Source organism: Peromyscus leucopus, chromosome 8b (genome assembly GCF_004664715.2).
Source record: "Peromyscus leucopus breed LL Stock chromosome 8b, UCI_PerLeu_2.1, whole genome shotgun sequence".
Lineage (NCBI taxonomy): Eukaryota > Metazoa > Chordata > Mammalia > Rodentia > Cricetidae > Peromyscus > Peromyscus leucopus.
In genome coordinates, this window is record NC_051086.1 from 86385638 (window position 1) to 86962353 (window position 576716).

The window sequence follows — 576716 nt, forward strand, 5'->3', positions numbered from 1 at the left end:
GGTGGGCAGCTTTGTGACCTGAGATGGTACTGGGTTTTCAGCTTCTCTTAGTGAGCAGATGGCTATTACTGGACTACTCGGCCCTAGTGTATGAGCAAGTCTAATCAATCTCTTTTTATCATATTCATTCTATCAGTTCTTCTTCTCTAGAGAACCCAATTATCTGTCCCTGGGTTTGATCTCCAGCATTACATAAACTAGATGTGGTGGTGCACATCTGTTATCCCAGCACCTTAGAGGCAAGAGGATACAAAATTCTAAGTTATCCTTGGCCACAAGGTGATCTGTGTAACAAGGCTTGCCCTAGTTACACAGATCCTGTCTCAAAAAAGTAAATTAAAAAAAGCAAGTCAGATCCTGATTAACCTCCGTTTTCCAAATTCTCACACGAGTTAAGATCCAAAAGTTTTGCAAAGGACATGACTCGCCCTGATCTGGTTGCTGCCTTCCTCTCTAGTCATGCCGCCCACCCTTCTTCCCACACATCCATTAACTGGTAATGCTCTGAATCTGACACTTTCTTATTCATATAAATTTGCATATGACTATTCTCTGCCTTAAGTGGCATTCCCTATTCCCAGACAACTCCTACTTAAGTCTTCAAAACTCAAATCAGACATCCTTCATCTTGTGACGTTTTCCTGAGGCACTCTGGCTCTCACCCTGACAGGAGTGGCCTCAGGGTTCCTAAACACAGCCCCATTACTGCAGAACACTACAAATGAGTGGACAGCCCTCTGACAAAATAGAAGCAATCTGAGGGTCTCGGCCCTCGGCCTGGAGTAGGTGTCCATGTTTTCTTAGTTGCCTAGGAAGTGGGTGAACAAAGAGGAGACACAGTTAACGAGCTGGGCCATCAGAATACTGGGTCGAATGAGGTGGAGTCCAATGCCCTTCCAGTACCTCTGAAACATGACCACAGGAACAAACCGGGAAGAACTGAATTCACCACAAGAAGAAATTCAATCTATACATGTTCAAGTTTTATTACAAAGTATGATGGGCAGAAAATATGTTACTTCTTATACAGGAGGCTGAAACAGAACAAACAGACTTAATGTATGTAGGATGAAGAAAAGTCACAGAAAGAACACTCCACTCACGGCTGCTTTTCAAGTCACCTCCGGTGGAGAATCCTAAGCTCATTCACAGCACAGTGTTAATATTTTATTACAAGCCCTGTATACAATCAGCCCTGTGAAAGTAATATTTATAAAGGAGACATGGTTACAGTACAGTTCTGCAAAGGGGCAGCTTCCTCTCCACCTGAACAAGTGATGCCACAAAAGCTTTAGAAGGGAAGTTTAAATATCTAAGAAAGTAAGTTCACACACAGAGACTAAAGGGCACAGAAACGGACCAGTTAGAGCTTAACATTGTGTAGAACAGGAAATCTCCATTTTCTACATAGAGGTTTATACAATCATGCTGTAAGTCACACACAGGGTAGGGCAAGGGAAATCCACTGACGGAGGGGTCACAAACACATGGGACCAAAGCAAGTGAGTCATTTGACTAAAGCGATTCAAAGCTTCAGGTCAACAGTTTCCCTAACACGTGGACATTCCACTCAGGCCAAGTGAGAACACTTCTTTCAAATAGTATACAGCACAGTTCGGCTTCACTGAGTTGTCCCAAAGGTGGCTGCTCGTACATTTTCCAGCTGTCACACAGACTGTCAACATCCTTCTTCTGGAGTTCAAACTTCCCTTAGCTTATTGTTTCTGGCTGACACATTAGTTCAAGCCTCTTGGGAGAAGGCACCTGCATGTTTCCATATTTAAAAAGTGCCATCTAGTTAGCAGCCCAAGAAGCTTGTTCATTCCATAATGTCACATGCTTGACTCTGACCATTAGCAGCAATGGCAGTATGGGAGGAAGAGAGAATGTAGCGGGGCGAGGTGAACAAGCTCTGAGACATGAGATACTCAGCTGCAGCCTCCCCAGAGCAGAGAGGACAATTCTGGAAAAGCCCGTTAGGGTTCATGATGACACTGCTCAGGTCAGCTCTTCTCTCAGAAAACCAACCTAAATGCTAAGCACTCTCCGCCTTCCTCATCGCCGCTCTAAGGAAACATCACTTTGAGGCCTCTACTGCGGTGGTACTCTCCATCTTAAGCCAGGCGATCAAAGGAACTGCCCTATTTTCAAAATAAGGAAAGTGCGGGGCAGTTTGGTAAACTCCAGAGTCCTCCATGTCCTTACAGTCTAGGAACCTAGGGCCTAGGCTACATCGGGGAGAACATTCTACAGTGGAAAGGAATAGGAGAAAAGAAAAACAAAAGAGAAGAGGCTAGAGTGCAGTTCAGTAGAACCCTTGCCTAGCACGTGTGAGGGCCGCGCGCGCGCATGCACACACACACACACACACACACACTGAAAAATGAAAGGGCAAAGGGAAGATAAAGAAAGAGGGGGATCTACAAGAAGAACCATGGGTGCTGGGGACAGGGGCCTGTGATTCCAGCACTCAAGGAGACTGAAATAAGAGGATCCTAAATTCAAAGACAGACGGCAACAGTATCATCATGTACTGTCACGGGACCCTCCTACTTAGAATTTAACCCCCAGACGTCACCTATAGCAGCCCTGCTGTAGGAAGGGCTCTCGGCCCCTAGCTGTCACCCTCTTCCTAGTTACCCAGTGCCACATTAACAGCACTGGAAGGCCAGCCTCGGCTGAGGTCCAGGCTCACATCACAGCTATGAGAGAGACTCTCAATGCTACTCCCCTCAGCCCCTCTGTGTTCTCTAATATTTCCCCCTTTGATCCCAAGAACTCATTTTCTCCTACACCCTAAAATACCAATTTCAACTGTAACAATCATCAAAATACTGTAGGATTCTGATTTTTTTCCTGTTCTTCCTGAATTATAGCCAGTTCTCAGAGATCCGATTCTGATTTCGATAGAAAATTATCATCCAGAGAGATACAATCTCCTGTGGGGAAAAGCCTCAGACCCACTCAGCAGTTCAGCTCTCTGCTAATCTGACTGAGCACGCAACCTCCCACCCAGCACACACAGAAAGCACAGGCCAGAGCCAAGTCCAAACAGCACTGCAGCCATGCCGGAGCCTGGAGCTACAGCCCCTGGAGGAAAACACATCTGGAGGTCCTGACCCACCTCCCTGTTAGTCTAAGAACTGCAAATTTAAACAGACTGGCTTTTGACACTTTAATACATCTGTGCTTCCGGAAGGATGGCACACTAAGCGACTTTCTGTATCTCAAGGCTACAGAAATCTCTTCCTCAGCCACAGGGCCACCTACCCATGCTCTAAAAGGAGGGTGAGGGAGCTGGCGCTTCAAAATGCCAGCACTCCTGTAACGGTGGGTGCATGCATACTTGAAGATGGAGACAGAGAGAGTTTTACCTGGACCAGATGGAGGGCAGAGAAGGCAGGCTAAAGAAAGATGACAAGTCCACAGAGCAGGGGAAAAATCATCATGTGGTTGTTTCCAAAGCACAGAGCTACCTCAATCAAATCTATTCTAATAACTACTACTAACTTAAAAACTTTGTTTTCAAATTCCAGTTGACAAACCCCATCATCCAGCCCAAGTTAAAGCCCACTCAGAACACAGAGGCCCTTCCCAGCAGGTCCTACTATCGCTCCTGACTTCCACTGTAGACTCAGCACAGGAGAAACTGGGGGCTCCTACAGGAGCAACCTGAATTAGCAAGGCTGCCACCCTCCAGGACTCTGTCCTAGCCAGCAAACACCACTCAAAGCAGAGGTAATCACAATTTGTGCTCTCTGTCTGTAAATGATGCAGGGTAAAGCACATGCTAGTGCAGGGACATTAATCTCAAGCAGACAGACAGCCAGAGACCAGAAATCAGAATGACAAATCAGGAAGGCCCAGGGGAAACACCCTGACTGAAAATGCCTTTCCTGTGGGACGAGCCCCTATGTAGTAAAGCGATCTCAGACTTTGGGCATACAGCTGCAGCAGCTGTAGGAAGCGAGCAAAGACTCAGAGAGTCCATGTGCACAGAACAATGAGTCAATGTTTACTTCTCCAGCAAAGTGGCCAAATCATTACAATTCAGGCCTGCTACTCTCCTCATGTCAGAGAATCTAAGAAACCTTCAGGCAGCTCAGCAGAAAATTACCCTAAAGCATGTCCCAAACTCTGCCAGGGACTCATCTAAAGTCAGAACCATCCAAGTCCCCTCCATGGAACCCATTCATGTAACGGAAACAAACACCTGAGGCCTGGAGGTCAGCACAGCCAACTGCAGCCTACGAAGTCCAATATTGCTCGGAACCTAAACTCAGGGGTGGGCAAGTGTCCCAGATGGAGAGACTCTTGATGACTGGCCTTGGGGCCTAGTATTCCTTTGGAGCCATTTACTTGGTGGCCTGGAATCACCACAGCTGATTAGCCCAGCCTTTAGGAGAACTGCCTGTCTAGCTCAATCTAAAGGTCTTGTTCAGGGTCAGGACAGACGGCACCTCTCAGGAGTCTCTCATTCACAGCACTCAATCCAGAGATGGACCAGAATCCCACCAGGCAGAGGGAACTCAGCAAACAAATACCGAAGCTTAGCTTAGAGATCTTTCCTGCCTATCATTCAAGTTCTAAAAGGGAGAAATAGATTCTGAAAGCAAGTATTGGAAACACAACATAAGATCAGCTTTCCTGGACTGGTTCTCCCTCAGCCTGGTCCCTAGTCAGCTGCTCACTTAGCTCCACCGGGTACTCATTAGTGAAGCAGAGAGGGGAACTGGAGGGTGGAACAGAGGCTTCCTATGTCTGTCCTGGGCCTGTCAAGTCTTCAGGACCCAGACTGAGAAAGGTGTGAGTCAGAAACCTTGAGAGCACCAATCAGTTCTGAATCCCAGTCAGGGTGTGCCGCACAGGCAGTGACACAGGGAAGCAAACTGCTCTTGGGGTCTGGGGACCAGGAGCCACTGCAGGCACTGAGGGAGGAGAGGAAGGTACAAAGAGGGAGGACTGTAAAACCAGGAAACCAGGAAGATGAAATTCCTTTCATAAAAAAATTAGCCGGATAGATAAATATACAAAGTTGAGGTTTGTTAAAAGACACTGATGCCAGGAGGAAAGACAATGTGAAGTTGGCATTTGATCCCACTTAAGTGCTAGCATGGACATGGATGGGACAAGACATGGACTGCTGCCTCGGGCAGTACACACAGACAGACACGGGGCACACGGACAGACAGAGCCAGTGCTTGTACTGTTCATGAACACAACAGCTGACAAACAGATATACAGAAATGTTTAATTGAAGAAGCAAAGAAGAGGAAAGCAGAGAAATCGTAAACCCAGCCCTGGGCTACGATGCACCACACAGCACAGTCCTGCACAGACAGCGAGGGGCAACTGGCCTGGACTCCTACAGCAGCTTCTGGACACAGTGGGTGTAAAGCAACAAGAGACATACTGGCCACTGGAAACATGTTCTTCTTACGTGGGGAGGGAGGGGGCAGAGGCTGAAACACACAAGCCCCGGCCCGGTAGGTGAGTCGCCAGAGACTACACACGGAGTATCTCCAGGCAGTTGTTGTAGCAGATGGCGATCCAGTCAGGCTGAGTGGAGGCCCACTGCACATTGTTGATCTCTCCCTCAGCTGTGTAGGCCAGGATTGGGTCCTCGATGGCCCGAGGCATCTGCTGGATGTCCCAGATGAGAGCCTGGTGGTCATCCGCTAGAGAAAAAGCAAGCAAGAATGTCTCAGCTCAGAATGAGGTAACAATCTTGCATTTGGAGAGTCAGTCACAATTTGCAAAACATTTGCTCATCAAAACTTTGTGAGGGAGGTTTTATTTTAGAGATGAGGAAACCAAGATTTAGCAATATTACGATTTGCCCCATCATGCCATGTAGCCAGTGAGTGGCAAGGTCAGGACTCAAATCTAGGTCCTGACTCCACATTCTCGGTCCTTAAGCTCCATCCACTGCACTTGGGTTGGAGAATTAGATCAGGACACTAGATTCAGGAATCAGGAGAGGACACGGGATGCAATGGTCCCAAAACATGATGTCACTTTCAGCCACTAAAAATACTTATGTGAATGAAGATGCTTCTCTGATGACTGCTTCCCATTTTTTGTATATTTACACTTCAATGAGTTGTACAGATGATTGACATAAAGTGCTAAATAGACATGCACCATTAAAAGAAATTCCATCTGTACTTGTGATCCCAACAATAAGGGACTGGAGACATAGCTCAGTGGTAAAGTATCTGCCTATTATGGTCAATATCCTTGGTCCAATTCCAGCACCATCAGCAAACAAACAAATAAACAAACAAACAAACAAAAACCCCTCAACCATTGCCAACTAATGTGTTTTGCTAGGTATAGTGGCACATGACTATAGTCCTAGCACTTGGGAGGCAGAGACAAGTGGACCGCTCAGCCTGATCAATACAGCAAGTTACAGCCAGACAGTACTCCACAGTGCGATCCTGTCTCAACAAAATAAGTAAATAAAAATAAAACAAATAAGGAAAAAAATAGTACTCTGGAAGCAGAAACAGGATTGCCCTGAGTGTGAAGTCAGTCTGGGGTCTACATAGTAAGTTACAGGGCAGCCAGCACTAGAGAATGAGATGCTGACTCCAAGCAGTGTTCTCTCTTGAGATAATGACCAGACGCTACAGTCTCTTAGAGCTATGCTCACTGTCTTCTAAAGGTCACAATTAAATCTTTTTTAAAACTTATCCTCAAGCTGGGTGGTGATGGCACACGCCTTTAATCTCAGCACTCGGGAGGTAGAGGCAGGCAGATTTCTGTGAATTCAACGCCAGCCTGGGCTACAGAGTGAGTTCTAGGACAGCCAGGGCTGAGAAATCCTGTCTTGGGGGGATGGGGGGGAAGCAAATTGAAAAGATAATTTCTAACCTTTGACTTATTACAGCTCTGTATTTAATAACAGACTTGCATTAAGCAGCATATTTTTGAGAAGTACCCTCTTTGAGAAAAATAGTAAAATGAGAACTGTAAGTCAAACTACTGACTAGGTAAGGCTTTGTGAAGGTGAAAGACCCAAGGCCCAAGGGAGGTAATTCCTGGTAGTACCAAAGACCCTGTCACAGTCAAGAGGGTGCTTCTTCTTCTAAGAACCCAGACTCCCAGGGGACTGTACCTACCCCTACAGGAATACACACCCAGGTCTGTATCTGATACACACCGTCATTAGTCAACGAAAGATGTTCTGAGACCAACTGAATACAAAAGAGCATCTGGAGTGTGGACTGCTTCAATCTCACAAAACTGCCTGGAAATCTCACAAAACTGCCCTGGAAACAGCAAGAATCACACTCCTAGGGAGCCAGGGTCCTCACTCTCTGACACTTGCTGCTGTCATGGTTACCTGCGGTGCAAATGTGGCAGGATGAATGTGGGGCCCAAGCAATGCCATTGACACATGCTCGGTGGTTGTTCAGCCTGGCGACAGGTGTGCAGGGAACTCGAACATCCAGAATTACCACCTGCAGAAACAGAAAAGGACCAGCAATTGCAGAGTGTGGCAGGAAAAACAAACAAAATACACTATCACACACACAAATATTAAGCATAATCTTTTCATTTGTGGAATTGAAGAATATTAAAGACAGGATTTCCTAAAGATGGAGAAAGAAAGAAACAAAGAAACAAACACATCTGTGCTGAGAGACACTGGGCTTTAGACTAATGAAGAAGGGGAACAGGAACAGGCAATGTGAGTTTGGATGGTCCATAAACACCTTTGGTAAGTGCCTATAGGAAAATATGATGGTGGCGGTGCACGCCTTTAATCCCAGCACTCAGGAGGCAGAGGCAGGCGGATCTCTGTGAGTTCGAGGCCAGCCTGGGCTACAGAGTGAGTTCCAGGACAGGCACCAAAACTACACAGAGAACCCTGTCTCGAAAAACCAATCAATCCTCAACCAATTAATCAACAAAATGAAATGAAAATCCGTGTATCTTAGCTAGGGAGAATGAGCACCTAACCAAAGCAGAATCTGGAATGTAAGAAGTCTGAGGCACAAGCTTCACCCAAACTAAGGTTACCCACTGTATCCTCTCAACCAACAATCCACCCCTCATAAAACCTAGCAGACCACAGAGCTTTTGTTTGTATGTCTGCAACAGCTGGAGAGCCTGCCTAGAACACCAAAGGGGTGGTCTACTTTCTTACTCAGTCCCAGTAACTGTGACTTGGTTTAAATTTTAGTCATTTATATATTACTTGTCTTCCCTTTTTTTCCCCCCAGAGCTGAGGACAGAACCCAGGGCCTTGCGCTTGCTAGGCAAGCGTTCTGCCACTGAGCTAAATCCCCAACCTACCTTTTTTTTTATTATGAAATTAATGTTTATTTGAATTTTTTGAATTAGCTGTATAATTCATGATAAATTACCAGATGGATTTTTGTATTATTTCTTTAGGACTAGAGTTTTTCAATGACTTCATATTCGGACTCTTCAACTTTGAAGTTAGGAGACATTATTTGTACATTTTAGCTTAGAAGCCTCTTGCTGACACACTGTGGCAGTAACAGCAAGTCCTCCCAATGCCTGTCACTTTGATCTGGACTTGATCTTATCTCACCCATGAAGTTTCAGTATAGGATTAGCCTCCTTATTAACCACCACTGTTCCTCCACAAAGAAATTCCTGACCAGGGGCCAAAAGGCAACCTAAGGACTCATGGTGATTAGTGTTCCTGCACTGAGTCCTGTGCTGAGTCACGGGGGTTCTGTGTACCTGCACTCAGTCCCCTGCAGTCATGGGGGTTCTGTGTTCCTGCACTCAGTCCCCTGCAGAGTCACGGGGGTCTGTGTACCTGCACTCAGTCCCCTCAGGGGTTCTGTGTCCTGCACTCAGTCCCCTGCAGAGTCACGGGGTTCTGTGTACCTGCACTGCAGTGCCCTGCAGAGTCACGGGGGTTCTGTGTACCTGCACTCAGTCCCCTGCAGAGTCACGGGGGTTCTGTGTACCTGCACTCAGTCCCCTGCAGTCACGGGGGTTCTGTGTCCTGCACTCCCCTGCAGTCACGGGCAGAGTCACGGGGGTTCTGTGTACCTGCACTCAGTCCCCTGCAGAGTCACGGGGGTTCTGTGTACCTGCACTCAGTCCCTGCAGATCACGGGGGTTCTGTGTACCTGCACTCAGTCCCCTGCAGAGTCACGGGGGTTCTGTGTACCTGCACTCAGTCCCCTGCAGAGTCACGGGGTTCTGTGTACCTGCACTCAGTCCCCTGCAGTCACGGGGGTTCTGTGTACCTGCACTCAGTCCCCTGCAGAGTCACGGGGGTTCTGTGTACCTGCACTCAGTCCCCTGCAGAGTCACGGGGGTTCTGTGTACCTGCACTCAGTCCCCTGCAGTCACGGGGGTTCTGTGTACCTGCACTCAGTCCCCTGCAGAGTCACGGGGTTCTGTGTACCTGCACTCAGTCCCCTGCAGAGTCACGGGGGTTCTGTGTACCTGCACTCAGTCCCCTGCAGAGTCACGGGGGTTCTGTGTACCTGCACTCAGTCCCCTGCAGTCACGGGGGTTCTGTGTACCTGCACTCAGTCCCCTGCAGTCACGGGGGTTCTGTGTACCTGCACTCAGTCCCTGCAGAGTCACGGGGGTTCTGTGTACCTGCACTCAGTCCCCTGCAGAGTCACGGGGGTTCTGTGTACCTGCACTCAGTCCCCTGCAGTCACGGGGGTTCTGTGTTCCTGCACTCAGTCCCCTGCAGGCACCATCACTGTTCTATTTTCTTAGCTTTACTCTATCCGAATTTGTTTGTTTGTTTGTTTATTTTTTTTAAAAAAAGAAAAGGTTTTTCTATGTGGCCCTTGTTGTCCTGGAACTCTATGTAGACCAGGCTGGCCTTGAACTCATGGAGATCCATCTGTATCTGCCTCCTAAATGCTGGGATTAAGGCATGCCACCACCATACCCAGTGAAAGTTTATTGGTTGTTTTTGTGTGTGTGAGTGTGTGTGTGTGTGTTGTTTTGTTTGTTTTTTGTTTTTAGTATTGGGGATTGAACTCAGGGCCTTGAGCATGCTAGACAAGCACTCTGTCACTAAGCTACATCACCACTGTATCAGAAATCCATAACACAAAGGCAGTGCAATTGCAGCGAGTTTGTGGCTAGCCTAGGATACACAGTAAGTTCTAAGCTAGCCTGAGCTACAGAAACTCTGTTTCACCAAAGAAGCAGGGAGAAGCCAAACACAGTCCTTTTTGTTGATCGGGTTCCTCAGTCTAGGTCCTTTTGTCGTTCTGAGTAGACTGATACTCTTGGGGATTATTTGTGCATTGCAGGATGATTAGCAGCCTCCCTGATCGCTACCTACTTGATGCCAGGAACACTCTATGCTTCCTCTTTAACTCTTGACAACCAAAAACGTTTCCAGGTATTTCCAAAGATCTACTGGGCACAAAACTGCCACCATCTGAGAGCTACTCTTGTAAATACACTAGGCAGGCTGGAGTCAAGGGACAAGGCCAATGGGGCTTACCTCCATTCCATCCATGGCCATGGTGGCAAGGTAGTTAGGGTCCTGCTTGTTCCAGCAGAGGCGAAGCAGTGGGTGATGCTGTGGGTCTTCGTAAATGATGGTGCTGTGTTCCAGATGGCGGAGGTCAAACATCCTCACGGAGCCATCCGCACCCACAGAGGCAAACATGTCCCTGCCCCCTCCGGCTCGGCTGAACGCAATATCATAGACCTGTTGGTAAGAAGCTTCAGGTCTACATCAGTCGTCTCCTTTTCCCACAGGATGGAAACTTGTCACTTCCCAGTTCCTATGAACCCCAACTTACGACACAAAAGCAGGTAAGTTAGTGGCTTCTCAGAGAATAAAGATCATGCTACCACAGGTCCTGGCTGACTTCTTCCCATGCCTGGCTTCCACTCTTCCCCTTAAAACCCTGTGATAAAACAAAACCTACAAACCCGAAGTCTGAAGGCAGCTATTTTCTGGGCTTTGGTGGGTGTGAACCTATGATTCTATGCAATCAGATGCAGGTTCCTGACAAACTACATCATGGTTCTGCCAAGCTGGTTCTGCTATAAAACCTAGACCTGGGACCCATTTGTAAGAAAAAGGTAATTATGATTTCTGTTTTTGTGTTTTTTAAAAGGGCACTGGGGAGCTGGAGAGATGGTTTGGTGGTTAAAAGTACTTGTTGCTCTTGCAGAAGACCCAGATTCAGCTAAAAGTGGTCTGTAACTACAGTTCTGGAGGATCTGACACTCCCTCTGGCCTCCTCGTACTGTGCACACATGTGGTGCAAGGACATACATGTAGGCAAAACACCCATACACATAAAAATAAGAAGAAATAAATCTTGAAAAATAAAATAAGAAGTCGAGCATGTCAGAAACTACAGTGTGATGGAGGAACAGAAGGCAATCAAGGACAAGTATCCTCCGGTCAATCCAAAGTATGACTATCTGGATCCCACGGCTGATGTCCAGTTACACTCATGGGATATGCTCTGGAGGAAGCATTTGAACAGTGTGCCATGGCCATGGTTACATGACAGACACAGGGACTGTGGAACCCTCCAAACAGTAGAAGTAGAAACCCAAAGAGATGACTTGCAGACTCTGTTCTTTCACTTTTTGGATGAGTGGCTTTACAAGTTCAGTGCTGATGTATACTTCATACCCGGGAAATGAAAGTACTTAATATTGTTCAAAAAATTTCAAGTTATGGTCAATTGTGTGAGAATTTTCACTGTCCAAGCGTCCTCAGGGAACAGAAGTCAAAGCAATACTAGGCAATGCAAGTCTATAATGAAGAGAAACCAGAAGTTTTTGTGATCATCGACATTTAAAATACCTAAATAAACAAACAAATACATAAGAAAGGAAAGAAAGAAAGAGAAAAACTCTTGAAGAATTGAATTTTTTTTTTCATTTTGAGAAGATGCAATGATTTATTTTCTATAGTGTCTCTGCTAAATGAAAATACAGAACTGGGAATTTAAAGTGTGACTTTCAGAAGTGGAAAACCAGTGTGAAGCCTTATCTATGATTCCTAAATAATGAATTCTGCTTTTTCTGAGGAACAGTCTTGTACCTGGCTATTTGCAGCAGTAGCAGCAGGTACCTTACACCTTCCAGTGGATTGCAAGCACTCCAGCATAGTCTCAGAAGGGAATACCCAGTGATGTAAGCACCACTGGGACCGAATCCAATTTCAAACAAAATAATTTGAGCTTGATGATAGATAGTATATGCCTGTGATCCCAATACTCAGGCTCCTGAGTTTGAGGCCAGCTTTGGCTATAAAATGAGTTTGGAGCTAGCCTGGGCAACTTAACATGGACTTGTCTGAAAAAAGGGAAGTGTAGGGCAGGGAAAACATGCACACAGAGGTCATGATTTTAGGTTGCTAAGGGACAGAGCTATCCTATGTTCTAGTCAAATCTCAGTAGAACCCTTGAGAAGCTTGATTAGAAGAGCTCTGATTTTGTCTTTCCTTTTTAAGCAGCAACAGTACCTCATATTTTCTTAAAAGAAATATCTGACACTGTACCTTACATATATACCCCCTGGACATATTTGATCTTATTTATTTCTTATTTATTTTCAGTGTTTGGGATTAAGCTCCATTATGTAGCCAATTGCTCTACTACTGAGTTTATAGTCCCAGCCCTATAAGGGAAATTTATTTATTTATTTATTTATTTAATTCTTTTTTTAAGACAAGGTTTCACTGTATAGGCTAGGCTAGCCTTGAACTTATAGTGTCTGCCTTCTGAGTACTGGGATTGAAAGTGTGTTGCTGTGGGAGGACCCTTCTGTAGGCTGTGAATGTATGCTGTTCCTATTGGTTGATAATAAAAGCTGATTTGTCCTATAGCCAGGAAAATAAGGCTGAGCAGGAAAACCAAATGGAGATACAGAGAGGAGGTGAAGTAGGAAGAGATGCAAGGCAGCTGCCCAAGAAGCAAGATGCCAAAGGCTCTACGGGCCATGTGGCAATGTAGAGATTAATAGAAATGAGTTAATTTAAATGTAAGAGCTAGTTAGTAATAAGCCTGGGCCATCAGTCAAGCATTTATAATTAATATAAGCCTCTGTGTGATAATTTGGGAAGCAGCTGTGGGACAGGGCAGGACAGAAAAAAGCCTACCTTTACATATGGCGACCAACATGGGACATAGATCCACATAAAACCTGAGAAACCTTAAAAAAGGTTCTAAACGCACAGAAATGGAGTCACACTGGGCTTCCTAGTCTCTCATGCTGGCCTCAGTGCCTGTGAAATGGAGCTGGCCACCAACCACCATAAGCTAAGCGGCATGGCAGGTTTCCACAACCTCTCAAAAGGGCCTCAGTACAGAGAGGTGGTTCTAAGCTGCTGCATTTAGACTTGAGCTTCGAGTGCTGCATGACAGATTTGTGGTTTTGATCATGCAGACGGAAAAGATTACAGATACACAGTAAAAACAGATTCAGACAAAAAGGCCTCTAAACAGGTCACAGTATGTTTAAAAAAAAAAGTATGTAGCTTGGGAGAGAGAAGAGAAAGAGTATATATAGTCTTAGATTTAAAATAATAAAGTCTTTAAAAGGGAGAGGAAGTAATATGAAGAAAATGGGACATGTAAGAATGGAAAATGCACAAAAAGTCTGTATTATGTATATTATTGTATTATCTTTAAAAGTTTTGACTGTTTAGCCAGGTGGCGGTGGCACACGCCTTTAATCCCAGCTCTCAGGAGGCAGAGCCAGGCAGATCACTATGAGTTTGAGGCCAGCCTGGTCTACAGAGCGAGATTCAGGACAGGCACCAAAATGACACAGAGAAACCCGGTCTCGAAAAACAAAAATTTTGACTGTTCTGAGACATTTAATTATAAAAGCTGCTGGATTAAGCCAACCTATATATTTTAAAAATTCTTGATTCTAAAATCCAAGTCAAAAGTTATGCCACTTTGGGGGAGAGGATATGTTTTTATTTCACAGGAAATGAGAGCCTATGGATTCATTCTGAGTTAAGGAAAATTAGGTTTGATCGAGGAAGACCCCCTGAAATCATAATTACAGACATGAAAAAATAAATCTAAAGTAACTACAAGATCTGTAACACATATTTTACCTGCTCAGACATAAAACAAAAAATTATCTTTGACTGCCTTATGTAAAATACAGTTTATATTTGTATTAATACAGATATGTATGTTACCCTTAAAAGTTTATGTATTTTCAGAACAAGAGGACCAGACAACAGTAAAAATGATGGTAAAAATGATGGCCCAGATGATACAGCATCCAAAACAACTTCAAGACTGTTGACTAAGATGATCAAACCTCTGATTGCAGTCCTCAGGGGAGGACTTGTCCTGGAGGAGGTGGGAACGGAGGGTAGGCTGGGGGTAAGGGGAGGGAGTGGGAGGGGGGAGAATAGGGGAACCCATGGCTGATATGTAGAACTGAATGGTATTGTAAAATTATATATATATATATATATATATATATATATATAATATATATATATATATATATAATTCTCTTCAAAAAAAAAAAAAAGATGATCAAACCTCACAGAATACTACAGCTGTGACTTAAGAATTATTCTAAATTTTCTCAGGATTCCAAAAAAATTACCAGCGCCCCCAATCAGCAGGAAGTAGTCTAGAGAACTATGTCCACATTTCCAAAAAAACAGATTATGGATGTTTATCTTTGTTTAAAGGGTTGATTATAAATTGTTATTGGTCAGTCACTCTCTTTCCAAAGAAGAGAGGGGAATATGATATAGAAATGAAGGGGAAAAGGGTAGGTTATTGAATCTACTTTAATCCAAAAAACAACTGTTAATCTCAAAATATTTTACACTGTTATGGATTTTAGTTTATTGACACAAATTTAAAGTCAATTTTGTTATACTGCATATATATTTCTATTCTTGTTTAAGGTATTGTGTTTATGCAGATCATTTAAAAGTATAATATATAATTAAAAATAGATTAATATTTAGTCATCTATAATAGTTAAACTTATAGTCATGTTAGTTAGGTTTTCTAGGTATACAAAGATACATTTTTATTAGGTAGATAATCTTCAAACACTTCAAAGACCTACAGAATATGGCATTTTAAATGTTTTAATAACCTAAGGCTTTTCTTGACTGTGAGACATATCTGCTCCTGGCAGCACTGATCTACTCCCAAGAGGATAATGGGCACCCAAGACACTACATATGAAGTTTGTTTTCTTTTTGGTAAAGCTGACCTTTTGGACAAGAGACCACCCTTGCCTCGACCGCTTACAGTAAGTACGCCATGCAGTCTGGACAAGTAGGACACAAAGAAAAGCAACTGCTGAACTTTGCAGAGACAGGGTAAAACAATCCTTCAAATTTTCCTGTTTCTAAAAAAGGTCTGTCAGATATTCTAGACCTATAAGCCAAAGTTGGATGCCCCAACATTGCAGAGAAACTTTGAGTGACTGTCCAGGCAGCCAGCTGTTTCTGTTATTTCTTGCATTTTTTGCAAGTCACTTGCTTGCACTTCTTGTTTACTTAGGTAATATTATTTCCTTCTCAGGTCTTTGATGGAGTTAAAGACTAGATAGTTATAATTATAGTTTCCCTTAATTATAATAAAGGGCAAATTAGATATGAAACTTTAGATTCACCAAGATAAGATGGATAATTAAATGTTTTCTGACTTTGTCAAATACAAATAGACTAGATATCATAACTATAATTCTTACTTGATAACTGTTTTGTTGTATGTAATTTTACTATGTTAAAGTTAAAACCTTCTGTTTCAGTTAGACAGAAAGGGGGAGATACTGTGGGTTGATCTTCTGCACACTGTGAAGATTTGTTACTCTGATTGTTTTAATAAACAAGCTGTTAGTTTAGCCAGACAGGATAAGGTTGTATCAACTTGTTATAATTTTATTAAAGCCAGTCTATTCATCCAGTTAGAGAAAACAAGAAAAAAAAAAAAAAGGAAGAAAAAAAAATCTCATGTGGCCTAGGTTGGCCTTGAACTTGCTATGAGGTAGGGGCTGTGGTATAGAGGTCTTTATGTAGCTGAACAGCACTAGACAAAACCTCTGTCTATCCAGTGTGCCATACCTAAGAAGATAGGGTCTTGCTATGTAGCCCAGGATGGTATCAAACTTTAGACTGTTCCATCTTTACCTCCCAAGTACTAGAATTATAGACACCCAGGATCCCCTTTTAATCACTCTTTTCCTATTGTTTTAAAACAGAGTCTCATGGAGCCCAAGTTAGCATGAAAGTTTCTATGTAGCAGATGACCCAGAACTCTTGATCCTACATCTACCACTCAATGATAGGAGTGCAGGCATGTGTCAGTACATCTGGCCCTTGTGATCTACTCTTAATCTTTACCATAGAGAAGTATTTCTTCATGGTTAGAGAAAAGGGGCTTAGCATGTTGAACAGAAATAGATGGGCATCTATTAGCAGTGTTTGTCCCTTAGTATCCAGAGCGTCCAGAGAACTACATTTTTTAAAAAAGATTTTTATTGTATCTGTATGAGTGTTTTGGCTGCTCGTATGTATGTACATTACATGAGTGGCTAGTGCCTACAGAGGCCAGAAGAGGGCATAGGATCCCCTGGAACTATAGTTACAGATGGTTGTGAGCTGCCATGTGCGTGCTGGAATTAAATCTGGGTTCTCTAGAAGAGCAATCAATGTTCTTAACCGCTGAGCCTTCTCTCCAGTCCCAGACCTGATATTTTTAGTGAGAAATTCTACTTATTCCTCCATCTCAATGTCAGCTGTCATTACTATCCAAGATCCTAAAGTGTGTTTTGTGTTTGGCATCTGTTTTCCTGTTGGTTCTGGAGTATGGCTCAAAGCACAAAGCTCTATCAGCTTAAGTAACTGCTCCTTCATCAGTGCCCCACCTATACAGTTCGTCAGGGAAGAGGGAAGGTGGTAACTCCCAATGTATTAAACTCGTCTCTGCTACATCCACCAGACAGTCATTACACCCCACCCCACCCCACCCGGCCTAGGATCTTCCTCAGGCAGAGCTGCCATCACAGGCTCTTTCTAGTTTATCGTTTGCTCTGATCCATCCCAGGCTCTCCTGCTCTTCTTTCCTATTGGCCAAGTTTGGCTGGGTCACAGGTTTGCTGGCTGCTTCTGGGTGGTTCAGCCAAAGAAATCCAAGGTGGGAAACTGGATGATGGGATACAAGCAGCAGCTGAGTATTTATCCTTCCTCTCTCTGTTCAGAAGCATCTCTGCCAGGTAAAGCCAGACTCTAGGAGCCACAACCTTCAGCCTATAGTTGGTGGTAGCCCCCTGCTCCTAACCTCTCAGTTCCTTCACTGCATAAGCATTCTCTTGGTTTAAATCACTTAGGTTTATTCTTGCAAGATCCTCTTCCCCCATAATGGGGGCTGAACCAAGGGCCTCATGGATGCTAGGCAAGCATTCCATCACCGAGCTCTATTCCTAGACACTTTGAGTAGTTCCCTCCTTTGGGTTGGCTCCAGCAGAGAACAGAGGCCTGTCTACTTGACATTTCCACAAGTTCCTTTAGTGGTCATCTCTGCAGAGCACACTCTTAGCTTAGAGGAGTCAAGTCCCAGCGCCTTCTACTGATCTTATCTCAGGAGTGCAACACGAAAGATCAACCCCTCAGAATGGCAACCTGGCACATGGTTGATGACCTGAAGGCATCTTTTTTCTTATACAAATACCGATACCATTCGCTGTGCAGGTAAAGGGGTAGAAAAGGAAAAAAGAACACAGGCATATCTTTAGGAGCAGTTATGCCTACTTCCCCCCAAAATCACCAGGATACCCCCTCAGCTTCCAATAAACACAGAAGAAACAATATCAATGAGACATATTTGCCTCCAAACAGGACTGAAAATAAAAAGATTAAGTAAACATACCAGAGTTTTCACAGAATGGTGTTAGAGAAAAACAGCTAATTAGGATCATCTGTCATGAGATTCCCCTCTTCCTGTTTCCCCCTATCTCCAAGAAGCCATCCTGTTCAGAGAGAAGGGTTACTCTAAAATTATTAACCATATTAGTTCTAGGATGTCTGTAAGAGACTTCATTAAAAAAGCAACTTCCGGCCCCACCCCTCATGGGAGCGCTGGCCTCGTCCCCAGCAGCCCACAGCACTGCTGAGGCACGGGTGGTGGTGTGGATGTGGAGGAGCTAACCCTGCCCACTCCAGACACCGTAAGACTCTCTCAGCTGATGGCTTTTGGTGGTGGATGCGGGCAGAGAAAGACTCATCCGAACCATGCTCCAAGGAATGCATAGATAACACAAAATTGACTTTTTTGTGTTTTGTTTCTTATGGGGCAGGGAGGGGGTGTCGTGATAGAAGGAGGTGGACATGGGAAGACTAGGAGGTGAGTGTGATTGAGGCACATGTTAGATTCCCAAATAATTAATTAAAAAAAAAAATACCCCCATCAACCTCTAGTCTGAAAGGAAAATGAGAGACTATAGATGAAGTTGTTAGTGTCATTCATGCCTTTGGGCTGGTGAGGGAGCTCAGTCACAGGGTAGAAGGCCTTGCTCTGCAAGCCGGACAACCTGAGCTCAATCCTTGGAACCCAGAGCAGAAGGAGACAAATGACCCCCAGAAGTTGTTCTCTGGCCTCCACACATCACTGTGGTACACATGTGCCTGCACATGCGCACACACTTACTTTCTCTCTCATAATAATAACAGTAATAAATAAAACATTTTTAAAAGGTGCGTTCAGTTTTAAGTGTTGTTTTCTGTTTGAACACATTAAATTTTAACTTAGACAAGACACATGCCGACATTATGATCTACATAACCTTCAAAACAGTGAGAGAACAGGAGGACCTCTCACCCGCAGGTACAGGAAGCGCCTGCAGAGGAGCAGAGGAAACCATCATTACCTCTTTGTCATGGGCGATCAGCTGGGTCTTCACGTGGCCGGACACGAGGTTCACTCGCCCCAGCACCTGCCCGGTCTCCAGGCCCCAGATGGTGCAGGTTGTGTCAATGCTCGAGGTACCTGCAGACACCAGAGCAAGATGAGGGAGGGGAGGTTCCACGAGACTCCCCACTCTCTCTGCTTGGCCCAGGGGACAAGAGGCCACAGCATGTCCTCAGCACTGACTTGTTTCTTGTGGAGTGGGGAGAATTTCTTTAAACAGAATACCCTGATAGAGTTAAAGCTGACCTTGAACTCAAGGTCATCCAGCCTGCCCCTCCCAAGTGTTGATATTAGAGGTGTGTACCATCACAACTGCAAGACTTTAGATTTTAGCTGGAGAGATGTGACAGACACAGAGGAAGCTGCATTCCCTATAAGAAATGAATGACTACTTTCCATAGTTAGCCCATTTCACCCTTGGCTGTTTTAGGACAAGATATGTGCCTCAAAGTCCCCTGACCCCCATAAAAACAGACCCAGCCCAAATCTGAGGAAATGTATCTTCATTTTCTTCAAATTGGAAATCAAAGCCCTCACCTAAAAGATAAGGATCCACCTCGTTCCAGTCAAAGGAGGTCAGGGGGGCACAGAAGTCTGAGTTCTTGTTATTGTTTAGCAAGCACTCCAGCCTCGTCTCTGTCTCACCAACCTGAAGGGACAATAATGAGACATGAGCCTGTCTACACACACACACACACACACACACACACACACACACAAAAACACACACAGTCCTGCTTAGTAAATCGAAGACAAGGGGAGAAAATAATTTTATAATAAGGGGGACTAAAACCCAAAGGAACTCCTGAATTGGGACCTCTTTCAGAACTTGCCCTTCTCCTAGTTTTGCTCTCTAGGTTTTCACCCACGCCTCTTCCTGGTGCTCTACACAGCCTGTCTGCTGGACCCTAGACTCCCAAGCACAGTGGATGCCCCTGTGCTGAGCTCAGCTGTAAAGGGAAGATTCACACACGTAACACATTAGAATCAAAAGCCCGGAATGTATTTACTCAAAAATATCTGGACTGTTATTGGAGCAGGAGGTCCCAAGTGTTCTCTGCCTCACAGAAAGAAGTCTGTCCCCATCACACCAGGTTAAATGAGTCTCAAGTTTCAAGGTTCACTGAGGCCAGCAGCAAGACTCTGCAGAAGGCATCTGGACTAGATTTCCTAAAAAACCTTCAGAGCTAAAACAAGATCAGTTCAGACGCATTTTCTTTGTTTCCTCCATGCTGCAACGGTACTACCTGTCCGTTCTTTGGGACCTCACACTGCTGTCTGCTGATAAAGCACCTGCTTACCCTCCACACGCGGAGATAGTCACCACTCGTCGCCAGAAGGTCTGGATAGACGCCTTTTGTGTCAGGAATCCACATGAGCTTTGTGGTGGGGTACGGGTGGTCAAAGGTGTTTCGGCAAATAAACTCTGAACTCTCTTCATCTAAACCAACAAGCTGAACCTGCAGCACACCAAAATTGGACCACATGAGCACTTGTTTATCTTCAGCAGCATCAAATACATCATACACATCAGATTCCTGGTCAGTGGCGAGGTCTTAACACTGTACTACACTCAAGTGTACAGTCAAGTTATTAGAGTGACAGGACCCTAGACTGACCCTACACCACAGCCAACACTACAAGGGTAGAAAAAGACAGAGAGAGATCTGAATACAGGTTTTCTGCCTCTAAATCCTGAACTAACCTCACTCCCAATCTGATCTTCCCGTCTCCTCCCAAGCGCTGGGATTACAGGAATATACAATCATAGCCTATCTAATCAAGTGCTGAGGACTGAACCAGGGCTTCATGGATGCTAGACTAGTACTCCATCAACTGAGCTATATTCCCAGCCTCCCTTTTGCCTTCTTGAGTCAAGGTCTTCCTACATAGACCAGGCTGGCCTCAAACTCACAGAAATTCCACCTCTACCTCCCAAGTCCCTAGATGAAAGGCGTGTGCCACCATGCCCAGCTCCATTCTATGGGTTTTAACAAATTAACTACACATATTTGGCATAAAAGCATAGTAAAAAGTATTTTCACGTTACTTAAAAGGGGTATTTGAGCCGGATGGTGATGCACGCCTTTAATCTCAGCACTTGGGAGGCAGAGGCAGGCAGATCTCTGTGTTCTGAGGCCAGCTTGGTCTACAGAGCAAGTTCCAGGACAGGCTCCAAAGCTACACAGAGAAACGCTGTCTTGAAAAAACAAACAAAGGATTTGGAGACAGAGTTTCATGTCATCTTCACCTTCCGAGGGTTTGCTCTTTTTCTCGGGTTGAGTTGTTTTCTCAGAGTTTTAGTTCTCGGTATACTTTTGATACCATTTCTGTTCTTCTATGCTATTGCCTTTGTGTATGAATTTTTAAGAGCAGCTCTTTAAAATGTACAAAAAGCCTTGAAACTATGGGTCAGTTTGGGAAGAACTGCCAACTTGAGTTGATTTATTTAGGCCACCTTTAGCTTGTTCAGCAATGCTTTCAAGTTTTGCATGTGCAGATCTCCAACTCTTTTATTAACTTTATTTCTATGTAATTGCATGCTATTGCATATATATCTTTTAGGGCTTTAATTGTATTTTCCCCCTAAACCACCTAGCATGGTTTTAAAATTCCATTTTCAACTGTTTCTTGCTACTATATAAAAATAGTTTATTTTGCATATTAATCTTAGATCTCTAACTTTGGTAATTAGTTACCAGTGGCTTTTGTACATTTGTAAGGATTTTCCTATGTGTATCTATACACTTAGTCATCAACAGATTTTTTTTTTAGAAGTTAGGCATAGACGTGCAAGGTCTATATATGTGTAGGGGAGATAAGGAGTATGGATGCAAAAGAAGACAGAAGGCTGTGTTCTGTCACTCCAGAGCAATAAAAGTGAAGCCAAAGGCAATACACTGCCAATCACTGTTAACAGGCAATTCTCCAATCCCGGAATTCGGTCTGGATGGGGGAGGGAGTGCATCTAAGCAGTCTTCCTCCCAGGTGTAAGTGAAAAACCATAGGTAGGCAGATAACACCTTAAAGAGAAACTGGAAAAAGGGGGGTCTACAATCACTTCCAAAAGTTGCCTTTCAAATCATGAGACATTTCCCCAAACCTCAAATATCAGATTCTGTGAACATTTCCCACTTTAAGGTCCTCTAGACCCACCATTCAAGGCCCTCTGCAACTCAATGCTAACCTACCTTATCTTCCACATTCCTCATCTAATAATCGTTTTCCACCTTCTCCCTTTCCATCAACCCCAATCCTGCCTAATATAAACACATCAGGAGTATCAGGCTGCCAGGACTCTCCTTATCATTCACTAGCTGCAGGCCCTTACTATTGTTAATCCTGTGTCCCAAACTGTAGAGTTGAGATGTTCATGAGATCTACCTGAATAATTGTGTGTAACTGCCTTTCCCAATGTATGAGCTTCAACATTTGATCTTACTTCCTCTACGAAGCACTGACAGTGTTCCTTGTCCTTTATCTTTCAGTATTTACCAACACCACACATTTGACAGCTAATCCCATAGTGCCTCAGGAGACACTGGCATTACTGTTTTATGTAGTTTCACTTAGATCTCCTTAATCTTACGCGTATGGCTTTTTGTTGGTATGTATGTCTGTGCACCATTTACAAGCATGGTGCACAAGGAGGCCAGAAGAGGCTATCAGATTCCCTGGCACTAAAGTTACAGATGGTTGTGAACTGCCATGTGGGTGTTGGGAATTAAACCTGGGTCCTCTACAATAGCAGCCAGTGCCTTTAAGCACTAAGCCATCTCTCCAGTTCCCACCCCTAAAAACTATCCTGTTTCTTGAGATTCAAGAACCTTAAATCATGCTAATAAAAAAATGAAAGTAGTGTCAGTCTCTGTGAGGACAGAATTGAACCAAACTAGCCTCATATGTTTTAGGGTAAAAAAAATCTGTGGGTAGGAGATATGGCTCAGTCAGTAACTTGCTTGTCTCACCAGCATGAGAAACTGAGTATAATTCCCAGGGACCCACATTAAAAGTCTGGTGTGGGCACACCTGTAATCTCAGCTCTGGAGAGGTGGAGGCAGGAAGATCTTTAGGGCTTGTTGGTCAGCCATTCTAGCTGAATCCAAGCTCCAGGCTCAAGATCCTGTCCCAAAAAATAAGATGAAGGGCAACTGGGAAAGACACTTGTCAATAACCTTTGGCATCCAATGCATGGACACACACAGTTTCTAAAAAAATTTAAAAAAAAAATATTTAAGCACCTTGGAGTTTAAGAGAGCTGACAGCCAGACCACTGCAAGAACTTTCCAGTGCTGAACTTCTTGTGCTGACTAATGTGGGCAAACTCTTACTACATTCTACAATGACTAGTTGATGCGTATCTTTCCAATTATTTTCCATGTATTTGCATGCATTGGGGGTGTGTGTGGTAGGTTCTTTATAACAAAAACAAACAAACAACAAATCCAAAACATAGACTTGTTCCATATAATTTATTCCACAACTTGAATATCTTCTCAAGTCAATACAAATAGTTCCATCTCTTCTTCTACAGCAGACTGTGGTAAACACACCACAATTTATTCAACTGTTCATTTACTTCAGTTACAGTCCATTGTTTTACTACCATAAACAATGAATACCCTTATTTAATTGTGTGTGTGTGTGTGTGTGCTCTTATTGAATAGATTCCTAGAAGTGTAATTGTTCTACCTGCTAACTACACAGCTGATAGGGCTATAAAGAATACTGAGAAACCCAAACCCCTAAGTCATATCAACAAATGGGAAAACCAATTCAAGTGGCAGTTCTCAAAGTAAAAATGACAAAAGACCTACAAATACTTGAATATACAAATGAAAACTGCTTACAGACTCCATCTCACCCCATCAGAAAGGCTGTCAGAAAGGAAGTGCCAACAACTACTGGCCAGGGTGGGGAGAAAGCGGAACTGTTACACACCGCTGCTGGGAATGTAAACTGATGCAGCCACTGGGAAAAGCAATATGGAGGTTCTCCAAAAAGCTAAAAATTAAACTGGACATGGTGGCTCATATCCATAATTCTAGCACTTGGGAAACTGAGGCAGGAGAGTCACTCCTAGTTCAAGGCCTGGACTACACAGTGAGAACAAGGGGGAAGAATAAACCCCTAAAAATAGAATTACCATATGACCAACTCCTGGGTATGTACCAGAAGGATTCTCCACCAGCACATACAGAGATACTTGCACATTCATAACTACTGCCATACTGTTTTCAACAGCAGATACAGAATCAACCTAGAGATCCATCAGCGGGTGACTGGATAAAGAAAATGTAATGCAAACACAATGGAATTTTATTCAGCTGTAAGAAAAAATGAAATTTGCAGGAAAATCGGTGGAATCCAGTATCATCATCATGTTAGGAGAAACACATCAGACTCAGAAGGACAATTAATGTTTTCTCCCATATGTGATACCTACATTTAAATTTATATAGATATAGATATACATACACACACACACACCCCTGTATATATGATACAAAAGTAGAAAAGGGATTATGAGACAAGATGTCTAAAGGGAGGAAGGTGAGAGAGAGAGGGAAAAGGAAAGTATGTGATATGAAAGCAGAAGTGGGGTTACTTGGGGAAAAGAGGAGACCAGTAAGAAAGGGGAGACAGGGAAGGGAAGTAGGAGGAACAAATAACAACAAAATATAGTGATATATGTATGCAAATGTCACAACAAAACCTTTATAATGATAATGAAAAAATTAATTAAAAAAGAGAATTTAAAAGTTGCTTCCATTTATACTTTTATTAACAGTAAATGAGTGCCTATCTCCACACTTCTGTAAACATTAAAAATAAAAATAACTTTCTTGCTAATCTGACAGGAAAAATGGTGCTTTATTTTTACAGCATTGTTTTACTGAGGTTGAACATCTGAACTTACCATGCCAACTCTTTCCCTCAATTCTTTAACTACAGCTCTGAGGCTTTTTCGTCTCTTTGATGGGAGCTCTTCTCCGATGATGCCTATACATAGGCCTCCTTTCCCCCCATCTATTCTATTCTTTTTCAATGTAATTTTTCTTTTTTTCTGCACAGGAGGTTGAATTCAGGTCATCACCATACATACTAGTCAAGAGCTCTACCCACTCAGCTACATCCTCAGGTCTCTTTTTACCTTTTAGGACAGGGTCTCACTAAGTTGACCAGGCTAGCCTTAAATTCGCTCTGTAGCCCAGGCTAGCCTTGACCTCATGCTTCCCTTGCTTCAAGCTCCCAAGTACTTGCCAACCTGTGCTTCCTCTTCTTGTCCCAAAAGACTGATTTCCTTTTTCTTTGCCCAACAAAGTCCTATTTCGGGAACCACAGCTCTTCTGAGTTCGGCATCTACAGCCATAGACACCCTTCCTATCCCCTCCCTAGATCCTGCATCCTAACGCTCTTCCTTACATACTTCGGGAAGGCTGGGAAAACTGAATTCTGACAACTGTCATCTGTTGACAGTGTTGTTCTCCAGTCCCGTCCTGTCACGCTTGTTCCATCTCCTACCTTCAGGGCCTTCTGCAGTCCTTCACACTTCACAACACTTTCTCCAGCATGGGAAACAAAGCCCTGGAGAGGAAAGCTACGAAGCAGGGTCATTTTTACTCACGGAAAAGAAAAGGTTGGCACTTTAAAATACAAACAAACAAACAGAAAAATTGCCATGTATTCCAGGCTGGCCTTGAAGTTGGGAATCTACTGGGAACACAGGCATGTGTCACCACTCCTGGTTTATTTTTTTTCTCATTTTTCTTTATATATATATATATATATATATATATATTTTAGACAAGGTTTCTCTGTGTAGCCCTGGCTGTTTTGGAACTCACTCTGTAGACCAGGCTGGCCTCAAACTCAGAGATCCACCTGCTTCTGCCTCCCAAGTGCTGAGATTAAATGCATGCACCATCAACTGCCCGGCTTTTTAAAGATTGGTTTTTAAAATTTTGTTTATGTGTAAGTATGTGTTTGCCATGTAGTATTCTTTTAAACAAAAATTTTTATTAGATTTACTTATGTGTATGTTTTACCTGCATGTATGCATATATACCTCATGCATGCCTGTTGGTTCCCCTGGAACTGGTTACGAGCCACCATGCGGGTGCTGGGAATTACCCCAGGTTCTCTGCAAGAGCAACAAGAGCTCTAAATCACTGAGCCATCTCCTCAGCCCCCCATGTGATAATCTTAATCCTTTCATTTCCCAGTTTGTGTGGCTTTGGGTAAGTTGTCCTCTGTGCCTCAGTTTCTTTCTGTGTAAAATGAGGTAATGAGTCAGCTGATTTAGTTAGGAAACTTTTGTTCTTGTGCTGGGGATTGAACCCAGGGCCTCGTGCACAGCTAATTTTGGTTATATCAGCAGTTGTGGGAAAGTGATTGTGGTAGCTTGACTGTAATTGGCCCCCATAAACTCTGATGGAGTGGCCCTATTAGGAGGTGTGGCTTTGGAGTAGGTGTGGCCTTGTTGGAGGCAGTGTGTCACTATGGAGCAGAGCTTTGAGGGCTCATATATGTTCAAGCCATGCTCAGTGTCTCAGTTCACTTCCTGTTGCCAGCATATCAAAATGTAAAACTCTCAGCTCCTTCTCCCAGCACCACATCTGCCTGCAAGGTGCCATGTCCCACCATGATGATAATGGACTGAACCTCTGAACTGTAAGCCACCCTGTTAAATGTTTTCCTTTATAAGAGTTGCTAGGCAGTGGTGGCGCACGTCTTTAATCCCAGCACTTGGGAGGCAGAGGCAGGTGGATCTCTGTGAGTTCAAGGCCAGCCTGATCTACAGAGTGAGATTCAGGAAAGGCGCAAAGCTAACAGAGACACCCTGTCTCGGTGTGTGTGTGTGTCATGGTGTCTCTTCACAGCAATAGAAACCCTAACTAACAGTGATTTAATGACTCCAAGTGTTGGCTGATTTGAATAACATGGACGTTTATTCCACACTTACAGATGTCCACTGTTGTGTTCCACCTGAGCACTGTGTATCCTGGGATGGATAGGTTTTCTTTCTTCAAGGAGCTTGTGGTAACAAACAAAAAAGGAGATACAGCACTTTTCTTTTAAAAAGCAAAACTTACAAGGTAGCTGGACGTGGTGGTATATACAGGTAATTTCTGCACTTGGGAGGTAGAGAGGCAGGTGGATAAGGAGTTCAAAACCTACCTGGGCTACATGAGGCTGTGTCTCAAAAATAATAACCTCATAAGATATGAATAATATATAATGTGCATTATTCAAGGAAATAATGAAAGTAAAGATGCATGCTTCTGAGGAGTACTTTATTTTTTGTTTGAGACAAAACTTTGTAACTCAAATGGTTGGGAGCTCACTATGTAGCCCAGGCTAGCCTCAAACTTATAAAAATCCTCCTGCCTCAACCTTTCAAGTGCTGGAATTACAGGTGAGAGCCACCAGGCCCAGCTTGAGGGTTACTTTCTATTACATATTTGCTCCTTAGGAGGCACTGGCCATGTCCACAGTTTTAAAATGAGGTGCTGGAGATAACAGCACTCACGGCTTGTGCAGAAGACCTGAGTTCAGTTCCCAGCACTCACATGGGGTGGCTTACAACAGCCTGTAACTCCAGCTCCGGGGGACTGTGACACCCTCTTCTGGCCTCTGCAGGTACTCAATGTCTCCTCTCTTAGATAAAAGACTCTGGAAGAACTTAAAGGGAAAAAATTTAATTTGTGTGGGAGGAAAAAAAAAAAAAAACTACGGTCATTTGATGGACATATTTTACATTTATTTCTTATACAAATTCTTAAATAATAGGTGTAGTGGTCTTAACCTTACTAACACTACCCAGACCTGGACCCTGAAACCCGGCCCCAGGTTTTCTGCCACTGTGGGAGAAAGAGTCACCAGAGAAAAGAAATACGGTTCTTATTTAGGAAAAGGAAGATCAGGGCACATTTCCTGGGATTGTAAACTGGTGGTGTATGTGTGATGTCCAGGCAATGGACATCAATCCCTTTCATCCATTTCTCAAAGAGGACCCCAAAGAAACGGGATCCTTACCCAGAGAAACACATGTGCTCCTGAAATACTATAAACAAACTTAAAAGGTTCAAATGTTTTTATCTGAACCCCTTTCCTCTATCACTGTGGGTTGGAAATAGTAAAATCTGGTCTGTGCAATGCAAATTTGGTCTAGGCAAAGGGTCTAGCTAAATCCTAAGCCACCCACTTCTTCCACTCCTGCCACCACCCTGTAACTTGTCTGTCTTCATTCTGATGCTCATAGGAGTAAGCCAGAGTACTGGCTTTAAAGACCACGGACCAAGGCTTTCAGGAGCTCTGATCTCTGTCATTCTGTTTCTTTTCTTTCCTCTTCTTTTAACTCAAATTAAAAGAAAAGAATGAAGTGAAGAGATTGGGGAAAGAAAATCCTTCTCAACACTTTCAAAATTATATCCCTAAGTACCACTTAGGTTAAGAAGAAGGTACAGTTTGGAAAGGACCCACGAAAAGAACAGGTCAAATGTCATCTTCCTCTATTCAGAAATAATGGCGGGATAATGCCACAGACCGAGGTTTCCAAGGAAAGACTGGGGGGAGGGTGAACATCGGGAAGCAAAACCAATGACCAATGACAACCTCGCATTAGGGCTCTGTATCCAAGAGAAACACCTGAGATGGGGAAGATCTTGCAATAAATAGCCCTAACAGAAATCTCGCGTGGCCAGGAATGCACGACCACCAATCCAAGCGCCCGCATCTTCCTCCACTGCCTCTCTCCCGCCCCCCGCCTAGCAACAGAGGCACTGCGGCAGAAGTGGGGGAAACGGGAGGGACAGAGGACGCGCGGCTTAGGGGGATTTAAACTCCGGTTTGAAACCTGCTACTACCACCCAAAATATTATGTGCCTCAGGCATGTCACAACACTATGCCTCCGTTTCCCCGGCTGTCAGAACTAAACAAGGCAGCGAGTGTGACACCCTCAACAACGGGGCCACAGAGGGACCACCCCCTTGCAATAAAAGCAAGTTCGCCAGAGAGTTGTGGGATCTGGGGCTACCGCCCACCTCGAACATTCCCTGCCAGCTGGAAGCGGAGCCCCGGCACGACCCACCTTGTTGTTGTACTCCTCCACGAAGCTGCCCAGCGCCAGGCGAAAGCGCTTGTCGGGCCGCACGCTCCAGTTCATGGCGTAGACAGTCCAGGGCGCTTCATATTTGTAGATCTCCTTCCGTTTGCCGTGCAGGGACATGGTGGCGGCTGGGCCGCAAAGCCGGCAGGAGAGGCGGCGGGCTGGGGCACGAGACGGGCGGGGAGCCCGGCTTGGGTCAGCGAGTCCGAGAGGAGGCGGGGCCGGGGCGCGCCGGAACGGCCTAGCCCTCCAGCGACTCCTCTGCTACACACACACTCCGCCGAGCCCGACCACCAGTTTCAAACAAGCTCCGGCAGCGACTACCACCTTCCGTTTGGGATGCCGGCCCGCCCTCTCGGAACGGAAGCCACGCGATCCCGTAGCGACGACGAGCGTTGGCTGCCGGATACGTCCTTTCCAAACTGTTCCTTCTTCTTATTGGTCAACAGAGCCTTAGCACCCGCGCCCTCCTCACTATTGGCGGAAATGTTTGTCATTCTGCTTGTTCGCCCCGCCCAACTCCCGGAGGCGGGCTCTTTTGAAGTCCCAAAGATCATTGGCTAGCCAAGATGTCAGTCAGACGGATAACGGCGCAGTGCGGGTGAATGGGGGCGTGGGTGGCCTGGGGGCAAGTGTACGCCTCGGCTCGCCCCCAAGTTCTAGGCCAAGGGTCTTGAGCGTGAAGCCTGATACTTTTTCGCTGCTGCTGCTGCTGTTGTGAATGCCTCTCTCCGCCGCGAGTAACGTGCCAGATCTACCTTAATGGAGTACCTACTCCGTTTATTTATTTCATCGCCCTGATCTCGGCAAACCGCAGCCTGTGCCAAACGGGAACCCTCTCCAGCCCTACAGACACTCTCAAACTGTTCAGGGCCAGGCCAGCTTGATTCAGGCTTCCCTGCGTTATCCTATAGACACTAGAAAGACTCCCGAATTCTAGGATTGATTTTCAATGGACCTGGCTATTAGTTACTTACCTTCCTCGCTCTGCCAAACCCAACCTTAAATGTCTATGTGCCATGAGTTTGAAATGCAGAAAAGCCTGGATCTAGATACATCGTTATAAATTTAAATGCTTTCAACGATATTGAAAGGGGTTGTATTGAATTGTTAGGCGGTATAATAAAACACAACTTAAAAATATATTTTTATGTGTATTTGTGTGTGCCTGAGTATATGTAAGTGTACCACATGTGTACAGGTACCCACAGTGATTCCATATATATGGAGGTTTTTTTCTAGATTTTTTTCAGGGGTGGTATATAAACTTTCAGAGTATTCCCTAATGCTCCTCTGGATTTCTTTGCAATCTGTTGTAATGTCCTGTGATGGTTAATATTCCTGACTTAGAGACTCTAGAATGGACTAGGAGACAAGTTTCAGTGCTTGGGAGGGACTATCTAGATTAGGTTCATTGAGGTGGGGAGACTCACCTTAACTGTGGGTGATTCCCTCCCATGAGTTAGACTTCCAGACTTAAGAAGGAGCCAGCTCCAAGTGTGGGCTTCTGACTAGATGCAATGTGACCATTTGCTTGACAGACTGACTTCCAGCCTTCAACTACTAGTCTGTAGGTGTCTCTGCCAGTGAAGTGCGTCCTTTGGAGACAACAGATAGTGGGGACTTGGTTTTTAAATCTTTGTTGGTGAGTTCAGGCTATTTGTATTTAAGATTATTATTGAGAGATACTTGCCAGCGCCTGCAATTGCGTTGGTTGTTTTTCTGCATGGTTGGATTATCTTGTTTGGTTGTTCTGGCTCAACTTCCCAAGTGCTGGGTTTACAGGCACGAACTACTTTGCTTTGCTTTGTGTGCAGGTGTGTGAGGAGGTAAGTAACGAGTGCATCTGTACACATGTGTATGCCAGAGGACGACCTCAGGGGCTGTTCCTCAGGAACACCACCCACCTCCTTTGAGACGATCTCTCATTGTCCTGGACTTCACCAATTAGGCTGGATTGGCTGGCCAGATCCCTCTTCCTGTCTCAGTGCCAGGATTACAAGTGAATACAATTACTGCAGGGATTTTTGTTGTTGTTGGGTTTTTTGTTTGTTTTTGTTTTTCGACACAAGGTTTCTCTGTAGCTTTGGAGCCTGTCCTGGAATTCCCTCTGTAGACCAGGCTGGCCTTGAACTCCAGAGATCCGCCTGCTTCTGCCTCCGAGTGCTGGGATTAAAGGCGTGTGTGTGCCGCCGCCGCCACCACCACCACCACCACCACCACCACCACCACCACCACCACCGCCCAGCACTGCGGGGATTTTTATGAGGATTTGGGGAGTTCAGGTCCTCGTGCATTTTACCCACTAGGCCACCTCCCAAGCCCCATATGTTGTTCTGAACTAGTGTCGAGGTCTTACTAAGGGTACAAAAAGTTAACTTTAAGGTTCCAGTTTGTGTAACACTTGTGAGTATGTGCTGATCGAATCACTAACAGACTCTGAGGCATCAGATAGATATTGCAAAAGGAGGGGGAAATGGAGGTAAGCGTTAGATTAGAATTATATGCAGAGGAAAAAAAGGAATGCTGTTTTAAAAGGTTTCTCAAGTACAATAGTCTGGGTTGGAATTATGTTCTCCTTTTTCTAGTATATTAAGTTTTATTTAAATATAATTTACATATGGGAGTGCACATGTTTTTCTAACCTGAACAGATCCATGTGCTCATCACCAGATCAGAAAGCAGAACAATACTGGCATGCCCAGAGGGCCACCCATGCTCTGGTAAGTCTCTCTGCTACCGAGCCAAGATCTCTCATGTGAGGACAGTAATGCCCACTCCCTGAGGTTGTCTTGAGAGCTAAATGACTATTGTCATGATTCTCCATGGACACTTAGGCCATATCTCTGTTTCCTTCATCTGGAGATAGCCTCGGGCTATGGAGCTCCTGGACTCAGTTCCACCTTCAGGTCTCCAACAGGCTGCACGTGAGAAGGACTTACACCTGCATGGTCATGATGATGCTCAGACAAGTTACACATCTAGCCCAACATGAAATGTTCAAGACTTTATTAGCTGTGTGACACTGCATGCCTCCAAGGGACCCAGATGTTGTCATGGAACTCTGAACGGTAGAGGAGCTGGGGACTAGAGCTCCATCTTTCAGGTTCACCACAGAGGATACCTCTAACTCCAGCCATGTTAGAGGCTTTTGGTGAAAGGGCTGGTCAACCCTGGCCTTGGTTCTGGGCTTTTGAGGCAAAGGATGATTCTGAGCTGGGAGGTGATCACATGCAGCCCTAAGCAAGACTCCATGTTAGAAGCTTCTCCTTTCTTCACTGGCCCTGTGAAGTAACCCTCTGCCTGGCTTGCTGGTTACATGGAACCCCCAGGGGTTAGGCCAAGTCCTAAGCCTCTTTGCTCAGGCCAACCTCACCTGGCTCAGCAGTCTGCAGTTTCTCTGCGAAAATGGTTTTCAGAGTTCCATCAGAGGGCTGTCTAGCTCCCCCAAGAGGCTTAACTCTCACCTCACTGTATATCAATTCCCTCATGGTGGCTTTTATCTTGGGGTCCGATGGCCCTAACTCCTTGTGCAGCCAGGATCTGAACCATGTCTCTGGAACTCCAGCTGCTTGGGAACAGAGCTGAGGTGTTCAGGAAGGGAGGGAAAGTGGGGACCACTGATGAGTCCCTGGACTTCCAGGGGACACAGAGATGAGGCCAGAGGTGACAGGTGCCCCTCAGGCTGTTCCTGTTCTGAAGATGGTACCAGAGTTTTGTCCATTGCCACAGCCAAGTGACGCATCCTGGGGGAGAAACTCCTGGGCTTCTGAATATGTTTGTCCAAGTCACCATAGCTTAGAGTCTGGGAGAGAGGCGAAAGAGAAGGAGGTATACTGTGTATGGAGCCCTACCCCACCTCCAGGTCAGGCTAGATATTTCCTCATTTTGTGCATGAATCTGTGTGTATGGGGTGTGTGTGTGTGTGTGTGTGTGTGTGTGTGTGTGTGTGTGTGTGTATTGTGTATATATGAGTGAGTATGAGTGTTTTTGTTGTTTTGTTTGCTTGTTTATTTGTTTGTTTGGTTGGTTTTTCAAGACAGGGTTTCTCTGTGCAGCTTTGTGCCTGTCCTGGATCTCTCTCTAGACCAGGCTGGCCTCAAACTCACAGAGATCTGTCTAGCTCTGCCTCCAGAGTGCTGGGATTGAAGGCGTGCGCCCCCCCCCCCCCCGAGTGTGTGAATATTTTTGTGTGTGCAGTGCATAAGTACATAAGTACACAGAGGTCAATCTCAGGTGCTGTTTCTCGTGAGATATCTGCCTTGTTTTTTTGTGACAGGGTTTCTTACAGGACCTGGGGTTTGTCAACTATGCTTGACTGACTGGCCACTGAACCCTAGGGATCTACTTGTCTATCTCCCCAGCCTTGGAATTACATGTATATACTGCCATGCCCATCTTTTTACATGGGTGGTGGGGTTCGAACCCAGGTCCTCATATTCGCATGGCAAGCAGTTTCCCAACTGAGCTATCTCCCCAGTCCTCAGTGGATACCGATCCACTTTGACCTCTGGGATGGAACTAGCAAGAGCTCTACCTGTCCTCCTCAGGGAGATGGGGGAACCTCAGGTTCTTGTCCCTGTCTGAGCTGTGGGGTCTGTGATCACAGTCAGAACTCTGCCAGCAGCCTGTCCAGGCTGCCCCATCAGGTGATGTAAATCATAAACAGGGCATCAGGAGATACAGCTTCTAATCCTGCCACAGACGCACTGAGGTGGAGGGTGGGAGAAACTTGAAGCTGCTTTCAGGGAAACCCTGTGGATCCCCTCATCTCTCACCTGTGCAGAGGGCGTATGCCCCACCAGAAGCCTGGGCTCTGGACTCCGAGTCGCTGAAGCTTCGGGAAACAAGGCCAGGTCACTGGAGGCAGGGGCACCCAGGATGTAGCTGCTGTGGCCCTGTGCCTGCTGAAGTAGCTGTAGGATGCGGCTGAGGTCTGAGGACATGCGGGACTCCAGTCTGCCAGACAGAGCAGACATGTCAAAGTCAGGGCTCTGAGAGCAGCTCAAATCCCAAAGAAACCTCTCAATTTTGTGACCTGACCTCTTCCCACTGAGTGAAGTGGCAGCCTGGGCCCCACCTGAAGTGATTTCCCCACTAGGGTCCACAGCCTTTGCCCAGATTCCCCTTAGCACATCCTTGTCTTTCAGGACATCAGGGACTAGGCATGGTTCATACCACATTCAGTCCTAATGATCCTTTGATGTAGGTATTTTAATTGTAGCCATTTTACAATATGGCAAACTGAGGCACCAAGCTGTTAAGCTCAGAGCTTGCTCACCCTCTAGCTTGTGGGTTACATAATTTGAATCCAGGACGGCCTTGCCTTTAAGCCTTTACTACACTATCCACAAGAAACACCCCCTTCCCCAGGACCTCTGGAATTTGTTCTTGTACATGAATGTGTTGCTACCCCTAAGATGCTTCCTTGGCATGTAGTAGGGTTTGCTGGAGGAAGCCATCCGAGGAATTATGCTTAGTGACATAGAATTAGAAACTTAGGCTATATGTGTCTGCCATTCTAAAACCCAACCAGGCACCCAGCGATGCCCCAAGGCTGCCAGTAGGCGGCACCTACACCCAGCCGGATCCTTTGCAGCCGCCCCACCCTAGCCAGGGAGGTTCTCACCTGTTCATCTGGGCCTGGAGCCGCTCTAACTTACAGCCTAGTTCCCGAGGCCAGCAATCCAGGTCCTGATGTGGGTTTGGAGGACTTGGGGGCATTTGCTGTAGCAATTCAGGCCAAAGCCCGGATGCGTCTGAGATGCTTAGGGAAGGGGCTGCACCTTCAGGAGGGAAGGGGGCAACCTTTGCTCCATCTGATTCCACAGGCCTGTTCCTTCTCATCAGAGCCCAAGTGCTCCCCCTACTTGTCATGGGAATACAGTATGAGGAGTGGCTCTCCTTACCTGGGTGCCCTGAGCACAAGGTCCTGTTCTTATGGAAGTCTGGCTTCCAGGACCCAACTGGGTGTATCCCTGGGAGGGGTTGGGGGCGTGGCTCAGGTTGAATGACTGGTCAGGGTGGGGATCTCCAGCCCTGTCTCATTGCTCCTAGAGCTGCAGGCTGGGGAAGGGTGGGGATCTCCCGACCCCTTGATATAGAACCTCAGGCACGGGCTAGTCCCCAGCTCTGAAAGCATCACCCAGCAACCAGCGAGCTCTCTCCATCTCTGACTCAGAGGACACGGGCCAGCAGGGCTGGGAAGAGGGATAATGGCTTCTATCCCTTTGCCCAAGGAAGGAAGACTCTTTCCCCACCACTGAGTGGCTGAGAAACCACGGAGAGGCAGACTAGAGGGGATACTAGGAGGGGATGGAGGCTGGGCAAGGCCCTGGGCAGGGCCTGTCTGGACTCACCTGACTGACGGTCATTGATGCCATTGAGGAAGAAGCCTTGGGAATCTTGGTTGCCTGGGGCCTGTTGGGGTGATGACTGGAGACCCCCATCTGCCTTGTAGGGAACAAGAACAACAAGTAACTGGGACGAGAGCTGGGCCAGGGTCTCGTTCTTTGTTCCTCTCTGTCCTTAGTTCTGGCCCTTGTTAGAGCTAGATGAAAAAGTAGAGACGGGTGTCTGTGCTCACCACGGGAGCTCTAGGTAGCTTCCCGCAGGCTCTCTCCTAAGAGGGCCGCTGGTGAGGAAACAGGTTTGGAGATGATGACCTCATACCAGGTGACCAAGTAGAGTCCCCTGGAAAAGTCTTTGGAGAAGGTTCTACGAATGGCAAGACCTGAGGGTAGACAGCAGAAGGGCTCCTCCCCCACTGTCTCCTCTCCAGGGTCCCAGCACCTCACACCTCAGCATGGGCCAGTGAGCACTGTCTTTTGGTGAAGCCTGGGTCTGGAACCCCCAGTCTAGTGGTATCTATGGTAGCATTTCTGACTTGCCCCTTTCAGGCACCATGAGACTTGAGGGCATCTGGAGGTTACAGTTGACTCAGGGCAGCTAAGACCATGGAGACCACATCCCTTCTGCCCTAGGGTTCAGCCACTGGACACAGAGGCCACCAGATGGCTCCCAATAGCCAGGCCAACCAAGCAGGGTACTTATTGGATGCCTCCTGTGCAGTTCAAGAGAGAACAGAGTCACAGAGGAACCCGCCGGGCAGGGGCAGCCACATAAGAAAATCCACCTTAGCACCACACTCTGGAGCAGCGCTTCTCAACCTTCCTAACTCTGTGACCCTTTAATTCAGTCACTTATGTTGGGGTAACCCCAACCATAAAATTCTTTTCGCTACTACTTCATAACTGTAATTTTGCTAGTGATAAGAATTGTAATGTAAATATCTGTGTTTTCTGATGGTCTTAGGTGACCCCTGTGAAAGGGTCATTTGGTCCCCAAAGGGGTCACAACCCACAAGTTGAGGCCTGCTGCTCTAGAAGCTGTATAGCAGGCCTAGGTCATGAGAGCCCTTCTCCTGAGGCTGGGGGATGGTGGTCAAGAAATAATGGAGGTGCCGGGCGGTGGTGGCGCACGCCTTTAATCCCAGCACTCGGGAGGCAGAGCCAAGCGGATCTCTGTGAGTTCGAGGCCAGCCTGGGCTACCAAGTGAGTTCCAGGAACGGTGCAAAGCTACACAAAGAAACCCTGTCTCAAAAAACCAAAAAAAAAAAAAAAAAAAAAAAGAAAGAAAGAAAGAAAGAAAAGAAAAGAAATAATGGAGTTGCCAAGGCTCAGTGTAACCCTGACAGGCAGTCCTCCCCTCTTTCTTCTAGTTGATTTCAGACTCTTCCTGCAGGAAGGCCCCTCTGAGTTTCCATTGAGTCTGTAGGGCTCACCCTCCTTGGCAAACTGGAGGTGCTGGCTAGTTTTACATCACCTGGACACAAACTGGAGTCATTTGGGAAAAGGGAACCCCAAATGAGGAAATGACCCCCACCAAAGTGGTCCATGGGCAAGCCAACGGTGTGTTATCCTGGTTGATGTGTGAGAGCCCAGCATTCTGTGGGCGGTGCCACCCCTGGGCTGGTGGTCCTGGGTGCTACATGAAAGCAGACTGAGAAAGTCATGGGAGAAAGCCAGTAAGCAGCGTTCCCCCAGTGCCCCTGCGTCAGCTCCTGATTCTAGGTTCCTGCCCCGACTCTCTTGGCTGATGGACTACAAAATGTAAGATGAAATGAACCCTTTCCTCCCCAACTGGATTGTGGTCACAGCATTTTATCACAGCAATACTAACCCTAAGGTACCCTAGAAAGTGGATTTCTCTTGTATACCCATGTGGCTTCTTTGGTTCTTTAAATGAATGTCACTTTATTTCTCTTGGATTGCTGAATGATAAGCTTAAAAGACAGCTGTATCACCATGAACCCTCTGGATGTCAGGTCCCATCTTTTTTTTTTTTTTTTTTTTTTTTTTTAGGTTAGTGCTGTATGATGGGAAAGCCTGGGTTTCAAAGCCAGACAACTTGAATTCATATTTTTGACTCTTCCATTTTTTAGCCACACAGCTCTGGCCAATTAACTTACCCTCTCTGATCCTCAGTTTATTCACTTAGATAACGGAGATTAGAACATCCACATGCAAGAACAAGACTAAATAAAACAACGTAAAAGAAGCCCAGTATGTAGCTCACAATAGCTGCTCATTAAATTGAAGCTATCACCATAGTTAGTGCTATGTTGGCCATAGTAGGTACAGAAGCATCCTAGCAAAGGATGCAGGAGGAGCTGAAGGAAAGGGGAGGGGTCACAGGAGTCCCTTAGGCCAGCAGGTCAACTCCTTAGCAGGCTGACTGGGTGCTATCCGCAATCAGTTCCCTGTGAACCTCCACCACCCTGGCCCATAGGCCCAGACTCACGTCCCGCAGGTTGAAGGTGACCTCCAGCTTATTCCAGAAGGTGTCTGCAAAGGCAGGGTACATGTCCAGCACCTCCAGCAGGTCTGCTCGATGGATCTTGTGCAGGTCACAGTAGGTCAGGGCACGCACATCCGCACTAGATTTGCCTGGCCTGGCATGGAGACTAACAGGCTCCCCAAAGATGTCATTCTTCCCTGCCAGCCAGAAGGATGGTGGTCCCTCCAGGGTCTAGCTCCCTTATGAAGACCTTCTCTCAGGGCCCCTTGACTGTGATCTTCATACCTCCCACCTTGGAGATCCCACAGAGCTGGGGCCTGGTGCTGAGGGGGTCTGAGTACAGGGCTGCACGGGCTGGCTTTGATGGAGAGGAAGATGAGGAGGGCCTTCACCAGTCCTCAGTTGCCTCAGATCCCCTCGGAGTGCTCCTGCCCTGAGAATATGGGTTCTCTTTTTGTTTCTTACCCTCAGAACCACCTTCCACCAAAATGTCCTTTATTTTGTTTATACTCTTTAGCACAGTTCCCATTCTGGCCCAGGGTACAGGAGGCAGTCAGGACACTAGAAGTTCCTTGCTCAGGTCCCTTTTGTTCCCTTGAGCCACTGACGCTAGGGAGCAGACAACCAGGGACCCGAGGATGGAAGCTTCCAGCTCCCTGGGCAGGACCTGGAGCTTCTGTTCTTGTCTTCCTACTCTGCATTGCATAAGCAGGACGCACCAGCATGGCCCCGGCAGGGCAACCCTGGCAGGGCATCTCCCGTCCGCACTAGAGTGTCTCCTACCTTCAAGTGGGCATAACGATGTCACCTACTCCCCTGCTCTGTTTGCAGGGGCAGAGGTGGCCGTGTTTGAGAAAGTATCCCTCAATGCAAGAGGCCCTAGGCTAGGTCAATGCAAGGCACAAGGAGAGATGGAGGTCACAGGGTGGATGTAGGGTACATAGTCAAGGTATGTGACGCAAGCGTTAGGTCCTTTCAGAGCCAAGGAGCTATGCTGGCAATGGGTTATACACATGAGTAAGAGACTCTCCTATTAGGAACCCTTCAAGTCCCTAAAGGGCGGGCACTTAAGTTGCCAAGGTTACAGAATCATCTATCTTAGAATTGGATGCCACCAAGAGCTCTGGACCATGAAAGAGGGAGGGGCTCATACTGCCTACCGTTGTTAGGACGAGGGGGCAGGGGCTTTCAGAAGGGGTACAGTTCCAAGAGAATCGGGGGCTAGGCCCCCAGAAGGAAGGGAATTTGGGCATAAGAAACAGAATGTGGTCATCCCCGAATAGTCATGGCTGAGGGAAGAGAGGCCAGAGTCACAAGTGCCATGGACCATAATTTCTTTGACTCCTCTGCCCCCAGGAAAGCTCAGCCTCCTCAGCCTTGTGGCACTGTACAAGGGACACTAACAGTTTAGCACAGACAGAGGGATAGACGGAGGCTAGGCATGTACCACCAAGAGAACAGGATGGAAGAGAGGGGACTGGGGCTGAGAGAAAGAAGGGACTTGCCAGGGTCACATATGGAACCCTGAACCTTGATATCTGGGCAGTGTAATACCAACCCTCATTTTTTAACACATGAAAAATTGTGATCTAATGTCTATTTCTACTCGGGACAAGCTGAGAGGATTTCTTGTCTCTCACTGAAACTCAAATTGGACCAGCTTCTTAATTATTAATATTCATCATCCCTCCCATGCAGGTGGCATTCGTAACTGGCTTGGATGAAAGGTAAAGACTCAGGGGAGTCCATGTCCATGCTGTAGGCCAGCCTGGAGAATGCCTGGGTCTGCCTGACAGGCACAGGGTGGGTTCTCAAGTCAAAATGGCAGCGTGAACAGAGGCACTGGAGCCACAGGGTGATGAGGCTAGTTGTCTAGCTGCAGCATGGAGTCCCAGTAGGGAGCCTGGACTCACAGAGTGATTTGACTGGGTGGAACCGGGTTTACATTTGTCCACAGGCCATAGGGACTTATCAAAGGGTTCTGAGTGGGAGAGGAATCCGTGCAGATGTGTGTCGGTTGACTTTCAGAAGGCAGAAGAACCCGGATGTACCTCATGCAAGGCCTCAGGACGGAGCTCCTCACACCTGCCCAGGAGGACCAGACCCAGTGGAGGCTGGTGTAGAAAGCAGATCTATCAGCAAGGAAACTGGATGGGGGTAGAGGACCAGAAACTGTCAGGATATTCCTGCAGTTCTTAACTTTAGCCCAGCCAATGGAAGGGCAGGGGACACTGAAGAGGCTGCCTTTGAGAGACAATAATGGTGTCAAGTTGGGATCTATTGCATGTAGTCTGGCTTTTTTTAATTTAATTTTATTTTATTATTTTGGACAGGGTCTCTTAGAGCCTAGGCTAGCTTTGAGCATGTATCACCATGCCTGATTAATATAGTGCTGGAGATCAAACCCGGGCCTTCATGCATGCTGGGCAGGCTCTCAACTAACTGAGCCACATCCCTAGCCCTCCACCTGTTTTGCGCTAAGGAGACATTGGGGCTGCGGCACAGCTCTGAGGAGTCTTGTGGCTCAGGCTGTGAGAGCAAGGGCTGGGGGGGGGGGGGCTGGCAGGGGGCTGTGAGCAAGGGGGGGGGGGGGGGGGGGGGGGAGGCTGTGAGCAAGGGCTGGCACAGGTGAGGCTGTGAGAGCAAGGGGCTGGCCAAGGTGAGGCTGTGACAGCAAGGGCTGGCCCAGGTGAGGCTGTGAGAGCAAGGGCTGGAGGGAGGCTGGCCGGCCCAGGTGAGGCTGTGGACAAGGGGCTGGCCCAGGTGAGGCTGTGGACAAGGGGCTGGCCCAGGTGAGGCTGTGCAGTGAGGTGAGAGCTGAGTGCTAGCCCTGGGTGACCAGCCACTGAGGGCAGGGTGATGGACAAGGGTGGCCAGAGGGGGCTGGAAGAGAACCAGGTCATGGAGACCAAGCTGAAGTCAGAGACTGGAGCCAAGGACAAGGACGATGCAAATAGAGGACCCTGAGGTACGTAAAGTCAACAGACTTGCCCAAGGTCACATGGCAGGCAAAGGGCTGTGTTAAGGATTCTTTAAGCTAGGTATAAAACTCTCTGGGGCCAGCAAGATGGCTCAGTAAATGAAGGGCTTGTGGCCACGCCTGACAACCTAAGTTTGAGTGCCAGAACCCACATGGTAGAAGAAGCAGAAAGGGCCAACTTGTTCTGTGACCTCCACCTGCTGCTGTGTTTCTGCCCGCTGGACAAAAAAAACAAAACAAAACCTTTAAGGGCTGGAGAGATGGCTCAGCCAATGGCTGCTTCAATTCCCAGCACCAGCAAGGCAGCTCACAACTGTCTGTAACTCCAGTTCCAGGGGATTTGATACCTTCACACAAACATATAAGCAGCAAAAACTCCAATGTACATAAAATACAAAAATAAATCTTTAAAAAAACAAAACAATAACAACACCAACAAGAAAAAAAAAAAAAAAACCTTTAAAAACCTCTCTGCTACTCATGTTGTTGTCCTGGCCCATGATTGGTCAGTAAAAGGTACCACGATACTCGTTAGGAAAGAGGCAGTCTGGGTTGGGCCTCTCCAGCCTCAATGCCCAGGTCAACCCCCACGACCCACCTAGAATGGCCACGACCACGTCGTCGCGCAGGATCTCGATGGAGCCTCGAGAGATGAAGTAGAGCGTGGAGAGCACGTCGCCCAGGTGCACCAGTGTGTCCCCAGGCGGCGCGTGCGTGGTCTTGAACTTGACCGCGAGAGCGCGCAGGCACCCTTTGCTGGCGCCGTGGAAGGCCGGGCAGTGCTGCAGCAGCGCCCGGTGCAGGTGCAGGCAGATGTCGGCCTGCAGGCACTCAGGGAAGCCTTTCAGCACCTGTGGGTGGGGGGCGTGGCGAGTCCCTCGGAGCGCAGCTGGGGCTGTGGGTGTGGGGTGCTGTGGGGGTGTGGTGTGGGGAGTGGGGGTGGGGAGCAGGCTGCACCAGGCTCACAGCCGGTGGCCCACCCACTCCCCATCAGGGCCGCAGGGCTCACCGCATTCATGTCGATGCCGTTTGTGTAGGACCAGGCGTGCTGGAAATACTCTTCCAGGCGCTGCCGCAGCGGGTTGGGGATCTGGTGGAAGCGAATGAACTCCTTGACACGCAGCATCTGCGTGTGGTAGCGCGCAGTGCCCGAGTACAGGCGCTGGATGATGGCCGACACGTTGCCGAAGATGCTGGCGTACATAAGGGCTGGGGGCGGGGCGAGATGTGAGTGAGGGGCCCTGGAGCGGCTCCTGCCTTCCCAGTCCTTGCAGGACCCCGGGAAAGGCCCCCTTTGTCCGAGGTGACGGCAGAAGCGCCACCACGGACAGCACTAATGCACGCAAGGGACAAAGATCCCGGGGCTACCTGCCTTCTCACCCTACTTTGTGCCGTCTGGCCTCTTCTGGGCTCAGAGGTCAGACTTCTTCAAAGAAGGAACTAGGGGAAATTATTTTTTCCCCAACCTCAGATTTGTTTTCTCCTTCGAGTTGCAAAAACATAATACCTGGAAAACTCTTGGCCTCCCATTTTCACACATCCCCCCCCCCACCCCCCCCGCCCCCCCCCCCCGTTTCCATTTCCTTGTTTTGTTTTTCTAAATACTTAGAACAAGGCAACCTAAGTGTGAATTTCCACACCACCTCTAGAGTTCTTAAATCAGGCGTTTTGGGAGGCAGGGAGCTCTGTGCCAAGACTGTGAGCACCCAGCTTCCCAGCTGACCCCTGGGCAGACTCCGGCTAGAGACTTCCTAGCTATGGGTCTCCCACAGAGTCAAGACCTTTGGCTTCTCCTCTGGAAACTGAGTGCTTGGGAGGACCAGCTTCATGGCACACAGCCTGTGCTAAGAGGCCAGGTTAGTTCCCAACTGTCACCACCCAAATTTTTAAAAATAATTTTTAACCAAGGGCTCCATGCTTTATTTTACAGTGTGCCCTGCCAATGACTTGGCCTAGAGCAGTGTCTAAACAGCTGTTAAAATCCCTATATGAGTGGTACACACGTACACACAGATCTACATGCTGCACCCAAGGGGTAGTAAGTACCCTGCACAGGACCAGGTCACACTCACAGCCAATGAGCATGACGCAGATAGAGAAGACCTTCTCAGAGTTGGTGTTGGGCGACACATTGCCGAAGCCCACACTGGTGAGGCTGCTGAAGGTGAAGTAGAGGGCCGTGACGTACTTGTCCTGCACAGAGGGTCCCGAGGCTGGGTCACTGCCGTTATAGCGCTTGCCGAGCTGTGCTCCCAAGCTATCCAGCCAGCCAATCTTGGGCTCCAAGTAGGGTCGCTCCACGTTGCCGATGGCGTACCAAATGCAGGCTAGCCAGTGCGCAATGAGCGCAAAGGTGCACATGAGCAAGAACAGGACAGCAGCCCCATACTCTGAGTATCGGTCCAGCTTCCGAGCCACACGCACCAGGCGCAGAAGGCGCGCGGTCTTCAGTAACCCGATCAAGGTAGTGGTCTGAGGGCAGAGGAAGGTGGAGAAAGTCAGGGAGAGGCGTATTCAAGGCTTACATCTGTTCTTTTGCCTCTGTGATCACATCCTCAGGCTACAAATACTCAGGAAAGTACCAGGCACTGGGCAGTAGAATGTAAGCTAAGAACCTTAAGGCATTCTCAGCCAAAGTATAGAACAACATTCAGGCTGCTAGGAGAGAAATTCAATGGGAGCAAGGAGGAGAGGTCAAGTCTGCAGGAGCAGGTCAAGGGAGACGCATAGAGATGATGCAGGAGTGCATCATGGGTATGAAGCTGGTTCTCCAGGTAGACGGGAGGAGGGAGAAGGGAGGAGGGAGGGCAACACTCCATACAGGGCCACAGAAGCATGGAGGTATGAAGTGGTGTGGCCCATATGGGAAACAAAGTGTAACCCTGCACCTGAAACTGACAGGATGTGAAAAAGGAGTCTGGGAAGGTGTGAGTAGCCACTTCATTGGGTCTGAGGATCCAGAAAGATCTTGGTTTTACCTCCAAAAGTACTGGGAGCCATAGAAGGTTCTGAGGGAGGTGTGGCAGGGTTGGCTAAGAGATCTGAGACTTGCCCTGGCTGCTGTGTAGAAGGGACAAAGCCTGGGGAAAAGGTAGGGATGAAGACTACTCAGTGTAGGCAGGGGCAGTGGGGTGGGGAAGGAAGGGGAGGACTTAGGGATGGTTCAATGGGTGTGGGGGGTTTGGGAGGTAGGATATACTTGATATCCCCTGTTGGATAGGCAGGGGTGATTGGAGAATGATTGGAACTCAGAAGGCAGAATGGCATGAAAATGTTCTCCATGCTACCCGCAAGAAGCAGAGTGGTCATAGAGATGGGCTGAGGCAAGAGGGGCTGAAGGGATGCACAGGGATGCAGCCTGTGTACCCCTTCCTAACTCTATGGCAAGAGTGGCTCCCAAGGTAGCATAAGGAGTAGGACTGTAGTGTGTCCATCCCACGGGGAGCAGAATTCTAGACCAACTGGCAGCCTAATCCTCTAATTGGGCTTTGCTAAGAGAGAGGGGCAGAGGGATGGTCCCTAGGGCTGGAGGCATAGTCTTTCTCTGGGGCTGCGAGATGGCGGATGTCTGAACCCCCTCTGTTTCCATCTGCTGCCTGCCTCAGCGATGTGCCCCACAGCTGTGAAGCGGGGGAGGGGGTCAGCATGGCTGCTGGCATGGATCCGGTGTGCTCACCTCATCGGAGCCAGTGCGGAAGATAAGCAGGTCGAAAGGGATGGCAGCCACCATGTCAATGAGGAACCAGCCCTTGAAGTAGTGCACAGCGATCCGTCGGGGGTGGCTGACCACCTCATCATTGCTGTTGACGTACGTGGTCCGGAAGTTGATGACAATGTCCACCACGAACATGATGTCCACGATGAGGTCTACCACGGTGAGTGGGCTGCAGGTGTAGCCGCAGGTACCGCGCTGCGGTTCGTCCTGGTTGCTGAGCAGAAAGGCGGCTGAGTAAGGCGTGAAGACTGCTGTGTAGATGACCAGAAGCAAGATGAGCCAGTCCCACACGGCCTTGAAGGGGCTGTAGTGTAGGATGGTGCCCCGGTGAATGCGCGGGGCCTGCAGCTTGTACTCCGGCAGCACATCTGCGCCCAGGGACAGGACCTGGGATGGAAGCCGCGGGTGGTCAGTGGGGACAGCCAGCACTAATAAGTCAGGTCTGTGGGGAAGGTCTGGGTGGGGGGAGAAAGCTGTGGGTAAAGTCACAAAGGTCGTGAAAGCCAGGGTGACAAAGGATGGGCACACGAAGGAGCAGGTTCCTAAAGGGACAGGTGTGTCAGGAGGAAGCTGGATAGAGGAGGAGAACACAGTTCTGCCACATGGTTGACCCCAGAAAGCTCACAAACTTTCTCAGAAATAGCCCCTCTTGGGGTGAGCAGGGTCAGATCTAGTGCCATCTTGGTTATGTTCCAAGGAAGAGCCTAGATTGAGACAGTTTGGTAGACTGTTTGCCTTCAACAGGCTTTGGAGGCCTTCTGGTTCTGTTTGTTTGTTTGTTTGTTTGTTTGTTTTAGTGCTAAAGATTAAACTCAGGACCTTATTACACGTGGAAGACACGTGTTCTACCACTGAGCTAACTTCCCCACCCAAGTTTGGGGTTCTTGATGGGAACAAGTCACTTCCAGATGAGTCTTCACTCCTGAGGGCCAATGAGGGTCCTCCCTGGGCCAGCTCTCAGAGCATCCCATGGAAAGAGCCGAATTTGGGTTGGAGTTCGGCCAGTCTGGACACGCATCAGGCCCTGGGCTCCACGGAGCTCCGTCTAGATCACTCAGGAGTCATGACAATCTGTACGGCGCTTCCTTTCACCCCTGTCCCCTGGCCTCCGAGACCGTAGCAACGGACAGTTGCCAAGACAGAAGCAAACACTCCCCAGGCTCCTCCCAGCGGCCTAGCGTGAAGCAAGGCATCTGGGGTATTAGGAAGGGCATATGTTTTGAAGCCAGACACCCCATGCTAAATTCCAGGGTTGCTATTTGTTTCATCTGCGCCTTAGGGCAAGCCTTGTAACCTGTGACACCCCTGTCCCCTCCGTGTGTAAGACAGGACAGCCAACTGCATAGGGTTGTGATTAAACAAGATGTACCTGCTTGCTTCTAGGTCATCCCTACTCTGTCATCCTACTCTGACACTGTTCCAAAGGGCTGGGATTGATGAGGGATTGACCATCTTCGGTTAGTTCTGCTCTAAGGAAATCAGCTATGCAAGACTTTGATCTTGCAGACAAGATCATTATTAGTAGATGGGATCACAGGGAGAAAGAAATCGATCTAAGGACTGGTTTCTACTCAAGTGGTCCTGATTTGGCGTCCAGACACCTCAGTGGAAGCCACAGTGTTCGGCTGTGTCCAGCTTTCAGCCTTTGCCCATCATTTTCTTTCCCAGGAACCCACTTGGCATCCCACATGGGCTTGGACCTTCTCTTTTCATTTTTTTTCTCTACCCCCTTATGCAGCCCTGGCCCCATGGTTACTCAGCTCAGTAGCCTGTGTCTTTTCACCTAGCCACCTCTGGGTCACGTGAACTTTCAACCAAGACCCACCAAAGCCTCCCTGGCAGCTGGAACTCTGATGCAAGGTGACAGGTCATGTTGCCACACCCTGGGATGTCAGAACTCTCCTCTCTGCCAGGCCTTTTCTTAGTCCTGTCTGTGAGGCTAAATGGTCTCCTCCATACCTGGGTTCTGGCAGTGGCTGAGCTTCAGATGAGAAGGGGCAGGAAACGGATTGTCCCTTCTTCAGTCCCTTGCTCATCTGTGCCTAGCTCTTCTCTATGGCTTGACAAAGCTCATTCTGTCTCCTGAGTTGGCACTACTTAATGTCACTGGGTCCTCAGAGACCATTTGGCCTAACTCTTTCCTGCATATGATAGCTCTGGGGCCCAAAGGTAGGGGTGTCCTTTGTCCAAGGTCACATAGTGAGTCAGTGCCAGGATCCTGGTTACTTGAGTCTCCAGCAGGGCTCTATTCATTCCCTCTGGAAGGGACTATGGGGTCAGCTGAAGCAGAGGATCCAGGAAGGGACATTTGCCTTGGGTTGACCAAATAGAAGCTGCTCAGGAGAGGGGCATTTAGGAATGGATCCCCAGGATGTTGTTCAAAGTTAGCTAGAGGTAGCAGCACAGTCCCACCTCTGCCCGGCATTCTGTACACACACTGAGGGTGGAAATGGCCATCATCCCACAGGCAAAGGGGCAAAGTGGGGGCTCATACCAGCCATCCTTCCTTACTTTTTTTTTTTTTTTTGGTTTTTTGAGACAGGGTTTCTCTGTGTAGTTTTGGTGCCTGTCCTAGAACTCACAGAGATCCTCCTGGCTCTGCCTCCCGAGCGCTGCGATTGAAAGTGCGTGCCACCACAGCCCGGTTCTTTCTTTCTTTTTCTTTGTATGGTCTTGACCTTGTACCACTCCTTTCTTGTGAAGGCAGAGCCTTAGGCATGTCCTATGGTGGCCTGTGTGCTCTCTCCTCCAACATTCCTGGCATCTCTAGGCCTAGAAGGTCCTCACAGGCCTTGCTAACCTCAGCCTCTGCCAGTTTCAGGAGCTGGGATTCAGGACTGTGGTCTCAGGGCAGGCCTTCATGTCTGAAGAATCAGACTCAAACTGTACAGGAGGAGGCTGAGACCTCACACCAAGATGTGAGGGGGGTTGACAAGTCACATCTCTCTCTCTGCTTAGTCATGGCCTCAGAAGAACTGAGGTCCAAGGCCTTGGAAGGGAGGGACCCTGGAGGTCTGACACAGCCCACCACCCCTGCCCTGTAGACCCATACCTGGGTGACCTTTTCAGTGACATTCTGTGTCCGCTCCACCACCTTGTGGGGAGCGATGATCTCAATCTCTGTGGTGGAGCCCGAGCGGTGCTTCTCCAGGTTGAACTCCACGAAGTTGAGTGTAAATTGTGGGATCTGGCTGACGGTTCTGTACTTGCCCCTGCCTGGGCCAGGCCCCTGTCCACTCGGCCTGCTGTGAGAGCCCTCTGAAATCAGGGTCAGGGTCAGAGCAGCTGGGGCTGGGGGGGTGGCCTTGACTCTCTCTCACCACGGTTGTCCCCTGATAATACTCACCAGAGCCCAGGAAGCTATGTGTCAGCAGGCGCTGGGTCAGGCTTCGGCTGCTGCTCTTGGCCAGGAGCTGGGCCAGGTCCTCAAAATTGAGGATAAACATGATAACGGCCCCGTCCTCGTTCTTCACGGGTACCACATCCACCAGGCAGCGGAAACTGGAGGCTGCGAACCCCATTATCGGGGATAGGGTTGGTCACTGAGGAGGCCCTTCCTGCAGTGGCCTGCCTAAGGAAGGGCCTGAGTGAAGGTCACGTGAAGGATATCCACTAGAAAGAAGAGGCCTGGACAGTGACCAGAGCTATTTGGAAGAGGATGGGTGAAGCTGTCCAGCAGGTGCCCCCCCCTCCTTTCCCAGGGCAGAGCTGCTCATTAGGAGATAATATGGCATCAGGTCCAGTTCATGCTCAGCCCTCAGCTCAGGGCTTAGCCCTGAGGTTTGCTTCTGTGGTAATTAAAATCGAGCAGATGGGGGTGGATTAAGGGGGGGGGGAGTGAGGGAGGGCATGTCATCCTCCTCCTGTAGCTCTGGATGGCCCTGGGCTCAGCTCCCATATAGCCATCCCACAAAGATGCCTGCTTCCCTGATGCTGGAAGGACTTGCTAAGAACACATCAAGTGCTGGGCATGGAGCCAGCTGGCACATTAGGCCGCAGGAGGTCCTGGTAGAGGCAAACGGGAGCTCTGGGAAACCGATTTGTCGGAGCTGGCAGGAGACTCGGGGTGAGGACCCCTAGTCTCTTAGCAGATAAGGGGTTGGGAAAAAAGGAAACGGTCTCATCTTTGAGGATAGAGCTAGAATGACACCCCCAGGCAGAGGCTGGGACCAGGGAGTAGACAGGGCAGTGACCTCAGGGGGGCTAAAGAGGGAGGGAGAAGGCATTGTGGAAACAGAACATCGTAGAGTCCCAGATCCAGCTGTTGGCATCATATGCCTCTGGCCACACTATCCTCTCCTTGCTCTAGAGTCTCACCATGGACTTATTGGCAGGTGGATCAATGCGAGTTAAAACGCTGCCTGTCTCAGAGTCCAGCCTGGGACTGGACACCCCTTACGTGTACTGTATATATTAGGTGTCAGTTCCAAAAGGCAGGCTTCCCGGGGACAGCAGGCTCAGGTGACCATGCAAATCAGAAAGCCAAGCTGCTTTTGCAGAGGGCAGGTTTGGGTCTGTGTCACCTGGGCCAGGGGTGGTTGATTAACTGGAGAAAGCAAGCCTGAGTGAATGTGAGGGGGCAATGGGTGCAAGCTGTCTAACAGGAAGGCTGCTACTGTGGGGACCACTGGAACCACTCTTCACCAGACTCCTTACTGAGCGCCCACATTTGAACCTGGGGTGCAGCTGTGCCTCCCCATTCCTCCCTCCCACCTTTCCCCCAGGGAGCAAGGAATCTCCCGGATCAGATTCCTGGACTCCTAGGCACCAGGCAGCCATCTGCCAGCTGCTGCCTGGGCCCAGGGGAGACATCCACACCAGAGACACTGCCTGTCTGTTGAGCCACACTCCTGGGCTCATAGTGCTACAGTGACTCTGGTCAGCGTGGGGCATGGTGATGTTCCTGTCCCTAAGGCCACACTAGACCCCCTGTCTCTCTGGCACTGGGGAAGTCAGCCTTGTAACCAAGTGGGGAAGGGGCAGCGCTGGGCGGAAGTGCGGGTGCACAAGACTTTCTGTAAAGCCTCTGGGCGTTCCCAGGGCTATCTTCACCTGGTTGTACCCCACTGATGCAGAGTCTTTGAATGGACTCTTGTACCAGCAAGAGCTGGGAAGTGGGTAGGGTCCTTGTGTGGCTTTCTATGTTCCGCCCAGCATGCCGGCTCCTTTGGTAGTAGAGGGGAGGCTAGGAAGACTGGGAAAAAGTCAGGGCACTTTCTCTACCTACAACCTGATCTGGCTATCCTTGTATCCTTGTGGGTTCAGAGCCCACGAGTAACTGGGTGAGTGGGAGAGGGAGTGAATTGTCCTTGTTTGTGCTCAGGAATGGCAGTGTTCCAGCATCCTTGCTCTGTCCCCGGAGGAAAAGCCAGTCTCTGCCTGTTTCTTCCTTCCAGGACTTCTGTCAGCACATACTTCTCTGACCAAGATCAGTGAGTCTGTCTGGCTCCTAGGACACCCCACTTCCGCTCTGGCTTCACCCCCTGGCTATGTTTATCTTGTTTCTCATAACTCATACCCCTCCCCCTCCCCATCCTGACCCTCACCCCCTCTTCAACATAGCCTCCTAGTTGTCCTTTACATTTTGGGGTTCTGAGTTTGAAACCCAGAAAGAACCTCATGCATGCAAGACCAGGTCTTTCCCACCAAGCCACACCCCTTGCCCTGCCCTAATCTCTTTATGTGCACCTGCCTAGGACTGGGCTGAGAGCCCTTTGGGGCTGATGCTGTGAGCTGATGCTACCAGGAGGGTGGCTGCATCATCCTGGCTTTCCCATGCTGGCATTTGTGGGTGAGCACGCGGAAGACACAGGGGGAGGGGGAGGACATCCCCTGACCTCACCCTTGCCCTATCCTCCTTATTAGGAGCTACAGACTAGAAAAAATTCCAGGTCTCCTCTAGTCTAGCTTGGGGACTAGGGACTCTAGTTTGGGCCCATGAGAGTATAGATAGGCCTTGGTGAAGGTACACAAGCTAGGCCCTCTGACAGATGTCCATTAGGGCAGATGCAGGGGTTAGGGACCTGAATACGGCCTGTGCCTCCCGCTGGACAATTATTGGTTATGGCTATGCCATAGCCTTCCTTCCTTAGCTGTTAGGATTTCTCTTTCCTGACAGGGAAATGGAGGAAAGGCTCTGATTTCTAGGGTTCTCTGACAGGGTCATTTTTATCAAGTACCCTGGCCCTTGAGCTGGCTATGTAGACACACAACTGTAGCTCGGTGGATACAGACTGTGACTTGAGTTTTCAGTAGATTACCCTTCTAAAGGGAAAGAGGAAGCTGGGCATGGTGGTGCATGCCTTTGATACCAGTACTTGGGAGGCAGAGGCAGGTGGATCTCTCAGTGTGAGGTCAGTTTGGGCTACAGAGTGAGTTCAAGGACAGCCAGGGTTACACAGAGAAACCTTGTCTCAAAAAAAGTGTGGGGGAATCATAAATAAACCAGCTAGAGATGTGTCCAGGACCCCTTCCTACCTTCCTGCTGTCAGGGGTTGGGGCTGGGAGAAAGAGAAGAAGTCACCATTAGGATGCCTTTCAGCAGGATTGTGTAATGCATATGAATACGACTTTTTAAAAAAGAGCCACATGGTCAGAGTGGACTGTTAATGTGAACAAACATAAATTATCTGGGCACCACAAGGCAACGCAGGCTCTTTTTGGTTTCAAGCCAATTAAGGATGGTCCAGGTGGTCAAAGGCTTAGATAACAAGGCAAGGAAGGCCTGAGGGAAAATGGGGAAGGCTGGAACTACGGAGCATCAGATATGTGGGTAATTTTTCTCTTTTTTACCCAGGGCCAATCTCCAAGACTAAAGTACCTTGACAGACATCTGAAGACCTGAATCTTGATCTCAGGGGCCAAGTCTTGGCTTTTAAATCCGATCTTTTTCTAGATACCTACAGGGTCTGAAAGCCCTGACCTCCCTTCCCCAGGAGTCTATGATTGTCCCTCACTCTCTGGGGTACAGGTAGAGCGTTGGGGTCAAGGAAAGAAACAGAATGGACCTCTCTCTTGCCACCTCTGCTTCCTGAAGTCCCATCTTGTTCCTCTGGGACCCTTCTCACTCCTCCGACTGTCACCTCTTCCTTGCAATGATGTGAAGAGGTGAAGTCACAGCTTTTTAAAAATATTCTGACTTTGTTAACCCTGTGAGTACAGCCCACTTAAGCCAGATTCTTCACAGTCTCCTGCTGTTCTCTGCCTCTGTGGAAGCACTTCCTACCTGCTACTCACTTGGCTAGCAGCAAAAAGGGACAGCCAGGGGGTGGCCAGGATCTGAGAAGCCCATAAACACGCACACGCACACGCACACGCACACGCGCACACACACACACACACACACACACACACACACGTTCCATGCATGCACCAAGCCTCTGGAACTTGGGCTCTTAGCACTGCTTGGTCCCAGTCTAGAGGTGCCTGCCCTGTTTGTGCACTCTGATGGTCCTCATGCTCTCTCCCAAGGGGCACCTTCTCTCTTCTGGGTGTTTCTTTCCCCCACATTCCTGCCTTCAAGCATGGAGAGAGTTGAGGTCTTTTCTTTCTTGGGATTACTCAGAATAAACATCTCCAAGGGAAGGATCCTGACAATGGGATCTTGAGAAAGGACCTTCCACACCCATGAAATGAAGGGAGTTATCTAAACCAGTGGTTCTCAAAATTGGCAGCAAATCAGGACCACTGGGGGATTTTTTTCCCCATATACACCTGCCTGGCTTCACCTTGCACCCTCTGAGTCAGCCTCTCTCCAGGGAAGGTATGTTTTGCAAAACATGCCCCTGGTAGTTCCAGTGCAGAACCAGAGTGGGGTGGGGGGGTGGGGGGCGGGGAGACTGGTGATTTCTGAGAAACTTTCAGTTTCCGATTATAGTTCCACTACCCTCATCCACTCAGGACCCCGTCTCCAGAAGGGAGCCTCAAAGGCTGCTGATCTCTTGGTCCTCAGCTCCTGGCTTGTGTTTATGTCATACTTTCTGAGCAGTAACAACACTAAGTCCATCTGGGTGAATCACCTGGTTAAGGCAAACCCAAGACTCTCTTCCCAAAGAGCTGGACTTCAGTGAACCAGGTAGCAGCACCCATGCGTTGACTAGCCATAGAGGCCTTGGGGGGCCTTAATCCCCAGAGCAGACAGAGACGAGGGAAGGTTAATTTCCGTCACAGCTGCTTGGCAGCTGGGGCTGACAGTGACAGAGTGGAGAGCCAGGAAATGGGGGAGGTAAAGCAGAGCAAGAACCTCTGTTCTAGACCAGTACCAAGAGCTGGCTCAGCTCAGTCTCAGGTCCCTTAGAAGATAAGGCATCCAGTGCTCATAACCTTCCTCTACTAACAAAACCCAGGTCCAGAGTGGGGATCGGGTTTGTCCTGGGCTCTCAGCTCAGACCCTTCCCCCAGGCCACTCTGTGACGGATGGGAAAGATGGCCTGCAGAACCCTTGGTCCCACTGCGGCTCACCATCCTTGCGGTAGTAGAGGATGTCCACCTTGCACTCTTCAGCACCAAGCAGGGCCTGTGCCAGGCGAGACACAGCACTGCTTGGAGTGTTAGGGCCGGTGAGGAAGTCACAGGTACAGGGTCGCTGCATCACCTCCACACGGGAGTAGCCGAAGAGTTCACAGAAGCCGTCATTGCAGTAAATGATGGCACAGTTCTCCATCTGCGCATTGGCGATCAGGAACTTACGACCTGGAGTGGGAGGCAGAAGGCAGGAAGACCCTGGCGGCCAGAACTGGGTAGCTGGGAGAGAGAGACTATAGGGACCGATGGCAGCTGAGAAGAGGAGTTATGTGCAGGAGCAAACAGGGGCCAGAATGGGGAATCTGGGGGTCAGAGGGGGGAGAGTGGGGGGACCAAAAGTTCTGGGGGAAGGTTATTCCTTCTGGGAGGAAAGAGGAAAGTAGGGTGCCGGAGTCAGGCCTGGGGGCTGTGGAAAGACCAGGACTGCTAGGGTCAGCAGGGTGGGAGGAAGGCCCCAGGACTCCTGGAACAGTGGAGGGAGGCTGGACCAGGAAGCAGGACTGTAACACGGGGAGTCAGACCTGCTCACTGAGTAAAAAGCAGGAAGCCAAGCGAACCTCTAGGGGATAGTCTGGAGGGGTAAGTAGGGGAGGCCAGGGTTCGGGACACCAAGGAAACTGCTGTGGGAGGTGTAAGAGCTGCATTGTGCCCCGGACAGAGAACGTATGGAGGAGGTGTTGGGGACATCAAAACGAAACATTTTGTATTCAGAATCTAACTCTTCACATCCTCTCCTTTTCCTTTTACCCCATCAGAAGTTAGTACGGAGTCTGGCCCCTCCTGCCATCCAACTAGCACGCAGATAGTCCCCCACACCCCAAAACCTCACACTTACTCTGGCCCTCGAACTTGCGGATGATGGTGTCCAGGTAAGTGTTTTGGGGAGCGACGTGGCCCCTGCGGACTGGCATCTTTCCGTAGCAGCACTTGCTGGGAGTCACCCGCGACCTGGCTCCTGGTGTTCCCGTCAGTCCTGGGGCTCAGCGGCACCGGGCTGGGGTGGGCGCCGCCCCCAGGGAGGGCTGTCGGGCCCCGCCCGCCCTCCAGCGTCTGCCCTCCCCGCCCTCCCGGGTCCTCCCCCGCCCTGGGCTCAGCGCGCCTCCCCCTCGCAAGGCTCGCGCCCGCCCGGGAGCTGTCCGCGTCGTGGTACTGAAATAAGGCAAGAGACAGCAGCAAGGCGGGGTCCGGGACCTGGACGGCTTCGCTGATCCAGAAGGGGCTCTGAATCGTCCTAGGGAGAGGGGCAGGGATCCTGAACCTGGGATGTTCTGAAGAACTTCTGCTCATGTCCAAAGGGCCAGTGGCCTCAGCATCTCCTTGAACCCCTTCTGGTACTGAAGGGTAGTTTCCCAGGCAGGGAAGGGCAGAAGTTGTTAGGTCATCTCCAGGGTTTGAATGCTGCACCTGACTGTGGCAACAGGACACTTAGGCTTCTTGTTCACAAATGCCTTCCAGTAGGTTACCAGTGTCCACGCACATCTAGTGGGAAATCCAGCCGGAGCCTGTTCTAGGAAGTTCTACGAAGATGAGGTAGGATACACATGAAGGTGTACAAAAAATGTTATCTTCGGCATTTTCTTCACAGGCCTCGGGCTCTTTGCTCACAGGCAGATCTTCAAGAAGGAACAGATCTAGAATTGCCTATTAGCAAGTGACCACTGATAAAAGTGTCTGAGTACTGATGAAAAATGAGCTCACTAGAAGACGCAAATTGGAATGAGACAAAGTTTATTGAAAAAGGTTTTTTGGAGAGGAGGCAAGAAGGACCACCACTCACTAAGCACCTGGATGGACTTGGAACTTTACAGAAGGTCCCAAGACCAATTTTGAGCCATGTCTTAGTAGCAAGCATTCAAAGTGGAGCTGGCACCCCTTAGGCAAAGGCCCAAGGATGGTGTCACTGCAAAGGGGCTGAGCTGGGTGACGGGAACGGTGAAAATGCAGAAAAAACAACAAAACAATAACTGATAAACAGCCTCCCGTGCTAATTTGAACATCCAGATTTAATTGACGGACAGCTGAGTTCTTGAGCAGTTTGATGTTCGGAAGGAAATTCGAAGAGGCATTTGAAGCAAATATTCTGGCGGAAATAAATTTTACATAGTGGATGGGGGAGGGTAGATGGCCAAGGAGGCTCAGTGAGGCTTCTGCTGTCGTCCAGGTGGGAGGCATGGAGTCCTGGGCTGGATGTGCCTGTGCCACACAGAGTCACAATACCTGGTGGGGGACCTCAGCCACAGTGGCTGAGAGATGAGAGGGTTGCCAGGCGTGGCCTCCTGTGGGGCAGAGGTGTCTTGGCTGTCCCTGAATGTGGGGAGCAGGCTGGCTGTGGAAGAGAGGAGGGGGGACAGTGTCTCTCATAGAGTCAGGGTTTGGGTTGCTGAGCTCAGAGGCTGGAGCTGGGCAATGAGCTAGTCATTCATTTGCTTATTCATTCAAACCTTTCCCAGCCCCCATTGTGAATCCGGGCCCGTGCCGATCAGACATTACACAGAGTACTCCTGATGCATGTTAATCCTTGTGGACCTAACAGCTAAGAGTGGGGACCAATAAAGGCATTATAGTAATAAATAAATAACAGAATGTGTGATAGAGACATCAAGCAGGGAGCTGTAGAGTCTGGTGCTGGAGTAGGAAGTGTTTTAGATCAGGAAGAACAAGGGGAGGAGGTCTAGAGTTCTGGGCAGCGATTGAAATCAGGGAGCCCAGTCTTTACTGAGTCTCCTCAACCTGTGACATTTGAGTTTAGATATATACTATAAGGAAAGCTGGGGCTGGAGAGATGCTGGTCTTATGCTTGGGCCAGCAGGTGCCTCTTCTCTGTGGCTTCTGGTTATAACCATTTCCCCTCAAATCTCCCCTTTTCTCTGTCAGATATTGACTCTCAGGCTTCCCAGGGGTCCCTGGAGCTTCAGCCCTAACTTACCTGCAAATATTGAGTGAGGTATCACTGTGATCAGGAGGCAGGGGAGAATGAGTTAGAAAGGGCAGGGGCAAGGGCCCCTCCCCCCCTTTCCCAAGATTATCCTTAGAACATCAAATCCCAAATACCCTCCTCATGGCTGTCTTCTTCCTGTGCTCCCTTCCCCCACTGGGCCTGGAAAGGTGTTGTTTGCCCTGTTCTTTCTCTCCAGGGCAACAGGCCAGGCAGCAGGTGTGTGTGTGTGTTGAACAAGGCTATCTCTGGAGCAGAGTGACTGGAGATGAGCTTTGTTTAAATATTAAAGAAGTCAATCATTAATCATGCCTGGCTCAGTGCCTAGCTACCCACTGTCTCCATTCGTGAGGGCTGGGCTGGGCTGGGGAGAGCAAGGGGGCAGTTTGTGAGGTTACTTGCATTTCAGGTGGTCAAACAAAGAGCCTTTTTGGGGCCTGGATTATGCAGACCAAAAGGGCACAATAAAGGATCATTAGAGTGCTGTAGGCTATATACAGAACACAGGACTCAGGAACTGGGCATCAGCAATTCGTAAAGGAATGCCTAGTTCTGCTGAAGGACAGTTTATAAGCAGACTGCAGCAGATCTTTCTTTAGAGATTCCTTGAATCCTGCAGTCCTAGCCAAGCCACATAGCTAAGCTCCTGAAAACACACACACACACACCACACACACACACACACACACACACACACACACACACACCAGGATGTGTGGAAAATCAGTGCTCGGTATGACTTGGTGTAGAGGCTGGCTTCCAAGGGACACAGCCACTGACTTCCTAAAACATTGTTTTCCAGCCACCGTGGGTGGGCAAGTCTGGTCGGCCTGGAACCCGGGACACACATGGATCACACAAGGTCAGTCACCTGTGCCTGCCTCATAGCTTTGCAAACACAGTCACACATGGTCACAGATCTGCACAGCTGCACCCGATTCCAAGCTGGGCGCTGTGCCTGCAGACCAGAGCCTCCCTGGCTTTCATCCTGTCTCAGCCGCCCAGCTGCCCTGTGCCCCAATCTCACCAGTCTCTATGATGGGTACTCCCAACTCTGTGACTCAGTTGTCATCCAGGGAGGCTTTCTCTGGTGTTGTGTGAGAATCCAAATGAGCAGGCCGATGGAGCACAGTATTAGGCTGAAGCAGAGACTCAGCAGGATCCACTGCTTTTGGGCTGCCTGATGGGGTTTCATGGCTATGCCCAGGAAGTAGGTGTAAGGCAGGGTGGTGAGGATCAGAGTGTCCTTGTCCAGTGACTGTTTTTCCAAGTAGTGCAGCCTACAGCCCAGCCCCAGGATGAAGAGGAGCATGACCAAACAAATACTTAGCAGCACCCACTGGCCGAGCTGTGCCCGGTCAGGCACCAGCTGCATACCCAGGAATGACGCTTTTCTGCTTGTGGTTTTTTCTGTGGGGGGAAAAAAAAGTCTTACAGAGCAAGAAAGCCTGAGGAAGGGGCCCTAGGGTCTCCTGTGGTTGCCAGAAAGGACCTGATGAACACTGTCTTCTCTCTCAGCCTCAGGCCACAGGTAAGGGAATTGCCTTGCAGTGAGGGAGCATAAAAAAAAAAAAAAAAAAAAAGAAGGAAGAGCAGATGTAGGTGGGTGGGGTGACATAACCACAGACCCCAGTTTGGGGGCTCCTGCCCACTGACCAGAGGCCAGCTTGGCAGTCTTGCTGGATGATGTACAAGGAAAGCCACTTTGTATGGATGTGGAACTGGCTGAGGTTGTTCCAGACCTGGTACATAGGGGAGTCATCAAACTCTATTTCTGTGCTGGCTCATGCCAGGCCATAAACTGACTAGAGTTTAGGATTGACCCAGAACATGATAGGGCAGGGCCTCAAGCTGCCTCAGAACTAGGGCCAAAGTTAGTTTTGTCCAACCTTCAAAAGAACAGCTGAAGTCTGGCCAGCCGAGGATGTCCCCCTGCTGCACGTTCTCATTCACCAGCCAGGTCAGCAGTGGCTTGAAGTAAGACAACATGGCCTCGGTGGATATACTGGGCTCTCCAGTCATCTCCATTAGGACCTCCTGCCAAGGCCGGCTGGAGCCCAGCTTCAGGACATCCCTGCAGGAGTGGAGTTAGCTGTGAGGCCATGAGGGAATATCAGCAGGTGCTGCTGGGACCCCTCAGTATCCACAACTCTAATTCCTGAACTTTGCCAGCCAGGACCCCCGAGCTCAGCATAGTAGATGCGATCACTCTTTCGGAAGCAAGATTCACCTGGGTGTGTCTCTCAGTTCTGTTTCTGAAAGACCTTGAACAAATAACTCATCTGAGGCTCAATTCTCATCTCCATAAGTGGAGGTAACAGGACAGGGTTGCTAGCATTCTGGGAAGCCAAAAACACCAACTGTTGCTGCTGATTGGGGCATTAGTGTCACTGTGGGCATTGTTATTCTCAACTCAAACAGGCAGCCAGCCTGAGCCTCTGTTTACCCTGATGTATTTGAGGTAGCAACAGTCCTTCGGTCCTTCTTGGCCGCACAGGGAAGGATTGAGAGAATTCAAGTGGTGGGAGCGTGGGAGGATCTCTGTGTAACGCCTGCAGGGCCGCACAAATATCAGCTATCTTGAGGCACACCCAGGGTTCGGTGGCAGATGGCAGGCTCACTGCATTCACCATGGGAGGTTGCAGAGGGTGCCAACGCCAGAGCTCCAGGCTCTTTACCCTGGCCTTGCCAAGCAACAGTACTGGGCAGATGTTATTTCTCAACCTGTTGTTCCAGGGTCTGATCAGGAAAGAGGTGCAACATGGGAGGTTAGAGGTCACTGTATGGGGCACCCAGGTTCAAAGCCCAGCAATGCTACTTATAGACCATTATAACCCTAGGTATTTAAGAGGCTAAATGAGAGAGACTCAGCCTTCATTTCCTCATCAGTAACATGACCTCCCATGATGCCCTTCACTGTAGTTAGTATCACGTCACATACTGATGGAGGAATTTGTAACTTGCCGGATTTGTACATATTATTCATAAACAGCTGGAGCTGGACATAGGAACTGAAGGCCAGCAGAGACTTGGCAGAAACTATGGAGCACATTTGCCTAGCGTGTGTGATTTCCCCAGCATTTCAAGAAAAGAAACAAAGGAAGAAAGGAAAAAGAAAGGAGATCACCGAGGGAAAATCTGTTAAGATTTAATACTAGAGAACAAAGGCACAGAGCTGTTAAGAGTAGAATAGGAGGAAAAAAAAACCATGACTCCCAACTGATTCAAGTTTTTCAGATCCTGGGTAAAGGAAAAAGCTGGTGTGGGCTAGGGTCTCACTATGTAGGCCAGGGTGGCTTTGCACTCAGAATCCTCCAGCCACACACAGCCTCTTGGACGCTGGGAGTACAAACTTGTACCACCACATACAATTGAGAGAATGGCGTTGACTCCTGAGAATCTGCCTCTGTGGAAACCGCTCTGCAGGCTGTGGGATGTGTGACCAGGGTCCAGCTCCAAGCTGTCAATAAAAGGCTGTAGCACTGGTTCTGGGACTGCCTCAGTCTCCAAAATGGTAAGTCCACAGATGATACCAGGCCCACCAAAGCTGGGGGACTTTGAGAAACTATCCGAGGTCCACTTTCACTCTCTATTCCCACCAGAACTCACCCAGTACTTGCATGGAGGATGGGTTCAGATAGCAGAAGCACATGGAAGCTACTAGGCAGAAGACTGGGAAAGAATCTCCCTCTTTTCTGTCCCACCCCATCCTCATGAACCTGGGGAAACCTGAGTAAACCTTCCAAACTTCAGCTGTTTCATGTTTTCTTAACCTCCAATCACCTTTCCTCTCACCAGAACCCATAAATATCTCCGTGCTCTCTCCTCAGTGTGCTGGGACTTGGTCTCCGACTCCTCGCACTTGGCCGTTTTGTGAATAAACTTTTTCTCTTACAAAATGAGTCCTTTCTCCCATGAGGATATTATGTGGCTGTCAAGGCAGGCCTGGGAACTCCAGCTTCCTGCCCCCTTCACTCCCAAAGCCCCTCCCCACCCCTCCCCTCCTTCTCCTGCATTCCCCTCTGTTGCGAGTTAATCATCCCCCAAAGCTTGTGACACCCCTTCTTAGAAGGCTCTCATCTGTCCACTGCCCAGAGAATGGTGTACAAGTTGTTCAGCCTAGAATTCAGGGTCTTCTCAGACCAGGGGTGTAGACAGCGAAGCAGGGGACTGATGAACAGTGTCACGTGCTTTGGGCTTAAGTCAAACACGGAGTCCTGTTTACACTGAGTGGGGTGGAGGAGAGAAGTGGGGGATGACTGAGGTCAAATGCCTCACTAAGCAAGCGGGATGAAGGCGAGTTAGAAGTGAGCTGATGTGAAGAAAACACATCTTTTTCTTCCATGTCTGCATCTGGGGACAGGCATCTCTCTGGTTTCCGGCTGAACTTCCTAACCCTAAAGTCTTCCTAACCCTAAAGTCTTCCTAACCCTAAAGTCACTAAAGTCTTGTCTTCTCTTCAGCCTCCTCGTTAATGCTAGAGGATTCATTTATTTCATGGTCTATTGCCCCCTGCTGGACACAGGGTGGCTAATCATCCCTGTTGTAAGTAAATACTGAATGAACAAGACAAGCAGCTAGAGCCCAGAGAGAAATCAGAGATGGAGTGATAGCCAGTCAGGCTCTCACTTGTGTATGTACACATATGTACCTCTCCCTATGTATAAAGGAGGGGAGGATTGACAGAGAAGGTGGCTGTCACGCCACCGGCTTTCTCTAGACACAAAGCCCAGAGGACCCGTCCTTCTACTCCACGTGGCCCGGTGATTGCTAAAGTGGATGGAGAAGCCATAGACAAACTCATTGTGAATATAAAGGAAGCCAGACATAGTGGTACATACCCATAATCCCAGCACTCCAGGGAGGCAGGTGTAGGAGGATCTCAAGTTTGAGGCTAGTCTGGTCTATACTACAAGACCATGTCTCAAAAAGCCAGCATAACTAAAAATCTAAAACCCAAGCTGGGGATATTAGGTCATGCATCGCTAATCCTCTGGAAGGCAGAAACAAAGCTCAAAGTGACCTTAAACGGTTAAAGAAACAGACCAAATTCAGCAGCAGTCAAGAGGGCAATGACCTGGCCAGTGGGTGGACCCTCCAACTCAGTGAATGAACTGGAAGACCTGATGTGATGTCACCAGGGCCTGTATCTCTAGACTGATGGAGGTGACACCTCCTTTCTTGGAAGCCTCTCCTCTGCCACTGCCCAGAGAATGGTGTCCAAGCCTGGAATTCAGGCCCTTATCAGACCAGGAGTGTCCATGGTGAAGCAGGGGGCAGACGAACCATCCATTGATTGCAACGTTTTGCAAGCAGTTCTGGACTCAAAGCATGAACTTCCTTCTTGCTAAACGAATGAACACACCATGAAGTCACTTCTCTGTAAACGGTCAATGACAATTTTCTGCCTTCCAAAGTCAAGAGCGGCCAGTGTGAAACATGGAGAGAGAACCCAGAGTCCATGTCCACCTGTCACAGAGAACACTTTGCGTGTTCAGTTTAGGTCCTCTACCTACCCTTCAAGTAGGCATCAAGGCCAAAAACCAGGGCCACAACAGCGGATCTGGGAAGGAATGGGCTAGACACCAAATGCAGGAGAAAAGAGTGGAGTGGAGGATTAGAGTGGACCACAGGCTGGCCAGAGGTGTGTCACGAGGCTGAAGTAAAAATAACTTCGGTTGGCCTGGGAGTCAAGCTGAGCATCTCGGGGAAGAGTCAGGAAAGGCAAACGACCAAAGGAGAGGACAGCCAGATGTTCACAAGGGTAGAGGAAGGGGATTCTGGTGGCTTAAAGGCTGAGGCAGGACACTGGCCCTAGCTTTCCATGGGAGACAAGTTGATTGACTGCACGTGTGAATGTGTGTGCATGCTCAACATGTCTCTGATCGCAGCAGGGTACAAAGACCAGGCTTGTATCTGCCCCCATCAGTCACTAGATGAAGGCTCTCCCATGACTACCGGAGCCACCAATCCGACCACAGGGGACGGCCAGTTCAGGTTATACATCCACTGCTGCCAGGAGTCTTAGCTGGGGCCATCTTTGTAGACTCATGAAAGTTTCCCTTGCATCAGGCTTTAACCCTACTCCGTAAAGGCCCCCTTTCCAGTCATCTTTCTCAGCACTCTCCCCCTCTGTCCACGTGCCCCCCATCCCTCCAGTTCCCATGCCCACCCACTCCCAGTCTGAATACAGGGGGAGGTGCTTGGTCTTATGGCAGCTCCATATGCCAGGCTTTGCTAATGCCCTTGGGAGGCCTGCCCCTTTCTGAGGTAATACGGAGGAGGGTGGACTGGGGTGGTGGTGGAGAGAAAGTAGGGGAGGGGAGGCTGCAGTCGGGATATAAAATAAATAAATTTAAAAAAAAAAACGAGCTTGTGTCAATAATGTAGGAAACTGCAGTCGGGCGTGGGAAAGCACTTCCACCAGAATGTCAGCTCAGTGCAGTTGCTCAGGGGGCCCAGGGGGCACCATGGGGAGGGAGAGTCTGCAGCCAGGCTTGCTTGGAGGGAGACAGTGGGAACCGAGGGAAGATGGGGGGTATACACTCACCCCAGCATTTTCCCGGCCACCTTGGAGTTAAAAATGTCACAGCGGTGCAGAGGGCCCACGTGGCCTGCGGCCCTGCACAGTGCTTCATGAAGTTGAAACTGGAGTACTAGGCTAAGGAAGTACCTGGGTGGAGGAAGGAGAAGTCAGATTGCGGAGGGGAGGCCGGGTGTGGGAAGTCTAGACCTGCTGGGGCATGGAGTGGTCACAGGAGCCCATCTTTGCACTTTCTGGAACTTCTCCACCCAGGCCCCGTGTCTCCCAGATCCCAGCCAGCTCTGCCAACAGGGCCCAGACCTTTACCGGACATAGGGCACGCTGGCAGGAATGTGGAACTTGGCCCCTGGGTCAAAATCATCTTCTGACCGAGGAATAGGTGGGCACAGGCCCTGGTACTTCAACCTGGTGGGAGAGAGACAGGGGCGTGGCCGTGGATCCTGGAAGGTTCTCAGGGCCTTTTCTTGTTTGAAACACGTGTGTGTTCAGCCAATCTGGGCCTGGCTTGCAGAGGCCATTCAGTGCATTTTCCTTAACTAGACAAGTGTGAACACATGGAATCAAGACTCGGAAATTGCAGTAACAGTGGTCAACAGTGATTGAGCATGTCCACTGCTCTTCATATGGACTCCTGTCACTCAACACTGGCCTGGCTCTGGAGATACCATCAAGGGATTGAGTGAGGTCAGGTTCTTGCTTGCATCTATCCTAATGATGGAGAGTCAGACTATAGACCAGTAACAGGTCATTTAATCTAAACAGTGCTAAGAAGAAAATAGAAAGCCGGGTGTGGTGGCACATGCCTTTAATTCCAGGACTCTGTGAGTTCGAGGGCAGCCTGGTCTACAGAGCGAGTTCCAGGACAGCCAGGGCTATACAAAGAAACTCTGTCCCCAGAAGTGTCCCTGTGCTGTTGTAGTATTAGTACTGTTCCCATTTTACAGATCAGTCAAAGTTTTAAGGCCAGGGAACTGGTCGCAGGACACAGGACGTAAGTCACTGGCAGACTCCAGTCACCTGGAGCTCTGATGCAGGGCCTCTGAGCTGTGTGACTGTGGGAGACCACACAGCTGAGGGGATCTGAGTTTTGTTGTGAAACAGATGAAATGCCAAGCTCTGGGAGGAAATACCTATGAGAAGGTTCGTTGCTGTATTGTTGGCTCACTGGTACCTCTGATCAGTCCCTGGAGTCAAGAGAGTACTGGGGGGCATCTTTCCTGAAGGTTCTTTTTATATCCCAAGGAATGGCAGCCCTCACTCTGCCCCTGGGTTTCATTGGCTGGTTGATGGTGGGCATGCATGATAGAGGAGGAAAAGGGCCCCCTGTTGGGTGCCCTGATGGCTGGCGTGGCCACACTTGGAGGGCACGGGCAGTCAGCTCTGTCACATGCTAGAATACGGTGTGACCCTGGGCTTGTTATATGACCCTGAATGTTGGCTGCTGAAAGCACATTGAGCCAGGGCACCCATCGGACAGTTGCAAAGATCCAAATGGGCACAAAGGCCTGGTGCAGAGCTGTACATAGGCCACATGTGTGTCCAGAAGTCTTGGACTTGGTAATCTGATGCCTGATAGACATGGAGAAGCCTTGGTTATGGGCATTTTCTTTTTTTCTTTTTTCTTTTCTTTTTTTTTTTTTGTTTTTTCGAGACAGGGTTTCTCTATGTAGCTTTGCGCCTTTCCTGGAACTCACTTGGTAGCCCAGGCTGGCCTTGAACTCACAGAGATCCGCCTGCCTCTGCCTCCCAAGTGCTGGGTGTGCCACCACTGCCCGGCTCGGTTATGGGCATTTTCTGTCCAATCAACTGACCTGCTTGGTAGCTGCTGAGCTTTTCTGTAGTCTGAGGATGCTCAGGCTTCATCGTGCATGTGTGTTGGGGTGATGGACCTGCCTTTCTCCCGTGGGAATTCTTTCCAACAAGCAAAGTGCTCAGGCCTCTACCATCCCTTCTCCTGGCCTTCTGTGGAGGGAGCAGGCAGCATAGGCCTGCTTGTTGGCCATTGTTATATTCTGAGCCTTTTGGGTTTTTTTTTTGCATTTGTCTTTTGAAGACAGAATCTCATGTGGTCCAGGCTGACCTCCAGCCGGCTATGCAGCCAACGAGCTGCTGGCCATGCCTGCAAGACCCTGTCTTCTCCTCCTGTCTCCTGACCCTCCTGCCTCCACCTCCCAGGTGCTAGGATTACAGGTATGTGCCACCACAACAGTTACTGCTCTGTTCTCGAAGAGGCCTAGATGATTTCATGGTGTGAGACTCCTGGTCACGCACAGAGCAGATAGAGCCACTGCCAGGGTCCCCGTTTCACAGATGAGACAAAGGCCTAGGAACGTTAAAAGACCTGCTCACTGTTGGCACCAGATTCAGAACAAGGCCTCATGGGCACGGTGCTGGCTCTATGCATTTCAGTCTGTATGCTTTTGCCTGGTGACAGCAAACAGCACACATGGCATGGCTTCTCCAGCTTCCTAGGACATCAACACCCGCACTCTCGCCAGGCACCTGCCTTCCCCACCTGAGGTTCCACCACTCCTGGTTGTAGACGGTCTTGGTAATCGTGCCATCAAAGACCTTCCAACGAAACGCATCTACCATGTAGCTGAACGGGATGAAGGCAATCTTCTCCAAGGCCATGCTCAACAGGTAGTTGACCTCCTCCTCTGGGGATGGGGTTGGGGCAATCAGGAGACAGCTTCTTGGTCCTCCCTTTCTTCAGCCTTGCCCTGAGGGCTTTAGTCCCCCTCTCCCTAGCTGAAGCCCCAGGCTCAGGCTGCCCTTCTGTTATCCCTTTGATCCCCATCACCTGCATCCAGGTACTGTTGTCCGAGCAGACCTCTGGTGATCAGGTGCTTATGGGAAGAGGCCGAGAGGGTGATCACTGACCCCACAGCCTCTTCAAAGGCTGGGCTGGCCCCTTCTTGGTAGATTATAGAGAGGTTCTGGAACTGCAAGTAGTACTGGATATGGCCCATCTGGTGGAAGATGGAGAGCAGGTCTTCTATGGTCACCTCGGTGCACTTCTTTACCCTAGGGTTAAAGGGGAGGGGTCAAGGAGCATGGGGATGCCCTGGGGACACTCAAAGCTTCTTCATTCAAACTTCATGAGGGCATTGAGGCCATCAAGCTGGAGGCCAGAGAGCCTTGGCTGCCATATTTTCCCACTCTAGACCCTATATCCACCCAGTGACCACGTCTGCGCCTTCCTGCATCCACTTTTCTTCACCCTGCTTCTGAATCTCCTTCCCCTCTCCCCTGCCCTGCTCTCCCCTGCCCTGCTCTCCCCTGCCCTGCTCTCCCCTGCCCTGCTCTCCCCTGCCTGCTCCTTGCTACATGGCCAGTGGAGAAACAGAAGGCGGGTGGGAGCAGGGTGCTGGCTGCAGACTATGCTGGCTGTAGACACCTGACGTCGTCAGGTCTGTAGAATTTCCAGGATGAGGCATGGCATTCCACATCCCGCCCGTCAACTGGCCTCTCCAGCATCGATTTTATCCAGAAGTCCGGTGGGACAGGCAGCAGGCCCATAGAGGTAAAGAAGATGTCAGCCTCATGAAACATTTTTTCAGGCTTCCAGTGCTGTGGGGAAAAGGGGTCCCATGGTTCTGTCAGCCTGTTTGCCCAAGGGGATTGTGGGATGGGGACATCCAAAGGCTCAGCACTGACCTGGCTCTTCATGATCTTTGTGATATCCTCCGGTGGCTTTTTTGGGTAGGGCAGGACCAGGTCTAGGATGTTTTCCCACGACTGAGCCCACATGTTCCCTGGAAAGGGGGTGAAGGGTTAAGGAGAGGCAAGAGTGACCTTCCTGCCTGTCTCCCTTGGCCACCGGTCTGGCCCTTACCCAGGAGGTGGGCAGGGATGGGCCCCCGCAGGTTGATGAGCTCAGGCCCATAGTATTGGTACAGTGAGCGGCGCACATAGGCATGCAGGTTCAGGTAGAGCGGTTGCAGCTCCTCATAGAGCTGCTCCAGGTCCTGCTCAAAGGTCTCAGACTCGTACTTGGACCTCCACAAAGCCCCCATGTTTTCGTACCCTAAGATAGGAGAAGAAACTCAGCAGTGCCCACCAGACTCATCAGTGCTCACCGTACCATCATGCATCCAATGAAGTGGCAAGGAGGAGACCCAGACACGGTCCAAGGAATCATTTCTACCTTCCTGCTCCTCGGGGTTGGGGGTGGGGTCTTAGGTGCGAACACAACCTCCCAAGGCATTGCCCACTCTAGACTCATTCAGAGGTAGAAAGCATTGAGTGACTCCCACAGTGGGAGCTCCTGGTCATGCCTTGTAACGTCTTATCCTTTCCTACGGCCATGTCCCAAACCCCAAGTCACCCGAAGCCCTGTGGTCATGTGGGTTTCTTTCTGATCTCCTAAAACCCTAGTTTCCTCCCACTGTGGTGCAGGGTCTCTGTGAGGATACTTTCTTTCTTCCTACCGGCCCGCTATTCATCTTTCCAGCATGAGTAAATGTCAGAGTGACCTGACCATATATCTGAAGTTCTCCTCTTCCCCCTCTAACCTCAGCAGCCCCTTCCTCCACCGCATCATATGAAGCGGCATTAGAGATGCGTGTGTACTGGATGAGGCTCACCTCCCAGTCAGACTGCCAGGAGGAAGTCCATAAGGCAGACATCTGTCTTTTCACTTACAAAGTCTCAGGGTCTCCCCAGCACCCAGCCCACAGTGTAGACTCTATCTTATTATCAGGACCCAGTGACAAGGCTCATGTTCCCCCCACACTATTCACACCCATTCTGCTGTTGCCTGTACCCTCTGATGATTTGGCTTCTTTCTTTTCCTGGGCATTGACCTAAGACATCATGCCCAGCCTGCTTACCATTATATTGTGCAGCCTCGTTGCTGAGCTGTACATAGTACTCAAAGATAGGACGAATCTGACGACCCACGGCATCCCGCCAGCCCTGCCAGGCCCATAGGAGCTCCTTCTGGTCCCTGGAGGTAGCCATGATTTCTTCGAGGTCTGTGCCCAGAATAGGAGCCACACATAGGACACCATGCCCACCTATCTTTACTCTCACCCACCCTAGGTGCTTCTTCAGCAAAAGAACACCTTTGAGGTCAGGGGCAGGGCTTGGTTGCTCACCAGGCTCCAGAGACAAGCAGGGACCCTCATTCAGGCACACTTCAGCTGTACTATATGTTGTCTCCATGTAGGTCAGAAGTCTGTTGTACTGGGGGGGGCAGGTGTCACCCAGGGCAGGCCCATGCCTGTGGGCCCACTCCCAACACTAGTCCCACCAAGTCAAGAGAGGTAACCTGGTTAAAGTACCCCCCTCCTCCTCTAGAAGAAGCGCTAGTTCCACCCACCAACACCCCCTCCTGCCCCAGATACTCTTGGTTCCCAGGCAGACCTGACCCACCCTCCCCTGGGGTGCAGAAAGCGTGTGCTTGGAGGCTGGGGCTCTGTCTATCACCTCCCGAAGCTCCTCCGTGGGCAAGGCCGACTTGTCTACGTTCTGCAGCTTACTCAGCATGCGCTTCACTTCCGGGTCCTGGAATTGGTCTGTCTTAAACAAGCGGGCTCGGGTACTAAAGTACAACATGAACTGAGACCTCTCCACCTCCTTCTGCAGCTGGAAAGAAGGTCATCATATTGATTGTGCAGGTTGGGGGATGCAGTACGGGTCCCACACTGAATTCTGAGGCCACAGCCTCAAAACCTGCTTTAAGGGTCCAGAATTATTGAAGATTTGCTAAAAGGGAGAGGATGCTCAAAGTCCTTAAAAGCAAGGAGGTAAAACTTGCAAGGGCAAAGAATCCAGAAATTCTTACGTAAAGAAAATTCAAGGCCACTGAGATGTAGTAGCCCACTTTGATGTATGATTTGGAGTGTCCCTCTTTCCACATACGATGGACACAGGGCAGGAACTATGATCCCCAACCTCCAGAATCCCTAAGAAGATCAAGGGGAGGGAGGATCTAGGGGGAAATGGTACCACACCATGTTCTCTCGATTTTGCCTGGTGATGTTGGTGACATAGTTCCAAGTGGCCTCCATGAACTCGCTCAACACAACTTGGGCTGTTTGCTCATAAAACTGCAGGAACATCTTCGCTTGAGTTTCATTGTAGAACTCATCTGCAGGGAAGGGGGTCATGTGGGCCTGGGGAAGAGACTGCCCCTTCCCAGTCCTCTTATTGGGTCCTATGCTCCTTCAGGTCCCAGCCATACCTAAGTTTGGCTCTCCCACAGTCCTGAGCCATGACAAGAGCTGTCCATAATAGAGGAGCACAAGTAGGGAAGGTCCAGGGCAAGTCCATCTTGTTCCCATGACCAAGAGAACAGCAGAGCCGGGAGAGGCAATGGCCAATCACAAGTCAGCTCCATATTTGTGACATCAGGGGCCAAAGGGTCTACCATAGAATGTTAGAATAGAAAGACTGCCCACCCAGCTTCTTGTGCAACTGCCCCCATTATGCAGATGAGGACCATTTGAGGCCCAGAAGAGTCAAGTCATGTGACTTGGTGTACGTGGCTCACTAGCGGCAGATCTCAGAGGAGAATTTGACTTTTAAGCCAGAACTTATTCTATTTGGTCACTTTTCCCTGGGTTGGAGGAGCCCTGGGCTTTGGCTAGGGACTGATGAGACATCCCTCTTCACAGGCTGGGGTCACTTGTGTAAGTGGGATGTTGGATGGGGAGAGTTGTTGGATGGATAGATGGATACATGGTGGATGGGTGGATGTTACATTTTTGGGTCTTTAGACTGAAAACCTAGTTGTCTTCCCAGGTTCTTCTAATTTGGCCTCTTAGACCTATATTTTTGGCCTTTTTTCTCTCAGGAGACAAGTGATCAACCCCAGGGCTCCTTTCTCTTCCCCTGATATCTGCTTTAGTAGAAGCCATCAGGACTCTGTGGGGTGTGGAGAAGTGTGGCTGGTCCCCTCCATTCAGGGTCCATGTCCATGAATACCTGAGATTGGTTTCCAAACCAACCATGAGACCCTGTTCCCTGCGAGCTCTTGGTGACTCCCAAGTACACTGATGCATAGACTTGGGGAGAGCAGCCCAATCCATTGCACTCTAGGGTTCTTTCTTGGACTCACATCCCTGTTCCTGCAGACTCCTTACACCATGTGTCTCCTTTACCCTCAGTCCAGGACCCCCACCCCTTTTACATGTGCTGACACCGTGATCACTGATGCTGACCACATAACTCCACCCCCAAAGATTAGTCATTGTTGTCAAAACACTTTAAAGTCTAAGGAAAGAGGGTTGGGCTGGTTAAGCCTTCTTGCTTCAGGCATAGAGACATTAAGACAGGATTTGGGGCACCAGGCATGATGGTGAATGGCAACACCCCTGTCTAAAAGAAGCATACATTTTTGCACTGTTGAGATGGGTCTTGCTCTGTAGCCTAAGGCTGGTCTTGAACTAAAAATGTTTCTGCCTTAACTGAGGGAATTCAGGAAGCCAAAGCATGTATCACCATGCCCAGCAAATGCAAAATGCAGAGCTGAGCTAGAAAAGGAGAAAAGGGACTCCAGACAGTAGTCAGAGGATACAATGGAGAAGTGAGTAGCTGCTGGAGTTCCTGGCAATGTTGGGGAGGTCACAGTGCCTCTGCCACAAAGCTGCAACACTGGCACCTGGGTCCAGCAGCCAGTCACCACCTACAGTATAGATGTGATATCTTTCATAAAGTCAGAAGCCAGAAGGCTTGATTTCTTTTTCCTTCCTTCTTTCCTCCCAGCCACGACCCCTTTATAGGAAGGGTCTCTTGGAGCCCAGTCTGGCCTTGGACTTCCCTAGCTGAGGATGGCCTTGACCTCTTGAACCCCCTCCTCTCCCCTGTGCTGCCAATCCTGGTTTATGTGGTGCTGGGGGTTACATCCAGAGCTTTGTGAATGCTAGGCAGGCACTCTATGGACTGAGCAACTTCTACAGCTCGCATAGATGACTCAGAAGTGAATCTTCTCAGAAGAGAAAATCTAAGGTCAATTGTGGCTACAATAGCCAGCTCCACAGAGAACTTTGCAGGTACTGGACACCATGAGGGGACTTTCACCGTCACAGTCCTTGTAACAAACCCCATTTTCAGATGGAGACAAGTAGAGGGCCTATGGACCTTGCTCACAGACACACAGCAGCAAATAATGGAAGTTGGACTCCAATCCAAATGCTCTGGTTCCAGACAATGACAGAGACAGTGAAGTGGAGCAGATCCCATCAAGGAAAGACCTTGAAGTTGTCCTCAGATCTCCCCAGGTGTGCTGTGGTAAGCAACCCCAATAAATAAATGCAATTTAAAATAAACTCATGGATGAGTCATGAAAAATATGTGCTGGCCAGGTGGCCTGGTATGGTAGTTCATACCTGTAATTTGGTGCTTGGGATGCTGAGGCAGGAGGATCACTACCTCCTCTTTCTCTGCCAACTTTCAGGTGGACTCCACCGCTCCTCACTCACCCAAGTAAACATAAATAGGAGTCTGAACATGTGTAATGTTTGAGAATGTTGGCAGATGCATATCACCCCAGTACTCAGGAGGCTGAGGTAGGAAAACTGAGCATCTGAGGTCAGTCTGGATTACATAGCAAGACTCCTGTCTCAAGACACAAAAAGTCCAAAACAACTATAATGTTTCAAAAAGTGTGAGGGAGGGACTATGATGACGACTCAGTTGGGAAAGCGCTTGCTGTGTGAGCCTAAGGACCTGAGTTCAAATCCCCAGATTCCCTATAAAGGCTGGGCACGGCATTGCATGTCCAGTCTGGCAGGAGCAGCGACAGCAGGCACTCTCGGGCTTCCTGGCCAGTAGGTTAGTGGAATTGGCAAGCTCCTGGTTCAGTGAGAAACTTTGTCTCAAAAACTAAAGTGGAGGGCTGATGAACGGACTCAGTAGAGGTGCCAGCCTGACAAGCTGGTCTCCAGGTCCCACACAGTAGAAGGAAAGAACCAGCTTCTGCCAGGTGTTCTCTGACCTCCACGCATGCTCCGTGCTATCTGCATGTGCACATGCCCTGCCCTCCATGCAACAAAAACAAGATAAGATGGGCTCAGGCAAGAGGGCATGGTGGGTAAAGCTGGCAAGAGGGCATGGTGGGTAAAGCTCTTGTTGCACCAGCCTGACAACCGGGAGTTCCGCCCACAGATTCCTTCTGAAGGAGAGAACAGACTCCTGTAAGTTGTCTTCTGAGCCCTACACTGGGTGCTTGAGCGTGTGAGTGCGCACACTTGCGTGCACACATGTGTCCAGGAGATTAGACTTTGCCAGGGTAACCACATGGTGAAATTCTTTGCCCTCAGTCTGGTGACCTCACGTTGCCCACAGCCCCGAAAGGCAGCACAAACCTCTGTAGTTTATAAAAATAGGAAAGGAGGTTACGTGACAGTGGCCTTCTTCTGGCAAACAAATGACAAAACACAGGTCGGGAAGAGGGCGGGGAGGGGAATTAAAGTCTGTGGTGTATGGACCGGAACAATCTAGAGGCTGTGTTTATGAGTTCATTGTCTTGCTGAATTGTAAACGTCCACCCTCCTTGCAAATCCAAAATTCCTCAACTTCATATCCTGCACAGAAGAGGCCTACACACACACACACACACACACACACACACACAACACACACACACACACACACACACACACACACACACACACACACAGACAACAGACACACACACACAGACACACACACACACAGACACACACACACACACACACACACACACACACACACACACACGCTAGAGACTGAGCAGTAAAAACCAGGCTAAGGATATTGGGGGCCGGAAATTGGGGCTGTGAACCCTGTGGGGGTGAAAATACCAGCAAAGCCTAGAGACAGTTTGGGCTGAGGCTCCTAACAAAGGTGGGACCAGGCTGGAAGGCAAGATTCTGTCCCAGAAATCTGACCAATTTCCATTTGGTCAAGAGCTAGGCTTGGTAATTAAAAACTTGAAAAGTAGATGCATTTTATGTTAAAGGAGGGGATATACAAGAACACACTGGTATCCTATTTACGTTGTGTATTGAGCAGGGAAAAGGCTGGGACCATGCACACCAAAGTGTCAACAGTGTTTAAATTTCTTGATGTTGCTATCATGGGCTTTTATTCAGAGTTTTCCAAATTTCCTACATATACATGTAGAGAAAAACTATTTTTAAAAAGTTCCTCAAAACGACACCCCTCAAAATCTAAGTAGGCCTTCCAAAAGATGGCTTAGGGTGAGGGCATGCATTCTGGGACGAGCAGGTGGCCTACAGCAGTGAACACACCTGTGTGGTCACTGGTTATTGCTCCTTCTCCTGGGCAGTGCCTGTGTGGTGTGGCTCCACCAGGCTGGCCACTCACAAAGTGGACGGCAGAGCTGGTGTGGCGGGAATCTTAGTGACGGTGAGGTTTCTGCATGTTCCAGGGCCTTCATCCTGTAGCAGAGGGGCATCCAGGACCTTCCTCCTGAGACACCCACACAGGGGTCCCCGTGGAACAGGATGCGTGGGAACAGGGTAGTCCCTCCATACACATCCACATGCAAAGCAGGAGGCAGCCCAGGGCATCTGCGTCTTTTCTGCTTCTTCTTGGGATGCCCCACCCCGATGCTAACTGCTTGCTGTGGCAGGACCTAGCTAGGCCACCTCACCTAGGCTGTTAGGAAGGGGCTGGTGGGAAAGGTCGTAGGGGATGGGGGCCACAGCACTTAGGGTTATTTGGGTTCCTGCTTTGAGAGAGACTGAGAAGAGGCGATTGGTAAAGGGGCCTGCTGGACTGTCAGGAGAAGGCAAGCGGCCCGTCTTGCCCCTGACTTTCCCCACAAGGGACACAGACTCGGGTGTTGGGGAAGACCTTTAATTGTATTCACAGAGACTGGATGGGGAATTCCATGTTAGAAGCTGGGGATCTGGAGAACGGGGGGGGGGGGGGGGACTGGGGGGCAGAGAGTGGGTGGGGACAGGGCAGGAGGAGGAAGGCCCAGCGACAGTGTGTTCCACCCACACACCATGTCCCCCATCCAGTTTCTCGTGGGACACTCCGCTGCCGGCTTTGCCAGCAGGGTCACCTCAGGAGTGTCTGAGCTCCACCTCGGACCCAAACTGGGGCCCGCGGTGGGGTCGGCGGAGGCTGTGGTGTTGGCGGATGCTGAAGAGCCGATGGGTGAGACCCAAGGTGGCCACAAGCAGGGTGGCGCCCAGGAAGAGCAGCACCCACTGGCCCACACGGGCCTGCTGTGGCTCCAGGTACATGCCCAGGAAGTTGACGCGGCCAGACTCTGGAAAGGGGCCTTCTGAACGAGCTGAGCGAGGAAGCAAGGAGACAGGGCGGTGGGCAGGACGACGGGAAGGCCGGGACCTTGTGTTCTGGTGTCCCTGTCCTTGCTCTGAGGTCAGACTGGAGGCTGTCTGAACTAGGAATGGGGTTCAGCCCTGTGTGATCTCTGGGAGCTGTGCTTGGGGCTGGAGGTGGGGTGGGTGGTAGTACCCGTTTCTGGTGTCCAGTTGTACTGTGGCCAGCCCAGGGTCTCTCCGTGTCTCCTGTTCTCAGTGATGAGCCATTCTGTCAGTGGCTTGAAGTAGTTCATCATGGCGGAGGCTGACATGTTAGGCTGGCCCGTGATCAGCTTCATGGCTTCTGGCCATGGCTTACTGTGGCCCAGCTTCATGGTATCCCTTGGGGAAGAAGCAGAGAAAGGAAACCTGAGTAGAAACCATATGGATCCTCTTGCCCAGTCTGGCATTCTTTCCCCATAACCCCTTTCCCAGCATAAAGGGTCCTCTAGGATTGGGGGAGCCTGAGTAGGGCTGAGGCTGGGGTGGAGAGGGGAGGCCTCAGGGCCCAGGGACTCCAGTTTCCTCCTGAAGGTGACAATGTCAAGGGCAGAACAGGTTCTTCTTGGCTGTTCTCTGCCCAAGAAACCAAACAGAAAATGCTCCCAAAATAGATCAGTGGTTTCTCAGGGCCAGAGCCGAAGGAGGGTTCAAGGACACTCACGCCAGGAGCTTTCCTGCTTCTTTGGATTGGTAGATGTCACACTTGTGCAGGGGACCTGTGTGCCCAGCGGCACGGCACAGCGCCTCGTGGAACTGGAACTGGATGATGAAGCTGATGAAGTACCTGGAGTGGAGAGAGGAAACGGCTCACGGTGTGGGTGAAGTGCCCAGAGCGGAGGAGAGGCACAGCGGGGTGTGGGTGCCCGGGAGACCCGGCCTTCTGACAGTCACAGGGGACCGAGCAGGGCGGGATGCAGTCAGGATGTCATTCCAGCCTTTGGGGTCATCGGAGCTCTTTCCAGATGTGCCTGTGTGGACGCTTCCCACCCTCCGGCTGCCTACATTCCTGCTCCAAGGGGATCCAAAGGACAGGCACAGGCAGAGGTTAATGAGAGAGCCTATGAAGCTGTTGCAGGCTGTGGAGTTTCCATGCCTGGAGCAGAGGCCAGGGGTTGCTGGGCGGAACCTGTGGGTCTGGCAGGGCGTTCTGGGTAGGAAAGGCATTGGGCACCGTCTTATCTGAAGCCGCAGGGATTTCCTGGTAGGAATATCCCAGTTAAGGTCCGGGCAACCACACCAATTCTAGTTTTTAAACACTGTGAGTAGTGGTTCAGGCTCTGCCTTTGGGTCCTGGGCATAAGCCATATGCCACTTGTTCCCCTGGCACTTCCTCAGAGTGCCCAGGCTCAGGCTGCTGGCCAGAATGTGAGATGGGTTTTTCTAGAGAGCCAAGTCCCCCTTGTTCAGTTATCCCTGCCTGGATAACTGTGCTAAGCGGGGACCCTGTCACAGGGTCCATCTCAAGGCAAGAGTGAGTGCTGGGACCTCAGAAGGAGATCCAGCAGGTGGTGGTGGCCCCATTGGGAGCCTCCCCCAAAGGTTCTTGCTAGGGCACTCTCTAGGTCAAGCCTGACGGGACCTAGCAACAACTCTTCTTGCTTCTTGGCCCTCTGCAGTCTCAGAGTGTGTCTGAGTAGAGTGACTGTGTCTTTTGTCCCACATTCTATCCATCCTACCATGTGCTGACTTTAGTCCTGGTGTCAGGGCCTGCCTCCCCCTGGCTTCCAGAGATTCCTAGAGGCAAGAACTATCAGAAGCTTAGCCTTCCTGAGAGGCCTTCTTTGTCCTCTGTGCCTTGGCTCCCGGGTAGCCTGAGCACCAGGAACTCTGTCCTGAGGTCTACCCATCACAACTTCTTAGGAGCTCTGTGGACCCCACACCCTGAGTAAGCTCCCCATAAGAACATAAGGAAGAAAAGGAGCTGCCTTGTCTACCTTCTGCTATGGCCACACGACGCACAGGCCAGTGCTGATGCAGTCCCCTTAAGAGAGTAATTCACAATGGAGGACCACAGCTACCAGGTCCCCAGCATGCTCTCTGTAGACAAGTGCCTAAGCTGTTAGCCCTTGTGACCATCCGTGTTGAGATCAAGGTGAGAAAACGGATACCCATAGAGACAGAGGCTGTTGTTCAAGGACATAAGCTCTGACCCCAAACCTGGCAACTAACTTGTCTCCAACCACCTCCTCCATAAGCTGGCCTCCTGCCCTGGGCTTCAGACTTATTTCAGGTACAACTCAGCAGATGTTCCAGGCAGTTTGTTCAGCTGCAGCAAAGGGGCCCACAAAGGGATCACGTTTCAAAACTAATCAATCCACAGAACCCAAGTCGGTATACAGCCACACGTGACACTGTTGATGTCAGTGGTAGGTGTGGCGGCAAGACAGGAGGATGGCTGTGAGTTTAAGGCCAGCCTGAACTACACAGTTGGCTCCAGGCCATCTTGGGCTACAGGGTAAAACCTGTTTTCAAACAAGAATCCTACCCAGACTAGGCCTTGTAACCATTAGCCAATCTTCTGGTGAAGCTTCTGGTTTTTAACGGTTTGGTTGGTATAAGCTCTCATGCTGTCCAAGGAATATTTAAAGAAAGGGCTTTGCTAGTGGGTGAGTGGACTCAGGCACCGTGTGTCCTGAGCCAGCCCCTGCTGCTCTGATGGGGAGCTCGAGCATAGAATGGACAGTGCCCCCTTCACGGTGCACCCTGCTCCGTTGGCTCTTACCTGATGTACGGCACATTTGCAGGAACGTGGAACTTGGACCCTGGGTCAAAGTCACCTTGAGATCTGGGCACTGGAGGGCAGAGACCCTGATACTTCAGTCTGTCAAACGGGAAGATATGTTAGAGGGTGAGTTTGGGGAGAACCACGTTGGGAGAGGGTTGGCATTTTTTTAAGTGAACAATCGTCCCTGCACCAGAATGCCCTCTCTATGGGCAATTGGGGGGGGCAATATGGCTTGCGCGCGTGCGCACACACATACACTTCACTGGCTCATCTGCAGACACACCAGCACGTGCAGACACTCTCCGAAAGCCACTCCCATCCACACCCCCACCGGAGTGTTCTAGAACCTGAGGCTCCACCACTCTTGGTTGTAGTTCTCCTTGGTGATGCTTCCATCAAAGACCCTCCAGCGCCACTGGTCGATGAGGTAGCTGAAGGGGATAAAGGCGATCTTGTCGAGGGCCATCTTCATTAGGAAGTTGATGTCATGCTCTGCCAAGAAGAGCGTGCAGTCTCAGGGCCATGCTGGCCTCTTGTCGGGGGGCCTAGCAGCTCAGGCCCGGGGAGGGGAGGGGGGCAAGGTGTTCAATTTCTCCATCCCTAAAACGTGCCTCTTGGGATGACCTGTGTGTTACCTTGTCAGGTCCATCCCGCTGGGGCCTCGTGCCTTTCTAACGGTCTATCTCAGATCTTTGCCCGGGGGCACCTCTCCCCCCACCTCCCAAGTATGTTACCCCTTCTGGGTCCCCAGCCCACCCACCAGCACCTCTACCCTCTCACCGTAGCCGCTGCCCTCACTACTGAGCAGGTTGAGGCTGTAGAGATGTTTCGGGGTAGACACTGACAGAGCCAGCACATCTCCAATAGCCTCATGAAAGCCAGGGTTGGCACCCTCCCGAAAGGCCACGGGCAAGTCTTTGTACTGCATGAAATACTGGATGTGGCCCATTTCATGGTGGGCAATCACCAGCTCCTCCATGTTCACAGAGGTACACTGCTTGATCCTAGGAACAGGAGGTGGGGAGAACTCATGTCGGAATGACCAAAGCAAAGACCAATGCATCAATGAAGCAGACTTCTCAGGGAGCAAGGAACATGCGATGGGAGGAGTCAAGGGTGCCTGGTCACAAGTCGTAAGTCATTGCACCATTCTCCCCTAACCCTGAGTAATCCAAGGAACACTGACTATCCTGACTTGGTCAAAGGAGAAAGTCAACTGACTTTGTAGCATGGTGTCCATGCTTACTATGTCTCCAATCTCAGGATGGGCTTCCTGGGGAACACATGGGCTGGGCTACGCTGCATCTCATTTAATCCAAAACCAGTAAATAGATTCGCTTGAAGAATGGCCTGGACTGAATGGCAGCTACAGAGACGTCTAAGCCAGAAGGTTCTGCCTCTTTGTGTGGCCTTTACCCTTTTCTACAAGCCAGTTCCAATGACAGGAACTTTCTCCCGGGATCTAAACAGTCTTTATTGCAGGTTTACCTCCTGTTTCTTTCTCAGGCATGGGGGGAGGGGGAGCAGCTAGCTGCCTAACATCCTTGACCCACTGAGGATGGGCTCTGCCTACCTTCTCTGACTCATCATAAAAAAGGATTCCCACAGGAATTCTCTCATCTATGATCCCTGAGCCACTTGTCAATCTACCTGGAACTTACAGCTCCAAGCTCTCATACCTTTGAAGGGCCAAGGCCAGGCAGTGTTCCCCCAAAGCCCCACCACGAACCCCAACTCGTGTTTCCTGGGTTTGTGTCTATGTCTCTTGTACGGGTGCTTCATCAGCTGAGGACAGCATCTCCACCCCTTCCCAGACACAGTCATTTCTCTCTTCCTTTGAATCTCGGTTGTCCTTGGGATTTTTCAATAGAATATGGCAGATAGGTAGGGTTGAAGATGCCTGTGACCCTTACACTTGGTAGCCCGAGGCAGGAGGATCACAAGTTCAAGGTCAGCCTAAGTTGTATAGTGAGACCCTGTCTAAAAGAGGATGGCTGAGGTAGAAGGAATCCACAGTAGACAGGACTCAGTGCCAGTTTTCAATTCAGCCGTTGAGAAACCTGGCTTAATAGATCTGCCAGCCAGGGACTGTCGCAATAGGAAGGAACACAAGCCAGCTTGTAACAAAAAAGATGCCTGACCAACCGCAAGCTGCTCTAATCATCCTAACCAGCTACTCAGTGTGAAAGGCCACCTTGAACATCCCACCCTTGACACTACACGTGGGAAAAAACTGAGGAACTCCAGCCAACAGCCAAAATGAGGTTCTGGATAAATGGCTCCAGATGAGCCGTTGAAATTACCCCAGCTGTGCCTAGGTGGGTAACTCAGTGACATAGTGCATTCCTAGAAAGTACAAAGCCCTGAGAGTCACTCTCCTATGCCAATTAATTAATTAAAATTTTAAGAGTTTATATATTCATGTGGTGTGCACCTGCCATGGTGTGCCTGTGGTCATTGGAGGACAATGTTTTTTGAAAGTCCATTCTCTCTCTCTACTATGTGGATTTGGAGGCCCAGACTCATGTCATCAGACTTGGTGGCAAGTACCTTTACTTGCTGAGACATCTTGCTGGACCAATGAAATACTCTGACTGAGATGTCTGTCACTATGGTGTAAGGACACTTTCACCATGCACTGTCTGAACTGCTGCTCACGGAACCTTGAGGATCAACTGGTCATTTTGTGTCACTAGATTTTGGGAGCAGTCTGCTAGACAGCTGTAGGTAAGTAGCCCCAACTTGATAAAGACAGTGCCTTGTCTGTTAGCAGTGAGAGTGGGGTCTTCCTACGTCACAGTGGTGCACCCCTGGGAAGGGCCAGCAACGTGCAAAAGAGGCTGTGCGTTGGACATAGCTTATGTCAGGCCTGCAACCTTCAGCATCCCACTGACCACTGACAGCTGGCCAGCACTTCTGGCTTTCATTTCTCAGGTGGAATTTCCCCACCTGGTTCTCATGACTAGGACCAAACCCACCTCTGGACTCTCAGTCCTCCACTTCATCCCAAACGGTCCCCATCTGTCTTGCTCACTCCAGTTGAGGGGACACCCACAGAGCCTTGACTTGGCTCATACCCTTGTCCCTGTAGCTCAGGATATGGATCCCAGTTCTAACCAGACACACCTGAAGTCTTTGCCATTGTAGAAGTCCCAGGCTGAGGCATGGCACACCACCTCCCGCCCGTCAGTTGGCTTCTCCAACATTGACTTGTTCCAGAACTCGGCGGACACAGGCTAGCAGCCCCAGAGAGGTAAAAAAATCATCAGCTTCCTTAAATATCCTTCTGGGCGTCCATCCCTGGAAGCAGAGAGAGTTCTTTGCAAACTGAGGTCTCTGATTGACAGACACAATCATGGCAGGAGAGAGGCTGTGAGAGAGCCACACTGGAGGGAGAGGGTTTCTGCCCTCCCCTCTGGGGCCTACCCTTCCTTGGCTTCACTGACCTGCTTTATCATGGCCTCCGTGGCATCCAGGTTGGGGGCTGAAGGGAAAGGTGCCACCAAGTCATAGATGTTGGACCAGGTCTGCGCCCACATGTTCCCTGGAGGCAAGTGGGGGGGGGATGGCAGAGAGGAAACACTTAACTTTTTAGGCTCAGAGAAATCCTATAGGGAGAGGTGGGCCAATCCCAGTCCTGTCAATCAAGGTGGCATCTCTGGAGCATCAACTGTTTGCAAACTGCGCTGGGCATTTGATGTGCGTTGCCTCCTACCTACATACCCAGCCCACAAGGTCATTTCCAATATGGGTTACAGGTACAAACCTTGCTGGTCATTAGGAATCAACAGAGTCATCACTGCCCATGAGCAGTGATGGAATCCACAGGAGACCCACAGTCCCTGGAGCATCGACACCCACATGACCACCACTTCCTAAGTGCCACCCCAAGCACACGGAGCAACTTGTAATCCTGCCTGCTCCCTGGCACTGCATAGCAGAGGAACTTGAGTCTGGAAAGAGTTAAGTAATCCAAACAGGGCTCAAACTCCTAAGAGACTAGGCTGGATTTAAATGCCATCAGGTCACACCTTTACAGTGTCTCTTCTGTGTTCTCTGCAGTTGACATTATGCAAGTCACTAGTTACTCTGACAGGAACCAACCACCTCCTTTGGGAGAGGCTTATGTCCCAGAGATTGAGGGTCATTTAAGAGCCCAGTTCTCCAGGACTGGAGAGAGGAGGGGCATTCAGAATGACTAGAAGGTTTAAAACTCCATGTAGCGTCAGGAGTCTTTGGTAGCTGAGGCCGAAAGCTCCAGAAGGAGTCAGAGCGGCAGAAGGATGAGAAAGGGACAGGAGTGTTGGGGGACAGGTGGATACCTAAAGAATTCCCTCTTCTTTGATCACTGGAGATGAAATGCTAAGCCCCAGTCTGGATCCCTGGCCATCTGGAGCACGCTGCTTCCCTCCTGGACTCCCTGTTCTTGGTCACTGAGCTCATGTCTACTTAGTGAGTCTTTGGACTGTCCCAATGAGGAATGGAGGAGGACGAGTAGATCTTGGACTGCATCGATGCTCCAGCTGCATGAGGATCAGGCCCATAGCAGGACCACCTTCTGGGGGGCGTCTCCCAAATGACCTCTAAATGTGTTCTGTCTGGCTTCGTTGATCACAACACCACCAGGAAAGTGATGGCCCAGTGGGGACGGGAAACTGTGGCCTCTGCTTTCCCCGAGTCCTTCCCACCTCTTCTGTCTTCCTCCCCCTCCTTCATGCACGGAAGACTATTTGAATATTTAAAGCCTTGGAAGAATAAGGGCCCCAAAGTTGAAGTGGATCTGAGCTCTCAGGGCTCCTCTTTGCTGTCACACCTTGACCTAGACCCTGTGTCCTCTCTCCCTGCAACCCCATCCCTGACTTGGCATCTGTCAAAATCTCACATGTTTCAAGGCTCATAGGGAATTTCCTCAGACCCCACATCCAGACTCCCGGATCTGGCTGTCTCAAGGCATGATGGGTAATGTGGTCTAACCCTTAAAAGAAGGTGAAATGATGGCCGGGCGGTGGTGGCGCACGCCTTTAATCCCAGCACTCGGGAGGCAGAGGCAGGTGGATCTCTGTGAGTTCGAGGCCAGCCTGGGCTACCAAGTGAGTTCCAGGAAAGGCGCAAAGCTACACAAGAGAAACCCTGTCTCGAAGAAAAAAAAAAAAAAAAGAAGAAGAAGGTGAAATGCTTGTATAACATGACTCTGTGGCAAACATGGCACCAGAAGAGCTGAGGAGTGTGGCTCAGGGGTAGAGCACTTGCCTGACACATACAAGACCCTGAGTTCAATCCTTAGTACCACAGAAGAAAAGCATAAAAACATGTAGTAACTAAGCATGAGCAGGAAGTTCCTCCAGCCCCATTCCACTCCAGCCTTGGCCATGCTCCCTCGAGGCTTCAAGTCCCGTCACCCTTCTGGCCTGCTCTCTGCCCTGTGGCCAGCACTATCCTGTCCCTTACTATTGTCCTTGAAGTTGGAGCAGCGTCCTTACCCAGCAGGTGGGCGGGAATGGGGCCGTCCAGGTTGATGTGCTGGGACCCATAGTGGCGGTGCAGGGCACGGCGCACGTAGGCATGCAGGTTCAGGTAGAGTGGCTGCAGCTCCTGGTAGAGTTGTTCCAGGTCTTGCTCCAAGTTTTTAGACTCATATAATGATCTCCAGGAGTCCCCTCCATCAGCGTAGCCTGCACAGGAGACACAGCCAAGCTTTTCCCAACAGCAGTCATTCACTCAATACACCCGGCACCTCTAGCGCCCTTCCTGCCCCTTCCTGTCGGGGGACCTCTTTGAGAAGCTTGAGGGAACTGGGGAACAGCCAGCCAGTGGTGCCGGCCCTGGGAACTCACCATTGAGGTGGGCAATCTTGTTGGAGAGCTCGACATACTTTGGGAAAAGGGGGAGGATGGCTCTCCCCACTTTGTCCCGCCAGCCCTTCCACACCCACAGCAGCTCTTCGTATTTCCGGGACGTGGCCATCACATTTGTCAGATCTGGAAGGGAGGGGTCGGATGGCTTGAGTCTCGGTCTGTGGCTCACCTCTCATCTGTCGATACGTGGAACTTGCTCATGGAATTTCAGAGTTGGAGTAAAGCTGGTAAGATCACGTGGAAGTGACAGTGTAGGCAGTAAGTCCAGTGAGAGGGGAGAGAGCTAGGGAGCCAGGGACCACCAGGAGCTCATAAGGTGCTGCACACACACACACACACACACACACACACACACCACACACACACACACACACACACACACACACCACACACACACACACACACACACACACACACACACACCACACACACACACACACACACACACCACACACACACACACACCACACCACACCACACACACACACACACACACACACCACACACACACACACACACACACACACCACGACCTCAAGACACTTGCAGGGGGTTGATAACTCTGAAAGGGATTTACTTGTTCCTTTCTTATAAGCAGCTTAATGACATGCTTGTGTACCCACGCAGGAGGTGGCCAGGCTGGAGCAAAAACAAAATGCTCTCCCATGAATTCCCCTTCCCTGGGAGAAAGGGTTTGGGAAGTTTCACAGGCCCGAATTCAAGTTCTATCCCTCTCATGGGATACCTTGAGAGTTACCTTGGGCAGGTCTCTTTTCATATCTATAAACAAGGGAGTAACCCTGGCCTTCCCAGGGACTTGGACATGTCTGTCCCCAAGCAGGGGCTATGCCTTCTCATTGCTGTGGCCCTGGGAACCCACAACATCCTTTGCAAATCGTCACTGGGCTCAAAGGAATAAAACAATAGCTGTAAGGATTGTGTGAGTACAAGAACTATGTGAGCTGCCCCTAGCAAGGTGGACCCTGGCTTTAGGTCTTGTGAAGCTACTCTGTGTGAGACACCCCAGTAAGAATACAAAGCTGACATCCACCTCTCAGGCCAGGGCGAGGGTCACACAAGACTGCAGGCATCAGTCTTGGAACAGAGGCTTCTCCTCCTGCTCTGCCCTTGGCCTAGATAAAGGAGTCTTGGAGCATCTTAAATTCTTACTGTTGAACTTGGGCTCTATTCTGGAACATTCTGTGTCATATACACTTGTCACAGAAAAGGTAAATTTAATTAGTTTTCTTTGAAAAAATTTGTTTTGAAAATTCTGTGTCTGTTTTCTGATGATGAAAGTCATTGGTCTTCATGTTTTTTTTTAATTTTAATTACCATGTCTATGACCAGATGGCCTAGTCCTGGATCAAAGGCCTGGATGGTAGGGATGCCAAATGCTACACTTTTTTTTTTTTTTTTTTTGATATCCATATTTAGAAATATACACCCAGACATGCACACGTATCCCAATTGTGCTTGCACGCACACACACATGCACAGAAGCACGCACATGTTCCCTCTTTGTGTGCGTGCGTGCCCACACCCACTACCTATGGGCCGGACCCTGCCCTGGAACTGTTTCTTGCTCCTGTTTATTTTCCATTTCCCCTTGTATTTGTCATTGTTCTGACATGGGAGCTAGGCTGGAGGCAGGAAGAAACAACTTCTGGTAACGATTCTTCACAGAGAATGCTTATGACTCTAGCTCACCAACCCTGGAAAGAGATCTGTGTGTGGGTCCTGGGGGAGGGGTCAGAGTGAGCCTTTCCTAAGGAGACAGCCTGAAGAGGAACAAGCAGTGAGAGGTGGTTATGAGCCGGCCATGGCTGTCTGGAGGAAAGGTGCCGTGGAGGAAGGGATGGCGTGGGGATGTTATCAGCAGGGGTCTGTAGCTCTCCTTGTTGGGGCCCCAGCCTTTGAAACACATGTTTGAGATTCTCCTGTTCTGAGGGGCACGCAGAAAGGAAGGAGAGTTGGGGAGTTATGGGCAGGGGGGATGCCCCAGAGGGGCAGAGAATTAGGGAAATGTTGATGAGGTGCAGGCTCCCACGGGAGGAAGCGAGTTAGGGAAGCCCATCTCCTCCTCCCTTGACAGCATCCTCCTCCCTCCCAGCAGCCCCCCACCTCTCTCTCTCTCAGGAGGACTCTCACCAGGCTCCAACGGCAGACAAGTTCCATTCGAGTAGCAAACTTCCGCTAAGCTGTAGGTCGTCTCCATGTCCAGCAGGATCTGGTTGTACTGCAAGGGGGAGAAAGAGTAGTGAAATAACCCCCCCCCCATTTTGCTCTGGCCTCAGGCGCCATGGATGGGACTCAAGGGAGCATGTGCCCCAAAATGCTGCAGTCGTGGGAATTCTGGAGACGTGTGGACACGGCCCACGTCAAGAAAGTAGCAATGGGGGCAGACCCATGATCTGGTTCACTTCCCAGCAGTCTCCACTCCCTGCTCCCCATGGCCACACACCTCTTCCAGCTCCTTGGAAGGCAACACTGCCCGGTCCATGTTCTGAACCTTCCTTATGATTCGCTTGGTGGTAGAGTTCCGGAAGTTGTTCACATCAAACCTCTTGGCCAAGGTGCCATATTTCAGGGTGTAGTTGGCCACCTTCTTATTTTTCAGAAGCTGAGGGGCACAAGGGGGGTGGTGTCACAGGCTCAGGAGATTTGGCATGGCCTCTGTGTAGGAGGTTCCATAAAGGTAGTGTTGAGGAGTGTGGTTTGATTAGGCCGATCCCTTTGCCCATACGAATGCCCTCCTCTTCCGCCTGGGTCACCTGCTAATGTCCTGGGTAAAGTATATGTTCCTCAACAGATAGCTGCAGGCTAGCAATATATATCCTGATAGAGCAGGGAAAGGGAGACCAGCCATCCCATAAATGTCATTAGGATGAAGGCAGGGTGCTATTAGATAGGAGACACCCCCCCACCCCCCCCCAAGCATTCAGGGGTTGCATCTTTGAAACAGGAAGAATATCACTTTGTATAACTGCCAAAGGATGTACACAGGAAGAGAAGTTGAGGTGTTAAGGATCCGTGGGCAGCACCCAGTGGGTCTTCAAGTAACATTAGCACCCTATGAGCTAGGGTTAGAGCACATGGCCAGAACTGGCTTCCTGTGCTGTAATGTACACTCAATCACAGAGGAAGGAACAGGGTGCAGGGGAATGATCCCTCACAGTGCTGACAAACGGGCTGTCAATCTTTTAAAGAGGGATGCTGCTGCCATCGCTTATTTATGTACAACGGATTTCAGGCTCTGGGAATGGTGACTGAGAATGGTATCAGACTAGAGAAATTTGCTCAGGTGGGGACCCAAAGCCACTAAATCCGAAATAGAGTGTTTTAAACATTCTGTTCAGACTTTTCACCAATTTTGGCAGCTTGGTGCTCTCTCTCTCTCTCTCTCTCTCTCTCTCTCTCTCTCTCTCTCTCTCTCTCTCTCTGTGTGTGTGTGTGTGTGTTCTGGGAGTGTGGCTGTGTCTGCGCACATGCTACATGCTGGAGTTGGTGGAAGTGGTTCCTACCAGGATCTTGCTGGCCTCTAGGGTAATGTTGGTGTTATAGTGCCAGTTGGCCTCCGCATACTCGTTCCACAACACCTGGGCTGTCCGGTCATACTCCTCCACGAACCTGTTAGCCTCCTCTTCATCAGTCACTAGGTCTGTAGGAGGTGAGGAGGAAAACAGACAGGCCTTGCCTTCCTTGCCACAAAGTGTGGTTTCACTGGAGTCCCCTCTTGTTGTCCCCGGGCTGCTTGACCCCTCGTGGCCCTGCCCTTTTCCAAGAGTCCCGCTTGGGTTCTGGGTTGTCTGGATGGCTGTCTGGAGAGTTGCTGTCTGGCTTCGGGTTGTCGGCTGGTTTGTTACCCCCTGGCTGGTTGTCACGTGGTCAGTGGCCACCTGACTGAGGACCAGCAGGGGGTTCCCGTAGCAGAGCAGCAGAAAGAGGAAGCTGGGCAGTCCTGGAGCAGCCCAACCTTGGCCCATGGCCGCGGGAGAGCAGAGCCCTGCAGTGCCCCCCACTGGCCAATAAGGGCTGAGTCTGCAGTGTGACCTCATAGAGCAATGTGCCAGCAAGACGGACCCCAGGGGCCTCGGGCTTGGGCACAGCATCTCTAGGACGCTGGGAGAAAGACATGCCCATCTTTGCTGGAGGGCCCTGATGATGAGCCCAGGGGTGGGATACCAGGGCTCAGCTGGAAGGAGCTGACCAGGAACCTGAGGTTTGGGCCCAGAGGCCAGGACTCCTCTTGGTCCCCGCCCACCCTCACTTAGGGCTTTACCAATGTTCTCTGGATAGTGGTCAGGTAACGGTGGGCGCCACTGATACTCTGGCCAGCCTAGGACTTCGCCATTCCGCTGATTCTGCTCCTGCAGCCACCGAAAGACTGGTTGGAAGTACTCCAGCAGTGCCTGGGCATCCAGGGCATCTGAACCCACCATATCCTTCAGCACCTCCTGCCAGGGCCTGGAGCCGCCAGCCTGCAGCACCTGCCTGCCAAGGAGAGGGTGCACTATAGGTGTGGGGAACACAGGCTGGGGTCCGCAACAGTGCTGCTGACCATCTGTCCTCCAGCAGTAAAAGAACTCTAGGGCCAGGGTCTCTGTGAGAGTGGTAGGGGACATTCGCCTGGCCCCATGGCAGTTGAAGGCCAGCTCAATAAATATTTGATATAAAGAAGAGAAAGGGGGAAGAGGGAGGGAGAGAGCTGGGGGAGGGGAGGACAGAGTTACTCCAGAGCAGTATAGCTTTGTGCTGTTCCAACCAGAACAGTCAGCTACCTGCAGAAATACTGTTCGCCAGCCTCCCCTCAGCCTCAGGCTTTTTTCCCCTTTCTGTCACATACCGGAGCTTGGCCCCAGCCTGGGTAGACCGGTAGATGTCACACTGGTGTAGTGGGCCCTGGTGGCCTGCCTCCTTGCACAGGGCTTGATGGAACTGGAACTGTAGAATGAAGCTCACAAAATACCTGTAGGGACAGAGCAGGTGCTAGGAGGACTGTGGAGAGCGAGACAGAAGCCCCTGTTCAGGCTCTACCCTGTGTTCGGCAGGGCGACAGCCGGACTAAGGGCTAGCAGTAGGAAGAAGGGGAAAAAAAATTGAGTGTAGCCCAGGAGAAAGGGTCATTCTAATTCTCAGCCCTTGGGCCTGAGGGATGATGGAGCGGCGAGGAACACACAGCTCTGGTACCTGATATACGGTGCCACATTTGGGATATGAAACTTGGCTCCGGCATCAAAATGGGTTTCGTTCCGGACAACTGGAGGGCAGATCCCCTGATACTTGGTTCTAGAAGGGGATGTGTAAAATCTTAAGGCTCTAGGGACGCACAGGCTGCTTGAGATTTGCGGAAGAGGTACTGGTTCTACCCGTAGCCCACCCCTTCACCCCCACCCCATCCCCACCCCACCCCTTCTACATCCTGGAAGATGGGGAAACTTCCTGGAGGTAAGGTCTCAGCAGGAAGGGAGGAGGCAGTGGGTAGGGGGGGCAGACATTGTTAAGAAGGAGGGGACAAGACCGGTGGAGGCTGGGGGGTCCCCTGGGTTAGGCTTTTCCTATCTCTCTTCTCACCTAAGATACCACCAGTCGAAATTGTAGCGGGAGGGTGAGATATGTCCACTGAAGACCCCCCAGCGCCACTGGTCCACCAAGTAGCCGAAGGGCAAGAAAGCAATTTTCTCTAGGGCCATCTTGAGCAAGTGATTGATGTCACTTTCTGTCCAGAAACAAGAAGACAGAGAAGGAAGGGGAAGGAAAGAGACCGGCTAGGGTAGAGTGGACCTGGGGGAGGGGAGGGCCACCCAGCAAGGAGGGGAGGCTGGACAGACAGAGGTGAGCCCCCAGTCCTTAGCTCTACGTGGACACCGACTCTGGGTGAGTGCTAAGCTCAGGGTGTATCTGGGGCCTCAAGTTAAAAATGACAAGGTGGCGTGGGGGGACAGTAGAGATCTGCTATGGTAGAAAATTTGAATGGCTCGGGCTGGATCCTCTCCTGTCCCCAGCCCATACCCATGTCATTGGCATCATGGTCCAGCAGGCCGATTTTGTGCAGGTGTGTAGGAGTGGAGACAGACAGTGCCAGCACGTCCCCGATGGCCTCATGGAAGCCGGGGTTGGCACCTCTGCGCAAGGGGAGAGTCAGGTCCTTGTACTGTAGGTAGTACTGCACGTGGCCCATCTCGTGGTGCACCGTGGACAGCTGCTCCATCGTGACCCGTGTGCACTGCTTGATCCTGGAGCATGGGCAGGATGAGGACGAAGGTGAAGGAGAGGGCCGGGGCCAGAGCACTGGGGAGGCCGGGACTGGAGGAACACAGGGTTTAGGAGGACTCTGTCCTGGGGTGAGGAGTACTTAACACTAGCAACCCTTTGGCCCTAGCCTGGCCTACCACCACTCAGGCCCTCCTCCATGCCAGGGTACCCAGCTGATTGCTTCTCAAAGCTTCAGGGATGGTGAGCTAATGGGATGACGACGTGCCCTACAGCCCTGGAGCAGAACAGTCCTCCAGTACAGAGGCAGGTCTGAGTCACAGCGGCCTCCTCCTTGGAGCCCCCCACCACACACACACACACACACACACACACACACACACACACACACACACACTCCTCTTCCCAGGTCTAGACCTGAAGTCCTTTCTGTTGTAGAAGTCCCAGGCTGAGGCATGGCACATCACCTCCCGCCCATCACTTGGCTTCTCCAGCATCGACTCTGCCCAGAACTCAGGAGGCATTGGTGAGAGCCCCAGCGAGGTGAAGAATTCCTCTGCTACCCGGAACATGTGTGTAACATTCCAGCCCTGGGCAGGAGGTAGGGAAACAGGTCAGGGGGCCAGCCACGTGGGAGCCCCTGGGACCTGCCTTGAGGGCAGGGCTTAGTGATCTCCACCCAGGATAGCTTCTGGCCCAGGAAAGATACCCGAGGCTCAGTGGCCTCACTTCCCAGAGGTAGGGCACTACTGACCACGACAGATCACTCTGCCACAGGCTGAGACCCAAGGTCGCTGTTGACTGTTGTAGAAAAGGGGAGGGGTCACACCTATCACGTGACCCTTCCTACCCTTCTCCCCTTCTCGTTGCCTGTCTCCAGAGCTTACCTTCTCCACCATTGTACTGGTGACATCGAGGTTGGGTTTGTCGGGGAAAGGCACCACCATGTCATACATGTTGTCCCAGCTCTGGGCCCACATGTCTCCTAAATGGAAGAAGCGAATGGGACAACCTGGGCTCCTGCCCAGCCATGCCAGTTCCCCATATATGTTACCCTGGGTGGGTGCCAGCACCTGTCCCATGGGACCATAGGACAGCTCTCCTGACTTTCTCTAGGCTCCACAGGACTGGTTACTGGTTAGTGGTGTCTTATCTGAATATGCCAGGATCCTTTGCCAAGGGGCCACAAGCTTCCAGGCTTCCAGGATTGTGCCCTCCCTCGGATGTGATCTACAAGTAGGCTGCCTCTTCCCTGAACCCGCAGCCAACACCATTGGCTTGACCCCCTAGCTCCGCCCCATTCTAGTTCTCTGTCGGCTCTAAGTTCCTGACCTCCCCTAAGCCTTGGTGTCCCCACAAAGGCTGCTAGGGACATTGAGCCACAGGGGCTTCTGCATAAGGAAACAAAGGTCATGACATTCCACACATTGGAGGCTTCATGAGGACGAACCATCTTCCCTCTGCTGGGCATCCTCCTGCACCCCAAGTCCCCCTAGGCAGCGAGGTCCAGGTCCTTACCCAGCAGATGAGCAGGAATAGGCCCCCTGAGGTTGACATATCTGTCCCCATAGCGTCGATGCAGTGCTCGGCGGACGTAGGCATGGAGGTTCAAGTAGAGGGGCTCTAGTTGATGGTAGATGTGCTCCAGAGTCTCCACAAAGGAGGGGGAGTCATACAAGGAGCGCCAGTAAGCTCCCGTGTCCGAGAAGCCTAACAGAGTGGGAGAGAGCAGGTCAGGCCCAAGGCTCTGGTCCTCCACATCCTAGTTTTAACTCTGCTATCGTCCTGACTCCAAGCATTGGCTTAAGATCGATGCTCAAATTGGCCTTGACTGAACTCAAGATCCTCCTGCCCCAGTCTCTTGAGTTCTGAGATTACAGTTGTGTGTGACACCCTCCCATCTTTTAGGCATCTATAGCCCAGGCTGGCTTCAAACTCCTCACCCTCCTACTTCAGCCTTTCAAGTACTGGGATTACAGGCCTGGGTCACCATATCAAGGTCTATAATTTCTAAGTAGATGCTACTCTAGCCTCTAGCATCTAGGTCCCTGAGCACAAAGCTGAAGAGTCTTAGAGCTGGGAGCAGTGCCACAAATGGCACCAGGGACAGCAGTAAGAAGGACAGGACAGCAAGGTACTTTGGCTATAGATTTCATGCCATTCCCACTAGCTCTGAGACCCCTTGGGTCAGCCTGGCTGCTTTGTCTAGCTCAGGGACTTGAGGCTCTGGGGACAGCAGACAAGAGCGTCTTATAAGCTAGGAAAGAAAGGCTTGCTGTCCACGGAGTGGAAGAAGATCCAAGCTCACCGTCTTCTTTGTAGGCTTCATTGCTGAGGATGGTGAAGTCTTCATAGAGGGGTTTCAGTGGGATGCCCACAACATCATGCCAGCTCTCCCAGGCGAACAGCAGCTTGGCATAACTTCGTGAGGAAGCCATAATGGTGGTGAGCTCTGAGACAGGTGAGCAGGGTGAGTGAGGAAACGTCTGTGAGCCAGTCCTAACAGCCTGCATCAGAGGTGCACACTGGTCTTGACCATTCCCACCAGCTTCTTCTATACCACACTATCCCCAGACCAAGGACAGCCTTTGGGCTTGCTGGGGTGGGGCTATACAAAGAAAGCACCCGGCAGGACCCTGCACCCAGGGAAATGTCTAAGGTAGTGGACACAGAAAGGACATTTAGAAGTTGGAACAGGTGGACCCTCCATGGCTCGTTGCATAGAATGGCTGACCTTGTGGTGAAACCCCCAGGGACCCAACGCTTTGTGAGAGGCTTTTGGAGAAAGTGAGGGGACCCATTAAAAGGAGAGGTAGCTTAGTGGTGGAGGGGTGGAGCTAGAAGGTTCGTGAAGTAAGTCTGGCAGGAGTATGGGTGCACCTGCACATTCCATCCCCAATGGGGAACCAGCACCTTTGATTTACTGACAAACAGCATCCTGTAGATGACCCAGAAGGACTAGGAAACCCCAGCAGAGATGGGATGGGCCCGTACCTGGGTCCAGGGACCAGCAGGTGGCAGTCTTGTTGGGGAAGCAGACCTTGCTGGTGGAGTAGATTCTGCTCATGTTGTTTAGCAGGGAGTTGTACTGCCAATTTGGAGTTGAGGAACTATTAGTAAGCAAACTTTGGCCCCTGGAGTTAATCTGCCCACCCATCTCCCTTGGCTGGGAGGAAAAAGTGGCCTGGAGAGGGGATGTGACTCAGACAAGGTCACTCAGCAACCCTCGGCTCTTTCAATTGCCACTGCAATTGTGGAGGCAGTCTTTGCAAGTGGAACTGACCAGAGACCCAGGGATCTGAGACAAACACCAGCTTGGTACCAGCCACAGTGAGGGTGAATCCCTGCTATTCCCCGGCCTTGGGGTGATCTGTCTTCCCAACCTTTCTAATGAAGCCCATATACCAAGTCTGTCTAGCAAGAAATTTACTGGTGACTTTGTGTGTATGTGTGTGTGTGTGTGTGTGTGTGTGTGTGTGTGTGTGTGAGAGAGAGAGAGAGAGAGAGAGAGAGAGAGAGAGAGAGAGACAGAAAGACAGAGAGACAGACAGAGAGAGACAGAGAGAGAAACATTTCTCTTTGCATGTGTAATGTAATTTTGGGTATAAAGTCTCACACATGCTAGACTAGCAGTCTGGTAATTCAACTACATTCTAGCTCGTGAATTTGACTTTCTACTTCATAAAATAAAGTAACTGTCACATCACACATCTAGAGGGAAAACCTGTGTTCCTAGCAGCTGTCTGTTTCCCTCCAGATTCCTTACAGCCCTTCCTGTCTGCCAGGCTGCTTTCCCAACCACCACAATAGGGCACTTGGGGCACTCAAGTTTCCACCCTCAGGCCTACCTGTTGCCGCCCGGCCAAGGGCAGGTTGGCAGGTCCTAAGATGCGTATAGTTTCAATGGCCCTTCGCAGCTTTGAGTCAGTGAAGTTCTGCCAGATGGGGTCATACAGCTCCTTGGCCTTCTTGCCCCAGACCTCTGTAAACTCCTGCCTGATGAGTTCTGCTTCCTCCTGTGGTCACCAGGAGGGTGGGTGGAAAGAGTGGTCCAGCTCAGGCAGAGGTCATGTAGGAGAGGCTACAAGTACTGAGAGCTAGGAAAGTGAAGGGCTTCCAGACCCCTTGGTCCTGCAGAGATTCTGTCCTGGAGATGTGCTTGCAGAGGCACATCCCTCCTCCTGGCCCTCTGGTTGGGAACTCTGGGAATCTGACTCACGGGAACAGTGAAGGAGAAAATTGGGGCCAGAATAAGGGGACAGTGAGTGGAAGGCCAGGAAAGGAATCTCAACAGGAGGCTGGGCAGCGGCCAGAGGGCAAGGAGCCAAGCAGGGCACCCTATATGCCGACCACTGCTGCCCCGACCACGGCTGCCCCAGCCCTGGACGCCTGCGCGCTGAGAGGATTTGGCCTTGGAGGAGCCAGCTTCATTCCATTCCATTCCTGTGTTAGCATGGATCACGTGCCCAACCCGTACAGGAGCATCACCGCCTGTCTGATGCGCAGGGAAGGTGGGAGTGTCTGGCTGGTGGCAGGGGACCCACTACTAGGGTCCTCACTGCTCAGGGCTGAGGCTGGGGGCCCCCTGGTGCCTGCTGCCCGCCCCGGGCGGCTGACCGCAGGCCTGTGATTGGCCGCCGCGCCCTGCTGTGCCCCGCCCCCGCCCGGGCCCCGGGCGCCCACCTGGAGCCACTCATTCTCCTCGGTGATGTTGGTGTAGTATGCCCAGCTGGCTGCCATGTTCTGGAACATCACCTGCTCGGCACTCGAATTGTAGCTCTCCACGAAGAGCTGCGCCCCTGCCTCATTCGCGGGAAAGTTGCCCGGCTGCAATTCAGGGTCGAGCGCCGCGGTGGGTGACAGCAGCAGCAGCTGCAGCAGCAGCAGCAGCCGCCGCCACAGCCACCACCGCAGCAAGAGAGGCGACGGCGGCCCCTGTCCCCGCTGGCCGGACGCGGCCCCCATAGCGCGGTGCGCGCGGTGCGGCGCTGCCCCTTCTCCCGCGCCGCGACCGCCCTGCGGATTATAAAACCCAGCCACCGCCGCCTCCCGACACACCCCCACCTCCCCGCCCCTCCGCGCTTCCTCCTCGGCTCCAAAGTCCCCGGCGACGCGGGCCCAGGGGGCCCGGGAGAGTCCCCAGCCGGCCCCGGGCAGGGGCGCCCAGACCCGGAGGGGTCCAGGAGCAGCCTGGGTGGAGAGATGGGGCTAGGTCGGGCTCTTGCAGAGGAAGCTAGAAAGAGGTCCCTGGCCCCCGCAAACACACTGCCGACGCCCGGCCGTGCCCTCTGGCTGCCACCACGTATTCTCAGGCTATAGGGCCCAGCCGTCTCTGACTTCTCAAGGCTTCCCGGCTTAACCCTCCAAGCCTTTCCGGGCTCTTGAGTGACAAAGGGGCAGGAGGCAGGGCTGGCTGGCTGGCTGGTGCCATGGGGATGATGGACTTGAGGCTGCCAGGTCCTGGAAGAAAGGGGTTGCTCGCCTGGGTGCCAGACAGGCGCCTTGGGTCGGTGCTGCAGATGTCAGCAGCCAGTTCACCTTGGGCTTGGGGTGAGGGACGTCTCGAAATAGCAGAAGAACTGAGGGTCTGTTCTGTTCTACGAGGGGGAGCCATGGAGTGGGCCACAAGCGCTGGCAGTCCTGCCCCCTACCCTTTGGCTACACAGCCGACAGTCGGTGGCGTTTCAGCTCACAAGAACCATCATGCATTGTCCCAACGGAGCCCTAAACTTCACAGCTGCACGATGTGAGAGCTACAAAGTGCCTTAGAGATTAGATCAACCCCCTGCTTTTTAAAAACGGAGAAATTACCAGAGACGGATTGGCTTCAAGTCACCTCAGGTCTCCACACTCCCAGTCATTTCTCTGTCTCCTCCACCTGTCCCTCAAAGTGACACGCATGGAGGAAGGAGGATCACAGCCTCTCGAGGCACTAGGAGGCTGTGAAGGCCAACCCCTCAGCACCAGGGCTGTGCCCCCAAAGAGGTGGGAAGACCTTTGTCCCTGGTAGATGGGGTGATGGCGCTCATACAGGAGACGGTGTGACCTGGAGACTCGGTGAGATTGTGCCAGCCTGCAGGTGACGTGCTAGAGGAGAGGCCCCAGAGGACTGATAGAGACGGAGAGAGAAGGTGGCGGGCAAGGGGCCACCTGGTGAGAACTGGGTGCGTATTTCCCACCGGCGAGCTGCTGTCTTCTCGGGGAAGCAGCCTGAACTGATGGAGGCCTGGGAGGGGGATTCTGAGGGTGGTACCTATGGGAGTCAGAAGGGGAGGCGGGGTAGACACAGGTAAGAGTCTGGGGCTGAGCCTGTGCTCAGAAGCTCTTCTGTCTTTTCTGTGGGAAACGGAACTGAAAGCAAGAAGGAGAGAGGAAGACAGGGTGGGGCTGGAGGCCCAGCTTGTCTCCGAAGAGTTCCTGAGTCCCCGGGCCAGGAGAGTGGACGAACAGGCAGTTGGCTCTGCTGGCTCATTCTCAGGCCCAGCTGTGCGGCAACGTGACATCGTCACATCGTCACATCGTCTATAGTCGTAGGTTAGGGGCTGAGGAGTGAGGAGCTGTGCCTTACAGAAAAACGACAAAATCAAACGTTAATTACTGTTATCAGGGACAGGTTGGAGTCATCAGCCTCCCTCTCCCCCTGGGTGACATTTTATTAAGAGCTGGTTGAAACACAGCTTCCCCTATACACCATACTTTCCAGGAGGGTAGAGAGAGGTCAGCCTGCCTTCTTCTCTGTGGCTTTCCCAGAACTTAGCACGTACCTGTTACACAGAGGGAAGCATGGAGATGTGAGGAAGGAATGGCCAGCGTCCGTGTTCACACCTCCGGATGGAAGCTCCAGCACCCACAAGAGCAATCTATGAAGAGCCAAACCCCACCAGTTTGGAACTTACGGTAATACAGACATTGCAACCTTGATATCCTGAAAAGTAAAAGTTAAAAATAGCTTTCTCTATTTTTAGGGTCTTACTCATGAGGGAGAGGAGAAATAAAAATATACCTTACATTTGTCTGGCATGTTGGATGTTTCTATACCCTTAATGTGTGAATGGTATAATTTGACATTTATGATGACCTTGAGGTAGGGTAATTTACCATTTATGATAACCTTGAGAGCTAGGGAAGAGGGGAGGGTTCTCTACTGCCAGCTCCCTCCCCAGCTGCCACTGAAACTGTGGAGGAGGCTCCCAATCCTGCAGGAAGATTGAGTCAGGGTGGGGCCAGTGAGGAGCCCTGAAGATCCGCCTGTGGAAGTACAGCCTGCTGGTTCAGGCAAGCTCTCATCTTTTAGATTCTTCCCAGTTACTAGTAACCACAGATAGAGGAAAATTAGCCCCTAAAGATGTCGTCAACAAACCTAAGCATTGGTGGCACACTCCTGTAATCCCTGCACTTGGGAAACGGAGGCAGGAGAACCAAAACTTGGAAGTCAGCCTGGACTACATGAGTTCCAGGTTCATCTTGAACTATATAGGGAGACCCTTCTTCAAAAAAATAATAATAATGTGACGAAATCAATAGTAGAGGGGCTAGAGAGATGGCTCAGTGGTTGAGAGCACTTGCTGCCCATGCAGAGGACCTAAGTTCCCAGCACACACATTGGGTGGCTCCCAATGCCTGTAACTCCAGCTTCTGGAGGGGATCTAATGCCCTCTTCAGGCCTCTGTAGGTACTGCATGCATGTGGTGCACACACATACACTCCTATACATTAAAAAAGAAGAATAGAATTGGGAACTCAAAAAGAAAACCTTACATTTATTTCTATTGCTTTTGTTGTCACTGTTTTGCAACATAACCCAATAAGCCATTTTAATGTCACTTGAGGGAGATGCAGGGTGATTTTGCCAACCAACCCTGGTTATCAGTTTGCTTCTTATAAAAAAGATTATATTATTTTACAATAGGGGTTAGCCTTTGATTTTTCAGTAAGGTACAGCTTCAAACTAAGAGCAATTCTGCTTTACTAATGCTAGGAGAATAGGTGTGTACAAACTACTATTTAGCTGTTCAACTGATTGTTTTTGTTTTTGAGCACTGAGAAGGTGGAGGCAGTATCCCTGTGAGTTTGAGACTAGCCTGATTGTCATAGAGAGATGAGAAATCCAGGAAAACCAGGACTAAATAGACCCTGTTTCAAAACAAAGCTCTGTGTGTGTGTGTGTGTGTGTGTGTGTGTGTGTGTGTGTGTGTGTGTGCATAAATACCGGATCTCAGGAGCTGAGAAGGAAAGCCTGTGTTCGGCATACATCATACTGTTTATATAAACAGCAACAAGCCCTGTTCAACTGATTTGCGTGTGTGGTGTACGTAGCTGTAGCTGTAGTGTGTGTGCCATGCACATAGAGGCCTATGGTCAGTGTCCGCTGTTTCTCAATTGATCTCTACCTTATCTTTTGAGACAGGGTCTCTCACTGAACCTACTGCTCGATTTGGCTAGACGGGCTGGCCAGCAAGCCCAGGAATCTTCCTGTCTCTGCCTTCCCAGCTCTGGGCTCCTGCCGCTATGCCTGGCTTTCCACACAGGTGCTAGGGTCCAAACTCAGCTCCTCTTACCTACATAGCAAGCACTTTTCTGACTGAGCCGTCTCCCAGGCCCCTCCATTGAGTTTTTGAGGAGGATGCCAGGATAACTAAATGCAAAGGTGGGGGAATTATTTTTTTCTAAGACAGATGGATTGAGATCTTGAGGCCAGCCTCAAGCTAGACTACACAGAGAACAGTAAAAGTAGACATAAAAATGTTAGCAAGAATATAGAGAAATTAGAAAATTATAATCCTTATATATTGTTGGAAAGATAGTAAAATGGGGTGGAGAAACACATACAACACACACACACACACACACACACACACACACACAGAGAGAGAGAGAGAGAGAGAGAGAGAGAGAGAGCAGGAAGGATTGGAAACTGCCCATACGAAAGTTGTGCTGAAATGTTAACAACAGTATATTTTATTCATAACTCCAAAACATTGGAAACAATCCCAATGTCAGCCAATTAATGAAAGGATAATCAAAATGTATTCACACGATGCAGTATTCATTCCTCCAAGAAAGGAATGAAGTGCTGATACATGCTACAACATGAACGAACCCTGAAACACTATGCTAAGTGAAAACAAAAAACAAAACAAAACAAAAAAACAGTCACAAGACTGTACGGGAATCTGTGTATGTGAGCCGTCCAGAATAAGCAATCACTGAGCAGAAAGCCGGTTAGTGGTTTTCATGCCTGGGACAGGACGGCAGAGAGGCTGCCAAAGGGTATAGATTTTCTTTAAAGATGATGAAAGCGTGCTGAAATTGGTAATAATGGTCGCACAACTCTGTAAATGGAAAGGCCACTCTATATACTTTAAGAGGGGAAATCTTATGATATGTGAATTCTATCTTGGTAAACTGTTAATTAAAGAAAAATGCCCAGAGTGGGGATATTGAAGAACACTTACCTACCATGTGCAAGGCCCTGGGTTCCATCTCCAGGATTATCATCCTACACCAAAGTCCAAAGGTTTAATTATAGCATCATGTGCTCATCAAGAAATCTGACCAGTGATTGGTTTTGACTTGCAGAGTACATGCATACTCCCCCTTTCTTAGTCCAAACCTGCCACCCCTCAAGACCCAGCTCAGGTACTGCCTCTACCAGGGAGTAGCCCTTGATCCCCTGTCCCATATGGACCCCTCCTTCTAATGTATTCCATATCAGCTGTTGTCTATAGCACTGGGATTGAACAAAGGGCCCTGTGTTCTACCACTGGACTATACTCCTATCCCGCTTTATGGTTTGTTTTGTTTTGTTTTGTTTTGTTTTGTTTTTTTGAGAGAGAGAGAGAGAGAGAGAGAGAGAGAGAGAGAGAGAGAGAGAGAGAACCTGGCAGGCAGGCAGGCAGACTGATGGACTAACTTGCCACATTGTCCATGCTGGCCTCCAAATCGCAATTCTGCCTTAACCTCTGTAGCAGTTGGTACTATAGGCTGTAGCACCATACCCTGCCAGTGGCTGCACCCTTACACGGGCACTATTGTGTGACTGTTTGGGGAGTTTATTTCTCCTCACATCAGATAGAAAGGACAAAGACAGATCAAAGAAACAGTTCTACCTGAGTCCAGTTTCAGGAGCCAATGGATGTTTTGGGAGCACTTACAGCCTGGAGAACTTGTGGGTAGCTACAGCACCAGTCTCCTGTCAACAGTTATTAACTACTTCTATCCCTGGGAGGGGAGGGGCCTCCCGAGCCTTCTTAGTGTTCTAACCCCTTCCATGAGGCTAACCCCTAATGGGCACAATTGTGTGAACATCTGATGAGGCTGATCACAGCCTCTGTGACTCAAGATAGCAATGACTATCTCCAATCTTGAGGAAACAGCCTAACAACACTCCCCTCAAAGAAGGGCAAGGCAGCAGCCTAGACAGAGTAGGAAAAGCCAGGACCACGTGCGCGCGCGCGCTCACACACACCTTAGGACCTTAGCCCAGCAACCAGTTTGAGCCTCTGCTTCCCATGTGTGCAGTAATGGTGATAGTGCTTACCCATCCTCTCTTTCAGGCTTGTGGGAAGATGGATGCAGGTCCTTCATCAGTTGTACAGCACCTCACAGAACCATCATGTTTGAAAGGGTGGTCTGGCATGTGCCAGCAATCCCAGCACTCAGGAGGCAGACACAGGATTGAAAAACAAAACACCAAAATATTATTAATATTGTCAAAAGCGTCCATGGATGGCCCTCCCCTGCATGATGGTGAGCTGGGAGAAGACTGGTGTCTTTAACATGAAAACTCGGGTGAAGAAGAAACTGGTCCTCCAGGGCACTGGGTTGAAGGTTGGTTTCTGTAGTAGGTGGTAGGGAGGAAGGTGGCTATTGCCAGCTAGAAGGGACAGGCAAAGTGGCTTAATCCCAAGGAAAGCGGGGTTTAGCCTCAGTGGATCAGAGGTTAGGGTCCCCAGATTAGAAAATTGGAGCCAATTGGGTATGGTAGAACAAGCCTTTAATCCCAGCACTCCAGGAGTCTTACTTTAGGCCTCATCTAGCCCAAGTGCCTCCCCTGGGATCAGATTTCTGGGATCTCTGAAGGTCACAAAACTCACTATTTTGGGTTTTGTTGTTGTTTAGGTGAAAGCAGTGTTGGGGAGCGACCCTAGGACCTCGTGCCCAGTAGGCAAGCATTCTAGCGTTGAGCCCTACTCCCTATTCTCACTACCTCAAAACCATCTACAGTTACTGGGGTCACAAGCGTCCGATTGTGCTCTTCTAGCCTAAAGACAGAGCAGCTTGTCCTGACAGCGCCAGTGGGCCATCGGATCCCGCGTCCGGATGCCCGGAGGATTCCTCCCGCATTTCTGAACATGGTCTGGCAGTGCCGAGCCGGCAGCCCCGTGGGGATGAGGATGCTGCGCCAAAAGTAGCCGAGGCAGATACTGACGGGTGGTCACGCGCCTGTGCCCGCCTGGAGTAGGGGGTGGGGCAAGTGCGGCTGCGCAGAAGAGCCTCCTTTTGGGACGTCAGGTTGAAACCTCTATAGCGTGTGTCAGGAATGGGAGACAGGCTTTCACTCTTCAGATGCCTAATTAATGGGGTGTGTGTACATGACATGTAATGCATGTGAAAGCTAAGAACGTGATAGAAATGTAACACACACCACACTACCATACATCCGTCCATCTTTCCCATCCTTCATTTCGAGCGCCCCCCCACTACCGTGCCATGTGTGCGCACATGCGTGCGCGCGCATGCGTGTGCGCATGTGTGTGTAGTGGAGTCGGTTCTTTCCTGCCGTCTTTATGTGGGGTCCCGGGATGAAACTCCGGTCCTTGCGTTTGTATGGGAAGCTTTTTTTCCAAGCCGAACTATTTCACCTGCCGCTGAAAGCTTCTCTTCCCGGTGCCAGAGTAGCGCTGAGTGGAAACAGCCCAAAGGTCCAACAGCCCAAAGAACACAATGTGCTGTATCCGCACATGAGATATTATCTGATAATAATAATAAAAAAAGAAACTGATACATATCAGGGCTCAGAAAACAAAAGACCGCTGGACATGTGACTCATGTCTGTAATCCCAACACTTGGGGAGGCAAAGCCAGAATTGCCACAGTTTGAGGTCTCCCTGGCCTCAAGAATGAGACACTATCTCCAAACAAAACACAAGCTGGGCGTGGTGGCGCACATCTTTAGTCCCAGCATTCTGGAGGCAGAGCCAGGCGGATCTCTGTGAGTTCAAAGCCAGCCTGGTCTACAGAGTGAGTTCCAGGACAGCCAGGGCTATGTAGTGAGACCCTGTCTAATAACACTCTGGCATACTGATGCTGGGGATGAAGCCCTTGCCTAGCAGGAGGGGAAGGTGGGGGGCAGCAGGGAGGGATCGCTAAATTTTATGTATTTATAGCCCTGCATGGTGTGAGCTCAGGGACAGCCAGGACTACACAGAGAAACCCTGTCTCAAAAAAACAAAACAAGAAATAAACAACAACAACAACAACAACAACAACAACAAAGAGTTCAAGGTTGTCTTTGTCTATATAATCTGTTGGAAGCCAGTCTAGGATCCTGGGATGTGTGAAACCCTGTCTAAAAGAAAAGTACAAAAGGACATCTAAATTCTCACTATTTATCAAGTAGACAAGGGTATAACTGTGTGGGAAGCTCAAATTGACCGTGAACTTGTGATCTTCCTTCCTCGACCTCTCCAGAGCTGGGATTACAGGCATGTGTACCCAACCTACCTAAGTCTTTCTTTAGATTCCCACAGTTCAGAGCATCTCATGACCTGTCACTTTTGTAATACCCTCCCAAGTTTTGGTTCTATAATAAGTAGCATGTCATGTGTCATTAACTAACGTAGGTCTCATGATGGGCAGTAAAGTGATCTGAAACTCGGGAGCCACTGCTGGCTCTCGAGAGCTAGGAGACACAGGACGCAGGCGACCAGGACCCAGCTCCATGCACAGCCCTCCAGGAGCCTCCTTCTCTCCTCACCAAAGCCCTTTGCGCCCGCCCCTGGGCTGCTTTTCCTCTCATTGCTCAGGCCCTTGAAAAAACCCTTTGTTTTCACTGCTTCACATCCTGTCTCTCAAACTGACTGGCCTGCGTCAGGCCCTTCATTCCAGGGATTCCCGATCCAGCAGGCGGAGGGAGGGTGGGGGTCCCACACCACTCTCCGATGCCATTGTCCGGCTTTCCTTGTCGTTTAGGGGATATTTATTCTCTTGTTGCTACTGAGGCTAAACATCCTGTCAAGTTTATGAAGCACAAACTTAGTGTTTCTTATTCTTACATATTCTTGCTTGTTTCTTTTGCCTGTTTAACTAGATTAAATTAATTGCATGTAGCCCCAGTTGGCCTGGAGCTCGATAAGTAGACGAGGCTGGTCTTGAACTCACAGAGATCTGCCTACCTCTGTGTTCCAAGTGCTGGGGTTAGAGGTGTGCACCACCATGCCCAGACAGTCTATTGATTTTTAAAGAGACCGTTCAACATAATGGATTTTCCTAGAACACTAGCCTAACACTTCCCCTTCCATTGCCCTTTCCGGCTGGTCCACCTTCCATGGTGCCTTCCACTCTCATAAGTACCCAGGACCCTCACGGCCGCCGCTGCCTGCTGCCGCCACCACCACCATCTCACCATCATTACCACTGCCACCGCCACCACCACCACCGCTGCCTTAAGATCATTTTTTTCCACTCTCATGCTTCCCTTCTAGTTTCATCACACTCCACCCCTACCCCCAGCCCCAGCCCCACCCCTACCTACACCCACCCTACCCCTACCTACACCCACCCTACCCCTACCCATACACCACCCCAACCCTACCCACACCCCCACCCCTACCCCACACACACCCCACCCCTACCCATACACCACCCCACCCCACCCTACCCACACCCCACCCTACCCACACCCCACCCCTACCCACACCACCCACCCCACCCCTACCCACACCCCACCCCTACCCACACCCCTACCCACACACACTCCACCCCTACCCACACCTCACCCCTACCCACACATACCTCACCTCTACCTCCACACACTATGTGAATTCTTTCTCTTTCATTTGTTTTTGTTTTCCTGGGGGTCAAACACCCCAGGGCCTCCTGCCCACTGGGCAAATGCTCTATCTACCACACCCCAGGGCAGGCACCATGCCTGGGAGTGGTTGGTCAACACAAAGGGAACTCAGAGGTGTCTTTGTGGACTTTGTGTTTCCATTTTGCGTCGTGTTGCATTTTCTTGTCTTAGTAGTCTTTTCTTTGTTTTGATTTTCATTTTTGTGTTTCTCTTTCTTTTTGTATGTGTATGTGCATTTCTTGTTTTTTTTTTTTTTTTAAACGAGAGAGGAAGATCATAAAGTTGGGTGTGTGGGGAGGATCTGGGAGGAATTAGGGGAGGAAAAACACAGCCAAAATGTATTGTATGAAAAAGGTTCTTTAATAAAAATCCACAGGGGGGTGGTAATTACATTTCTTACTGTTGGGATGCTTGGAGAAGAAAAACCTTAGCAAGCATCTCCTGCTCTTTCCCAGCGATATCTCAGGACCCAACTGCCCTGTCCCTACCTGAACATGGCCAGGGACCGGAGCTGGCCGGCAGCCAGGCTCAGCAGTCTGGAGTCTCACCCTCCATGTGCTGTGTACTTTATCTGCATACAGCTGTTCTACATTCTTCCTCAAGAGAAACTCCGGCTGGGTCTTTTGTCTCTGTGATTCCCACCCTGCCACAGGCTGCTCCCTCTTACACCGTTGCTGGCTAGCGAGCGCGGCGAGAGCCCCTTAGGGATGATGTTGGTGCTGTCCGAAGTCAGCCCTGTCTGGGCAGCCTGGTCTCACTGTGACAACCTGCAGTTGGTGAAAAGCTTCAAGTCTTTTTCACGTGAAGAATCACTAGTTTGGTCTGCCGCTATCACTCTGTGGTAGAGCTCTTGCCCAGATTTAATTCTCAACACCACAAATAAATAAACATTTCTAGTTCCCTCACCACACAAAGACTGCCAGGTTCAGTCTTATTGCTTCACTCATAATTATTATTATTATTATCATTATTATTATTATTATTGATAGATTGATTTTTTTTTCAGTGCTGGGGATGGAGCCCAGGGCCTTGTATATGCTAAGCAGGTAGGTACTCTACCACCAAGTTACATTCCAAAGCAGTTCTTTTCTTTCTTTTTCTTTCGTTATGATGTTTTCTGGGAGGTTGCATTAGAGGCCCACGCTGGCCTACAGCTCGAGATTCTCCTGCCTCAGCCTCCAGAGTGCTGGGATTACAGTACTGAATGCAGTATACCACCATGCCTGGCTCTAATTCTGTCTCTTGTTTTGAGATGGAGACTCAGGTAGCCCAGGCTAGCCTGGGCATGTGTGTGGAACTCAGAATGTTCCTGCTTCCTCCTCCCAGTCCTAGTACCGTGGTGGGTGTGTGTGTATCTGCCCTGTTTTCTGAGACATTCCTTTCCTCTCTTACTTGAGTATTCCCTCCAGTTTTAGGTCAGACATGAACTTAATGAGTAAGACATTGCTTTTAAAAATGGTTGAGTTAGTGTTTAATAGGTAGAGTTTTAGTCTTGGAGAAGAATCCTGTGATCGGATGGTGGTGATGGTTGTACTACATTAAGAATGTGTTTCTTCTTTCTCTCTGGCAATGTAGAACTCACTACATAGACCAGGCTGGCCTTGAATTTACAGAGATCCCCCTACCTCCCAAATGCTGGGATTAAAGGGGTACACCACCACACCAGGCAAGAATGTATTTCTCAAACTGAACAGTGGTGGTACACACCTTCAATCCCAGCACTCAGGAGGCAGAGGCAGGCGGATCTCTGCACGTTTAAGGCCAGCCTGGGCTACAGATCGAGTTCCAAGACAGCCAGGGCTACACAGGGAAACTCTGTCTTGAGAAACCAAAACAAGAAAAAAGAATGTATTTCTTACGGCGCCCTGCACATTTAAATGCTACAGAGGGTGGCGCAGTGGTTAACAGCAGCACTTGCTGCCCAGCCTGACCGCCTGGCAGCTCTTTGGGCACCACGTGGTGGAAGGGAGAGAACCAATTCCCACAGATGTCCTCTGACCTGTGTATACACACGAGAGTAATAATAATGTTTTAAAAGAAATTAAAAACAGTAAAGAGGTTGAGTGCAGGCCCACATCTACAATACCAGCGTTCAGGAGGCTGAGGCGAGACTGCCATAGGTTCAAGGCTGTCCTGGATCACATAGACAGCTCCTTAAAATAAAAACAAACCAGAAGCCTCAGGAAAATAAACAATTCGAAAGTTGACATGCTGCCGAACAGCCCTGGAGCGTTCAGTGTGTCCAGCCCTGTCTCTAGACTTCCAGGCAGCAGAAGGGAGCTGGGCATCTTCCTGCCAGCCCGGGAGGCAGCCTGGCTCTGCCGCAGCTTCGAACAGTGCCGGTGTATCTTGGCCTCCCAGGCCAGGAACATATGAGTAATCTGTGACTCACATCTGTCCTTCCTCTCTTGCCTAATCTGGCCTGGTCTTCTTCGGAACCACCTCCCACTTTCCTTCACTCCTTCCTTGGCACGTTTCCAGCGGGATCCAGGAAACACAGGCCCTGTGCTTGTGATCGGCGACACAGTGGGGACAGCCCTGAGCAAGGGCAGCCTGGCCTCACCTGCATGGACCCACCGGGGTTGACCCGAGGTGGTTCCTGAAGAGCTTGAAATCCGTCAGTGTTGTGACCTAGGGGAGACTCACATTTCAGCAGAGTGTTGTGGCCAGGGCGTTGTGGTGGGGGTGGGGGTGGGAGCAGGGGTGGGGTGGGGGGTACAGGGGAGGAGGATGTCTGAAGAGTCACCCAGTGCTCTGCATGAAGGGACCAGGGAGTGATAGATAGAATAGCTGGGAAGAAAGGCAGGCTGAGCTTCCCGGCTCAGGAGGGTGGGTTGTCCTCCCTCCGGACACATCATTTTCCCACCTTATCTCCAGAGCAGGGAACCAGCAAGAGCAGAGGTCCTGAGATCAGAGGCTGTGGCTCAGTAGAACTGTGCACTTGAGGCTGGTCCGCGGGTGGTTGCCTAAACGGTCCAGGTTAAAGGGAGGAAGGGGAAGAGAGGAAGTGCCCCTCACAGAGGGAACATGCTCAGACCAGCTTAGGTGAGGGCTTGGAAACAGGCAGAGGGAGGTCTGGTTTGGGAGGCGGGTCTGCTGGGCCTTTGCTGGGAAGAGAAATGACCGCACTAAGGTATCTCACCCTGCAGCTGCCACGGACTCCAGTGGTCTGGTCTCCTTCCCACAACCACAAGGGCCTTTGACATTTGACCTTTTCCTGTTCTCTGCATGCTGATGGTCAGACATCCATTCCAGAGAACTTGCTAGGAGGCATTCAGCCTCTCCAAGAGCCCGGGAAGCGGCTACCAGGGCCTTCTATAAAGCTAGACCTGTGCTGGCCTAGCCTCCTTCCTCTGTTTACCAATATCGACGCCCTCCACCCAGGGCGCTGCAGGGATGTGGAGAGCAACCTGACCAGCCTGTCTCCCTTGGTGTTTGAGCCCTTCACCTGTTTCCACTAAGGCACTGGGCTGTTAGCTGAATGAGCCGTACAGGGGTGGAGCCCAGCATGGTGGGACAGGGGCGCCAAGAGAACAGCGGCACGGCCTGATCTTTCTCCTCCCCACAAACTTTGAGGACGTCCCGTCTAGGCGTAGATGGTGCCGAGGATCACACTCTGCCTTGTTGAGTTTGGTATGCAGCATAGGCCGGCCTCAAGCTGGCAGTCTTCCTGCCTGGGGTCGCACGGGTGTGCCCATGCCCAGCCGAGTTTCCTACTCTTTCTGTTACTGTTTCTTCGCAAACTGCATTGGGTATTGTTACTGTTTAATCGTAAATCTTAAACCTATTTCTTCCCGCTTTGCTGCTAGCAAGTCAAAGTTCCTTCTGCTGCTGTCCTTAGGTGAACAGGGACAAGATGACAGCTCCCTATTGGTCCTGTGGGGCCCTCCCCCTGCCCACCCTCACCCCAGCACCCGGCATAACAAACTGGCAGGAATGAAGGTTTCCTAAGAAGACACCCCTGTGCCCTTCCCTTGGTGGCCAGATACTGAACAGTGGATCCCGGGGAACTGGAGTCCTCCTGGGAGCCCCATATCAGCTGAAGCCTGGTGCCAGCCGGAGGGCAGAGCTCACCTCTTCACAAGATTCCACACGGCACGGTTCTGTCCGATGACCTTGCAGGAGAGACTGGAGGGGCCACACTGAATAAATCTTTTTTCTGTTCTTCATCGTTCACCACCCTCCTGCTGTGTGTTGTGTGGGGGTGGTGGTGGTGGTGGTGTGGCGTGGCGTGGTGTGGTATGGTGTGTGCATGTGGAAGCCAGAGGTCAACACCAGGTGTCTTTTCTCAATGGTGTTTAACTGGAAGCTGAGCCTCCTGTTTTTGCCTCTGGTGATGGAATTCCAAGTGAGCCACAGCTGTGCCTGGCTGGCTGGCTTTCGTTTGCCTGCCTGGTTCCCTCCTTCCCTTCCCTTCCCTTCCCTTCCCTTCCCTTCCCTTCCCTTCCCTTCCCTTCCCTTCCCTTCCCTTCCCTTCCCTTCCCTTCCCTTCCCTTCCCTTCCCTTCCCTTCCCTTCCCTTCCCTTCCTTCCCTCCCTCCCTTCCTTCCCTTCCCTTCCCTTCCTCCCTTCCCTTCCCTTCCTCCTTCCTTCCTTCCTTCCTACCCTTCCTCCCTTCCTTCTTTCCTTCGTTTTTTATCCTTTTCTTTTTGTTTTGTTTTTTGAAACAGGGTCTCTCTATGTAGTCCTGGAGCTTGATATACAGACAAGGCTGGCCTTGAACTCACAGAGATTGGTTTGCCTCCTGAGTGCTGGGATTAAAGGTGTGCACCACCACACTGGGCTTGTCTTTCTTTCTTTTTTTAATGTAGGCCTGGGGCTCACTCAGGTGTCCACGCTGGAGTGGTATGCGCTCTGCTGACTGAGCTAGCTCCCAGGCCTGGTACTTGGCTCTTTAATTGGCCTGCTGATGAGCATGCTGAGCCTTGCTCAATAGGGCGTCAGTGCACAAGCTTTTGCTCTAATGACTCTGGGAATATCAGCCCTTTGCAAGTCTTCCTCTGCACACTTCTTGAATGTGTCCTGTGTCCTCTGTCCTCTGTCCATGAGCACTGCCTGCCTCACACAGACCCTCGCTGCCTCGCCAACCCACTTCTACACTGCTGTGAAAGTGTCCGTTAAAGTCCACTCTGCAGAATCTTCAGCAAAACCTTCCTCATGGCGGTCACCTCAGGGATAGAAGCCACACTAGCCACTACAAAGTCCTCCCTGCTGTGGCCCTGCCTCCTCCATGTCACCAGGTTTGGTTCAATTGCGTATGGACCTCAGGCCAGCTGACTCTGATAATGTGTTCCTGAGTCAGCAATAGAGGAAATGGAATGCCGAAGCATAACCCTCCACTCTTTTGAGGTAGGGTTGCAGGAAGTGGTCTGAAATCACCCCCTGCTGTAGTGGGTAGCTGTTCCAGCTTTGACCTCGAAGCACTGCCCCTAGTGTGGCAACAAGTAACTGCCACCCCCGCCTATGACCTGCCCCTGGGCGTGGACGAGAAGAGACCCCTTAAGACCCCAGATGCGTACACACTTGCTCTCTTGGCTCCTCGTGGTCCTGGAGGCTGGATTGCAGATCAAGTCAGAGTTCTCCAGAGAACTACGCTGGACTGCACCTCATCTCTCCTGGATCCTATAATCGACCCCTTATTGGTTGTAAGTTACCCCTGAAATAAACCTCTTTTAATTACCAGATAAACCACGTGGAATTGCCTCATTAACTGCTGCTCTACCCTGCTTCTCCTTCCCAGTGCTGGAATGACAAGTGAGCCATTGTGCACGGCTTAGGACACCTTTCTCAGCACAATAGCTTTATTCTAACTAGCTAGTCTATGGTTTTGTAATTAAAATATATTTCTTTCATAAAATGGTGATGAGAATAAATGAGGTTGTTTGTTTGTTTTGTTTTTTGAGACAGGGTTTCCCTGTGTAGCTTTGCGCCTTTCCTGGACTAGCTCTGTAGACCAGGCTGGCCTCAAACTCACAGAGATCCGCCTGCCTCTGCCTCCCGAGTCCTGGGATTAAAGGCATGCCCACCACTGCTCGGCAAACGAGGTATTTTTTTTTTAAAAAAAAAAACGCCCTTGGGGCTGGGAGATGGCTTGGTGGCACCTGTGCAGCAAGCCTGAGGCCCTGAGTTCAGATCCCCAGAACTTATGTAAAAGTTGAATGCACAGCATGAGCATCTGCAGTCCCTGGGCTCCTATAGGAGATTAGAGGTAGGGATGGGAGAATTCCCCCTGGGGCCGGCTAGCCGAGCATCCACAGGAGCAGAACCACAGAGTCAGACTAGGTGGGAGGCAGGGACACAGGAGCTGTTTGTCTTGTGACCTCCACATAGTTGCGGCGGCACACATCTGCATCCACACACATAAATGTACATGCACATTCACACGTACAAACATGTCATTCACACACCAAAAACACATTTAAATATTTAGAAGATGTTTGAAGAGAATGATGGTAGATACCAACCAAACCACAAGTCTGTGCTTGGCAAACTATATAATAGGCCTGCAGCTCTAGCCTTCCTTTGGGGGCTTGTGCATTGCAGTTCCCAGGCTGTGACCTTTCCTTTAAGTTCTGCCTGGGATACTCCTCACTTATTACCTGCTCACCATCCCTCCTCACTCAAGGTCTGTGTGTGGAGGTTGACAGCCCAGCCTGGTTGGAGCCAAGACTTCTAGCCAGAACTCTGCTTGCGCCATGATGGGCAGAAGAGGCTCTTCTGGGTGGGAAGATGGTTGTTCTCAGTTCACTTGGAGTCATTTGCATTGTTCTAAGTGGCACCTCTAGAGGACTTTTGTTCAGGTGCCAGACAAGTTCCAAAGCAAGGAGACGGTGGCCACAGCTACCGCAGCGAGGCAGAGGCCAGGGCACGCCATTCTCCTCGGGAGGCGTGTGGTGGGTGTGTAAAGAGGGGAGAGTTGTGAGGAGTCAAGAACTCTTCAGGGCTGGCAGGCTGGCTCACTGCTCGGTTGCCAGGCTGACGACCTGGGGCCTGCATGGTGAAGCAAAGGACCAGCTTCTATAGGTTGTCTTCTGACCTCTGCGTGTGCATTGTGCAATGTGCACCCCCCCCACACCATACAAAAATAAGGAAAGGTAATAATTTTTTAATCCTCCAAGAAGCCAGGCATACACACATCTGCAGTCCCAGGACTTCAGAGAACGAGACAGGAGGCTCACAGCAGGGTTAGGCTGGCCTGGTCTACATAGGGAGACCTAATATCAAAACACAACAGACTCGCGATGTCTGTCTGTCTGTCTGTCAGTGTATTTGCTGAGATGACAGGCAGAGACCCTACAGCCAGTCTATAGCTTGTTGAGTATTGAACCCAGGGCTCCATGCACGGTAGGTGAGCACATTACCAACTGAGTGACATCCCCAGACCAGTTAAGATTTTAAAACAGTGTCTAAGTAGTAACCTTGTCTCCTCGGTAGCCTTAGGATCTACACCTGAGCCCCTGTCCTGGGGAGACATTTTTGGTGTCCCAGTGCTTGGGGGCTAGGCCTTGAATCACATGCGCCCAGGGTCTCTGAGCTGTAGGAGTAGACGGGTCCAGTGGGTTCCAGTGCCGGCCCCTTGGGAAGAGCAGGAAAGACTGAGGGTCCCACAGGGACCATGGGGACAAGCTGAAGGTGATTCCCTGAGCTTCAGCCATTGCCTGTGGCTTCCTGGGTAAGGGAGATTGGGGGTGAGGTCAAGGAAGCCTTCAAATCAAAGGTTTTCTCCTAATATCAGCACTCAAGGCAGAAGGCAACGGCCAAGACCAGCGTGAAGAGAAGTAGGAAACATGGTGGCAGGAGAGTCCAGAGCACGGAGAGGCGAAACTCTGGACTCAGAACAAAGGCTGTTGCCTGGCTGTGACCTTGGAAAGTCAGCTGGTCTAGCCAACTCATGGCTACCTCATCTTGTAGATTGTGGTGGTTTAAAAGAAAATAGCCCTGAAAGGGAGTGGCACTATTAGGAGGTGTGGTCTTGTTGGAGGAAGTGTGTCACTGTGGGGCAGGCTGTGAGGTCTCTTTTGCTCAAGCTTCCCTCAGTGTGACTGTCAAGATGTAGACTCTCAGCTCCAGCACCATGTCTGCCTGCACACCGCCCTGCTCACCATCATGATGATAATGGACTGAACCTCTGAAACTATAATCGAGCCACTCCAATAAATAAATGTTTTCTTTATAAGAATTGCCGTGGTCATGGTGTCTCTTCACAGCAATAAAAGCCCTAACTAAGACAGAAGTTGGTACCAGAGACTGCGGTACTGCTGTGCTAGGCCTGACCATGATTTTGTTTGGAATAATGTGGACTTTAGGACTGTGGATTAGAAAAGCAGTTGAATGTTTTAAGTGCTACTTAATGGGCCATACTAATGGGAGCATGGGAGACAGTGGTGTTGCGTGAGATTTGATGAAGTGTGGGGGGCTCACTCAAGAGGTTTCAGAGGAGAAGAATTATAATATGTTGCCTAGAGATCATTCTTGTGATATTTTGGAGAAGAAAATGGCCACATTTGCCCTTGTCTGTAGAGTCTGCCTGAGGTTAAAGTGAAGAGTTTTGTATTAATTCCAAAATTTTGAGGAGAAAAAGAGCACCAGGAAGTGGAATGGAGCTAAATTCTATGTTCAAGGAGATAAGCAGATTAAGAACTGGAACAGAGGGAGTAGTTACCTCAGGGCAAGATCCCACCCAGCTAAATTTCCAACGTGTGAAAAGGAACTAAAGAAAAACTTAGAGCCAGATATGGTGGGGCACACCTTTAATCCCAGCACTGGGAAGGCAGAGGCTGACAGATCTCTGAATTCGAGGCCAGCCTTGTCTACAGAACAAGTTTCAGGACAGCCAAGCTTAGGCAGTGAAGGACAGAAAGCTGGTGAAGATGTAATTGAACAAGGGGGCATGTTCCAGCCCCAGCAAGCAGCAGAACTTGGCAGCTTCAGGCACACGGTTTTGGCTTTAGAGTTAAGGAGAGAAGAAACAGGTTATGAAATTTGCCTCCATGCCTAAAGAAAGTCACTGAGGCCAGGTGTGGTGATATTTTATTTGTGCTCTAACAAATAAAGCTTGTCTAGAGATGTCAGGCAATCCTAGCATTCAGGAGGCAGAGATTCATCCAGATCTCTGTGAGTTCAAGGCCACAATGGGAAGAGAGTCAGGGGTGGTGGCACATGCCTTTAATCCCAGCACTAGTTAACCATAAAGGTCTGGAGGTCTGTACAGACAGACAGGAAGTAAGATGGCAGGGCACAGAAAGGTATATAGGCGTGAGTATATAGGAAGTAGCTCTCTCTTGGGCTGAGGATTTCCTATCGGTAAGAACTTGTGGCTGGCTTGTTCTATTCCTCTGATCTCTCAACTTTCACTCCAATATCTGGCTCTGTTTTTTTTTTTTTTTTTTTTTAATAAGACTGTTTAGCAATTCATGTTATCGCCAGGCATGTATCAGGGGTGTTCCTGATAGGGAGGCCATTGCGCGAAGCTGTGAAGTTGAAGCCTGGATTGCTTTGGAGAACCCAAGATGTTAGAGATTCCAGAGTCATGGGATATCTGCCGAGAAGAGCTGCCAACAGGGAGTGGAACCAGCCCAAGAGAAGTGTGCTGCAGTCAACAAAGCTGAAAGGAGTTGGAGATCTGAAGAGCGTTTTGACATCAGACATAAAGATGTAGAGCTCAGAGTTTGCCCAGCTGGTTTTTGGTCTTGCTTTTGTCCAGTATTTCCTCCCTTCCCTGCATTTTGGAATGGTAATGTATATTCTGTGCTATTATATGTTGGAATATATTATATTATCTGTTTTTTTATTTTTATTTTTACAGAGGATTGCAGTTAAGAGATTGCCATGTATCTCAGAAGAGACTTTGGACTTTGAAACAAGTTTAAGACTGTTACAGACTACAGGGACTTTTGAAGTTAGACTGAATGCATTTTTTTTTTTTTTTTTTTTTTTTTTTTTGCATTATGATTTGGCTATAAGCCTTTGGGGGCCAGGGTGTAGAATGTGGTGGTTTGAAAGAAAATGGCCCTGAAAGGGAGTGGCACTATTAGGAGGTGCGGGCTTGTTGGAGGAAGTGTGTCACTGTGGGGGCGGGCTTTGAGGTCTCTTTTGCTCAAGTTTCCCTCAGTGTGACAGTCAGTTGACTTCCTGTTGTCTGCAAGATGTAGACTCTCAGCTCCAGCACCATGTCTGCCTGCACGCTGCCCTTCTTCTTTCCCCGAATTCTCTCTGCCCTGAAAATCCTGCCTAGCCATCGGCCAATCAGCTTTTAATTAACAATGAGAGCAATACTTCTTCACAATGTACAAAAGGATTATTCCACAGCAAGCAGAGGCAGAGGGGCAGGGCAGATGTACTTATCCATTCCTGCTTCGGGGCCTTTGTCCCTCCTCAGCTCTTCCCTGGAACTCCCTTCCCCAGGTTCCCATGGCCTGCAGCCTTCCTGTGCCCTCAGACAGTCATCTCAGCACTGGCTCAGCGCTGGCTGCCTCTGCTCTTTGCTTTCTGCCTGTTGCCTGCTTTATTACCTTTTCATAATGTTTGCTGTGTTGAAACATGACACCTAAGCCTCATACGATTAGGTTGGTGTATAGACATCTATCCACCTGCACATGAATGTGTCTGTGTGTGGAATTTGTTAGTTCACTTTTCCACTTCATTGGAGTTACATGAAAGCAAGGTCCTTGTCTGTCTTTATTAGCACAGTCTCTCCAGGGCCGAGAACAATGCCTGGCACACAGCACATGTCCAGTAAACCCATCTTAGAAGGAAGGAGGAAGAAGAGAGGGAAGGAGGAAGAGAACCGGGAAAAGGAGGGAGGGGAACCATGAAGAAAATGACACCTAAAAGCGTGGTCCCCAGCGCTGCCACACTGAAGGACAAGGTGTAGACGGACTCCCTGGTGGGCAGACAGACAGGGAGAAGGGCCATGGCTCAGTAATAAAGTTGGTGAACTTCCAAGATGGCCGGCTTCTTCCTCACCCCCGACCTGAGACAAAAGCCTGGCAGCTTCAAACAAAGGCTTGTGGGCTTCTTCTCCCTCCATCAGGCCGCCTGCTGATGGACCGGCTCAGCAAGTTCAAGGCTGGGTGAGGACATGTTTACACAACAGTTGTGGCCAATCAGCAACTCGTCTGTCTTCTGACTGACCAATCCTAGCTTAGGGGAGGAAGTCTCTTCCCAGCCCTGGAGGGAGACTGGGTTTTCTGGCTTCCAGAGTACCCCTCTGCTTGAAGGTCTTTTTCTCTGAGTGGTTGCTGTGTGCATGTGTGTCCTCACCCCCAATAAATGCTTTTCTTCAACTGCTGACGCTCTCTGTCTGCTCCTGTTTGCAGGTTCGAGATTTCCCCCTGCTTTTGAGTTCTTTAACTGGCAGAGAACATGAACCTCATCAAGACCCCTAGCCTTTAAGGAGACCACTGCCTGCACAAGGCTGGTTCCCTAGCCAGCTGGTGTCCTGTTCCCTCAGGGTCTAGCAGAGGGAAAGTCAATCTGTCATACCTCACTGCTTCTCCACATCTGGGTTCAGTAGCTACAGCCCTCTGCTTGTCTGAATCTTATTTTCTCAGATGAACCCGCCTTGGGATCAACCAGGGGTGGGGTAACCACTCAGTCTTTGATGTCCCCGGCCCCTGAGTGTCCCCTTAGTGTCCCCGAGGTAACTCACTGTCTTCACTGTGGCTAGTGCCCTGCTCCATGGCACTAGTTCCAATGGATGCTCTGACCGTTCCTGGGTCTCTAGGACTTCTTGGTCACCTCCAGTGCCCATGCATCTGGAAGATAAACTTTTCTTCCAGAGTGATTCATGGTTCTATTTTTAACTTTATCACAGTCGCCATCACATACCATACACAGTTCCCGAGGGCCTGAGGATGCTGCTGCCTGAGTCTGAGGATGGTGTAGATGGGGCCTGAGGATGCTGCTGTCTGGGCCGAGAGCTGGCCAGGGGACATTGCAGGGCAGGGCCCAGTTTTCAGAGCGGAGACAAATTTGTTTGGCTCAGGCATGTGGATTTTCGCATCCCTCTTGACATTCCTCTGGATTCTAGGGACATTCCTCTGGATTCTAGGGACTTGGGAGCTAGGCCTACACTGGACTTCCTGGAAAAATGACCACAAAATTAACAACTACCTTTAAAATAAAAACAGGAGACCTGGTTACATTCGAGGAACGATTAGGATATATTCATGCTAAATTCTTAAAATAGAAATTTAACTGGGAATCCTGACTATCCCCTCAGCTTTCTGAGCCAGGTAACCCCAGGGGGGCATGGGAGGCAAAATCCATCAGGTGGGAGTGGGTCTCCTCTCTGGCACCCTGGTTATGAGACCAGGATCCGTCGTGTCTGGTGCTCTTTCTGCTCCTTAACGCGTTTGCTCGGAGCCCCGAGCTGTCCCTAACACACTGAGTCTGGGGGAGTCGAATCTCTAGCCCCTCCCATACTGCCACACTGGTGGTCAGGAAATGCCTTTGGAAGCAGTGAGCTTGGGGACGTGAAGGAATGAATTTAGGGATGATCCAGGAAAGACCATTCCAAGGAGAAATCAACACTGTGTGTGTGTGAGAAACCACGAGGTCCGCAGAGCAGCCGATGCCAAGGGAGGATTTCTGTAGACAAACATCCTCAGCTTCCAAGCCTGGACCACATGTGACGGTGGCCCGAGAAAGGGAAGTGGGGGGTCTGTTCCTCTGCCCACTACAAGCCGCAGATGCACACTGCTCGGGCTTTGGAGGCAGGGATTCCTGCACCAGGACAGGGGGAAAGGTGGTTCGGAGGTCCCCCATTCTGAGCTGGGAACTTGGGCAGCTGGACCAGGCTGAAATTCAGTGTTTGAAAGCACTGTGATGTGCTCCCCCATTCTTTAAAGTGGGGTACATGGACCCTTACAGCTGAGTCTCTATAAGCTGGGGCAGAGGTCTTTCCCTCTCTTAATATTACATCTCACTTTCGGCAGGCCCTGAGGACACTTGTGTGTGTGTGTGTGTGTGTGTGTGTGTGTGTGTGTGTGTATGTGTCCCACCCCCACACCCCTTCTAGAGCCCTACTACAGGACTATTGGGGACAAGAACCCTTAGGGTCCCATGAGTCCCCAGCAAGAGTCTCCCCAGGCTTTGGGAGACACTGAAAGCCCTTGCACTGTAGCCAGGGAACTCAGCACTTGAACAAGATCCCATCCTGCCAAATCTGTCCCTCCTTTTCCTCCCAGAAGCCCCAATATACCCACCAAACAATGAGAAATGGCTCAGCTCCATCTTTAGTTTATAAGCACACCAAGGAAGCTGCTGCTTACCATAACATGTCCATTAGCTTCCTCCAGATTAAAGCTACCTTAGCACAATTCCGGCCCTTGGCGCTATCTCAACCATACACTAGACAGCATGCTCACTTATGAGGGTTCCCCCTCTAGAAGGCCCCCACCCAATTCTGGCTTCGGCCCGTGGGAAGCTCCCAGTGTGCTGAGGAGCTCCAAGGACTGCCTTCCTTGGGGGAGGGCAGGTGAGAGAGGTCAGTCCCACAGTCAAAGATGCTTTGCCTCACGGGAAAATACCCCATTGCTCCCCCATTCTTGGACCCATGGTGAGTCTGGCCAGGCATCCAACAGGAAAGAACCTTTTGTTCCCAGCTTGTAGGAAGTCTGAGCTGGGCTCTTATCTACCCATAGCACTTCCTGCATAGGGGGCCAGGATCCGCAGCCCAAGCTCCCAGCCTCGGCCTTGGCAACCTCCTTAAGTACAGACCTTGGCAACAGGTCTAGGCCTTAAATGAGAAGTTGGAAGAACCGTATCTATCCTTAGATTGGCGTCTCTCCCCTCGTGTGTGTGTGTGTATGTGTGTGTGTGTGTGTGTGTGTGTGTGTGTCCGTCTGTCCTGGAGTGGAAAAAGAGGGAGGCAAACTATCAACAACAGTGTCTGCGTGGCGGGTGTGCAGAGGCGGGAAGGACAGGGTTATTCCCAGCCTTCCAGTAAAGTGCAAAGTGCCATCTCCGCCCACGGGGGCTGGGAGAGGCGACCCCGGGGTTCCCGGAGCTGAGCTTGGGCCCAGGCGGGGCCTGACACCTAGCGGCTGCCCGAGCTCAGAAGAGAGCGTAGAGGCTAGAGACCGGGAACCGGGGCGCCGAACCCGCACCGCCAACCCTCTCCTCCCCACGCTGGTCCCGAGCCGGCTTCCAAGCTGCCGGAACCCGGGTCGCGAGTGCGGGTCGGTGTGCCGGCGCCTGGCGGTACTTCCGGCGCAGGTGACCGTCGCCTCCCAGTGCGCGTTACCGCCGCCCCGCCGCCGCCCCGTTACCATGGCGACGCCGTCTCGCCGAGGCCCGCGGAACCGGCAGAGCGGCCGGGCGCGCGGCACGGGGACGCGCGCAGGCCTGGCGGCGGCGGGACGAGGTAGGCGACAGGGCGCCGAGGTCCACGCGGAGGGGCGGCGGGGACTGCGGCCAGGCGACGCGGGGCTTCGAGCCGCTCTCCCGCGCGCACCTGCCCGCCCCGGCCCGGGCGCCTCCCCGCCTGTCCCCTGCAGTGGCCCCGCGAGGCGGCGGCCTGACGTGGGAGTTCCTGCTGCTGGGAACCGGGAAAGGCGGCCTGGGGACCGCGGGCCGCGTCTCTGCGGGAGTTAGAATGGGGACCCTGTGACTATAGTCAAAATAAAGTGGGTGGGAGTGGACCCATCTGCGTCTGCCACGACCGTTCTTAGCCGAACCCTCCACTGTCCCGGCGCCTGGCTCCTGCGCTCAGGTGCGGGCCAGGTAGATCCTTTCTTCTGAATCCCGCCGTCCTCGGGTGGGATTAAGAGTTCCTAGACTGGCAGATAGCCAGGCTTCATGCTTTGGCCTTGGAGCTGACGCAGGTGCTGAACTTCTCGGAGGAAGGGATCTGCTGTCGCCTTTGACATCTCCGAGTGGTGGCCTGGCCACCTCCCCTTTCCGGTCACTTCTCTTACCCCTACCCCCTTTCCCGAGCTGCATCACAAGTCACTGAAGGGACTTTGTGGACTCTGGCTTCCCTTTTGGTTGCCATTCTGTCTTGGCGATCTTGAGAGTTTTTAAAAACTCTTTAAGAAAAGTTCCATCTCTTGGATTCTGCCCTGCTCTTTTCATAGCAAAACAAAGCAATGCACAGCACCTCCCTTAAATACCTAGATTGCTCCCGGCACTCCGATCCAGGCGGAAAATATTGGAGCGCTCCAACCCCACCCCTTGTAGGAGGAGCTCCTGGAACCAGAAGTGGAATCGCCCACTGATGCCCTGCCACTGTCCCTGGGTGGGCAGAGCCCAGGCTTCTTGAACTCACAGAGATCTGAGTGCTGGGATTAAAGGCCACCATGCCAGGGTCCACTCTCCATTTTTGAATTAGCTGATAATGAATTAGAATACAAGTGGGAGTATAAAATTTCAGAGGTTAAAACTACCATCTGGGTCCTGTGTGGTGTCAAGTGGCTGCAATCCTAGCGTTTAGGAGGCTGATGCAGGCAGACTGCCAGTTTAAAGCTAGCCTGGGCTACAGAGGGAGATCCTGATTCAATGCCACTCCCCAGCAACAACAATTAAAAGCAGACTGACATTCTTCCACACTCTAGATGCTTCTGTTCCATAGGGGCATGGCGCTGTCCGGACCCTCTGGCTCTTTGGGGTACTATCCCCATGTGTCTGTTGCCGCCACTATGACCCACAGGTGATAGCATTTTTATTCAACTGCTGTTTGGCTGAGCGCTCACCAGGTGGCAGGCACCGTACGAAGCATTTGGGCATATTTTTCCCATTTCACTTTCCTGCTGTCCAGTAATACAGGCCTGCATGCCCCTCCTCCTTACAGTTGAGGAGGCCAGCTCGGAGAAGGGACACGGCCTTCCTGATGGTACACACAGCAGTTACCAGTGGGCACACTTTGAGTCTTGGACGTCTTTGTGACCCAGGCTGCACTGTAACTCTGAGATAGATGTGTTAGGTGCTTTGGCATGCAGGGGGCCCATCCTCCATAACAGTAAATAATGACATTTTCAGATTACATTGCTGTAAAGACAGCATACACATTGGATTAAAAATGAAACCATTTCAACCTTTAAAGTTCACCTTTTCCCTTCTGAAATGAAATAACCCCTTTGTTTTTAACCGCTGTGAGTTCTGGCGCAGACTCAAGGACCACTTTCTGCCTGGAGCATCCGGGGTGCCCCATGCAACAGCTCAGTTCCTTTCTGCCTTTCGTCCCACCACGTTTTAGGGGCTCACCCATCAGGAAAGGCTCCAGTCCCTGCCCCCACTGTAGTCTTTGGTAACTCAATTAAAGCCTGCAGCTGATAGGGAGGATGGTGGCCAAGCCAGGTTTCCTATTGCCCAGCCCCCCTCTGCTCTGCCTGCGCCTCCTGGGCTGTACAGCATGTGCAGTGTCTGGTACCAGTAATGAGGTTAGCCATGGTTGCCTTTTAATAAAACACACTGGGCCTGGAGAGGGAGCGTGATGTTCAGCACAGGCTAAGCCCTGCGGGTAACTGTGTCCCTGTGTGATTGCATTACGTGGGAGCCAGTCTGCAGGTGATGTGTAGAGATTGGGATGTATCTGCTTGACTGTCACGGTCCAGAGATCTGTCACCCCACCCTGAACTCTCAGAAAGGAAGGAGAGTAGCCATGTAAGGGGCCGCATGAGCCCCTGTGCCTTGCAAGACTCTAGCGTGAACCAAGTGTGATATTGTAGTTAGGAAGCTGAGGCAGGGGGATGTCAAGTTAGAAGCCAGCTTAGATTACATTGCGAGACCCTGTCTTGAAAGGAAGAAAAAGAAAGGAGGAGGGGAAGGGAGAGAGAACACAGGTCTGTGGGAGCTGAAGAAACCTGGGGTCAAGAGTGGCCATTCCAGGCTGAGGAGCCATGGTCTACGGTTCTGCCCTGGGTGGAGAGGCGAGGACAGCCAAGAGTGAGCGGCATCCACATTAGGAGGGAAGAGTAGGGTGTCCTCACCGTTGGGGTGACCGGGCACCATGATGCAAATGTACATGCTTACAGGGGAACAACTTACAGCCCCTTTCAAGCTTGCAGATGCCACAGGCTGAGCAGCTCTGTCCAGAGCCTTGGGGGCTTCTGCCCTAAGCACAGAGAACTGTTAGCTGTACTGAAGTGAGCTGCAGCCAGGAACATTTTTACTGAAGGATTCCAGGAGGCACAGGACAACTCAACAATTTTTGTTTTTGAAACAGGATCTCCCTATGTAGCCTAGGCTGGCCCGGCACTTGGAATCCTCCTGCCGTAGCCCCTGAGTGCTGGGATTGCTGCTGCTTGCTGCTGCTTTATCTTTTCTGTAGCTCCCGATTTTGCACGTACAGCAAGCCTCCTGCATGCAAGCCGTGCCTGCCCGAATGGAGAGGTCCCGCTTGGCGAGTGAGCGACAGCCCTCTCAGGCCTCTGGCCTCACCTTGTAGCCTCACCCTCGCATCCAAAGCAGCCATGTTTCTGGAGGCCAGTCTGCCTCACTTTCTCCTCAGGCTGGCCTTCTTGCTCTCAGGACTGCTTGGCTGGGTGTCCTACCCGAGAGTAAATTGGAATTGAGACCTGGCTGCTCACTCACTCCCCTGAACCCCCCTTTCTCCTGCTCACACCCATTTTCTCCTGGGGAGCTGCGAGCAGTACCCGGGTTTGGTGCTGTGACAGTGAGTGGTGAGCAGGGACCAGGGAGCCTCCCTTATTCAACAGGGGCCACCAGAGCCTTGACTGGCTAAGTGTTTGGAAAGTGTGACAGTGTCACCCTAGTTACTACTGAGCATTAGAAAGTTCAGTGCTGGTGGAGAGACTTCGACCACTGGGGAGGAGACCCAGAAGAGTGTGCCCTTTGTCAAAGGATGGCGCCCTTTTCCTAGTCTGATGGGAAGGGCCATGCAGGGTTGCCTTGAGTTTTTAATACTCCCCCCCACCCCCAAACCCCCGCATCCTGTCTTGGGCAGTGCTGGGGATTGAATCCAGGGCCCTGAGTAGGCCCAGTCTGTGCGCTGTCATTGAGCCACATCCCAGCCCTCTTTGGCCCTTCGTGTAGCATCTGCTACTCCTTGTCTGGAGCCCCTGCTGGCAGGGCCCAAGTCTTTGCTGGGGAGTCCCAACATCTGCCAGCATCTAAGGAGCAGTAGTGAGCGGGACAGCTATTTGCTGGTGGTGACTTTGAGCATGGCCTCCACTGTCTTTGAGCCCTACTTTCCTGTCTGTTACACTTGGTGTGCTAACAGTACCGTCGAGCGGTAAATAGAGAGGGTAAAAGCGCCTGGCGCAGAGTGCGAGGCTCCCAGGCCGTCGGTCCCGCCCTCCTGATGCACACAGGTTCGCTTCACCCTGGGGTTGGGTGTGCCGGCAGCACTGGGGGCTCGCTTCACAGGGAATTCAGGACGCCATTTCCAGTGCGGGATGGTAAAGCCACCCTCCCACTCGTTACCTCATGAAGAGACCTTCCCTAGGGTCTCTGCCCATTTCGTGAGGAGACTGACTCGGGCAGAAGCAGCAGGCAGGGCCTGATGCTGCAGCCCAGATCTGCCCTTTGTATTGTATGGAGCGTGAGGAAGCTGGGGCAGGTCACCTGCTCCTGCTGCTCTTCCTCACTGGGAGCTAATCAGATTCCGCTGTGCTCCGGGCTCTGGGGAGCAGAATCTAATAAGGGAGGAGTGACCTGGAGAGGAGGCAGGACAAAGGACTGCAGGGGACAGCGTTCTCTGTTGGGTACCTGAGGAGTCTTGGAGGAGGGTGCAGTGAGTGACCTTCTTGTCCTCAAGGAGCGGGGCACTTCAGTAGAGAGCGTCGTGGGATTAAATCTAGAGCAGAGCCCAAGAGGGTAAGGAAGTTTTGGGGAGCCTTGAGGACTGAGGCGGGGCTGGAGCTGCACTTGGGGACAAAGTAGTGAGCAAGATGCCATTGCCCTGGAGTGAGTCTCCAGGGCAGTGTAGCCGCACGGAGCAGAGAGCAGGAAGTCGGGTCTCACCAGGAGAAGGCTACCAACAGCAGGTTGTATTGCTAACCCAGGGGAGCTGACGCCTCCTCTGTGTGGACCTGGCGGGAACACAGTGGGGCTGCAGAAGGACACATTAGGATCATGTGGCAGCAGCAGGCATTCCTCTGGCTGGCCAGGGCGATATGACTTAGGAGGGGAGGCATGTCCCAGTGTGTCAGGCAGACTGAAAACAGAGAGGCTTGTGTCATGAGTGGATAGGACAGCGGAGCTGGCTGAGAGAAAAGTGATGACTGAGATCTGGGAGCCCCTGAGCTGTGTAGCCTTCAGTGGACCCCCTGGGCAGGAGGAGGGCAGCCCATGGCTATCTGGGGACTTGAGAGGGCGTGGTTGTGATGGGAGAGGACACTGATCCTGGATGAGGCTGATGTGTCAGTGAGGTGGGAATCCGAGGGAAGACAGAATTGGCATAAGATTTTGCAGTCCATGTGTGGGGACAGACAGGAATAGCAGCAAGAGTTCCAGAAATAGGGGTTTACTCCTGGCTGGGGCTTCAAAAGAGTTCCCACACAGCAGGCATGACTTGGAAGAACATGTCAAGAATTTGAGGAAGAGGCCAGCCTGCTTCACACAAGTCTTTGAGTGGTGCCTATCCCATGAAAGCCGAGAGCCAGCCCCCCCTGTAAGTTCAGTCAGTAGGAGTTAGGGGCTCAGCCAGAGACAGAGACAAGGACAGTGCGGTGGCGTGAAGTTGTTAAACCGATGAGGCAGAAGTATGTTCACCTACATGAAAAGATGTACGTCACTACAGTAAGATGGGTTAGAAGATGCCATGTGCCTATTTCTATGAAAAATGTGTGTGTTTCTCACAAATGCATGTGGGGATGCTGGTGCCTGGCTTTGGTCTCTCACAGTGTCTTATTAACTGCCTTGTTCTTCTTTTCAAGTGCAGGAGTTGCTGTCCGAGAACTGGAGTTGGAGCTGGAGCTGACCCACTGGAGGAGCTGGCAGACCCAGCCCGGCCCAGCCAGAACACCAGCGCCGCTGGTGTTGGGGAACCTGCTGCCACAGCTTCTGTTGGCTGCTGCCACGCACCTCCTGGTACCCACTGCTGCTGGGTGGGGCCGTAAGCGGGAGTTCTGATGTCCCGCTGGGGGTGGCATGGGTGGTAGGTAGTCTTGTCCAGCCAGAGGAGGACCTTTGTGTACTCAGCCACTGCCAGCCCTGAGGCAAAGGGAACCGAGGCCAGAGCCAGCTTGCTCCCCTCCACCCTGTCTTCTCATGGAACATGGTGGAGGCAGGAGAAGATGCAGGGGAAGGGTTGAGAGCTGGCCTGGGGTTGGCCTGCATGCACAGAGCCTCTCAAGCGTCTCCTGGTCCAGGCGGTGCCTCCTTAGATAGTGACGTAGGGCTCTGTCCTCCTGCATAGATCATCGGCAGTTCAGTAGGGTGAATGGGAACACATGAGTTCTGCATGTGAGGCCACATTGCTGGGGCCTCTGGTGCTGGAAACCTCACCTGAGGGAGGACAGCAACCTCTCTCACCCTTGGTGTGGGCAGGAGCTGGAAGGGTCAGACTCGGGGTGAGGGTGGGGCTCCCAGGCTGGCCTGTGGTCTGGCACAGCAGGGGCAGACCACAGCTACACAGAACAAGGGGACCCTCTCTGGGGTGCCCTGGCTCTTAGGATCAGGGGTTGAGGCTTACAAATGAGCGACAGAGCAAGGCTTCCACTTCCCACCCGGGAAGGACCTTCCCACTCATCTGGAGAAAGGAGGGCAGGCGCCCGGCAGCTTGAGAGCATCTGCTGTGTCTCTGGTGTGTCCGTCAGTCCCACCCCAGAAAACCCAGGGCCTCGGGAAACTGCAATGACAAGGCAGGGATGGGGCCCATGCTGTCACCAGGACTCGGGGTGCTTTTAAACTTGTGCCCCCCTTTGTATGCGGAGCCCAGGTCAGGTTTTCTCTGTGGGAAGGCCTGGCCTCCTGCTGAGGTGTTCCTAGGATTTGGGGACTCTGCCCCGGATGTTGACAGGGGTCTTGGAGGTGGGAGGGCAAGTGTGCATAGCTTAGACCCGGGGTGGAGCAGGGGGCAGCTCGTACCTTCTGAAGGTTGTGGGAGGCTCCCTAGAGCTCTGTCTCTCCTGCAGCTGGGGTCTCGACATGGAGCACGGTGCCTCCTCCGTACCTGCTGCGTTGCCATACTACGTGGCCTTCTCCCAGCTGCTGGGCCTCACCGTGGTGGCTGTGACTGGTGCGTGGCTGGGTCTCTACCGAGGTGGCATTGCCTGGGAAGGCTCTCTGCAGTTTAACGTGCACCCGCTCTGCATGGTCATAGGCATGATCTTCCTGCAAGGAGATGGTGAGTCCCGGGGCTAGTCCAGGGAGCCCGTGGTTGGAGGGCCGCAGCTGCTCTCCAGCAGGCTTCATTGGTTCTGCGTCTGCCTTCAGCAGGGGGCAGCTCAGGGGCCACCGCTGCCTTCTAGAGCAGAGCCAGCCTGGGTTGTGAGCTATACTGTCTTCAGGGGCAGCTAGAAGTTGGGAAAGGTAGACACATGTGTACGCGTGCATTGTTGAATGGGGATGTGGCTGAGCTGGAGTGCCAGTCCTTGGGATGAGAGCCAGCAGGTGCTTGGCCTGAGTACCGCCTGCAGGGAGCTGGATTGGGGTGGGAGGAACCGGCAGCCACCTCCCAGCAGCAGGTCCTAGAGGCATCCAGGGGCCTGTCCTACCTCAGTAGCAGTGGGGACTAGGCAGGATCACATTACGCCTTGGACGCTGGGAGTCTGCCTGAGAAGAGCAGTGATTATCTATCCAGAAAGGCTCCTGAATCGCGCTCTTTGCTAATAGGTACACGAGGTCTGGCCCAGCACCTCAGTCTGACTGCACGATAAACCCTGAACCCCTGAATCAATGAGTTACAGGACACCTTGCAAGGCCCAGCGTCTCCCAGGCCTAGCAGTTGCCCTGAGTGGGTACTCAGGGCAGAGTCCTGCCTTTGCTGCCTCTGATGGTGGCAGGAAGTGTGGCATAGCATCCTTTCCTGGTCCTTGAGTGTGCACGGGCCAGAAAGACTCAGGGGCAACCTTGACCCAAACCAGGATGGGTGCGAGGTCCCTGTGCAGTCCTGTTCTCTCCTCCAGTTTCTTTCTGGCTGCCGGACCTTGGCAGGCTCTTGGTACAGATCTTTGTGTAGCCAGCCAGGCTTCCCTGTGTGTCCAGTACAGGCCTACACACTTAAAACCTTCTCTCACTTCCCACAAGCTCTGCTGGTGTACCGTGTCTTCAGAAAAGAAGCCAAACGCACGACCAAGATCCTGCATGGACTGCTCCATGTCGCTGCCTTCATCATCGCCCTGGTGGGTGAGTTCTTGGGCACAGCCTTTCTTCCTCCACCGCTGCTGCAGGATATACAGTCCCTACCCCAGGCTTCTTGGCCTTGTCCCACTCTCCTCCTCCCAGGCATCCCAGGCAGCGGCACTGGATCCTGGCCATCATCGGGATGGACCAAAGCCCAGAAGTTCTGGCTAGCAGTTTGCCCTGGGTTTCCCTTCCTCTCCCTTTTCCATGTTCAGCCCTGTCCTCAGATGGCCCCTGTCTCTGCTCCAGGCTTGGTGGCTGTGTTCGACTACCACAAGAAGAAGGGCTACGCTGACCTGTACAGCCTGCACGGCTGGTGTGGGATCACAGTCTTTATTCTGTACTTGGTGCAGGTGAGTCTGGCTCCGTCGAGGGCTCAGGTACGCCATAGAGGGGCCCGTTCTTCCAGGGTGCCATGTCCAGAGAAGAAGGAGCAGGTTAATAGAGTTGGATGTTGTTTTCAGAGGCTGAACTGGGTATACACCGAGGGCTGTAGAGGACAGGGCGCCCCAGACCCTTTGGGCGCCCCAGACCCTTTGCCCTACCCACTGACTGTACAAGTGTTGAGTCACATGCCTCAGGTTCCCGAATCCACGGGGTGATGAGCTGCTGTTGGAGGTCCAAGGCCTCAAGGCAAAAGGCTTCCAGTATTGGAGAGCAGGCCAGCTTCCCTCTAAGTGTTCCACGCTCCACTGCGGGCACGTGAGGGATGCAGGGGCTTTAGTGGCCTCCTGGTGGTCACAGCCAGCTCAGGGCTCAGTGGAATCCTCTCTTCTTTTAGTGGCTCATGGGTTTCAGCTTCTTCCTGTTCCCCGGAGCTTCGTTCTCTCTGCGGAGCCGTTATCGGCCCCAGCACGTCTTCTTCGGGGCCGCCATATTCCTCATTTCTGTGGGCACAGCCCTCCTGGGCCTGAAGGAGGCCTGCTCTTCAAACTCGGGTAAGTGTCCTGAAGAGGAAGGGTCCCAAGTGCCCTCTGCTTCACTGGGAGCCTCTTCTGAGCTGGCTTTTCTCTCTGGGAGGGTGGAAGGGTTGCCCCTGAGAAGCCTGAGGTATTTTTAAGGCCTGGGCTGCATTTGTCCTAACTGGGACCCTTGGTGGCTTCTCCCTTCACCATACCCTACAGGACCAAGTACAGCACGTTTGAACCTGAGGGGCTCCTGGCCAACGTGCTGGGCCTGCTGCTGGTCTGTTTTGGGGTGGTTGTGCTCTACATCTTGGCTCAAGCTGACTGGAAGCGGCCTTCCCAGGCTGAAGAGCAAGCCCTCTCCATGGACTTCAAGACGCTGACCGAGGGAGACAGCCCCAGTCCCCAGTGACGGCCTGGGGGGGTCCTCCCGGTTCTGTGGGTTCCCAGATGTCTTTCTGTTCCTCCCTGCAGAGCCTGAGTCTTTAGGTCCAGGAGTGCGGGGCAGCAATGTTAGTTTAGTGGGGTTCCATGTTTGGGGTTGTCCTCTGCTTTCCCTTTCTCGCTTGTGGCTTTTGATGCATCCTGTGAGCCCTGTGTAGGCCCTGCCTGTACCCGCTGTTGCCCTTTCACATGCAGAAAGCTTAGTCAGGGGTCCTGGGGGTCAAGCCTGGTCTTGATCCTTAGGGGGGCTCCACCCTCCAGGCAGCAGATGGCTGGGGCTGGGCCTGAGGAACTGGCATGGGAGGCCAAGACTGTTGCTTGTGTATTCAACCCAGGAGTCCCAGCAGCTCGGGAAGCACGTGTCCTTGGCAGTAGAGCAAGTGATATTATGTGTAAAGTATGCTGGTGTTCAGAATAAGGTCCCCCAGAAGAGCTGAGCATGTCCCGAAGGAGCCCTGCCATGTGGCTTGGCCACAGTCGCAGACCTTTCTGTTCTCTAATCCCTGAGCCTTAAATAGGCTTTTCAGGGAAGGGGCTGGGTGCTCAGAACGCAGGTTTGTACCCGCCCTGGTGGACGAGGGCAGACTGCTGGCCGCGAGGGGCTTCCTGACCTCCAGCTGCCCTGGCGGATCCTCCCTCCAACAGGGGCTGAGCCTGCCCAGGCTGGCCTGCAGAAGGAAACCAGGCCTCAGCCTGCTGTTTGTCTTGCTCTCCAGGGGGCTGCTGGGGTGCCCTAGCTTGGCTGAAGCTGGCTGGAGGATTACTGTCCTCCCACACCTGGCCGGGTCCATCTTCTGGGGACAATAGGACTGGAGTGGAGGAATGGGATTTGTCTCCTGTGGTGTGGCACGCAGCTTCAACCCCTACTGCCTGTTGTGGTGTTAGCTGAGTCACTGTTTGGCTTGAGTCTAGAAATAATGTGATTAGAGCATTGATCTCATGCTTCTTGGGCTTGGCAAAGGCTCGCTCTCTCCTCTCCAGGAGCCTCACGGTTTGTGACAGACACGCTTAACTTAACGGGAAACGAGCAGTTTCTGAACCTGACCATTTCTTTAGGTCAACAGGCTGGTCTTCTGTCAGATTTCTAGAACTATGCTTCAGGTGATGTCTCTTTCCCCAGCTGGGGTGGAGCCCCTCCCCCTGGGGCTGCCCATCACCCTGGCCATCTCTCCATCTCTCCAGTTGCAGGGATGATGAGGTTTCCCTCCCAGGTCAACGGCATCTGCTGCAAGGATAGGGATCTTATGGATTCTTTCATCAGCCGGCACACTCGTACAGCCAAATGTTTACATGTGGGAGACTGGTCCTTAGGTAGAGCACTGAGTGCCATCGTGAATCTCCCTTGCCAGACTACACAGAAAATTACAACTTCGAGAGCCTGTAAACTTGTCTTTTTGCCAAAGTGTGTGATGCATGACTAAGGACCAAAGAAGGCCTCTAGCAGATGTGTGCGGTTTCTTCTGTTTGCCTGTGGCCTGTCTCCTGTGACGTACAGAGTGTTGTTGGTGCAACAGATGAATCAATAAATGTCTACAGCAGACCACTTGCCTTCTGTTCTCATTTGCTGAGGCAAGACAAGGGTCCAAAGCTCTGAGCTGTCAGATTCATGACATTAGTTATACTAGGGATGAGAGAAATTGTCCCCAGGGTGGGTACAGCAGATAAAGTGACTGACAGGTTCTCAGCACAGGACTGACATGTCTCTGTGGTGGTGAGGTTTGGCCCCAGTGGAGGGGATCCTGAAGGGCTCTAGCAGGCCTGGGCATGGCAAACATGGCGCCCCCATTTTTTGTCTTACCTTTCTCCCCCATTCCCTCTTCCTTGCTAAACTGTAGATTCCATTCCTAAAGCCGGCACCAAGGTCTATTTCCATATTTGGTCACATCTTCCTCCTGAGGCTAACCACTAAAGTCTAGCCATCAAAGCATTGAAGTCCAGCATCTAATTAACATGCTCAGTCAAAACAAACCAACTCATCCTAACACAGGGTTTCCCCTGTACCTTTATAAACCGCCATTTGCTCATGGGCCATATGTAGGGAAAAGGGGCTGGCTAGAGAAACCCACCCTGAACCTGGAGCCCAGAATTAGGAAAGGATGGCTCAGATAAAGCCAGTGAGAGAAACACAGTTTAGCTCAGATCAGAGCCATCTCTGCCCTGTCCAACTGACTTGTGAAATCAACCAATCACAGAGCAGGAGTGAGCTGTTCTCTCCACCTTGGTAGAGGCAGCTACTCTCCTGGACTCCTCCTTCCCAAATAAACCTCTTTCTCAAAAGAGTATTGGGTGAAGACCTTCATTGACAGCTGAATAGAAGAACCTTGCTGGGACGTCCCATAGTGGATTGAACGAGAAAGAGATGGTAACACTGAGCCAGAGATTGTGGCTCTCCAGGAGAGGAGCAGGATTGCTGTGTCCCGCGGGGAAACCATCCCCCATCATACCATCATTCTAGGTATATCCTGGCCTTCCCGAAGAGTCAGGATACCCTTCCTTGCTGAAGCAGTCCAGGCCTGACTCTCCCGAGAAGTCAGAAAACCTTCCTTTCCACGGCTGGGCTGTTTCTTTGCAGTCTCAGCTATCAGAGCTGTGCTAAACAGCTCAGGTGTCCGGACACCTCAGGCAAGCTCTGCTAGGGTCAGATACTCGTCTGCCAGTTCTGCCATTACTGCTGTACTAAACAGCTCCAGGTGTCCGGGACACCTTCAGGGCAGAGCTCTTCTGAGTAGCTCTGACGTGTCCGGGATACCTCGCCCTCTAGGGCTGAACTGTCTCCTCCCAGTTTCAGCCATCAATTTACTTGCACCATATCTGTCTCCTCTCTATCCAAAGGCAGTCCTTTGTCCCTCCAGGGCAAGTACCCTTTTCCCCCTCTCCCTGTTCCCGTCCCCTTCTCCCTCTTCCTCTGTCTCCTGTCTTTGTCTCTTACCCCTGCCCTCTGTCCCTCTGGGGCAAATAAATCTCCTTTGTGCTGAGAACTTGGTCTTGGGTGTCTTAGGCCAACTTTGAGGTCCTTTCAGGGCCTTCCTTGTTTTTCCCCTGCCTGAGCCTGGGAAGGTTCATGCCCAAGTCCAGCATCTATTTGATCCTTTCCACATCTCTTTCTGATCCTTAAGAAGAGTGAAGCTTTTAAGAATGAGCTGAGAGTCTGCATTAGGTTGATTTATGTGACTCATACAGAAGCTATGCTTATGGTAAATTTGGGTGGGTCTCACCGTGCCTCTCTATGCATGGTGGTACATGCCTGTAATCACAGCACATGGCAGCAGGAGTAGCTTGAGGCCAGCCTGGACTACAAGGGCAGGCCCCATCTTAAAATAACAGCACTGGGGGAGGGGGGGGTAGAGTACTAGCATAGGCAAGGCCCTGGGTTCTGTATTGGGACAAACAAAATAAGCAAAAACACCCTCAATGACATAAACAAAGCTAAAAATACCTCACTGGAGAGCTTGCTATTTCTTTTTCTTTTTTTATTTTGTTTTACAAGACAGCATTTCTGTGTGTAGCCCTGGCTGTCCTGGAACTCACTCTATAGATCATGCTAGCCTAGGACTCAGAGATCTGCCTGCCTCTGCCTCCGGGGGTGGGGTGGGGTGGGGTGGGGTGCTGGGATCAAAGGTGTGCGCCACCACGGCCTGGCCCAGAGCTCACTATTTAAAGGGAGCTTACAGCAGATCCTCTCATAAGTAAGTGGTTCCCCAGACTTTGTTCAGCTTTACCCTCTGTTGCTGGTTGCTAGTGTGTAGGAGCCAGAATCCAGTCCTTCCTCTAAACCAGGACTCGCGACCTTCCTGATGCTGTGACCCTTTCATACAGTTCCTCATGTTGTGGTGACCCCAACCATAAAATTACTTTCATTGCTATTTCATAACTGTAATGTTGCTAGTTATGAATCGTAATGTAAATTATCTGTGCTTTCCAATGATCTTAGGTCACCTCTGTGCAAGTCATCTGACCCACCAAGGGGTCATGACCCACAGGTTGAGAACCTTTGCTTTTAACCAAGGCTTCCTTGTAGACTTTCACTTAAAGGTCTCTAAGCACGTGGCTCAGTGCATGCACACACTGTCACTGCCAAACACAGGCTTCTCCCAGTGGGAGAAGGCAGAGGGATCCTGACTCTGAGTACCAGGTCTCTCTCATCTTCTGGGTCTGGGTTACCCCTGAATCCTGTGCTTGTTAGGAATTTCTTTTCTTCTTTCTTTCTTTCTTCCTTCCTTTCTTTCTTTCTTTCTTTCTTTCTTTCTTTCTTTCTTTCTTTCTTTCTTTCTTTCTTTCTTTCTTTCTTTCTTTCTTTCTTTCTCTCTCTTCTTTCTTTCTTTCTTCTTCCTTCCTTCCTTCCTTCCTTCCTTCCTTCCTTCCTTCCTCCTCTCTCTCTCTCTCTCTCTCTCTCTCTCTCTCTCTCTCTCTCTCTCTCTCTTTCTCTTTTTTTTTTTTTTGGTTTTTCGAGGCAGGGTTTCTCTGTGTAGTTTTAGAGCCTTTCCTGGATCTCGCTCTGTAGACCAGACTGGCCTCAAACTCACAAAGATCCGCCTGCCTCTGCCTCTGCCTCCCGAGTGCTGGGATTAAAGGCGTGTGCCACCATCGCCTGGCGTTATGAATTTCCAAGTGATCTCAGACACTGGCGGCCAAGGCTGCACCATGGCTCTGACTCCTATACCGATCTCAAGTTAGATGAGAGCCAGAGCTCACTCTAGCTGGCTTTGGGGTCCTAAGTCGCAAAGTCAACCTTCCTGAACTCTGGCCACCTGTAGCAAGGTCTGCATTCGGACCCAGTGCAGACTTGTCTTCTTCAGTGTCCTTCTGCTGGCTTTCTCCTTGGCCACCCTTTGAGAAAGCAGCAGCAGGGCAGGTCAGTTTTGAGCTCTGCCTTTGCCTCTGTGACCTCGAGAAGCCTCAACCCTCAGGATCCGCTCTGGCACATGTACTTTGGAGAAAGCAAGGTCATCTGTTATAGGCTTGTGTAAAGAATACAGAATTTTCTCCGATCCTGGCTTTTAATCCACTCATTGTGAACCTTTGCCAACTGCAACAATGACCAGTCTGGAAAGCTGTCTACTGGCATATTAGTGGCATGACTGTTCTGGGGGCAACCAACTGCTTTCTGACTGAATTTAAGGCCTGCTCCACAGACAGTCATGCCTGGTCTGTCTGGTCCAAGAGCCTGTGGCTGGTTATTGGCTCTAAAGGAGAATAAACTATTCTTTTGCTAAGTGGACATAATATCAACTTGCTTTCTAAATACTTGGGCAGCTCTCAGCTCTCACCAGTGAAGCTTCTTTTTGCAGCAGATGGCAGTTATATAGAGAATGGTCCAAGTGCAGAGAGTAACATCCCATCCTTCTCCCCAAGGCTCAGGGATCGTTATGAAGGAGGGAGGTGCGAAAAGATCTTAAGTGCCAAGGACTGCTCCTAAAAGTGTCTTTTGGACATGATAGGGTCAATGCACACTAACTTATAGCAATTATAATTATGCACATGACCTGCACAAGATCAAGCCAGCCAAAAATGCAAGCATGGATGGAGGGGCTGATGAGGCCCAGTCCTCTAGTGGAGGCACTATTGGCAGCTGATGGCTTCCGTGGGAAGGACAGTTTCCTTTGGGGATGTGGCCCTTGCTAGGCTACTCTTGCTCCAACAGATAGCCTTACACCCAGTACATACTTGTAGCACTAACTAAACACAGTGGGTTAAAAAACCATGAAGTTAGGAAGGAGACATGGGAGAGGTCTGGGAGGAGTCAAGAGGGACTGAGGGGTGAATATGATCTAAATCCACATGTATGAAATTCTCAGTAAGAACTATTTTTAAAGAGCCACCGGGAAAGGCAGAAACAAGTTTGGAGACTGCGGCAGTACTTTTTACCTCCCCCTCTGACTAGCCCGGTGTTGAATGGAGCAGCCTGTGATGTTTTCAGCCATGTGCTTAAATACTTTTAAGTAAATAAGGGTCCACAGAGGGAGGCTTTGCTCTGGGTCTGGCTGCTGTGTGTCACAGGAGTGTCAAGTCCCTAGTTCAGTCTCTGGGTAGATCCAGCCCAGATGAGAGAACAGACTCTTTTGGTCCTTTAACCCTGGGCTTTCCAGGGAACACAATGACTCAGTCATTAGGGCCTCCATGCTCCTGCGGCTTGACTTTTAAGCTGTCCTGCTCCACTCCCCTTTCCTGGATCCTGCCTGACTTTTCCTGGTCCAATGGAGAAGTATGGCTCCTTCACACACGAGCACAGGGAAGAACCTACCCGCAGTTACCAAAAGGCAGCTAGCAAGGGACGAAGTAACAAGGAACTTCTGAGAACTCAAGAAGGTATCCGCTGCTCATTGCTTCACCGAGTGGCTTTTTATCTAGGAAAATTCTTTTAAGAATTACTCCCCCCGCCCCAACTCTACCTTCTTTTATTCTTTCAATACTCCAGGAATCCTTTATAAGTTGGGGTCTTGCCAACTATTTTCCTTTTTTAAAAAAGAATTTCTAGAAGCTGGGTGGTGGTGGTGCACGCCTTTAATCTGAGCACTCGGGAGGCAGAGGCAGGTGGATCTCTGTGAGTTCAAGGCCAGTTTGGTCTACAGAGCAAGATCCAGGACAGGCACCAAAGCTACACAGAGAAATTCTGTCTCTAAAAACCAGAAAAAAAGAAAAAATCCTAATTGTTAATGAAGCAAACAGTTTTCAGACTTGGCATGTGGTTCCTTCCAGAACCTTCTCTACTTTAAGGTGACTGTGGCATGCAGGCTGGGCTGACTAAGCCAGGCTTGGGAGGCTAAGGCAAAAGGATTACTAGAGTCCAGGAGTTCATGGTCAGTTCCAGAAAACACAGTGAAGCCATGGGTTAATCAGTCAAACTCGCTCCAAACAAGCTGCTCCTGTACAGCTGCTACTGAAGAATAAGGCCCTTTAACTCCACACATGGGCAGTCTTCACTGAGGTTCTAGAGCTGTCTGTCTTGGGCCAACAGCTCCCTCAAGTGCTCTCAGTGTCCACCTTAGAGACACTCAACAACTTGGTGAACAGAGACAGAAGCCATGACTCTGAGCCTCTCATGGCAGAGCAACCACGTCGTCAGGAATCTGGCCTTAGCCATAACCCCTGAATTCTCCCCGGGGTGGCATCCTTAGCACTGCCGTTTCAGGTAAGGGCGAGCTTGGAAGTCAGTTCCCTGAACAGAGCACAAAGGAGAAAAGCACCGGACACAAGGTTTCTCCAAGTGTTGACCATTTATAAATAAGTACATTTGCTTTCATACATACAGTTCATTGTACAGCTGACGCTCTGTATACATGGGGCAGGAAAATGCATTCATTTGAACTTTTCACATCTATCTCACACAGCTCACATGTACAGACAATAAAACTGTTCAAGCAAGTACAGCAAAGGAAATGTCTTCCTTATACACGGGGCTGGAGGCCTCGCTAGGTGTGGGGCGTCCCCCCTGCACGAGTTCACGACTGTGTGGTGTTCAATATATTAGGCTAGAGAACAAACATGCATTGGATAATATACTGTACAGAGAAAGTCCTTTACATCTGAGTTATAGAAAACCTAAAGGAAAACTAAGTGCATTAAAGCTTTTTCCAGCAAGTGTCTTGAAAGGACAGCAAAGAGGAATAATCAAAATCATATTAGTACAAATCACTCTTTAATTGTAGACTGTACATGTCTGTACTAATTAAAATCATCTTGGATTTGGAGGAGACAGAACAGAGAGACACAGACGCTGTGCTAGATGGAAGGGAGGCCATGCCTGAGAAGGGCACCTGCCCTGAGCCCCACAGGAACTGGCCCACCTCGGCAGGAGTCAGCCAAATGTTCAAAACAAAACAAAACAAAACAAATCAGGACAGGAAGTATAACTTACAGGATTCCCAAAAATAATCTGTGAATGAAGTGGCTATCTAGAGCTGGCATTTCTAGTTCCCCCCTCCCCCCAGTGAATGGGTACACAGTAAGGCAGGTACATTCAAGTACTGAATTTTCCAGAATTAACTCTCTGTCTGGTCCTGGGGATTGAAGGGAGTGATCTGAGTCCTAGCCAGACTTTCTGGTTAGTGATTAGCAAAGGGAAAAATCCAGCCATCAAGTGCTACAGAAACAAAGCAGCTAGGCCACGTCCTTCCCACAGAGTAGGTCTATCTGAAACCAGGAGATGGTGCTGGCTGGCATCTGTGTGCAGCCAGCCGCAGCCTGACTGGTCAACTTAGTGTAGAAATCACAGTCAGCAGGAAGAAATGAGATGATAGGGTGAGGAAACATGAGAGTAACACTTGATTTTTGGTGTCCAATTATACGTTCATTTGGTACTGACTTTCAAAGCTCTGACTGTGGCCATTATGTGACCACAAGCATCTCAGGGTGGCTCAGCTGCTGTGAGGCATTGGACACCGGAATGAAGGTTACCAACACTTCAGCCCTTGAGTGGTCTGTGTTACAAAAGGAGTTGATGAGGACCCAGTGAATGTTCAAGTAGCTCTGCACTGTGGCTCCACCAGCCCTGTTGTGCTTGTGTCCAGGCCCCTAGCCAGCCACCTTTTCTTGGGAGCAGCCAGAGCTGAGTTCAAGGCATTGCATGGTGAAGGCTTCCATGACACGTCTTTGTAGGTAGCTCTTACCCCTAAGCCCTTTGTTCATTGTTAGTCATGGTAGATGGTCAGTCTGGAATTCCCAGAGGAAAAGGAGAAGTCACACCTCTCAACGAGCATGCGGCAGGGCAGGACGGCCTTCAGAGTAAAGGCGGCAGCAGACCGCTTCTTGAGAACTGGGCAGCCAGGCAGGGTGGGTGGGGCTGCTGAGCACTGGAAGGCTCAACAGAAGGGCACAGAGGCAGCACATCCTGCCACTGGGGAGCCTGTTCCACTGAGTGGCAAAGATTCAGTGAGCAACTGGTTTGTCCAAGGCATTTCTGCAGTAGAAAAATAACTATCTTTAATCAAACCCCCAAACACGATACTTCTGGAGTTATAAAAGTTGGAGGCTGAGTGGAACTGAAAGGATGCTTATGGGGAGAAAAGGCTCCTTTACATACCCATCCACCAGAGAAAGGGAACTCAGTTTAACCTCCCAAGCAAGTGGTGTTCGGAGTCTGTCTTGCTACAGGTGCATGGATGCATGAAGGCCCTCCGGTCTTTGTTCCCTTCTCCTGAACCCCCAGTCTATGGGCCTGCCCAGCAGCTCCACCAAGCCGGTCCCGCTAAGTATGATGCAGAGCCACAGTGACACCTAGTGGTAGAGGATGGTGAAGCACACGTGACATCCACATATCCCACTGCATGACTAAACTCTAAGGAAAAATACTTATGGATATTAAATTAGATACTGGTTTAAATTTTTTTCTGTTGGGTATATCTCTGGAATATAAAAATACCAATATTTAGAAGGGGGTCATAAACTACTATACAATATAAGGGCTGAGAACACCTTTCTCTAAGCTGTTCTGTTTACAATAATTTAGGCAAAGTGTTTAATAATCCAGGCTTAACTAAAACCAGGAAACTTAGATATCTGGACAACCACCTGGGATACTGTACACGATTCTAATTAGTGGAATTTTCCTGAGCCATCAAGTTTCAGTTAAACACCTAGAAAGGGGCGCCTGGGGAAGAAACGAGAGGGTTGTGCTCTATTAACTCGGGACTTTAATAGTGCACTCTGTAATCTGGACAGACACAACAGCAGATACAAAATGATCTCCATTTGTCCATGCCAAATTCTCGTGTTACACAGGTTTTCCCTTTACTTTGTAAATAAACATTAATTTTAATTGTTACTTGTGTGCCTTACTGATCCAGTAAATAAATGAACCATGTCTCAGGAGTCCCTAAGAAAATTGCTGGAAAGCACTTTAAAATCACTGCAAATATTTTCTTGTGTTTAAAAATTCTTAATCTTTTTGAGGCTTATATACAACAGTTATTTCTTGTGCTATAAATGCTGTGATCCACTGCTTGACTTCTTTCCTTGTTTGTTTTTCTTGAAAACACTAGAGACAAGAGTGACTGCTAATTTCTAATGAAGACATTATCACACTTAAATATCCAGTATTGATCAGAGTTACAACTTCAAACAGTAAAGTGCACCCATTTATAGACATGACGTGATGGATACCTGTTAGTGCAAGAGTTCGGGGCAAAGGAACATGTTTTGGTGAGAAACCTACAAGCTGAAGTTTGTCACCTGTCTCTACTTAAGGGGGATGTGGATTGAGTGAGCAGAATTTGCCAGTTTCATTTGAAAACTTTCTTCCATCCTGAAGCTCGCCGCATCTGGCAAATGCTCATGGCTGGGAAGGGAGGGGCACGCTGAAAATACAGTACTAAGATCAACCCATGGCAGTGAAGTAGCAAAGCAGGGCACAGGCAGTCTGCATCTAGGGAAGACCCTTGGTTTTTCCTGCCTCAAGAAGCTCCTGTTGGTGTTTTCTAGTCAAATCCACTGGCACTCAGTAGTGACAGTCATTCTCGTATGATGGCCAGGAAAGAGCTGTAGTTTGACACTGACCTCTCAGGTAGGGTAGAGACGCTAACTCTCTTGCTTTTCCTGGAATAATAAGGGGCCATGGGGGAAAGGGGCAGTTGTGGTGTATTTATATGACTGCATGGCATTCTAACCCACCTGGGCAGGTAAGGCTACAGTTAAGTGTAGCTTTCCAAACAGGCAGGAACACTTTTCTAGTGGGTTGTGGTAGCTCCCTTAGAGACCAACAGGGCTGTGTCCAGGCCACACCAGGAGCCAAGAAGCTGCTGTTCCTAGCTACAGGCTAACTTCACAGCTATAAACTTCTTCCAGATGGGAGAGATGGAGATACAGACAGGTGGATGCACAGGTAGGAAGAGATCACCGATGCCTATCCTAGTCTAGGAGAACGGGGCAATTCTTCCATAGCAAAGCGAAAACTGTCCTGCTTACAGAGATGAGTCCTGATCCATTTTAGGCTCGGGGTCTATCTACTAGCATTATCTAAATCAGTGAAGAAAGGTTTTTTGATCTCAGTGTCATGTTCTGCATGTCTTATAGGTCCTTTCAGAGAACCTGTATCCCAAAGAGGTCACAGCTGGGTTTTGTTCAAGACACTGTCCTTCCTGTAGCCCCTTACTAACAAGAGTAAAATGCTCCCTAGGAACACAGGGCCAATACCCCCTGGTTAGTTTGCTGGGCTGAGTTGCTTGGTTTTAAGAGCTGACATGAGCCAGAGACAGGACTGTGCTGCAGCTTTGGTTCCTGTGTTCTTGCTGCCTACCTCACAGTTGTCTCAGCTCTTCCGAAGTCAGGTGAGCAGACATCCACAAGACCTAGATGTGTAGACACTGATGGAAGAAAAGGCCTGTGGTCATCTCATGCCCCTACCCAGGGCTCAAAGGAGTCTGCAACACTCTTGGCCATTTCTGATTTTCAAAGATTACCCCTAAACACTCCTAGATAAAGACATAATTCCTTTAACAGGGAGTAATGAAACCAGAGGTCTTAAATGGAGTTAACAGCTGGCATGGAATGCAGTGGCCTGGACAGAAACCCTGGGATGGGTCTTACAGTCCCAAGAGAATCTAAGCAGGCTCTACAAGAACCTTTCCTTCCTAACACCATGTGGGTGTGAGACAGTGAAGGGCACCTGGCTTCAGGTGGAGATGCACCAGCCAGACCGCAGCAGTCTGCTCAGATCTAAAAAGCAGACTTCTCCAAGACAGATTTCTTCCAGTGAGAAGCAAGAACAGTCATATTTATCCTCATGTCTCCTCTATTCTCTCCTCTAGCCTTGGAAAATCAGTAGCCTTTAGTGGCTAATTGTTGGTTAAAATTGGTGAGTGCTTTAAAAATACCCACAGTTCTGGAATTTCCTTGGCTGATCAACTTATTTAAAGGGCTGAATGTTTACTAAATGTTCTTAAAATGCCTCTTGGAAAACATGGTAACATTTCAAATAATTATAGTGGTCTTTTCTTCCGATTTAGCAGCTTGCTTGCTTGCTTTCTCACACTCCCCTAGACCCTTTTATCCCAGGGGAAGACCAGCAATACAGTAAATGAAGATTCTAGACCCGATGCCTGCAGGGAGCTGGAGTCTGGGAAGGTGACCATGCCCAGGAATGCACCGGGGCTGGCCATGTGGAACACTGAATCAGAATGCAAGACAGAGAGGCATCACACACTTCCTAGAGTTTCTAGAAGAAAACAAACAAGAACATCTTACTTTTCAAAAGGAAAAAGACATTCACACAACAAGGACATCAGGGAAAGCGATTGTCTCCTGGAAAAAGCTGACCAGTATGTCTGATCTCCCTGGTTAAAGCTCACGGCACAAAAATCTCCTCGTTGGCATCGGAAGAGAGGGCGAGAGCATGTGGCTGGGGCACAGACCCGAGAAAGTCCTGGCTCACCAGAGGCCAGCTTCCCAGTCAGCTGCATGCAAAGGATTTCAACATGTGGGCTGTCACCTCTGAACACCACACAGAAACTACATGAGAAATTAAGCCAGAGAACTACCTCAGATGTGGAAACCAAGCCTGAAAATGTGCAGTGAAAACATATGGGTCTCACTCCAACAAATGTCTCTTAAACATTAGACTCCACAAATGGTCTCTTTGGTTTGATAGGCGATGTCTGCCCTTGTCGAGAGTCCCGAGACAATTGCCTGTACAGGTTGTCCTGGTATGCCTGAGCCACGGGTAGGGTCCGTGCCACCTTCACGTCAGGATAGGAGGAGGCCTGGCTGACTCTTTCTAAGAGGTCTCCACGTGACCCATTAGCCAGCATCCCATGGGGGCTGTAATAATCGTCCTCCAGCAAATGGCCATTCTGTGCATTGTTGGTTTTGTTATAAAAGGCAATGTTGCTAATGGATGATGGTGGACTGAAGGACTCCGGCTGAGGCAGGTTGCCTGGAGATGTGGGACTGAGAACCGTATCCACTGATGACACTGCCCAGGTCCGATTCTGCTGGTGAAGGTGGGGGTACTGTTGAGTCCGGGCTGTTTTATCTATGATCCCCATGAATGGTGTGGTCCTGGATCGGGTGGGCTCACTGGGGTAACCTCCCTGAGTGGGAGACACTGGCGACAGCTCGTCACATGACCTATCGTATGTTGGTTTCAGCGGGATCTCCATTTGCTGAATTGAAGAAGAAGGCCGGAAGGTGGGAGTCAGGTTGGAGGTGGATGCGATGCTGTTGCTAGATGGAGAGAAGCGAAGGCCCACGCTCTGCGAGTGCAGCAGGGGCCTGGGGGTCGGTGGGTGGGGCTTGATCTCATTCGGGTTGATACTGACAGGTCTTCTGATTAGATGTGACACATCAGGGGAACCCAGCTGGCTGGAGGAACGTTCCAGATCTAGTTTTGAGTGACAGACTGGATAATAAGATGCTGACTGGCTACGCCCAATCTGTGGTGTCTGGCTGTACCTCATGCCACCTCGGTAGGCAGAGGAGGGTCGCTGTGGCAGATCTTCTTTGGTCAATCCTCCATGCTGACAGATGGCACCGGCGCTCAGGCTGGCTTGGACATGCTGAACGGGTCTCCCGTCTCCCACAATCCCCCCTATGGATCCCTGATAAACCAATCGGCTCTGACTCACTCCCATGTCTCCCTGTGGAGACTGGTACTTACTAGCCATTGAATGGGCTACTTGGCCATAGGCTCCTGTTGGGATGACAGTACTTGAGTGAACTGCTGAGCTAGGCTGGTTACTTCGGACAATCTGGGCCTTGGCAGGCTGTAGCCTGAGCCCTTGCTGGGGAACTGCCACTGGAAGCTGAGGCATCTGGTAGGGCCGCTGGGCCATCTTGGATAGTGGAGATTTTGGTCTGCCGGGAAGCTGACTCACATTTGTTTCTTGCTGATACCGTACAGGAGAGCCAGACTGGGATCTATAGACACTCATGCTCTCAGCCGGAGGACTGGCCCGGTACTGAGGGCCTCTACGGAGGGGGGAAGGGGGAGGGCTCGGGTATTCCTTGCCTTGTCCTCCCACAGGAGGTGGGCTAAACCGGTAAGATGTACCCTGGTGAGCTGGGGAAGTATGTGGTGGGCTTGGCCTGTAATGAGAGTTCTGGTGAGTTGGAGAAAGAGCAGGTGAGGTGGACTGATAACCTTGTCTAGTGGGAGACCCTACAGAACTGTTGGACCGGAAATCAAAAACCTGATGAGACCCAAGAGGTGAGCTAGAGATATATGCTGAGTCCCGATGGGCTGGAGAGGAGGGTGGGCTCTGGATTACTGGGAGCCCCTGAGTGGGTCGAGCCTCTGTCTGGAGGCCAATAGAAACGTTTTCAACATCCTGTTCCAAGTATTCCTCCTCAAATATGTCTTGTACAGAGTATATATCTTCATGTGGGGGCTCAGGCTCTGCTTCTTCCTCTGGTAACTCTTGCTGAGGCTGCTGGGGTGGTGGGGGTGGCTGCTGCTGCTGCTGCTGCTGCATCTGCCTGCACTCCTCCTCCACTCGCATCAGAAGCCTCTGGATCTCACGGTTGTTTGGACAGAGCTTGATGGCCTCTTTCAGGTCCTCTAAGGCTGCTGCAAACTGTCTGCTTGACAAAACGCAAACAAGAACGGGAGTTATTCTGAGTGGTAGGAATCACCAGGAGCCGAGAACACGGTCACCAGTTCAGAGAACTGCATCAGGTGGCATCTGTAGGACTCCAAGAGGGTCTGTTCAGTTTGACTAGTAAGGAAGGGAAGGAAGAGGCTGCTAGTCTAAAAGAGTCCAGAATGATTTCCCAGACATTTTGGCCTTCATCTTCTCTCTGGCCTCTTTGGGGTTAATAGAGAACGTCTTCATATGTCAGTCAAGACAGGCCCTTCAGGAAGAGTTCATGCCAAGTAAAGCCTAGGCAGTGTGAGGGTGGGCTGGGGTCGTCCCTTACAGCGTCACTGTCAATCAGCTTAGGAACAAAACAGTAAGTAACTGCAGTGTTGAAAAATATTGCTGATCCAGTGTAATTTTTTTCTGGGGGGAGGGGGCAGTGTTTGAGACAGGGTTTCTCTGTGTAGCCCTGGCTGTCCTGGAACTCACTGTGTAGACCACGCTGGCCTTGCATTCAGAGAGATCCTCCTGACTCTGCCTCCTGAGTGCTGGGATTAAAGGTGTGCATTATCATACCCAGCTGATCTTGTGGAATTAAAAAAATATTCTCAATATTTTGGCCTAAACTTTAGGCCTCTTACACCCTAGGGATGAAGCCTGTCTGTCTTCTGTCCCTTTTCTCCATCACCTAAGAGCACTGCTGTGTCTTTCTGCCAGGTCACAGCCCACAGGAATTACACTGGCTGGTTAGGTGACTGGGAGTATAGCTGAGCTTAATTCAAGGCTCTCATCTCCACAGGAGGAAGTGAACCATGGAGACAGTGCTATCCTCCCAGGTACAAATACCCAGGAAGTGGATAACTCACCTTGTGAAGAAGGAACAACCCCAGACGGAGAGGATTAACATTTGACTTTCTATAAAAATGTCCCGACTCTAGCTAGATCACAGCCTTCAGTGTCACCAGGCTTGGTTTGATTTTTGGAGACATATCCCCCTAGGTCATAGCAACAAATTCCAGACAGTTCCTTCCCATGCATCAAGGACAGTGAACGGCAGCTCTTAGCTCCTTTTGGAGGCTTTCTTGCTCAGGGGCCAAGGCACAGCAGATGGGCACAGGAATGGGGCCACCTCAGCCCTGGCAGCAGGGGCTCCTCTCTCCCTCTGTGTGGTAGTTTAGGTGAGAAGGGTCAAAGCCATCAGACTTAGGAGAACCCTCTATGGAGGACTAAATCATCTGGGGAGTCCCCAAATGCTTGGAGGAGACAAGAATCTGTAGGTGACTGTCCTGCTCTTCCTGCTAAGAAGGTAGATGGGCGGCTTGGCCTGAGTGGCTTCCCCTGTACGTCATCAGTATCTCTTCATGCCGTTGGCTTGGGGCTGGAAAGGTGACTGAGACATGACATACACTTCCTGGAAGAAAGTGCCTTTTTCCATTTGACTTTTCTCCTAAGGCGCCCAGGAAAAGTGCCGACTGTGAGCTCTATCCTGTGTACAAGGCCTGGCCCTGAGTTCCACAAGGGCAGGCCCACTGGGCTCACACTGCAGGCGGCCTGCATGGCCCCGGCCAGATTTCTGGGTACTGCTGCTCCTCACCCTCCCCTGCCTCACCTGCTGCTGCGCTTTGCCCTTGCTCTCGCATAGTATGCTTCGTAAGATTTCGGTTTCAGCTCCAGGGCCTTGGTAGCAAATTCCTCCGCCATTCCAAAGTCCTGCCATTGCAACAGGTATGCAGGTGAGTCATTGAAGAGACACATAAGAGACAACTTGGGAATCAAACAAGTTACATCTACAATTCTTTGACACTTGTGGGTGGAATGCCTGGGGTTCGTGACATGTCTGGCATGGCTCTAACCATGTGGCCCACAGACTTTAAGTTCCTTTCTGCCTTCCTCTGTGTGGCTCTGAAACCACTATGAACTTTCTTTGTCCAAAGTATTAAAAAACGTTTGAATCTGGCCTCTTTTTACTTTTCTAGGAGTTTTTTTTATATCCCAGAAGCCAGATGTCAGCCCTCTGTAATAAGGACCCTAAAGCTGGAAACCTAAATTCTCCACACAGGAGGTGACACTCATCCTGTTGGTCCTCCTTCCTGCTGTGACTTCCTGCGGGTCACTGAGGATGTACCCAGAGTACAGGTGAAGGGTCTGGGCAATAGCAGGGAGCACCAACTGGAGCCAAGATGCCATGGGGATGCCAGGCAGGCAGGCACAGTCCTCTGGTCTGTTCCAACTGAAGCAGGGAGAACATTTTCACACCTCTCGTTTCAGGGTAAGGCTAAGCATAACGTAACACTTAAGTGCTGTACATACCGGACATATAGTAAATGTTCCATAAACTGTTCTTTGTATTGCTCTGGCTGGTTCCTTCTCATATTTGATCCCTTACTTATGAAACACTCAAAATTGAAAAAGGAAAGAAAGAGAGAAAAACAAACAAGCAGACTCTGGCTGTGACCAAGTTCTGTGCTGTCTCTGGAGACACCTGGAGGAACATGGGCTCAGAGCTACCGGTGTTACTATGACAACCCTCAGGAATAGAGTCTGAGGCACACAACACTGAGCAGGCAGAGCCTGTGGTCTTTAAGATCTCCTTAAATACTAAGCTAAAGGGGAATGTTTTCATCTTCATGGGGAGTGGTTCTACTTTTGAGGCATGGTCCTTGCTATGTACCCCAAACTAGCCTAGAACCTCCAATCTTTCTGCTTCTGCCTTGAAGTACTGGCATTATAGATACATGTCACCATGTTCAGCTTAGGTTTTTCTTTTCTTTATATGTCAAAGCCATAGCTGAGTATGAGTACATTCACAATTCCTAAGGCAGAACACGAGGTAGAACAAAGGGCCTGGGGCAGAGGTAAGGGTTCATAAGACATTTCCTACTACAGTGCAGAGACTTCTGCTGCTTAGCACAGTGTTGGTCCATGGGGGTAATTATTAGTTCTGTGGATAAATACAGAGCTACCGAGGAAGCAGTCCAACCTGCACCACCGGCTATGTTCTATCCTTGCTGTTTCCCACCTGCCCCTTTACTTACTTGAGAGACAACCATTGTTTCTGAGTATGAGAGTTGAACCCCTCTTCTTCCTTGGTGCTAGGACCCACAGTAGGGTTTTGTGCATGCTAAGCAAGAACTCTTAGATATTTTTAAAAAACTGATTAACTGCTAGGGGAACAAGAAGCCAGCAGACTGGCACACACTGCTGAGTTTTGCTATCTTCTAAGGGGGAGGGCCAGAGACCTTTGGTACTGATAATTTTTTGACATGAGAAACCTCATGCAGGACTTTCCTATCTTGTCCCCAAACACCTTCCTCACTTCCATCTCCACCCAAAGGTATCTCTTCCATGTCCCCACTCCTCTCTGCCTTTGAAGGTCAGAACTGTGTCCTCTGAGATGGCCAAGTCCATCCCAGGGCTTTCACTGTAGGTCTCAGCGCTGGACTAGATGATGCAAAGTTATATATACAAGTCCTTCTGGGCGTGATGGCAGATCCTTAGCTACTGCAGCCAGAACCTTTGTCTGGACAGCTGAGTCCCTTACTGATCAGAAATGCCTGCTTGGTTTGGATTATTTCTGTCTCCTGAGGAACTGGGAAACCTCTGGTGATGTCAATGACTCTTCATGACTGTAAGCATTCCAGTGTCTGTGAGAGGCTCAGGAGTGTCTGTTGGACAAAGAAGCACTGGCTGAACTATACCTGCAAAGAAGTGAAAAGAGCCAAGGACGGAGGGAGATGACAGAGGGCCAGAAGGGGCATGACACACTGGAATACAGAGGTGAGGGAAGAGGTAGAAAGTTCAAGAACAGTCTTAGAAATTAACCTTGAAATCTACAGCCCTGATGCATATGACGAGGGAGTGCACTAGAAAAAGAGTGACTGGAATCTAGGCCTAACTGCAGCTGAGATTCTGCTGAGGACTGACTGGCGTGTACATGGAGGGGACAGTGTTCTGGTCACTTTAGTGGATTATGAAAATGCAGAATGCTGCCAACTGCTCATAGCACTGGCTCTTCTACAGCTCGAGGGATCTGTGTGTAGTGTGGATTTATTTCAACTGCAAATGTCAGTGCTGTGTGAAGGACAACCAAGTTCCAAACGGGGAAGACAGGATTTTCGGGGTCTAGTATAAGCTAGTGAGTGACATGAACTTTCAACTTCCAGCACTGCAGAAAGAGTGGGGATTAGAGGAACTTACGTTCATTTTCCTGCGACATCGAGAGAGGTTGAGGAGGAGAGACACTTTTAGCTCCCGGAAGGTTTTCAAGTCCTCACCAAACCCTTCTCTAGGGAATTTCTTCAGAGCATATTGGTAGCGCTGGGCAGCTTCCTTTACTTTACCTTTCTAATGGGCACAAATGAAGAGTACAATGTTGGTTTGCTGAGTGGCTGAGATCGGTTCCTAGCTGTTGCCTGCTCTTGGCAGTTGTTACAAAGGCTAAGTGTATTGGTCCTGTGGAGTTGAGAGCAGAAGTCTAGTCTTTTCTATAGGAAACTCTCTTGGCAAAAAAGGGAAGGTCGGAGGAGACACCTAAAATCACAAGTTGGAGAAGCAAAATCTTGGCAAGCAGATGTAACAGTTTGTGAACTGTTCTCTAGGGCTGACCTTGATCACTAGGAGGTTCCTTCTTTCCTTGAACTGCTCTCATTGGGACATATATGACTTCCTAGTCCCAAAACTCCAGAGTGATTGATTGCTCCTCCCTAGCTTCTGGCTTCTGTGGCTCCTGTCTGATGCTCTACCTCACTGTCCTATAGAACAGATAATTCTCTTCCTCAGGAAACATGCAGGACCTAAAGTGGTCCAGCTGTGGTTTCTCTAACATAATGGGAGAAAATTGTATTAATTGCCTCTTTCTATTTGTGGATCAGGCATGAGGTAGGATGGCAGCAGAGAGGAGAAGCTTGGAATTTGGGACTCTCACTTTGTAGGAGACATTTTCCCAAGCTCAAATAAATCTGACCAACTCAGGGATCCTGCTGCAGAAACCCTGGGCTCCCGTTGCATTTTGCACCTGAAAAGCTGTACATAAAGTGCAGAAAGATGCAGGTGGAAGCTCCTACCTTTACTCTCTTCCTCTGTACAGCTGCGACTCTCGAGGCAGCATCACTTTATTCAACTTTCATCATCTTTTAATTACAAGTGTAGAGTTTTCCAAGGTAGAATTCTGGATGTGATTAATAATAGCTCAGGATAGCAGAAATGATGTTGTGATCAGGGCTTAGACTCTTGAGAGTGACATAAAGGTCCATAAATGTGATATGGACAGAAATGAAGATCTTTGAATTTATGTGATTTTATGTGATCAAGTTTGGATCAAGGTTCAAGCTTTCTAAAAGTCATGATTATCATGATGTGCTCAAAGGGTGTCCAGGAACTGAATTCTGCTCAGGACCTTGTATATTTATAACACAAGGGAGCTTTACCATCGTTCTTTCAGATCTGTGATGTTTCAAGGATGTCTGCTGCTAAAAACTGGGTTGGAGTTATTTACCTTCAGGGACGATCCACTGAGGTGACTGACCTGGAACACCCTAAGAGCTTCCTTCTGGCCAAGTGTGTGTTAAGGGTACCCATTTTTTAAAAGCCCTGAGTCATTCAGTGAGTGACTTTAAGCGAATGTGTAACAATCACTGTTTATCCTATTAAAAATTCTACTATTACTGTAAATTTTTTTTCCAGGCTGCCCTCCAACTCCTTCTATAGCCAAAGAGGACCTCCAAGTGCCTGGTATTCTCCTGTCTCTACCTCCACAGTGCTGGGATTACAGGTGTGTGTGCGACCATGCATTAAAAATTAAGATAAATAAAACTGGAAACAGCTATAGGATATATTCTGTTTTTAATTGCCCTGTGAGTTCCTCGTTTAGAAGATTCCATGTAAAATCTGTTACCAAACTGTAAGTGGCCAGGTAAAACCAGAGTTTTCTGGTGATGTGCATGAAGCACTTGTTGGCCGTTTTGGCTTTCTTGTCAGGAAGGCAAAAAACTCAGGACCCTAACTTAGAAGCCATGAGTAGGGAATGGCTTTCTACCTTTGCTTCTATAGAAAATAATGAAAACTGTCAAGTTTTCAAGATTCTACATAGAAAACAGTTCTTCCTGTCCTCACCTTATAAAACATGTCCCCCTCTTCCATCAGCTTGCTCAACAGGATGATCATGATGTCTGGTTTGGAGGTGGCCATCGCCCATGTGGCTGGACCTGTAGTGTACAGGATGCATGATGGGTAAAGAACTCATACAATGTAAGGTGGTAGGAAGCTAGGTGAAAAAAAAACACCCTGGGGGATTTCTGCTGAGAGAACAACTTGTTCCACAATAATGACCTCATCTTTTAGTCCTGGGAGAATTTTAGTGACTCCCACTGCCAAGAAGCTGCACCGGACTGTTTGTATTCACCTTAAAATAAGAGCATCTGAACTGTCCCAGTTTGTGCCACACGAGAGCAGTAATGCCTGAGTGTACATATGAGCACATGATGGCTTAGTTTGGAATTATTTTAACTCAGAAGTTGGAAGAAAGGGTTTATATTAAACGTTACCATAAGATTAGAAAAATCCAAAAAAGAATAATTTATTTTCTATCTGAGGTGGAAAACTCCCACATTTAGACTCAATTTTGAAGTGTGTACTCTGTAGAAGGGAACCTCATTAAAGACTCTGAAGGCTCCCTCAGAGCTAAGGACCAAATAAGACTCCCTGGGATTCATTTGGAACCAGGGGCACAACTCAAATGTCAGTAGATATGAAACAAGCATTAATAAGAACTACTTTTACTCATGAAAGAAAAGAATAAAGTTAAATTGATTAGTTTACTAAGGACTGAATTATTTACCATCTAAGCTTTTCAGAGTTAGTTATCAAAAGTTCAAGTTATTCTCTGCAACAGTCATTAAAAAAATCTTCTTTTAAGGTGAAGTAAATTAAAAGATTAGAGGTGTAGGGAACTCATGCAGGCTAAATCAAAGAGGAGAAGGCAAAGCTGACCAAGCCATCAGACCAGGCCTGATGCTGACAGCGGGGAATATACCTCGTGGGCGACTCGGTAACGTCTGACAACCTTCAAAGAAAGGAGAAAACAAAAAGTTGTAGGAGAGGAAAAAAAAATGGATGAAGGTGAAAAAAAAGAAGGAAAAAGCAGCAGTGAGAGGCAGGCAGCAAAAAGCCAGCACATCAGCCAACCCTCGTCTACAGTCTGTGGGTGGGGGAGCAGCTGGGACAGCAGCAGCAGGGGCTGGAGAGTCTGAAGCACATACAGAGCAAGGGAAAGCAAAGGCTTACGGCACTGCAGGGAGCCACGATGCTCTCAGGGTAGGGCCAGTGCAGAGGCAGCACTAAGATGTGCACAAGCTCAGCGCAGCCTCCTGGCTAAGGCTACAAAGGGCAGGGCAGAGAGTCATGTGACTCTGCACACAGGTTTCTATAGACTATGGCTCAGATGGTACTCTCTCTGGGCCAGTAGCCTTTGTTCACTTGGACAGTAACTGGACCGGGGCAGAGGGAGAACTATATACATTCACACCAAACACCCAGGGCAGCCAGACCACTGGCCCCTGGGCACAGATGGTCAATATCACCTTTCTTTCTCTTACCTATTTTGGCTCCTTTCTTCAGTAGAGTGACTACAACAGAAGTGTTCCTGCAACCCACTGCCCTGTCCAAAGGGCGCATCCCACTGTAGTCAACATGCTCAATCATGGCCCCGTGATCCACCAGGAACTGGACCTAAGCAAGAAATGAGCAGAACTGTTAACAGGCACAATGCATACAGCTTGGCCCTTTTCAAACTGCCTGTCTGAACTGGGATATAGAAATCATTTCAGACCATAGTGATATTCTTGGTTTTGAATAACGGTTTGTATATTCCTGTCCTCCAGCAATTATAGATCTGGAGAATTTATGTTAGAATCACCGAAATAGTACTTCACATTAGGTCCTAGATTAATTATTATTATTGTCAGATAACATTCCCTGTCCTTACTCTTCTGAGGTCTGTTTAAAGGCACTCACCACCTCAGCATCGCCATAGAAAGCTGCCAGGTCCAGTGGGGTGCGGCCATTCTTGTCAGCATGGTCTGTAGCAGCTCCATTATCCACCAGAGAACGCACTACTGAGAGATGGCCCTTCAAACAAGCCCAGCTGAGGGCTGTCAATCCTTCTTTGTCCATTAGGGCAATGGAGGCACCTATAAGAACAAATGAGAATCCTGTGTTAACAGGACTGAAGACACTAAAATTTGTAGCAGAAAGGAGTGCTGATACTGAAGGTATATATGCTGCCAAAGAACAGCTTTTACTTCTAGATTTTTCTATTTTGAGATTGACCCTGGTTAGCCATGGTGACATATACCAGTAATCCCAGAAGTAGGGAGAAGTAAGCAGGAAGATCTTGAGTTTGAGGCTAGTTTGGGCTACACAGTGACTTCAAGGCCTGCCTGAGCTACATCTCCATATCCTAAGTGCTGTGATTACAGGTGTGTGCCAGCCCAATTTGTGTGGTGCTGGGGATTGAACCTAGAGCTCTGTGTATGCTAGGCAAGCACTCTGCCAGCTGAACTTTATTCCCAGACCTCAAATTACAGCTTACTTAAAAAAAATTACAATCACATTAAGTGTTCCTATTCTAGAGTATTCTACAAATAATGTAGGCTAAATAATTTTTGTTGACTTATTGAAAACTCACTTAAGTGAAAAAACAAAATAAAACACCCAAAGAAAATATAAAAGGACTCAAAGATGCTGAGTAAGGCAGAACAAATCTCTGGAGTGTCTACTGGCATGTGGCAAACAAGGTAGTCATCTAAGGGTCATCAGTGCTGAAGAGGCCCTGCCTCTTCTATTGGATACAGTTTGTTCTGGAACATTGCTTCATGCCACATCTTAAAAATTTCGGTCTATCCCCTCTGAGTGCTGCTCCCCTCCTCTAGCAGAAATAAAATTAGGTATCATGAAGTCAGACTTGTTTGGCAATTTGTATTGGGGAGGCAAGAGCTACAATATATCCTGGAAGAGCAACTCTTGATTTTAGCCATCCTTGAGTGTCAGGTTGTGGAAACAAATCTTCCTTGAAAGGACAGAGCTGAAGCCACAGCAAATCTCTTAGGAGAAGCCTAGCCTTCCTGCTCTTTGGCTGTTCAGGTCTGGGTATGGTTCTTCAGAAGGCTGGTTCCCCTTGAAGAAAAGTGCATATATGTATAGATAATTATATATATTTAAGTCTGGTTTATTAACAGTGCAGGCTAACTGGAATGATGTCATTCATGGTTTCCAATCTCCTCACTATCCACTGCTTGATGCAAATCCACGGGCTCCACTAGATGGTGCTGCAGTGCCACTAGTGATGAGTCTTTTTCACTACAGCTGTTGGGGACACTACTCCTGCACAGGGGCTGAGCTTCCAGCAGCAGCACGGGCTGAAATGATTACCATTGTGCACCTGCAGGGAAAAAGCACACTAGGCTCATAAAGGACACCCCCTTTGACTTGTTTCCTGTTTACCAAGGATGTGGGTATGCTGGAAGATGCCACAAGGAATTTATTATAACTTAATGGTAATATCCCAAGTCTCCAAAGAGGGTCTCATTGTTACCAAGTGTCTTCCCTTTACCTTTTGGATTCAAGAAAAATATTAGCTGTGCAGGCCGACAAACTGATGCCCAGCTTCACCTGGTGTAGTGGCACACACCTTTAATCCCAACACTCGGGAGGAAGAGGCAGGTGGATCTGTTTGAGTCTGAGGCTAGCCTGGTCTACAAACACATTGCAGGCCAGCTAGGGCTACATAGAGACCCCACACTACCACAACCGGCGGTGGCAGTGGCAGCGGCAGCAGCAGCAAATTAGCTTCTAAAATAGATGCATATTTCTTGGGTACACATTAAAAAGATTGAAGTTTGGAGATTATTGATTTGAAAGAAAGAGTTCAGAACATGCTGGTTTCATAACAATCCCTCAGGCTATAAAGAAAAAGAGAATGTCAGCATAAGGAGAACTCCACAGTGTATCAAGTGGGCAGGCTGGGAGTGGTGAGGCACACCTGTTTAAACTTGGCTTCCTGGAAACTAAGACAAGAGGATCACTTCAAGTTTGAGGCCTAGTCTACATATTGATAAACCATACACACATGCAAAAGAGCGTAACACACACACACACACACACACACACACACACACACACACACACACACAGCACAAGAAAGTGCCAGGTGATGGAGACAGAAAATAAATGTGAGTTCAAGGCCACCATGGAATCTTATTCTAAAAAACTGGAGGAAACAAAATAAATAAGAGGGCAGGAGCTTCTGGCTTTGTACTTTCTAATCAACTGAATTAGCAAATTATTATTATTATTATTATTATTATTATTATTATTATTATTATTTTTGTGGGAGTGGTGGTTTGAGATAGGGTTTCTCTGGAACTTGCTTTGTAGACCAGGTTGTCCTCAAATCCGCCTGCCTCTGCTTCCTGAGTGCTGGGATTAAAGGCGTGCACTACTACTGCTCGACTGAATTAGTAAATTCTTAACATGTCCTGAAAGTCAAGAGTTCAGTGGGTTCTTACAGGCTTTATTCACAGCTCTGGCCTCTCAGGACTTACCTTGTGCAAGTAGGAAGTCCACAGTTCCTAGATGGCCTTCAGAAGCAGCCATCATCAGGGGAGTACGACCCTGCTTGTCTGCCATGTTGACATCAGCTCCGTGGGTAAGTAAAAGATCAACAATCTACAAGTGTAGAGAAGCAGAGACTGGTTATTCTAAGAGCTATTGAGATGACACATGCATGTGGTCTCCTGCAGTATGAATGACTATTTGCAGAGGCGAGTCCAATCGATAAGTAGTTTTCTACTTATGAGTTTCTGTCCAGTCCTAATGACACATAACTCACTCTCTTAACTCCTGTAGGGATAAGAAAGTGAGGATTCATCATATGAACATCTGACTAAGACATTAAGTTAGAAGAAAAAAGACAAGACAATATGTGGTCTGAACCATCCCATAATGGAAGTTCCAGCGCAAGTAACTAGCCATGTCAGTTCCATTTTATCACTCTCTTAGAGGCTGCAAGCCTGCAGCAGCAGTAAACATTTACCACCGAACTGACTACAATAAAGTGTTTCTGTAACAACAGTGCCTTTTGTTAAATATTGTTTAGCTTCTAGAGCCTTTTTTCTACTCAAGTACTTCCAAAGATCATTATCAGTATCGTTTTCCATCCTAGTGCATAAGTTAATGGTTTCTCCAGAGTCCAAACCTCTGGAAAGATCATATAACTAGAGTTTGCATAGTGTGCTTTCTTCTGCAAGTCTGAAACATCTGTGAGTAACTGCTCTGCGGGGGTCTACTGAGATGTGAACCTCTCAGGCACTGGCAAATACTGTCGCAGGGAAAAGGAGGTTGCTCCACGACCACAGCAAATCAATCTAGCTCACCACAATGGTTGTGAGTGTTAATTCCCCACCACCCTTTCTTATGAGCAGTGTCTCACTGTGTAGCTCTGGCTGTCCTAGAACTCACTCTGTAAACCAGGCTGGCCTCCTGCCTCTGCCTCTCTAGTGCTGGGATTAAAGGCATTTACTACAATGCTGCCAGGTGAGTGTTAATTTCTTACATTCTCAAGTAAGTGGAACATTAGTAACAAAGGTCCACGTCCTCAAGCCTCATGATTGCTGAGAAACCCATTTGTGGCTTCTTTTTTTTGTATCAGAAGTTTCCACCAGGAACTCATTTTTTTCCCCCCCTGGAGACAGGTTTCTCTGTATCGTTTTGGTGCCTATCCTGGATCTCACTCTGTAGCCCAGGCTGGCCTTGAACTCACAGAGATCCACCTGGCTCTGCCTCCCAAGCGCTGGGATTAAAGGCGTGCACCACCACCACCAGGCCAGGACCATTTCTTATCAGAGGGCTGGAAGCAGCGCTGTACTTACCTGCCAGTGGCCCTGGCGGACAGTGCTGAATAGGGGCACCGCTCCTCTACGGTTTGGCTGGGCCACTGCTGCCCCTTGTTCCAGAAGCAGACGGCACACATCCAGTTTGCCCCTTCCGGCTGCGGCTGTCAGGGCTAAGGGCAGATAACAAATACTGAGGATGGCCGTCTCTCCTCTTTTCTAGTGTTCAATGTTAAACATGGATTAATATGTTTTTAAACGCTATGTTTCATGCAAACACAGTAAATCACTGTCTAATTAATGTAATTAACAATTAATGTAACAACTTTACCTCCAAGAATAATAATTTTGGCTGCCTTTTCCAGAAAGATTTTTTGAAGAAAAGTAATAAAGACATTTAAAAGGGCTCATAATATCTGTGGCCAATCATAATAATGAATCATTGAAAAATCACTTTGGTCAGATTCACCTGGTTTCACTTTTCTATACCCAGATTGTCTTCTCTGCTATGGGTATCTCTTTTTTGAGGTTCTCAACCTAGTTACAAATCTATCACTCTATATGTGAATGGAATCTAGAGAAGTGACTCTGCAGAGAAAATTAGTGGGCAAAGTCTTGGCCAACCTCTACTCCTGTGCCTTCAAATCTAAAGAGCTAAAGGCAGGAATTGTAGCTTAAGGCCTAGGACTACTTTTACTGTTTTTTTCTTTAAACTAATTAAGACAATAAGTTTTAAAAAACAGATTTAAAAGCATGAGTGTCAGAATTGTTCAAAGTAAGATGGTCTTAAAGATGAAAAAACAGGTGTGAAAAAGACAAATTTCTTCCCCTTATGGGGGGAGGGTTGGGGTTGGACAAGATCTCACATGGCCCAGGCTGGCCTCAAACTTACTTTGTAGCCAAGAATGACCTTGAATGTCTGGTTAGGGATTACAGGTATGCAACAAAACTCCAGGCTTTCTTCTTCTAAACATAAAACAATGGAGCCACAGACTTAAAGATAGCCATAAGGAGAATATAAAGGATACAGGAGAAAGAAATCAATCATTTTCTTCCAATACTATTGTCTATTATGTTCTTTGGTGTAGTGGACATTCTGAGTGCATATTTCATCTTTTTTGTACTGTTTGTGTAGTAGGAAGAATAATCTGGAGATATACAGACAGGCATTTATTTAGCCATGGCATTTAAAATGCACAGGTTTGTTTATTATTTGGAGGTAAGGTCTCCCTATGTACCACAGGTTGGGCTTGAACTTAGTGTTCCCTTTTAGCTTCCCAATGCTGGGAGTACAGGTGTATGCTACCATACCTAGCTGGAATTTGTTGTTTTAATAAAAAAAAAAATCTGTATGTGTATGGTGTTTGTGCTGATGTGTGCCCATGTATGTGCAGGTTGTCAGAGGTTGACACCAGTGTCCTCCTTACTCTCTGCTGTGATTTGAATAAGATGGCCTCCACCTGCACAGGTTTGTATATCCGAATGCTTTGCCACCAGGGAGTAGAACTCTTTAATATTAAAAGGATTAGCAAAGTATGGCCTTGTTGGAGGAAGTGTAGGTAGGGTGACAGGCCCAATCTCTCTCTGCTTGTAGATCACTAAGTATGTAGCTCTCAGCTACTGTCCCAGCCCCACACCTGTCACCATGATCCCGTCACCACAGACTGACCCTCTGAAACCATAAGTAAGGCCCCAACGAAACATTTTCTTCTCTAAGAGTTGCTGTGGTCATGGTGTCTCTTCACAGAGCAGTGACTAAGACATTCTCCATTTGACTTTTGTTGAGACAGGATCTCTCACTGAACCTAGAGCTCACTGAATCAGCTGGCCAGCAAGCTCCTGAGTTACACCTGTCTCTACTTCTTCAGTTCTGGGCTTACAGATGTGTACCACTGTATCCAATTTTGTATGTGGGTGCTGGGGATCTGAACTCAAGTCCTATATTTGTGGGACAAAACTTTACCAAGCTCTCTCCCCAGCCTTGAATTTAATGTTCTAAAGACTGGACAAAAGTTAGGAAAAATAGAAAACTATTAGAAAACAGTAGGAGTTATGCTTCATTAGTGTGTGTGTGTGTGTGTGTGTGTGTGTGTGTGTGTGTGTGTGAGAGAGAGAGAGAGAGAGAGAGAGAGAGAGAGAGAGAGAGAGAGAGAGAGAGAGAACAGATGTTCCCCAGCTTCCAAATTGATTTGGGAAACTGATGTAGTAGACTGACAAAAGATCCTTCCTTTATCACAGCCATATATTCTAATGACAACCCAAAACTATTAGGCTACACCATCGATGCTGGAGCTCACTGGAGCTCCTCTTGGTTGTCCTGAAGATCCTGCAGCTTTGGGTCTGCAGGAGTGGCCCCTTAACTTGCTCCAGCAGATCACAGATGGGGTGGATGTTGGGGTGGGTCAACTTATAACCCTAGTTTTGGGCCTGGGTAGTTGCAGGGCTGGTCAGCTTGCCAGTTCCCCCTTGTCCTCACCACCAGGGTGAGCTCCCCCACATTGCCCTGGCTAGTTCACCCCTTGAAGCAATGAGCAAGGGGTGGGGCCAGTTCTGCTTTCATGTCCTCAGGGTCAGCTCTCCCACACCTACACCATCAGGGCCAGCTCTACTGTGTTACCCGGGCAAGACGCAGGGACCACTCTCCCGAGTGCTGCAGCTGGTAAGGGGCAGGGACAGCTCTCCTACTCTTATGACCTCAGGGCCAGTTCCCCACCTGCCACAGGTGTCAAGGGGTGAGGGAGCACCCCTCACCCATGCCACCATATGGCAGATGAAGGATGAGGGACCAGCTGTTCTACATTTGTGTCCTCTGGGCAGTTCACCTACACCCTTATCAGTAGGGACACCTCTGCTGTGCTGCTCAGGTGAGGAGCTGGGCCCACTTTCCTAGTGCTGCAGGAAAGGAGGAGGGTCAGCTCCCTCACCCACCACAGGTGTCAGGGGAAGGAGGGGGAAGGCATCTTTCCCTTGCCTTCACCACCACATGGTAGCTAGTGGGGTGTGGCCAGCTATCCCCACTCTCATCCTCAGGGCCAGCTCACCTATGCTTCCACCAATGGGGTCAGCTCTATCTACTGTGCTGCCCAGGTGAGGGTAGAGACTGCTTTCCTGAGTGCTGTAGCTGGTAAGGGGGAGGGGCGAATCTCCCCTGCCCACACCTCCACAGAACAGACAAGTAGTGGGGACAGCTCTCTCATGCTCACCTCTACCAACAGGGTCTGCTCTACTGTGCTGCCTGGGGTGAGGTGCAGGGACAGCTCTCCTGCTCTTATGACCTCAGGGCCAGCTCTCCCAACCACCTCAAGCACAGAGGGGTGGGGCAGAAACCAGAGGCCTTGAACCAGACCAATGACTCTTTGCAAAGAACACTTGCAAGTGAAGATATATGGATAAAAGGGTTTAACTGCGAGACTCACTGTGTCACACTACAGCTCCCATGATGAGATTGATTTTTCCTTTTTTTCCTCCTCTTAAATTTTATTTTATTTTTGGGAGGAGGTTGCAAGGGTGGAGGGCTGATATGAATAGATGGGGGAATCAAGAAGTATGATGTAAAAGACAGAAAGAATAAAAAAAAGTTTAAAAAAACTATTAGGTATGCACAGATCTGTTTTATTTTGTTTCGAGACAGGGTTTCTCTGTGTTGTTTTGGTGCCTGTCCTGGATCTCACTCTGTAGCCCAGGCTGGCCTCGAACTCATAGAGATCTGCCTGCCTCTGCCTCCCGAGTGCTGGGATTAAAGGTATGTGCCACTGCCACCCGGCTAAATATTTTAGTTTTCAAATGATGGATTCTAATCAAAGAAGCTAATGAAATTAAAATCAACTGGTCACTTGTAATTTTTTCACCTAAGTGGAAGTGACAGCATTTAAAAGATTTGTACTTGTTTATTTGGTGTACACATATAAACAACTGTGGACAGAGGACAACTTGTAGGTTTCAGTTCTCCCCCTCTACCCCAGGAGTCCCTGAAACAGAACTCAGGTCCTTATTCACTGAGCCATCTTGCCGGCCTGGCATTTGCCTTTGGGTTTGGCTTAATTATCTGTAACCGAGTCATATGCCAAACTAAAACTCACTATAATTTATACAAAGCTAAGCTTTCAAATAATCTGTTTCTGCCCTAAGGGTAAATGGGTTCAAAAGGGAAAATGTGGCAATTTTTGAAAAATATATGTACTCAATTTCATTTTGCAACTCTTGACATTGGCTTTTCTGTTTAGATTGTCACAGGAGGGCAGAACTTGGTCCTCTTTGGAGTGAAGGTCATTTTAAGCCCTAACTGAATGTACACAGGGGTACAGTCTTTAGTTCTACTTCTCAAGCTCATCTATCTATCTATCTATCTATCTATCTATCTATCTATCTATCTATCTATCTATCCATCCATCCATCCATCCATCCATCCATCCATCCATCCATCCATCCATCCATCCATCCACCCAATTACCCACTCATCCATCTATCATCTATCTGTCTGTCTGTCTAAAGAGAGAGAGTCTCGCCGCGCGGTGGTGGCGCACGCCTTTAATCCCAGCACTCGGAGCAGAGCCAGGCGGATCTCTGTGAGTTCGAGGCCAGCCTGGTCTCCAAAGCGAGTTCCAGGAAAGGCACAAAGCTACACGGAGAAACCCTGTCTCGGAAAAACCAAAAAAAAAAAAAAAAAAAAAGAGAGAGAGAGAGAGTCTCTCTACACACCCCTGAACTCACTCTGTAGACCATGCTGGCCTCAAACTCATGGAAAGCCACCTGCCTCTGCCTCTTGAGTGCTGGAATTAAAGGCATTCGCTACCATGCCCAGCTCAAGTTCATATTTTTAACAGTTTAAAAAGTTGTTAGTCATGCACAGGCATTTGAACACAAGAGTAGCTAAAAACTTAGACATGCTCTATGCCTCAAATCACTTGGAAAATTTTTAACTCCCATATTTTGATTCTGTTTAAAGTAACTGCTAGGTTATACAGTGTGGCAAACTTCCAAGTGTGTATAGGCCAAGAACATTCTTTTTCTTAAAACAAAGCAAAGCTGATAGCACTCTGGAGAAAATAAGACTAGTATTTCAGAGCCAAGCCTTTCACTAATGATGCCAGTTCACAGAACACATTACTCAGACAGTACTCGCCTGGAAAGTGGCACTGTCTACTCTAACAATTCTATTACTCTGGTTGGCCCATTTCTCTCTATGGAATAACACAATTTTATGAGAGAGAATGTTCCATTTGGCCTTCTTCTTTGTTGTATAATCTCTGTTGTTTAGGTTATGATGTCATTTGGCAGAAACCTTCAGATGCTAGCTAGACATGGTTATTATTACAGCTGGCCAAAATTTCATCTCAAAACAATGCAACTATGTAGAATGGAGTGTGGACTTCTCAAAATCATGACCAAGGAATCATGGATAGATTTTTATGAGTAGTATCAAAAACTGTTAAAGAGTTTTGGGAAGAAAGGAGATTAAGGTGAAGCACTTTCCATAAACCATAACAGGAGAAAAAAAAAAACTTTTTCCAAGAGACTAGAAACGGACTTTGTTTCCCTAGCTGATCAGCATCTAATGAGATTATCTCACACAAATGGTTTGTGGTGTGTGTGTGTGTGTGTGTGTGTGTGTGTGTGTGTGTGTGTACACATACGTGCATGCACGCTTGAAGAGGCAGGTACAATGTAGCTCAGAGATGGGAGAATAGCTTGGATGGAATGCTGACACTACACTGAATATAGAAAAGCAAATGATTCTTTTTATCTATTTCCATTTTAAAGGGTTCCAACATATATGATCAATGGAGAAAGGTGGTTGGGGAGACAAACTGATTACTGCATCTACAACATTAATTAAACTTTAATGGAGCTATTTGTTACATGCTGTCTATTCTCAACAAACTCACAGTTGACTAAGGAAAACAGATAAATACACCATAGTGTGATAATCACAACAGTGATATCCTGTGGGATTGAGATGACACAGAAGTAGTATCTCATAAGGCATCCAGGGAGAGAGGGCAATCTGGGTTGCGTGAATGCAAGATAAGAAAGGATAAGACAGAATGCTAGACAAAGGCATGTCTGAAGGCACTGAAGTGGAAACAATGTATGCTTGTTATTACTAGAATTGCCAGAGAAGATAAGCAATAGATGAGCCTGGAGATCATGACTGGTCTTACGCTACAGTAAAGAACTTAATTCTACAAATAATATAAACAAAGGTTGGTTAAGTAGAAAAGTGATATTAGACTATGATGTAAAAGATCCCTTTTTGGCTACATTCTGGGACATGAATCAGAGTGTAAGGGTAGAAAGATCAGGACGTAGTCAGCTGCAACAATCTTGACCAAAGATTACACAAGTACAAAGTATGGGAATCTTATTTTGTGAACTCGGTCTTTATAGCTGCTAGGAGCTCTAAGTGGCTGGTCCTGGTCTACACCTGTACACAAGGAGTAGGAAAGGACAATGTGTCTCCTTACTGCTTTTCTTGCGTTGTTCCCTAAGAAGTCTGTGACAACCCTGTGGGATAGGAGGGGACAACCTTTTATTTTTGTGTTGGCATAAAAAATAATGGTTGTAAGTTTCTCCTTTTTAGTGGTGTTTTGGATTTTATATAGCTAGCCAGATAGTGAAGAACAGATGTAAGATGACATCTGGAGGGATTAAAGAGGCTGCCAAAGGAAGACAAAAGCACCAAGCACACTCTAGTGATCTGATTTTAGGAACTACGATATGTAAAAATATTATCTCAGTACTATTTTATTATATTCTAAGATGCATTTCATTGATTCTAGATTCACTACTACCCATATTAACATCTCTGAAACTGGGATGTGACATGATTGTTGTGAGAGTAAGGAACTTGTATTAGTACAACCGACAGAAATGTCTTTTGTTTCTTCTTGTTAGTGGAGCTTTGGATTTGATAGTTAAGTAATACAGTTGTAAAACTCTGACCACTGTATTTTCCCTCCGTAAAGTTTCCTCAATTAGGTCAGGGTTGCAGATGTGAGACTTCTACCAGCTTAAAAATAAATACATATCTTATATAAGTATATGTAAGATTTTGCCACTGAAGCAAATGTCACATGCAATCGCCATTATAAATTGTAAACTATGTGCTATAAGTGAGAAAGAAACACACAGACTAAGGACAAGTCACTGCAGTTAAAGAAGCAAGCTGAAGTCCATGCTACATTAGTGCTAAGTTGTAGGGTCGTTTTCACATAGCAAAGACAGCAGTCATTCCCAAAATCTCTCTGAAGTCAAATAATTTTGTTTTGGTTTTGTACATAGCTGTGGCTAGCCTGGAACTTGCTATGTGTACCAGGTGCAATAATCTTTCTGCATTTGCCTCTCTACCAACAATGCCTTGCCTCAAGTAATTTTTTTATAGATTCAGAAATTATATTTTGTTCAAATGTATATTTAACATTGTTTTTAATAGTAAAATTATTGCATGTAAATATCAAGTTAAATATAATACAATACTGACTATAAGCAAATGGACATGAAATTTTATTTTTAGACTTTTGAGGTGGGATATGTATATTAACATTAAAAAATTTATGTGCTTTTAAGTAGGAAATATTTTAAAATTCTGAGTCTATAAATATTTATTCTTTTCTTTTATTTTTTACATAACACAGTGAGCATGAAGAGGTCAAAGATTACCTTAGGGAATTGCTCTTCTCTTTCTATTATGTGGGTTTAGCAGACTAAACTCAAGTCAACATGGTAGGTTGGCAGCAAGTGCATTTATGTTTTGAGCCATTGTACCAGCCAGGACATAAAGTTTTATTTAAAAATAAGAAATTCATATTCAGCTGGGCAGTGGTGGCACATGCCTTTAATACTAGCACTTGGGAGTCAGAGGCTGGAAGATTTCTGAGTTTGAGGCCAGCCTGGTCTACAGAGTGAGTTCCAGGACAGCCAGGTATATACAAAGAAACCTATCTTGAAAAACCAAAAAAAGGAAAAATAATAACAACAAAACCCAACCAAACATCCAAACAAAAAACCCCAATCAACCAAACAAACCTCCCCTTCCAAAAGAAATTAATATTTAATAAAAATTTAAGCCCCCCCTGTTTATAGTTAGTTTATATCTGTGTGTGTGTGTGTGCGTGTGCGTGTGCGTGTGCGTGTGCGTGTGTGTGCACATGTGCACCCGTATTTACCTGTGGAAGTCAGAGGTTGATGTCTTGGGTGTCTTCCTTAATTACTCTCTACCGTAGTTTTTGAGACAGGATTTTCACTGTTGTTTCTGTTAGACTGGCTAGTCAGAGAACCCCTTGGATCTGCCTGTTTCCATTCTCCCAGTGTTGGGGCTTCAGATTATGTTGCCATGCTTGACTTTTACGTGGGTACTGGGGATCCAAACTCAGGTTCTCATGTTGTACAGCAGGCAGTAAGCTGTACCCAGTGAGCCATCTCCCAGACATAGTTTAGACCCTTTGAAATCTTTCTAAGGATTCCTTTGAAGTACAGCACTAGGGTAAGTTTGATATTACACATTATGATTATTGACCTTATAATTTCTACCCATTATGACTACTGGACCAGCATTTTTGGCCACCTTCCTACTCCCATACCCTTGGTTAGAAGGGTCTATCAGGAGGTATGGCAGCCCTGTACTGGAGAAGGTTTTGCTGACAGGAGAGGTAAGCCAACATGTCCCTTCTGTAGTTCTAGGTTCCATATGGAGAATCCTGGCTGGTCCCCATCCTCTGACTTCTCTCAGGATGGGGTTCCAGGGACAGCAGCTGTTTCCAGCTACATATTTTCCTTTAATCTATCATGGGCTCTTAAGCTGCAGCTGCCTGGCATCTGCTCTCTTTGGCTTTTATAGAGGGAGAAATTGTTTGAGAAGAGAATTCCTGGACTCTGGACCATTACACATGTAAAAGAAGTCATGAAATCGATGCACACTTTTATCAGAAGAAGAAAGAAAACAATTCAACAAGTTGTTATAACTTTTAGTTAAGTTCAAAATTCTTATCTGATTTTTAACAACATTCTCACCTTTACCCAAAACCATACCCTTCTTCTTTAGTGAAATATGTTACCTACATTTGTCAACTCATTATTAGTCTCTTTCTCCTGGCAAATATGACACACATCTGGGGTAACTCTACCGTTTTCTCTGCCCCAGTCTCACAAAGACACATTAAAGCTTACTAATGTTTCTTCAGATGCTCCAGTTTAGACTTGGAAGAAATACAACATTCACTACCTGCATCAATCACAAGGAAGAGGCTACTGCTGGTGAGGCCAGGCCCACACGATAAAGAAAATGCTTCACTCGACACCAGAGATTGCATTAGATCAGTTGGCATCTAGCTAGCAACTTTAGTCACAAGGTAAAGTCTGAAAGGTCACAATTATCTTCTGTTTAGTTTATCATATTTTAAGGAAAGTTTATCGTTTAAAGATAGTTGGAAACAAGAGTGGTGATTCTTTTAAAAAAAGAGCTAAAGGAAAGTGGGGCTGAAAGAGGAAAATTGACTAACTTTTCACTTGGGCTGACCTGGTCTCCAACACAAAAGTCTTAAGACAGAGTGCTGAAGTATGCCAGACTCAAAATAATGGTATGAGAGACCCAAAAAGTCTGCATGAGCACAACAACACACCACTAAGACAGCAATGTCCAAGACAAGTACCTGTCTCTCCCCAGAGACTGTCAAAACTGTTGATCTGTGCTCGCTCCACTTCCTCTTCATCTTTTTCTGGAAGATCAAGTAGGTAGGAGACAATCTGAAACAAGAAGTCATGTCAGCTCACACTGAGGTGAAAAGCTATGCTGTTGGCACTAATCTGGGAGCTTTGGAAGACAATCCTCTAAGCATTTCTTACATACAAAAGAAATCAGTATTGATTGCCTCACCAAAGAAACTCCAAACCGTTCTGATGGAAAGCTGTCCTATCAGATATAGTTTACATGTTTTTCTTTAACATAATCCATATATCATGTGATTTAAAAATTATATATATATACTTTTTGGTTTTTTGAGATAGGGTTTCTCTGTGTAGCTTTGGAGCCTGTCCTGGAACTCACTCTGTAGCTCAGGCTGGCCTTGAACTCACAGAGATCTGCCTGCCTCTGTCTCCCAAGTGTTGGAATTAAAGGCATGAGCCACCACCACCCAGCTAAATTACATATTTTTATTTAAGCTAATGACAATAAAAACCCAGGAAAGAAATATGGAGAAAATTGAGGCCTCCATCTCTTTAAAGGGATTGTTTTCTCTTTTCCTCTCAGAAGTATGAGGGCTCTCTGGGAGGTGGGAGGTAGAATGACTGACTGCAAACCACAAAGAAAAGTGACAGCTGTTTCCAGGAACCTGACTGTACCGAGAGTTAAAGACTTTCCATAGACAATAGACAAATCTCAGTTTTGCTTTGTATTCCCTTGGAGACAGCCCAAGCCAGCTGAGAGGGCTGCTGCTTCACTGGAATCTCCCTTGCAGTGGATGGGCTGGGGAGTAGTGGCCATGAGAACTGATTCTAAAATTTTCAGACATTTTACAAGTTGATTGTTAAACAAAGCCAGTCATTTATTAAAAATTGAGTAACAAATAAATTGTATGAAAATGAAGAATAAAATACCTAAACTCGGGCTGGAGACATAGCTCACTGGTGAGAGTGCTTTCCTAGAATGAGTGAGATCCTGAATTTGATCCCAACACCACAAACAAACAAACAAACAAATAAGCCCCTCAACTCTGAAACTTTCTCAATTATTTAACTATATCCTATTATTATCATCAGCAATATTAAAGTTATTTATATTTACTGTATACGCATGGTGGAAACATTGTCACCATGTGCAACTGTGCATTCTTCCCACCTTCATGTTCAGTGACGTAACACTGGCAGTTTAAAGTCAGCCATGGTGGGAATAGTTACTAACTTTATAAATCAATGTTTGGTTTAGAGCTAAACCTGAAATGTGTTTCAGTTTAATCAGCAGAGTTTACATAAAGGTGAGAGACAGTTTAACAGTAAATCAAATATCAGATTTAATGGCAACAAAATTATTGGGACAAAGAGGGAATTAGACGAAACTCCATTTGAAACATCATAGTTAGGTTACAACCATAGGTTAGTTAGATTCCAATTTGGTCAAAGCCAATATTTAGTTAACCGTTCAATTGAGAACACTGTTTATTAAACCACGTGTAATCCATTCTTTAGATTGGTAAAATTTATAATAACTTAAGCATGTATGTACCTGCTCCCTGGCTATACTCTTCTCCTTTCCTCATGGTCCGTTATTTAACATTTCACAGAATACTACCAATTCCATGTATCTGCCACAGTTACTAATAATGTAGAAAATACCATCTGTATGGTGTCAATTATTTACAGAGAATCCTTCATACAGCCTTGTAAAAAGGTTTCAGTAACTTTACTTTATGGATGAAAAACTAGGGTTCTAAGACATTAAAAAAAACTGTAAGATCTAGGATCAAAACAGATCTTTCTGAGGTTCTGTGGGTTACTTCCTGTCCAACAATGTCTGACCATATGTCCACAAATCAGTAACCCCTCTGTGTCTTGGTGCCATTCTCTGCTAAATAGGGGTGAAAGTATGGGAGTTGCTGTGTGAGATAATTTCCAAACTCCTCTCTGACTCTCATGTTTGTTCCGCACACATAATTCTAGGTACCATGGTATCTGAGTAGTGCTTTGTGGAGTTTAATCCCCTTATTCTTCACAAAAGTGATTAAAAGCTTTGCACCAATTTGGTTGGCATTTTTGCAAGATTTCCCCCTACAGTTTCCTAAGTCCTTCAATACATAACTTGGGGAAAAAAATCCCACCGCCTTTTCTTACCTCAGTGTAGCCCATGCTGGCTGCAGCAATGAGGGCCTGCTGGATGGCATGGCTCTTCTTAAACACTCCTTGCTGCTGGCCTGCCATTGTCCAGTCACACTGAATCAGAAACTTGACAACCTCTAGATGACCCCGCAGAGCAGCATGAACCAAAGCACACTGCCCATTCTTATCCAAGTGATCTACCTAAGGGAAGAGAACAGAGACCTTTATGAACAAAGATTGGTGGCTGCATTCTAACCTAGTCACACTGGCCTAGTGCAGCATGTGTCTACATCATCCTTTCCCAATCTCTGAACTTAGAGGAGGATACTTTCTATTCGGGCTAGATCATAAATGACCTCCAAATACCCTGGGCAACCCTCTGTGGAGAACTTCTTTCCCCAGAAAATGAGGTAAGGTTTTTGTTTCCACATTAAAAGAAAAATAAAACAGAACCCTCAGGTGAAGCTGAGGTAGTTCTCTTTGCTCTCAAATAGTTCTTTTCATACCAAGACTCAAGAGACCTATGGCTCTACTGGCACAAAAAATTGTCCATGTTGTTCCAAAGAAGAAATATCCCATGCCATGAATCACATGAATCACTCACTGACTACTGAACTTTGGCAGAAACAATTTCTTCTTCCAATAGGAAGGAGGGAAGAATGTCAAAGATCTGGCCTAAATGGCTAGAAGCACTTGTAGCTTTACTCTAGATTAAGTTCCAAAAGCAGTTCAGTGTTGGTTCAAAGTTTAGGTTCAAAGATTGATTATGATCCATCTACCAGAAGGTCCTTAGACAGAAGTTTCCAGTCAGAATGTGGTTATCTGTCTAGGACACTTAGAACATCTGAACCTAAGTTTTATTTCTGGTTTCCCCATCGACTTTGCTACCACCCTGTAACCTACATGATAACTTAATGCTAATATATGCAAGCACCATACAGGATAAAAAGGTGGAAAAGTAATAAATTCTGCTATCAAGATTTTCAAATAAGAGGGGGAGAAGTGACCAAGCCTGTCTTAAAAAAAGTATATAGTAAATTAAATAAGGAAAGTCAAAGCACAAAGACTTACTATGATTTGGTGTGTTGTATGCACATTTGTGTGCATGCACATGTGAATGGTGGATGTTTGCCTTAATTGCTCTCTACCTTATTTTTTGAGACAGGGTCTCTCACAAAACCTCGAGTTCACTGTTTCAGTTTGGCTGACTGGACAGTAAGCCATTGCGATATCCCTGCCTCTGCCTCCCACCAGTGATGGAGTTACAGATGTGAGTCACTGCCTCCAGCTTTTATATGGATGCCAGGATTTGAACTCAGATTCTCATGCTTATGAAGCAAGCATTTTACTGACTAAGCCATTTCCCCAGCCTGCTAAAATCAATCCTGAGTATAGTCAGGACGATATAGTAGGAAGTCTTTCTCAACTGGCTGAAATAGGAACTGATTGCCTTATTCTAGGTTTTTATGGTAGGCACCTGAAAGAAGAACTTTATAAGATTGGAAGCATGGATACTTTTCAATGCCAGACCAAGTAATCCAGATTTTAATCATCAGGTAGTTTTCATGTTCAGAACTGAATCTGTAAAACCTAAGGGATGAATGAGATTCTCATTCCCTGAGTAGAAGGCTGATTCCAGGGCTGGTATGTAACGGGAAAAGAAGAGGTTGGAACATTTTGTGGTGCAAAAGAAAAGTTGTTCTAAAAAAATATTAGAAACCAATTTGAACTAATGGCCGATTCTGGGACAATATGACACTCTAACAAAATGAATAATAATGATAATGAATTGCAGACTATAGAATAAAATAAACATCCATGAATCCACATATACATATACATAGTGAGTGACACAAATACATAATGAGTAAGTATTGGATAAATATACGGGGGAGTAGGGACAAGGCCTCACTACGTATGTAAAGCTGCCTCTGAGCTCATGAGCTTCTGTTTCAGTTCCCCGAGTTCTGGGATTCACAAGCACAGTTTGAGACAGCTCTTCTTTACAATGGAATTGCTCTCAATAAATAAGTCAAGAGTGGAAATAGAAAATCACCCTTTAAACAGGCATCATGGCCATAACCTCTCTCAGTAAAAATCAAGAACTGATCTTAACACAAGTAAACAAAAGTGTGATGAGCAACAACCAATTTGTCTATCAGGTCTCAAATCATCTCCTTGAAAGAGATTTTTCTTATTACAAAAGGAAAAACATACTTTCAGAGTTACTACTTGGAAGATACTACCCATAACCAAGTGATAGGAGTAATCACCTATAATAAGATATATGGACATCATGTACCTCACATACACATTTCAATTAAGAGATGGAGATCACCCCTTGCGATCCTTTCACCAAATGAATAAATGGAAATATAATGAAATATCTAAATTGAAACTTTCTACAAAACAACTGACCAGAATTCTTCAAAAATTTCAAATCATAAAAGACAATAAAAAACCAAGAAGTCTCCTAAACCAGAGGAGGACTGAATGGAATGAAATGTATTAAACAAAATGCAGATCACTTACTGCAGTGAGAAAAGGGCCTTAGTGGGTCAGATGGAGAAATTTCAGGAAGGTTTATTTATGGGTTGACTAATTGTATTGTATCAATATTAATTTCTTAGTTTTGATACTGTTATTACAGTCACTTAAACTGTTAACATCAATGAAAAGCTGGATATAAGATGTATGAGTATTCTCGATTTCTGCAAGTCTAAATTTTTTTCAAAATAAAAGATTTCAAGAAATTAAGGAGCTGGACATAGTGGCATATGCCTTCAATCTTACCATTTGGGAGGTAGAGGCAGATCTCTGTGAGTTTGAGGCCAGCCTGGTCTACATAGTGAATTCCAGGACAGTCAGGGAGGACTACATAGAGAGACACTATCTCAAACAAAACAAAACAAACACAGAAAAAAAGAAAAATTAAAGGGTGCTGTCTAGTAGGTCAAATCATAATGACAGAAGAGAACAAGAGCAATGTAGCAGCACTAGCTGGGATACAGATAAACGGTGCCCAGGCATTTTCAAGATAAAACTGAACAGAGTTGGCTACTCAATGATTTGGTAAAGGCAAAAGAGACACAAATATCAAAGGGTCTTCAGCATTAGCAAATTTTAAAAGCAGGAAGAGAAAGTCATGCAGTAAAGACAGTGAGTTATTTTGGAAGGTTAATGTGAGGTGCCAGAGAGGCATCTGGGTATAACTGTCACGAAGGCTGCCAGGAATGTGAGTCAGAGCTCAAAGTTTCTTCTCAGGAATTAGCATCCTGGAGTCAAGAATCACTCAGATGTGAGTACAAGAACCGGAAGGCAGTTGTCTTTTACTCCAAAGCCTATGATTTTAATGTTGAGAGAGTATGAGGACAAAGACCAGAAGGCAGAATCTCAGTGAATTTATATCAGGAGAAAGAGAATAAAGAGGGAGGAGCAGCCACAGAGGCGGGAGAACTTGGACAAGAGCAGAAGCTGAACATTTCCACATCGCAGGGAGGTTCAGGGATGGGAAGGGCAAGAACTACGTTTCTGGTGACTGGCAAAGTAGTTCATAACTTTGGGAGAATCTTAGTTGAGTGATGGAAAGTTAAGAGTTCTCTCTCCTTTCTTTCTAGCACTCTTTATTAGGTATTCTATGAGATTTAGACCACTTTATCCCTTAATCTCCACAATCTGTGAATTGTTTTAATATATGGAAAAAGTGAGATTAAGGAAGGTAAGATAATACGTTTAGATCCTCACAGGAAGGAAGTGTGGACTCAGTTGTGAATTTAAACAATTATGTTTGATTTTAAAGCTTATGATTTTAATAACCCAATTTATCACTCACGGAAGCTGATTACAGTGGTTAAGGAGTAGTGAGGAAGTAACTCTTAGGACAGATCTGAGGGTGCAGAAAGGAAGGGAAGAGATGAGCTGTAGCTTCTGGTTAGCAGCTGAGAGGAGTTTCTTTTTAAGGTAGGGAGACACTTCTGGTTTATAGATATCGGGAAAAAGGTAATGTGAATTAAGAAAAGAAATGACATAACAGGGAGAAAGGAGAGCAGCATGCCAGGACCAAGCACAGGCAGAGGCAAGTGTTGAGAGCAGCCAAGTACTTCCTTGTTAGGCAAGAGCACAGGCCAGTGTAGGAAAGAACTTGTGACGGATGTTCGCTGAGACAGACAGACCCTTCCTTCCTCCAATATATAGGGCCTTCCTATATATTCCAACTGACTTTGAACTTATGATTCTCTTGTCTCAGTCTCCCAAGTCCTGGGGATACACCATCACACCTTGTTTTTAACTTAATCTTTCTAATACTAAACACGGATGAGGTGACAGGATTTTGAAAAAGAGAATGAACAGTGTAACCATTCGCTCTAGGAGAACAATGAAAAACAAGTAAGACAATGGCACAGACAGAGAAGATTCATGGACCTAGCTAGGATGTGAATTTATATCAAGAGTGACATCAGGACCAGACATTCTCTCTAGAGCATCCATTCAAACAAAGGGGACATTGTTACGGGTGGGTAATCTGTGTCACAGTAACATCTAAGATTCTGTGACTTCATTGAGAACCCCAGGTTTCTTTTCCCAAAGAAGTCTCAGAAATTTCACTTTCTTCCCTGGTGACAGCACTGGACATCTCAAAATGAGGTCACACATATTACTGAGGTGTTACTGGAAAACCACCAACATTCTTAAGTTTTCATGACAATCAAAATACCACAAGGCTACAATTTCCTTGGTGGCCTACATTTATGAAGCCAGTGGTTTTCTTTTACCAGTATTTTGAAACTGAATTCTTCTATATCAGTGGCTTTGAAAATATTATAAAGAAAACATTTTGGGGACTGAGGTGATGACTCACTGGGAAGAATGCTTGCTTTGTAAGCATGAGAGCCTGAGCTTGATCCCCAGCACCCACATGAAAGCAGGCCATGGCTGTGTAACTGCAATACCAATGTTAGTGGGTAGAGACAGAAGGATCCTGGGAGCTCATTAGCTAGCCAGCCTAGTTGAAAAGTGAAGCTTCTGGTTCAATGAAGGATTCTTTCTTAAGACAATAAGGTGGAAAATGATAGGAGGAAGACACCAGTGTTCTGCTCTGGTCTCTATATGTATGCACCTGTGTGTGTGCATGCACCTAAACATTCATGCATATATTCTCTCATACCACATAAAAAACAGTAACATACTTTGGGAATGTTTTCAGAGAACTGAAATGTGCTAATGAACATTTTGGGTGCCCTTGGCTAGGCTGTGGATCTTTTCTCCAAATCTCTAGGATGGTGGTTTTCAAGGATCTTTCACATCTCTACACCTAAAGTTTCTTTCTATATATAAAAGCCTTCGGGTCTGCAGGCACTGTTCAGTTCAGACCTCCCACTGCAGGCTTTCTGCCCCTTGCTTCTCTTCTGTATTTTTGTTAGAAAGGGGATTCTTCTGTGCTCAGTAGATACCTCCTGGGCTGTTAGGTAGGAATTTTTGTGGTTGCTGATAAATGTTGTTTTACAAGTCCTTCTCAAAGATTTTAAAACTATGTCCTGATGTAATATGCATTGGAAAGGCCATGAGGACAAACAATGAGACATGAGTTCAGTGAACCCTCCCTTTGATCTGCTCCATACCAGGGTCGGGTACACCTAGATTGCTGAGGTAACAAATGAGTTAAAAAGACTACATTGGGAGGAAAGGAAAAGAGAAGAGAAGCAGCAGCAGAGTGGGCAGCTGTTACCTTGGCCCGTTTCTTGCACAGTAACACCACGATGCTCAGGAACCCTGCTGCTGCAGCATAACCCAGAGGAGTCAGGCCACTCTCAGAAGAGGCATCCACGTTGGCCCCAAATTCCAAAAGCAGGGCCACCATTTCTGTGTAGCCAAGGTGAGACTGGACACACAGGATTGGGGCATTATTTAAAACCTCTGTCCGGTAATTAATATTGGCACCTCCCAAAATCAGCAGTCTGCTGACCTAGAAACAGAAACAATAATCAGACATCAGTCATAATTTTTTAGTCATTTTTAAATTAAATCACTTGAGATTCTACAGTAGTGTTCAGTAGCATTTAGGAGTCCTCTTTTTTATTCTTTATTTGTTCCCTTTTGACTATTTTGTTTTGGAAAATAATGTAAAACATCTCCTATATATAAACTGCTCATTGGCTAGAATGAGAGCTCACATACTGAGCGCTGAATGTTGGCTCACTTCTTTTTTTTTTTTTTTTTTTTTTTTTTTTTTTTCTAGAGCTGTAATACAGAGATCCCTCCTCTGTAATGTGGATACAGTGTAACGTCGAATTCTTGATTTTAAGAGTCCCTCCCCAAATAGAGGCTACCTGAGATCAATTTACCCTTCAGAACCAAGTATCAGTGGGCTATATAACAGCCTTAGTCCTCAGTTACCAGAATAAAACAGCAATTTAAAATACATTACAACTACTAAAAGAGTATTCATTGTAAACAGTCAGAGATCAACTAAATGGCTACTTGATACCCTTCTAGCTATATTTTCCAGTCAATTCTTCAATCTATTTGCAGTTTCTTTGTGTTACCTTTATATTTGGAGTGTAGAGATTTCGTAAAGAGGCCAATGCCATGGAAAGGCCTTCTGTACTATAGGAGATCCAGAGACCTTGGAGGATGGAGGATGATACACCGACTTTTTTACTCAAACCCTGAAAAAGAAATATAGAGACAATAATATGGAGACAATTAAATTATTAATAAAAATAATTTTTGTGAGACAAGGTCTCTTTATGTAGTCCTGGCTGTCATGGAACTCGTTTTGTAGACCAGACTGATCTCAAATTCACAGAGATCCACCTGCCTCTGCCTCTCAAGTGCTGGGATTAAAGGTGTACACCACCACTCTCAGTGAGATAATTAAATTATTAACCCAGTTAAAAAGTATCATCAGTAGTGAGTGAGTAAGTGGCCCTTAGGTTTTTGGTACAAATGAATGAGTGTAGAATCTCATTTTAACAATGTTCATACACTGCAAAGCTGATAGGGACAAAGACTAGTTTTAGAGAAACAAAGTAACTTAAATTGTCTCCAGTAGTAGATGACTTAACATCTTTTTTTTGCTCTATATCTGAATATAATTTATTTTCCTATTAGCTTCCTTAAGTAACTTAAATCACTAAGATAATACTGTGGCAGAGATAATTTTTTAATAACTTATTTATTTTTGTTTTATGTGCATTGGTGTTGCCTGCATATATGTCTGTGTGAGGATCATGGATCTTCGGGAACTGGAGTGACAGACAGTTGTGAGCTGCCATGTGGGTGCTGGGAATTGAACCTGGGTCCTCTGGAAGAGCAGCCAGTGCTCTTAACCACTGAGCCATCTCTCTAGCCCCGGCAGAGATAATTTTATCCTTGATTTTCATTTCATTTTCTTCCTGGACATTTGGGACATTTGGGACATTTGGGAAAATTGCAGCTAGGTGGATCACATGACTCAACTCTGGCTAAAAAAAAATCTAGGCCTTAGTAAAATGTCTTGTTTAGGCTGGCTCCCAACCCACTGTGTGCTTCTGCAGACTTTCTACTGTTTCTCTTACAGTAGATGCAGAGGATCCAATGGAGAATTCTGAAGCCTAAGGTGATTTCAGAACTATTACACAGAAGGAAACTGCACAAGTGATCTGCACTAGACTACAGTGTAAGAGAGAAATGAATAATTCAGTCTTTAAATTGCCCAGTGGCTAGACACTTTCCACCAAGCATCTTGCTCTTCTGCCAAAATATGGGTGAATTAAACAGAAAATCTCAAGGGAAGGAAAATAGTAGCAATAAAATTTGGGAGCTTGCACGCCTTTAATCCTAGCACTCAGGAAGCAGAGGCAGGTGGATCTCTGAGTTGGAGGCCAGCTTGGTCTACAGAGTGAATTCCAGGACAGGGCTACAGAGAGTGCCTGTCTTGGACCAAAAAAAAAAAAAAAAAAAAAAAATTGGGGGGGGGGCTAAGTGTTCTGGGGAAGAATATTTAAAAAAAAAAAGTATGTTACTTCTGCTTGCTTTGCCCCTTAAAATGTAAACTGTTCTATTCATTTGATATACTACAGAAGGAACATTTACAAAGAAATACTTGTTGCTTATGGATATGTTTATCTAGCAAAATATCAAGTCACAGTGGGTATGCCTTTCCATAGAAGGTGGAGACTCTTATTTTCCAGAGGGAATTCTTCTAGAGAAAAGGTGCAAAGACAAATAATGAATGCCATTGGAAGCTGGACCTGTGAACATTGTCAAAGGCTTTTCTGGCAAAGGTGTCTTTTTTCTTTCTGTAGGGATAATGTGATGGCATAAAAATTACGTGTGTGTGTGTGTGTGTGTGTGTGTGTGTGTGTGTGTGTGTGTGTGTGTATAAACACTCCCACTCACACATACATATATCTTAAGGAACAGTTTATGAGTATACTGCATGAGGGGAGTGGGTAGGGCAATAGCTAAAGTACTGCCTACAGCTGAAATAAACATTTAGATTTTAATTTTTATTTCTTATGGTATGGTGGCTATATGCTTGTGATCCAGCACTCAGGAAGATTAGACAGGAATATTTAAGGCTTGCTTGGGCTACACAGTAAAACTGTCTCAATTAAAAAAGAAACAAAAATCAAATTGGGTTATTTATTTTTAATTAATTTTTTAAATGTAAAAGTTTAAATGTGCTTTGATAATTTTATACAGTACTGTATTTATATCATTTCCAAACCTCTCCCCATTCTAATTCTTCCCATGCCCATCACTCCAAGTTCATGACTTCTATAGTTACACACACATACACAAGCACACTCATGCTCTACTGAGACCATTTAGGGTTGCAACTATCTATGTGTGTTTAGGGCTGGCCACTTGCATGGATAACTTATGAGGAAGTTCATTCCTGAAGAAGATTGGTTTCCACTCTCTCAACAGCCACTGACTGCTTCATCTGTCTGTGGGGTCTTCTAAAATTTTCCTTGTTCAAACTGGCACGCTGACTGGTGGTTGCCACTCTGCAGGTCTTGTTTAGGCAACCAAATTCATGGGTGTGACGTTCCTATCACGTCCAGAAGACATTCTCTAACAGCAGGCATCCTGGCTCTTTGGCTCTTAGAATCGTTCTGTCCCCTTTTCTGCAATGTCTTATAAGCGGATTTTTTTTCTTTTTGAGACAGGGTCTCATTCATGTTTTCCATGCTGCCTAATTCACTGCATAGCAGGGATAACCCTGAAATTCTGATCCTCCTGTCTTTTATCGACCTAATCTGGGGAGAGGAAGATCAAGGAATGAGAGAGGATGTCAGGGATCAGGGACCAGCCACCCAGCCACACAGCAAGCCATGGAGGAAGAAGTAAAGAAAGATATGCAGAAATAGAGAAAGATAAAAGACTGGAGGCAAAAGATAGCTGGGGTAATCTAAGTTAAGAAAAGCTGACTAGAAATAAGCCAAGCTAAGCCTGGGCATCTATAAGAACGAATAAGCCTCCATGTGATTTATTTGGGAGCTGGTTGGTGGGTCCCCCAAAGAGCAAACAGTAAAAAACAACCAACAACAATCAAGTGATGGGATTACAGGCATACAACCCTCATACTTGGTTTATTATATGTTGCACTGATCCCAGGGCTTTGTGCATGCTAGGCACACTCTATTGGTCATATCCCTAACCTGGATTAAAAGAGAAAAAAGTGCCTTTAATGACATGACTTTGTCAAAGTGGCTGCCTGTGTCTAAATATTCTCAACATGAAACACACAGCTGGACAAAATGAGGAACAAGGATGCTAATCACTTCCACCCATCCTCTTGTTTCATCCTATCTTGATTGCAGAGAAAGGACAAGAGGATGATCCCTAAGAGCTGGGTCAAATCTTGGTAGGGAGGACCGGTGGAATCTCAGCAACACAATGCCTCTGGGAGGATGAAACAGAATCTAGTTTAAAGCCCTCACATTACAAGGAAATTATTGCTCCTTTAATCCTCTTCCACTATTTAAAAATGGCTAATTAATTTACAAATTTTCCATATTGTTTACAGCCTTGAAGTTCTGTTCTGAATCTTTACACTAGAGTCGTCACCTAGTTGCCAAAAATTGGTCACACTAAAGGAGGAAGGGTAGACAACAGCATCTAATCGGTCATTTTTTAGAACTTCTTTTAATTTGTGCTAAAAACAAGGATATCAAATTCTTATTTGGCTAATTAGTTAATATGCAAACACACCTAAAATTATGAAGCAAGCCTATCACTAAGTTATGATTGCTTGTTTTGACACATGAAATCAAATATTTTTAGAGTTCTTTTTCAAATAATTCCAAAGCTCCTCAGTCAGGCTTAGAGTTCAGTTATAGGGTTCATCTTCACTGCAGAGCCTAGAAAATCAGGAAATATAGCTCCAACTCCCCATTTGGGCCTCAGTTTCTTCATTTAGAATATGTATGGGCTTCACCAAGACCTTTGAGGAATGATATAGTACATTAACAACTTGGTAGAAAAATCACCATAAAGTATCAGTATCAATAGAAACGTTTAGCAGTGAGGCCCCACCCCATCTTACACATTGTAGGCGAGGAAAAAGAAAGGGAATCTAACATTTACTCATTTACTCAGCATCTAATGTGTCCAGTTCTGTATTTAGAACCTTCCATGCATTAGCTCCCTCAGCTGACTTCACTCTGCACAACGCTGCCTGGGAGACAGAATTTACTATTTTAGCAGAGGAAACTACCTAGAAATGATTAAGTAATTTGCTCAAAGTCACAAAGTTACTGGAGCTGCAATTAGAAGACAAGTCTTTTTTTATTTTTTAAAGATTTATTTATGTATAATGTTCTGCCTGCATGTATGCCTGCAGGCCAGTAGAAGGCACCAGATTTCATTACAGATGGCTGTGAGCCACCATGTATGTGGTTGCTGGAAATTGAAATCAGGAACTCTGGAAGAGCAGCCAGTGCTCTTAACTGCTGAGCCATCTCTCCAGCCCCATTTTTATTATAAAAAAACTCTAAAGTTTGGGGTTGGAGAGATGTCTCAGCAGTTAAGAGTACTGACTGCTCTTCCAGAGAACCCAGGTTCAACTCCCAGCACCCACATGGCAGCTAACAACTGTCTGTAACTACAAGATCTGACACTCTCACATATATAGCTATATATGCAGGCAAAACACCAATGCACATAAAACAAACAAACAAGCAAAACAAAACTCTAAAGTTCATGTTCTGTCTACTACACCAAGATTACTAAAAAGTTCACAGTACCTGATTCAGGATGTTACTTCTGAATTCTCAGCTGGAAAAGTAGCAACTACAATAGACAAAGCCGTTGATTGCTGGCTCTTTCCTTTACTATAATTCCAAATCATTCTACAGTTGGCCCTCTGTTTCATCCCAGACAATGCCATTTACTCCTATGGCTTCATTTATTTTTATGATTTCATCTGGGCATTATATGCTTTTTGTAAAGAATAATTAAAAAATCAAACTCGATGGTTTAATTTTTTTTTTTTTTTAGTGACTCACAAGTTAGGTTGGCGAGTCATTTAACCTTGTTAAGAGCTAGAGGGAAAAGAAATGGAAAGGCTGGGTCCACATGGCGGTAGACAGGCGATGTCTCAGCACTTCAGAGAAAGAGGCAGGAGGATCACTGTAAATTTGAAGCCAGTCTGGTCTATATGTGAGTCTCAGGCCAAAAAGGGCTACACAGTGAGATCCTGTCTCAAACAAAAATAACCAACAAAACAAAAACAAAAGAAAAAGACAAAAAGATAACAGAAAAGGCAAGACCAGACAGTGGTGGAAGGATTACAGAGCAGCACTGGAAGTCCTAGTGCAGGTGGAGTAAACACACAAGAAAGAAATCTAAGATATAGAAGCAGAGTCTAGACCTGGAATATTAGCTCTACCTGTACTATAGACTTTTGATTTCTTCTGGTTGATGAAGTTGACTCTTTGCCCCTTTGAGATACAAGGAAAGTTTCAGTTAAAACTCAGCAAAGATAACAGAGTAAATGTAATTTTATTACCAGCCAGCATGTAGCAAAAAATAACTCAATTACTTAATCTTTTTGAATATTTCAAGAAAGCATGAAAAAACAAGAGCAATCTCTTCTCCTAAGAACCATCTTATGCATGATTCAAACTCATCTAACTTTGGGACTGAGCTAGTGACTTTCTTAGAAGTTTATTATTTGTAAAATTTGTCATTAGCAACCCACTTATAGATGCACAGTTGTCTTTTTTAAAAAAATTATTTATTTTACATCCCAACCACAGTTTCCCCTCTCTCCTCTCCTCCCATTCCTTCCCTCTACCTCCTCTTTGCACCCCCAGCCCCACAATTCACTCCTCTGTTTCTGTTCAGAAAGGAAAAGGCTTTCATGGGTATCAACAAAGCATGGCACATCAAGTTGCCATACGACTAAGACTAAGCTCCTCCCCTTGTATTAGGGCTGGGCAAGGAAATCCAGTATTGGGAATAGGTTCCCAAGAGCCAGCCAAAGTGTTAGGCACAGCCCCTGTTCCCATTGCTAGGAGTTCCACAAGTGGACCAAGATACACATCTGCCACATATATGCAGAGGGCCTAGGTTGGTTCCATGCAGGCTCCCTGATTGTCGGTTCAGACTTTGTGAGCTCTTATGAGCCCAGGTTAGTTGTTTCTGTGGGTTTTCTTGTAATGTCCTTGACCCCTCTGGCTCCTACAATCCTTCCTCTCTCTTTTCAGTGGGATTCCCCAACATTACCATCATTATCATCTGACCATCACATACAGCCATGTTTGAGTGTAGTAAAGGGAAACTGGTCAGTAAAGGGGAAGTGCTCTTCCTTGCAGAAAAGGGACTGAAAAACCAAGGTCCGTGCGGCTTTTCATCTGTTGTTCTTGCAAATCAGGTTTTATTGTAATATAGCCATATTTATTTCTGTAATGTCATACTGTTTTTTAGCTACAATGGCAGAGTTGTAGTGATAGATAGTAATATAGACTACAAAGCCATATGTAGTTATTTACAAAAACAGCCTGTGAACTATTGCTGTAAGAAGTGATGGGGTGATATTTTCATATGGAATTTATGCTTATTAAGTCTTATTTCATGAAGAATATTGGTAATTTTGATCCTAAAACCTCATATTTTATATATATATCTTTTATATTTAATATTTTTAACAATTTTGAGTTGTTACTATTTTATATATGAGAAAAGTGACAATAAGTGGTAAACTTTACTATTTATTTATTTGAGATGCTCTTCTCATCTAGACTCCTAAATTCTGGGATTACAAGTGTGAACCACCATGCTTTCCCTCAGTTTATACTTAAACTCATGCCATTTGTCCAAGGATTTTTCTTCTATTTATAAGTTTTCTCCCTGGCCAATATTTCTGTTCTAATAAGAAATGCTGTATGATTGACTAACCAAAGGAACATTTTAGAGGCAAGAATTCTGGAAGAAACTGCAAGGATACTCTAACATCCTCCCAGTGACTAGACTCAATCATATTAAAATACCCCAAGTTACAAACTGGATTGGAATATCTCTGGCCACAACTTTCATAATCATGCTTTCTTGTAGTTTGAAAAAAACCTAAAGTTGAATACAGTGATGCTTGCCTATAATTCCACCATTTGAGAGGCAAAGGATGGAGGATGAGGAGTCCAAGGTAATCTTTTACTACAGGGAATTCTTGGGGCCAGTCTGGGTTACAGAAAACTCTGTCTCAAAAGGAAAAAGAATCCAAATGACAACTACAGGCTGTAAGACAATTTTAAGTGATCAGTAACATGTCATTAGGAAATGCAAATCAAAACCACAATGAAAGCCAGGTACGATGGCATGGGTCTGCAATTCCAGCTCGTGGGAGGTAGTGGCAGGAAGATCAGAAGTTCAAGGACAGTCTCAACTACATGGGGAGTTTAAAGTCAGCCTGACCTACACGAGACTTTATCTTAAAAACTAAACCATACCATACCACACAATGAAATACTACTTTGCATTCACTTTTGGATGAAACAAAAGACAGATGCTTTTTTCCCCTCTTTTGGTGCTGGGGACTGTGTTATACCACTAAGCACTATTTCCAGACTGGTGTGAGGAAACTAGAACCCTCACACACCTCTGGTGGGACACTTTGGAAAACAGATCAATAATTCTTCAAAATGTCAAATCCAGTTACTATATGACCTAGAAATTCTGTTGCTTCTTGTTTTTGTTTCTTTTGAGATGTGGTCTTGCTATGTTACTCAGCCCAGCCCAAATTTGTGCCTTAGACCTCTGAGTACTGAGACTATATACACAATTCTACTTCTAGGTATCTACTCAAGAGAACTGAAGACAAATTTGGGTGGGGTGGCTGCACACACACAAATCAGGTGCAGGAAAATTATGAATTTTTTGTATAGTATGGTTGTGTAGTAAGTTCCAGGCCAGCCATGCCTAGAGAGTAAGAGAGAGATAGTAAGATTAAGTAAGATAAAGATAGCCAGATAAATAGATGATAGAGAACAGATTGTCCATATAAATCTGTACCTTAATATTATAAACGTACTAGATGTTACTGAGTTATAGATGTAATAAATGCCATGTTAAAGTAGCTAATTTTCTTTAAACAAATAGAAGAACCTATTTGCTAATGTACTTAGCAATAAATAGTATTCACAGTATTCATTCATATTCATTTCAAAAGTGGAACGACTCAAGTATTTTAATGAATGAATAAATAAAATTACATATCCACAAATGGAATACTATTTTATAATAAAATGAATAAGGTACTGATCTATACTACAATATTAATAAACCATGAAAATATTATGTTAAGTGAAAGAAGACAGGGACAAGAGAACACATTATGTAGTACCATTTCTATGAAATGTTTTGAAAAGTCAAATTTACGAGGCAGAATGTAGAGTGAGAATTGACTTAAACTGGTAATGAGGCTTGTGTTTTAGGGTAAATAAATATATTCAATGTTTGTTGTACGAATTCATGAAAAAGCTGATTGTCTATGGCCTTCTGGGCCCCAGCTCAGGCCCAAGCTACACTCGGTCAGTTGTGGTGGTGCACGCCAGTTGGATTTACTGAAGGAGGCAGAGGCAGGAGGATCCCAAGTTTGAGGCCAACCTAGGAAAAGCTTCGGCTGGGGCCGAGCCACAAACAGCAGTGGGACCATGGAGGCAGTGGCTACTGCTCCACGTTGCCAGCTCCTTCTCATCATGTTGGTGACTGCGGTGATGCTGCTACCTGGGACGAAGGGTTTACTGCTGCTGGTTCAGAGAAGAATTGCCAGGACCATCGTGTTACAAGAAAGCATCGGCAAAGGTCAGTTTGGAAAAGTTTGGCGAGACAAATGGTGGGGAGAAATTGCTGTGAAGATTTTCTGTTCTAGGGAAGAATGCTCATGGTTCCAAGAGACAGACATTTATCAGACTGTGATTGCTCCAAATCACAGAGGAGGCACAAAAAAAAAAAAAAAAAAAAAAAAAAAAAAAGTCTGCAGTGAGCCATGACCACGCCTAACAGTGACTTTGAAATCTTCAAAAAGATGACAGGACTCCACAATGATTATGGTAAAGCCATTAAGCTGATTAACACCACCAAAAGATCGACTTTGGACTACAAACTGCTTAGGACTATTTTGAGATGGCTAGCTGAGATGATCCAGCCTGACAGACTACTTGAACAAGGACTTGAAACAAGCCCTGCACTTTCTCATTATGCAGCGGCTGGACAAATGAAATAGGACTTGACAATCAACCCAAAAATTTTCTTTTCAGGATCCCCTAAAGATGAAGTAATTTTAAGAAAACACCCACATTCCCAAGAGCTGGGATGGGAGGTTTTTGGTTGTTTAATGAGTTATGGATATTGTCATTGTTTATGATGGTTGGTTACAAGTTGTTAATTGTTAATGGTCAGGAAAAAAGCTGAACATGGAGATTAGATTCAGAAGTTTTGTTTAAAAAAGGAAGAAAAAAAGAGAAAAGAATATAGATATGAGATATATCACTGAATCTATTCTGAGAAAAAAGATAAAGAATAATAGGATAAATGGGTAGATCACTGAATCTACACTAAAAAGAAAAAGAGGAAGATATAAAAATGACAAAAAGTGGATTACTGAATCTATTATGAAAAGAAAAATACTTTTAAAAAGGAATTACTTGTTTTAGATAAGTAATGAAAACTTTTTGTCTGAGTTTATCAAATGTTACTGGACTGGACATTGTTAATATATATATAATGGAGTTTTTGTCTGAATCTGTCAAATGTTAATGGACTAGACATCCTTAGTGTAATCTTGACTGTGTATATTGTATGTACTTATTGGACATAATTTTTCTTGTATTAGTTATAAGCTTTTTTTAAATTTTAGACAAAAAGAGGGGAAATGTTCCCCAAAATATTGTGCATCCTAATAAACTTATCTGGGGTTAGAGACAGAACAGCTACTAGATACAAAGGCTAGAAAATGGTGGCACTCACACCTTTAATCCTAGCATTTCAGAGGTAGAAATCCCTCTGGATCTTTGTGAGTTCAAGGCCACATTGGAAACAGCCAAGCATGGTGACACACGCCTTTAATCCCAGAAAGCAAACCTTTAATCCCAGGGAGTGATGGTAGAAAGAAAAGATATATAAGGCGTGAAGATCAGAAACAAGAAGCATTTGGCCTGGTTAAGCATTTGGCTGGTTAAGCTTTTAGGTTTTGAGCAGCACAGTTCAGCTGAGAGCCATTCTGGATGAGGACTCAGAGGCCTCCAATCTGAGGAAACAAGACCAGCTGAGGATCCGACGAGGTGAGGTAGCTGTGCCTTGTTCTGGTTCTCTGATCTTCCAGTTCACCCCAATACCTGGCTCAGGTTTGATTTTATTAATAAGAACTTCTAAGATTCCTGCTACAATAATGTTAGTGATAATGGCATAAATCTAAGTACACTAAAACACCCTCCCCCCCCACACACTCATGCACACACACACAACTGGTGACATTAAACCTCAAAAAGGTATCAAAACAAAAGAATTTTTTTTTTCAAAACAAAAGAATTTAAAAGTCTTGATAGTCAGCCCAACATTCAGAATCGTAGGCCTTTACCCTTTTCTTATTCTAAAGGTCGTTAATGACATAAATACATTTTTTCATGACCAATAAGGGAAATTTAAAACTCTAAATAAATATCAGTTGGACTATATGAATGTCACTGCTCAGGGTGGAACTGGTTATGGCCATGTCTATTTTTGACTCTGCATGCCCCTTAGCTGACAGAGACTAAGGACTTCAGTCTTAGAAGCTAAAGCCTCTCAACAGCCTCTGCAACACCAGGAACACCAGAGCCCAGTCTCCACTCTTTAGCTTGCAGCCATGTCATCACTACGCTGCACACCAGAGGATTTACAGCCTGAATCACACGGAGAGCCATTCTTATCTCACACAAGCATGCTGTCTGCATCAACGTAAGATAAAACTGTGCTAATGACAGAAACATACAGTTTAAATGTAGGTTCCTATGTGCTACATCTGGTTAAATGAAGCTTCATATTTTTTCTCTATGAATGTGATGCTTATTTTATGGTGTACAAAGGCAAGCATCTTCTTCATCTTTAAATCTTATCCCTTGCAGACTGTCTTGTTAGAAGACTGACAATTATCTCCTATCTAACTGGAGGACAATTATTTTAGTGTTTATGGATGAAGGAGATACTTTACTTGGAACTGGAACCCTGTCTGCTGTATTAGTTGTACTTACTTGGTAGGTCTGTTCCTACCAAGTAAGGAACCGAATTAAGGCCATTTTGATACAATGATTTGTTAGACAGACAGTTATAAAAGTAAAGGACTTATCACAGTGGGTTTCACTTCTGTCCACTTGATGAACAAACTTCTCTGGCTGTGTGCTTACATACTGGGAAGAATTGATGAGGCTCTTGGAGAACTGTTAATCTTTACGTCTCTTGGGGGTTTGTCTGACCTAGAGAATTGTTTAGGATATTTACATTTTTCAATTCCAAGTCAGGGAAGAACTCTGAGAAGACTATAGGGATTAGAACTATCAGAATTCATGTATTCCTGGTTGGCTTTAAACTCTCAGTAGTACTCAGCCTTTGCCTCCCTTGCTGATTACTCACATGCACCACCATTTCTGCCTGAGGCTTTTATTTCTGCAGTGCTGGGGAAAGAACACAGGGCCTTCTGCATGCTAGGCAAGTGCTTTATATTTGAGCTACATCATGAGCTCACAGGGCTGGAACTGTCGAACACAGTAATAAATAGTGAACTGTGGACTAAAAATAAGAACTATTTCCTCCTGTGCTTTCATGTGGACTATAAATTCCTCAGAATTAGAAATTACATAAATGTATGTTTAGCTAAAATAAAAACCTTTAACTGACTTACAACACGGCTGTCTTCAGGAGATGACAGGTCATATGTAGAATACATATAAGTGTGTGTATGTGCTCTTTATGTAAATGATATTGTGTATATATCCCCTAAAATGCCTAGGTAAATGGCCTATTAACCTACTCAACCTCTCTATGGGGTGGTATTTAACTTCTCTGTCAGAACAGGGTTAGCACTTTCTAAAGGCTGAGGGATGAACAGGACACATGATTTAGGAAATGGAACAAACTAATTTCAGAATGTAGAACTATATGGGAATAGGTTTCACTCCCTACATGTAGTGTTTAGGAAAGTGTGCTAGAGATGGAAAGAAAAAAGCCTCAGTTCTCTAATTACCTTAAAGATGTGTGCTTTGAGGATGTGATGTCCCAGTTCAATAGTCTGCTGTCGGTTTAGTTTTCCCTCTTGGCGGGAAAACCAGAAGGCAAGTAATGTGTGGCCACTCCTGCAAAGAAAGAGAGTCATTGAAAAATTTTAACCTCAGTTTTGCTTTGACTATTCAGGTCCAGTCACTTCTCCAATAAAACTAGGTACCATTAAGCTAGGATTCTGGGGAAAATATTTGTTACTAGACAAATAACATATTTGGATATCATTTCCAGTTGGCTTATTCCTATCCTTCAAACAGGAAAACATTAAAAGATTTTTATTTTTATTTTCTGTTTTTGTCAGCAACTCCTCATCAGTACTAACAAACAGGTCAGTGCTCCTCAGGCTCCCTGTACTCTTCATCAATACTAACAGGTTAGTGCTCCTCAGACTCTCCGTACTCTGTTTTGTATTCTCACTCAACTAGGTCATCAGTCCTCAAGCAGCACTACCATCTAGAGCCTATGCATCTTTTTTCTATTTGGATTTTTCTTCTCACCCTAGGCCTCAGTTTTAGAGCCACCCATTTATTGGATTTCTCCATTTGGAGTGTCCCTTGGTACCCAAACTAAACATGGTCCAAAACAGATTGATGGCTTCTTCCTAGAACTCTTCCCTGATAGTGTCTGTCAAGCCGCAACCTTCTCCTTCCAGCTGAGTACAGTGGAGTATTTTCTTTTTGATGCCACCAGTAGAGATGTATGATCTCTAGTAGAGTATTTACTATACTGGTGCATGCTTTCTCTTCCAGTAGACTGAAATCCCCTGTATCGCTCTGATAACAGACTTCTAATCTGTTCATGAACGTGAAAGGCCTTCTTCCAAACCCTTGGATATTGTCTTATCTGCTCAGCATGGCCAAAACTGTCTCCTTGGCCCAAACCACGTGATCCGCTGTCCTGAGGACAAAGCCAAAAGCAGGGCTAGGATAAAAAGTATTGGAAAAATTAAGCCTGAGCCCTGACTGTGTAGCATCCAAGCTGCTCTAATTTTGGGTTACTTTTAAATAAAGCATTTTTTTTTTTTTGTTTAATCCATTTATATTGGAATCTTCTGTTCTGTTCCAGCTCAAAGTATCCTAACGATAATCTTTTAGTGTTAATCTCTCACACACACACACACACACACACACACACACACACACACACACACGCCACCCAATTATTTGTGATGCTGAATAGCAAGCCAGGGCTAACATTTTACCAAGCTGCATTGCATTCCTTGCTCAATGATCTCTTTCTTTTGATACAGGTCTCATGCAACATGATGCTACTTAGGCCTCCAAACCCATTTTTAATTTTCAAAACTACAGTTCTGTATGTATGCGTGTATGCATGTGGAGGCCATAGAACAACATGTCCGAATCACTTCTCTCCTTCTACCATGTAGGTCTTAGGGATTAAACTCAGGTCATCCATCAAGTTTGGCAACAAGCACCTTTACCTTTTGTCCATCTCACCTGTCCAACCTTGAACTTCTGATCTTGCCCTACCTCCTGAGTCCTAGATACAGGTGTGTACTCCCATACCTGGTTTACGTGATGCTGAGGATCAATTCCAAACTCTCCTACAAACTAGGCAAGCACTTTACCAACTAAGCTATATCCCCAGGCAATATATTCTTTTAAGCGTCATTGTACATCTTTGTGGTATATGTGAGACCTATATGTATGTACTATTTACATTATTGAGAGAAAATCTAGATCTATATTCTCCATAATACCTAATACAGCCTAATTCATGTAAAAATGTTAACAATGTTTTTAGGACAAAAAACTGGGCATTAGGGTCTCAGCAGTGTAGGGATGTGCCACCATGCCTGATTTTAAGAATTCACTTAGTAGAAGGAGAGAATCAATTTCTGCAAGTTGTTCTCTCATTCCCATGAGTACCATGACATACCTGCGCACCCCTAAATAATAAAAGCACATAAACAAACAAAAACAGCAACCAAAAAAAAAAACCTTGGACTTTTTTTTTTTAATTAAAAAAAAGGTCAGTATCTGGGCAAAATGACATATACCTTAATCCTAGCACTTAAGTAGACAAGGAAGATCACATGTTGAAGGCCTGTGCCCTGGGCAACAGCCTGGGATACACAGTAAGATGGCCTCAAAACAAACAAACAAACAAACAAACCAACCAACCCCCTCAAGCAAACAAAAACAAAACAAAGGAGGAGGGAGGATACTAGATTATCTTCCTCCCTCTCTCCTTTTGAACCTGGAGACTATGAGGTAAGGCAGCTTCTATGTTTTATACATATACCATTCCAAATCTTCATTTTAGTAAGATTTTGAAAGAAATTCCAAATTTTGTCTCCACAGAATTTCTAAACTACAATGGATGCTTTTAACCAGGCAAGGTTAATCACACAGGAAGGAAATGATTTAGGTGGAAGAATGCCCAGACAGGCTTAATCTGTGTGGACTCATCACTATCATCTTGAGGTCTGAGCACAGGGTTGTTTCACACTTACATCATCTGAAAATGCCCACTGAACTTTCACAGAAAACAAACTGAAAGCTCCATTTTAACGGTAGTCTGTCACAACAGAGCTAGGAAAGTTAGGCGTAATAGAGGCAGAGACCTCAAAATTCCCTCCAGCCAGTAACAGTAAAATTATTGGAGCTTTACTGGTGTAAGAATTGTTTTTAAGTGACTCATCCATGACTGTACAGTTGTGATGACAGCTCCTGAACACACTCCTGATCTACTTTTTAAGCTTTAAGTCCTAAATAATGAGAATCCATATCTACTGGGGTTATAAAGGTAACAAAAAAGCTTGTGTCCACAGTGAATGGGATATTTGAAATTCTGAGTTAAGACACAGAATTAACTTTGTCCTAGTGATTTCATTTATTTATACTAAGATACTTGAATCTCTTCAGTGTACATCTGTACCTAGAGATAACAATGTTTGTTACTGCTGCCACTGACAGGGCACTGAGTATATCAATAGCACATAATACAGGGTGAGGAGGGGGTGACAAATATCATTTATTTCTTTTTGAATAGAAGCATGGCAGATTTTTTTATACAAGAATGACTTTGCTGGGCCTGTACCTGTAATTCTAGCAAGCAGTCAAGAGGCTGAGACAGGAGGATTATAAGTTTGAGACAAGCCTGTGTTATAAATTGAGGGAAAAAACCAACAATAACAGTTCTGAAAAGCTCATTGAACCCAAAGCTTATGGTGTCTGGGACACAAAATTAACAGCAATTTATGCCACGTGCTGGCATTTCCAGGTTTGTCTTGTACCCAGATGTTCCTGCTTGGCCCTGAGGTCCAGTTGAATCTCTCCTCCTACCCATGGTCCACAGATGCTTATAAAATAATTATATTATAATTATTAATATAATATATTAATTACAAACTGTATGGCTTTTTTTTTTTTTTTTTTTTTTTTTTTTTTTTTTTTTTTTTTTTTTTTTTTTGGTTTTTCGAGACAGGGTTTCTCTGTGTAGCTTTGCGCCTTTCCTGGACTAGCTCTGTAGACCAGACTGGCCTCGAACTCACAAAGATCCGCCTGCCTCTGCCTCCCGAGTGCTGGGATTAAAGGTGTGCGCCACCGCCCCCCTCCCCGCCTGCTAGCTAGCTCTTATAACTTAACTCAACAATTTCTATTAATCTGTGTCTCACCACGTGGCTTCGTGGCTTACTGGTACTTTCACATCTTGCTTCTCCTGGCAGTGACTTGCAGTGTCTCCCCCACTTCCTTTTCTTCTCTCTCTTTCATTCAAATGTACCACCTAACCTTATTCTGTCTTGCTCTTGGCCAAGCAGCTTTATTTATCAACCAATCAGAGCAACACATGTTTACAGCATACAGAGAGACCTCACAGCAGTGTCTTATTCTTCTGTGAAGTGCAGTACCACTAGCTAAACTAAAGTCTGAATGTGGTCTGCTTCACTTGTGCAGATTTGTTTCTCCTCATATCATCTGCTCACTCCTAAATGTTATTCTTCTTGGCTCCTAGATCTCTAACATCATTGGTAACTGCTTAGTTGTGATTTTTCTCTTAACCTTTGATATTTTTCCCTTCTCTTATTTTTTTCCTTATAGCATTAGGCCCTACTTACTGTTTCATTAAAACTACCTCCTAGGGCATGGTGGCACACACCTTTAATCCTGGCACTCGGAAGGCAGAGGCAGGTGGATATCTGAGTTTGAGGCCAGCCTGATCTACAGAGTGAGTTCTAGGACAGGCAGGGCTACACAGAGAAACCCTGTCTTGAAAAACCAAACCAACCAACCAAAACAACAATTCCCACCTCCCAAAAAAACCCACACCACCACCAAAAACCAGCTATCTCTTGACAACTGTGATAATATGTAGGGACTTCTCCCATGTCTTCCAATTACTCCCAATTCTTGCTTTATCTTCTTTTCTTCCTAGGTAGCTCCTGTCTCCTGGCTTCAACTTATACTTAATGTGAATGACTTCCACAGAGACATTTCAAACACAGAGATTTATTCTTTGCTTCTCTAACTGCTTGCTGGCTCTCTCTACCTCCATTATCTGACTCCTGGTTTTCATTATTAAGACCAATTAGAATTTGTGCTACACTGACCTTAATGGGAATGCTTTGAGTTTTATTCCATTTACTTCATGATGGTGGCTATAGGCTTGTTATAGATAGCCTTTATTATGTTGAGGTATGCTTCCTTCATCCCTAGCATCTACATGACTTTTATCATGAAGAGATGTTGGATTTTGTCAAAGACATTTTCTGTACCTATTGAGATGATCATGAGTCTTACATCATATATGTCATATAAATTTGAGTACATTTATATGACAAATTTCATTTATTGATTTACATATGGCAAAGGTGAACTTGGTTATAATGAATGACTTTTTTTGGTGTGATCCAGAATTTGGTTTGTATTTTATTGAGAATTTTTGCATGTAAGTTCATCACAGAGATTGATTTGTAATTTTCTTTTTCTTTTTGTCATGTCTTTATCTTGTTATGGTATTAGAGCAATACTGGTTTTATAAAAAGAGTTTGGAAGACTTCCTTCTCTTTCTATTTAAAAAATTATTTATGTGTATGGGTGTCACATCTGCATGAATGTCTGTGCACCACATGCATGCCTGATGTCTAAGGAGATGAGAAGAGGCCATTGGATCCTCTGGGACTGGAGTAACACAAGTGTGAGCTGCTATGTGAGTACTGGGAATAAACCCAGGTCCTCTGCAAGAGCAACATATGCTTTTAACTTCTGAGTCATCTCTCCAGCCCCCTTCCATTTCAATTATATGGAATAATTTGAGCAGTACTGCTGTTAGCTGTGGTCAAAATCACACAGTCGATGGGGAAGGAGCTTGTGAGTCCTCATCTCAAACTGAGGAGATGTGCGAGCTGATGGCCGCTGGGGAGGAGCCATCTCTCTCTGGTGGTGGTGGTGTCACTAGCAGGTTGCCCATGCTCCAGTGGATGCTCCCACCATGTGCACAGGAGCAGATACTAGATGGATTTAGTGGGATATTAACAGGGGGGAAGGAGGGAGGAGGACAATGTGAAGTGCGTATGTTGGAGGGGCCAAGGAGGGCTTGAAGGAGGATATTGGGAGTAGATATAATATAATCAAAACACACTATATACATATGTAGAGTTCTCAAAGGACAAACAGAATTATAAACAAACAAATAACAATTAAAATGTAGTTTAAAAACACAAAAGCTTAGGAGTAAGTTGGTATTTTGATATATATATATATATATATTACATATATGTACATATATATGTAATGTTTAAACTAGGTTACTTACTTCTTCAAACATTTATATTTTCTTCATGATAAAAGCTTTCTCCCCAAGTTGCTTCTGGTCATGTTTTTTTGTTTTTTTTTGTTTTGTTGTTTGTTTTTTGTTTTTTGAAACAGGGTTTCTCTGTACAGCCCTGGCTGTCCTGGAATTCACTCTGCAGACCAGGCTAGCCTCGAACTCACAGAGATTCATCTGGCTCTGTCTCCTAAGTGTTGGGATTAGAGGCGTGCGTCACCACCGCCTGGCTGGTCATGGTGTTTATCACAGCAATCGAAACCCCAAGACAAAAGTTTATAAAGATTTTCTTCTATTTTGTCAGCTGTTTCTTCACTATGTTGACTGATTCTATTACTGTGCAGAATCTTTTTGAATTTGATGTAATCCTACTTGATTTTGCTTCTGCAGTCTTCTAAAACTCTATTTGTTTCATTTCATGTCCTGGGATTTCTCCTCAATTTTTTCTTTTTAGCAGTTACAGTGCACCCCTTTGCTGTCTTTGTGTCTTGCTTTGATTTTCCTCATTCTCTAATGGCTAGTTCCTAATGTCTATAACTATAGTTAGGTTTTCCATGCAGTACTAAAATTCTGGGAAAAATATACAGTTTATGCTGGTGATCTCCACTTTTCATTTCACATTAGTTTTAATGTAAACCTGGCTTCTGTTATCAACCATTCTACTCAAAGATTTCTGGCAAAGCCACAGAGGGCTCCTTAACTTACATTTCTTTGTGATATTGATAAACTTTGAACTTTTTTGGCTCTTATAACCTTTGTCTTCCTTGTTTCTCCTAACTCTTAAGTTGTTTGGCTGACCATTCATCATCATTTCTAGCATTTAGTTAACAATTCTGTTTTCATGCATCTCAACTTATTGCTTTATATTCCCTTCTCATGCTTATTATTATTATTTTTAGACTAGATCTCACAAGTGGGTCTCAAATTTGTGATTCTCCAGTGTTTGCCTCCCAGTTGCTAGGATTACAGGTCTTTGAACACCTGCTTCAAAGTCTTGACCTGGGGCTACAGTTTAGTTCTAAGTGTCTACTGTGATTTACTGACAACACCATACTATGAGCTTTCCATTTAGTCCATCTTCCAAAGCCACATCTCTAACATCTCTAAATACAGTCTGTGCACCTTTCCTTGGAAGCAATTCATTCTGAACATGCCCCAAATGGGACTCATGTTCTCCTCAGAGGCATGCTCTTCTCCCGGTATTGATGATGCTAGCTGGCCCATCCTCTAGAAAGTTCTATGTTGATTAGGAGCAACATCGTCCTCCATCATTCCCATATATTCTGGAGTCATTTTGGACCCTTTTATCTTTACCTTTGAGTACTTAGGAGTATTTCTGTTTTAAAGATTTATTTATATTATGTATACAGTATTCTGCCTGCATGCCAGAAGAGGGCACCAGATCTCATTATAGATGGCTGTGAGCCACCATGTGGTTGTTGGGAATTGAACCCAAGACCTCTGGAAGAGCAGCCAGTGCTCTTAACCTCTGAGCCATCTCTCCAGCACTTAGGAGTATTTCTGAAATGTCTCTCTCACATATACTCTATTCACTATCCTCATGATACAGGTCTTAGCATTTCTCACCCTACACAATTGTCATAACCCCCCCTAACTAGACCCCAACCTGCAGTCTCCCCTTCTTCAGCCTACCTTCCACATGCTACTTGTCAGAGCTGTCTTTCACATCACCAGAGCTAACCGATCACTTTCTTCTTCACAAAGAGTGCTAAAGGCCCTCTGTAAAGTCGTCAAGATGCCATTCAAGGCTTTCTTCTTAGTGATACTATCTATCATTTTCTCTGACCAGGCATCTCATTTTCTCATTACAGTTACTCCCAATCTTCCAAAGGCACAGCATATTTTCACATTCCTCCCTACTTCTGTCCTGCTACTACATTTTCTTTTATGCTTACAAAGTCCTGATTTTCCAGTGGAATCCAATTCATTTTTCAAGGCAGAATTAGAATGCTACCTTTTCTAAAAAGCATTTCTTCTTTATCTAGGTTCCTGTGACAATTTATACTATGATTTACTGTTGGTTACTTGTCTGACTTTCCTTTTTTTTAGAAGGCAACAGCTTTATACCATAGGGTGTCTGACTCATCTAAGTTTCTCTAGTGGCTGGCATAGCTTTTATGTAGAAGTTCCATAAATTTTTTTTTTTTTTTTTTTTTTTTTTTTCATTTTTGTGTTTGCTTTCTGAGCTCATTGGTAGCAGTCTCGATCAGAGATGCTTCTTATTGTTAAAGCGTGCCATAAATTCTTACTAGTAAATAAAACTAAACAGAAGGGTATTCAGGAAGAGCAACTCAAAGAATTCCAGGTAATTTTCACTACTTGGTTCAGCACTGAACTTGCAGGTATTTCTGCTGCCATGGTGAAGACTATGAAATGAATGTAAATATAACTCAAATGCTGAGAACAGATTGATAACTTGATTCTTACTTTTCATCTTAAGAACCCTGTCTATAGTTAAACTTTAGTTGTGCTACCTTAAAAGTCTGCTAGTTACTATCCCTTCTTAGCAAAAATAATCCATGTGTCTGTGCAATAATTCTTTCCACTGACCTTAATCAGATAGTACTACTTGGGTATATATATATATGTATGTATCTATTCTTTCTTTCGAGAAAAAGTCTTAGCTCAGGTTTGCTTCAAACTTGCTACCTAGCCAAGAATGCACTTAAACTTTTTTTTTTTTTTTTTTTTTGAGACAGGGTTTCATTGTGTAACAGCCTTGACTGTCCTGGATCTAGCTCTGTAGACCAGGCTGGCCTCGAACTCACAGAGATCCACCTGCCTCTGCCTTCCAAGTGCTGGGATTAAAGGCGTGTGTCACCACTGCCTGTCAAGATTGAACTCTTGATCTTCACATCTGGACCTCTCAAGTGCTGGCATTACAGGTGTGTAGCAATTTTATGCAGTGCTGGAGATCCAACCCAGGGCTCCATGCTGGCCAAATATTCTCTTACCTGAGCCATATCACTTTTCACAACTTTTTCTTGGAAGCTGAGTTGAAAATGTTTTCTAATCCTGTTGTGCTACTGTTTCACATCTGAAGCAGATATGTAGGAGCGTGATGAACTAGAAGTAGAAGTAAGTCTACTAAAGATAAAGCCCACTAGAAATGACTGTAACAGCATTTTTGGGAACAGTCAATTTGCACAGGGATTTGATGCTTTCTCCTACATTATTTCAACTCTTCCTGGGCTTTTCTGCTCTACAAATGTATCATTGCTCCAGAATGGACATCTCTGACCCAGTGAGGTCTTCAGGCAGGTAGTGAGGCTTCATGAGGCAGAAAAGCTATGACTTTACTGGATGGTCATAATTTGAAGTAACAGTAGCCATAGAAAGGTAGTCAATTTCTCACACTCCTTCTATGTCCTTAGTTCTTTATGTTTAGCACTGCACTTTGCTTTGAATTATAGCTAGTTATGAATGAGTCTATTAAAATCACTAAACTGTAAGTCCTTACTTCTTTCTTACTTACATTTGAATTCCCTGCAGTACTTAACTCTGCACCTCAAATACATTATTTAATAAGTGCTTATTGATGCTTGCTGGATGTTGGAATACATGTTTTCATTTAATCCTGAGGCATGATAAGAGGTAAAGAGTGAGCAAAAAAAATATTGTCTATGGAGCTGTGAGAAGAGTGTTCTAAATATTTTATGTGATGGGGTTAGAATTAGTAGTACTTATAATTTTTTAAGTTATTAATTTATCATTAAAAATTTAGAGTGTGCCTCCACTGTTGGTGGGAATGTAAACTTGTACAACCACTGTGGAAATCAGTATGGAGGTTTCTCAGAAAAATTAGGAATCGAACTACCTCAAGACCCAGCCATCCCACTCTTGGGCATATACCCAAGGAATGCTGATTCATACCATAAAGATACATGCTCAGCTATGTTCATAGCAGCACTATTTGTAATAGCCAGAACCTGGAAACAACCTAGATGCCCATCAACGGAAGAATGGATGAAAAAAATGTGGTACATATACACAATGGAGTACTACTCAGCAGAGAAAAACAATGAAAGCATGAAATTTGCAGGCAAATGGATGGAACTAGAAAAAATCATCCTGAGTGAGGTAACCCAAACCCAGAAAGACAGTTATGGTATGTACTCACTCATTGGTGGATTCTAGATATAAAATAAAGAACAATCAGACCACAACCCATAGAACCATAGAGGCTATATATATAGCATGGAGGTCCCTAGGATGACTGTGGCTTATAATAAATTTCAGTTTTACTCAATTATTGAAAAAAAATAGCCAAATGAATGGAAACACATGAACTATGAACCAAAGACTGAGGGGCTCCAGCTGGATCAGGCCTCTGAATAGGTGAGACAGTTGATTGGCTTGATCAGTTTGGGAGGCATCTAGGCAGTGGGCAAGTCTGTGCTCATTGCATGAGTTGGCTGTCTGAAACCTGGAACTTATGCAGGGACACTTGGCTTAGTCTGGGAGGAAGGGACTGGACTCCTGGACTGAGTCTCAAGTTGATCACAGTCTCGGGGGGACTTGTCCTGGAGGAGGGGGAATGGAGGGTGGGTGGGGGTAAGGGGGGGGGGAGGGGGAGAATAGGGGAACATGGCTGATATGTAGAACTGAATGATATTATAAAATAAAAAATATATATCACAAAAAAAAATTTAGAGTGTGTTTACTGTGTACCAGGCACTCTACTAGTCATTAGGAAGGCAAAGATGAGATAGAAAAGTTATTGACCTCATTGAAGTGACTCAAATTCCAGAGGAAAAGTAGACAATAAATACTTATCAACATCCAATAAGTTAATAAACTTTAACACCCGTTAGAAAGGAAATAAAAAGGTTACTAAGGACTCAGAATCCAGGAGTGACTTAGTAAGGTGACAAACAGAAGTCTCTTTTAGGAGGTGGCGTATAAGCTAAAGTCTGAAAAGGCAATAGGAGGTCTCACGATGTAATGAGACAGGGAAATCATTTAGTGTAAAGGTCTAGAGATGAGAAAGAAACTTCTAGAAGTGGTATAAAATTGTATAATTTAGAGGCAAGCAGAAGCTATTTATGCACACAGGGCTTTGGTTTGTTCTGATGGTAAGAAAAGGCACTGAAGGGTTTCTAGAAGAGTCGTGGTATGAACTGTGTTTGAAAATAACCTCTCTTGTTGCTGGTGAATAGACTGGAGGAGGGCAAGAAGAAAGATGAATCTATGTGGGAGACCAGAGTGTGGTCAGTGGGGACAAAAATAAATGTGTATTTACAAATCAATTTTGGGACTTAGAATCAATTAGATATGCTGATGGTTTCAGTAAATGAAAATCTCACAGCTGTGGGTTCTTACAGTTAAGAGGGTAGAAAGCTATTAAGTGTTGATTTTGACTAAACATGGAGTTTTATCTGCTTTTGAAGGTCTCTAGAGATGGTGGAGTGAATTGCTCTACTCACAAAAAAGAAAATGTGTTGTCAAGTCTCACTAAGCTGGCAATAACTCCTACTGATTGCTGTGCCATTAATCCTGGTTTGACAACCTCTGGGATTCTTTTGATTCGATTAGTGTTATTTCAGAGGCTTATTAGTAGGATAAATTAGCCTCTACTTCTTAATTCTACTTTTTTTTTGTATAGACGTGTGTGTATATATGTGCATCTGTGTTTGTGTAGGTGCGTAAGTATTCATGGGGGTGCATTTATGTGTGTGTGTACATGTACACGCATGTGGAGGCAAAAGTTCAACTTTGGGTTTAATTCCTCTGGAGCTGTCTTTTTTTTTTTTTTTTTTTTTTTTGAGACAGGGTCTCTCAGTGGGACCTGGTATTCTCTGAACAAGGTAGGCTAGCTTGTCAGTGAGCTCCAAGAATCCATCTATCTACACTTCCCCAGTGCTGAGATTAAAAGTGTGTGTCATTACACTTGGCTTTTCTTTTATGTGAGTTCTAGGGAATCAACGCTCAGGTCATCAAGCTTGTATAGCAAGCACTTTACCAACTGAGTTCTTCTTTAACCCTTTATGCTACTTTTAGTATTAAAAATGCCTTTGTTGGGTACATGGGTACATGCCTATAATTTCAGAACTTGAAAATTAAGGCAGGAGCTTATGAGCTCAAGGGAAGCCCAGGCTACACTTACGACTCAGTTAAAAAAAAAAAAAGACCCTTAATCACCTCTCCATGTCCTTCCTATTTAATATTTTTAGATAAAGTTATTTTAAGACATTCCCTTCAGAAAAGAGCAGGCTTCCCAGAAATATCAACAGAACATGGCCTAACAAGTTACAATAAGACTAGGCATATACCCTCATATCAAGGCTTGACAAGGCAACCTAGTAAGAGAAAAAGGATCTCCCAAACAGGCAAAAGAGTCAGAGACAGCCCTCATTCCCGCTGTTAGGAGTCCCACAAGAACAGCAAGCTACTCAACCATAACATATGCAGAGGACCTAGGTCTGACCCATACAGGATCTCTGATTGTCCTTCTAGTCTCTATGAGCCCCTATGAGCCTTGGTTAGTTGATTCTGTGGGCTACGTTCTTGTAGTGTCCTTGACCCCTCTAAGCCAGTATTTTCTATACAGACTACAACCACCTTTAAAATAAGCTACATATGCATATTTAAGAAGACAAAGCAGTGTTACTCTCTAGAAGAATAAATACAAGCCCCTTTTGGTGTTGTTTGCTGGCTCTTTTATATAAAAGTTTCACGAATAGTAATGGCTGAACATTTATGCTGATCAAGTCATAAAACAAAGCTCTCTGAATCTCATCATAAGCAGAACTTTCATTGTATATATTGACTTAGCACATTTCTCATGGGTTTTTATGACAGTAGAACAGTACATGTAGTTTTCAGTTTTAACTGGGCTTTTAAAATTCTTTAAAAAAAGGGGGGAGGGCTGGAGAGATGGCTCAGCCGTTAAAAGGCTAGGCTCACAACCAAAAATATAAGAGTTCGGTTCCCAGCACCCACGGCTGTCTCTCCAGCCATTAAAAAAAAAAAAAAAAAAAAAAAAAGATTTATTTATTATGTATACAATGTTCTGCCTGCATGTATGCCTGCAGGCCAGAAGAGGGCACCAGATCTCATTGTTGATGGTTGTGAGCCACCATGTGGTTGCTGGGAATTGAACTCAGGATCTCTGGAAGAACAGCCAGTGCTCGTAACCTCTCTTCAGCCCTAAAATTCTTATCATCAGCCTTTAATCCTCCTTTTGGATTTGGAAAAGGAAAAATAAATGTTATACCCATCTTCTGATGGTTAGACAGTTTTTCTACTTTTAGACTCTGGGTCTCGCTGTGTAGCCCAGACTGGCCTCTAACTCTGATCCTTTTGCTTCAGTCTCCTGAAGCTAGAACTACGGGTAAGAATCAACACATCTACTAAATAGCTGATTTACTTTTCTTCCTTCCTTTCTTTCTTATGATGGTGGGGATTGAATCTAGGGCCTTATACATGTTAGGTAAGCACTCTACCATTTAGCTATCTCCCCAACCTCCTGTTAGACTGTTTAAAAGACAGAAATACTTTGCTTATTTGACTAATGATTTATGCTGAATGAAAACAAACTTGTAAGACTGAAGGACATACTAGATTTTCATATACTTTCTCATTTGTATCATATCACAAAAACATGACATTGGGTCTGAAAAGTATTACTTTACATTTCAGTTTAAAACTTATTTTTAGATGATGATTAGATAATAGAAAAAAGTATTCATTGATTAAATTAGATAAATTCTTAGCAATATTAAGGTTAAAGTTTCCCTGGAAAACACTAAATCTAAACCATGACATCATAATAATGATTTCCTCCTTGGTGACAGAGAAGCCTTAAAAATGAAAAAGACATCAAGGAGCCAATTCTTCCTAGGTGGTAGGGTCACTTACGAATAGCTAGGTATTAGTGGAGAATGTCTGGTACATGAGAATGCCTAAGGGCTGATTTAGTTTCAGGAGTCTCTGTCTTCTTTCCATGTTTCATCAGCTTGCTAAGGTCTCTACAAACACTTCTAGGAAACAGAACCCACTTCACACTTACGGACTTACTGTGAGACACTATAATATCTACCAGAAGCACTAACATTGAGTTTGTGCTTCACTGAGGGCAAGATTAAATGTTATCCCACTTGGAGGTTCATGTGTGGAATTTGAAGAACAAACAAAATCCACTAACAATAATTCATCATTTTGTACACTGGCTAGACAGAGCTCTGGTATAGACAATTTTCACTTTAAGGTAGATGCTTTCTTCTTCCTTTAAGAAAATAATTTATTTATTTATTTTTATTTCATGTGCTTTTGTCTTCTGCCTGCATGTATGTCTGTGTGAAGGGGTTAGATCTCCTGAAACTGGAGTTATAAGTAGTAATGAGCTGCCGTGTGGGTGCTGGGAATTAAACCTGGCTCCTCTGGAAGAGCAGGCAGTGCTCTTAAGTGCTGACCCCTCCCTCTACCCGCCTCTTTCTTTTTAACCTTAGGCAAACTGCTTACCTGATACCTTGCTTTAAGAGTACCAAGTCCCAGCCGGGCGGTGGTGGCGCACGCCTTTAATCCCAGCACTCGGGAGGCAGAGCCAGGCGGATCTCTGTGAGTTCGAGGCCAGCCTGGGCTACCAAGAGAGTTCCAGGAAAGGCGCAAAGCTACACAGAGAAACCCTGTCTCGAAAAACCAAAAAAAAAAAAAAAAAAAAAAAAAAAAAATAAAATAAAAAAAAATAATAATAAAAAAAAACTTTGGCCGGGCGGTGGTGGTGCACGCCTTTAATCCCAGCACTCGGGAGGCAGAGCCAGGTGGATCTCTGTGAGTTCGAGGCCAGCCTGGTCTACCAAGTGAGTCCCAGGAAAGGCGCAAAGCTACACAGAGAAACCCTGTCTCGAAAAACCAAAAAAAAAAAAAAAAAAAAAAAAAAAAAAGAGTACCAAGTCCCCAAAAGATACTTCACTAAGTGAACATATAGTTCATGCCCATATATGAAACAAACAAAACCCCATTAATTATAAACAATCAACTCTGACCATGAAGAAGCAAGTTAAATATAGAATTACAGTAAAGGATTTGTGCTTTGCTGTAAAGATTTGCTATTCTTAGTTTGAAGAAATCAGGTCAAAACTAATTTAAGCTTCTATATCATGATTTCATAGGTTAGGTTGTATCAGCTCTATATAAACTGTATGAGTTTCACAAGTTTATTGTGTTTAATTCAAATTCTTCAAAATAAAAATAAATAAGCCAACATTTCTAATTTCTGTGTCAAAATAGCCCTTTCCTCTAGCAAAATGTTAAATCTGAGAGCTGTTCTTAGGGGAGGCTTGGTATCATGAAAATGGAGATAATGAGGAAAAGAAACAGAAAAGAAGTATGGAAATTTATTCAGGCTGAGCCCAATGTGGTATTGAAATGTTAAGCAGTAATTAGCACCACAAGGCTGGTATCCCTCAGCTACCTCTCAGCTTCAAATTTCTACTTATGAGAGTTACTAATGTGTTAGATAGAAAATGCTAGTGCCCACTTTTCTCAGCCACCTCACTTAAAATGCACAAGTCACCTGAAATGAGTTTTCCACCTTCTTACTATTAGCATAATAGCAGGGATTAGTTTATTAGATTAGTGTGTTAATCTATATCTCAATGCACAAGGAAATAAAAAAGACAAATTAAATTCAGGATCTGATGATATTGATGAACAGTGGGAAACAGAAGCAGAATAAGGCTGTAAGGTCTAGGCCTGTGAATGCTCCCAGGGACTTTCACAAAGACAGAAAACACTAAAGCTTTTGATATCAGAACAAAGTTTTTTTTTTTTTTTTTTTTTTTGGTTTTTCGAGACAGGGTTTCTCTGTGTAGCTTTGCGCCTTTTCTGGAACTCACTTGGTAGCCCAGGCTGGCTCGAACTCACAGAGATCCGCTGGCTCTGCTCCAAGTGCTGGGATTAAAGGCGTGCGCCACCACCGCCCGGCCAAAGTTTTTTTTTTATTATTATTTTTTTTAATTTTATTTATTTGTTTTTTTTTTTTTTTTTTTTTTTTTTTTGGTTTTTCGAGACAGGGTTTCTCTGTGTAGCTTTGCGCCTTTCCTGGAACTCACTTGGTAGACCAGGCTGGCCTCGAACTCACAGAGATCCACCTGGCTCTGCCTCCCGAGTGCTGGGACTAAAGGCGTGCGCCACCACTGCCCGGCTCAGAACAAAGTTTTAAACTGGGCATGGTAGTGCATGCCTGTAATGCTAGCAGCATTTGAGATGCTGAGGCTGGAGGATTGGAGCCTGCTCTACATAGTATGATCCTGGGACAAACAAAGTTCTGATGATATAAATGATTTACAGCAATAGATTGCTTAATCTCCCCAACACAATTACTGAGCCAGAGAAAGAGTCTGTTTTTAACCCATTTCTTTCTGTCAAAATTATGTTGATGAAATGTTAAATACTTCTCTCTATTATGTCAACTCTCTGCCCAGATTCTGGGACAATAGGCACTGTGATATTTAAATTGGAAAAAGTTCAACATCAGCTCTGTAGCACTGACCTCTGGATCTGCTCCTTCTTACATCACTCCAGATCTTTTCTGTTTAGGAAGAAAACATGTCCTTAGGTAGTCTACTGCTATTTTTGAAGAATATCAACTAATTTTTGATATCAGTAGAATACTTTCCCTGTGTCTAATTCCCTAATAAGGTCAACAAGTTCATAGTGAAAAACTGCTTAAAGTCTAGAAAATGGGCTAGAAGAAACAATGCTGTGTTGTCCCTGAGAGTCCTCTCTAGACATGCACATGTTAGGCCCTGGTGTAGCTAATGTCGTTAGAGGCACTGAGTCAGTCTACTCTGGCCTACTGAGGATACTGGGTACTCTAGACAGAACTGAAGAGATTGTGGAAAACAGAAGGGAGAAAATGTACAAGAAATGGAAGCTGAAGGCCATAAAGACAAACACTGAATGAAAAGCAGTTGCAGCTATTTTCTCCGAAAGGCTGGATGGGATCTGCCCCTTTAGTTCCCAGTTAAATTCCACTTTGTTGGCCTACGAAATCTCAACTATGAGATGAACATGGAAGTAACAAGGCTGGAACTGTCCAATGCTGAGGAGGAGCTTGAATTCCAACTGAATGAAATTTAAGGGTGGTGTTTTTGATAACTCCTGGTCCTGTTTACAAATATACTCTGTTCTCTCTTAAATAAAATATGATGGCCATTTAGCAGCTGTGTCAGTAAATCACCAAAGAACAGACTACCCAGCACCTGAAGCTGGAAGTGTCTGCACTGTCTGTCGTTGCTCTTAGTTAATAAACAATATTGGAGAGCAAGCCCACATAGCTATAATATGCTTCATAAATACTGCATTTTCTCCTTTGGGAGCCCCTGAAGATTCTGTCCTTTGTAAGAAAGATATTATTAACTCAGTGGTAGTCTGTTTGCCTTGGACCTTACCTGCTTTTCAAATATCTGATATACTCCAGGACAGGAAAATAGATCAGTTAGGAAGAGATTGTTTGGGAATTGGCCTCAAAGTGTTTATTAAGTAATTCTATATTAATTTTTTTAACTATACAGTTTTTAACCCTGCCAGAAGCAATATCAACCAGATTTGCAGTAGTTTTCTTATCTGCCATTTCAGTTTCCAGGGTTTTAGTTAGCCATGATCAACTAGAAATATTAAATAAAAAAATTACATGAATAAGCAATTTATAAGTTAAGTTGTGTGCTTTCTGAGTACTGTGATGGAATCTAAGACTACCCTACGTTGTCCTGCCTGGGACCTAGCCATTTCTTTGTCTAGTGTATCCATGTTGTACAATTGTACACCAACTAATCACTTAGTACTCCTCTTTGCACACTGGATGTCATGGTGCCTGTGTTCAAGTAAACTTTATTTTATTTAATAATGTGGGCTGGGCAGTGGTGGCACATGCCTTTAATCCCAGCACTTGGGAGGCGGAGGCAGGTGGATCTCTGTGAGTTCGAGGCCAGCCTGGTCTACAGAGCGAGATCCAGGACAGGCACCAAAACTACAGAGAAACCCTGTCTGCAAAAACAAAACAAAACAAAAAGTCCCTAAAGCCAAACAAAGTATAGTATTGCTGATTGACAAGTTGGATATGCCAAAGAGAATCTGTGAACTTGTTAAGTGTCTCTTTTAAGTGGAAAATATAAAGGCACAATAAGATATTTTGAGAGACCACATTCATGTAACCTTTATTATACCATACCAGTTTGTTTTATTGTTTTTCACTTCTTCTTTTTTTTTTTTTTTTTTTTTTTTGGTTTTCGAGACAGGGTTTCTCTGTGTAGCTTTGCGCCTTTCCTGGGACTCACTTTGTAGCCTAGGCTGGCCTCGAACTCACAGAGATCCGCCTGGCTCTGCCTCCCAAGTGCTGGGATTAAAGGCATGCGCCACCACCGCCCGGCTTGTTTTTCACTTCTTATTGTGACTAATTTATAAATTAAACTCTGTCATCAGCATATGTGAATAGAAAAAGCTATGATGCATCTATGGTTGATCCTCTCTGCACTTTCAGGTATCTGTTGAAGGTTAGAAGACATAAGGCTGGGTGTTACCTTAAAGCAAAATAGTTTCATGAACATCATACAACACATGCAAGAGACCCAGACTTGGTTACTTTAAAAAGCTGTGCATCAAAATGCTAATAGCAGAAGGGTTGTTCTTCACCTAGTCACAGGACTAAGTTATGACACTCCTGAAGTGTCTGTTACTACAAAGGCAAGGGAGGAAAAGGCACACTCTCAACACTTTCTTTAAAATTGTACTAGTCTGGGTATTATATTATAAGAGGAAGGAATTATTTCTGCTTTTACGTAGGTCTAAGGTTTGGGATGATTATGTAAATGTTAGCTCCTACAGAACTCAACAGTTCCTCTTCTTTCCATGCAAGCATGCTTCCTTATTTCCTGTTCTTAGAAAATATCATAATTTCTTTTCTGCCTGGCTTAATATCATCATCAAGATATGGAACTAGCTTTCTAATGAATCAGCATGAAGAAATAAGCTGAGAGGCATGCCCACAAACGTAGTTGTCAGAACAAGGTCTGGTGAACAGCAGGGGCATAGGGGCAATAAAAGCCCAGCGGTGTCAAGCTTTAGCCTCTTTGGTGAGTCACAGTGTGAGAAATAGGCACTACACTGCTAAACTCACGAAAGGCAGCCTGGCCTTGAGGAGAAGAGGAAAATCTCTGTGAGAAGTGTTCAATGAAGAGCAATCCCCACTGCTTTCCTATCCATGCTCTATGCAATACATTGAAAACAGGCTCAGAATTACTTCTCACAAATCTATGTCTTACCTGGGATCACAGAGAAATTTGGTTTTCTCTCCTTCTTCTCTCCAGATCAGCCATTCTCGAAAAGAGGGGTGCACAAACATTCGAGTCATGTCTCTGCGCTTGATTAGGAACATGGAGAGGTTCTCCATTCTTTGCTGAAAGTCTTCCCATTCTAGTGTGCCTTCAATGCTCCCAGCATTGATGGCCTGGAAGATATGTTCATCAGTAAGTGGGTGGAGAGAGGCCACTGCCACATTCAGGAGAGGCATCACCCGGTCAAAGGAAGACTGAGTTGGGAACTTCATATTGCACTGGAGTAAATAAACCTCAGAGAGTGAGACAGGAACCACTTTGTAGCTAGAGCTCTTTAGCACTAGGTAGCCTTTCTCTATGAGGTCAAATGTTAGTTTCAGGTATAGATAAGACCCTTGACTGAGGGTCTTGAGGTGAGAACTGAGTTTGCCAAATGTAGTATTGTCCATCTTGCCGTTAAGTGAGATGTTATTCTGAATCTCTGAGCTGCTGTGAATCCGGTGCAGGATGTAAGCCTGCAGGTCTTGGTCTATGGCTTCATTCTCTTCTAGTCGATCCAAAAAAATCCTATGGAAAGGCAGCAACTTGGTAATTTCCTAAAATAGATGGAGAGAGAGAAAGAGAGAGATAGAGAGAGATAGACAGAAAGACCTTCAGTTTTCCTTAACTCTCTTATAGACTATGAGGTCCAGAATTAAGTCTGAATTTCTGAGTGGCCAACGAGAAAAACAGTATTAAGCATGATATCCATAGATTAAAGCAAATTATGCACACAGTAAGAACATGGCTTTTCCTAATACTGAGACTTTTTATGAGTCTTTGTAAAGGGTACTTTAGGATCAAATTTAAGAACGTTTCTTTCCATTCTCTTTATTCCTCATACTCTAGCTTTACTGAAACCTTACCACCTCACTAAAAAGGGGTTATTGCCAAGATTATCAATAATCTTAACTTTGTCAAATCCAGTAATTAGCTTTCAGTTTTCATTTTCTCACAGTCTCAGTGTGTGACAGTTGACCACACCTTCCCACAGCATTTTTGGGAATTATTTTCAGCAGCCTGCTCTTAGGACATGTCTTCATTTTCTTATTACACTGATCAGTTTTACCCAGTCTCTTTTGCTAGCATCTCTTTCATTTTCCAGCCCACCTCAGGCTAAGGTCTCTATTAATTTTCCTTCCTTCTTCAGTCTTTCACATGCTTTAAAACAGTTCTAAATATCATCTATTTTGCCAGGTTAGTCAATTCTCCTGAGTTTTCACCCTGTATCTTGGTGTACCCAGCAATTTATACTTTGATGTTTCACAGATAAACTTAATGTGACTAAATAAAAATTATTAAATTTCATACTCAATCACAAGACATTCCCCATGTCAACAAATTGCTGTTGTTGTCACTAACCCTAATACTAAACCCTTGGAGGCATCTGTGATCTTTGCTCCTGAATATAGCATTTGCTCATGTACTCACTAAACCCCCTGAATTCATTCTTGTTTTCTTGCTCATATTCACATTTAATATGTCATCAAGTCTATTTTCTTAATTTTTATTTTACCATGTAGCTATGCTGGCCTTGAATTATCTTGCCTCAACTTTCAAAATGATGACATCATAGGCGTGAACTATCACACCTGGCTGATCTACTGCTTTTTATTCTTCTTCAAGATATTTTCCATATCTGACTATCTCACATGGTTTCCACCACTATCACTAGTTTAAGACATCAACATTCACCTGTATTTCTGCTTATAATCTCCATCCTCTATAATGTATTATTTACACAACCAGAGGATAGATCTTTAAAAAAGGTAGATCAGATTTCATCACTTTCTAATGCTCCTTGGAGGGGCTTCTTCCATCTACCTGGAACGACCATTTCTATCTCTTTATATTATTTTATTTTTCTTCATAGTACTTGACATTACCCATAATATTACAATATGTTTAATTATATTTATTTTTGTTTGTTTTCCTTCCTAAAAGAGTGTTATGAGAGCAGAGACATTGTATGTTTTAGTCATTACTGAATCCTCCCTAATTAGAACAGTGTAGGACATACACAACTCAAGAAATGTCTATGGAAGCAATGAAAATGCACACATGATTTTATGTGGAAAATAATTTTTAGAAATTCTTCACTGAAGAAGAGTGCAGTATCTTGGAAGTTACTGCAGGTCTCTCTATCCATGAAAACACTGAAATTTGGACTTATGCATAAAATCTGGAATAAGCATAGTACTCTGTCTGCTCTTTGGCACAGGTGAAAAATTAAGATTTTTCTGCTCTATCTACCGAGACACTTAAAATTGCTTCTTCAATTATACATGATACCATGTTAGAACAGATTATCATGATAATATTGCTTATGCATAAGTATCAAGAATAGAGATCATAGCTACGTGTGGTGGCACACATCTGTAAATCCAGTACTTGGGAGGTTGAGGCAGGAGGATCATGAGTTTGAGGGCAGCCTGAGTTACACAATGAAATGTTAAAAACAAACAAACAAACAAAAAACAAAGCCAAACACAAGATTGTGTTTCTGGAGATCCCTCCTATTTATATTTTTAACAACCAAGCTATTACCCAATAATTAGACTGTATATGAATTTAGCTGTAAAGATCATTATGTTGATCTAGACTCTGTAACTCAAATGACCTGCAGAATAATAGAAAACGTATGTAAGGTTACAGGATTAAGATACTGTTTCTGGTCAAGAGGGTAGGAAATATAATCTCCCAATGTATAGGAATAGTAGTAAAAGCTGGAAGAAAGGAAAAGGAGTAGACTTACTGTGACTCTTGTGTATTAATTATTTTAAGTGGGCTCTATCAAAATAGTGAGATGAGTTATTAACTATTGTAAGTGGGCTCTATCAAAATAATGGATGAGTATATATTCTGAGATCTTTTTTTCTTTTCTTTTCGAGAATTCTATGAGATCTTAATAGTTATCAAGAAATTTTTTTTTTTTTTTTTTTTTTTTTTTTTTTTTTTTTTTTTTCGAGAATTTCTTTGTATTTGTTTCGACTTAATGAATCACGATGTTTGTTCTATTAAGTGAGATTTTGTTTTTAAAGATAAGAAATACTGTTCCAGGGCTGGAGAGATGGCTCAGCAGTTAAGAGTATTGACTGCTTTTCCAGAGAACTCGGGTTCAATTCCCAGCACCCACATGGCAGTTCACATCTGTCTGTAACCTCAAAATCTGACACCCTCACATAGACATACATGCAGGCAAAACACCAATGCACAAAATAATGAAAAAAATTATTTAAAACCCCCCACTGTTCCAAGTCACATATGAACACAAAAGAATGGGAGCTACAAACTCTACTCTAAAGTCCACAGCTTACGTATTTTTACAGGCTCAACTCTACATTCCTGATTCTTTCAATGAGCAGGGGTGATAATTTAAAGAAAACAAAACCTATAGCCGGGTGGTGGTGGCGCACACCTTTTATCCCAGCACTCGGGAGGCAGAGGCAGGCGGATCTCTGTGAGTTCGAGGCCAGCCTGGGCTACCAAGTGAGTTCCAGGAAAGGCGCAAAGCTACACAGAGAAACCCTGTCTTGAAAAACCAAAAAAAAGAAAAAAAGAAAAAAAAAAAGAAAACAAAACCTTATGTCTTAGTTGTAATAAGTTTAATCTAAAGACCTAATATTGCCAATATTCGCTACAAGATGGCATATATAGAAACAACTTTACATTGACACTACCAAAAAAAAAAAAAAAAAACAAAAAACAAAAACAAAACCAAAAACAAAAATGAGCTCAAGTAGAGTGAGGGAAGAAGCAGAAAGTCTGAACTAGATTTTGCATAATTTTAAATGATTAAAAGTGTGAAATGGAATTCAAAGAGTGAGACATTTTTCCTTTGTACTACTAAGGAATAGACTTTCTTCTCATGCTATTTTCTTTCCTCCTTTAAAACTGATCTAGAACTCAGGACCCTCTTTCTTCTGCTTTCCTCATGCTTGGATCACACACCCACCCCTTTAGTGCTATTCTGAGAAACATTTACGAAGCCTTTTCCAGAGAAATGGGAATAGGAACTTGAGAGTCACATAAGGAGAGAATGTTTTTTATAGATCATGTCTCTTAAACTTAAGCAGAGCTAAGAGAACTGGGAACTGGAACTTTTTCAGTTTAAGCTCCCTAGGAGGGAGATAATTTATGGTTCAGAAGCAAACAAACACATACCTGTAAACTGGTCCTAACTGTTACAATTAGTTTGAGCCAAGAAGGAAAATTTCCAATCATTTTACTCAGAAACGATACTATTGTATCCCCATAATCCGGTTTGTGAAATTCTGCTTCATTTAATCCATCAATTAAAATGATGAAATCTTCATCTGGGATTTTTCTCTCTGAGATAGAAAGAAACAAATTACTTCACAATTACCAAGTTGATAGGTAAGTTCTCATTGTGTCTTCGATCATATTATCAGTCTGGAAAAAAATGTATTAGGAAAGACCTCTCATGAGGCCTTGGATACTCAGGGTATATAACTTATTATAAAGACATGCAGTCATTGATTTGGTGAATTAACTGTTTTTCATCAGGCCACATATACATGAGCACATGCTTTTGTTTGTATGTTTTTGAGACAGGTTTCTCTGTATAATAGCTTTGGCTATCCTGGAATTAACTCCAGGGTGGCCTGGAATTCAGAGATCCTTCTGCCTCTACTTCCTGAGTGCTGAGATTAAGGGTGTGCACCACCATTGCCTGGCTTATGAGCATGTGTATTATAATTTCAGGAATACAATATTTTCATTGTGAGAGTCTTAAAGTTGGAGTTATGAAGACTTGCATGTGGAAATCCACTGTTTTCTCACACATATAAAATTAAACAGATTGTGGTTGTTTCTAGCTAGCTTAAATATAATAATATCATACATTCTTTTGTGAATTCCTTAAAGACTGAGGTGGTATATAGAACTATATGTGAATGTGTTCTGGGAAGAGAGGATGGAAGAATGGGTAATGCATCCATAGAAAGTATCTTTCTGAAAAACATCCCAAACACTTAAGTGTAAATAACAAGAATTTGTAATCTTATCTTTTCTTTTCTTCTTCTTCTTCTTCTTCTTCTTCTTCTTCTTCTTCTTCTTCTTCTTCTTCTTCTTCTTCTTCTTCTTCTTCTTCTTCTTCTTTTCTTTTCTTCTTCCTCTTCTCTCCTCCCTCCTCCTCCTCCTCCTCCTTCTTCTTCTTTTGGTTTTTCGAGACAGGGTTTCCCTGTGTAGCTTTGTGCCTTTCCTGGATCTCGCTCTGTAGACCAGGCTGGCCTCGAACTCACAAAGATCCGCCTGCCTCTGCCTCCCGAGTGCTGGGATTAAAGGCATGTGCCACCACTGCCCGACCCATATTTACATTCTACAGTGTCATATGGATTAACATTTTTAAAAATTACATTTGTGATATATGTGTGTGTGTGTATGGAGTCAATTCTCTCCTTCTATCATGTATGTGGGTCCCCAGAGGTTGAACTCAGGTTGGCAAGCTTGGAGGTAAGTGCTTTTGCCCACTGAGGAGCCATCTCATTGGCCCTGGATATTTTTTTTTTTTTTTTGGTTTTTGAGACGGTTTCTCTGTGTAGCTTTGCGCCTTTCCTGGGACTCACTTGGTAGCCCAGGCTGGCCTCGAACTCACAGAGATCCACCTGCCTCTGCCTTCTGAGTGCTGGGATTAAAGGCGTGCGCCACCGCCACCACCACCACCACCGCCCGGCTAGCCCTGGATATTTTAATGAATGATAAAAAATTAATTTGCTTATAAAATTAAATTTCATTTGCATAAAGTTCCAGTAGAGTACATTATTCATTATATGACTAAAACACAGAGTATTTCTCTTTTCTAAAGTGGGAACTAACATGGGGCTGGCTAATAGTTTGACAGTATATTTGTCTACCATACAGAAGCTACTGGATTTGATCTCTAGTACTTTTGAAAAGGGAAACATTTCTTCCTTAATCAGGATAATGATATTTTTTAAAATCCCTGTGAGGTTTACTTGTTTAAGATTTCCCTTCTCCTCTTGGGAAGTGTTACTTAAAAGTCACCTAGGAATGTAGGTTTAGGAGATGCTGACAAATAAGTTTATTTAAGTCATTATCATATTTCTTTTTTTTAATACAAAGAATTTCCTAAAGTTATGGACATTATAAAACAATGAAAGATATTGCCAATTTCTTTTCCTTTGTCTAATGAGGTTTGCCAGCTACACCCTCAAGAGATTCTAATGATCTTTAGACTGCTTGTTAAATGAAACTAGTCTTATAAGAATGTTTCTTTATATTCATTTTCAAGCTTTTACAGAATATTAAAAGAATTTTTAAAATTAAAATTAAAAAATGAGGACAGACAAAAATTGCTACTTCATATATTGCCACATATAAACATTTTTTCTTTTTGGTTTTTCAAGACAGGGTTTCTCTGTCTAACATTCCTGGCTGTCCTAGAACTCGATTTGCAGACCAGGCTAACCTCGAATTCCCTGAGATCCATCTGCCTCTGCTTCCCAAGTGCTGTGATTAAAGATGTGGCCACCCAGCTACTATGAACATTTAAAATGCAACTACTATTTATTTTTTGGTTGTGAGCCTCACCTTTAATGTCTAAATTAAAGAGCCATGCCTACAGCCTGTAACTACTATTTATTATCAGAATGATGTTATAGAAAAATATTTTAATTAAAAATAAAGATATCAACTTTTATATACTTTTAAAATCCATTACCTATCCCCATTCAAATTCTACACAGTCTCATTTTTCATGGACTAATTGAAGACTTAAAATTGTTTGCCCCTTATGAGTCATTGTTCTACTTGACAGTCCCTGGAAAGGTTCCCAAAGCTCTCTGACTTTTGTTTTAAACCATGTAAATAACATTCCCTGGGTATTCCTCATTACCTCTAATTACATACAGCCTCACTAAATCTTTGGAGTCTTCCCTAGTAGTCCCATTCTAAAACTGTACGTAGCTCCCTGGGATAAGTAACGATCACAGACATTGCAAGAGAAGAGGTAGCAGCTACAGCTGAAGTCACAACTGAATCTTAAAGTGCTTCTATACTAGTACATCCCTCAGGAGTTACTAATAAAAAACCACAGAGCATTTTTCTTCATCAGAGTTATCTTTCCTCAGTTATGATGCTACCTTCTGCTTTCATTTCATATTGGTGGCTAAAGCAAATGCCTACTGAGGAACTTCACACTTTTGGAATCTTTAAAAATTTTGGAAAATATTCTATTTTTTTAAACTAAAAGTGTATTATTTGAAATCTAAATTCTGACTACAAATTGAAAAGTTATTTTCCATAAAACTTTCCTGGGAGGAAAACTCTAGCTACCTCTGAGAATAAAATGTACATATAGTAAATGGAGGCCATTTCAACTATATACTCATACAACCAAAACTCTCATCAAATTAAAGAATGTTTCTGCCATTCAAGAAAATTCCTTTAGGTTCCCTTCCTGTCAGTGCTTAATGGGCAACTAACCATTGTTCTGATTTCTATCACCACAGGCTACACATACATTTGTTTCTTTTGATCAATATAAAGTTTCTGAGACTAACATTGTTGAGTGTAGTATTTGTTTCTTTTTATTACTAAAAATAATTCTATTGAACAAATATACAGCCTGCTTATCCACTATGCTGATAGACATCTGGGTTTATGTACTTATTAGGATGATTATATGGATGATCTTTTATTGTTAATATGATAAATCACAGTGATTAACTTCCAAGTGTTAACTAACACTGCATTCCTGGACAAGCAGAAACTAACTTTGCTATTAGCTTTTTTCTTCTTCTAGGATTCTGTTACAATGGCCATGAGGAATTATGGCCTATAATCTATTTTTTTTTTTTTTTTTTTTTTTTTGGTTTTTCGAGACAGGGTTTCTCTGTGTAGCTTTGCGCCTCTCCTGGAACTCACTTGGTAGCCCAGGCTGGCCTCGAACTCACAGAGATCCACCTGGCTCTGCCTCCCAAGTGCTGGGATAAAAGGCGTGCGCCACCACCGCCCGGCCTATAATCTATTTCTTCTTTTTTTTTTTATTTTTTAAAGATCTTTATGGTTGACATTTTGATGTCAATGTTATACTTGTCTGATAAAAATAAACCGTGACAAGTTCTGTTTTTCTGAAAAACATCTGTATCAGACTGGTATTTTTTTCAAAATGTTGACTATAATCATTAAAATCATTTGAATCTATAGTTTTCTTTTTTTTTAAATACTGAATTTATTTCACATGTATATTTGTCTCTCTACCATTTCCACATCTGACCACCACATTCCATACATACTTAAAACTAAGTAAAGGGTGGAGTTCCATCCTTGAAAACTAAACAGGCATTTTAGACAACACATTCTTGGCAATGGAACCTGGACAACATTTATCAAACACAGTAGGGAAAGTTCTCACTTTGCATTATAAAAAGGACAGCCAGATATATCAACTGTTACAGAAATTAAGTAAGACGGAATTGTGTCAAACTGTTTAAACCATTTTCTTAAAGAGACTTCCTCCACTGCCAGAGATCTTGAATAGCCTCCTGGTCAGTCATCCGGAAGCAATTCTTCACATAATTAATGAACTTGGCTTCCACTTTGGGAAGAGAACCACCTTTTTCTATACTTGCTTGCATTTTTGCCTTAATGTCTTCTACAGAACTAGGTCCTTTTGGTGTTTTAGGAGCCTTTTCCTGTTTTTTGAAAGACTCTTGACCCTTTGATCTTGGTGTTGATGGTTTTAAGTCTTTTCCATTTTGGTTTGATTTTTGTGCATTTTTGGCTGGGGTATCTCGTACATATTTCTTCACTGGAACTTTTTCTTCAGCTTCCTCATCATCCTCATCATCATCCTCATCATCATCTTCATCATCCTCATCATCCTCGTCAAGTTTTACTTTTTTCTGCGGAACCTTGTTACCACCTCCAGGAGCAGATCGTTTTCCAGACATACTTAAAAGTTTTACATCCTCCTCATCTTCATTTTCTGACTCTGCATCTTCCTCTACAGCTACTAGGTGCTGTCCACTGATGTGCACAGGCCCTGAACCACACTTCAACCTTAAGACCACAGGTGGTGTAATTTCAAAGCCCCCAAGAGAAACTGTTGGTTGTACAGACATTTTCAAAGTTGCCAGTTTTACTTTAATTGGACTGCCTTCATAGTTCATTGCTTCTGCCTCTACGATGTGCAATTCGCCTTTTGCCCCTGCCCCTAAACTAATCGTTCTTAGTGATAACTGGTGCTCATTCTCATCATTATCCACCTTAAAGTGATAATCCTTGTCAGCTTTTAGTTCACAACCGAAAAGGTAGTTCTGAGGCCTGAGAGGGCTCATGTCCATGTCCATCGAGTCTTCCATGAGGTGGAGGAGGTGCGCACTTCGGTGTGAGAGAAGTCGGATGGAGGGAACTGCCCACTGCTCCGCAGAACAGACACGCAGGACGGAATCACGCCAGGGCTGAATCTATAGTTTTCATAATAGATTTTTTTCTCTTTTAAATTATCATTAAATCTAACTGATATAATGCTATGTAGGTTTTTGATTTCTTTTAGAGTTACCAACTGGTAAGTTGTGTGTTTGTTTTAAGAACAACCAGGGCATTTTAGTGAATTTGTTGAATTTTACTGTTGTGAAGTTGTTTATAATGGTTTCTTTTAAAAAAATATTTTATGAATTTTAGTGTACCAGTCCTTCATGTCTGATACTGTTTCTTGAACAGTTGCTGAGGCTTGCTTATCCAATTTCACATCAACTTTCTATTGCAGTTGTTTCTGTTTTTTGATCACTTCCCTCTTTATACTGTTTATTTTCCTTATATTTTTCTAGTTTAAGTAAGAAACTTACATAAGTGATTTTATATTACTCACTTTGAAATATTACACATTCTTTGTATGACCTGTTCTTTGACCCATAGATTATTTAGAAGTAGGTTAACTTATAAATATTTAGGGGCTTTATCTTACTGATTTCTAATTTAATTTCATTGTTTGAGAACACTGCTGCAATATTTTAACTTTTTGGGGTGTGCACACCCACATATGCAGGCCAGTGGACAACCTAGGTGCTGTTCCCTATGTGTTGTCTTTCTTTTGAGACAGGCTCTCTTAATGGCCAGGGACTTGCCAAATAGGCTAGAATGACTGTCTAGTGAGCCCCAGTGACCCAGCTGTCTCCTTCTTCCCAGCACTGGTATTACAAGGTGTATCTATATTCCTGTTTTTGTTTTAAAATAGGTATTGGATATGAAACTTAGGTCCTTATAACATGTTAGACTAAAGTAGCTCCCTAGACTGATATCATAACTTTGATTTTTGTTTGTTTTATGTACTCTAACCTAGCCTTGAATTCACAGTCCTCCCACATCAGTGTCCTAAGTGCTGGGATTCTTGGCATGCACCACTATACTCAGACAACTTTTAGAATTTTTGAGACTTGTTCAGAATACAGTTTATGTTTTCTTGAAGAAAATACATATTCTGCATTTATTGGGTAATATTCTTTAAATATCAATCAGAGTAAGTTGGTCCAAATCTTCTGTATCTTTAATTTTTTCCCTCTACTTGTTTAAATAGTTACTGAGTCATTAAAATCTGCATCTTTAACAGGGCATTGCTTATTAAACTCTTTGATCAGTTTTGGATTTATGAAATCGTGATACTAGGTACAGAATTTAGGATTATTATATTATAACTCCTGATGAATGGCTTTCATGTCTATTAATTATCTTTATTAACACTCCTTGTCTAGAAGTCTATTCCGATATTAATAAACTACTCTAGATTTCTTACAGTTTATGTTATACCCACTATTTTTCTATCTTTTCATTTTCAATTGTTTCAAATCTGAGTAATTATGTAGACAACATATGGATCAAGATCTTGTTCTTTATTCAGTCTGACAGTTTCTACATTTTAAGTACTTACTCTATTTATATTTCACAACTAATTTTTAAATATGAATTATCTAATTTTTTCTATTATTTTGTTTTTCTTTTTTCTTTTTGGTTAACCATACAATTTTTAATGTTTTGTAAATTGTTTTTACAATTGCTGTTTATGACTTTAAGGGTGAGTAGAAACTAACAGAATTAAGTTGAAGCAATTGAACTCACTCAGAATTATATTAGTAGGGATATCTAAAGCTGGTTATAAAGAGATAAATGAGTATGTGTATCTTATAGTACAATTATAAACTGTTTTTATTATGGTTAAGAATTTGAAGCAGACTCAGCAAACATCTTTATATTCTTTTTGAACACCTATAAGGCACAGCCCTTTGTATCATTGACCTTTTAAAATACCCAAGCAGTGCCAGGCTTGGTGGTGCAAGCCTTCAATCCCAGCACAGGGGTAGGAGTGGGACATGGGGGGGGTGAGGAGCAGAGGCAGACAGGTCTCTGTGAGTTTGAGGTCAACCTGGTCTACACAGTGAGCTCCAGGACATCAAGTATTATATAGAGATCATGTCTCAACAAAATAAAACAAAAACATGCATATGAGCAGTTTCCCCTTTTATGCCTATATTCAAAATTTATTTCCTGAAATATCTACCATGTTCAAAGTTAAAATAATATGAATGATAAAAGTTGAACACAAGTAAGTTTTAAATTCAATTGCATACAATTTAGTCAAAGAGGTAAGTGCAGAAACAACCAATATTTGTACATCATGAAGCTTATCTGGCATACAGTAAATACTCATTAAATGTTCATGTTAAACAGAGCAGTGGTGGCACAGGCCTTTAATCCCAGCACTTGGGAAGCAGAGGCTGGCAGAGCTCTGTGAGGTCAAAGCCAGCATGGTCTACAGAGCTAGTTTCAGGACAGCCAAGGCTACACAAAGAAACCCTGTCTTGAAAACCAAAACACAACACAACAAAACAAAATTCATGTTAAACTTTAAGATTTTTACATGTATATAATAATGTGTTGAGTAGCACAACTGAGATACCTAATCATTATGTTTTCTGTTTGGCTTCCAGTGCTGGTAAAAACATGAATGGAGGGAGGCTGGTAAGGTGGCTTACTAGGTAAAGGAACCTGTTTCCAGATCTGATGACGCCTATGAAATTAGGTAAAAAATACAGTGTTAGGTATACAGATACTGTGTAGGCTTAATAGGAAGGAATTTAGGGCAAGAGTAGAATTTCCCTAGTGCTGGACCTGGTGCACAGAAAACAGCATCCAGGGACAAGCAGCCACTACAGACTTAGCAGTCTGAGAAAGAGAAGCCGATATGAGGCAGGGAAATAGTAAGCAGGTGTTTGAATATTCATTGTAGAGAGTTTGAAAACTAGGGGAGTTGAGGTAGAATAGCAACAAGTATAGAGGTTCTTGGAGTTTGTATAGGAACTGTGTCCTTGGTTTTCTGACTAAGAGACTCTGGATGCAGACTCCTAGGGGAGAATCTGAGTCAAAAATGCAACAATATTATGAGGAACATGGGCTGGAAAAGATTCCAGTGGAAGCTTTTGGCCTGTGGTCACTAATTCAGGACAGTTTAGATCTGAGTCCTGAGTGCCAGGGGGAAATTTTCCCTGAGGCGAGCATGGGTGAGACAAAACCCTCGGCTCTGCTATAGCTGCTGCTAGATGGGAATGCTTTTACAAAATCGTTCAATCAGTGTCAGTTCCCTCTTGGCCATGAAGCTGAGTTTAAGGAACAAAAGTCTTGGGATGAGACAAGGGAGGAACTGAAGGGCTTGAGGGACTTAATTTCTCTTTCTCAAAAACTGGAGGCTCTTCAGGTCTCTCCTTCTCAGAAGGGTACTCATCTTTCTTCTATAGGGGCAGAATTAGACTCACCTGGGGGGTCATCTATCAGAATGGGAAAGTTGCTCATGATTGCCCTGGCGCAAAAGCCTCCCAGAACATGGCAAATGCTCGCTGCTAGTCCTGTGTCTCCTCTTCAAAGAAGTATTAGAGAAGCAGCTAGCAGAGGGGAGGAGGTGCAAGGATTTCAAATGTTCCCCATAATTGAGCAGCAAGATGCCCAGGGTAATAATGTGCGAGTTCATGTTCTGATTCCTTTTAAACAACTTAAGGAATTAAAAACTGCATGCAGCCAATATGGTCTGACAGCCATGTTTACACAAGCTTTGTTAGAAAGCCTTCCTTTAGAGGCCTTGCCTCCTGGGACTGGAAACAAATGACCAGAGCTTGTTTGTCAGGTGGAGATTACTTGTGGAAAAGCGAGTTTGTGGAGCAATGTCAGGCCACAGCTGAAATAAAAGGGTCCAGCAGATTCCCATTACTTTTGATATGCTTGCTGGAGAAGGCCCTCATTGGGAGACAGGTCAACAGTTAAATTTTGATGTGGCAGTGTATGCTCAGGTTAATGCAGCTGCCAAAAAGGCCTGGAATAAGCTTCTACCATCTGAAAGACAAATTGAGGATATATCAAAGGTAAGGCAAGGGTCTGATGAATTGTGTCAGGATTTTGTTTCTAGGCTAATGCAAACAGCAGGCAGGTTAATTGGAGATTCAGAAGCTGGACTTTTGCTTGTTAAACAGCTCACCTATGAAAATGCTAATACTGCTTGTCAAACTGCTTTGAGATCTTTTATAAAGCAAGGAAACATCTCTGACTATACTGAACTTTGTTCGGATATAGGGTCTTCATAACACCAGGGGATAGTCATGACTGAGGCATTACAGGGAAAAACAGTCAAAGATATTCTTTACCAGCAAAGAAATTATGGCTTCAGGCAAGGGAAAGCTGTCAGACCACTGAGAAGCTGCTTTGGGTGTGGCCAGATGGGACCTGAAAGGGAGTGTTCTGAAAGGGAAAAAGCTTAAGGGCAAATAAGGAAGCTGGGTTGTGCCTGAGATGTAAAAGAGGGACACACTGAGCTAATAGATAACTATCAAGGACAGATACACAGGAATCTGTTTCAGGGAAATGGATGGAGGGGCCAGCCCCAGGCCCGGGCAAACCAGATCTCTGGGGTAATTCTGCAGGCTGTCTCCCAGAAAAGAAATATATTCAGGACCTCTATAGACAAGCCCCAGGTAGTGCTGGATTAGATCTCAGTTCTTCCATCTATACAGTTTTGACTCCTGAAATGGGGATGCAGGCACTCCTTACTGGTGTCATGAAATGTTTCTCCTTATATGGGGATACCAAAAATTATTAAAACTGATAATGGTTCTGGATATAGTAGTAAAGCATTTCAGTAATTCTGTTCCCGATGGCAAATTGAGCATAAAACAGGTATTCCTTATAATCCTCAAGGACAAGACAAGTGGATAGAGCCCATGGGAGTCTCAAGATGCAGCTTCTAAAAGTTAAGAGGGGGGAATTGTACCCTCAGTCACCACATAATGCTCTTTTCATTCTGAATTTTTTGAATGTGGATGTCCATGAGCAATCTGCTGTGGATAGATTTTTGGCATGATGGCACGGAGTGACTTTTGCTCAGGTGAAATGGAAAGATCCTTGCTCAGGATTATGGAAGGGCCCCAACCATGTTTTAATATGGGGTCAAGGGCATGTTGTGTTCCAAACATCCATTCACAAGATGAAAATGAAGCTCAATAACTGCCTGAGTACTTGGTGCGGTGTGTAGAACACAGGAATGTCAGCTCTGATGATACTGTAACTGCTGATGCTCCTCCACAGGAGCTGGAGTGAGAGCAGCTGAATAGTGTTCTTGATCCACTGATGTTCCATCCTGCAGTCTGGGGAAAGCAGGAGACTAAGGGGGCCCTCCAGACTGCTGAGAAGAAGTTTGGAAGATTTTGTCACTATTTGGTATTCAAGGACTGAGACTGTGAAAGCTGGAATGTAAATGGAGCCGGAGCCAGAGCCATACCGCTTCTGGTTGCTAGTGGCAAATCAATGTGTGGCTCCTTTACGAGACAGTTCCTGATTCCTACTAACAGAGCAGACAGCTTTCCAAAGAGCTGTGTAGAAGCTCAGTTACCTTGGCAACCACCTTTTCCTCAAGACAAGGTTCCTTGGGAAAGATTGCCATAAAATGCTGCTGTAATTGAGAGTGAAGTTTCAGCAATGCTTGTTTGAACTGAGTTGAATTGTTGCATTCAGGAGCTGAAACAAATTTGGGTAAAGGGACTGTCTCTCTGGCCAGCGATTGGCCTACCAGGCATACTTCCATCATGGTGGTGTGCTGTAACTGGCTCCAGGATGGCTGGGAGGGCCCATTGGGGAAGGTGGCTTGGCACCGCCCCAAGTGTTATAGCCCCCTGGCAGCAGTGCTTGCTGAATCTCAGGGCCAAGGGAGCCAGATACAAAGACTCCAGAGCTGCTGGCGAGTTAGGCTCTAATTTCAAACTTTTAGTGGAACTTTAAGATTGTTACTAGAACCGACTTTTTTTGAGTTTTTGCAAACTTCAGAAATGTAACAGTTTTGAGTTCACCTACAATTTTAACTGTGGTGACTCACAATTCATGTACCCTCTGTCTTGTTGTAAGTAAATGTAAATAATTCTGTTAAGAGATCTTTTTTAGATGTTTGCTAAAGTTTGTAAAGTATAAGTAGTCCTATAGAGAGTTTGCTTTTGGATGTAAGTTTGTAAGCACTGTAAATATGGATAGTAATATTCATGCTAGAATTATGTTAACTTGTTGATTGTAATGAACCATGGTTTGGTGAAGCTAAGGAAGTCTTTAGGTTTGATGCAGCTGCATCAGAAGTTTATTGATTTATTTGATGCATTGGCATCAAAAGTTTATTGATTTAAAAAAGGGCTTGGTGCAGCTAAGGCTGTTAGAGACATCTTGGATCCATTCAAAAGGACATTCCATCTTGGTTATCCTCTACTCCTTTACTGGGGGTATGTGGCAGCCATAGGGATTGCTATGGTTGTTCCAGCTAGTTGCAAGCTCTTAGTAGGGATCTGAGTCAGAGCTGAGTTAAGCTCTGTACTTTTCCCTGCCAGAGGCTGGTAGTCAGAGATGGGTAAGTCCTTTTTGCTAGCTGCCAACCTAAGATAGAGTACACTTGACAGAAAGTGTATGTCCATGATGGGTAAGGCTAATTAGTGAAGATCACCTAAGGCAGCACAGTCTATCTGAGGGGTTTGAGGGGCCCTTTAAATATTAAGAAGGGGGAGCTGTAGAGCCCCACAGAGTCTCTACAAATTTTGTGCATGCTAATCAACTTATCTGGGGTCAGAGACAGAGCAGCCACAATATTAAACAAAGAGGATAGGCAGTGGTAGCACACGCCTTTAATCCCAGCACTTGGGAGGCAGATCTAGGCAGAAAACCATGTGTTCAAGGATACAGTCAAGCATGGTGACTCACGCCTTTAATCCCAGAAAGCAAGCCCTTAATCCCAGGGAGTGATGGTAGAAGGCAGAAAGATATATAAGGTGTGAGGACCAGAAACTAGAAGCATTTGGCTGGTTAAGCATTTGGCTGGTTAAGCTTTCAGGCTTTGGAGCAACACAGTTCAGCTGAGATTCATTCTGGATGAGGACTCAGAGGCTTCCAGTCTGAGGAAACAGGACCAGCTGAGGAATTGGCAAGGTGAGGTAGCTGTGGCTTGTTCTGCATCTGATCTACCAGCATTCACCCCAATAACTGGCCCCGGGTTTGATTTTTATTAATAAGAACTTTTAAGATTCATGCTACAGGCTTCCTCTCTTCTCCTCATATGAACCCTGGGAAAGGTTCGGGAGCTGGCCTCCCATAGAAAGCTATAGAGGAAGAGACCCACCCTCATCCTCTGGCCTCTGTACATGTGGATGTGTATATTCATGTGCAGGTACTATATATGCAACCCTCCCCACATACCAACCCACTTCCCCACACCAAAAAAAAAAAAAAAATTAAAAAAGGTAAAAAAAAGTGTATAGCGGAGAGAGGTTTAGGAAGTATGCACTGGCTTAAGGAGGAGACCGTACTTAGGCTTTAATGGAGACCAGGGCTGTGGAGGAAAAGGGAGGAAAGGCATGAGTATGAGAGGAAGATAGAGCCCATTAATTACATTTTCATTTAAAAAATTAGCTTTTCTGATACAATTTATGTACCACAAAATGTTTATACACCCTTTTAAGTATCTTTCAAAGTGAATAGTTAAGTGATTTCTAGTATAAATACTCAAGTGTACAACCACAGGATGCTTTATTTGCATGGACAGGGCAATAAATATACTGCAGATATTTTCCAACTATACAACGTTCTATAGTATAGAGTTTCTAAGCACAGAAATCCTGTAACAGTGAGCAGAAGCTACAATTTTGCTGATTTATTCTAATTCCACAGAAAGGATTAGAAGCTCTACTACGTTTATTATAAGAAAACTGAAATTTAGAAATCAAAATGAGAATTTTTACAAAGGAACAAAGAAGTATCAGTTTCTACAGGAACTTATTCTTTCAAAATAGGGTCTTATTATATTGCCTAGGTTGGGCTTGACTTCCTGGACTCAAGCAGACCACTTACCCCAGCCTCTTCCAAGTGTTGGGACTACATGTGCGGACCATCACACTCAACACAAGCAGTCTTTTGTAAACTATATTCTGTAGACATCAGCTATGGGACATTTAGTTTTGGCAATGTAATAAACATAATTATTTCTATATCATGACCCATGTGACCAGGGCTCCTTAAGACCTCATCTATACCTTTGTGGAGGTTCTCCAGAGGCTCTAGGACTCCCCTCCGGAAGGAGGCCATGGGGTCTTGAACACAGGACCGGAGGCTTAGCATGCTTTGCAAGTGAGGCTCCCGAAGAAGCTGCTCCCGGTAAGCTGTCAGCTGAGGTGAGCGGCAGAGCAGGGCAGCAACATTGTGGACAAATTCTGGTACCAGGCAGGTGTAGGCATTATCTGCTTGGCAATAGTGATAGGCAACCACCTACATAAAGACGAGATTGCAAACAAGCTTATCAGCAACTATGGTTACCATATGACCATTCCCCTAACACTGTCTTTGGTTTCTCCATTTCCTCGTTTTTTTTTTTTTCAAATAAAAATAAAAGCTACTAACTCAACTGTATAATTTATGCATAGTCCAAATTTAGATAGAATATTTCCATTGTATATACTTATAATATCACAATCTAAAATTAATATTTATAAATAAAAATAGGATATTCTTTCTGGATTATACGAAACAGGAAGCAAGACTGAGAATGAAGATGTAGATTAATATTGCTAGCATTTATTCAAAACAGTAGTATAGAAAAGGCTACTATGTAACAAAGCATTAGAAATAGAACAATTAGAGGAAAATCATGTTACTCTCAACAGATATACATGCTTATATCACTTTTTGGTTACAATTGTGTTTTTTTTTTTTGGAGACAGGATTTCTTTGTGTAGTTTTGGTGACTGTCCTGGATCTCACTTGTAGATCAGGCTGCCCTGAAACTCACAGAGATCCGCCTGCCTCTGCCTCTAATCCCGAGTGCTGGGATTAAAGGCGTGTACCACTGACGCCCAGCTACAGTTGTGTTTTAAGATAAACCTATAAAATAAAGTAATTTAGATTTAAAAATTATCAGTAGATATTTTCTGAAAATCCAGATAGAAGAAAAGTACCAAAATTAGATAAAAGGGAAGGAAAGAGGTGATATGGGCCATGAGTCTTGATAACATTTAGGTTCTGAGCTTTCTGGTTGGCTGTTTTACGCTACTTGTGAGAACTGTACAGAATTTACTCCTTATCTTCTGTTCTGGCTGTTCTTTTTGCCTCAAAAGAAAGTGCAAAAGAGGGTGCCCCTCCTTTTGATAGGGTTGCATGTAACCAAGGTTGGTCCCAAACTCCTGATCCTTTTGTCTCCATCTCCACAGTATACTATTATGCCTAGCCCAGAGGGTGATTTTAATATACGTCACTCTTCTTCTGGCTCTTACTCCTCAGAAAAGTGATGGGATACTGTGGAAAACATGGCATCAGTAGGAGAAATTCAGCTTGATATATGGAAAGAATCTGACATGGTGCTCAGAACAGAATAATCACTTCTACTCTCCTCTTACTCATCAGCGCCATCATCAACATTCTACATGTTCATTTTAGCTATTAGCTTTGTGCCTATAGGTAACTCTGACATCCTACTAGCACTCAGGGATGTACTGGGAATGCTTTCTTCAGTTACCTCTCATAAAGGAGTTCTAGTCTGAAAAAACTCCAAATCTATGTGTGGTCATCTCTTTAATACATTCTTGAAATGCCAACTCTTTTAAACAGTCGCTTGTGAGTAAAACAATGAAGTCTGAGCTCAATATAGGGACTAGAAATAAGAGGTTGCATTTAAAAAAGCTCCATTCTTTAGGTACACTAATCTGTGCTTTATTATCTATCTTAAAGACAGTGTAAGAAGCCCAAAGAGACCTTGTCCTCTCAGTCAAAAAGCAAAAAAACAGCAAACCTTTGAATCAATATATAATCACACCATATTTTGCTTCAACTGATTCCAGATGTAGAGGCAATGTACAGCTCAGCAAGCCTTGTATAATTTAACTGCTTTTTACCCAATGCAATGGGGTATCATTTTACAGATGAAGATATTATATTTAGAAGATTTTTTTTTCCTGATTTTGTTAAAAATCATGTGTGTACTTGGATAAATGGGGTTTCATTTAACAAAGGTCAGTGTTAAAAGTTCTATTTTCTTTTGATTTTTTTGAGACAGGGTTTCTCTGTGTAGCTTTGGAACCTTTCCTGGAACTCACTCTATAGACCAGGCTGGCCTTGAACTCACAGAGATCTGCCTGCCTCTGTCTTCCCAGTGCTGGGATTAAAGGCATGCACCACCACCGCCCGGCAAAAGTTGTATTTTCTAAAGCCGCTTCTCTTTTTAATTTTATTATTTGGCATTAAAATATAAAGTCTTGATTTCTTTGGAGAATTCAGGTAGAAAATCCATTCAGATTTGTAAGGCGTTCAAAAATAGGTTACTAACTACACATTTCAAAGTAGTTATGTAGTATGTATACGCATATAAATTCTGTCAAAACTATCTGATAGGCACTGAGATGTCTCAGTCAGATAAAGTGCCAACACCCATGTAAAAACAGCTGTGTGTCAGTAATCTCAGTGCTGGGGAGGCATAGATAGGTAGATCTCTGGCCAGTAAGCATAGCTTATCAGTGTGCTACAGTTTCAGTGAGAAACCCTGATTAAAAATAAGATGAAGGGCAACTAAGGAAGATGTGTGTGTCTGATGCTCGTGGAGGCCAGAAGACGGCATCAGATAACCTGGAACTGGAATTACAGACAATTATTAGCTGCCATGTGGGTGCTGGGAATTGGACCTAAGTCCTTTAGAAAAACAACAAGTGCTCTTAAGAACTGAATCATCTCTGTAGCCTTTCAAATTATCTTTTGATATTATCTAAAACTTTTCCTATATATAAAAGCAAGAAGCAAGCCTAGACTATGTATTTTTCCCAGTCTTGCATTGTACCAGTGATAAAAGCACATTTATACAGCACTCTACAGTGCTGAAGAAGTTATTATACTCGATTTAGTTACAGCTTCGTGGAAATGACTCGAAATGAATCTGCCTTAATAAACCAACAGACACAACCTTTACCCTGGTTGGATTCTTATTTCTCAAATAATTGTCTTATTCTCATTTATAGCTATGTCTTTCTTATACAATTAATTTTTCCATCCCAAGATGTATGTACGTTAACAATCTTTGAAGAAAAATAGTAAGTAAATATGCTCTTCCTTCAAGGGAAGAACAAAAGGGGTAGGCGACATATACTAAAGGATGGAGGTCAAAATAGTATTTTGCTTGGAGGCTGGTAAAATCTCTAGTGGTAAGGGTGACTGCTGCCAAGCCTGGGGACCTGAGCTCAATGCCTGGAATTCGCAACTCTCATATATTATCTTCTGACCTAGACACTTGAGTATACACATAATAAATAAATATAATACAGTATTAAAATATTTTTATTGGCTTAGAAATATAGCACAGTGGCAGAATGCTTGCTTAGCATTCATGATACCCTGGTTTTCATCTCTAGTACTGCCAAAGGTGGAGGGAGACAACTTTTGATTTAATGCTATACCTAGTAAATGATAAAACATATCATAAACCTTATCAAAGAACTGAGTGGCAGCAAATCTTCCAGGCTTATGTTAAAAGTCTTGGGCTTTCACACACCATAGAGCATTTTGTACTTCAAATGAATACCTATGGAAGAATTAAGCTAACTGCGTATTAAGGAAGAACAGTTTTGAATATATGGAACCCATTTGGACAGAAAAATCTAGCCTACACAAGTGGCGTTTGTGTCTTTTAAATTCTAGAGTTATAATAGCTCTGCCTTTAGGTTAGCTCTAACATTTGTAAGGCCATCCAATACTCAATACTCCTGATTTATTTATTAGTGCTATCCTTCAACTCTTAAGTCAGTTTAAACAAACAAACCTGGAACTCACTATGTAGATGGGACTGGCCTTACAGCGATCCTCCATCAGCCTCCTAAGAGCTGAGATTAAAGTCTGAGTCACTGAGGCTAGAGAGAACATTGGCTGTTCTTCCCAACAACCCGAGTTCAATTCCCAGCATGTATATGGCTACTCACTGCTGCCTGTGATGCCCTCTTCTGGCCTCATTGGGAACAGCATACCATGTGTTGCACAGAAAAACATGCAGGCAAAACACCTATCACATAAGATAAAATGTGTGAGCTACCTCCACACCAGCTACTTTAGTATTTCTAGGGATCTGAAGACTCACTGTAAATAACTACTTTATCTTCCTTTAGTCTTGTTTCTTAACTCTGATTCTAATCTTCACTCTGGGACTACAGGCTAAAAATAGTTCCCAGGCTTGGGTTCTGTTTCAGTAATTTTCCAGTTTAGAGCCCTACCTTCTCTGCCTCCCCCCTTTTTTTTTTAAAAAAAGAAATGAGACTTTTATTTTTTAACTTGAACTCATTTCAGACTTACAGAAATGTTGCAAAAGTAGTACACAGAGCTTCCATTTATTCCTTATTCAGTCTCCTTTATTAATATTTTATATAATCATAATTTTAAAAGCCAGCAAATTAACATATAATAATTTTACTTTAAAATCTAAACAACACTTAGTAATCTTATCTAAAGACATCACTCAAATTTAAGATCCTTTCCTATTCAAAACTCATCAGGGACTCCACATAGCATATTTCTCTTTAGTCTCCTTTTATCTGTAAGAGACCTTTAGTGATTTTTCACAACTTTGATGTTTTCAAATATTGACTAGTTATTTTGTTCAATGTCTCTCAGTTTGGGGTTGTCTGATGAACTGAGACCTTTTCTTGGAAGAATACCACAAAAGCAGTGTTGTGTCCTTGATGAGTCAATGTTTGTATGTTTTGGTGAGGGTGATCTGCTTTGCTTAGTTGAAGTTAAGATTCTGCAACTGTCAATTTGCTATCTTTCTTTTTGTGGTTAAAAATACCTTAGAAGAGAGAATTATGTAAGTCATATCTCTCTCTACATTATTTGCCCATTAACTTTGCTCTCTACCAGTGGATCTCTTCTGCAGCAATGATTATCATGATGCTTGATGATTTTCAATTTCCCTTTTTCTATATTTGTTATTTGGAATCCCACTGGATTTATATGAGCTGGGGATACAGTGGATAACATCTAAGCACTGACTTATTCTAGTGTAAGAGGCAGATTAAAAACAAACAACAAACACTGAAGCTGACAAATATATATTTAGGTTGTTTTCCCCATATTTGTATCTAGAATGTAGAAGAAATCTAGGTTAGTATTAATTTGAGAAGACAAAATCCCTAGACACATGAAAATATTATTTAAAGGTTACTTGCTGCTTGACTTGGATCTCATTTGTCCTCAGTGTTCTCTTTAAGAATACCCACACCAATACTAATCAAACGTCACGCCACTGCCTTGTATATATTCCCTCCCTCCCTTTACCCTTCCCTATGTGTTGTCTGACATGGCCATATTATGTTCAACTTGCTTAATGTTACCAGGCTGCCAAAATAATGGCTGCTTTTGCTTACAACTTTAACAGTAGCAACACCACTTCCAAGAACCAAGATCATTTGACATTTTTCTTATGTAGTACAGGAATGGCAAGCAACACTGAATTCTTTCTTACATAAAAATTCTTTTTTGGGAAAAAAACCAGCTTTTGTTTCTTTATGACATGTCTTAAAAGTAGCTGGTTTCTCTAATTAGCTGATTTCATATGCATTATCTTCTTAAAGATTAAACATTGTCATGGTAAAGAGCTGCTAGCCACATAGAAACCCCCCCCTTTTTTTTTTGAAAAAGTGTAACTCAGCAAAATCATTGAAAGGTGGAACTTCAACATAATTTTTTTTTTTTTTACTTTGAAGGCACATTCAATGACTGATAGATTTTTCCAAAAGAATACTCAGCAAAGATCCTTCTTGTCACTAGAAAAATAGCAGTGGTTAAAGGCACAGGTTTTGAGCACCTGTCCCATCTTTTACAGAATGAAGACAATGATAATATTCTTAAAGAGGTACACACAGGCTCTGAATCCTAGCTCTGTTATCTATTAACAGCATAGCTTTGGAAAAATAATCACTGGAGCCAGCGTTTTCTCCATATAACATAGAGAGAATAATGACTACCATATAGGGTTAAGATACATGGGGTTAAAAAAAAAAAGCAAACAAAACAAATTCCAAACAGTTTAGAGTCTCCACACTTATTACATCTTCACTAAACAGGAGCCAATGTGTTGCTATTAACCCATCCCATAGGTGAATTTATATACACAAGAAAGATTCTGAATGACTCGTGGTGCCTTGCTCAGAACATAGCAATGCTGAACTGAAGACACAACTAACAGGTGCTGACCTAGCAAAAGCTGCTACAATCCAAGTGTAGTGTTTCTTCAGTGTACAAGACTGTTTTAAAGTTCTGACCAACTCTTTAGTGGCTCCCACTAATTAGCACAAGAAGCAGCAAGATCACTATGAACTGCCAGTGGTAATTACTGATATTGAGGAATTGACATCAAGGACTCTCAAATCAAGAGGCTCTTGATATATATTTTTTTAAATACTGACTTGAGAATCTCATTTAAAAGTCAGATGTCCACTTACTGGTTTGTTAGGGTGAGAAGCAAGGCTGCTGCTCTGCTCTGTGCTCCCACAGCACACGCTTCTATAGCCCAACTGTAATGTGGCACACTTCCTAGGGTAATACTCATTTTTCAACTAGGAGCCATTTCTTATACAATGTTTAGCATAAACTTACACATGCTGAAGCCTCACATGCAAAATTTATTTGTATGCTGCTCTTAGAATTCTAAAATTTATTTTTGAACTAAATGTAAATAGTCATCGATTTCCAACTTAAACAATATTTAGCATTTTTCAGTATTAAACATAAACATCAAGTCTAAGGAGAAACTTACTGTATAATGTTTAGTAAAAAATTAAAAACATCCTATTTCAAGGTATAAACAGACTCATTTATATTTTGTTTAAAGGTAACACAATCATGAAATTTAGAATGTGATCACTTCTTCAGGAAGGATAAACAGTCACAAATATCCTACTTACTATACTTAAAACTTTTCAAATATGGAAAATAAGTATCTTGGGATTTCTTTCCTTGGTGAGTAGGGAGTAAGCCGTAACAAAGAGGAGAGATAGAATATCTTTTATTTTCTTAGCAACCACCACCATCTGATGTCTTATGTATTTACTTGAGTACTGCCTTTCTCCTACCATAGGATGTAGTCTATACAATGCAGAGACCATTTGTGTTGTGTGACTCAGTTCTAGATTACTGAACATGGGTTCCAAGCACACATTCTAAGTGAATAACTGGATGCTATTCTGGGACCTCTTCAATATTTATCTACTTCTGTATTTATTTAATTACTCTAAAGAACAAGCTGGACCCATATTTATAAGAAAGCAGAGATGTCTCCTACTGTTACAACGAGTTGACAATGAATATGAGGCAAACCTGGGGCTTTTCTGGAAGTCTGTCTAAATGTGTACTTACTAAGAGGAATGATTACACCCTACCCACCCCATGGAGTTTCACTCATGTAGCCTAGGCTGGAACCCACTGTCATTCAGTCTTCCCTAAAATTCCTAGAGGCCCTCCTACCTCAGTCTCCTAAGTACTGAGATTAAGAGCCACCACACCTCACTTAGAATGGATTTCTATGAGGAAATCTGAAACTGGTAATATTACAGACCATCTGTAAAACTTCAGAAAAGCACAAGAATTAAAAGTACCAGGTACTCTGGAGGATGAAGTTGAGGAAGGGAACCCAGACCAGAATTTTCTCCCCAGCATCTAGACAAGAGATGTTTATTGTCTAGAGACACTGGGAGAGTCTAAACTTAGGGCTATCCCAAACAGGGCAAAGAAGTGAGGCTGGTGCAGAGTTGAAAACAAGGGCCTTCAGTAAAATCTGCACAGTGACTACGGACCATCAGCCTCACTCTGACCAGCTCTGGAATGTGGGTATTCAGTATACACATTTTCCAGGTAAAAGGCTAGAAAATTCTTTGTGAAAGGATGTGAAAATTTTAAGAAAGAAATTCCCTAAAATGTATGGATACCGATTTCTGGGTATTTCCAATAAAGAATGAATCCTCTAAATGCCCTTTGTATACCCAAGCAAACTTGTACACATGAGATCTCTCTCCCTCTTCCTTTCCTTCCCAAGACCTCCCCCAGGGAGAGGGAAGGAAGGAGGGAGAGAGTAGGAGGGAGAGAGGAGGAGGGAGGGAGAGGGGAGAGAGAGAGAAAGAGAAAGAGAGAGAAAGAGAGAGAACACTAGAGGAATAAAATTTAAAAATGTTTTATAAATGAACAATCAGACCACAACCCATAGAACCATAGAGGCTATATATATAGCATGGAGGTCCCTAGGACGACTGTGGCATATAATAAATTTCAGTTTTACTCAATTATTGAAAAAAAATAGCCAAATGAATGGAAACACATGAACTATGAACCAAAGACTGAGGGGCTCCCAGCTGGATCAGGCCCTCTGAATAGGTGAGACAGTTGATTGGCTTGATCAGTTTGGGAGGCATCTAGGCAGTGGGACCAAGTCCTGTGCTCATTCCATGAGTTGGCTGTCTGAAACCTGGAACTTATGCAGGGACACTTGGCTTAGTCTGGGAGGAAGGGACTGGACCTCCCTGGACTGAGTCTACCAAGTTGATCACAGTCCTCGGGGGAGGACTTGTCCTGGAGGAGGTGGGAATGGAGGGTGGGCTGGGGGTAAGGGGAGGGCGTGGGAGGGGGGAGAATAGGGGAACCCATGGCTGATATGTAGAACTGAATGATATTGTAAAATAAAAAATATATATCAAAAAAAATGTTTTATAAACAAGGTAACAACTGCAGAAAAAGAAAAAAAACTATTTAATATTAAAATTATGATAGCCAAAAATGTTTTTTTTTTTTTTTTTTTTTTTTTTTTTTTTTTTTTAATGAAAGGGTTGGAAGATAATGTTGAAGAACTCTATCAAAAGGGACTGGGGATGTATAGTTTCTGGGGGTTGATAGGTTGGGTAAAGAAGTCAACTGAGTTTTGAGCATTATTTGCTTTTCTATGTGCATATGTTATTTTGAGAAAGATAGGAAATTTAAATTAAAAATATTATGGACTAGATGGTATAGTAAGAGGATTTGTGAGCCAGTAATAAAAATGAAAACTGCTGTTTACTTATATGGTGACTTTGGCTAAACCATCTAATACTCTTATCTAACTCATTAGAAGACTTTGCTTCTAAGTCTTGAAGGTTCTCATCCCATCATAGTATTTTTGTTTTTTGAACAAAAACAAACAAAAGTACAAAGAGAAGCTTTTCTTCACATTCTCATGCATACTTTACATATTTTTGTTTATTTCTGCCAAGAGTCTCCCTATCTTTGCTTTAGTGCTAAAACGGAACTAGAAGGTCCCCAACTTGGGAATCCTAGTGTACCTGTGAGGCAAGTCTTCGCATGGCCTCCTCCTGCCGTCTGCGCATTTCTGGAGTTCCTGGGCAGCTTCCACTGGTAATAGATGAATGGGCTGAAGGCGGCTGGGTGAGTGGTAGCTCTCTGTTGGCGTCTACATCTGAATTAAAAAGATGAGATGTTTAATCAGAGAATCATAAAACTCTACATTGGTGGTTCTCAACCTTCCTAATGCTGTGACCCTTTAATACAGTTCCTCATGTTGTGGTGACCTCCAACCATAAAATTATTTTGTTGCTACTTCATAACTATAATTTTGCTACTGTTATGAATCATAATGTAAATACCTGATATATAGGATATCTGTTATGTGGGTTGTGACCCACAGGTTGAGAACCACTGCTCTAGACTAAAGGCAAATTGAATTCCATATTGTTCTATGACCCAGCAATTCCATTCCTAACTATATACCCAAGTGAAGTTCAAAACACATTTCTAAATAGAAACTTGCACATCAACATCCAGAGAAGCATAATTTATAATAGACAGAAAGTAAAAACAAGTCCGATGTCCATCAATTAATGAATGGATAAATGTGCTACCTCCATACAATGAACTACTACTTGATGATGAGTGAGTTACACACACATGCTTCAATATAGATGACACCTTATCAGCCCCCCAAATCTCAAGTATGTGCTTCTATTTATATAAAATGTTCATTCAGATGGGGAAATCTGTACCGATAGGTAAAGTAGGAGCTTTCTGGGGTAGAAGATAGGGAGTCTGAAGGAAAGTGGGGATTTACTGCTGAAAGATACAAGTTTCTTTTAGTGGGATCAAATATTCTAAAATTAGGCTGTGGTGACTGTAATACAACCTTTGGATATATTAAAAATGCAGAACTGAGCATTTCATTTTATTTTGAGATAGAGCATTACTATGTAGGCAGATTTCATTATGTATACAGTAGGCTCACACAGAACTTAACAGCAATCATCGTCCTGCTTTAGTTCCCTGTGTCCTGGGATTACAGCTATGATACACCATGCTCATTTTTATCTATCTATCTATCTATCTATCTATCTATCTATCTATCTATCTATCTATCTACCTACCTACCTACCTACCTACCTACCTACCTACCTACCATCTATCATCCTTCCATTCATTTATCTATGGCTAATCCTCACTTAGCTATTAGGACTGGCCTCAAACTCTTCCTTGATCTTCCTGCTCTGCTTCCTGAGTGCTGGGATTACAAGCGTACACTATGCCCAGCTGGGAATTGAGCATTTTAAGTGGGTAAAATAAGATTTGAAAAAGAGAAGAAACTTTAAGACTTTTCACTGGTTCTTGCTAGTGGTAAGACATATCTTTGGATTAAACAAAGAAACTAGACTTCTAAATCACAGAACGGAATATAACATACAAAGGCTGTTTAAAACATGGTAACGGCCAGGCAGTGGTGGCGCACGCCTTTAATCCCAGCACTCGGGAGGCAGAGCCAGGTGGCCCTGTAAATTCCAGGCCAGCCTGGGCTACCAAGTGAGTTCCAGGAAAGGCTCAAAGCTACACAGAAACCCTGTCTCAAAAAACCAACCAACCAACCAACCAAACAAACAAACAAAAAAACCCACCATGGTAATGTTATGCTGCCACTGAAAACTGCATGGAAACCAAGCTTTAAGTGGTTTAAGTAATAAAGTAATAAAAAATGAAAAAAGGGAAATGCACTATCTATTAGAAATGACAGAACCAAACAGATAAGAAAATATTTTAAAAACAGGAACAAAAACTATTTGCAGTTATTGGATGGCCAAAAGCTGTAAGAAGGAATAGAAGAAAATAATATCATTTAACTTTGCACCAGTAAAAGTGAATTTATATTTCTTCTACTTTATTGTGGTGGAATAGACCTCTTGGTCACCCTGCAATACCTGCAGGGGTGAGGGTACAAAAAATGGCAGTGAGGCAGGTCTGAAGAATGTGTGACACTTTGAGTTAAAGTTCAGTGACTGTATTACATTTGCTGGTTCACTCCTGTCCATGGCTCTATGCTCCCTTGTTTGGAATTTGATTTTTGAGTAATTACTGTCTAAATACTCTGTCCTCTGGCTATTCTCTCTCTCTCTCTCTCTCTCTCTCTCTCTCTCTCTCTCTCTCTCTCTCTCTCTCTCTCTCTCTAAGTGGCTTACTTTCTGTTTGGCACACAGAAATCAGTAGAAATAGAAGTTAACAGATAAGCACAAGTCAGTGTACTCAGCAAACTAGCAAACTAGATTCCTGAAATGAGCTGAGTAGAAATTACTTAACTGAGTAGCTGTTTGGAGGTTTGGCAGTTGCTGACAAATGTCAAACCCAGGTAACTACACTGGGACCTCCAATGATAGGAAAATAGTCACATATCAGGCAGAACTTCCCTACCTACTGTATTGAGTAAGTCTGTAGTGGACGCAATAATGTCTGAATTATACAACAGTCTATTTTCACAAAATGTTTTTGTTCTTTGTGTGTGCTGGGGGTGATGAAGGCAGAAAATGATGGGGGAGTCATACCTGTGAAAGTAGGCGGAAAGCAGGATGACAGGCTAGTGTCTGCCTTGACAGTTTTTCTCTACCTTCTAAGGGAAATGACAAGGAGGGGGTAGGCTGTGGAGCTGAGTGTGGGGGAAGGAGAGCTATGCAGGAAAGTACTGCAGGCTAAACTGCTCACATCTTTTGCAGCAGTACTGCTCAGTGTGGAGGAGGCAGAAGAAAGAACAACAGATGACACACAGAGATAAGTCAAAAGCTCTGTAACTTTCCAGTTTTTCATTATTACTACAACTGTATCATGGCATCACTGCCGGAGGGTTCAGAAAGCCAGTGGGATTCCAAATAAGCCTACACAAGTTTAATATATGTTAAACTGTAGAAAATTAGGCCAAGCCTCTGATATTATTCTTTTTCCTTAACCAAAGAACTTCTGCTGCTTTGGGTAATATTTTATATTTCAGCTCATATAGTAACAGATTTAAGCTGAAGAATCGTTCGCAGGCTAGAGAGATGGGTAGGTGGTTAAGATCTCTTCCTGCTCTTGCAAAAGACTCAGAACCCAGGACAGGACCCAGGATCAATCTGGCACCCACATGACAGTTCACAACCATCTGTAACTCCAGTTCCAGAGGATGTGATGTCCTCGTCTGACCTTTGTAGGTACAAAGCACAAACGTGATGCATATACATACATGTAGGCAAAACACACATTTTAAAATGTATAAATCTTAATTTTAAGTTACAAAATAAAATAAAATAGCTTGCATCCTATTAGTCCAGTATCCTTGACTCTTTTTTAAGAAACACAAGTTCTTTGAGGATGGTAGAGGCAGAAGGTAGTTTGATCTACAACAAATTATGAGAACAAATATTTTTCACAAAGCAATGTGGGCTCTGTGTAGCTCTGACAGAGACAGCGACATCTACTCTATATTCTCCTACTCTCTTTTCAAGTTTCGAAAGTTAACTAAAGGGTCAGATCTACAGCACCAACAGTGGAGATGATCTTATAAATAAGGAGTATTTCATTGTTTTTGGAGATTCCCAAGAGATAATAGGCAACAGTTATTAGAGAATAACAATAAACTACCTTTGGAAAATCTGCTTTGGAGAGTGTACAGACTTTTTTATTTTCTCTTGTTCTCCCAGGCTTATGTGTGGACCCCAGAGACTCTGCTTTTAGGCAAAGCAGTTATCCTTGGCTTTGGGAATTTATCTTTTGTTAGGAATGATCCTGCCATTGCTATCTGCCACACTGATATACTGAGGAGTCAGAGAAAGTGTTAGCCATCCAGTTTTCTTTCTGGCACACTCAAATAGCTTAACTCCTGGACTACTCAGATAAGCAGTAGTATGGTGTGATAGATATTTAAGCATTCGAAGGAAATCCTGGAATAGATGTGGAAATTCACTTCCAACCATGAAGACATGTTCTTTGACTCTACATTTCAGCATAGAAGCTATTTTTAAAACTCCTCTTCTTCATTATCATTGTTATTTGCTGTATAAAGGACTGAACTCCATTTCAGGCATGCTGAGCAAGTACGCTGTCACTTGGCCTTAAAGCAGTTCTCAACAATCAGCTAGTCATACTTCTTCAGTTGCAAATGACAAAACTGAGATCCAAAGAATTAATGCAAATTTAAAGTGACAAAGTACTTTATTATAAGCAATTTGAATGCTGTGGCATAATCCTAAGTTCTTGACTCTCACAATATGATGTCAGTCTACCTTAGAAACAATTCATTTAGGAACATGAGCAAGGTATTCCTCTTAAGATAAGAGTTCACCATATAATCTACTCAGCAAGCTTTCTGTTTAGATACCAGGTCCTTTTACATGTTAGGTATTCTTAAATGTACCAGAGACAATCATCTCTTTGATATAGAGCCTGCTAGGCAATTTCAAAAGTTAAAAGGTTTGGAAGATATTCAGTGAGTTCCTGTTACATTTCTAGACCCTGTGACTACTACAGTCTCACACAAACCATTTCCAGTGTTTGTTATATCAAGTGTGTGGTGGAGTGTATGATTAATTTGGATCAGTAGAGCAAGTCCTTCCTTTTCTGTTCTAAAACAATCAAGGAGAGGCAGATTGGTTTATACAGGAAGAACTATTACACATATCCATTTTCTTTCTTTCCCCAAATGAGTTTTACCATAAGAAAAGGCAGCTGAGGAAAGGGGGAGAGAATGGCTTCTGAAACCAGGCTTCTTTGCTTCCCTATATAATGGCTGTAAAAACCTGGAGTCTCAGATCCCTTATCTGTGAAATGAAGACAACAGGAACTGTCTAACTGAGTTGATAAATGACTGAATGAATTAAAATTTGTAAACACTTGAAGATTATGTGGTACATAGCTATGTGAGTGTTTTACAAACAAGTAATCAAGATCCCAGTGGTGACCATTAAGCTTGTAATGAAAAGAACCTGACTACACATGAGAACTTTGCAACCTTCCACAAGGAAGAAGGAAAAACCCTTCAAGGACACAGAAGAGCTCAAGTTCAAGCAGTGTGGCACTGACATCAGCTGCAAAGAAATGAAGGCTACAAACAGATTGTGTTGTCACTTAACAAGAAGTGGGCACAGGTTAAGCAACCTCTGACAGTGACAGATACAAATGACTCTACAGGAAATTGCTGGAGTCATTATCCAAAAGATTGACCAACAGGTAAGCATCATGCATTTATTCCACAAAAAGGTTTTTCCTGCTACACTTTGATGACTATTCCGTGTGTGGGCTAGATATACTAAACTTCGAATTAATGGTCTTTCACACAGTTCAGGTTTCACAGATTAGGAATAAAAGGATATGTGGTCTAATATAAAAATGTCAGAAAATATTTTAGGAACACAAAGAAGGGAACATTTTTTTTTTCTTTTCTTTTTAAGGAAGGAATACTTACGTTTAGGGGAGGCATGTGGGCTATCAGAGGCGATCTGTCTCATCCGTGTACCATGGCAGCTGAGGGCCACCAGTCTGGAAATGATGGCAGTTTTGCCAAACCCAATATTTCCCACAATCACTACTCCTTGGTTCACGTTGGCATTTGAACTCTGAAGCTGAACATCGATCTCATGGAATACCCAATCTCTGCCAACAAACACTGACTCTGTGGTGATGCTGGGCACTTCAAAGAGTAGGGGCTTCAGGGAGATATCTGGAGGTCTGTAAGGTGCAAAGCGAACTGGAAGGAACAATAAGAGACAACAGAACTTAATTTAAACTGTCATAATTGAGAGAAATAGAGGTGGGGAAATAGTTTAAGACCACTAGAGTTACAGTATGATGGTATTAGGGCTTTTCAGGAAATAACAAAACTCTGAAAGTTGGTCCCACAAATAAACAATGAAGATATGCTAGAGCCATTAGATACTCCAGAGGGCAGAACTAAAAAAAAATAGTAAAACACAATTCGTAACAGTAAGAAAATCAGAGCAATCTTAAAAAAATTGTTAAGTAATAGTAAGGCCTCCATACCAGCAATCATCAGGGATGCAAGAGCAGTGAAAGGATCCTAAGGAGTGTGTCTGGACTTGGGGAGATAATCTTTAAGTGTTGGATGTGGGAAAAGGCAGAGGTGGAGCTCCTCAGGAGGGACCTGGGCAATCTGATAGCTCTTTCCGAACCACTAAGTATGTATTGCAATATTTAGTAACCAACATGTGGTTGAACCAGTATGTTATTTGAAAATCAGTCCTATAGAAAAGCAATGCAAAGTAAATAGGCTTGCTTAGTCCTTAAAAATAAAGAAAAATAAAAAAAATGAAAAGACAATGAGAACAGTAAGCTCTAACTTAGTTCATGACATTTTTTTTTTTTTTTTTTTTTTTTTTGGTTTTTCGAGACAGGGTTTCTCTGTGTAGCTTTGCGCCTCTCCTGGAACTCACTTGGTAGCCCAGGCTGGCCTCGAACTCACAGAGATCCGCCTGGCTCTGCCTCCCGAGTGCTGGGATTAAAGGCGTGCGCCACCACCGCCCGGCGACATTTTGTTTTTAATCTAACATTTATCACATTAGTCTGCATGAGTTTACATACGGCATGTGTACAGGTGCCCTCACAGAGGCCAAAGGGTGTTAGATCCCCTGGAGCTGTAGGTAAAGGCAGTGTGAGCTGCCTGATATGAGAGCTGGGAAATGAACCAGCATTCTCTGCAAAAACAGTAAGCGTTCTTAACTGCTGAATCTTACTTCTAGCCCCTAAAGTCTATTTTGTTATTAACATAACCATAATACATCTTTATAAAACAGAGGTAAAGAATTTGTTTTAGCAGATTATACATTATATATTTGAAAGTCATGCTTAAATTTCAGTGTTATCTAGAAACACCAGAAAAAGGCTGGGGGAGTGGCTTAGCAATTAAAGAGCACTTGCTGCTCTTCCAGAGGGCCTGGGTTCAGTTTCCAGCACATGGCAGCTCACAACTGCCTATAACTCCAGTTTCAGGAGATCTGAGTCCCTTTTCTGGCCTCCATGGCCACCTGCATGCAAATATTACACACTTACACACACACACACACACACACACACACACACACACACACAAAACCTTAAAAACCCCAGATAATTCATAGAACAATGCAGAAAGCAAACATTTAAAAATGTTTATCTTTGAAGTGGGGCATGGTGGGAGGTAGAAGCAAAGAGATCTTCATGAGTTCAAGGCCAGCATGGTCTACATAGTGAGTTATATAGCTTTCTCTCTCTCTCTCTCTCTCTCTCTCTCTCTCTCTCTATATATATATATATATATATATATATATATATATATATATATAAAACAAGTCTATATAGTGAAACTTTGTCTCAAAACAAAATGAAACAAAAAAAAACAAAAATACAAACTAAAGCAAATAATATATACCATTAGAAGAAGTGTAGTTTTAGTACATTTTTTTTGGAAAAATTAGTGTTTTCAGTTTTATTGGTAGAATTATTGTCCAACTTGTAGGCAAATAAATAGTAATATTAGTGAATGCCACTCTGACCTTAAGATTCTGTTTAAGTTCATAGTTCATGTGTTTACATTCATTTGGTTATTTGTCCCTGTGCTTTATCCAACCTTGGTTTCAACAATTCTCGCTCATATAAACCCTCCTCTTTCTCACTAATTAGACTCCCAGCGCTCCACCTGGGGCCTAGCCGTGGATTTCTGCATCCAGATTCCTCAGTCCTTGGATGGGGTTTCTGGCACAACTATTAGGGTGTTTGGCCATCCCATCACCAGAGTAGGTCAGTCCCGGCTGTCTCTTGACCATTGCCAGCAGTCTTTTGTGGGGGTATCTTTGTGGATTTCTGTGGGCCTCTTTAGCTCTTTGTTTCTTCCTTTTCTCATGTGGTCTTCATTTACCATGGTCTCCTATTCCTTGTTCTCCCTCTCTTTTCTTGATCCAGCTAGGATCTCCTGCTCTCTTTCCCTCGACCCTCGCCCTTCATTGCTCCCACTCATGTCCAGGCTGTTCATGTAGATCTCATCCATTTCTCCGTGTTTTTCTTGGGGTCCCGTTTTCCAGATAGCCTCACTGGTGATGTGAGTAGCAGTCCAGTCATCCTTGTTCCACATCTAGCATCCTCCTATGATACCATATTTGTCTTTCTGAGACTGGGTTACCTCACTCAGGATGATTTTTTCTAGATCCATCCATTTGCCTGCAAACCTCATGATGTCATTGTTTTTCTCTGCTGACTAGTATTCCATTGTGTATATGTGCCACAATTTATTTATCCATTCTTCAGTTGAAGGGCATCTAGGTTGTTTCCAGGTTTTGGCTATTACAAACAATGCTGGTATGAACATAGCTGAGCAAGTGCTCTTGTGGTATGATTGAGCATTTCTTGGGTATATGCCCAGGAGTGGGGGAGATTGATTCCCAATTTTCTAAGAAAGCGCTGAGGGGCCCCCAACTGGGTCAGACCCTCTGAATAGGTGAGACAGTCGATTGGCTTGATCTGTTTGGGAGGCATCTAGGCAGTGGTACCAGGTCCTGGGCTCATTGCATGAGTTAGCTGTTTGCAACCTGGGACTTATGCAGGGACGCTTGGCTCAATCTGGGAGGAGGGGACTGGACCTGCCTGGACTGAGTCTATCAGGTCGATCCCAGTCCTCGGGGGAGACCTTGATCTGGAGGAGGTGGGAATGGGTGGTGGGCTGGGGGGAAGGGGAGGGTGGCAGGAAGGGAGAGAACAAGGGAATCTGTGGCTATTATGTATAACTGAATAGTATTGTAAAATAAAAAAAAATATATATATATAAAAAAGACTTAAAAAAAGACTCTGGTTAAGAAATTTACTCTAAAGAAATAATTTGAATCACAAACATACTGACATTCTTGGCAGCATGTATGATGTCATATTATATAGATACTAAAATAGTAAATAATACAAATTTTGCATAATTATAAAAGTGTGTACATTTATGATATAAAATAGAATACATATTATTACTACATTTAAAGTATATACAATGGGAGGTAATATACACCAATAAAGCATAGTCAACAGAATCTTTGATATAATTTTCTAAAAATTAACTTTTCAATATGAGTTTTAGTTATATTAAAAAGAATTAAGGCTTGAACAATGAGGCTACTAAGGTGCTTGCACAAAATGAGGATCTGAGTTTAGACCACTAACACCCAGGTAAATGCTGGGTGTTGTGGCAGGCTTCTATAACCCCAGAGCTGGGGAAAAGGAGGCAAGTGAATCCCTGAAGCTAGTTGGTTAGCCAGTTTAGACAAACTGATGAACTCTAGGTTCAGTGAGAGACCTTGCCTAAAACAGAACAAAACAGGTGGAGAGTGCTTGAGAAAGACGTGTGGTATTGACTTCTTTCACATGTACGTGCACACATCTACCCCTAAACATGGACACTTTAAAAAGGCCTAAAAAACGAACTGCTATTTTCCACATAGGTAGAGGAAGAAAGTATTTCATCTAAAACTAAACAATCAAACAATCAGTGAATTGAACAAGCAAGTTTATATTTTTGAGTGTTTTTCTCCAGTAATCAATATGTATACATATGAAAAATGCATATTTACTTGATGATTTTTGTGTCATTTTAGCTACAGACTGTATATCCCTAGTTAAAAATTTAAAATCTGAAATGACCAAAAATTTGATCTGGTCCTAAACATTTTGGATAAGTTAGATTCTTCAGGATAGGACAGCTATTGGACTAATCTCTGTAACTTGCCATTTAACTATGGTCTGGACATTCCTGGACATTTAGTATGTGCTTCTTGTTTGATGTTGTTCTTGTTGGTTGGATTTCTATTTTTGTTTATGTTACTTCCATTCCCCTACCATGGACAATACTTGATAATCGTTCCTATTGTATATAGTTTTGTATTAGGTTAGAACTTTCTTATTTAGACAAAAAGGGGATATTAGTGGGTACCTGTTTCATCTATTACCTTGAGGTACCAGCCACTAGGGTATGGCTTCCCTGGCTAGCTTAAGACCAGAGGGCACATACGTCTCTCTCGTGGGCTTTGATGGTGTGGACTGACTCAGGTGGCAGAAGTAGCGTGGGACTGACCTTCCAGGACTCTGTGATGACTTTGCCTTATTCTGTTTAGTGAGTTGTTCTCCCCAATTTATATCCCAATAAACTCCCTAATGTTCCTTAAGCAGACTCACTTGGATATCGCATTATAATACTCCAGCTGTATTAGAGGATGACTGAAATGTAAAATTGGCTCTTTCTGCCAGGATAGTCTGAATGTCAGGTAAGCAGATGATTTACACCTCCCTCATGGACAATGGCTCACTGAAGTGGATCTAATACAAGGACAGCATCACTGAAGAAAGGTAAAGACATCCTGAAGACTTCTCACTGGAGCAGTCCTGGAAAGTGCTAAGAATGGAGGGGATACAATTGTAAAGGGAAGATAAATCTTAAGGTTTTCTAGTTTCAAGTCTAAGGGCTTATGGAAGTGAGAAGAACCCAAATCTTGGTGCAAAATGAGATTTTATCACTGTGTAGAAATCGTTTTCTTACTTTAAAGTTCTTTCTTCTAAACAATTGAAGACAAAGTCTCAACATACAGGGAGAAAGAATTAAAACTTGAGATACATTGGAGTATGCTCAAATTTAAATTTTAACTGAAGTAAACAAAACCATCTATTGAATTAATCTCTATAGAAAAATCAAAGTACTGTACCACATTCAGTAGTGGTTATATGGCACTTTTATACCCATCCAAGCACGGCACTGTGTTTGAATTCTACAGAACATCAAAATCTAATAAAACCCCATGCTTGCTTTCTTTATGTTACACAAGCCACTGGGAAGAGGAATATGTATGTGTGGGATTAGGTCTGAATCTACAAGACAAGTTGGCTGAAAATTACTATCATATTATATTAAGGACAGAGATGCTTATATGAGTTGCCATAATAAGTACTTGCTCACATTACGGCAGGACGCTGAAAAGGAGTAGAGTTCACAAGATCTGCATGAACAAAGCAGAAGTGGTAAAAGGACACCTTTCTCACGTGATATTTGTGGCTCTGACTGAGACTAGAGTGACTAGTGCTGGCACTGGACCTGTCTGATGACAAAAAGGACCACAAAGCTCCTTACATACAAGTCTCCAGTACCTCTCTACACCCTTCATGGTTCCTTCTGGTTCTCCAATCTCCATCTGCTGTTCTGACTACATCAGGAGTTCCTTCTTTGGCTGTTCACCTGATAAGCTTTTCATTTTTCAGGTTTCACCTTAAAGTTACTTTGATAACTTTGTAGAGTTTGTTCCTCTACTTCCATCACTTTCTTTATGCAAAGGCTTGTTTTCTATCAGAGATACAGACTCGTTTCTATCAATGAATTATCAAAGTACTGTTTTTACTTCCTTTACTCACATTGTAATCTAATGCAAGTTTATTTTTGTTTGCTTTTTCCTTATTTATTCTCATTTCCTTAATTACAGTGTAAGAAGCAGGAGCCATCACTATTTTTAACAGCATATATAGGATCTGAGGTACACAGTAAAGCATCAAGACATGCTTTCTGAATGAACATTGAAAAGGGGACCCCCTCCAGGGAATTTTATTGGAAGGATTGTCACATATTAGGAGAGGAGATCATTGAAGTGTTTTGTCACTGTACCGGAGCCCACGCATGTCTTCAGAATGTAATTAAAATGAAAGTTCCTGTTATTTAAGAATCAAACATGCCCCAGCAATCTCAGCCTGTCTCACAAGTCTTGAATATTTTTCCTTTCAAAGAGTTCTTATCTCAGTCACCTCTGCTGACTTCTAAGTGTTCCCACTTCCCTCCCTCAGTTTTTCCCTGTTAATTTTTTAGTTTTGGACCTGGCTTCCCCAATTTCACTTACTGCCTCAGGCATCTCATACTGAATATTCTATCAGACCAATTTTTTTTTTTTTTTTTTTTTTTTGGTTTTTCGAGACAGGGTTTCTCTGCGTAGCTTTGCGCCTTTCCTGGAGCTCACTTGGTAGCCCAGGCTGGCCTCGAACTCACAGAGATCCACCTGGCTCTGCCTCCCGAGTGCTGGGATAAAAGGCGTGTGCCACCACCGCCCGGCTGCAGACCAATTTTTATTACAATGATTATATTATTCCTTCCAAAATCTCCAATGTCCCTTTTCTGCTATATTAAATCTAAAAACCCTCATCAGATTCTCAGTAATATAATGTCACTCAATCCCCATAACCCCCTTTTTTTTTTTTATTTTGAGACAGAGTCTCTTACTACATAGAGTATACAATCCTCCTGCTTCAGTCTTATGTCTGGTTTATACAGTGCTGGAGATCAAACCCATGGTTTTTATGAATGTAGGTAAACACTATTAACTGAACTACATCCCCAGCCCTCTTATTTTAGATTAAATCCACTGCTTCCTTTATCTCATAGTACATGTTTAATGCAGCTGATTTAAAGTCTTTGCCTGGCTAAGCCTAATGTATCAAATTATTCAGAGTAATTTTTGTCACTTTACTTTTTCTGATAAATGAAATATGTGAAGTTTTTTTGTATGCCTTGCAATTTGAGAACTTGATTTTAAATACTATTATGTGGTAAGAAGGTAGAGAGTTTGAGTTCTTCCTTTGAAGTTTACTGTTGTTCCTTGTTTTGATGCTGTAGTCATTCTTTCATTTGTTGACTTTTCCAAAGTAGCTGTAGTCATTATTTTGAGACAAAGTCTCAACACACTGCTCAGACTGGAATCAAACTCTTGGTGCCCACGTTTCCTGCTTTAGTCTCCCGAGTAGCTGGGACTCCAAGAGCATGTCACTGTGCCTTGCTTTCTCAATCAGTTTGGCAAAGACTATTTTATTTCCTTGTAATCTGGTCCCTAAAGTCTCTGTTCTATCATCCTGGTAGTCAACTGGCAGTCTTAGAGATTCCATCAAATGTTGAAATTCAGTACCATTTTTTTTTTAAATTCATCATTCTCTTGGTTAAATTTTGCTTCAATTCTAGAGAGGTGAAAAGTTGAACAGTTATTTTGTGGGCTTACGGCTCTTTCACTGGATGGACTGACTCTTGGAATTCCTCCCTCATCTCTGTCTGCAATGGCACTTGCATCAATGGCTAACAACTCAGAGGGGTTGTGGGGTATTTGAGTATACCCTCCTAGACAATGGAGCGAGGAGGGAGAAGGGGAAGGAGCTGGGGCAGAAGAGGGAAAGAGAAAGGGTGAGCTGGCTATCCCAGAACTCCAGAGAAGAAGGAAAACACAGCTCAGCTGGCATGACACACTGCTGCAAGCCTTAGGGAGGTAAAAAGGAAGGGCCTTGTTCAACCTGCCTCGGGGTGAGCTCTTCTGAGAGAGAAATCATGGACTTTCACAAAATTCTTGTAATATTTTTATAGATGTGTCTGTCTATTTAGGACTAGAGACCTAAGTCTACATAACTGATTTCAAAATTTGAATAAAAACCTAATTCTGATGGCAAGATCCAGGCCTTTTCTATTATATTGCATCTTTTCTACAGGATGTGAGCATTACCCGGGGATTAATTAGGCTTACTGTTGCTTGTTTCCTAACTTGTCTTGTACTCGCTTTTAAGAATTATGTTTGGAGGCTGGGAAAGTGGATCTGTGGGAAAAGAGCACGTGCTGTTCCAACATGAAGACACGAGTTCATATCCTTGGTATGGCTATGCATGCCTGTAACCCCCAGCCCTCCTGAAATGGGTAAGAAGAAGACATGTCTGGCCATAGACTGCATTTCCAGTGAAAACAGTTCCTGAGGGACTGAGTTGCTTTCTAAACAGACTTATCTCTTCAGGTCTAAGATTACTTTATATCTGGTTTCAAAGGAGGCTTTTATGAATATGATTAATGCTAATTTATAATATGGAGTAATAGTAACTCAATGTAAATCTCCTATTTTAGAGAACAATTCTATTAACAACTTCTGGCACTGGGCATGATAGCACACGCCTGTAACCTCAGCATTTGGGAGGCAAAGGCAGGAAGATCACTTCAAGTTTGAGGTCAGCCTAGGTTATACAGCGAGTTCCATGTCAATATTGGATATAGAGTAAGACAAAGACAACATTCTCCTATTGACATAATGCTGCATTACATCTTACCCTACTGAGAAAACTTTGACATTTTAAAAAGTTATTTTAAAATTTTTCTAAAAATGTGATCTATTCACAAAAGTCTCAAGAGAAGAACACAGACAAAATTAGACCAGTACCATATGGTAAAACAACTGTAGGCACCAAGAACAGCCAAGAAACAGTTTCTGTACCTCAGTACTTAGGACTTTTGTCAGACTGACATTAAAAGAAAGCCATATTTTTAATGTACCCATATTTTAATGCACTGTGGGGCAGGGAAGTAACGAATATTCGTAACTGAATGTTTCTTTCTCTTAAAGAGCTTTTCTATGGTAGAAACCACTGAAATATTCCACTGAGAAGTTACTATTGCAACTACAATGGCGCAAAGAGAGAAAGAAGACTTACTCACTACTCTTCAGTAGTATATGTGGCTTTTCCACTGTAGGCACCAGACAGCAGTCTCAGGGCAGCAAGAATGTAGAAGACCATCTCATCCCATCTTTAAAAAATGTTCCAGCAAACTATACTATCTGTAATTTACTTTGAAATGCTCATAGAAAGTCAAGTTGAATATGATGTGGGTAGATGAAAAGATATATGAAAAAAAATAAAATCAAGGTGGTGGGTACATAAGCACTTATTAATTTTTAAAAACCCTTTACATAGCTGAAAAAATTTCCTAATAAAATAACGGAGAGAAAACATTATAACAAAGTATTCAAATAAGATAAGCTTTGGAAAGAAACTTTTTCAAGGGATATGAGAACTACTCCCTTGGGCTTGTGGGATAGCTCAGTGGCTAAAGATGCCTGCCATCAAGCCTGATCAGAGTGTAATCCCCAAGGACCCACATGGTAGGAGAGAACTTGATTTCCACAAGTTGTACTGGCTTCCAGAGGCACGCACATGCTATGGTGTATGTACAAGCCCACATGCGCGCGCGCGCACACACACACACGCACACACACACACACACACAAAATTAATAAATAAATATAACCCTCTCCCAAACCATTTCAGACACAGTCAGTGTGTGCATCTTTTCAACATAAATTATACTTGTGTCAACGAATGAACTATTTCTAGGAATGTTCTCTTATGAGCTTGTCACTAATTATAATTATATAGTTAGGTTTATAGAAAAAAACATCTTTTTGAAAAAGCAAGGGTAGACTTTTTTTTAAAAAAAAAAGAAAGAAAACCAAATGAACCCAAGATGTATTGAAGTCAACAAAGCTGCTCATCCAATGAGACTATAAACAGCTATAGGGGAGAGGAGGTAGAAGGAAAAGGAGGACTCTTGTCTAAATGGCTTGACTAAAGTGCACTTATTCATGGAAAATACCATGAGTCATTGAAAACCAAGTCAGTCATAGGACTGGCAGAAGAAAGACTGTACACAACAGACAGGATCTGGCACAAACAAGCACAGCTGTACTAGCTTCCATTCTTCTAGAATGAATACAAAGCCTAGCCTGGAAGCACCCCTGTTCCTCAAAGCAAAAGACAGTTTCAGGTTCATTCTTAGGGTTCATGCCATGCATACAATTCTCTACACAAACATGTTTCAAACAAAATATGACATTACTAACAAATAACACACACACACACACACACACACACACACACACACACACACACACACACGGCTTATTTATTTAGATGGGGTTTTTCTAGGTAGATCAGGCCTGGCACGGAATTTACAATCCTCCTTCATCAGCCTCCCAAATCCTGGGATTATAGGTGTGAATGTGCTTACACTCAGTTTAGTTAGTCTTTTTTAAAAAAAAGTTTTTTAAAACTTTATTATTATTATGTAAGTGTGCATGTATGCTTGTGTGTGAGATTGTGGGTGTGCATGTTCCATGACACACTGGCTCTGGCTTATTTAAAACTTTATTATTATTATGTAAGTGTGCATGCGTGCTTGTGTGTGAGATTGTGGTGTGCATGTTCATGACACACTGGCTCTGGCTTATTTAAAACTTTATTATTATTATGTAAGTGTGCATGCGTGCTTGTGTGTGAGATTGTGGGTGTGCATGTTCCATGACACACTGGCTCTGGCTTATTTATTCTTAATTATTTAGGGCTGGAGAGAGATGGCTCAGCAGGTAAAGACACTTGCTACCAAGCCTGATGTTTGATCTCTAGGACCCTCGTGGTCGAAGAAGAGAACTGACTCCAACAGGTTATCCTCCGATATTTGTGTGCACACATACATACAGTCCACAGAATAAAGCTTAAAAAAAAGACACACAGAGAAAAATATTTAACCAAGGTAGAGGATCACTTGTCTACTGAGTTTCCACAAGGACTGATTAATTGACAAGAATCAAGCCTTGTTTGTTTTAGGTTCTCTAGAAAAAAACTAATGGAGGCAGGTATTCTTATCTCAGGAAATGAAATTTTGAAGATGTGAAACAATTTGAATCAGACCCTATAAAAATAGTGTAGAGACAATGGTCTAAAAACATGTTTATGCTAGATCAATTCTGTTAAAAAATAAATTGATAAAGCAGAAACACCATTTGGATGAGCATGAAAACATGGCAGATTGGGTAAAATGGTAGACACAAGACTAAGGTGCCTCAGTTTGGATCTGTTACTTGCTATCTGCGTGACCTTACATTAGCAATTTGTTAGTTTTCTCATCTTTAAGTAAGGTAAACAGCACCACTATGAAGAGTAATTGCAGTTGTTTATTACTTTATTTTCCCACATCATGGACCCAAATGGACATTTAGTGGAACCATTTAATCATCTCTCTCCCACAGATACTTATTTTAGAAAACAAAAATGATACCAAGAACATACTGGCTCTTTTCAGGCCTTCTTCTTCCCTTTGAAGTTCCTGCTTTATCTCCCTCCTTTCTTTCTTTGACCACCCAAGTTTTTCTTTTTTTTTTTTTTAATTTTGTTTTTGTTTATTGAGACAGGGCTTGTCTGTGTAACAGCCTTGGTTGTCCTGCAACTCCCCTTTCTACACCAGGCTGGCCTCGATCTCACAGAGATCCACCTATCTCTGCCTCCCAAGTGCTAGGATTAAAGGTGTGCACCATCACTGTCTGGCCCTTTTTTTTTTTTTTTTTCAAAGAATCCTATTAGCAAGATTCTTTCACAGTAATAACTCAGAGCCTGCCTTCAACCCATGTTACTGTACTGGAATTATTCTGGTTTTTGTCACTGATACCTTTCCATTAAGTAAGTAATTTATTTTCAGTCTTTATCTATAATCACTGTTAGAATTTCACACTGTTAAATCGATCCCTAACTCTTGATGGGTCTTCCTTTATGGTCACCTCTAAAATACTAAAACCCTTGGTTTATATATTACTGTCCTCCCACCCCAATCTCAACGTGACAGACTGAAGTGTGCCACAGCTTTTTTAAGAGATGATGGCTTCCAGGCTTATGTTTCTATTCTAGACCTCAACTCTAAACTCCTGTGCAACATTTCCCACAATTCATGACTATTATCTGTGTAGCTGTGCAAGGTGGTGTAGGCCTGTAGTTCCAGATATTCTGGAAGGCTAAGACAGGAGGATTACCCCTTCAAGGCTTTCCTGGGCTAGTGAGTGAGTTTCATGCTGGCCTGACAACTTAATGAGACCCTCTCTTAAAATAAAAAGTGCTTCAGGGTTGCAGCTAGAGCTGGGTGGCTTGACTTGCACACTAGGTTCAATATCCACTACTTGGGGAAAAACAAGTCATCTACTTGGATATTTAATAGGAATCACAAAGTTAAGAAATTTCACCAAGATTATCTAATTTCCTTAATCTATTCTTGTTTTTCCATTTGTCTCCATAGTTAGTAAAGTATCACCATGTATTTTGGTCTTCTAAGATAAACACTTGGGACTTATCTAGGATTTCTTCCTACTGCATCATAAAGATCATTAATGGTCACAGTGTTACCAGTTTTTTAAAGACAAGGAATTGTGTATCACTACATAGCTAAGGATGACCCTAAACCTCTGATCCTCCTGCCTCTGTTTATGTGGTGCTAGGAATCACACCCAGGGCATGCTGGGTAGGCACTCTACCAACTGAGCTGTATCTCTATACCCTGAGCTATATCCTTATATTCCTATAAGACATATAAGACATCGGTCTTATAGGAAAGTATTTGTTTAAAAACCAATCTAGAATCACTCTTGATTGGAATCTTCAGGAAGAGGACAAGGCTCTTCAGAGAACAATAAAAGAAACAAGAAAAACCCAAGTCCTGGAATGATTACTACTTTTTAAGTACTTCATCAAAATTAGTACCTCAATATATATAGAAAATATAAAAAGTAATGCCTTAAAAATGAGAAGCATTTGAGAACATAATTATATAACTATGTCAACACAGTTTGAGTTTTGTGTTATTAGATTGCTGGTATTGGAAATGAGATATATTTATTTTTGGATATATCAAAACTAGTTATTTTAATTACTTAAAATTTAAAAGTAAACACGTCTAGGTAAACGTTTATTAATGAAATGGCTATAGCCTCACAAACGAAATTTCCAGTTCTGTAATTTTATTAGTATCTTGGGAAATTATTCCATAAAAATATTTTACACATAAAATTTAATCATTTTAAGGAATTAGAAAATGTTTTGGAAAGACATTAGCCAAGTGAATTTACTGACATTATAGTTACTTCAATTGATTGTTTTATACTTTGGAAAAATGATATGAATCTTAATGTGAAGCTGATCCTTGAAGTTTAATTCAGTTGAAAACATCTCTTATAAGATGATGTGGTGTAAAATCTTTCTCAAAGGTTATTTTCCTCCTGCAGTCTAGTACGAAAACTTCTTAAGCATTAGCTCTTATTTGGGTTTTCTAACTGTAAGATTTAGTAATTTACCAAGTAAGACTGGTTTATATAAAAACAGGATCGGTGTGTACGAAGAGCAGCTATAACTTAGTGATTAGTTAAAACAAACAAAACAGAACAAATCCTGAGGACAGCCGGACACCTCAGTGGGTGAAGGTACATGCTGCTAAGCCTGACGGCCTGAGCTTGCTCCCCAGGACACAGACAGTGGAAGGGGAGAAGCTACTCCTTCAAGTTGTCCTCTGATCTCCACATGCATGCTACAGCACATGTGCAACTTCCTTATCCTAACAGAAGAAATAAAATGCAATAAAAATTAAAAAAATCATGACACAGTCTAGTTTTTATCAGATGTTCAAAGAAATTCAGTTTAAATAGTTAATTTTCAATTTTTAAGGCACCCTGCAGAAGAGCTGGCTGTGGGAAAAGGGAGCAATCTCATGTAACTAGAACATACAGCCTACTATCTTAATAGGTACTTTGCATTTTGATGAATGTAAGCTTTCTCTAGCTTTTGAATTTACTTAAGAAGGATATTTAATATTGCTTATAAAAACAATGAATAGTGATAAAACTATTGATGGGACTGTAAATGTGCTAGCCAGTTAGGCAATAATCAGCTCGGATGACTAAGCAACCCCAGGGCTACATGACTCAGTGGGCTAGTGCAATAGCATTTAGCTTTATGACATGCATCTTAGTCAGCTTCATAAAGAATTCATTGTTTCAGAAATGTAAGGGACTTATACATGCTGTGATGTGTTGATTTTATTTCATGAAAACTAAACTTACTGCTTGGAAAGCAGGAACTCAAAGCCAAGTTAACTGTTCCAGGGCCAGGTTTACAAAACTGTGCTAATGAACCAGGTAAACATTTGCACACATACCCTCTATCCTAGTGTCTACCAAAGCAGCAATTATCTAAACAGAAAGTCTGTAAATGTATTTATGCAATGAGATTCAGTAAAGGACCCAGGGAAACCAACATGTACTGAGAAATGAAGTTTTAATTAGAAACATGTAATCTCTTCAAGCAAAATTATATGATTATAATTTAACAACAGGCAGGTGAGAGTCTTATCTCTAAAAAATTTTTATTAATTTACCACAAGTAGCTACTATTATCTGAAGTCACTATGCTAGAATTTATATTGTGCACTTAATTCTCTGGTTCCCTTTTGATGTTCTATTATAAGATGTATTACTTCTATCTGCAAAATTATATCTTTTTTCCTTTCAACAGATAGCAAACATAGTTTCTGTTTTTTCTGTGGCATGAAAGACTTACTTCATTAAGGTGGTCAAAATAAAGTAAGATATTTCAGTGTATTTTTAGCATAACCCTATATTAATACATGGTGACTAAATAAAAAAAAAACAGAACTCTTAAGTAATTATAAAACTTTCAGTTAAAAGTTTCATAAAGTTAACTAAATGTACTATTCTTTAAAGACAGGTTTTAAGGGGAGGCTTGTAGTTATATATACTCTGCACTAGAATATCACCTTTTATGACTACTTCAAAATTTGAGTTTAAGCTTTTAGGGGCTGGGCGGTGGTGGCACACGCCTTTAATCCCAGCACTCGGAAGGCAGAGGCAGGCAGACCTCTGTGAGTTCAAGGCCAGCCTGGTCTACAGAGTGAGATCTAGGAAAGGCGCAAAGCTACACAGAGAAACCCTGTCTCAAAAAACCTAAAAAGAGTTTAAGCTTTTAAATAGGCGCTTGCTAGGGATCTACCACCTTGCTGCAAAGGGACCCTTGACTGTACTTGTGTAACTTCCTTCTCTCTATGGTTGGGCTGAGTTTCTGGAAACATCAATTTTGGTAGAACAGTTGGTCAGAACAGCTGTATTGAAAAACAAAAGGGCTTTTCACTAATGAAGCCAATGTTAAAATATGTGACTTGAAGATCCAAAAATTCTAGCTCAGGATTACCATAATAACTTTTGCGTCAGTAGTCAAAACATAACTACTATTATGATTAAACAATTTAGTTACTGCTAAGGTAATTTTTAAATAAACTCTATTCATAAACCATGCTCATAAACAACTTCTAACACTTAAAATCTCTCAAAATATTCCCTCTTTTGCATTTCTATAAACAGACTATATAATCCTTGAGACCTAACACTCATCTTCAACTACAATGATATTCTCTAAACTGCTTATTAAAGAGTCTGGGGACCCTTGAGGGTTTCCAAGATATGTTTGGTGTCCTTAAAACTGAAGCTGTTCTCATGAAACTAAGATGTTACTTTCCTTTTACTGAGTTAATTTTTCACAATTAATTGTACAGTGGAATTTTATACCTTCTTGATGTTAACATGTAACAAATCATGTTATTTATAAAATGAGAAACATTTATTTCATGTGCATGAGGGCTTTGTTTTTTGCCTGCATGTATATATATATGCACACCATGTGTACGCCTGATACCTGCAGTGGTTAAAAGAGGGTAGTGGGTTCCCTGAACTGGAGGTAAGGATGATTGTGAGCCATCATGTGGGTGCTGGGAAACAAACTTGTGTTTCTGTAAGAGCAGTAAAGTGCTCTTAGCCCCTAAGCCATCTTTCCAGCCCTGGATATATAGACATTTTAATAATCTCTATTACTTAAAAAACCTACTATTATATTTAATAGCTAAAAATAGTATCTGACATATTAGTTTATAATATGGTAAATACTACCTCAAGTCATATAAATAAAAGCTTTTTAGAATCCTCAATAATGTAAAAGTATAGTCCTACAGACTATACTCAGTGGACATATTTCAGGCCGTCTTTATACTTGAAATCAGTTAGACAATAAAATTAATTACCACTGGATACTCTGTAGCTGCATAGTATATAACTTTAAAGACTTAGCATCATATAAAACTAGAACTGTGACTAAAAAAACTATTTCAAGGCTGGAGAGATGGCTCAGTGGTTAAGACTGTTTGCTAATCTTACAGAGGACTGGACTTCAGTACTGAGCACCCACAGTAAGCAGCTCAGAATCTCCAGTAACTTCGGCTCTAGGGGATCTGAAACCCTTTGCTGGCCTTAGTTAGCACCTGCCATACATGTGTACATACACCCACACTCACACATAACAAAACCCTATTTCATAGGACTGGGAATGTAGTCCAGTGGCAGAAAGCTCATGGCAATGTGTAAAGCTCTAGGTTCAGTTTCCAGAACAGCTAAACCAAACCAAACCACACCAAAAGCTATTTCATAAAACTCGATAATACTTTAAAATGCAAACACATACACATGTATTCTAAGCTAGAAATATATTCAGTTTGGTTTTTTTTTTTTTTTTTTTTTTTTTTTTTTTTTTTTTTTTTTTACATTTAGTTATTTGTGTATGTTTGTGCCACACTGAGTGGGGTGGAGGTCAGAGGACAGCTTGTAGGAGTTAGTTCTCTCCTTCCATCTGTGGGTTTCCAGGACTGAACTCAGGTCATCAGGCCTGAGGGTAAGGGCCTTGACCTGCTGTGCCATCTCACTGGTCTCTAGAAATATATAATACTAAAATCATTTCCAATCATTTTATTGGTTTTTAGGGAACAAGGTAGTTTTATTCAACTATAATCAGGAAAAGTGGATTTCAAATTGAAATCTGACTGTAATTGTATGTTTTTAAATGAAATTATGAAACGCAATGTAATCAGCTTTTGAAAATGATGTCAGGAAAACAATCTGGCTATGTACCTAAAAGGAAGTGAAAAGTTTTAGATATAATAATTGTAAATTATAAAGGCTTACTAAGAAGGTCTATAGTCTGTCCAAGTTGGCTTTCTTTTCCCATTAATGTTCTTTATTTCATATCATAAGCAATTCAACTTCTTTGTAAACAGTAATCAAGATAACATGTTACTTTTTGAGACTTCATTATTCTTCAGAGGCTCTACCTGAATTAGGGTATGCTAATTTTAGAAGGCCAAACTATTAAATAAACACCCTATTTCTTTTGGATCAATACACTCATCTAGAAAGCATGTTCTAACCTTTTAGACTGCCCAGTAGAAACCTCTTGAGAAACAGCCAATCTGAGGAGACTGAAACACGAACATAGCATCTTCACTAACGGGAAAGATCCAGCTTGAGTATTAATGTAAATTTTTTTGCAAGGATTATAAAATTAGCATCATTATAAACACATTTTCAGGCTTTGTAAAAAGTAGGTATACTTTGAGAAAATCTTTGGATGTACTTTTATTATTTGAATGATCAGACTGAAGCTCAATGTAATGAAAAAAACTTCGTTATAATCAAGAAATAACTGATATTTGTGTGCAAATATCAACTTCATAAGAATTGATATGACCTTATATCACCAAAATCTTATTAAGCCTTTAGATACCAGAGGCATGTATGTGATATCAAATAACAGTAGGACTCAATATTAAGACCCTAAATTAAAAGAGCTGAAATTTGTCATCTTTTTCTATGTAGTATACAACTGTGATTAGAAAATGAAACACTGTTATGTTTTTCAGTATTGGAATACAAGGTGATGTCAATGTGGAAGATCCGCAAATAAACTGGAAGGTCTAGACAGATCAGCACTTGTGTTTAATTTTATTTAATATTCCTGTGCATTGTAGTCCTGGAACAAACAAATTATTCTTCTTATTAAATTTATTCAAGCTTTGGGTATGAACATCGTAAAGTAGTGCTTGACATAATTCCATTTTCTTTTTGAAAAACAGTTTTTTAGACTTATTTATTTATTTAGTGTGTTAATGGATATGTAGAGGCCAGAGCACAACTTTTGAGAGTCAGCTCTTCCTCCAACATGTGGGTCTCAGGAATCAATCTCAGGTTGTCAGGCTTGGTGGTAAGTGCCCTTAATCTGCTGAGCCATTTTGACTTGCTAGTCCATAATTGCTTTTTCTAGAGGGGTAATACAAAACTGAATATACTAAGCAACTAGTATATGGTAAACTATAAAAATGACAAATATTATGGAGAAAGATTAGGAACCAAACTAAGAGATTATTAACTACTGTTAATGTGACTATGGTAACATATTGCAATATAGTAATGCAATCAATCATTTATGCTCCCATTTGCTTAGCCATTATTGAAAAGCCATGAAGAAAATGGTTCCCAGAATGGGCAGTAGGCATGAGTAAATTCTTTCCTGTATGAGAAATGCATGTGTAAGGCTGCTTAGGATAGGACATAGGGCAAAAGAGGAGAGCAAAAGAAATATGAAAATAAGCTATAAAATAAAAAAAATGCCTGAGCTATCGATTGCTAGATATCAGAGGCATGCTATTATTTGTTAAAAGCTATCTGGCCAGGCGGTGGTGGCACACGCCTTTAATCCCAACACTCGGGAGGTAGAGCCAGGTGGATCTTTGTGAGTTTGAGGCCAGCTTGGTGGTCTACAGAATGAGATCCAGGACAGGGAACAAAAATACACACAGAAATCCTGTCTCAAAAGACAAAACAACAAACAAATTCTACCAGAGAGGGTTCGTTCTGAGCAAAGAGGCACAGAGAGCAGAACAGTCTTCTCAATGAGATTATTTTCATAATAAAATGAAAGAAAAGACTGCATTTCTTTTATAGCATGTACATTGCCACAGAGAAGGTAGAGGAATAGGTTCCTGTAACAGTTAATATTCATGATATCAACTTGAATGGATTTAGAATCACCACAGAAACACACCTTTGAGGAATGTCCATGAAGATATTTCCAGAAAGGTTTAACTGAGGAGAGAAGACCCACCCTGAACGTGGACAGGACCATCCCATGGCTTGGGGGCCTGGACTGAATGAAAAGAAGAGTGTGAGTTTTGGCACTGCCATTCATGTTTCTCTGCTTCCTGATGCAGTGTGACAGTTGCCTGTGTTCCTGCTGACACAACTTTCCTGCTATGATGAACTATACCCTCCAACTGTGAGCTACAATAAGCTCTTCCATTCTTAAGATGCTGTGTATTCTGCTGTAAAAATGAGAAAAGTAACTAATAGAGTGCAGAAGTGAGTGAAAGGATGTTTGTTAGATGTTGCCAGCACTGTCTGAAACACCAAGAAAATAAATGTATTACATGTTACTAGAAATGGTCATTAGAAAAGAAAAGAGAAAAATTCTATAGTAAAATACAGATCACTAAACAGTTTACCTGCAATACAGCTAGGACTGAAGTTGGTCAACAGTTACCTCTGAAATCCAGGACCTTAAGAAGGTTGTTTCCTCCACCACTACCAGCTCTTTCCATCTGGTTTTTTCAATAATGACAACGTTTCTATGAGTATAATCTATTTGTGGAACTATCTAGTTACATATTAAGTAGATCTCACTTCTTAAAAGGAAGATCAAGTTTGGGGATCGGAGAAAAAGGACTTAAAAACTGTTCACTTTCATTTGTTCTCAGGCACCCCTCCAGCCCTCTGTGTTCTGACCTCTTAGATCCTGCTGTGTACGAACACCACCCATACTCTGTCTTGGCATTCGAAGAGAAGTTCTTAAAGGAGTATGTCTCTGCTCATCCAGGTAAGCAAGATCCTCCAAGTGGGCAGAGCTGGTGGCTAACAAGACAGAAAAAATATAGTTACCATACGTAAGTTTAGAAAACTTAAAAAAAAAAATCTAGTTGCTATCTTCCACATCTTTGAATCAAAGCTTACACCAGCAGAAAATACACCCTTCAACAGAATAGAATTCACTTATTCTATGCCTTTAAAAAACCAAGTAATTAAAGAAAAACTTAAATTTCCTTCTACTTGATTCTTTAAGATAGAACATCATGATCTGTCACTTGCCAAGAGGTTCTATGACATTAACAGAGAAATATATTTCCTATTCAAATAGAGAACAGAAACAAACTAGAAATGCCTAAAATTATCACCTCATTAAGTTGTAGATAACAGTACAAACAAATTAGTATTTGAAAATAAGTGTCTAGTCTAATATAAAATGCAACTTTTAAATGTCTGAATCATGAAAATTACAATAAAAGAAACAAAGGGAAATTTCTTGATGTTGCTGAAAAAACAGACAGATTTCTACTAAAAGTAACGGGGAAATGAAACCTTGTTTTATATGAGTGCTTCAACTTGGACAGAATACCAGAGTATTGATCTTATTGCATGAAAACAGTTACCAACTTATTACTGATGATTGGCATGAATATGGCAGAAGAGAAGATAGCCCGAGGATTATATTTTCATGACTGCTGGGTCTCAAATGTTTTGCCACAAATTTACTACAGAGTACTTTCTATATAAGAAACTCTATTACATGTGAGCTCTATAGAAGGTGGTGTGCTAGTTAGTTTTCTGTCGGCTTGACACAAGCTTGAGTTATTTGGGAAGAGGAACCTCAGTTGAGAAAATATCCTCATGAGATTGCTTATAGGCAAACCTGTAGAGCATTTTCTTGATTAATGATTGATGTGTGACAACCTAGCCCATTGTGGATGGTACCATCCCTGGGCAGGTGGCTCTAGCGGGGAGCTGTATAAGAAAATAAACTGAGCATGCTATGAAAAGCAAGCCAGTAAGTGCATTTCTCCATGGCTTCTGCTTCAGTTCCTACCTTCAATTCCTGCTTTGACTTCCCTTAGTAATGGAGTGTGACCTAAGAGTTGTAAAGATAAATTAAACTCTTTCCTCCTCAATTTGCTTTTTGTCATGGTGCTTTATTACAGCAATGGAAACCAAACTAAGAGAGATGACATGGTGGTTTGCCTTGAAAGCTTTACAAGACCTTTTACTATCAGTAGTATATATCACCTCATCTGACACCTGATTATAAATGAGCAAAAGAGGAAGCAAAAGGGGTAGAGAAAACAGCCTAGAATTTTCTCATCTTAAGGAAACAAGCCCACAGATAGAAAATATAGTAGACCACAGGCAAGTTGTTCATGGTGACTGGACTTGGGGGATAATACTTACTAATTTGTTCGTTAATTTATTCACTCAGTAAAAACTACAAAATTGGCAATAAAAATGTCAACACAGTCTTAATAATACTTTTGCCATGCTTTTTTTTTTTAAAGATAAGGCCTCACTATCCTTGGCTGGCCCAGGAGCTGTCGACAACACGATCTCATACATAAAAAACTTCAAGTGTTTTTATGCACTGATAGCAAATATTCTAAAAAAAAAAAAAAAAGGAATAAAAAAATTCTAATTTATAATAGGCTCAAAAACAATAAGTGAAACATCGAGTAATAAATTTAATAACCAAAGAGGTAAAAGAGCTCTAAAATGAGAAATTAACAATAAAAGAAACAAAAATGGGCTAGGCAGTGTTGGCCCACATCTTTAATCCCAGTACTCGGAAGGCAGAGGCAGGTGGATCTCCATGAGTTCGAGGCCAGTCTGGGCTACAGAGCGAGTTCCAGGAAAAGCACCAAAGCTACACATAGAAACCCTATCTTGAAAAACAAAATTAAGAAAAAAAAAAAATGAAAAAGGACCTCCTAAAATTGGAAGGACATTCTGTGCTCATACATTAGAAGAATTGATAAAAATGTCCGTACTTTCTATATCCAGTAACTTTAAAAGAAAAAAGATTGTAATGTGTGGTTCTCTTGAAATTTTTTTATAGGTGACTTAAGTATCTTAATAACTACTATAGGAGCTTCAGAGCAAAGGAAATGGCTTAATGACCCTGCAAGGAATTCTCCTGGTGATAGCTTTTATATTATCAAGTAAGAGATTCCATCTCAGTGTGTATAAGCAAGTCTTTCTCCTAGAGTAGGGGAAATGCTTTTCCTTTGTGACAAGATGTGAAGGTATGCCTTTTTTGTATGTATGCATTGTATACTTTGTATTTATTTGTAATTTATATTTTAAGAATGTGATAGTTCAGCCGGGCGGTGGTGGCGCACGCCTTTAATCCCAGCACTCGGGAGGCAGAGGCAGGCGGATCTCTGTGAGTTCGAGGCCAGCCTGGGCTACCAAGTGAGTCCCAGGAAAGGCGCAAAGCTACGCAGAGAAACCCTGTCTCGAAAAATCAAAAAAAAAAAAAAAAAAAAAAAAAAAAGAATGTGATAGTTCAGCCTGAATGTAAGGTGGACTTCTGTTGATGGGGAGGGGAGCCTTTTTTTTTTTTTCTGGAGACTTTTTTCAGATAACATCATCTGAGTCATAACCAGCCTGGCAGTATGATGACCTAGATGCAGAGACAACAGTTCCTTGGTGAATGATAAGTAAAGGCAGAAAAGATAATGTCATATCTCCATTGGGGAATGAACATGAGCCCGAGACTCTTACTACTGATGAAAACAATGTCTTTATATGCAAAAAATTAAGCAAATGAAAGCAACCAATATAAAGTTATGGAATCTACTATGTTTAAAAGTTATCAAGCTTATCAAGCTTTTTCCACAAAAGTAAAGAATTGACAAAAAACAATGAAGATCAAATGTCCATCTCAAAACACTGCTTTTACAAAAGCAGAATGAAAAAAAATGAATGAAAATGATACATTAATCCTGGAGTAAAACGAAGCTGAAATTATTGATACAAGTGGGATCAAGTGGATTGAGAGGCGACTGTGCAGTGTGCCAATCTTTCTTTTGCCTCATACAGGTTTCTCTTCATAATCAGAAGAGTTGCTTCATTTCATCTTGGAGCAGGAAACAGCAGACTGCTGTTAACAGATAAGTTTAACTTGAACCTGCAGTATTGCATGTTAGGGATAAGTGCTTATTTTTCTAAGAGCTATGGAGGTATTGAATATGTCACTTGCCTGACTCTTTCTTTCAGGGATTTCAGGATAGTGAGCAGTTTTCCCATCCAGCTTTTTAGAAATTCTAGGCCTTGTGCCAGTGGGCTTTCATAATGGGATAGGAGGTAACAGGCTCTTGCATCCTAAATAATTTTATCACAAAAGCCTTGTATACATGATTAGTGCCTGCTTTAATCACACTGCTTACAAAACTAAGGAATCTTTTTCATTTGATTATCTGAAGACCCTGTGAAAGGGATGTAGCATGCATTATGTGCTAGAAGTCAAATATGTTCATCTTGCTAAAATTTAAATGTGTTAAATGTAGTTGTGCTTAAAACCATCAAATCATACAAATTAATAAAATACTTCACTAGAGAAAAACAAACGTCCATACTATTAAAAGTGATCTATAGACTCACTGAATCCCTATCAAAATTCTTCACAGAAGATATTATATTACCTGACTTCAAAATACCCTATAAAGCTGTAGTAATCAAACCTCTCCCTTTGTCAAAACATGCTCTGGTTATACTTTTTCTGCTTCACTGAGTGATCTCCCAGTCAAATCATGAGCCCAAGTTGACCTCAATTTACTAAGCTGAGGGTGGCTTTGAACTCCTGATCTTTTTGCCTCCACTCTTAACTGCTTGCATTTATAGGCATGTGTCTCTATACTACTTATTTACTAGGTTGTTTAGAGCAAGTGGTAAGATCTGATTTAATTTTGATCATCCTATCTCTTCAGACAATGACATTAATGTCCTGAACATAATGCTCAGTGTAGGCTTACTTACATTTAGTGATCTGTTGACTATCTCCTCAATCCCATCACCTTTGCTTTACTACTTGACACTACTAAAAATATGCTTGGCCTGGTGATGTACAGATCTTTTTTCAGACAATGCTGATGCTGCTTTTACTTTTTTTGACAGAATATCATCTATCATATTATGTAAATTACTTATATGTTTATTTTTTCCAACTAGAAAGTAAGCTTCATGATGATAGAATCTTTTGTTTCCTAATGGATTATAGTTAAGTGCTTTGAACAGTGCCTGTTCATGATCAATAAACACCTGTGCAATGATTGAATATTATACATTTATATCTGTACCTTCATCTTTGTATCTATATCTTCATCTTGAGTTTCAGGTATGCTTAAAAAATCAACAAGCAAATTAACATTGTTCTTATGGGGCAATTTTGAAGATAACTATAACAATAATACCATCATCCTCTACAAAGACTCTTGAGAGCTTGGTAGGGACCAATATATTCCCATGTCATAACGCCACTCTTACTTTGAAACTGTACAGGCAAATATTTTTGAGATAATTATGGCAGGTTAAATTAGTATCATAATGTTTAGTGAACACTTGGCAAATATATAAGATAATTATATAAATTCAAGTGAAATGAGGGAATAGAAAAACAAATATGCAATAAAATATTTTAAGTAAAAGGAAAAAAATCTAAAAAGAAGTCAATAAATCCTGTCATTTTAAAATTTTGTTTTTAGTAGAGAAGAGGGAATAGGAAAAAGAGAGAAAACTTATTTTAAATTAGATTTTTATTAGATTGAAATAGCTGAAGACCATATACTCGTAAACCATTTAACAAATAAAAGCATTTTTAAAAAAGTGAATACAGTTTAAATACATTCTGGGCAGAAAACAAAAAACAACCCAGGAAACAACATTTGGTAGAGAGCATTTCAGAACCAACTCCATACTGATTGTAGAAGCCCATTTAGTTTTCTTCTTATGTCAGCTGCCACTAATGCAAACAAACCATAGGATTACAGCCATCACTCTTGCTGAGCTAGAACAGGGAGGTTGGAAGGACACTTCTGTTTCCTACTCTTAGGCAGAAGCCACTTTCCTATATTTATACTAATAAAGTCATTATTTTGACTGCTGAAAAACCCTTTTGATTTTCTATAAGATCTTCATTATAGTTTCTAATTAGATTCATTTATGTTCCCGTAGATTCCCAATCTGCATTTACCTGCTTAAGATCTTTTCTTAGAAAACTGTGCTGCTCCAAGAACTAACAAGTGGATGGAGAGAGATTATATTTTTAATGGAGTTTGTGTTTTTCCAACAGAACCCTCTTTCCCACACAAAGCACAGACGACAGCTGCTGCAAACACCTCCTGCTTCCCACATACCTCCAGTTCATTGCCAATCTCATTTTAAAACAGCAAAGATGACCATAGACAGCCAGCTGATAATTCCAGCCATGCAACCACAAATCTACAATAGTCACTTCCTTCCAACACAAAGCTTAAAAACAAATATACAATAGCAATTCAAATTATGCACGCCACAGAACTCAGAGTTTAAAAATTTCATTGTTTAGAATTTTAATTTAAAGGTATATGAAATCTAAATTTGTATTTAGAAAACTGAGAAACTTCAGGAAAAACCCAAGCTGCCGGCTGTCATAAGTTAGCCTCAGTCATTTCACCACTCAAGAGACAAGTGCTCTCCCTCTAGCTATAATCCCTAGTTCATCAAGGTGAAAGTTTTTATGCCTTTAGCAAACAGTACTATCCTTGATGGAGAACCTGGAGCTTGTAATCAGCACATTTATCCTCTTAATTTATGTTTGTCATGTTTCTAAAACTATACAGCTAAATCTGCTTGACCAATATATTTATATTTATAATGCAGTTGATAAAATACAGATGATTATTTTAGGAACTTTAAACATTTGCATATGTGCTGACTACTGTCCCTGCAAGTAAAAGTGTTCTAAAACTCCAAACAGGGTCTCTGTCTCACAGAATAATTTTGTTTTTCTTTCACTTAGGATTTTCTTTCTTTTTTGAGACAAGGTCAGCATCAAACTCACTAGGTAACTGAGGACATGGTCTTGTTTCTTGCTTCTACTCCCCACTTTCCCACTTCCAAGTTCTGGGACTACAGGTGTGTACCATCATGGGACTCAGGCAAAAGAGGGTGATTTTCTTCCCTAAGTAGGCAGAAATACCTAACATAGCAAGACTCACTTAAGAAATTATTTCTCGAAATTTTAAAAGTGACACAAATGGTATTTTAACTTTTTTTTTTTTGGTAAAGATAGTGCTTTGCTAAGTGTGTCTCCCAGTCTGGTTGCAAACTGACCATTAAACTGCATTAGCCTCCCAAGTGCTAGTTTTATAGGTGAGTCAGCACACCCAGCAGTCAATGTAGCTGTTCACACTGTTATTCAACATTATTTGAGCTCTCTGTATTACTCATATTAAGTTTAAGAAAGAAGGGACGTTTAAAGGTTGTATTTGACCAGTCTTTTATTTCTAACATCCATATCCCTTTACATGATGCCTGGGCTACATTTAAGAAAACTGAACAAGCATATGGGCAACGAGAAGAAAAGAGGGGAGGGACAAATGCTGCACATTTTCTCCTGTATGTAGAATCTTGATTAAAAATATTTTATATGAAAGTAGGAAGGAGACCATTTCTGGGGATCACATGACACCATTGCTAAGTAGGGACGAGGGAGGCTCATAAGGAATGAGTATGGGCAAAGTACAATGATATATGAAAATAAAATGAAGCCTACTTTTTGTATGCAAACTGAAAATTTTGATAAAACAAAGAATAAATATACTTGATTTTATAAAAGAAAGAAGAATAAATATACTTGATTTTTTTCCTATTTGAAAACCTCAGTTACTTTTTTTACTTTTTTTTTTTAAGATTTATTTATATATTATGTATACAATGTTCTGCCCAGCAGAAGAGGGCACCACATCTCCTTATAGATGGTTATGAGCCACCATGTGGTTGCTGGGAATTGAACTCAGGACCTCTGGAAGAGCAGTCAGCGCTCTTAACCTCTGAGCCATCTCTCCAGGCCCTCTACTTTTTTTATTTTATGAGACAAGGTTTCTCTGTGTAGCCCTGGTTGTCCTTGAACTGTCTCTGTAGGCGTGGTTAGTGTCTAATTCAGAGAGCCACCTGCCTCTGCTTTCTGAGTGCTGGAATTAAAGGTATGTGCTACTACACCCAGCTTCTCAATGATTCTTGATTATCAAGGAGGTGTACCTTCCTCAGTTTGCGGGACCATTTCTATGTACATATTAAAAAGATTATGAAAATATGTATGTATATAGACAGAGGTAAAATGTAAAGATGGGACTCTCCTGAGTTAAAGAAATTAACCTAAAATTGATTTTGATATATTATTTAAGCTACCAGATTTTGTGGTTTTATCAGATTCTTATACATTATATACTTAGCAGGGTAATTCCCTATGAAAGTAACTTTATTTCCTCACATTCTGGAAACATTTTAAATTTACAGTCCATTGAATGTTTGAAAATGACTCATTTGGTTCACAGCTCACTTTCCTGTCTCTGTGGGAGCAGACTAAAACCATGGTTTCCAGAGACAGAAAACAATCTAAAACAAACCATTGTCTGACTGCTGATTTGCCCTCTAAGTAATAGTAAACCTGTTTGTAATACAACCAACACTGATTGTAAAAATTACCTGATAAAGTATTTTGTTCAGCACTGCCATATATACTATTCCAAGAGTGTAAGATCCCAATTCTTTAGGGTCATCCTAGCTGGCCTCTAATGGTACATTCATGTTTTTTTTTTTTCCTCTAATTTTACCCACTTGTTTATTGAGTGGTTTATTATGTGTGCCACCTTTTGACAGTTGGTTTTCTCCCTTTACCAAGTGGGTTCTGTGGATCTAACTAGGCAAGAGTAGTGCTCATCCTAGCTGAGACATTAGACCTTCATTTTCCTTTAAAGATGTCTGATCAGATAGGTGTTCTGCTAGCTAGAAAGACTTAAAAATGACCCTGTTGTGATCTCCTGGCATAATGATTAAGGATAATGTAATTTTGTTTTAAGATTGGGGAGAAGGAAAGGGAAAGGGAGACACAAAGTATGTAGAGGAAGGAAATATTCTCCAAACTTGAATTAAAACAAACTCAAATGATACAGAGAAACTAGTATTATAATGTATAATATAAACAATGCACATGCAATTAAAATGATGAAAAGATATGACTAAGATCAATGTCCACCAATAATTTTGATAGTCTTAAACAAAATTCAAACTTTGGTGCTTTACAATATATCAATACAAAATTAAAAGATGATCAACCAAGTGGGAAAAATATTTGCAAACACAGGTCTATAGTCAGGAAAAAAAATATATATTTAAAATTCGGTAAGAGGGCAGACAATTCAATCAAAAGCTGTACCAAAGTTCTGAGTAGAGATTTCACTAAGGAAAATGATTAAGTACTAGTAAGTACATAAAATAAGCTCAGTATTATTAATCATTTGCATAATGCAAATTAAATCCATAATCAAATTATCACCTTACATTCATTAATTACAATAATAAAGGTAAAACAAATGCCAATTGTGGAAAAGATGTAGAGAGACAGGAACCCTAGTACATTGCTAGTTAGGAATGTAAAATGGCACAGCCATTTTGTATACTTTGTAAAATAGTATGGCAGGTTCTTAAAAAGTTAAATACAAAATCTAACATATGAATGACAAGTATACTCCTAAGTACCTATCTAAGAGAAATGAAAACATGTATGTCTACAGACTCACACACATGGTCAAAGCAGCACTATTAACAGAAATAAACTGACTGTCCTTCAACCAGTAAGCAATATTGTTTGTGAACACTTATTTTTCACAGACATTCTGAGTATAATCACTAGGTTTTAGGTAATATATATTTAGCTTTAATAATACCAATGTATAACATACTCTCATCATAAATGTACAGTGATTTTAGTTGTATAACATCCCCATCAATGCTTGGCAATGCCATTCCTTCTAATTTTGTAGCTATGATTGTATGTGGTATTTCATAACCATAGACTGTGAAGGATCTCATACTTAGTGAATCTGGATGATGGAAGAAGACAAAAAACTTCAAGGTCAGAATTACAAGTTTATCACTCAGGAAAAAAGCAGTAGCAGAAAACAAACATGTTTCAGTTCCCTAATACCAACTTCCACAGGCCAACATGAAGCGGGGTAGGTGATATACGCAACTGGCTGTAATGAGAGGCACTGTAACTAAATGAGAATCAATATGATTTATTTAGAGGGACCTAAGAGAGAAAAATTGCTGTCACTATATAAAGGTGAAAAATCTTCTAGATGAGCCATTCCTTCATCATTATACCTGATAACAGATGATGATGATTTATTTCCCAGAGGTCAGAACCAAAAGAACAGGTAGGAAGGGAAATGAGTGGCAAGAAGCCAGCACCAACATAATGAACCATTTCATTGTTTGTTTTGCAATAGTCTTGTGTTTGTACCTCATGCTGGTCTGGAACTTACTATGTAGCTGAGACTGGCCTTCAATTACTGACTCTTTTGTCTGTATCTTCAGAACACTGCAACTATAGGTGGGTACCACCACAACTGGCTGCAGAAGTAATAATATCCCTGGAAAGTAAGTCTAATGACAATAAATGTTTTATTATTCCTTATCATGAAATATTTGTGTCCAGGAATTAATTTGTAGAGAGGGAAAGACAAATATAATTTTTATTTTATAGTCTGGACAAAGTGCAGATGATGACACATTTTGAAAATGTCAAAATGGCTATTTCTGTAAAACTCCTGGTATGATTTATTAAATAGCAACATAGCTGTATTAAAAATATCCCTGACATCACTCCCGTGTAGTTACTGAGGAAAAAAATGACTTAGTATTTCAGTTACTTATCTTCCTATACCATCCTTTTATGACTGAGCCTGCTGGTAGCATTTGAATTGGGAAATGAAAGTACCTGGTCTTCTATACTAAGACAAGAGTTTTGTGAAAATATGAATGGAGAGAAAGAAGAAGCTGTGTTTCTTGTTGGCTTGTTTGTTATCCCTTCAAACAATGGATGATGATTTCTGATATTCAAACTGTACCAAAATATTCTTTGATTAAATAATGGTTATTAAAATTCAAGCTTTAAAAGCTAAAACCTCAAACTGAAATTCTTTTTTGTTGCAATACTGGGAATTGAACCCAAGACCTTATACATGCAATGCTACACCACTGAGCTACAACCCTAGCCCTTAAAATTTTTATAAACAGTAAGACTAACTAGTTTATATGTGGTAATATTTTATCTGTCCCCCAATAAAGTTTATCTGAGGATCAGAGGCAAAAGCCAGTCACTATAGTAAACACAAAGGTCAAGCAGTGGTAGCACATGCCTTTAATTCTCACTCAGAAGGCAGAGATCAGTCTGGATCTCTGTGAGTTCAAGGCCACACTGGGAACAGAGCCAGGTGTGGTGGTACATACCTTTAATCCCAGCACTAACCATAAAGGTCTGGAGGTCTGTACAGACAGACAGGAAGTGACAGAGCTGGGCAGAAAGAGGAAGTGATTAGCTGGTAGAGAGAAGAAATGAGTTGGCAGAACAGAAAGGCATATAGGCATGAGTATACAGGAAGTAGGTTTCTCTGGAAGCTGCAGAGCTGGTGAGGTGAGGTTAGCTGCAGCTTTTCCTATTCTTCTGATCTCTCAGGTTTAACCCCGATATATGGCTCCGAGTTTCTTTTTCTTTTCTTTTTTTTTTAATTAATAAGACTGTGTTAACACTTCATTCTACATTTATATACTTTGTTGGGCCTCTTTTTGATTTTGTTATACATTTCTGCAAATCACAGGAGGAAAACTAGGAAACCACTTGATAAAGATAAACCTTCTCTTAGTTTCAAAGACATATATGTTACTGAAACTCAAATGGATGACTTGTCTTATTTTAATTCATTACATATTCAGCAAAATAGTCCAAAAAAACCCTTACCTGCTACTGAGTTTGGCCGAGGCATGAGATACAAAGGAATAGACTGTACTGATTGGGATAAAACCGTTTCCAAATTCCTCTCTTGGATCTTATTGAGACTGTATGTGGAGGCAGTCATGTTTTCATCTACTCGATACAGACAGGAGTCCATGCTGGATTTCTGAGATTGCCATGGTTTTAGGTTTCCTCCAGATCCCAATTCTTTACTGCTTTCCCCAACATATTTTGTACGCTCCATGTTTTCCGAATAATTTGTCAATGTAGCTGAAAAAGAAAGTATAAAACAAATGTGTTTAAAAAAATCAAAAGAAGAAATTAATCAGTTTATGATTAAAAAATCATTAGTAGATAAGAATACTATTAACATTATCTTTCAAAGTTACTAGGTCCATTTGCCCCTAGAAGTTTAAATAACTGAAACCATTATACAATCATATCTTACATATTTTTTTAACACTTTATTTAAATAAAGCAAGCAAATTCATATACCAGTGCCAAGGGAACCGAGAACAAGGCCCATCAATGCTAAAATTTTAGAATTACCAAAAATGTACTTGCATATTTTCATGGACTGCCAAAGGGCACCAACAGTCCCTCCAAACTTACTATCCCTCTCATTTTCTTTTCCCTACTTAACTTATTTCCTGGCTCATGTTTACATTCACACGCGCACACACACACCAAAACATATGACTAAAATAACAGTGAGTAAGTAGAAATTAATACAGTAGAAAGAACCTGATCAAATAAGGAAGCGACACAGGTCTTCCTTATCCAACTCTTCTCAGTTCTAATCCTTTCATATCACTTGTAAATGGCTTGCTAAAGAATAATGATTTTAATTAAATCAAAACCTGAAAGGTCTTCTGGAATTATATCTAGTCTTACTAATAATTATACTTGAGTAGGAACATTTCATAAACCCAGAAATGAAAAGATGAAAAACAGTAAAGTCTAAATTATTGAATTTTTAGTAATAACTATAAAAGAATGATGGATATCATCCCAGGAGAGTTTTATACTTAGTTCATGTCCTCTTCCTATAATTTGAAGGTTTCTATTGCCAAAGCAAAGAAAGAAATTGAGGAGGTAATTTCCATAATCCTATTTAGTGAAGTTTTTTTTTCTGTAAATTTAAGTGGAGTTTTAGATTTTTGTAGTACAACAGAAGGTGAATTAAAAATTAAAATCTAAACTTTTCTTTAAGAAAAAAAAAAGCCAAGATTTTTTTTTTCACCACACAAAGGAAAAAGATCTGGAAAAAGGAACTTATCTAGAAAGGCGACAAAAGAACAGATTCAACTCTGAGAACTGAGGGGGAAGAGTGGTGGCTCGGGTCTGTAGCACTTGGGATACAGGGGGATGATTATAATTTCACGGCCAGCTGGGCTACACAGTAGGCCAGCCTGGTCCATAACAATGAGACCCTGTCTCAAAACTAAAATGAAACCAGAGAAGAGGCACACATTCAACAGCCCCTCAGAAGAAATGAAATTATAACCATCACTGAACACTTTTGGGAACTTGTGAATGTTGGAAGTCAAATCCTCATATTTAGTGCATAGTAATTAGTTGTAAAAGCCATGAGAAATGAATAACTTATGATCAACGGTAGGCAGCTAACAAAATGAAGCAAGGAAAATTGCGTTCCTGTATCTTGGCCAGTCTTTGTAAACAAGGATAAATCAAGGTAAGTGGAAACCAAAGATGAAGTAGGTGGTGGTAACTTTAAATAAGAAAGCAGCTGTGGAACCTGGAAACTGTTTTAAAAGGAGAGCATGGAGAACAAATTAGGGACTGAAAATGACTCAGGGGCCTAAGAAGTAAGGAAATAACACTCAGAAGAGCTCAGATATGAATTAAGTAATAGTTATTTCTTACTAGATAAGCTTTAATAATAGTAATAACAATAAAATCATATTTAATATTTTGTAACCTGTATTTTTGGGTGTGGTAATACCTAAGCATATGTTCTAACACTGAATTACAAACCAGCTCTACTTATAACTTTTAAATTGTGTAAATGTACATTCCATTTGGTCATCAATACAACACTCTAAGCAGGACTGGTGTTTCTATTCTCATTGTACACATGAAGAAATGATGCTTGCTAAAATTAGGCATCTTGCCTACTGTTACTAGAAAGCAAGTACCTTTTAAGTAACTATTGGGGGTCTTAACCACTTACTAATATTGTAGCAATTTTTTTGTTGATAATGCCTTACTTTCTGCACCATATTGTATGTTTCTAGAGGGTAGTTACTATACTTTCAGGGTTTTATTTTCATATTTAAATTTAAAAACTTAGTACCAGGGAGTTGGAAAGATGACTCAGTGGTTAAGAGCACTGACTGCCCTTCCAGAGAATCTGGGTTCTATCCCCAGCACCTGGAGTTATGTAACATGGTAGCTTATAACTGTCCAGAACTCCAGTCACAGGAGATCTGACACCCTCTTGCTGTGGATCATGCTCATTGTTAATAATAAAACACTGATTGGTCAGTAGCCAGGCAGGAAGGTGGGGTGACCAAATTAAGAATGCTGGGAAGAGAAAGGGCAGAGTCAGGAGTTGCCAGCCAGACGCAGAGGAAGCAAGATGAGAATGCTGTACTGAAAAAAGATACCAAGCTGCATAGCTAAACATATGTAAGAATTATGGGTTAATTTAAGTGTAAGAGCTAGTTAGTAATAAGCCTGAGCTACTGGCTAAGCATTTATAAGTAATATTAAGTTGCTGAGTCAATTATTTAGGAAGTGGCTGCCAGGTATTTGGGAGGTGCTGGTAGGACAGAAATTTCTGCCTACACCCTCTTCTAGCCTCCAATGGTACCAAGAACATACATGAAACACAGACATACATGCAGGCAAAACATCAATGCACATAAAAATAAAGAAATCTTAAAAAAAAAAAAAAACCAACCAAACAACTTAGTGTCAACTTTATAATTCCACTTGAAAAAAGGAGAAAACAAGTGAGAGGACCCAGGCTAACCCCCACTATCATCTTTCCCAAATCACAGAGAAACAGGGAACAGTAAACTCTGTTTCTGGCTGTGCTGCTCTGGCAGTTTTGGAGGATGCTGCAAATGTTAACAAGATGCAGAAAATAAATGTGCTCATTCTTCAGTGCAATTTTTTATAGTACTTGTACTAAAAATATTTCTACCTAGGGTATAAGTATATATGTTACCTGGGCAAGCATTTAAGTAAAGAAATAATTTACTTTGAAAAAAATGTACATGATGACATATTTTGGAGATATATAAGTGAAGTTCTAAAATATATGTCAGTACTGGTAAAATGTTTACACAGCTCCCAGTATCATATTATATTCAGGTATTTTAAGACTGGGAAAGGTTTTTCATTTGTGTTAGGAAAACAAGTAGAAGAGACCAATTAGACTTCTTTTTTAAGGCTACCACCAAAAAATAAACAGACTTTGAACTTTCAGCTTTTTAGAAGGCAGCTTTCTCAATAATAGTCTAGGATTTCAACAAATGAGAAAATTTATTGACATGATTCTTTCCCAGCTCTCAGCCACTCCAGATAACAATTCCACATTCACTAAATTTGGTCACTTGCTTTGACTAATTTAGACTAGTTGGCAATGTGGTGGTTTGAAAGAAAATAGCTCCCAAAGAAGTGGCACTATTAGGAGGTGGGGGCTTGTTGGAGGAAGTGTGTCACTGTGGGGTAGGCTTTGAGGTCTCTTTTGCTCAAGCTTCCCTCATTGTGACTGTCAGCCGACTTCCTGTTGCCTCTGAGTAAAGATGAAGGACTCTCAGCTCCAGTACCACATCTGCCTGCCTGCTGCCATGCTCTCTGCCATGATGAAAATAGACAGTACCTCTGAAACTGTAAGTGAGCCCCCTAAATAAATGTTTTCATTTATAAGAGTTGCCATTAGCATGGTGTCTCTTTATAGCAATAAAAACCTAACTAAGACAGAAGTTGGTACCAGGAGTGAACTGTGACTCTGGATATGTAAGCCAAATAAATCCTTTCCTCTCCAAGTTGCTTTTGATTGTGGTGTTTAATCACAGCAACAGTAACCCTAAGATACCCTGGGAGCAATTACCTTTTAATCTAAGTTTCTTAAGACTAGGAAGAAATTCTATCTTTATTATATTAGAGTATACATAGTTTTACAGCCAGACTGAACCACTCTATGCTTATCTCCACAGATGCTTAGAAACTTGGTACTGGCTACTAATCAAGACAAAGGAAAGTGGAATATGTGCTGTTTAAAGTTTGAAACTTCTTTTGGTGCACCCAGGACTAGCTGTTTACTAATAGCTTATACCTGAAGGATTTGGACAGCTTGTTTTGGCTATGTGGCCAGAGGGCATCACTAATTTCAGTGGAAATTTCTAGAAGCTCTCTGTGACAGCAAGGCTGTCTGTACAAATCTTGGTTCATACTCAGGTCAGAGCACATGTGATTATAGAATAGTGGAGAGCTTCATCTGGAAGTAGTTGGGTCTACTTGTGCACATCTGCACTCTCTTGTGTTCTACAGTACCTTTATGAAAGATTTTGTAATAAGTGCTTTCTGACAAAGTTTATATAGCCTTTCAATGATCTGACCCTATTAGTTATCTATAAATTTCTTATAGGATCACAATACAGTACAAGGATTCAAAGATTATATCTGGACCACAGTCTCTGCTTAACAAAGTGGTTGCTAACCTCATCAGGTTAATTATGAAGAAAAATGTCATTTGGTCTTTTAAATCATTTAAATGAACAAAGTGTCCAGATTGTTTTACAAAATACATCTTGCAATATAAATATAGTCCAATGACTACTTCAGATCTTCTAATGCTAAGTATTACTTTGCATTTGGACACTTTGGAAAGATGATGGAGTTGAGAATACAGAACTATAAAACTCAGTAGTGAGCCTGCACATTTCTGAAAACAAATGAGAAAGGCATGAAAGAACTAATTCAAATTATCTAGCACTCAGCAAATGACTCAGAGGGTGACTTGGATGAAATAAAGAACATAACATTCTGCTGGACTAATTATTCCTCCAGGAACAAAGGAGGAGCTGTAAACTTTGCTTTTTGGCTACAGAAGTGAAACATAACCATTGAACAAAGGATATGGCCACAGAAATTTAGTCTGTAGGTGCTAAATGATATTAAGATATAAAATCGATTATTTCAAAAAACTCAAGACTGAAAGAAAAAAATAATCCCAAGAATTGACTGAAAGGGGGACTCAAGATTTAAACTCTTCTGAAGGGAACTGTGATTTTCAGGTAAATAAAAGGCAGAAACAAAAATGGATTCACACTTCAGTTCATCATTTGCTACACATCCATTCCAAAAGGATATAAATGAAACTTGGTATGAAAAAGGAATGTTAGAAATTATATGTATACATCAACAATTTTATCTCAGAAAAACTGGGGTTATAAAAATTATTGCTTAATGTAACAGTGATAGATTATAATTGGTAGTATGATAAGGCACAAAATTTTATGCTAAAAAATTATATCAATACAAATTACAAATATAAAATTACCCTGCAAGTATCTGACAGTTTTCCACCTCAGACTTGAGGAGCACTATGATGGAAGGAAGCATTGTGAAGGAAGATATGATGCCATTAGAGAATGCTTTCTTGATACATACTGTATCATATTTAAGGTGAATCAAGACCACATAGGATCAAAATGCCTAGTAATTTGAAAGTTTTCAGGATTCCAGAGAAGACATTTACATATTTATAGTATTTAAAAATTGAGCTCTGACCTCTTGACTTTCTTCTTTGCATTGGTTCTGTGTTTCTTATTTAATAAGACGGTTGGTTACATCTACACATTTCTAGTTTTCTCTTTATTATAAATAGGATTTAAAATATTTTGGCATGCTTGCCAGAGGCTGATGCTGGGTATCTTGCTTAGCTGCTCTTCATCTTTTGAGAGGCAGCAATCTCCAAGGGATCCTCCTGTCTTGGCCTCCCCAGTCCAGGGGTCAAAGGAGCACATTACTGTAGCAGAGGTGGGGCTTGTTCTCATGCTTGCATGCAAAGTACTTTATCAGGGGAGCCATCTTCCCAGTTCTCCTTCATAATAATTTTTGGTATTTTTGGACCTATTTTGTTAATTTTGTTTTTGAATTTTTTAGTTGTTAGGATATAGGAGTAGAATTTATTTTTGTGTTGATTTTGTATTATAGAACTTTGTTATATGCTTTTTACCTACTCAATATCTATTTTAAATAGGTGAATCCATGCATTGACATGTATACTGTAATAGCAGAGATATACTTATTGCCATGACATTCATACTAGCCACAACATATATAAATGTTCTGATTTGGTAGTCCTTCCACAACATATATAAATGCTCTGGTTTTGTAGTCCTTAAAAGAAAACCAATATAGAAAAAATAGTTAATTCCATTCGTTAATCGCTCTCATAGTTCTTGGGGGTCTCCAAGTTTTTTTCTTATTTCCTCACAAGACTCCACTCACTCCTTCCATCACACTTTTGTCTTCTCTGGCTTTGGAGGTACTGCACTGCTCCAGCTCTGCTATTTACCTATTACTTGATTTTGTTTTTAGTGGTTCATTTTTCTCCCACCTTTAATACTTGCTGCTTTCTTTGTGTTCATTATGCTTAGCTTTTTTCTTTTGCATATGATGGGAAGTTTATATACGAAATGCAAAGTAAAGAGAGACATAATTTTATAATTATTGGATTTACTAAGATTATTAAGTCAAATAACCCAGGTCTACAACTTCATATATGAAACTCTGAATCAGTTGTGCTACAGAATACAGAAATTTTCTAATTTTAGAAAGGCTAAGATTCATATATAAAATTACATACATGATTGGGGAGTAGCATCTTAGTATGAAATATAATAACATTTTTCTAATAAAATCTATAAATGTAAGTGGTGAGCAGGAAAAGACTATAAACAACCTCACAGTTCAGATGAGATCTTGTAGTCAAACATATTTGGTGTAAATTTACCTTAAAATACTCATAGTTTGGAATTTTTGGAATTACAGTAGGAAGTCATGACAAAGATATGAGAAAAAAAAAGAAGCTTTATACATCCCTGGAAACACTCTGCCACACTTTATAAAGTTAACTAATCATAAACCACATGACCCAGAAATCAGGTATAAATTTGAGGACAGCTGTGAACAATTGTAAATGAAATGTGAGGAATGATTACTTAGTATACTTGAGGTAGTCAGAGAAAATGGGTATTACATAGTTCTTTAAAAAGTTTTATATTAATTTAACATGCCACTTTGTGTATTTCACAAATACACAAACACACACACCACAGAATATATACTTTGAAAGGCTACACTGAAATCTAAGAAGCTATATAAACATATTAGAATACCTACAATGGAAGGGATTGAGGATAAAGGGCAAGTAATAAACTGAAAAAAGCTTTACACAGACTAATCTGCATATACAAAGGAGTATTACTAATTACACTCTGTACTTACAGCCCAGGAAGAGAAAAACACTAATTTTGTCTAAGGATAAATGTGAATTTGCATATACAGTACTGAAGGGTAACACTCTCTAGCCTTGAATGATAGAAAACACTTGTTTCCCCATTTATTTCTTATCCCTAAGTGCTTACTTAGGGTTAGTTAACAGCCAAACTTTCTGGAGTCTAGAGAGAAATCTAGCAGTTGGTAAATTAATTAAAATAACTTTTACTTAAGAAGGGAGGGCAACATGGTTCACTGGATAAAAGGCATTTGCTGTCCAGCTTGGTGACTTGAGTTCAATCTCTGGAACCCATATAAAGGTGGAAGCAGAAAACTGATTCCACAAATGCCCTCTGACTTCCATGTGCACTGCGGCATCACATTCTGCCCCCAATTATGAGTATACAAACACGTGTGCACATACAGAAATTATAAACAAATAAAAGTTTTTTAAGGAACTTTTTGTTTTTCTTTACTTTTTACCCTCTGAAGTAGGATCTTGCTGTGTAGCCCTTGGTGGCCTAGACCTTCAACCTTCCTTCCCTACCCTCCTGAATGCTGGGCTTTTTAGATGTGCAATGTTTGTTCACTTTTTTTCCCCATAAAAGTTTATTATCCTTGTTTTGACAAAAATATTTAAAAATACTTGCTTACATTCAAGCATTTGTTCTCTATGCTGCCAATGGAAAGTTTTCTTTTAACTTATATTTAATGTTATTAATTATAATTTCATTTGCATGTATCTGTAGAACCCTGAGTTCCTAAAGCATACGATGAAGACCCAATCCTATTGCAGTCACCTTCTGTATTCTGGAGGATCTTGTCACCTGGCTTTAACAGATACATTCCCAACTCAGTAATGACAGACTAGAAGGAATGTTCATTTATGCTCAAAGGAAACAATCCTGAAGCAATTACTTAGCTCCTGACTTAATCCCATTTTTGAAGAAATCTTCATTTTTCTTCTTTCTCACACACTCAAATTTTGACTATATTCCAAGAAGATATGAAGATTTAAATCTTTTCTTAAAATAGGATGTGCTGTAACACGACACAGGAACACACCATGTATTGCGAATGTCTTCTTGAATATTGCAAAATATGTAGCTTCTAGCTCTGGTTTCATTTTTCTGAGTTCTTCCTTTGTCAATGACCATTTTCTAAGCTTCTGCAGTTTCTTCTTGAAGTATCAGAATCAGGTCTTGATGGTGCTGGCAGGATGATGCAACTGCAATCTATACTACCAGTGAAGGAATCATGAAACCACATTGCTCAACAGAAAACTCACTTTGACAATTTGGCAATGACCTCTCTGTGACTTGCAGAGAAACAGTTCTATGAAGATTCACATTTATTGTTTTAAGTCTGGGGTCTTGTCAGGGCTGTTGTCCAGGCCTTCCTGCACCATGGCTGCTCCAAGGTGACTGCTCAGTCTTACTGTCTGTATTTTAGACTTCCTTCTTAGTCTATGCAATGTTGGCCCTAGACTAGAACACTCTTATCGTCCGGTTGTCAGGCAGAAGAGAAATACACAGAAAACACACTTACATTCAGAAATAAAGCCCAACTTTCTTCACTAAGACGTTTTCTCTTCTCGGAGTATAAACACAGCTTTATACTGCTATTGTTCTTATCTGAATAGAATGTATCTCAGACTATTTGTTAAAATATACTTAATAACCCAATTATTAAAGGAAATATATTTAAAAAGACACAGTTCATTACATTTCCCTCCTAAAGGCTTTTGACTGAGGAAGGCCTTTTGGCTAGGCTTTTTCAGCTGAAGCCCTTTCGGCTGGAGCTCTTTCAGGCTGAGGAGTTGGTGAGGTAAGAAGTGGTGGATGCGGCTTGCTCTGCTTCTTTGATCTTTCAGCTTTCACCCCAATATCAGGCTCCAGGTTTTTTATTAAAAGACTGCTTAGGAACTCGTGTTACAACTCTCTTTATCTATGCAGCTGCTGACAGCACTGTGGCTGACAGCATCATTTGGCTGCTATGACTGGTACAGGGTATGGACATACATAGGTATACACTCCTACTGTATGCTGACTGAGACTCCTTTAGCTGTATACCTTGAGTGGTATAGAGGACTATATAACATGTCTTTTTATGGGTGATGGTGGGGGGTGTTTACATATATTCATAGTGACTGCACTAACGTACATTCTCCATCCATTTTCCCCATGTTTTTCTCTAGTTATTTCAAAGTTTTAGGCTTCATATTAAGTAAGGTCACTGATTTCCTTTGGTTTTATACAGTATGAGAAACAGAAATTTAGTTTTATTCTTATTTTTATTGATTCTTGTGGATTTCACGTCATGAATCCTGATCTCATTCATTTTCCCTCTGCCCTTGCAACTTCTCCTCGACCCAAGATAAAATAAAATAAAATTTAAAAGAAAAAAAACTCATTGTGGAGGCTGTACTGTGGCACAGTGAGTCACACAGTATACCCTTTAGTCCACACATCTTTACTTGTGAATGTGTATTATAATGAGTCATTGGTGTGGTTCCAGGCCTCTGGCTTCTGCTATACTGTCAATACTGGTTCCTCACTGGGACTCCTCTTTGATATCCTGCTGTTGCCCTGGGTTATAGAGGTCCTTCATATGCTTCAGCAGATCATAGATGGGATGGATGTTGGAATGGGCCAACTCCCAGTCCTGGTTCTGGCCCTGGGTAGGTAGCTGGGTTGGTCAGCCTGCCAGCTCTCCCTCAACCTTACCACCAGGGCGAGCTCTCCAGCACTAGCTCACCCAATGCAGCAGGAAGTAAGGAGCAGGGCCATTTCTCCTAGTCTAAAGCCCTCAGGGCTGGCTCACTCACACCCATACCGCCAGGGCCAACTCTTACTATGTTGCCCAGGTGAGGTTCAGGGTCCACTTTTCTACAAGCTGCAGCTGGTGAGGGGCAGGGCCAGCTCTCCTGCTCTCCTGCCCCTGAGGCCATTATTCTTAATTTTTGAGGGACATTGTCTCACTGAATGTGGAACTCCCATTTCATCTATACTGCCTTGCCAGCAAATCCCTGAGGTGGGCTGGAGAGCGGGGAAGACGAACAGAGTGATGAATTCTGCTCTGGAGAGGGAGAGGAAGATCATTTACTCTGCCTACTGTAAGCTCACGCCTTTAGGCTGCATTCAGCAGTAAACCACCTTGTAGTAAACCACCTAGGCTCAGAGTACCATGTCTCCACAGTAACCCACAGCATGCTAACCCACAGCATGTTTTTTTCTTTTTTCTTGTCATAACACATTGGTCTAAGGTCCCAGAATCATAAGCAACAGAACAAATTTATTCTACTTTGTTAAGGGCAGAAAACAGGATGTCCTACTGATAAGAAACATGGTCAGAAGGGGCTTCCAAACCTCATCAAAGGACTGATGCGCACACGAGACAGACATACCCCAGGACAACTCAAATTGCAGATCTTTAGCCCTTTAATCTTAATCTCCTTTCTCTGTTTTCACAAAATTCTACTACACTAGTGAAGAATTAACTTTTCTAGACAACTACTGTGACAGCAGAGACAAAATATGGAATTTACAGAAACTAGTGTATAGAACATTATCAAATAAGGCCTGAAAAAAAGTGATTAAATAGAAATAAATGTTTTTTATTTTGTCGACCTTTATCACTTTAACATTTTAAAAAAGAACAAGTTTACATACATATCTCAAAATATACTTCTGAAAACCTTAAACTTGCATTTAAAAAAAAAGATACAAAATGATTATTATAAAAAAAACTCACCAATGATGCCACTGTCCCTGCTTTCTAGGGTGGAGGTTGGGCTGGTGACAGCCCCATAGCTACAGTCCTTGGCAGCTGCATTGGTACTGACTGGCGGGAGCGTGGAGCAGGGGCTGCTGGCTGGTGGAGAGGCAGTGCTGCTAGTCAGTGTGGAGCAGGGGCTTATCCGCTGGGTGATTGCTGAGGTCTGAAAAACCAGAGTCAGTACAAAGTAAGGTCAACTGATAAGCTGTTAAAATGTATCTCAAGGCCAAACAATAACCTGATTTTAAAAATCAACAATAATATCCATGTAGCCTTTACAACTGTTTTTGCTTTCTACGATGAGATCCCATGTTCTACAATTAAGTTAAACTTGACCACTTAACACGAAAAGAGACTTGTGGCAAGTTTTTCTGCTTTAGACTAACAGAAATGTCTTTTTAAACACAAAGTGCTATTTCCAATCAATGAAGCTTTTCAGAAGGCTTGGAACTTTGTCTTGTTAAAAACTTTCTTTGGCTAGAAAAAGAATGACTCTGCAGCTAAGGAGAAATAAAAAAAGTTCTTAATGAAAAGAAGGATCTTACTGATACACAGGGCATGAATGCAGAGCAAAATACCTTATTCTATAAGGTTTTCTATTAACACAGAGTAAATGATGTTTATTTAACACAAAAATCAGTTCTTGTAAAAAGTAATTATGTGTAAAGATAAATTTCTATCTTGAAAAATTCTTACACCTGAGATTACTGCCCTTCTAAGTTTCAGAAGGAGGATGACCCTGGACTACTGACCCTCTTGCCACTACCTCCCAAGTTCTCCTATTACATGAGCGCACCATTATGTCCAGCTTTCCTTGGTAAGGTTTTAATATGAAGGAATTAAAAGTTACCAAAAGGTTGGTGGTAATATATTCTGGTTTGTCCAACAAATGAGAGATGTAATTTTTTCTTCATCTCTTTCTACCCAAATAAATTGCTGATGTAGTGAATAAAAGTACTTTTTTTTGTCAAACACTAAAGTCATAAGTGATCAAAGATGAAATTACTTGAAGAAGCACTACTGATAAATTTTAACATGTTCAAATATTAAATTTGAAAGAAGCCTTTCAAATATTTTACATATAGTCTCCATCAATAGTCTCTTTGCTGAAACTGAGAATCTACATTTAATAACTAGAGAATGTGTTGATTATTAACTGCAAGAATATTAATAATTTTCAACTAATTTGATAAGGATTTCTGGATGCAATCCCCTATGTTTAATTATCTATGTTCAATCTGTGTTGGATTTTAGTTTCTGTACTATGCCTGGTCATAAAAGACACATTTGACTTAAACAAAAGTAACAGTATCATCACATTACAACCAAATAAATCATTTTAATCATATTAGTAATACTAGGAACTGATTTTTCCTTACAATGAAATAAGCCCTCAAAATCTATGAGGTAACTTTCTTCTACTATATAGTATTTCTCCAGAGAAAAGAGGAGTTTCAATTTCTTTGTAACCTCTGTCTTTTATAATTCAATGGTCACTAGAGTATCAGCTTTAAGTGGGAGTGCAGAAAAACCACTTATAAGACATACTGAAAAAACAAAGCTCCAACAAATTCTGAGCCTTATAGCACCTCAACTTAAAAATTCAACACACAACTTTTTTTTTTCTTAAGGCCCAGGTGTTCATTTCCCTAACATGTAGGACGGCTCACAAATACAACCAGGGTTTCGCACTGTGGGAGAGGGATCATCTCTGGCCTCTTAGGGCGAGAGGATCTTGGCCTTAGTATAAACTGAGAAGGGAAGGAAGGTGTTCTCATTCTTTTGCCCTTGCTAGAACTGGAGGGACAGAGTCACTCCCCCTCCTTCCACCTCTCAGCCAGGAAGCCACCTTGCTGACATGTTGCATTCTAACTACTGTAGTAAGTGGTAAAGGGACTAGCGTGGTGCCAACCATTATAGGGAGGTCAATATACAATTTTACCTTTCCTGCACTCAGTTCATGTAGCGTGTGGGATGATGAAATGAACTGTACTCCGTATTGTCATACACTGAAAAAAAGTTTTATTTTGGGATAGATCCATTGTTAACAACCCATTTCTATTTGTAGACAAGATTCCCATTCTGGTCTTTGTCAACAGGCAGTGTATCATGTACATAATATAGGCCATGTGAAGGTTTACCCCAAACACACGATTTTTACTATTTTTTTTTTTTTTACAAAATAAAGCAAGTGTCATAGAATACATGCTTTAAAAGCCTTAAATATAAAAGCAAAATCCGTAATTGTTTAGAAACTCAAAAATGGTTCAAGGCTTAAGAATTAAAAGACGGCCCTTACATTTATATATGGAGGCTAATGAACAAGATATAGCTATTATTTTCCATGCTGCAGGTCAAATGGGTATCTAATTAAGTTATTCCAACTCTACAAGTTTTTAGCAGTTTTCCAATTGTCCTTACCATTCTCCAGAGGGAGCAACATGAAGTTCACAATCTGGACTTTTTAAAGGTTCCACATAAATGCAGGTGAGTGGCTAGTGAGATGGCACAGTGGATAAGAGCCCTTGCTGTGCAAGCCTGATGCCCTGAGTCTGATCCCTGGAACCCACGTGATGGAAAGAGAGAAATGTCTCCATAAAGTTGTCCTCTGACTTCTCTATACATTCATAACTGTCCATGCTCCTCCACACATGTGCTTTTATATATATACACATCATGCACACACATACACTTGTGCAATCATACTTTTTTTTCAATCATATTTAAAAAATGCAGGCTAGCCGAAGATAAAACTCCTAACATTCATCCTAACACCTTAGGGACTTGAAAGAAGAAAATAAAATTATTGAAGCTAATTATCACTTTCAGTAATTGTTCTTTTACAGAAAATGATCTATTCTAACCTGCCTGTTAGATTCTGTCACCATAGTACTAATCTGGAACATCTTCACTATAGGGTCTTCCTGAATGCTAGTCCATCTTTGTCAAAATGCATTTAGTTCAGAAGAAAGTTACCAAAGATAATGACCTCCTAGTTCTTAATGATCTTTCTAGTCTACAAATTCCAGTGGTCAATAGAGCCACTTTTTTTTTTTTTTAAAAAAGATTTATTTATTTATTATATATACAGTGTTCTGTCTGCATGTATCCCTGAAGGCCAGAAGAGGGCACCAGATCTCAATGTTGATGGTTGTGAGCCACCATGTGGTTGCTAGGAATTGAACTCAGGACCTCTGGAAGAGCAACCAATGCCCTTAACCACTGAGTCATCTCTCCAGCCCAGAGCCACTTTTTATGTGGTTCCAAGACAGCTAAAAATATTTTCCAAGAAGCTACAACTGTCATTTTTTTACATTTATGTAATGCTTAACCAATTTTAAATATTTTTACATATTTTCACTTATTTCTTACATTCAGGAAAAACACTCACACAGATTAAATAAGAAGAAAAGAAAGAAATGTGAAAATGGGGACCAGGGGGACAGCACAGCAAGTAAAAGCTCTTGTTGCCAAGGCTGATGACCTGAGTTTGATTCTTGGGACAAACACAGCGAAAGGAAGGAACTAACTCAGACAAGTTGTCCTCTGAGTGCCATACTTCTGCCATACGTACACAAATAATAAGTATGAAAATGAAATTATCAAAAATATGAAGGTAATGAAATAATTTTCTAAGCCATAGTCTTACACATTTTACATACTAATTATACTGTATATTACTGTGTACTTTTTATTTATATGTCACTTTCAGCTTACAAAGTATTATTTTTACAAAAATTCCTATTGTCTTGTCACCCTTCTTTTCTTTCTTTCTTGGTGAGAGGCTAAAAATTAATCCAGGACATTTCATTTGCTGGGCTAGCATTCTACCTCCAGCTATTTCCCAGCCTTATGTTTTAGAGTTTTATTTGGAGATGTGGTCTTACAAGTGTATTTAAAAGTAAGGCAAAGTTGCCGGGCGGTGGTGGCGCATGCCTTTAATCCCAGCACTCGGGAGGCAGAGGCAGGCGGATCTCTGTGAGTTCGAGGCCAGCCTGGTCTCCAAAGCGAGTTCTAGGAAAGGCGCAAAGCTACACAGAGAAACCCTGTCTTGAAAAAACCAAGAAAAAAAAAAAAGTAAGGCAAAGTCTACATACTTGTGACTTGATTTGAAATCACAGTGACATGAAGAGTCTCAAAAGTAAAATGACTAATTTTATCATCTCTGAAAAAAATGTGGCTTTGTAGAAAAAGATGAAGTAGTTGGCTATAAGAAGGAGGAGGGTATCGTGATAGTGGTAATTATTAGGACAGTCACAGGTTAACCTGACATAAATATCAAGAAACTAGAAGTTACCTTAGTTATCTGGGAGTTACCTCAGTGGTAAAGCCTTTGCCTAGCAAGTACAAGGCCCTAGGTTTGGTTCCCTGGATATGGGTAGGTCAAGATATCTCCCCAGGCCTGAATAAATATTTCACTATAAGGCACTGAACTAGTTAGGTTTCTATTACTGAGAAAAAGACTAAAGGCAATTTGGGAAGGAAGGAGTTTATTTCAGCCTACAATTATAGTTTATTATGAAGGGAAGTCAGAGGAACTCAAAGCAGGAACCTGGAGGAAGGAACTCAAGCAGAGGCCATGGAGGAGTGCTGCCTACTGGTTTTTCCTGCTAGGTTGCTTTCTTATATAGTCTTAGACCACTAGCCCAGGTAGGGGTGGCACTACACACAGTGAGCTGGGCCCTCACATCAATCATTCATCAAGAAAATGCCCTACAGACCAGCTTACAGGCAATCTGACAAAGGCTTTTCTCACTGAGATTTCTCTTCCCAGATAACTCTAACTTGTGTGAAGTTGATAGAAAAGTAGGACATTACCTAAAAGAAAGTTAACTATAAAATAATATTTTAAAACTTTCTGAGATGGATTAGTTTCTCAGGTTTTCAACTTTTCTAATAAATGCATTCAGAAGTAGTCTTTATTTTTTTCAGTAAACTTTGAGTTATATCCTATACATTATACTTAGCTTTCATGCAACAGTTTGAAGTCTTTTCTAATTTCCTGGATTCAAAGGCTACTGAGAAGTGCATTATTTAATAGCTAAGAATTTAGGGATTTTTAACTTTTAGCTGTCATTTTCTAAGTTATTTTATCATTAATTCTACTGTGGTAGAAGTAATTGGTAGTTTTAGAAATGGATTAGGATCTGCTCTAGGCTCAGCATATTATTAATCTGCCAATAATGCACGTATACTTGGGAATAGTATATACTCTAATTTCTCAGTGCAGTGTTAATCCCTCAATTCTGTCATTTGAGTAGCTTATTTGTTATTTAGTAATTCATCAGTTTTCTGTTTTTTTTTACATATATAAAACACAAACAAGAAATAGAGTGATTATGGAAAATTAAGTTATATTCTAGGCCTCAAAATGAATTCTTACAATTGATATCATTCCTTCCAGAATGAGCACATATCCAATCATCTTTCTCTTCCTGCTATAAAATGCTAATTTGCATTGTTTAGCCAAGTTGATAAAGCATAGCTTACCTGATTTTCATCCTGTACCTCCATGCTGTACTGGTCACCTGGCTGTACTTCCGGGACTTTCTCTCCAAGGAGGAAACCCAGACGAGTCATGAGTGTGTTTGCTGCCTCATCTACAGATGGAGGTGGCCCAAGTTCCTGTTCAACATCATCTGGAACAAGAAGACAGCAAACATGAATCTTAAAAATAAAATGGTCTACTTTTATTACTGTTTTTATATTCAGTTTGGTTTTTTCTTTAGTTTTCACATTCTAAACTCAAAAATTATAATGCTCCAGACTATGAGCTGAATTTTTAAACTTCTGTGTGGGTTCATGTATGCTCCTGTGTGTAGAGGCCAGAGGTAAACCTCAGGTGTTCCTCAGGAGCCATCCACCTTGTTTTTGAGATGGGGGTCTTTCAGTGGTACTTGGGAAGGTTGACTAAGAAGGGCTGGCTAGTTAGTCCTAGAGATCTACCTGTTTCTACCTTCCTGGTATTGGGATTACAATCCTGGGCCACCATGACAGGTTTGTATGTGGGTGGGAGACTGAACTCAGGTCCTCCTGTGTGCATAGCAAACACTTTAATAACATCCATATCCAAGCCTTTGATTTCCCTACTTTTAAAGACTGTAATTTTCACACACAATCTACTGAGACTATTCTCAATCTATCTATAGGAAATACTTGAATTTAAGAAATGTTTTGTAACATGCCAAACAGGAAAATGTTCCTGTTTTTTTGACCAGTAGCTTTCAAGCACAGTTTCACTCTTGGGATCTACGTTTCAGCCACAATAGCTATTTCATTCAAGTTCTTTTGATGGTTTTTTCTTTTTAAAGAGTTCATGAAAGTACTCCTTTTTATATTCTGAAGTAATTTCAACCTTTGATGAAGTTTCAAAATAGGACTAAGAATCTTCCCCCCCCCCTTAGCCATATAAAAGTTATAGATTTCTCCTCATCCTCCAAAGCTATGCATTTTTTAATAAACACGCTCTTTTTTATAACTCACAAGCCAGCACAGAAATCAGGATCCTAACCCTTCCCATTACTATGACTTCAGCCCCATGCTGAACCCAAGCTTGAATCCTTGCTTGGTGACATGCTCTGGAGCAGGAGGGGGCATTTTAGCTTTACACAACTCACCTAGTTATCAGTTCATTTTTAAAACTCCGAAACAGTACTGTTAACTGCCATGACCTTGACTCTTATAAGGCTTACAGTCCAGGTGTTTAGTACAATGTTCCTCAATTTAACTTTTGATTCAGTCCAGGTTATATATGTTTTGGCAGAAATGCCAAAAAAGTTTTGCTATGTTAACTTTGATCACTTTGTTATGCCAGTGTCTGCCAGATTTTTCTATTTTAAAATTATACTTTTCCCCATTGTAATTAGTAAGTATTTTGATGGGAGGACTGGAATTATGTAAAATGTTCCATTTCCTATAATACTTTGTGGTGATTATATATTTACATATATATATATATATACACATATACAAATTCCATCTCTCTCTCTCTCTCTCTTCTCTCTCTCTCTCTTCTCTCTCTATATATATATATATATATATGTGTGTGTGTGTGTGTGTGTGTGTGTGTGTGTGTGCGTGTTTGTGTGTGTGTGTAATTTTCCTTTAGGCTGTTTTTAGGTGCTCTAATTCTTTGACATTAAGTACATATACAATGTTGTATAACCACAGTCACTATCCACTTTTAGAACTTTTCACTGTCCCTAAGAAATACAGTCCCATTAAACAGTGATTTTCTTTGTCCTCCTCCTCTTACCAGCCCCTAGTGACTGCTAGTCTTTCTTCCCTTGTGAAGCTGCCTAATCTAAGCACCCTGTGTAAATAGAATCATACAGTAGCATAGTGAGTTAGCATAGTGAGTTCAAGGTTTTTAGTGTTTTAACATGCATCAGAATGTCATTCCCTTTTAATAGAATAGTATTCATTTACCTGTTGTTGTGTATCTGGATAGTTTTCAGCTTTTAGCTACAGTGAACAGTAAGTATGAACAGTGGTGTATAAATAGATCCTTGTCTGACTCTTCTTCAATGAATTTTTCCTATTTTGAGTATTAATGTTTCCTAGTTGGATTAATTACTGTCATTGTTTTCAAATAGTGACTTTTTTCTACTCATCCATTTCACTGAGTCCTATCTTATGTGGTGGGCTATAATTGGTTACTATCAGTATTGATTTAGTTTAAATTGTTTTAGATTTAGCTAAGGTAAGCAAGCTCCTTTAATTGGGCTCTTAGGGCCTTTTAACATATTCTTGCCATGTTTTAGACACAGCTCTAAGGCACATGATTTTTCAGGCTCATCTGGTATTTTCCCTGTCTCAGCTATGGAATTAAATAATCTCTTCAGAAGTCTTTGTTCTTCTTAGAGAAAAAAGGTATTTAGAACATCAACAGCTATATACTAGGTGTGTCAATTGTTACTGGGATATCACTTCCTCCAGGACCTGTTCAGTGAACAGTCAGGTCATATTCATAGATACATATATTTGCAAAGTAGTATTTGTATATACATATATGTGCAAATGTATGTACACATATATTATTTCCATTTTTGTTTGTAAACACACACACACTCACATACACAGAGTTCTCAGTGACATCTCTAATTCTAACTCAATACTTTAGGATTAGTCCATAAGATACAATTCTCTTCCTATAATATTAACAAAGTAGGCCTCTGTTCTTCTTAGTCTGTTCTCCCTCCATGTAACACATTTCACTGCTACCTATGGTGACGCTGTACACAAATGTCCTTACGTTGGTTGTGCTCCTACTCTAAGCTAAGGTGCCTCAGTCACCACCACTTCATCCCCCTGCCCCAACTGAAACAGAACTCAGATACTGTAAAATTTTACCCCAGTGAATAGTTGATTCAGTGGCTTTCAGTTTATTCATAAAATTACATCACTATTACCACAACCCAATTTTAGAATATTTTATCACTTCAAAAGGAAACTATGGCTCATTTTTGCCCTGAAATTTAGATCCTTAAAATTCCCAATCTCTGGCATCCATTTTAGCCCTCTTGCTTAAAGAATGTTACATTCTTTCCATACAATTAGCTTTTTGGGTTTCTCTTCTAGATAGATTGGCATTTCAATGGCTGCCAACTATAAGAATTATCTTTCCCTAACTTAGCGTTGTCTGCAGCCACCTCCCCCGCTAACCTTCGACTACTCATTCCTAAGATTTTTTTTTAAATCACTGATAACTGAGTCAAGGAGCTCAAAATGATCCACCATAAATGTGATATGGAAAAGTTTTTCCATGATATATTTACATGGACATAAGTCAGTATTTTTCAGGTTTTAAGTTCAGATGTGCTTACTCTCACTTTGTAAGGAGTCATACACAGATCCTATAGAGTATTTTAGAATGCTTTTTATATCTTTTTACCACAGCAAGCTTTAGCTAGAGTGTCACATGGCTGGTCACCAAGACACAAGGCTTTTTATAGTTTATAATAATCTGCATTAAACATTTAAATACTTCAAATGCTAAGAAAGGTTTTGATTTTTACCATTCAGTTTCCCATTTACCTTGAATTCCCTCCTAAGGTCACAAATGGGACTATCAGACAAGGGATGCATGTATATTTTTGTATATTAGTACTAAACTAAAGTTCTGTCTGTGGAAAAATTTACACAGAATTATCATTGAATTTATGCCAAAGGATCTATTTTCCTTTCAACGGGTACCATAAATTTCTATGCAACAGAACAGAAATAATAGGCAGAATTATTTATATACTATAAATATGTGTTTATGTAGTATTATATCCTCAAATGACTGAAGCTTGTTTATTGATTAAATAAAACAATAAACTGCTTTCCTTCAGCTCACAAACAATGCCTTTTCTCTGCTATATGTTAAATTAATTCTCAATTTTTATAATAAATTCTAGGTCTCTAGATATTTAAGGGCTCCATTTCATTTTCTCCTAAAAAGCTGTAATTACCAAATATTTTCTAAACATAAATTTTAATGCTGGGTTTTACTAGTATTTATAAAACACAAAAAAGATAAGGCTATAATCTATATGGGAAACAAAGGATCACTATATGATTGTTTGGTGACGCACAATACTTAATATATATAAGTTGATATTCTAAAAACTTTACAAATCTCAACTTATTTAATCATTAAAAATTATTTTTAGGCAGTATTTTGCCCACAGCCCAAGTTGAACTTGACCTTGTACCCTTCTGCCTCAGCCTCCTGAATGCTGGAATAGTAGGCATGTCACTGTACCTGGATCAACTTCTTTCTTCATGAAGAATGTGACACTATCTTCTGACTGTAAGAAGACAGTAGTGTTCTTGCCTTATCTTCCCTCATCTACTTCTAGTACTTGTCAAACAAACAATCCTATAATCTCAGTGGCTTAAAACAGAGCAGGTTGTTTCAATCATTATGGGTGTAGGAAACTCCATTTTGTTGTGTTCTGAGATAGGGCCTCACTATACAGCACAGGCTGACCTTGAACTATGATTTTCCTGCCTCAGCCTCTTGAGTATTGGAATTACTGCCATGTACTCCCACATTCAGCTTACCTTACTTAATCTTTATAACCTTATGAAGTAGGTATTATTACTATAACTTTACTTAAGATTAGGCCGAGGCATATGGAGTATAATCAGTTCAAAGTCACACAAGCAATACACACCAAAACTAGGATTTTTTACTCGGACTCCCTTACTCCAAAATCCAGGCTTCTAATTACCATGATTTAGTGCATTGCTGGAAGGAAATGGTGTAACTAATGAATGCTGAAATATGAAATGGTGAGGGTGTATGTAGTGATAGAGCATTTGCCTACCATGCCCAAAAGCCCATGTTTGGTCTCCAACACTGTAAAACAAGTAACTTAGTAGCAGGCATACTGTTTGTAGTATTTTAATCTCAGCAATCATAACACACACATATTCTATGGTTTGCTGACCTTTATGCTATCTTGGTCAGAGACCACATTAGATTCAAGGCCTTTTAGCTATAGAACCCACCCTCATGGTCACATGTACTTTGTAAAGGAGTTTCTATGTAGTCACACCTTCAGCTTCATTGTGCATCTGGACTGGGAAGGACTGTTGCCAGGAAACTTTTTCCCAAATTGTACTGTGTTTGAAAATGCAGACAGTGAACTAGCTGGCATTAGATTCCCCAAAGTCAAAGTCAATCTGAACCGCGTTTTCATTCTCATCTCTTTGCAGATCACTGCCTGCACTGACACCTGCAGGGTCCCCTCACAGGTATACATAGGAGCAGGTGCCTGTGGAATCCAGAGGGCTTTGGATTCTCTGGAAATGGAGTGACAGATGCCCGGGAGATGCCTGATGAGGGTACTGGGAACTGACCTGGATCTTCTGCAAGAGTAGTAAGTGTTCTTAACTTCTGAGTCATCTCCCCAGCCCCCCCAAATTTTTTAATATACAAAAAAATCAACAAAGAGAAAATTTGGCAAAGTAAAGTTTATTAATCAGACACTAGTAAAGGGGTGAAAAGATAAGCTACAGAGTGGCTAAAGATAACTGCAATTTGGCAGCACATACACTAAAATTTAATGATTCAGGGAAGATGATCATGGCCCGTGTGCAAGGATGACACATAAACTCAAGAAGTACTCTATATTTTTAAATAACATCAGAATTAAAAAAAAAAGATAACTGCAATTCATATAACCAACAGAGGCCTATATCCAGAAAATAAATCCCTGCACCTCAAATCAATGAGAAAAATCTAATAAAAATTGAGAAATGGCTTTCTGCATGCCTGCTATGCATGCACTTCCCATTAAATAAATATAACTTAAAATTTGTAGCATTTAACACCTGCATTTTTTGCATCTCATTAGGAAAATTTTTAAAAAAATTGACATTTAACAGGCAGTCATAGAATTGTTCATATAAACAAAATCTGAACTCAACCGTCAATAATGGAAAATGAAAGAAGAGCAATCAAAACATCTGGCACAGTATTAAGAATACACACCAAAGGATTTCATTTATATAAGCTAAAAAGGCAGTGAAACAAAAGATGCTAGAGATGGGTAAGGACATGGAGGAGGCATGAGGAAAGTGTCTGAATACAAGTGTAAGAACAGATAAGGTTCTCTATCTTGAGTCTGCTAGCACCTGATATATATATAGGAGTGTATTCACTTCACAAGATTTCAGGACAAAGAATTACATTCAGACACTTTCTATATTTATGTTGCATCTTAATTTAAAAAAATCACAAACAATGAATTAAGGACATAGGACACTGACTTTCAGAATGAAACAATTTTTTTAAAAGAAGGAAGTGAAACTTAATGAAAATGATTTCATTTTTTATATATATTTCAACTTTATTAGCTATTTAAATTGTTCAAATGAAGGATATTAATTAAATATCAACAAACTTAATACCTTACAGGTCTTGATGTTCCATGTAAAGGTCTTGTTTTAAAGACTTAAAGGGAAATTACATACGAAATGTATTATGACTAAAGCAGACCATCAGGGTGCTGGGAAAATTGGTATGAGGACCTAAGTTTGGATGAGCTTTAGAGAGACACATTTAAATCACAGTACTACTTGAAATGAAACTTCTTCAGTTATATTCTGAATCTTACTATCTTTCCAACCTTCAGGGAAGTATGATACAAAGGGTGATGCTTCCTCTCTCAAAAATTAAAAATAATGTGTTTCGGTAAATTTTCCCCACTGGATATCAAACACATTCAATACTCTTGCAATAACAAATCACAAACAACTTTACCAACTCCTCTTCCCATACTTTTCTAGTGATTACGGTGAGCAACAGTTAAAGTCTACAGAGAGGCCGATGTATATGAGAACTATTTTAGAAATCAAAGGAAGTACGAACAAGCATAGAGAAGAAATGAATAAAATTGTTTTGGGAGAGTGGAAGGCAGAAGATGGAAAAGAACTTTGGAAGAAGTCATATCTGAAATTAATACTTCAATGACTTTGATATTTAACAGCAGACTTAAAGAAAAGGAGCAGAGAGAATAATTTTCAGATACAAATTCTGCTTGAGTTTCCAATTCAATACAAATACCAAATTCTATAATAAAATCAGACTTAATGCAGAATATTTTAATGTTTTAAAAAATGATAATTATTTTTAAACAACACATTACCAGTAGTGTTAAAAGCATTAACCCTAATGTTTATTAAACCACGACTACCTGATAAATTCCTATGTGCAGAATATATTAAATCATTTAATCTCTATAATATCCTATTTCACAGGTAGAAAAATCTGCAAAGATGAAGATCTTGCTTGCTTGGGACTCAGTGTCAGTTAAGCAACTGTTAATATTTTAAATACAGGCTGTCTGGTTCAAGAGCCCATATTCCTAAAAAAATGCATTATTATGTTAAATATGTGATTAGCAAGTATTTGGTTGTTTGATACAGGTTCTTTTAATAAAGCCCAGGTTGGTCTCAAAGTCTCATCAGGCCTCTTGTTTCAGCCTTCCAAGTGCTGGATAACAAGGATGCATCACCATATCTGCTCCTGTGATTATTTTTTTTTTCTTTAGCAGAATGCACTGGAGTTATCTCATGTTAGACGATATAGAAAAAAAATACTTAATAATTTTAAAACTTTTTTTTTTTAACTGAGAACTTCAGATGTCCAGCACTGGATTAGGTGTTAGATACACACTTAGGAAATATGGGCACCATTTCTATAACATGGGAGAAATAAAATTCAATTTAAATCACAGCAAATTAAATTCTGTGATAAATATAAAACAAGCAAAAAATAAGCTGCTGTAAAAAAGCTAGTGAATATTTCAGAAGACATTTTATGAGCCTTTACTTTTGAAGATACCAATCAATTCTCTACTCAGCAGGTATACACCACCTGCAAAAAGTACCTTCTGCTTCAAGTAGGCAATACCCAGAGAGAAAATAATGATTATTCTCCCAAGAAGCAAATACCTAATAGCAAATGATTTAAATCTCTAATCTGTATTCTAACGTGATGGCTGCATACAAATAATGAGACATTATGCCCATTTTTTTAAATTCCCAGCATTCTCTTAGCATGTTCATTCAATGCTACATTATTTTCACAATCCATTCATTACAAACTACTGATTTCTCATCTATTTAAATATGACACCTCTTTGTGCTAATAGTAAATGGATCTATGTGTTCTGTCTAACAGAGGTATAAAAAAATCATTATCTTGGCCCAACTACCAAAGCAAACTTGATTATATTTCCGTTTCTTAGAATTCTAGGAAAAGGTGTAACTCCCAGCAAGTGTTGAAAAGGTACAGGAGCTTTTCCATGTTCTTACAGTGCCCACCAAGGGGTCAAAGTCATGGCCTCTGGCACCTCCCCACTTCCAGAGCAGCTGGCATTAAGGCACCACTCCACATTTAGTTCTCTTGGCCACAATTAAAGAAGCAGAAGAACAAATGGAGTCCAAGTGAAAATACTGACAACTGTTGAAACTGGGGTACATTCATGGAGATAGTCACTCTAAGTTTAAACCCTTCCACAGAGTTTCTTGGGCTTGGGCACATGGCATTACTCAGATAATGGAATTATTATGAACTGGAGCCTGCATAGCTGGACTCTTCTTGTGATCTGGTGATTCACCAAGAAACAAGTGGTTTCTTTGGCTGACGTCCATTCACCTTCGGTCTCAGAATGACTATGTCTAGACCTACTCTTTTTGAGGCACATCTCAGTATGTAAGCTAGACTAGGCCAAAATTCACAGTTTGACCCAGATGAGTTTCAAACTTGTAATACTCTTTCCTCAGGCTTCTGAGGACTGGAATTATAGTAGTATACTCAAAATATTTTTTTCTTTTGTATGTATGAAAGTTAGAACACTACACAGCTAGCAGGTAGAGGAATCAGAAATTCAATTTAGATCAGGGTTGAGGATTTAGCTCAATGTAGCCCTTGATTTAATTCCCAGTACCTGTCTTCCCTGTCAGAAAAAAAAAAAAAAGATATTAAATCCAGGTCTAACTCTAAAACTTGAGTTTTTACTAATACACAGGGCCCAAGAATAGGACATTAATGTGACATGTAATCCCAGCCACACTTAAGATCTAACTTTAGCACCACCTCACCATTCATACTTTGATTTCCCAATAATCTCAATCATCTTCCTCTTGGGCTAGCAATGTTATAGTTTGGTTTTTCTCCTAGATTTTTATGAATATACACCCATATATAAAAATATATATTTATATAATTTTTAAAATTACAGAAATGTCATGTTTAGATAATGTTGCTATGATAGGAAATTGAGACACAGATATATTATTCAACATGCTATAGAGCATATCACTAGTGAGGGAGAAATTAGAATTGAAACATACTGACACTCGTTTAACTCAAAATGATTCCAACTCTGTTTGTCTCTCCAAACTTTAAATATTTCTGATTATTTAGAAATTGCTTAAGAGTTGTACACCACATTTCAGGGTTATCACTTTGTAATACTCTATAATATATTAACATTTCTGAGCATTCACGGTGAGCCAACCATTCTGGTAAATGCATTGATGTATTCATCTGATTTAAGATTATCTCCATTTTTATAGATGAAGAAACTTAGGCTTAGAAAGGTTAAGTGACTCGCTCAAAAATCACACAGATAATAGGGAATGCTATAAGCAGACAAGCTATAAAGTGCAGAGTGAATCTACTTTCTTACTTGGAGAATTGTTCAATTGAAATGATTGATATCAGTTTTCTGTGGCTATCGCTCTATATAAATAAAACACTGATGACCAGTGACCAGGCAGGAAGTATAGGCGGAACAAGGAGAGAGGAGAATTGGGGAAACAGGAAGAAGGAGGAGAGACACTGCAGCCACCGCCAGGACAAGCAGCATGTAAAGACGCCGGTAAGCCACCAGCCATGTGGCAAGGTATAGATTTATAAAAATGGGTTAATTTAAGATATAAGAACAGTTAGCAAGAAGCCTGCCACGGCCATACAGTTTATAAGTAATATAAGTGTCTGAGTGATTATTTTATACGTGGATTGTGGAACTGCGGTGCTTGGTGGAGCCTGGAGAGAAGCCGTTCATCAACATCAGTTGGTTACCTCTTTTCAGAAAAATAAATTACAATCCTGTCACATATTAAAATAAAAATTCTCCTTTTTAATGTATGAATAATAAGGTATACTTAAAGGATGTATATGGTAACTGGGTTAGAGGGCAATATGCTTCTGGACTGACTATATGGTATCTACCAGTCATCAAGAACTAAGCAATAAATTCTGCTTATGACACTAGACAAATCCCTTATGCTCCCTAGGTCTTAGCTTGTTCACTATGAAGCAATTATCTAACCTAGTTCTTCAAGTATCCTTTACTCTGGTAGTTTAGTTATGGTGGTATTATAAATTATTTCCATGGCTGCAAAGGTAGAACCAAAGTATACCATTTCTTACATATTCACACGTTTTGTGTATATGAAAATTTTAATTTGAGGAATTATAACACATAAATATTTAAGACTCTAGGGCTATACAGACTGAAGCACTCAATTTATTAGACAAATATTCTGGATCAACAGTTACATCATAAAATAGCTTTCCTTAGACTGTAGACTAAACATTAATGGCTTAGTCTTGCTTGATTCAGAATTTCTTTACACGTGAAGAACTACACAGAAAATACAGAAGTATAGAGATGCCAGGTACAGATGGACAAACGAAGAAAAATATGTATGTCCTTATTTCAGACACAAAAGATCTATTCTTCTGGCTTAAAATGTATAGAAACAATGCCAATTACTACTCCCAAGAAGTCAAGAGTAATACAATAAACCCCACAGGCTTTCAGCATTGTTTACTGCACCATTTGTAAGCAGACTTTACACCAACTGGCTTTTTTTTTTTTGGTTTTTCGAGACAGGGTTTCTCTGTGTAGCTTTGAGCCTTTCCTGGGACTCACTTGGTAGCCCAGGCTGGCCTCAAACTCACAAAGATCCACCTGGCTCTGCCTCCCGAGTGCTGGAGTGCTGGGATTAAAGACGTGCGCCATCACCGCCCAGCTGGCTTTTTTTTTCTTTTAAAGAAAAAATTTTCATTCATTTTACACACTAATCAAAGATCCCCCTCTTCCCTCTTCTCATTCCCCCAGCCTCCTCCTCCCAACCCACCCTCACTCCCACCCACAAAAAGGCAAGGCTTCCCATGGGGAGGCACATCCAGTAGAGGCAAGTCCAAGCCCTTCCCCCTGCCTCAAGGCTGCTCAAGGAAAGGGAGATATAACAACTGACAACAAGAAAATCCAGAGAATCATCAGGTCATACTTCAAAAACCTATATACTCCACAAATTGGAAAGTCTTAAAGAAATAGACGATTTTCTGGATAAGTACCACATACCAAAGTTAAATCAAGACCAGATAAACAATTTAAATAGACCAATAACCCCCAAGGAAATAGAAACTGTCATTAAAAGTCTCCCAACCAAAAAAAAAAAAAAAAAGCCCAAGATCAGATGGTTTCAATGAAGAATTCTACCAGATTTTCAAAGAAGAGTTAATACCAACGGGTTCTTAAAGTATGAAACATCTACCAACAGCTTTGCCATCACCTGGGAATTTGTTAAGAAATGCAAATATTCAATCTATCTCAGACTTACTGAATCAGAAACTCTAGGGATGGGCCTAAGCAATGTGCATTTTGGGCAAGGTCTGGTAATTCTGAAACCTGTTAAGATTTGAGAACCACTGCTCTAACCTTAGTTTACAACTGTTGCTTCTATGAGACAGTTCCCCAAATTTTGCAGGCAATGAGTAAAACAGGTAGACAAGAACATCAGTGTTAACTGCTTTATTATATATAAATATAAAATAACATATACCCTGTTTTGTTAGCATATCTTACATTAAAAATTACAAAACCCATGTATTTGATACTTGTTTTGTAAAAGTAGAAAAAAAAACCCTTCTTTCTATTCTCTAAAGTTCTGATCATTGAGTCTATGAAACAGGCTACAGTAGACAGGCTAATAGAAAAGGCAGGCAAACATACTGCATGCATGCTAGGCAGAAAACCAAGTACCAAAATGCCCAGTAATATCAATATGCTTATAGTCCCTCTTCACAGAGGAGAGAGGAGAGATGATGTGGACAATTCAGGGCCAATAAATTATTTTTTAAAAAGATAAACAGACTTTCAGAAGAATAAATGGAACCCTGTGACAATGTTTAGTTGACAAGTAGACATTGTGTCAACCTTCCTTCTCCTTTTCTGTGACAGTCACTCTTCTTGGCTGGTGAGATTCCCTAGAAAGGACTATTGATAACTGAGTTGCTTTTGTCAGAAAGTCTCTCTTTAGGCAGATAATGCAACTTCAGAGAAAGCCTGTCCCTGTGCTTCTGGAGAGAGAGACAGGGAAAGATAGGAGGGCAGAAGGTCATGGAGGTCTCAGATCCAAGACTGCTTCTGAAACCTTCCAATCAATGGAGTCAGCATGACAGTGCATTGTACTCTGGGGTGGCCTTCTGTAAGTCTCAAGTTTGTTTGATATGTACTCATTAATTTATTTTGTTTATTGCTAATTCTTGATACTACCTAGAGATAATACTATCTTCAAGTCTCATGTTACATTCTCATCTCAAAAGAAAACTTATTTTTAGATGCATCTAAAAACATTATTCTAAAAGAACAAATCAGTACAAAGTTTCTATGCTATAAATCTGTTTCAGATTATAAAAGGAAAGCCTACAAAGCATTGTAACAAGCATTCTGGCAGCACTGAGTCTTCCTGGTGTTCTAAAGTCTTAACTGAAGTTTGATTCTACCAACAAAGAAGTCATGCTTGTGGAAAATATGCATAAATAATCACATTGTTTGGACTGCCCAGAGTGATTTAGCACAGACATTCCCAAGTCACAGCTCCTCTGCTTCATGACCAGAATGACAGCTACATTAGATTAGTGATATAATTAATATGGTGCTAAGGAGATTAGGCTCCCGACAGTCATTCTAACTTGTGAATCTAGAAAAGGAAAAGCCTCTGAGGGGGCTAGAAGTATAGTTGAGTGGTAGAGGGTTTGCCTAGCTTGTATGAGAACCTGGTTAGAGCCCTGATCAAAGCAGTGGAGCAGAAAGAGGAAAAGAAGGAGGGCATAAAAGAGATGAGAAGAAGAGAGGAGAAGAAGAAAAAAGAGTATTGAGTAGAAAGAGTGTCAAGAGGGGGCACTTAGGAAAATCAGTAGAGAATTCAGCATTTACTGTATGTTATAACACGGAAGTTTACAAATAAATGCAAAATACAATATACCATTTACCAAGAAGTGTACCTCAACAAGGGACGAAGAACCTATGCAGTGTTACCCAAAGAGCTTTTGTTGCTCTGGGAAACAGAAACTGGTTTTTAATACAAAACTATGACTGACTTAACAAAGAACAGTCTAAGAATAAAATCCCCAAGGTCTTTCAATATTCAAAATGGATTCATAAAGTCAAATATGTCTTATTAATCTGGGTGTGGCCCAAGTTTTCCTCTACTGTTTTATATTAACTTGTCCTATCTGGCTTCAGAGATATAGAACCCTGACATTTCAGATAAGAAAATGACACCTCAGCCGGGCGTTGGTGGCCTGCGCCTTTAATCCCAGCACTCGGGAGGCAGAGCCAGGCGGATCTCTGTGAGTTCGAGGCCAGCCTGGGCTACCAAGTGAGTCCCAGGAAAGGCACAAAGCTACACAGAGAAACCCTGTCTCGAAAAACCAAAAAAAAAAAAAAAAAAAAAAAGAAAAAAAAAAAAGAAAATGACACCTCTTTTGAAGTAGAATCATTCTGTCTTCTCACTCCAAGTGGAGGGAATATGTAGTGGGGTTTTTTCCCCCCACAGTGGTTTAACATCAATTTTAATGAGCAGGAATAAACAAAAGACCTAAAAACAAATATCTCAAGGTTCTTTACTACTACTGTTCTGATCTGTATTTTCAACCAGAGCTGTGAATGTTTCTGACACAATTCTATAGAGTCACTTTAAGGAGTGTGTAAAGGATGTTGCCAGGCAACTCACTGAAATCTGAAAGAATTTAAGCACTGATAATCAGCCTGTCTCAGTTTGGCTCCCACACAAGAAGGGTTTTAGTGAAGTCCCCATGTGTTTGCAGGCTATTCACAAGAAGAGGTTATCTGTAAAAGTGAGTGTCCAAAAGGAGTCAAACTCAGGTATCTAATTCAAGTTTAATGTTTCTATTATCCAAAGTGTTTTCTGAAACTATCCAGAATTTCATAGCAATTAGGCACATGTCAAGCTTAAAAGATACTGAATGAACATTCTTACACATATCTTTAATGTTCCTGTCTGCACATGGCCAAAATAACATGTCTGCAATTATTTCAAATCACAAAAATAATCCTGAGAATTTCATTTGCCAAAATTATTTTGCAATTTATCTTTGAAACTGTTTTAAATACTTACTCTCATCAATAAAAACAAGACGTACAGTAAAAACCTATGCTCTTTTAGGAGAATAGATAACAAGATGTAAGAAATAACATATTTTTATGAGTAGTATACATGCAAAGCACTGCTCTGCTGGGTGGGCCGGATGCAATCCTCCCTTTTTCAAAGCAGACACTGCATGCATGCTTACCAGGGCAGTATGCATCCACGTCCAGTTTCTGAGCTGAAGTGAGGGTTGGGGAGCCAAGCTCGGACTCTGGAATTCGTGGGCTCTCAACAAACTTTGCCTTCCTCAGAGGGGCTAAGGATAAAAAGAGAGAGAGACAGAAAGAGAAGGAAAGAGAGAGGAAAGTAGAAAAGAAAAGGGGTGAGAAAAAGGAAAGAGGAACAGAGGGAAAGGGAAAAGGAAAGGGAAAGAGAGAAACACAGAGGGGTCATGAGTAAGGGGAACAGCAGGCAACAGATGGAAGCACTTAAATGAACGACACACTCTGTCAGACTCAGATCAGGTTACTCTATTTTTTGTGCCGGGGGAAAAAAATTAACTGCATTCCTCATACAGGAGATGGGTCTTGTTTAAAAGTCACTGAAAATGGGAAAAGCTAAAGTCTACTATCCAAAAGTCTGAGCATAAATTGTAATTGTCTACTACCTTTGGTCACTTCCTCTCTTTATAAAGAAAGAACTTTCTTATCTCAGCTTTCTATGCCATAAAATAGGAATATTAACTATGGAAAGTACTGAAAGAAATTTTAAGATTCTATCACAACTATAACAAAAAAGTTTAATTTATCCGAAAGAACTGCTCTGATACCCAGTCATGATAAATATTAAAAGTGTGATTAAATATTGATGTAGTTTAATAAGGAAATCAATCATTTAACTGCTCAGCCTTTAATATAAGAAGTCAACAATGCTAGGATACTAAAAGTATGAAGTAGGCTATGCCAATTTGACACTGATACTAAAGAGATATGTCTTAGTTACAAATTTAATCATGAAACCTACAGTATAGTAACATTCCATACCATGAAAATCATTCAATATTATATTAGTATATTCATGAAGTTGCACTTCATATTCATAATCAAAATCTTTGTGATAGAGTCTTATTATACAGCCCATACTAGCCCTGAAATCAGATTCCCAAATGCTTGGATTAGAGGTGTGTACCACTTTGCCCAACTGGGCATATAATTATTATTTAGTGGTGTGTGTGTGTGTGTGTGTGTGTGTGTGTGTGTGTGTGTGTGTTAAGATGCATTACTGATTTACATTCAAATGCTCAGTTAAGCATCTTTTTAAAAATCAGTTTAATATCTTAAAAAGTCAAAATTAGGTAGATTACTTTGATATTTTTCAAACTGAATTATATTACAGTCTAATGAGATAAAAGTGCTTAACATAGCACTAGCACTCAAAAGGATCAGTTGGATGTGGAATTTACTTGGATACATTAGCCCCATAGCTACAGGTGTCTTAAGATATGTGAATATGTAGAATCACACTACTGTTTTTCAAAAGTTTTTTCATGTGTTTCAAAATCCTTATCCATTACTGATTCCCCAAGGGATTCAAAGTTAATCCTAAAAGATGCTATAAAAAAGTCACTGTAAAAAGTCCTTGTCATTAAAATGGCTAAAATTCTCCTTTATTATTTTTGGAGGATAAAAACTATCAATTATGAAAGAATTAAAGATTTTTTTAAATGTCAAAATTTACAAACAACAAAATCACAATTTAAATCTTAGTGTATGTACATAAACTATAAGTACCTGCTAAAAGCACAACATAAAGCCTGCCATTGCCTCCACAGGAGCACTAACTCTCAAGACTATGGCTCTTACCCAAAAGTAAACTTTGGAAAAGCAAAAATTTCTCCTGTGCTACGAGTGTAATATTTAAGCCTGTTTTAAAACAAACATCTGCCGGGCGGTGGTGGCGCACGCCTTTAATCCCAGCACTCGGGAGGCAGAGCCAGGAGGATCTCTGTGAGTTCGAGGCCAGCCTGGACTACCAAGTGAGTTCCAGGAAAAGGCGCAAAGCTACACAGAGAAACCCTGTCTCAAAAAAAAAAACAAAAAAACAAAAAAACCAAAACCAAAACCAAAACAAAACAAAACAAAAACAAATATCTTTGTCAGAAATGAAGATCTTTCGAGTTATATACATGGGATTAGTAAGAAACACCCAAACATCTCATTATATCCCCAACTGCTTAAAAAATAAGGACATTTGATTTATATAGCATTGCTTAATAAAGAGAAATTAATTAATTAATGTGTGCATATTATGTGGGAGTGTGTGCCTGTGCATGTGGCAGAGACCAGAAAAGGTCACTAGATCTGTTTGGGGTCAGAGGCATTTGTGGGACGATGCTTGTTACTCTTAACTGCTGAGCCATCTATTTAGCTGACAATTTTATTCTTCAAGCTCCTCAGTCCTTCTCTAGGCTTTCATTAAATCACAGTCCTAGCTTTAGAATAATGATTACACCTGCTAAGTTCTGACAAAGAGATCACTGGTTCTTGATCAAGGGAATTTTTAGTATAAAAAAAATCTAGGAATATGTTTTATGATAAAGTTTGAGTAATGGACAGGACTAGCACCTTAAGGTAAAGATAGAAGAAAGGAATTGAGGACAACAGAAGAACTTAGGGGAGGAACAAAGCATGTTTGAGAATTATGAGATGGAGTCAAGGGGAAAGACCATGGTCTTAGAGAATACAGAAAAATGCAAATAGCCGAAGACTACAAAGGCAGTGTGGACAATGGTATACAGAAGAATTTGCATTGGTTATGGAAGAGAAAAAAAAATGAAACCTATTTCTAAAATAGATACTTTTCCAGCAAGTGGAGTTATCAGCTCTGTGGAGCTCAATGACACTCTGATGTGTTTTCCCTTCTCAGGAAATTGAAATTGAGGCTATCTTTAAAGCTCACAATGGGTATTTCATTTGTTTTTCTCTGTACCTTTATTTAGTAGATATTTAATGAATTTTACTATCTACCCTCATCACTACCTCATTTGTCTAATAAGGGGGTTAAATTATTGATTTGTTTGAGTCAAGGTCTCATTTTCTAGCCCTGGCTGGCCTAGAACTTGCCATTTAGACTAGGCTGACCTTCAACTTGCAGTGATCCTCCTGCCTCTGTCATCAGAGCTCTTGGATGGCAGGTGTGTGCTGCTATGTCTGGCTAAATTATTATGTAAGATAATAATGGTGATCAGATCTACGTAATTAATAGCTAGTGTTATCTGTAAGTCAACAAAACAAAGGAAGCATAATCACAGAAAGGACAGGATGACCAAAAGTCATAACACTGTCAAGTAAAGCACATAAAAGTATAAGTCAAAGATAGTGCATGATGTTTTTCTTGAAAGCCCTGAATTTACATAGATTTCTTTGCAAAAAAGAAAAAAAATGCTACCTAACATGATTATAATACATAAGAGGAATGAATGCACATCGAGTGTTTACCCGATCAAAACCAAAACTAAAACAAATGAAAACAGAGTGGATTAGATGAGTAAAATTAAACTAAAACTCAAATCAGGTATTTTGTTGTGACATAAGTGATGACAAGAAACTGTTGCTCTGAGAAGTGATATGAACCAACACTGGGAACCTGATTCTTATGCTACCAGGAAGAATTTGTTTAAGTTTGAGGATGTAGGCTAAAGAAAATGCTTATGAATTTAAGGAACATAATCATTTGAAAGGTCTAGGTCATATTTCTAGCACTTACTAGTAAGAAACCGATTATTTACAAAGCCTTAGTTTTCTCATAGAATTTTGTTGAGTCTCAGTGAATTCTAATCATGAAAAATACTTAGCATGATGCTTAGAAATGATAACAGCTCACCTATAATTTATTGAGACATGGAATGGTGAAGGCTACAGTTATGGAAAATAAGAAAGATTTCAAGATACAGCATGCAGAGGAAGATAACACAGTAGCAGAACAGTGAAAAGATGGACAGAGAAGGATTTGAAACCAAAAGCTTGAGACCAATTCCATCCTCTGCTTTTTCTAGTGCTAAAATCCCTGCACACACGTTGCCTACAGTCAATCTAAGTTCAAAACAGTACCTACATCCTGGATGAGTTGTCAAGATTACATTAACTGAATAAGTCTAAAAGTAAGAACAACACACCTTTAACACATTTTCAGAAAATTAAGGAAGAAGTTGAGATAAGAACAAATGATCTAGAAAAACAGGCTACTTGTAGTACATGTGGCTAAAATGACAGTGTGCATAGGAAATGAATACTGACAGCACAGTATGCAACTTAAAAGTCTTGCTATGTAACTGTCCAATTAAAAAGTGTTTTCCATCCCTTTGTAACATTTTTTGTTGTACTGTGGATCAAACCCAGAGCACTTTCACCACTGAGAGAGAAATTGAAGAAGCTATCAGAAAATGGAAGGATCTCCCATACTCATGGATAGGTAGGATTAACATAGTAAAAATGGCAATCTTACCAAAAGCAATCTACAGACTCAATGCAATCCCCATCAAAATCCCAACACAATTCTTCACAGACTTGGAAAGAAAAATACTCAACTTCATATGGAAAAACAAAAGACCCAGGATAGCTAAAAGAATCCTATACGATAAAGCAACCTTTGGAGGCATCACCATCCCTGACCTCAAACTCTACTATAAAGCTATAGTAATAAAAACAGCTTGGTACTCGTATAAAAACCGACATACGGACCAATGGAATCGAATTGAAGACCCTGACATTAATCCATGCACATATGAATGCCTGAATTTTTGACAAAGGAGCCAAAACTATACAATGGAAAAAAGAAAGTATCTTCAACAAATGGTGCTGGCATAACTGGATGTCAATATGTAAAAGATTACAAATAGATCCATATCTGTCACCATGCACAAAACTCAAGTCCAAGTGGATCAAAGACCTGAACATAAATCCAGTTACACTAAACTTAATAGAAAAGAAAGTAAGAAGCACTCTTGAACGCATTGGCACCGGAGACCATTTCCTAAATAAAACACCAACAGCACAGACCCTGAGCACAACAATTAATAAATGGGACCTCTTGAAATTGAGAAGCTTTTGCAGGGCAAAAGACACAGTCAATAAGACAAAAAGCCAACAGAATGGGAAAAGATCTTCACCAACCCCGCATCTGACAGAGGATTGATCTCCACAGTATATAAAGAACTCAAGAAAGTAGACATCAAAATACTGAACAATCCAATTAAAAAATGGGCTAAAGAGCTAAACAGAGAATTCACAAAACAAGAATCACAAATGGCTGAAAGACATTTAAAGAAATGCTCAACATCCTTAATCATCAGAGAAATGCAAATCAAAACCACTCTGAGATACCACCTTACACCTGTCAGAATGGCTACGATCAAAAACACCAATGACAGTCAATGTTGGAGAGGATGTGGAGCAAAGGGAACACTCCTCCACTGTTGGTGGGAATGTAAACTTGTACAACCACTGTGGAAATCAGTATGGCGGTTTCTCAGAAAATTAAGAATCAAACTACTTCAAGACCCAGCCATCCCACTCTTGGGCATATACCCAAGGAATGTTGATTCATACCATAAAGATACATGCTCAGCTATGTTCATAGCAGCACTATTTGTAATAGCCAGAACCTGGAAACAACCTAGATGCCCGTCAACGGAAGAATGGATGAAAAAAATGTGATACATATACACAATGGAGTACTACTCAGCAGAGAAAACAATGAAAGCATGAAATTTGCAGGCAAATGGATAGAACTAGAAAAAATCATCCTGAGTGAGGTAACCCAAACCCACAAAGACAGTCATGGTATGTACTCACTCATAAGTGGATTCTAGATATAAAATAAAGAACAATCAGACCACAACCCATAGAACCATGGAGGCTATATATATAGCATGGAGGTCCCTAGGATGACTGTGGCTTATAATAAATTTCAGTTTTACTCAATTACTGAAAAAAAAATAGCCAAATGAATGGAAACACTTGAACTATGAACCAAAGGCTGAGAGGCCCCCAGCTGGATCAGGCCCTCTGACTAGGTCAGACAGTTGATTGGCTTGATCTGTTTGGGAGGCATCTAGGCAATGGGACTGAGTCCTGTGCTCATTGCCTGAGTTGGCTGTTTGAAACCTGGGGCTTATGCAGGGACGCTTGGCTCAGTCTGGGAGGAGGGGACTGGACCTCCCTGGACTGAGTCTACCAGGTTGATCTCAGTCCTCGGGGGAGGCTTTGCCCTGGAGGAGGTGGGAATGGGGGGTTAGCTTGGGGGAAGGGAGGGGGGGGGAGGGGGGAGAACAGGGGAACCCGTGGCTGATATATAGAACTGAATAGTATTGTAAAATAAAATAAAAGGAAAAAAAAAAAAGACTATGTGACTACTCTGGCCAATAGACAACAATGACTCAGCCTCTGCATAAGTTTATAGTCTGCCTCTTCCTTGTTAACAAAAATCATGAAGCAAATCTCATGCCGAGATAGTAGGGCTAGAAGACTAACTATCTTGCACTTATTACCAAATTCAACTGTCCTGGAGAGCTGTTCAAGCTTGTTAGATATATCAGAAATAGACATTTGCTGCATGAAATCACAAAGATTTTTAAGGCTGTTATGGTATCAGGCCTATTATAACTAATTAAATAGCTATAAAGTAATTCTCATTTTAATTACATGTCAATCCTTCTATGACAAGGAGAACATTTTAAAGTAGCACTAATACTAACTAATCCTCATTTTAAACTAAGAGTAACAGTTTAGCTTTTAAAGCTGTTTGAAATTTTATGAATCTATCTAGTTGATCTTCTACTCATGGTATGCACTGATTTTCCAGTTTGATTATAAAATATTATTTTCTTAAATTTTTATTTTATTTTGATTTACATATATATCTGTGTAAGTGTATGCCGTGTGTGTACTCATGGGTGTGCACCCTTTGGAGGCCAGCTGGAGTCACATACAGTTGTGGGCTGCCCAACATGGGTACTAAGAATGGAGCTCAGCTACTCTGAAGAGCAACAAATGCTTTTATACACTGAGTCATCTCTCCAGTCACTTATATTTTTAAAAATAAAATAACCTATTTAAGGGCTGGAAAGATGGCTCAGGAGATAAGGGCACTTACTGATCTTTCTGAGGACCTGAGTTGGGTTTTCAGCACCATATGGTAGCTTATAATCATCTATAACTCTAACCTAACTCTAGGGATTAGATACTCTCTTTTGGCCTCTGTGGGCACCAGGTATGCATGTAGTGTACAGATATACATTCAGACAAATACATAAAATAGAACAAATCTATCTTTAAAAAATAACCTAAAAATAAGAGCACAGCACTCCAGAAAATGTTATAAACAAATATGGTTGTAAGCAGGTACAGCAAAAACTTGTGAAGATGCTAAGCCAAATGAACAAAGCTGATAAATAATTTTATCATACCAAACTGTACTTTAATAGGGAAACTCAATTTAATTCTCCACTTTATGCCCATTCTCTGTTGGGTTATTGTGGTGGTTTGAATGAAAATGGCCCCCATACACACACAGGGTGTGGCATTATTTGAAAAGATTAGGACATGTGGCTTTGTTGAAGCAGGTGTGGCCTTTTGGAGGAAATGTGTCACTAAGGGTGAGCTTTGAGGTATCAGAAGCTCAAGCCAGGCCCAGTGGCTCACTCTCTCTTCTAGTTGCCTGCTGATCCAGATGTAGAACTCTTAGCTACTTCTCCAGGACCATATCTGCCTGCATGCCACCATGCTCCCCACAATGATGATAATGGACTAAACTTCTGAACTGTTAACCAGCCCCAATGAAATGTTTTCCTTTATAAGAGTTGCCTTGGTCATGGTGTCTCTTTACAGCAATAGAACTTTGACTAAGACAGTTGTGAACAAAACACGTGTTCACAACTGAATTTAAATTGGTACCCCATCCCCCCAAAAATGTGACTAGAAATCTGGGTATGTAGCCCTTGGTAGTGACTTTCTAGCATGTACAAAGCCCTGGTTTGATCCATGATGTCAGAAACAATAACAACAAAACTGGTACCTAATATGAAGGATACAACTGATGAAATATTCTCAGATAGTAAGAATAACATATCAGAGTCATGATTGGGATATTGGTTAGGTAAAAAAAAAATTGGGAAGTATCAGGTATAAATGGGAGACATAATTAGCAAGCTAAAGAACTTTCCACATGAACAGATTTAAGTCATTTGAACAAGGTAGTTGTTTGGTTAATCAGAATAGCCCACTCTTAATTTTCCTTGCCATCTTGCAAGAGGACCAATCCAGTTCTACATACCTTTAATAGTTTTCCCATTGATGGCACAGCAAGAAGTCAAAAGTGAGGAAAGAGAAAGTAGAGACTGAATGTGTTTTTACATGTTTCAACACAGAAAAGTTAAAGTTACTTTGTTAAATCAAGAGTAAATCATTAAGTCATTCTTGAAAGCATTAGATTGATTAGTGGGCTCTCAAATTCTGTTTCTAAACTGTGCTAGGATTAGAAATGTCTAAAAATGTGTGAAAAAGCTTCATTATGGTAACTCACAAAACCTCACACAGAAAGAAAATGTGTTTCCTATAGCAATGAGAGAGAAAATAAAAGATAGATAAGAAAATAAGCATTTCATTTCAGAGAATGAAAGAAAGAACAGAGTGATGAAGAACTAGGGATGGGAAGGGAAGTACATGAATTGAAGTAGTCCTTTCAAAACCCAGGAAGAATAAGAGCTAACACCAGATTTACAGGGAAGTAGCAAATTTTCCATCTCAATGAAATGCTGCATATTCAAATTATCTAAGTATAATTATATGCAAATTCAAACACTGAAGTCTGTCAAGCTCATTTTTACCTTTTGTATTTATAAAAATATATTTCTATTACAAAGTCCTATTAAGACAGCTATAGTACAATCATGTTTCTCTTTGTTTTGGCCTGGCTGGGTAGGTAAGAACTGAAATAACATGATCATCTCATTCATGGTGACTTAATACAACAGAACAGATTGTCATTTGCTACAGATGTTATCACTATACCATGCAGCTCAGCCTTCTAAGTGCTAGGATTAGAGAGTGAGCCCCATGTCCAGCATTAATACTACTCCTCTGTGCAGTGTACTCTCCACTAGTATTTTAGAGCCCAGAAGTCCTTGCTGTATTCTCTCTAACACTCTCATCTTCATTTCCTCAGCTCAGCAGGACTGTCATTCTTAGATCTCTCCACAGAATACATTCAGGCAATAAACCAAGGTGCACCTAGATCTTGACCCCTGCCCTATCCTTTCACTCGGTGATTATGTAACCATGCTATAAACAGCTCAGTGTCCAAAAACAGTTGTTTCCTATGGGAAGGCAAGTCTAACATTAGTTGCATCATCACACTGGGAAGAGCCTCTTGTGATGTTTCAACTTGCATTTTTGTTTATTATTGAAGAATGTGTCTGACAAGAGACAGCTTTGTTTTATATACTGCTGTGTCCTCAGCATTGCCTATAATTATGCCAAGCACAGAACAGATATACTATTTGTTGAATAAATTAATTTTATATATTTATTTATACATTTTTGGAGGTATAAGAGATCTGTTCATGTCCTTCACCTTTAGTAACTAAAGTTGACGAAGACTATTGGTTCTAAACTGTACTCAAGACTCTGGTACATATGTTATATTTTTGTGCAATTATGTTGTGCCACACAAAAGGATATACTAGATACAAAGACAGACAGAACATATAAGCAATAAATATGGAGACAACATGGTGCTAAAAAAAAAAGCTGCTCAAAAAAATGACTGCAAAACCTTAAGACATTCCAACAGACATCAATTACTGAAGTTAATGGAACTTTGAATAAATTAAACAGAAGTTCTCATTTCAAGGAGAAATCAGATGTAAATTTTTATCTCTATATGACATTACAAAGCAAAGGCAAAACTGTTGCGGAGGATAATACAAAATTCAAGAAACAGAAATAGTGTAACTAAAAATTATCAGAGATCCTACTTCTAAAGTTTTATAGCATATGGCCTTCCTACTATTTTATATGAAATATTAATATCAACATCTAAAAAAAACTGATGACTTCCCTAAACATATGTCTATGTGTGTGCATATATATGGACAAGTAGGTACTCATTTTGTGCACACATATGCACGTGTGTGGAAACCAGAAGTTGATGTTGGGTGTCCTCGTCAATAGCTTCCCACCTCACTGAGACAGGATCTTTCAGTGAAACTGGAGTTCATCCATTTGGCTAGTTGGCTGGCCATCAAGCCCCAGGGATCCTACTGTTTCCAATTTTCCAGCACTGGGATTACAGGCATACACTATGTGTTTAGTTTTATTTAGGTATTGAAGATTGAAATTAGGTTCTTCCTTTTATCAGCTGAGCCATCCCCTTGGCTCTGAAGCACATGACTTGTGAAAGAAATATGCAGACTCTAAAGATAGCAAGTAAATTCACTTGGTGATAGACATCTGTAATCCCAGCATCAGCCATGGCTACGTAGCAAGACTGAGTTTCAAGAATAAACAAATAAAAGTGAGACTTGTGTTACATGACCTACTATTGTGTGGTCTTTAACAAATTATTACATTTTTTCAACTTTTTAAGATTCATTATCTTAAAAATGTGAGCAATAAAAATCTCTCTACATTACAAGAATTAAGTTTAAAGTGTAAAAGGTAGATTCAGTTAAAAAAAAAAGCTATTGATATTTATTATTCAGACCACTAAACAGACTTTAAAGCTATATAATGTCACCCAAAGCCTCAGACAGAGCTATCCTTGGAACAGAAACTGAAATGTGTATATGGGATTCATTATTTAGTAATAGCATATATAATAGACTCCACTTATTTCTCAAGGTCATCACAAAGATTTATATGAATTAATCTTTGTAAAATCAGCATAATGCCTTACATTACTATGGGCTCAACACTAGACATTTTATAGTGTATAATGATGATGACAGTGGTGGTGGTGATGTGTTCACAAGCAATGGAGGAACATAGAAAGATACACAGTAACTTTTAAGATACTGGTCAGAGTGTTAAACCTTACTGAAGATTACTTACAACATCTAACTGCGAAAAGTAATTTGCTCACAGTTCTTGGATTAGTTCTTTCTGCTTCTCTATCTTTGCTCCTAAATAAGAAACTGGTATTTAATGGATAAAGATTATTTTTAGCAGAATATATATTGTACCAAGTGTACTTGTGTGAAATGTCTTCTACAGTACAGAATGTTTGAGGCAATTTGTTTATGTAACACAAGAAAGCTAAAAACAAAATCACTGAACATTTTACCAGTGATTTAAAAGTATGCTAAGTTACATATTAGAACCCAAGATCCTGAGGTTATAAATCTGAACTATAAACTCTTCCTGTTCTATTACTGCATATGAATAATCAAACTTCACTAGTATATACACTTTATAGGTAGGGCTATCAGATAATCTCAGGACAGAACTCAGAATCATATAGAATGCAGTCACACTGCTGTTTGTCCTTCTGCATTTACAATTAATAGTGCCTAACAATATGCTAACTGGGTAAATTTACACAAAATTCCTTGAAGAAATAGTTTTTTCTACACTTGAGAGAGAGAAAAAGACTTGAATAATATCAAGGTACATGATAGGCACCTGTCATTTACTGGCTGCTCAGAACTGGTTTTGTTTTTTTTCCCTCTCCAAAACTTTAAGCAAGTTATCTGAAGATTTTAATTATTCAGTGTAGAAGTAGAAACTGCTACAATTTACGTAAGCATGAGCACTGTGCCAGTACTAGAATAAAATCAGCTAAGAGTAAGCTAAAAGAGGGACCAGGGAGAGGGCTTAGTGGGTAAAATGCTTGCTAGGAAAGCTTGAGGTTCTGAGTTTGGACCTTTAGCACCAAGAGTAAAAATCTGGGCATGGTTGTCTATACCTAAATCCTAGCTCTGGAGGCAGAGATAGGGGGATTCTAGAGGCTTTGGCCAGCCATTCTAGCCATAATGGTGAGCTCCAAGTTCAGTTAGTGATCCTGTCTCTAAAAATAAGGAGAAATGATTGAGGAAGATAGTTCCAGTGTCAACGTCTGGCCTCCACACATGCTTGCCCAAAAAAGTGTACCTGCACACGTGTTCCAAGGATAACTGATTACAACTATGTATTTCAAAGTAGTTGGATTCTAAATATTCACAACACTAGGTAATGATGAGTGGGTTATAGATAGTCCAATTACCCTGATTTGACCATTACATACTGTATACAAGTACTAAAATACTACGGTGTATTCTACAAATATGTATAACTATTATGTGTCAATTTAAAACCTTTCAAAATTAATAGATTAAAAGTAAATGTCACCCTGTCCCATGGACAGAAATGACTATGGAGACATTTCTAAGGATTAAGTGTGAATGCCAATAACTTTCTGGCTTGTTTTTGGAATGTGCAGTTGTTACTAGTCACAATAGGAAATTCACACCAAAGAACACTGAGTAATTCTAACTCTGGCTCAAGAATCACATTTCTCTGACCTTAGAACATTAGTCAGAAATTATCAGTCCTATAAGAGGGCAAGTTGCTTTTCAGTCTCTGAAGCCCTGGTATCGTCTTGGAAGAGAACAAGAAAAAGGATAGGTAGATGACTGGTGGACAAGAAAAATAGGGTCTGAAGCTGAATTGCTTTCTCTGCTAGAAAGCAAATCATGGGAGGAAGGAAGCCAGAGAGGACTAAGGATTGCATTAATGTGATAACAAGAGAGTTGACACACAAAGTGTAGGCACTGACTTGGCTGGGATGTATTTCTTGGGGTTTTGACAAACCTCCTGTACTTTGAACTGAATAAACGCACTGCTCTGTTCACTGTGACATTTTTAAGATGTGGAAAGAAAATCTAGGAGAATGGAGATAGCAGTCATGTTGCATAACACAGTCAAGAAAGGAAGCTAAAAAACAAATATAAAATCTCTACCTTTAGACACTGTCTAAAGTCAGTAAATTCTGTCCTTTCATTAACTAATGTATCTCACTGGATAAATGGCAAAACCCCCAAACAAACAACAAAATTGTGCAAAAATATGGAACAATGAAAGCTAAAGAGGTGAACAGTAAAATCAGTTTTCATGAAACTGGCACCACAGCTGGGCATGGTGGGACATGCACAGCACTCAGGAGACTGAGGCAGGAGGACAGAGTTTGAGGCCAGTCAGGGCCACAAAGAAAATTTGAAAACAGCCACAAAAATCACTTAAGTTTCCTTTGTCTAACCGTGCTCATATACTAATGGTATAAATACAGGTAATACTTAGGGTTCACTATATGCAACAAAATGCTAAGCACCTGGTACAGCATTTGTTGAAATCCATTCTTAAGAGACAGTTATTCTTATGCACATTTTATAAAATACAATACGAAAACTTGACATGAATAACTTGTGACCAGTTAATCAGTATAGAAGTGGTAATGCTGGATCCTGATACACCATGGATGTCTGACTAGAGTCCAGGTGATCAGCTTTTGCAAGTTTTTTCTTAAAAAATGACCTACTGGCCTGATCTACTAGTCCTGGTAACAGTCTTTAAGTGTCACAAAGGGAACAGAAAGTATTAATTAATTCTGGAAGCAGTTAGATAAAAGTCAGTAAAGAAAGCTTCTAAAACTGGAAACTCAAAGCCACAGTGTCTGGGACAGGGTTATCCTCAATGTAAAGCTGGACTAAGGTTTCTAGGTGTGATGGTTAATTTTTATACTCAAACTGGCCAGATTTGTTATCACTTAGGAGACATAGGGATGTTTATTAAGGGCATTTCTAGAGATATTTAACTAACAAAGGAAGAGCCACCCTGAATAGAGACAGCACCATCCCATGGGCTGGGGTCCCAGATAGAATAAAAAAAAGAAAAAAAAAACTAAGCATGACCATTCGTTTCTCTTTTTTCCTAACTATGACACAATATACCCAGCTGCCTGACATTACTGCTGCTATGAGCTGGACCTTCAAACCATAAGTACAAAGTCTTCCTTCCTTAACCTGCTTTTTTTTTTTTTTTTTTTTAGGTATTCTGTCACAGCAATGAGAAAAATAACTAATGTAAAGTTTAGATTTAGAAAAGAGGCTGTGAGGCTGGGAACATGGCTCAGTTTGTAAAGCATGTGCACAGTGTATACAAGGCCCTGGATGCAGCCCTTGGCAGCAATAAACAAACGAATAAAAAATAACAACAAAAACCAGAGCCAGTGCCAGTAACTGAAATGAGTAATGATGCAAACAGTGAAGAAATATTAAAGCATTAAATCAATGACCACAACAGGGAAGTCATTTTCACTTCACCACATTTCTATCTCGCTATTTTCTTAACAATATACTATTTGAGAAGTATCAAAAACAAAAATAGAAGCATGAAACAAAACCACTGTCGATAGATAAGCTATGACAGATAATGTTTTTCAAAATCCAAGACATAGCCTAGGAAAAATTATATAATTACACTTAAAATCAAATTTCAAAAAGCTAGAAGTACAAGAGGTAACTTATAGTTCAATGTCATATTGTACACACAAATGAAATATTGTAATCTAAGTAAACTGAGTATTACCATATCTACAAAAGTTTCTCATTAAAGCAACAATTTTTCTCCAAAGTGAGAGATGTTGAAATCACTAGACATTTGGTTCAATGTCAAGAATCTCACTACATATCAGACAATACCTATTTAATGGTGAATACAAGGAAAATAACAAATTTTATTTTCCTTGTTGGCAAACTAAATCTGTCCTTTTGGGGCACTGAATCATGAGGCAGTCATGAGGTCAGTGCACCTCTACCTCAGCTTAGGTGACCTGTATCTTAGACACCAGAGCAACTTTCAGTAACACATTTTGAGAGCAGGTCGAACTTGACATAAAACAAATTCTCTCTGTTCTAGGCACTATACTGTCGTCAGTGAATCCTAAGAACTGGGATGAGGAATGTGACTCATATGGCATACCTCCATCTAGCCTTAGTTTAAAAGAGTTTATCATCACAAATCTGATCAGTCAGTAAAAAGTGGTGAGTCATGCGCCTCAAGCTCTCACTTTTAACAAAACCTTAGTGAGGAAATGCTCTTCCCATTATAATTAGATTATCTGCTTTGGCCTGCTTAGATACAGGAACTGAAACAGAGACTATTACTGATGTACCAAGCACTGTATTCAACAAGTGTTCATGAAAGATTTTGTGACTGTCTACAACATGCCAGGCATGGGACTACAGACTGAAGATAGAATAGAGGATAAAAACTGTTTCTGTCTTATAGGGAAACAAAGCATATATTATACATTTCTTATGATTCAAACTTAAAAAATTAATTTATTCACTTAATACTTATAATGACCTAATGAAGAGGCTTCAGGTATTACCTATCTCTTGAAGATAAAAAAGGAAACTGAGGCACAGAAGTGTTAAGTATTGCCTCCAAAGAGAACTGATTTGTGTTGTCAAGATGCAAATCAAGGCATATTCAATCCAGAGTGTACACACACACACACACACACACACACACACACACACACACACACTGCATTGCCTTAGGCTATACTATAATGACAAATAATTTAAAACTAGATTTCTAGGGTGCTGGAGAGATGGCTCAGCATTTAAGGGATGCAGGTTTGGTTCCCAACACCCACATGTCAGCTCACAATTGTCCGTAAGACTGATCCGAGGAGATGTATGTATGTGTGGTTCACACACACACAGGCAAAAAACTCATACATATAAACTAAAAATATGTAAAACAAACAAAACACCTCACATTTCTAATAAATGCTAAAATTTTGAATACCCCATTCTGTACTGAATTTGTAATTTCACAATTTTATACTTCTCATTATAGTAATGAGGCAATATATTTGTTTCTTACCTTTTTTGTTTTGGTACAGGCTTCTTTTAAATCAAACAAAAATGAAAAGTTTAAACTACTTTCTGCTCACTTTTAAAACATACTAAGTAAAAGTGAAAATGGTTTCCCTTCTTATCAAATGAAATGGTAGGGAGGAGAAAGAAGTAAAGAAAGGTACAGAGAGACCATCTGGCCTTGCAATTGCCACGATGTGATGATCATCATCGGTTATTACTGGGTAGTCAGTCTTATAGCACACTGTCAGCATTTTATTTACCCTGACAAACTCTATAGGTATTATTTCTCCCATTTAATGAGCGAGGGAACTAAGGCATAGAGATGTCATCTACAACATGTCCAGTGTTACACAGCAAGCAAGTGGCAGAAATTTGTAAGATGAGCATGCTAAATTGGGAAAGACAAACATTTTATTCTTCAAAGTCTTGATGAATCCTATGTACAACCATATAATATAAACATCTCTGAATAATCAGAACTCTGAAAAGTATGTTCAGCTGTGAATTTCTTAGATGCTTCCTTATCCCACATCTACTCCTGCCAATTTTAAGTAGCCCTTTTTTTCTCTTTGTTAAATAAACAGAATATGAATATTAGTAAAAGCAGAACACTACAGCTAAGAGTTTCTATATCTATAGCTCAGGAAAGTTAAAGCAGAATCACATTACAATAGATTCTTGGGCCCTTATGAATCTATTTTCTCTATGCAAATTTGAAACCAGTGCTCCAAGAATCTCTAAACTCTCATCTGCCTTTTAACATATGCTTTAGTCTTTGGTAGATGTTTCTTAAAGTTTACTTCTTGACCCCTTAAGAGCTGATAATGGAGATAAAGACCTAAGTTGGAATCCTGATCAATCATGCCTAATTTGTGTATGAACACACACACACACACACACACACACACACACACACACACACACACACACACAAAACCAGCATTCATCTTACTGACTGCAACATGAGCAGCTGCCTCGTGTTCTTGTCACTAGGATAGACTACACCCTTACACTGTGAGCCAAATAAACCCTTCCTTCTTAAGTTGCTTCTGTCACAGTACAAGACAAGGAACTGAACACGGTCTATGTGTATGACTTTGAAATGCAGAGGTTAAAAATTTGTCCTAATCGCTCTCTACTCCTACCGAGGCCACCAATACCCATCCTTAAACCTTGCTGTCAAGGATGGATCTTTCACAGTACCAACTTGCTTGTTTTGTTTTTTTTCTTTTAAATCTTTTTCTCTTTTATTTTCTCTGCTGTCAGCTTAGTTTACCACTGTTCCCTAGGCTGTTTCAATTTGATGTCAGTCATCTTCAGCATCCTTTCATAAAAGATTTACTCCAAATAAACCGATGTGTTTACTATCTGATATATTCTAACTTTCAAGATTTTTCTGGTTACTTTATCATTTTATTTTCTAATACAAATAACCAATATAAATTTTTCTCCAACTTAAAAATCACTAATCTGCTGGGTGTGGTAGTGCACACCTTTAATAGCAGCACTCTGGAGGCAGAGGCAGGTGTATCCCTGTGAGTTCAAGGCCATCCTGGACTGTGCATTAAATTCTAGGATAGCAAGGGCTATGTAAAGAGAGCCTGTGCTAAAATACTAAGAAAAAAATTTCAAATCTGCAAGATTTTTCAAGTAAAATTTATCTGGAGCATTTATGTAAATTGTAATTTCCCCATCATCTCTGGAGTGCCAAGATGACTGCTGCATTGTTCACTCCACATCAATATTTTTCTTCTTTTCTTAGAACTCATAGAACTTTCATGAGCTGGCAGAGTGCTTCTTTAGGCACTTGTTCCATGTGATCTTGTAGGAGTTACTTACGTTGAAAAAGGTTGTCAAATAAGTTTTAGAGATATGAAGGGGTTAAACAGGTATGTGCCTTTACTGCATAACTTTTGGAGAGGTTTAGAGGCAGCTTCTCTATCATCATTCTTCTGTTGCAACACAACAGATTGCTTTCTCATTCATTACAGCTTGACTCAACTCCAAACTACTACTTTTCTCTCTTTTGAATGTTGTGGACCTTCCAGTTTGAACCAGATTCACCTTCATCTTACCTCTTGATTCTTTAATCTCTTTCTCCACAGAGATGCACATGCTTCTTTCATCTCAGAATCTCCATTTTTTTTATTAAGAAAATTTCTATTCATTTTACATACCAACCACAGATCCCCCTCTCATCCCTCCTCCTACCCCCCAGCCTTCCCCACCCCCAATCTACTCCCCATTCCCACCTCCTCCAAGGCAAATTCTCCTATGGGGAGTCGGCAGAGCCTGGTACCTTCAGAGAATCTCCACTTTTATTTTTATTTTTTTTTATAGAAAAAAAGAGTCTATTTAGTTTATTGTTCCTGGGGGGTGTCAGCATGGCAGAAAGAGCAGGAAGCTGAGGGCTCATATCTTGACCTGCAAGCAGGAAGCAGAGAGAGTAAACTCGAATCTCCACTTTTAAATGGAGGTGATCCAAGTAGCACGTTGACAGAAATATGTTTGGGTATGTAAATGCAAAACTCCTATAAGTTTATTTAAATATTTGGGGGAGATATATATTTTGATGATAAAATAAAAATAAATGCACACTACTTTAGGAGAGAAAAATGTGAGACTTTCTAGGAATGTCGAGGTTTGTTTTTGTTTTTCTTTGTTGTTGTTTTGTTTTTTTGAAACAAGCCTAAAGTAACTCAGGCTCGACTTCTACCTGCTACATTAGCTGGAGATGACCTTAAACTCCTGATCTGCCTACCTCCATTCAAATTTCTGTCCTAAAGGAACTCCTAAGGGAAAGCTCAAGCAGCAGCAATTTGGGCCAACAAAGAGTGAGGAGAGAAAGGGGAGGTATCACTAAGAGAATAATCTTCTGTGCCAAGTATACTTGCTGCTTCACAGATACTATCTTCCCGAGTTTTGTTTAACTTTACTTTTATTTTATTTTTGCTTTTTGAGGCAGGGTCTCTCTATGAAGCCTAGGATAGCCTTGAACTCATGATCTTTCTACTTCTAATTCATAAGTGCCAGGATTACAGGCATGCTTCACTCCATCTGGTTCATTACTTTTCATTTTGTTTTATTTTGGCACCGAGTCTCATGTAGCCCAGACTGGCCTCAAACTGAAGCTCAAACCTGCTATCTAAGTGAAGTTGACCATCCTCTCTTCACCCGTCAAGTACTAAGTTTTTGGCATGTGTCTCCATGCCCAGTATCTATATTTAATGCCTAGACGACGACGACGACGACAACTACTACTACTACTACTACAAAAGCATTATTGCATTGATTTTATAGTAGAATAACAAGGAAAGTTAGCCTGCCCTAACTTGCAAGGCTTACAGTATAAAAATATAATCATGTAATGTAAGGGGGAATAAGAACACGCATTTATCACTGAAATGTTATGACTTATTCTCATGAGGATAAAAAAGCAGGATAACTGGGACTCTTTGGTTTTACATATCAACTTAACTTTAAGTTTTAATATTTTAGTTTTAGTATTTCTTAATGAAATTTTATTATTGGTATTACCATATTCTTGGGTATTTAGAAGTGTTATTAGCACATTATAAAAATTTTAGTCAACAAAACTGAAGAGACAAACTTGAGCCTTTTTTATGATCTTTGCATATTGTGTATTTAGTATATTATATTTCATCCCAATTAAAAGCAGTATCAACTATCAATTAAGACATTATATGCCATATGAATAATACCAAAAAGACTTAAAAATATTCCAGAAAACAAACTGCAAGACAATATCAAATCATTTTGAAACAGAGGCTTAATTTTTTCATAGAACACTGTCACTTAAATCTATAGCTTGAATGTTCTTCACTTTAAGAAACCTAATGTATGACATAGACATGTAGCAACCCAACAGAATAGATTGATTATTTTAAAAGGTCCCACTGCAATATCTTCTAAAATATGAAAAATTCCAGGAAAAATTTAAATTAGCCAACATATATAAAGAAACAATTTATATGCCATATTGAGTAAAGTCACAAACATGAAAATCAAAGGGTATGCCAAGGAATATTACTTGAAAATAAATAAAACAATAAAAAAATCCTAACCTTATTAAAAAATTCAGTCTTTGTTACTATTATTGAGAATTTTGATTTCAGAGATATAAAATCCTTTATACACATTTATGAGATTTATGAGTACAGACTACAAAGGAGCATCAATTTATAATGTACATAGTAGTTCAGTATATGTAAAATTTTAAATTGCAAATCAACACTTAAAATGCAAATATTAAATTTATTTAATGTGTTAATCATAGATAAGAGGAGCAAAAGGAGCAAAATTGTTTTATTAATGACATATATAACTGTGAGTGTAAATAACAGTTTTTACTACATTTTAATATACTAATTCTTCATATTTAAAGGTTTCCTAAACAATGGTCAGATTCATACAGAGATTTATAGGTGAAATTCTCAAACATGGAAAGACCAGAAATCAAAAGTACAAAACATGCTTTCATTTAACTATGTAAATCAAAGATACTCAGTCATGTCTAATATGCATTTTCTGAATAACATGCTTCAAGAAAACAAATAACAAAAAGAATAAGCCCATATCAAAATGCTTTTTTTCTGTTTTGAGATGGCTGAAGATCAGCCTAAATATTCTAATTTAAAAAAAAACAAAAAACCCAGTTCCTAGTTTTAGGTCATTTCTAAGTTACCATAGTTAGCCAGAGAGCTAAAAAGAGAAGATGAAAAAGCAGAAAATGAGCAGTCTAAGAAAATCCAAATGTAAACTAAATTTATCTAAAGGTAGTAACTACCAAATGATCTGAAAAATGCAAGTTTAAAAAGGGTAGACATATAATTTAACTTAAATTTAACTGATAAAGTAGACCCAAATCAACATGACTAGCAAATAAAGCCATTTAAAAAAAATCCTTGCATCCTCAAAAAATGCAGAAATATCCATTTATTTCTAAACATTTCAGGTAATGATAGGACAGGTATGATATACTAAAGAAGCTCACTTACCAAGTCTAGATTTCTGTAATTTTTTTAAAAAGGAATTTACTCATAAGGCTATTGCAATGGAAAGTAGAGATCTATTCTGGAATCATAATGTTAAAAAAAAAATGACCTTCACATTTACATAAAAACCCTAACAGTTCAAAACTGATTTCTCTGCAATAAATGTTCTTTTTTATAAAAAAAACAAGAGATTTATTTAAAGGTTCATGAAATAATACATAATAAACAATTTAAAATTAAATAAATGTGCCTGATGAAAATTTCTTAATAGGTTTTCTGCTAACTAGTGTTGGAGTCTCTTAGGCTGAATTTCTTTTCCTACAAATCTCAAAGTAGGCCTTACAGCTCAGAAACCATGGAACATACAAATATTCTGCTTATCATACTCACAGACTTTACTCTTCCTTCCTCATCTGTCAATACTTTGCAGTTTGCTTCCCATTTCCAGGCTTATTCACTGGCCATGTTCTCGTGCTGGCACATTAGTAATGATCCACACTTTAATCTTCTCCAGGCAGCTCTTCTTACTGCCCAGAACTTACTATGCCTCACAGGTGACACTTCTTCTAGCAGATGTTGATTATAGTCCCAATGCACAAGAGATGCTCCCGAAGGGGCTTACAGCCCCTAACAACATCACCTGCTTCCTTCTGTATCCACATAAGCAAGCACTGTTGTACCTGTTTTGAACATCTAATGATTTCAAGAAATATTATACAGATGAGATCTTTTCATTAGATTGCTTGACATGAAGTTATTTTTTTCCACAATACTGCAGCAAATAGATTGTATGATTCCATTTGAGAGAAATATTTTTTATACAGGTTCTCTCTGTGGCGCAGTTTAGTTTACTCTTCTGCTACAGAAAATTGCTGAAGAACTGGTTCTGAGGTTTCTAATGGCGCAGTGTTAACCAGAGTGAATGATTCACGGATGTTCTTAACATTCAGGAGTAACACGGAAGACTAACAGTGCAGCCTAGGTCCAAAGCTGATGAATGGCGCAGTGCTGCTGTTGTCATAGCAACCAAGAGAAAGGGGGAAAAAGCAGCACCATAGAAGGAGCTGTGACATGGATTCTGGGAGCAATTTATATTAAAAAGCTGTAAGCATCTCGTGCCTTAAAGCTACAAACTCCTCTCATTTCTCTTTAGGAATCTAAATTCTTGAATTTCTGACTCTGAGTTGTGTAAATACACATTGCAAAATATAGTAGCTATGTTAACAGCTACAACCCGCCCCCCCAAACTATAATAAGGCAATTTAAAGGATCAATATAGTACTTTGAAAGCTAATACATAAATCTGCAGTATCTTCATAATATATTGGGTCAGATTTTAAAATCAGACACCAATATATAGCTACAATGTAAGAATTACCTAGAATCTAAGACAACCAAAAGTTGTTTTTAAATACTCAGATATATTTAGATCAAATACCTTTTATTTAGATGATATACATCAGATACACTAAAAACTGCAGCAGCATCAACAGACTGACTCATGAAATTGGAAAGATACCAGTTTCAAAGACAGATATGCTATTGGATTCCCTTTACATACAAGAAGGTTCAAAGATACCAACTTCACTAAAGATGCTTATTTCCTTCATTCACAACAAAGAAATTACTGTATCATTTTGATGTGATAAGGTTACTGTTCCACCCCATGCTTCGAAAGGCCTAACTCTCTATTTAGACTGGAAAAACCTTTTTCTATGTAGTTTTTCCTCACCTCTCAAGAATCCAGAATAGTTCCTTCCCCTCCACTGGATAGTAGGATAGCTTCCAAAAGGACTTATGGGATAAGGACTTAAGAACGGTATCAATATATGGATTGCTGAAATAGTATTCTCCTCTGCAGTATTCTATATATGGCCCTAAACTGAGCTGTGAGGGAAAAATCTTTTATTATATTCCTGAGGCATGGACCACTGGTGCTATTCTATTGCATCTATTTAGAGAGGGCAATTGCATATTAAATCATTCTTTTTCATAACGATGTGTTTCTTTTCCATTATCACTCATTTTATGAAATGTTCAGACACAATATAAAGCAAAATAATTATGAAAATTAATGCATTATTGTTCTCTTTCATAGGCTGGCAGTACAATAATAATTCTAGTATAAATTATGTATTTGTTGGTCAAAGATTCCTGATGCATTAATCTCTAGGAATGATAAGTCACCACATTAAATGTGACTAAAAGGACTGCGGTGCAGGACGAACCACATGCACTTCTGACTGTAGCTGTAGTATGAATCTGATTGCTTAGCAGGCATCACTCACCATGTAACTCCCGTCACTAGATTCGTCATCAGCAAAGTATGAAAAATAACATATACTATACTTTCTTCCTAAAGTTACTGTGCTAACAGAATAAAATAAAACAACGTAATGCCAAGACTTGAAATGCTATTTTACATAAAAATACCTAGTTAAGAAAAATAATAAAGATAAAAAGGAGAAATGGGCTTCAGTAGATTTCAACCACAAAACGGTCTGAAAAGTTAAACATTTTCTAGGATAGGCCTTTTTTTTTTTTTTTCCTTTGAGAGGGGAGTGAAGGAAGAAGAGGGAAAGGAAGGAGGGGTGAAGAAGGAGTGAGACAGACAGACAAATTTACTGTTACTACATTGCCCGGCTAGTCTGGAACTCATAGATACTCTTGCATTAGCCTCTTAAGTACCCAAGATTAGAGATATACCATAGTACTTGGATTTCTAGGCTAGTTTTCAAGTCTGATAGCATATTTGGTATCATCATATTGTACACACGACACTGTGGCTGTTTCTTTTTATATCACAGTAGGTGAGGAAGCCTTGGAACACTGTTAAAGGATTATTTGAGGTTAAGTACATAAATATAATTCTACAGCCTGTCATGACATACATCTCTTAGAAGATGGTAACAGTGAGAAGTAAAAGCAGTTTCCACAGAATGATGATACTAACAAACATACAAAGTAAGGAACTTGCTTCAGATAATCTTCAACTACTTTTTACTTCACCTAACTAGAAACTGTAAAGTCAAGTGAAAAGTGAGCATTCATGTTGGATTTGAAAACTTCACAGCTGGCATGAATTGGTTCTGTGCTCCCATTGTAGTCTAATCTCTTCTATCTAGTAAGACTTTAAAATCAAATATTATTGTACTGGCTGATTTTGTGTCAACTTGACACAAGCTATAGTCATCAGAGAGGAAGAAGCCTCAGTTGAGAAAATGGCTCCGTGAGATCCAGCTGTAAGGCATTTTCTCAGTTAGTGGTCAATGGGGAGGGCAAGGTCATGGTGCGTGGGGCCATCTCTGGACATGTGGTCCTGGGTTCTATAAGAAAGCAGGCTAAACAAGCCAAGGGGAGCAAGCAAGTAAGCAAGCAAACAGCTCCCATCCATGGCCTCTGCATCAGCTCCTGCCTCTGGCTCCTTTCCTGTTTGAGTTCCTGTCCTGAGTTCCTTCAGTGATGAACAGCAATGCTGAAGCATAAGCTTTATAAACCCTTTCCTCCCCAACTTGCTTTTTGGTCATGGTATTTTATTACATCAATAGAAACCTTAACTAAGACATTTATTGTGTCCCAGTGGTTATTTCTGAAGAAAATTCTCTTTAGTTGTGACTTTAGAATATCAACAATTTAATACTTGGGGTCAAAGCACAAGTTTTTTCCTCAAAATGTCACTATACAAACCAAGCTGAGGTGATCTATGCATTAGCTAGATTCAAAAAAAAAATACTGTAAACTTGGAAATCATTTTCCCACTATGTTTATGCTTGGTAGGAACTGAAAGATGAGGATATGGTAGAGATACATGGAAAGACAAAATGCCTAGGTTTTGTTTTGCTTAAAATGGTTCATTTAACTAAAAGGCAAAAAGGGATTTAAGGAGTATTCCCTTGACTACTAATTCCTAACTCCCTTATGATTAATTCAGAAAACAAATCTGAATTTACATGAAGTCCTTTACTATTTTTATGCCTGTTCTCTTTCCACTCCTCCTCCATTATAAGCTTTCTCCAAAGGATGGTCATCAAGGAAAAGTGTTCCAGTGCCCCACGGCAGGGCACTATTGAGATGAGATGAATATATGAACTCTCCACTCTTGCAGAGAAATATCAGGTCTTACTTGAATTGTTACAGTAATTCAAGCTTTGGTGAGATTTCATTGTGGGCCTACATCTTTCCTATGGATGGCTGCAGCTCCAATCAGGACTTCAACTTGCAACAGTGATGACAAAGAGAAGAAGAGAAAGAAGCATGCTCAGAGGTAGGGTGCATTCCTATTATGTGTGAGGCTTTGGCTTCAATCACCAGCACCCTCTCACACAGGAGTATATATATTTTAAAAATCATAAAACATGATTGCCTACACATTGGAAATTTACCAAAGATCAATAAAAGAACAAGATACTTTCAACTCTGAAGGACAAGCTGTCAGGACTAGACATACTGAGCAGCAATGTTTTTGTTTCAAGAATGTCATGAATAATATATAAGGGATTTCTGAAGGTTCATTATGCTCTGTTTTCACTTTTTATGTTGCTTTTATAACCTAAATACTAAACAAAACTTTCCCAATCATATGCTACTACCTTTAAATTACAATTACAACCCTTAAAAGAGATCACTAGCTCAAAAGGGCTTTTCTTGATGTTTTTATCAGTAAGTGCTAATACATTATCCAATTCCAAGTGGTCAGCCCCAAATACATGTACATACGAACACTAAATGGGCTCAGTACAATATATACATACATATGTATTAACAGTTATAATTATAGAAGAAGCCATACATTTGATAGGGAATGGGAGGCATTGGTCATGGAGTTGGAGGAGTTTGGGGGGGGGGCTGGTAGAAATTGTAATTGCAGTACTCAAGAAATTCTAAAAAAAAAAAATCAACTTAAAAATGAGTGTATACTGATGTACACATATCAAACATACATTTTCTCACTTTACTTGCTTCATTAAACTAATCTGTTTTTGGTAAATTTAGAAAATTTACCAAATAATGTAGAAGAGTATTTAAAAAATAATCACTTTCAGAAACAAGAAACAGACATTTATCAGCAACTGGGAAAACACAGTTGTTCAACTAACTCTATTATAACTCAAAACACTGCTCACTAGACTGATAGAACAAAATCATCAATGGGCTTTTGTAGAACATTTGCTAATGGTACCATTTTGTGGTTTTCACAATTCATCTACCAACATGAAAGAACGGCTGACATTTGGGACAGGAATGGTATATTTATAATAAAAGGCAGCTGAATGAAAAGGTCTTTAAGAACACTCTGCCCTCTGGTGTTTAAAATTCTCATCAGAGGGATACTTTTTCAAGAGATGTGTTTATTGCTCTTAAATGCTGAATTTGTCAATTTGGTTTAGTACTACAAAATTTCTACTATAAATCAAGTATATATTTTTTGTTAAACCTTACATAATCCCATACTATAATGTACTGCTTGTTGAGAGACCTGCTAGGAACTGCTTTTCAATTATGGGTATTTGTTTGCCCTTTGTGAAATGGTGTGAATGAGAAGTGTTCTTAATGGATGACATCACTTAGTTCTTACATTCCACATTTGGCATTCTGAAACTCACATTCTACAGCAGGTGAGCATAAAGCAAGTAGGAAGGACAAGGTCAATGAAGCATAAAAACAGATGGTTTCTAGGAACCATCACATAAAACTGTAGTAAATTTTATGGGGAAGATCACAGAGGAATGAGGGATTCCATTTTCCTGGTATATGCCATGTTGTAAAATGGTGTCTACCTCTTAGAACCATTACACTGCTGCTAAAAAAACGGGTATAAGGGAGTCAGTGATTGAATGATGGACAACTTTTCTACCTCATAGGATTTATTTTATTGCATCTCCTCTACATATTTACATCTTAAAAGAGTTTAGCTCTCAAATCTAACTTATAATTTAAACAAATCAGAATTTCAAGTAAAAATGAATTTGTCATTGCTGTGGGATGTCTTTCTGAATGTTGTGAATAAGTGTTACTCTGACTGATTGATAAATAAAGCTGTTTGGCCTATGGCAAGGCAGCTTAGAGGCAGGCGGGAAATCCAAGCAGATATACAGAGAGAAGAGAGGAGAGGGAGACAGACACCAGCCACTGCTGAAGGAGCAGCAAGATACCAGCAGATTGGTAATGCCATGGCCACGTGACAACTTATAGATTAATAAAAATGGGTTAAGTTATAAGAGTTAGCTAGCAAAAAAGCCTGCCATAGGCCATGCAACTGGTAATACTAAGCCTCTAAATGATTTTTTTTTTTTTTTTTGGTTTTTCGAGACAGGGTTTCTCTGTGTAGCTTTGCGCCTTTCCTGGGACTCACTTGGTAGCCCAGGCTGGCCTCGAACTCACAGAGATCCGCCTGGCTCTGCCTCCGAGTGCTGGGATTAAAGGCGTGCACCACCACCGCCTGGCCTAAATGATTATTTTTAAGTGGCTGTGGGACCACGGGGGACTGGAGAAACCTAGCTACATGTCAGAGTTAAGTTTTTGTTTTTTGTTTTTTTGTTTTTTTTTTTTTTAAAAAAAAAACCTCTCAAAACAAATAAAGAGGTCTATATAACATGGCAAGAAAAGGTTTTCTTATTTTATTTAATTAACATTTTTCATTTATTTTACATACTGACTATAGTTTCCCCTCCATTTTCCCCTCTTCCCCCCACCTCCCATCTACCCTACTCCCCATCCACTCCTCCTCTGTCTCCATTCAGAAAGGGGCAGGCCTCCCATGGGCTTGAACAAAGCATAGCACATCAAGTGAGTCAGGACAGAGCTCCTCCCCATGCACCAAAGCTGGGCCAGGTAATCCAGCATGGAGAATAGGTTCCCCAAACAGCTAAGCACCAGGACAGGTCCTGATCTCACTGCTACGAGTCTTACAAACAGACCAAACTACACAACTGTCACACACATGCAGAGGGCCTAGGTCGGTCCCATGCAGGCTCCTTAACTGTTGGTCCAGAGTCCATGAGCTCCCAGGTGCTCAGATCAGCTGTCTCTGTGGGTTCCTCTGTCATGACTTTGACCCCTCTGGCTCATATTCCCTCCTCCCTTTCTTCATTCAGCAGGACTCCTGGAGATCGGCTCAGTTTTTTGGTTTTTTTTTTTTTTTTTTTTTTTTTGTTGTTGTTGTTGTTGTTGTTTTTGTTTTTAAATGCTGAGTTTTATCCATGTTTATAGGACAGAATGTTACAGATCCACAAGCAGATAAATACAGTGCTATTTCACAAATAAGTCACCCCTGTGGCTGGAGAGATGGCTCAGCAGATAAGAGTACTGACTGCTCTTCAGAGGACCCATATTCAGTTCCCAGCACCCACGTGGCAGCTCACAACTGTTTCTAACTCCAGTTCTAGGGAATCCGGCATCATCACACAAATATACACACAGGCGAAACACCAATGCACATGAAATAAAAATAAATTATTAAAAAAAAACAAGCAACTCACCCCCAAATCATACTTATGTCACAATAAGCAATTGGCACAGAAAGAAATTGTTTACAAACACTTCTGTATTCCTTTCATCCTAAAGTACTGTCATCTTCACTTTACATGTGAGCCAACAGAAAAGCCAGTCTACCTAGACAGTGAGCTTGCAAATAAATGTGTATGGAATTCTATAAAATAATAAAAAAAACTTTAAGCTTAATTATAAAAACATTGCAAATTTAAAAATCACATTTTACTACATTTATTTAGGTGGGTGGAGTAGGTGAGGTTATGGTGTTCATGTGGGAGTCAGGGGTAATTTGTGGGAACTGGTTCTTTCCTTGTAGGGAGGAGCCCAGGAAACCTTGAGTGAATGTGTATTGTCTGACATGGACACAGTGTACAGGCACCTCCTACAGAGACTAGCGAACTCATCCTCACTGTGCTGTACCTAATAAACATACTGAGCTTCTGCATTGCTGCAGTAATTGGTGCCTATCCATCAAAGTGTGCACAAACCAAATGGCCCAGCTTTTCTGTATGTGTCTGTGAGTCTGTCCTTTTTTTCATTCATTTGCCACACCAGTCAGGTTTCTACACCCAAGTTGTGCATGTCACAGCACCTTCTACCACGTGGGTCTAAGGGATCAAATGGTCATGGGGTTCACAGTGCTGTAGAATATTATTTTAAGGTGTGTTACTTTTGTTTATGTTGTATTTGTTTAACTCTGTGAAGTTGTGTTACTGTGCCTGTGTAAAACACCTGATTGTCTAATAAAGAGCTGAATGGCCAATAGTGAGGCAGGAGAGAAAAATAGGTGGGGCTGGCAGGCAGAGAGTATATATAGCAGAAGAAAACTGAGAGGAGAGAGCTAGCAGTCAGAGGAGGAGGAGGACTTCAGGGGCCAGCCACATAGCTACACAGCAAGTCATGGAGTAAGAGTAAGATTTACAGAAGTAAGAGAAAAGGAAACGCCCAGAGGCAAAAGGTAGATGAGATAATTCAAGGTAAGGAAAGCTGGCAAGAAACAAGCCAAAATAAGGCTGGGCATTTATAATTAAGTATAAGCTTCTGTGTGCGAATTATTTGGGAGCTGGGTGGCGTCCCCTCTCCCCCAAAAAGAGTAAAAACATCCCAACAACATTTTGACATCCCAACGTGGGCTATATTTCCATAGGGCCTAAGAAAGCTGCGGGGGGGAAAAAAAGATTTGGCTTCTTGAAGAGGCGCTGCTGTTCAGCTGGCAGCACTATATAAAAATGGCAAGCTAAGTAAAAACCACCTGTGCCAACACAGTTACTGGCTTCCACAGCTTGAATGGTTGAACGAAATTCTCAATCATGAACTTCCAAGTAAACCATGAGCTTTAGGCTTGGCTCTCAGGAACTGAGACGTGGGAGAAGCCAGGTGTAGGTTAGCAGTTTAAAAGTTTGCTCATGTGGTCAAAAAAGACTAGAGATTTGCAGTAAAAGTGGTCCAGACAGAAAAATCTCTAAACAGGTTCTAGTGTGTTTAACAATTTGTGCAGGCTTAAGAAAAAGGGTATGGTCATAAGAAAAAAAATGAATAGTTTATAAAACAATCTTTAAAGAGAGAAGTAAAGTAATATAAAAAAGAATAAGCCATGGAAGATGGGAAATACACAGAGAATATGGATCATATATGTTATTGTGTTGATTTTGAATTTTTTTGATGATAAGCAAACAACAGCTGCTAAAAGACATAGGATTGTGAACTGAGCTGCTAAATTGAACCAATCTAGATACTTTAGAAATGTCTTAACTTTTAAAGTAAAAAAATGTATTTTACAAATGGAAATCAAAAATACTTTGGAGTTTTGTTCCACAAGAGATGAGAGGCTGTGGATTCCTTCAGGGTTAATATGCATCAGGTTTGATCAGGCGAGACCTCCTGAAACTTGACAGGTGATATCTATTAGCAAAGGTTACTGCTGGTCTTACCAGGACTTGGTCATTATCTCAAAATTTTCTCTCTGGGACACTAAAGATATTTTGCCCACAGATAGCAGGAAGAAGTATTGAGAAACTACACCCACATTCCACAGAGAGTTGTGGGAGGCTTTTGTTTATTTGATGGGCCATAGATGTTTGAAATCATTTAGGGGAACACAGAATATTATACAAACTTAAAGTTATTTTTGTTATACTGTATATATGTTTCTACCCTTATTTATGGGACTTCTGTATATTCATAAAAATTTAAGGTTATTTTTGTTACAACATATTATATGTATGTTTCTATTTTTGTTTGAGGTACTGTGCCTATGCAGTTTATTAGGTAAAATTATAGATTTTTGAAAATTATTATAAACTATTTATGATAATCAAGAAACATGGGTTAGTAGTCATTTATAATAATCAAATTTGTAGATATGTTAGGTATGCTTTCCAGATCATATAGAGATATATTATAGTCTTCAAACTTTTCAAAGACCTACAGAATATGGTATTTAAAATGTTTTGTCAACATAGGGTTTTTCATGAAAATGAGACACATTTGCTCCCGGTAGCACTAATTTACTTCAGAGATGATGGGCATTGAAGAAACTCCTTATGGAGTTTACTTCCACTGTGGCAAGGTTAGGCACTAGGCAAAAACAAAAAAAAAAACTGCTTTTGCCTGAACTGCATGCTGTGCAAACTGGACATGCAAGACCCACAGGAAAGTGACTGCTGGACTTTGCCAAAATAAGGCTGGATGGTCCTTCAGGGTTTATAAAATCATAAAGATCAACAGCAAACAAGTATTAGTTTGTGATATATTCTCACTACTATACATTCTTCTACTGTCTATTTACCCCCTGGTATTTTGTCTGCCCTAATCCTTCAGATACCAATTAACTTTTGGAGACTAGGGTCTCAGTATATACCCTGGGCTGGCAGCAAACTCATAATGCTCCTGCCTCAGCCCTTTGAGTGCAAGAACTACATATTCTGACACATGTTTGATTCCCTAAGATTAACAGGTTCCACTCATGTCCTATTACTCTCAATTATTTAACTGCTGATTTAACTCTAATGTTCAGGGTTCCTTTTAAGAACTTCATATAACTGATCTTACACACTTGCCCCTCCATCTCAAGCCCTAGCTTGATCCTTCATTTGCCACAACTCTAAAAGAAATACTGAACAACTTAGTTCTATAATTTAGATTTTAGATAAGCAGACTTCTTATAAAAATGTAGAGAAAGGTTATGAGGCAACAGTTGACAATTTAGGATGGAAAACAGATAGTATAGACAAAAAATGAAAAGTAATTTACATATTATTAATCATATAGCAGCATCCAAAGAAATAAATATGGTCATCCCCCAATTTTTTTTTTTTTTTTTTTTTTTTTTTTTTTTTTTTTTTTTTTTGGTTTTTCGAGACAGGGTTTCTCTGTGTAGCTTTGCGCCTTTCCTGGGACTCACTTGGTAGCCCAGGCTGGCCTCGAACTCACAGAGATCCACCTGGCTCTGCCTCCCGAGTGCTGGGATTAAAGGCGTGCGCCACCACCGCCCGGCCATCCCCCCAATTTTTAAATTTAGAGAGGAAAGGGGTGCTAGGGATTGAACCCAGAGCATCATGCTAATTGTCCACTGAGCTACATCATGCCTAGCTCTGACAAAAGATGTGTCCAAAAAGGGACGTATACAGAGACAGAAAGGACAGAATCAAAGACAGAGTACAAAAACCCTCTAGTCATATTGTCGAGCAAGAACAAAGCCCCAACTAAGAAGAACTGTTTTAAGATAGCAAAGAGAAGACTGTGGAGGTATTAAAACAAACAAACAAACAAACAAACCATGAAAAAGGGACTGACCCACTGCATAAGAAAGATAATGATGTAGTAATTTGTCTGTAAACTTGCATTTACAATTCATCTTTTATGAGCTAAACTGCCAATATTAACTTCTTGATATATACATTATCTTGCTTGATCCATGAAATACTTTGTAAGACAAAAATAACCATAAATACTCAGAGTAAAAATGTTCACATAGGTAAGTAGCAGATCCAGTCAGATATGCACCCCAAGAATATCTGATTCCAAAGTTTTTCCAGGACAAATATTCTGCTTCAAGCAACAGAAAACTACAACTCTTGTACAAAGTTGACAGAATAAAAGTTGAGACCCTTGGGTCAATTTTAACAGCAAGATGAAGAATCATTTTGTATTACTTGATACACAATATCACAAAAGACTGTCCAAACCACAGCCTTACACAAAGATCATCACAATCACACCCCACCCCCCAGACACCCACTCAGCATTAACTACTCAGCGGTAGAGTGGTATCATTTCTTTTACTGATCCTTGGGGCCATGGATCATTGTTTCCATTACCAGTGCAATTTTCCTCACTTGTCTTTAAAGCTTCTCTTTCCCTGAAGCACTTTGACTAAACTCAGTTTACCACAGCATGCATGTTCCCATTGCAATGCTATTTTCCCCCAGATGAACCTAATCTTCAGAGGCTCTTAATCTGATAATTGCTATAGTTTAAGGTGCTCCATCCAAAATTTGGAGCATAATGGCCAATGTGATAGTATTAAGAGGTAGTAGGGTCTTTATGTAGTGATTTAGGCAGGAGGGTTCCTTCTTTTACAGTGTGGGATTAGATTCTTATAAAAGAGTTTTCACACAACATCCTGTTTTGTTTTTTTTTTGCCCTCTCATCATTACCATATGAAGACATGAGGACCCCTTCCTTCCAGAGAATGTAGCAACCAGATACCTAGTCTTGAAAGCAGACAGCAACTTTCCAAATACAACTAAACCTGCCAGTACCTTGATCTTGAACTTCTGAACTATGAAAAAATAAATTTCTATTCTTTATAAATTACTCAGCCTTGTTTCATTATGGCAGCACAAACAGAAGAAGACAACCTTTATTTTGCCTTAATGTTTAAGGAAAATAATGCTTAAATTAAAAAGCATAGAATAAATATCATAAAGAGGTCACAGAAGTGTAAGTTATGAGGAAGGAGTTTAAAAATAAATCATCAAAATCTAGTCCCACACAATTTACATTAGAAAGTTCTAAAAGAATATGAAGAAATGAACATGTAACTACTAACAGTAATTTGATAAAACCATACAAGAAATTTAGAGAGTTATAGGTCCACAGGATGTTAAAATATGGATGTATAAAGTCTTTGCAAAAGAAAAATGCTCACTACGAGTTAATATGGGGTTAGAAGAAAATGTAATTCTAAAATATTCCAAAGCGATCTCTCTCTTGTGCTTTTTTCTAAAATTAAAAAAAAAAAAAAATGATAAGATCCTTCAGTGCAGCCAAGGCTGGGATTGAAATCACAACCCTACCTCAGCCACCCCCAAGTGCTGGGATTACAGGCCCACATCACCGGTCTGGATTCGTGTCCATATTGGTACCACTAAGCAACATAGCTTCAGCATCCTCTTAATATTAAGCAAAATCTCTAAAGATTAACAAAATCTCTAAAGCTAGAGAAAATCATGAGGAGTACTTTCAGAATCTATAAAGTGTTGATAGCAGGAAGACGCTAATTTTATACCATATTATTCTAAAAGACAGAACTAGTGCTAATGGATTGCTGTAACTAAGAAACATATTTCATCCATGGAAATCAGAGCAGGAATGACAACTATTCAAGAAACAAACAGGCTCTGCTACAAAAGAGAAAGTGTTTAGAAAGAGGTTGCTGCTACCCACTTAGACTGAATTTCCTCACATACATAAAGTACTAAGTGTTGTCTGGAACACAGTAATAGCTCAATAAACATTATATATAATTATCGTACTTACCTCTATCATTAATACTTGAAGGTTAAGGTTTAGTTAGGCAAAGGTTTACCTGCAGCATCAGTTGGGTCTGCTGACTGCAGGCATATTTAATTCTGTGGTTATTAGGCTGGTTGTTATAAGTTTTCTTGTGTCAATTTTGTATCATGTTTTCTTCCATTTTTTTGATGTTGTACTCTAAAACTGTACGCTATATTCTCATTATTATTAGTGGCTAATTCATTTCTTGTCTTTTAATGTTGCTTATTATTTATCTCCTTTCCTGCTTTAATTTTTCAGTATGAATTACCATTTCTCTTAAAGATTCTACTTTCTCAGTCTTTTCCAAGAAGTGGTACCTCTACTAACATCTGGTTAATTTTAGTCACTTCAGCTTTCTAGTTTGTCGATTTTTTTCTATTTACTCCTCCATATTTTATCTCCTATGTTAAATGCTTAACTAATTTACTTTAATGACTTCCCTTTTGTTAATAAAGCATTCAGGGTAATGACTTTTAACAGTGTCCCAATGGGAACATTTCCTAACTTCTAATACACCTTAGGCTAAACTTCTGGATTTTGTTTTGTTTTGTTTTGTTTTGTTTTTCGAGACAGGGTTTCTCTGTTTAGCTTTAGAGCCTGTCCTGGAACTCACTCTGTAGCCCAGGCTAGCCTCAAACTCACAGAGATCCGCCTGCCTCTGCCTCCTGAGTGCTGGGATTAAAGGCGTGCGCCACCACCGCCCGGCGATTTTTTAAAAACTTTTTTTTTCTATTTTTAACTCAAAACTTACTTTAAAATTCTTTAAAAGTTTGCAAGTAGGAAAAGAATTATTCCTTATTTTTGGTTGTTAGATTCCATTTTCATTTTTATTTTTACTGTAAATGTACACTTCACAGATTTTGTTACAACTAAATATATGATCAATACTTAGAAACAGTTCAGTGTAAAAACGAATGTGTTTTTTCTATACTTAATAATTAACTGCATTATTCAAATCCCTCATATTCATTATTCACTGAGTAATTTCATCAATTTTCCTTTTTATTGTTAACAATGTCTGCCATATGCAGTGCTTTTTAAAAACAACTTACAGAATTATAATTCACATACCATAAAATTTACTATTCCTTCACTTAAAACAGGTTTTGTATACTCACAGACTTGCAGATCTATCACCATCACCTATGCTTGGAACATTTTCATTACCCAGAGAATACCTCACACTCTTCACACTAACTTCACATACCCGTCCCTTTTATACTAGGAAATCACTAACTGTTATGTTCAGTCTCTATTCATGACATTCCATAAACTAGAATTTCACAAATAATTATATGACCTTTTGTGACTGGCTTATTTTATTTAGAATGAATTTACAAGGTTCATCCAGGCTGCAGCATGGAAAAGTAAATAATTTATTTTTGTTGTCAAACAATATGGCTGTAATACATTCTCTTCCATTTATCAGCTAATGAACATCCAAGCTGTTAGCCTATGATGATCATACACCTCTTACCTGTTCGGTTCTGTTGGCTTTAATAATGCTGACTCATGAAAACTGAAATTATTTTTATTGAAGGAAGTAGTAATTCCCTAAAATTTTCTACTTTTAGTATTGTAGGACTTAGTAAATAATCTCTGCAGGACCAGAAATAGTTCCTGCTTGCTGTTTTTATCACTGAATTAACCTTAGGATTTATAGCAGGTAGGTCTTCATAGTCCAAAGATATTGAAAAGTCTTCATATATTTATTTTTGTATTACAAAAAACAAAAATGGGAACATAACAGCCATTAAAGATGAAGCTTGGACTACCATGTACACCTATTACATTTTTAAATCCACTATGTTGGACTCAGTGGGGCTCATGCCTTTAATCTAAGCAATAGAGGTAACAGCAGGAGGATCCAGAGTTTAAAGCCAGCCTTGGCTATAAAATAACTTTGAGCTTAGCTTGGGTTAGATGCCTCTGCCCCTCCCCCACAAAAGGAATGAATAAGGCACCTAGAATGCTGTTTTTCTAAAATTCAAAATATGTACTCATATTCTATAGTATGTTATGTCTAGTAAGTCAGACTATAAAAGACTAATAACACATTCTAGATCTTTTATATTTTCAAATTAGGTCTTTAATAATTTTCTTAGAAGGCCTATGAGATAAAGCTACATTTCCTTATTTATCCTTAGTTTTATGAGAAAACTATCATATGGTCAATATTTAGCATATGCTAGGAGGTATATCTAATAAATCATATTTAATTTTCACAAAAATCCTAATAAAATTCAGGCTCATACATTTTGAATTCCATTGTTTCCCAAAACTGTAAGGTAAGGATAAACGGTCGATGAACAAGTTAGATCATGTAGATTAATTTAACGTATAGGCCTTTTTTAATGTCAAAGGAGCTTTAAGGTGATTCTTACAGAATGTTTCTAAACTAAGTAAATGTTTCAATTTGATCTATGACAAAAACACTATTTGTCTATAGCCAGTATTTCAAATGTCCAAGCTTATCATAATCAGATCATTTATTATGAGTTACCATCCACAATACATTGCCTAATCTATTTGGTGGGAGTATCTGAAGATTAAACATCAAGAAAGTGGAAGGGCTTTCAAAGTTAAATGAAAGTCACCTTCTAAAGCTCAGAAAGCCCATTTAATATAGTTGACAGAAACTCAAGTCTCAAGTTTCGTAGACATTTTAACAGTTATGGCTAGCATTTTACTACCTACTCTAGGTTAGATACCAACTTATAAAGTTTACAGGTACCTGTCTATTTCTTACTGTTCTATGAAGTAATAATGTTATTATCCTTATTTTTACAAACAAAGAAAATGAAATAGAGTTTTTTTTAAATGAGTTTGAACAAGATTACACAGCAAATTTGTTATACCACCTCATGAAGTTTTTGATTTCAATTTTGCCACAGGGTAAAAATTACAAACATTAAAAATGACATAAACTAAACTTACGTCATCACTGTCCCATTTTTTTAGTAGTTACATGTCTCTACCATAACCAAAAGCCTGTCTTTATACTTGTGTGTGTATATATCAATTTATAACACACATGGATCCATATTATTGACAATTAAATTTTCATTTTTATATGCAAACAACACTATATATACATGCATATAAACATAAATTTCCAAACTCATTCAAGTTTATTTATAAAATTCAGAACAAAGTTGTTTGTATTGATGTTTACACACACAAGCATAGGTAAATGGCATAAACTAAATAGCAATGAATCAATGCACTCTTTAATATTTATAGATTAAGAAATATCAAGTCTTTGAGATACAGTTAAGAAATCTTGGAAAGAGCAATAACTAAGAACCTGGTACTAATTAGGGCCAACAGTGTGTCTCTGCACTCTTCCACATCACTCCCATTACACAGCAATACATAACTAATTAACCAAATGAACAGTGGCTCCTATTCAAACTTAGGCTTTCTAGTTTTCATTTACTGCTTAAACCATATGACTACATCTTTTTTTCTTTTTTTTTCCTTTTTTTTATCCTGTTTATTTTTTTTCTTTTATTTTACAATACTATTCAGTTCTACATAATAGCCACAGATTCCCTTGTTCTCCCACTTCCTGTCCCCCTCCTCTTCCCCCCAGCCCACCCCCCATTTCCACCACCTCCAGATCAAGGCCACCCCTGAGGACTGAGATCGACCTGATAGGCTCAGTCTGGGCAGGTCCAGTCCCTTCCTCCCAGATTGAGCCAAGCGTCCCTGTATAAGTCCCAGGTTTCAAACAGCTATCTCATGCAGCAAGCCCAGGACCTGGTACCACTGCCTAGATGCCTCCCAAAAAGATCAAGCCAATCAACTGTCTCACCATGGCCGAGAGACAGCCGGGACTGACCTACTCTGGTGATGGGATGGCCAAACACCCTAATAGTTGTGCCAGAAACCCCATCCAAGGACAGAGGAATCTGGATGCAGACATCTACGGTTAGGCCCCGGGTGGAGCGCTGGGAGTCTAATTAGCGAGAAAGAGGAGGGTTTATATGAGCGAGAATTGTTGAAACCAAGGTTGGATAAAGCACAGGGACAAATAGCCAAACGAATGGAAACACATGAACTATGAACCAAAGGCTGAGGGGCCCCCAACTGGATCAGGCCCTCTGAATATGACTACATCTTAAGTCATCAGAAACAAAAACAAAAAAGTAAATGAGATACAAATACCAAAAGGCAGGTATTCAACTTATCTAATGCTCAATTTTCTCATTGGTAAAAGATCATTTCCTAGCTGTATTATTTTTCGCAAATTTTCAATTTAGCAAGCATTTACCTTTTTTACCTCTCTGACTTAGTTGACTTATTTGTAAAATGAAGATAAATGTAAAACTCTATTAGTGAAGCATATACCACATAGAAGACCTTCAAGTGAACATTTCTAGCACTTTTCCATTATTCAATAAAAATATGATTTCAAAACACATACAGTTTGTTTGTTGATTGACTGGATCTCCTAATGTAGTCCAAACTGGCCTGGAACTGACTGTACAACCAAGGCTGGCCACTAGCTCATGATCCTGCCTCAACTTCCTTAGTGCTGGGATTATGTGCATAATTCACTACACAGTTCCTCAAAAACAGTGTTTTTTTAAAGTTCAACTGGCATCTAATACTAAAAGCAATTTTCAAAATATGCTCACCAAACTTAAAACATGGTTTTAGGTTAGTAAAACCAGTGTATCACCATAAGACACAACCACATCCCCACTGTATAGAAGAATACAAGGATGGAATGACTAAATCAGACGTGGAATACAAACTTAAGCAGTCTTACCATTGAGCCTATGTCTCAACTGCTTTTGCTGTATCAACTTATGTTTTTACTAAATAGAGCAATGCATCTATACATTTAAAAATTACTTTCAAGCTCTAAGTTATTTGTATCTTTTAAAGTAACCTTTTGTTATTCTTACTCTTTACAAAAAGTCAAAATATCTGAAAAATGGAATTCTTTCTGCAAACAAGTCTTCACATACATCTGTGCTAAAGGACTAACACAAAAATATGTTGAGTACAAAAGCTGCCTGAAAATAATGACATGAAAAGGATACTCCTCTGTAGTATCTTATAATGACTACAAAAGTACTTATCTTGTTTAATTAAGGACTATTTAAAAATCAGGAAAACATGTATAAGGTTAATGAAGAGGGTCAGTGAGACGGCTTAGTGGGTAAAGGCACTTGCTGCCAAGCCTGATGACCTGAGTTCAATCCCTGGGACTCATATAGTACAGAGAAAGAACCCACTCCTGCAAGGTTAATGAACACAGATTATTCTAGTCCCTCGCACTCTATTTTCTCTCTACATGCTTGCCAATAAGATCCAAAAAAACATTGAAGTGGATCTTATTACTCCCCATTCTATCTCTGCTTATATCTTACAAAGTAGGCTCCTTGCCATGGTTAAAATTTCCGACTCCTACCTGCCTCTTGATTTCATTTTTTATTAATCTCTTCTCTGACATACTCTGTTAAACCTCACTTGAGCTCTTTATAGTTTCTGAATATGCCAAGATTATTTCTGTCTTAGGATTTTTCATACTGTTCCCTTTGCCTAGAAGACCCAGACTCCAGCTTTTCCTTAGCTCTTCCCCTAAATGCTGCTCCTTCCCTTTCTTACTCTTGCATTATTCCATAGAAAGAAACTCCATTTCTACCCCAATTTCTCTGCACCCATTCCTTATTTCATACCTTCATAGTGCTTGTTACTATCTAAAATAATTTTACTTATTGGATATATCCCCCTTCCCCCTTAAACAGGGTCTATGTAGCCTTGGCTGTCTTGGAACTGTGCAAACCAGGCTGGCCTCAAATGCACAAAGATCTGCCTGCCTCTGCTTCACAAGTGCTGGGATTAAAGGCTTGTAATACCATGCCCAATGGTTATGTATTTCTTATCAATCTCCCTCACAACAGAAATATAAAAACCTTAAAGCAAGACCTTGTCTTTTTCACTGATATGTTTTATCTACAGAAATACTTAGAATTTAGTTATGAATAAATATCTGTTGAATAACTGAGCCTTATGTATGTATACTGAAAACAGAAAACCAAACGTTAGAAAGCCATAAAAGAAATAAAACAGGTTAACTGTTTGGTAGGCAATATACATATAAGTAATACTTGGAAGTTTAAATTCATAGAAATAGATAAATTAGTTCATTTTAGCCCCAATGGCTTCATTAAATTTGTACCCTTTGGTATGTACCTCTGGAGGGTATTTCTTCATTGTCTATTGTTTCTTCTTTTAACTTTCCTTTTATTTACTTATAACAAGACATAATTAGGAAAAGGGTAACTGATAAGCAATCTACTGACCAAGGATTTCTTTTAAATTTTGAAATAATTTCACTTATTCTGTGTTAAATGGAAAAGTTTATCATCTGCCTTACTTGGGGGAATAACGGCCAAAGAAACATTTTTACAGAATCTTCTTTTTTTTTTTTTTTTCGGTTTTTCGAGACAGGGTTTCTCTGCGTAGCTTTGCGCCTTTCCTGGATCTCACTTGGTAGCCCAGGCTGGCCTCGAACTCACAGAGATCCGCCTGGCTCTGCCTCCCGAGTGCTGGGATTAAAGGCGTGCGCCACCACCGCCCGGCCAGAATCTTCTTTTAATATACATATTTCCTTCATTCAGAAGTTTCAAAATTCACTCTCAATCTTTAATTCTTAGGTTTTGGATTTACTTTAGTAAGTAAAACTTTATGAGAAGTTCCGCATACTTTAAACACTGTGAAATTAAAATTCAGAGGTTCATACATGTTATTAATCAACTATACCCCAATCTGCTGTGCCATGACATCACCTCTGAGATAGCAATTTACTATGTTATTAAATGTATTTATCTTTTAACAAATATAGCTTATTTAGATTAACATTTGAAATTGATGTAAGCAAATCAGGTAGGTACCAAAAACCCCAGGCAATCCAGCTTATTTCATAGAAACTCAAACTTGTTGCACTTTTTCCAAGAGGTGTGGAAAAATGAAACACAACACACAGCAGCAATCAGAGTTTGCATTTTGTGTTTTTAGTAATGACACCTTTTACTACAAAAAGGAAGGATTTCTAAGCAATCAAAGTTTATTCTTGTCACACCATATTAAAGTTGATTATTTAGGCTACTATGTCATTTAGGTATTTAACCAATTTTTTGTTTATTTGTTTAGGTCTTTTGTTTGTTTGATATAGGGTGTCTCTGTGTGTAGCCTTGGCAGTCCTGGAAATTACTCTGTAGATCAGGCTGGCCTCGAACTCACAGAGATTCACCTGCCTTTGCCTCCCAAATGCTAGGATTAAAGGCATGAGCTACCATTACCCAGCCCTATTTTACCAATTTTTATCTAATGATCTGAGTCAATACTTTGACTCACTTAAGTTACCTAAAATACAATAAGCAATGTAAAGAGATCAAACTTACATTTTATGAAACTACAAAATAACGAAATGTTGTATTTTGGTGAAAATTATAAACATTGAGTGCTTCATTCTATTTAGAAGAGTCCAAAAGTCTCATTTTATCCTCTTCCCATTTTTTTGAACTGTCATGACAACCAAATCTCCCTACTACCTAGCTCAAAACCAATCACAGAGGAAACAATCAACATACCCTTAATTTTATGCCTTTATGCACTCAGAATCCATCAATACCAGTCAACTGACAACTATCAAGAGTATGCTACCAATAACGCCATAATGAAATTCATCATTTTGTACAATTAAAATATAATAATAAAAATGTTTGGTTTTGGTTTAAGAATATACTGATAATGTCAGAAGAACCTAACAACATGGCCCAGGCTCACATATTTTCACATGGAAATAGTCTTCATTTATATCTTACAATTTCTGACCTGAAAATGTTGAGGATAAAAGTCCATTTAATAAAGACCTAGTTCCAAACCTAACATAAACTGAATGAACAATACAAATCATGAGATATATTGAAAGTCAATGGAATTTCAACTTACAAATCACAATAAATATCCCAAGAAGTTATAATGTTCTATGGGAAAAAAATCTAAGTCATCTTTGAACCCTAGAGATGAGATCTACAAATAATTATTTCAAATAAAACCATGGCTAATGTCTATACATTTGTTGAAATGTCAAGCTCTAATACAACTAAAAGTATAATGTCTCCATCTGTTAATATGACAGGAACAAGCTGAGAAATGAAGTCAGAACAACAGTGTATTCTGGTAAAACTAAGAACTTCCTGAAAACCTAGAAAAATATGTCCACAACAGATGGGTCACTTAGAAATGTCTGTCAAACTGAGTACTGTTCTAATTCTCTAAATGAAAATCAGTAGGAGCTGCACTTTCTAAGAGTCTTATGACACTAGGAAGACCAAAGGGGAGGAAATCTGAAGATGAACATACACACATCTGATGTGATTTAAAGTGTCATACTATCAGGTTTCCTGTCAAACATACTATATTCAGGTAAATTCCTTACCAGTTAACTTCTTCACAGGTTGGAGCCGAACACTGATAGACTGATGTGTGAGTAAGGGGGAGGATGGAAGAGAGCGAGACATGCCCTCCATAATCCGAATGTGCTGCATACCTTCACTCACTGGAAGTGGTGGAACAGCGTAGTCTGGCTCAAAAGCACAATCGCTTTCTGTGGAGATGCCACCTGTTAATAGGAAAGGATGGTACAAAAAAGCTGATGAGAACAGAGTCTTCCTTCTTTACTAAAATTTTACTAAAATGTATATTCTAGGATGATTCAGAATAGTCGCCCCCCCCCCCGTGTGTGTGTGTGTGTGTGTGTGTATCACTTATGTTGCAGAATATTTGAATATTTGTTTACACTGTGAAGTGTAAACTTCACAGTCTTTGCAAAGGGGACTTCTGACTGGTTTCATAAAGAGATGAATGGCCAATAGCTAGGCAGGAAGAGGTTTTGTGGGCCTTCCTGGGACTCTGGGAAGAAAAGCGGAGTCACCAGGAAGAAGCAGAGAAGCAGGATGTGCAGGAGGAGAGGTAACAGCCTCAAACCATATGGCAGGATATAGACTTAATAGAAATGGGTTAATTTAAGTTATAAGAACCAGATAGAAACAAGCCTAAGCTATAGGCTGAACTTTCATAATTAATAAGAAGTCTCCATGTCATTATTTGGGAACTAGTTGGTGGAACAAAGAAAGACTTGATACATATGGCATCCAACATGGGGGGCATGTATTTACACATAGAACCTGAGAAAGCTTAAAAATAAAGTTCAAAACATGCAAAAACGCAACCAGACATGACTTCCTAGTCTGGCAATCTCTCAGAGATGAGGCTCCTGGCCATTGCCTGCAGGCTTGAGCTAGCCAGCCCCATATGTAGAGTCATGCAGTGTATTTAATGCTTGTCTCATGCAATCAAAAAGGCTGCAGGCATGCAGTAAAGCAGTCTGGACCAGGGAATCAAGAAAAATCTTCAAACAGATACAGAAAAAAATGGGTATAGACAGCCATAATAAATAACCAAACAAATAAATAACAGTTTCAAGATTAGTAAAGTCTTTAAAGAAAGAGTAAAGTAATATAAAAAAAATAAGCCATGTGAGGATGGGAAAATATTGTAACACAGGGAGTCTGGACCTTATATGGTGCTTTGTTAATTTTGAATTTTTTGAATACTAATGAACAGGGAACAGAACCTGCTGAAAGACACTGGATTGTGGAAGGGACTGCTGAATTAGGGATGTTTGGCTTCAGAATGGAAGTTGGGAAATGGGTTGTGTTGGGGAAGAGGTTGTGCTTTTGTTTCCAAGGGAAATGAAAAGCTATGGATTCCTTCAAAGTTAATCGAGATCAGATCTGACCAGAGGAGACCTCCTGAGGATCTTGGATATAGACATAAGGGAAAAATCCAAGAAAGACTATAGGACAGGTGACATATATGCTGATCCCTCGACATGGGAACAGCTCTGAGACCGGAGGAAACATGACAAATCTTGGTGGCTGCAGAATCCTAATGAGTTATTATTATATTCTTTCATATGACATGGATGGAGATTTATTTTACTGTTTGGTTATACAGTCCAAACAGACTTATAAAGTTGACAGGTGTCTTTTACCTGCTTAAACATAGAACAAAAAATCATCTTTAGCTGACTTGTGTACATCGCACATTCCATGCTTTTGTTAATGCAGATACATATGTTACCTTTAAAAGTTTATGTATTTTCTGAAAAAAGGACCAGATGCCAATAAAGACAAGTATCCCAGGTGATCCAGCCTCTCTGAATGTCTGTTACAGTTTGCTCAAAATTCTGCATCCAAAACAACTTCAAAGCTGCTAGCTGAAATAGTCCAGCCTCACACACTACTCTAGCCAGGACTTCAGACAAGCACTGCACTTTTCTATTACACAGAGATTGGACAACAAATAATACAGCTAGCTCTTCTAGGACTTGACCATTATTCACAATTTTCTCAGGGTCCCTTAAAGATGCCATTGCCCCCAGACAATAAGAAGTATTTTAAGAACACAACGCTCACATTCCCAAGAGGTGGGGTGGGTGGGTTTTGGTCATTTGATGGATGTTTGTCATTGTTTAGTAGGGTTGGTTACAAGTTGTTACTGGTCATGATAAGGGAAGAAACTGAGCAAGGAAAAGTTAGATTCAAGGATCTCTTTCTGAAAAGAAAAGGGATGGGTATAGGAATGATAGAATAAAAGGGTAGATTATTGAATCTACTTTAAACTAAAAAGCAACTATTAATCTCAAATATTTTCATTGGTATGGATTTTTGTATATTGATACAAATTTAAGGTTATTTCTGTTAGAAAATACTGTTTCTACTCTTAAGATATTTTTGCATACTGATACAAATTTAAGGTTATTTTTGTTATACTGTATATATGTTTCTACTCTTGTTTAAGGTATTGTACCTATGCAGCACTTTTAAAAATGCAAAATGTAAAAGAAATGCAGGTTAGTAGTTAGTCATCAATAATCAAACTTGTAATGTTATATATATTTTCAAGGTTAAATAGAGATATATTTTAGATAAACAGGTGGTCTTCACTGTAGAGACCTACAGAATATGGCATTTAAAATGTTTTAATAACCTAAGGCCTTTCACCTAAGTTATAGGCCGAGCTTTCATTAATTAATAAGTCTCCATGTAATTACTTGGGAGCGGGCTGGCGGCACAGAGGAAAGACTCATTACACACACAAATTCATTTGTATATTTACTGAGAGGGAAGAAGGAAGGATGGGTGGACAGAAGGAAAGAAAGAGGTAAGGGAGAAAGGAAAAGAGAGAAAAGAAAGAGAGAAAACACATAGAAAGACTGAGTCTTACACGGATATCCCTCATAAGATTAAATAAAGACAATAGTAGATTGCTAGGACTGCAAAAACAAACACATCTTAGAGAAGATGCCATGATAGGTCTCCATATACTCATTTATGTAAGTGTGCATATATAGCATCTGGCCATTAATTAACAGTAACACATACACATTGAACAAGATGTATCAGAAAAATCATGCAAGAAAAATCATGGGGATATAACTCATGGGCAGAGTGCTTGCTTCACATGCTCGAGGCCCTAGGTTCAATCTTTAGTACTGAACAAATAAGTAAATGTAAAAGATAGATAGAAAAAGAGAGAAGAACAAGGGGGAAAGCCAAATAAGCCAGAAATCTGACAAAAAATACAATGTGTTGTCAAACAAATTATAGCATTTAAAGGAGTCTGTTTAATATGTTAAGAAACTAAATGTTTAGAATTTTAGAGTGTTAAAAAATGAAATTTAAATTTAGATGAATTTGAAAGCAGATTTACATAGAAGAGAGAACTAGAAATCTGAAAGATGTGTTGGTAAAACTTAGAATGATAACTAGAACGTCAAAAGAACAAAAAAGAAGGCTGATGAGATGGTTTGGCAAGTACAAGCACTTGCCACTAAGCCTGACCAACTGTGTTCAATCCCCAGGAAGCACATTGGAAGAACAGATCCAACTCCTGCAAGCTATCCTCTGACCACCAAATCCATACTGTGGGCACGTATGTGCCCATGCATACGAAATATTTTTTAAAGACTTAATTTTACAGAGAATGGAAATGGATAAATGCTGTGGGATGGTCTGTATGTCAAATTGCTCTGATTGGTCAATAAATAAAACACTGGTTGGCCAGTGGCCAGGCAGGAAGTAGGTGGGACAAGGAGAGAGGAGAATTCGGAGAAGCGAAGGCTGAAGCAGAGAGACACTGCCAGCTGCCACCATGACCAGCAGCATGGGAAGACACTGGTAAGCCACCAGCCATGTGGCAAGGTATAGATTTATAGAAATGGGTTAATTTAAGATATAAGAACAGTTAGCAAGAAGCCTGCCACAGCCATACAGTTTGTAAGCAATATAAAATATGTCTCTGTGTTTACTTGGTTGGGTCTGAGCGGCTGTGGGACTGGTGGGTGACAAAGATTTGTCCTGACTGTGGGCAAGGCAGGAAAACTGTAGCTACAGATAAATGGTACCAAAAGCATGAGCAAGAGAAAAATGAATAAACTGGATTTAAATACAAAACAAAAAACCATTTTGTGTATCAAAGGCTGTTATTAAAGGGGTGAATATAAAATTCTCAGAATGGGAAAATATTTGCAAATATTTCTGATATGAGTCTAAGGTCTAGAATATACAAAGAATTCTTATAACTCAACAACACACATACACGCACACACCAATTAAAAATTGGGCAAAGGACTTTTACAAAGGATTTATAAATGGCCCCTCTGCATGTCAAAAGATATTGAACAATCTTTCTATAAAAGTAAATCAAAGTCAAATGAGACCCTTCTTTATAGTCACTAACATAGATGCCACTTTTAAGAACAAAAAAGTATAAATACTTTAAAAATGGGCCAGTGAGAAGGCTCAGTAGGTGAGAATCCTTGCTGCCAACCCTGATGACCTGAACTCAGTTCTCAGAACCCACATGGCGGAAAGAGAAAACTCACTTCTGCTGGTTGATCTTGACATGGGTGTGTATATTGTACAGCATGTATCTTGTTTGCATTACAGTATGTGAAATTTATGTATGTTTGTGTTATAGTATGTGTATTGTAGTGCAATCAAGAATGAGCAGGCATTTAGCTCTAACCACTTATTTTTCAGTCCACAAGTATTGAAATCATGGTTAGTTTCTTCCCTTACCAACCTTTTGCAATGTATGACTAACAGTTCTGCAGATTACCAATCCAAATAATCAAAAATAATTGGTAGAAATATAGAGAAACTGAACCACCATACTAACGGCAGGAGGGAAAAATGATGTAGCTTCTGTGTAAAACAGGTGGCTCATCAAAAAGTTAAACACAAAATCACATATAACTCAATTCTTCCATGTATATTGCCAAAAGCACTGAAAACAGATTTACAAACAAAACTTAGATATAAATGTTTGCAGAAGCATTATTCATAATAGTCAAAAAGTAGAAACAACCCAAAATGTGTCATAAACTAATAAATGGATAAGCAAAATGTGATATAATATTTTGCATAAATATTATTTAGTATCAAAGGGACGATGGCCTAACAAATGCTCTATAGTTGAAAAAATCTTGAAAGCATAACGCTCAGTCAAAGAAGTCACAAAAAGCCACATACTATATGATTTTGCTTATGTGAGATGCTCTGGAGAGATGAATCAAGGAAGACAAAAAAGCAGACTGTAGTTTTCAGAGTATCCTAGGAAAAAGGAGGGGACAGCTGCTCAACAGGCCTGGTGTTTTCTTTTGGAGTGATGGATGAAAGAGCAGTGATGCTTGTATAGCACAGTGAATATGCTAAGAGCCACTGATGGTACATACACTTGGAAATAGTTGAGTTTTATGGTATGTGAATTGTGGTGCCATGAAGAATGACACAGGTATTTACCCCTGACCACCTATTTTTTCAGTCTAGAAGCCTAGAAATCATTGCTGATTTTTTTCCCTTACCAACTCTTTGCAACACATGACTAACAGTTCTGCAGATTACCAATCCAAAATATATTTCAAAATGCCATATTCTACCTACTTTCCTACTACTACCTTAGTCCTGACCACTACTAATGTGCCAAAAATCTTCAGGAGGCAGAAATCTAGAATTTATTCCTTATCCTTGGATTTTAGGAATTTGACTAGGATATTGAAACTTTATTTCTTCTTAGTCTCTGATCACCGTGTGTAGTATGTTCTATTTTCCCTCCCCCTGCCTGATCAGGTGGAGAGTGTATCTCCTAGACCTATTTTTCAAGTCTGTTTTTCTAACATTAGGTTTCTAATTACTGGGCTTCATGAACATATCTGAAATTGATTAAACAAAATTATACTATTTTACAGATTTGTAAGTAAAGAGGTATTCCATTAGAGAGTAATTCACAAATTAAAGAATCCTAAAATCAGCACTACATTTTTTAATAAAGGAATATATTCAAAATGCTGCATTTCGTTTGGTGAAGTACCATTTTCACTTACACTGTTCCACTGTTAAAAATGAGCTGATAATTTTAGGATCTGATAATCCTCCTTAAGGAATCATAGTGCAATTACTCCAGTTTGGCTGTCCTAGTTCATTTCTCTGCTTAGAAACGTTTTCTTTTTATCTTCTTTGTCCTATAAAATTATGCTTTGAACTCATTGATGCTACAAACAAAATCTAAAAATATATGCTTCAAGTAAAATGTTGATGAGTATTAACAGAATTTGGCTGTATCGTAGCTTCTCTTAAATAACCAGCAATCTCAAAATTGCAACAGAAAACAAACCTACTTTATTCTTATGAATCTGCAGTTTGACTGTGGACAGCTGGTATACATTGAGCTCAATAGTACCAGGCTAGTCACCAGATGGGGTTCTGTACCCCATCAATGTATCATTAATGGTGGGCCTAGCTACTGAATGGACAAGTGAAAACATGGCGTGCTATATAGAGAAACAGAGGGCTTTTCTACTAGGGAACTGTAGATTGAGCTCTGAAAAGAGTGAGACCAAATAAGGGTGTGAATACACATGGAGGTTGGAACAGACAGGTAAAGTCAGAGCACAAGGGATCACTTGGTGCCCCACTTTTGTCCTAAGGGTGGAGGATAGGGTGGTAACAGGAAGAACAGACTACTGTTCAGGCATTCCCCACACCCAGGTATCATACTGGAATAAGGTCTCTGGTACAAGGGTGCATCACAGGTGGACCAAAGGCTCACAGTGAGACAACTGGACAGTGGTTCCTACACCAGCTGTGTTGCTGGGCTTGCATATGCAGAACAACTGACAAGCATTCAACCTATCAGAGGTCTCAGCAACCAGCAAGTTCCAACTGAAAGTGCAAGGTGAGGCTCAGTGTGAAAATTGTCATTTCTGGTCGAACCTGGTCAGAAAAAAGAAAGCAAGTCACTATCCTGTAGTTTATCTTCTTGGGAGGGGGCAGCAAAGTGTCTCCATTATCCACTTAATATTCGTCTATTTGATCTGCTTGAGTTTTATTCGGATTTTTTGTTTTGCTCACTATTTGTGCTACTATTTTGTTCCCCATCATTATTACCTCTCATTATTCTATCCATATTCTTCTTTCCTATCTTGCCTTTTCTCTCTCCTTTCCTTTCGCTATCCCTTAGTTTGTATTATTATTATTATTTGCTAATACTTTTACCTTTGGTAACTTTTATATCCTTAAGTTTTCATACAAGCATGTATTGTAGCTTAAATATGAAATAATTACCACAAGCTCATGTGTTAAAAGTCCTGATAGCTCTCTATTTGGTGAATATTCTGGAAATTTCAAGAGCTAGGGCCTATATGAAGAAGGTAGGTAACTGAGGTCCCTGGCCTTTTCTGTCTGTCTTGAGTTGATTAACTCTCCTTTGCCACAGCCTACCACTGCCAAAGTGTTCTGCTCTACAATACAACCAGAAAAGTGGAGCCAAGTGTCCAATGACTCATTTCTCTAAAACATGAGCCAAAATAAATGTTTCATGACTTAAAATGTTTCTGTCTGAAAACAGGTCACAGCTCTACAAAAGTAATACAATACCTAAGATTAGTACTAATAATATGAACATCAATGTAATACCTTGGCCCTTTTTTTTTTCTACCCTTGGGGGGTATAGATGTTTCCAATTGCTTTTTACAATATTTAAATATCTGGTTTTTGAGTTGTTATAACTGCAATCTGATTTCTCTTTTGAGTGGAAAGAACAGGCTACTAACCAAGAAGACCCTTATGAAAATTAGAGGATACATTCATTCCAAAAGATACAGATATCACTAAGTAGAAATACAAGAAATATTATGAAGTAACAGAATATCACTTCTTCAGAAGTTCACAGCTCCTTGGTAACCAAATCTAAACACATGCAAATAGCTGAAACAACAAAGAATTTAAAAGTCTAATTTTTAAAATGATCAATGACCTCAAAGAGAAGATGAATAGAACAAAGAAGTCAATTCAAGATTTAGATGAGAAATTCACCAATGAGATAGAAACAGCAGAGAGAGAAAATCTTGGTAATGAAAGGCTTTTTTTAGGGAAGGTGATTTTGAGACAGGGTCTCACTATGTAGTTCTGGTTGTTCTAAAACATATTTTGTAGACCAGGGTTGCCTCAAACTCACAGAGATCTGCCTGCCTCTGCCTCCTAAGTGCTTGGATTAAAGGCATGTGCCACCATAACCGGTTGGAAATAAAAAAAAAACCAATGAATCAAAATTTTAAAAATCAATGGAATATCGCCAATAGAATATTGGAGATTGAAGACAAGGTTGTGAAATTATTACATTCAATGGCTTTAGAGTTAAGAAGAGAAGAAAGGGGTTACAGAATTGGCCTCCATGACTAAAAAAAGACATAAGCCCAAGCATGTGTTGGGGGAGGGGCCGAGGGTGGTAGTGGTGTCCCTGAATGGAGGCCTAGTAGAGAGGCCATTGTGTGAAGCTGTGAAGTTGAAGCCTGGATTTCCTTGGAGACCCCAAGATGTTGGAGATGCAGAGCCCTGGGACACCTGCTAAGGAGAGCTTCAAACAGGAAGTGGAACCAGCCCCAAGAGAAAGAAGTGTGTTGCAGTCAACAAAGCTGAAAGGAGTTGGAGATCTGAGGAGCACATTAATATCAGACATGAGATGCAGAGTTTGGAGTTTGTCCAGCTGGTTTTCAGTCTTCCTTTGATCCAATATTTCCTCATTATGCTTCCTTCCCTATGTTTTGAAAAGGTAATGCAATATTCTGCATTATTAGGGAGTGTCTATGGGATCCCAATGACAAACGACTGAAAATTGGCCCTGGGCTTTTTATTTGATAGCCTATTGTATCTGTAAGAGTCACCTCTACCCTAATTATACGAAACTAAAAAATGTTATTAAAGCACTGCCATAATTTAAGCTATAAGAAAAGTTAGCAAGAAGCCTGCCACGGCCATACAGTTTATAAGCAATATAAGTCTCTGTGTTTACTTAGTTGGGTCTGAGCGGCTGTGGGACTGGCAGGTGACAAAGATTTGTCCTGACTGTGGGCCAGGCAGGAAAACTCTAGCTACAAAGCACATTATAGGCTAGGTCATAAAATAAGTCTTAATAAATACAAAAAATTTAAAGAAATTTTGTATTGTACCATATAACAATGGAATAAAACTAGAAATTAGAATCAAGGGAAGTCTACAGATTCTATACAAACACGGAGACTGAATCGTGTACTTTTGAAATAAAATTGAGACCTTAAGTAATGGGGCAAATTTTGAAATTCCTATAATCAAGTGAAAATGAAATACCACTTATATATGTCTGTGGGATATTGTGAAGACAGTTCTAAAAGGATTTATGAGTATCTACATTAAAAAAAATTAGTGATATCAAATAAATAGTCTAATGATGTAAATAAGGTTTTAGCAAGTCAAATCCAAAATTATTGTAGTAGGTGAAAAGATAGAATGAATTATCAGAGTTGAAATTATTGAAACAAATGTGTCCTAGAAAGAACAGCATAAAGGATCAACAAAAATAAGAGCTGACTCTTTAAAAGGATACAAAAGATTGACAAAATGAATGCCAGCTAACCAAAAGAAACAAGAGTGGATAACAACAGGTACCACCAAGAACCAAGGATCACTGTGGAATATTTAAATTTTTATATAGTCCAATAACTTATAAAAACAACTTTAAAAATGGAACATTTGATACAGATGACCTACCAAACAACTCAAACAGATCAAACCTCAATGAGATAGAAACAGTAATCAGATATCACCCAAAGGAGAGAGAGTCTAGAACAGACACTGATGAATTCTAGTAGACCATTAAATAGAAAGGGGGGGAATACTTCCAAGATCACTTTACAAAGCCAACATTACCTTAATGTCAAAAGCACATTGAGAACAGGCAGAATGTTGTGGCTCACAGCTGTAATCTCAGCACTTGGGAGAGTAAAACAGGAGCAATGGGCCGGGCGGTGGTGGCGCACACCTTTAATCCCAGTACTCGGGAGGCAGAGCCAGGAGGATCTCTGTGAGTTCAAGGCCAGCCTGGGCTACCAAGTGAGTTCCAGGAAAGGCGCAAAGCTACACAGAGAAACCCTGTCTTGATAAACCAGAAAAAAAAAAAAAGAAAGAAAAAAGAAAAAAGGAGCAATGCTATGAGTTTAAGGCCATCCTGGACTAAAAGTAAGTTTCAGATCTATGTAAGCTAAAGAATGAGATCCTATCTCCCCCTCTGCATCCACCCATCAAAGACAAAACCAAAAAGAAAATTTAGATGAACACAGATAGAAAAATCTTCAATAAAATACTGGTCCCCTGTAATCAACAACACACTAGACAGATGAGTCACCATGATCAAATTGGTTGTGTTCAAGCAATGCAAGGATAAGTCAACATGTGCAAGTCAGTAAATGTAACACAGTACATAATTAAAATCAAAGACAAAGTCACAACACAATTTAAACAGATGCAGAAAAAAGAAAAATAAATAAATAAAACCATCCCTTTAGGTTTAACATTACTTCATGACAAAAGTACAGAAGGAACTACAAGTTAAATAAAGGCTATTTCACACAGATGCCTATAGCGAACATGAAATGGACTGAAGAATGGAAAGTATTTTATTTAAATTTAAGAACACAATAAAGGTGTCTACTTTCTCCACTCTTACTCATAAAGTACTTTAATTATTGGACAGAACAAAAGACAAGAGAAAGATACAGAGGTGACAGAAATAAGAGGTGAAATTATGCTTATTTATAGACAATATCATCCTTCATTCAAAGACACAAAAAATTAATCTAGAAAATTCTTTGATCTAATAAACATATAAACACTTTTAGCCAAGTAGCAGGACAAAAACAGCATATGAAAATAAGTAGTTTCTGTATATACTAATATGTAACTCACTGAAATTCAAGTCAGGTAACAATCCACTCAAAATAACCATAAAACAAAAAACTTGAAGACATTAAAGACCCCTCTATAATGAAAACTACAAATCACTTGAGAAAGAAATTGAAGATACTAGAAGATGGGAATGTATCCATAAAGGAAGATGAGAAGAAAATTTTTTAAAAGGCTTTTATTACCAAAAGTACCAAATGTACAGATTCAGTGCAATTGCCATCAAAATGTCAATAATATTCTTCATATAAATGAGGGAAAAAACTTCCAATAGAAAAAAATCATATGGATCTACAAAGACTTCAAATAGTTAAAATAATTCTGCACAAAAAGAATAATAAGGAAAACTGTATGACACTGGCACAAATACAGACTCAGACCAAAGAGAAGACCCAGAAATAAACGAACACGGTTATAACCATCTAATTCTTTATCAGGATGTCAAAAACTCACACAGACAAAAGAAGCCTCTTTAACAAATGATGCTAGAAAAGCTATATACATGCAAAAGACTGACACTAACTCCTTTCTTGTACTCCAATAGCTCAGGAAATAACAGCAGGAACTAACAAATGAGACTTGTAACATTTAAAAGTTTCTGTACAATGAAGTAAACAATTAAAAATCAAGAGCTATCCTACAGAATTGGATATACAGAATATACAGAATTTAATAAAAAATTAATTAAACACTAAAAGAGAGCAAATAACCCCTTTTATTTGAAGTCACTTTTAAATGAAATAAAAATAGAAAATGTTTTTTAAAACGCTCACTATCTTTAACCATCAGGGAAATGTAGATCAAACTACATGTAGATTCCACATCACCCCAGTCAGAATGGCTGTCATCAAGAAAACAACCCTAACAACCCTAATATTTACATTGAGTGGAGTCTGGCTAATCCCTGTGAAATCATCAACATAGCTTTCCTAGGATCGCAACACAAAGCACTTTCTTTGTTAATGACACTAATCTCCTTAACAGACCACCTTCCTTACAACACTTGAAACACTCCTTACCTGGACAAAATGCACATTTTTCAAATTGTTGCAGTCTGCTTGTTGCTCTTAATTCTTTTTTCACACCTGGCTAAAAGCAGTCAGTAATAACTACACAGTCTGAATGCTACACTATCTCAATGTTTTCTCTACCAAATTAATCCACTGCTTTTAATTTAATCTTAACTAAAGTTTTAGTACACACAGAATATAGACCAATTCTTTACTAGAATATCAAATTCTCTCTAGGCTGATTCTCAGTAGTCTTCCTTCTCACCTGAAACTTCGCAAATCTGCCCGGCAGTGTCTAACATCGCTAGTGTTCTGGTCTCCTGAGGTCCCACTAGAATCACCATGTAAACTCTGGTTACAATTTTCTAGCCTTTCCAACTTTGCAAATTCCTCCTGCAAAGTGGTTCCAAGGCTTAAGAATCACACATAAGGTTCAGTCATAACAACCACCCTTCACTTCTTTGGAACCAATTTTCTGTATTGGTTATTTTTTTTGTATGAGATAACTTAAAGGAGGAAAGATTTAGGGGTGCTCATGGTTTCAGAGGGTTCAATGCCTAGCGGTTAGGCCTCATACACTTGGGGCAGAACATCACGGCTGGTAGGAATACGAGATAGAGGACACTGACACTACCTCATGGCAGACAAGAAGCAGAAATTGAAGTAACTGGAGACTAGGGAGAACCTTCAAAAGGTTCCTGCTCAGTGACCTATCTCCTTGAACTAGTCCCCACTCCTTAAAATTTCTAAAATCTCTAAAGCAGGATCACCAGCTAGGGACCAAGTATTCAAACTACATATTCTAACTACAAAAAAAAAAAAATAAAATAAAATAAAAAAAAAATCTAAATGGAGTGATATCATATTCATGGGTCTAAAGATTCCAAGCCATTATATCAATTTTTCTCAAAAGTGATTTATAGTTATAAAGCAGTACCAATGAGAATTTAACAGGATTTTTTTTAAAAGAAATTCATAAGCTACTTTAAAATGTAGACACACACACACACACAAAGAAAAGAAATGAGAGCATCAAAACAATTTTTAATAAAGAAAACAAAGCTGGCAGCCTTGTATATAATTTTAAGATTTAGTATAAATTTACAGTAATCCAAAGAATATGCAGTACTGGAAAAAATGGACACTAAATTAATGAACTATTAACTCCACAAAAAGACCCACATTTCAATGGTTTGGATATGATTTGTTTCCTAAAAGTTCTTATGCTAGAAGGTTGGTCTCCCATGTATTATCACCATGTAATGGTAATAAAAGATGGTAGGACCCATAAGAAGCAGAAGTTAGTAGAAGATGATTAGGGGCATAATGACATTTGTGAGAAGATTAATGAGAATCTGGCAAGAACTGGCTAAAAAAACAATAGTCATGAGAATAGATTGCTATAAAAGGGCAAGACTGGTCCCACTCTTCAATTTTTTTGCTTCTACCATTGCCTATCCCCTTCTCTCTTGCATATTGCTACTACCCGGTACCCTCACCATGTTGTGATGTAGACACACACACACATATCATATTAGATGCAGTATTATTTGGACTTTCCAGCATTATAAAAATCAGCAATATTTTTAGGTCTGTCTGAGAAATAAAGTTACAATGTAAACTTCTTTGCCTAAAGTTGAAGATGCAGACAAGAAAGCACAGTATTGACTTAACAGAGCACAAACCTCAGCAAGGTACCTAAATACAAAGTACAAAAAATTATAACTTAGAAATTATTGAAGTCTCCATGGAGTCAAGCCTGAGGGATTCAGTTTTGGAAACCTCCCCATTCTGTTGTGTTTTACTTATAGGAGCTTTATGAAGTTTTCAAAATGGATATTGAAGTAAAAACTCCTTTGCCCTTCCAGCAGAAGAAAAAAAAATACCCATTTTGAAATCTACCAAAGCACATTCTTTCTAACAAAACATGCCAAAACTAGAGCTTAATCAATCTGGTGGAAGGCAAACTCAACTCTTGACTTCCACACAGGAGAAGGAAAATACTCTACTACAGCCCTATCTGGGTATCGTGTTCTATCTGATGAGAAGAAAAAGAAAATGGAAAAGCAAGCAACCAAGCAGACCAAAAAACAAACAAAACTGTATAGAAGGAAGTGTCCAATGAAAGTGTGTAAGATCATCAAAAGACTAAATATGAACCAGAGAACAAATAACTGTTTTCTTTGCTATACACCTGAACACTGTAAACACTAAAGGTGTATGCAACCCTTTAATACAGTTCCTCATGTTATGGTGACCCCCCAACCATAAAATTATTTTTTACTACTTCATAACTGTGATTTTGCTACTATTATGAACTGTAACATAAATATCTGTGTTTTCCAATGGTTTTAGGCAATCCCTGTGAGGTCATTCGACCTCCAAAAGAGTTGTGACCCACAGGTTGAGAACCACTGTCTTAGACCAAATGTACTAATTTCTTAATGGACAAATCTGTCAAACTTCTTACAAAAAGAAATGAGGACTCTAAAAAAGCTTTTACAAAAAACAAAACCTTCTTTGGCCTCAGGAATAGGAAAAGGGATTGTATTAATAAACTTTCTGTTACTTGTACAAAAATATCTAAGATACTCAACATAATAGAGGAACAGGCTTATTTTGGCCCCTGGTTTTGATTCACTACTCTGATTTCCAAATGCAGTAGGTCACTTGTGGAATTTACCTACATAACTTCATAAATGTTTAAATTAAACAAAGATCCCAAAATGAAAATTCTGAATCTGTGAGATGAACATGATCATGTTGTTGGACATCAATAAAAAAACAAACAAACAAACAAAAAACCCAACATTCTCCTTAGTATTTAAATAAAACCCAAGTGGTATAAAAATGTATAGGATAAAATCTTGTATAAACTGACATATGAAGATACAGGAAAATCTCAACTTGAAAGGGAAAAGTCTTAGATGCAAACTCTAAGATGGTACAGACGATGAAATTAAAAAACTTTAAGGCAACTATTATTAATAATGCTCAATAAATAAAGGCAGATATTTCTGTTATGACTACAAAGATATACTTAAAATTCAGCATGCATTGCACTATTTAGAACACACTAACTAGTCTTTCTATCAGTCACATTTCAGATGCTACACATTGCCAAACATTACATACTGCACCATGAAATTTGGTTCTATCTATAAAACAAAGTCCAATCAGTTTCCAGAAGGTAAAGTACAAAGTGTCATCTAACACCAAGGGTAGAAACACACAAAGGTGATTAACTACTATAACTTCCCCATTCAACTCTCCATAAGAGGCCTGTATGGAAGACAGACAAATCTTGGGGAATGGCTATTACTTTTTAAAACTTATTTATGTTGCAACTCTTACAACTGCTGTTTTCGATGTGTTATGTTAATGAAGCAGATCAACAGATCCCTGATACCTAGTTTACATTTGACGGCCTGAAATGAAACCATTAAAAAATGTATTTAGGTACACCATCACTGTTCTACTTCCTATCAATTCTGTGGCTCTAAGTAATAAACTATTCACATGCCTTTTTATTCCATAGGGCATTATGTTTGTCTACTACACTGGTAATATGTCTATTAGACTTACTGAGCAAGAAGCAGGAACTAATTGTGATAATTTGACAAGGTCCTTATTGTAAAACCTGAGGTAACTCTCAGGACAGACTTTTAACATTTAGAGACGGAAAATGCCATCCTCTGCAAAGAACTATTATCCTTCAAAACAAGCAAGTGAACAAACAACAATAAATAGTTCTAGTTCAGCTCTGCTCCTTAGAATGAATGTTTGGTCATTACTATCATGCTACCATGTACGTAAGGCAACCAAGTAAGTATTTCTAGACCAACAAAGCAATATGGTTGGATGTGCAATGCATCACTTCATCAGAAGATCTAGAATCAAATGTAATTTAGATGAATAAGTGGCCCAAATGTGCATGGTATCTACTTCTGCTATACCACTTATTCTAAATACGTGATTCTCATGATCATTTACCTGACATGTAGATGATATCAGCCCCACTCTAGGGAGGAAAGGTCATTGTGAAGAAAAACATTCCTAATGGCAGAAACTTGAGCTAGGCACATGGTTGTTCTTTCATTTTTAAGGAAATTGACAGGTTGTTAGATACTGACTAGTAGACAGTGTTGAATGGTTTAAGAGGTTATTTGGGACTTGGAAGAATACATAAAGTGATAACAAAAAGATTTGGGGATGAGAAATGAAGAAAGAAGTCTCTGAAAGATCACAAACTATAAAAGTAATCCATGTCCCATGTAAATGCCGGCAAAGAGTTAAGTGGTCACATACAACAGCAGGAAGCACCACCTCCTTCCGGCCCTATAGACCAAGGTCATGAGCAGAGCAAATACCACTACATTTCCCCCTTTTGTCTAAATAAAAAGGTTCTAAACTTAATGCAAACTATATACAATAAGAATGATTATCAAGTATTATCCAGGAAAAACAAAGGGTAAAAGCATAAACAAAAATGGAACTACAACCAACAAGAGCATCATCAAACAAGAAAGACATGCTCAATGTCCAGATCATAGGTAAATGGCAAATTACCGAGATTACTCCAATAGCTGTCCTATCATGAAGATTCTAACTCTAGTACTAATATGTTCTAGCTAAGACATGAGAAGATTATAACTATAACTACCTAGTCTTCATCAAAGACCTAAAAAGGAACATAATAATACCTGAGAAAATGGAAAACGCAAGCAAGCAATTTCCGAAATTCCTGCGAGAAGAGACAGAGAGAAGGAACTGCTTAACACAGCAGACAAACAACCTGATTTAGGGACTCAACCAATCTCTTTATCCACTCACTACCTCTGCCCAGTGGACTCATTAAGGAGGCAGAATTTAAACATACATTCAACAGGATGGATTGCATCAACACTAAACTGATAGCCATAGCAAAGTGTACAATTTGGCAGGGCTCAACACATACACTGGTGATCAGCTAGGTAAATAAATTCAATACATGTTATCATTCATGGCATGATCTGTGAGCTACCTCTCTGTTCCTTCCTAGCTCTTAGTAATTTCCCCTACCTAATAATTCTATGTATTTTAAGTAAATTTTGATACTTTATCTACCATATATACATTTTATAGGGTTAAGTTTTCAAGTTGTCTTATTCTGCCCCCTTGTGGAAAACAGCTCTTTTTCCTTTTACTGTGAATAAAACATTAAATCCAACTTGCTCCTCCAATGACATAAAATACGTATTGATTCTATAATAATTTTACTTTAGATTTTACTAATAGGCTCCTTCCTCAGCCTTTGCCATCTAACTGTCCATGGCTATCCATTAAGAATTATATCTCAAGCCGGGCGGTGGTGGCGCATGCCTTTCTTTAATCCCAGCACTCGGGAGGCAGAGCCAGGCGGATCTCTGTGAGTTCGAGGCCAGCCTGGTCTCCAAAGCGAGTTCCAGGAAAGGCGCAAAGCTACACAGAGAAACCCTGTCTCGAAAAACCAAAAAAAAAAAAAAAAAAAAAGAATTATATCTCGAAAAACCAAAAAAAGAAAAAAAAAGAATTATAGGGAGTTTTCCCCAGGTTTCTGTGATTATCTCTTATCAGAAAAACTCAGATACTACTTTAAATCAAAGTATTTCTTCTATACATTCAATATAATTTTCAACCTTTTTAGTGGCCAAGTTTTTATTCCTTTTCTTTCATAAATATGGATAAGTAAGGAGTGACTTTTACAAGGTTTCTATTGCTGTTTAGACAAATTATCATAATGCTAAGTAGTCTAGCATGTTCGGACACAAAATGTGCTTGGAACTGCAAATTACAAAAGATTATAAATAACTTATTACAAATAATTTTGGAAATTTAAACACAGGTGAGGAAATGGTAGGATACATTATTGGTTACTTACACTACATATGATTGTATCAATTTTAAGAACCAGTTTCAGGATATTCTATAGGGATGGCCATGTTATATTGCTTAAAAGAGAACAGGAAAATGAAAACTTTAAAATATTCAAACTAATTTATGCAGGTATGTATCTATATACCCTTGCATATGCCAGTATGAGCTCAGAGAAACATATAAAATAATGATGATGGGATAATTTTTAGGCAAGTGAAAGAACACTTGCTTCTTAAAAGTTTTTTTTCAGCTAATGAGATTATAACATTAGAAACTAAGTATGGCTAGTACACCAACAAACATTCTAATACACATCTAACATCCCAAGATCATAAAGAATTATTGGCTAGAGGGCAAATTTCAAGTTTAGTTTTGTGAAAAGTATTATAGTGAAAACAATCAGCAAAAATGAATTTCAGAAGTACAAGAGGACTGCACATAAAGATGTTTCAAGAGAACTTATCATGTAAGTTCAGATCTCCCAAATTCAGCCAATAGCAAACAAATCCACAATTTAAATATCACAATGAAGAGTTCTAAATACATACTACCAACAGGCATACTTGGTGCTTGTTTACAAATACCAGCACTCAAGAGGCAGAGGCAGCAGGTTCTCAGCAAGTCAAAGTCATTCTGGTCTATCACATAGCAAGTTTCAGGTCAGCCAGGCTACAGAGGAAGAGCCTGTCTCACAAAAAAAGAAACAAACCAATAAAAAAACCCAAAACATGTATTTCCTTATGGAAAATAATGCTATCTAGGTATGGTGATACAATTTCCACCAACTACATGGCAGTTCATAACTGCCTGAACTCCAGTTTCAGGAAATTCAATGCCCTCTTCTGGCCTCTGCACAAACTGGGCACATATGTGGCATACAGACATACATGCAGGCAAACGTCCACACCATATAAAATAATAATAAAGTCATAGAAAACAGAAAGTAAATTCAATTAGATGGAGAAAATTGTAGCCAAGATCAGAGCATGTATATGAAGATACAACATAACTGTAGTCCAGTGTATTATCAGGTCTGGCTTAAGCATAAAAGGGAAAAATGTAAGGACTAACATCCACGGACAATATGAGTAAATAGAGCACAAGCAGTCAGGCTCGTTTCCCATCTACCACATATATGTGGTTAACAAAAGACATCAGAGGTTTCTCTGGCCCTAAACTGAATTAGAGAGTATGGGTATGTCTGAGAGAGTAAGCTAAAGCAGCAGGTTACTACAAGACAGAAAAGACTCTCAAGTCAATACGCTAGCACAGTTCACCAGATACCTTACATGTCCTTGACTGATGGAGAAGAAATATGAAATTGAAACTATCTGTAGTCAGACAGAGCAGATTATCACATGACAAGGTAGCATCTGCTATTACTTGTTTGTTTTAAATGGACATGCATCTGTTTTGATTGGCTGAAATTTGTAATATATTAATTATTGGGGATTTTGAGTGTTATACATCCATGAGGAAAAGAAAATATCACATTAAACATAGAGGGGCAGCTGGTGAGATGGCTCAGTGGATAAAGGTGCTTGCTGTCAAACCTGAAAATCTGAGTTCTGATCTCAAGGACCCACGTGGTGGGAGAAGAGAACCATTTTATGCATGTTGGATTGAGAAAATGGGTGAAATCTACTGCTTCTCTTTTCATCTTTTTCTTCCAGCTCTGCCCAAGGTAAGCCTGTCTCACAAGCCGCTATATCTAACCTAAGTATTTGAGAGAAGAAAACTATATGACTACAGCACTAGTGGTATAAGAAATATAAGAGAACTGCAAGGAGAAATGGACAAATCCACACTGACTGACTGAGATGTCAACATTCTTCTCTTAATAACTGACAGAACAAGCAGACAGAAAATCAGCAAAGATAAAGAGGACACGATTGAACATTATCAACCAATCAGGCCACGATATTTATAGAACCTTCCATCTTTGGCATAAAGTATGTTCTTTTTGAAGTGCTCATAAACATTAAGGCAAATCGTTTTATCATACACAGTGGAATATACCTACAACCTCAGGACTCAAGACTCAAGCAGAGAAAAGAGAATCAGGAGTTAGATGTTGGGGAATATTATTTTAAGGTGTATTACTTTTATTTATGTTGCATTTGTTTAACTCTGTGAAGCTGTGTTACTTTGCCTGTGTAAAACACCTGATGGCCGAATAAAGTGGGAACGGCCAATAGTAAGGCAGGAGAAAGGATAGGCAGGGCTGTCAGGCAGAGAGAATAGGAGAAATCAAAGAAAGAAGGAAGTAGCCAGAGATGGAGGAGGACCCAGCCACCTAGCCACCTAGCTACACAGCCAGACATAGGAGTAAGAAGGAAAGAAAAGGTACACAGGAATAGAGAAAGATAAAAGACCCCAAAGCCAAAGATATACAGGATAATTTCAAGTTAAGAAAAGCTGGCTAGCCACAGTCAAGCTAAGGCCAAGCATTTATAATTAAGAATAAGCATCCGTGTGTGATTTATTTGGGGAGCTGGGTGGTGGGCACCCCAAAAGAGCAATACAAACAACAACAGCTGGAGGCTTTGATAACTGATTTTCATTGTCAACATGATTGAACTTAAAGTCACCATGGAAACACATTTCTGGTATGTTCATGAGGTTGTTTCCAGAAAGTTTTAACTGATCTAGGAAGACCTACCCTAAATGTGAGCAGCACCATTCCATGGGCTGGGATCCAGACTGAATAAAAGAGAAAAAGTGAGCTTTTTCATCCCTCTCTGCTTCCTGACTATAGATGCAAGGTGACCAGCTGCTTCATGTGCCGGCCACTGATGGTGCCTTCTATACCATGATCCCAATCAAGCAGATAATAAAAATATTTGTGGCCGGGCGGTGGTGGTGCACGCCTTTTATCCCAGCACTCGGGAGGCAGAGGCAGGCAGATCTCTGTGAGTTCGAGGCCAGCCTGGGCTACCAAGTGAGTTCCAGGAAAGGCACAAAGCTACACAGAGAAACCCTGTCTCGAAAAACCAAAAAAAAAGAAAAAAATATATATATTTGTACCACACACAAAAGCTGATAAAATTTTCTACTCAAGGCTTAGATGCCAGCTACATTGGGCTATACCATGTGACTAAACTCATTCTGACTTCCTTCCCAACACAACTTTGGTTCTCGGTGATGTTCACAACTGTATGCTGCCCTATCTTTTCATTGTCATCTTTAAGGAACTTTCTCTTTTATTTTTATTTTTTGGTTTTTCGAGACAGGGTTTCTCTGTGTAGCTTTGCGCCTTCCCTGGAACTCACTCTGTAGACCAGGCTGGCCTCGAACTCACAGAGATCCACCTGCCTCTGCCTCCCGAGAGCTGGGATTAAAGGTGTGCTGCACCACCACCACCACCACCACCACCACCACCACCACCACCACCACCACCACCACCACCACCACCACCCGGCTCTCTTGTATTGATGTTCCCATTTCCTGTAACCTATTTCTTTTATTTGGATGACGACTTTGTCATTTTGATGGGTGGCATTCATCCTAAATTTTTTTAAGACAAAGCACAAGACCACAGATTATTTTTGAGAACTCACATGCCTTAAAATACCTTAATTTTAGCCAGGTGTTGTGAAGTACATCTGGAATTCCAGCACTTTGGAAGGTAAGGCAGGAGGATTAGTACAAGTTGAAAACCAGCCTGGGCTCCATGATAAGACTCAGCCTCAAAAAACAAAACATTTAAATCCTGTTTGTATAAATAGTTTCAATGCACTTAATGTAAGATTGAAATTATCTTCCTCCAAAATTTGAAAGATAATTTTCTTCTGGTTTCAAATGCTTCCACTAAGAAGTCTAAAACTAATGGATTTCTATCACTCTCTGGGTTAGAGTTGCTGTATTTTTTTCTTTCTCTGAAAACCTGAAAGATCACCTGCATGGCCTCAGTGACTTAAATTTTCACAACATGGCCTTAGCAGTAAACAGCCTTTTCTTCTTTTCTTTTTCTTTCTTTCTTTCTTTTTTTTTTGGGGGGGGGGTTTGAGGCAAGGTTTCTCTGTATAGTTTTGGTGCCTGTCCTGGATCTCACTCTGTAGGACAGGCTAGCCTCGAACTCACAGAGATCCACCTGGCTCTGCCTCCCAAGTACTGAGATTAAAGGCGTGTGTCACCACCTTTCATATGCTAATACACAGCCTTTTCAATCAGGAAACTTGTGTATTTAATACGAAAACATTTGTTTGAATCACTTTATGATTTTTTTTCCTGCTTTCTCCTTTCCTTTGAGACCTATTATCTGAATAGCGAAACTCTTGGTTCTGTAAGTTTCTTCACACTTTCTATTATTTCTCTATCACTTAGCCCTTTTGCTATACCTTCTCAGATTCTCTCAATATTAATTTCTAGTATTTATATGGGGCTTTGATTTCTGACATCAGAATTTCAGTGTCTAAGAGCCACTTTTAAAAGATATATAGCGTCATCCTTTTTTATAGTGCCTTCTTATTTTGAGGCTGTATTATTTTCTCTTAGTTCTGAAAATAGTTAACAATTCTAAGCTAGGTGTGGCACATACCTATAATTCCAGCCCTGGAGAGGCTAAGGCTGGAGGATCAAGACTTCTAGGCTAGCCTGGACTACAAAGCAAGATTCTGACTCAAAAAAAAAAATTTTTTTTATTATTTTCCTCTATAAAATGATATCTTCACATTGCTTTATTCTATTTAATGTCTATGTCCACATGTGGGATGACTCATCCCTAACCGGCTTGAGGGTCAGAAGGCCCAAACAAGTAAAAAAGATACTTTCTGAGAGCCAGCCTGGGTCTGCCTGATGGTCTTAGCAACAGCAGCTGAAACATGATCTGGAGATGACCTGGACCAATGAGAGACAGCCATGTCACACCAGCTGATGCATATTCATCAGACCTCCCCCAAGGGTAGGGTGGAGGGTATGTATATAAGGCTTGCCTCTTCCTGAATAAACTGAGCTTGTTGTTTCCACATTCTCCTGGACTCTGTGTGGTTTGACTCTATGCCTACTTGGCCCCCACCCCCAAAAGAGAACAACAGCAAGGACCCTGCTACATCCACATACTATAGTGATTCTTCAAATAAGTCTTGATTAGTTGCTCACATGAAATAGGAAGGAATGAAAAAATTGAATAGGAACATGGATAGCTATAGTAATTTTATGTGGGCTGTTTAGGAATCTAATGACTACATTAGTGTATCTTTTTAATGAGGTTTCTAAAAAAAGATTTTCCTCATTTTCTGTCTAAAGGGCCAACTGTACCAATATTCTGAGAGCCCAGTGAGATAAACAAAAGAGAAAACACCTGGAGTCCAATACTTCTTTTTTAGCATAGGACTCCTTCCCTTAACTGTCTTTGATTTCTTTCAGACTGAAGAGTATGTAAAGAATAAAATTTTGACCTTTGCCGGAGTCATAAGTGGGAATAGAAGCCTCTGATAAGTGGCTGGCTAGTTAAGTTTTAAGATGACATCCCTGAAACTCAACATTTCTCTATCTGCCTTTAACCAAATCCCCCTCCCACCCTGTCTCTACAAGCTGCCATTCTTAAGCTTTCTGAGACCTCTAGAGGATGAATCACACGGCTTTGTTTATTTCTACTGCTACTGCATTTAGAGTTCAGTTTTCAATGATGTATATATATATCTCCAGGTCCTAACAATACATGGAGGCTGTCAATTTCTAATTCCCTCTACTGATCTTTCAGTAGGTTTCTGGGATGAACCCAAAAGTAGAAGGGCAGACTCTTCCATCCTTTATTCCTGATAATATGTCAACTACTGTATACTCTAAACTGGATCAGGTAGTTATACTCTGAATCCTGGAAATAATTCTTTTATTGTTTAATTTCTTATTAAAATTCAATTTGTTCTTACAGATTTGAAAACTACTGTAATTGACAAATCTCTGAGAAAATAATTTCATGTACCTATATCCATGACATCTAATAAAACTTGTTTCCAATTTTTACTGTTTAATATTAGCTTTATACATTAGGATATTTCTTCAAGTATTTAGTCAGCCTTGGTTGGCTACTCATATTTAAGAAGAGAGGAGTAATAACAATTACTATAGTTTTAACACTAATTTTCTTGTTAGAAAATACATGTTCTCATTTTCTTTTTTAAGTAGGAATATGTTTAGAGACTAAAAGTAGACATGCAAATAAATCCCTATCATTTGCAATATTACAGATCATTAAAAATGACTAAGTATTTGGCCGGGCGGTGGTGGTGCACACCTTTAATCCCAGCACTCGGGAGGCAGAGTCAGGCGGATCTCTGTGAGTTTGAGGCCAGCCCTGGGCTACCAAGTGAGTTCCAGGAAAAGGCGCAAAGCTACACAGAGAAACCCTGTCTTAAAAAAAAAAAAAAGACTAAGTATTGCTAGTATTGGTAAAACTTCAAAAATAGCCATGTCTTTTTGTAACAGGCCTCCAGCCCTTAGCACATAGCCCTTGACACCATAATACATGTTATTTATTATTTTGGCCATAAAACAGCACATAGATGGTACCATCTGCCAAAATGAAAACAAAGACCTAATCCATCAAACCCATAGTTTTGGGAAAAGTTATTAAATAACCTTGCATTTTGACTTCTGTAGTTCCACTTCTGGCTAACTGTTTTTGCTAACTGAAGTATGTCAACCCACGATACAACTGAGCTTCAAAGCTCACCCTGAGAAAGGTTTCGGGTTACACTAGGACACCAAAGACTCAGTATAGTCTCTGGCTGGCAGATGAAGGTTTTCTATGCTTAAACACCTGTCCCAGCACTCCTCTGTGGTTAAAAAAAAAAAAAATAAAATAAAAAAAATAACATTTTCCAAAACATAAAATTCTATACAAAACAAAACAGTATAGCTCTAAAATATAGAGGAACAAAATTGAGGGAAAAGGGGTATAGAACTATGGAGTAAATAAATGGCCCTGGAGCTTTTACAGGAACAAGACACCAATATAGCTGTATTTTCAGTTCTTATTCTCTTGGTGATCACTTCACTTACTTAATGCCATTTATTTAGGTGTTTATATCTAACATATTTCAGATACTTATTCTTAGCACTGAGAATACAGCATTAACCAAAGTAACCAAAAGGTTGTGCTATTATGAAACATTCATTCTAAAGAAAGAATATAAACAGAATAAATACAAAGATGATAAGCACTGAATAAAAAGAAGAGGAGAATGGAAGATGCTTACGCAATTTTGAATGAATTATGAGAGACATCAGAAATTTCAGTGGTGTGGACTGCTTCTACATGTTCACTTCAAAAAGTTAATCAATATACTGCATTCAACCTGTCCACCCAGCCAGCTCTCTTAAATCCTTCCTTCAGGGTTCAGTCTGGTATGTATCCCTAACCTACCAGATCTAGCCTGGGTCCCACATCTAGTGTCCATGTTTTGTCTGGCCACCCCTACTGTGGTGGTTTGAACAAGAACGGTCCCCATAGGCTCATATTTAAATGCTTGGTCATTAGGGAGTGGCCTTGAGAGGGATTAGGAAGTGAGACCTTGTTAGAGGAAATATGTCACTGGGAGTGGGCTTTGAAGTTTCAGAAGCCCAAGCCAGGCCCAGTGGTTCGTGTTCTCTCTCTCTCTCTCTCTCTCTCTCTCTCTCTCTCTCTCTCTCTCTCTCTCTCTCTCTCTCCTTGCTGTCTACAGATCCAAATGCAGAACTCTTAGCTACTTCTCCAGCACTATGGCTGCCTGTAGGCCACCCTGCTACCTGTCATGATGACAGTGGACTAAACTGTAGAATGAATCTTAAAAGTTCTTATTAATAAAATCAAACCTGAGACAGGTATTGGGGTGAACGCTGGAAGATCAGAGAAACAGAACAAGCCACAGCTAACTCAACTCGCCAGATCCTCAGCTGATCCTGATTCCTCAGACTGGAAGCCTCTGTGTCCTCATCCAAATGGGTCTCAGCTGAACTGCTGCTCAAAAGCCTAAAAGTTTAACCGGCCTCTAGTTCCTGGTCCTCACGCCTTAAATACCTTTCTGCTTTCTGCCATCACTTCCTGGGATTAAAGGCTCATTTCCTAGGACTAAAGGCGTGAGTCACCATGCCTGGCTGTTTCCAGTGTGGCTTTAAATTTACAGAGATCTGGATGGATCTCTGCCTCCCAAGTGATAGGAATAAAGGCATGTGTGCCACCATTTTCTGGCCTCTATGTCTATCTAGTAGCTGTTCTGTTCTCTGACCCTAGATAAGTTTATTAGGGTGCACAATATTTTGGGGAATACAATATCACCACACAAAACCTCTGAAAACTGTGAGCCAGCCCCAATTAAATGTTTTCCTTTATAAGTGGTCATAGTGTCTCTTCACAGCAACAGAACACTGACTAAGATAGCTACCTATGTCATAACTAACCTCTAGGCTTCTTCCAGGACCTCCTTATCCACCAACCCATGGGTCCCTCTCATGCCATATCCAACTTTTCAACACAGCCAGATCTACCCCAACACTCCAGGATTAGAGCAGGAGGCACATCCTGTACACCAACTCAGTCCCTTCTGTCCATCTGATTTCATTACACTCAAGCCATTTCTGACCTTTAGACTCAACCTACCTACACATCTACTCTTCTAACTCAACCTACTCTATTATTTTCAGACTTAGAACCACCAAAAGCAGTCCATATGCCCAGATCTCATTGCAAATACAATGGATCAAGTCAGTGTCTTCTCTCCAAAACCTATGAGTCTTGTAGAAATATCTGTCAATGTGAATTACCTAGATGAACCTCAGTACACAGAATTTAAAACAAAAATCATAAACTTCATTGCTGTGGAATAATCCTCTTGTACACTGTAAAGATTTGTCACTCATTAGTTTAATAAAATGCTGATTGGCCAGCAGCCAGGCAGGGCAACCAAACTAAGGATGATGGGAAAAAGAGCAGAGTGAGAGAGTCACTGGCAAATACAGAGAAGCAAGATGAGAATGTCATACTGAGAAAAAGTAACAAGCCATATGGCTAAACATAGGTTAGAATTATGAGTTAATTTAAGTATAAGAGCTAGTTAGTAATAAGCCAGAGCTATCAGTTGAGCATTTATAATTAATATAAGCCTCTGTGTGGTAATTTGGGAAGTGGCTTCCAGGTATATAGGAACTGGCCAGCAGGGGAAAAACGTCCAACTACACTTCATCAAAGAATTCAGGACTTTAAAGACACAAGAAACTGCTCAATGAAATTAAGGAAAAAGAACTTAAGAGAATAAAACCTAAATGACATCCAAGAAAACACAAATATAAGGCTGATGGCAATGATGAAAACAACCTATGACTTGAGAATGGAATTCAAAAGGAGAAACATACAAGGACTCAAGCTGAAAAGGGCCATAGATTATCTATGGATGCCCAGGGTCTGGGCCACAACATATGGCCATGTTGGTGTCTGAGGGCCATGCTGCCCCTGGGGCCTTGATGATCTGGGTGGCCCGCATGCCACACAGGGCCATGGTGTCATCCGGGCCCAGGCTGTTGCCATGGGTCATGTCTGAGTCTGTGGTCCAGCAGCAGCCAGGGTCTGGGTTGATGTCCCTGGCCCCTGTTGCCACTAGGTGTAACACAAATTGCAAAACGGTATTATTAAAAAAATACCCAGAGTCAGGTATTGGGGTAAAAACCTGAAAGATCAGAGGAATAGGAAAAGCCACAGACAACCTCACCTCACATCTCAGTCTCCAAAGAGACCTACTTCCTGTATACCCACGCCTATATGCCTTTCTGTTCTGCCATCTCACTTCCTCTTCCTGCCCAGCTCTGTCACTTCCTGTCTGTCTGTACAGACCTCCAGACCTTTATGGTTATTGCTGAGATTAAAGGCATGTGTCACCATGCCTGGCTCTGTTCCCAGTGTGGCCTTGAACTCACAGAGATCCATATGATCCCTGCCTCCCGAGTGATAGGATTAAAGGTGTGTGCTACCATTGCCTGACCTCTATGTTTACTATAGTGGCAGGCTTTTTGCTCTGATCCTCAGATAAACTTTATTAGGGTGCACAATATATTGGGGACACAATACATCACCACAACTAGGGGCTAAGCAGATGCACAGCATCTGGACATCCACCTGAGACCATGTTGGTGTCTGAGGGCCTTGCTGCCTCTTGGGTCATACTGATCTGGGTGGCCTGTGTTGCCACCAGGACCATAGTGATGTCCGACCTGAGCTGTTGCTGAGGGCATGTCTAGGTCAATGTTCCTGCTGCATCTGGAGTCTGTGATAATGTCCATGGGATAATGTCCATGTCCATGTTATCACAGGGGGTAATAGCAACCATGAGAGTTGAAATACCAGGGCCATACTGAGCTGGCCCCATCCCTCACTGGCCTGGGATAGCTGACCCTGGCCCTCGCTCAACACTGCAGCAGGAGAATTGCCCACACACACACACTTAGGAGAGATAGCCCCACCCCTCACCATGGGCGTAGAAGAGCTGGCTCTGTCCCTCACCTGAGGGGGCGATCCCAGTGGCCCTGAATGACCAGCTCAGCTACCACCCTCATCCTGGGCCTTGGGTTGGCCCACCCTAACATCTACCCCATCTATGACCTGATGGAGCTCATGAAGGGATTCGGGTCAACAACAGGGTATCCGAGAGGAGTTTCAGTGAGAGTTCAGTGATGATGGTGTGCCAGAGGCCTTGAACCAGATCAATGACTCACTACAATGAACATTTTGTGGGTGAGGCTAGTTGGACAAGAGAGTATGCTGTATGACACTCCGAAGCATCCAATTACACGAGGATGAATGAACAGGTGCTGGAAAGACGGAGGATGAGGTGGGTTTTTGTTTTTTTTTTTTTTTTTTTTTTTGCTTTTTTATTTGTTTTGTTTTTAATTATTTGGGGGGGCATGCTGCAGGGGTGAGGGGTAGATATGGAATTACTTGGAGGTGAGTGAGTTTGGGGTGCATGTTGTGAAATTTCAAAAGAATCCATAAAGAATTATGTTTAAAAAAAAAAAAACATAACAAAACCTCACCACCAAGCAGGAGAAGCCCCCTTTTGTATTGTCAGCCAAGGTTGTCCAAAAGACTACAAAAACATTATAGACTATTGCTGTTGCCCTTGTTTGCCCCCGCCCCCACTCTCCCAGAGGAAGAAGATAAGTCCCTGTCGCTGAAGCCACCATGCACGTTAGGCAGACACAGGGTCCAAAGGCCCTTTAGCTGGAACTGACTTAAATGCTTCCTCCCTTAGGAAGCATTCATGTGCTAGAAGGTGCCATGCAAGCTTCCAAAGGAGGGAAGCAACCAACAGTCTTACCCACCTCTGACACCTATGAACCACAACCAGTATGGCACAATAACCCTAAGGGTGCAGTAGTGGCAAGCATACCTTGTCAGTAACCAACAGGTCTCTAACTGGGTTTAAGACCCACTCACCAAGAGTGAAGTTATGCCTAATAATGGAAACCTATCCAACTACCCAGAGTGAGTACAGTCATGGATCTTAGAGGAGAACCTGTAATACACCTACAATTTATGTATAATATGATTTTTAAAGGTACTTAATAGTATGATTACTAAACCAGCATGATCCCTAACTATTCTCTAAATATTTGTCCTTATACCCACAGATAAATGTAGTCCTCATCTCTGATCAAGAAAACTTCCCTTTGCAACAGATGGAGACTACTGCAGAAAACCACAACCAATCACAATGCAGAGTTATGGAGCTCAGTCCTGATGAATAACAAAACAACTACCACACCTAAGGCTCATAAAACATTTTAGAAGAATGGATGGAAAATTGTAAGGTCCTGAGGATTAGGAAGTTCACTGTGAGACTGTATCTCCTAGTAATGTCAGAAGCTATATTCATAAAGCTTCACCAACATGACTGCCTAAATATGAGCTAATAAGGACAACAGACCTGTCAAAGTCTACACAAAGAACTACAGGTAACTAAAGAATGCTAAGAATGGGAGAAACAGTATACCTCAGGGAAGAGCATACCAATTGGTTCAGTTCTGAAACGTGCATATAAGTAAAATTATACATATCGAACAGTTCTTATTTAGTGTGTGTATATATATATATCTATATATACACACATACATATATATACAAACATATATATGTATATATACACACATATACATATATATTAAAAAATATGGGAGGGTTTAGAAGAAGGAAAGGTGCTGTGGTATGGTTTTTCTGTACACTGTGAACATGTTTTGCTCTCATTGGTTGATAAATAAAGCTGTTTGACCAATGGTGAGGCACAATAAGGTTAGGCCGGTACATTCAAACTGAAGATGGAGATGAAGAAGAAGGGTGGAGTCAGAGCAGACACGATCCAGCTGCCACATGGCAATACATAGATTAATAGAAATGGGTTAATTTAAGATGAAAGAGCTAGCTAGCAAGAAGCCTGAGCCATAGATCAAACAGTTTGTAATTAATGTTAAGTCTCTGATTGGTTATTCAGGTACTGGCAAGCAGGAAAGATTTATCAGGCTATAGAAAGGGAAGGAGGAAATGATGTGATTATATTATAATCATGAAAATAAAAAAGTGAATAGTAGCCAGATCAGAAAAAATAAAAATAAAAAAGCATAAAAAACCCACAAAACCAACTTAAATAGAAAAGTGAAATAAGATCGGGCGGTGGTGGTGCACGCCTTTAATCTCAGCACTCAGGAGGCAGAGTCAGGTAGATCTCTGTGAGTTCGAGGCCAGCCTGGTCTACAAAGTGAGATCCAGGACAGGCACCAAAACTACACAGAAACTCTGTCTCGAAAAATCCCCAAAAAGGGGGAGGGGGGAGCCGGGAATAAGTAGGAAGATTCTAAAAGAATACGGCAATTTTACCATTTCTTTTCAGACAGCTATGACAACAAATATTATATTGATGAAAAATTTTAAAGCCAGTATGTGGGGGCTGTAGCTGTAGCTCAGTTAGGAGACTACTGGCCTAGCATTCATGAAGTCCCAGGTACAATTCTCACCCTGTACCACATAAACTGGATGTGGTGGTGCACACCTGTAATCTTATATTTAGGAAGAGGCCACAGAACCAGAAGTTCAAAGTTAGCCTCAGTTATATAGCTGGAAGTCAGTCTAAGCTACATGAGACTGTCTTGAAAAAAAAAAAAAAAGAAGAGAAAAGAAGAGAAAGGAAGAGATAGAGGGATAAAGAGGAGAGAGGAAGAGGAAAAGCCAGGATGTGATTATACTCCAACAAATGATGGTGTTAAAATTTTACTTTGATACTTTCCAAAAGTAGTATCTAGACATTTATCATTAATGTTGGAAAAAATTTTAAAGTCTTAATATCATTTTAAAAACAGACATGAGGCCCTATTTGATTACATCAATAAACTAACTCTAAATGAGAAATTAACAATACCTTAAAGAAACCCAGCAAAATCCCAGTTCCCAAATGAAGTATGAAGGAATAGCTGACACTGAAAATTTTTTACCTTGCCCAGAGCGGCTTTGGCGAGAATCTACACTTGACTGTCTTCGATCCGGTGGTTCCTCGCTTCCTCCATCTGCATTAAGTTAAAAATAGCATGAACAGATAATGAGTTTGACCTAACTCGGGAGACATCTGTATCATGAAACTACTATGTGTATGACTTATTTTCATTTTTTATAATTTGTATCATTAAAATATTTGAGGATTTCCCTATGTAAACCAATGGCTCTTGTCCTTATTCTTGTAGAGGCTGATTTAAAAAAGCTCAATGGAGGTAGAAGTGCTTTTTCTGCTCCACCATATATACACATGAAGGAATAAAGGAATTTTATTGAAGTTCATTCACTTCATTGTAGCTTAGAATGCCTAAATGATAGACAATTGCTTGTGTAAAATATGTCAAATAATTTCAAGGACTGTATGCTTCACTGGAGTAAAATTACATTTACATGTTTCATAATATATTTAAAAAAACAACAAACAGGTGATTTAATAAAAAAAAATCAATAAACATGCAAGTGATTCAATAAGAGATAAAAGCAGACAAATTCTGAGGATATTTTACCCATGATTTTTTAAATTATATGGAAATATCCATTCATTATCTGCATTTTCATTTTTCAAGAAACAAGAATATACCTCTTACTACAATTTTTAAAAAGCTACAACAAATTTACATTCATAAATAATTCCATTTGTTATACAGAAACAAAATAACCCATGGCAAATAAAGCACAAAAATGAAATTAATAGATTAAGAATTCCATAAAGCATATGTAAAATTAAAACAAAACAAAACAGTCTAAAATCTAGGCTTGGTGGCACATGTCTATACTCCTAGGACTCAGGAGGTGGAGCAGAGAGGATGTAGAGAGATTAAATTGCTTCAGGTCAACCTGTATAACATAGAATACCAGGTCAGCCTGAGTTAAATCACAAACAAACAAACAAACAAACAAATCAGCCTAAATAAAACTAAAGCTTTAACATAGTGGCCTAAACTTACAAACTTTTCACTTCAATCAAATTTAAAATATACTTAAGATTCAGTAGCTTGCTTTATTTTATGCAACCACTTATTTCTAACTGAATAGGAGTAAGAAGTAACAACTATAAGCAGGTTTAAAAAGCATTACTCTTTTTTCCCCCATATATGCTCTAGGGATAAAATCCAGGTCCTTGTGCTTGTAAGGCAAACATTTTACCGACTGAGCTATCTCCCCAGCCTTGCTTTAACTTATTATTCTCAGCTAAATAAGATTAAAATAATCAAGGCTGGGTTGAAAATGCTCTTCTCAGTTACTCTGTCCTTTCATGAGTGTTTCCCTAGCTTAAGTCTTTCTGCTGAGCTTTAGCCCTACATAACTGATGTTGTCCCTTACATCTCTACCTGGAGGGTTGCCAGGCATCTAAAGCACTACACAGTCAGGACCACACCCTGGAGCTCTCCCCACATTTCTTCATGTTCCTGTTTGACCAAATGCCACCACCATCTAGCTATAGCTAGGTAGACCAGAACTGGGAGTCACCCTTCAAACTGAATGTGCACCCTCTCCTTGCTTTTACCCCACCACCTCTGTCTACACCATCACCATACCCTCTTAGGTTATTGTAAACACTTCCTTACCAGTCTATGCCACGTGGACCTGGTGCAGTGTTCCCAAAATGATTTCTTCAGCTGAACTTCTTGTTCTCTACTCTCCATCCTAACTGAAACATTTAACATGTGTGCACCTCTGTCTCTTATTTTAAGATGCAATATTGCAGTAGCTGGGCATGGTGGTGTCTGCCTTTAATCACAGCATTCAGGAGACAGAGGCAGGAGGATTTCTGGGTTTGAGGCCAGCCTGATCTATAAACAGGTTGTTCCAGGACAGCAGGGCTATATAGAGAGACCTTGTCTCAAAAAACAAACAAACAAAAAAACACACTGAAACTAATTATCCTGACCACAGGACCCTCTCCATCCAGCTTTATGTGTAGCATGCTCTGCAGTACTGTCTTCACTCCAGCACCTTGGTTTTCTTTAGATCTTTCTTCTTACCATTTTTCCTCTCACCAATGGCCCTGGCCCAGAATGTCCTTTCTCTTGTAAACCCCTCCTTTCTTGTAATCTGAGTTCTAATGAATCTTGTTCAGGGCTATTTGCCTGGACATCTTTGGGCAGAGCAAACCTTTCCATGACCCTGGGCAGTTCTCCTTCACGAGTCATACAGCTGTAATCTTAAAAAGCATTACTCTTGTTCTGTCATCTATTCTACTTCCTTCTGTCCTGAGAGCTTGTCTTTTTAAATACATGGCCTGTTTTTTAATTTTTTTTATAGAAATTAAGTTTTTAAGAGTATATTTACCCTATGTAAGACTTAATAGTAATTAGCCAGGTGGTAGCGGCACATGCCTTTAATCCCAGCACTCAGGAGGCAGAGGCAGGTGGATCTCTGTGAATTCCAGACCAGCCTGGTCTACAAAGTGAGTTCCAGGACAGCCAGGGCTACAAAGCTACACAGAGAAACCCTGTCTTGTACAACAAAACAAAAAAGACTTAACAGTAATTAAATTCATATATATCAAGCATATTTATCAATTTTTGTTCTTCTGCAGAGGGCTTACCTAGTAGGTACCATGAGGATCAACATCAATTAATTGATTTCATAAATACAGTAATTGTAAATACAGAAAATAACTGGCAGAAAAATATTCATATCTTAGTCTATTATGAACTTGGCAACTTAATAAACTATTCTGCTTTTAGTCAGATTTTAAAAATAATTCAGCAAATCAAAAGATACTTCAATAGAAAGCTATATTTTTGTCAGTCTGCAAATATTTTAAAAATAAAACCAACTTCAAATATTTCTTTGGTTTCTCCCTATTACATAAGTTATACCTGAAATACCTCATAGATGTGCTAAGAAAACAAAGTGCTACTTGAAATACAAGGTTAAGAATATTCCTTTAACATAATAGGCTAAAATTTTAAAGCAAAAAGGTCCCTACACATTATTATTCCAGAATGAGTTATCTGCCTTGGTTGAAATTAAAACTCAAATTCTTCACAGTTCTGGGACTGTGAAGGTAGCAAATGGATGAAAGTCAACGGTTCTTCCTAGCTTTAGACTTATGGCGCTACAATAACAATTTGCTAGGCAAAAGGTGCTTACCACTGCAATAATGGCACAACTGTTATGGGAGTAACCAGCCAAATTCTGACTGGATCTGAGACCCACTCTGAAGGAGGGAGTTCACGTGCTGCTGTAGTCAAATATCCATGGTTGGGTAAGGTCTAGGCACTAGGGGAAATTTACAGCTATATGTTCATAGACTAACGCTGTCCTCAGCCTAATCAAAGAAGTTTCTTTTTACAGCAAACAGCATTTAAAACAGATCAAGGGACTAAAAACAAGTGATTGTTGCATGCTCAGTATTGAATGGGCACCCATCCAAGGGACAGGGAACATAAAGAAAGGGCAGAAAACATGTAGAAGCCAAACAACAGAGAAGAGGGCCATGAAATACTCTCTTAAGGGTGTGACAGCAAAGGCACTCATAAACTCCTAATAGTTAGTGCTGCCTGTATAAGGCTGCATAGGACTGAGAAAGGAAAAAATGCGGGCCATAGATAGGGGAGAGGCACATAGGTTCCTACCTTATTCAGGATGCTAAAAGCAGTCAAGGGCTGCTGGATGAGAGGAAGGCACTGTCCTCCATCATACTGCTTGATTAGTGTTATTCATGCTTCAGGGCAACAGCTTCATACACATGTCCCATATGAGTGACCCTGGTTAAATCAGTAGGTCACAAAGCAAAATGAAAACAAAACAAAAAATAAAAGGGGGTTGGGGGTTTGGTGGGAAGAAGGTGAGTACTGATGCAGTGGGGGAGAAAATAAGAGAGGGTGAAGAGAGATGAGTATGTTACATACATGTATGAATTGTCAAAGGATAAATTAATTTAAAAACTAAAGAGAATCTTTTTAAAACCTCATTATTTTTAAGAAAACGTACATATTTATATCCTTTTAACTCTATGTTAAAGAAAAACAATTTTACAGATTCTTTTTATAAGGCTTGATATTTTATTTATTGTGGATTTTTGAGACAAGATTTCTCTGTATAGCCCTAGCTGTCCTGGAACTCATTTTGTAGACCAAGTTGTCCTGGAACTCAGATATCTGCCTGTCTCTGAGTGCTGAGATTAAAGGTTGTGCCACCACACCTGGCAAGGCTTGATATTTTAACTGACCAACTCAAAATCAGAATTTGTTATTGTTTTTAACCCTCTAGGAATTCTTCTACCTCAGATGTTCATGAATTAATATCCAATATACCCAAAAAACCTTACAGACCTCTGTTTAACTTGTATTTCTCTTATTAATAGTGAAATTAGGGCTGGGACGATGGCCAAGTGGGTAAGGCACTTGTTACATTAGAATAGGACCTGAATCCCCAGAGCCCAAATAAAAGCCTGGACATGCCTATTAACTGTAGCTCTGATTTGGGCAGAGGCATGCCAATCCTGAGAGCTCAGTCACCAGCCAACCTAGCTAAAAAAGTGAGCTTCCAGTTGAACTGGACACCCTGTTGCAAAAAAGTAAGGTGGAAAAGCAATTAAGGAAGATATCTTAATGTTTGGCTTCCTCACAGGCACAGATGAGTGCTCACAGGTATGTTATGTGTGCACATAGGCATCTGTGTACTCTCTTCTAAAAGTTAACAACCTAAAAAAGTAAATGAATTTATTAAAAAAACTAGTTGAATGTATTTCACTGGTTGTTTGGTGGTTGTGTAATCTTGTTTATATCCTATTTTTGACACTTTGTGTGTGCGAGGCAGGGAGGTAGGATACTAGTATTATTAAGCTCAGGCAGCCAGGATCTTGTGCGTGCTCAGTGAAACACTATCCGCTGAGTGACAGCCCCCGCCCATTGCCACATCCTCTAATCTTTGTAATCATTGCAACTGCTATTTCATTTTCTCAGACTGAGTTCCAGACCGTTGCTTTTAGTTTTTAGTAGATTGATTAAGCAATAGTGACTTGGTATGAATTTCTTTACATTTTTCTGTTTAATGTTCAGTGAGTTCTTTTGATACGTATGATAGATATTCAACCATTGTTTAATACTGTTTTATCATCACATTTCTATTTCTCCTCTTCTTGAACTCCAATGGCACAACTGTTAACCTTCTGTTTCTGTCCTGCACATCTCTGAGGCTCCTCATTTGTTTGTTTGGTTTTAGATTTTGTTATTTGGGGGGTTTAGATTTTGATACTTGGTATTTACACAATTTGAAGGTCATAGATTCCAGTTCTGTCTATAGTCTACTAATGAGCCTACCAAGTATACTTTTTCTTTGGTTACTACATTTTAGTTCTAAAATTCCTATTCAATTCCTTTTTATGTATTTATTTTCTCATTAAAATTTTTGTCTATTCATTTTGAGAAGGTTCATATACTACTGTTGAAACATTTTTTTATAGCAGACATCTTTGTCTAGTCATTTCACTGACTCAGCCTGGTATTAACATCTCTCATCTTTTCCCTTACAAACAGGCATTTCCTAGTTCTCTTTACATCACCTTTATATGTAATTTTGTTAAACTTTGTGTGTAATTTTAGATTATATTTGAAATTAAATTATGATTCTTCAAGTCTTATTTAATCTACTGGGAAATGTCAGCTCCATTTCTGAAAGCTTTTATTCACAGTTCTAGTCTCATCTATCTTACCTATATGCCACCCAGCAGTTGGTCTGTATTCTAGTCAGTGATCTCTTAGAGCAATACTGAAAAGTTTTTGGAATGATAATTTCGGTCAGATCCATACTGTAAAGCTCAGATGTGAACCTTGGTGTTCATACCTTTCTGAGCTTCTTTTCCTGAGATAGCTTTCTCTACAATCTTTTCAGTATTTTCCAGCTTCCTGGTATTCCTGGAAAATGAGTTGTAGTAACAAACAGCTCCACTAATAGAGTAGGTTCTCCTCTCAGAATTTTGTCTTATATGGGTTCCACTGTCGTTAACAAGGTGGGAGGATAGGGCAAGAAGAAGAGAAAACACGGGAGATTAGAGAGGACTTGTACATGATCTGTTTCAGCGTGAGTACTCTTTTCCCCTCTTCAAATCAGAACTAGAACACTCCTATTAAAGATGTCTGTCTGTACCCTGGTGCCCTTTAGCTGCAGTAAGCTCTAGCTAGCAGATATCACAAAAAAAGAAAATTCTGAACTCACGAATGGTTCCAATTTCCCCCCAAATCTTCCCATTGTTCCTTCCTTTTCAGTCCTCAGAGTTATTCCATGCACTGTGTCCAGGATAGCTGCACTCACAATGGTAGACTAGTTAAACTAGGGTGACCCCCATCTCATGGACCTGGATCCTTGCCTCGACTTCCTATTATGGTATTGTCAATCTTTTTATTGTGTCTTCTAAACACCAACCCCTTGTTTATGGCAGGGCAGGAATCTGTCTACCTGTCTCTATCATCTGTCCCTATTTATCAAACTTCCAGAGCATATTAACAGACCCATTCAATATAGACTTAAGCTCCAGGAACACTTTAGCAGACCCAAGGTGTGGATTATAACATGAAACACAGGCACACACACACATGCAGTCACACATACTAGTTTCCAGCATCAATATCAAGTGCCTCACAATAGACTTTAACTCAGCTCCAGAGGATCTAATACCTTCTGACCTCCACAGGCAACTGCACTAATTTTTTTTAAATGCAAGAGAGGAAATGAGACTAGGAAATCTTAGGGAACAAGTTATGGTATTTTTAACATTACACACACACACACACACACACACACACACACACACACACACACCAAAGCATGAAGCTATTTAGAGTTAGAACAATCATGAAATTCCTCCTTATAAATACATAAATTTTAGATAATCAGAGAATTTGTTAATCAGTATACTAAGTAAAATCCAGTAATAATCTACAAAGAATATAAAACAATGTCTTCAATACTAAAAAACGCTATTAAAAGGTTTTCTATTCCCATTATTTCATAAAGTATTAAGAAAAAAATCACTGCACAAGATACAGTTTTTAACTGAGGGATATGTAAACACTAAAACAGTCTTAGAAAAATAGGAATCTACAATATTTAGTGATTTCCTATGATGGCAATCAAGTTATAGAAAGACTTACAGTAATAAGATGACTGGGATGGAGCAACAGCTCGGCAGTTAAGAGCATTGGCTGCACTTCCAGAGGACCAGGTTCAATGCCTACACAACAGCTACTACACAACGGCTCACTACATCTATAACTCCAGTCCCAGGGGTAACAACATCTCTTTATTGAAGAATGGCACAAATGCAAGGTCCTCTTCTATCAACTTTCAGGATAACTATCAAGAAGAACCAGGGCTCCTTCCTCCATATTACAGCACAGTGCACACACCTGTAAAGTACACTATTGCAATAAAGTCAGAGCAAATATTCGTATCTGTATGACATCATTGACACAGAGTTTATTAGTGATTAATGAGTGTAGGATAGATTGGACTATAAGATATTAAAATCATGCCCCTGAAAGCTCTTTCATCTTGATATTTTTATATTTGGCATGCAGTTGGTACTTTTTAAATTGCTGAATTATTTTTATAGGCCAGCTCTCAAATTAACACATTCATATAATAAAGGCAAGCTCAAGAAAAAACAGTGGTACTGATATGGTTTGGAACACAGTTTAAGGAATCCAGTGTTTTCCTGCTAGGACTACTTCTACAAAAAGAAAACATGTTTTCCACACTAATCTCAACTATATTTCACTAAGAATTTTCCTATGGAATCCCAGATCCACATACATCTAGGTCATTCATTCATTCATTCATTTGTGCTGTTATGCTGTTAAAAGTTTGAACCCAGGACCTAAGCGTGTACTCTTATCACTAAACTACACCCTAAGCCCTTAAGTTAGTTCTTAGAAACATTTTTCTACAGTATTTTTCCTCTAAAGAAAAAAGACATATTCTACACCAAATAAAATAAACCAATTAACATAATGAACCTTTGTTATAGCTAATTCTTTTTATAAATGTATATTTTCAAAGCTTTCCCAAATATAAAGATGTCAAGGAGGCCAGGCAGCGGTGGCGCATGCCTTTAACCCCAGCACTTGGGAGGCAGAGCCAGGCGGATCTCTGTGAGTTTGAGGCCAGCCTGGTGGACAGAGTGAGTTCCAGGACAGGCACCAAAACTACACAGAGAAATTCTGTCTCGAAAAACCAGGGGGGAAAAAGTGTCAAGGTTTTTATATAGCCAGTTTAAAAGCTCTAATTTTTTGAAAAGATTTTAAGTAACTTGCTTGTAATGAGTTGGTTGTTAATCTATAATTGCCTGAAGCATCCAGCATATTCCAAAATAATTTGATCTGTAGCACAAGAAAAGTTCTATTAAACTCAGAATATTTTGACTCTGAAGCTGGAGATAAGCATCAACAATGATGACTAATGTGATGATATATTGTGTCCCCCAACATATTGTGTACCCTAATAAACTTATCTGGAGATCAGAAGACAGAGCCAGCCACTAGATCAGACACAGAGGCCAGACAGTGGTGGCACACACCTTTAATCCTAGCACTCAGGAGGCAGAGATCTGTCTGGATCTCTGTGAGTTCAAGGCCAAGCTGGGAACAGAGTCAGGCAGTGGTGGCACACACCTTTAATCCTAGCACTTGAGATCTCATGCCTTTGCTTAGGAAGCACACATACCTTTAATCTCAGGAAGTGTCATGGCTGGGTGGAGAACAGTATACAAGGTGTGAGGAGATAGGAACTAAGCAGGAGCTCAAATGAGACCCGCAGGGGTAAGGACTCAGAGGCTTTCAGTCTGAGGATTCTTGGAAACAGGATCAGCTGAGTAGTTGGTAAGGTGAGGTTAGCTGTGACTTGTTCTTGTTTCTCTGATCTTTCAGCTTTCACCCCAATATCTGGCTCTGGGTTTTTGTTTGTTTGTTTATAAGACCTTTTAAGATTTGTGTTACAGACTAATAATACAAAAACAGAACAGACTTGCTAATTGTAAATGAAGCAACCACAACAATTAATGTCAGTATTTTAAAAGTAGATGACTGCTTTCAAGGCACACAATGAATATGTAAAATGCTAGACCTAACACGGAACTAAGTAAACAGAGTAAAGAAAAACAGTTTACAGAAAAGTTGCTAAGACAGAACAAGGGGATCCCATAAACCCCACACCCAGTTCCCTGTATAACTATTTGTTACAACTAATGAATCAACAGGATATGTTACTATACCTAAGGTCTATATTTTGTTTAGATCCCTTAGTTTTTAAACCAATATCTTTTTTATGTTCTAGAATACCCCTTTACATTTAGAAATTATGTCTCTGTAGGATTCTCAGACTGTGACAGTTTCTTAGACTTTATTTATGGTGCTCTTTATAGAACTGAGGAATACTAATTATAAGAAGAATTTCCCTCAGTTGGAGTTTTCTGATGTCTTCCTCATTATTACCATGAGGTTATAAGTTTTTGGAAGACGCTACATGTTATGTCCCAAAGAAACCCAGGACATAAATCTAACTTTGATATGCAAATTGTTCAATTAGCATATCAAAGTAGACACTAGCTACCAGGTTCTCCCAGCATAGCAAGTAACTGTTACAGTGTCCTGGCTGGTCTTAGCACCTCTCAAGCCCTGCCTAAACCTTTCCAGGCCCTAAGCTCTGCTCCCCTTCCTCCAGCTTTTCTTTTCCTAAAAAATCCAGCCATTCTGGCCACACACTCTCTCAGCTCTGCTCTTGGCTCCTTGTTGTGGGATATTTGTACACTGTGTGAAGATGTGTCATTGTGATTGGTTTAATAAAGAGCTGAATGGCCAACAGCTAGGCAGGAGAGAACAGGCAGGACTTCCGGGCAGAGAGAGGAAATCTACAAGAAAGATGGGAGATGCCAGTAAGACACTGAAGAAGTTGGAGTACAGAATGGAAGAGAGGTTAAAAAAAAAAAAAATTAAAGACCAAAAAAAAAACCCCACATGTTAGAACATAGATTAATAGAAACTGGTTAATTTGAGTTATAAGAACTAGCTGGGAACAAGCCTAAGCTAAAGGCCAAGCATTCATAGTAAGTCTCAGTGTCATTATTGGGGAGCTGGAAGTCCCAAAAGAATGCCAAGAAAGAATGACAAAAGAATGACAAGAAAGACTAACTACAGCTCCCTTTCACCTCTCTCTTCTCGTCCTCTCTTGCCTTCCCTCCCACCCCGTCTCTCTTCTCATGGCCCAGTTCAGTCTACTGGTCATGTCTTCTGCTTTCTCTCCCTGCTCTAACTCTTCCAGATGCCTCTGGCTGTGCTCTCCCTCATATCTACAATAAAAACCTTCTCCTCAATCATATCCAGGAGCAGTCATGTCCTCCTTTTTATTCACCACAGAGGTAAACACTTATTCTCATCGCATCCTTTGAGAGTGTGTGCTACTAAGAACATGGAACTAAATAGTGTACATACATAAACATACTCCATAGAAGTGAAAGAAGAGTGAAGCTCCAGCTTTTTAGACTGTACCAACATTAACAAAAACAGTTGTTACCTATATGACCCATACTATGTGTCAGGCATCATGCTAAGTGTTCTACATATGTACATTACTCAATTTTCTGCAAAAGCCTATGAAATATACATGAATTTTCCCTTTAACAGATTACTAATGATTTTTTTTTTTTTTTTTTTTTTTTTTTTGGTTTTTCGAGACAGGGTTTCTCTGTGTACCTTTGCGCCTTTTCCTGGAACTCACTTGGTAGCCCAGGCTGGCCTCGAACTCACAGAAATCCGCCTGGCTCTGCCTCCCGAGTGCTGGGATTAAAGGCGTGCGCCACCACTGCCTGGCACTAATGTATTTTTAAGTACAAAATCCAGAACTTAACACTAGTCCTGATATTGCCTCTCCTACATAGATTCAAATCCATTATTCTACTAGGGAACCTATACTTCTCTATCTGTTACAAACTGGAAAGGCCTGTCTATGTGTTAGAAATAAGTTCAGGGTCTCAGCAAAAAAGACTACCACTCCAATTAAAATGTCTCAACAAGTCAAAACTTCCTGTCTGACCAGAAGGCTGTGTTGATACTCACCAAAGCAGAAGAACAAGCACAGAAGGACAGGAAGTTCATTTGTTTTTTATTATAATGTAGAATAAAATGTCTTTTCTACAGTGGCTGGAGTCCAACTTCACAGTCTTTTGTAATTGGATTAGTCTTAAAAGAATGGTACAAAGGAAATGAAGGAAAGCAGGAAGGTGTTATCACTTAAGTTCTGAGAATTCAGCATGGTCTCTGCATAAACAAAAGTTTTACCAGGTAGAGGGAATTAAAATATTTGCATAAGGTGGGGTGATGTAAAGATTTGAGGTCCTTGTTGTAAACAAGTATTTTACAGTGTTTGATAGAAAAGACTAATATTTAATGTTCATTACAAATAAAAACCAGTCATTTCAAATCTCAACTTGGATATCTCAATTATTCTTTAAACTCATAATATCCAAACATGAAATTCTCTCCTTCTGCTCACTCCCTCAAACCTAACTCTATCAGAGTTCTCCATTTCAATTAATTCAAAACTGAAATCTTGATGAACAACTTGATTTGATTAAAAAGCATCTATGATTAGTAAAACATATCTCTGAAAGCAGATATGTTTTAAAGTGTGGATGTTTCCAAAATTAGCTATAGGGTGAGGGATCTACCTTAAATATGGGTGTCTCCATCCCATAGGCTGAAAGGGTGAAAGGAAGGGAGGGAGGGAGTTAGTCCACTAATGTAGGTTTCCTGGCTGCCCTGTTGTGAACTGCTCTGCTCTGCCATGCCAGACTTGACACATCTAAACCAGCAGTTCTCAACCTGTGGGTAGATGACCTTTTCACAGGAGCCACATATCATATATCTGCATATCAGATATTATGATTCATACCAGTCACAAAATACAGTTAACAAGTACCAATGAAAATAATTTTATGGTTGGGGGTCACCACAATATGAGGAACTATATTAAAGGGTCACAGCATTAGGAAAGTTGAGAACCACTTGCTTAAAGTAAACAAAATAAATCTTTCTACCCTGAAGTCGTTTCAGATATTTTGCTAAAACGTTGAAAAGCTTGATACACTCACCAATTCTGTCCTACCATCCATCCATCCATCCTCACCACTGCCACCATCTGCCTTGCATTATTTTAGTTTTTTTAATTAAATGTATTTTTATTAATTCTTTGAAAGTTTCATACAATATATTTTGATCATATTTACCCCAATACCTCCCCCTAACTCTTCCCAGACCTACCCTCACCTCCCTACAATATTTTTTTAAATAACTCACTGAGTCCATTTTGTGCTGCCCATATACTCTTGCTGTGAGGTCAACCTACCAAGGACCACACCCTTCAAGAAAACTGACTCTCTTGCCGGGCGGTGGTGGCGCACGACTTTAATCCCAGCACTTGGGAGGCAGAAGCAGGCGGATCTCTGTGAGTTCGAGGCCAGCCTGGGCTACAGAGTGAGTTCCAGGAAAGGCGCAAAAGTACACAGAGAAACCCTGTCTTGAAAAACAAAAAAAAAAAAAAAAAAAAAAAAAGAAAAGAAAAAGAAAAAGAAAAAAGAAAACTGACTCTCCCTCCCCCAGAAGTTATCAACTGCTTCGAGTTCCTCAGGTAGGGGTAATAGTAGGTTCATGAATACACAGTTGTCAGGCTTGATACTGGGAGGTATCCCACAACTGGCTCTGAACTTTTTATTTACCATCTATCTGTTTCCATCTCCAACGTGCATCCGTCCCTTATTCATTCTTTCTAAACATACATCTAAACACAGATTCTAGCTGAATAATTAATTAGAATGCAAACTGAACAGCCACATCATTTAACACTTAAAATGCTTGACAGATCTCCCATCAGAAAAGGCATAAATTCTTAACACAGCTCAGTTTCATTTAAAATCAGTGTCTTGTTTTCCTAACATTGGCTTTCTTTCTGTTTCTGATCTCTTTCTCCCTTCAAATGTCTATAAAGACACCAGAGAAATAACTCATACCTATGGAATCAGGATAGAATATTTTTCATTCCAAATTAATATTTAATAATGTAGAACTCCCAAAGACAGTAAGAAATGTTTTATCTTATTATATCATTTTGGTTCATAATAAAATTCTTACATTCCTTCCTCTATAGACAGAATAACAGCTGATAGACTATAACACAAATTGCTAAATGGTCTTATTAATAAAAAAAACAAACAGAGCCGGATATTGGGGTGAAAGCTGAAAGATCAGAGAAAGAGAACAAGCCACAGCCAATCTCACCTCACCAATTCCTCAGCTGATCCTTGTTTCCATGAATCCTTAGACTGAAAGCCTTTGAGTCCTCACCTGAGGGTCTCAGTTGAACTGCTCTTTAGTTCCTGTTTCCTCACACCTTATATACCTTTCTCCCCAGTCACTTCCTGGGATTAAAAGTGTGTGTGCTTCCCAGTACTGGGATTAAAGGTATGTACCACCATTGCCTGGCTCTCTTTCCAGTGTGGCCTTGAACTCACAGAGATCCAGAGTGATAGAATTAAGGGTGTGTGCCATCACTGTCTGGCCTCTATGTCTAATCTAGTAGCTGGCTCTGTCCTCTGACCCCCAGATAAGTTTTATTGGGATGCACAATACATCACCACAGATAAACTGAAAACTAAACCTTCCCCTCCCCTCTCTAACCACATGACACAACTTAAAAATATATTAACATTCACTGCCAAGACCAAAGTAGTAAGTTAAAAGATCATAAATTATATAAATATGACTCAAAGTTGTTCTTTCAAATCAACTATACCAAATAATGTTTTGGTTTTCATTGACTCTACATATGCACACACTTGTGTATGGGGGTGTCCTCATGTACCTCAGGCTGGCTTCTAATTAGAGTATGTAATGTAGCCAAAGAAGATCCTGGAACTTCGAACATTCTTGCCTTCATCTTTTGAGTGCTAGGATTATAGGTGCGTGGTAGCTCACGAGGTTTATGTGATGACTGAAACTAAATCCAGTGCTTTATACATTCTAGACAAGCATTCTAGGCTATACCTCCAGTTCATATATATGTTTTTTTAAGTACTTAGCATAATGCCATACATTTGTGGGTACCTGAGTCTTAATATACTGTTTGACTATTATAATAATGGCAAAGAGAATAAAGGTCTAAGATCAAAATGTTTTAAGGAAAAAATGTTTTTAAAGCTAACAACATGATGATATATGCAATACAGAAATTCAAAGCACTATTCCTTCCCCTGGATTTGTCCTTAATAAAGCTCTTGCTAAGGCTATTACAATCTTTATTACTCTCCCAAGAAAGAAGGAAAAATAGATACAACAATGATTAAATCTCTGGGTAATAAGAATCATTTGGATCCAACAGACATAGAAATAGTTAATCAAGTAAGAAACAAAGTGTATAAAGAACCCAGAAAACAGACACAGGTGTAAATAAAAGAAACTACCTACCAGAGAAACTGGCATTCCAAATCACTAGAGAAAGGAAAGGACCTTCAACAAATAGCATAAAAAAATGACTATCTCTATTTGAAATAAATAAATGATTCCCTTCTCACACAGTAATCATTTTGCTGTAAGATTTACAAAAAATAAATTCATGTGCATTAAAATTAGAAATGAAAATTCTTATAATTATTTATTGAATATATTTATGATCTCCAAGAGTCTTCAAATAACATGAAGGATGAAAAATAATAATAAAATTGAATAATTTAAAATTTTAACTTACTCAACATCAGTTCGGGTATTAAAAAAGCAAAATTTTAAGATGGAGTTTATAAATTGAGAGAAAATACTTACAATAAAAGTCACAGACCAAGAATCAACCAAGAACAGGGGCCTATAAACCACAGGAGAACAAGCATTTTAGAGTTGCAGATCTTACTGAAGCAACAGAATAGTTCGGGGAGTGGGGTGAGGTCCAAAAGACCTTTAAGCAAAGCATTTCAAAATTACATATGAAAAAGCCTGTTGGCAAAGTGGGAAACTGGAACTTCTCCAACTCCCACCATCACTTTCTGGCTCATTATAATACTAAACTTCACACCCCTAGGTGGAGGTTGAAGAGGCTAATAAGATATATGATGAAGTTGTATGCAGAATTACATGTAACAGAACACACCCATTAAACCCGAACTCTGTATAAAAGAGCTGTTTCAGCTACTAAAGGCTCTTTGCTCAGGCCACTTTGTTTCCTCCCCTGGAGAAGTATCTTTCCTTAATAAATCTCTCACTTTGCTACTGTTCATGTATTTCTGTCCAATCCCTTGTTCTAGGACACAAGAACCTAGAATCATTCCAGAGATGCACACTGAATCCCTGTATCAGCCAATATCAGGATGCTCTCTATCTTGTATTTCACCTCTGCAATTCTAGCACAAAATAAGCATTAACAATGTACAAATGAGTATGCACATATTCCAATAAAACTATTCACGAATACTAAAATTTGAATTTCATATAATTTTCAGATTATAATGAAAATGACATTTTAGACTTCATTAATTTTTTGAATCATTTAAAATAAATGTAAAAACCATTCTTAACTCATAGGCTGTATAAAAACAGGTGGAAAGGTACATATGGGTCATTAGCTATAGTTTACTGGACCATCTTTGAGATATACAAAGAATTTCTATAATCAGTAAAAGATAAATAATTCAATAAAAACATGCATGAAAGTTATAAAGTTATTAATAGGTGAGAAAACTATAAAGGCCAATAAACACATGAAAGAATATCAAACCTCACTAGAAATTAGGTAAAACAATTAAATCAGTGAGATGTCACTTTTTACTCATGAGAGTGGTAAAAGCTAACTCCTACTATATGAACATTGGCAATACAGGAACTCTCTGGGAAATATGAGTGTGGACAGTAACAATGACAGAGAAATTGGGCTGGAGAGATGGCTCAGCCATTAAAGGCTAGGCTCACAACCAAAATGACAGAGAAATTATTTAGCAAAGGTAAAACATAAAGAATCTATATCCTGTCAATTCCACTTCTAGGTACAGTATACCCCCCCCAAAATCCCAATGTACATATAAGGATACTCATTGCAGCATTACTTATAATCTCACACTCACATACCATAATCACAACTAACAAACAGAAATAAACTAAGTTTTCTATTAAGAGGGAAATGAATTAAAAACTAATAAAAAATTGAACACTATGCATAAAAGAAGGTTAACATATACCAATGAAGGGGGGGAAATCAGATTATAGAAAACAAAATTTTATCACCGCTTAGCAAACTTTAAAACAAATAATATTAAACTAAAAACTTCTAACAGATACATTTTTAATGTGCTTTTCAACTCTGAAGATGATTCAAACATCACTAGGTTGGGTGGGCTTTGGGGGGAAGGGTTGTTTGTTTACCAAATTCTAAATCTGTCTTCTTAAGTGTGTACTTTCTATGTCTTTCTATGTTGGAATCTATATTTTTTGTTTGAGAGATGGTTTCATACAGGCCAGGAGAGCCTCACACTTGCTATGTAGCTGAGATTGGCCTTGAACTCCTAATCCTTCTGCCTCCACCTCAAGAGTTATGGGATTATAGGCAGACTACCCTACCCAGCAGAATTAACATTTTAGAAAACTCAAATTCATGTTCTAGAAAGTTCACTGTTACTGAAATATTAAATATTGGAGGCTGGAAACTGAAATTTAAACAAAACAGGAAGAAAAAGAAAAAAATCCTGAAAAACAAAGAGGAAAAGAGAGAACAACATTCAAAAGTTTTAATCAGCTGTGCTTTAGATCTCGGAGGCCATTACCCAACTGATTTTTACATACACTTGCTATCGGCTTTTAAGTACTTTAGAACTACACATCTGCATTTACTGATGATAACAACCAATGATTGAAAAGGATTTTAGAAAACAAAATATCGTGGGGCAATGGTGGTGCATGCCTTTGATTCCAGCACTCAGGAGGCAGAAGCAGGTGGATCTCTCTGAATTTGAGTGCAGCTTCATCTACAAAGCGAGTTCCAGGGCAGTCAGAGCTACATAAAGAAACCCTCTCTCTCCCTCTCCCCCCCCCCATCTCTCTCTCTCTCACACACACACACACACACACACACACACACACACACACACAATGCCAGTTAAGGCAATTATATACACACACAAAAAAAAAAAAAAACAGTTAAAGCAATTACACACACACACACACACACACACACACACACACACACACACACACACAAAATATGCCAGTTAAGGCAATTCTGAAAGATGTAACAGAAAGGTTTTCTCTACTCTGCAGTTCTTGCCAGGATATATATACAATGTAGGCTTCTGGTGGTTAAGCATACAGTCAAATGCTAACATTTTATCTTCACTAATTAAGAGAAAAAGATCAGGAACATACTAGTTGAAACACTGGGTTCACCATATACTGTCTGTCAATGTTGATCAAGTCTCTGCCTCAGTTTCCTCATCTGTCAAAATTGTAAAATAATGGAATTTATTACATAAGGCTGTGAAAATTGATTTAGATATACCTGTATATGTGCCTGTATATGTGTCTGCTTGCTAATATTTACACACATTTTACTATTATTATCCATTTATCAAAAACTGGGAATTTCAGATATCTGAGTTTGAGGCCAGTCTGGTCCACAGAGCAGCTAGGACAGCTAGGACAACACAGAGAAATTCTGTCCTGAAAAAAACATGAAACAAAACAAAAAACCCTGGGAACTCACTGGGTATTGTGACCTTATCCTACATACTAGAAAAGTAGAATTGACAAATATCTATATTTTCTCTCTTAAAGTACATACTCATTCTACTATGTACTATGAGATAGACAAGTGAACTAATGTACAGTTTTCAACTTAACTAATTAATTCCTGAAGGGTATTTCCAATCTATGCAAGTTTATGACTAACTTTAAAGTCATTTAATCTTCCAAATGCTAAAATTCAATGAAAAGGGCTTATGGTTTTTTCTTCTACCCTTAGTATGTACTAATCTAAAATACTAATAAATATGTAGAACTCTCAGAAACTTCTCCCAATTCCCTCCATTCTAAAAAAGTAATGAGTTCTTCCTCTTTTGTTACACTTTAACTATACATCATTCTGAAAAATTTACAATTACCCTCAAAATCTACCCCATCTTTTAAATCACACAATGTAAACAACAACTAAACAGAGTAACAAGAGATTTTGCTGCTTAGCTAAACATTTATCACTTTATTTATAGTATAAAGCCTTATGTTTTTAAGCTGTAAAAAAACTATGCATTTCCCTTTGATAAAAGTATTCATTTTTGGTTGAAAACATTTGAGCTCAATCATCTTACTTTATAATGCCCTCCTTCAACAAATGGTTTTCTATCTGCATCCAGCTCTATTGCAAATTTACAGTACTAATCCTTGCCAGCCATTTTGCTTTTAGCTTGTGACACTTGCAGCCAGCTGCCTTCAGCCAACTCTATTAGAAAATAAGCACAGAATGGAACCTATTTAATAGAGTTGGTACTCACAGAAAATACCTGAATCAGATGTTCCTTTTAAAATATACTTTCTTTTATGATGCTTGGCTATTTCCTTTCAATATAATCTGATGTCTTTATTTAAGATACTGATTCTGGCTCACAGCAATTATTCCTCTCCCAGATTCTATAAAGTTGACCCATTACTGTTTATATGTAAGAATTTTCACACATGCCTTTTATCCCAGCACTGGGAAGGCAGAGGCAGGAGAATCTCTCGAGTTCAAGACCAGCCTGGTGTACACAGTGAGTTCCAGGACAGTCAGGGCTACACAGAGAAATCCTGTCTTGAGGGGCAAAATAAGAATTTTCCAGTTGTAATAAACTATAGGAATGTGTGGTGACATTTTGTTTATGATCTAACAAATAAAGCTTACCTAGAGATCAGAGTGTAGAGCTAAGTCACTAGTTAGTCATAGAGGCCAGGCAGTGGTGGCATACACCTTTAATCCCAGCACATGGGAGGCAGAGGTAGACAGAGCTCTGTGAGTTCAAGGCCACTCTGGACTACACAAGATTGATCCAGTCTAAAAGAGAAACAGAGCCAGGCAGTGGTGGAGATTAATCCCACACATCTTTAATCCCAGCACTAGGGAGGTGGAGACAGGAAGTGATATGGCTGGGCAGACAGGAATGTAAGGTGAGAGGAGACAGAAACTCTGGCCTCTTTAGGCTGAGGATTTCACAGCGGTAAGAACTAGTGGCTGGCTGGCTGGTTTGCTTCTCCGATCTTTCAGCTTTCACCCTGATATCTGACTCCAGGCTTTTATTATAAGACTAATTGGGATTCGAGCAACAGGAATGTTTTAAATATTTTCTGCTAAAAACATAGAACAGTTGTGTATTTGTTACTGTGATATAAGCTACAGTCCAGCAGACCATCTAACCAATAATAAATACATTAAAGATAACACATTATTCCCCCATCTCAAGGGTATTTTTATAATAGCCAGAAAAGAATAATTCTCCAACTGTTTTTGACTAGTAGCACCCTATTCTTTGAATATCATTATAAATAGTGTGCCCTTAACTAAATATCTCCAAAATCTTAAGATGACAACTATTTAATGTAATTTTAATATAATGGGGAACGGTGAGACTGAACAGTTTCTGTTAGTATCCTGTTCTTCAAAGTTTCCACCATGTATTCTTCTCTCAACAAGCCCCAATCACTCACACCTCATGAATGTCCTAAAATTGTTACTCACTAACTCATTCTGTCATTTGAAATTATTTTTAGAGATTCAATAAATAATGCTATTTAGGAAATTCATCAGTTTGATAAGACATAATCCCCTTTTAATAACAACAAAGGGAGGGAGTTGTTTGCAGGTAAAGACAAAGATCTGCAAGGCAATATATACTCAAAGAAAAGAATTAAGTAGACACCTGAACAACATCAGTTTCTACTTCTAACACCCTCCTCATCTCCAAGGCATTTCTGTTTTCACTGTGATGCCAGCTAACCATAGAAGCTGCTGTGAAAGCCTCTGGTTAAAAAGGATTTCAAGGCTGCTGTTTCTTGTGAGGAACCAATCAGATTTCTTTGTTTCATCTGCAACATTCCATCAGGGTTATATAACATTTGGATACATGAAACATTCTAATAATACAGTATGTTTCACTCTATAGTTAACTATTTACTGTCATGAAATTTGGCACATAAAAATACCATATTTTTCTTTTTTGTTGTTCAATAAAAAAAAAGATCAGAAATATACTACAATCTTTTTTATTTCTGAAGAGATAGAGTTAATTTGCTCAGTCTAAAAGAAACTGTTCTGAGAGTACATATCAAATGCACTCTGCAGACTACTAAGATTAATGCTGATTCCGAATGATTTCTTTCTACAGTAAAGTGGGTGAGGTAATCTAACATAGTGGCAGACAGCCATATAGTTGTTAATTCTAATCACATACAAAATGTCTTTACTATGGAACAAAACATTATAAATAGATTTAGAAATCAGTCTGACTGCATTGCAATTTTTAATATCACATAATAACCAAGCATTTATAATATTTCAACAAATATTTGCTCAAATAAGAAAATCTGAACTAACTTGGAATGTCTTATCCACAACTAGCCAAAATAATACACCAGCAGCACTGTAACCTACGTGATCAGAATCCTTGCAAAACACTCTCCATGGAACCACACAAATACTCTTCCTTTCAGCCAGAGAAAATACTGCACAACTAAAATACTGATTTTCTATGCTGGTAAAACAACTCAAATGTTTAAAACATCTTAAGCTGGAGCTTGTGGATATAGTATGTTTCTTCTTTTTACAACTCAAAAGTCATCCCAAATATGATGGTAACAAATCAACACAGGATTAAAACAGTACCCAAAGCATAAAAAAGAAGAACCTTTTGGGTGTGGCTTAAGAAAACATATCTTGTCTCAACTGGACAGCTCCTTGGTTACAGGCACCTACAGAGATGCAAAATACACACATACAAAAGCAAAGTGCTTCAGGAAGTGGGTGGGAACTAAGCCTCCATGATTTTTAGTGCTTGATGTTCAATTGTTTCATAGTGTGCTTCTAACACAGCAGTGTCTTGGATCAATGCTAACATAGCTCAAGAAGCCAATGACAGTGAAATTTTACTTGTCCTATTTCCTCTCCTTTATTTTATACTCACTGTCAACATGGCCGTTCTTACAAACATTTTGCTTTCATAGAAGAGGTAATCATTTAAGTCATGACTATGTGCAATGCGAACTCCACTGCATTACAGTCATCAATAAAATATGAGGTGCCAACTTTAGTGCTCGTCCTACTGATTTTTCCCCTATCTCACTAGAGAATGATTTCTGCTATTATAAAATGAATGATATAAGGAGAAACATTAGCAAGAACTCAAACAAATAAGCAACAGAGAAAATACAAAGCCCATTAAGTGTTTACTAAAAAGCAAAGCCAAGCAAATACTAGTAGGAAAAGAAAACCTTTCATAACACATATCTATATACACTAAAGCCACAAACATTTTATAAAATCAGTCTGTTCATAAGTACATGCCATATACCAGAACCTCTATATATAGAGGGTATGCAGATTTCACAACTATAACAGTTTCATTCTTAAATGGCCATGATCAAACATTAAAACAGCTACGGAAATCTGACATGCTGATCTCTGCCTAAGCCTCTAGACTTGTTAAACAATCTCTTTTCTGATCAGTGTAGCAGACCCACCTCTGAATCATACTGACGGTTATTTTCCCCCAAGTCCTGAATGTGCTGCACCATTTTGTTTGTCTTCTGGACAGTCGAGAAACCGGCAGAACAGCAGCGAAGGAGTGCACTGGAGTCAGCAGAGTCAGTGCCAGCCTCCTACTGCAGCCTGTATATTGAACGCACTCAAACCCACAGGTGCCTACGTAAAATCCTCCAGCTGCAGCCTGCAACTCAGTGTTTCCTTCAGCAGCAAATCTGTATGCTACCGCCACTTTGCTTTAACCCAACAAATGACAGAAAGCACAACAATGTGGCACTTTTGAAAAAATTTGTACAATAAATGTTCACATTGTCTCTAGTAAGTAGAAAACTGTATGACTTAAAAAAAATCATGATGAAAGGGATATCACTAAAAGGGAAATGCATTTCAAATATTTCTAAATTTCAAACTAATCCTTTTTAAAGAAAATATAACACTAAAAACTAATAATCTTAATCCTCTTATGAAGCACATATAAAGATAATTTTCATATACCTTAAGTCTATTATATACAATTGCATGAACAGGAATACTTCTACCCATATTTGTACATCAAATTATTTATTAGAAGAAAATATGAGACATATTTTAAAGGACAAAGTTAATTTAAGAAAACCAATGCTCAATGAAAGACAGACAAATCAAAAGATAGAGAGTAAGGTTTTTTACATCAACTTCAAATGCATATATTATTATCCTATCAGAACTAAAAATTCAAAAAGTAGTCAATAAAAAAAACCCTTAAAAACAAGTAAGTCTAGCCGGGCGGTGGTAGCATACACCTTTAATCCCAGCAGAGGCAGAAGGATCTGTGAGTTCAAGGCCAGCCTGGTCTGCAGAGCAAGTTCCAGGATAGGTCCCAAAGCTACACAAATAAACCCTGTATCAAAAAAACTTAAAAAAAAAAAAAAAAAAAAAAAAAACCTTTAAAAAAAAATAAAAACAAGTAAGTCTAACCCCTTGGTTTTTCAGATGAATAAATTAAGGACCAAAGAGATTATAGCTAAGTTATCTTTCTAAAGGTCACACAGCTGTCAGGTACCAGAATCTGCCCTTCTAAATGTACCTTTTAATAAACCATAGCTACTGAAACACATTCAAGCTTAAACAGTTAACATGAACACTCCTGTGACCCTTAAACAAAGTGAGTCTATGGCAAAAGCAAACTTTATGAAACACAAATATCCAAGCTCCAGTTGTTTTGCAGGTCAACTATTCCAAACATTTAAAGAAATAACACCAATTCTACAAGATTTCTTCCAGACGATGGAAAAAGAAATACCCCTAACTCATTTTCAGGACAGATTTACTCAGAAAATGAATCAGATAAAAGCATTACCCAGAAAAGGATGAATATGCCTTACTGTCTTAGGGTTTCTATTGTTGCAATGAAACACCATCACCAAAAAGCAAGTTGGGGAAGAGAGGATTTATTTGGCTTACACTTCCATATCACTGTTCAACATTAAAGGAAGTCAGAACAGGAACTCAAATAGGACAGGAATCTGGAGCCAGGAGCTGATACAGAAGCCATGGAGAGATGCTGCTTACTGGCTTGCTACCCATGGCTTACTCAGCTTGCTTCCTTATAGAACACAGGCCCATCAATTACTAATTTTAAAAATGTTTTACAGTTAGCTGGATCTGATGGAGGCATTTTCTCAACTGAGGTTCCTTCCTTTCAGATAATTCTAGTTTGTGTGTCAAGATGACATGACTAGCCAGCACACTTATGGATACAGAAACATGTATGAAAATCCTAGGTAAAATATTACCAGATCCAATACAATAATGTATAACACACCAAGGGAGTGATTTTTTTTCCTGCATAGCTAGGCTAGTTTAATATTTTAAAATAATTTGTCCACCATATAGTCTGCTATATGAATGATTCAAATATAGTCCACCACGTGAGCATCATCTACCATAGTGGTTCCGAGAAAAATTACATGACCACATTACTTGATGCAAAAAAAAAATCATTTCAAAAACATCTAAAAAAATTACAAAACTGGGAAGAAACTCTACTAACTTCATAAAGAACATATATATAAATATAAATATACATATATATTTATACATATAAACCCTACAGTTAACATCATACAAAAAAACAAAAGAATGGATGTTTCCCACACTAACACTGGTACTAGGAAAGAGCATTAATGCTCAACACCCTTAGCTACCATTGTACTAGGGGTATTAACCAGTGTCATAAGATGAACAAAGAAAATACATGCATGAAAGTAAAGAAACTATCTTCAAAAGACGTTGTCTACTTAAAAAATTTCAAACACATATAAACAAAGACACATTCAAATCTTAGAACTAATTAGTGAGTTTAACAAGGTCATGGGATACAAAGTAAGAAGGCGCATTTATATATACAGGTTTACTAAATTAGCAAGAAGTCACTTCCCTATTTCTGCCCTTACCCTAACTCCTTGCCATCTGCTAGCCTATAAGCCTAGTTTCAGACTGAGGGCAACAAACCTCTTTGTGGGTGAACCACCTCCTTTCCTACGTAAATTGCTTTTCCCCCTTTCCCATCCTTACTCTGCCATCAGCAAACCAACAGGCCTACTAGTTTCAGACCTGTGGCTGTGAACCTTCTTCATCTGTGAACCTCCTTTGCCTGGTCTAGCTCTAGACTCATCTTTGGTTTGGGAGCCATCTTTCCATGGTCCAATTAAACAGCTCATCTACCAGTATTACCTGGCCTACCTCGGGTCATGCATCCCCTGCACTGGCCCAAGCTAAGGAAGACTAGATTATCACATCAGACACACACAAAAAGAACAAGGTCTGTGGGGGGCCCATCCCACCTTTTTTCCCTAGGGTATTCTTGAGGAGTGAGGGATAAGAAATTTAAATAGAAATATAGAGGGAAGAGAGAGAGATAGACATACAGGATAGCCTCGGGAGGGCCTGGATCCTAATCCACTGGCCCCTTCTGTCTCTTCTAAAGGGCTTTTTAAAGGAATGCCAAGTTGTGGAGCAAAAGACCTTCCCCTAGCACAGCCAAGTGTAGACCCTCCAAACATCTGATAACCACACACATGCTCAATTCATCCCTTTATGCAGCCCTGCTGGGTAAAGCAAGCTCAGATCTCACTAGGAAACCTCTGTGTGCTCCCACAAAGGTTCATATGCCCAGGTCAAAAACAGCATGAATGGCCAAAATAGCGTGTTTCCCATCAAATCCACTATTTCTATATAAATGTTCTCTAATAAGAACTATCTAGATCAACTTTCTCCAATAAATAGGTCATCTGGACAAAAAAATAAATAGAAAAACCTCAGAATTAAAAGGTATCTTACATCAAATGGATCCAACATATCTACAGAATATTCTATCTAAATGCCAAAGAACATACATTCCACTCAGATGCATGCGGAAGTTCTTCTAAAATAGACCATATCCTGGGATACAAAGCAAACTTTAACAAATACAGAAAAACTGAAATAATCCCATGTATCTTATCCAAACATTATACAATAAAACTTAAAACTGACAGCAAACAAAACTCCAGTAAGTGTGTGAACATGGACATTAACTCATTACTTACTGAACAATGAATGGATCAAAGAAAAAAAATCAAGAAAATCAACATGAAAATAAAAACACAACAACTAAATTTCTGGGACACATTAACAGCAGTTCTAAAAAGAAAGTTTATAACCCTACATGCCTACTAAAAAATCAGAAAGAGCACAAATAAATGACTTAATGAAATAACTCAAGAATTTGGAAAAACAAGAACAAACCAAGTCCAAACCACATAGATGGTCAAGAAATAACAAAATTAAAGCAGAAATGAAGTAAAAACAAAGAAATAATAAATCTAAGAGATGGTTCTTTGGGAAGATAGACAAGATTGACAGATCAATAGCCCAAATAACTACAAGAGAGAATGAAAGGACAAAAATTAGCAAAGTCAGAAACAAACACAAACAGACACACAAAAAAAAAAAAAATACAGAATACTGTAAGGGAATACTTTTTTTTTTTTTTTTTAATTTGGTTTTTCGAGACAGGGTTTCTCTGTGTAGCTTTGCGCCTTTCCTGGAACTCGCTTTGGAGACCAGGCTGGCCTCGAACTCACAGAGATCCGCCTGGCTCTGCCTCCCGAGTGCTGGGATTAAAGGTGTGCACCACCACCGCCCGGCAAGGGAATACTTTTTAAAAAAAAAACTTTTCCATTAAGTTGGAAAATCTAAAAGAAACAGATGAATTTCTTGTTTCATCCAAACTACCAAAGTTAAAACAAGAAGAAGCCAATAACCTAAACAGACCCATAACAAAGGAGGAGATGGAAACAGTAATAAAAAGCCATCCAGTTAAAAAAATTGTAGGCCTAGATGGAGTTGCAGCAGAATTCTACCAGACTTTCTAAGAACTACAACCAGTACTTCTTAAACTCCTCACAAAACAAAAACAGAAGGAACACACCCAAACTCGTTCTATGAAGCCAGTATTACTCTAATACTTAAACCAAGTAAAAATACAACAACAAAAAACAAAACTGCAGACCTATATCCTTGATGGACAAAGAAGCAAAAATCTTCAATAATATACTATCGAACTGAATACAAGCACATATCAAGATCATCCACCATGATCAAGTTCTCTTTATCCCAGAAAGGGATGATTCAACACACGTAAGTCAATAAAAATAGTAACTTATATAAATGGGCTTAAAGACAAAAATCACATGATCATTTCAACAGATGCAGGAAAAAAAAAAAAAAACCTTTAACAAAATCCACCATGCTTTCATAACCTAGAAAGTAGACTGGAGAGAACTTACTTCAACACGATAAAGGATATATATGACAAAACCCACAAGCAACATTATCCTAAATGGAGAACTTAAAGCGATCTCATAAAATCAGGAAAGAGACGAGGCTACCCATTATCCCTACTTCTTTTCACTGTAGTGCTAGAAGCACTAGCTGAAACAATAAAATAAAATAAGGAAATTAAAGGGATACAAATAGGAAAAGAAGTCGTCAAATTATCTCTATTAGCAGATGATATTACAACAGTAGAGATCCCAAAACTTCCACCAAAAAACTTCTGGAAACAACCAACAATTTCAGCCAAGTGGGTGGATACAAAATCAACTTAGAAAAATCAGTAGCCTTTCTATACACCAATAACAAACACAATGAAAAAAGAGATCATGAACATACTCCCATTTACAGTAACATCAAAGGCAATAAAATATCTTGGAATTTAAACCGAACCAAGGAGGTGGAAGATTTTTACAATGAAAACTTCTAATCTCTGAAGAAAGAGACTAAGAAAGACACTAGACAATGAAAAGTTCCAGAAAAGCCGGGCGGTGGTGGCGCACGCCTTTAATCCCAGCACTCGGGAGGCAGAGCCAGGCGGATCTCTGTGAGTTCAAGGCCAGCCTGGGCTACCAAGTGAGTTCCAGGAGAGGCGCAAAGCTACACAGAGAAACCCTGTCTCGAAAAACCAAAAAAAAAAAAAAAAAAAAAAAAAAAGTTCCAGAAGGATTTAGAGACAGACCAACATTCCAATTTATATGGCATAGCAAAGTATTTTAAATGGATGAAATAATTTTGGGGAAACAGAAGTTATAAGGATCACACTACCCTAAGGTTTATAAAGCTCTAATAATGACAATGCCATACTGGTGAATGATGGAAACACAGATCTATGACTGGAATGGACAGTGCAGAAATGTACCCAAATAAATAGGGTCAAATGATTTTTAACATTAGTCCAAAAGTAATTCAAAGGAGAAAGGATCATATTTTCAGCAATGAAAAAACACAAAAACTAACTTTAATTTTACACCTTGTGTTAAAAATAGCCCATCACAGATCAGAGATCTAAATATAAAACTTTAAAATGGGGTATGGCAGTGCAGGCCCAACACTCAGGAGATGGATGCTGGCAGATCTCTGTGAGTTCAAGACTAGCCTGGTCTACATAATGAGTGTCAGGACAACCAGAGTTGCAGAGTGAAACCTTAACTAAAAATAAACCCTTTAGGAGATAGACTTAACTTAGGTTAATTAAAGTGTTTTGGTAAGTTTTTGTTTTTATGGTTTTGTAGTTGAGGTTTTGGGGACTGAAGATGGAACCTGAGGGTTCACACATGCTAAGCACACACAAAGCTACACCCATAGGCCCAGGGTTTTAGGTGTGCTACCAAAAGCACAATTCATTTTTAAAAATGTTAAGTCATCAAACCCTGTTAAGAGCACAGACAAAACACATATCTAACAATAGACCTGGATCTCTGAAATAAAATAAACTCTCAAAACTCAAGAGTAAAACAAATAATGTAATAAAAATTATCAAAAGATATGAAAAGATATTTTACCATAAAGAATATATGAAAGGCAAATAAACACAAGAAAAGATGTTCATTAACAAGTAGAGAAAAGCAAATGAAACTATGGTAAGTAGGCATAGTGGCACACTCCTGGAATCCCAGTCCAGGAAGAAGCACAGTGACACTGGCTGCTACTGGGATTAGGTGAACACCAACAAAGTTCCAGGCTCCTGTGTTCTTTTTTTTCTTTCCTACTCATATCCATGTCTCCCCATTCACAATACAGACCAGGCACAATGGCCTAGGCTGAGGTGTACATTGGGTAGGTTCATTCTGCCTCCTCTTTCTATACAGTCAGTGTAAGAACACAGCCTGTGGTAAGCACAAGGAGGCTTAAAGTTGTGGGGTTTGGGTTGGTTTTTTTTTTTTTTTTTTTTTTTCCTTTCTTTCTTGAGACAGGGTTTCTCTTTGTAGTTTTGAAGCCTGTCCTGGAACTCATTCTGTAGCCCAGGCTGGCCTTGAACTCACAGAGATCTGCCTGGCTCTGCCTCCTGAGTGCTAGGATTAAAGTCGTGCACTGCTGCTGCTGCTGCTGCTGCTGCTGCCGCTGCCGCCGCCGCCGCCGCCGCCCGCCGCCGCCGCCGCCGCCGCCGCCCCGCCCCCCGCCACCCACCACCACCACCACCACCACCACCACCACCACCACCACCACCACCCGGCTCCTGTGTTCTTTCAACAAAGAGCTGAGCAGTGATATCAAATGACAACAGAAACAGGACAGCGGACTCAAAAAATAAACTTCCAAGGGAGGAAGCAGGCAGAGCAGAGAGAATTCAGCAGCTCAAGAGCCTACTGCACTAAAGATTGGGGCTTTTATGTTATTTGAGAATGATAATATGACTTATATATAGCACACAAGTTTTCTGGCTGATTTGCATACTGTCAGCTCTACCAGTTAAACACAATCCTACATATAACTTCATGCATCTCTTATTAAATCTTAAGTCATTACTAAGTGTTATGCATTTTAGTATTATAATGAGCCAAGGGTTACTCTTAGACCTTAGTACCTGTGCCAGTAGTGTGAGCCAGTCCATCTCTGCCAGGAGTTTCCAGCCTTCCTCTATGCCAACTTGTTTTCCCATATGCTAATTCTGCACCCTACTTCCCTGCCTTCCAAAGACAGCTGTTATATTGGAGGTCAGCCTTGGCTACATAATAGACCCTGTTCATTGACAACAACTACAAAACACAATGAGACAGCACTACATATTTAATAATGTGCCTAAAGTTTACCTTTTAATTGGCAATGATCAAATGCTACCAAAAATATGAAACTATGGGAACTTTTAACCATGGCTGGTAGAAATGAGACTAGTACAACTACAATGAAAATAGTTTGCAGTTTCTTCTAAAGTTAAACATGCATCTACTATATGAACCAACAGTCTCACTCTTAGGCATTGATAACCTAGAAATATGAAAATGTATGCTTATAAGAGATGGCTCAGTGGTTAAGAGCACTTGCTGCTCTTCCAGAGGACCTGAGTTCTGTTTCTAGCACCCACATCAGGCAGCTCACAACTGTCTACAAATCCAACTCCTAGAGATCCAATGCTTCTTGACTTACACTCATGTACCCATACCCAAATGTTGATACACACCTACAGTTAAAAATAATAAAAATAAATCTTATAAAAAACAAACCTAGGTATTGGCAGAAGTTTCTGGGTCCAACCAGCAACTTCCAAACACCCAGCAGCTGCTTTCCAAATATTTGACTCAGAGACTCAATATTATTTATAAATACTCAGCCAGTAGCTCAGGCTTATTACTAACTAGCTCTTATGCTTATATTAACCCATAATTCTTATCTATGTTTAATCACGTGGCTTTCTACCTTTTCTCAATATGACATTCTCATCTTGTTTCCTTCTGCATCTGGCTGGTGACACCTGACTTTGCCCTTCTTCTTCCTGGCATTCTTAGTTTGGTCACCCTGCCTATATTTCCTGCCTGACTACTGGCCAATCAGTGTTTTATTAAACCAATTCGAGTGACAAATCTTTACAGTATACAACAGAATTATTCCACAGCACCTAGGTGCATCAGTGTTTACAGTGGCTCTATTCATAATCACTTCAAATTGGAAAGAACCCAAATATTCTTTAGCAGGTGAAGGAATACACAAACTGTGATGCATTCATACAAGAGAAATATCACTTGGCAATAATAAGGAAAGCCTACTGCTTAACAACTTGGCTGAATCTCAAAGGAAAAGAAATAAGCCCTAAAAGGTGATATACTCTATTTATATGACATTCTAAAAATAAAAACTACCGGGATAGAGAATAACTCATTTGTTCCCAGGGTTATAAGTGGAAAACTGTAACTACAAAGAGATATCATGATCTAACCTGTAGCACAATGTAAACTAATTGTTGTAATAGCTGCATTTGTGTACATGCTATCACCAGTCACCAAAGTCAGAGACATAGTGTCATCTTTGAACGTAAATTCTGAGAATTACATAATGAAGACAAAGTGACATAGTAGGAAATATGTATTTTTTTTTTCTGTTCCTGATAAGATTTCCTAAAAGTCTTGTAATTTCTTAAGAGGGATGACAGGATCATCTTTTGTCATATTTGGTTTTAGTCCCTTATTTATAGACATAAGAGCTCCTAGGGTTCTTGAATCTTATGACAGGGATGATGAGTGTCTTTTTGTATGTTAACAGTATGATTGGGAGCTGAAAGCCCTTGGACAGCTTCAGGATAGGGACTATCACTTGACTAGAGAGAACTTTCAGCATTATCCCTTTGAGCCCTGGGGAGGGGAAGATGCATGAACATCAAGCTCAAACACCAAAGGCCAGTGATTTAATCAATCATGTCTACATAGTAGAATCTCTACACAAAACCCAAGGCAATAGAGTTCTTGGTTAATGAATGTATCCAAGTGAAATATACCCACATCAACCAAGGTGGATGTCACTATCTTCATAAGGACAAAAGCTCTTGTGCTCAGGATCCACCAGCATCCACATCCTTTTCTGACAAATGCCCTTTGCCAACCCTCTCTTTGCCACAGCTGATTTTCACCTTATCCAAAAGTGGATGATTACAAACTTACCCAATTCCTACCACAATGTATAACTGGTTTGGTCTAAGGGTTAATAACAGATCTGTTAGACCAGAATTAATTAATCTATAGTCATATTCCATGGGTCATATGAATTTGGTCTATATCTCCCTCTTGGTACCTGGACTGTATTATGCTAGAGTTTTTCTGTAGCATTTATCTCTCTTCCATGTTCCAGTGAACACACCCAGTCAAGTATTCTGCTTATAGGATGGAAGATGATGTAAAGTGGCCAAACAAAACCAATCAGAAAACTTTGTTGCTAATATTTGAATTTGAAAAAACTTGGCCCCTAGAGACGCAAAAAAAGATGTATCTTAAAAACCATAGAAACCATAAAGAAAACATAAGTGGAAATCTCTCATCTGTTCTTATTTCTAGCAATGAGTTCCCCAGTCAAGAACAATCATGAAAACCTATCTTCTGGAATGATCAGGTGGTCAGTTTCCCAGGCAGGGCCTATCACACTATAACCTTATCATCTGAGGCCTAGACCTCAGCTCTGTAGGTCAGAGATCAACTCTTTGAGGATCTTCTAGTTGGAAAAATTCAGAGGCTGATTTACACAACAGTTCTACATGTCTGAAATCTTCATATCAAATTAAAGTTATAGAAAAATTTAAATTCTTCCCACCTTACTCATATTTGTGCAAATTTGCGGTTGTATTTCTAATTCTTGCTATATAAGTGTTTTGTTGTCCTAATTGGTTGGTTTTTAAATGCTATTTTAATTCTTTTAACTTTATTTATAGTTATGTATGTCGGCTTGTACTTAATGGGCATGTAAATGGGATGCCTACAGAGGCCAGAAGAGAGCATCAGATCCCCTTGAGCTTGTTACAGAAGATTGTGAGCTGCCCAATGTGTGCTGGGAACTGAACACTGATCCTCTGCAAGAGTAGCCAGTGCTCTTAATCACTGAGCCATCTCTCCACATAAATAGGTTTTTATCTTTGTTACATTTTCCATGTTTTAGTGTAGACATTCGGTAACCTCACAGAAGTTGCACAAACATATTTACATGTTTTAACTTTAAAGCTCAGGCTTCCTCATTAGACCTTGTGTTCAGGCTTCTGAGTAAAAAGGCTGAAATACATAAAACATATAAATAAACCCATAAGAAGGTAAGCAAGGTGGCAGACTTCATGCTGACCATCCACTTCCTTTTTTAATGCTAACAGAAACCTGGCTTTATTTTAGGTAGCTCCTCCCAGGAAAGCTACAATTCTCAAACTTGGTACCTTGGTATCCATCTTTGATTGGCTAAAGAACTTTAGTAACATTTGCAATTCCATTAACTGCTTGAATAAAAATGACAGGACCCAATCTGGCTAATAGGATATAAGGTGAATTGGGGAGGGACAGGAAAAGGGCCACTAAGAAAACCCCAGTTGTTTTACCAGCCTTTGAACACTGCTGTGTGCAGGACGTAAAAGTTGAAGGTAAAGCAGTCCTCCTGCTGCTGCCTAAGAACAATCTAAGAATAACAACCAATGTCCTGAAAATAAAGTAGAAAGGGCAGTAACTCAGTCTTTGATGATCCTACTGAGCTCCAGAATGAACTTATCTGCTATCTTCCTACTACTGGAAGTTGTGTGAACTTATACATTTCTTTAATGCCACAGTCACTGGGACACAGGACAAAAAGGCAGGGAAGATTATGAGGATATATGAAGATAAGGAGCCCTTGACCCCAGAGTCTGGCTGAAGCCTTTCTTCACCTGAGAATCAAGAATTCCAACACAATTATTTACTATAAAGGTTGTTGATACTATAAAGGTTGTTGACAGAGACAGTATTTCTTTTATACAAAGATAATTTCAAAATATGATGATAAAATAACAATGAATCATGCTAAGGCCTAAGTATATATGGTCTTTCTCCTTTCCCAGCTATAAACCTGTAATTTTCTAGGATTCTAACAAGAAATTCCATTCAATCCCCTTGGATAACCCTAGAGCCCAGGGTTTTCATTTTATCAGGTTGTAATTCCACCCGTCACACCTCCTCGGAAGCCACCAACACTCTCACTTATCAAAACAGAAAGGAAAAGGCAAAAACAGGTTCTTTTGCAACCCTTTATATCAGTGGTTCTCAACTTTAATGCCTGCCATCCTTTAATACAATTCCTCTTGTTGTAGTGACCCTCAACCATAAAATTTTTGTTGTTACTTCATAACTGTCATTTTGCTACTGTTATGAATTATAATGTAAATACAATTTGTGTTTTCCAACGGTTGTGAAAGGGTCATTTGACCCCTTCTCAGGGATTGTGACCCACAGGTTGAGAACCACTGCTTTAGCTCTAAGAGCCACCGAGACAGTCTATGTGGCTCTTGCTAAAATGTAAATCCCTTTGAGAAACCCACACCCGACAATGCTCCTTACTCCTTCTCTGAATGCCTTCTATCAACCCCACAGTTAAGTTTAAAGCTAAATGTTCTCCTAATAAACTCACACTCCTCTTCCTAAAATTTATTTCTGTGGGGAAGTCAAGGATCCAAATTTACCTCAGGGAAGACCCCTAAAGGGTAAGGAAACTCTCTGCTGGAGGAAGTTCTTGGTGGTTACTATAATGTCTCTGAGGTTTTAAGTTGGACTATTTTGTTAATTCTGACTATTCCAATTACTACAAGAATAAATAAAACTGAGAACTGAGCTTGATGCTAAAATCTTCTTCTCAGTTTAAAATCCTGCAGTGGCTCCTTTGCAGTATTAATATAATCACAACTCTTTAGCATGGTAAATAAAATACATCATTAGCTTAAAAGTGATTAACTGTCAGCCGGGCGGTGGTAGCGCACGCCTTTAATCCCAGCACTCGGGAGGCAGAGCCAGACGGATCTCTGTGAGTTCGAGGCCAGCCTGGACTACCAAGTGAGTCCCAGGAAAGGCGCAAAGCTACACAGAGAAACCCTGTCTCAGGAAAAAAAAAAAAAAAAAAAAGGAAAAGAAAAGAAAAAAAGTGATTAACTGTCCATCTTTTTAGCAATTATCTAACTCACCTGAGTTCTGGGAATAGCAAGGATTTCTACAGTTACCATGAGAACCAAACAGTTTTCTATATCCATTTAAGAGCAAATGCTGCTTCCTCTATGTGGTGCCCTAAGTCCTATACAGACTTCAAAATTCAATTTATAAGCTAGGTCTGATGGTGCAATCCTTCAAATCCAGCTATTCTGTAAACTAAGAAAGAAAGCAGGCCTGGGACTATAGAATGAGTTCAAGGTCAGCCTGGACTACTTAATTAGATCTTGTTTCAAAATAAAAAGTAAAAATAAATAAAAAGTTTGAGATATAGAGCGCTTTCTAGCATGTGAGAAGCCCTAGGTTTATTCTCTAATTCAGAGAGAAAAAATAAATTCAATTCTCCCCCTCTGCCTTGCCTCTCAACTTGCTATTGGTTTAGAACTCTCTCTCCTCTTCTCTGTTAAAGTTCCCTGCTTGTAGGAACAAACCTGGAGCATAACTCACAAATCCAAAGACAATGTAAGCACCAAAGACTAAGTAAATTATAAAAGGAGATTTGGAGAGAGTTCTAAATTGTTTCCATTCTAGCACTAGATGATGCATTTGTAAAAAAGCATCTGCCACCACAGAAAATTCTAATAAAAAGACTACTTTAGCATATATAAATTATACTGATTCATTATACATGCATACATGTTTATCATGTCTTTTGATTATACTAATCTCCATGTTCCATTTTCTTATCCTCCATCCTACTTACTACCTTAGTCCTCTACTTTCATGACTTTGGTTTTCTTTTTTTATTATTATTTTAGGTATACATATGGGTGTTTTGCCTGTACATGTGACTGTGCACTTACACGCATGCCTGGTGCCCACAGAGGCCAGAAGATAGTGCCAGATCCTCTAGAACTGGAGTTACAGACAGTTGTGAGCCACCATGGGAGTACTGGGACTCAAACCTATATCCTCTTGAAGAGCAACCAGTGCTCTTTACCACTCAGTCATCTCTCCAGCCTCTCCACTCCCCATCACCTGTTTTTGAACAGTGTCTCACTATGTAGCCTCAGCTGGCCTGAATCTCTCACTATGTAGATCAAGCTGGCCTCAAACTCAGAAATCTGTCTGTCTCTGCCTCTCAAATGCTGGGATTATGTAGCATGAATCTTAAAATGTCTTATTAATAAAAACAAACCTGGAGTCGGGCAGTGGTGGTGCATGCCTTTAATCCCAGCACTCGGGAGGCAGAGCCAGGTGGATCTCTGTGAGTTCGAGTCCAGCCTGGGCTACAGAGTGAGTTCCAAGAAGGGCACCAAAGCTACACAAGAAACCCTGTCAAGAAGAAGGAGGAGGAGGAGGAGGAGGAGGAGGAGGAGGAGGAGGAGGAGGAGGAAGAAGAAAGAAGAAGAAGAAGAAGAAGAAGAAGAAGAAGAAGAAGAAGAAGAAGAAGAAGAAGAAGAAGAAGAAGAAACAAACAACAATAAAAAACTGGAGCCAGGTACTGGGGTCAACACTGGAAGATCAGAGAAGCAGAACAAGCCACAGTTTCATCACCTCGCAGTTCCTCAGCTGATCCTGTTTCCTCAGACTGGAAGCCTCTGAGTGCTTATCCAAATGGATCTCAGCTGAACTGCTTCTTGAAAGCCTGAAAGCTTAACCAGCTCTAGTTCCTGGTTTTCACGCCTTATATACCTTTCTGCTTTCTGCCATCATTTCCTGGGATTAAAGGCATGAGTCACCATGCCTGGCTGTTTCCAGTGTGGCTTTGAACTCACAGAGATCCAGATGGATCTCTGCCTCCCAAGTGATAGGATTAAAGGTTGTGTGCCACCATTTCCTGGCCTCTATGTCTATCTAGTGGCTGTTCTGTCCTCTGACCCCAGATAAATTTATTAGGGTGCACAAAATATTTTGGGGAACACAATATCACCACAGGATTAAAAGCATGCACTACCATGTCTGGGCTTTACTTTAATCTAGACTTCCCATGAGAGAAAACATGTAATACTTTTTCAACATGACTTTTTATATGTATATTATTTACTTTATGTATATGAGTGTTTTTGTTTGCATGCCTGCTGCCCATAGAAACCAGAAAAAGGCATCAGATCCCCTGGAACTGGAGTTACAGGTGGTGTGAGCTGCCATGTGGGTGCTGGGAACTGAACCCAGAAACCGCAAAAACAAGTACTCTTAACTGCTGAGCCACCTGTCCAGCTCCTACTATGGCTTATTTTGTTGAATGTGATAATCTCCATTCCCATCCACTTTCTTGCAAATAACATAATATTATTATGGCTGAATAATATTGATATACACATACACACACATGTATAAATATATCTCTATCCCAATGTCTTCATGTAAAAGAGCGAGAGCGCGAGAGCGAGAGCGAGAGCGCGCGCGCGCGCGCGCGAGAGAGAGAGAGAGAGAGAGAGAGAGAGAGAGAGAGAGAGAGAGATTGAGATTAAGTATACGTTAGGAAAATAACTAGATAGCATGGTAGTTCAATTTTAGCTTTTTTATATTTCCACCAGTGAGGTATGAAGGTTCTTTACCACTATACCTTATCATATATATGTATGGCTATTTGTTTCTATGACAGTCACTCTGAATGAGGTTAGATGACATCTCATAATGGGGTTTGGTTCTGTTTGGAGCTATTATAGGGTATCACATAGCCTAGGCTAGTTTCTAACTCTTCATGTAGCCAAAGATGATCTTGAATGCTGATTTTCCTGCCTATAACTCCTGAGTGCTGGGGTTAGAGACATGGGCCACTACAGCCAGTTCATGTGCAGAACTGGGGACTTTATCCCCAGTTCTGAGTAAACATTTTTCTTGTGGTTATTTTGGCTATTTTGGTCTTCTGTTGAAAACTGTCTGATCAATTCATTTGCCCCATTTACTTACTAGATAATTTTTCTGGTGGGGGGGGCCAGTTTTTTTCAATTTCTTGGATTTTTTTCGATTCAAGTCTAGATATTAATTCCCTGTCAGATGAATAGCAGCTACCAAAGGTTTTCTCCATTCTGTAGTCTATGTCTTCACTTAATGAACTGGTTTTGCTGTGCAGAAGCTTTTTAATTTTGTACAATCCTATTTGTCAATTCTTGGTATTGTTCTCTGAACTATGGGGCTCATTCTCAAAAAGTCCTTGGTGTGTCTGTATCTTAACGTGTTTTCTGTATGCTTTCCTCTGGTGGTTTCAAAGTTTCAAGATCTTTGATATATTTTGTTTATTTTTATGCAAGTGAGAGATTCTATATGTGAATATTAAGTATGCTTAGCACCATTTATAGAAGAGCCTATCTTTTCCCCAGCATGTTTTTGGCACCTTTGTCAAAATCAGTTGGTTATAGTTGTGTGGTTTGTTTGTCTCTGTTTTTCTGGGTCCTTTATTCTGTGCCATTGACCTACACACATTTTGGTGCAAACAGGTATTACAATTTACTTAGTATTATTCTTTTTGCTTGGTTATTTAGGTTTTTTAATGTATCTGTATAAATTTTCTTTTTTTATTGATGTGAAGAATGTCATTGGGATTTTTGATGAGGCTTTTCCGGCATCTATTGAATATTCATGTGATTACTGTACCTGACCTAATATGTCCCATGTTAGAGTTACTAAACTAGTTCAAAGTGACTAAAACTAGTGATATATATATATATGTATATATATACATATATATATATATAAAACAAAAGACTAGAATAATGAGAATTTCTCAGAAAATTAGCATCAACTGAGAGACATTCATTATGAAGCATTATGTTATGATGCACTAACAATACAAGGCAGGAAAGAGATATCTATTCCTAGTAAAATACTCTTTCTGGCATTGACTACATTCTAAGCAATCTTACAATAACTATAAATTTTGCTTAATACAGTCTTGCCTAATCAAAACTACCAGCTCCTCCAATTAAATCTGTATCAAGCAAATAAGGAAATCATCTCAAAATTTCCAGTTTTATACACATTTCAAGCTAATACAACTACTTAATATAATACTTGCGTGCAATTTTGATTAAAGAATTTAACATCACTCATAGTAAATATTTAATAAGTTTATGCTATCTGGGCCCATTAGGTCAAGCCTATAATCAGAGTTACTTGGGAAGTTAAGGCAGAAGGATTAAGTACAAGGTCAGCCACCCCAACAGAGGAAGTTCAAGGCCAGTCTTGGCAACAAAGCAGCATTCCCTGTTTCAGAATAAAAAGTAGGAAACTGCACACTTATAATCACAGCACTTGAAAGATGGTAACAGGAGAATGACTGTATGAACTCTATCTTTAAACCATAGAAGAGAGGGGAGGGAGAATGAGAACAAATATGCAGGAATATATATTTGAGAATGCATGGCAACCATAAAATGATACCACAAATTTGCAGAGGCAGAAATCTAGAATCAAAGTTTCTTTTGTTTTGTTTTTAGTTTAAGCCAGGCATGGTGGCATACATCTATAATCCCAGCACTCAGGAAATTGAGGCAAGAGGATGGCAAATTTAGGGTCGATCCACATTGAACGGAGGCTTTAAAAAAAAAAACTTAAAATACTTAAATTTCTTAAACAAAAAAATTTGATATATTCAAGTGAAAAACTTTTAGTATTAAAACTATTATTTTATCTTAGTAAATGCACTGTATCAACATGTGACATAAAAATATACCATAAGAAACAAAACTAAATGTTTAACTTGTTACTTAAATCCCTTCTTAAAATGAGAAACCAGAATCTATTCTTTAAGTATTTTTATTAATTGTACACATTTATTAATATAAAATTGTAAATAATATATCTGATATGTACTTGGATTTGTTTGTTTTCAGTTTTTGTTTCTAGCTGTCCTGAAAATCACCAGTTAGACCAGACTAGCCTAAAACTTGCAGAAATCTACCTGCTTTTACCTCAGGATGCTGACATTAAAAGAATATGGCACCACATTGGACTTATACTTGGATTTTTTAAAGTAACTGATCTATGGCAATAATGCCAAATTAAATCAGTTCAAATGACTCAACTTAATCTTTTTCAAAAATTTGCTTTTTACCAAGGAACATTTAGCAAGCCACTCTATCTAATTCTTAAAACTGCCATCCTGCTTTAAGATACACACCAAACCAGAATAGGAAAAAAATGTCTGGGGTCAGGCAAAGCCTTTTCTTTTAAAAATGACAAGAGGGATGGAGCACACTGACCTCTCCATCAGACAGCTGTCCCTGCTTTAGTGTCAAGAAACGCAGTACAGTCCTAGTGAGGGAAGCAGGGACAGCTGCATGCTTCTGGCTGAGCATCTACACAGAACAGTCCTCTGAAACTGCTAGCAGTCACTCACTGCCTTTTTTGATCTATACCTATGAGGTGGCAAGCCATCAGTCTAACTGACACAGGCGATGACGACACAGTAAACAGTGTGACCATTTACAACTGACAAAATAGTTTGGGTTTTAAAGTAACTTGCACAGGGTCACACTTAGTAAACTAGATTTTAACAGGGATATGTTTTATGCTAATAAAACTTAGTCCTGAAATATTAAAAAAAAAAAAAAAAAACCTATGTTGAGCTTGGTGATGTATATCTTTATGCAACTGTTACACTTGGGAGAAGGACACAGGAGCTATAGTACAAGTCTGAGACCAGTCTAGCTACAAGAGGATTCATTCAATCCTTAAAAATAAATACAACATATGAGCTTGAATTAATCACTTTATGAAAGCTTTATCAAAGAACTCCAATCAGCAGTAAGAAATCACTGTGTTAGCCAGGCAGTGGTGGCGCACGCCTTTAATCCCAGCACTGGGAGGTAGAGCCAGGCGGATCTCTGTGAGTTCGAGGCCAGCCTGGTATACAGAGCGAGATCAGGAAAGGCGCAAAGCTACACAGAGAAACCCTGTCTGAAAAACCAAAAGAAGAAAAAGAAAAGAAAAGAAATCACTGTGTTAATCTCAATCACCTTATAAAAGTTGAGGACAGGGAGAAACTTATTATGGATAGAAACTCATTTCCTTTAAATTGTTTTTAAAAATGGGTCACCAAAAAAAAAAAAAAAAAAAAAAAAAAAGCTTGTATTGATAGCGTAAACTCTACAGTTTCCTCTGTCTTCCTTCTCTATCAGCAATGATGGAAAACTGCAAACTCTGTAAGTAACAATCTATAAAAGTAGACAGTGAAAAAAATCTTTGGGCTAAAATATTAGTGTGCCACTAAAAGAACTTACAGTATCAAACTGTTTTTTAGAGTCCTAAGGAAAAAATAATCCTCATGTTTTAATAAAAATTTAAGGGGCTAGGGAGAATTGGCTGCTCTTTCAAGGACTGGAGTTCGATACCCAGCACCCATGTGGCAGCTCACAATTGTCTGTAACTTAAGTTCCAGTAGATCTAACTTCCTCACACAGATATACATGAAGGTCAAATACCAATGCACATAAAATAAAAATAAATTATTTTTTAAAAAAGGGTTGAGGCTATAGAGAGATGGCTTAGTGGTTAAGAGCACTGACTGCTGTTGGTTTTAAAAATATGTGGCACTGTTACTGTTCGAGAAATGTCAGAGGCACAAAACCCAGTAACAAGAGCTTTATTAGAAGGGGCAGGGGAGATGGACGGACAGGTGCAAAGAGAGAGAATGGGGCTTGGGGGAGAGAAGAGAGAGGAGGAGTCTGTGACCGGCCTGCACATGCCACGCATGCCGACTGCGGACCGAGCTGAGCGCATTCACGCAGCGCACATAAGAAGGCTTAAGACCCCTTCCTTAGCTACTGAACTGCGTATGTGCAGTTGTATAGCTGGAGTGGCAGAATTCTAACAACTGCTCTTCCAGAGGACCCAGGTTCAATTCCCAGCACTCACATGGCAGCTCACAATGTCTGTAACTCCAGTTTCAGGGGACCCTCACACAGACATACACACAAGCAAAACACCAATGCACATAAAATAAAAATAAAGCAATTATTAAAAAAAAAAAGAATTTAAAATGAGCCCAGGAAATGAAGGTGATTACAATGGGGAAAAAAATGTAGTACATGTTTCTAGACAGCAAAACACTAAATATATGATCACTGTGCATATTACACGGGCCTGAAACAATGCAATGCAGAAACTAGCCAGTCTTCAGCCAGAAACTCCAGAACAAATGATTTATTTCCTCTTGTTCCTTTCACTTTCCAACCACAGTAGTAAACACACTATCTAGACCACTTCCTCATGTCTCCTCTGCCTCTTTGTGGGAGTCTGCCAGAGTCCAGCTTCAACTGACCTGTCGAAGGGTTCTTTTTTTTTTTTTTTTTTTTTTTTGTTTGTTTTTCGAGACAGGGTTTCTCGGTGTAGCTTTGCGCCTTTCCTGGAACTCGCTTTGGAGACCAGGCTGGCCTTGAACTCACAGAGATCCGCCTGCCTCTGCCTCCCAAGTGCTGGGATTAAAGGCGTGCGCCACCACCGCCCGGCTTCGAAGGGTTCTTGAAGGGAGGAGAAAGGAATGAGGAAAGGACTGGTAGAAAGATATAAAGAGACAATAAGAAAGACAGACACAGGATAGCTTCAGGAGGGCCCTAGATCAATACCTAGTTGCCCTGAGGTTTATTCAAAAGAACTTTTTATAATATGCAAAGGGCAGAGACAAAAGACCTCCCCCTTGCAAGATCAAAGCACAAAGTACCGACCCTTCCAAACACCTGGTAACCACACCCCTGGCCAAATCACCCCATTATGCAGCCCTGCTGGGTAAAGCAAGCTCAGAATCTCTGACCCTGAGTAAGGTCTCACCAGATAGCCTCTATGGGTTACCACCACACCTCTTCATCCCTGTGACACTTCTTTAGCCTTCTCATCATCTCTTAACAGTGAGATTACTGTAATCCTTTGTTTTCTTTCTTTCTGGGTGTGTCTTGATAAACTGCCCAGGCTAGCCTCTGACTACTGGGCTAAAAAGTTCCCCCTGCCTCAGCCTTATGAATAGCTGTGATTACAGTTGTGTGCTACTGTGACCAAATATAGTTTATATACACTGACAACACAGTTATTTTCCTTAAAATGTTATTTATTAATAAAACAAACATTACTAAGCACTTGCTTGCTATGTTACAAGATACAACAGCTGAAAACAAAATGAACTGCCCAGGCATGGTGATGTATGCCTTTGAATACCAGCACTTGGAGGCAGTCCAAAGCCCTTCATACAACAAGTTCCAAGCCACTCAGGGCTCCAGAACGAGACCCTGTCAAGAGGGGTAGGAGATTGAGGGTAGTGGTGGTCATAAAATGTATGTTCCTAAAGTAAAAATAAATAATAGAGCAGGAAAATAAGACATATTTAAGATAAAAAGTTATTTTTGCTACAGAGACAAAAAGAGAGAGGGCAAAAATTAAGAGAAATGTAAAAAGGGGAGAGTTTTAGATCTGGTGGCCAGCAAAGACCTCAATAAGAAGATGACATCCAAGTTATGGCCTTAATGAAGGAATGGACCTAACAAACACCTAAACATAAGAAACAACACGCATAAAAGACAAAGTAGGAGAAGGCACATGGCTAAAACAGAGTGAAGGAAGGCAAAAAGAGTTACAGGAAATGAAGTCAAAGGCAATTAGTAATATATCTTAAGAAAACATGAACAATATGAGCTTCTAATCAACCCAATATTGGTTTCTTATTTAAAGACTGTATTTCACCTGTGTACTAAACACATGCACTATGTGTCACTGAACTACATATATCCTCAGGCCAACTAGCTATACAATGTTAAGCTAAAGTTTTTACCTCTCACCCATAAAATGGAGTGGAATTTTCTATAAAGATTAAATGAAATAATATATGTGAAAGTTATCTTTGTGAAATGCAGGACACTTGTGAATGTAAGGTAACTTATCTAACACACACTTCACTGAACACAATTCTGGCTACATGACCTCTTTACATTCTCTTACAATGAAATACAAATATAGATGAGTAAATAAAAATATGAACACAGTATGAAGTACTGCAGGAATAATAGGAAGCATGCATGAATTTCTGATCCTTGAGATAATTAAAAACTATAGTAAGGAAGCATTTCTGAAAGCTCATAAACAATGCAAAGTATTTCATTAAGTCTCACATTGGGAAGACAGGTAATAAACACTCTAAGAGCACAGGCAAAAGAACAATCACTGTGAGCCTGAGTGAAATACAAGTGCAACTCTAATGGCTAAGTAGGATTTTTTTTTTAAGTGACTCAAGTATAAATAGCAAGTCTATTCCAGACAAGGCCAATGTCATGATTATGAAGAAAAAATTAGGTATTATAAGACTGACGTGTATAAAGTAGAAACTTTCTGAATAATACTTATAGGACATAGGTATAAACAAGTTAGGACAGGTCAGATTCTGCCAAACTAAGTTTCTAATAGTTCTTTATAAAAATTGGGCTGGAAACACAGCTCAATGGTAGAGTGCTTACCTAGCATGTGCAATGCCGTAAGTTTAATCTTTAGTACACACCTCTTCTCAAAAAAAAGGTAGGGGCAAGAGCAAGTCAGAGAAAACAGTTTATTTATGCATTAACTCAATTGCTATAAATTTTCAGGTAACATTCATGATTATGAGAACATCTAGATGATTATATTAGAAAATATTTTTTAAAGAAAACAATGTAGAATAATTTATTGATTTATATGTATCTTAAGGACAAAATGGGAATGGGGTGAAATTCTTTGGTGGTAGGAAAGAGAGCAGAAGGAACAATGAGTATTTAAAAAGAAGATGTGGTGGTACTTGTATTATCAGTCTGTAGCTCAGAACTATATTCTAAGACCTAAGGAAATCTGCTACAGGGTTCTATGACAAAAGTTAGTACTCTCTAATAAAATTTATGACCATGACAGTAATTTACTAAATCTAAACATTGGTAGAGGACTCATCTGCAAAAGCAGAGATCCACTGAGATCAACAGAAATCAACAAAATTTATAATGAATGTGTGCACTGGATGGATGAATAGGATCAGCAAATATATAAATGAAAGAATCTGGTTGTACTCAATAAAACTTTTTTCCTTCTGATATTTTGAGACAGGATCTTATGTAGCTAGGATGATCTTGAACTCACTGGGTAGGTTACTCAGGCTAGCCCTGAATTCCTTATTATCTTGCTTCTTCTTTTCAAGTGGTGGGATTATATTAGAGGTGTGTGCTACCACAACGCTTGCTAGATTTGGCTTGCAAGTCATGGTTTGCTAACCTTTGGTATAGAAGAGGAAAGCACCCCCCCATTCACTCAATCATCCTACAAGATTTTCTGCAATCGAAGAGATCTACACAAAACTCACAAAAATCAAGTAAAATAAGATAAAGAAAATTATACATCTAAGTGTATCATGTCAAACACTGATGGCCAAAGTAAAGACAAATAAAATTTTAGCACCTGTAATAGTTCAAAGGACAAACAATGAGAATTATTGTTTCTTCAGAGACACTATAACCCAGTAAAACAATAAAAAAAAAAAAAACTACTTCAGTGCTTAATGAAAAAGCACTTCCCCTCTAGTTTGATACCCAGAGAGAATGACTTTCAAACAAAGGCAAAGGTGGAAGTATAGAGTGGTGGAGTGCTTATGTTTCCCTACTATGCACAAAGCCCTAACTAAGTCAGATCCCCAGAAGTGAGAGGGGGAGAGAGGGATGAGGATGTTCCAAGCTAACCCCCAACTGGTCTGGCTCTCTCTGCTTTCTGCCCTGGTGCCTACTTAAAGAAGCAGCAGCAACCTCGCGTTACCACTGCCACTGAGGAGGTGCTCCCACTCCCATGCCTACACTGTATCCCCTTAGACCACACGCCAGAATAGTGCCTGCCTTCCTTAAGATGCTTCGCTCAAATATTTCACCATAGTAACCATACAATAAAAATGTCTTAAGAGAACTCAAAATACAAATATAAAACAAGAACTGGCCGGGCGGTGGTGGCGCACGCCTTTAATCCCAGCACTCGGGAGGCAGAGCCAGGCGGATCTCTGTGAGTTCGAGGCCAGCCTGGGCTACCAAGTGAGCTCCAGGAAAGGCGCAAAGCTACACAGAGAAACCCTGTCTCGAAAAACCAAAAAAAAAAAAAAAAAAAAAAAAAAAAACCAAGAACTGAAGGCTCTTACACTGTCCAAGAAAAGGGCCAAAGTACCAATTAATATAAATTGTTGACAAGCTAAGGATTGATATTTGAATCTTTATAGTACTTATTTAAAAATTATAAGAGAACATTATTTTCAAGCTACTAAAGGAAATAAAAATAAAAAGGTGTTTTGGTCAATCCAAAAACCACAAGAAAGAAAGAAAACAAAGGAGCACAGAACAGGTAAGACAAGTTAAAAACACAAAGCAGTGTTTTATATTGAAAACCAGATACATCCTGACTTCATGTGGACTAATGTGTTTCCTTAACACAAACAGAAAACAAAAAAACCTTTCTGAAATGAATGAAAAGTAAGTCCACTATCTACAAATAACAATCATATGAGTATTCAAAGTAAGTGAGTAAAACAAATCATATATTGCAAACACTGCAAACACTGATCAAGATGGCTGAAGCAGTATCTTGATACAAAACAAAGTTAACTTTCAACAGGAATTTCTAGATTTAGAGAAACATCCTATAATGGTGAAAATCAATTCACCAGGAAGACATAAGAACCCTAAATTTGAATTTATCCAATAAGATAGCTTCCAAACATGAAGCAAAACTGTCAGGACCTAGGAGAAATGAACAAATCCATAATCATAAGAAAATGTTTTACCACTTCTTTCTCAATCTATATTTAAAAAATAATACCTAAGGATATAAAATATTTCAGGACTATCATCAACAGAACTGATCTACACTATATACAGAACCTACATTACTTTTAGGTACATCCAGAACATTCACCAAAATTTGCCATGTGAATTAAAAAGGAAATCTCAGTAAGTACCAAAACTATTTAACAATACAGAAAAGATTATCAGATAACGATACAAATAGTCTAGAATTCAACAATAATGTGTGGTATTGTACAAATATATATTTGATCTCTGTAATGTTTCCTAGTACTTAGTTCTAAAAACCTCTGGAATTTTCAAAGTCTTTAAGCTTTATTTGTTTGTAAGGGGATGACTAGTGGCTGGTGGCTCTTGGTCAGCTGGTCAGCCTTAAATGGTACCTTATTTCTGGGAAATTACATGATTAGAAGGTTATACTCAGCTTGGCCTTTGATTTCTTGGCAGAGGAGTTGAACTAAATCAATCATACATACATAATGAAAACTCCATAAAATCCCAAATGTCCAGGCTCAAGGACTTTTGGGTTAGTAAACACATGGTAGTGTTGAGAGGTGACAAATTTTAAAAAGATGTGGAAGCTCAAGACTGTTCCCAATCTTCCACCCAACCCACCTCTTCCAATGAACTGTTTACTGGGGTCTACTCTTGTAACAAACCAGCCATTTTTAAATAATTTGTCTTCCTGTGTTCTATGAACTATTCTTTTTTTTTTTTTAAGATTTATTTATTTATTATGTATACAGTGTTCTGCTTGCATGTATCCCTTCAGGCCAGAAGAGGGAGCCAGATCTCATTACAGATGGTTGTGAACCACCACGTGGTTGCTGGGAATTGAACTCAGGACCTCTGGAAGAACAGCCAGTGCTCTTAATCTCTGAGCCATCTCTCCAGCCCCTCTATGAACTATTCTAACAATAGACCTGAGAAGAAGTTCTAGGAATCTCCAGTAAGTGAACAATGAGAACGAAGCTTAGGGTAACCTAAGAATCCACCATTTACAATTGGCAGCAAAGGTGGAAGGCAGCTTGTGGGTCCTGTGCTTACTCCAGGTAGCATTATTTTAGCTGAATGGGAAATATCCAGCCAGTGTCTACCAAAGAGCTAAATTGAACTGTGGCCACAACTACTGACAATCAGTAAAGTGAAAAACATTTTCCTTTAGTTAGTGTAGAAGTTTCTGTCAAAATAAAATAATCAGGAAACCAACAAATATTTAGAAATTAGTAAATTTAACTACCTGGAGATCCAAGAAATCACAGTACAAATTACAACATTTGAAATGAGTGATAATGAATAAACTAAGAATGTGAATTTATAACTAAAGAGAAATCAGGTTGAAAACATTATAAAAAGTACAAAGTCTATCACCCTTTAATAACAACCGCATATCTAGTACATTTCTGTTCAATATCGTCTCCCAAAAGTTTTCTTTTACCTAAAAACCCAAATTATCCTGTTCTTTAAAAATATAAGCAAACATACACATATAACTACAACAACAAAAACCTTCATAAACTTTAGCGCTTATAAAAAATATTCAATTCTGCTGGGCGGTAGTGGCGCATGTCTTTAATCCCAGCACTCAGGAGGCAGAGACAGGCGGACCTCTGTGAGTTCAAGGCCAGCCTGGGCTACATAGTGAGTTCCAGGAAAGGCTCCAAAGCTACATAGAGAAACCCTGTCTCAAAAAAACAAAACAAACAAACAAAAAAATTCAATTCTTTTTGAGACTGGATCTTACCCTGTAGCCAATGCTGAGCTAGAACTCACTAGGTAGTCAAGACTGACCAGCCTTAAACTCATGAGCCTGCTGCTTCAACCTCCACAATCCTGGAATTATATGGGTATACCATAGTGCCTATAATTATATCTTTCTGCATAAATCTATGGGAACAGTCCTATTTTTAATGATTTCCTCCATTAAGAGTATCTATTACTATAATAAACTCCTTTGTTAATTTTTAAAATAAACATGGGTCTAGAGTTTTTAATAAATAAATGTCTAGAAACATTATTCTCTCATTAAATAGAAATAAGTACTTTTTCCTCACAGTTTTTCTTTAGCAGACTGCTGCTGATAAATATTCAAGGGTCCTACCTTCTAATAAAGAATATGACAGTCTATAAGAATGTAAACCTTATGTTCCAAATTTAATAAACTACTTAATAAAATTTTGAAGCATGGCAGCATTAGTTCAGATCCCTAAGACGGCCTGTACTTCTAACTATCACACAGAGTAAGTATGGGGTAGCCACTTACCACTTGACCTGTTTTTCCGACTTGATTTCCCACCAGTAAGAAGCATCTTGAGACTATTCCGAAACATGGTTGTGCTCTTTTAATATAAAACTGTAAAAGAAAACAGGGAAAATAAGTTAAGACATTTTTTATTCGAAATACTTTTAAAAGCGTATCAGCAATTAAGTATGTATAGAGCTATACCTTTTCCTTTTTCTTCTCTTTCCGATGCCAGCCAGAACCTGAGTGTGCTTTTTCTGGTACTTTGGGCTTCACTCTTTCTCTAAAGCTCCCTTCCTCATTATGTGGCTTATTGTCCACCACGTGGCTGACCTCCACACTAGCTTGACCCAAACTACCTGGTTTTTTTCCTCTTCTCGTCTCCATGCTCCTCCTCCAGGCAGCTGCCAAGATTTACAGCTTGCCTGTCCTGAGGGTTTTCTTTCAAACTCTAATAAAACTATCCTCAAGCTTCTGTTTGAATGCATTCTTAAATATTTTTTATTAATGAGACTAATAATCTCAATAGGGGACCACGATTTCACCAGTATCTTATAGCAACCACGAATAGAATTCTCAAAATTTCAACAGCACTAAAGATTCAAAGAAACAATTAGCTAGCTATAAATACATCCTACATTTCATTTGACTCTCAATTCTGGAACAACTTCCCTGTCTCTTCTTTCTTCCCCACTCCTTTCTCAATCCTCCCTTTTTCCCTCCCCAACACACACACACACACATACACACACACTTTACAAAACTACCTATTCCCTATCAACAAGTCAGAATTGGTCTGTCCTGAGCAGGCAGGAGAAAACAAGAGCCTGACCAGTGCAATTAAGACAGAAGAAGACGACCCACACTGGGTGGGAAGGAGAAAACACAGGTCAGCCAGGCACCTTGTGGCACCGAGAGTTGGTCACTATTATGGTGAGCAAATATATGGTGGAGTATGGAAGAGAGAGAGAGACAGGCAGACAGACAGAATAGTTCACGTCCTGTGGAGAGAGGGAGATCTGAAGAGGTGAAAGCAGTGAAGAGCAGGCTAAAGTGGGTGGCCTGCTTGCCATCTAGGGCTATGGTGATATCCAGGCCTGTTCTGCTGCCAAAGGCCACGTCTGTGGTCTCTGTTGATGTCCATCACTCCTGTTACCAAAGAAGACTGAGAGAACGAGGCTGTACAGAGCTGGCCCAGCCCCTCACTGGCTGCAATACTAGGGAGAACTAGCACTCAGGAGAGCAGGCCCTGTACCTCTCCTGGGCAGCACAACAGAACTGACCTTACTGACAGGGGCACAGGTGACCCAACCCTGAGAAAGTCAGCGTCAGAGATCTAGCCCCACCCCTCATCTACCATGTGGTGGTATGGGCGAGGGAGAGAAGCCCCCTACTTCCCATCTGTGGCAGGTCTGAGAGCTGGCCTTGCCTCTCACCAGCTGTTGCACTCAGGAGAGTGGCCCCTCACCTCGCCTGGGCAACATAGTAGAGCTGGCCCTGTTGCTGTAAGTGTGGATGAGTTGGCCCTGAGGGTGTGAGAGCAGGAGAACTGGTCCTGACCCTTGCTGCTTATTGCATAGGGTGAGCTAGCCTGAGCAGTGCTGGAGAGCTCACCCTGGTGGTGAGGATGACAGAGAGCTGGCAGGCTGACCAACCCAGCAACCACCCAGACCCAGACCCAGGGATATGAACTGGCCCATCCCAACATTCACCCCATCTATGATCTGCTGGAGCATGTGTCCTACCGACCCAAAGCTGCAGGATTTCCATGAATCAGAACACAACAGGATATCTAAGAGGAGTCCCAGTGAGGGCCTAGTATCTATAGTGTAGCAGAAACCAGAGGCCTCGAACCAGACCAATGACACATTGCAAGTAAAGATATATGGACTAAAGGGTATACTGTGTGACTCACTGTCTCACAGTTCAGTTTCCATGACAAGATTTTTTTTTCTTTTCTTTTAAATTTTATTTTATCTTGGAGGGAAGTTGCAAGGGCAGAGAGTAGATACAAAGGGACGGGAAGATGAATGGGATGGAGATGAATGATATGAAACCCACTAAGAATCAATAAAAAGTTAAATTAGGAAAAAAAATGAATCACATACACACATACAGAGCTATACTAAATAAACTGATTAAACTGTTTTTTTTCAATTCCTTTTTTTTATTATTATTATTTTACAACACCATTCAGTTCAACATAATAGCCACAGATTCCCCTAAACTGTGTTTTTAAATTTATATGTACATACATATGTAACCATAATAAATAAAGAATAAGAGGCAATGAATGTGAGAAGGAATGGGCAAGAATTCTTGAGTTGGAGAGGACAGAGAAGGTGAAGTGATATAAATATGATACATATGAAATTCACAAAATTTTTTAAAAGTTATCACGAAGGTCCTCTTTTACCATGCGTTATTTCTTAACATGTAAAATATAAAAATACTTCTCCTCTATGGTAGTTATAAACTCTTTTCCCTCTGGAACTATTAGCCACAATATATCCTTCCTTCTAATAGAAAAAAAAAAAAAAGCCAGAATTATCCCACCTCTGAAGACTACTGAAGCTCATAAACCAGAACCTCTCTTCTCTGTACTGCTCTAGGTCAAAGGAAAACCCAATTGTGCTTTTCATCACATCCCCTAATACTGTTTGCAAGAACTCTGATTAAAAAAAAAATCATCTGCTCCCAATGCCATGGTGATATCCAGGTCAGAGCTGCAGCTGAGAGCCATGTCTGGGTCCGTGGCCCCAATGCAGCCAGGTTCTGTGTTGATGTTCGAGGTTCCTATTACCATCAAAGGCCATGTGGATGCCCAAGATTTGGGGCCATGTTAGTGTCCAAGGGCCATGCTGCCACTGGGGCCATGCTGATCTTGCCACCCCTGGGCCAATGTTGACATCCAGACCCAGCTGCTGCCAAGGAACATGTGTGGGTCTGTGGTCCTATGGCAGCTGAGACTGTGTTTAAGTCTGAGGCCCATGTTGCCACCAAAGATATATGGAAGCCAGGGTTGGGGCCGCAACAGATGGTCTTGTTGGTGTCCAAGGGCTGTGCCACCAGAGCCACCCTGATCTGAGTGGCTTGTGCTTCCACTGAAGCCAAGATGTTGTCTAGGCCCAAGCTGTTGCCAAGGGCCATGTCTTACTTAGTCCATGGTCCTGCTGCACCTGGGGTCTATGTTGATGTCTGTGGCCTGTGTCACCTCATGGAACCATAAGAACCATGAATGATTAAATCAGAGGGCCATGCTGCCCTGCCCTTCGATGGACCTGCCCCTCATGGGAGAGCTACTGTCCCCCTCCATGGCACTCGGGAGAGATGGCCCCACCCCTCACCATAGGCAAGGGAGAACTGACCCTGATGGCATGGGCACAGGGGTGCTGGCTCTGCCCATCACCTGAGGAGGGTGGCCCCAGTGGCCTGGACTGACCAGCTCAACTACCACCCAGGCCTACCTAACATCTACCCCACCTAGGACCTGCTGAAGCTTGTGAAGGAACTAGTCCTGTGAAACAATATATGCAGGATCTTCACAACCTATGGCATCTGCAGGATATCCAAGAGGAGTCCCAGTGAGGATCCAGTGATGATGGTGTACACGAAACCAAAGGTCTTGAACCAGACCAATGATTCGTTGTGATGAACATTTGCAAGTAAAGCTGATTGGACAAAATGATTTACAGCGGCTCCCAATGACACTAGGACTGACGAAGAGGTATTGGAGAGACAGGAAAGATGGAGGAGCGAAGAGGTTTTGTTTTTTGTTTTTCATTTTTTTTTTTTATTTTTGCTTGCTTGTTTTGTTTTGGATTGGTTTGGTTTTTTTTTTTTTTTTTTTTTTTTTTTTTTTTAATCTTCTTTGCGGGGAGCACTTCAGGGATAAGGGGAAGATATGGAGACTGGGAGGTGAGTGGAATTAGGATGCATGATGTGAAATTCCCAAAGATTCAATAAAGAAATTAGGTTTTAAAAAATCATCTGCCTTTTTTGGGTTTCTCATAACTTTTCTTCTCCTTTGTACTGAACAATCATAACAACAGTCTTCGGTATGTTGTATACAAAAATAAACAATGCCTGCCTCTATTTTCCCTTGTGGTTCCACTACCATGCCTATAGACTTTTGCTCTTCTTTTCTGTGTCCTGTGAAGGAAACTGCACAAACATGAAGAGCTTACATCTACAGAAAATATTAAAATCAAAGCACAAAGAAAGGTTAGGAAATGTGGAAAAGAATATTAGCACCATATTCTGCCCACTGAAAAGTTGTAGTATACACATAACTGAAAATTCAGAAAGTTATATTTGAGGTGATAAGAAGCAAGAATTTTCTAACTAATCAGATATATGAAGCTATGGCTGTAAAAAAAAAAAAAACAAACAAACAATAAAAACAAAAACACCAAGCAATCATAGCCAAAGTGCTAAGAATATCTACAACAGAAAGAAATCTCTGAAACAGCTAAACAAAATGTTGTACATAAATGTTAAAAAAAATCTATTACAGATTGTAAAATTCTTTGAAAAATGAAAATGAAGTAAAAATTTTTTAAAGCAAAACCAGACAATGTATGATTAGCAGAAATGTCATAAAGGGGTTATTCTAATAGGAAATTAATATTTAAATATCAGATATGTAAGAAGAGTCACAGAATGGATTAACCTGTTGGTACATATGAACTGCAAAATAGCATCAATTTCAAAAGCTTGATAATTTTACATGTAAAAGCTAGGGAAGTAGATCAGTGGTACAGAGCTTCCCAATTTTCATAAGGCTCCATGCTCAATCCCAGCACAATAAATAAAACATAGGCAAACTTAAAATGATGACAACAACCTAAAAGGTAGAAGTAGGGTAAATGAAATTAAAGTTTCTAAGATATCATTTGGGATGCATAGCTGTATGCACTTGTCAAAATTCAGCAAATGTTTACAGCAGACTTACATATTATATGTAAATTTTACCTCAAAAGAACAAAATAAACAAAATTTTAGCTCTAATGATTTCATGCTTAAATATTTAGCAAGATCATACTACAGAGTGCATTTTACTTTGAAATGAATCAAAAATGATGAAGACATGCAGAGGCAGATAATGAGATAAAAGTAATCACAACAAAATGCTAACCACAGAATTGGGCATGTGGTGCACAGCTTTAATCTTAGTAGAGGCAGGTGGATCTCTGTGAGTTCCAGAACAGCCAGAGCTACATAGTGAGATCCTGTCTCAAACGCCCTCTCCCCCAAAACAAACAAACAAAATTGTTAACCATATACTGTTGTGGGACATTTGTACACTGTGTGAAAATGTATTGCTGTGATTGGTATAATAAAAAGCTAAACGGCCAATAGCTAGGAAGAGGCTAGGACATTCAACAACTTCCAGGGACAGAGAGGACTCTGGGAAGAAGGGCGGAGTTGCCAGGCAGACGAGGAGGAAGCAGCATGAGTACAGAGAAGAGATATGAGGTAATGAGCCATATAACAGATTGCAGATTAAAATAAATGGGTTAATTAAAATTATAAGAGCCAGTGGGATAAGCCTAAACTAAGGCTGAGCTTTCATAATTAATAAGTCTCCATGTCATTATTTGGGAGCTGGCTGGCAGAACAGAGAAAGAGTCACTACAATATACTTTAAGTGTAGTTATTCATGTATTAACTAAAACTTGTGCTGTCAATGGCTTACAGCTGCCCTCACTTCTGAGAACTGCCCTTGCTCAATGGAATAACCCTTGCACAGAAAGTTTCATGTTTCACTGTCCTCATTGTCCTCACTGTGAAAGCCAATGACTTATTAAAACAAAGGTACAAAAGATGAGCTTTCTAAACTCCAAGAGGGGAAGACTATGTGATAAGATTCATGTATCAAAGTCTTTATCCACATTTCTTATGCTTTATTTTTCTTTAAAACTTCACCTCCTGGGCTAGAGAGATCATTCAGTGGGTTAGAGAGCAAGTATAAGGACCTAAGTTTGGCTCTTACTACCCATGTGAAAACAAGTGGATGGAAACCCCAGCACTGTAGGGACTGGAGACAGGAGGACTGATACGAGTTTGCTGGCTGCCAGTCTAGCCCTAGGTTCCATGAGACCCTGTCTTAAAGAAAAAATATGGAAGAGTGATAAAGCAGGACATTCAACATCTTCCTCTGGCCTCTGAGAGGGTGAGCAAACAGGTATGCAGACCTTCACCACACACACATGTGAGCATGTAACACACATACACAAATACATTTATTCAATGTCAACTCCCCACTAAATACAAGCTCTAGGATGGCAGAGAAGTTGTTTAATTCATTGTTGCATAGATAAGATCTAAACACATGAAACACTAAAAATGTACACTTATTAAATTTATCCATTATATTTTTATCTGCATATCACTGTCTACATCAAACCCTTTCAGAGAAGGCTGATCTTATGAATTTGAAAGAACAGGAGGAGTATATGTGAGGGTATGGAGGGAGAAAAGGGAAGGGAGAAATTATGCTCTCAAAAAATAAAAGAAATATTAAAAGTAATTAAGGAAGGAATAAAAAGGGAAGAAATCATTGGAGGGAGAATCTATTAACAGGGAAATATTTAAATCCTGGCACTGAGATACTATAAACTATAGAATAAGCCAGGCGGTGGTGGCATACACCTTTGATCCCAGCACTTGGGAGGCAGAGGCAGGCAGATCTCTGTGAGTTTGAAGCCAGCCTGGTCTACAGAGTAAGTTCCAGGAAAGGTGCCAAAGCTACACAGAGAAACCCTGTCTTGAAAAACCAAAAAACCAAAAAAAAAAAAAAAAACCTGTAGAATAAAATGCATGGTTCTAAAAGATATAGCATGTCTCTTTGTTCTAAAATTTATCTAGCCAATTTTTATCCCTAAAGAGAGAGGAACAAGTCAAAGTGATATGAACAGTATGGTCTTCCTACTACTACAATATTTTAATCTATGCACTTAGACATATATAAATAACCATGGACGTGTGAGAGAATACAGAGTTTTTTTATATAGTTTGTTGTGGGAATTTGGTACTATAGTCAATTATATGGGGCAGCTTGGCTCAATGGGCATGGTTTTCTTTGGAGATATGTGACCTGATAAGATCCAGAGGGAAGGGTAGCTCGCTCTCTCTTGACTGTGGAGGGCTTGCTGAAGTCACGGATAAGTGACCTTCTCTGGACCTTCCCTATCTCCCTTGGAAATGAAGAGGCAGTGACAGCTGGATCAGCAGTGGCGATGGTGTTTCTTTTCTGTATCATGAGTGCACTTTGAATAAACCTGACTTTATCCCAGACCTCCTTGCCGGCCCTGATGTCCCTGTTATTAAGTAACATTTCATCCTTCTAAAGTCTTTGACAGAGCTGAAGACTAGATAATTATAATTATAGTTTCCTTAATTATGACAAAGGATAAATTAGATATAAAACTTTAGACTCACCAAAATAGGATAGACAATTAAATGTTTTCTCTGATTTTGTCAAATACAAATAGACTAGATATTGTAACTGTAATTACTGCTTGATAACTATTTTGTTATTTATAATTTTACTATGATAAGGTTAAAATCTTCCTTTTTGATTAGACAGGAAGGAGGAAATGCTGTGGGAGGACCCTCCTATATGCTGTGGATGTATGTTCCTCTAATTAGTTGATAATAAAAGCTGATTTGCCCGGGCAGTGGTGGCGCACGCCTTTAATCCCAGCACTCAGGAGGCAGAGCCAGGCAGATCTCTGTGAGTTCAAGGCCAGCCTGGTCTACAGAGCAAGATCCAGGATAGGAACCAAAACTACACAGAAAAACCCTATCTTGAAAAACGGAAAAAAAAAAAAAAAAAAAAGAAAAGAAAAGAAAAACAAAGCTGATTTGGCCTATAGCAGAATAAGGCTAGGGGGAAAAGCCAAACAGAGATACAGGGAGAAGAAGGGTAGAGCCAAGGCAGACACAAGCCAGCCACCCAAGGAGCAAGACACCAAAGGACTGGTAAGCCACAGGCCACATGGCAATACATGGAGCAACAGAAATGTGTTAATTGTAAGAGTTAGTAACAAGTCTGAGCTAATGGTCAAGCATTTATAATTAATATAAGCCTCTGTGTAGTAATTTGGGAAGCAGTTGCCAGGTATAATTGGGCTTACGAGACAGAAAATTCCACCTCCAATTACAATAATTCCCACAGGAGATGCATACAGGACTAAAAGTGAAATAAATAAGATTCAATGTGACACACACTTGTTTATCATCTCTAGTTTCAAAATGTTTTTATTACCTCAAAGTAATTTATTCATCATTGAAATCAACACAAATTTTAATTAAGTCAGTAAAATTCTCTATGAAACTCCACAAAGCAGATAAAATATAAGAGTGGAAGGCTTTCCAGTTGACTGACTGTCTCCTCAGGTAATTTCCCTATCAATCTACAATGTCCCACTATATGACTCTAACACATACACCAAAAACATGCAAAATCATTTCTGAGAGCTTAGATTTTTAAATTCTTTCATTCACTTACCATCTAATAAAATACTTTAATGTTAGACTACATACCTCTTTTGTCACCAGTTCAATGAAAGGTCACATGAAAAGAGGTGTCTTTACAGAACTGCAACTTATGTCCCTGTATCATTTACTTTCTTTGGTTTCTTCTAGCCATATAAAACATCTAGTATGTCTAAGAGGTTAAACTATTATTTTAGAGGAATAAGTCTAGGCACTAAGCAGTCTCATAAATAACATCAAGAAATGACCAAAATACACATAAACACTGCAAAGTATCTTTTGTTTGTTTTGTTTTGAGACAGAGTTTCTCTGTGTAGCCTTGGCTATCCTAGAACTAGCTCTGTAGACCAGGCTGCCCTCAAACTCACAAGATCTGCCTGACTGTGCTTTCCAAGTGCTAGTATTAAAGGTGTGTGCCACCATTGCCCGGCTAAAATATCTTATTTTAGCACATGCTTTGGGAAAAATCCTTCAAAAATTATATTCTTATGGTTTTCAATGCTTCTCTGATTCTAAGATATGTAACAATAGATGGCCCACTACTTTGGGCCTTTTTCTAATATTAACTATAAATATATAAAATATCTCCTAGTCTTTTATTTATTTGGTTCTTATTAAGATCAAACTAAGTATAAGCCTTAAACAGGCACTACAGGAAATTTTTTTAAAGGTTAGTAAGCAGTTTTTGCCTAAAATGAACATGTACTGTGGTAATGGGAGTTAAGGAGAAATGAACGCAAGTACCATTCACAATAGACGGAGCTATGCATCATCAGAGTTTACAAGAAAGGGAGATTAGAGGTTTAAGTGAACTGGTTTATGTTTAATGTGTGCTTTGGCATAAGAAAATAATTTCTGTTAACAATCCCTCAAAGTAAGGTCAAAGTCACATTTATGCAAAAACCTTAGCAGCTAAAAATATTACCATCCTAAGGGAGAGCAGAACATTAGTCTTGCTTCCTTCTGGCTTTGTCTTCTGGGAAAAAAAGTTTCAAAGTTGTTTCAGACTGTTGCCTTTAAAAATCAAAATATCTAAATCATACTCAGTGAGATTCACCTTGTCATTTGTGTCCTAATTCTGGAGCCCTAATTGCATACCATTAAAGTTTTCTAAAGGTTTTCCTCATTTATTTTCCTCAAAATTCTTGATTTGCCTATTTTGGGGTATAGATCAAGAAAACTGTTGTTATTATTAGCTGCCCTGTAACTTCGTAAACCATCCTTATATGAACATCATTACTCTTCTCAACATGGAACAGGAAAACCTCATTACACCTTGAGCAAAGCTTAAGTATTGAAGAGAAGTAATTAAAACAAGAAAGTAGGTACCATCTAAGATATCCTGAAAACAGAGTAATCTGATTTCTCAGATATTTGTACCTTATCTTGTAAGAAAAATTACTCTCATTAAAATATTATGTGAATAAAAGACTAGTTATTAGACTTACTTTAAATACCAACATACTAGTTTAAAAGATCATCAGATTTAATTAAGATATTTCTAATAGTACTCATGCGAAATATTTACTTAAATAAGACTTGAAGTGAACAAAATTAAGTAAACAATAGAATGCAGAGAGGATGGGCTTTGGACAGGTTAAACTGTGTTCATACCTCTATCCCAATGAGTGTCTGTGGGGCTGCACCACACTTGGCCTCTGACTCTAAGTTTCTCCTTGGCAATGAACATACCAATGTGTAAGGCTGTTTTAAAGAACAAAAATGTACCGGGCGGTGGTGGCACACGCCTTTAATCCCAGCACTTGGGAGGCAGAGTCAGGCGGATCTTTGTGAGTTCGAGGCCAGCCTGGTCTACAGAGCGAGATCCAGGAAAGGCGCAAAGCTACACAGAGAAACCCTGTCTCAACAAAAACAAATAAACAAAAAAAGAAAAAAATGTATGTTTGCCTATCATCTGCTAATAGCTAGTTATCTGGCCAAAATTCTACTATCTTCCATATTAGATAAATACTACTTTGGGATAAGGAAGCAAAGTGCCTAAAATAAGAGCTTCTCAAACTCCCCTGCAGCCTATGAGCCTATGACCAAACATGTAGCTCAGTTAATATCAAAGAGGTCAAAACATAAGGATTGTGGGCAATGCCTTGAAGGAACAGTTTGGAGACATAACAACTACCTTGCTATTATAGAAAGAAAGCCACTATGAAAGATAGTAAAGAAGAATAGAGGATCCTGTGCCCTTAATGACATTGGAGAACTGCCATAAGCCCTGAACTGCCTCTATAGAGATTTCCTATTACTCCCCCCCAAAAAAAATTCCTATTTGATTAAACCAATGCATTTAGATTTTTGTTACATGAGGCTGAGCACAATCTTAACTGAATATGTAAAAAGTAGAGGAAAAAGATACTAGTTCAATAAAAGCATTTATTTCCTAGAACATTCCCAGTATCATTTAACAGTGGGTGTTAACATTGGTAGCGTTAAATTATTTATTAGTAAAATGATGGAATAGTTAACACATCTAAACTCAATTATTAAAAATAGATATTATAGTAATTTAGATAAAAATCCTGGAAGTAGGGGATCAAAGAAGGAATGGTTTTAACCATGAAAGATGTTTTTGGTGGAGTAGAAAGGAGTGAAAAATATGACTAGGTGAGCATTTGGTAGTGATAGCTTAAATGCTCAGGCACTAGTATTTGCACCCTACTTTATACCACAACCTGTAAGCTACTATCACAAATACATGAACTATATGAATTTAAAACAGTTGTTACAAATTTAATGAAAAATAAAGATTCAAATAAGGGAGATAGGTTGGGAGAGTAAACACAAGTAGAACTGTGTATTCTATTTTCAGTAGAGTAAAACTTGAAATTATTTTAGATTTATTTTTATGTGTATATATCTATTCCACAAGCATGCAGTACCTGCACAGGCCAGAAAATTCATTGATCTGACAATGGAGTTACAGAGGGGTGGGTGCTGGGAATCAAACCCAGGTCCTCTGGGAGAACCACCAGTATTCCTAATCACTGAGCTGTCTCTCCAGCCCTAGAGTACAATTTTAAATGGGGAGTCAACAGTAGATCAGATCACAAAAAAAACTAAAAATTAGGAAGAAAAAAACCCTCTAACCTTAAAGTAATAAATTACAAAAAAAATGTCAAGAGGATTACCAAGTTAATTTTCTGGATCAGAATATAAAGGAGTAGTGAGTATAACATGAACTAAAATAGTCACAATAACACCTAATAAAATCATCATGGAGAGACAAAGAAGTACGAGAACAAATCAAAACAAAGTCAGAAATCAGGAATTTTTAAAAAATAGAGAAAAGATAACTAAAGTTTTAAGGGCAGAATTTTAAATTAATCCATTTACACTTTAAACCCCATGTGCACGCCTTTAATCCCAGCACTCCAGAGGCAGAGGCAGGTGGATCCTCGAAGCCAGCCTGGTCTACAGAGGGAGTACCACAACAGCCAGGGCTACACAGAGAAACCCTGCCTCAAAAAAACAAATAAATAAACAAAATAAAGTAAACCCTGTGTCCCCAATTTATAGCTCCTCTCCTACCACCTAAGAACTAGTACCACCTTTCAATCTTGTCTTCTACAACAGTGGTTCTCAATCTGTGGGTCACGATACCTTGGGGTCGTATATCAGATGTCCTATTATATTACAATTCATAACAGTTGCAAAATTATAGTTATGAAGTAACAACAAAATGATTTTATGGTTGGGATCACCACAACATAAGGAATGGACTGAAGGGTTGCAGCATTAGGAAGGTTGAAAACTACTGCTGTACAAATTATCCCAGTCTTCCTCTTTAGTATGCCCTTCCAAGAGCTATTAAAATCCTATTTTCTCTATTAATTTTTCTGATAATCTTTCTATGAGTTCACAACATTAAAATGGTTCTTCTAGATATACTTCTGGTAAAACATTCAATTTGTAGAAAATTTTCAAGAGGAATAAAATGAAGTTCACTAAAAACTACTTTGATTGACAGTTCATGAAATTTGCTTTAAAATTATAGAATAATATTATGTAGGCATTTGAGGGGGGAGGTAGAGTATTTTAAAATCTGGAATTGAAGGGCTTCTTGAAGTCAAGATTTAAATTCCAGAATCCTTGAAGGAAAAAAATATTTATGCATAAAAATTGCAAAACACATAAAACAAAAAAAATGCCATACCAAAATTAAATAGTAAGCAAATAAGTAATCAGAAGAAAATACCTGTAACTAAAATAAATTGTTTGAGTTATATAAAGAGCTCTTACAAATCAAAATAATCAGTAACATAAAAATATAAGTTAAGCATCTAAACAACAAAGTACAAGAGATTTTATGTACATAGTTATGTACTTAACTTTCCTAAAAGTCAGGAAAAGTCAATTTAAATAATGTTCAATTCACTAGACTGACAAAAAGCAAAATCCATAGTTTCTACAATAAGCAAGAATGAGCGAGAAGTGGGACCGTATGCAACTGGTAGCCGTGTGAACTGGGGTGGTTGTTCATGGAAAAGGTGAATTAAGTCATATCTCTAAGTTTTTAAAGACAGATCATAACTCTACAAAATAAAAACTCTCTGACATTCTTCTAGAAAGCTATTCTAGAAAAAAAAGTCACACATGCATTAAGAAGCACACAATCATGTTTATTCCAAGCACTGCTGAGTTCAAACTGACAAAACAGTGACACTAGAGCTACACATACCATCATGAAAAAGACGGAAACACACTACATGAAAAACACAAAATGCAGGGCACCTAAAATATGATCCCTTTATGCATAAAAGACAAAATACGTGTTCATCTGTGCATTTATACCACTGCACAGAAAGACAGCTGACACAAGAACACCTAAGGTCTGTAACTCCAATTCAATGGGATCTAAAGCCTCTTCTGGTCTCCAAAGGCACCTGCATACACACAGTGCACATATATACATTCAAGCAAAATGCTCACATGTAAAACATAAGTAAATAAATAATTTTAAAAGTACATTCAAGCCAGATGCTGTGGCACACACCTCAAATCCCAGCTACTCAGAAGGCTCAGACTTAAGGACTACAAATTCTAGTCCCACTTTGACAACACAGTGAACTCTATCTCAAAAAAATAAAATTATGGGCTGGAGAGATGGCTCAGAGGTTAAGAGCACTGACTGCTCTTCCAGAGGTTCTGAGTTCAGTTCCCAGCACCCACATGGTGGCTGACAACCATCTGTAGTAAGATCTGGTGCCTTCTTCTGTGTACATAATAAATAAATCTTAAAAAAAAAAAAAATAAAATAAAATAAAATTATATATGTGTGTGTATGCATAAAATTATACACACAAATATACTGAATATTCACATTTTATTTATTTTTTTAAAAATATAGAATGCTTCATGAATTTGTGTGTTATCCTTGTGCAGGGGCCATGCTAATCTTCTCTGTAACGTTACAACTTTAGTATATGTGCTACCAAAGCAAGCACAAATATTTACATTTTAGAAAACAAAAATGAAGGAAATATTTTCAAAATAGAAGTTATGATAGTGAAGTTAAATCCAGGGGGCAGATTGAGGGAACTGTGAGACTTTTCTGAAAATGTGAGAGTTTCTAAAAGAAAATACAAATAAAAGAAGGAGAAAATGAAAAAGTATAAGAAAACCTTTTCATAGTATGGCAATGCAGATTGTACCCAGGGCCTTATGTATGCATTCTATCACTGAGCCCCAGCCTCTTATTATTTTATTTTCATTATTAAGACAGTCTTATTCAGTTGTCCAGACTGGCTTAGAATTACCTCTGTAGCACAGGCAGGCCTTGGATTTGAGATCTTCCTGACTCAAGTTTCCCAAGTGGTTGGGATTATAGGGCTGAGCCACTAGGCACAGCTATTACAAAATAATCTTCCACTGCAACAATACTGGACACTGAATTACCAAGACCTACAAATCATATAGCTGCAAAAAAAGAGAGAGAGAGAAAGGATTCTTACAAAGCAGTATTAATTCCCACAACACGATGCTAAAAATGTCAAAATGCAAAAAGTATTATGTACTGCCTTTCCAGCTTAAGGAAATAACAAAACATATATATATATATGCTAATTTTAAGAAATAATACAAGATGCATAAGCAAAGACATTTGTCATTCAACCTGTAAAGTGGCTCAACTATAACACTGAAAGAGAGCTCTGAAAACTTGCCAGAGCAGATACCAAGTCCTTCTGATGAAAAAGTCCCAATCACCTCAAAACTTTTGAAGCCGATGGTAGGCTAAAATAAACTACAACTAGGATAAAGTCCCAAGATAAAACAAGGTGACACAATCTTATATCCAGTCACTAGACAGATGGGTTTACCTTCACTTTTACCATTCTTTTATATAAATGGATACCATACAACTGAAATTCAAAGAGGCTTAAGAGGAGAAAATGTGACTTAAAGCCTTTCAGCTCTAAATTCACTCTTCATTTGTTCTGAAAATAGACCTGAGCCCTTTGAATGTATCTTCTTTGCCAGTTTGGTGCAGTGGTAAACTTCATGAGTAGAGAGGACACTGGCAAGAGCTTGTGGGAAGAAATGGTTTTGCTTCTAAGTTCCAGAGCACGTGGCTTCTCCAGTATTTGGTTCCTACAGCACAGACAGCTGCTCTAGCATCAAACGACTCACTGCAGTGTGTGCAGCCTCTCCAGCCCCCACTTCAGTGCTGCAGAGCAGCAAGAGTATCCAACAGGCAGCACTTTCCCTCTGGTGGTTTTATATTGGAATACTTTTGGTAACCACCAGTACATTTTACCATGGCAAGAGAGAAGTTCTAGAGGCCAAATTTCAAAAAAGTTCCACCTGTGTGATACCACCATACAATTTCTCTGCCATTCAGAGAGCCATGGTCATGACCTTTCCAGCAGAATCTGGATGCCAACCAAGGGTTGGGGAAGCACTCTTCCTTGAACTTTCTAAGTATAGAAATAACAATTTCTCCTTTTATCTGTTATATTCCATATCAGGTCTTCCTAATCAAGCTCTCATTACTCTAATTTCTTCTTATAATTATTAATTCATTATACTAAATGTTCCCTGTTCAAAATACTATATAGTACTCTTTCATAACTGGACTCAAAACTGATATTAAATAATTATAATAAAATAAGAAATAAAGTTGGGTGTTGCTGTGGGATGGTCTGTATGTCAAATTGCTCTGATTGGTCAATAAATAAAACACTGATTGGCCAGTAGCCAGGCAGGAAGTATAGACGGGACTAACAGAGAGGAGAATTGAGAGAACAGGAAGGCAGAAGGAGACACTGCCAGCGGCCACCATGACAAGCAGCATGTGAAGATGCCGGTAAGCCACCAGCCACGTGGCAAGGTATAGATTTATAGAAATGGATTAATTTAAGATGTAAGAACTAGATAGCTGGAAGCTTGAGCCATTAGGTCAAACAGTTTAAATAATATAAGCGTCTGTGTGTTTATTTTGTAAGTGGGCTGTTGGACTGCTGGGGCTTGGTGGGACCTGAAGAGAAAATTCTCCAGCTACAGCGTGTGGTAGCATACAACTTTAATCCCAGCACTCAGGAGGCAGAGGCAGGCAGATCTCTGAGTTTGTGGACAAACTGGTCTACAGAGGGAGTTCCAGGACAGCTAGGGCTATATTCATTATAATTCATGCACATAAAGTAGAACACTAGGCAAAGTTAAAAGGAAGTTAAAAGAAGGGGGGTTATTGGTTGGAAGAGTTAACTGCATAAAATGAGGGATGATGAAACTTTCTTAGAAGATAAATATGTCCTTTATCTTGTTTGAAGTAACAGCCATACAGACTGTGTGGCAGCTAGTTTTATGTCAATGTGACACAAGTTACAGTTATCTGAAAGGAGGGAACCTCAACTGAGAAACTGCCTCCATAATACCAAGCTGTAGGGCATTTTAATTAGTGATTGATAGGGGAGGGCCCAGCCTACTGTGGGTGGTACCGTCCCTAGGCTGGTGGTCCTGGGTTCTATAAGAAAGCAGATGGAGCAAGCCAGTAAGCAGTACCCCTCCATGGCCTCTGCATCAGCTCCTGCCTCCAGGTTCCTGCCCTGTTTTAGTTCCTATCCTGACTTCCTCCAAAGATAAACAGTAACATGGAAGTGTAAGCCAAAATAACCCTTCCTCCTCAACTTGCTTTTTGGTCATGGTGTTTCATCACAAGCTCTAAGACAGTGTATACAATTGTGAAAACTCATTAAACAAAACCTTACTTTATTTACATTTTATTCCTTATAAGTCATACCTTAATTAAAATAGAAAAAGAAATCTATGGCTCCATGGAGAAATATAAGATTATAAAACAGGACAGCGGGCTGGAGAGATGGCTCAGAGGTTAAGAGCACTGACTGTTCTTCCAGGGGTCCTGAGTTCAATTCCCAGCAACCACATGGTGGCTCACAACCATCTGTAATGAGATTTGGCGCCCTCTTCTGTATACTTAATAAATAAATAAAAATAAAACAGGACAGGAATGTAGCTGAGCCTGGAGCATCATGTTCTAGAAAGCAAGAAAGTGCTGGAAATAATAGGGTACATATAATAGAAAAATCAAATTGAGCCATCCCACTGATCCAACAGGAACCAACTAGAGCACTGGAAAGTCACAGAAAAGATTATAACCCACTGAATAAAATTAACTCGAGCTCTGGCCTCCACAAACATGTGCATGTGCACTTTTATTCGTGTAAACACATATAACTATACATACACACAAAATAAGAAATTTTTTAGACATCAAAATTAGTAGTAGAGGGACAAATGAGGTCAAAAGAACTGCGTCTTTTTAACATGAAAGAAGTGGCATGTTTGATGAGAATGAGTTAATTAGAAAAGAATTGCTGAAATAGCATTCCTTTTTATTATATTTATTCAGTTATTATTTTATTGAGACAAGAGTCTCTCTCTACATAGACCTGGTTGTCCTAAAACACACTATGTAGACCAAGCTGGCCTTGAACTCAGAGATCTGCCTTATCCTACCTCCCGAGGGCCAGGATTAAAGGCATGTGCCTAGCTTAAGTATCTGTTCTTAAATAGGCATCAGGAGATAGAATCTACTGCACAAATGAAATGGTTACCTATAGAAGGAAGTGTGTGTACTTCTTCACCATAAGTAGATGTAAACATTAGTAAATGCCTAGAAGTAGCTTCTAGAGGACTGCTCTCAACTTTTTCAGTAAAAAAAAATGAAGAAGAGGCATTAGTTAAGAGAAGGATGGAAAGTGTTAAAAGTGTAAGGTGAGAGGAAAAACCATAAAAAAAAAAAATGGTCCACCCTACTCCTGCACTATATAACATGATTACCTGGAAGGATTAAGGTCCCACTTGAGGTTTGTGGTCATGAATTTAAAATAAAACCAATCAGTAATGTTGTATGCTTCTCACTAACCACATTCAGCTATATGGGTGTAGGAATGGAAAAAGTGGAAAGCTGGATTTAACAGGAATGCAGTTTTGGCTCTGTAAGGACAATGAATCAAGAAAGGAAATTTGAGAGCCTAGTGTTTAACTCAATAGTACAGAAATTGCCTCATATTGCAAGGCCCTAAGTTAAGCCCAACACTACTAAGAAATAACAACAACAAAGTTTCTCTAAAGAAAATATCAAGGGTTGTATGCTGGGATAATTAGGATTGGTTTACAAGGTTTACAAACCTTACAAATAAGAAAGGGAGTAAGGCTACTGAGAGACTGTATGAACAGCAGTAGAATCAACGGATTAGAAAACCACGTAGGGTTAACAGATTGTAAATCGGGGTTAGAAGGAGAAAGATGGAAAGAAACAAGTGGTAGACAGGAAGATGCATAAAACTGAAATTATGAGGATTCTTTAGTTGTTAATAAAGAATGACTAAGTTGGAAAATCACACCATTTCTGTAAGTTAAATTCAAAATACTGAAAGATCAAAATGCTGAAAAAATATTTCATGATCAAAATTACCAAGGATTAATGTAAGAAATAGTACTGCTAAGAAAAAGAGAGCAATAAATAAAAGAGGGTGACTCTGGGTAATAATTTGGCTGACACATGTCTGCCAGTTCCTGGAAGCTAGTCTTTAAATCCTGGTAATTTCCTGAGTGATTCAAATATCTTTTTCATTCATGGTAGGATTAACAGTAGCTCCTAGACAGTTTATGGTAACAATATAACTCAAACGAGTTCTGGCTACACAAGCAAGACCAACCATGTGATTGGTGGGCTGCAGCTTTGAGCCATGAGATATCAACCTGACCAGAATAAAGAGAAAAGCTACAGACTGAGTTCAATCCATGACCAATAATTCAATTATGCCTACATAATGAAATCTCCTTAAACACTAGATACTAAGGCTTGTGGGAGCTTCTCAAGTTGGCAATACTGTGTGTGTGTACTGTCAAACATCCATGTGACAGAAAGAAGATTTGCCCTGACTCCCCAGGGGAAAGATACCAAATCTCTCCCACCCTCTATACCTTTTCTTTCAGCTCATTCTGACTTAAATCTGTGATTCTACCATGAAACTACTGCTATAAGCACATTGCTTTCCTGACTCCTCTGAACTGTTCTCATGAATTATCAAACCCAAGAAGATGGTAAGAACCCTCAAATTTGTAGTCCACTGGCCAAAAATTATGAGTGGTCAGTCTCTAGACTTTTGGCTGGTATCAGCATAAAGATCAATCTTGTGGAGAGCTGAGCCTTTTACTTGCGAAGTTTGTTCTAACTCTAAATAACCAAAATCAAACTCATTATAGGGAATGAACCAGGAGTTACAATCAGCTAGGGTTGTAAATAATATAATCTGATGACATGCAGTTCAAAGCCTGAGAATTTTAGAAGAGAACGACCTCAATGCTGCCCACGAGGAGTAAAAAGGACATCTTTCTCTAACTCCAGCTCCAGTGGTTTGAGACCTACAGGAAAGTCTTACAGCATCACTTAAGAGGGTGTCAGAGGAAGCAATGTCTTAAGAAGGAGAAGATAAAATTTCTATAGAGCATTCCGAAAGTTTAATAAGTTACAAAGATGAGAACAAATAAACAAAAGATGCCCACTAACATGGAACATACAACACATGAAATAGTGGAAATCCTAGAAGTATTGGTGAAATTATTAAAGCCACTCCACATAGTTAAAAGGAGATTTATTTAATGGCGTAACTTACAAATGAAGGAATAGGTAGGTTGAGGGTTCTGGGAAAGACGCAGGAGTAGTCCGGCGATGTTCTCTGGAGAACTCTCCTCCGTCCACCTCTAGCTTCCAGGCTCCCAGCCCTCAAAAGTGCGTGGCACGTCCTGATCTCGGGTCTCCAGGCCCTCCCTTGGCCCTGCCTTGTGGGCGTGATAGTTACCAAAACTTCAATGGGGGTTGGAACTTCCAGACCAAAGCTGGAATGGCTACCCACTACATAGAAGTTAGGATTTCAAGAAAAAGATAATAACTGTCTTAGTTAGGGTTACTATTGCTGTGATGAACACCATAACCAAAAACCAAGTTGGGGAGGAAAGGGCTTATTTCCAAATAAAAAAGCCTTATACTTCCACATCACTGCTCAGCACTGAAGGAACTCAGGACAGGAACTCAAACAGGGCAGGAACCTGGACCCTGGAGGCAGGAGCTGATGCAGAGGTCATGGAGAAGTGTTGCTTACTGACTTGCTCCCCATGGCTTGTTCAGTCTGCTTTCTTATAGAACCCAGGACCAGCAGTCCAGGGATGGCACTACCCACCATAGGCTGGACCCTCCCCCATCAATCAATAATTAAGTAAATGTCCTGCAAGCTGGATTTTATGGAGACAGTTTCTCAATTGAAGTTCCCTCCTTTCAGATAAATCTAACTTGTATCAAGTAGGCATAAAGCTAGCCAGCACAAGTAAGCAAGTGTACCAAATAGTGCAAATAAGTCAAGCAAAACCAAGTCTAAAAAAGGACCACTGACTAAATAATGTGAAAGCCACTGATAACCATGATAAGCAATTTCAGTGAAAAGATGGGGGAGGAAGCCTGACTGGAACAGTTCAAAATAGAGAGAGCTGACTTTTCTATACTCTGGAAGCCATCCAAAAGCAGACAACAAAGAAGTATTTACTCATCGATACTAGGGATTGTTAACTGCAGAAGAACTGCTCATGCCTTTGCTATTTTCTCCTGGAGCTATTCTCTTTCTTCCCATTTGCATCCTCCAAAATGTGGTTCAATCAAGGTAGGGAATGTCTTGAAAACCAGCAACTTTGTTTCCACTAAAATACAAGACTTAACTTAGTTGCAGACTTCAGATAATTTAACCATCCCAGTGGCACCTGTTGGGAGAGAGCAGGGTCTCTATTATTCTGGAGTTACAGTGGTCCTATCTGGAGGAGGCAATGAACTAATTGATTATCTGAGGATCTAGCAGGAAATTCAAGGCAGTAAAACAGCCAGTGTTAATGATTCCTCCGTATTATCCCAGGTACTTGTTTTCAACAGATACAAAGACAACTTAATGGAAGAAAGGATAATCTTTTCAAAAATTATTCTGGAGCAACTAGATATGTCGATATACAGAGAAATAAACTTAGATCCTTACCTAACACCAAAAAGTAATTCAAACTGATCACAAAGCCAGAATTCCAATCCTAGGAATGGGCCCAAATGAAATTAAATCATTTATCCACATTAACATTGTGTATGAATGTTCACAACATCATTATTCATAAAAGCCAAATACTGGAAAGAATTCAAACATCCATTTGGTGAATGGATAAACAAAATGGTACATTACACAATGGAATAATATTCATCAAGAAAATGAAATGACATATTGATACATGATCAACACAAATTAACCTTAAAAACACAGTAAGGCAGCCAGGCGGTGGTGGCGCATGCCTGTAATCCCAGCACTCGGGAGGCAGAGGCAAGTGGATCTCTCTGTGAGTTCGAGGCCAGCTTGGTCTACAGAGCTAGTCCAGGACAGGCTCCAAAGCTACAGAGAAACCCTGTCTTGGAAAGAAAAAAAAAACACGCTAAGGCAAAGAAGCCAGAAGCAAAAGATTAGATTTGTATTTGTAAAACAAAACTGTATACTATGGATTTCCGAATGCCAGTTATAAAAACAAAAAGCAGACAGTGTTTACTCGAGCAGTTTCTTAAACTTTCCATTCATGATCCCTTTTCAACCCAGAAAAACTTTACACAACCCCAGGTGTACAGGTGATTAAAGTAGGTAATACACATCAAACACTTCATGATAAATCATGAAGAAGTTTAAGATAATTCTTTGGCATATATAAAATTTTACCATTTATTAAAGAAAAAAGCAAAATTGTAGCTACTGAGATGGATGTGCTTAATTATTTTTACAAAAATAATTAATTCTTGGCTGAATAGTTGATACTACATGATATACCATATCTTCAGCATTTTTTCTTAGTTGATCAATATTTTTATTTTATAACTGTCAGTGCTGAAAACACCATTTTACATAAATATGTAGTATAAAATGGCAAAAGTGTGTTTAGACCCACTTCAGATATTGTTAGAAATTCCATCTTTCTTCCAAACCAAAATACATCAACAACTCAACAATTTTTAAAATCAACATTTAACACAATGCAGCCTAAGTTGAAATACAACACTGAGCTGTTAATGTGCTGAAAAATGACAGCAGAAAAACATTAAAAGTCTTTGTTTCCCAAAATTAAACTACTGTTTTCTATGGGTACAGAAAACCATATATGGGGGAGGGGAAGCCACAAATCATAACATACAACAATATCAACTCTAGCTAAGATGTCAGGCAGTGTTCACTGGAGTTGTATGCCTTAATGGCATGTACACTCCAAAATGCGCAAGTTGCATGTTCAAAACCAAGGCTAAAATAAAGTAATACAATGAGCAAGCCCTACCAAAATCATCTTGGATTCATTACACATTGGCTTTTGATTCATTTTTGGTTGCTGTATGTTCAGAACTTTCTTACTATTATCAAACGTTTCATGATCCTCACATTCACTCTGTAAGCCCATATGAGATCATGATCCACAGTTTAACATGGCCTAGAGCTGGAGTTAGGAACAGTAGTTGATTGCAACAAGATAAAGGAAATTTTCTGAGGTGACAGAAACATTCTAAAATTAAATTGTGATGACTGGCCAACTCTATCAATTTACCAATGAATCATTTAACTATACATTTAGCAGAAAGCTGTGAAAAGAGAAATATCAGAGTAAAATAACTCACTTCTGTGACATCTAGTATAAATGGGAGAAAAGAGGAAGGATGGTAGCTAGAAAGAGATGATCAAGAGAGAGTTTCTTTAAAACTGAAGAAATGGGAATGTTTTTTTAGTTGTTAGCAGTGGTCTAGAAAAGGAAAAGAGAAAAATACAGAAGCAATGTCCTTGAAAAGGTGAGAAGGCAAATGGACTCTAGTGGACAAGTGAAAAGAAGAAAAGATGGTTAATCTATAGTAACACTGGTAAAGACGCAGGTGAAAAGAAGATTATTTCTATTTTCTTAGTGCTGAGGAGGAGGATAGAAAGGAAATGCTGGAAATCTGAGTTCAAGGAAAAAATATCATTTAAGTGAACAAGAATATAAAAGAACCAGAATATTAAATAATTAATTTTAAAGTTATTGGAGATTAAGCAATAATTTAAAGTTGTCAAAGTTATTCTACTCCAGCAATAGTTACTTATAAGTATACAATTATAAAACGTAACACTGGTACTAACTGGTATTATGTTTTACTATGTGAGAACAACCAAAGGCAAGGATTCAAATGGGTTGAAAATAGATTCAGGAGAACAACTATAATGACAGGCTTGGAATCCAGCTAGCAGAAAAGGATGTGAAAGATAGTTGAGTGTTATAGAATGGAAAGGGTAATAAATGAAAAGGTACTATTAGGAGCTAAGGGTACAGCTAAGAATGAAAGAAGCCCCAGGATAGACACCCCCCACCCAGCACCACATAACTATAAGTGTGGTGATATCCACTTGTATTCCAGCACTGGGGAAGTATAAAGGTATCGATAAGGTAAAAGAATTAAGGCTACTGTGTACTGTGCTGGTTAGTTCTTACCATCAATTTGACACAACACAGTCATCTGGGAAGAAGGGACCTCAAGTTAAAAATTGTCCAGATCAGACTAGCCTGCGGTCACTACTATGAGAGATTGTCCTGACTGATGATGATGTGGAAGGACTCATCCCACTGTGGGTAGAGCTATCCCTAGGAAATGTGGATCTGGACTATACAGGAAAGCTAACTTACCATGAAGAAATGAGCCAGCCAGTAAGCAGCATTCCTCCATGATTCCTGCCTTGAGTTTCTGTCCTGACTTCTCCGGCTTGAGAAGTCCTCCATAGATTGTGACCTGGTGTTAATCAAATAAACCCTTTCCTTCCCATGTTGCTTTTGGTCAGAATGGCTTAGCACAGCAAGAAAAAAGAAGAGCAGGTACTATTAAGTGAGTCAAATAAACAAAAAGGTATAAATCGGTATTATGGAAAGTTGTGATTGATAAGTTCTGAGGCATGGCTCTAAATCCTGGTTGCACATTAAATTCATCCGGAAAATTGTTAACATATTAGATCACATCTCCCATAAACTAAGTCCCCATAAACAAAAGTAAGTCCTAGACATCTGTGGTTTTTCAAAATTTCTCAGACAATACAGATGCACCCAGGGTTCAAAATTATCTGTATAGCATACAACACAGAAATGAATGGCTAAAACAAGGACAAGATCCTAGAAGTGGCAGAAGTGTATCAGTAGGATCCTCTGCATAGATACTGAAGTCATCAGTAATTGCAACTGGAGGAGCAGGAAAGTGACAATGAGTCCAGAAGTTGTCCACACACAGGAAGAAGAAACCAAGAGACTATCTTTGTCTCAGTAGGAGAAGACATGACTACAGAGCTTGCAAAGGGAAAAACATGCCTTTAGAATGAGAGCTATATATTCAGTTACAGCAGGGAGATGAAGTGGAAAAGAGATTAAAAAAATAAAAAGAGTTTTACAAATGACTGACAGCTCTAGAAGGCACAGAGGAAGATTCCTGGTCATGAAGAGGTAAAAATTGGGGTTGGACAGGAGTGCAAGAAAAAAAGGGTTCAGATTCAACTAGAGAGAATAAGGCCAGGAAATCTCAAAGTCATATTTTTTAACACTATAGAAAAAAACAGAGAAAAGCTATGTGAAGTTTGAAAAGGCTTTTCTGGACTGGGCCCAGCTACACTCTAAAAGATTTTAAAAATTAATTTCAAACAAAAATGTCACAGAAGTTATCAGGGTCAATTCCATACACAGTTGTCATTATAAACAGATTAACACCTACAGATGACAGGACCTATTCTGCAGAGCAGAACAAAAACATGACAGCCCATTTTAAAAGGATCTAAAATATCTTGAGAAAAAAACACAAGACGTGAGAGAGCAACAGAAATCATAATTTAAAAAAATAATAATAAGGTACCAAAACTCAGAAAATAATTCAACATAAAAGGGGGGAAAAACAACAGTAAGTAAAAACAGTTAATCCCTTAAGAAAAGTAAATGAACCAGGTGGTGGTGGCACACACCTTTAATCCCAGCACTCGGGAGGCAGAGCCAAGGGGATCTCTGTGAGTTCAAGGCCAGCCTGGGCTTCAGAGTGAGTTCCAGGAAAGTCGCAAAGCTACACAGAGAAACCCTGTCTCATAAAAACAGAAAAAAAATTATTTGTGTATAAAAAGAAAAGAAAAGTAAAGTAAATGAGTCAGGTGTGATGGCACATGCCTTTAACCCAGCAACTCTGAAGGCAGACCTCTGTGAGTTTGAGGCCAGCCTGGTATACAAAGATAATTCCAGGACAGCCAAGGCTGTTACACAGAGAAACCATATCTCAAAAACACAAGAAGAGTCAGGTGGTTCTCTGTTAGAGTGAGATCCAGGACAGGCACCAAAGCTACACAGAGAAACCCTGTCTCTAAAAACAAAAAAATAAAAATAAAAAAAGAAAGGAAGAAAGGAAGGAAGGAAGGAAGGAAGGAAGGAAGGAAGGAAGGAAGGAAGGAAGGAAGGAAGGAAGGAAGGAAAGCATATGATAGAAAAGAATAAAGTCTTAAAACTCAAAAAGATTTGCAAGAAATACTAAAAGGGAAAAGCTCTAAGTGGGTAAATGAAAACTAAGTATATTGATGACAGGAGCCCCCAAAGAAAATTAAAGGAACAGAGTAAAAGGAGAAAAAAAACGTAATTCATAGACTATTTTCTAAAATTAAAAAAAATTCAGATCTGCTACATCTTTGAAAAGGACAATTATTTCTGACAATATTAACTCATAATGACCAAAAGAATGTATTTCAGGAAAATTGTTGAACTTTACAAAATTAAGGGGAAAAAAGGGATTTGGGGGATCCCAAAGGAAATTTACAGAGTTCTTTAGAGTCAAGAATAAGAGTCTAAGAAATAAAGGATGAACTGGCAACACGGGCTTCTCACAATATAAATCAGATAAAGTTCTTAGGATTAGACTTGATAACCTCAGGGTGTGTAAGCATGTTAACAGTACATGTGTAGAAAACAGTCCAGAACCCACCACTCCTAGAGCTGCAAATGGCAGAATGGATGGTAAACACAAGAACAGTCCTGAATAATGGCTTCAAAATACTCATTCTACAGAACACAATTTTGCCAATAAGCACACACACACACACACACACACACACAAAAATCTTTAAAAGGGGGATTCAGGCCAGTATTTCCAATCTGTACAGAGAAAAAAAAGAGTGCTTGCTAAACCTGATGCAAGCATATATGGTATCTTAAAGGACCAGTCCTAGGATTATCACCCACATCATCCACCCCAGTTTCTGAAATGCTAATGTGTCTGTACTGCCAATGCTATCAGGCTTTAACAACCAAAGGTCAGTAGTAAGAGCAAGGCCAGGGAAAAGGAAAACAAAATGTCCCCAAAGATTCCAAAATAAATACTGGTCTATCATCTTTCAAGACCAAAGAACTGTATAAAACTACACTGTCATTCTCATGGGCAGGCATGCTCATGGCATTGTCTACAAATACAAAACCTACCAACTCTCCCTAAGACAGTAATGTAATTTTTTCAATCTTACAACTTTGGTCATTTAGTAAGATATTAATATTTTAATGTCCTTGTCTCCCAAGAATAAACCTACTTGATCATGATATACTGTCTTTTAAATGCACTTCTGGATTTATTTTGCTAGTATTTTATTCAGAATGCTTGCTTCTCCAGTCAAAATAGTGGACTAACAGCCCTAATAGTTAATAATATCAGTTAAAAAAAAAAAAAGAAACAATCTTACCATCCATCAGTTAGATAGAACAATAAATGATGGTGCTATGAACACTAAGTACTCAGCTTTTTAAAATTAGAATTCCATTTACTGAATAGAGAGCTGTGATAGATGGTTAAATAAAGAAGGCAAGTCATTGAGCAAGTAAATAATATCCTTTATTTTTAAAAAGCTTATAAATGTATGTATATTTGCTTATATATTTTTGAACAAAGAGAAAGACACTGAAAAATATCCAAATATCAGCTAATGTTTGTTGCCAAAAGGAGTGTAAATATAAAAGGGAAGGCTCTAAGAAAGGAAAATACTATCATTTTATTTACCCCTTGTTTATTTATTTTAATAGTTACATTCAGATATATTACTCTGTAATTTAAAAAAAGAAAAGCAGAATAGTGGGGGAAATGGAACAATACCCATTGTTCATTAAAGTTAGTAACAATTAACAGTTGTTAACAATTAAACAATTCTTCTTTGACACATTCAGAGATAAATTACCTTTTAAAAAGATGAAGAGTCCTTACAAAGTTCATTATTTTAAAAATGTGGAGCAATAGGGGCTGGAGATGTTTGAGAGCACTGGCTGTTCTTCCAAAGGACCTGGGTTCAATTCCCAGCACCCACAAGGCAGTCTACCTCCTTACACAGACATGAATTCAGGCAAAACACCAATGCACATAAAAGTAAATAAATCATTTTTTAAGATGCACAACAATAAATGGGAACCAAACTTGCATAAAAGTGGTCTTTCCCAATGGGCATTAAATGAGATACTTTCAAGACAAACTTTACTGGAACTTCTTACGTAGCCAAGCATAACCTCAAACGCTGAAGTTCTTAACCTCCTGCCTCTGTCTCCCAAGTACTAGGATTATAGGCCTGTACCAGCAAACTTGGTTAAGTGGTACTGGAGCTCAAAGCTAGTACTTCATGCACACTAGGCAAACTACTAACTGAGAAACACTGCCGGCCCAAAACAAACTGTTTTTTATTTTATGACTAGCACAAGGATATTGATTTGTGCAGACTCATTCTCCCTCTCTGCTCTCTGTTGTGGGATATTTTGACTGCACTCTGACACTCCCAAGACTGCCAATAAAGTTTACCTTGAATCAGAGGGCAGAGCTAAATACTAGCTGACCAAAATTAGCCACAGAGGTTTTGGAGGACCCAGGACATATAGAAAGACATGGGAAGTAGTAGGGAGGGGATTAGAAAGAGTCATGGCCCTTTGGATCAAGGAAGGAGAGAGAGGGGAGGTCACTGGTGGCTTCTCTGCCGATTCTCTGATCACTCAGGTTTATACCCCACATCTGACAACTGAGTTTTTATTACTAATAGACTAATTTAGATCATCATTACACCTCTCCTCTCCCTCCCTCTTTCCATCTCCCTCTCCCAAAACCTCCCTCTCCTACTGCAAATTGAACCTAGGGCCTTGGGCCTGCTAGTGTTCCACTACTGAGCTATATCCCCAAACTAAAATTGAGATTCTGAACAACTATCCATACTATAGAAAGAACAAAATTTTTTCAGAATGTTTTTATATAGCAGATAGACAAGTCCTTTGTTTTATTATTGTTGTCACTGTTAAGTAAAGACTACAGAAATAAATCCTCTAAACAGTTCACCTCATCTAATCCTATATTGTTTAGAAAAACAACAACTACAAAATCTATCAACCTGGAGCACTGGTGGGTAGTGGGAGAAGCAAAATTCACATTATTCAAAAAATAAGGAAAGATGTTTGTAAAAGTTGAAAACATTTACATGACCAAACTGAGGGAAAATATGTCAGTTTCATTGTTTCAAGAAACAGCGTGGCTTTTCTCACTTCGATAATTTAATTCTATCACCATAAAACCCTCTAAAGGTAAGTTTTTAAAAAGACCTTCACAGCTAGTGAGTGACAGAGCAATAATTCACACCTGTTTTGCTGATTTAAAATCGTAACACATGTTCTTTCTACTACACAATTGGTCTCTCTTTGCAGAAAGTCAAAGCTGCTTTTTTGTTTTGTTGTATTTATTTTAGACAGGCCCTTATGTAGTGCAGGCTAGCCTCAAACTCTTGCCTCAAGTTCCTGAGTACTAGGAATACAGGCTTATACAACCATATTCCACTTAAGGCTTCTTAAACTGAACAGTGATTCTTAAATAGTATTGTCTCTTTCTAATATTAGAAATATCTAACAGCTTTCAAAAGCAGTCTCTCCTCTTCTTTAAACTCCTAAAAAAGGAAGAAAGAAGATGAATGCTGAAGCAGGATTTGAGTGTAGGTGGTTGGCAATGGTTATTTGTTTATGTGCTTTAATAAGTCTTCATTCCACTGGTCTACAAACCTAAATACCTTCACCACCACCCAGCTGACAAGCCTAGAGAACTCTGCAGTTTCATGGAATTGGAACAGAAACGGATTTCTAGAACATAGCAAATCATCTATTAAGCTTTCATAAACCAGCAACTAGAAATTTCTAGGACACTCTCCCTCTCCCATGCAAGATTAGGAACAAAGGGTTAAAAAGACACATTTAAGCAGAAATACTAAGATCTGAAGCAGATTCTCCAAGTCTAAAATGACTAAATCATATATTATCTACATACTTGATCCCATCTCCAAGTTCAATAAATATAATCTATTATAAAAAAGATCCACAGTGAAAGGGGGGCTTCCGTGACAACAAGAAAATGAGAGCTTAAAAAGAGGCTGGGCGGTGGTGGCGCACGCCTTTAATCCCAGCACTCGGGAGGCAGAGCCAGGCGGATCTCTGTGAGTTCGAGGCCAGCCTGGTCTCAAAAGTGAGTTCCAGGAAAGGCGCAAAGCTACACAGAGAAACCCTGTCTCGAAAAACCAAAAAAAAAAAAAAAAGAAAGAAAGAAAGAAATACGAAAAGAAAAGAAAACTAGAGCCATGTTTCTTCCTGTCTATTTTTAAGACCAGATATGCTGATATGATATTTAAGAAGAAGAAATGTGTGTCTACTGCTCTAAAAATCCATTTGGAACAAGTAAGGGTTTTCCATCATTCTTATTTATATGTACTTTTCCTTGTAAACTTTATGTCTGCTATACTTGCTAATATTTATAAAAATGAACAAATGGGGACTGGAGAGCTTTCTTAACAGGTAAAGTGTCTGCTATGCTAGCGGGAAGAGCAGTGTTCAGATCTCCAACACCCAGGGAAATTCCACGCAGGCAGAGTGGCCTGTTTGTAATTCCTAGCTTTGGGAAGGCAGAAAATATCTTGGAGCAAGCTGGTTAGCTAAACTAGCCAAATCAGCAAGATCCAGGTGCAAATGAGAGACTGCCTCAATATATAACAAAGCAGGAAACAATCAAAGAGACTGAACATCAACCTCTGCACTCCACACACACTCACACACCTGCCCACACATATGTAAACACACAAATGCACAGTACCACACACACGCAAAAAATGTTCTGAATAAAACATTTAAATGAACATATAAATCATATAAAATCTTCTTCACAGTGCCTTTGCCACAAAAGGAAAACAGTAAAATATCAACAGTAAACTTTAGAAAAATGAAAATACTAATTAATATGCTACTTGTTTTTAAGTATAATTTTCAGAGGTGGAAGAAATATCTAGGACACAGAAATCTGAATTATAAAACTTCTAAGCACATGCCATTAATCCCAGCACTCGATGTCTTTGTGTTCCAGGCCAGCCTGGTCTACATAATGAGTTCCAGGACAACCAGAGCTACACAGTGAGACCCTGTCTCAAAAAATACCAAAAAGAAAAGAAATTTCTACCCTTAATTGAAAGAAAGAGAATAGTAGTGAAAATCAGGACATACACGTGGCAGGAGTCAACAAATATCTAAGAAAATGACACACCCTAGAAGCGCTCCAATTTTCCCAAATTAACTAATGCACACTCAAACCTTATACACAGGGTATCTGTATAACAAAGACAAATACATATACACATAAAAATTTTTTATGGAAAATACACAAGAAACAGAAATCTAAGCAGAGAAAACTATTCTATATTCCAAATTCCTCTCTGCTTTGGATACTTATTTTTTTTTTTTCTTACTATCTTTCCTTTTTTTTATATTTTTTATTTATTTTTTTTTAAAGATTTATTTATTTATTATGTATATAATGTTCTGCCTACATGCATGCTTGCAGGCCAGAAGAGGGCACCAGATCTTATTACGGATGGTTGTGAACCTCCATGTGGTTGCTGGGAATTGAACTCAGGACCTTTGGAAGAACAGCCAGTGCTCTTAACCGATGAGCCATCTCTCCAGTCCTCTTTCCTTTTTTTTTTTTTTTTTTTTAAATTAGACAATTCTCACTATGTAGCCTTGGCTAACCTGGAACTCTATGTAGACTAGGCTGGCCTGGAACTCAGAGATCTGCCTGCCTCTGTATCTTGAGTGTTGGGATTAACGGTGTGGCCACTGCTTGGGACAGAATCCAACTTTAGAGTTAGACATAAGAATGTTATAAAGGAAGTACAATAGGGGCTTTTCAAGTAAGCAGTACTAAGGCAAAGTAGTGACTTTTCCTCAATAAATAGGTATTTTCTGTAGAAACCTTCAATAGACATATATAACCCCTAACATTAAAGGAACATTAAGGGCACAGACTTTGGAATAGAATAAGGAATGGCTAACTTTTTTTTTTTTTTAACGAAGTAAATATTTAGGCTTTGTAGGCCATACAGTCTCTATGGCAACTACTCAATTCTGCTGTTGACCTGAAAACAGCCACAGCCAATATGTAAGCAAATGAGCATGTTCCAATAAATTTGTCTTTATGGACATAGATATTTGAATTCTTATAATTTTCACATCATGAAGAACTACACTTTTAATATTTTTTCAACCACTTAAAACAATCTAAAAACTATTCTTAGCTTGCGGGACACATAAAAATAGGTGATAGGCTGGATTTGGCCCATAGGTTATAGTTGGTTAATTTCTATAATACATACAGAAAGTAATTTGGCTCAAGTTCACACAGTGAACCTTCTAATCTTCCTCCTGCCCCCACCCCAGGAAACATAAAAAAAGTACAAAATATAGTTATCTTTAGGGACAGTTTTAATTACAGTCTAATTATTAGTCTGAATACTTAGATTTAGGTATATGCATGTGGATACTTTTTATACTTTCCTGAGACTGGGTCTCACTATGTATCATCCCTGGTGGGTCTGGAAATCACTATGTAGACCAGGCTGGCCTGGAACTCACATAGCTCCCCAGCCTCTGCCTCCCAAATGTTGGGATTAAAAGCATGTGCCACCACACCTGGCAATGAATGAGTTTCTCTGTGTAGCTTTGTGCCTTACTTGGATCTCTCTCTGTAGACCAGGCTGGCCTCGAACTCACAGAGATCCGCCTGCCTCTGCCTCCTGAGTGCTGGGGTTAAAGGCTTGCGCCAGCGCCGCCGCCGCCGCCGCCGCCGCCGCCACCACCACCACCACCACCACCCAGCTGGATGAAGTTTCAATGGCATAACTAAAACAATCTTTCCTCAGTAAGTGGACAGTGAGTACCCACTATGTACTGACTATACTGACACAAAAGAAAAGATGAAAAGTGGGTCCTGCTTCAAGGAATCTAACAGACTAGCAATGAAACAGTCACATAAATTATTAAATATGTTTACCTGTACAAAGGGAGAAGATAGAACAACACACTCAAACCCAATTAGGTGAGTAAGAATAACCTTTTCACTCAAAAGATACTGTTTAGTTCAAGACATTAAGAAGAATTTGCCTACAGAACAATATAAAGGGAAGAGGTAGTCCAATGCAAAGACAGCTTTATATAGAAAGGTATGAAAATGTAAGAGATTATGTATTAAAGGAATTCAGAATTATTGAATAACTTCAAAACGAATATGGCAAGTAATAAGTCAAAAGAGGATGCAGGAAAAAGACCATGAATTACCTCATATGGTTGCTAAAGAGTTCTCAGTTGATCTTTTCTATGATGAGAAGCACTGAAAGCTTCTGAATATAGTAAAATGATCAACTAAACATTTAAAACTATCACACTAGGGCTGGGAAGACAGTTCAGTGGGTAAAAAGCTGTGCAAGCATGAGGACCTAAGTCTGAGTCTCCACACCCTTAGAGAATAGGAGGTATGGCCGCATGCACTTGTACCTCGGCACTGGGAGACAGAGGCAGATGGATCTTGAAAGCTAAATGACCAGGTGGCTGGCCAGGCTAGCCTAGCCAAAAAGCAAACTTCCAGTTCATTGAAATCCTATGCCTTAAAAGAATAAAGATAGCAATAGAGGAAAGCATCCACTGTCCTCCTCTGGCCTCTACATGTACAGGTGTATACCTCACATTCATGTGTATGAAATCACACACACCACCACCACCACCACCACCACCACCACCACCACCACCACCATACATATAGAGGGGGGCATACATATCACTCTGGCAGCAGTGTGGAGGGACCTATGAAAGAAAGGTACATAAAGAATACAGATGTCTTCTAGGCAATCTGAATTTTTTTTTTTTTAACACACCAAGATCATTGACTAAAATGCTTGGTTTAGGTGACTGACATCAGATTAACTTGAGTTCTAATAAAAAGACACTTCAAAGGACGTGTCTAAAGGAGCCAAAACTATACAATGGAAAAAAGAAAGTATCTTCAACAAATGGTGCTGGCATAACTGGATGTCAATATGTAAAAGATTACAAATAGATCCATATCTGTCACCATGCACAAAACTCAAGTCCAAGTGGATCAAAGACCTGAACATAAATCCAGTTACACTAAACTTAATAGAAAAGAAAGTAAGAAGCACTCTTGAACGCATTGGCACCGGAGACCATTTCCTAAATAAAACACCAACAGCACAGACCCTGAGCACAACAATTAATAAATGGGACCTCTCAAAATTGAGAAGCTTCTGCAGGGCAAAAGACACAGTCAGTAAGACAAAAAGACAGCCAACAGAATGGGAAAAGATCTTCACCAACCCCACATCTGACAGAGGATTGATCTCCACAGTATATAAAGAACTCAAGAAAGTAGACATCAAAATACTGAACAGTCCAATTAAAAAATGGGCTAAAGAGCTAAACAGAGAATTCACAAAACAAGAATCACAAATGGCTGAAAGACATTTAAAGAAATGCTCAACATCCTTAATCATCAGAGAAATGCAAATCAAAACGACTCTGAGATACCACCTTGCTGTGGGATGTTAATGTATGTCCTGTGGGAGCCCTTCTTGGGTTCCTTGTGGCGTTACCCAGCAGGTCCATATAGAGGATGATTAGGACCATGGGCCTGAGTGCAGGTGTTTGAGATGGTCTGCACTTGGCTGTGCTGGGGGATGGTCTGTATGTCAAGTTGTTCTGATTGGTCAATAAATAAAACCTGATCGGCTGTGGCTAGGCAGGAAGGATAGGCGGGACTAACAGAGAGGAGAAATAAAAGGACAGGAAGGCAGAAGGACTGGCTGCAGCCGCCGCCATGACCAGCAGCATGTGAAGACGCCGATAAGCCACCAGCCACGTGGCGAGGTATAGATTTGTAGAAATGCGTTACTTTAAGATATAAGAATAGTTAACAAGAAGCCTGCCACGGCCATACAGTTTGTAAGCAATATAAGTCTCTGTGTTTACTTGGTTGGGTCTGAGCGGCTGTGGGACTGGCAGGTGACAGAGATTTGTCCTGACTGTGGGCAAGGCAGAAAAACTCAAGCTACACCACCTTACACCTGTCAGAATGGCTACGATCAAAAACACCAATGACAGTCAATGTTGGAGAGGATGTGGAGCAAAGGGAACACTCCTCCACTGTTGGTGGGAATGTAGACTTGTACAACCACTGTGGAAATCAGTATGGCAGTTTCTCAGAAAATTAGGAATCGAACTACCTCAAGACCCAGCCATCCCACTCTTGGGCATATACCCAAGGAATGCTGATTCATACCATAAAGATACATGCTCAGCTATGTTCATAGCAGCACTATTTGTAATAGCCAGAACCTGGAAACAACCTAGATGCCCATCAACGGAAGAATGGATGAAAAAAATGTGGTACATATACACAGTGGAGTACTACTCAGCAGAGAAAAACAATGAAAGCATGAAATTTGCAGGCAAATGGATAGAACTAGAAAAAAATCATCCTGAGTGAGGTAACCCAAACCCAGAAAGACAGTCATGGTATGTACTCACTCATAAGTGGATTCTAGATATAAAATAAAGAACAATCAGACCACAATCCATAAAACCATGGAGGCTATATATATAGCATGGAGGTCCCTAGGACGACTGTGGCTTATAATAAATTTTGGTTTTACTCAATTATTGAAAAAAAAAATAGCCAAATGAATGGAAACACATGAACTATGAACCAAAGGCTGAGGGGCCCCCAGCTGGATCAGGCCCTCTGAATAGGTGAGACAGTTGATTGGCTTGATCAGTTTGGGAGGCAACTAGGCAGTGGGACCAAGTCCTGTGCTCATTGCATGAGTTGGCTGTTTGAAACCTGGAGCTTATGCAGGGACACTTGGCTCAGTCTGGGAGGAAGGGAATGGACCTGCCTGGACTGAGTCTACCAGGCTGACCGCAGTCATCGGGGGAGGATTTCCCCTGGAGTAGGTGGGAATGGGGGGTGGGCTGGGGGTAAGGGGAGGGGGGAGAATAGGGGAACCCATGGCTGATATGTAGAACTGAATGAAATTTTAAAATAAAATAAATTTAAAAAAAAAAGGTTCTGTCTACCATAACTGAAAAAAAGACAGAAATTGATTCTATGGGAAGAAAAAAAAATAAAGTATAATTAAGACTAGCATCGACCTAATTCTTTTGTCTCTTAAGCTTGGTCATGTTTATCATCAACTAAAAAAAGGCAAACAGAAGCTGAACACAGCAAGATACTTTGGTGTGGCCCATACAATAATCAACTCATTTGATACTTTCAACATCCACAAACACAGTTTTCAAATGATTTTTTTTTAATAAACTGACTTGGTGTTAGAAATATAGCTCAATGGAAAAACACTTGCCTAATACACACAAGGCCCCATGTTTAATGCCCAGCACTACAAAACAAAAGTAAATTGATCTAACAAAAAGAAATGTGTTTCCAGAAATAATTATGGTACTACAATTATTTAGAACTTTCTAGAGTAATAAGTCCATACTTTTTCCACATCTACTACCTGCTTAAGCTTTCTAAAACTCAGATATTGAGTTCTTGGTTCTCCATCTACAATAACCTCGATCTTAAAGACTAACGGTAAGTTGTCCTCTAAGAGGAAAATGACCTCAAAATAGAAAATATCTCCCTTAAGCCTTAAGCTTTTAAGGCTTCTATCCATAATTTTTTCAAGAGACTCACCAGGGATACATACTCTCCATCATCACCTTATTTCCTTGTTCTGTTTTTCTTTTTAATCTTAAGCAATTTTCAACTAGTATGTTACTAGAAAACATGCAATTCAAATAAACTGAGATAGTCTTCACAATATAATAAAGCACAAACAATTTATCTTTACAGTATGATCTATCTTTCCACCAATAACAGTATTTGATGACTGCAGGCATATTAAGCAAATATGATGATGTTCCTGGTTAATAATAATGGTAACCAATAATAATTCACAGAAAAAAGAGAAATATCTAATAATTAAGCTAGCTTCCAGTATTTGTTACCTTGCTCAGACTAGTACTAGAATAATAAACCACCATGTGTAGCAGCTTGCTCTAAGTCCTTGAAAGAAAATCTGGATGCTATCAGTGAAAATATTCTCCTTAATTTTGGGGGACTCTGAATTCAGTCCACCATAATTCAACTCGTGTGTCCAACTATTCTGTCTCAGATTTTAACTGTATTTCAAAAAGAAAAGAAATATGACAAAGAAAGAACTTTATGCATTATTACGTATAGTTATTCTACTACATACTCAGTAAGTTTTCAACCATCCCAGTATTTCCCTTTCGGAACTTCTGTTATTAGTATATTCCTGTTTAGAGTCTATGTTCTTCTTCATTCAAAATAATTCATAATTATTTAGAAAATACTAAAGGAATAAAGTCAACTATAAGAAGGAGAGCTAGCATGGCATAGGTAAAAAATCAATGTTGAGGGGCTAGGAGTGTAGCTTAATGGTAGAGCACATGCCCAGTATACACAAAGTCCTGGGCTTACACTCCAGCATCCCCGGGTGAGGAAATATTAGTAACAGCCAGACAAGGTGGCACATGCCTTTAATACCAGCACCAGGGATGCAGAAACAGAAGGATAATTCAGTGTCAATCTGGGCTACATATGGGGACCCTGTCTCAAAAGAAAAAATAATGTTAATGATGGAAGAAGGAAATAACCAATTAAGGTTTAACAATGTTGGTTGTAAATTTTTACAGTAAAGATGCAAACCAAATTACATTTGCAAGTAGAATATTATCAATACAAATTCAGAGCATGTCTGAGCCTATTGTTGAATATACTAAAGTATATAATTTTATATCCTGAAAATTTTGTCCATAATAAATATGTTAAATCCCATAATACCAACAAATGTATATTAGGGTAAAAGAGTGTTTGGTTACATGAGATATATGATTCATAATATAATCAGAAGAAATTCTGTGAAAAGAATGACAGAAACAGGTTGGCAAAGAGAAGAAAATAATTATCACAATTGTGAGAGGCAATAGTCCACTTCCTAAAACAAGTGAAAGTGTATGAGGAACATGGACTACACTGTTATTCTTTGTACTTTATTCATTTTTGTAAATATTTCATATGTAATCAACATCTACAAAATAATGGTTTAAGTGTTAAGAACATTCGGAGCAAACATTTGTTTGGAAGAGTTGATTATTCATAAAGATCTAATCCATTTTTGCTAATCATATTTTTAAATAAACAGAGATCATAAAATGTGAATATGGAGGGAAAATAATAATTTCTTCTTGATTTTCCAAATAAAATTAGCAGTAAAGCTTTACTGGTACTTTTAAAGAAACATGGCACGTGCGCACGTGCGCACACGCGCGCACGTGCGTGCGTGCGTGCGTGCGTGCGTGTGTGTGTGTGTGTGTGTGTGTGTGTATCAAACTACCTGAAAGTAACCTTTTATTTCTAAAGATCCCCCTCAAAGCAAACACTACTATAAATATTTTTTGATCACATGAAAAGTCCTGAGTAATAGTACTTACTGCTTGTAATCACATAAAGCAAATTTAAAAACAAATTCCTAAGAGAAATGTTCTACTATAACTACTCTTTGCATATGTTTAGGCAGGTTTATCCACATCTAATAGTATTTGCTCTATGATGGACATGTGCATTTTAAGCATAGTATGCCTTGTCAATACTAATGTGCAAAGACAAAATAGTATACTGATGAAAAACAGAGTCTGGAGCCAGAGTTTCTAAACTGAAACAGTGTTTCCACATCTCAGCTACATTATCTTTGGCAAATTGATCTGTTTTTCACTTCTCATGTGTAAAATGGAAATAACAATATGTATTTCATAGGATTTTGTAACAGTATAAACAATGTACAAGATTGGCACAAAGTGTGTGCTACATAAATATATACAATTACTACTAGAAGTAACAGAATACCATGTTCCTGAACATAAGTGTAAACATTCTTAGCAATCTGAATTGACTAATATCAGATACTATTTAAAAGGAACATCAAATTTTAGATCTATGTTTCTAGCTCTGCACTCTAAACAAGTGATTAATAAATCTACACAACCACTCTAATGATATAGAACAATCTGAAGATTGTTTCCCCAAGTGCAGCCAGCTATCAATTTCTTCCCTTACACAAGGGGGCAGTGATAACAAGAAAAGAACAGGCTCTGCAACACCTCTTCTTCCAGACAGTAGGGGGTGGCAGTACATATGGCTTACAGTCAGAACAAAACAGGAAGACCCAACAGAACTGCTCTTTATTCTCTTCTGGCCCTCTTCTCTCTTTAGCTTCAACAGAGCCTCGAGGTAAAGGAAATATCTACAGAAAAGACTAAAGTTCAAATAAATCAAGGAAAATCCAATTTTGTTTTTGAAGGAAATGATAATAATAAATGATCGTGGAACCAGGGCGAAGCCAATCAGTATCAATTTTTGTATTATCTGGCAAATTACTATAGTAAGAACGATATTCAACCAGGTAATTCAATTTATAAGAATTCAACATAACACACTAAATTTCATCAATAATTAAATACAACCTAGGGAACAGATCAGGTATTTCTGCTTTTGTTTTAGTAACATAGACACTCGGTGTATATACATGTTATATCACATAGCTCATCTAGCCATCTTTTGTTACTTTTGAAATTCCAGTATGTTCTGACAATTCTCTCAAAACAGATGTTCTTAAATGGCAGTCACAATGTTTTGCAGCATGTAGATACACACACAAATGCACACACACACTCACACACACACATTTAGAGAGAAAGATGGAGGTGGAGGGATCGAGGAAGAGAGAAAAGGAATATTTGTTTCATTTGTTTCTGTCTTGTGCTCACATTCCTAAGACAATTTACCTGGCAAATGCTACAAGGAACACTACATCTACAGTATCCATGTTGTTGCTTTTTATGCCAATTTAATGTATTCTGTTTTTATCTTATCTCACCATCCCATCCCAACAGCTAGAACATACCAGAATATTTCACTATTGCCAGTCTCTGCAATTAACCATTGACATCGCTTTTGGCTCCAACCCTTCAAATGCCTGAAAATTTATCCCTTTTGTTCACCGTATTGTTTTGTTTTCCTCGTTCCACTTATTTTCACCTGTGTAAAAGCCATGGCAGGGACACAGATGAAAAATAGTTCCCTTTGGCTAACGATCTTGAACACACAATTATGGTCAGGATGGTTGGTTGGTTTGTCTTATTGTTTGTGGGGGTTTTGTTTGTTTCCCTAAAGAGGAGCAGAAGAGAGAGTGAAAAACGTCCAATCTTCTTCCTAGTGCTAATTATCATTGTTTATGTTTTATGAGAAACATTTTAAACATTCCACACCTGGAACAGAAAGACAGGCTACAATCAGCAAGCTCTACATGCTGATGACAAAACCTGAAATGATTTTGGCTCCTGTATTTTTTCTTTCCCACCTCACAACCAGACAATCTGCCTTTTTTTTTTTTTTTTTTTTTTTTGCTTTCACGTGGGTACTATATAAAAAAATGCTTATCACAGCTCCTCTTGATTTCCTATGACAGAATATGTAGCAAAGAGCCCTATTAGTCTTTTATTATACTACACCTCCTTCCCCAAAGGAATTATTAATATTCCTAATAACACTTCTACCGTGCATGTCTACGCCACGGAGGCCAGCCCATCCTGAGCCTTTACCTGGCACATTTCACAACTACTTCTATGCTGCATTCAGGGACACATTTTGCAACTCGTTCTGCACCGCATTCCCTGCCACGTTTAGCAATCTGCCCCGCATCTCATCCCGGTCCCCGTCATCCCAAGACTCTCTCCAGGTACCAAATATCAAGACTAACCTCGGTGACAGCCAAGTGGCCGAACCCCGGAGCCCTCCGAAGCCGCCCTCGGTCCCACCTTCGGAGGCAGCCTGCCTTCCTCACGTCTTCGACACCGGAGGCACTTCAACCCGGCTCGCCCCCGCCCCAACCCCCGCAACTGAGGCGTCGCAAGCGAACGCCCCTGTCACCTCACCCTCACCGACCCTTCTTCCCTGCTCCCCCCCCCCCCGGTCCTTACCTGCCGCTCTGAGGGGCGCGGCGCACCTCGGGGTCAAGCCCGCGTGCCCGTGGTCTCCGGTGAGGACCGCGCCGCCCGCGGACGCGCCGCGGAGGATCCGCGCCTCGGTCGGGCTCGGCGGGGCCTCGCGGCCGGCGAGCACTGGCAGCCCGCGGCGGTCCTCCTGTCAGCGGCGGCGCGGGGGGCAGACTCGCCCCTCAGCACCGCGGCGGTGGCGGCGGCGGCGGCGGCGGCGGCGGTGGCGGCAGCGGCGGGCGCCTCGCTCCGCCTCGCGCTCGGCACAGCCCGGAGGTGAGCGCGAGGGGGATGGGAACGGGGGCGGGGCCGCCCGAGGAGGCGCGCAGGGCGGCGGAGGGAGCGCGACGCCTTTCGCCTGGGGCCCCGCGCTAACGGCGCTCGCAGCTGGCCGCGCCTGGGCGGGCGGGCGGGCGGCTGGCGCGAGGCGGCTGTGGCCACCGGGCCCCGCCGGAGCAGCGCGCGCCCAGCAACCCGCGCCCGGCCGGCCGCTCTCTAGCGCCGCCGCCGCGCCGGGGGCGTCGCACCCTCGGAGGCCGCCCGCAGCCCCGCCCCCTCCGGGCCGAGCTGGGGAGGAGCGCGAGCGCGGAGGGAGAGCGCGTGCGTGGGGGCGCGTGCGTGGTGGGGCGCGCGCGCCCCCGCCCCCTGCCCCTCCACGGCCTGGGGGCGGGGAGCCGTGGCGGGAGCCGGGGGAGGTGAAGCCCCGCGCCGCGCTGACACGGGGGGCCCTGGCGCCGCAGGACGTGTAGGCATTTCGGGTCTCCTCAGGGGGCTTGGGCTGGTGGGGTCGAAGGCATTTGGGGAGGAAGAGGGGAGGAAGCTCAATAGCTGACAAGGCCCTACAGGGTTTGGCTCCGCCCCCGGGATGATGTCACTCTCGAGGTGGCTGCTGCTGTCACGTGCGCCCACTTCTGGGGGGCCTTTCCTCCTGCTTTGATGGCATGAGCGTTCCTCTAGACTGCTCCCCACTTGGGTCACCACAGGCGAACGTGTCACTCAAAGTCGTCGAAGCCAACAAGTGTCAGTTATTCCTCTCCTGATGCTCGATTGCAATATGTAGACTGCGTTCAAGATGCCACAGTTGCCTATGGTGGAGATTAGAATAGGAATGGGAAGAAAAACAATGGCTTGGGGTGGGGGTGCGTAAGGGATAACGGAGAAAGAAAACTGACATCTAGAATAATTACTGATGATTCGCCAACCTTAGCTTGCTAGACTTAAGTAAAGTTGCAATTCTGCCTCGGTCATTACCAGCTTGAATAAGAGTTAATGTGATTTTAAGGCAGCCAGCAAAGCATGCAAACTCATCACATTAAGACCCTATTGAAGGATATTAGGTCATATTTCCCCCAAAAACTCTCCACCTAGATTTTTCTTCCCCTTGCTTCTTTTCCCTCAAACCACGAAACAGCCGTTCAACTTTGCAAGATTCTTGGAGTAAAATTTTTTCCATGTGCTGAAGGATGTTACAGAGCTATCATCGTTGCATATTTTGCTTGGGTGGACTTCCATTCCATTAACTGAGATGACTTTTTAGTCTGCCTCCTAATGAAATGCCATGACTGGAAATAGATTCACAAATTACATCAATCAAAGGTGCTGTGTCTATGCAGTTTGGAAGGGAAAGAGGTTGGTTGATTGGTTGGTTGGTTAGTCTGATAACAGTCCGTTTGAATCGACCCCGTCCCAAAGCATTTTGCTGTGTAATTTCTTTGATTTTTTTTTAAATTATTAATTTCAGAACAACACAAAAAAGTGAATATGAAGTCATGTCCAAAAACCAGCCCTTACAGTGAACACTTGAGAATTCTGAGGTAAGACTAGCATTGACTATGATTAGCATGGCAAGGTTGAAAAACTGACATATGGACTCTTGGTTCTAATTCCAAAAGTGAGTTCAGTCTAACTAAAACCCATCTACCTATTGTGATAGAAGCAGGGTACTGATTACTTACATTGTAGGTGGGTGAGGGGGCACAAGGGGGGAATAGTCTAGATTGCTGGAAATGGTCACAAGGTGCAACACACTTAAAAATAACCTGTTTTAACACACAAAGAAACATTACATTTCAACACAGTTTTACAGTGAAACATGACAATGTCATTATCTTGGGGATCACAGAAAACAGGTTTGATCAGTGTCACCCACCTCTTACCCTGGTACACAAGCTTAAGCAAGTCTTGAACCTTTTTTTCTTCGTCTGTCTAGTGTGGGTCATGATACCTCACAGAATGGTTATGAAGGTAAAATGAAAAGTTGAGAAATATTTAGCACAGAATATAGTACACAATAAAGTGTTCATGGAACAATAGCGACTATTACATTGTTCTTACACCTGAATTTACCCTCCTTAATTCTCGTTTAGTCTTTTTATTTATTTTAAAGATTATTTTGTATCTGAGCCTTGCCTTGTGAGTTTTGCTGAAGCTAATAACATTCCTTCCCTTGAGAAGTAACAAAAGGCAGTCAGGGGTATAATATGTTGCTTTTCAAACTAGTTCAGGTGGCAGCACCTAGAAATTATGTTCATTGTGAAGCACCATGAAATATTGGTAGATTGAATTCTGCCATATGGACCTGACACAATTTTACCAGCACTAAAGTTGGTTATATTATGCTTATGGACATATCCACGTATTAAAAACATAATGTTATTTTTTAAAAAAAATAATATGTCTGTGATTTTTAAAAATCTATTTGCAACTTTTTCACAGGGTTTAATAATAATTCACAAAATAGAAACCTTTAAACCCATTTTCCTGGAAATTGGAAAAGCACTGTAATCATCCAGTTTTAGCAGCAGATGTCTTTATTGGATTTTTGCACGGTAAGCTTTGATAGCTGTGGCCCACACGGTCTCTTGCTCCAATAAAGCAACTCTGAACCACTGTCCTCATTTCTTTTGAGTGATCCTTTCCGGGTCCTATATTTATATTGGGCAGTGCCTGTGTCCACTGGGATGAGCTCAGTTTCTGTTCTGATCGTCCAATATGCTTCCCTTCACCCAGTCCTCTCCCACACAGTCCGACAAGCAAGCCTGGGAGTTTGCTATCACAGTCTGGCTTTGTGAAGGAAACAATATGTGATTGCTAAAGGTGAGAAAGTGGCCCAGCAGAGACAGAACAACAGCGAAGCCATCTCTTTCCTCAACCCCTCTCCCAGATTTCCTTTGCTTCCCTGTCATCAATACCCAAAATTCTGAGACTCCTGATATTTTTACTTATTAAAAACCCACTCTCATTAAGATGGTATTTTAATCTCTAACGTTATTTGTAAATACAATATACCTCATAAGAAGGACTTGCACTAAATCCACAAAGTGCCCTAACCTTGCCCTAGACCTTCCTGCTGTCCTAGTGCCACCGCCTGTATCTGTCCAAATGGCCTTGATCTGCCTCCTTTTGTATGATCACTCATCCCAGCATGTCGTCTCCTGACATCTTGAAGTCATAAATCCAGGCCCACCTTTTCCTTTCGACTTTCTCTCTTGAATAAACAGTACTAGTTACCACTGATTGATGGCCTACTGAATGCAAGTACTTTACTGTCTTAAATATACCTCCCTGTGTAATCCTTCTGACATCAGATGAGTAGCCTCAAGTTTTCGATCTGAGACTCTGAGTTTAAATGATGAACTTCCCAGGGCACACTCAGCAATGGATACAGTCCACAATCTGTCCTCGTTGGCCTCGCTATTGGTTGTGATAAAACACTGACCAAAATCAATTTGGGGAAGAAAGGGTTTATTTTATCTTACAACTCCAAAGTCATAATCTACCACTGAAGGAAGCCGGGAGGGACCTGAGCTCAAAGCAGAGACCTAGAGGCAGAAACTGAATCAGAGACCATGGCAAAATATTGTTTAATGGCTTACTTTCTTTGGCTTGTTAAGCTTCCTTTCAGATATAGGCCAGGAGCACCTGCCCGGGGTGGCACTGCCCACAGTGGGCCCTCCCACTTCAGTCATGAATCAAGAAAATGTCCCCATAACCCATGCTCACAGGCAAGAAAGTGCCACCACAGACGTCCACAGGTCTAATGGAGACAGTTCTTCAGTGGAGATTTCCTCTTTCCAGGTGACCCTACTTTGTGTCAAGTTGATAAAAACTGACCAGCTCAGGACCCAAACATAAATACCACTCTTTATCACTCACCCTCAGGAGAATATTGTTTAAAATGTAAATAAGAAAACAGACCACACTGTTTTGGGAAAATGTGAGCCATCCTGGAATGAAAGTATTCTGATTTTCTTACAGCACTGGGAATAGAGCCTAGGACCTTGTACACTCAGCAATTGCTCCTGAGTTACATCCCCTCCCCAAAGGATTCAGATACTTGTATAAATAAATTTTTTCTCATAAATCTCATTTTCTTTTGATCTCCAACCAATGACTTCGAATGCAGTATCTTCAATATTTCCCCACCAACTCCCACCTCAGCCTTTTGATGAATATTTTATAATTTTTAGACTAACAGTTAAAAACATATCCACAAAGAGGAGCTACTAGTTAAAAGGTTTTAATAAATCCCTTCTTTGTGAGGTGAAAAATTCATGTAAAATGTTCATAAGCAAGCCATCATGTATTTACCACTGACTTTTATAAACGGTTGACAGGTATTTGTACTTACTGCATGTGTATAGCTGTGACACATGCCATAAGGCATATATAATTGATGTGAGGGAAGTCTTGCATGCTGTCCCCTCACAATCTATTTGGGAAACAAAATGCCTACAACATTTAAAAATGAATACAGTGTCTGCTAAAATTAAGTGTTACCAAAAGTAAAACAGTGAGTTCTGTAGTATTTCACAAGAAGGAGAGAGAGAAATTTGACAGGGGCGGTACAGGACTACTTCTTGAGGACAGTAAAATAAAAAGAGGTAGAAGGAAAAGAGAGGAGGAGGAGGACAGGCCCTGGGACTCTAAAGGTTGAGAGGAGAGACTGGGATAAGAACAAACAGGAACGGGCCCTTTCTGGAAAGGAGCTGCTTTTGAAAATGAAGAGAACCATCGCTGTAAACTACAAATAGACAGACTGAAGATGTAAGGAAGAGGCTGGGGAACAGTAAATGTGGCTGAGTCAAAGCATGTACTCATAAGGAGATCTCAGTTGCTAAAAGGGTGGACAGGTAGACAGAACCAGACCTCAGAAGGTCTTTCCATGTAGAAAAGGACCCGCCATCAATCTTTGGACATAAGAATGACAGAAAGGTAGTGTTTCAACATTCATCCCATAGGGTAGATTTCAGTGGGAAGGCACAAATGATAAGAATCTGGTTAAGAAGATAGTGCTGTTTCATAAGCTAAAGAGGATGGTCCCTGAAAGTCAAGGAGCAAGGAGTGGAAATAGGAACAGTGCCAATGAGAACTGCATGAGAAAAATTAACAGAACTTTCTGGATAACTTGATACATGGGTTAAAGAACAATGAGGGACTCTGAATACAGCATCATGAAAAGTCTGGCTGCCCAGAATACTTGTGTATCAGTGACTAAAAAAGGAGATTCAGGCCGGGTGGTGGTGGCGCACGCCTTTAATCCCAGCACTCGGGAGGCAGAGTCAGGCAGATCTCTGTGAGTTCGAGGCCAGCCTGGACTACCAAGTGAGTTCCAGGAAAAGGCACAAAGCTACACAGAGAAACCCTGTCTCGAAAAATAAAAAAAAAAAAAAAAAAGGAGATTCAGAAAGGCTAGATACTTTCAGGCATTTGCAGTGGTTCTTTACAACTTTTAATTACATATCTCTTCCTGTGAGACTCTGATACATTATTCAGAGAGGAAAATGCACTCATATATATTCGATAATTTGTAATGTACACTCATATACTTGACACCCAGAGAGCTCTTGGTCCAAGCTGGGCCAATCAGAGCCCATTCTGGAATTTTTCATCTTTATATCCAAAGGATCTTCACTCCCTAGTGGGAAAATCTATGAATACTAACGCAGGAGCCTGGGAAACAGAATGCTCAGGCATACCCTGTGAGGACAGTCTGATGGAAAAAAGAATGATCTACAGATCAGAAATGAGAGGTAGATAGACCATGTCCTAATGCCCGTCCAAGTCCTTGGATCTGTCTCACTCCTGTCCCTGGGATCTAATAGATACCCCAGTCCCTTATTGATAATTCTTCATGGTTAGGTTTATTTAAACCAGATTTCTGCTAGTTAGCTAAGAGTCTTGATTAATAGACAGGTTAAACATGAGCATTTAATTAAAGATATTCTCTCTATGGGCTCCGTGATTAACATGCTGGAAAGACATGCAAGTAGAAACAGGCATTCGATGCACAGGACTTAGAAGAGAATTCAAGGACAGGAACTATAGCATGAGTCAAGAGGAGGGCCCCTGGTCTTAACTGACTGCCATCAAGTCCCTATTCAAAAATCATATAATCATAAGCAGGTTATCCTACATCTCTAGATCTTGGGTTACTAGTTTGTGAAGGGGAATTTTGAAACTATGACTAAGTTTTCAGTATGTGTATTTTACTACAATAAAAAATTGGGGGACTGGTGAGATAGCCCACCGGGTAAAGTTACTTGCCATTCAAGCCTGACAAATTAAATCCCCAGAATCCATTTGTCTTAGGGTTTCTATTGGCATAAATAAACACCATGGTCATGCCAACTTTTTCTTTCTTTTTTTCTTTTTCTTTTTTTTTTTTTGGTTTTTTTGAGACAGGGTTTCTCTATGCAGCTTTGCACCTTTCCTGGAGCTCACTCTGTAGCCCAGGCTGGCCTCAAACTCACAGAGATCCACCTCCATGCCAACTCTTAAAGGAAAACATTTAACAGGGTGGCTTACAGTTCAGAGGTTCAGTCCATTATCATCATGGTGGGACATAGCAGCATGCAGGCAGACATGGTGCTGAAGAAGGAGCTGAGAGTTTTATATCCTGATATGCTGGCATCAGGAAGTGAACTGAGACACTGGCCATGGCTTGAGCATATATGAGACCTCAAAGCCCACCTCCACAGTGACACACTTTCTTCAACAAGGCAATATCTACTCCATAAGGCCACACCTCCTAATAGTGGCACTCCGTTTGGGGGCCATTTTCTTTCAAACCATTACATTCCACTCCCTGGTCCCCAAAGGCTTGCAGCCATATCATAATGCAAAAATTCATTCAGTCCAACATTAAAAGTCCTCATAGTCTATAACAGTCTCAAACTAAAAGTATAAAGTTCAAAGTCTCTTCTGAAATTCATACAATCTCTTAACTGTAATTCCCTGTAAAATCAAAATAAAAAAGCAGACCACATACTTCCAACATATAATGGCACAGGATATACATTACCATTTCAAAATGTAGAGAAGGGAGCATAGTAAGGAAATATTGGGCCAAAGCAAGACTGAAAACCAGCTGGGCAAACTCCAGACTCTGTATCTCATGTCTGATGTCAAAGTGCTCTACAGATCTCCAACTCCTTTCAGCTTTGTTGACTGCAGCACACTTCTTTCTCTTGGGCTGGTTCCACTCCCTGCTAGCAGCTCTTCTCGGCAGATATCCCATGGCTCTGGCATCTCCAACATCTTGAGGTCTCCAAGGGAATCCAGGCTTCAACTTCACAGCTTCACATAATGGCTTCTCTAGGCCTCCATTCAGGGACAACCCTGACACATGCCTGGGCTTGTGTTTTTCCTTAGTCACTGAAGCAAATTCCATAACCCCTTTCTTCTATCCTTAACTCTAAAGTCAGAACCATGCGGCCAAAAGCTGCCAAATTCTGCTGCTTTTACTGAGGCTACAATGTGGCCCCCTTGTTCAATTACATCTTCACCAGCTTTCTGTTTTCCATGGTTTCCTTCATGTTTTCATGGTTTCCTTAGCTTGGTTTGGCTGTTCTGGAATTTGTTCTGTAGACCAGGCTGGCCTCAAACTCAGAGATCCACCAGCCTCTGCCTTCCAGGGGCTGGAATCAAAAGCATGCAAGACCACACCTGGCTCTAAGCTTTCTTTTCTTTAATTCCTTTTCATAAATTGGAAACTTAGCTGGGTGGGATCTTGCCCTGAGGTCACCACTCCCTCTATTCCATTTCTTAGTCTGTTTATCTTCTTGAACACAGGCCTTAACTCCACTCCACTTCCTGGTGCTCATTTTCTCCTCAAATTGTTCTACATCTTGTTTGTTTTCTTGCTCCCTTGCTCCTTTTCATTATAAATCTTCATTAGAGTTGCCACTAATAATCACACGACAGTCTATACTAGGCTGTTTTGAGATTTCCTCTGCTAATGGAATTGATCCAAAACTCTTCACTTTAGCCTCAGACAGACTTTTCAGAGGAGGGCAAAAAGCAGCCACATTCTTCACCAAAATATCACAAGAACAGTTATTAGGCCACATACTAACATTCTTCTCCTCTGAAACCTTTTGATCGGGGAACCCACAGTTCAAATCACACTTAGCACCGCTGTCTTTCATGCTCCTTAATGGGCTCCTTCCATGGCCCATTAAGCAGCACTTAAAGTGATCAACTACTTTTCTAATCCACAGCACCAAGGTCCATATTCCTTCAAACAAAAGCATGATCAGGCCTATCACAGCAATGCCCCAGTCCCTGGGACCAACTTCTGTCTTAGGGTTTCTATTGCTGTGAAGAGACACCATGACCATGCAACTCTTATAAAAGAAAACATTTAACAGGGTGGCTTAGAGTTCAGAGGTTCAGTTTATTATCATGGGAGGACATGGCAGCATACAGGCAGACATGGTACTGAAGAAGGAGCTGAAAGTTTTATATCTTGATATGCTGACATCAGGAAGTGAACTGAGACACTGGCCATGGCTTGAGCATATATAGACCTCAAAGCCCACCTCCACAGTGACACACTTCCTCCAACAAGGCAACATCTCCAAATAGTGCCACTTTCTTTGGGGGTCATTTTCCTTCAAACTACCCACCACACTATGTGAAGGTGAAAGAAGAGAATAAATTGCACGAAGTTATGTGTCCACACATGCTCATTCACATGCTCGTTCTCCCTCTCCCCAATGATAATAAACAAAATAAAAATCATTTCTTTAAGAATCATGGGGAAAACCCTATTTTATTGTATTGATATCAGGATTAAATTAGTAAATGTAAAAAAAAAAAAAAAACCTGGCTTATAACCAAGTTTCCAAAGTGTTGTCATTCAGTGTTATAGGCATAAAGTACATTGTTTAATGTAATCTTCATAAAACTGTAGAGATTAGAATTATTATTCCCATTTTTTTTAGATGAAAACACTGAGGCTTTGTGTAGCCTGCCCTGAGTCCCATACTAATAAAGTCTTAATTTAAATGCTGATCTAGGATAATTGAATAGAAACTAGAAGGTTTTCACTACAATTGGTAGAGAATACTGTTCATCCTAAGAATTAATTTATCAAAATAAGGGGGATTAGCTAACCCTAAACCATTTGCAGACTGAATTCATCACTTCTAAGAGGGGAAGGGGATGCACTGGACTTTGGACTCAACCTACCAGGTCCTGAGGTAGGCATGTCCCTAATGTAATGTTCCATACATCTGTCTAATATAGGTTAATATCTATCATAGTTTAGTTTCTGTTGCTTATCATACAATATCACACACTGGGTAATCTAGCCAGATAAATCTTTCTCTCCTGCTAGTACCCAAATAATCAGTCAGAGGCTTAATATTAATTATATTCTGTTTGGTCTATGGCTCAGGCTTCTTGCTAGCTAGCTATTACACCTTAAGTTAACCCATTTCTATTAATCTATATTTTGCCACATGGCCATGGCATTATTAGTCTGTTGGCATCTTGTTCCTTAGGTGGCTGGATGGCGTATGCCTTGACTTTGCCCTTCTTCTTTCCGTATCTTTCCTTGGACTTCCTGATTGGCTATAACCTGTCTTGCCATAGGCCAGAGCAGCTTCATTATTCACCAATGGTAGCAACATATATTCACAGAATACAGAAAGCCATCCCACAGCACTTCCCCTTTTCTGTCTAATAAAAAAGGAAGGTTTTCATTTTAGCATAGTAAAATTACATATAACAAAACAGTTATCAAGCAAGAATTTCAGTTACAATATCTAGTCTTTGTATTTCACAAAATTAAAGAAAATATTCTATCATCTATCCTATCTTTGTGAGACTAAAGTTTTTTTTTGTTTTTTTGTTTTTTTGAAACAGGGTTTCTCTGTTTGTTTTTGTTCCTGTCCTGGATCTCGCTCTGTAGACCAGACTGGCCTTGAACTCACAGAGATCTGCCTGGCTCTGCCTCCCAAGTGCTGGGATTAAAGGCATGCGCCACCACCGCCCAGCGAGACTGAAGTTTTATATCTAATTTACCTTTTATCATAACTAAAGAAAACTATAATTATAATTATCTAGTCTTCCACTCTATCAAAGACTCCAGAAGGATATAATATTATCTGAGTAAACAGGAAGTGCATTGCAAGCAGCTTCCAAAATTCTAGAAATGACAGAGACATTTAGCTATCTGGACAGTCACCAGTCACCCAAAGTTCTTTCATAACATTGGTGCATCCATCTTCAGCCTGTAGGCTTAGAGTCTCTGGCAGACTTTTTAACTGAAGCAGGAACTTTGAAACTGTCCTACCTACATTGGCAGTTTGTCAGTCATTTTCCTTTGTGTCTTATAGAATGCCTGGCAGTTTCTTTCATGAAGCAGGAACCCTGAAGGACTGTCCCACCTTGTTTTGGCAAATTCAGCCATCATTTTCCTGTGGGTCCTGCATATCCAGTTTATATAGCATATTGTCAAGTAGTTCAGGCAAGAGTAGTTTCTTACCCAAATGGCTAGCCTTTTCAACATTGTAAGCAAGCTGCATAACACGTTTCTTTGATGCCTATCATCCTCTTTGAAGTAATTGGTGCTGCCAGGTGTAGATATATCTAACTGTCCAGAAAAGTCTAAGTTCTTAAAACACTTTAAATGCCATATTCTATAGATCTTTGAAGCATTTGAAGATTATCTACCTAATTGAAATATATCTTTGTATACCTAGAAAACTAACATGACTATAAGTTTGATTATCATAGATGACTATTAATCTGTGTTTCTTAATGATACATTATAATTTTAAATGAGTTACATAAATATAAAACCTTAAACAAGAGTAGAAATATACATACAGTATAACAAAATTGATCTCAAATTTGTATTAAAAAAACCAAAATTCATAGTAATATAAAATATGTAAGATTAATAGTTTTTTGGATTAAAGTAGATTCAATAATCTACCCTTTTTTTCCCTATCATTTATATATCATATTCCCCTTTCTTCTTTTAGAAAGAGATTGACTATGACCAATAACAATTTGTAACTAAACCCTCTAAATAAAGACAAACATCCATAATCCATTTTTTGGGAATGTGGGCATAGTTTTCTAGGCTATTTCTTGCTGATTGGGGGCATTGGCAATCTTATGGGGATCCTGAGAAAATTTAGGATTATGGTCAAGTCCTGACTGGAGTAGCCTGTGAGGCTGCATCATCTCAGCCTCACAGCCTACTTGAAGCTGTTCTGGATGTTGGATCATCTGGAGATTTCTCAGGGGGTCTTCCTTGATGGAACCATATTCACCTGGAAGGAATCCACAGCTTCTCATCTTCTGTGGAGACAAAAGCAGAACCTCTTTTCCAAAGCAACATATCCTTAGACTGAAATTTTGAAGTCAAGATACCTTTAAGATATATATATATATATATATATATATACACACACATATATATGTGTATATATATATATATATATGTTTAATTTAGCAGCCCCTAATATCAAACTCTCTGCAGTTAAAAATCCCAAAGCATAATAATATATAGTATCCAGACTCTCTGTGTATTTTCCAATTTTACATGGCTTTTTTAAAATTTTATTTCTCTTTTTAAGGAATTTCTTTATCCTTTTTCTTTTTTTCCGCTCAAGCCTATGTATAATTTTAAACACAGTGTAACCCATTTAGAGGGTTTTTTTTCCATCTGAATTTGTTCTAGCTGCATGGCTAGGACAAAAGTGTGGCTTTGGCTGCTGACTCTGCCCTGCTCAGCTTTTCAACATGGTACAGGTACCAATGAGTTACACTTACTTCTCCAACTCTGGGAAGCAGTTTAAGTAGCATGGAGCTGTGTTTTTAAGCCCGAGGCTGTGCTCCCAGGCCCGGAGGCAGTGGCTGGGAGAAGCCTCTCTGCACCAGTCTATGGGAGAGACTGCCGAAATCTGCCACACCACTGAGTTCATGGTGGCTGGCGGCCAACTCCATCGCAAAGGCAGCTGTCAGGAAATACATCTCTGCGCTGCTGCTGGCATGAGACTGTGAGACTAGGAAACCCAGTGTGGCTCCGTTTCTGTGTGTTCAGAATCTTTTTTAAGCTTTCTCAGGTCTATGTGGATCAGTGCCCAATGGTGGGCACCAAATGTAGCCAGATAAATCTTTCCCACTCACTGGTACCCAAATAGCCAGTCAGAGGCTTAATATTAATTACAAACTGTTTGGTCTATGGCTCAGGCTTCTTGCTAGCTAGCTATTACATCTTAACCCATTTCTATTCATCTGTGTTTTGGCAAATGGCCTTGGCGTTACTGGTCTGTTGGCATCTGTTCCTTGGATGGCTGGATGGTGTCTCCTCCAAATCTGCCCTTCTTCTTTCCATATCTTTCCTTGGATTTCCTGCCTGGCTATAACCTGTCTGGCTATAGACCAGAACAGCTTATTAACCAATGGTAGCAACCCATAGTCAAAGCATACAGAAAGATCATCCCACAGCAGGATAAGTCATAAGAGTTTCATTTTGGTGGGTGGCGGTGTCTCACACCTTTAATCCCAGCACTCGGGAGGCAGAGCCAGGCAGATCTCTGTGAGTTCAAGGCCAGCCTGGTCTACAGAGTGAGATTCAAAACAGGCACCAAAACTACACAGAGAAAACCTGTCTCGAAAAACAAACAAACAAACAAATAAATAAATAAAAGAGTTTTGTTTGGTCTAGGCTCTGAACCATATCTGGTGATAGCCTTTTTTTTTTTTTTTTTTTTTTTTGGCATGTGACCTAGCCAAGCTGACATTTGTAGTAGACTCACTCTCCAAATAATCTAGTAGTCCATTAATCACATGAATGGATCAATTCATCTATGAGGACAGAGCCATATCGCATCTTACCTGGTACTAACTCTTAATATCTTATGATATGGACTAAATTTCACTATGAGTTTCAGAAGGGAAAATCATAGTAACATTATTAACGCTTAAATCATAAAACCTACTCTGACTTTGCACTCACTAAATTTAAACCAATAAACTAAGTTCCCTGAAGAGAAAACAGGGATTGTGTCTACTCAGTTCATGGCTACTTCTCACATTCAACAAAATATCTAGTGTGTATATAATAGATTCTGGATAAATATTTGTGAATTTCAGTTTTTAATCATCTACTTCAAATAATCAAATAGATAAAAAAAATAGGGATAGAATGGGAAAAAAACATTTATTACATCACAAATGTTCTAGCCCATGTATTAGTAATATTTTCCACTGTCAAATTAATAAATTAGGCTTTTGGAAAATAAAAATAATTTATCATTATTTCAGTTAATACTAAATCACCCTCCCTGAGTCCAGTCAACTCTAAATCATGGACAGGCTGGAATTTCAGGCTTGTAAAGGACAAGATTGTGGCTCAAGCTAACCTTTGAGCCAACCTCCCTTCAAAGAACCTTTACTTTACCAGCATGTCATTTCAACTTCTGACAACTTGAAACTGTGAAAATAAACTAACTTACAAGCAAAAATAAGATGTATGTTGTAGACTGCATCACTAGGAACTTGTTTATTTGGGAGAAAAGAACATCAGCAAAGCAGAGAAGCAACAGGCAGAAAATACATCCCTGTGCTTGGTACTGAGCTGACTCCTTGCTTCTCTCCAGTTAGAAGGTATAAATCTTGATAGTGCTCACTCCATAAATGATAAGTGGACTAGTAAAACAGGAAGGATAAAGCCTCATTTGGAATATTCTTTAGATAGAAACTTAGTTTATTTCCTATCTAATTTCAGTTGCTGTTAGTTTTTTTTTTTTTTTTAATAATCTCACTGTGTAACTCAGAGTGGCCTCAGGCTCACTGTGTACTACAGAGTGGCCTTGAACTCAAAGTCCTCCTGTGCTTCCTCCTGAGGGTTGGGATTATAGGTGTGTATCACCTTGAGTAGCTTGAAGATAGTCATCAGCAGATACATAGTTGCCACTATTCAAAATGGCTGAGGAATGACATTAGATAGTGTAAAAGTTTTAGTTGTATGTGTTTTAATGAATCTGGCCTACCCCTGCACTTAGAGTCCATAGTATTTAAACAGCAGGTAATAAGTACTAGGGGACAGTCAGCAAAAGTGATCAGTCATTGCAGTGAAAGGTAACATAGCCGTGGTTTAGTACCAGAGATCAATGAGGCAAGAACCAAAGTGGAGCAGGAATACACAGAGTTGTGTAAATTGCCTTTGTTTCCTTTTGTACTATCGAATACACTTAATGGTTAAGCAACTAGGGCTTTGGGTGAGAAGTGAAATTTTAAACAGGAAATTTGTATCTGATAGATGTAAAATACAGATGTTTTAATTGTTAAAATAACGTGTAGATGAGATGGGAGTAAGGAAAAGAAGATGTAGATTGAGCTTTATCCAAGTCATCTGAAACCAAAAGAGCAGTTTTTTTCTAGGTTTGGTCCAGACTGTGACGCACATTGTGATGGGAAGAGAACAAATCAGGAGGCAGTCGAGGAAAAGGGAAAGGAGCATTTTAATATTATGTTACCAACCTAATAATTGTAATGAAACTTCACTTATGTGGAACTTGGCCACCTGGCAATGTCTGTCTGGAGCACAGCAAAGACTCGAGGGAATACAGGAGATGAAAAAAGACCTCCATCTCTGGAAATAGTCCATGCCTCAAAGATCATGTCCATCACTTCTAGACACGCACCAAAGCTTTCTCAGAGGCTATTAATTTTTACTGGATTCAATTTTAAAGGCTTTGTCAATCTGGTTTCCAAACCCTTGAAAAAGTAAACAAGAAGAAGGAAAAGAAACTCTCCCAGCAGGCCAGCAGATAGCAGTCAAAAGAGCAAGCTGGATGCCTGCAGACAGGATGGAAATCAGAAACTGCAGAAACATCCATTTAATGGTCAAAAGGCCTTGGGGGAAAAATTTTGAAAATTGATGCCTATATTAACCATGAGTAATCAAGAAAGTTAATTTGCATTCCACACAAAGACACTTCATGAATTAGACAACATGCAATGTCTTGTAAGTCATTCCATAAAGCACATAATAAAAAGGTGAAGGTGTGAGATGTTTCATATGACATCAAGAAAGGCAGAGAGGTAAGATGTACAAATCAAGGTCACAAAGTAGGCACCCCAGGCCAGAAGTTGGAGCTTTTGAGGGGATAATGGTCCTTGTTCCTTCTTGACTGTTTCTATTCCCAGTGAAGGGCCTGGTTGTGTCAGCCTATGTTATGACACTGCTGTGTGTTTATCTTCTTTTTATTACTTTCTTATCATGTCCAAAAAGCAGCTAAGAGATAGAAGGAACAAAAGACCAGTTTATAAGTGTAAGCAAAGCACTAAACATTTAAATTCTGTTGGCACAGCAGGCAGGCTGTTAAGTCCCAACTATTCTCAATAAGAAGCTACCATGGCCACATAGTAAGACTGCTACTACTTTAAAAAAAAGATATTTTCAACTTATCTTAATTTTATGTTATCTATAGGATGAGACAGATAAATGTCACATATATTTTGAAGGATAATATAGAACAGAGATATGTGTATATAGAATAAAGATATATGGACAAAGGTGAACACTACACTAGTATCTGGAATTTTTTAAATTGGAAGCAATCTAATTTATTAACCAACATGAAAAAATAGCATCATACATAAATGTTTGATGAATAATTATATAATTATACAATTATACTTTATTAGGCTATTTATATGGTCTAAAATTATGTTAAGAATAAGTCTGGGAATTATTTATGCAGTATAATTGTAACTAGGTGCAAAAATTTAGGATGGAAAGCTCCTGTGAGCAATAGCCACAAAACCAGAATTTAAACCTAGGAACAAACTATATGTGCAACACACACACAACAAGAAATATATTTACTAGAAGACATTTTCAAAACCTGAAAAAAAATGAAAAGTTATATCATGTCCCTTATGGGAGACTCAGTATTGTAAAGATGCTATTTTATGCAAACATTTGTCAAACATAATGTAGTTAATAATCAAAATTACAGTAGGTTACTAATGAAGTTGGCATACTAATTCTAAAATTTATCTGTGTCCTGGTTTGTTTCTCTGTTGCTGTGACAAGCACTGGACAAAAGCAACTTGCAGAAGAAAGGTTTGACTTACAGCTTGTAGTCTGTCATTGATGGAAGACAAGACAGAAACTCCAGGCAGGAACCTGAACGCAGGAACTGAAACAGAGGCCATGGAGGAGTGCCGAGTATTGTCTTGCTCTTGGTGGCTTGCTCAGCTACCTTTCTTATACAATCCAGGCCCAAGTGCCCAGAGATGGTGGCACCACCCACAGAGGACTGTACTCACCTAGATCAATCATTAATCAGGAACATGCCCTGCAAATTCCCACAGTTTAATCTGATGGCGGCAATTCCTCAATTGAGATGCCCCTTTCCCGGGCATGTGTAGTTTTGTGTCAAGTTGACAAAAACTTTAACAATCTGGAAAAGTGTATACGTCCGAATGATTATGATATTTATTTATTTATTATGTATTGACAGGGTCTCACTACTTAGCACCTCAAACAGACATCCTCTTGCCTCAACCTTCCAAAGCTAGGATTACGGGTATGAATTGCCACACCCAGCTAAGTACATTTTTTAAAAGTATAATGCTGGGTCTCTTCCTACCAGATAGGAAAATATTTTATAAGCCAGAGGTAGTGGTGTATGCCTATAATCCCAACATTCAGGAGGTTGAAGCAGGAGAATCTGAGTTTGAGGCCTGCCTAGGTCACAAAGCCAGATTCTGTCTCAAAACACAAAACAAAAGGAAAACATACTTTAGAGTCATAGTAAGATGAGGTGTTGGCTCTCAAATAGAAAAATAAATTAATGAAAGAGATTAGATCATTGTTTGCAGACATGAGTGAAAGCATGTCAAATAGCTGACAGTGGGTGTTGGGACAATTAGTTCTTCATTTAAAAAAATTATCTTCTACAGCAAGCACACCATTCAAAATAAATTGACTTGCACTTCCTTGTGAACCGATACGGGCCAAGGCCTGAAGGGTCAGCAGCAAACACGGACTGCTGGCACATCCAGAGCCAAGCAAGCAGCCGGCAGGGCTGGGGCTACAGTGGACTCCAACATGGCAGAGAGCAGGTGAAACAGAGGACTCAAGAATAGGTCTCCCCTCCCTGCTCCCTCCTGCCTCTCCCTCTCCTCCCCGCATCTCTGAGAAAGGCATTATAAACAAGGAGTGGCAAGCCTGAAGTGTAGGGGGATTCCTGAACAGGAGACACCAGTGTGTTTGTGTGTCCTTATCTCTTCCCTGGTTCTGCCGCCTATGCTGGGTTTGTGTAGGACAATCCTCCTGCTTTTAGAAAATACACACTGAAGCCAGACCTGGTGGCGCACGCCTTTAATCTCAGCGCTCTGGGGACAGAGACGGGCAGATCTCTGCAAATTCTTGGCCAGCCTGGTTGGTCTACATGGAGAATTTCAGACCAGCCTGGGCTACAAAATGAAACCCTGTCTGAAGAGAGAGGAAAAAAGAAAAAAGAAAAAAAAGGAAGGAAGCAAGGAAGGAAGAGAAGAGAAACACTGAAATATCTAGTGTTTAGGGCTTTGTGTCCCTTTACTTTTAAACGGCTTAGAAAAAGAAGTGTGTATGTCGTATTTTGTAGAATGAAGGAGAGAAAGAAGAAAGGAAGGAAACGTGATGAGATGCTACAATAAGGAATCAAGGTGGAAAGGTTATTGTGACTTTCTGTAATTTTGAAATTATTTCAAAACAAGTTCAAAAATATAAATTTCAGATGTATAAAAATGCAAATAATTTCATCTCTTAAAACCAGTGGTTCTCAAGCTTCCTAATGCTGCAACCCTTTAAAACAGTTCCTCATGTTGAAGTGACCCCCAACCATAAAGTTATTTTGTTGCTACTTTATAACTGTCATTTTGCTACTTTTATGAATTGTAATGTAAATATCTGATATGCAGGATATCGGACATGCAACCCCAAAGGGGTCACAACCCACAAGTTGAGAAACACTGCTTAAAATATATTAAAAATACTTTCATACGTATACAGAAATATTTGCTATTCATGACAATTTATTGTAATAATATTAACAATAACAAAAAATTAAAACAGGAGTGGAGAGATAGCTTAGCAGTCAAGTGTGCAGATTGTTCTTGTCAAGGGCCCAAGTTCAGTTCCCAGCACCCAAACCATGAAGCTGCCTGTAGCTTCAGCTTCCGGGCATCCAGCACCCTCTTCTGGCCTCCACAGGCACCTGTACTCACACGTGCATACCTACACAGACACACATGCATACACGTAATTAAAATAATACTTCTGAAAGATAGAAATATAGGAAATATGCGTTAATAGGAAATGGTTAAATATATCTGGACTATAGAATGTTCTACAAGCATTAAAAAAAATACAGTTGATTTATAACTATCAACATGGCAGGATTTCCAAGACATGTTGTTACATGGAGCAGGAAGTACATAAAAAAAAAGTATGATCCCATCTATTTTATTACAAAAATAAAATAAAATAAATGTAACTGCTACGGCCCAAAGAGATGGCACCTTGGGTCAAGGCACTTGCCAGGAGACCTGAGTAACCTGAGTTTAATCCCTGGAACCGACATGGGAGTCTTGAGAGAAGCAACTCCTGTAAGCCGTTCTTCCACTTCTGTTCATGTGCTGCAGCATGCGTGGAGCCACACATGTGCATAGACTCAGACAAATAAGACAGCTGCTGTGGTTGAGCGTGTGTGTGTGTGTGTGTGTGTATCTGTGCTTATAAACACACAGAAATGTCCGTGAGGACACACTAAATGAATAGCTGACTCCAGAGATATTCTCAGTTTCCCACAATAGTCACATAATACTTTTATTACTTATAGAAAAAAGCCTAAGTCGGGGAGGGAGAGGCAGGAAAATCCATTTTTTCAAAGAGTTCTATTTAAACTGATTACAGTACTTAATGTTGGAAACTGTCTTTAGGTAACTGGAAAATTCCTAGTCCAAACCGCACATATAGGGACTTGGCCTGGCCGAGGACTGTGCTCAGGTACACTTTATCATTAACTTAATAGAGGATTAGGCAGCCTGCTGAGCCTCTCCTCACTTGCTGGGCCATAGTCCAGAAGTGAATTCCCTTGCAGCTTTCCAAAAGGAGGTCAAACAAGTCCTCTGGGACTCTCAACAGAAAGTTGCCAAAGGCTAAATTTGGCATGGAAGCCAAGGCCTGGTCTGGATAAACTGTGCCAGCATATGTCAGTTTGCTTTCAAGGCCCTGATGAGAATAGGAAGGACTAAAGAGCTGTTTCCAAGAGCAGCTTAACAGGCCAAGCTGGAGTCTGGGGCTGAACCTGAAGATGTAAGAGTCTCCACTGCCTCCTCGACCCTCCTACCCCTGTTGGAAGCAGGTTTCAAGTCCCCTTTTCTTTCCTCAAACAATCTATCCTGCCAATCTGACCACTCCAAGTGTGGCCCTGCTCAAGACAGAAAAAATAAATCAGGAGTGGGTTTTCGGTTTTGGTTTTTGTACTCACTCTCTCTCTCTTCCTCCAAAACTCCATTTTCCCCCCAGGTATAATCTGCCAGTTTTATAAGTCAGTGACTGTTTTGGTCTTCTATTCTCCTCTGATATTTTACTGAATTATAATTCACATATACTAAAATCCATTATTCGAAGTCTATAATTCAGTGCCTTTGATCACAAGGGTACAACCATCACAATATGTTTTCGAATACTTTCATCACTCCCGTTTCTCCCCAACCCTCCCAGGCCTCCACATGACTCATCTACTTTCTCTCTCATTTACCCTACTCATTTAGCATAAATGAAGTCATTGGGTACATGATGAGTCGTGAGTGGCGTCCTTCACTTTGCTTAATGTGATTGAAGTTCATGCCTGTGGTAGTATGTGTTGCTATTCTCTTTTGTTTTCCTTTCAGTTTCTTATTTTGTTTTGAGACAGGGTCTCATATGGTCTAGACTGACTTTGAACTCTTGATCCCCCTGCCTCCACCTCCCAAGAACTTTATTAGAGGTGTGCATCACCATACCTGGCTTGTATCCGAACTCTAAATGGCTGGATAATAGTCTGTATGACACTTTATTTGTCTGTGCTGGTTGATGGATATTGGAATTGTTTTCACTTTAGAGAAATATGAACAGTGACACTGTATCAGTACACACGTTTTGTGTGTGTGTACATTTTTCAATCCTTTTGTTATATACCTGCAATCGATGGATTGTGTGGTAACTTCATATATTTAAGTTTTTGAGAAACTATTAAACTTTTTTCCAAAGCAACTGTACCATTTTAAAATCCCAGCCAGTGATTTATGTCAGTTTCAGGCTCTCTATATTCCCACCAACACTGATATTTGTCTTTTTATTTTATTAGTATTTGTATGGGCTGGAGAGATGGCTCAGCTATTAAAAGGTAGGCTCACAACCAAAATTATTTTATTATTATTATTGTGTGTGTGTGTGTGTGTGTGTGTGTGTGTGTGTGTGTGCGCGCGCCTAAGGAGGCCAGGATCAGAGCTCCTGGAACTGGAGTTACAGGTGGTTGTGAGCCACCTGACGTGGTGCTGGGAACGAACTCTGGAAGAGCAGGAAGCACTCTTAACTGCTACACCATCTCTACTGCTCTCTCTGCCACCCCCCCCCCATGTTAGTCTTTGTTCTAGAGGATGAAAAATAGCATTTCGTTCTGGTTTTAGATGGCATCTCCATACTGACTACTGATATTGCAACATATTTAGACCAGTGAGATGACTCAGCAGCTAAGGGCACTTGCTGCCAAGCCTGACAACCTGAGTGTCCTATCTGGGATGCACATGGTGGAAGGAGAGAAATGACTCCTGCAAGGTGTCCTCTGACTTTCACGAGTGTGCCATGGCACTTGTGTGACCACACAAACATATGCACACACACAAAGTAAATAATTAAATGTAATGGAAAGAATGTACACATAGCTTCGGGGCTGGAAAGAAAGATGACTCAGTGTTTAGGAGTGTGTACTTCTCTTATGGAAGATCCAAGTTCGATTCCCAGCACCCACATGAGGTGGCTTACAAAGCTCCTGTAATCCCAGCTCCAGGGGATCTAAGATCCAGATGCCTCTGACCTCTGTAAGCACCTGCATGACATATACATATAACCCCATACACATGATTTTAAAAAATAGTAAAAATCTTAAAAGCATATTTTCATGTGTTTGTTGGATATTTATATACTTTATTATTGTAATGTGATTGTAAATGACAATTTATTAATCTATTAAGATTGTTTAGTGCTAGTATTGGGAAATAAAATTGTTTAATATCTTGGTATTTGATTCCAGCCTTACTGGACTGGTCAGTAGCTCAGTAGTTGTTTTTGTTTTTGTTTTCAAGGCTGGTCAGCTTGATAAGTGCCAAAACGCCTGCTCAACTCAGCTGGGACTGGCTCTGTCCTGTCCCACCAGCCCCTTCCCTCTCTCCTGACTACTGTCTCTTATTTAGTTAACTCCAAGAGTAAAGACTTAGCACATCCCTTTTGAAAATCTGCCTGCCCCGGGCTGCCTCTTTCTGACCTGTGGCAGGTGTCTCTTTAGCTACTAATCCTACAGAACTAAAGTCCCAGCCACTAGTCACCACATAAACTGGTGATACTGACTTTTCCAAGTGACAAAGACTACAGTGAATTTCTCGTCACTCCGTCTTCTGAAATCAGATTTCACACATTCATTCATTCCCTGCAAACTCTATCAATGCACCTAGGTTTTGTGCTGTTTGTGATCCAGTGTCATTGTGTCATAATTTATCCTTATTGTTAACAGATACTGTCTTGATCCCTTCAAGCTGCTGTAATAAAACACCATGAGACAAGTGACTTAGAAACAGTTCTACCAATTCATTTCTCACAGTTCTAGAGGCTGGGGAGTCCAAGATCAAGGAGAACTAGCAAATTCTATAGCTGGTGTGGAGGGTCAGCTTTTGGGTTCATGATGCATCGTCTCACTGACTTCTTGCCAAGGGAGCAGTGTGAGAGTCTGGGGAGACTCTTTTTTAAGGCTGTTAACCCCATTCATGAGGACTCTACTTTCACAAACTAACTAAAGGCCCCAATATATGGATCATGGTTAAATATATATATGCAAATATTTCAGTATCAGAAAAAAAAAATGACCAGAGGTGGTCCAGGAACAAAGCCTCAGACTGTTGTCCACTAAGTCAAAGATTACTTTTGCTATAATTGCTACTACAAAAGTATTCCCTTAAATTACTTGCAGCTAACAAAAGTAAGGAGCTGGCAATAACCCAGTGGCCGAGTGCTTGTCTAACGATACATACCCGAATTTGATCTCCAGTACTGTCAAAAAAAGTGGGGATACATTATAATAACAATCTCCAAAAGATGCTATTTTGTGAAAGAGCAAATTACAGAAGTCTGTATTATACTGGTTTCTATCATTATTACAAGAAATCAGCACAAAATTAATGGCTTAAACAAGACAAATTTATTATACTTCTTTAGACTGTAATCTAGCATAAGTCTCACCAAGCTAAAATTAAAGTGTCAGGATTGCATTCCTTCCTGGAGGACTCCTGGTTTATTTGGCTGGTAGCATGCTTGGGTCCTATATAGTTACAGGATAGGTCTCTGTCCCTTGTCTCCTTGCAGCTAGGGAAGTCTCCCTTAATCCTAGCAGCCTGTCTCTGGTCCTTGAACATAACCCTCTATAATTCAAACCCAGCAACCACATATCATCTCACACTGCCATGTCTCTGAGGATCCTTCTGACTCACAGCAGAGATGAACTTTTCACATTTAAGAATCTTTGTCATTAGATCGGCCCTGCCCAGTTACCCTAAGCAGGGGAAGGGAGGAGAATGCAGAATGCCTAACAAGGGTAAGGATTCTTTGGGGCAACAAAAAAGCATTATGGTTACACAGTGATGAGACCCATACAACCATGGAGACCCTAAAACCCACAGACCGTAGTAAAATGGTGCATTTGAAGATGTGCACAGTATAGTCTAACCTGTTTTAATGGAAAAACCATTTTAAGTGTATTTTGATTATTTATGGGGCTAGAGAGATGGCTCAGCAGTTAACAGCACTTATTCTTGCAAAGGACCTAGGTTTGGTTCCCAGCACATAGCTCCAAACCAATCATCTGTAACTCCAGTTCCAGGGGAACCAACACCCTTTTCTGACACACTTAGTTTCAGGTATGCATGGTGCACATATGTATACACAGGCAAAATAACCCTACACATAAAATAAAATAAATAAATCTTAAAAAATTAAATATATTTTAATTTTAAGCCATCTCTCTGGCCCCTATTTGAAATTTTCTGTTTGTTTTTTGGTTTTTCAAGACAGGGTTTCTCTGTGTAGCTTTGGAGCCTGTCCTGGAACTCATTTTGTAGACCAGGCTGGCCTTGAACTCACAGTGATCTGCCTGCCTCTGCCTCCAGAGTGCTGGGATCAAAGGTGTGGGCCACCACCGCCCGGCATATACAATGTATCATATCCAACCTCCCCCTTCCTAACCTCACCATGCTTCCCTCCGCACTTCATGCCCTCTTCTTTTTCATTTTCAACCTTTTTGTGGGCACTGACAGATGCTGAGATGTGGAAATGAAAGGATTTTGTCTCTACTTTTCAAGAGCCCAGGGTCTAAAACAGGAGACAAGTACATAAGCTCTTCATTTTAATTGAACTTTGTCAGGCCTAGTTTAGAAGTATGCTTTGAGATCAAGAGGGCTATCCTAGGAAACCTGGGCTTTGTTCTAGAGGCAGCAGGGAGCCGCCAAAGGCTTTTCAACTGGGAACTGATTATCAGTTGTGCATTAGTCCCAGCATCCTGGCAGCTAGGAATGAAACTGATGTGGAGGCTGCATAGCTGGTCAGAGAGAACAGAAGACAGATGCAGTATGTGCGGTCAGAAATGATGGGAGCATGAATGGAAAGCAGTGGTAGTGTGAGCAAAGAGATTCATTAAATACGGAATAAGTAAAACGATACGAGTTGGTGTGATAAAGATTGAGAAGAGGGAGTTTAGGGTGGCTCAGACCTGACTCAGGTCACTAGGTGGATGGTGGCACCATTATCTAAGAAAAAAAAAAATATATATATATATATATATATATATATATACACACATATACATATATATACACACACATATATATAAAGAAGTTTACAGGCTGAAAGAATGGTCTCAGTTTTAGACAACACTTAAATATAAGGTACCTGGAAAATGATACAGAGCACGTGCCCAGTAAGCAATGATGCTTTGATCTAGCTACTTAATTTCTCTCTCTGCTGGAAACTCTTGATTTCTATGATGCCACCTTTGTAATGAGATCCTAGGATAAAAAATGTGTATATGTGTGTGTATATGTTTCACCCAGAATTCAACCATATAGGACTATTCATCTAATGTGTTTCCAGGAAATCGTAAGCTATATTAACTATTTTTATTGAGACAAGGTCTCATTACATAGTTCAAGCCTACTTCTACCTCAGTCTTTCAAGAGCTAAGATTACAGATATGTACCGTATCCAGCTCATACAAACTATTTATTAAAGATATGCCTGAGCAGGCTTTGATAGCACATACTTGTAGTTCCAGCATTGGGAAGCTGAGGCAGGAGGATCATGATTTCAAGGCTAGCCTGAGCTACATAGTTAGATGCTGTCTCAAAAACGACCATGTGTCTGACCCTCCAGATCAGTGGTTCTCAACCTCCTATATACTTGAACATAACTAAAGGTGTATACACCCCTTTAATATAGACTTTCATGTTGTGGTGACCCTCAACCATAACATTATTTTCATTGCTACTTCATAATTATAATTTTGCTACTGTTATGAATTAAAATGTAAGTATCTGTGTTTTCTTATGGTCTTAGGTGACCCCTGTGAAAGGGTTGTTCAACTCCCAAAGGGATCGCCACCCACAGGTTGAAAACCACTGCTCTAGATAGATACATAACTGAGAGATATACTTATATACATAGTTGCAAATTGACTTAAGCCAACTCAGTGAAAACACAAATGTATCAGAAAGAGCAGATAGGTGATAATTTGTTACCCTAAAAGACAGTATGAGATTTGTTTAACTAGTGAATTTAAATCAACCTACTGTAAAGAAGTTAACATTTTTAAAGACAACAAAAGCAAGCTGTTATTTTTTGTGAGCCACATATTAGGTACCACATTAAGCCTTTTACAGGTATCATCTTTTTATCTCACATTAATCCTATTGTGGCAGATAGTATTCACATTCTCATTTTATAAATAAAGAAACAGAAGCTTAGAGAGGTTAAAAATATATATAACAAAGATCATTCATCTAATAAACAGTAAAGCCAGGATTCAAACCAAGGTCTCTCTAACTCTAAAGTACAGATTCGTGATGTGAATCTTATTTTATACAAAGGCATGATTATGGGATTAGAGAGATAACTCAGTTAGTAAAATGATTGCCTCACAAGCATTAGGACCTGAACTTGGCATTCCAGCACCCTTGTAGGAAGCAGATGTATTGGTGTGCCTCTATAATCCCAGTTCTGGGGAAGGGGAGGATCCCCGGATCTTGCTGGCTAGTCTTTCTTGTTGTGTTGATAAGCTTCAGATTCAGTGAGAGACTCTGCCACAAACAATACAGTGGAGAGTGTCTGAGGAAGACAGCTGGCATTGACCTCTAGCCTCCACACATGTGTACACCTATGAATACACATACATCATAAAGTGCATGGTTATGCATTTTGGCATATACTTATAATCTAAGCACTGAAGCAGGAGGATCATGAGTTCATGAGCTATATAACAAGACAAGGTCTCAAAGGAGGAGGGATCATGGATATTTAGATCAGTTTAATGATGAAAAACAACAACTTGGTACTACGTACATTCTGGTTAAATTCCAGATTTACTGTCTAGTCTTCATGGGAGAGCCTGTTCTCTCCCTTGTAGAAGTAACCATCTTATTAAATAAGAAACACAGAGCCAATGTAAAGATGAAAGCCCAAGAGGTCAGAACTAAGAGCCTTACCCTTCCTGCTTCAGCTATCCTCTCCAGCCCAGAGACCTACTTCCTGTGTTTTTGTCTTTATATAGACTTTCTGTTCTGCCTTCTCATTGGTTGTAAACCCAACCACATGACTGCCTTGTCACTGCCTGTCTGTACAGACCTCCAGGTCTTCTATGGTTGGTATGGAGATTAAAGGCATATGTCTCCAGTGCTGGCTGTATCCTTGAACACGCAGAGATCTACTTAGCTTTGCCTACCAAGTGCTGGGATTAAAGGTGTGCACCACCCACCGCCACACTCTTGCTATGGCTCTAATAGCTCTGACCCCCAGGCAACTTTATTTATTAACATACAAATAAAATCACATTTCAGTACAAATAAAATATCACCATACTCCCTGTCCACCTTCTCTTCCTCTCACAACATTGCTCTGTTTAACACATCGATTAGACACATTCAGTAAACAAGGAAGGCTTTGGCTGAGATGGAAGAATTTATGGTATCTCAACAGCCCTTTCCTCCGACGCATCCCTGACATGTGCTTCTGTAGTCAGGATTTCTGAAATTACCATTGCTCAGTCCACCAGCCCAGCAACAGAAAAACTGTCACAAGAAGAAGAAGGGCCAAAGCACATGCTTATTCACAACAAGATGAGCCAAGAGTGTCAGAGGAATTTGCTGAGTGGGAATGGTGAAGTAAAGAGTGATTTGTTCTTCATAAGAGAGTTGTTTGTGCTTTTTTCAAGAAATGAATGGAAGCCAGCTGAGCAGGGCATTGCTGGCACATGAGCAGTTGGTACATAAGAGAATGGATACAACAGAATGGATGCACAGATGGGCTAATATGTTTGAATGGGGGGCATTTCTGGACTCTTCAGAACCTTGTAGATTACTTAAGCAAGGAATAATAGTTCCTGCCTATTATTATTATTTTCTGAATGGTGACCTAAAGTTGGAGACAGAATTTTGCTAAAGAATAGGGCTTTAATGTAGCATGCAGATATTTCTTCTTGGAGTCGTTGCACTGAATTAATTTCTTTTTCGTGGTGGGAATGCACCTCGAATAATCAAGATGCATTGTATTCAGGATCTAATTTCCCAAATGTCAGCATGCAATACGTTTCAAAAGTAATTCACTTTGCAATGTGTTTTTCCCATTACACTCATAAGGCAGAAATTATTGCAAATAATAGTCTAGGAAGCTGGGATCATCATTATATAAGCCAAGGGGTCTGACCGGGCCACTGCCAGTAAAGGTTATTTCTACTGAAAACAGAAAGAGAATTCCACATTATTTAAAAAACAAACCTACTTGATGTCTCCAATCTCCTACGTTCCCTTGATTCCTCAAGCCTGTCTGTTTGTAGTTGCCTAAGCATGGCTTACTATTTTGCCTCTGTGTTTAGTGTGAACTCCTTTCTGCATAGGAAAAGAAAAAAAAAAAGAAAAACCTATGCCCTTTCTCTTCCACATATTCCCTTCTAACCTTCAAAACCAGGATTTAGGTCTTTTCAGAAGCCTCCACATATGTGGCACACACCTTTATTCCCAGCACTTGGGAGGCCGAGACAGGAAAGGAGTGATTTTGAGGACATCCAGGGCAAAATGAGACTGTGTGTCAAAAAAAAAAAAAAAAAAAAAAAAAAAAAAAAAAAAAAAAAACCAACAACAACAAAAACCTACCACTAAGGTGGGGGCAGGTGTCAAGAGAAAGAGAGACCTTCTCTAATTTCCACATCCCAAGTGTGATTTTTTTCTAAGATTTCTTAGCTGTTACAGCTTTAGTCTGCACTATACCATATTTTCTTGCAGCTACCAAAATGTTCCTTTGGATTCCATCTCAGGTTGTTTTATGTGTGTATGTTTAGGGCTCCAATTCGATTTCACATTCTCTGGAGTTCTCGAGAGCTGTGTCTTTTATTTCTTTAGCATCCAGGAATAGCACAATGACTCACATCAGAATGTCATAAATGCCATACCTGTGGATACACTTCAACCATCCTTATACTTTTGACAGTGATCCCAAGACAGTGTTATTGAACAAGCATCAGATGAATTTCAAAAGGTTAAAGATGAGATGTGAACATCCAATCTGCCCCCGTGGGTCTTTCTTCCAAGAACAAGTTAACGCTTTTCTTTTGTCTGTTTATTGTAGTTGTCTTTATAAAATTTCAGGATAAAAATTAACTTTAAAAATTATTTTTATTAGATGTATGTGTGTGGAAGAGTAGGTATGTGTGTGTATGTGCAGGTTCTTACAGAGGCTAGAGGCCTTCCATACCCCCTGGAGCTAGACTTACAGGTAGTTATGGACCACCAGTGTGGGTACTAGGAATCTAATGTGGTCCTCTGGAAGGCAGTACATGCTCTTTTTTTTTTTTTTTTTTTTTTTTTTTTTGGTTTTTTGAGACAGGGTTTCTCTGTGTAGCTTTGCGCCTTTCCTGGAGCTCACTCTGTAGCCCAGGTTGGCCTCAAACTCACAGAGATCCTGCCTGCCTCTGCCTCCCGAGTGCTGGGATTAAAGGCATGCGCCACCAATGCCCGGCAGCAGTACATGCTCTTAACTACTAAGCTATGTCTCCAGCCCCTTGAGATAATACACACACACACACACACACACACACACACACACACACACACACACACACACACAATTATTAGTGGTTGGAAGAATCAATGCTAGAAAACATGATGGCTAACTGTTTATTATCAAGATATTCTTCAACAAATGTAATTATTCAGTAGACATTTGTTAGGAATATACTACAAAGGAATATACTACAGTAGGTACAAAAACTATGTCAAATTTATATTCCAAGAAGCTAAGATACACACAGTGAAATACAAACAAAAAAGAGGGTAAAATGTGTTGGGACCCAGCAGTGTGGTGCTGAAGACATGGATGAGATGTAAATGGAGTAGCGGCCAAAGAAGGGATTACGAAGTTAATTTGGCCTCAGGTGATGGGTAAGGAAGAGACGAACAGAACTGTGTGCTATTTATGAGTGGTCATGGAGGTCCGCTCCAGTTCTATGAGAGATGCCCTTTTTCTGCGGTTTTTATTTCCTGCATCTCTGATCTTCTTGGAGGGAGGGATTCTTTTCACTCCCATCTAAATCATTTCTGTTATCCATTTCTTCCTTTAACAAGTGTTTGTTGACAGTGAATACTCTGTTTTTAATTTTATGAGAATGCCAATTTAAATTTGATTTCTGAAGATAAAGAATTTCCCTTTATTTCCCTGAGTATAGAATTCTACATTTGCTCTTTTTTTATTTTTATTTTTCTGCTCTTTAAAGATGCTATCCCAGTACCTTCTGGGTTTCGTCAGTTCTGTTGAAGAAGTTAACTGTCAATATTGCTGTTGTTTATTTGAGGACAATGTGTCTTTAAAAAAAAAAACTCTGAATAATTTTAATGTTTTAATGTTTGCTTACAGAGCTGGGGATGTAGCTCAGATTGGGAGAGTGCTTGTCTTGAACTCCTGAAGTCCTGGGTTCAATCACTAGCACCACCTGGCTGTAATCCTAGCACTTAGGAGATGGAAGCAGAGAATCAGAAGTCCCAAGTTATCCTTGGTATCTCATGAGTTTGAGGCCAAGTTGGACTACATGAAACCCTGCTTTGAACAACAACAAAAAGCTTTGGATGTATTTGCATATAATTTTCAGTGGTCTAATTAAATGTAATGTTTTTTTTTTTTTAACCTAGTTTCAGATTGATAGAGTTGCTTGAATTTGTGATGTAATGCTTTCTATTAGTTTTGGAAACTTTCCTGACTGGTATTTGGGGTATGGCTCCTACCTTGTGTGTATGGGTTTATTTTTGGCCTCTTAATTTGTTCAAGTGATCTCTGTGTCTCCTTTCACCAGTACCACACTGCCTTAAACACAATAGCTTTCTATTAAATATTGAGGATAAGAAGTATGAATAGTCCTATTTTTTTTTTTAAAGTTGTTTGAGCTATTCTAGTTCCCTTGTCTTTCTGTCTGAATTTTAGAAGCAGTTGTCAACATATAAGAAAACAGAATTTTTAAAATTAATGAAGAGGACTAGACTTTTACTATTTCTAAATTCATAGCATTCCTTCCACTTCTGGTTATGAATCTTTTGTTGAGAGCAGCTATAAAAATCTGATTAAAACACAAACCTATCAGGCTTTTTCAAGACATCCGGGAGCAATCAAGGCAGCCAGAACTTCGGGATCATAAAATCTTTAAGAAAAGAAGAAGAGTGAGCCTGATTTTATGATTGCAAATGCCCCTAAGTATTTGACAGCTCCTAAACTGCACATGTGCAGAGGGTCACAGAGCAGCTACAAAGAGGCTGAGCAGAGCTGGCGGTGGTCTTATAGTCCTTGGAAGATGGAATCTGAATTTGAGGGCCTGTCGGGGAGAAAGAACTCTAGCAAGTGCCTAAGCTTGGGCCTTGGAAGTGAGGGCAAGCCAGCCTTACTTGGATGGGATGATGTTCCTGAAGCCTGTCTCACTGCCAGAAAATAATTAACTCTTCTATTGAGGATAATATCATGATTTGGGGCTGGGGGATGTGACTCTGTTGTATAGATCCACCTAAGTTGTTTATCTCTTTACCAGAAACACATCTATCAGAATAGCCTTAGCAACCATGTGACCAAGTGCTTACAGAGATGCACAGCTACCAGAACTCATATGCTGTCTGTTAGCATGAAAAGATTACAGACACTTCAGAATATGAGTTGACAGTTTCTTACAAGTTAAGCATCCACTTAGCCTTTGTGCCAATGGCGTCTTTTCTAGTATTTATTCATGAGAAACAAAGTCTTATTTTCACACAAAAACCTGTACCCTGGTGTTTATGGAAACTATTGAGAGAGAGAGAGAGAGAGAGAGAGGAGGGAGGGAGGGAGGGAGGAGGGAGGGAGGGAGGGAGGGAGGGAGGGAGGGAGGGAGGGACCCAGAAACAATGCAGATGTCTTTCTGGTAAAGGATAAACAACTGACAGGGGAGGGTCTGTATAAGGAATATTACCCTCTGTATAATGAATACTATCCTCTGTATAAGGAATATTATCCAGCAATAAAAAGGAAAGTGTGGATTCCTCTTGAAGCATGATGCTAAGTAAAAGGAAAAAAACTCAGAAGGCCACACTCTGTGGTTTGAGTTACACAGTATTTTAGTACAGGAACACAGAATGACACGGTGAATACGGTGCCAGGATTTGGAATGGAATAGGGATCCGATTATAAAAGAGCACAGAGGATGCCAGGCAGTGGCAGCACACACCTTTAATCCCAGCACTCGGGAGGCAGAGCCAGGAGGATCTCTGTGAGTTCAAGGCCAGCCTGGTCTACAGAGTGAGATCCAGGACAGGCTCCAAAACTACACAGAGAAACCCTGTCTCAAAAAAACCAAAAACCAAAAAACAAAAGAACAACAACAACAACAAAAAGGCACAGAGAGAATTTGTGAGGGAGATTGGAACCGCTCTATGTCTTGACTGTAATAATGACAACAGCAATATATATGTTTTTGAAAATTCAGAATTTTACAATAAAGAGGCTTGTTTATAAATTTTGAAAAGATGGATAAAAATAATGAAAAGCTTAACTTTCATTATTTTCCTTGTCTTTTAAAAAACTTTATGTAAAAATGAATATATATATTGTATATATACTGTATGTATATATATTGTATATATACAATCACATAAAATGTGAGATTAAATGTAAGGCGAATATCCTTGAAATCTCATTAAGATCAAGAAATTGAACTTGAGGGCTGGAAAGATGGCTCCAAGGCCAAGAACATTGGTTGCTCTTCCAAAGAACCTGAGTTCAATTCCCAGCACCCACATGATGGCTCACAACCAGCTGTAACTCCATCTCCAGGGGATCTAATGCTTTCTTCTGACCTCCAACACCAGACATGTACATGGCACAAAGACATACATTCAGTCAAAACATCCAAACACATAAAACGATAAAATTAAATATTTTAAAAAAATGGGCCGGGCGTGGTGAGTTCCAAGAAAGGCGCAAAGCTATACAGAGAAACCCTGTCTCAAAAAAAAACTTCATTTTAAGCTATACAATCTCCTCTGTTCTTTCTTTTTCCTTACCACTGATCAGGTCTGAATTTTGCTGTTTGCATGCTTGTGGTGAGGTATAGTACATTCCTCTGTTCTCTGGGATTCCTGAAGTTCAGCTGCTGCATTCAAGACTAGATATGACTCAGGTTCTATCTTTTTCCAAAGTCTTCCAAAATAGAGTGTAAAGGTGTTTGGTATCTCCCTTATGGTGATGTGGCCAAGGGATCAATTTCTGGCAATATAAAGAAGGCATATAATGTCTGATTACATTTTTATCTTCATATTTCCTGAACTTAAGAGAACAAGCCTCAGCCCCAGAAGCTCCAACAGGTCATTCCTGCCCATCTATCCCCAGTATACCCATTAAAGAGACGAGTAATACTGAAAAGCAGAGCAAGATCTATTTAATGTGGCTACATTAGGAAGAATAACAAAGGAACCCATTGACACCCCTCCGGACTGGCTTTGGAGTACTGACATGAGTTTCAAGTTTAAGTAGAGGGCTAGGAGTATGCATAATTAAGCAGTCCTGGTCAAAGTGTGATGCCACGCATCATTGACTTATCATCTCAAATTGGGTCTGTCTTGCAGACAACCTGATCAGTTGTCTGAATCACAGGAAATCTCTTCCTGTGAGGCAAACTCTTCCTCTGTCTGGCACCAAGGCTTCAGTCTTCTTCTTCCTCCAGCATGGGATTCCTAGAGGCATTTTAATTAGAGGTAGTCCATTGTTTCAATAGTCTGGTAGCTGAAGGGATTGTTACAAGTGTCCTTATGGTGTCCCTGCAGAATATCTCTTTTCTTAACTGTGGTGACTTGAATGATAATGGCCCTCATCAGCTCTTACGTTTGAACACTTGGTCTCCAGTTGGTGGAAAATTAACTAAGAAGTTGGTACTGAAAAGATAATGGCACTGCTTGTTCGGTGGAAGAGTCACGAGCCATGGTTACCAGAGTTAGAATGGGCTTTATTAGAGAGAAGAGGAGATAGGACAGGAGAAGCCAGGCCTGGCAGAAAGAGAGGCGGAGAGAGAGAGAGAGAGAGAGAGAGAGAGACTGGGGGAACATGGTGCTGCCTTATAGAGGCCAGGATGCACCTGTGCGCACAGGCCCATGCGCAGAGATCACACAGTCATCTCAGCATGACTACCTGGCCTCGTAACCATGGGGTGTGGGTCACACAGGACATATGACCTAGAAATAACTAGGCAGAGATGACTAAGTGTCCCGCCGGGCATGTCTGACCATGGGTTGTGGTTGGAATTCCTATTAGGTACCAAGAGTGGAGTATTTCTGTGACAAGCCTGACCAGGCTCTTCTTTGCAGGAATGTGGAAGACTTCGTGTGTTGGAAATATGTAATTTGCTTTTTGATTTTACAAGTGGGGGTCACAATTAAAAGACTGCCTTGAGTCTCAGAAGAGATTTTTGAACTTTGGACTTTTAAATAGTGTCAAGACTGAAAGATGATGGGGACTTTTGAAGTTGAACTAAATGCATTTTACATTATGATATACCTAGAAGCCAATGGGGGCCAGGGAGTAGAAAGTGGAGCTTTGAATGAGAATACTTGTTCCCTTTGGTGGAACTGTTTGGGAAGGATTAGGAGGTGTGGCCTTGTTGGAAGAGGTGTGTCACTAGGAACAGGCTTTGAGGTTTCAAAAAGCTCACTCCATTCCCAATGTACTCTCTCTAGGCCTCCTGCTTGCGGATCAAGATGTGAGCTCTCAGCTGTTCCTGCTGCTGTGCCTTCTGTCTTAGGTTTTTCTACAGCTGTGAAGAGACACCATGACCACAGCAACTCTTAGAAAGAAAACGTTTAATTAGGGTGGCTTGCTTACAGTTTCAGAGGTTCAGTCTATTATCATCATGGCGGGGAGCTTGACAGCATGCATGTAGCTTGAGTTTTTCTGCCTTGCCCACAGTCAGGACAAATCTCTATCACCCGCCAGTCCCACAGCCGCTCAGACCCAACCAAGTAAACACAGAGACTTATATTGCTTACAAACTGTATGGCCGTGGCAGGCTTCTTGTTAACTATTCTTATATCTTAAAGTAACGCATTTCTACAAATCTATACCTCGCCACGTGGCTGGTGGCTTATCGGCGTCTTCACATGCTGCTGGTCATGGCGGTGGCTGCAGTGTCTCTGGTCATGGCGACGGCTGCAGCCAGTCCTTCTGCCTTCCTGTCCTTTTATTTCTCCTTTCTGTTAGTCCCGCCTATCCTTCCTGCCTAGCCACAGCAATCAGAACAACTTGACATACAGACCATCCCCCAGCACAGCCAAGTGCAGACCATCTCAAACACCTGCACTCAGGCCCATGGTCCTAATCATCCTCTATACGGACCTGCTGGGTAACGCCACAAGGAACCTGAGAATGGGCTCCCACAGGACATACAGAACATCCCCCAACACATGCAGGCGGATGTGGTGCTGGCTACATCTTTGTTTGCAGGCAACAGGAAGTTGACTGAGACATTGGGCAGTATCCTGAGCATAGGAAGCCTCAAAGATGGCCCCCACAGTGACACACTTCCTCCAACAAAGCCATACCCACTCCAACAAGGCCACACCTCCTAATAGTGCCACTCCTTATGAGATTATGGGGGCCAATTACATTTAACCATCACAACTTTGCTCCCCCATCATGTAGTCTAACTCTCTGAAACTGTGAGCCCAATTAAATGATTTCTTTTATAAGGTGCATTGGTAATGCTGTTTTTATTTCATCACAGCAACAGGAAAAATAAGATACTGACAATGATCTCATCAGCAGCTGTTGATGCTTAACATATCTTTTCATTCTTAGAGTTGCAAGATGCCAATGTTCTATCTTTTCTTCTTCTTGTTGTTGTTGTTTTTCCCCAGTTGGAAACATTATCAGGAGACCCTGCTCCTTATCTCTTTCTCTTGGTTGCCCAGCAGTGCCTTTTATCTGGGAAATGCAGAATAAATGCAGTTTCTGTCCTTTCTCTGCCAGACGTCAGAATACCAACTTAGTTCCCTATCATCGCCTACAGGTAGGCATTTTCTGTTTTGGAAATTTCATAATTAAGTCATGTGTTTAACATGTGCTTGAGGGCTGGGGAGAAGGCTCAGTTGGTAAAGTCCCTGTCACATAGAGCCGGAAGTGCAGATCCCAGGTATACATGTGGCAGCCTGACTTGGTGTCTTAGGGGATGCTGGGGATGGGGGCAGAAACAGGAGAATTATTGGAGCTCATTGGCTATCTAATCTAACCCAATTGATGAGCTTTGGGTTCAGTGATACCTTCCTCAAAAATTAGGTAAACAGGAATAGAAAAAAAATATATCATGTTGGTTGACCTCTGGCCAACACACACACATTTGTACGCATGCACGCACACATGCATATATACCCACATACACATGCACACATATAAATAGATAAAAATATCTGATAGGTTTAATTCATTGAGATTTTTATTATCTATTGAAATTCAAATAGTCCCATCTTCCTTGACTTGACCCTTCTGTACTTTTGACACACTGGTAGTTTTTTATGGTCCCTTGTAGATGTAACCAACCATCTTATTAAATAAGAAACACAGAACCAATGCAAAGAAGAAAGCCAAGAGATCAGAGCTAAGAGCCTTACCTATCTGCTGCAGCTAGCCTCTTCAGCCAAGAGACCTACTTCCTGTGTTTTTGTCTTTATATAGACTTTCTGTTCTGCCTTCTCATTGGTTGTAAACCCAACCACATGACTGCCTTGTCACTGCCTGTCTATACAGACCTCCAGGTCTTCTATGGTTGGTATTGAGATTAAAGGCGTGTGTCTCCAACGCTGGCTGTATCCTTGAACACACAGAGATCTACCTAGCTCTACTTACCAAGTGCTGGGATTAAAGGCATGCACCACCACTGCCCAGCTTTTGCTATGGCTCTAATAGCTCTGACCCCTGGGCAACTTTATTTATTAACATACAAATCACATTTTAGTACAAATAAAATATCACTGTAGTCCCTGCTATAAATTTTAATAACAAGTACATTTTTGTATATTTCCTACCCCAGCCATTTCTTCAGGATACCCTGCTATCTTTTTAATGGGAAATGGCAGATAGAGATCATATTGTGGGTCTTAGGAATGTTTACTGCTTCTGGCTTGGGCATTATTTTCGATGTTTGCTCGTAGTTTTCAGTAGACAGAATAGACAACATTTGCAATACACAGAAAAAGAAAATGCACACAGGCATCAATATGTCCAAAGATAAAATCCCTCATGAATTTATATTGACACTTCCTAGTCAAACCTGTTCTCTGTACTCAGGGTCTTTGTTGTCAGTGTCTATCACTCCCTCAAATCTCTATGTCTTTTTGAATTTATGAACATTTAAAATATTTTCTTTTTTTCCTAATCCTCTAAAGGGATGACTGTTGAATTTATTCACTCTTATTTTCTTTCTGGCTTAGTCATTTCTTAAATTACTTGGCTTTATTTCTAATTATTTCCTGAGTTCTGTCCCTTTATTTCTGAGTTTCTTATTCTTATTCTGTTATTTCATATTGCATATTATTTTCCTAATGTCTTTTATCTTGTTGGAAATAATAGGCTACAGTTTTAATCTGTTCTTTGAGTACTTTTTCTGGAATGATCTTGCTGCCTGTGGGGATGTTATCCAGTTCTTTGTTCCTCATTTTTTTAAAAAGTAAAAATTATGTGACCTTGATATTTCTATTTTCCCTTTTAACGTGAAATTGCTTTTCTCAAACTTTTGTTTTAAAGTAACATGCCAGTCAGGAAATCCAGTTCTTTAGAGGACTGTCTCTGTTGGTTAAAGGACAAGGCTGTTTGCTTCAGGATATGTCACCATTTTGCTCTGCAACTTTTCTTTCCTTCATCTTTTGTCCATGTCCTATTCAGTCCTCATTTCCCTCCAAGCCAATTCTCTTCAGTTTGAAGCTCTGTTCTCCAAGAGGTCCTGGCAGGTTGCTTTTGAGAGCTCCCATGAGGGAGCTTGGCTGCTCCAGCCTCTTAGCCCTTTTCCCAATAGGCTTGACACTGTTATTGGCCAAACCTGTTTATGCTGTTCTTGGGTTGGCCTGTTCCCTTTCCATTGAGGGCTCTTGGCTGTTTTGAACACAGGCTATGTCCTCCTGCTTTCTGGTGCATTTGTTGTAGCTTCCTTGTCTTTCTTCCAGACACTGACACCACACAGGTCTTGGGGCTATTGATTATTTATGCCCATCCACTTGTATTGTAGCATTTATGGAAACATCTTGTTACCTATCTCTATGGTTTGAATGTGTTCTCTGGAAGTCAAATGTTGGAAATTTGTTCTTCAGAGACCTATATTAATAAAAATTGGAATTAGGGCCTTTGGGGGGCAATTAGGTATAAAGTAAGTCCTAAGGGCAGCTTCCTCATGATTAGGAGCATTAGTGGCTTTATAAGGAAGAGACCTGAATTAGCATACTTCCCGTCTTACCACGTCATTCCCTCCACCATATTAGGACTCGGCAAGGAAGCCTGCACCTGGTGCCATGTTCTTAGGCTTCCTTGTTTCCAGAACCATGAGCTAAATATTCCTCTCTCCTTTTGTATTATCCAGCCTGTGGTATTCAGTGACATCAACAGAAAACTGATGAAGAGACATGGGTTACCAATGTTGTTCATGGGTTCTTAGTTGCCCTCTACAGTTATTGTCTCTATTTTTATATAAGGATTCAGAAAGGATGAAAAACTATGCTGTTGACACTGTCATCTTCCCAGAATTCTCTCCCAAGTTATTTCAATTATAAGTGTATTCTGTATTATAGTCCCTTTGGGAGGTTGCTCATAACTTATGAGTGCTGACATATTGCTTCCATTTGGGCCTGGGGAGGTTAAGAGCTTTAAATCTCAGCTGTTTGGGATGTCGCAATAATGACCAAACATACGGAAACTAAAATATGAACCTAGTGTACTTTTTAAAAATTCAAATTTAATTACAGCAGAAACATCTCTGAGGATTTGGGGGTTGTTTTTAACAGTAAATGAAAGAAACCAGTTGTGTTTATATTCTCAGAATTAACACAATGCCGCTTTCTTTTATGGAGTACAGACGCATAAATGACTTGTATGCAAGTTTCATAGGCTATATCCGCATACATTGCTGCAAATCTACTCTTGTCAGGAATTTGTTAGAACTGGCACAAAGAAGAGAGACAGGTTTTTCAGTAGCAAGCAGCGACTGATAGAGCTAATGGGCCAGCCCTATGAGAAACCAGCACCAACCTTCAGAACTAGGAGATGTCTCAAGCACTCATCCAGATCATAGTCTTCAGAGTCTAAGCATGTTTAAGCACAGGCAATTGTTGGCAATTAATAACATCAGGAAGAAATGGGTTTTGCTATCTAATTTTCTCTACCCAGATGACAGGGTGTGGTAGCAGCAAAACAGAGCACATAGAAACAATGCTTAGGCACTACACCATAAATAAATAAATAAATAAATAAATAAATAAATAAATAAGTAGATAGAAGAGAGCTGTGGTAGCTAGGAAACAACAGCATGGAGAGCGCATTGAAGAGGAATAGTTAAGGAGCCAGGGGCAACTCTAGGGCCATGTTATAATGCTATGCAAGTGGCATTACACACGGTTGCCATAGCTACAGAACCACATGAGCTATAGACACATAGGCCCTATGGACCCACCCACCCTGCTGCTGCTGCCTTCCACACCTGCCCCTGTGAATTCTCTACAGCACCAGTGTACAGAGGGAAAAGGCCATATGGCTTAGATCAAAATATTTCTTTCACTTCTAAAAATCAGAATGCAAGAGATTCAGAGCAGAAGGGAAAAAAAATAGAAAAATGATTGCTTCCCAGGGGTTAAAGGCTTCAGAACAGCTATTCAAGGAGGAAAGGTCAGTGGCCCTGGATGCACACCTGCATATCTACTCCTCTGCCTCAACAGCAACACAGGAAGTCGTAACATTATTCAAAGAAATAACACGGGGATTCAAGAGGTAGAGAGGGGTTGATATTTTGGTTCTCTGGTTCTATCCTGCAGGATGGAAGAAATACTTTTGAATGTTTCTGGCAAATTTAAGTCAAAGCCAGGGTAGGTTGAAAACAAACCAATCAATGGAGGTTGTTTACGGTGGAGGATGGGAAGTGGGAGATAAGCAGAAGAGCAGAGTGTCTTGGCTGCGAGGTCCTTGCATATCAGCCTGTATTTGGGGATGGGACAGTGGGGAATGAAAAAACAAGATCTCCATCTTGAGGCACCCAGAAGAACACCACATTTCCCATGGCCTACTCTTCCTGGAGAACTAACTTGCACTCTGTCAACTAGGGGACTTGCTTCTTCGTGTTCCTGTGTTAGGACGGGAATAAAGTAACTTGAGGACTTGCTGGCTGTGTTTTAGAGATTTCTGATGAAGTGAAGTCTCCATGCATTTTTATTTGCTGACGTCATGGAAGCCGACCCTGTCTGAAGAGTCAAAGATGATATGACACAGAGGAAAGATGACTCTACTGTCCTCATTAGTGTCCTAAGACTACTAAACAAAATGTCATAAGTGGGGTGGCTTACAGTAATAGGTACATATTGTCTTGCAATTCTGAAGGTTGGAAGACCAGAATCAGAGTCCCTGAGAAGCCTGTTATGAATCTTCCTTGGCCTTCTCTCAGTTTCTCATTGTTTACCAGGAACCTTTGTTTCTCGACTCCCAAATGCCTCACTCCGTCCTCCATTATCACACCACACTCGTTCTTTCTCCACACCTCTTCACAGTGTTCTTTTCACAAGGACACCAGTCACATTAGATTAGGGTCTAGCCTTAATCCACCATGACCTTGTTTTTGTTAACTGCCTTTGCTATTTCCAAATATAGTCACATTCTGAGGTACCAAGGGGACGAGACTTCAGTATCTCATTGGTGAAGGGTGGAGACCCAGTTCAACCCTTGACACCGTTCACCCAGCTCCTTTTGAATCCAAGCCCAGGCATTTCTCAGCTGCACGGGTTTAGGTGGCTCTTTTAGCCCCTCTGAACTGCGCTCTTCTCCTCTATGAGAAGCTGCGGAAGTGGGGGGTTACAATACGTTTCTCACAGAGTTGTGGCCGTGTGGATAAGCAGAAGGTGAAAAAGACAGTAGCACACTTGGTGGAGAGTGTGTAGAGTGGGCGTCTGGGGCCCCACTTTTTATTGGGGAGTGGGGAGGTAAGCACTTCTGACCTGACGAGTGAATACTGAGATACAAAGGAATCAGGCTCTGTGGTCAGAGGCACGTGACCAGAGCACTCTATATCAGTAGTTCTCAACCTGTGGGTCACGACCCCTTTGGGGTGAATGACCCTTTCACAGAGGTCACCTAAGACCATTGGAAAACAAATATTCACATTACGATTCATAATGGTAGCAAACTGTTATGTTATGAAGTAGCAATGAAAATAATTTTATGGTTGTGTGTGTGTGTGTGTGTGTGTGTGTGTGGTGTGTGCGCGCGCGCGCATGCATGCAGATGCATGCACTCAGAGGTCAGAGAGACAACGTTTCAGATGGTCTCGTACCCTCTGCTCAGGAGAAGGCGTGTCCAACCACCTTGTTTTTTAAGATAGGGCCTCTCATTGGACTGGAGCTCACCAAGTAAGCTAGGCTGGCTGGTTGGTGAATTCTAGCGATCTGCATCTCTGCCTCCCAGCATTGAGATTACAAGCATGTGCTACCACCCTGGCCTCTTCTTTTCTTCCTCGCTTTCTCCCTCCCTTCCTCCCCCCTCCCTTTCCACGAGTTCTAGGGATTCAACTTAGGTCCTCATATTTGCAAGGCAAGCGCTTTATGACCTGTGCTCATCCCTCAGCCTTCCTTCTTTAGTTCTGGGCAGTCTTTATTTACGAGCTCCTTGAGCCCTGTTCCTCGTGTCTGCTTGCCATTTCATCTATATGGGTCAAGATGGGCTTCCTGCAGAACCAACAGTCCCAGCATGAAACAAGGTTCAGTCCTCACACCTCGCTGCATTTAGTGTTGACTTGTGGTTCCCACACCAGAAAGTCCGTATTCTAAGAGCATGGTGCTGGTTGCCATGGCAAAATCAAGAAGGGAGTGTGATGAATTGTACACTGAATCTTAAGTATTCTTCCCAGAACTAACACTCACATGCATTGGCCAAAGTGAGTCACATGACCACACTAACTGAGGTACAAATGCACCGTATGTCCAGAGGGAGAACAGACAGTGTCTAGAAGTCCCATCATGACTTACTCTGGATTGTTTTAGGTGTGGCATGGAGGCTGTCATTCCTCCCTGCCTCCCAGCCCCTTTCATTTGTCCCTTGGCCCCTTTCTGAACTGCGTACCTTAAATAACTCATGAGTCCTCTCCTAACTGCATCTAGACTGCAATTCAACCCAAACACTGGGCTTTAATTTTCTAAAACTGTATTTTTCACTTCTAGAAGAAAAATCTTTTTCAAATTCCCCCGTTCCCTCTGTTGCCGTGGATTCTGTTTTCTCCCTTTTATTTTTAGGTCTCTAAAGTTTCGGATTGGGCTGTTATTTCTAGTTTCCAGGAGTTCAGAACCTCTTGTGAACTGACTCTTTCAATGATCTGTTCTGTTGCCTGACTCACACATTTCTAGTGTGAACTTGTCTTTGGTGAGGATTGTCCCACACGCCTGGCCGTAGAACTGCCCCTGGATCTGGTCATATCCTCTTAAGGCCTCAGACAGGACCTCGGGTGTGAGTTCAGGCCCAACACTCCACTCGTTCTGCTTTCCAGTGAATAATCCTGCCCACACGCTGCCTGAACTAGATCTCCAACTTTGCTAATACTAAAAAAATAAAAATAAAAATAAAATGTTTATTTTATACATGTTTTGCCCAAATGTATGTCTATATAACACATGTGTGCCTGGTGTTCACAGAGGTCAGGGAGGGCATTGGATCCTTTGGAACTGGAATTATGGATGGTTGTGAGCCACTATGTGGGTGCTGGAAACTAACCCAAGTCTTCTATGTGAACAGTACAACTCCTAACCACTGAGCCACCTCTCCAATCCCTAATCCCTTTTTGAAAAAAACACAGAGTCTCCTGGAGCTCAAGCCGCCCTAAACTCGTTAAGTAGCCTAGGTTAAATGTGAACTTGATCCTCCTGCTTCCACCTCCGAGGGGTTGGCATTACAGGCATAGAGCATCACACCCAGTTTTGAGTGGCACTGGGAACTGAACACTAGGGCTTACACATGTTCCATTGAATACCCACTGGGCACATGCTCAGCTGCATTTTGTTAGTGTGTCTTGTGTCCAATAGGAGGAACTTTTGTAATTCCCGTTTCAATAATGGTGCGGGTCCTTGTGAACGTTTTTTCTTTTGGAAACATGGTCTTTTCTGTGTGGCCCAGACTGGCCCCAAACTAGTAGCAGTTCCCCTGTCTTAGCTCGCCATGTTCTGGGACTGCAGGTAAGCACCACCACCTCTGGCTGACAAATGGTTCCAACCTTTGTGATTTGGGGTTATGGGTACCTGAGGCCCGCCTCCACCCCATTACATGTCTTGCAACCCACTGGACTCCTCACACTGCTCCTGAGACACCCGCTCCCAATCACATGGCCTGTTCCAGGTACCACCATCCCAGCAGTTAGTCACTGTCTGTTCTCTCTTGTTACTACGGTTTTCAGACCTTCCTTCATATCTATGATCTAGAGACATTTCTTACACTATTTGAACTCAGTTATTTATTTAAGAAAAAAAAAGTGGTTTGGTGTAGAGAGCCAGGGAAACCTTGAGTGAATATGTGAAGAGTGAATGAAACCCTGAGTGAATGGTATTGTTGACACAGGAACAGCCATGTCAGGGATCAATGCTTCAGACCCATCAAGTGGCAAAGCCTTCCCTGGGTGAGGCTCAGAGGGATAGCAAAGTCTTCCTCTGGTCCCAGTGCAAATGTTGACAGAGTGTGCAAGTATGAACGTTTACAAATGATTGACCATTGTGTGCAAATCCTAGAAACTGCAATTTCCTCCTCCTGGGATTTTACAGCCTGAAAATGCCTACAGAGACCTCCTCCCAAGACTAGCTGTGCTGTATATAATGAACACGCTGAGGTATGGGGTTGTTTCATAGTTAGTGCTGTTCCACAGGGCCCGCCTAGCATCTGCTTCTCTGTGCATGTGTCTGTGTGTCTGTCTTTTCTTCCTTCCCTCGACGCTCCTAGTCAAGTCAGGGTGCCAAGCCATGCAGGATGCAACAGTTTGGTTTTAAACAGCCTTTCTGTGTGTTTGGACAGGGATGAGATTCTTTTCAGTCATCTTTTAAGTAGAATGTTTCTTTATTTTTGAGTCTTTCATACATAGATACAATGAAATATGATCATATCCCCCCTCATTTCCCACCCCCAAGTCCTCGTTTCTCCCTTAACATATTCCCTACCAACTTCATGTCTTTTTTTTTTTCTAAATAACCCACTCAGTCCAGTTAGTGCCTGCCTGTGTGTGCATGGGTGTGGAACCATCCACTGGAGTATGAGAATCCCAGTGGCCACACACTAAAAAGGAATGATTCTCTAGGATAGCCTAGTTGGTAAGGGGCGGAGCCTGCAGAGTGTCTCCCCTTCCTGTGTCATAACTTCGGCCAGCTTGATCTCGTGCCGGTAGCCACGGCTGCCGTGAGTTCACAATTGTGATTAGCACGTCACATCCCGAAGACAGCATTTTGCAGCACCCCTTCCCATCCTACGGCTTCTACATTGCTTCTGCCTTTCCACAGTGCTCCTGAGCCTTGAGAGGGGAGAAGCTTGTCAATCATCTTAATTTTCCATATTGACTGGAACTTTATATACCTTGTATTAGAAATCAATTGAGCACAAGCGAGCTGAATAGATGACATCTAAGGTAATGAGGGGTCAAGAAACTGTTTCTGAAAGGGAGGAGACAGGACACGTTCACATACTCAAGGAAAGACATTGGATACGAGCGAAATAACAAATGGCAAATATACAAATGAAGGCAGAGGAACTGGGTCAGAATCTAGATGGGGATCTTAAGAGGAACTGGGTCAGAATCTAGATGGGGATCTTAAGTTCAGAGCATGGGTAGAGGGATCAGATGGCAGACTCTTTAACTCCTTGAGAATGGGGGGGGGGGGACGACAGGGACAGGAAAGGAAGGGTTTGGCTTCATATAAGATCCTGGCCACAGAGCCTGGTACCTCTGTTTGCTCTGGTGTAGGATACAAGGTAAGACAGAAATGGAAAACTGAAAACGTCGAGGCTTTGCAGTAGTAGGCAGACGTAGGAGAATGGATCAAATATGGACACCACCAGGGACTTCAGTCAGACCTGCATCTCTAATGCACTAACAACACAGTGGCTGGGTAACGTTTTCTTTTCTCCTAGCCCACCGGAAGGAGAAGAGACTCACGTGGTAGAAGGCTTGCAAGGCAGCTGCTGGCAAAAGACAAAGGCTGGGGAACAGAGCATGGAAGGGCACGGCTGAAGGGATAATGCGGGAAAACCGAGCCGACCACAAACTGACCTTACCCTTGAGCAGTAACCAAAAGGGTCTGGACTGGGTCACGGTTAATGATGCACTCTCCCAAGCACAAGCAGACCTCCAGAAATGTCAACTCATGACACAGTGTCACCCTTGTGATGGGGTTTTCAGCTTATGTGTTAGGTATCAATTGTCTTGACTTTGTGGCAACAGCTATTCTATGTTGCTGCTTTTTCTGATCTTGAACACAGTCCGCTGACATTTTTCACAGTGTTGGGCTTGAACTCTCAAAGAGAATATGTAGTTGATATAGCCAGTATCTGCCTCAACTAGTACCTTGTTCCAGGCCATTCCTGCAGCCTTTGACCTGTAGATCACGTGTCCAGCTGTCTTCGAGTTTTTATTGCTGTGAAGAGACACCATGACAACAGCAATCCTTATAAAGAAAACGTTCAATTGGGGTGACTTGCTTACAGTTTCAGAGGTTCAGTCCATTATCATCACGACAGGGAGCATGGCGGCATGAAGGGCAGACGTGATGCTGGAGCTGAGAGTGCTGCCTGTTGACCAGAAGGCAGCAGGAAGTCGACTGTCACACTGGACAATATCCGGAACATTGGAAACCTCAAAGACAGTCCCCACAGTGACACACTCCCTCCAACAAAGCCACACCTCCTAAGAGTGCCACTCCCTATGATATCATGGGGGCCAATTACATTCAAACTACCACACCAGCCTTGGTCCAGTCAGTTGATGCCTAGGTGATAGGCTCACATGGCAAGAGATATGCTTAATGCATAAGGGACCTCTCAGAAAGGTCTAAGACTTTCCATAGCACCTTCTAGAAGGAATAAAACGACAGGCAGCATTTTCTGCAAAAAATTTCGAAGAGCATTTCTCCTCCTATACTTCACAATAGGTCTCTATCCATTTCTTCAATTTTTAACATCTTTTCAACTTATATAGCTGGACACTATCCAAAAATCTTCCACATAAAGTACCTAGTTCTAGAAGTCATATATACAATGTTTGCTTGGAATTTGCACCCTTCCCACTACACACATATATATACCCATACGCTCACTTATGAAGTTCACATGTTCTGTTATTTTTAAACCCCTGACTTCCATTTTAAGGAAAAAAAAACTACTTTCTACATATAACTTTGTTCCTGGCATGCCTACAACTACCGTGGTGGTGTGGAATCTTTCAAAGTGTGATACAAATGAGTGGTTTCAGTTTCAAAGTGGGATCTTCACCACTTAATATAAACCATTCTGGCAATGACTAGCAGATTCTATTATCTAGAGCAGGCTTTTTCGGTAAGAGACCAGAGAGTAAACATTTTAGGTTTTATAGTCTATATCCTGACCAGTATCTATCACAGCCCCTCAACTCTCTCTACACAGTCATAGACAATCTGTAAATGAGTGAGCATGGCTGTGCTCCAGTAAAACTTTATTGACAAAAACAGGCAGCAGGCTGGACTTGGCCAGAAGGCCATAGTTTTGCAACCCCCAATCTAGAGGGTAATTATTTATGGCTTCAGCTGCTTGGCAGAATAAGAACTGAATCTCACAATGGTGATGTTTTTTCCTAACAGATGGCAAGGAATTTCGAGATTCTATGGACTCTTTTATGTGAATTAAGTTATACAGTGATAAATAATTGAAGGTCACCAGATCACACAACCGTGGACTCGCACAGTGCTTAGCCGGTGTGGCCATATGCAGTAGCCCCGAGCAGATTTCACATGGTTTTCCTTCAGTTCTAACTTGAGAGCAGATGAAGGAAAAGGAGCAGCACTTGTGTTCCACCTGAGGAGGTTTTCTTGCTCGCCTGATTGGTTTGGACGTCACAACAATGGCCTCAGACACATACATAAAGCAAACAAGGATTTGGTTTGCAAGGAGCTTATGGTCTAGAAAGGTATCTTCATTTCTTAGGGCTGCCCAAACAAATACTGGAGATTGGAAATCTTAAACAGAAATGGATGATCATAAAGTTCTGGGGGCTAGAAGCGTGACTCAGGAGTCACCTGGCAGGGCCCTCTGGGATCTGTAGTTGAAAGCTTCCTTGGCTCTCCCTAGCCCCTGGGGGGTTACCTGAGCTGTTTGGTGCTTCGTAACTTATAACTGCAGCTTTCAGTGTCTGCCTCCATTGTCCCATGTCCCTGTTTCTAAGGATACCAGGCATATTGGATTAAGTATCCACTCTTCTCTCGTATGACCTCATCTGAACTAATTACATCTGCAAAGATACTGTGTCCTTATAAGGTCACGCTCTGTGGGACTGGGAATTGGGGCTTCAATATATCTTGTTTGGTGAGACACAATTCCGTCTATTACATCACGTAAGGATAAATGTGAAAAATTATAGCAGCTAAGACAGAAATCTGTGCAAGGGACAAGGTGAGGGCAGGGGCAGAAGAAATAAATTGTACTTGGAAGGGTCATGGAAGGGTCTATGGATGAGGCAATGCGTGAGTGGATTTTGGTTGGGGATGAAGAGTGTTGTGAATGAGGCGTGAGAATGGAAGAGCGTCCCTTGCAGGTGTCACAGCAGAGGCAATAGTGTGACGCAGCCTGCTCCATCACATTTCCTTACCACTGGAAAGGGGCTTTACGCCTGTCGTCCACAGAAACCAAAATGAGGTCTGGGAAGATGCTTCCGTGGACGAAGCATTCATAGCACAAGAATGAAGACCTGCGTTTGAATCCCCAAGACCCACACAAAGCCGAGCATAGTAGCATGTCTATAATCCCCGTGCCCCACGGTGTGGTGGGAGGGCAGAGACAGGAGGATCCCCAGAAGCTCTTGAGCTAGGTAGCCAGGCTACACAGCAGTGAACAAAGAGAGCCTGTCTCAAACGCGGCGGAAGGCGAGGCCTCACACCTGAGCCTTTCCTCTAAGCTTCACGTGTGGACACGTGTGGACACGTGCATGATTAAATAAGTATTGTTATTTTAAAATAAATAAAAGTAAACACCATGCGTTAGAAGAGCTCTCTGGCAGTTCTCTAGGGCAAAGGGGGCAAATCAACTGAAAGGCAGGAGGCTGGGTGTCCATGACTTCCCCAAGCTGCATTCACGTGATGAACACGCTGTTTTTTTTACTTAGTTTGCCTATTAGAAGAAATATCGGCATTATCTAAGGATGACTTTATGGCACTTCACATAAGATGGAGAAAGTGTCAACTGTTTAAAGAATAAATACACCATGGGTAGCTTGAGGGAGCCTTGACATTAACTGTGAGAAGGGACAGACCCTCCCCCAGCCCATCACCCAGTCAACACTTAGAGTTGAGTGATGTCTCTGTCCAGGCTCTGTGAAATATGATTAAATGTGTTATATGTCACTGTCCCCAATTTACAGATAAAAGCATGGAGAGTTGAAAAGGTTAAATGCATGGTCTGACTCACACAGCTAGGGGTTTTATTTCAAAGATAATCTTTTTTTTTTTTTTAAATCGCACAATTTAACATATAAATGCGTAAATAATTATTTGGCCACATTTAACAGAGCAGGTACTAGCCATAAATAGTTATTTAATAACGGAAATTAAAATTCTGTTTCTGGATTACACTAATCCACTTTAAGGGCTCAGGAGCTAAGGGTTAACATGGGATGTTTCCTTGAAGAACAAGATGCTCACATCTGAGTGCCGCCACATTGTCCGCTTTGTGTTTGAGATGGAGCTGGCATAGTACAGAGATTTCCGACTATTTCAGGCAAAGGAGAAAAGATAGAGTTAGCCACAGTGTGTGGAAGATGTGCTACCACTCTCTTAAGGACTGTAATCCAATATTTCAACTAAAGAAAAGGAAAGGGTGGTCTTACAATCCACCAAAGTGCAACCAAATCAAAAGAGCCTTCCCTGTGGCAACTGTTCTGTGTTTTCACTGTAATGAGTTGTGCATTTCGGCAAAATAACCTCATCCATCTCATTAAATTAGCCATGTCAACTTAAATATCATGGACTCCATACAATGCTGTTCAAATTTGCTCTGAAAAATATTTGCTTTATAAGAACCATAAATGTTATGAGTTTGTGCCTGCCTTTATTTTTAACCAGTTTAGGACAATATTATACTCAAAGCAATGTAATTAAATATAAAGGCTAGAGAAGAATTTTTTTTTTACTACATTCATCACCATGGCATTTGTATGGAGATCAGAAGACAATTTTTTGGGAGTTGGTTCTCTCCTTCCATCTGTGAGTCCCAGGGATCGAACTCAGGTCACAAGTCTTGATGGCAAGCACCCCGACCCTCCATGTCATCTCCTGGTCCCAGTGAAGACTTTTTATGCATCTTTAGAAGAGACTGTTGGACCCCTGGACCCTGTCCAATAGCCCTTAGGGTGAAAGAACCTGGACAGGCCCACCTAGCTTTCCCAGTGCCAGTGTCCTAGCAAGTCTTATTAACCAGGACACTCCCCGCACCGGGGTGCCATGATTCTACCAGAGGCTCCACTGCGGCACAGCGCGCAGCTGGCAAGGCTTCCCACTGACGACGCACTTTGTGCCATAATTTTCTAATCACCCCCCTGTTTTAGAATTCAATTAGTGCCATCTGATTTATACTATTCATAAAGTAGAATTTCCCACCACCGCTTCTTAGCTCTCAATTCTCAGAACATTTTGCAGGGAGCAAGGAGACCACAAAACAAGACTCATCCTTCTGGTTTTCTGGCACATTTTTCCCCTGTCTTAATCAGAGCCGCTGTTCTCAAGCACTCTGCTGATGGGAAATAGGACTCAAGAGCGTCATTTTCATATTACCACTTCACAATGTTTTCCTGAAGAATTTCCTATCTTCTCACTTAATCTTCGGCCTCCAGCTTTCCCCTTGAAACCAACAGATGAGTCTCACATTCATCCTCACCATAAATGAGAGCTAGAGAGCAGGCTGAGGGATTCCTCAGTGTCATGTTTAGCATGCATGACACATGGGCTCGAGCTCCACCAGGGGAAAGAAGAAGAAGAAATGGAAAACGATCTAGGCTGGCCCCTCTCATTCACTGCACCCCAGAGCAACAACCAGCTCCAGCTCCTCTCACCACTGATGGAGACTGTCAGGGGAGCCCATTCAGGCAACTTCTATGCCATGTGCCAAGTATACTGTTACTTTTAGTGATATTACTTTGAGACAGACCCTTATTTATGCTGTTGGTTTGCATTTACACCCCCCAGAACCTGACTGCATCTTTTATTGCTATTTTCCAAAACAGGACTTGGTAAATATCCCCACTCTTTTCTGCAAAGTGAGACTAGGAAAAGGCAGCTTCTTAAGCAGCTGACTAGAAATCTACCAAAGCCGATGAGCTAAAGGGAGAGTATAAAGCACTGAGGACAGTAAATGGGGAGCAACCACTTAGCACTGTTCAAAATACCCCAAAGATACACCAACTCACGCAAGTCAGGGTTCCAAATGTCTTCCTTTGTGCCCCGGAGAAGATGCTCCTGGCTTTGAGATAAGTCAGTAAAGCAATCTTTTACTGAGATTTTTACAAGTGTCATTAATTATAACTGCTGAAGGTCAATTACACTAAGCTAATAATAGGGCTCACCATTTATTTGGCTTTCCCCCCATGTTGCATACTATGCCAAGCTATTTACATATATTATCATATTTATTTATATAGCCATGTAGTGAAGGTAGGTAGCATTATTTCCATTTTACATATTTAAGAACAAATGATGAGCCTTAGGAATTAGCCCGAAGTCAACCTAAATGTTGGAATCAGGATTTGAACTCAGAACTTGCTCAATTCCCAGGCCCATACAGCCTTGCAAGCAAAATATAGTACATTAAGAATCATAAGGAGCCAGGCAGCGGTGGCACACACCTTTAATCCCAACACTCCAGCCAGGTGGATCTCTGTGAGGTTGAGGCTAGCCTGGTCTACAGAGCAAGATCCAGGACAAGCACTAAAACTTCACAGAGAAACCCTGTCTCAAAAAAAAAAAAAAAAAAACATAAGGATATATATAACAATGATTTATTTTCCCATTAATTTGTTGCTGCTCTTCAATGTAAGCATTTTTTTTAATAGGGTCTTGCTATATTGCTCAAGTTAGTCTCAACTTTGCAATCCTCCTGCCTCAGCCTCCTGAGTACCCATACTATAAGCATGTGCCACCACACCTAGCTTTCAACCTAAGCATTCTTATTTTCTATATCTTCTTCAAAGTTTTAGGAAAATATTGAAGCATTTATAGATTGAGAGGTGGAGGACTGAGAATCAAATTCAGAGCCTCAAATGCTAGACAGTTGTAGTACTGAGCTACATTCCAAGCTCCTACATCGTGTTTAAGTTATAGCTCGGGGTGTTGTCAACTCAAATTGCCTTCACGGAATTACTTGCTTTTCTGCTTTTAGTCCACAAGGTTTAGTCCAATGTCTCCAACGTACATTCATCTCCAGCCGTAGGGAGAAGTGATGCCCTTTTCACTCCAAGGTGAGTTCTTAGTAGTGTCCTGTAAGGATGGCATCACTTCTATACTAGGGCCACCTTTATGAGGGAGTTTAGCCACCAACAGCTGGACATCCACAGAAACCCTGGCACAGGATAGGAGCAGGAAAATGAATTGCCCACATAAGAATTCAAAGGGAATTTTAGAGCCTGGGCATTTCGCCCTCTGCTCGCTTGGCTTGCATCCTAATTTCTGTCAATCAACATTACTTATGTTTAGAAAATCAGAAGCAAAATTTAGACCCCGGTTACCTTGAGATCTTCGTGTCTATACTTCACCATGTTAGATAAGCTTTTCGTAGTTAACTCTAAACTAGTCTCCCCGTAATGAGAGCTATCCCTCCCTTCATGCTTCCACCTCCAGGCCCAGAGACAGATCAGAAAGCTTGCTTACCCAGTATGACTTCTCACTCAGTTAATTTCAGGGAAAATGTATACCTCAGTACAAAGAAAAATATTGTCCAGAACAATTATACAGTTATTTCATAGGCCATAAAACACATTTAATAAAAATTGATCTAATGTGAAATCTGAAATATTTATTAAATGAACTTGCCTAGTGTAAAAAGGGTGTGGTACACAAACAAATAATGTCCGCACAATTGTAATTTATGAAAGAAAAGATGTTGTAAGTGAAGAAGAAAGTTATGCACTGAACTGTATCCCTTAAAACCATCATGCTGAAGTCCCGATTCCCAGGATGACAGAACTCGAAGGTGAGGGTTTGGGGAGGCGATGAGGTTTGGATGAGCTGTGAGGAGGAGGCCTTCATGATGAGGTTGGTGATTTTATAAGAAGAGACATCAGTGGTAGAGTGTGGGCTTGGCATGCAGGAGAGGAGACCCTGTGTTTGCTCCGTGTCGTGGAAGAAGAGGAGGAATGGGGGAAAGAGAGGCAGAAGAAAATGTATCAGGAAATGTGCTGTCCCTGCCATGTGTTGGCACAGTGAGAAGCTGGATGTCCGCAAGCCAGGAAGAGAACCCTCGCTAACGGCCAGCTGTGCTGGGTCCCATCTCCTAGACTATGAAAAACTAAATTTCCGTTTTCTAAACCATCCGGGCTATGGCACTTTGTTGTGACAGCTCAAGCTGACAAATTCACCATTCATTTAGAAATACCTGTTTGCATACAAATACCTGTTTGCAGTTACTGTGTGTGTGTGTGTGTGTGTGTGTGTGTGTGTGTGTGTGTGTGTTCACTAAAGTAAATCTGGCAACTCTTCTTGGCAATGCCTTTAACTTCGAAGGTGATAAAAACTGCCTCTAAAATTTTTGTGTAATGCAGTTGTTTTTGTTTTTAATAATTTGAATGGGATTGTAGCCAAATAGAATCTCTGAAGTTTAAATCTTCTGACCAAAAGCTTCAAAGAGCCTATAATGTATAATAAAAGCCACACGTCAGTACATTGACACTGCAGGAGTTTGTATTTTAAGGTGAGAACACCGAAACAGATGGATTTATGTTGGTAGATGTTGAAGTTGAGTGTTGACTCTATCTGAGGCTCATTGGACCAGTCTCACAGCTTTCCTGGCTGCTTTAAAAGAGACATAATGTTTACCTTCTGGGAAAGGGGAAATTAGTTCCATTCAGTGGAGTATCACTGGGTATATCAACCACACTCTAGGGCAGACCCCAAGACCAGGAGTAGAAGACCAACACAAAATGGACTCCATGGTTTTTAGTGTGCTTTTTGTTGGTGGTAGTGGTTTTTTATTGTTTGTTTGTTTGAGAGAGAGAGAGAAAGAACATGAAGTTGGATGGGTAAGGAGATGGGGAAATTTAGGAGGAACAGGGGAAGGAAAAGAATATGATCTTTTTAAATTTAATTAAATTTTTTTTTTTTTTTTTTTTTTTTGGTTTTTCGAGACAGAGTTTCTCTGTGTAGCTTTGCGCCTTTCCTGGAACTTGCTTTGTAGACCAGGCTGGCCTCGAACTCACAGAGATCCGCCTGCCTCTGCCTCCCGAGTGCTGGGATTAAAGGTGAAGAAAAATAGTTAAAATATGCATAATGTGAAATTGTAAGTGCCTTGTACAGGCACACATATACATAAGCTGTGTACACACTAATGAGTGGACACATTCAGCTTGCAAAGTAAGAATGGTTCTTTAGAGCCAGGTGGCTGTGGCACACGCCTTTAATCCTAGCACTCAGGAGGCAGAGCCAGGCAGATCTCTGTGAGTTCGAGGCCAGCCTGGTCTACAGAGAGAGATCAGGCACCAAAACTACATGGAGAAACCCTGTCTTGAAAAACCAAAAAAAAAAAAAAAAAAAAAAAGAAAAAAAAAAAAAAAGAAGAAGAATGGTTCTTTAGTTGTATTACCCTATAATCTTTTTTTTTTTTTTAATGGAAAAAAAACCAACCTCCTGGCCTCTTTTTAAAATGTGCAAAACGGTGCCAGTTGATTGGGATGAGAGAGAATGCTTCACACTCTATTTTCACAGCTGTCTTATCAGTTTCCTGGACTAAATTAGAGTGGAGCGCCGGTTTCAGATTTTCTGGATGGGGGTTTGGGGGCTCTGTTGTTATATTTGAAGATAAGGCTGTCTTCTTAAGCTAACCTTTTGGAGTAGAGATAATTCTCCAGAGAAGGAGAAAGTAGGGCTTTAAGAATGTCTTCATGGATTTTTACAGGGTAGTGTGAGTTTAATGGCCCATGGAGAACCCTGCCAGCATTGTGGGGAAAATGATTTGGTATTCAATTATTTTAACTTGGGAACGTTCCCAATCTAGACAGACTTGGACTAGATAAAGCCTCTCTGTTCCACCCACCCCTCCCCCACCCTATAATTCCCTGAACCCCAGGTGCAGCGGGCTTGCTTTGTTCAGAGGGGAAGTAGGGCATGCACTAGGTAATTAAGGAAAGCACCTTTTAGGGCTTTGCCCTATTGACGTCACACCATGGATGCCTTCTCTTGGCTTTGGTATGGAAATGAGAATTTGCACATTTCCAAGGGAGTGTCTCTTGCTGTTTGGTTAGTAACTGAATAATCATGTGGGTTCTTACCTCTCTACACAATGTAGATTTCCCTGCCAGAGCTGAGGGCTTTATAAGAAGGGGGGAAAATTTTTTTTTTTTTGCAGAGTTTTCATTTTTCTCATAACCTAGTTTTAGACTGGAGATGTGGGTGGTGAGCATCCAGGCCCTTCATGGGGCATTACACAATCTATTAGAGTTACACAGAGTGCAGAGAAGGGCCTATAACCCACTTTTTAAAAAGTGTTTCATAATATAGATTCTGAAATGCTGGAAAATTCTTCAGGGCATGAACTTATCGATACTGTTTACTTGATGGAAGAGAAGTCTTGGAACAATGAAGTATTCATTGCTCCTATCAGAAGCGGGAAGGGGCAAGGTGGGTGAGGGGGTTGGCTGAGGGTTTAATAAATTCTTTGCCTTTGGGACTTGTCAATCACCAAAGGTCCAAGGATTTGGACCCCAAGCCTAGGGGAAAAAAAAATCCCCCAAATTTGGAAGATTGCAATTGGCAGTTTTTCACAACAGACTTTCTTCAGAAAGTTTAATTAAAATAAAAGCATACATTAACTATCTTTCTCTTTGTCCCTCCAGAACTTTTAAGGTAAATTTTTTTGTCTACTCTTGCATCATCATGAATCATATGCCAGGAACCATATGTCAGGAGCTCAAGAGATATGTGGCAATGTGATTAGACAGTTGGGGAAAGTTCCAGAGACATTTGAGTCACAGTGGTCCTAGACTCCAGGGTCCTTTCACTGACTTATTTTCAAAAACAAGCAAACGTATTTGGTGCCTGTTGCACGCAAGGTGCCATTGTAGGTTCTGGCCCTGGGCTGAAACAAACAAGCTTCTCAGAGAACTTGCATTTGAAGGTAGATAGACTCGCCCAGGGAAATGAGCACCAGACGGGGAGTGATAATGTGACGTAAACCAGGAGGGGATGGATGGCAGAGACCAGGTGAGTGGCTGGTAAGGCAAGGCTAAGAGGGTGACATGAGACCCGGATACTGGGTGAAGCCAGCTGGGAGGAATGAAGGGAATTCAAAACCCAGGGAGAGGTGACACAGAATGAGCACACCAAAGCTTACCGTGCTCAAGAACAGCACAACCCAAACATGGCAGACTGGGGAGAAAGCAAGGGAGACGTGAGAAGGAGCAGATACCTCATCATGTAGAGACCTGAAGGTCAGTTGATGCTGAATGTGATAGAAAGACATTCAGGAGTTCTAAGCAGAAGGGCTGCATTTGTAATTTAAAATATTACCCCGGGTGCTTACTATGTGGAGGGTGGATTATATAAAGTAGTCATAACTGTAATTCTGGTGAGAGGTGATGGCTGGCGCCTTCTGCAAGGATGGAGATGGAGGGAGCAGGCTTTTAGTCCGTTCTTGAGGTGGACAGTGCCTGTTAGTTTACAAATAGTTCAAATGGCTCCTTGTTGGTCCAGTCTTGTTCACTGGAAACTATTTCTTTCCCCCTTCCCCTCCTCAGCTTTCTTCAGACAGGGTCTTTCTACTTAGTCCAGGCTGGGCTCCAACTGGCTGTGTAGTCAAAGACTGATCCTGAACTGAAGGTCCTCCTGCTTCAGTCTCCCTGGTACTGGGATTACAGGCTTGTGCCACCATACCAGAATTTTCTGCATTTTCATCTGACCTTCTTTGCCCACTCATTCCCTCCCATGCATTTTATTTCCAGCTCTTTGCTGGTGAAGACTAAAGTCTATTTCTAGGCTGGGGTGCAGCTTAGTAAGAAAGCACTTGCTTAGTGTTCACGAGGTAGGGTTCAGTCTTCAGCACCACATACACAGACGTGCAATAATAATAATAATAACAACTATTAATTTGTTTTTCTGTTACTGTGCTACAACACCATGACCAAGAACAACTTTGGGAAGGAAGAGGTATATTTCAGCTTACAAGTTACAATCCATTATGGATGGAAACCCAGACATGTGTTGCATGAATCTTAAATTGTCTTATAATAAAAACTCGGAGTCAGATACTAGGGTAAATGCTGAAAGATCAGAGAGACAAAGGAACAAGCCACTAGAGAAACTTCTCATCACTACCAAATCCTCAGGTCGAATGGAAGGTGAGATTCTATCTCCATGAATCCTCTGACTCTGAGTCCTCCACCAAAAAAGCTCTAGTTCCTGTCTCCTCACACCTTATATGTCTTTCTCCACCCAGCCATTTCACTTCCTTCCTAGTGCTGGGCTTAATGAAGTGTGTGCTTCCCAGTACTGGTAGCAAAGGCATGAGATCCCACGTGCTGGGATTAAAGCGTGTGATTAGTATAAAGGTGTGTGACTCCCAAGTACTGGGATTAAAGGTGTGTGTCACCACTGCCTGTCTCTGTTTCTCTCCTAGACTGAATCAATCTCATGTAGTCCAGGGTGGCTTTGAACTCACAGAGATCCAAATGAATCTCTGCCTCCTGAGTGCTAGGATTAAAGGTGTGTGCCACCACCGCTTGACCTCCATGTTTAATCTAGTAGCTGGCTCTGTCCTCTGATCCTCAGGCGAGCTTTATTTGATACACAATGTATCACCACAGACATGAACCTAGAAACAGGAATGGAAGCAGAGGCCATGCAACAGTGCTTCTTACTGGTTTGTTCTCCATAGCTTGCTCAGCTTGCTTTCTTATATAACCCAGGACTACCTGCCCTGGCATGGCACCACACACAGTGGGCTAGGCCCTCCCACATTAATCTCAGTCAAAAAAATGCCCCATAGACATGTTCACAGGCTTTGGTAGTTTGAATGTAATTGACCCCCATAATTTCATAGGGAATGGGATTAGCACTCTTAGGAGGTGTGGCTTTGTTGGAGTGGGGATGGCCTTGTTGGAGGAAGTGTATCATCATGGGAGCAAGCTTTGAAGTTTCCTATGCTCGGGATATCGCCCAATGTCTCAGTTGACTTCCTGTTGCCTGCAAGATGTCGGACATCACCATACTCCTGCCATGAAGACAATGGACTAAGTCTCTGAAACTGTAAGCGAGTCACCCCAGTTAAATGTTTTCATTTCTAAGGGTTGCCGTGGTCATGGTGTCTTTTCATAGCAATTAAAAACTCTAAGATACAGGCCAATCTGGGGAAGGCAATTCCTCTATTGAGGGTACTTCCTACAAATTGACAAAAATAGCAAGTATAGTAATAATAATAATAATAATAATAATAATAATAATAATAATAATTTTCAGCCAAGCTCTCTCATCTCAATGCTAGTCTTACACATTAATGAACAAATGAAACGCCTCATAAGCACCTCAAAGCCAGCACACCAAAGCCAAATATGTTGTCTTCACCATAGACCTGCTCTTCCTTCTCCCCTCCCACTATGGAATGGTTCACACACTGGCCAAGCAGAAATCTGGAAATCGCCCTTCTCCTGCTGTTCCTAACCGGTACACAGTGTCCAGTTCTCCCTGTCCTGACAGAGGGGATGGTCAAAGGGGAGCTTGACCAAGCATGGAAATGGTGAGCTATTAACCAGAGTGTCCTTTAGGAAGGGCAGAGCTTCGATACTTAGACCAAAGCTGTGATACCAAAGGTGCCTACTAGTGCTTCTCAAGCGTGCTGAGCAAAAGAATTTTCTGGGGCACTGCAGGAGAACAAAGCAAAGCCTGAGATCAATAAACCCCAAACACTGGTGCTATGGGCTGATTCTGTCTCCCCCAAATTCTTGCTGAAGCTCCAACCTTTTAAAACTGGGTAATTAGCTGAGGGTGATGGCACCCACCTGTAATCCCAGCACTGGGGAAACTGAGGCAGGAGGCTCTAGAGGTCAATGTCAACCAGACTAAATGACAAAACTTTGTTTCAAATTCCTAAATGGAAGTAATTAAAACTAAATATGGTCTTAAAAAGTAAGATCCTGTCAGGTGGTGGTGGCACACACCTTTAATCCCAGCACTCGGGAGGCAGAAACAGGGGGATCTCTGTGATTTCAAGGTCAGTCTGATCTACCAAGTGAGTTCCAGGACTACAGAGAGAAACCCTATCTTGAATGGAAAATTAAAAACAAAACAAAACAAACAAACAAACAGTAAGAAGGAAGGCCACCCCTGAAACCAGCTCTGATAGTACCTTGATGTTAGACTTCTGATAGCTACAAAATTGAGAGTATAAATTTCTAGTATTTAAATGATCCAGACTGAATGATTTTGTTATGGCAACCCTTACAGACTCAGGATGCCCTCAGACTCTGTCCTCTTGCTTTGTTCCCCTAAGTATTGGAATTACAGATATATACCACTATATAGGCCACATACCACTGGCTTAGGAAGATCTCTCTCTCTCTCTCTCTCTCTCTCTCTCTCTCTCTCTCTCTCTCTCTCTCTCTCTCTCTCTCTCTCTCTGTGTGTGTGTGTGTGTGTGTGTGTGTGTGTGTTCCATATGTGTGTATGAATAGACTCTCTGAGTGATTATGATACATACCCAGGCTGGAAAAGCAGAGATAAACAGAAAGTTCTAGATACCTATAATAAGATAAATACAGTCAAAGGAGAGAAACCAGGGAAACCAAGATCAAGAGGCCTAGCAGCCCAGATGAAGGAAAGAAAGCCTGGAGGATGCTTTGGCATCTCTGGGTATGGTCTCTCAGGCTTCCACTGGTATGCCAGGGTAACTAAGGCTCATAGAATAGAGTAACTGTTCCTTTAGCGGGTATCAATTTCTGACAGTCTCACCTTCTAAATGTTTTCAGTGTTGTATCCTTCCTCATTAGCATTAATCCCTCTTCCTGAAGTCTGTTATAGGTATTATAGCCCATGGATCAAATCTGCCCTTATCTGCTCTGTGAATATAGTTGTTTTGGAACACTGTTACACTTCTTTGCTGTGTAGTTAAGGATGACCTTGAACTTCTGATGCTTCTGCTCCACCTCCTAAGTGCTAGAATTATAGGATCTTACCAGGTACAGGGGGTTGAATCCAAGGCTTCTGCATGCAAGGCCAGGCAAGTGTTATACCAACTTTGCTGCATCTGCAGCTGCCCCACTTACCTGTTCATATGTTCCATCAACTGATCTTGCACTGTAGTAGCCAGGTTGATTGTGTGCAACAGAGACTTTTACAGAAAAGGTTTGCAAATCTCTGTGTGAAAGATGCCTCTACTCTGATGGTGTTAAGAATAGTCATTTACGTGCCAGTGCCTCACTGGCCCAAAGAAATGAGAAGCTTTCCCAGTGTGCTCATGGAAGAGAACCTACTCTATGCCAGACTCTAGAGTAAGAAACCAAGATAGGACAGTGAGTGTATTATTCTTACCCTTAGAACCAAAGGAAAAGGCCCAATATTAGTTATATTAGTTATTTTTCTGTTGTCGTAATGAAACACTATGACCAAGACAATTGATAGAAGGAAGAGTATTTTTGGCTCAGGGTTCCTGAGGGTTAAGTGTCATCATCATCATGGAAGGAAGGGTGGCAGCAGGCAGGCCTGGCAGCCAGAACAATTGATAGCTCACATCATGAACCAGAAGCAGGAAACAGAGAGAACAAACTTCGGATGACAGGAGACTTTGAAACCTCAAAGCCCACCTGCAGTAACAACACACTTCCTCCATCAAGGCCATACCTCCTAAGCCTTCCTAAACAGTCACCAACTGGGGACCAAGTATTCAAATGCCTGAGAACATGAAAGCATTTCATTCAAACCACAACAGGCCCCTTTAAGGACCCCTCAGTTTAAAGGGTATTTCATATTAGAGATTAGAGATATATGAAAAAGTACACTTATTCAAAAATACATGGTGCCTCTTGCCACTTAGATCACAGTGGTACAGCATAGACAGCAAGTCTAAACAACCATTCTGTGACTATTACAAATTAGGTTCTAAGAAAATACTTCCTTACTTCCCTTACAGTATGTCCTCAAAACTAAAGATGGCCAGGTCACCACAGAGTTCTATGGACTGTGAAACTACTGAAGGAGACATTGAATGGCAGACTTGTCCTTTATAAACTGTTCTTTGAAAAGTTGACCTCTATTTTCTTTACCTTTGTCCAACAGTTTATATTCTAAAGAAAAGTCACACTTCAGTGACTAGGGCATTAATTCCTAGAGTCAGCTATTCTAAAAGGAACAGGAGAAACATTGACCAAAGACCACCTAGTCATTAACCATTCTTTATATTTACAGAATCTAGGACATCTGGTGACCTCCAAAAGACATCAGACTGTTCATCAAAGAAGTGGACCATTGCAGGGTGATGATTATCCTGGTACCCACCCATTTGTGGCTAATTTACACATCCTTAAATTTCCTACATGAACCTTCATTTGTGAGTGGAAATGGTTCTTATGGTGGTAGCCACCATCTTCCCATCAGCTAGCTCACTGTGACCATTGGCCACTCGACCAATTAGCTTCCAGCAGGGGCTGAGCAGACCAAGCCTTTTGCTCCATGATGCTGATGTTGGGGAAGATACTTCTTAGGAACACAGAAGTATTTGAGCAGTGAAAGGGCTAGGTAGGAGAAAATGCAAATTACACAACTGTCAGTCAGCAGTTTTAGCAAGAATGCTATAGGTTGTTGCAAAAGAAATACACTCTTCCATTAGAACCGAGGGTCCATTTTCTTACTTCTCTTAATTATTCTTTCACTTTGTGGTTCTGAGAGTATTCATGAAACAGCATGATATTAAGTAACTCATACAATATTTGTGCATAAGTAGGTATAGATATAGCAAATGAAGTGATACTAAAAATGTTGCTAGATCCTAATGCTCTGGCTCCGGAAGGAGGGAGGAGGGGGGCAGTGCAGTGTCAACGGCACAGACACCTGAAATCAGTTGAAGGCAAACAGCAAATTCGTTTGTTCAATAATGGGGAAGGCCTTATATACCCTCCTCCCTGCACCCAGACTGTGTCCCAATCTGGTGGCATTGCATGTCTGTCCCTCATTGGCTGAGCATGATCAGGAACTCTGACAGTATTTGTTGCTAGGCCCTCTGTCAGACTCCAGGTTGGCTCATAAGGAAGTATGTTATATGCATGCCTTGGCAAATGGTTTGAGCCAATTTCCTTGACTCCATGGGCCTGTCCTACTACATATCCACACTTTTATTTTATTATTGTAAGTACTCAGCAGAAGTTGGAGTTTTTTGCTCCAGCCTTGTGGACCCAGCCTCAGGGGGGCTCAGCAACTGGACTGTGCTACTCAAAACTTAATGTTATCAACTACCAGACACTACACAGTAGGATTGGAGTCCTTTTATTTGTGCATAAAGTTTAGAATCTGTTTTTTCATGAATTAAAATTTTAGCTTTGAAACATTTTGATTTCTGAAAGTGGCACCCTAATTTATCTCCTCATCTCTGGTCTTTCATCTTTGGTATATATTTGTCATTGTTTGAGATAGAGCCTTATGTAGCCCAGGCTGGCTCCATATTCCTTATCTCGCTTCTGATTTTCCTAGCTCTGTGCCATCCAGTTTTAAGCAACACCAGGGATTGAACCCAGAGCTTTGTGCATGCTGAGCTACATCCCTTCTGACTTCTGACATTCACCAATATAACTCTTATTTTTACCTTTCTTCTGATACAAGTCTTACCATGTAGCTCAGGTTGGCCTAGAACTCACACTGCCTGCACTGGGGTCACAGATGTGTGCTACCAGGCAAAGATTTATTTTGGCTTTTAATTATAGCATATAGTTTTGATTAATTTAGTAGAAAATGACATATATATATAATATTCATGTTTGCTTTAAAAATTTTTATTTTGTTGGTAAAACTGTATCCACATGTAATTCTCATGCAATAAATTTTACTTTTGATACTTTATTATTAGCAATTAAACATACATTATGTGAAAATGTAGATTCTAATGACATAATTACTAGGTTTGTCAATATGAAGACAAGGAAAACAAACTGTGTAAAATAAACATACAATAGCTCATAAATTATGTGGCACTTCTATTATTAATCTAAGTTCATCATCTGTTAATGCAACACCCCAGACATTCACAATAATAATCAAATTGTCTTCAATATTTTGCCACCTTTTAATCACATAAAATCATAGCTTTGCACATATTTTTTAAACCCCATATGAATGAATATTTATCAGGGTAAGAGTAAAAAGGTACTCTTACTTGACTGATGGTTAGCTTGATTGACAATGTTTAAATGTTTGCACAAGTGGTACCTGAGGCTTTATTGCCCCAAACCCACTAAATGGAGACAGACTCAGCCTCTGTCCTTAGGGAGCTTTTAGTCTACTAGCACAGGAATGTAATTCGAACTGGGGCACAAGCAAAGGAGGGCTTCCTGGAGGAAGTTTGGGGCTAGCAACTGTAGGAGCCAATCAGGGAAAGGAAGGGGAGGGCTGACATAGGGGAGGGACATAGAAGTAAGTCCTGGGTAGAGGAAATGGCGTGAGGTGGAATGGCAAAGTTTCCCATAAAGGGCCAGGTAGTATGTGTTTAGGGTTGTGGGCCACATGATGTTCATGTTCTCATGCCTCCTGTTGTAACACAAAAGCAGCCACAACCAATACATAAGGAAGAGGGAGTGGTGGCGATCCCTACAGGGGCAACAGGTCCCCCGGATGTGGTTTGCAGATGTCATGATATATGAGAAAGCCAGAGTTGAGAGAAAGCTTTCTTCGGGGGCTTCTAATCCGCAAATACAGCTGATGCATAGGGGTCAATGAAGCCAGTGAGGGATGAGCCTAAAGAGTTCAGAGCATGACTTCAAGACACAATTTGTGGTGTGGACCTGTAATCCCAGCTACTCAAGATGCTGAGGCAGGAGGATCACAAGTTCAAGACTAGCCTGGACAGCTCCTGTCTCAAGAAGTAGAGCTGGGAAGATAGTTCATTCGGTGACGTTCTTACCTTGCAAGTATGAGGACCTGTATTCCATCCCCAGACCCTGCATTTTAAGAAAAGTCTGCATGGTGGCCCTGTTCTAATCCTGGAGTTGGGAAAGCAGAGACAAATGGATCCCTGGGGCTCTCTGGTCAATTGTCTGGTCTAATCAGTCAGTTCTAGACCACTGGGAGACCCTCATCTCAGAAACAAAAAGTGGGCAACACCTAAGGAAGACTACCCCCCCACACACACACACAAATAAACAGATAAATAGATAATAAAAAGAAGGCTGGGAATATGGCTCATTTGCCTGAGAGACCCAGGGGCTTATTACTGCAGACATCCTAACTAGGGCAGTAGTGGGCAGAGAGAGAAAGAAGTGGATGGGATGGAGAGCTAGCCCGTGAGTGGAGGTGTGGAAGTGGGAGCAGGAAGGAAGGTCAAGGCTGACTTCCAGATTCCTGGCTGCTAGAGGCTGGATGGGGGGAGGAGGGAAGACTTGGAGAAACAGATTTAAGGTAAGGTTGAGTACATTGGTGGGATCTATTCTCCGCATGCTCAGTTCAGTACCTGCCTCACTCCCCTGGCTCTGTGTGCACAGAGGCTTTGGTCAGAAATGTGCCTGGCAGATCTATGACAATGCAATCTATAAATACTGAGCAAGTCAGAGGGAAGGAGACATGCCGCGCTAAATATGCTCTAAATACCTTTGTAATGACAGTCCCAGGGAATAATTGTTATTGACAGGTTTTTCTCTCACCTATTGGGACCGCAGGCTTCAGCTACTCAGGTTCCCTTTTATTCACAACTAATTTAACAACAGCACAAGGACCTGGTGTCTGCTGGTGACAATAGCCAACTTGGTCAGGAAAGACAGCTTCATCGCGGCAGTAAATCTGGTCACCCAGATGGACTGGCACTTCAGATGTCACATGTCCCAGTGTACATGGTTTGCTGCTGGCTCAGAGTTGGGGTGGGGGTAGGGTAGGGGTGAGGATAGAGCTGTTACCTATGGCCCCTTGCCCATTGCTGTACAGACTGTATACTGTAGGCGGCGAAACCTGCGAGAGCCCTGAGCTGGACAGTGAAGGAACGGGCTAACCGAGCCCTCCTGACACACGGCCTCCCCAGGCTTGCTTCGCTGTGAGCATTGCTCATCTATCAAGCCAGAACAAGGGTAGATGCATGGCAGAAACAATTTAGAGATTCTCCAGGTGTGAATTTATGGGCCCGTGGCATTTGCCATCAATCAGAAGTACACTCCGTAGACTACCTGCCTTAGAACAAATGCTGCTGGGTCTATCTGAGAAGCAACGGCCCCGATGGCACGGCAGGAAGCAGGTGGACCTCAGGACCGCAGCTGGAGTGGTGCAGACCTCCATCCCGGAGCCTGGATGATGGCTGCTCAGACTCCCCTCTTGCCCCTTTGCAATCTGCATCCACCAGACAGCCCAAGTGACCTTTTTAAAATGTAAATTGGATTGTGTCACTCCTCCATTTAAAAGCTTTTACCAGTTTCCCTTTGCACATAGGAGAAATTCCAAACCTCTCACCATGGCCTACAAGCACAGCCACTCTGCTCTGCTTCTCCTGTCCTCCACCCCCACCCCCACCTAGATCCCTACAGTCCAACCACAGTGGCTCTTGCCTGCATCCCAAACTCTTTCTTACTTTAGTATCTCTATTGTTCCCTTATTCTAGAAAGTTCTCTGCACCCTCTGCCCCTAACTTAACAGCCTAGTCTCACATTTCAGATAGCCATTCAAAAATTACCTCCTCAGTGGGACAGTTACCAATTACTCAGGCTAGGTAGCCTCGGTCCCTGTCTTATTCCTACAGATCACCTCTTCCCCCTCTTCCCCTTCCTCCTCTTCTCCCTTCCCCCTCCTCCTCTTCCTCCTCTTCTTCTTTCCCTCCCCATCTCCCTCTTCCTTCTCCTTCTTTTCAATTATAAGAAACATAATTTATAATATTACAATTACTTATGTGTTTATTTATGGTCATCTTCCATCACTAGACCACATGTTTCATGAACTTCAATTAGTTTGTCTACTACTCTACTCCTAGACTAGCACAAGGCCTGATGTGAGGACGGTCTACAGACATTTGCTGAGTAAGTAAACAAAACCTTATCCGGCTACTCCATCAGGGCATGCATCCATCCACAGGTATGCATTATGTGTCTGTATTATATGAGTATATAGTCTCTACTCAGTTACTTAGTGGGTTAGAATTATTTATTTTCATCTCTCCTGATTCTGGATGTTCTCCTCCTGCCTGGAGACAAGGGTTTCTCTGTGTAACAGCCCTGGCTGTCCTGGAACTCACTCTATAGACCAGGCTGGTCTTGAACTCACACAGATCCACCTGCCTGCCTCTGCCTCCCCAGTACTGGAATTAAAGCCATGCACCACCACTGAACAGCCGATTCTAGATGTTCTTAGTCTGGGCAGCTCTGGAATGTCTCTGTAGTAAAATGGCGGCTAGGGCTAGTCTCATCTGAAAGGCATGCTGGCTGCCAACAGCACGCACATTTGGGCTGGCAACCATAGCTCTTACGCATGGCCTCTCCATGTTTCTTGGGTTGTTTACATATTGGTAGCTGGCTTTTAGTTGTAGTGTCCCCAGAGCCAGAGATTGTATCTAGGAGTCTCAGACAGAGACTGTAAGATTTCTTATGACCTGTCCTCAGAAGCTAGTGTCGTTTTAACTATATTCTATTAGTCATGAGTAAATCACAAAGCAACAGACTCAAAAGGAATAATTTTACAAGGGATTAGCTGCTGATCCCTGGCCACTGGGGCCATTTTGGACACCAGCTACCATAGTCCTTCAGATCTTGATTCTGTAGACGTTTTTATTCTTGGATGGTATTTTTTTGTTTGTTTCTCTTATGTTCATGCCCAAACCTTCTCGTATTTGTGTTCTTTACTGTAACGACACTTGCTGGTAGAGACGGAACATCTCTTCCCCAGTCTTCAGGGTCCTGAGATGAGTCATTCAGGGCCCAGTGACTCAGGGAGGCTGGTGTGAATCTAGAGGGGACTTGTGGCTGGAGAAGCAGTGGTGGCCCAGCAGGTCCCACGCTGCTGGTCAGCATCCAAGAGCTCAGTGCTCACTGTTCATTACTGAGAGCAGCGCTGACCCTGGCCGCCACTCACAGCGCTGAAATCACCGGCTCTGAGAGCCAAGTCCACGGAGAAGTGAATCTGGGGTAGTTTCAAGGGTAACCATGCCAGCCCAGTCTCGTTCCGCTGTGCAGGGAGTGTTCTCTTCCAAATGCGAGCCGCTCCCCCTACCACCTCCCTGCAGCCCTCCACCCTTCCCAAATGTCCTTCCAGCTGCTGTTTTCGATTTTGGCCTCCAGGCAAATGTTTCACTGTAGCAAAATTACTGTAAAATTCCTTCCTGTGCTCCTACAGATAATGGAGCTCTGACTCCACCGAACCCAGGGCCATTCCCAAGAGAACCCCCAGAAACGCACTGCTTCAGAAATGGCCCAAAGGCAATCCCCAAAGATGGAGCCAGGGAAACACAACTATTTGTGAAAGGCTCTTGTTATAGGGGTGGGTCAAACAGTGTGATTGTTTTTAATAGCACTGACTGAATTAAATCTAGGTCCAGCTCTCTCTCTCTCTCTCTCTCTCTCTCTCTCTCTCTCTCTCTCTCTCTCTCTCTGTGTGTGTGTGTGTGTGTGTGTGTGTGTGTGTGTGTATCAAGTCAGTTTCAAAGCAGTCAAAACAACCGAGGTGCAGAAAACAGTAGTATGAAGTTTTGCTGATGGGCCTGTAAACATATAAACGTGGGATATAAAAAGAACGTCAGTAGGCAGCATGTAAACAGAAAACCTTGTCCAAAAACAACCTGCGAAACTGCCGCGAAAGCAACGTCTTTGAAAACAATGAGTCAGAAGTCTTTTCCTCCCCGCTTCCTCTTCTCAGATGGACAGAGGGCACAAAGGAGAAGTAGAGGAGCGGTGATGCTAGAAGGTTCCATTACTCTGCCGTTTCAGCCCGCGTGGAGCAGGCTGGGGGTGGTCTGAGTTTAAGAAGTAAAGTCTCGAGGCCGGACTGTTGTTCACTGGGAGCTGGCATAGGTTCTTCAGTCAACCCCGGCACAGAACAATGGCAACAACCAATAGTGAGGCTCACATGACATGTGTCAGCAGTGGGGATCTTCAAATGAAATATTGCTGGAAGCCTGTGTGTGGTTCTGAAGCAATATTCCTGGGTTCTGATTATTCCCTCATGCTTTAGCTATAAACATCCATTTTTTCTCTTTATTATTATTTCTTATTAGTTCAGAAATGAGAGTTCACATATTTGACCTATGGGGTCTACTTTGAGGTTTTATTTTTATTATATATAATTGTGTGAGTGTGAGCATGGCTGTGTGTGGGTATGTTCAGGTTGAGTGCAGGTGCCCTAAGGAGTCAGGGGTGTGGACTGCTCCCCAGCCTCTGCCCCCCGAAACTGGAGTTACAGATAGTTGTGATCTGCCTAACACTGGTGCTAGGAACTGAACCTGGGTCTTCTGCAAGAGAAGCGAGCACTCTTTTTTGTTTGTTTGTTTGTTTGTTTGTTTGTTTGTTTTGTTTTTCAAGACAAGCTTTCTCTGTGTAGCCCTGGTTGTCCTGGATCTCACTCTGTAGCCCAGGCTGGCCTAGAACTCACAGAGATTCACCTGGCTCTGCCTCCAGAGTGCTGGGAGTAAAGGTGTGCGCCACCACTGCCAGCTGAAAGTGTGCATTTTGAACTGCTGAGCTAAGTCTAGGTCAGCCAAACCTAACCAGTTCTTTAAAACATGAACACTCTTGTGTTTGCTAGCTAAGTCCCATGTCCAGAGGCTTCCGCAGCTCCCAAAACAGCACCACCCACTGGGGACTGAGTATTCAAATACATGAGCCTATTGGGGCCATTGCACATCCCAACAATTAAACACCTCCATGTTTAAAAGACAGATCCTGAGACTTTATCTGAGTAAACCCATCTTGGTTAAACTCAGAGAAATTAACTCTGAAGTCAGTGTTCAAGTACAAATTGTAAAGGTATAAAGGCATGAGAAAATAAACAATGAAGGGTGTGTTACCCAGTCAGCCTCTCTCGTGGATAACTCAAAACCAACCTCGTCAGGCAGCTCTGAGAGCTACCACCGAGCGCACAGGAGGGGCACCCCATTTGAAGATGAGGAGATGGGGTAGTTCCTCATTCCTGCTGATCCCCGGCTAAGGGCTGCTCAGAGAAATACCGTTCTGGCACTTGTGGTCTGCCCAATCGAGCAGTAGCCAGAGTGCACCTTCAGACAAGGAACTGGAGGGGTGGGCAATGAGAAGCCTGCTAGCTCTGCAGCACAGTAATCGGGTCGGAGCACTGCCGGCATCTGCCACATTCCATCCAAGAGTTACCTCAGCTTTGGGGTCATGAAGTCCTGTCAGCAGGTCAAATGCAGACAGGCCAAGCCACTGACCCAGCGGAACCTGGTATGTGCCATCCAAGAAGGGAGAACTCATGACAATTTTCCTGTGTGTTCTTCAATCCCGTATGTTCATGTCTGCATACCACGTTTCAGGGAACCCACTTCATTGGGGTGAAAAAAGGTAGCACCCATGATTGGCTCTACTGCAGCTGCCTAGTATGACAATTCAGGGCCTTCTGGTTCTTGTGGCAAGATCTTCATGTGGGTGGAATCATAGCCCTGCCATTTTAAAACATCCAGCATTACACAGAGATGACTCTCTGAACGGCACAGCTATCCAGTGTGATCAGGACAGTCACACCTTATGCTTCACAGTAGTTGTACATTTGGAAACATGCATATTGATCATCACTCTTCTAACTTTTTCATCAAAGCCCATTTCCAGCAGAGGGAGGCAAGCCATGTACCCCAACTCTACCAGTACTCCAATGTGGATATCCTTGAATATAAAAAATATTTTACATGGCTTAGTATTGAGTATCATGAATATGGTGTTTGATCTTCCATATCCTTTCCTTGAAAAAAGCACAGGTAGCCCCACTGCATCATTGCTGTGTTGCTGTCATTCATAATAGCATCAGATCTCTGATCCCAAGGCTGGGCCTCTGTCATAGGCTAGACCAATCATGGTGCCCCACTGGTACATGTCTCCAGCAAAGTCCAGTTAAGAGTTTTTTTGAGAATCAGTGTATGAGGAACTGGGCAGGTGGCTCAGTTGGTAAAGTGCTTGCCACACAAGCATAAAAGGCTTGAGTTTGGATCTTCAACACCCACATGAAAAGCTGAGTACAACCATGAGTGTCTCTAGTCGGAAGTTTTCCTGTGTCCTGCCCAGTCCCGCAGCCCCTCGGGCCCAAGTAAACACACAGAGGCTTATATTACTTACAAACTGGATGGCCTAATGGCTCAGGACTCTTGCTAGCTAGCTCTTATAACTTAACTCAGCCCATTCCTGTTAATCTATATGTTGATGTTGCCTCGTGGCTGTGGTGTTACAAGTCTGCTGGCATCTTGTTGCTCCCTCGGCAGTGGCTGGCTTCTCTCTTGCTTCCAACCTTCTTCCCTCTATATCTCTACTTGGATTTCCCACCTGGCTGTAAGCTTTCTTGTCATAAGCCAAAACGGCTTTATTTATTATCCAATGGGAGCCACACATATTCACAGCATACAGAAAGACATCACACAACAAGTGTCTGTAATCCCTGAACCAAGGAGGAAGAGCTGAGAGGATTCCTAGAGCTCAGCGACCAACCAGTCTAGCTAAATCAGTGAGCTCTAGGTTCAGTGAGAGACCCTGTCTCAAGAAGTCAGGAGAAGAAGCAATTGACTTGTACTTGGACACACACATGTGCAAATACACATCAACACATACACACATAAATATATAATACAATGGGTTCATGCGCACAGAGAAAAAGAAGTGATTTTCTTCTGTGGGTCTGGAATTGTCATTAAGCAACAGAAATGTAACTTGAAGAAACCCTACATGCCACGAGGCCAAACAGCAGGAAGTTTCAGAAGGCTAGATCCTGACATCACTGTAGATCCTGACATCACTGTAGATCCTGACATCACTGTAGATCCTGACTATCACTGTAGATCCTGTTATCACTGTAGATCCTGACATCACTGTAGATCTTGACATCACTGTAGATCCTGACATCACTGTAGATTCTGACATCACTGTAGATCCTGACATCACTGTAGATCCTGACATCACTGTAGATCCTGACATCACTGTAGATCCTGACATCACTGTAGATCCTGACATCACTGTAGGATCCTGACATCACTGTAGATCCTGACATCACTGTAGATCCTGACATCACTGTAGATCCTGACATCACTGTAGATCCTGACATCATTGTAAATTCTGACATCACTGTAGATCCTGACATCACTGTAGATCCTGACATCACTGTAGATCCTGACATCACTGTAGATCCTGACATCACTGTAGATCCTGACATCACTGTAGATCCTGACATCACTGTAGATCCTGACATCACTGTAGATCCCAACACTACTGAGGAACCTTTAATCAGATGTATCTGAAGCTTCACAAGCTTCTCACTTAGGTGAGCCCCTCTATAAAAAGGGCTGGGTGTGCATGTATATATCTATATATGCTGTGTGTGTATGTAAGCTAGTTCACTTACAACTGAAAAACTCATGACTTGTGTTTGAAAGAAAATGACTCCCAAAGGGAGTAGCACTGATGGGAGATGTGCTCTTGTTGGAGTAGGTGTGGCCTTGCTGGAAGGAGGTGTGTCACTGTGGGGATGGGCTTTGAGCTCTCCTATGCTCACGCTACACCAGTGAGACAGTTCACTTCCTGTTGCCTTTGGATCAAGATGTAAGCACTCTCAGCTCCAGCACCATGTCTGCCTGCATGCTGCTAGCTTCCTGCCATGATGATAATGGTCTAAACCTCTGAACTGTAAGTGAGCCATCCCAATGAAATGGTTTCCTAATAAGAGTTGCTGTGGTCATTGTGTCTCTCCACAGCAATAGAAACCCCAACTAAGACAACTTGTTTAGTAAAATAGACATGGCACGGGGAGGGTTGCCTTGTTTCCCCTATGGCTTTATATTTCTCCAGCACTTACCCCCTAAGAACATGTGGGGCCAGGTTTAGAATCACAACTTTTTCTTTCTTTTTGAGACAGGGTATCATGTAGCCCAGGCTGGCCTCCAACTTGCTGTGCAGCCAAGGATGGCCTTAAACTCTGGATCCTGCTAACTCCATATCTCTAATGTTGACATTACAGGCATGCAGCCATATATCTGGCTTAGGATCAAGACTCTATTTCTGAGGTATTTTAACTGTGCCTTTGGCTATTCTTCAAATCAGCGCTGATTCAGGGTATTTGCCCCAAAGCTCTCCTCACCCTCTCTGACCACTTGTTCTATCAGCTACCACGTGTCTTGGACCTTCTGCCCCTCAACTGATACATTTTCATGCACAGACATTATCTTTTCCTCCTATAGCTACTCTTCCAAGAGGGAGTAAAATAACCTTCAAATAATAAATTCCAGATGGACACGATGGCTCACATCTGTAATCCTCGGGATTACAGGAAAACTCAGGAAGCTGAAACAGGAAGATAGAGAGTTCAAACACATCCTGAGCTTCAGAGAAAGTTCCAGAACAGCCTGGGCTACAGAGTGAAGCCCAGTCACGAAAGCAAACAAAAAACCAACCACCACCAATAAAAAAAGGTGGGGGGATGGAAGGAAGACTCTACAGAAGTAAGTCACAGAGGAGAGACTTGGAGTGTGTTTCTGGATCAGAGGCAGGTGACATGCCATCAATGCCATCAACAGCAGACTGGAGAACCCTGTGATGAGTAGGCAGTGAGCCTGGTGTCTAGGATCAAGGACAAAGGCAGGACCCACCCTAACATGATGACCACAAAACATTTCTCTTTGATTGACACCTAGGATCTGCTTAGCTCTAAGCTTGTGCACTGCAGATGTGCTCCGAAGGAGAGGAAGGAAGATGGGGTTCGATTGGAGACCCCCAACATCATGCCTGGTAGTGCAGTCCTAGTCAAAGCCCGCGGGTGAGGAGGTCACGGGCACTGAGAGGGAAAGCCGCCATTGTTTTGCAGTGACCTTGTCAAACGGCCTTCTAAGTAGTTCTGTTTATACATAGATTAGTGCTGCCCTTAACCTTGGCCAGTTTCTTTGTGCTGTCGGCAGCAGTGGGCGAAGAGACTCATAAATGACCAAGTGACTGTTGAGAGCTCAGTCCTAAAGGAGACGTCTAAGTCAGCCTTACCTGACCCCGGGCTCAGTGAACATCTCAAAAGAGGAATCGGAAAGAATGGAAGAGCCAGAGAATGGGGAGGAGTGTTGTGAAATGCTGTCTTCTGAACATGACATGGCCATTGTACTCAGGAATTCACTGCAGCTCCGGTGACCCGCACAAGACCAAGTAGATCAGTCAGCTCCGATTCCAACAGGCAGCACTAAGATTAGACTTAGTGAGTTATCTAAAAAAAGAAAAATGTGAGGACATGAAGTGAGGAGGGGGACATGTTGGGCTGCTTGGAGGAGGAGCAGAAGTCAAGGGTGGATGTGGGCAAGATACATTGTGTTACTTATATAAAGTTGTCAAAGTATAAGAGACTCCTTCTTTTCCACTCAAGCCGAAAGAGAGGCAGACAAGACACCGAGAGTGAGGGAAGACGCAGAGGGCTTGGCAGAGCCAGCCGGAGTGTGAGATGAGGCATTAGCAGATGTGCAGCAGGGCTGGAGGAGGCGGGGTGGGCCAAGACCGGCTCCTGCAGGAAGTGAGTCTTGAGCCAGGCCCTGAAGGAAGCAATTGACAAATGTAAACTCTCCAGCTGGCCCGAGGGAGGAGGCTGGGCATCTGCAGGAATTGTGTAACTCCAATGTGCTTCGACCTGTTTGTCTGCAGACTTAGGCCAGCTCCGGAGCTGGGGAGCCTGTGTCTGGGTCTGCACAAACCCCCGTTTTGGGCAAAAGAATGCAGCATGTTTGGCACTGGGTGTACCCCATGGATGATGTCATGTCTGTAGCTCAAAGTCAGCTTAATGTCACCTGTCAAGAAAGAAAACAGAAAATACAGTTGTTCTGGTTTTATTTTACCCTCTGTTTCCAAGGTTCATTTTTAGGTTAAAGATTTTCATCTTGACTACAGTCCTTTGTATACAAAAGTCATTTTATAAAAAGCTTGGTTCCTTTCAGTGAAAAAGAGCCTCTGTAAATGTAAGGTTTTTTAAAAAAATTTATTCTTATTTCTATGTATGGGAGTGTGTCATCTATGTTTGTTTATGGCATGTATGTTCAGATGCCTGTAGAGACCAGAAGAGGGTGTTGGATCTCTGGAGTTGGAGTTACAGATAGGTGTGAATCGCCATGTGGGTGCTGGGAACTGAACTTGGGTCTTCTGGAAGAACAGCCAGTGCTTTAACCATCCAGTCCTCTCTCCAGCTCCTGGAAATGCAAATTCTTGTTGTCATGTTGTGTTAATTAAAACAGAAGTCCTCTTTAAAACCAACAAAAGCCAAACAAAATCTATTCTTTGCTTTCCAAGCAGAAAGAAAGCAAAAGAGAGACATAATAATAGAGCCTGCAGATTGCTCTTTCTTTGAGAAAGATATCAGCTATAACTTGCTCCTTAGCCATAATGAAAACACATTTTGAAGTCCCTTGCTTATTCTGGCGAGATAAAAACAAGTTGTAATAAAACCACTTCTGTCAAGACTAGACGCTTTCTTCTTATCATCACTGTTAAAGGCGATCCAAGAAATACTATTTAAGGCTAATTTTGTTGGCCTTTTGAAGAGACTTTTGAAACCAAATAAAAAAAGGCTCAGACAATGAGCTGAATTGGAAGGACCTCCTTGGCAGTCAGTGTCAAATTACGTTGTTCCCCTGTCTATGGGTAAAGCAGAGAATCACCCTCTTCAGGGCTGCCAACCCTACGACAACCACTACAAAATTTAACAATGAACGAAAGTGACAGCTTACTCCACCAGATTGGGAACACATCTGAACTTGCACAGAAAGACAGCTGGACTTGAGTTCATTTCCCTAGGGCTGGGTGACAGCGATACCTAATGAAAAACAGTGATGGACACATATTTATTTTCGAGGCGTTAGTAGCCTGAGCTCTGGTTCCAGTCTTACCGAAGAACCGAGATCAATTTTCACATCTTTTCACTAAATGGATGGGATGTGAAATTACTCCTATTGACAATAAGCATTCTCAAGGGCTCTGGTAATTGTGTAGCCCAGCACAGCAAAAAAAGAGGCATGAACAAAAGCACCTAGACAATTGGTTACCATCAATTTCCTCTGGTGCCGAGTGGAACTGCAGTTCTAAACAAAAATGAGGTCTTGGGCAAACCCAGCCAACAGAATGCAGGTCATAGGTGATTTCTTTTTTAGTAATTTCTGGAAAGTTTGCGACACCAAATCTAGTCCTACCCAGAATTTACGGATGAAGAAAGGAAGGACTACCACCATTTCTGGTAATTTCTGCACATCGGTTCCCCTTCCCCCATCTCACTCACTCCATCTTTAATTCGGCCCCATTTGTGAGATGAGTACCAGATGACCTCTTTGACAGTAGACCTTTCACGACAGCTCTATTTACATTCCCATCTTTAGAGATCTGACCTATGTGGGTTGCTAGGCTTGGAGACAGTACATTGGTTTGTTTTGTTTTGTTTTTGTTTTCTCAAGTGCACTGTCCTATGTAGGACACTGTAAGACAAAAGCAAGCCCACTGTTGAGGGGAGCTAGGGCCCAGGCAGAGAGCTGCACGGAGGATGTGCAGATCTAATAGTGCCTTGCAGAGACAAAAGATGACCCAGCATCAGGAAGCCTCCGTCTCAGGAAGATGCCCCCAGGTCAATTTCCTCACTATTGTAAAAATGATGCATTCCCTCTAAAAGATGCCATCTAATTCAACTCAAAGTAAATCTAATAAAAAGCACTTTATGTGTTCGAATAAATAAAACCGAAGTAGGAAGTTGCTATTTTGACAACTTGACAATAAAAGTATAAGCAATGGGAAAATAATTTTGAGGAAGTACATCGAAAATTGGAATTAAAAAAAAAAATGTTACAAGATCAGGTTTGCCCTTTAGGAAATCCTGGTTCCGTTTAGGATCTGAGCTGTCAAATAGTCATCAGGAAGAATGTTTCTTTCACGCCTTTACCTGTCCAAAGTTACATCAATAAATACAATTTTCTGTTCCTATGTGTTATAAAAGAATTTCCTTCTGTAGTCCCAGAAAAGTCAGATAGGAAAGGGCAGCCAGCATTTACTTAGCATCACACATTATATTAGGGGCTGGATATAGGATATATCTCATAAAAATATAACCTAAATCAGTGTTCATAACACTGTGGAGTTAGTTGTTAAACCCCAGAGAGCCTGATCCTCAGCCTGGCTCCTCCTCCCACATGCCATTATGGCACACAGCTTCCTGATTTTCAGAGAAATAAGATACAATAAAATTTACTCGATAGAAAATCCATAATGAGAATGATGCAATTTACTGTGTATTTTTTTTTTTAAAGCATCTTACTTCAAGTTTTATGTTTCTGGTCTTAGTTTTATTTTACTTTTATAAATTTGTATGTTTTAGGGTAGGGTGACACTATGCTCATTCTACATGTTACTAGTAAATTAAATTATTTATTTTCTCCCCTTCCTGATTAAAAATAAAAAATTGATATCTGAGCCTCTTAGTCATGTTTTACTTTGGGTTTTTTGTTTTTGTTTGTTTGCTTTTTGAGACAGAGTCTTACTATGGCCAGTGGTTAGACCAGAACCCACTATGGTAGCACAGGCTGGCTTTGAAGCTCTCTTGTGTGTGTGTGTGTGTGTGTGTGTGTGTGTGTGTGTGTGTGTGCGCGCGCACGCGCACCAGAGGTTTGAACTCAGGACCTTGTACACAGTAAGCAAGTGTTCTACCACTGAGCTACAGCCCCAGGCCTTGGATTCTTTGTCATGTCTGTTATTTTCTTTTCTGTGTAGGCTTCCATAGCTTGTGCCTGACCTTTGGACTTGGGGACATCAAACCAAATCATAGACCTTAATTCTCCTAAAGAAATATGTTTGTTTTTACTTAACTGTGAAGATAGAAAACACTTGACAGTATAAACTGGTTGAAGAAGGGTTGAGATCAATTGATGGATCTCAACTGCCCAATAGATTAAGAGGCATTAAGTAATTCAGGCTGTGTCCCTGATTTCTAAGACTGATGCCGTGGAAAGCAAACATCTTTCCCTATAGAATGCTATTGGGAAGATACTAGGGGAACTATTGAGTTAGTTTTGGTTGGTTGGTTTTGGAGATAGACTCGTCAACCCATGATCCTTCCGCTCCTGTCTCCAGAGTGCTGGGACCACAGGTGCATACCACCAAGCCCTGGGGAAACTCCATTTTCCTGGCACTTCTCAAACCCATTTCTGTTACCTTTCCTTCAAAACCCATTTTTGCCTTTAAATTATCTTCTCGCTGCTAATTTGACCTTCTTTTCTTAGTCGTCCCGAGGTCTTGATAGAATAACACTTCCCCAAATGGATTCTATGAAATACTGTTTCACTTTGTAAGTGTGTGTGTGCGCATGTGCATGGATGCCCACTTGTCCCGGTGCTTGTCACAGTGCATGTGTGCAAGTCAGAAGACAACTTAAGGGATGAAGTTCCTTCCACCCACCATGTGGCTCCCAAAGACTGAACTCGGGTCATCAATCTTGGTCGCAAGCACCTTTATCTACTGCGCCATCCTGCGGTGCCCTGAAAGTAAAGACTACATTTGCTAATAAGATTCTTTCAAATGAATTCCTTAATGGAGTGTACCTCTGGTAAAGGCCAAGTAGTTCATGTTAGACCAACCATTCTGGAGACAAAGCTAGATTCTTGAGAAGATACAATTCTTGAAAAATATATAAAACGAACAGTTATGGAAAGTTACCAAAGAATTATTTAGAAACAAAACAACAACAACAATAATAAAATCCAAGCCAGGCCAGGCATGGTGGTACAGGCATTTAATCCCAGCCACATTCGGGAGAGGCAGGTACCACTGTGATCTTGAGACTAGCCTGGGCTATGTAGGGCTACACAGCGGGGTGCGGGGTGGGGGGTGGGGTAGATCTAGAACAGGGGCGGGTGGGCAGGAACAATGACATGACAGCAAGATTGGTGAGTTCAAGGTCTGATGAGGACCCGCATCTCTAAAGACCGTTTCGCACGTTAACCTCAGATGTTACTAATGACGCTTTTCCCCTGAGCATTCCTTAATGGGCGTTCCCACTGCTGTGGGTTGAATATAGTTTGAGTCTCATGAGCCCCAAAAGTCACTTGCAGCAGAATCTTGGACCTAGGTGGGGCAGCACTGGGTGGTAGTGTAAGCTGAGAGAGTCGGGGCCTACTGAAAAGTAGTTAGGTCATTGGGTCTATAGCCCTTAGAAGGAACTAATGCAGATCTTGCAGAGTAAATTAGTTCTCATGAAAGTGAGGGTTTTTTTTTATTGTTTTAAATTTATTATTAGTGTGTGTTTATGTATGTGTGTGAGCATGTATATATGAGGTCAGAGGACAAGTTTGCGGAGTTGGTTCTCTCCTTTCACCTTTACATGAGTTCTGGGAATTGAACTAAGGGCATCAGGTATGTACAGAAAATGCCTTTACCTGCTGAGCCAACTCACTGGCCCTGAGAGTGAATAATTATAGAAAAATCAAGACTAATCTTGGCCTCCAGCTTCCTGTCTCACCATGTGATCTCTTCCTTTTACACTCCACACTGACACCATCTGCCATATTGTAATGCGGCCAGACAGGCCCTTGTTAGAGCCAACGCAATACTGTACGGACTTCCAGACTCCCAAACTGAAAGTCAAGTAAGTTTCCTTCTCCAGAAAATCTACAGGGATTTTGCTATTGCTGTGGAAAATTGTCTAAGACATCTATTGATGTGAGGTCTCCTAGTCATCCCCAAATTCTTCTTAAGTCCTTCACCAGGAAGCAAGGATTTTAATGTATAAATTTGGAGGAGCATTTGTGGTGTGTCTAACCTGCCGCCTGTGGGCCACACATGCTCAAAGCTAGTTATGAATGTGACCCAACATAAAATAAATTAAAAAACAAAACAAAACTGCAGTCCTCAAGCATGACCTTTGCAGATGGTAATGTCATATCACACAGGCAAAAAGGATGGGCATGCCTGCAAGAGAGATTCATGAAAACTCACATTCTGTCTACCAGTACTACCAGCACAGAAATAAAACTATTTCAAGGTAGGGATGGTGGCACCTGCTTGTAATTCCAGCACTCTGGAGGACAAGGCAAGAGGATCACACGGTTTAGACCAGACTTAGCTACAGAGTAAGACTATGTTTCAATTAACAGCTGGGCATGATGGCACACACCTTTAATCCCAGCACTCAGGAGGCAGAGACAGGCAGATCTCTGTGAGTTCAAGGCCGGCAGGGACTATGAAGTGAGAGTGAGACCTTGTTTCAAAAATACATCAATGAACAAAATAATAAGGTAGCAGCTGATTTTTTGTCGGAGAGATGGAAAGGCACTGGTGGAAGGATTTGAACTGGAGGATCACTGGAGTGCACTTGTCCTCTCCCACTGGGAGAGCTCAGGGTTACCTGATGCTAGAGACAAGCAATCCTAAATCCACCCTCTGGAGGCACAATTTGCTTTCAACCCAGTCAAGCAACTTCTTTGGGGTCTCTGTCTGATGGAAACACATGTGATAAGAACTAAACAGGAAGTTGTGTCCGTCCCCCTCCGTGTCCCCCCCCCCCCCCCCCCCCCCCCCCCCCCCCGCAAAGCACTGATTGCCACTGATGCCACATGTTCGATCCTATTTTTGATGTCTGGTAGTCCTGACCTTTGCTTCTCGTTGATGGTGAAGCCTCTGTTCCCACCCTCCATTTTCCCCTTATTTGATAGCAATTCTCCATTTTCTTCGGGAGTCCTCTCTGAACTCCCCTCCTCTCTAGACTGAAGAGGAGGAAGCCATCTGTGTAGCTGTTAGGAGATCGTCTCCTGTGTGAGGGTGAGACTTTCAGTGAGGAAGTTATTTGGGCCCACCCACACTCCCCTAGGTCACCTCCCATTCATGCTGCTAGGAATAAGCCCACCAGACCTGCTGATTTATAAAAGCGGGCTTGCGTGGATGGTTCTTTGGTCCGTCACTGGTGCAAATATGGGGTAAATTCACATTTGTGCTTGTCTTTCCAGAAAAAAATCTACACAACAAATATGTATACACATACACAATTATCAATTGGTTGACCCGAGTGCACCTAGGCCAATGGTCAGAGGTCAGTCTTCAAGAAATGTCTATCTTGTTTTCTGAGACAGGGTTTCTTTCTTTCTTTCTTTCTTTCTTTTTTTTTTTTCTTTTTTTTTTTTTTTTTTTTTTTTTTTCTTTTTTCTTTCTTTTTCTTTCTTTCTTTTTTTTTTTCCCGGTTTTTTGAGACAGGGTTTCTCTGTGTAGTTTTGGTACCTTTCCTAAAACTCACTCTGTAGACCAGGCTGACCTTGAGCTCACAAAGATCCTCCTGGCTCTGCCTCTGGAGTGCTGGGATTAAAGGTGTGTGCCACTACCGCCCGGCAAGACAGGGTCTCTTGCAGGCCAGGAACTTACCCATCAGACTAGGCTGGCTGGCCAAGGAGTATAGCTAGAGTTTTCCTGCCTTGCCCACAATCAGGACAAATCTCTCTCACCTGCCAGTCCCACAGCCGCTCAGACCCAACCAAGTAAACACAGAGACTTATATTGCTTACAAACTGTATGGCTGTGGCAGGCTTCTTGCTAACTGTTCTTATATCTTAAATTAATCCATTTCTATAAATCTATACCTTGCCACGTGGCTCATAGCTTACCGGTATCTTCACATGCTGCTTGTCATGGTGGCGGCTGGCAGTGTCTCCCTCTGCCTTCCTGTCCTCTCAATTCTCCTCTCTGTTAGTCTCGCCTATACTTCCTGCCTGGCCACTGGCCAATCAGTGTTTTATTTATTGACCAATCAGACCAATTGACATACAGACCATCCCACAGCAAAGGAGCCTCAGGGATCTACCTGCCCCCAGCTCTAACTGGGCTTTATTTATAATAAATCCTGAAGCTTATTATTTATTGTTTATATTTTAGAGACAGTTACTATGTAGCCTTAACTGGCTTGGAGTCTCTATGTAGAACAGGTCAGTCTTGAACTCACAGAGACCTGCCTCCCTCTGCCGTGGAGTGCAGGATTGAAGACGTGCACAGCCACCCCAGCATCAGTAGTATAAGCATTCAGTCCTTTACATGATATCTAGGGACCAGACTCAGATCCTCATGCTACGGGGCAACTACTTTACTGGCTGAACCATCTCCCCAAGCCAACTCTGTCTCACATGCCCTGCTTTTAAGAGAAGTTTCAAGACTTCCCCTACTTGCAAGCTAATATATTCATTAGTGTCAGGGATGCTGGCAGCAGACACAGAACTCCGGGGTTAGAAACAAAGAGCATTATTATTCATGGCACACCAAGTTACACAAAGTGTGTCATTTCATCAGGCCTCTTGTTCCCGAAGTCTCACAAGAATAACCCAGAGGGGTCCATGAAGATACTATGCACACAGTAGGTGTGCAGCCAACTGAGGAATCTTGAGCTTAGGGAGCTCTACATTTTTATAATGAGCTGCAACCAAACTTGCCCAGCCTTTACTTAGAGGGAGAAATTATATCATCATTATACCCAACAGAAAACCAACCTGACTTTTGCTCCAGAAAGAAATTTAATCTCTATCTTCCAGCACTCTTCATTATACAACCATTCTAGAAAAGATAGTCTAGGGCAAAAGCTACCAGTATCCTTGCTCAGGAGATAAGCCGGAGCTTGGGTAACCCACAGGGAATATTCTCCTGGCAGCTTTCCAATCATTGTTGGGCAACTTTGTATTTTAACATAATTCCAAACTTACAAAAAGTTTTGCAAAAATCATCTAAGGAACTCCTTTATAACCCCATGCTTACTGATTTCATTCTGCAGCATGTACTTTCTCTCTATAGATGGACAAAAAATACATACACACGTAGAAGACAGATAGATGAACTGGATACAGACATTGCTAGATAGTAGTTACCTGTGAGAAACTATTATCTGAGAAGGTTGAAAACAAGTTGAGAACATTATACCTTTCTACTGATAATTTAGTTCTAGTTTTCTAAAAACCAGGATGTTCTGTTATATAACCTCAGGGACTTTAACTGAATCAGAGAATTTAAACTCAGTACACCATTACTAGCTCTGATAGTCTGAAAGAAAATGACCCCCATATGGAGTGGCACTATTAGGAAGTGTGGCCTCATTGGGGGAGGTGTGTCACTGTGGAGGTGAGCTTTGAGGTCTCATATGCTCAGGCTACACCCAGTGTGGGACACAGTTCACTTCCTATTGCCTGTGGATCAAGATATAGATAGACCTCTAGCCAGGCAGCAGTGGTGCATGCCTTTAATCTCAGCACTCAGGAGGCAGAGCCAGGCAGATCTCTGTGAGTTCAAGGCCAGGCTAGTCTACAGAGCAAGATCCAGGACAGGCACCAAAATTACACAGAGAAACCCTGTCTTGAAAACAACAACAACAACAAAAAGATGTAGAACTCTCATCTCCTTCTCCAGCACCATGTCTGCCTGCATGCCGCCATAACCCACCATGATGATAGTGGACTAAACTTCTGAAACTGTAAGCCAGCCCCAATTAAATGTTTTCCTTTATAAGAGTTGCTGTGGTCATTGTGTCCCTTCATAGCAATAGAAACCCTAAGACACAAGCTAATCCATAATTTATATTCAAATTCCACCAGTTGTCCTAAGGGCTTCCTTTTTAGTTGTTTTAATCTAATCCAGGATCGGGTCTAGAATCATGCACAGTTATCAGTTGTGATGTGGATTCACCCTTATTTGTAATTAGAAACAGTCCCTTGATCTTTGTCTTCTTGTTCTTATCATGTTTTTAAACTTGAGGACCAGGCCAGATGTGGTAGTACAGCGCCTTTAATTCTGGCATTTCAAGCAGAGTGGAAGGATCTCTTTAAGTTTAAGGCCAACCTGGTCAGCATAGGGAGTTCCAGGACAGCCAAGGCTACACAGTGAGAACCTATCTCTAATAGATAGATAGATAGATAGATAGATAGATAGATAGATAGATAGATAGATAGATAAATAGACTTGAGGATTGATTTTTCCACACTGTATACTTCCAATTGTATTTGTCCAATATGTCCTCCTGGTTAAATTTGGGTTGAGGAACTGAAAAAATGTTGACTGTCCCATCATGAGACATGTGATGGAGTTTTATTTAATGTTGATGGTATCAAATGTGACCTTTTGGTTGAGATGGTGTCTACCCAGATTCTCCACAGGAGAGTTACTATCTTCCACCTTGGTATTTAATATGCATTGTGAGACAATATTTTGAGATTGAGAGAGAGAGACTTATGGATTTCCTGGAGCAGCCATATCTGATGGGAATGGCAAAAGTCATAAAGCCAGCACACCTGCGTGACAAAGATCCAGCAAAACTGAGCCTCATGATGGCCACTGTGCCACTTAGGGTTTTGATCTCCATGTGTTACATGCTTGGGGACTAGGCCAGATGTGATAGCTTTTAATATTTGTACAATTTGGGGACATTGGATTGATGGGAAATTTCTTATGAATCATTTATGCCTTCTCCAAGGAGTACAGCTTCTAAGCTTCCCTAGGGAAGTCCTGAGCATACTACCCCTCCCACTTTTAGGGAGATATCCTTATCTATTTGAAGGTCTTCCTTATGCCCTCAAGGTTGTGACGCACATAAAGAAGCCAGAGATCTCTTTATGAGACTCTGAGACATTCTTAAAACATCTGCCCCTGTGCTTACTCAGGAACAAGATAATCAAAACAAAGTAAACTTAAAAAGGTCAACCAGATTTGGTGGGCTAGAGGAGTTGGCTGCAGATCAGATTACAAGTCTTTTCCTACTACACACTCAGGCAATTACGTGGCAGATACAGCAACACAGTTAGAATGGCTGGAGTTATCGCTGCCCTACATAGAGACCTATATTGATGGGTAAAGAATGGTGTGGAAAAATGATAAAAAAGAAAGAGGTGTCATGACCTCCCTAACTTAGATAAGTTTCCTTAGAAAAGTGCAGGGCCACTGATGTGTCATATGATCAAGGAGCAAAAGAGTGCCAGGATTAGACATATAAATAAATTCTATAAAGATGTCAAATGTAAACACTGTATTATAACAAAAATTGAATAATTTCAACAGCTTTAGCCTAAGGATTCTTCTTGGGCCTATTAACATTCTGACCATTAAGAGTTAATAATACACTACTCGGGACATGGAAATCTGCCCAGGCTGGCCTGGAGATTTTCTTTCTGTTCTAGCATCCTTGAAGGCACAAAGAGCTGTGAGCCTGAAAACAGGCTGTCATATGCCTCTAGATTCTTAAACATTGGGTTATAGGGTTGATGAGTAAAAATGTTTGTAAAAGATAACTCTGTTCTGCCACAGTTTATCAATGATGACTAAAATATATGCAAGAGGGAGTTGAACACATGTCTGGGAACAAAATTGATATAATCTATGTTTTGGGACAACATGAATCTATCCATGCTTACTGACTTCTGTATAAATAAGGAGGCACCCTGACTGCTGGTTAGTCAGGCTGCAAGATTCTCCCGACCACCACGGCTGAGCTCAATCTTTTCCTTGCCTACTTACTAGAGCTTAAGATTGTTTTGTTTGTTTTTCCCCCCATAGGGTAAAATCTGTATATACAGCACGGTCTTAACTATACCACTCTATGATCTAACATTGTGGAATGTTCTCTGGTGTTTCTCTCCACACTGTTCTACTTTCCGTTTATCTTCTATCGCTGTGCTAAAACCCTGACCAAAAGCAGCTTGAGAGAACAGGGCTTATTTCAACTTACATTTTCAAGTCACAGTCCATCACTGAAGGAATTCAGGGCAGGTATACAAGGCAGGAATCTAGAAGCAGAGGCCATGGAGTGCTGCTTACTGGCTTGCTCCCCATGGCTTGCTTAGTCTGTGTTCTTGTACAACCCAGGACCACCTGCCCAGAAATGCACTACTCACAGTGGGCTGGGCTCTCTCACAGGACTCATTAAGAAAATGCCCTACTGACATGGCTGCAAGCCAATCTGATGGAGGCAATTCTCAACTGGGGTTCCCTCTTTCCAGGTAACTCTAGTCTGTGTCAACTTGACAAAACTAACCAGTACATTGGCCGTACATAAATGACTTCTCTGTTGCAGAGTCTCCTGCAAATGGAATGGAGTAGTATGTGCTCTTCTGAATCTGGCTTGTGCTCAGCATAATGTCTGATGGATACATTCATGTACAGCATCTACCAGTGGTTAGTTTCATTTTAGTACTGAGTATTCTTCTATTAGATGAATATACCAATATTTAAAAACTATATTCTTATATGGATATTTGAAATGGATCCAGTTCAGGGTTGTTATGATCAAGGCATGGTTATTCATTTACAGGATTTTTCACAAGTATGTGCTTTCATGTCTGCTGGGTAAGTATATATGGGTGGCACTGGAAACCAAGGTCATAGACTAGTAACTTTATTTATGTATGTATGTATGTATGTATGTATGTATGTATGTATGTATGTTTTTCAAGACAGAGTTTCTCTGTGTAGCCCTAGCTGTCCTGGAATTAGCTCTGTAGACCAGGCTGATCTCAAACTCAAAGATATGTCTGCCTCTTTCTCCTGAGTGTTGGTGCTAAATGTGTGTAACACCATGCTCAACTTAGACTAGGAGCTTTAAATTGATGAGAAACTGCCCAACAGTTTTCCAAAATGGCTGCACTCTGTTACACTCTGCCAATGATGCTCCTGATGACCTTAGGCCTGCAGTAATTATGACTTTAACTGGCCTAGTGCATGACAGAAGAACAGCATTTGATATGGTTCTAATCTGTGGCTCCCTGGCTGTGTGCAAGTTTTTATGTAGACTTGTTTCCATGTCTCCTGGGTGTTACCTAGCAATGGAATATATTTAATATGTTTAATCTTCTGAGGAACTTCAAGGTTGTTTTCCAAGGAGCCACATCATTTGCATTCCTATGAGCAATGTATGAGGGTTCCAATCTTTCCCTATGATCACCCACACTTGTTATTTAATACTTGTCCCCCACCCTCACGTTTGTTTCTTTGTTTGTTTGTTTGTTTGTTTTGGTGCTAGGAAGTGAACCCAGACTCTCCATGCATGCTAGCCAAGCATTCTGCCATTGAACAATATCACCAGCCCCAACATTTGTCCTTTAAAGTTATAACCATCACCATGATAAAGAATCTCAACTGAGATATTTATTTATTCTTAAAGGTTTTTAGGGGTTTTTTCTTTGTTTGTTTGTTTTTTTAAGCAAATCTTGGTATGTAATCTAGGCTGGTCTTGAATTGTCAAGATCCAATATTCCTTCCTTTGCTCCCAGGCCTGAGATTAAAGATGTGCCCCAAAGCCGGGCGGTGGTGGCGCACGCCTTTCATTCCAGCACTCGGGAGGCAGAGCCAGGTGAATCTCTGCGAGTTTGAGGCCAGCCTGGTCTACAGAGTGAGATCCAGGACAGGCACCAAAACTACACAGAGAAACCCTGTCTCAGAAACAAACAAACAAAAATGTACCCCAAAACATCCAGCTCTTCTGAGATGTTTAAATGGCAAAATTGAATAGTAAAAAAGAAAAAATATATAAATATTAAAAAAGAAAAAAATTAAAAAATATTTTAAAAAATTTATATCTGTGCTGAGAAAGAGGCTTGATAAACTGTCCCCATGAGAATTGCTGGTAGCATGGTGTGGATACACATGTGTGTGTATGCACATATGTGTGACTATTTGGTAGATGTACATTTGTGGGGTACATATGCACATGTGTCTGTGTGTGTGCGTGCATGCGTGAGTTTGTAGTTGGAGTGTGTGCACAGTGAAAGTCACCATGGGAGTGAGTGAGAGAGAGAGAGGATGGGCACACCCAACTCATCTAGCTTTTTTGAAAACGAACAAGCAGGCTTACCATTGAGTAAATGCTGTCTTTAAACATCGAGACCCAGGAGGAACCAGAACAGAGGAGAAACACCTCGTGCAGAGGCAGGCGGGCCTGTGTTTGGATCTGGCTTTACCTTCACCCAATTATAAGTCCTTTGAGCTTTGGTTTGCTGGTATGTGAAATGGTGGTAATGATACCTGTGTGAGGATTAAACAAGAGTAGATGGTTAGTGCTTTGTGGTTAGGAAGGCAGTTTGCTCATTATGATGGCCAGAGATGTCTTTCTTCTCTCTGACCTCCGTCTATTCTTAGGCAGGTGGTATAATCCAGAGAGTGGGAGTTTTATATGCAGGTGGACTTCAGAAAGGATACTTTGGTTTGTTCATTAAAACCTGTGACCTCAAGCATGTTACTTAGTGTCTCTGAGCCTCAGAGGTCAAGATACCTGGTTAGGTTTATATGCAGATTAAGCCGCAGGGTTTATATTTAGGTCCTACCACAATACTTAGCAAGTAGGACATATTCAGTACAAACTATCTCGCTAAAACCTGTCTTCCTTAGACATGAATGACCTCACAGGCCGTGGGCAAATGGGGAACTGACAAGCCTCAGAAGTCATGTTGGTTCCTGCACAGTATTTTTTCCTAGCACATTAATGATCTGAAACATCCAGGGGGAAGCTTTCTCCGTGTAATCACCCCTTCAACACAGCAACCTGGGCATTCTGAAGGCCTTAAGGAAAATCACAGAATACACACAGCTGTCTTCTTCAGCTGCAGGGAGGGGCTTAGATGAGGGCCAGTGTGTTTCCTCCTGTCAAGCTTGTCCTAAAGTGCAATTGGAGAAGCTATGAAGACATTTCTGTTTGTACTGGAAAGATGAACTAGTTAAGAATGCTGCTCCATGCTGGGCGGTGGTGGCACACGCCTTTAGTCCCAGCCCTCGAGAGGCAAAGGCAGGCGGATCTCTGTGAGTTCGAGGCCAGCCTGGTCTACAGAGGGAGTAATCAGGACAGGCCCCAAAGTTACACAGAGAAACCTTGCCTTGAAAAACAAAACAAGAATGCTGCTCCTGTGTGTGTCATATATGTGTCCATGTACATCTGTGCATGTGTGTGTCACGGCCAGAGGTCAGCCTCAGGTGTCATTCCTCGGGAACCATCCAGACCTTTTGAGAGAAGGTCTCTCCCGGGGACCTGAGGCTCTCAGGTTAGGTTAGGCTGGCCAGACCCGCAAGCTCTAACAGGGAGCTGCCTGTCTCTGCCTCCCCAGCACCAAGATTACAGGGAGTGTCATCACTGCTTGGCTTCTTCCACAGGTTTGGGGACTCAAACTCAGGTGGGAAAGCATTTTCCCAGCTGACCTATCTCCCTGGCCCCTGGCTACTCTTTCAACACAACTGTTTAATTGTAATGAAGCTTGTTCTTGTTAGAGGCGATCGGCCTCCCAGACCTCTCCTTCCAGAGAGAGCTATGGCAGGAGACTCAGGGCCGAGACGCAGTGCACAAATGTTTGTGCACGTTGAGGCTTATGAAGTCCAATATTTCATGAATTTGACACTGTTTCTATGAGTGCTGAAGTTCTAAGGTTGTACACATTTTGAGTGTTCTTTCCCAACCTCATTTTTCCTTCACAAGCTTTGTTATTTTTAAAAGGTCATTTGCAGACCACAGAAATATATAGATGGTGTTATAGCAAAGACATCTGTCTAAGTCCCTTCCCCTCTAATATTCCTTACGTACTATAAAATTATGCAGGTGATCATTCATCGACATAAAATAGAATATGACTCTATGAGTAGAACATTGACAATGGTGTCTCTCACTGATCGTGTACGAGGAGTAGTTCTTTAATCCCTACAGCAGCCTTTTAACTAGGGGCTGCTGTTACATTATTTTATGAATGGCAAGACTGAAATCTGTAACAGGAGGAAACTGAGGTTGAGTAATATGCCCAAGGCATGCAGCTAGAAACTAGTGCTGTGAGACCTAAAGTCATTTTAACATTCGCATCTCATTGTTCTGTCTGGTTGTTTCTTTAAAAAAAAAAAAATCAACGGGTTATGCTCACATTGTTTCTTTAATGTGCAGGCTCTGCCCTACTGGAAAGCCAAAGTAAGTGAAGCTGTTAGTAACTCAGAGCTATTTACATTTCACAAGTCTCATGTTTCATTCCAAGAAGTCAGGCTCATCAATTATTTGCATTTGGTAACATGCTAATTGTACAGATAATTAGCCCTGAGACGAGACATGAACATGAAAGTATAATGAATCGTTTCTGCTAATTGCTCTTTTCAGTTACGGACAGCCACCAGTTTGAAGTATTAACAGCTCTTATATTCAGTTTGCTAAATCTTCCTCTCACTTCAGGGTTGACAAAGAGACTTTCTTGCTCATGCCAACCTTGCCCCATTGGTTAGACCTTTAGATGCTAGCAAGTGTGGGTTGGCAACAGGTAAGCTCCACAGTTGCCATCACTGGCCTGAGTGCTGGAGAGGAGAGTCTGCCAAACCTCAGAGCTCAGTGACCACGCTTTCTGCTCCCTTACACTCCTATAAACACCGGAGGATTGAAAGGGAATCAGAAGCAGATCTTGTCCTAAGGGGGAAAAAAGCATAAATGACTATATACAAACCAAAATGTGCCAAGTGGGCCAATACTATGGCCCAGTTGGCCAAATGGTTGCTTAGCATGCACGAGGCCCTAGGTTTGATCCCCTATACAACATAAATTGAGTGTGCTAGGGCATGACTACAACCCTTGTACTTGAGAGGTAGGGGTAGGAGGATCAGAAGTTCGAGGCCAGCCTAAGTTATAGAGAGAATTTGAAGCCAGCCTAGGTTAGGAGAGCCTGTCTGGAAAAAAAAAGAGAGAAAAAGGCGGGGGAGGGTTAAAAATTCAAAGTGCCTTAAGAGTAATAGATACGGGGCCAGGAAGGGGTAAAGGAGAGGAAATGTTATTTCTAGTGATGAGAAGCCAAGAGCAGAGACGGGCCAGAGCATGAATCAAATGCCACTTTTGAAGTAAGCCTCAAAGAACAGGTAGACACGGAGGAAGGGAAGATTCAAGGAGGTGAGAGACTGCTTCTGTCCCTCTGTGTTTGAGGTAGATGCTGGATCACCTATTGTATAAAAAAACCATGTCCAACAGCAGTGTGCAGAGGGGAGAGTTTAATGCAGCTAGGATGTGGGGGGTGGGGGAGGGGAGGAAGCTGGGAAACGAGGGCAGGACCAGGGTGTGAAGGGCCTGGGAACGTGGGAATAGGAATGTTCTAGAACAATGTCTCTCAAAGTGCGTCCACAGGATATTCACCATCATTACAGAACAAAAGGATCCTGCTGGATCCTGTTGTTGACTGTACCTGAAAGATATTGAATTAAAAACAATTGAATAGATTTCCATGAGGCAATTTTCAGGGCTTTTGAAAATGCTGTGGATCTCCAGGAAGGGCCTGGAATTTGCAAATATCCTAAACTTCGTGACTACAGAAATGTTTTTCTTGGAGCGGTTTATGAAACTAGTACCGTGCAGGGACTTGGTGAAAACAAATGGCCCTGTGGTGAGGTGACATCTGAGGGACATGCGTGGCATGGCCTGCTGACTAGCTGACTGACCTAGGAATCTCTACTGTGTTTGTAAGAACAGGGAGAGAATTAGCTGCCTCAAAAAGCATCAAGACCGCCACCTTCCTTCTTTCTCCCTGCCTCTTGTTCTAGCTCTCTCTCTCTCTCTCTCTCTCTCTCTCTCTCTCTCTCTCTCTCTCTCTCTCTCTCTCTCTCTCTCTCTCTTCCTGCCCTGACATAAAGCCTTCAGGGCTCCAAGAGTGCTCTGTTTTGAATCTCCTACCTGTCATCCCGAATCCCAGACTCGCTGCCTAATCCCCTCTGACCTCTACACAATCTGCCTTGACTCCTTTGCCACTGCCCTGACGTGCACAGCTTCAGGAGCCTCTGGTGCTTCTGGTCAACCCATCCTGTCTCCAGCAGCTCTGGAGTCTGCGGTGCCTGTGCTGGCTCCCACCTCTCTTGGCTCAGAGACACGAGCTGCTTGCTGTGTGCTGTCTTCATAGATGCTGGGCTCGTTCACGCCTGATAAGCCCCCTCTGCCACTCTCCCCAGTGACAGTGGCTTCCAGGTGAGAGTCCATAAATCTCTTTGGGAGGGATGAGCAAGCAGCTTCTATATTTAACATCATTTGGTTATCTCCTGTGGAGGGGGGAGTCTTGGCAGTGACGTGTTCAGACCTGCACGGGCAAGGCCCTTGAGTCGGTTGAGTGGACTCGGGTAGGATCACACGACATCTAGATCAGAAGGTGTAGCTTCCGGAGGGCCGTCCGTGTTCACTGAGAAGCCGGTGTGGTGGGATAAGTGAATCTGGGCCAGTGGGAGAAACCTGGGCAGGCAAATTCGAACAAGAACGAAGAGCAGGCAAGAAGACGGACAGCAAACTGTAGAAGATGAGATGCCAATTGCTGTGACCCAGGAGGGGACTGGAGACTCGCTAAGGATTCTGTCTCCAAAAGGCTACCCTGTTTGGGGAACCTGCTGGGAAGACTAGGGGGAAAAAAAAAGAAAATGTTGCCAACTTTTACTCTAAACGCAGGCTGAAAGATGCTCTTTTGATGAACGAATGTCAAGAAAGAAATAATAAGAGTCAGGGCATCACAAGTGGTCTGGGAGCTCACTGGGCTTCTAGACAAGGCCAGGTTAGAAGCTGGGGGGCTGACAGGGTTTACTGCAACTTAGGAAATTATGAAAGGAGCCAATCTTGTGAACATTAAGAGCTACCCTTAGGTTTTCTCAAGGTTTCAAGCAAGTGGGAGGAAAAGGTTACTAAATGTATTGAATTCATACAGGGAGCTTGGGTGTACTTTAATTTTAGAGCAAGTGACTAGTATGCACAAGGTTATGTGTTCAGTACCCAGCACACATACACATGTACATGCACACACACACCACCACCACCACCACCACCACCACCACCACCACCATCACATACCACACAAAAACCAAATGTAGTGTCATTACCCTGCAAGAGGCAGCACAGCCTCAAAATAGAAACAGGTTCAAAACCTGCTTACATAATATTGTGACATCTGGCACAAGGATATTATCCTGAGGGAAATCTGATTGTTAGAGATGACGTAATAGGGAAGACAATTGCATATTTGTAACACACACAGCCCTTAGCCTCATTCTCAGCATCACTGGGGAAGAGTTTGTAGCACAGTGTAAGATTGTATATATCAATGCATGTATTATGTCATCAAGTGCCTGCCTTATGTTCGTTCCCACACCAGGCACATATATAGATATGTGGATGTGGATGTGTGTGTGTGTGTGTGTGTGTGTGTGTGTGTGTGTGTGCAGATACACATAATCTTTGGTCCTCACTATCATAATACAAATGTAATTCCTGGCCTGAGGAAATGGCTCAGTGGGTGGAGTACCTGCTGTGCAAGAGAGAGGGCCCAAGTTCAAATCCTAAGAGCCCATGCATGGCTAATCTTGGTTGTCCACTGGTGAGGTTGGTTCTGTCCAGTGCCACGTCTGTCTGGTCACCTCTGCTGTCCTTCCTTATGGGGAGGTCTCTTCATGGATTACCTCCATGGTCACAAACTCCAGAGGGCTAACTGATCAACACTCTCTCATAATCAGCTGCTATAGGGGCTTTGAGCTTCCTTGTCATAGAGAATTTGGGGCTGGAATTGTGTCTGCTGATTGGCCTGGTCTGCCCCTCCCTTTGCCTTCTGCCGTTCCTCCTAGTCAGCTAGAGTGCTGGATTTGAACAAGACAGCCGTATCTTCTGATTCCTGTAAGTCAGAGTTGCTCACCCTTGGTCTCTTGGCACTGCCAGCAGAATACTTCTTGTCCTTTACGTGAAAGAATGTTTAGCCTCATCTCTGGTCTCTACCTTCCAGATATGGCTAACAGCCCACTTATCATCTGGGAGGCAGAATCATCCATGGGGCAAACTCACAGCTGTCACTCAAAGGCGCAAGGTCTCATGCCCTTTCTCAGCACACCGGACTCTGCCCAGCCCCCTAGGAATGTAAGTGAATGTGGGGTCAAATGACACCTGTGGGCGGAGTCTGGCTTCTCTGGTTGGAGGGAGGGAGGGAGGGAACGCATCACAGATTGCTGGCTTAAGACATACTTGATGTCCCCACGAGACGTTAAAAATGTAGAGCTTTCAATGTGCAGATGGCTCGCACTGCTTAATTACAAGCTGAAAGCTCGCTTCCATTTCCCTCCCTCTCCCTGTGCAGCAGCCCACCAGGAGCAGTGGAGGCATGAACAAGGAGGGAGCCGTTGCCCTTTCCCGCATCCTTATCACGCGCTAATTATTTTATTCTAAAGAGACAAAGTAGAGAGAATGTAACATATGATTCTGACGACAAACACTTAAAAAAAAATCTGCCTGCTTTTCCTAGAGACTAGAGCATAGGATCTGGTTGCTAAGCAACTGGGAACCGGCAGACTCTCTACTGGCCATGCTGGTTTTGGAAATGAGCCATAAAAGGAATTCCCCAGTGAGAAGGGATCCCATACCATTGCCTGGTTGCCATGGACACCATACATAAGTGATGGATCCTAGGTTACAGGCCCTGCTTAAGAAAAAAATAAATAAATGTTGTCTCTGCTTAAAGACTGAACGGTAACGGAAAGATGAGGAAAGCTTCTTCCTCTACATTAGCCATGCAGACATGCCTGGCCCCTTCCCCACATGCTCCCGGGAAAGAGTACTCTGAATCTAAGTGCCTGAGACATTCCATCCAATTTCAACTCAGTTTTTCTTTAATATGTCTCAGTCTTTATAGGAGTTGGAAGGGAACCCGAAATCTGGAGAGCAAATTTTTAAACAAGAAAAGATGCTTCAGTGGCAGACAGGCTGTCTGTCTGCTTGTCATCCACCCCTGTCTGGTGTCCACACAGCACCAGGATCAGACGCAAGGGCGACTTTCTGCAGTGGCATGTTCTATGGGAATTTTACAAAACAAGAGAAATTATCAGAGGACAGAGACAATAGCCGTGACTCTGACATGAAATCCGCATGTCATGCAGAGCGAGGTGACAACAGGCTGCTGCAATTCTGTCAGAAATTAGAAACAGGCTTCAGATAATAGGAGTCAAAATGCGAGGCAAACGCGAAGATGTGGAGCTTGAAATGCAGAGGTGTAGGTTGTGCTGGGCTTCCCATGGAGAACGGAAGGGACAGGCCTCAGAGCATCCACAACTGCCTCCTCTTAGGCCATTTGACTCAGTGGACTTGAATAACCTCTAAATGTGCCGGGGAGACCACGGTCCAAAGAGCCCATTTACGTTACCCCAAAATATAACTACCCTCAGTCACACATATCAACTACCTTCTAGTTTTTCTGGGCCGGGAATCCAGAAGCATCTTGGCTGGGACCCTCTGACTTGGGATCTTTACGAAAGTACTGTGAAGACAGCAGAGGAGCGACTCCTGGGAGGATCAAGAGCTCTGCTGGGTGTGGGTGGAGGCCTGGTTTCTTGGTCTGATGTTTTGTCAGTCAGGTATAACATAATGGACACTTCCCCTATAGCCAAAAAGCATCAAAGCAGACATTATTTTTTTAATCTAAGCTTGAAAGTGATACCCAGTGATGTGTCACAGGAAGCCATTTGTTAGATTGAGGTCCCAAGACCCAGCCCACACTGAGGGGAATGAATTCCGTGAAGGGTTGAGGTGAGATTCACTGAGGACTTCTCAGACAGTCTGCCACAAGAACTAAGTACCATTCTAGGCAAAACCCATGAAGAGGAGAGATTGGGGGCAGAGTTTGAGCCTCCTCTGGGCATGGGAGATGAGAGAAGGGTGAGTCCTGGAGACTACAGGGAAGCCAGAACCAGAAGCAGAGAGGAGAGAGAGGAGAGGAGTGAGCAGGGGAGAGAAGTGATGAGTTGGGATGAAGAGCATACACTGTAGGAAAGTAGAGAAAAGAGGAAGCCGAGTGGGAACGAACAGGAAGTGAGAGAAGGAATCAAAAGCAGAGAGAAGAGTAGACTCAGGGAAGCAGAAACAGGAAGGGGTGGAGAGCAGGAAGCGGAGCAAAGAACTTCCAGACAATGAGCACAGAAGGAGGAAGCTTAGGTGAGAGGTGAAAGCCGCGGGGCGAGTGATGCAGTCGAAACTAACTGACGGACAGCAGAAGGCGCTACCTTAAGGCTGGTGCAAAGGGAACAACTAGATAATATGGCCGTAATAACGAGGATTTATCGAGTGCTGACAATTTCATGTCACCTGACGTAGCCTTTATTGTCAACCAACACTGTAGAGGGCGTTATTTATAGTGTCTTGGAGATGAAGAAATTGAATTTGAGAAGGATTAAGTCCCTACTCAAGTCCACATGCCCAGACAGTGGCTATGTGTGCCTGGAAGCGGAGGACAGTACTTCTTGCCAGGAAATTCATAGTTAGCGTGGCCAAGGCAGAAGGGACTATAGAACGGAGAGTTTGTGTCCGTATACAGCACATGGATGTCAGCTCCTGTCTCCTCTGATGCTACCTGCTGATCTAATTCTCAGCCCAGACTGGGAAAGCTGGACCCCTTGCTGGCAGGAGTAGGCTCACTGGAGCAAAAGATCCAGGATGAGTGCCCCAGTTTATCACAGTTTAGACCCACAGGGAAGCTCTTTGGCCAAATCACGCAGTTATTTCTCCACATCTGTATTGCTAAGAGTTATGGGGGTGCCATGCTTCATTCTTGAGATCTCCCAAAGTGCCTTGTGCTATCTAAATTAGGTATTCAGAAAGCTTCCTGGGGCCCAGCATTTACCTCTGCTGAATCCAATGAGAAATTCCACAGCAGAATTTATACCCAGCTCTTCACTAGCTACACCACTCAGGGCAAATTACTAAACCACACTGGAATGCAGTGTCCTTATCAGCAAAGTAGGTTGACTAGAAGATCTTTGAAGTTTTTTTTTCCCCCTAGTTCAGAAACTTTACAAATCACTTATTAAGGATGAGAACTGGGAGGCTAAGTAGAAATGGTCAGTGGCTCTAAGGCTGTGTCACTCAGGGTAGAACTGACAGGGAACTCTTCTGGATTTCACTTGCCAAGCTGCTAATTCATCAATACGCATGTCCATGGAGGCTCAGCTCAACTCTTAGGGGGGCCTCTGTGTGCAGCAGAGATTCCATGAGCCCAGTTCTTCCCATTACTGAGATGGGAGTCTGGTGCTATGTGAGGAATTTAGAGAGGCTTATCAGTTCCCACAACAATAGAGACCGACAGGGCAGGATTAGCTCAGAGTGCCACAAGCGGTAAACAGAGCAGTAGGAACCATCGGAGACAAGAACATCCAAGACTTCCCAGAGATGCCACGCACATCAGGAGCCTGGATTTCATCAGCTCTTCAGTCGGCACTGCTCAGAGTGAAAGACAGTGAGTGTCACATGCCTCTGTGGTCCCTGCTAATGTGGACAAGTTACAGATAGCTCCTCGCTATACTATGATACTATAAAGCAGCTGTTCTCAACCTGTGGGTCACAACTCCTTTGGGGGGCCAAACAACCCCTTCACAGGGGTTGTCTAAGACCATTAGAAAACACAGATATTTACATTATGATTCGTAACAGTAGCAACATTACGGTTATGAAGTAGCAATGAAAATAATGTTATGGTGGAGGGTCACCATGACGACATAAGGAACTGTATTAAAGGGTCGCAGCATTAGGAAGATTGCGGACCACTGCTCTACAGAGACTTGGAAAAGCATCTAAGGGGAAAGCCTGTGCTAGACGCGGGGATCTACTAACGGTGAAGTAAGCTGACCTTGCGGCTAAAAGATGCACATGAGTCTCTGTAACTGTCGTCCTCTGAAAATGACAGCTGGGTCCCCAACTTCTACTAGGGCAAGAGGAAGAGACGGAAGAGCGACCACTGTTCACAAGAGGGATTTCTCTTCGCAGTGGGTTCCCTGACGCCGCATGTGAGAGCCGGCTTAGCTCATCACCTTCCTTCAGAGAAACGCTCTGGGACGACGCGATAAGAAGCACTGCCAACTGAAGAGCAGTCAGAAATGAAGACCAAACAACTCTGACGGTCTAGAGAGGCGGTTCCCTTGGCAAAGGGCTTTCCTAGCGTGCACGAAGCCCTGGGTTTAATACCCAACACTGCCGAAATTAGGCACAGTAGTGCACACAAACTGTCTCGGCACCAGAGCGGTGGAGGCAGAGGAACCAAAGATCAAGGTCATCCTCAGCTACACAGTGAGTTTGAGGCCATCCTGGGCTACTTAAGGCCCTTTAGCAAAGCAAAAACCAAAAGGTGGGTGAGGTAGGGTGGGGTGGGGTGGCTAAAGAGATGGCTCAATGGATGAGATTACTTACTGCTCTTACAGAAGACCAGAAGCAGAACCATATAGTGGCTAACAACTGCCTGGAACTCCAGCTCCAGAGGATCCAATGCCTTCTTCGGACCTGGCACATGCATAACACACACACACACGCACGCACGCACGCACGCACGCACGCACGCACACACCATGAAAACAAACACTGGAACACATAGGATAAAAATAAATTGAAAAAAAAGAAAGAAAGAAAAAGAAAAAAAAGAAATGCTCATGAGGGGTACAAGAACATTATCTTGATTTGCTCCTGCTGTTTCTGTGTGACAAGCCACACGGTGTACCTGGAGTGACAGCCAACTGCATCCTTGAGATTCTTGTGTCTATAGTCGCCTGAAACACGCTGGCTGGGGACTGTGTTCAGAGCAGGCAATGCTATCTCTCAGCAGTGCCCACACTGGACCATCTGGTTTACCTCCAACATCATCTGGTCCCAAGGCTATCTCGGAGCAGAGATGGGGAGGGGGAGATGGGAACAGAGACATTCTAACCAGAAGGGCACCTGAAGAGGAAGCAGCTTAGAGCACTTGGGCTCAATTCCCCTCAAAGCTCATAATATAACTGTCAAAAATGGCACAGTGAACCTAAATTATAAGATAATTATGTTCAGTCCCAAATTCAACACAATAAAGGTTATTTGTTCTTCATCCCTAGCAACCATCTCATAGAGAAGAGAAAAATACCATCCAAAAACAAAATGTAAACCCTCAAAGCAGTAATAAAACCAGCACACAACTATTCATTTCAAGTCTATTTTGAAAAGCCTTTGATAATACCAGTAATTCCCTATAAAGCTGTTCTCTGCCACAATTCCTTTCTGGAGATGGAAAAGGGTTTTGCTGTTGTACAGTCATTCCTTTTAGGGAGATAAAGTCCACTTGATTTTCCCCTATTTTAAATGTTTGCCATTCTTTGTAAAGAGAAACAGAAATAAAAAAGGAAGGCAGGAACCTCCGATCACCTATATCTAGCTAAGCTTACAACATAGGCCGGGGCTCAGTGACAACAGCAATGAGAATTATCCCTGTTTTGCACTACAGGATTCATGTAATGGTCTTAACAAGGTGCTTAAATGGAGCCCAAGAGCCTTGTCCAAAAGATCCTGAAATGGCCCAGTCTAAAGTACAAAGTGCAATGGTCCATCCTTTCCAGATGTTTTGATGCTTCTCAGAATGCACCCTGGATACTAAATAGCTGTTTTATATCCTGACTTGGATTTCACCTGGGTACCACTGGGCAGGCCTACTACAACTGAACTAAGGATATAGGAGCTTGGGCCACCTTTGGTTGCAACAGGTACCTACTTAGATGAATCATATTAGTATGGGGTGGGTCATACGAACCCCATGGACTCCAAGAAGAGGTTGTCGTGTAGTCTTGTTTCAGAAGAGTGGGAAAGCTGGCTGCCACTGTTGCTATGGGGACGTGATGTGGTAGAAAAGGGGCTGTGTGCAGAGGTACTCACACCTAGAAGAAAATAGAGTGTGGGCAATGACTAGGCTCTTTAATGCAACATGACATAGAAAACAGGAGACTGGCAGGTGGGGGAAGAAGTAAGATGATGAGCTGAAGGAGGGGTTGGGAGATAGCTCAGCAGGAAGAATGCCTGCTGTGTAAGCACAAGGCACCGCCAGTGTTTGCCCCAGGGCCCATAGGAGAAAAGCTGGGCCTGGCGATGCAGGATGCACGCTCTAATCCCAGCACTGGGGAAACAGGTTCCTGGTCCCTGCTGGCCAGCCAGCCTTAACAACTACTTGCTAAAGCCAGGCCAGTGAAAGACCTTGTCTCAAAAAACAAGGGATACAGCTCCTGAGGAATAACAGCCAAGGTCGTTCTCTGATTTCCACTTGCATACAAAAACGCGCATCCACACCTGCACTCACATGTGTGTGCACAAACCTGGGTGAACACACATAAAATAAAATAAAAATTAAATGCCAAAGAAAGGAGGAAGGAGGTAGAGAAGCTGAGAGCGATGAGCTGGCGTTAGGCTTTGGTTAGTGCCAGCAACTCTCTGGCACTGGAGAGGGACCCTCCATGACGTGTAACCAGCCTATGTAATAGTGAGAAGTCTTAAACACAGGCTTGGCCTAATTTCTCTGAATTGGTCGGTCTGGTTTGCATGGTCTTGCGGACTACTTTTGAAGAGATAAAATTACATTCACTGAATGGATATACATGATCTTAATAGCAAGTTCAAGAAAGTCTGTGTCCTTTTCATACTTAACTTTCAAAGCTTTAGTAACATGGCTTATGTTATTATATATATGTTAGATGTAATCCCTACTTGTATTTTGGACACTTAGATGTGTTCAGTTTGGGTCATTGGGTTTGTTTTCACATACCTTTGAGCAAAGAAAGAGAGCCTGAGCTTCATGAATCAGTTCTATATTTCCACTCGGATTTCTTATCAGAAAATGCTCCCTGTGCACATGTGATGTTAAAGGCGCTAGGCTAAGCACTTGTGTGAGTCCAGCTAAATAAGACACAGGCCTCTCTCTCTCTCTCTCTCTGGAATTTGTAAGAGGGGTCAGAGGAATTGAACAGCACTAAACAATGGTACCACTCCTTAAGGCATAAAGACTTGCAACTGTGTCGATGCAGGCTGTTCCTGGGACCCATCTCATCGTCGATAACATCTACACACACACACACACACACACACACACACACACACACACACACACACACACACACCGCAGTCTCTTTCCACCTGAATCCTACCCACCCTTCTCATCCTACCCATTCCATAACTGCCTGGTTTGATCAGATTCTTTCCATAGCATGTGACTGCTTTGGAATCTCTTCAATCTCTTCAATTCATGTAATAGACATTATGACTACTGGCTAAGTGGTACCTGTGTGCCTTCCTAAGTCAACTGACCCAGTGGAAACGGCTCATAAAGACTATGAGCAGGGGCGGCTGCCTGAGCTACTGTGTACCTCAGTCTCGTGTCCTACCCAAACACTTACCTACTGTTCTCTCGTTTGTGACTCCATTAGGGACTTTGTACTGCAGTGTGTGTGTGTGTGTGTGTGTGTGTGTGTGTGTGTGTACATCACAGTGGGCTGGCCAGCCCTCCTTCCCTCTCTTGCCTTCCTGTGTACAGTTTCCTTGGTGTCCAGGCGGGAGAGTGCTACACGCCATGCAGGTGTCCTGGCATTTTTTCCCACCAGTCCTCTCCTAGGAAATTGGCTTAGTGCCAAGGACTGATTTGGCATGGTGACTGTGAAGATGCTCCGGAGTTAGCCTTACAGTCATGCCAGATGCCTGTCACTGGTTCAGTAGCTCCTGCCTCGATTCCCTCTGCCCTGATTCCAGTGGCAATAAAGGTTAAATCTCCAGGATTAGCCTGGCAGGCAGCTGCCACGGTCAGTTCTTGTCTCTTATGCATGGATCCTCACCAGACACTTCTGGGCTACAGCCCAAGTGCTGTGTGTAGGGGTAGTCAGAACCTTCTCTTAGATCTTACATGACAAACCTTTACCAATAGCAGCTGATTTTCATGTTCCTCTCTCTGAGAAAGGTCTCTTGGTGGAGTCCAACTTTCTTTTAAACTCTTCCTGCCACAGCTGCCTGAGTGCTGGGGTTACAGGCCCTTACCCATCATGCCCTGGCTAAAGCATCTGGTTTTTGTTGTTGTGTGTCTGTTTGTTTCAAGACAGGCTTTCTCTGTGTAGCAGCCCTGGCTGTCCAGGGACTCACTCTGTAGACCAGGCTGGCCTTGAACTCACAGAGATCTGCCTGTCTCAGCCTCCCAAGTGCTGAGATAAAAGGCATGCATCACCATGCCTGGCTTCATATCTGTTCCTTATAAACTAGGGTAAAACCAAAGGGCAGGTTTTACCCTAGTTCTTATCACCAATTCTGAAAACCGAATTCACATACTCTTTGACTCCACACTTAGGGTTCCATCCTGTTCTTAGGAAAAGTCAAGTATCTACTTCCACAGTGACTGGCGACATCACACAGTGGTCTGAGGCGTACACAGGCCATTTGAGGTGGACTCACCAACTATGGCAGCTTGTCTGGAATTGGGAGGCTTCCTGGGACTTGGCACCTGCAGCATTAAGGGCAGGAAACTCCCAGGTAAAGCAGACCAAGTTGATCACACTACCTAGAGCTGAACACTGACCTCCTAGACCAGCTCGTGTTCCTATACACTACGGGCTAACAGTTTGCCCTAAGTTTGACTTCTCTTGTGTGAGAGGAGAGTGGGGCAGGGGTGGGGACAGGAGTGAGTGGGGGTCACCACCTGTCCTGGAAGCCACCACAGGACTGGTGGTCAATGACCTTGAACTTGAATATCTTGAAAGACCTTTGTGATTGAAGGCAACGCATTTAATTTCTGATTCCTCACCTGTAAAATTGATTGGGCTAACCTTTGGGAATTAAAGTTTCTTCTAACTTTATCCATCTCTCTCTTTTCTCCCTGCCTTACACACACACACACACACACACACACACACACACACACACACACACACACGATTCCACTTTATTTTTTAGATGTTTCTCTTCATGCCATGTCAATCCACATTGGAGCCTAAGGTAAAAGAGAAACCAGTTAACATTGGGCCTCATTTTATTTAAAATAGTAACATTTTATTCGTCAAGGATTTTGTATTGATTTGGGTTTTTAAGCAACACATAAAAATATTAATTTTTGCCGCTGAGTATTTGTAAGCTGTGTGCTTGGTCCTCACTCACATTCACCTTATCCTAATTCTAGCTTTCTTAGTCTTGCTCTGCGCGGAGCTGAGGACAGAGTGAAGAAAGGAAGAAGTCCCCCAGAGAGGCAAGAAAAAGACTAAATGCCACGGAGTTTGCAGGATTGTCTAGGGTTGGTCATAATGCTAATTTTATTAATAATGAGCTACCTAAAATTTCTAGTTGTTTTTCTGTGTAGACTGGATCAACTCTTTGAGTATGGGGCCCTCATGTCTGGGGGGACTTTATTTAATTAATTTATTGTTTTGTTTTGTTTGTTTGTTTTTGAGACAGGGTTTCTCTGAGTAGCCTTGGCTATCCTGGAACTCGCTCTGTAGACCAGGCTGGCCTTGAACTCATAGAAATCCACCTACCTCTGCCTCCACCTCCTGAGTGCTGGGATTAAAGGTGTGTGCCACCACCCCACCCCACATCTGGGGGGGTTGAATCTCAGGCTTCTGTCAGGTGCCCAGCCCTGAGTCACATGCTGAGCTGTTCTAATAAAATGTCAGGAGACGGAGAATTCTAGCTCTCAATGCCAGCTCTGCTCTTGACCTTACAAAAGACAATTATTTATCACTTAAAAGAGTTTTGTTTTTTAACCTCAGACAATAAAGCATAAACAGCTGGAAAACCAGAAGAGAGAAACAGCTCTTCGGCGAATGCTACCAGATAACAGAGAAGGAATTTATATTTGATCCTTTGCTCCCCCACCCCCAGATTCAAGAGGATCAGGGGAGGTATGACCTAGACAAACACGCCTCAGGGGACTCAAGGGGTTCCAGAACCTCCTCATCCTGAGGAGGGTCACAGCTGTCCTCATGGGTGCAACACACCAAAGGATGCTGTTTGCAGCAGGTTCTGGAGAAAATGCTATCAGACCGGGGCTTGGGATGGGAGCAAAGGAGGCCATATGCAAACGCCATCAGTGAAGAATTCTCTTTTAGAGGACAGTTTCAGCGAGCCGCTTTGCTTTCAATTAGAAGCCTTAATAAAGACTAATAGCTAGAAAATGGATTCATGCTGCAGTCTTCTCCGGCAAGCCTTGATCAAGTTAATAAGCAAGAACTGGTATTGGGATGCTGGAGTGAAGGGAGGCGCTGGCCAGGACTCTCTTCTCATTTGACCCCTAACTGGCTATTGCCCTTGAGAGAATCATTTAACCCTCTCCATGCTTCCTTTTCTTCATCTTTAAAAGAGGGTCTTAGCCTAGACGGCCACCAGGATCCCTTCTGCCTCTGACTCGATCTAGGAGGCAGTCTACAGCAAGGCCTGGGGCTAATGTTTCTAAATGTCCTCTCCCCACTGTACCCTGGTACCTTTCATCCCCCACACAGGGAGTGTCACGTTGTTAATGAGTAGGTTTCAATACATGCAGACTCCAGAGCTTTTGTGTGGCTTTGGGAAGGATGAAGGTTTCCCTTTCAGCTTGCAGAGGGTTCTAACAGAAGCCGGTCACACCCCCACACAAGGGAAAAAGAAGCAGGAAGAATCCTGAAAATCTGGGACTCGGTTGCAGGCAGAGAAAAAGCATCGTGTTGGTATTTTTAAAGAGCTTTCCACTCGGTGTGCACCACCTTTGTGCCTCCTTCATGTGTTTCTCCCTCTTTTTAGCTCCACAATGAGCTATTTCAGGATGTCGCTTGCCTGCGGTACAGCCATGCAGTTGAGAGAGGCAATTTAATTGTCATGGTTCCTTTTCTTAGTCTTTCAAGACCTTTTGTTATGGTGAAATAATTTTAGGCATTCCAAGCACAAATCCATTAAATTCTTGTCTTACTTTACTAATGAACTACTGTGGGTGGGAAAATTAATTTTATTCCACCCATGAAACATATCTGATAAATTTCTAGAGTTGGGAAACGAAGCTTGCAAATACCAAGAGTTGAATACGACTCTTGAAAAATAACTTTGTTTCCCTTATGCCAAGGTGGAGCAGAAGAGAAGTCTATAAAAATAGTTCACAAGAGGCTGGAGAGATGGCTCAGCAGTTAGGAGCACTGACTGCTCTTCCAGAGGCCCTGGAATTCCCAGCTCTCACATGGCGGTTCACAACTGTCTGTAACTCCAGTTCCCAGGGATCTGACACCCTCACAGAGACATATGTGCAGGCCAAACACCAGTGCACATAAAATATTAAAATAAAACAATTCTGTTAAAAAAATAGTTTGCAAAATGAAAATAGTTCAAGAGGTCCCATCTCAGGTTGATGTGGTAGGGAATTTTACAGGTTGCGTCTGCCTAGAGACTCATGTTAGTGAACTGGAGACTCTTTCGAGTGGCCGCGATGAGATCAGATGTTAACACATTTGTTTAAAGTGTGGTGCTGCCCGAGGTTCAGTTCTGAGGGAAAGCATTTGCATAGCCTGAGTAGGTCCCGTGGTGCTGAAGGGCCACAGTCTACAGCTCACCCAGCGCTGCTCACCCCACCACCCAGGCTGTGGCCATGGCATTTCTCTGCTGGTTTACACACCTCGAGGACAGGAGAACAAGTGAGCAGGCTGTGCACAGGCTGTACCAGCAAGGGCTGGAGAAGCCGCAGCCTGGACAGTCAAGGGACAGCTCTGCTCTGGTCACATTGTTCCTTGGACAGGAAACCAGGCATCGTCCCCTCACATAGGAGAAGGCAGAAAGTTGGGCTAAAAAAAAAAAAAAAAGGAAAGAACACAGTTCAAAGGGAAGGTATAGGGAGATCAACAGAAGTCCCAAGGCAAGAAAGGTCAGAGTCCTGTCCCCAAAGATAAAAAAGTTTCCCAATTACTGAGGCCCTTGATGAGCGTGGAATTCAGATTGACTATTCCGTGCTTCCTCATTTCAATCAGTCCCTTTCAAAGCCAATTCATGGCAGTGCATTAGGCAGAGAAGTAGACTGCTGATTCTCCTTCGGTCAAATTTAATTCCAATTTTGGCCTTTAAATGTTTTCAAACTGCTCTAAAGAGTTCTCAGCATCTGGTGCCTTCCCTTCATCTCACTTAAAAAAAAAAAACAAAAAACAAAAAAAAAAAAACCTCCTTTTTTATTTCTTTTCTTTCTTTCAAGACCCTAACCAGTAGATTAGAGGATACCATCCATGTGAGTAGAAAGAATCCAGTCCGTAGGGAGGCAGATACAAACATCCCCATCCCCCTGGGGTTGGGTGCTACATTACAAGTTTCTGCTCTTCCCCATGTAGCTTTTGGATGGATTCTCCTGTGCAAGTTGGCCACATTCGTGTTCTGTGGCTCTGACGTAATGACTGAGACATGTTCAATGGAGTTCACGTTAGGGCCAAGTTTAGGGCTTAATATAACTCGGAAAATCAGTGACACACTTTAAAAAGAATTAATAAGTAAGAGGAAAATGACAAAGCAGATGTATGTTTTTTCAGTCTATAAAATTATCGTTATATTTCTCTACACACTGGCACACACACACATGTTCACGTGCATGCAACTTGATCACCCTCCCCCGCCCCATTAAGTGGCAGTGAGCCATGAAAAACTACAGAGAATTATAAGCTGAGTCTGTGTTTAAAAAAAGAAAAAAGATTTCTCTCCTCAAGTGACAGAAAGTTGGATAAATGCTATTTTTAGATGAAATATATCTAATGTCCAGATGTGGTTTCCCACATGAAGAGAAAAACAAAGCTATCTAAAGCCCTGCACGGGACTTGGAGACACTGTGTAAAAGTTTTTGGTGATAATGATTTATCATGGAAAGAGTGAGTCACGTGATCCCGGCCATCAGTCTCTGCACTGGTTCCCTTGGGAACCGCATCTGCACACGTGGCTCCAACATGGAGATGATCTTGAGGTTTACATTCCTGAGGTAATTGCTGCTAACTCTCTAGGCTTGCAGCTTTTTTTTTTTTTCCCACCACATTTCCTCAGGCAAAGAGAAAGAACAAGATGTCAGGACGTCTGTGCTAAGTCAGTCAGTTCTCTAGTGGACACCACCTTGAGAGGTCACCTGCTCACCCAAGTAATCCTGCTTCTGCTCCAACAATTGGGAAGTCCCTCTACTTGTCCACTCAACCAATAAGCACCTTTCGAAGTTCCTGCTCTCATTTCAGTGTGAGTGTCAAGTGATGAGCAGAGCAAGTGTAGTCTACTGGAATTTCAAGTCTAGTTTATAAATTACAGGAGAAAATCAATCTCCTTACTTAAGTGACACCAATAATGGTGTCTCGTTTGATCACAGCCTTCATCACTGTCCCCGCCCTGACTAATGTCTAGCCATTAGGAAAAAGTCAATCCCTGAAATGCAGTTACAGAAGATAATCAAAATAATGTGATACAGGCTTCAAGAGAAGAGTCACCAAGCGAAGGACTGAGCGATGACGTCATCGCTGAAAGAAAGGCAAGGCTTCTTCCAGTGACTCTGGAGTGTATGCTTGAGGAGGACATCACTCCCAGCAGCAGCAGCCAGGAGGCACGGAGGAAGCAGCTGGGAGAGGGAGCGTCAGGAAACGAGACCGAGCAAGTCTAATTGGAGTCCAGGCAGGTGCTAAAAGCCGGGGCTGAGGAGGGAGTGGCACTCTTAGGAGAGAGAGGCATCCCATGAGAGAAGCTTTTCACGAGCTGAGCCCCAGATGGCTGGAGAATCTTGGCCAAGTTGCACAGGAGAATCCATCCAAAAGCTACATTGGGAAGAGCAGAAACTTGTAATGTAGCACCCAACCCCAGGGGAATAGAGATGTCCAGGCTACGCCTAAGAGCCTAGCTGCCAGCTGCTGGACAAGCGGTTAATGTGTCTCTAAGAGTCAGGGGAAGGGGCTAAACAGCCTGTCTTCGTGGTTCCAGGGCAGTAACTAGCTCCCCATCCCTTGGTAGAAGCAGTCACAGCTGCTCTAGAACCTTCCAAATATAGATGATCTGGCCCCTCCCTTGTCCTGAGAAGGTGAAGAAACTCAAGGAGAACCATGAAGTCATTGCTATCCATTTTTAAGGATGAAGATGGAATGGGAATCAGGGCTTCACTTGGCATTATTCCTTTTTAGAGTTTATTTATTTTTATCTTATGTATATTAGCATTTGTCTGAATGGATGTCTGTGTACCACGTGTGTGCAGCGTCTGTGGAGGCCTGAAGAGGGCATTGAATACCCTTGAACTGGAGTCATAGTCAGTTGTGAGCCAACATACGGATGCTGGGAGTCGAACCCAGGGCTTCTAAGCAACAGTTAGTGCTCTTCACCACTAAAGCCATCTCTCCAGCCCTACTTGGCATTATTTCAGGGTCATCTCTCAAATGTTCAGTACCCATCTGCAGGTGAATAGCTGGGAAGGAGCCCCCTCCACCACTGACAAGCTGTGCCCACTGCTGCCTGCTGCTGAAATGGTTCTGTTGCATGCACATGGCTTTGCATGTAGCTCTGCAAACCGCCCTCCTCTAAATCCTTCATGAACAGCCGATCTGGGGAGATGTCTAGACAGTCTGAGTGTGCCTCGTAGGCTTGATGTAGAGCTGGGCTGCGGTGAACAGTTGCTGCGTGGGTTCATCCACACTAGTCCATACAGTTGAACCAGCCAGGAAGCCAATGTTCCCTCCCTCCTGCTCCTTAACAGTCCCCAAGAAGACAGTCCCCAAGAAGACAGTCTTTGGGCCTAGTCGGCCATTCACAAGCCCATTGATGCTAACCTACTTAGTCCGTACTTCTGTTTCTAACTTTCAAATTCTTCTTTTATTTTGAGACAAGGTCTCACTAAAATAACCCAGGCTTGACTTTAACTCACTGTATCGTCCAGGCTGGCCTGCAGGCTTGTGGCCTCTTTATTTTCTAACTTTGTTTTCTCCACCAATCTTCACGTAATATTTTGTTTAATAAAACTAAAGGGCTGTGCCAAGGGAAGTTCTGCTTCTGTCTATCTGTCTGTCTGTCTGTCTGTCTGGCTAGAATTTGCTGTTCTGGGCCAATAGTCGCAGTCACTTTAGCCATATGTAAGTTCGACAGAGCTAGGCAGTATGTTAAGGGGAATAGTTGCATGGCCTATTAAGCACAAGGCATGGATGGAAAATTGGGAAATAAGAAAAATAGTAAGAGGAAGAGTGGGAAAAAGTCAAGGAAGGAAAAGATCAGTGGTGGCTGTATGATTTGGGAGTCTTTTGTCCCCACGTAGAACACGTGTAGCTACATGGTCATCTAGTACTTTGCAATTTGTCTGAGTGAGTCTTTGGACAGAAAGGTTCAGGTAGGAACCTCCAAGGTAAAACATGACCCATCAGTTCACAGCAGCTTCCTCACCCTGCCAGTGGCATAGGGTGTCTGCTGCTTGCAGTTTTCCCATGTTCTTTTTTTTTTTTTTTTTTTTTTTTTTTTTTTTTTTTTTTTTTTTTTTTTTTTTTTTTTTTTTTTTTTTTTTTTTTTTTTTGCTGGATGTCTGTTTTTTTTGAATCAGAGCATCGTTACATAAGACCATAAAATGTTTTCCAACGCTTCTCTGGTCTTTTACTTCACCCTCCTTATATGAACACTGCTACGAACTATAATGAACCACACCCAAATTTTTTTTTTTTAGTGAGGCAAAGGTTGTTGTTTGTGAGACAGAGTCTGGCCATGTAGTTCAGACTGGCCTTGAACTTGAGATCCTCCAGGATGCAGGGATTGCAGACAGTCACCACCACATCCAGCTCACATCCAAAGTTCTAAACATGAGCTTTCAAATATTTTCATTTCAAGCAAATGTTCTCCTTAATGTGATTAATCGCTTCTACTGGCTAATCTCCAATCCATATCCTGAGCTCTGTAATCAGAACAAATAATATAATTGTCAGTTATGGATCGAGGTTACCGTTTGCCAAGTAGTTGCAGCGCAAGTCTTATTAATGGTTACTCACGGAAGCACTGGTACTTAGGTTTTCACTGGAGACATCCAACATCATTTGGTTATTTTTATGTTCATAACCCTGAGCAAAGGCCTCCTGGTGTCGTTTTTAAGCCCCTGACACCTCCTGAGTCTCTTCTGATTGTTGACACTGAAACTGTTAATCAACCCCCTATTTAGAACCTTAAAACCAAGTAATCCACCATGTCTCATAATCCTGTCATGTGTGATCATTGCCCAAAATAACCATCGCCTTTTGGGTCATCCATCCTCTCTTGCACCAACAAAGTACAGTTTAATTACAGCACAGACTTCCTTCTGACTTCCAGCGTCACGGGTCCAGCAGTTTACTAAATCATCTCTCGTATGTTCTTAAGACCCTGTCAACTAACACACCTATGTTGAACCCCCTGCCTACCTGCACCGACATCATACACATCATACACACAGATGCTTAAACCAAAGCTTTTTCCTCCTTTCTTCTTGCCTGTCACACCCAAAAGATGTTCAGATCTTTGTTCCTTCCTTGTTAAGGGTTTAATTAAGGTCATCTTCACTTTTCACCTTTAACCCCCTGCCTTGTACCTCAGTTTCCTGTCAGTGACCTTTCAAAGTCACAAATCTGACCTCCTAACTACTTCTGCCTAAAATCTGCCAATAGACATCTTTTGCCTTCAGAATTGGACCCAAGTTCCTAGCCTGGAATTCAAGACTCTTCATCAGTCATTCTGGTGTTTTTCACCACCCCACCCCACCCGAGGCCAACACTCAAAGATGGGGCCAGCAAACCCCAGGCTGTTCCTCTGGAGATGGCTCCCCTCTTAGCTCCCCTCCAGCCACTGGTTAACACCAGTTCATTCGCCAGAATGCTGAGTGTTGATGGGGCCCTGCTCTGGACCTCTACACATCTATTAGCATTTCTAATCTTCCCAAGAATCCTGTGGAACTTGTAGACGCTCCTACTTTTGCCCAAGTTAATAGTTAGCGAGAGTAAGCAGACTCAAACCCAGGCTTGCCAGACTCCGGGGGCTTACATTCTTTCCCCGGAGCCAAACTGCTTTACCTCAGAACTCCACTCACATGTCTCCTTTCCCAGGAGGCCCTCCCTGACCCTTCACCCTGATGTTTTCAGAGCATCCAGCCTGGGTTTTCCTCTTTCAGGCTCTCAGCCTCAGGCACCACCCACAGCACAAGTGTGTGTCTGTGTCTGTGTGTCGAAGGCTGTGAGCATCCACCAGACAGATGTTGGCCCTTTTAATGGTCCAAGTAACACCTGTTCACAGACATTAAAGTTCAAATAATATATAAGGTTACAAGTAGCCTCCAGCTCCAGTCCAGCTTAGAGGTAATCCATGTTAACCAGTTCTTATAGAAACATCCAGAAATGTTTAGAAGTATGGTACTATGTATACATAGAGATTTTTGCCTCCACAGACAGGCTCAAATTACACATACCTGTCTGTGATGATTTCTTTTCCACATTACATCTTAGACTTGTTTTTGTTTTGTTTCGTTCAGTAAATGTAAATCTATTACAATTTTGTCAGAAATAAATCACCATGCATCATTTTCACAACCCATCTAAATGAATACAGCTTATTGCCTCAAGACAATTAAGTCAGTCCGGGTGGGAAAATACTAGCTACCTGTTATGTGTAAAAGAAACACCCAAAATATGATCAAATGATACAGAAAGATGAGAAAGCCACATGATTCACTGAGTAAAATAAGAACACATGAGTTTATCTCCTTCTGTCTCTGGGTATATGTGGAGAAAGAGAGAGAGAGAGAGAGAGAGAGAGAGAGAGAGAGAGAGAGAGAGAGAGAGAGAGAGGCGAATGTGTAAATAAACAATAAAGGGAGGAAAATAGGAGCCTTATAGGAGATAATTTTCATCCATATATGAAAAGGAAGAAACAATGAAAAGTTGCCATGTGGCTCCCAGAGTATTGAGTGATCCAGGCAAGAATCATTAAGTTTTCTTAAACCAAACAGCAAGGCCTTGAGGAATGATGGGATACTTGCACTAACTTCAAAATACCCATACAGAAGGGAGATAATGAATTCAGGAATGACAAGGGGAGGCAGAGCAGCTCAGCAGTGAAGCCACCACCCCGACCAAGTGATCTAAATCAATACAGTAATTACTAGAACATGGCACCACCCGTGACACCCAGAAGGACTCGGCCCTGCTTCCGGAGCATCTCCGTCAGGAAGCATAAACTGAATTCAATCTCATGAGGAATCGTCAGCCGGCCCAGATCAAGGGGCATCGTGCAGAGGAACCAGGCTCCTCGAGAATGTCGACTTCATGAAAGACAAAGCTCCAAGGAAGCGTTTCCTATTGCAAGTGACTAAGGAGAGGTGACAGCAGACCGCAGCCTGTAATTGGGGACTTTCTTTGGCTACTAAGGATAGTATGGGGACAAATCCCAACGACCTTTCAAAATTACAAGTCTGGTCTTGCAAACACTTCTACTTAACAGTCCTTCTACAGACACAGTTTGCCTTCAAATACAGCCGAATCCTCAGCATGGGATTCAGTGTTCTTCTAAGTGGTCCTGTCTGTCAAAACCAGAGCCCCTATGCCTAAGGGATCAGATTTCAAACTTCCCGCTGTTGGTCAATTTCATCATCGTTGTTGTGGGTTTCTTGTTGTTGTTGATCTGTTTTGAGGCTGGGTCTACTGTGTTGCCCAGGCTAGTCTCAGGTCCCTGAGATCAATCCATTCCTCCTGCCTCAGCCTCCGAATAGCTAAGATTACAGGTAGGGGCCATCTCATAAAACAAGGGATAAGACTATTGTTAAGATATCTCTTCATAGCCTCACCTACTTTTCTCCCAGCCCCCTAAACTCCTGGTAACCGCTAATCCATTTCTGCAAATCTCAGCTAACTATTCAGGAGGTAGAGAAGGAACCATTACGTGAGCCCAGAAGTTTGAGCCTAACCTGGACAATAAAAAAACCCGTTTCTTCCCTTCCTCTTAAATTTTTTAAATGATCATTTATTTACTTATTTAGTGTGCTTGCATGAGGGTGGGGGTATACATGTGAAGGTCAGAGGACAATTTATAGGAGGCCGGTCTCTTCTTTCAGCATGTAGGTCCCAAAAAGACTGAACTCAGGCTTGATGGCCAGTGCCTTTTTACCTACTGACCAGCCTCCTCTCTGGCCCGAGACTCTGTCCTTAAAAAAAAAAAAAAAAAAAAAACAGAACACAGCAGACAAGGAGGGAAAAGCCATATTATACAGTATCTGTGGTGGTTTTACTCACTAGGCTCACATCTTGGAGGAATTCCCCAGGGACTGTTGGGTTTATCAGTAACTTCTTTTGAAAAGTGACTGAAGAGCTGAGAATAGTTCAGTTGATAGAGCACTTGCTCAACATGCAAGAAGCCCTGGGCTCCAGTCTCCAGCTGCACATGCTTGTGAGCCTAACACTCAGCAGGTGGAGCAGGAGGATCAGAAGTTTGTCATCCTCAGCTACATAGTGAATTCTAATCCACCAGGACTACTCAAAAAAAAAAAAAAAAAAAAAAGGGAGAAGAGAAAAAGGACTTACTACTTTTCATTGTTCAGTCCTGTTTGGGATCTATTACAGTTTCTTTGTGTTTGGGATCTATTACAGTTTCTTTAGCCATCCATGAAAGCCATGTGGGTTCTTCTCAGTGTTGTCTACTGTGAATAAAGCTGTGATTAGCATTCATGTACAAGACTTTGTGTGAATACGGTCTTCATTTTGGGAGGAATAAATGTCCAAGGGTAAAATTGTCAGGTTGTGTGGTAGTTGCATGTTTAGTGTTTAAAGAAATAAACAGATTGTTTTCCAGAGTGGCGGCACTCTATGCTTTTACCAGCAGCTGAGAGCAATCCCGTTCTTCTGTCCTTGCTGATATCTGGCATTATCATCATTGTTGTTTGTTTGAGCTCTAGGACAGGCATGTGACGGCATCTCATTGCAGTTTCTGTTTCTATCCCCTGGTGTAGCCACCACCGAGCAGCTGGCTCGCCCTGTGCCGATCTGCCCTGTGCTGATCTGCCCTGTGCCGATCTGCCCTGTGCCGATCTGCCCCGTGCCGATCTGCCCTGTGCCGATCTGCCCTGTGCTGATCTGCCCTGCGCCGATCTGCCCTGTGCTGATCTGCCCTGTGCTGATCTGCCCCATGCCCTGTCTTCTCACTCTCGGGCGGAACCTCGGTTTGCTTTTACTACTGAGTTTTGCGAATTACTTACATATTCTAGACTCTAGTTCTGTGGCAGATACGTGACTCCCAGATATTCTGCTGTGTGGATATATGTACAGAATATGTGTATTTAATCCTGCTAAGGATTCGAGACAAAAGTTTTAAGGGAGTGAGCTGGCCCAGTGGGTAGAGGTGTTTGCTGGCAAGCCTGGTGGCCTGAGTTTGGTCGCTGGAACCTACACGGTAGAAGGAGAAAATCGATGCCCTTACGTTTTCCTCTGACCTCCATTAATGTGCTATGGCATGTACACATGTGTACACACACACACACACACACACACACACACACACAACAAATACCATTTAAATTTTCAAGACTTAAGTTTCTATACTGCCAGCATTCAGCTTGCCAGTTTCCCCATTTATGGGTGATGCTGGGTGCCAATTTAAGAACTCTTTGCACAGGCCTAAATTCAAAGATTTTCCTTCTTTTTTTTTTTTCTTTAAAAATATATCATTATATACTTCATGTTTCAGTTCCAGATCTTTCCTGAGTTAATTTTGCTATAAAAGTGTGAAACTCCGGTTGTTTTCTTTTGGAGCTCATGGTGCCCAAGACCCCAGCATCATATGCTGAGAAGACAAGCTTCAAAATCAATGAGTGCCAGGTGTAGTGGTCCAGACCTGTAATCTCAGCACTCGGGAGCTGAGGCAGGAGGATTGCTGTGAAATGAACGCTGGTGTAGGCTCCAGAGTGAGGCCTTGTCTCTAAGTGAAGCAATACCAAAATACAGCTCTTCATCTGTATTTGTGAGAGTTTTCTATCTGTGGCTTGCTTTTGGTATAGGGCAGTGGTTCTCAACCTACGGGTCATGACCCCTTCGGGCCAGTGATCCTTAAAAAGGGGTTACATATCAGATATTTACATTACAATTCATAACATCAGCAAAATTACAGTTATGAAGTAGCAACAAAATAATTTTATGGTTGGGGTCACCACAAGATGAGGATCTGTATGTAGTAAAGGGTGGCTGCATTAGGAAGACTGAGAACCACTGGTGTAGGGTCATGGTAGCATTACAAATGACGGGATATATTGCTCCCTTTTCTATTTTCTGGATGAAATAATGTAGAATTGATTAGTTTTCCAGTGAAGTGCTTTGGACCTGACATTTCTTTTTGGAGAGGCTTTCAATTGCAAAGTCTATTTCCTTTTTCCTTATGAGTTATTTAAATGATGCTTCCTATTGGTTAAGTTGTGGCATTTCTGTTTTTTTCATGAATTTATCTGTTTCATTGAACCTGTCAAATTCACGTGTATAGCGTTGTCTGAGGTATGCCTTTGCTAGTTTTCTGACGTCTGTAGGGTCTGTTGTGGTCTCCTGTGTTCTGCTTCTGACGGTGATCATTTATGTCTTCAGTTTTTGGCTTTCTCAGTCTTGCTGGAGGTCATCAATTTTATGTTGTTGTGTTTTGTTTTTTTCAAAGACATGGTTCCTTGATTGTTTCTGTATCAAATTTGTTTTCCTTTTTTTTTTTTTTTTTTTTTAGGCAGCGTTTCTCTATGTAACAGTCCTATGGCCCTGGAACTCACTTTGTAGCCCAAGCTGGCCTCAAACTCACAGAGATTCACCTGCTTCTGCCTCCCAAGTACTGGGATTAAAGGCATGGGCCACCACCTCCCGACTTGTTTTTCCTTATTATTGTGATTCATTTTGCTCTTCTTTATCAAGTTTCTAAGGTGGGCACTTTGGAACATCTTTCTTTTTCTAATGCATACATTTAATAGTCTGTGTTTCCGTTTCCAAATTGCTTTGTCTGTGTCCCATCAATTTTGACACATTGCATTTTCATTTTCATTCAGTTCAGTGTATTTTTAAATTTCCGTTGACACTGCCTTTTTCTTTTGTGTCATATTTTGTAGATAGGTGCTTTTTTAGTTTACAACTGGTTGGAGATTTTTCCTATTATTTTTCTGTTACTGGTTAGTTTGGCAATTTCAATTCCATTTTTTGTTTATTAAAAAAATTTAGATCTATTTACTCTATTTTACGTGTGTACGCTGCTTGCTTGTATGTATGTGTACCATGTACACGTCTGGAGCTGAGGAGGTCACAAGAGGCAGAGTTTCTCTATGTAACAGTCCTATGACCCCCTGACACTGAAGTTACAGGTGGTCGTGAGCCACCATGTGGGGGCTGGGAATTACCCAGGTCCTCGGGGAGAACAAGTGCCCTTAAGCTCCGAGCCTCCCTCTGGCCTCACCTCTTTTTAATTAGCGTCTACAGACCACTCAAACTCACTGTAATTGTTTGATAGATTAAGACTTGTGTCTGCTAATTTAGTTTTGCTCTCTGTTCCATTTTTCGTTTTTGTTTTCTTTTTCCTACCTTTGTGTGTAACAGCAGCACTTTTTTTATTTTATTTTAGAATTCCATCTTGACTTCTATTATACTGTGTTAGAGTGTATCTCTTAATAAGGCTGTCCTACTCGTTATCTGGATATTACCCTGCGTGTCCATAACTCATCACAGTCTACTGGTGTTACTGTTTTTCCAGTTCAAGTGAAATAGAGAAAAATTATCTCCTGGAGTTGGAGAGATGGCTCAGCAGTTAAGAGGGCTGGCTGCTCTCCCAGAAGACCCAAGCTCAGTTCCCAGTACCCACTTCAGGTGGCTCACAACCACCTGTAACTCCAGTTCCGGGGAATCTAGTGCCCTCTTCCGGCCTCCACAGACACCTGCACACAAGCGACACACCCTCACGCAGACACACAAATGGGAAGGAAAATTATCTCCCAAGGTGGGTGTGGTGGCGTATACCTGTAATCTTGGTACCTGAATGGCTGAGGCAGAAGGATGACAAGTTTGAAGACAACCTCACCTACATAGCAAGAACCTGTGAGAATAAATAAATAAGAAATAAACTATCTTCCTTTGCGGCCTTTTATCCCCCATCATCCTCCATTTATAATACAACAGCCTGCCATTGTTCCTCTACACATCTGAAACCAAACTGGAGGGGGGTTGGGGGTGGGGCAGTGGAGGAGGAATCATCATTTTTAACCTCAGTTATCAAATATAGTTTTAGAAATTGAACAATAGAAGCAAAGGCTGTTGTAGTTTTTGGTGAGAAGTTCCCTGTCAGTCAATTCCCTGGTTTTCTTCAGCTACTTGGAAGAATCTTCTCTTGGTCTTTACTCTCCAGAAATATAACTATGATCTATCTTGATGTGAATGTCTCCAGGCTTATCTTGTTTGGGATTTTCTTAGTCTCTTGAATTTAGAGATTTGAGTCTTTTGCCAAAGTTTAGGACTTTGCAGCCATTGCTTAAGGTCTGTTCAGCTTATTTTGCTCCTTTCTTCATTCTGGGACTCCAATGACATATTTTAGTTTATTTTTTTTTATAGTCCACCAGTCCTTGAATCTGTTCCTTTTTCTTTTTAAGTCAGTTCTTGGTCTGCTGTTAGGACTGAGCGATTTCTGTTATTCTGTCTTCTGTTCGGCTGATTCTGTTCCCTCCTGTCCCCATTCTGCTATTACATCTATCCATTTCAGTCAATCTATCTTTAAATTCTAAAACTTGTGTTTAGTTCCCCTTTATCACCTCTCTTTGTTTCCTGGGGCCATTTACTTTTGCATTTATTTCTAGTGTGTTCACAGCTGCCTTGAAACCACCGTCATGTAATTATAACATCCCTGTCCTCCTCCGGATGTTGGCATCTAGTGACGCATGTTTCTTTTTCCATTTAGTTTGAGATTGTCTTGGTTCTTGGAATGATGTGTGATTTTTGATTTTTAAAAAAAATGGGCATTTAAATATTACATTAAGACAATATGTACCTTACCTCTGTGTCAGCTGGCTCCCCACACCCCATAGGTTTCCAGCAGGGAACGAGGTACCACTGCATTGCTGCCAGTCAAGGCAGAAGCCATGGCTTGGTCCTGTTGACCCCTGAGTAGCAATTCTCACTGTTCCTGACAGAGGGAAGTCCTGGCTCCCCAGGCAGTCTCTACTGCCCTGAGGTGGCAGTTGCTTTGTTACCACTGGAGGATGTCAAAGTTCAGACTCTAGCGGGCATGAGAAGAGGCCGGCCAGTTCTGCCGATTAAGTGTCGAAGTCTAGATTTTCTGCACTGCCCTCCAGGGCACCAGCACCATGGGAGGTTCTAGAGAACTTACGTGGCCTCTCTGACATGACACTGCTTAGTGAGTTCCCCCACAGCCTCACGGTGTAGATTTATAGGCTCTACACTCAGTCTTTGCTGGCACAAGGGAGATAATGTCTTTGCTCCGGTGCTTGGTTGAAATCAAATAGTTACTGTCTATGCCACTCAGGTTGGGCTTTTGCTGTAACAAAACACCTTGGACTGGAAATTTGAACCAGTTTAAAATATAGACATTTACTGCTCACAGTTCTGGAAGATGGGGAATCTAAGGTTGAGATATTAGCCAATTTGGGCACCAGGGAGGACTCTCTTCCTGTATGTAGGTAGCACTTTCTCACTGTGTCCTCATGTAACAGGGAGTAAATGATATAAATGATATGCCTCCATTTATTCTTTTTTTTTTTTTTTTTTTTTTTTTTTGGTTTTTCGAGACAGGGTTTCTCTGTGTAGCTTTGCGCCTTTCCTGGAACTCACTTGGTAGCCCAGGCTGGCCTCGAACTCACAGAGATCCGCCTGCCTCTGCCTCCCGAGTGCTGGGATTAAAGGCGTGCGCCACCACCGCCCGGCTTCCATTTATTCTTTAAATATGTATTTACCTATTTATTTATTTATTTATTTATTTATTTATTTATTTATTGTGTGTGTGCCTGCACAGGTCACGTGGGTGCACCTGCTGCAGAGGCCAGAGCAATGGAATTACACGTGGTTCTGCGCTACCTGGCAGGGCTGCTGGGAACTGACGCCAGTCCTTTGCAAGAGTAGCAGCCTGCACTCTTAACTGCCAAACCATCTCTCCAGCCCCTTCTTCCAAAGCTACCAATCTCACGGTGAGGACCTCACATTC

The 576716-nt window shown here is 42.0% G+C and overlaps 6 protein-coding genes, 3 non-coding genes and 2 pseudogenes across 21 annotated transcripts; 3 read left to right on the top strand and 8 right to left on the bottom strand.

The window, feature by feature from the left end:
- Positions 1-961: 961 nt before the first annotated feature.
- On the bottom strand, positions 962-29373 carry Dcaf7 (DDB1 and CUL4 associated factor 7). Its single transcript, XM_028865168.2, has 7 exons — positions 29000-29373; positions 20207-20365; positions 19443-19554; positions 18865-18983; positions 10475-10684; positions 7352-7469; positions 962-5678 (listed from the first exon to the last, which is right to left on the bottom strand). Exons 1-7 carry the CDS (start codon positions 29135-29137, stop codon positions 5506-5508), a joined length of 1029 nt encoding a protein of 342 aa, XP_028721001.1. The 5' UTR covers positions 29138-29373; the 3' UTR covers positions 962-5505.
- Positions 11167-11798, top strand: LOC114690402 (annotated as a pseudogene).
- Positions 29374-32009: 2636 nt separating the features above from the next.
- Positions 32010-53996, bottom strand: Kcnh6 (potassium voltage-gated channel subfamily H member 6). Its single transcript, XM_028865167.2, has 13 exons — positions 53871-53996; positions 52973-53203; positions 47859-48020; positions 47565-47770; positions 44474-44899; positions 42870-43269; positions 41807-42006; positions 41396-41648; positions 37821-38014; positions 35377-35470; positions 34647-34803; positions 33796-33976; positions 32010-32822 (listed from the first exon to the last, which is right to left on the bottom strand). Exons 1-13 carry the CDS (start codon positions 53944-53946, stop codon positions 32538-32540), a joined length of 2865 nt encoding a protein of 954 aa, XP_028721000.1. The 5' UTR covers positions 53947-53996; the 3' UTR covers positions 32010-32537.
- A 750-nt stretch (positions 53997-54746) lies between these two features.
- Positions 54747-68832, bottom strand: LOC114690491 (angiotensin-converting enzyme-like protein Ace3). The gene is made up of 15 exons (XM_028865324.2): positions 68705-68832; positions 68475-68611; positions 67948-68106; positions 67617-67704; positions 67350-67493; positions 66353-66544; positions 66175-66272; positions 65915-66087; positions 65318-65541; positions 65030-65174; positions 62821-62919; positions 62521-62643; positions 57860-58044; positions 56998-57380; positions 54747-55361 (listed from the first exon to the last, which is right to left on the bottom strand). Exons 1-14 carry the CDS (start codon positions 68802-68804, stop codon positions 57004-57006), a joined length of 2244 nt encoding a protein of 747 aa, XP_028721157.1. The 5' UTR covers positions 68805-68832; the 3' UTR covers positions 54747-55361; positions 56998-57003.
- A 4478-nt stretch (positions 68833-73310) lies between these two features.
- Positions 73311-93639, bottom strand: LOC114690399 (angiotensin-converting enzyme). Its single transcript, XM_028865165.2, is given in 26 exon segments — positions 73311-73771; positions 73957-74144; positions 74467-74589; positions 76528-76626; positions 76878-77022; positions 77311-77534; positions 79657-79766; positions 79768-79830; positions 79977-80074; positions 82011-82202; positions 82365-82508; positions 84537-84624; positions 84850-85008; positions 85910-86046; positions 86668-86879; positions 87232-87354; positions 87576-87674; positions 87960-88104; positions 88398-88621; positions 89016-89188; positions 89486-89583; positions 90117-90308; positions 90907-91050; positions 91593-91686; positions 92447-92614; positions 93282-93639. Coding segments are annotated over 26 exon segments (3957 nt in total). The 5' UTR covers positions 93564-93639; the 3' UTR covers positions 73311-73538.
- A 23346-nt stretch (positions 93640-116985) lies between these two features.
- LOC114690398 (cytochrome b561) lies at positions 116986-127811 on the top strand. Its single transcript, XM_028865164.2, is given in 8 exon segments — positions 116986-117039; positions 122513-122666; positions 123713-123924; positions 124827-124925; positions 125172-125275; positions 125704-125839; positions 125842-125860; positions 126047-127811. Coding segments are annotated over 6 exon segments (750 nt in total). The 5' UTR covers positions 116986-117039; positions 122513-122666; positions 123713-123725; the 3' UTR covers positions 126240-127811.
- A 5655-nt stretch (positions 127812-133466) lies between these two features.
- On the bottom strand, positions 133467-459544 carry Tanc2 (tetratricopeptide repeat, ankyrin repeat and coiled-coil containing 2). Of its 13 annotated transcripts, none has more exons than XM_028865156.2 (28): positions 459480-459544; positions 418980-419069; positions 370695-370766; positions 339546-339617; positions 296970-297080; positions 282347-282495; positions 276833-277019; positions 265607-265870; positions 254509-254634; positions 234633-234914; positions 229213-229346; positions 219919-220150; positions 206504-206670; positions 202289-202896; positions 183178-183286; positions 171014-171136; positions 170197-170433; positions 164487-164672; positions 162311-162404; positions 152703-152836; positions 151377-151500; positions 148789-148964; positions 148371-148503; positions 147809-147838; positions 146890-146981; positions 144976-145122; positions 142388-142488; positions 133467-140779 (listed from the first exon to the last, which is right to left on the bottom strand). In XM_028865156.2, exons 2-28 carry the CDS (start codon positions 419044-419046, stop codon positions 138811-138813), a joined length of 6126 nt encoding a protein of 2041 aa, XP_028720989.1. In that variant the 5' UTR covers positions 419047-419069; positions 459480-459544; the 3' UTR covers positions 133467-138810. The 13 variants fall into 13 exon arrangements, with proteins under 13 accessions (XP_028720989.1, XP_028720984.1, XP_028720985.1 ...); XM_028865151.2 differs by having other exon boundaries at positions 339435-339617; XM_028865152.2 differs by lacking the exon at positions 459480-459544 and adding an exon at positions 459260-459320 and having other exon boundaries at positions 339435-339617.
- Positions 210682-212142, bottom strand: LOC114690395 (annotated as a pseudogene).
- On the top strand, positions 287882-287985 carry LOC114690504. Its single transcript, XR_003734083.1, has one exon. It is a non-coding gene; the product is annotated as a U6 spliceosomal RNA (small nuclear RNA).
- On the bottom strand, positions 399084-399216 carry LOC114690507. Its single transcript, XR_003734086.1, has one exon. It is a non-coding gene; the product is annotated as a small nucleolar RNA SNORA51 (small nucleolar RNA).
- LOC114690503 lies at positions 432813-432919 on the bottom strand. The gene has a single exon (XR_003734082.1). It is a non-coding gene; the product is annotated as a U6 spliceosomal RNA (small nuclear RNA).
- Positions 459545-576716: the final 117172 nt, after the last annotated feature.

Bases quoted from the DNA above. Each gene is read 5' to 3' on its own strand.
- Dcaf7 (XM_028865168.2), bottom strand. From the start codon at position 29,137: ATGTCCCTGCACGGCAAACGGAAGGAGATCTACAAATATGAAGCGCCC. The intron at 19,555-20,206 runs GTAAGCAGGTGC...TTGTCCCTTCAG, and splicing joins ACTATCTCCGCGTGTGGAGG to GTTGGTGAGACAGAGACGAG. The intron at 7,470-10,474 runs GTAAGCCCCATT...CTGTTTCTGCAG, and splicing joins TGGCCATGGATGGAATGGAG to GTGGTAATTCTGGATGTTCG.
- Kcnh6 (XM_028865167.2), bottom strand. From the start codon at position 53,946: ATGCCAGTCCGCAGGGGCCACGTCGCTCCCCAAAACACTTACCTGGAC. The intron at 48,021-52,972 runs GTGAGCCGCAGT...TGGGGTTCGCAG, and splicing joins CCTCTACTACCGCAAGGATG to CCTCCAGTTTCCGCTGCCTG. The intron at 43,270-44,473 runs GTGAGCACACCG...CTCTGCCCTCAG, and splicing joins TCCGCACTGGCTCCGATGAG to ACCACTACCTTGATCGGGTT.
- LOC114690491 (XM_028865324.2), bottom strand. From the start codon at position 68,804: ATGGGAACAAGATGGACTTGCCCTGGACCTTCCCTACTTGTGCTCCTC. The intron at 67,494-67,616 runs GTGAGCAACCAA...TTCTGGGCACAG, and splicing joins CTGCTTGTCTCTGGAGCCTG to ACCTCGAAGAAATCATGGCT. The intron at 58,045-62,520 runs GTGAGTGTATAC...CCACTCCTGCAG, and splicing joins GTGGCCGGGAAAATGCTGGG to GGATGTCCTGAAGCTGGGCT.
- Tanc2 (XM_028865151.2), bottom strand. From the start codon at position 419,046: ATGTTTCGGAATAGTCTCAAGATGCTTCTTACTGGTGGGAAATCAAGT. The intron at 220,151-229,212 runs GTACACTAGGAT...GTCTTTATGTAG, and splicing joins TGCGAAGACTTGCCTCACAG to GTGGTTGCCTATCACTATTG. The intron at 146,982-147,808 runs GTATATTCCCCG...TGTACACTACAG, and splicing joins GTTACCGAGTCGCCCACGAG to GTCCAGCCACATGGGCGATG.